The 576,716-nt window shown below is 39.5% G+C and overlaps 1 protein-coding gene across 3 annotated transcripts; it reads left to right on the top strand.

The window, feature by feature from the left end:
- The first annotated feature begins 108,562 nt into the window (after window positions 1-108,562).
- On the top strand, window positions 108,563-533,068 carry PCDH11X (protocadherin 11 X-linked). Of its 3 annotated transcripts, XM_014255248.2 has the most exons (7): window positions 108,563-108,746; window positions 153,884-154,467; window positions 173,916-173,963; window positions 177,013-179,499; window positions 304,869-304,940; window positions 412,301-412,499; window positions 532,664-533,068. In XM_014255248.2, exons 2-7 carry the CDS (start codon window positions 153,928-153,930, stop codon window positions 533,053-533,055), a joined length of 3,738 nt encoding a protein of 1,245 aa, XP_014110723.1. In that variant the 5' UTR covers window positions 108,563-108,746; window positions 153,884-153,927; the 3' UTR covers window positions 533,056-533,068. The 3 variants fall into 3 exon arrangements, with proteins under 3 accessions (XP_014110723.1, XP_087918969.1, XP_087918970.1); XM_088062843.1 differs by lacking the exon at window positions 173,916-173,963; XM_088062844.1 differs by lacking the exons at window positions 304,869-304,940; window positions 412,301-412,499; window positions 532,664-533,068 and adding an exon at window positions 185,544-185,909.
- Window positions 533,069-576,716: the final 43,648 nt, after the last annotated feature.

The following is a 576,716-nucleotide window of genomic DNA, read 5'->3' as shown; positions in this document are numbered from 1 at the left end:
TTGTGCTTATACAGGTCCATTGCAGGTGATTATTTAGTTTCAAAGTGAAACAGCCTCTAAGACACAGACCCGCAATGATGTGAACAGATTCAGGATTTTACCTTCAAAAAGCAATAAGGACTCATCTTTCTCTGGAATCTGACTGCTTCTTGGGGCTCTTGCAGGATTTGCTGCCAAAGTTTAAAACCTTTGATCTGTGAGCCCTTTAGGTGCTGTCATTATGAAACAGAAGGCACTGAAATTGAAGATTTTTGCATCGAGTCCTGCTTGGTCCCTTTTACCCTTTCAAAAGTCTCCAGTTCCACACAGATCCTGTGCCTTGCCTGCCTGAAAATCCTCCTGGGGGAAGGAGGATGCAGGAATAAATCTGATTTTATCACTGGCTGTACTGGGAGATTATCCAGGGGAGAATGAGGGCCAGGACCTGAACTGCTGCTGCAGAAGGAGAAGCCACCAGCCCTTCCCTGGCCACACCACTCTCCAAACCAAAAACTGAAAGGCAAAAGCGTGGCCAGAGGCTGCTCAGCCATAATTCATCCTGCCACGCCCTGCCACTTGGAGCACTTAAATTTAAAATTGCATCTTTCAACAGATTCTTTATTGAAAATTCAATGTCAGGTCGGGATTCTGCATTCCTCCTTCCACTGGTTCTGGGTCTGACTGGGTTATTTTAAGGGAAGCGCTGCATTGCAGTTTGAGGTGACAATTTTATAATCCTGAAATGCACATTAAAGGAAAAGTGCCCACATGTTTATCACAGCTGTTTGACGTGTGCTCACCACTCTCATGGGCAGGGTCAAGGACAGTTCGAGAGACACAAGTAGTGCTTGTCCCACCTGCTCACTTTTGAGTGCTTTTTCTCTTATTCTCTGGATTATTTTTATTCCATACAAGCAAACCTCTCCAAGAATCAAGGGGCTGAATCATTCCCTACACAACTAAATCTGACACAGAGCAAATCCTTCTGCCCATATAACAGTGGATAGCAATAGGTCATGTAGAGGTGAAGGCTCAATATTCCATCATAATAAAATAATATCAACACTTAGAGTGGCCTTCCATCTCAGGGAATTTTAGAAACAATTATTAATCTCCATACTTTGCTATGAACCTGCTTGGACTAAGTGAATAAATTCAGTATGTCTTTTTTTTTGAATTTGAATGTCTTAGAATTGACTTCAAAATTGTATTAGTCTGGTGGAGAAGCAGAGACTCTAAACTAATAATGGCTATTATTTTTACAGATATTTTGGGTCTTGCAGGTTTTAAGGCAACACTACTGGAAGGCCAGAGAAACCCTAAGTTATAAACAGTGTCCTCTGTTATTTTTACCTGTCACATAATTTTTGATATTAAATACTGGCTTATAAGATAGCTAATTATGAAAATACCAGCATGGAAAATAGTTCAGAGACCCAGTAAAGAATGGAAATAAAAATCCCGCAAAACTAAATTCTTATTGGCTTTAAAAAGGTATAGAATTTTTTTATATTATTCAAGAACTAGAAGATAAGCAAGAATAATAAATAGCAACTGCTGTTTGTATAAGATTTCAAAGATAATTCCACATTTTGAGAATAAAGAATTGAATTTTCTCTAAATGACAGAACAAGCAACAGTAGTTTCATTTCCCTGAAACAGACAGACACACAAACCCCAAGCATTATATTTCAAAGAATTTTAATTAAATCCATATAACAAAAAAGAAATGTTTCACATCTTAATTGAAAAATCACCAGCTAGAGAACTGAGCCAGTGAAACCGCCTGGTAAGCCTTGAGATATAATTGAAGAAAAGAATAGATGAGAATATTTCAAATGGTCTCACTAGTCAGCAAGCAGAGTAAATACCGCAATTCAAATAACGCCGTTCGAGCCATTAAGAGAAGAGCTAATTTCTGTTCTGTTGCTGCCTTGCTTTGAGGATGATGCCTCATCCTTGAGAGCCCCTGAGTGGGGACAGAGCTCCTCACCTCCTCCAGGAGCCACGAGGCTCTGTTGGCACGGACGCTTTGTCCAGCGGAGCAGGACGGCAGCCCGCGCTCCCGTGGGTTGAGCGGGTATTGACCATCCTTCCTCAGCTTTTGTCTGTGCTACAGAACCCTCCACCTCCTCAAGGCCCCCGTGAAAAGCACATGGAGGAGCAGGGAAAAGCCTGGTGTTTGTGCAGGCACACCCAGCTCTGCTGCAGGGGCAGGGAAGGGCTGAGCTCCAGCCCACGGTGTGAAGTGGAGCGGGTGAAGTTCGGGGATTCTGGCATGGGAAACGTGCCAAGGCCAGATGGAAATCTCAGCTGTCACAAGCAGAGGTCATCCCAACCTTCCCTGCACAAGGTGGTGTGAAAATCCTGGCTATTGTTTATACAAGTTTATCATACCTCTCCTTTTTAATCAGGAACTAAAATAATTTTATATTACCATCCTGTTACTCATTGTCTTGTCTATGTTTAGTTCCACTTTTAATTATAGAAGTCCAGCAGAGATGCCCCTGAGGTAATGTTGGGAATCTAGGCTTAAATTTCAAAGGGATTTGTTTAAGAGAAGCTTGGATAAACCTTAAGGAATCTCTGATAAGGCTTTGTTCTTTTGAATTGTTTTATTTTAAGACAACCTTTTCAGAAAGGAGAATTCTTGCTGAATGGAGGAAAGGTTTGTGGATGAGACTTTTCTAGTGGAGTTTTAATGGAACTGCTCATAAAATATTTTTACATGGTCTATTTAACCCTCTGAAATGATAAACAGCTCTGATGTTATCATGGATGCTTGGTGTTGATAATGCTGCCCACCAGAGAAGCAAACAAACATCTCTTATATAACCAAACCTGATCAGGTGGTTTATACCCTTTGGTTCTTTTTGTACATTTCAAATTCTTTGAATGCTGCTGAAGATATATGTAGGAAGAAAATTTTAAACAATACCAGCGTAGTCCATGAAATGGTGGAGCTAAAGGACAGCAAAGGAACACGACCAAAACCATCAGAAAAAAAACTTTTACTAGAAATAACTAAGGAATAGCTGAACCTTTGGATATCCTGAACAGATTAAATATACAACTGAAGCATCTCTAAATCCTACAGTCCACACACAGCTACATGTGAAATTGTAAGATCATTCCTGGATTTGAGTGATTTCTCCATACCCTTATTTTCCTCTTTCCACCCCACGGGTTGCACTGCACAGCAGAACCCAACATCAGCGTGACAGTGGAGATGTGCTGCCAGACATCAGAGCCTGGAGTGACATCCAACAGCCCAGCCACACAAAATCTCCATGAGACTGAAACCCCAGAGCTGGGATAAGCATCTAAAGTTATTTTATTTTATTTTGGGCAGTGCTCTGAAGGGTTCTGCTCTGCAAAGAAAGCCTCGATATTTTCCGCAGGGGCAAGCCCACCTTGCCCACCTTGGAGCTGCGTCCCTGAGATGAAGAGCTTCCCAAAAGGCTGTCAGGGCAATTATGGAGATATGGGAAGAGGGATCCCTGCATGGAAATCAACTGGGAAAAGCAGGAAACAGACTGGGAGCTTTCAGAATGAAGGGAGGACAGCAGGTGGTGGCAGCTGAGCTGGGCTCTGCAAATCTTTTGCAGGTTGGAAGAGGTGGGTAAGACTGGCTGTTCTCTCCCCTTTAGCACAGAATTGAGGAGGCTTCAGAAGGTGGCAGCACCTGCTTGGATCCAAAAAATAATTAAAAGTGGGGGGCAAAGAAGGGAAGTTTCTTCACACAAGACCTCTGGTACTTTTGTGCTGAAGGACGCTATAAATGCTGCAGTTCCTCACATGTTCAAAGGCCAAACTCGGCTTTACATGAAGTAATTAAATACAGAAATTAACTGAATCTCAGAGTTAGTGAGGTGGAATCAGCTGTAAGATAGTTACTCCCAGGTGGATCTATCATGTGCTTGCCCTGTCTCACCTTTTCCCTAGAATTTTTCTGTCTCTTTCAGGATACTGAACTAGATGACCTATGGTGACATTTCTATGTTTTCAGGTTTACATCAAATATTTTTGTATAAATTTCCCCTCTAACTTGAGTAGGATTTTTGTTACTTCATTTTTAGCAAATAACATCTGCAATTTACTCCAGCTACAGGGAACTCAAGCCCTGAAAATACCATAGAGGGACTATTTCTAGACTAGGATCCAGCACTGGGATGACACACTGTTAAAACAAAGTAAAACCCACCCAAATCCATTAAATATTTCCTATGTTCTGCCACCAATGGTCATGTAATTTTTCTCAGTTTTCTCTAAAATTGTTTTAAACTGCACTAATACTCCTTTGCAACTTATCATGCCTTCACTTAAAATTTTAGAAGTCACTTGGCATATAAAGAATGTTTTTTTTGTGTTCTGTCAAAAATAAGGAAAGCAAAATGGATCTCAAACTTCATTACTTGAGACCTGAAAAGTTGTCATAATTCATTATAAATGACAGAAAATAAATTTCCTGTTAAGAAATTCATTATTTGCTGGTCACTGGTGGCAATATATTTATCTGATGCCTGAATATCTGCATGTGGATTCGCAATGTCTCCCCTTCCAGGTGTAAAGAAACACAAATCAAAATTCTCCCCATGAACTGCTATCTCACAGATGAAAGTGAAGAGAATGGTTTAGAAAACCCACTGGGTCAAAGGAAAAAAAGATGATTTTTCTCCATTAGCATGTCCTGTCTGTCCTGCCACACATCCAGCACATAACAGCGTGCTGCTAATTGAGCACCAGCTAAGTCCCCACATTGTTGGGAGAGGAGGAGAATGAAAAATACTTTAGACAAGTTTAAAAGCACAAACCATATGTTCCCCTATTTTTAAGCATTTTTTCACCTTCCCTCTGCACAATCCTGTATTTTCACCTCACCTGGTTAAGAAGCTGCGTGCTCAAGTATCTGACCTGAGCCCTTGAGTTAATGTTTGTGCCAACAAATTTATTTTCTTATTTCAAAGGTATTGCAGGGTTTGAAGTAAACTGTCCTCCTGCACCTCCTGACAAGGGGAAAGGGAAGTGACCTGGGTGCAAAAGCTTCTGTTAGTGTTGAATTTACTGAAAAACACTTTGTGTACTGAAACCCTCCTTGTAACAGTTTGAATGTGCCCGGTGCACATGGGCCGAGGAAAGACAAGGAATTCTGTCCACGACCAGGGCTATCCATCAGTCCCCATGAGGAACTGAACTGCAGTCAGGTTGGGCTGTACTTAGTGCAATTTAAATATTTTATCTCATATCAGTTTCATGATTTCCCCTTTTCCTTTCCTTCCTGTATGAACAAACTTTTATTGGCATTTAAATGACATGATAATATGTCATTTTATAGCATTTCTACCTTAAGAAAAAAAAAGCAAAATAAAGAAGTTGCAAGCTACCAGAGTGTAAGATTCTGCAGAGGGCACCCTCGGTACAGTCTGAGCCGATCACCTTCTCCCACTGCATCCCTCCTCCATAACTTGAACTCCATAATATCACATTTACAACTGTCAGGAATGTACAATAGCGAAAGGCTTTCCCTGATGGCAGCAGAACAATGTCTGATGCAGACCTGTGAAAGAGAACAGAGTATACCCACACAGAGTACAGGCACTTCACTTTTCAAATATCAGAAATGCTTTTTGGCTTAATAACTTATCATGAATTAATTTGCTGTCAAGAAGTATATACTCATAAAAAAGACAGTGTCTATCTGCTTTTATTATTATTATTATTCCATTTTCTCCTGTATTGTTCCTTTGAAGGCTTTTACTTATTCAGAGATACAGAGAAAATTCTCCATGAAGAGAAAGGAGGATTGCAAGCAAACATGGTTGTAGCAGCACATATCTGATATGGCATAATATTAAGACTTTTCACTGTTTTAACATTGAATTCTAATAAACAAGACAGGAGATACTGTCTTCATTGGAGGTGTGAGAAAAGGCTCATTTAAATATTATCAAAAAGCACATTCTCTCTGCATTTTACTGCTCAAACTGTTCATACCCCATGCCCTGTGCTTTTTGCTGACACAGCTGCTTCTTGTCCAACTCTACTGTTAATATCACTTGCTCTCTGTATTTTTTTTTTTTTTCCTCCCACCTCCTTCAGAACCATTTCTGGGCAGTTTCACAAGAATTTTGATTGCTGTTGTAAAGTTTATATCACTGCCATCTGACAGCTCTTTGCTGGCCTTGGTGAAATGAGTTGATGGTCTCAGTTAATTTCCGAACAGGCAGGTGTTCACAACTTCAAACATCACCTCTGCTGGCACAAGGACTCCCAGCCAACAAAAATAAAAGTATAGGCTCACCACTGGGTGAAATACATGCTTAAAGGGAAACACATTTTGAAGTGCTCTTGCAAGGAAAGCTGAGCTTTGCAGATGGATTGGAAAGTAGCAGAAAATCAGCTCTGGTAAAATGCCCTATAACAAAAGATCTGAATTATACTGGTGGATAATTTATCTTGGTATAGAAAAGCCAGAACTACAAAGCAAAAGTGGAGTTATTTCTATATCCTTATCAATATCTTTATCAATACCCATAGAGTAAGACTGCTTGTGAGCTGGGGAGAGGAACACAAACAGAAGAACCAGAACCCCAATACTCAATGTTGGGAACCCTGCCATTGCTTGGTACTCTAAAACTAAAAAACTCTTCATTGTAAATTAAAATATCTTCTGTAACAAAGCAATTCTCAAGGCTGTTACATTTTCCTTTGAGAAAACAAGAAACTTTTAGGTAAATTCCTGAAATTCACTGTGATGGGGCAGTTTACAGATGGGCACATCAGAATCATTTGCCACTAGAAAACTTTCTAACCAACAAACAACATGTGGCAAGTGTTGGATAGGTAATTTAAAAACATTGCAATCTGAATCTTTGAATCCAATTAAAATATGACCTCTCCCAGAAATGCTCAGGAGCAGGGTTTAATACCCTGATGAAACCACCAGGATATGTGAATTCAGGTGACAGCAGAACTTCCTCAGGAGATCCAACCATCGCCTTTGTATCCCCAACTCCCTCCTGCTGGAAAATGAAAGCAGCTTCACACTGACTGCAGAGCATTCTTTTGAGAGTAACTAGTGCTACTTAATTTTATTTCCAGTGTAGCTTTCTCAGACTCAAGGAAAATTGCTTGCTCTTTGTTGATTAAATTGTGTCAGCAAGTGTTTTAATTTATGTGTTTTAGATAGCACAGCAGAACAATTTCCATTCTTGGGCAAGGATAATCATAATTAAAAACACATTAGCTGATTATACCAAACATCCATCCTAAAAAAAAAATAAAATATTTTCTCTCATGATTTATAAATTATGATTTGTTGACTAACACATTCTCAAATGGTACAACTTTATAAGCTGATGAATGATTTTTTGGTAATACCCCAACTAACCAGAGCTTGGAACAACCTGGTGTGGTGGAAGGTGTCACTGCCCAGGGCAGGGGGGTTGGAGCAAGATGGATTTTAGTGTCCCCAATTTCAAATAACAGCTTCTGAAACAGAGACTGAAATATTTTGAAGCTCAGGTGATGCTTTGCCATCCAAGGGTGGAAGAATCCACCCTGAAGCAGACTTGGTATTTCCCATTTCTGTGTGGTAAAAATATCTTACTGCTATAAAGAGATTAATACTTCCTCACAGATCTACTCATTTGATCTCATGTTCATGTTTTTGACATCTTCCACAAGCAATTGTATCCCATACAGGATGTATTGCTTTAACAGGTACTCATTTTACTGAGCTCCACTATAATTTCTTACTCTTACATAATGCCTCAAGAAGTTTCACACATTCTGAAAAGAAAGCTAAAAGGGAATAATTTGCATTTGTTACTTGAGCTGTGCACGCTGTAAATATTGATCTGCTGATAGAGAAGAAAAAGGTGTTGTTGTTTTGGTTTTGTTTTTAAATTAGCACTTGTATTTCTATAGTTCTTAAGAATATTTTACAGGTTAGACTTGGTGTAGAGATCGCAGCTCTGCTCACCCCTGCAGCTGAAGGCTGTTGACACTCCAGCCCGTGACATTCAGTGTGTATTATGGCAATTTGCAGATGATGGGAACTCTATACTTTACTTTTTTGGAGTTATTACCAATGCAGCACAAACTGTTCAAAGCTGCCTGTGTTATGCAGAGAGAGAAGCTTTGACCCATTATTTCAGCCAACTCCCACTGACTCTCAAGGATGAGGCACAGAAGCTCTTGGGAAATGTTTTGGGTAACTTTCAAGCCTTTCCTCCCCTCAGAAGTGAGAAGCTGTAATTTATCTAATGTGAGAGCAAAAAGAAATAAACAACTCCTCATCCCACCTTCACACCAAGCCCCACTATCCACTTGGGAAAGGTTCTGGTAAAGAACTGCAAACCTCAGTAAAAAGGAGCAAACATAAACAGAGAAGGATTCTCATCCTCCTGGCATCCCTGGTGCCTGAAGTAAGGCGAGATTCTGTGTCCCTCGTCCCTTTTAAGCACCTCAATTCCACGCCAGGGCTGGGCGGCAGTTGTTGGGTTTATTTTCAATTTTGTTCAAAATGTAATATGTCTGCTGAAAATATCCAACGTGCAATTTCGCATTACAACAGAACAAAACACTTTCTTCTAGCAGGGAATACTGTGGGGCCCAATTTTTCATTGCTTGGATTTCTATTTTTAAGGTTTTTCCACCCAAACAAATGCTTTTGCTCTGACAGCGCTTAATAACAAGTTTGACCTTGGAGTGTGTAAGTTGAAATGATTTCAGAGAACGCTGCAGCAGAAAATCAGGGGCCAGGGATTCTTTTCCTTATTTGAATTTTATTATTTTGGGAGAAGGGGGAATCCCTTGTTTCACAGAAGAAATTACTTTTGAGCCGCAGAGTGAAGACTTTTTGCACGAGCACATGAAGAGCCACAACTTTTTCTGCTTCCTGCAGTTGAAACAGAACTGTCACCACAGCCAAAGCAACTTTGCTGCTTCCCCCTGGGAATATCCCTAAAAATACAGGAAAGAGAGCTGAGAACTGCTTGAGTGTGTGCTGGGAAAGGAAGGTTATCCTAGGAGCCAGGACACCTTGAGCATCATCCCTCCCTGGCAGCGCCGGGGGCTGGCACAGCTCCGAGTGGCTCCTTGGTTTTTCCACTGGATTCATGTCCAGCATTCCCATCCTCATTATCAAACCCCATTCCCAAGAAAGGTACAGCTTGGATAGAAGAGCTATCACTGACTGCAGTTTGCTGTGCTTCTGAACATATACAATTCTTTTTATCTGAAGCATACTAGGTATGCAGGTATGTAATACAGATGATTAAATTTATATGTGATCCTATTCACATATTTGGGGATTTTTTTTTTTTTTCATTTCTCAATTTCCTATAAACACCCCACAAACCCTGAGATACATTAAAGACACTCAGAGTAGCTACTTTATTTTAAAGTTAAGCAAGAATGAAAATTAACTTCTGTTGCTGAACAGAAGAAAAGTCCTGCAGTGAAAAAAACCCCACTGTTTGTCTGAATTATTACATAATTCAAAGATTAAATTACCTTTGGCTAGAGCTGCATCAGTCTTTTTTTCTCCTTAAAATAATAATATCCTGAGTACAACTGTGTAGGTGCAACAGTGGGACAAGGCTCCTGACAGTCTAATCATCGGTTCACCTAACGATGCTCACGGGGAGCCAAAATGCTGCTGTTAAATCACTGCCCTGCCCTGTTCCAAACAGCCACCAGGTGAGTTCTTTCAGTGGTAATAGCAGTGGCAAACAGCACAAAAGAATTTACAGTCAACACATCTGCACAGAAAAGCAGCGCTGCAGAAGCCATTGATTGCAGCAGGCAAAAAATAAAAAATGAAATATTTCAGATGTGCTCTGCATTACACTTACACAAACACTCTGGTGTGATGTGGAGTAACCTTGCACTTCATGGATGTTCATTCTCCTGATAAAACTCTCTCTGAATCTACGTGTGATTAATTTTCTGTACTGATCTACAATTTAAATCCATGTATGTTCCCTATAATAACTGCTGTACAAAGGACATTGAACTCCATAGAGGATCCCTTTTTTTTCACAAATATACACAAATTCTGCAGGAAATTCTATTTCCATGATGCAAAATCATAAATAGGAGGAAAAAGAGTGGAGAAAAATGAAAACAAAACCAAAGACATATCAAGTAACTTGATCTTTGTGTTTTCTCTCTTGGAAAATAAGGGTGATGAAAGAAATTATGACCCTTTCATTGTTCATAAATCATCTCCAACCTCAGTAATTGTGATTTACATTCAGAGCTACAGTTTAACTGCCATTTATGGGTGTCATGGGTAAAAACATCAAATTTATAGTGACAATCACTAGAGATTTCCATTTCTAACAACAGCGTTGCTTAAAAAAATCAGAAGCTTGTGCATTCAAAAACATTGACATAATTACAAAGAAAAAGTCCTAGATGAAAAAAAAAAGTATCAAAAGCATTGCATTTAAAAAATATTTTTAAATTAAGACAGTTGTTGCAAAAAACATTAGAATTCATAACTGACAACTATCAGCTCTTCTTTGAGCCTCAAAAAAAAGTGCAAAAGGGCAATTTTAGCACAGATTTCCACTTCAAGTCCTTTCTTAATGTTTCTGTGGTGTTTCTTGTATTTTTACAAGGTTTAGCCTCTGGAACTCTGGACCTTCCCTCCCAGGACATCCAGACCACATAGAATCTGACAGTAATGGCACTTCATTTCATGAGCAAGCCTTTCATCAAACAAGTATTACTTTCTGCCATAGAGATAATTTATTCTTTATGTATAATTGATTTGTGCCTGCACTTAAAAATGTCTTTTGAAATCCATATTATAACTAATACTGTCATATAATAAAAAGCAACACTTTTAATTTAAAGTTAATTATTTTCCATTATTCAACATTAGTAGACAAGGCAAGAACTCTAGCTTAGTGCCAGAACATAAAAGAAGTTATTCTGAACTTGTGATACACGGGTTTAACAGCTTAATGTCAAGAAGCAATACTGTAAATTAAAAACTGAGTAAAAGGATTATGGCATCTCATATTTAGAAATTTCACATGACTACAGATAATTAAGGCAAGTGAAATATTTTTGCAGCATTGTCCTGAAATCTGCAATTATAAAGGAAGTATTTTTATAGCAATAGCACAATATTCTGTAATAACACTTTATAGACATCAGCGTGGCACCTGAGGCTCGCTGCAAGACAGAGCTGCTTTTTTCAGGGGTTCTAGGAGGTATTTCTATTTCTTGCCTCCCTCTCTCATTACTACAAGACAGCTCACTTCACCCAGCTTTTCCAAACCCCAGCTGGGACTGGGAAATCACAGCGTGGCACAGAAAGGGAGCCTCAGACACTGCAGGTAAGCAAAGCTGCTGCTTCTGAGGCCTCCTCTAAGTGACTCTCAGAAATAGCAAACACACAATTCCTCGCAGCTACTTCAAATTTCAACAAAAACACTTCACAAGCCACATGAAATAATTTCAGTGTTGACTTTGCTCAGATGTAAAAAGTTTTCAAAATGAACCAAACACCTGGAAATGAGCATTATCTCGTTCTGAAGGTATCTAGCCTCCAAAGAAAAATCATCCTCACAGTAGGCTAGAAGACACTAATGTATTACTAAATTTGAGAGATGGAGAGCTGTAATCCCTTATGGAGATTTTGGAAAGAATTTAGAAGACAGTTTTTCTGTGTTTGTGTGCTCCTTATGCCTCAGATTATGGTTATTCAAAAATCTCTGTCAAGAAAGTCACCCTCAGGGAAGAGCTCTTCCTGGAAAGTTCCCATCAGAGAAAACAATCTGAATTACTCCACAATCTGCATTCTTTTGTACATTTGGATCTGCATTTACCATTTTTTTTTTTCCCCTTATCAGCTTGGAAAATATTGGCTTTTATAGCTGGTCTTCTTTTTGCAGTCCAAACCCCCACAACATCCCCAACCCCTCCAAAAATTGTTCTGTTCTTCCCTTCAGCTCATTGTCAGGAGCCCTCTCAATGGGAGAGGAAAGCTCATTTCACTGCCCTAAATGTGTGAGAGTGTCCTGGCTGGACTGACACTTCCAGCCACGAGCCCATGTCCCAGAAAGATGAACTGCTCCAGCTCCCTTCTAGAACATTCCACCACACCTCAGTGTTCCCCCAGAAACCCAGCACTAAAGGGATTTATTATCCACACCCCCCTCCCTGCTGGATCTGGTCTGGGTGCCTGACTGGAGAGCTCTCAGGGATATTTAAAGAAAGCAGCTCACATTTACCACTGCCAAGGCAGAAGCCTGCAAGTCCACGAGCCCCACGACACAAATCTCGACGTTTGTGGCATATGGTTGCTTTTTTTTTCTTTTTTTTTCTGACAGAATGTGTTGGGATTTTTCAGTCAGTCAATCGATTCTCCCTTCACAGATTGCAATCATTTCATACTCTCATATTCCACATCCAATATACTATCGCCACTGATTAAACAGCCAGCTACAAAAGGGTTTAAATCTTATTTTAAGAGTATTCACACGCACACACACACATATACAGTGGAACAGACCACTGGCAATATGCTTAATGAACTTTCAATCACATTAATTAACACCAAATAAGCATCTCTATGCCCACAGAAGCCGTGGTATCCCTGCCTACAGACAGATGAACCATCACATCCAATCCCTTCAGCAGGCACAGGAAGTTTTCAAAATAATTGCCCTTTAGTCATTACAGGGTTACTTTTATTTTAATAGATGCTGGTGTGTGAAGGAGAACAGAGAAGCAAATTTTATTTCTGAAATGTCTGCATCAATAAAGGTACCTAATTAAGGTATTCATTAAAATATACAAAGTTAACTTAACAGGAAAAAAATCTACAAAATATTATTACATTTCCCTGTTAAACTAATTTAATTTGGTTATAACGCAAATTCTAATAGGATGATATTATTAACTAGTTCAATTTCCAAATGTCTTCTCATGTTTATTTTTATTATGTTACTAAGCAGAGTAGCAATTGACCTAATTTATTGTATTAAATAACATTTCTCAATCTGTTTAAAAAGGGGCAGTGGCCTACTCCTGTCCACAGGCCCTGAGTGTGCTGCCATTTCAAAAATTACAGGAGAGTTCAAATTTGCACCAATTTCACATACCAACATTGAAAACTATGCATAATTTATTGCTCAAATCAGTAATTTCATCTGTGTTTATACAATTTGTGAGGTTAATATCCATAGTCCCTTGTGAAGAGGGAACAGGTCTCTGTTTCAGCTGGGTATTTTTGATTATTGTTTTCTTTCACGTTTTGCAAACAGACAATACAGATGTTTTTGCAAGGATTTAAAACAATTCTTGATGAAAAGCTACAAAGCCATGTTTAACAGCCTCCCAAAATGGAAAGAGAAGAACTTCCATAATAAATCAAAGTAATTTCTGACCACAGCAAATAGAATATCTGTGGTCCCAGTGGCGAATCCACGGCGTCCTTGTCTAAGGTGGGCACAGCTGTCTGGCACGAGCCACTTCTGGACATTTCTGCACAGTTTGCTCATTCTGGGCTCACTGAGCCCCAGCAGCCCCCAGACATTCCAGATGTGCCACCACAGCAGGACCCAGCGTTCCAAACAGACACACCACGGTGCCAGGGAAGGAGCAGGACATCTCCTGAGCCACTGCCAGCTGCATTAGCTGGGCTTTTCTCTTCTCTGAGCACTCTGGGGCAGCAGTTCCACCCCAGAGCCCAAAAATGAGCACACAAACAGCTGTAATCACTGCAAACTGTGCAAAATAATTCCTGAGCACTGCTCTGTTCCTTGACAGGGTTAATTATCACCTCTGAGCTCTCCCTTCTGTCCCTGTTGCTGTTGGCATCTCCTCCCATCCCTTCACCTGCAGCTTTCTCTCTGCATCCCTCATCCCTCAGCCAGCTCTGCCTGGAGCAGCTCCGTGTTCTCTGCTCAGCTCTGATCTGTTCCACACAGGGTGTGCAACAGAAAAATCAATGCTGACAAATTCTGCAGTCCAACCTATAGATGTGGTTCAAGCCACAGAATGTTAGCAAGGTTTATTCAGTGCCAAACTAGGATGTAACCTAGTGGAAAACCAAGTTATTTCTGTGAGTAAGGCACGAACTCTTCTCCTCCCAAGACTTTAATCAAACAAACCAAATAAAGATTTTCTAACAGATAATATACAAATAACTTCTTGCTAAGAAAAATTAAATATTAAAAAAATAGAAAAAAACCACAAAACAACTAAATATTTGCATAAGCTGAGGTTGTCCATTATTCACATTTTTAGTTCAGTGCAGAAGATCTCAGAACAAAGCATGTTGGTCACAGAGGTCATATCAGTTTAAAAGCTTCCATCTGCTCTGCCACATCGATTTTCTAATGCATATAACATGTTAAAATGAATATGGTCAATAGTTCAGCAGACCATACAAATCAGAAGCCAGAAATGCTGCAAAGATTATCTTGATGCTTCACCAATCACAAGTATGGCCTAATGTCAGGAGAATAAAGGGATTTAATTCAATGCCAAGGGATTAAGTTTTGTACTTTACTACAAGTAAAGTTAAATGCTAAATAAGCAATTACAATAAGTGGAATATGCCAGGAAGTTCATACAGCTGTTAATTCTGAAGAAAATGGTATTTCAGTAGGAAGGTGGGTACCAACAATTAAAATCTTAGGCAATCTCACCTGCACCTCCCCTGATGTGGCACAGGAGGGGGAAAGGCTGGAAATGTAAATGGCAAAGATGAAAACTTGCAACAAATCTCCTCACAGATCTGTTGGTGAGCCAAGCACGCTATTTTTTTATAATCTGGTCCATTTGCTGTGGCTCATACAAAATACCTACTGCTTGTTGTCAGAGTCCAATTCTAAATAAAAATGTCAGAAGCCAACATTGCAAACTTGTTCGAGCTCAAAGTCTTAACCTTCTGCTACAAAATCAATGGTTAATTTTAAATCTAAATAGAGAGGTTGCTCAAAACAGCAATTACTTTGTTTATTTGAAGGCAGAAAGGTGCTAGGACCAAAGTTTATGAAAATTACAGCACAGAGAGAAGCACGGAGAAGCTCCAGCACAGATCTCTGAACATGAGGACTGCTCTATCAGCCTCACTGCATAATCAACCATAGATTATTTGCACATAAGAGATTTCATACTGTACTTATGATTGATTCTTTTTTGAAGCTGTGGGAAATATCATTATTTTTTCCCAAGAGAAGTTATTCCATGTGTCTTTCCCCTGCTGTCACCCAGCTCAGAACAATTATAATATAATGATGGTTATCTGATACACAAACTTCTCATACTCTTCTTTAAGCAAAGATTCCAAAGCAGCAAGATAATACCAGAACCTATGAAACAAATTATTTGGCTTCCAAAACTCTGAATGTGGTTTAGCTATTAATTAACTGAATGACTCTTACAGCATCTTCCTGCATTGCTTCTCATGTATCAATGCATGAGAAAGTAATGAGGGAAATTTGCTTGTTGATGCATTTATCTAATAGTTCATTATCATCATCAGGGGTCAAAATATTCATCACCCTTGTGTAATAGGAAAGGAAAAAAAAACAAAAACACTTGTAACACCAAATAAATGCTGGCAATTAGTGGCACAAAGATGAAGCACCTGGATATACAGTGAGACAATCCCTTGTTCCACTCAGTGGTATCACACACCAGAGCCTAGACACTGAATTTAAAATAAAGAATAGCATCAATGATATTAAGTTTGAAATTAGAGGTGTAATTAGCTGAGAGCAGCTTATATAATGTCTGGGCTGACTGCATGGATCTGCAGTTCAAACATTTGTCTTACAACTTCAAGGCAACACCTCCCAACTCTGCCCTGCTGCTCTGTCAGGCATTACTGATGCTGTGGTCACTTCAGGTCCTGCTCATTTGTTTCTGCTTTTTAGCCCCAGCAGGTGAGTGGATCCAAAATCTGAATTTAGTTCAGAATTTGGCATTACATATCTGAAGACATAAGGTGAATAATTTGCTCTTTTGTTCTGCTGTTGTTTAAGCCCGTACCAGAGTCGCTGCTCACCTGGGTGTGCTGCATGAGAACGACTTGTTAAGAAAATACAAACTTATTTGGATACCATGGATGATCAAAACTCCAGTTAATTCCACTGATGTGATCTACATGCTCGTTTTCAGGAGTGGTGGAACAAAAATATTTGCTCACAAAAATTCATTTGTATGAGCCTGTGATGGGCAATGCCCATCCACCACAGCATTAGGTATTTAAAACCTCAGAAAAAACAGCAAAGCCTGTAAAATACTATGGAAAAAAACCCAAAAAACAAAAACAAAACAAACAACCTGATAATTTTTAAATGCTAGAATGCAAAAAATGCTGATTTATTTCCGCAGAGGGCAAATTCAGTATAGAATATAATTCATTAAGAAAATTAATGTTAGTTTTCCGCAATACACAAAATAATGGAGCCAGCAGTGTATCTTAACCAGAAAGTTTCAGAAAAATTGTTTTTACCTCAATCCCTGCTCCAAACCTCAAGTAATATTGGCAGAGGTGCTGTTTACATCCCAAAAGTTCTGTATGGATAAGCAACAGACATTTTCCAGAAAAGATGAGGGGCCAGGGAGTGTCTGGAGGATGGTGAGGCTATCACAGAATGAAACAGCAATTACAATAATAAAATATTAATAGTAGCCCTTCTCTAAGCTCGCTCAGAAATTTGTGGTGGTAGAATGCTGCAGATCCAATACCAGCTCTGGACATACTGCTGGAACTCCAACCTTTTTCTGTGATAAACTCAGTTTATCCCAGCCCCAGATGCCATCTATTTCCAAAGGTTGTTCGATGTTTTCACTGCTCACTGATACAAGAATGCTCAAATCTGCAAGGCCAGCACACGCCTTCGTGATCCCCCCTGGTGTGACCTGACTGGCAATTCCAGTTTCTTTCTTTAGTTAAACAGATTTTAATATGCTGTTGCTTTTTTGCCTACGAAATATCTACTGCCTACAAGGTTGCTGCATTTTTTTCCTAAGTGTTTTATCTCAAAGTGAAAAGAAGCCCAGAGAAATGTGTGTGTTTACAATTGAGAAGCAGTGATCAAAATACCTTTCCTCTGTTCTCCCTAGAATTTTGCCCTGTGTCTAATAAATATTGGGAAAAAGTACTTGAAACAAATAACAGCAAAGACTTCTTGTTGTTGACAAAGCTGTCAAGATTTCTTAATTAAAAAAAAAAAAATCAAAACAAAGCATATCTTTAACAAAGCTTTCTATGTTGGAAACTCACTTCTTACCCTTTAGTGAACAATTTGTTATGGAGACTTCATGCTCCTGTCTTCTAATTGACACATTTTTTATATCCAGAGTATTTTTCTCTTTCTTTGAATATATCCTGTCAGGCAGGACTTGCATACAAAACAAAATTAATTTGGTTGAAGCCCTAATTTGATTCTGTTGATAAAAGAAAAATATTCTGTCAAATGACTCAAACCATTCTGTCAACAAAACATCCCTGGCTACTTTCAGATCTTTTCTGCAGATGCAATTTGCAAAAGAATATCTTTGCTTGAAAAATAATTCATAATTTTGAAAGAGGTGTGGGAGCTTTCTCTGCTGAAGTGCTGAATGCCTTTGTGAGCACCTTCAACTCCCTCTGAAGGCCCAAAGTTGTGCATTTTGCAGATTTATACCCTCAGCCATCACATGAATTACAATGTGCTCTGTCACGCCTTGTCTCAGTCTGTCTCTGGCATTTTTAGCTTTTATTACTCTATATCCTAGAGAAAGGTTTATCAGACAAAATAGGCTCTGGTTATCTGTTGGTGGCTTTAAAATAAAAGCCACATTTACAAACGAGATAATGTTACCTATCTTCCTGATTTTTGTAAGAACTCATCATTCTTGTAAAATTTCATAGCGCCCTTTAGGTTCTCTAAGTAAATTGCTGTTCAAGAGAATTAGCTCTGGGCAAAGAAGAAACTCTGGTATTTCAATATGGTGAAATAATTTCACAAAATTGCACTTGCAACGTGTTGGGGGGAAGCATTATTTATTTAATATTCGCTCTGCTTTTATTTGTGTGTCAGAAATTCCTATCTGAGAGAGGAAATGACAGCAGAGATCAATGTTGTGGTCATTTCACAAAGCCTGATTTTATTATTGGAAATAATAATTTTCAGAGGAAGAGCCTGAAAAATGAAGCAAATTCACATCCACTTAGACACAGCTACAGCAGCTCTTGAATACTCTCATTCAGTGACATTTTTGGTTTTTTTCTCATTTTGAATTCTAAAAGGGGTAAGTTTGAAGGAAATCTAAATACAAATATTGACTGTACAATGCATTGGAAATCTCTGCAAGCAACATCTGTAACAGCTTCAAGGATCTTCAACTTTATTCAATTCTATTGCATTTCTCTGGCACAAACCTACAGGACTTTACACAGCTTCTCAATTATTCCTCAGTTGTTAGAGTTATTGGTGAATGTCCTGATATTTTATTGCTCCTTCTTTAGCCAAAGTGTGGCAGATGAAACCCAATTTTGCCATGGAGAGGAAATACCATCCATAGCAATTTAACTCTGAAATTCAATGTTGTCAACAAGGACACCGTGCTCCTCATACCTGCTTATCACAGGACTCTACACTTCATATTAGTGACCAAAAACCAGGGGTTTTCCTTTTAAATGAATGAATTTTTTGTTCTTTAAATAATATTTTTTACAGGTATTAGAAACATAAATGCCATGGAATTCAATCAGCCTTTCACTGATGAATCTGTGGACTCATGGAATAAACTCTGCCTGTACAAACAACATTTACTGTCAATTTTACTCTCCTGTAAAGCTGCTTTTGCCAGCACAATGAGCCCTTCAATTAAAAACAAACAAACCCACCTGCAAATGAGTCTAGAGAAAATAAAAAAGATAAATCTGCTGAGATCACAGCACTGTGCAAACCAAAGCAGTGGTGATGAATTCAGTGGAGGAGGAAAACCAACCCAGAGGAGACAAAGATCTGTCCCAATACATTGAGGAAATCAATCAAAATTGAGTGCTGTTGTTTCCTCACACATCATAATGATATGATTTTAAGATCAGCTGACCTTGTGCACTTGATTAATGCAAAAAGCATGTTTCCACTGGGGAGAGGGGACAAGCTATTGACTTGATGAGGTATGAGATGCTGAGGTAGCTCCAGTTTGCCACTCCAGGCAGAATTCTGAAGCACAGTCTATATTCTTCCAGTTCCACAATGTGATATAAAGATATCCCACTCAGTTCAGAACTTTCTTCAGGGCTTTATCAAACCCCCAGATCCCCCACATGACTTTACAGAAGATGTTAAGAATTAGAAGAGGAACACACACCCTCCTTCACAAATTAAAATTTGCTTTTATGTTCTGCCTGCCAGGAGAAACAGTGGGAAATAAAAGCTCTGTGGAAGACAGCTGTGCTCTCTTCTTCATCCTCAGCAAGGCTGGAGATGATAATACACCAATATAATAATGGTTTGTTTGGTGTATTGATGATAATAACACCCAATAGTACATGGGAAATTTGTCAGGAACTCTCTCAGGTGGGATAAATATAAATATCAATATAAATATCAATATAAATAATATAAATATAAATATAAATATAAATATAAATATAAATATAAATATAAATATAAATATAAATATAAATATATTTAAATAAATATAAATTCTTACACAAACCAACCTCTGCCTCTGGCCTGGCTCTGAGCAGCTCAATGAGTGCTGTGACATTCTCTGCGTCATTAGAGGTGAGAGGTAACAAAAACAAACTCTGATATTTCCTTCACCTCACTTGTTTGTTTTATTTCAAGATTCCCTAGGGAATTTTGTCCCTGCTTTATAATTTAACAAACCTAGAATTATTTGCTCCACAGTCATTGATGCAGTTCTCATCTCCTCAGTGCATTTATCAAAACATTCTCCAAGAACATCTTAAAAATATTTTGTATTTTAATCAGGCTTTGAGTTCTTCACCTTGTCTTTTTTCTCCCCTGTATTTGAACTATCATTATCAGCTCAGTTAATAATGTATCATCAGGCATTACCCAATTTTCAGTATTCAGTGAATTTAGTGCCAGGGCTGTGCTCTAAGTCACTCCTTGCACAACAGGCACATTTATAACTGTGACACTTTTGTCACAGACCAAGGACTGCACTCGTGAGGATTTACACTCACACCTTCAGATGGCTCCATTTAAAGATAAGGGATCACAAAAGGCAAACATTTCAGTGAGGGAACCACAAAACACACACACACACCAAGGTTTCCTCACCCTTCTTGAATTTATGGCTTGAAGTTGATTTTTCTCTCAATTCAGGTATGCAGAGAAGGGCAAGGAAAAGCCACCTCTGTTCTTGTGGAAAACTTTTCACAAAACAGAAACGGCTTCAAGGGTTGTGGCAGAGCTCAGGAGCCTGAAGTGCAGCTCGAGGAAATATCAATGGGTTCACTGCTTTGGGCTTCATGTTCCCCTGGCCTGGAGGACATGATCTCACCTGCAAGAGACTGAACACAGCTACAGGTGGGGAAAAACAACCCCAAAACCTTCCAAAAAATGAAGTCTTCACTTACCACACCACCCAAATTCCTTTTATGCAACTGACTTATGGAAATAGAACTATGTATTTACAGTGGTGGGGAAGACAGGCACAAAAGTTTTGCCTTTCCAAGTCACCAAAGCTCTGGACATCATTTATTATTACAATTATTTTATTATAAAAACAATTCTTTATTATGCTATTTTTATAATAATATATCATTATTTATTATAAGGATAATAATTACTATATAAAAATAAAAATGAAATAAATTTTATTAAAACACCATATTCTAATATATAATACATACTATAAATATAATATATTTATATTTATATAAGTATTTATATTAAAATTTATATATTTATTATATATTTATCTCCATTTATATAATTATTTATATAATTATTTATTATTTTAATTTGTTTTTGTCCAAGCTGGGTTTAAAACACCCATCATTATCATCACTGGATCACAGAAAGTGCAGAGAATTAGAATTTTACATATTTTATTTATTGAGATAATTTGAACACTGAACTATCAAGTCTGTTAATTAAAAACAAAACAACAAAATCTATCAAGGGAAAAAACAGGAAAAAAAAGAAAAGCAATGGGATAGAAAGAAAGGGAACTAAAAGGAAACACTGAGTTCATTTTATATTGCATCAAACCTTTACTTACTATAATGATTAGCTGGATGCAACTCTAAATCACTTTTTAATCCAGAATACCAGCCCCAGACAATTTAATATAATTTCTATCCATACAGTGACTTTGTATCATACATAGCAAGATATTTCATGCTCTGTAGAGTAAAAAATGTAGGTCAGGACCCACAGGCTATAGTCAAGCCATGCTGCTGTGAGTTTAACATATTATTCTTTTGGGAAAATAATGAAACAATTTAATTTTGCCCACACAAGCCAATGATCTTCAAACATTTCATTTTCCTAAGAGTAAAAGGAAACTGACTCACAATTGGTGTGAAAGTCACCTACCAGATGCAAAAAAGTTTTCAGTAGGGAAGCAAGAGGAAAATGTTGAAGTTTCGCCTTGCTTGTAAATGGAAGATGCTTAAGTGGGTCTGGAAAATTTTAATTGATGCCCAAAGCTGACAGTCAGTTCATCACCTGTGTGTTGTGGTTTGTGGAAATCACAGAATCATGGAAAGTTTTGGGCTGGGAAGGACCTTAAAACCCATTTTATTCCAACACCCCTGCCATGGCAGGGACACCTCTCACTGTCCCAGGCTGCTCCAAGCCCCATCCAGCCTGGCCTTGGGCACTGCCAGGGATCCAGGGGCAGCCACAGCTGCTCTGTGTCCCTGTGCCAGGGCCTGCCCACCCTCCCAGGGAACAATTTTTATCTAATACCCAACTAAACCCACTCTCTTTCAGTCAGAAGCATTTTTACTACATGGTCTTGTAAGCAAACAAATAAATGAAATAGAAAAGAGGTAGGAGCAGCAAAACTCAAACAACCTCATGCAGTGCAATTTATTTGTTAATACAGGTGAATACTGCAGCTCTTTGTTGGACAAATGACATTTTTTAAATGCTGGAAATGTTCTGTATATTGGTAACAAGCTCTGCCCACTTGTGGTCTCACCTGCAGCACCTCACCCCTCGGACAAACATCTCTAACAACAAGCACAGCAGAACTTGCAGCTGGGTCAGTTTGTATTAACCTTGCACTTCAGGAAAACACTCATTTCTTTCAGTAGCTTTCTGCCAGAAAATTGGTGATGTGGTAGTTAAAGCTGCAAGCCCTGTACTAAACAACCAGCTTTGACAGGAAGGATGTTGCTCCATTTTGCAGCACACAATTTTAGTCTGGTTTCTTCAGGGATGACAGCTCAAGGGAGAAAACATCCAGAACAGGAAGGTTTTCATGAGAATTAACACTGGGACCTGCCTCTGAAGTTCTGTTTCATGTTCTTCTCTCCCTACCATTTATATGTGGATACACTGAATATTTCCTGTACCTGTGAAGATCTCAGGGGGCAAAGATGTGCACAGCTGCACGACAAGTCATGTTATAACAGGGGAAATATTTTAAAGATTTATTTTACACTTTGTGGCTGCATCACATTTGCACAAAATACCAAATAATAAACAATGTCCTTAGTACTCCTCTTCAGAACAGAATATCCAATATTTATTCCATTACACCAACACAGAAAGATGGCAAATAACACCTTGGGTGAGGATTAATATGCAGTATCTCCAATTCTGCCTATGCAAAATGCTTTTGGTCTAATGCTTCACCAGCCACAGTTAAACCCACATGCACTGCAGACACTTTTAGACTACATAAATCAGTAAAATCAGCCCAAAAAATGCTGCAGACAAACTTGCAGCCTGTTTTACCAAATAAGCTACTTTTTTTGGCCTGATAAAAGCTGTTTGCCAACTTTTTCTTCTCTCTAGAACCCAAAAAAATGCTTGAAACCTCAGGGATTGTGCCATCCCTGTGCCTGTCCTCACATGGGTGACACAAGTTGAGCCATGAAACAGCAACCAGCAAAAGGATGGGGCATTAAGGGAATTTTCATTCTGGATGACACATTCAGCTCCTGGTTCCTGTTCCTCACCTGAATCAAGCAGATGCACTGCAAATCCCCCTTTGTGAATGCTCAGTTTCATCAGCAACCTCCTCATTGGTGAGAAAATCCTCTTCCAAAGGCCTTGCATTGGCTCTGATTTCTAATTTAATTTCTGATGGAAAAATTAACAAAGGAACTGAGGTGTGCAGAGTGAGCCCTGTGAAAAGGGTCTGTTGGAATATCCAGATTAAAGGTTAGGCTGCTCCTTTGTGGTGATAAACATAATGGAAAACAGAAACCTGCGTAAATAATGGAAAAGAGTTGAGTTCTGGATTCATCAATAATAAGATAAATTTGTCTTTTTGTTTCTTTTTTACTCACTGGAGATGAGCATAAACCATCAGTGGTGCAGATTATCACTGAAAAACATAAGTGAGAAACTATAAATGTAATGAAGAAAGGCACCAATCACACAGACAGAAAAACTCATCCTCTGCTTGATTAAAAAAAGGATTTATGATTCAACTAATTTCCAATGTTTATAAGAAATCCCACAGAAAAGAGATTATAGTAGAAAGCAAAAACAGCCAAAAAACCCAGATGGTTCCATGTCCTCTTTTTCTTCAGTTAATGGTTAAATTCAGATACCTTTGGGATTCAAAACCTTTGGGCACAGACCTCTCAGGCAGCATGGGCTGGCTGCTTATGAGACCTTGTCAGATGAAATAGAAAAGGTTTTCCTTCAGGTGTTTCAGCCAAATATTGCAGTGCATGCTGGCCATCAGATGAAGTTAAGCACATTGCTCTTTGGCCATTAAAATGAGCAAGCTTCCCAATCTATCCACTCAGTAATTTAAAGCCACTTCATTACAGCAGTGCCTTTTAAAAAGTAATAATATTATGAGTGCTTCTAGTTAAACTATTAGGTTTGTGCCTTCTTCCAATTAAATTTACTCACTTATGAAGAAGACATGAGCACATCTGAAACTGAAATTATCCTCGTCCTAAGGAACATTTACACAGTTCCTTTTCTGAGAATGTATTTTAACACTTCAACAAGAAAAATCTGCTCATGTGAAGATAAAATTCAGCACCAGAGCAGCATGAACATGTGCAAGGTCACTGTTCTTCTCTGATTCAGTCAGAGCACTGCAAATTATTTGTCTAATGTGCAAAATGCTGAGTTGCTAATGGCAAGATTCTTAGCACTTTTAAGGAAGGGAAAAGGGTATCTGCAGTTTCCTTGGTCTGTGAGCCACAAACCACAGTCAGATTGTCAGGTACCCTTTAAAAATGTCACTTATGGACATCAGTTCTCAGGACACATCCAATGTTCTGACCACTTTCTGAACGTACAAGTTTTAAGTTTAAAGCCATCCAAGAATAAAACACCAAAAAAAAAAGAAAGAAAGAAATAAGGTGGGGGAAAAAGAAAAGAAATAAAAGAAATGCCTGAGGTGCTGGTTTCATTCTGAAAGATTAAGAAAGACTGAGGATCTTAAAATGTTTCAACAAATAAGCTGTACAAATATCAATCCCATTTCATAGAATCCTGGAATCCACAGAAGGGACATTAAAGCCCATTTTATTCCAACACCCCTGGCATGGTCAGGGACCCCTCCCACCATCCCAGGCTGCTCCCAGCCCCATCCAGCCTGGCCTTGGACAATTCCAGGGATCCAGGGGCAGCCACAGCTGCTCTGGGCACCTCTGCCAGGGTCTCCCCACCTTTCCAGGGGAGAATTCCTTCCTAAATCCCATCCAGCCCAGCCCTCTGGCACTGGGAGCCATTCCCTGTGTCCTGTCCCTCCCTCCCTTGTCCCCAGTCCCTCTCCAGCTCTCCTGGAGCCCCTCCAGGCTCTGCAAGGAGCTCTGAGCTCTCCCTGCAGCTTCTCCTATCCAGGTGAGCACCCCCATCTCTCCCAGCCTGGCTCCAGAGGGGATCCAGACCTGGAGCATCTCTGTGGACCCAGATCCAGCAGGTCCACATCCTTATACTGGGGGATTTTAAATTTCCAGGCCTTTTTCTGTTGTTTCTTGTAATAAAAGTACCCTAAAAACAAATAGATCTGGGGGAAAAAAAAAGGCTTTTTCTTGTCCTTTTAATAGTCGTGCCTTCAGTCTTATTAAATGATATCAACCTCGACTTAAATGCTTTTTTTAGCATTTAAAAAATTTACTTTATCCCATTTCCTTCCTAATCCAGGTGGGCTTTGCAGCACACACATTGCACTCAACACTTGGACATAAATGCATTTGCTCAAAATAGCATCAATTATGCATATATGTATATGTATATATATATTTATTTCACATGTCAAGCACACTTAAATTCACAGAATAATTTGCTAAAAAGATAATCACACGAGATCTCAAAAAAAACTAAGGGTTACTATCTGAAGACCTGACAGCATAAATAGAGAGAACTGCTCTTAGGAATGTAAGTATTTTTTTAATGATGGCTTAGAGTGCCACAGGAACACCATACAGGCTTTAAAGGAAAGAATTTTTCTTCCAGGATTTTTCAAAGCAGGATTAGCTTCATTTTACAACAAAGGATACTGATGTGAAGGACACCAAATGACCCAGAAAACTTCTCACCACCAGTCAAAATAGTAACTACTAACAAAGAGAGTTACAGAATCTATTTCTCAAATGTACTTTGAGCTCCTGCTCAAAATAACCATTTATCTCTTGGGAACATTAAGCAGGAGTAGGGGAAATTTAAAAATCAAACATTAAAAATGTAGGCAATAACAAATAGAAGAATTCAGATTTTTCAAGAGGCTAAAATCTTCTGCCTCGACTGAAGACAGAATTCCGTTCAGTGTGTTATAAGTGAAACACACAGAAATTTGCCAACATCTCTGCATAAAATAAACACTTTTTTTTATACTGTTTAACCAAAACTGATGGATTTGCACCAGTACATGAAATTCAGAGTCAAACACACAAAATTAAGTGGGCCCCAGGCTTTGGTCCTGAACTTTGTGCAAAACAGGAGCCCTGGACTTCAGGCAGTTCACAGAAATTATGATTAGATAGAATTCATTAGCTCAAGAACTAAAGTGGTACTAACAAAATAATTGCTTCATTAATATATATATATATTTATTTTTTTTTTTTTTTTTGTCTTTCTGGACATGTTAGAATTAAAATATTGGGGAGTTGGAGATGACAAATCTACAGAAAAGTGACTTTAGTGTATCCTGGAAGTCAACAACCAAATCAGCTGTTGGTATAAGCAAGGAAGATCTGCTGGCTGCAGCACAGTTTGGGCTCTCTTCATTATTTGTCTGTGTAATTATTGTCCAATATTATAGAGATGCCTATTTTTATAAGCAGAAAGTAGGATTCTCACAACTCCAATACTCTGATTTATAGGAGTTATTCTACCTAGGAAAGAAAATCAACCAACCTGACAATCAGTTTATTCCAAGATGCTCCAGTTATTCCACTTGATTTCAGGAGTGGAAAGTTGGAATATGACACAAGAAAAGTTGGAATATGACACAAGAAAAGTTGGAATATGACACAAGAAAAGTTGGAATATGACACAAGAAAAGTGCTGGAAAGGGAATGGCTGTTGACAGGCACCCACTTGAGGAAAATGGGAAACACATCCACTGTTTTGGGGTATTGTTATGAAATAGCCACTCCAGTCTCCAGAGCCTTTTTTCAGGATTCCAGGGAAATGCTGAAAGGCTCAAACTGTCTTTTCTCCAGGGCTTTTATTAGAAAGCATTCATTCAAATTCAAACACTCCAATAAACAAGCAGGCAGGCAGAGTCAGTTACAAGTCCTCAAGGTACTACAAACCAAGAGTGTTTAGTATCTCAAAACTATTAAACTCAGCTCAGATTCATTCTTTAGTGAAATGCAATGATTAATTTTTTTCTCTTTTTTTTTTTTTCCTTTTGCAATGCTCTGAATACCTTTAAAGACTGCATGCCCCACAAATTTCTTTTTCCAGCAATCATTATCAAGCACCTTTCACTGAAGACTTCTCTGGGTGTCCAACAGATGAACTTTTCCTTATTCCTTTATACCATTTACCATTTACCACTTACACACACTGGTGACCAGCATTAATTTAAGCATTTCTGTAATGAAGAGATATATTCAAACATATTTTATCAGAAACTTTGTCAATCCAGAGGAAATTTTACAATTTTGGTGATGACAGCTTCAGCACTGCATTCCAGGTATCTTACAACAATACACAGAATAACAATACCTCCAGTGGAAATAATTTTAAACAAATTAATTTTCTACTGGAAGATAAAATATATTCTGTCTTCCAGAAAAGTCCTTTGACTGCTAATTTTAAGCATATGTTAAAATGATTTTTATCATATGTTTGAAGCTTCTATATTGATAATGTTAATCACACTTTCTCCACTTCTTTCACACTATTTAATGTTTCTCCATTTTCTGATGACTTTGCAACAGATATTTTCTTTGATTCATTATTTAATTGAATCAAAGAAAGAAACATCAGGTAGAACATTTGTAATTTATTTTTCACTTTCTATTATCTGTATTTATTTATGTATTTACTGTGATTTATTTATTTTGGCAACAAAGGACTTATTGAAAAAATTTCTGTGTAACTGTGAAGAGCCAGTCAAGAAATTAATTTCTATGGTGTTAAACACTAGTTTAAGATCCTTTTGTTCTTATATAAACTTCTGTAAACAATTATAAGATAAAAAGATAAATTCAGAATAAATTCAGAAATCACAGATCTAAATACACAGACATCACTGGGAACAATATTTAGAATTTATTCTGAGTTTTCAGGGCTCAAACAAACATCTTGATATCTTTTATAAAAGAAACAACTTCTAGATGTGCTTTGCTAGGGTGGGTTAGCAAAAAAATTTCCTGCCAAGAACTTTATAAAATCCCACAGAAAGAATAATGTGCACACATATTGGCATAAGGTAACAACAGGTAATAGAAGGATGAGGGGAAAAAAGCAAATAAGAAATATATAATAAGGTTGGGTATGTATATTGGGTTATTCTTGTGAAACACTGAGAGCACTACAGCAAACGGACTGAAAATAAATAATGCTTCTCTCCTTCTGCCCTAAAGTGAGACTTCATTTTCGTGATTTCATATCACTGCCAGAATGCTTTCAATCTAAACCAGCTTTCTGGTTGTAAATGAATAATTTTGCAAAATAGAATTAACATTAAGCTTAGAATTTGAGAGGAACTTGAAAACAGACTTGCTGGGCTTTCCAAAATCCTTCCAGTCACTCTGTGAGGCAGCAAGATGAGCACTCTTTTCCACTTAAGGTGGAAATAAAAACCACAAGACTCAATTTAAAAGTCACTTGAGTACAACTGCTGCACAGAGACATTTTACCTTCAAATTCCTCCTCCCATGGCCACTACACACATTGAGACTGCAGCCAGCTGTCTGACATCCTTCTTTCTGATAGCTCCTCGTGAGGCATCCCTGGAAGTCCAGCTCTCCCACTGTCACAAGCCATCTTTATCCCCCTTCCCTCGGTTATAATGCTCTGGTGTTTCACAGGAGCTGCCAAGGAGCTAAAGGAACCTTCTGGAATGAAGCACAACTCCCTAGGGCTTCTTTAGAGATGAACATTGGGTTGGAATAGCTCAAGATGTGAATTTAAACTATGGAAGAAAAACCAGCAGAGTGCAATCGAGTTATTTTCTAATTCCATTGTGAGCTGGCTGTGAAAAAAAAAAAAAAAATACCTGCAGAAAATTTGTAGTTTTCACACAAAAACCTGTGTACACATTGAAGTCACCCATTGAAACCCATCAGGCTGCTGCTGGTGGTTGGTACAAGTGGCAAGAGGAGGGCAGTGCTTGTCCAGATGGATTTGGACAGGCTGGAGAGCCTGGCTGTTCAGGGAGCTCAGGGAACTCAGCACAGGAGAGGCAGAGCCTTGGAGCTGGGCTGGAGCAGCCTCGAGCAGCAGCACAGGCTGGGCAGTGCCCTGGGCACCAGCAGGGCATTCATGGGCTCTCCACTGCCCTGCAGCTCTGACTTTCCCTCTGCTGGATGCTTTTCCTGCTGGCTCTGCTGCCCAGGCTGCTCTCCCTTAACCACACACTGCCAAAGCACTGGGGCCTCTGGAATCCTCCCCTGGAATCATCCTCTGGAGTCATCCTCTGGAATCATCCTCTGGAATCATCCTCTGGAGTCATCCTCTGGAATCATCCTCTGGAATCATCCTCTGGAGTCATCCTCTGGAATCATCCTCTGGAGTCATCCTCTGGAATCAACCCCTGGAACCCATCCTCTGGAATCATCCTCTGGAATCATCCTCTGGAATCATCGTCTGGAGTCATCCTCTGGAGTCATCCTCTGGAATCCTCCCCTGGAATCAACCCCTGGAATCATCCTCTGGAATCATCCTCTGGAATCCTCCCCTGGAATCAACCCCTGGAATCATCCTCTGGAATCATCCTCTGGAATCCTCCCCTGGAATCATCCTCTGGAATCCTCCCCTGGAATCATCCTCTGGAATCAACCCCTGGAATCATCCTCTGGAATCATCCTCTGGAATCATCCCCTGGAATCATCCCCTGGAATCCTCCCCTGGAATCATCCCCTGGAATCATCCTCTGGAATCATCCTTGATCGTGGCCAGCCCGGAGAACACCACGGGACAGGTGGCACCGTGTCCTCAGATAACCACACAGAACTAAATCTGCAATCCCACTAATTTCACTAACTTCAAATGAAGCTTTTTTTTCGGAGCATCTCTGGGTTCAGCCTTACACCATCAAGGTACATTCATCCACTGCAGAAAGTTTTCCAGCCCAGGAAATTAGCTTACTCTGGCATCATATTTGAGGTGATGCTATAATCATTCTCTTCCTTGCATAATGTGTGGCTGATTACAAAATCCTGATTACGAGGGTAAGCAAGAACTGAGGGCACTGCCTCTGCTCATGTGCCAGCTCCTAAAAGGATCTCTAAACATGAGAATCTGTCAGCACTAGTGACATCAAGGAATGGATGAGTCTGGCTACATTGCCTGTGACAAGGACAAAATTTACCTAAATCTACTTTCTTCAAGACATTTACAAGAACAAAACAGTGCTTGTGAGAAAGATAGACAGAGAATGTAGGATTGTTGGAAAAAAAAGGATTTCAAAATCTAATTTCTAGTGTGAAAAAGAGGTGAGGCTTGGTTTTGGTTGGTTGTTTTCACCAATTCTACCCAGAACTGAGGGTTCAAAACATATAAACTGTCCCTATAGGAAACTTGAGATGTAAACAGAATTTTGTTGCACATGTAATATTTTCTCTCATCTCCTTTGGAACTGAAAATTCTGTCGAGATTTGTGTAGTGATTTAGGATCTCAGCTTGATGCAGTGTATTCCAGAGCCATTAAAAATTGAGCTTGTTTTCCCTATGCTAGGATAAATTTCATACAAGTTTTAATTTGCTATAAGATCTTTTTGAAGTATCACAAAGATTTTAATCCTCCTTTAACACAATACAGCTGACATGACCAGTGTTGTGACCAGAAAAATGCAAGCAAGGCACATCTGTATATGTAGAACTCACTGTCTCAATTTCAGATTCAACAGAATTTCATAACATAAATGTTAGCTGAAGGTTTTCTTGAATGTGAAGGGAGAATCAGCTGGCTCTGATTTGCTGCTTCTCATGCCAGAGCTGTTTATTGTGACAAAAAATCATATTTAATACAGTAAATTGTTTACCTTCTAAAAACTACAAACAAGAACTTAACTTCAACGAGAAATTAATCCCACTTCTCACACCTGAAACTGCAAAACACAGAGGATTTTGTCAAAAAATCTGTTTTTCAGGAAGTTTTTAAAAACACACAATAACATTTTTTTTTAATTTTTTTTTTTCTGTGTGACACAGCCACGAAACAGAGCCTGATATGTACTTAGCAAAAGAATAGTCAGGACAAACCACTCCATGGAAACAAGTAGTATTTCTTTCATAAAAGAAGGGGAGGTTTTTTACAACGGGCAGAATGCAGAGTGAAGTGTGCTGTAGAGCTTTTGTCAGGGCTTATTTCAGATCACCTGAATAGCTCATCACAGCTCTGGCAGTCCAGAACTATTCCAACAGTTTGCTCCCCTCCTTTGTAGCACGCATTTTGTGCAGTCCACTCTTTCCCAAGTGCAGTTAGTAGATAATAACTACGGCTGGATAAAGATAACAATGCCTTTTCCCCATCCTGTGTCTATGAAGATAACAATCACACTGGGCCAAATTAGGAACTCTGCCATAAATAGCCCACCAGTCTGACTGTTCCAGCTCCTCGGTGTACCAGGTTTCTTCAATAAATGCAGAAGTTTCCCACCTTTCGTGTCAAATGCAATATTTCAAAGGAGTCCTGCACTACAGAGCAGGGCTCCAAAGGGAAAATATACTTCCCTGTGCAGAGAGGAGATTGCCTGTGCTGTGATGTAGCTTTATGCAATCCTCTCTTGCATTTACCCAAAGTTAACCAACTGATAAACAGCAAAAATGTATCCAGGAAACCAAAGATTTTTCACCGGAGAGAACGAATTACAAAACTCTTCTTCATGCCTGGTAATCACTTAAATCACAAACCATTAGCAGCAATCACACTGATCACAGAAAACAACTCTCATCCCCAAGAAGGAGCCACTGTAATCCCTCAGAATGCAGACTATTAGCAGGTGGATGATTTAATAAATAATAATTTCAAATGGCTACTTAAAAATAGTATTGATGGCCACTTTACTGTGAAGCTTTGACTACTGAAGAAAGCAGGAGTTTAACCAAGCCACTGCAGTGGAGCTCCATAGATAATAAAGGTGTGGTAAGAATTTAGTGTACATACATACTGCAAGGACTTTGAAGAAAATATACTGGGAGATAAAAACTTTGTGACAATTTGTGAATGAATGCTCCACCCCAACATCACCAAGTGCTGGTGATCAAACCACTCTTTATTAAACTGCCAAGATGCATAAACACACACATGTGAAACTTCACATTCACTTGAGAGCCTCAAAAAGCCAGAGGATACAGCCACTGCCACCCATTTCCACGGTACAGAGAGGTTTCTTCTTGAGGAGTATCCAATGAGATTCTCCCAGACAACATGGAGAAATTCCATTTCTTTTCATTACCGACTTTTTTGTGTTCTTTAAATAGCAGGAATGATGGATACATGAGGTACCCAAAGAGATTGCTAGAATTTTTAATGAAACATCAAAGTTTTTGTCTCTTCTGTACCTCAGTCCTGTTCCTGGTGCCCAGAGCATCCATCTCTGCAGTGGGTGCCTGGGCAAGTGCTTGAACTTAGCAGCAACACAGCTGATCAAAAAGGAAAGCAAGAAAATGGGCCTTAGGATAAGCCAACATAAATAACTACAGCTAGAAATGAAAAATAGGAGGGGAAAAAAAATAGTCAGAAGAGAAAAAAAGCAATAACTGTTAAGAAACAGTATCTTAAACCAGCTGGAATAGCTACACTAAACATAGCATCTTGCTTTCTATCTCTTTGAATAGTTTTAAATACTTTAAGTGTAGGTCTGCCTTTCCTGCAACTCACCAGATATAAATGAGCTGACATAATTTAGTAATTTGTGTTTGAATGCTACATTCAGACACATGTGGATATAAAAGAAAATAAAGATATAATACATCAAGTTTGAAAATCATAAAACAATATTTGAGAGTAAAAACGTGGAAACAAGTGGCTGAGATGGAGAAAATCCTACAAGTCTATAAATAATAATCATTGGAATCACTGCTTAATTTAGTGCCTTTGACATTTCTGTTATCTGATCCTGGACCTAGACTGCTCCATGCAAAACCAGAATTTAATATTGAAGATAAAACCAATAGCTTCCTGTAACCACATTAAGTCAAATTAAATTGGTATTTCTGTTCTTCCTGGTACGTGGCCATTTGTTGCAGTGAGCAGTTACAGCACACATGGCATGAACACTCATTCTCCAGCCTTTGGAGCGCTGGCAGAACCAGCTGGTGACAGAAACAGACACCCAGAGGCTCTGAAATCCACCCAGAACATCTGACCTGGACTTCCAGGAAACACTCAAAGCTTTCCTGGGCCAGAGGGGCAGGAGGAGGAGCCCTTTGGGGAGCCCAGCCCAGCCAGGTGCAGTCCACTCCTGAGCACCACAGTCCCTGCACGAGGCTTGGCCATGTCCCCGCTGGATCTGTTCATCAATTACCTGCCCAGGGCTTCCTTCAATCCCTTTCTGAACTAGCTGAACACATCTTTCTGTCTCCTGTGTCAAAAGATTGCTGAAGTTTTCCATGGAATGTCCCCAGAGAGGCTGTGGCTGCCCCATCCCAGGGAGTGTCCGAGGTTGGATGGAGCTCAGAGCGTCCCAGCCCAGGGGAGGTGGAGAAGGATGAGCCTAAAGGTCCCAAAACCAAATCATTCTGTGATTTAAACTGATGTCTTGCCAGTTTTAATGAGTGCCTCTAGCTCAATTTGATTTGTTGAGTAAAACTCCTGTTTACTTTACTTGCTGCCTTTATGATTCCATAATCCTCAATTTTCCACACTGCAACCTTCTACTCTCCAAAGTGAAGAATTTCAGCCTTTTTAGCCTTTACCTACAAAGAGGCTTCCTCCATCCTCTGAATTACTTTATCTGTGATCTTCTATAACCTAACTTTACTGTGTCCTTCTTAGAACACTCCAGATATGAGCATGAGGTTTTAAATAACCTTTATCTCTCTCAATACTTTTCCTGATAATGCCAAAGACTTTTTTTGAGAACAGGTATTCACTGAGCCAGCGATTCAACAAACTGTTAGCAGTGACTCTAAGTTCTGCTTTCTGAAATCTGTCAGCATCTTATCGGGTTTAGATAAGATTTTTTTCTTCTTTTTTTCTCCAGATTCATTACATTAAATTTATCTGCACTGAAACTCATATGGCACATTTTTGCTCATTCCTTACACTCTGTGTAGTCCTTTTGGCACAGCATTAGCCTACCCAAAAGAGCCTGTTCATCTGCAGCCTTGGAGCTTTCACTGCATACAAAATCACTAGAATTTAATTTTCTCCTTTGCAATTCAGTCTGTTTCTCTGCTAATTTTTATGAGAGGCTCCCACTGAAGTCTGCAGCATTTTCCACAATTATGGCTATTGATTAGATTATGTTTGGATTGGAAATGACTTTTGAGCTATCTGCCTGTTGCTTAGGCTCCTAAACCCAGCTATAACTTGTCCTCAGCTAACATCAAGTGCTGGAAACAACTAGAAATGCTTTAGACATCATCTCCCAGCTCTCTGTAGTGCAATGAAGTGATGCTGTGTGGGACTTCTCCCAAAGGCTGAATTCCAGCAAAAGTGGGACCTCAAAGATAACTAAAGTTGGGTCAAGGCAGAGTCAAATTATTTAGCTGAATATCCAAAGCCCATTGTGCCTGTCCTCCAATGAGGAAATCTGTCAGCCCAAAATTCTGTAAGTACAAATTTTCCTGTTCTTTTCTGGATACTTAAAAACATTAATATTTAAGATTTGAGAATAAATACATATATCATTTATAAGAGAAACTTTTTGAATCGGGTAAGTAAATTGTAATGATTTCACTCCCTATTTTTTCTGTCCCTATTTATTTTTATGCTGGCTATACTTTGATTCTTAGAGAGCTTTTGATTTTTAATTATTTTTTTTTTTGTTTATTTGTTTCCTGGGATTTTTTTGAGGAGGAGGAAAGATGTTTATTAATCACATCTAAGTCATTGCAATACTTAACTTAAATACTTCAACTTAAAATGCTTCAAAATGTTGTAATGCTTTCATTCAGTGAAGGAAAAGCAGCATTACAGGAAAGATTTTAGCTCCTCAGACATCCTCCACAGTGGCTGATGATGAATCCCAGACCAAAACCAACTTCTCACGCCTAGTTCAGTTCCCTGGCTGCAGAACTTTCTGTTCTGCATGGATTTGGGAATAGAGACATGTTTTTTTTCCCCTGGACTAAAAGCAAACAAATGCCCATGGCAGAATGGACTCCAGATAACAATAACTGGATGTTCTCTCAGGAACAGCAACAACCAAATAAATAAATTTCCTGGTGATCAAAATTCAGTAATAATTCTAAGTGACTTTTAACTCATTTATATTAAATCTTGATGAATAAATGTGGAGCAGTGTGAGTCTCTTAAAAGAACACCTGCACCCCCATCTTGACACCAAAGCTTTCCCTGGGCATGAGGATAAAACTGGTGCACTTGGAAAAGCCTGGACGACACACAAACCTTCTCTGCCATTACAGCACATCAGATCTTCTCAGAATGTTATTTTTCATTTTCTGGATGCTGTAAAACTCCCCTGTGTAGAGCAAAATGCCCCGAAGCCCTGGGAGTTTGGCAGAGATTCATTGCTGTGGTTCAGCTTTGCTGTCTGTGACTGCAGAGCCCAGCAGCGATCACTGCTGCAGACAGGGTCGCTCCTTGCTGTGGTTTTTACAAGGAATGAGGTTTATCTGCTGCTAAAAGAGGTGCAGCTCCCAAGCTACCACTTAAGAGACTGCTCTATGTCAGATCTGAGGAGTCTGCTGAGATTTTTGATAGGTGCTTCAATTCAATAATGCAGCTGGGTTACTACCAATGAAAAATCAATACAAGCATGCAAACATACATTAAAATATAGGAAATAGCTTTCCACCAATACAGTGCAATCCAATTCTTTAGACATCTCTGTCTTATCACCTTTCTTGTTTTTTTTTTTTTTAAATTGATAGTGGGCAGGGTCTTCCAGAAAGCAAGGAGCAGACAGAAAACATTATGTTTCTTCACAGCTCATTAGCTTCATATAATTTTATATTTCTACTCTAGAAACAGCATTTTATGCATGAGGCACAAACAGCAACCAGCTAACAGCCACCACTGGCAGGATCCTGGCACCCAGGAGTGGGACCAAAAGCAGAACAAGAGTCCCACGAAGAAAATGTGCCCCCAGTCATGAGAAACCTTCCCAAAGTCACTGGGATTTCTCATGTAAGCAAATATTGGGCTGAAATGCTGCCACTCTCTTCTGCAGTGCCCACAAAATCCAAATGGATGGACTGACCATCACTCAAATTCTTCTAAAACCACTGTAGGGGGGAAAAAAGAAAATAATATTGAGGAAACACTAAGACCAAATGGATGGACTGACCATCACTCAAATTGTCCTAAAACCACTGCCAAAAAGCCCTCAAAAACTGAAGTAATGGCTTAAAAAACTAGTCAAATGTAATGTACAGTCATTGTCATCTATCTGTAAATGATACCAGATGATACCAATGATATGATACCAAATGTACAGGCACTGAGACTATACAAAAATCTCACACACAAATGAAGAATAAAGATAATTCCAATGTTTCAAAACTGGTCTTTACATTGAACCCATGAGGACAGGGGGGAATAGAAACAAATAAACACTTTTCAGAACAATTTTTTTTCCTAGAATTGCATATTCCTTCTTAAAAATTATACAGAAAAGGTTATTTCTGAAGTTAACTTTTTTTTTAAAAAGAAACAATATCTTCTTCTCCCTTCCCTGAAAATTTCAGTAAAACAGTTTTCACAGACCTGCATGTTCTGGCAAAACAGTTTCATCTGCTTCCCCCAGACCCACAAACAATCACATATTAGATTAGTAAATAGATTTAAAAATACAAAATCAACAAGAGGAAGTTAACACTTCCACAAAATATGTTTACTAACCCCATAGGAAGAGCTATTCACAAGAGGAAAATTCATTTTAGAAAGCTGAAATTGAATTTCTTTTCCCAGAATCTAATGCACTAAATCACCGAATTGTATTTTGGCTCTGGGCTAAATTGCAGTACAGGTAGACACTGCAATACTAATTCTAACTTGAAGTGCTGTTCTGAAAATTCTGTAGGGAGACTGATAATTTTCAAGCAGAGCTTCTAGAAATGGAGAGGATTCATCTGAATCTCCCTTTCCTGCAGGTGAAGCTCTGCTGATGGAACAGAACACGGCGCTGTCGCAGAACCGCAGGGCTCACCAGAATATTTCTAACTACAGCCGAGACAACCGCTGGAGAATTATGGTCAGGATAACTGCAATCAGCTCACCAGTCAGCCCTGGATTTATGGCCATCCCTGAGCCATTGTTCACTGCCTGACACCTTCAGCAGCTGGACAAAGATGTCACAGCTGGGACAGCCACGGGAGCAGCTCCTCCGGCGCTGCTGGGGACAGGAGCGCCCCTGCCACAGCCACTTCCAGTTATTGATACTGCAATATTGATACTGCCTGGCCTGCAAGGCTGGGATTTTTGCCTCCTCAGATCTTTTTAAAACCTCTGCTTCTGATTTTATACTCTTTTTAATGGTGAAGCCCTTTCTTCCACGGGGATGGTAAGTGCTCTGTGGAAGGGAGCTCTGGCCTTGGGGCTCCCTGGAGAGGAGATGGCACCATGATTTCACACTGCTACAGGGAGATTTCAAATCAGGCAGCAGGGCAAAAACCAGTCACCACTTCTTGCCTAACTTCCAGTTTTTATATCAGAAAATGAACTTCCTAAGCTCCTTTTGGCCACCACTGCAAGCTGGAGAATCACAGAATCAATCCTGGGAGTTGGAAAGGACTTTTAAAGTCAAGTCCAACTGTTAACCAGCACTGCTGAGTCCAGCATCAAACCACATCCCCAAGTACCACATCCCTGAGCACCTTCAGGGATGCTGACTGCCCTGGGCTGCCTGTGCTAGGGACTGACAACCTTTTCCATGAAGAAATTTTTCCTCAGATCCAATCTGAACTCCCCCTGGTGCAACCTGAGGCCATTTCGCTTTGAATTATCACTTGTTACCAGAGAAAAGGGTCTGACCCTCACCTCCCCACAACCTCCTGACAGCTGCAGAAATGTTTGCTATTGCCTTTCAAATGGAATTAAACAATTATCCAAAAATGCCAAGACTTAAGTGAACCACAGCTCAAATCCTTAGATTTCAGTGTGAATTGGATACGAGGGAATTTTCAGATTGTTGTTATGCGTGCTGTCATCTCATTGTCAAAGATGAAATGCCAGGAAAAGTATACAAAGAATACCCTTGCAGAAGCAGAAAAAAATTCCCCCACTGCTGGGGAGAAAAGACCCTCCAGGCACTGATAAAATAGGGTTTAGTGGCACACTTTTGTTTTGGAAAGATTGCAAGGATTTAGATGGATTTTTTCATTGGGAAAAACTTAAGGCTTGATCAACACCAAAAAGAGCTGATAAGTGAAACAGGACTCAGAGTACTGAGCCTCCAAAATGTGGTTAAAAGCTATTCCCCTTTCCTTTGTAGATTTTTCTATAGTTTTTAATTAGTATTTGAACTTGACATGGGCCTTTTTGATATTTTCCACTTTGGTTTTCTTTGTTTAACTTTACATTCATGACAGGAGTACATAAAGTAAATGAAAGATAATGAAAACAAAGGAAGAAAATGTTATTTATAAAGCTATAAAGTTCCATACAAACCCTTCAGATCTTACTGTGGAAGGTGATAATTTATCTTTAAGAAATGTTAGCTGTATCAAACATTGACTGCTTCATGGATGGGATTTTATGGTCAGCTTTATTAGAAGGGTAAATGAGTTGCAGTGATGGGCTGGTTGACTTAGGAGGAAAAAAAAGAAAAAAAAAATCTTTCCCTAAAATCTATGCAAAGAAAATGAATCATAAATGAAGAGAGCAAATATTCAAGCGGTAATCTCTAAAAATGAAAGTACATAAAAATGTCTTATTTTGTATTAAAATGAAAATTCTGTGTTCAGCCCCTGGAGCTGGTAACAAAGGCAGAGAGAAGCCCAAAGTCGAGCTTGGCAGCCTCCAGAAGGATCAGCACAGCCACTGCCACCACCTCTGCTGGCTCCAGGCTTGGATTTGGACCCTCCAAGAGCAGCTGGGCAGCACCTTGCCTTGTCCTGGCCAGGGGTTTGCACTCCAAAGAGGTAAAAAGCAGAAGAAAAATCGTTCACATTCAAGGTTTCACACACACACGTGTTTATCACGTTGATATTTCCTCTGGGGAATGGTTTATAACCACCTCAGGAGTGTTAAATATTGTCTAGAGGGTTTTTCTTTCAGTAGCAGTAGTTGGGAGAGTGAGGTTGATGGGCCCTGGAGCAGGAATGTCAGGAGCAGAGCTGGGATCAAAGCTGGGCTAATGACAGCCTATCATTGTGCAGGAGTCAAAGAGCACCAGCAGCATCACACACTAGATAGCCATGCAGTAATTAATTAGGTCTAGATAGCTACCCAGACCTAATTTGAGGCTATTAGAAGATGGAAAACACATGATTAATGCCCATCTTTGTTACCACAAATTTTGCATCCCTATTAAATCTCATTATTAAAATCAGACAAGGGACAGGAAAGGACGACTGCAGAAAACCCAATCAGAGGAAGGAAAAAAAAAAAGCACATTTCCATTGTAAAGCACACACTCTCTCCAGCTGTCTTCCCTTCTGTGGTGCTAAAGTGTGACAGCACAAGGCTCCCCATGTTTGGAGAGAAAAGGAAAAGTGAAGGGCTCGCTTCAAAAGATCCCAATTGTACTTGGAGAAAAATATGCAAGGAGAAGACTTCATAATATTGTTCAGACACTGATTTAATCCCTTCAGAATAAGTACATCAAATAATCTCTTGGTTATGAAGACAGAGATAAGAAGGTAATTTCTCTCAAGATAAAAGTTAGTTTTAACGAATGTTCTTCCTCCTCAAGAGGAAAACACAATTTAACCTGAAATAAAGAATTAGACTATTAACAAAAAAAGGGGTAGGGGGATAAAATAAAGAGCTAAACCAATCTAAATATTCCTAGAAATGCAGCACGAAAAGTAGGAAAAGCTATTTTACATGTTGCAAAGCAGAGGCTGTGCAAAGACTCTGGTAACCTTGACTTGAAAGTTAATGATCTCGTAATACTGGAGTTATTCTTAAAACATAAAAAAAGACACAGCCCCTGCATGGATCACTTGTGTCACTCTTGCTTCCCATGCTGGGACCAAATGCTAGACAGAATTAGTTTCACAACACAGTAATTCATAAGGCAGACAGTCCAACTGTGATCTATCTCTTGTGCAGCAATTATTTAAAAAGTCAGAGCAGCTCTGCTGTGACGTAACATAAGAAACTGATGTCCCCCAAATCCATCCCAAAGTTCCATGGGAAAGACAGACATGCATTAGTGTTGCTGTTAAGGGGTTATTTTTTAATTTGCATGGAGTTTGTAGTGACTGCTATAAGCCACTCCTAACGAGCAAGCAATGGAAATCAAACTGAAGAGCTTCAGTGGACTCCAGAAATGCACGTTCCTCCTCCCCTCCCTGAGCACTGCTTAATATGCAACTGCACTGTAATGTTTCTTGTTAGGCAGACAGCTCAAAATTAGAATTGTGGGAGAAGTGATTGATGAGCTGGGCTCCCACAGCCCTCTCAATGAAATATATTCCATTTCCATTTCAAAATATGTTTATTATGAATTATTGGTTTGTCATTGGACCTGATGCAAGTAAATTTACATGAGCAACTCAGACCTCTGCAAGGGAAAACACTTTAATCAGGTAACCTTTTCCTCAGTGTTTTCCATACTTGATGGAAACAGACAAGCTAGCTAGGATTTTATTCTTTGCATACAGAACTAGTTTATTGATTGAGCAATGCTTCCTTGTTTGGAAGCCACTTACTCAAAGTCGAAAAATGTTGTGACCTCAGCCCCTTCCTTGCAGAATAAATCCTCAACATGAGCGTCTCAGGCAAAGCTTTACCCTATTTGGGCAAAAGGATGAAAAAGCACCTGAATATCAGATAAAAAGAAACATTTTTTTCCAAGACTTCCTTATAAAAAAGAAAATTGTCATCAGAATGGTCATTCAAGAAGAATCTGACAGAAAAATTTGGGTAAAATATGCTTCAACTTGCAGAATTCCAGTTTTCTAAGCAGCTCTAGTCTGAGGTTTGCTACTCAAACTCAAGAGAAGAGAGAACACATCCTGATGAGCCACACAATGACTCCAGTGCTGACCCAAACATTCCCTGGAGCACCAGGACTCCCCTCTCCCAGAACCCAGCTGTCACACTGCCTGTGCTAAGGAAATTGTGTCACAGCAGAATGTGGCTTTTGTCACCACAGACACCAAAAAAGAATTGTGTCATTTTATCAACAAATCAGGAGAGGGCTGTGGAAATGTTTTCCCCTGCCTTACACAGCACAGGATATGCAGGCAGGAGGGGTTTGGTTTTGTTTTTTTTTTTTTTAAAAGAAGCCACAGTTATCACTGTCCCTCTTCACAGGGACTTTGTGAGGGACATTCAGTGACAGGGTGGGAACATTTAATGCACAGGAGCCTCTCAGCCATCATCTCAAAGCCCCCAGATTCCTGGCACCAGTTGTTAAATCAGCACTTTGGCCAACCATAGATCTCATTCAAAGTAGAAACCATTCCTTGCCAGAGTGTGATGAAATTATTTCAAGGCCTGTAGCAAATGATAAATTAGATTGCAATTAAAAGCATGCAGGAATCAGTAAAATGCTCCCTATGGAGAAATTAAAGGAGCTTCTACAGTCTAAGGTCATTGCACAGCACTGAAGGTGCATGTCAGCACCAACACATCCTCATCCTCCTGCTATTTTAACACAGGCTCTGCAAACTGCCCATTCTTCCTTCTGGTGATTGCTATACCCAGGGCAACTTAAAAACCAGCTCAAAACCAGCACTTCTTGAACCTGAAGGATTCCAGGCCTGAATCCAGTGGCTGGCTCAATTAGGTTTTTACTTATCTAAAAATGAGACAGCTTCATGGATTTGTCATATCTCCTGATATCACAAAAAACAATCCTACTTTATTTGCCAGTAGTCTTCAGAGTCATTCTATCTGCTAATTGTAGGCACATAGTGTCTACAGAAATATAATCTAAAAAAATAAATAGAATAAAAGTGTAAATACACTAATTATTCATATTTTGTTTTAATGGAAAACAATCTAGAACACCCCTGGACAGCATGCATCTAGCTTACAGGAACTAGCAGCAGCATTTGAGCTCCTAGAAACAGATTCTTCTCCTAAAGAGTTAATTTGGATTTTCATGTCATTAGGGTTGCATATTACAGTTTCTGCTTGGAGATGATTTGCTTAAGCACACACTAGAGGATAGCCAAGGCAAAGAACTGCTTTGAGAGAGCTGCTAAATGGTCCAGTAATAGTCTGAACGCTGGCAAAGTGGACATGAGGTAGAGTAAATAGGGAAACACTCATTCCACAGACAGCATGACTTTAATTTGTAAAAGAATTTCTGATATGGAAGGAATATGTGTCTTTATTCCCTGGCAAACAGCTGCTCTCAATTAGCTTAATAAGGATGTAAAGTCCTCCTCTCTCCAGTACAGCATATTAGACTGATATTTCATGGGAATTCTGCACCATTCCTGAAGTTATTGAACTCTGCTTCCCTTTCCTCGCTTTGTTCAATGCATGGTCCCAAACTTCCCCCAGACAAAGCCACACTCACACTCAGGAAGTCACAAGGAGCAAAGGGATGGGAAAAACTGGAAATGGTGATCAGCAAGGTAGGCATAATTTCCTAGATCCTTTAATTCTTCATCTGATTAAAGCACGTGCACATGGATGTTGGCATATTTTGGTAAATTCTCTCTTCATACCACATACGGAATCTAATGTTTTGTCTGGCTTTGCATTATTCTGTACCACTGGCACGTTGGATTTCAGCTGCCTTCTCTCATGGGTTCCTGGCCAGACAGTGCTAGTAATCTGATTTACTCTAGAGGGTGATTTGTAGATATCTAATCTTATTTCTCTAAAAACTGAGTGGTGTGTAATTTTATCTTGTGCGCTGGATGCTAGTAAATGTACAACTAACGTGATATTGCATACCTGCATAGAGGGGCTGAAATCTCTGAATACATTACATTAAAACTCCCTGTTCATTAGAGCACAGAGTTCAAACAATTGTGCTTCCAGGTCTACCTTGTCATCATTCATCCATTAGAGAAGCACAAAAAGGAAACCTAAATCCACAGCATTAAGAAATATTAGAAAAAACACTAAGTAAAAGACAATGTTCAAAAGAAGCTGTTAGATATCTGCAGGCACACACAGATGCACACACATTTTTGCTCTGCTGTTTTTCTACCTCTAATCAAGGGCAGTTAAAGGTAGAAGTCAACCAGAAAGAGGTTCATGAATGCAGAAAGGAAACACTTTCATGCCTTCTTCTATGACTTGCATATCTCATATCTTTAATACGTCCTCATGTGGCTTCCAGCACTGCAACATTCCAAAAGATAGGCTTGATTTCAGTTTTGGGTGTCAGGTTTAACAAACATGTCTTTCTCCAGCTGTATACAAGACTTAGGTGAGCTACAGAGTGATGTATAAGCAAAAGGGATTTGATATCCCTGCGAATAGTACCAATAGAAAAAAGAAAGCACAATTTGCTGCTCTGTTTTGGGTTTTTTTTTTAACTCTTCAGCAGAGTGGTACAGTTATTAGACAGATTTACTGGTGGCATGGATGATTATTTCAGCAGAAATGGCATAAACATAACATCCACAAGTGAAAAGAATAACTGTGATACTTCAAAATACCTTTTTCATCAACCCAGCGTTCAGCAGAGACATGAATTAAAAAGAGGCACCTTGTCTAGCCATCCTAAAAACTCACACACATATATCCATTCCAATCATGAGGAAGGTGAGAATAACAGTCATTTAATTTTAAGTGGCTCTACCCATAACAGATTTCTTCTGACAAAAATTTCCTTTAGAAAGAATGGAGAATTTCTCCCAAGGGAAAAAATTTAGACATCCACCACAGAACCAGCTTCATTTTCATCTCCCATCTACACCCTTCAGGTACCCCAATCCATTCATTTCCTTCCTATATAAACATTTATGTAGTACATATCTCTCATAAATGAAATCCCAAAGCAATGATGAGCTTGTTATAAGAACAACTTGATAAAGATTATTATTCTGCAAGGGTACAGCCAGCAAAATAAAGCCATCTTAAAGCCAGCATTTGGCAGGGGCTATCAAATCCAGCTTGTTACACAATGTTACCATAAAAGTGCACTCTAATTAAGGTAAATGAGGTAGCAAGAACACAGTGACATTGGTAACTTAATGACCCATAGCCAAATTATTTAAAACTTCTTTGAAGTTCAACTTAATTGTAATAGATATAATATGGAAGAATTTTTAAAAGCCCTGGATGCTGCCTGGTAGAGTAACCTTAATGATGCTTTTCTCCTCTCCCTTATATTCTCAGTGTTTGTGTGCTTGTGTTTAGAATACTGCTTAGAATCCTGGTATTTAGTATGGAAGTGAATTCCAGTTTATAGCTGGTGCCATCCCCGCAGTAAAATGACATCCCTTTTCTCCAGGCCCATCACACTGCCATATTTTAAACTAATAAGGTGCGAGAACTTGGCAGTTATTAGGAGAAAACTGGGTTTTGACCAGATTTCCATTCTGTCAAATGAGATTTTGTCCATGCAAAGAAGAATATTTTTCCATAATCTAAAGGCACTTTCTAAAAAAAACCCCAAAAGTTCTAAATACAAAGCACGCAGAAAACCACTTTAAATTAATTACCAACATAACTGTATTTTGCCTTGTTTTAGAAAGCAATCTCAGAAGCACCACAGTGTACTGTGGGCTTCCAACCAAAACAAAAGCCATTAAAAAAACTAAGCTTTACTGCAAACAGCAAGTTTAAGTTACTCTGGAGACGGAGAGTGAAATCCAACATACTTTATTTTTCTTAGCTGAATTATGAGTGCATTGTTTTCATCTGCAAAGTGAGACCTGATGTCTAATACAAACTTGTTATAAAGCAGAAATAGGAGGAACATTTTTTTCCAAATTATTTGATTATGAGTTCCAGAAGGAGAGCTGCTTCCCACACATTACAGAACACTCAGATCTGTTTAAGACCATTGGTACAAATCACAGAAGAGATTTGGATTATTCAGAATAGATGGGCACGTTGTATTTCCCTAGTGGTTATCAGAGACTAAGGAGACAATCAAAAGCACATTTACAGCAAGCATAACACATGGAAAAAACCCCAAAACCTGAATCAGCTCAGACTGCAGCTTTGTGGTGCCTGAATGCTGGAGACCCCTTGCACACAGCCAGTTCTTCCATTAATGGAAATTTCTGTTAATCACCACATCCTGGGGTTACAGAAGGGGTAGGATGCCCTTAACAGCTCCAGAATTCTCTTTATTTCACACAAGTCAGTAAAAACTCCACTGTCACTCACAAAATCCCTCTCTTAACACCACTATCCATCTTCACTTCCAAATGCCAGAAACTTTGTGTAAATGCTTTGTAATCTTCCCACCCACTCCACGAGGTGGGAGATGATTTCATCAGCCAGATCTGCTGCTTTTCAAATCACCCCATGCTTCAGGCTCAGCATGCCAAGCACAGGGGGCAGGGGAGGCTTAGCTTTAGTCCTGAGCTCAGGCCTATTTTGCCAAGCCGAGTTCTAGAGATCAGAGCTCAGGAAGATCAGTGGTGGGCTGTATTTAGCATTTCACAAGTTACCACTTTCACCCCTGTGTCACACTGCAGGTTCTTCGTGCTCTGTCTTGTTAATGAAAACATCTCTTTCCCCCCTTCTCTTTTGAAGGCTTCTTGAAGCATCTCTATTTTATTTCTAATCATGTCTTATTCCTGAATAACTTCACACACAGCTCAAACCCACGGTACTGCATAGCAATTTTCCCCCTCAGTAACACTGCTTCAGAGCTGACCAGTGGATTATAGGACAACATAATATTAGTGAAAAGGACTCCCTGGAGAAACAGGCCAGGACTGTTAGAAAATCCATCATATTGCTTAAATTTTCCATAAGCTGATCAAACTACATTCCAATTTAACTAAATTTAGTTAGATCATCTAACTACTGGTTAGATTTTATTTTCTTCTGACACTTCTACAAATTATTATTCCAGAGCTGTCTTTAATTACCATTATTTTCTTGCATGACAGACTTTATTTTAATTTCCTCTGAAAAAGCCATATCCTAAAACCCTAATTTAAGGAGAAGCAACATGTGCAGTGAGGAGACAGCAGTCCAAAGTGAGCACAGCCTGTACAACACATCAGAGGCTCTGCATTTATACACGGGTCACTGCAGTTCCCATTGCTCAATTATCACATATTTACTAATGCCAGCTAAAATGGAATTAGTTTGGATTTGCTTGCTTACACTGTTAATCATATTTTCTTCAGCCACACTGGCAGATTACTAAAGTGAGCTTTTTTAAGTATATGTTTGATTAGAAATGCATAGGAAATGCTGGGGCAAGTGGCATTTCCAGGCAGCCTTTTGGAGATTTCGGTGCCCTGCCACTGTCACAGGCTGCAGGAAATCACAAAGTGGGGCTCTGAGCTCTGTGCAGCTCCCAGGCTTTCATTTCACACATTTCCATGATGCAACTTTTCAGCTACAACCATTAATGCTAAATAAACAACATAAAAATCAATGAAAATCCCTCATAGTGGCTAAAGTAACAACCAACATGGTGAATATATTTTAGTAAACCCATCTGCTGCCTTTCTTTACAGAACACCTGCCCAAATGTAGCCCTAATTCCGGTGTTACCTCCATGGTGATTCTGGAGTGTCCTCTGTGTAAATTTCTCTCAAAATTTGGATGCAATAAATGGAATATTCCCTTTGCTCTCTTTCTCACCCAGGCAGTCTATGGTGGTTTTAGCTGCGAATTTGACATGGATGTTTTTAATGCTATTTGCAGATCAATGCAAACAGGAAATTTGTGCTGCATTTAGCAGAAACATAAAGTAATAAAAAGGCAAAAGCAAACCTATTGTGTTTGTGGTTGGTATTTTTACTTTTTAATCACACAGATTCTCAATCTTTCTGCAGTCAGTTGAGAAAGATAACAGATATTTACCAGTAGTCTCACCAGTCTCTTGATCAGAGCAAGTGAATTTTCTAAAATGCCTCTATTGGAGGAGAGACGTTTTTTGAGAGCTACTCTGGAATTTTGTAGAGACAAAGTACTTTCTGTACAGAGAGCCTTATCATTAGAGGTGAAACACAGGACAAGCTAACAATATGTTGAGATTTCTGAGACAAAAGTGAGCTCAAAACTACTGGAAATGACTCAGGGATTATTTTCCATTTGCAGTTTCAGCTCAGATTGGAAGCTGCTGTCGTGCTAGAACGGCCTCATCCTCTTCTTAGGTATTTCAATGTTATTTAAGGTGCAAATACAGAAAGAGGGATTTGCCTTTTAGAGAATTCCTGCTGCAGTGCTGGCAGCTTCCTTTTGTCTTTTCACAGAGTTTGTACTTTAGCAGGAAGAATCCCTTTTGTGTAACTCAGTTTTCTGTTGTGGCAATGAGTGTGGACACCAGACTGGTTTTGTCCATGAAGGGATTGTGTGTAAATAAAGGGACTGGAGCTCCTATTTCTCATCAGATCTTTCTCCCAAACAATCAGATAAGGATGTCAAAACCCATCACTAATCATTCATAGCAAGTGTTGGGAAATGATAAAGTCTAGGAGATATGAATGTTATAACCAAAAAATGGTACTGATGTATTCAGCATTGAAACAGAGCTGAATTGAGGAATTGGGATATTTGATTTCTATACACACAGTGACCCAAAATAGAGCTCTCTAATTAATTAATATCAGGCAAATTCCATTGCACTTTAAACTTTTGCTGTTCCACAGGGTAAGTTACAGTGGATCCAACGTGCAGTGCTGGTGTTTTAGCAAACACTCAAATACCCAGTTATCACTGTGGAATCACTCACTGGTAATTTTTGAAACAGGTTTTTTGGCTGAGGTTCAGTGGCATTAGGTAGGACCCATGAAAAGCAATTACAAAACCTGAATGGCCCATGTTTTTGAAAGAAGCATTTACACCATGGCTGTTTCTTCAATCTATCCGTTCTGTCTTGAAATCCCACAGTGAAAAACAAAATAAAACCAAGGCAGAGCTGCTGTGAACTTGAGTAGTGACTTTACCATTTATTCCTTTTCTGCCACATCTGGCATTTCAATACCCCCACAGCAGAAGGGAGCAGAGGGCTCCTGAAGGCTGAATAAAACCCAGGGAGCACTAGTGCTAACACATGTGCATTTGCACTCTGATTTCTAACATCACACTTAATCTATTCCTGCTTGAAAACTCTCACTTTGAAATACTCAGGGGATTTGTTCTCCTTATTTTCCTGAGCTGGCATGAATCAGTGTTATTTGTTAGGGCTAAAATGCTCTGTTGTAAAACCTTTTATAATTTCATACTGTAAATTAAAATTTATTTCATATTCTTTAATCTAGCAACTTAATATGCCTTATGATTCACTTGGTTAAACAATGCCTCACTGGATTTTTTTTTAATATTTTACTTTAAAATTTCATTTTAAAATTCTAAGATTCCTTTATATGATGTGCTTCTGTGGCCAACAAGTTCTGGTCATTGATAGAAAAGATAATTTGGGACCATGTTCCTTTTTTAACTGAATACCAAAGCACTCTTTAACCCATTTTTACAGTAGGGACCAGCAAAAACATTAAAGAAAAAAATCAGAGTTCACAAATAGAAACGCACGTGGATAACTAAAACAAAAAAGGTAAAATGTAATCAATGCTTATTAACTTTCATATAGGATCTAGAGACTTTTTGCTTTAAATTTGTTTTATACTGACATTATAATTGGCTTCATTAGTCTTGAAAATTGTCGCTGCAAGTCAGACAGGCTGACTGCCTGGCTCCTGCAGTTAGAAAATAGCATTAGAAAATGCTAATTGTTAAATGAAATTTCAGGCTAAAATATCCTACATTGAAACACATTGCACTTTAAACTCGCAGACAGAGCTTTAGAGCAGGCAAGTGGAACGGGGATTTTAAAATGCAAACTCAGATCAAGACCAAAATTGAAAATGGAGAACATTGGAACTTTTAAGGTTGAGGCTGATTTGAAGAAACGTAAAACAATATATGCAGGAAACACTACAGCTTCTAAAAAAATAATTCAATGAAGAAACAAACCCTCCATGCTCTGCTAAACACTTATTTTGCACTTCTCATTTTTTCTAAGATTTGGAAGAAATAATATACAGCAAAAATCCCAAGGAAAAATTTTGATTATTGATAAAGACAAGTATTGTTAAATAGCAGAAGCATGGGGAAAAGGCTGGTTTTTAATAAGTTTTGCTTAACTTAGTAGTGAGAAGTTCCACCAATGCCTTCTTATAAGGCAAATAATTGATTGGGAGCAACGAAGGAGGAAGCAATCATGAGACTTAACTTTAATAAGTTATTTGGATTAGGTCTTCCTTTGGCAGAGATTTAGATCTTCATATATTTCTGCTGTTTTATTAAATACTTAAGCATTCGTGTTTTCCTCTATTTGTCATCATTTTTCCCCAGTACTTCCCCATTAAAACATCAGCAGAAGTTGAGAATGGTTGGGGAAAAAAGTAAAATCTTTTTATACACAAGGGTCTCTAAAATGGGCTCCTTCACCTTATTATTCCTTTGAGGCTTCTTTAGACTCTCCATCCAAAATCCATGTGCAGCAGCATCCTAACACAGGCATTGCAAAGTTGGGAGAGAACTACCTCTGAGTGAAATCCAAAACAGAATAAATGTAAAGAAATAAGGTCTGTAAAAATCACTTTGAAATCTGTCATTTACTCAGTTCTTCAGTCTCATCTAAGAGGAAAAAAATAATTTAAAAAAAAAAACCAAAAACTGGAGGAGGCAGCCTCCTCTCTCACACATAGAAGAAAATGCATGTTAGCCAAGAAAAACTTCACAGGTCTGCAAAGCTGGTTCATAAAACTTGTCAGACTTTCAGAGCTCAGCTCCAAGTTCCAGATGTAAATTCCATGACAACCTTGGCTAGAAACTGACATTCAAAAATCTGCACAGAGATGGATTGTATTAGGGTTGAAATCTAGAAAGCAGCCGGGGAAATCAGCGAGAGAAACAGAGTTCCTTACTCCTCCTCCCCTAGAAATGTTTGAGAAACATCTCTCAGGAGCATTCCAAGGAACAGCCATCCTGTCAGACACTCCTTCACATCCCGAGGGCCCCGCTCCTCCTGGCGCTGGATCTGCCAGCGCAGACACAGTGTCACCAACTATGGAATATTCAGAAAACCAGAGGTGGGGAAAACACAAAATTTCTTAAAGCTGATCAGAAAATTCAATCTGGAGACAAGAAGAATGGTGCTGACTCCAGATGACAATTTCCTGCTTTGTCCCAGCCCCCAAACAAGCCCTGGACTCTGCTTTGTCCATCTGACGAGGATATGGAATTAGAGCTGAGGTTACACTGGGAGACAGCTCTTCCCACTCTGCTCCCAAGCCACCCAGTACAAGAAGGAGGAACAATCAGGATGAACTCCTTACAGAGCCTAGAGGGGAGGAAAATCATGGATTTGGAGACAGACTCTGGCAAAGCTTGGAGCAGTTTACAGCAGCTGCAGTCAAGGATGTGCTCCGTGCTCTCAGAGGAGGGAGCAGGGTACCTCCAGCACAGGCAGGTACAGCTCCAGGAGCCCAGCTGAGCTGGGACAGCTCAAGGGCTGGGGTGTGTTCCCAAAGCAGCACCCAGCAGGGACAGGAATCTGCAGCAGTGACAGCCAGCAGCCCCCAGAGCCACTGCCAGGGGAGGGAGGTGTCATCAGCCCCTCAGTCACTCCCTGTGCTCTGTCACTGCTGCCAGCACCCCTGAGTGACAGAGCAGCAGCAGCGGGGCTTGGGCTGGAGGTTTTGCTCCTAGATGATCTCAAAGCAGAGATTTGTGCCCCTTACCTGCCCCTAGGGAGGAGGAATTGTACACACACAGATGCACTGAGCTACTGGAGACTGCTGAGGCTGAGGCGCAGCCAGGATGAATTTATCTGCATCTGGGAAAAGCTATGGAGCAGCAGCACCTTTGACACTTCTGTAACAGTCTGTGTTCAAAGGATCACAAAGAAATTCACATTTTTGTACTCTGGAACAATAATCCTGCAAGATGCTGTGTTTCTCCATATGCTCTGTAAGAGATAACAATTACAAATTCTATTTTCTCTCGTAAGGCTAATGTAGTTTTTAAAATAGTGTTTATGTGTAACTACAAGATATGTTTTCCTGCAAGTGCTCAGATAGCTACTGGAGACAAAAATTGGTTTTGCTTATTCCAAGATCCCCATTAAAAAAGTCATCAGCAGACCATTATGCTGTGCAAAAGAAGCACTCTCTTTTTTCTGTCTAGCCTTAAGAAAGTTGTAACAGCTTTGTTATATCAAAATACAGCAGCACCACGGAGTTTTGTAAAACTGGAGTCTCTCCTACAGCCTATGAAGTCTAAAAGAGACACAAATTTAAGCAGTACATCCTCTCAGCACAGAACACTTGAACACTTGTCTCCAACAAAACACCTTTTCCTTCCACTATCACCTTTGATAGATATTGCTGGTACATCTAAAATCAGCTGACAATGCATGTAAAACCTGACATTTCCTTAATCAATTACTTGCTAAATTACTTCATAACTTCCATATGAAGTGTTGGAGGGGGAAAAAAAGAGAAAAGTTTGAATTCTATCATGAGATCAATATCAGCAGGCAGGAGGATCTTGCAGGGACTGTAAAAACTTCCAGAGCCCGGTGAGTAAAGTGGTTTAAGTTTTAAAGTACCTGACTAGAACAGTGTGATAATTTTAAAACTAGTAATTTAGACACACCAGAGATTACTAACCAACATCAATATCTCTCCTGAATTATTAATCCAGAATATTCTTATATTTATTTATGCAGTTCTAGCACTCCTGCCCAGGCTAGCTGCTCTCCTGGTGCTTTCATACCAGCATAATTCAGACAGGACTTAGAAAGACACAGAGTGTTGACAGTGGGTGGAAATCAGCTTGAGACTTCACGCAGGTAACAGCTGACTCCATCCTATTTGTGCAGAAAATAGCAAATCCAATTTTCTCTCTTGCAGGTAGCACCAAAGGCTGATGAAAATGCTGCTTAAGTGGAAGCACAGCAGCGAGTAAGGAGCACGGAGCAAAGCTGACTGTGAGCTGTGCAGCAGCCCAGGAACCTGGGGATGCTCCTGGGATCCTTCAGGGAAGGCAGAGCGCTGAGAACTCTCTTGACAGCCTGTCATAAGGAAAAAAAGAAACAGAATTCCTTTGGCACAGGGAAGGAATCCCTATTGTTGGTTAACATTTTGATTCCATCCTTGAAAGGAGGCGTCGAGGCTAAAGCTTCATTTGGGTCGATGCCTACAGCCTCAGCCTTGTTTTGCCAAGGTTTTACTGAGCCCAGCTTAGAGGTGCAAGTGCTAAGTCAGAATCTTTTCAAAAGGCAGCTATGAAACAAAAAAAAAAAAGGATTATCAAAGAATCTGAAGTGGCCATTAAAGGCATGACTACAGGATACAAAATATTTAAAAACCTTCCTAAAGCACAGCTGCACAATTTCCTCACGAGAAGTTTTGGTGCCCCTCAGATTTCAGCTTTGTTTCCATTTCTGTCCTCTTCCCTAAGAATGTATCAAATTTAACAATTTGGGATTTTGGTTTGATTGTTGTAAGACAGACAAAGAGACCACATAAAATATCCATTAATGATTTCAGCAGGCCAAGGGTAAAAGAAACAGCCTGTTTTTTTCTTGATATGGTGGTCTGACAGTCCATAATAAAATTTATGATTCCTTCTGCAGACTGTATAGAGCTTGAAGTATTTATCAACATATTAACTATATATTTATATATATACCTATATATATATATATATATATATATTTATATATACCTCTCATCTTTGTGATGGAGAGCTTTGCAACTGTGACAAGGAGGAAACCACAACAACTTCAAAGCTTTGCATCATTAAATATCTTTACTTTAGGGCTTTAGTCATTATCACAAGAATATCAGCTGGGCAGAGAGCAAAATTACCTGGGGACAGGTGCTGCCACTGTGCTGGAGTGGGCAAAGAGGCCAAGTTCCACATGGTCTGGTGTTTTATCTGTCCTCAGGAGCTTTTAGCACTGACCTGGGAGCAGAGCACAGCTCCCAGCCTCCCTTCCCAAAATACACAGCAATGCAGGCAAGCCTGTCCTCCACCTGAAGTAGCTCCTGAAAGTAGGTTAAAAGCCCCATGAAATGTTCATGGACTAAGGGAAAACTATTTCTCAGCATGAAATGGATTAGTTAAGCACGGAGATGAGAATTTCTATCATGATACTGACTGCTTTATTGTATTTTGCCACAACTTCACAGTACCATTCATTCAGTGGTTTTCACTGACACATGAGAAAGGCATGAAAAGAGGCAACATTTTTGTAACATTTAGTCATGGAGGGTCCATGAGGTACCATAACTGTGCAGATGAAAAAAGGGAAAAAAATATTAACCTAAAAATTAAAAATATATCTATTTATTTTTCTGATGTAGTACATGACACAGGTACAGCACAATACCAGCCACAGCACTGTGTGAAGAGCCTGTAAAGCCTTGATATCAATCCTAGAGACAGAGGGAGAAAGGGACATTTATTTTGAAGCATCCACTTTTCACTCCTTCAAAACCCCACAGGATCTAGCACAGGCAACATTACCAGGGCCCTTACAAACTCACACTCCTAATGTGTGTTTTAAAAACTTTCCTTTCTTATTCCTCCTTCCTTCCAGACACTCTCAAAATCTATTATTTCATACCACTTTAGGCTTTATTTCAACAAAATTATCAGCACCTCCATGTGCAAATACGTTCTCAACTCCCAGCACCTACAAGCATTAGCATATTCCCTTTTCCTTTTTGAAGTAATCTCAGATATGTGCAGAGCTGCTGTTACCTCAGAGAGCAGCTCCAGTAGCAGAGTGCTGCTCTCTTTGGGCACAGGATTGGTGCTGATGATCTCAGCACTCCAGATTTAGTCCAGACTGGTTGCATCACTCGGTACAAGGAGTTTTCTGAGATAATGAGACAAGATAGTGACTAAAATGTCTTGTTTGGCAGGGGGGAGACACTCAGCAGGGCTGTGCTCCTCTCTGCCTGTGGCTTCAGCTCTGCAAAAGCTGCAGTGTTTGAGCTCTGTGTTCTCTGGCAGAACTCCTGAGGCAGAGAGATGCTCAAGTTTGAAGGCTTGAGGCGCTGAGCAGATCAGAGCTTTGCTGATGGCACGGATTCCAAACCAATCCTTCCCCCACACACGGGTTAACCTGAGCATTTGAGCAGCCCACGCTGATCCCACAGGATGTGCTGAGTGTGAGGGTGACAGAGGGACACCAGGACTGACAGCACAGGAGATCAAGGTAACCCAATCAGCAATTTCAGCTGTCCTCAGGAAGCTGCAGAACAGACCACAGAGCTGGAGCACAGAGCTTGTGCCTACTACAAACGATAGGCTGAAATTTAATTTCTGACGCTGCTAACAAGTTTAGGAATTGCCTATTACTTACTGCAGCTTTCTCTATTTGGTGTGTAAAATAGTGCAGTGCAGCTCAGGAAACAGCTCAGGAAACAGCCAGGAGGAGAATGGAGCACCTTGGCCAGCAGAACGCCTGGTGCTCGCTCAGTGATGGGAGAACTTTCTACTCACTGGAGTCAGGAGTCAGCCTGCCCATAAAACCACAGATTTCCTAGGGCTGAGAGTGCCCCGAAGCAACAGAGAAAAGTCCTTTGTGTTTAAGTGAAATCAGGATTCTGACTCTAAGGAAACAAGCACCCAGCGAGGAATAAAAAGACCATCACGTTCTGTGTATTTCTAGGAAAATTTTGGGATCATCTGTGTATTAGGAAGGAAAGAAATGAATAGAACAATGGAGCCTCAAAATTAAAGTTTTCTAGGTAAATTTATGCTTTTGATAGTGTTGAAGAATGTTATAGATCTTTTACAACTGGTGCAAAAAATTGTCCTAGTCTGACACAGGAGTAGGGATTTTTATTTGAATGAAACAATAACACGCAACCCCACACAGACCTAGGTTAAAGGAAAACTTAAACCTTAAATTAAAAAAGAAAAAATAAATAAAAAAACATATTTCACATATTTTTGATGCTTCTCTTATCATCCCTGATGGCATATTGAGATAAAGGTAACTTTTTTTTGCTCGTTGGTGGGCACGGGGCTGTGTTTTGGGTTTGTGCTGGAAGCACTGTTGATAACACAGGGATGTTTTTGTTATCAGTGAGCAGCACTTGCACAGGGCAGAGGCTTTTCTGCTCCCCAGTGGGCTCGGGGTGGACAGGACAGGTGACCCAAGGCTGTCAGGGGAGAGCCAGGGCAGGAGGAAGGGGAGGGAAGTGATGGCATTTCTCCTCCCAAATACCAGCCAAGTGTGATGGAGCAGCTCTGCTGGGGCTGCTGAGCACCTGGTGCCAGTGGGAAGGAGGGAATGATTTCCTTGTTTCTCTCTCCTCTCCAGCACAGCTTTTGCTTTTCTTAGTAAACTGCCTTTATCTCAGCCCACGAGTTTTCTCAGCTTTACCCTTCAGATGCTCTCCCCATCCCACCAGTGTGGGGCTGAGCTGCCAGCTGGGATAAAACCACAGCACATCAGCAGTGCCCCCACTCTGGGCCATGCTCTCCTTATCATCATCTCATTGCAGCTGATAACAAACACGGGGATAATTGGACTCTGGTTTGGAGTAAACTCGTTAAGCTGTAGCCAGGGGGTGACTCAGCCACCGTGCTTTTAACTCCCTGCACTCTTCTAAACCATCAGCAGCAGTTTCTCAACTCTGAATGAAAAAAAAAAAAAAGCCATAATGAAGGAAAAAATAAACAACAAAGCCCACAGCCAAAACCCCTTGAAGTACTAAAAAAAGATCAGTAACAACCAGAATTAAACAATGTCCAAGAACAAAATCCAAGTGCCATGTATGTTAATCACTTGCAGGAAAATCATAGGGATGCAATCCTTGCCTGCCCATGAAGGGGGGAATGAGATGTTGCAGCTATTTTTTTACACATTGCACACGAGCTAGAAAATAAAATAGTTTGTAAAGAAGCGTGTTCTGTGTGATTTAAAGGCCCCCTTTCCTCCACACACATTCAGCTGTCAAATGTGACAGACTTAATGAAAACTTTAATAAAGAAAAAGATCAGTCAACATGGGGTGAACATTTGGAAAGTTACAAGCAGTAGAACAGATCTAAGCTAAGCCCCTCAAAATACCTTGAAATCAGGACAAAAATATAAGGAACTTTTCCTAAAGATTTTCAGAAGGAACAAACTAGAAGGAATTCAGTTTGAAAAATGGCAACTGTAATTCCCAAAATCCACAAAGAGCTCTTGGGCTAAAAGGTAAGATCACCAAACAAGGCTGGAGTCTGCAAGAACCCCCATGGGCTGCTTTCCAACTTCCACTTCTCTCACATGTCAGGTTTCCCTAGAACATCCCTAAAAATCGCTCCTGTTATCAGGTATTTCCTATAATTGGAAAAATTATGAACAAAAATGATGCTTATGACACCCAAGACTTTGCTAACACCTGGCAAATTAATATCCATCAAATAAAAGGTTACAGGTTCCAACTCCAGTCTGGCAAGGTCCTGTTACACTTTAATCATGCTCTAATAAGCTTTCACACTTTGAGAGTCAGTTCAAATGTGAATTTGCACTGGTTTTCTAAGTATATTTAGAATTAGTGATAAAATACATTCCTGTCAGGTGGCTGTGCCTTGATTCCCAGCAATATAAAGATGCTGAAGTCTTCAGAAGACCAAGGCAATTCTCAAAATGAGAACTACTGGAAACTGGACAGTAAAGGCTCTTGCAAATGGGCTTCAGCTCCTTCGTTCAGGCCTAGCTGTAAACCACGCAGAGAGGAATAAGCAGAGTCATCTGAAATTGTCCTGCTTTCACTACTAGACTGACTGGAAAAATGAATTTTCACACATTTTTCTGACTAGCAAGTACCTGCCCTGCTTGGCCAGCAGTAGCTGTTACCTTTGGTAGCTATGGGAACCACGTCACAGATCTTTGCTGTTATAATGGCAGTTACCTAACCTACAAGATTTCTTTTATATGGTGCTGCAAGAATTAAGAGATTATTCAGCTTTACCGTTCCACAATGCCTTGTCCATTTTTTTGGAGGGTGGGAGAGAGTATTTTGTGTGTGTGTGTTTTGCAGTTTGATTTTGGGCTAGGGTTTTTGTTTTTTCTTTCTTTTTTGGGTTTTTTTTTGGGGGGGTGTTGTTTGTTTGTGGGTTTTTTCCTTTTCTGTTTTGTTTTTCAAAGAGAATTTGAAAGATTTGTTCCTATTTCGAGATGTGATTCAGCAGCATTGTGCGAAGCTCTTTCACAAGAGAGTTCGAATTCTTCCATCCCTTTATAGCAGAAGAAAGAGGCCGTGTGGGAAGGCATGTGGAAAGTGTGGGAGTTCAGAGAACGTTCATTATGTAACTCAGCAGGGAACAGAAACTCAAGGAGCCGTGGAGAAGCCAGCAGAGTGAGCAGTCCAGTGAGCAGTGGGTAAGAGAGAGCTACTGCATCTTCAGAGGCTCCAAATTTTGTGTCCTCCCTCTCCTCCTTCTTAAAGCTGCCACTGCCTCAGATCCAAAGCCAAAAGGGATCCTTACAAATCACTGAAAAGGTCACACTGGCCAAACATGAGAAGTACAAAACCATCCTGAATATCTTGCATTAATCCTTGAAAATCCTGTCTCTGCTTCTCCAGGCTGGCTGTTCAACTTGGGCTTATTTTAGCTGGATATGCATTTGCTGTGATTCCAGGAAATCTAAAAATCTGGATACCACTTCAATATGGATCCCAGTTTTATAATCAGAACTGCCTTAATTATAGCAATGTACAGTAAAACTGGGATGTGTAAGGAATCCTCATCAAGTCAGAAGCTGTGCCAAGTGCAAATTGAAATGTTACCTAACTTCACACAGAGCAGAAGGAAATTTCTTTATACAGGAGCATTTATAGTGAGCCCAGCAAGATTCCTGAATTAACAGGAAAAGCATTAGCAATTGATCTGGATGAATCCAGCATCCTATGGCTGCTCAGCTATCGAGTATTCCACGCCTGTGCACATCAAAGTCTATTGTGATAAAAGAATGAACCAAATGAAACATAATTGTCCCTTGAACCACGATGTGCAGCGAAAGCACAATACAGTTTTACAGCTGGAGTAATATATTTCGTCAAAATTAAATATTCTTGATTGCCTACAGAAGAAATTAACCCCCAGAAAAACAGGCAGAATAGTTCACAGGAAAAAAAAAAAAAAAAAAAAAAGAAAAAGGAAAAAAGAAAGAACTTTCTCACTAATTATAGGTTGGAATCCTGGAGGTGTTCCACCCCCTAAAACATTTCAGTCTTCACAGACATGTTTGCATGTCACTTCTGCGACTTGAATGGGGCAGGGGGAGGTGGGGAAAAAAAACCAAACAAAAATTACTTTTTTCTCCACTTTGAAAAATGAAAACCACATCTCCAGAGACCCAGGCTAAAATGCAGAAGCACAACCTCAGGGCCTGTTTTCTGCAGCACTATGAATGTTTAGCCCACACCTGAGAAACCCCATGGAAATACAACAGAGCTCTCTCTGCCCATCCTGCAAGTGACAGCTTCTCTAAACTTCAGTACCTGGCTGTGGGAAAGCACCAGCAGCTTCTGCATGGACAGAAAATTGCTGAAAACAAAACTCTTTTGTGTTTGGGCTGCTAGAAGAAGGCACCATGAGGTGTTTAAGTTAAGGTACTGCTAATATATCACCATCAAAATGGCACAAGGGGAAAATTAAAGACTGGCAGCACAAGCTCAAGTGTGACATTTCCCATTCAAGGGGAATATTGCTATTTTAGATAAAACACTGGAATCAACCTGTCTGTGCTTTTAGCTTAAAACAGCAAAATGGACTTTTAGTAAATAACTGCCATGACATCCTTCTCTTATATTCTTTATACTTTTTTCTTTCATATTTACTTTTCCCCATCTTAGATTATTCACTCATTTTCCATCCCTCAATCCACTCCCACAGAGCCCTTCCCCTCTGTTCCTCCTCACATATTTCTGTGGGATCTCCTCTCTCCAACATTTATGCTCATTTTCTCGTTTATCTTCTCCCCCAACATACACTGGGTTGCACACAGCAACACTTTGCTAAAGCAGATTAACATGCTGCATCATTCATGGGGTTTTTTGACAGCTTCCAAAGAGTCACAAAACACATTACAGGAGTAATCACCGTTTGGTATTTCAGCCACAGAGTTTCACAGTCTGCTGTTCCTACAGCTCTTAACAGATGTACATTAGCACTAGGACTGTTGATTTGCCCTCAGGCAAATTGGAAAGACTCAGCTGTAGCAGACCATGATGGATTTTGGAGTGATGCTGCTGTGTGGCTGAAGACACTCAAGTGTTAGCTAAGTTCCTCCCAGCAGGGTTTCATCCTTCCCTGGATGTTTGTACAGAACCCATTCCACCAGCAGGGCAAACAGGATCTCCTTGGACAGCAGCTACAGCAAAGGCCACTGCACAAAAAAACAAAACCCCAACATGAAACTTCCAAGGAAACTGCTCACAATTATTTCATTAACTGTAAAAGTTACTGGTAAAAACTGCTGACTCTAAAGGGAAGTTTTATTCAAGTTTAGAAAACACTGAAACACTGTTATACAATCTAGTTTTAAAATAACTGGCTTTAAAAAGAGCAGGCAATAAAACAAACTAAAACCCAATGCACCCCAAAATGCACAATCAGTCAATGCTAACAGCATGAAAAAAAAGCTTCCAATAACCACATTTCTGGCATTTTCCTTTATCCCCCTCCTGGCACCATGCAAAGTCAGAATATAAAGGAACTCCTTTTTTGGCTGAGTGAAAATTGCATTCAATAACTGATTTTCTGTTTGAGTTGCAACCCGTGTACAGAAATCAAAACATTTAACACAAAATTTAGTCGGCCTCACTTTGCTGAAACAAACAATAGTTATGAGAAGCAAAATACTCCAAAGTGGAACAATTCACTTTCAGCACTTAAAAGCAGAGAAAATGTGGAAGCAAATACAGATGAATTCTGGAACAGAGAATGGGTGGAACAGCTCTGCTTCCTTGCAGGAGATCAGGCTCCAGAGTTAGAACATTCTTAGCAACTGTGAGCTAAATCTGGCTTTTCTTCCTTCGCCTGCTTAATTGCAAAAATTTCAATCAACATTTCTCACACAGGCAATCAGGTTCTGGAATGTGCTGGACTGACCTCAGTGTCAGGCTCTGGGGTGTGCTGATGGCAGGTTCCTGTCTGTGACAGCAAACCACTTTGCAATGAAATAGATAAATATTCATGCACCAGAACACCAGGTATGATCTCCTGACGATTTGGACAGTCATCTATCAATCAGTGGATTGAGGTTGTCCATAAAGTGCTTGTTTATGCCAAACAGAAAGAAATTCTAGTGAAAGAATAAAAGAAAGAACATCATCCAGCATGGGGGTCACAACAGTGTCATAAACAGAAAAGATTAACAGCTCAAAATTGATAATGGAGCAAGAAACATCAAGTACAGTTCTTGTGTTTTAAAGGATTGTCCCAGCCCCTGAGTGAAAAGAGAAATCCCCACAGCCCAGCACCAGCTCTGGCTATTTCCCTGGGGAAGAGCTGAATTCACACATCTCTGCATGGAGAGAAGAAAATAAACAGTGAGGAGGCAGAGACAGAGTCCCACAAGCTGAGATCCATTTGAATATCCCTGGTTCTGCAGGTCCATTGACTTACCAGACACAGCCCAATAATTCAGGGACACTGAGAAAGTTATGGAGTAGGATTTTCTGCCTTTAATAGAGAAATCCCCAGGGGTTACACAATTCACCTACTTACACGTGTGACAGCACATCCACGGGGCCCTGTGCTGCTACAGCACTTTCCACATCCACCTTTGGAGAAAGGGCTGGAAATGGAAAGGAGCTTGGAAGTGTTACCAGTTCAGCTTGTGCTGGAGATAGATTTGTGCCTTCTCTAACATCATAATGGGAAAAGGAATTCCCCTCTTTCTCCTCCAGCCTAAGATCTGACCTGCAAACCTAATAAATGGCAAGGAAGAAACTTTTCCTTGAGGCTGCTAGAAGAAACCACAAATTTTAGTTTGAGAATAAAGCCTAAATTTAACACACGTGTCATTCTGGGTAACAAATCTATACATAAATAAAAATAGAAAAATCCACATGTCTAAGATGGAGGCAAAATCTTGCATTGACAGAAATATCATGTACATAATTTCCTTTGGTGTTAGAGTGCTATTAACCATAACAGCCAAAGTCAGCTCTCAAACACAGGGAAGAATTCTCAGAACATCATTGTGTACACTTTTTGGGTTCAGATTGTTCAGATAAAACTCTCTTCCTTCGGGAAATAAGTAAAAATTAAAAAAAAAAGCAATTTCTGCTATACCTCAGTATCACAGTGCTCTTCAGATAAGTGAATCTCCACTTTCCCCAAAGAGCAATGCAGATAATTGCCTTCTGCTGTTATTAATACAGAAGCATTTGTTTCCAAGTATTTTGGTTTGTGCATTTTGTGGCTTGCCACTGAATTGCTACAACCTCAGTGAAATTCCAAAACCAGATTACCTAGTCAAGTGTTGGGCAGAAACGGATTTCCAGCAAAACAATGACTGCTTCTACTTCTGCTTGCAACTATTTACACTTTATGGTATTTTTCTCAAAATACATTCTAGAGTGCTTGATCACTCTTCATTGCATTCAGAGAGATTCTTCTGCTGAGCTCAATACAAAAAGATCTGCCCAGTGAAAGATTGTGTTCCTGAGCTGCTTGGACTGGGGCACATAAAACACATCTTCACTGAAGCACAATTGGACTTCAGCACCAAGAAGGTTCAGTCCATGAAGTCACTTCAGCATGACAGTTTACTTGTGGATGATCAAAGCAATTTGGTGAAGCCTAAAGCAGTTTTTATTTTCTCTGATTATATTTTTAGGTTTCTAGAAAACATCACCCCTTTACCCACCCCTAACAACTTCTATAACGTTTTCCAGCTACATAGCTAGAAATTCTTTAGGACTAGGAAGCAGCCACAAAAACCTTATTTTAGAGTGTGCAACTCCTTAATAGCAATTTAGTGGTTTCATAAAACTGTTGTCCTAAGAACAGCAGCCTCTGATGACAGGCAGAACAGTTACTTTCTCCTTCTGGTGATAAAGCTGGAAAATATTAATTAATTTGGGCCATTTGCATACAACCCAGAATGAGCAGAAACATGACTGCTTGGTGACAGTAGAATAAAAAATAAACCCACACTCACAAAAACCTGAGAGTGAGGTACATAATGCATGAAGGACAAGAAAAGAACAGAGAGCAGGGAAATGCAGCCTGACTCAGGCTCTCCTGAACAGAGAGAAACTGGAAGGGCATCCACACACAGAATAAAGTATCAGGCAGTAAATGAGGAAAAAAACCACAATTGGTGGATAAACCACTCATAGAAACATATCTGAGCTTCTCTCACTAAAATAATTTCAGAGAAGATGTTACAACTTTGCTGCCAAAGCCCAAATGTTTGTCTGACCAAAGACACACCAGGATTCTTTGATTCAAGCACAGAGGACCTCTGTAGCCCCAAAGTCAGTGTGCAGGGACGCTCCCCAGGAGATTTAACTACAGCAATTATTCAGCTCTGAGCAGTTTCAGGAGGTCACTCACAAATGGGGTGTTTAACATCCCTGCACTGATAGTACAACACAGGCACAATATTTGTTTTGAGGATCTCAGGCTGAGAAGCCTTTGGGAGTTAAATTGCCTGGTTAGTGAGTGTGCAAGAGTGTGTGAGACGGTGTCCAAATGTTGGCAGGCAGCAAACAAAGCAAAACATCAACATCTAAGTTTTTGTGCCGTGTATCATGGCTTTAATTACACTGCTGATTCTTCTCACCTTCTTCAAGATGATGAAGGGGAAAAAAGTTCAAAGGAAGAAAACAAACAACAAATCATTTATTTGAGACTAGGATTCAACACAGGCTCAAAAAACTGTAGCTGCAACACTTGCAATTTGGTTTATTAGCACTGCAGAGCTCCTTTTGTTTCACCTTCCATTAGTGAACAAGCACCTCTATTCTTATCCCATATCAATATACCTGCTGATAAGTTACCAAACTAACAGCTCTTCTCAAAGACAATAATTAAAAATACAAAATAATGAACAGAGAAAAGGGAATAGGAAAAAAAAATACATAATATAATGGCAGTGATATGTCTCGAACAGCAATTTTTCATCAATATCTATTTTTCATGCAGTAATTATAATGCTAATCCATTCTTCTGTGACAAAAAAGGCACCTCCACATTATTAATGACAACTAATATCTGTAATATTAATTTTAAATAAATAATTCATGCAATAATTTATATACTAATAATGTAATTAGACCAAGGTTATGATCTCTGAATAGTAGATCAGTGCTCAGTTCATGTTGGTATCTACTCTCCTCTGACACTATGTTTCTGGAGGCTTAATTAAAGCCTACAATATGTTTCAGCCCTTTTTCATTATATAAATATTCTGCTCCCTCTCTGGATTATTCTTCCTCCTGGTATTTATCTTGGCTGAGCAGAGCAGAGGTGCAGGTGCTCATCAGGAGCTGAGCAGCATCCAAACACCCGGAGTGTCCCCAGAACAGCAAGCTGGGCTTTCAGGGACTCTTCATCTTGGGTAGCAGCTCTGTTCTACAAGAGTTTTTCCCTGTCCACATCAAGCCCCCTGCAAAGTTACCCAGGGCTCAGAGAAGCTGTCTGAAACCAGAAATCATCAGCAGATGCTGTGGGAACAAGGGACACTCAGGGTGTGCCCTGCCTCCAGGCCCCTGAGCACAGACACATCCTGCACCCAGTGCCAGGCTGGGATGGAGCTGAGCTCTGCTTTCCCTCCCGGAGCTCAGGATGCTTCCCAAGTCTCACCCAGAGCTCTGCAGAAACCTCCACTCCTCAAGCAAGCTGGGGGAACAAAACGATTTGTTTTCCTGCTTTGGAAGTAGATCTTGGTTTCTAAAATGTGGGGGTGGAGAGGAAAAGACACGAGAAAAACAAAACAAAAGAAAACCCTAGGACTGAGCCTCTAATTACCTTTTCTTAGAAAGGCTCTTTAGAGCCTTCCCTACTCAATGCCATTAACTAATACTTGTTCCATAGACAAACCCCATTATCTGTTTAATTAGTTCTGATTAAGTTTGGACAGGAGCAGCACTGCACAGAAATGTTTTCCCAGTGGCCCATAATGGTTGTGGTGCTGTTCCTTTCCCATATCACATAGCCCCACTATTCATCAGGAACCATCTGTGCAGCTCAGACTGCAAAGAGCACAAACAGGAGGGGCAAACAGTGCAGTGTTTCCCCTCCTTATCTGTGCATTTCCATTTGCTTCCTGGATAACTCTTGGCTGATTATTCTCCTCCTGGTTCCCATCAACAGGAACCAGATAATGCATCTGCTTTCCATCCCCTGGACTGACTGTGCAAAAAAGTATTCTTGATTGTCTGAGAGCATCCCATCGTGCTGAAATAATGCAGACACTTAGATTACTCTGGAAACATTCTTTCTGCTACAGAGCTCCAATTTCTTAGGAGAAATGGCTTAAGTGCATTGGTAGTGTGGTGCTCAGGACTGCTTGGCACCGATTTTCTTCTTTCTACAAGCCTATTATAATAATTTATGATGGGCATTTGGAAGATATTTCATATTTATAAACTATTCTGAAGAATAAAACTGGGAAGATATTCAGGGTTTCTGCATCTCATCTGGTGCTAAAGGACAATTTTACAGTAGTGGCTCAAGCAACTCTTTCAGAAATTCTGGTCAGGTTGGACCCCTGTGGTAGGGGGAATTCTGAATCCCTTCATGCAAATCCCATCCATTTCCCCAAGACCTACCACACAACTCTCCTGGACCAGCAGCACCCTGTGACCACTCCTGCACACAGGAACATCTGATATTTACCCCCTTCTCACCACCACTGCCACCTCAGCCCTAAAACCGGGTACCAGAATGACTGACAGGTAACAAACATGCAGCTACACCTAGAAAACCCAAAACACTTTTTAACTGCACACTGAACACTGTATTTTATTGGGGTTTTTCCCCCTAGATTTAGGGGTTATTGATGTTTTAGAGACCCCAGCAGAGACCACTGTCTTTCCTGACTGAGGTGATTATGTCATTTGTTAACGACTCTTGCTAACACAACTCAATCTCTGAGGCTGATGGTAAGGCTCTCACAGAAGCAGCAAGCAGAAAACAGCCAGTGCAATCACAAATTACTTGCTTTTATAAAGCACAGCATAGTTAAAGACCTAAACAGTGAATTATGTTGACTAATGCATTAAAAATGGAACATGCTTTCACAGAAAGGTTGCAGAAGTCACTGTATAGTAGGTCTGATAAGATTTCGCTTAAGAAAATACTAGGAAGGAGAAAAAAAAGAAAGAGGCAACATGACACTCTGTAATCTAAAGTTACATAATTACTTATTGACAGTGACAAGTGCAACATTAAGGGTAAGATATTACATATTAAACAAAATGAGTAATTGCTGTACACATCTATTTAGCAAGCATTCAACAACAAGGTGAAAAAGAGGTCTCTTCATCCCAGCTAAAAAGTCTATTAGCCTAATTTACAATTACCCACACACTAGAAAAAAGCTGTCAGGGCACAGAAATGTCACTGGTGACAGTTTACATTACACCAGTGCTCAGATCACAATGGAACAGCAAATTACCAGCAACTCAAACACAGAAGTGCAAGATTTGGAACAATGTAAATCAATCTTCCAGCAATTCCATTTTTTTCCCAGATGTTTTATGAAAGCTCAAATAAAAAGTCACACAATGCTAATCCATTCTGGTTTTAAAAAGGATTCTGAGAAAATTTAAACATTCTCTTGTGTTTTTAGTGCTAGAGTAAACACACAGGGAACATTTATATAGGGCACTCTTGCACAGGAAATTAACATACAGAAGTAATTTTATAATTAAAGTTTGCTAGGAAATATTTTAAGAAATAATGTTACTAGCTTAGTCTGCAAAACCTATTGCAATTTTGCCTTTATAGAAATGCCTCAATCTATCTAAATTAAACATCTATCTAAATGTACTGTAATCACATTTTCTGTCCCCCACCTTTCATCTTTTGCTTCTTCTACTTATAACTAACGATCACCTTTCCTTCTTGAAAGGAGTGATGATTTCCTATTGCCTGTGGCGAGTTGTGGTTTTTTCCTTTTATATGATACTGGTGTAAAATAACATTACCAGGTATGCTCAAACTTCACATCAGATTTCCAAGAGGGGAACAAAAAAAGAAAAAACCTTGCACCCACTCCTGTCAAAACTGTAATGGAATCACACGGGATCTCCTCACAAAGCTGAAATCACACCATATTCAAACCAGGCAGTCAATAAACAATATATTCCATTTCCACCCTGAGATAACTGTGTAGTTCATGCCAAAACTACTCTGAAAACTGATAACAGGGTGACCATGAGGTTAAAAGCAGAATACTTTCAGTGAGCTTGCTAACATCCATGGTAAGTTCCCTTTTAAGAGTTTCTGAAGAGTAAGGTCAAAGTCAACTGCCCCAGCCAACCTCCCAGTGGAAAACTTCCATCCAGGCCTATTTTTCCAAGTTAAAGCAACTTCTCTGAGTACCAACAATGGAATTGTACAGCCAGCAACCACGCTAGCCAGTAAAGAGTTCAATGAAGACATTTTGAACCCAGAAGGAATGGTTAAAGAGATGCTGCTGCGTCAGTGACAGGTAATCAAAGGAAAGGTTACTGCCTGAAAGAACTGGGTTTGTGGTGTGGGGGTGTTGCAGTTACTGTAAGCTACAAAAGAGAAGAAGAATTTGAAATATTTTGAGAATAATTAACCACAGTGAAAGAGTGAAGGGCTTGGTGCGCAGGACATGGAACAAAGGTAAGGATGGAAGTGACAGGCTTTATTAATTCCCAGCAGGGGAAAGAAACTACTGTGGTTTCTTCTTTACTCGGCCAAAGCAACTGTCCTTTCACCTTTCTGAAGTTGAATAAGTGGTTAAAGTACTTGTTCCCATCTCTGCTCAGCTCTGGGGCACTCTTCCACACTCATAACCCTTAACAGCTTCATTGATCCTGAAAAACTTATCATTTTGGGAAATCATTAGCATAAAGAGATATTTATAAAACACCTGCTACCAGCCTTGCAATTCACATCCAATTGCTGACTCAGCGTTGTAGGAACCAACACTGCCTCAGCAACTCTTGCAGTGACCCAGCCCAAACCATGGACAAGTTTGAGAGTCCTCAGATGTAGATTTTGCTTTAGAAGTCACAAAGAAAAGTCTGTTGTAAATAATTATGGACGCTCCTTAGCAAGAGGAACAGTACCAGATGTTCCACAAGGATGAGCTCTGATAAACCCGGATGGGGGAGAGTCATATCACAGCTATAACATCCAGCATTCAAGCACCTTTGGCCATTACCTGTAGCTGTATTATATTTTAAATCTGTCAATTTGTATTTCTTTCCTGTGGAGACATGCCTGTGCTTAGAAAACATCGCCATTTTTAATGACCATTGGTAAAATCAGCACCCCTAAATCTCAGCTTAAGGCAGCCCTTAATATATAAGATATGAAGCCAGAGCATGTGGCCCACAGCACCAGAACAGAACCTCAGGAACAAGCGTGGCAATAAAGAGAATTAAGGAACTTGTTTTTTAAAATAGAAAACTGCAATAAAAGCAAATGGATTGAAAGTCTAATGGTGGAATGAGAATTACGTATTATAGCTCAGGGCACACAGATCAAGACAGTAACAGCTCACTAAGCTTCTTTATCTAGAAACAATCTGTGCAAAAGCATGTCTAAAATGGGATATTTGTGAGTCAGGCTGCTCACAAGCCCTCTGTAGCACAACCACCTTCTCTTAGACCGTTCTGACCTGACCACTGCTGGCAAACTACACCCTGCTATTTTCCCTCCAGCTACTCCCATCTAATTTCTTTACACTCACATGCAAATCTCCATTAAATAATTTACAATTATCACCTGCTCCATGTTGTCTATAAAACACTGCTACTCCACACCTGCCCAAACTGAAGTCCAAGGGAATTGAGCAAAATCCTAAGTTTGCCCATGTGAAATGCTCTAGGAGACCTAACAAAATTACATCCCTGGTGACTTTCCCCATTTCCCTCATCCTATGAATTACCCTGCTGGCTGGGAACAGAATTTCCAGCATGCAGCTGCTGAGAGAAGCATTCAAAGCTGTGACTCACAGAAAGTTTTTATGTAAAAGCCTGAAGTCTATGGGGAAACGCTGAACTATCGTGGCTGCAAAAGCTGTGCAGGCATTCGGGTCTCAAAGACAATCCACGTGTAACAGAATTAATAACATTAGTGCAGAATCAGGAATAGAGGCTGATGAAAGATGCACTGCTGCAGCTACCATGGCTTTTGCCAAAGCCATTACAATTCACACACACACAAGGGCAGGAGCAAGGCCAGACCTTTACTTTGTTATTTTAGTCCCCTTGTGCTCCACAATTAAGCTTTAATAGCCATGTGATATTTTCAGCAGTTTTGAATGGACTGCTGTTGCTATTTTTACAAGTACCACCATTAAAATGTTGATATGTAAAATGAATTTTTGCTTCTACTGCTCAGGGTAGACTCTTCAAATTACTTCAGGAAAACGAAGCGTTAGAGATGAATATCTACTGCTGTTTTGGGATTTCTTTCCTTACATTTGATAATTTATGGATGTAAAATGAAATACAAACAAAAGGAACATAATAGTACCAGTGTTGAACTTCTCCTGGGAGGAGAGGGGCAACACAGAACTGATTATTAAATCTGGGGGGAAAAACTTTCTTAGCCTAAAGAACTTACTCGACCTTGAGATACCTGCAAGAAATCAATTTTTGTTGTAATTGTGGCACAGTTAAATATTAACACAAAATATTACCAGCTCAGAAGAAAAGATGATAGAAAAATCCCAAATGTAGCATCTGTGATAGTCTTGGTTTGCTGTTTTTTTAACACTGGTTTTGGAATGTTTATGGTGACATTTTTCCTTGTTATGGGCAGCTGAAATGCCTGGTCTGCCCTACAATCTGTCCAGCTGCTTCAGTCTAGGGGCTGACATTCCCCACTTCCTCCTGCACCTTTCTCTCCATCCTCCTGCTTTATTTACAGTATTTGATGCTAATGTTTCCTAAACTACTTCCTTTGCTTTTCATTTACATTTCCAGCTCAAAATCTCTCATTGCTCTTACCCTGTCTATGGGCAAATAATTCCAGCACCCAGCAGCACGGTGCAGATTTCCTCTGGCCAATTATCAATCTTCACAAGTTTTGTTTGAAGCCACCATGAGAATTGTAATTTATAGTTTCACACCAAGGCAGGGGCTTGAACAGCTGGAGTCTCCAGCCAGAGGCCTGGATTCCCATTAAAGTGGTTTTACAAAGGCTCCAGTCTGGGGCTTGGCCAGGACAAAAACCTGTTTATAGCCAGGCTGCTACACCTGTGCAATTACTCACCTGTCTCAACAGAGCCTTTTGCAAGCCCCAGCACACTCCTGGACCAAAATATTCCTTATTCCCTGAGAACATTGTATTTCCTTTTACTTAACATGGTTATTAGAACCCAGAATTTCTCACTGCTGTCTCTAGAACCATCCATGACAGCACAATGTTATGCCCTTGATTTGTTACTTCACCTGGCCACTCTACTTCAGGGTGTTTTTCACAGCCTACACTAATCACTTTCTCCTTTTCATGCACACTGACAAAATAACTTTCTGTGGCCTGTTCTGAATTCAGAATTGCAGCAGCAATCACTGCTTGCATTCCTACTGATAGCACTTGAGGACATGGAAGTTTTTCACTCTCTAAAGACACACACAAAGCAAGTTCCTGGATTCCACACATTAAATAAAGCAAAGCTTTGTCTTTCCCTTGACGCACAGTGAGCGTTTCCATGAACTGAACCTTTCTTTTTGACTGATTCAAAGCATTTCATGTGCTCACCTTTGTATGGTTTAAATAATATGTGCTTTTCAAAACAACCACCAGTGACATAACCCTGAAAGCAGAAATCTGCTCCTCCTGATGCTCTACCCAGAATTTTGGGTTGATCCCATTAGCAGAAACTCCACTAGAAGCAAGATTTGCCAGTCAGTGATAGTTTCATAGCTGGTGTAAAGAATACTTCTCAACTCAAATAGTTTTAGGGAAAATGTTTATTGTTTTGGGTTTGAGGTCCATGAGAACAATATTTACTGCTCTAAAACATAATCTGTAGAGTGATCCAGCAAAAAGCTCAGTATTCTCTTCTGAAGAACACTTAATATTAGGACAAAGTAAAAGGAATAGACTTCTGCTGAGCTTCCCACGCTCAGATAAAAGATGTCAGGAGTCCTCCAGAGCACAGGTGAAATTCCCAACTTGAATAATGCATCTCACATATTTTCTTTAGTAAAAAAAAAAATTAAAAAAAATAATAATTTTAAAATTCTCATTAGACAAACTATTAGCAAAGTAAAACAAAACCTTCAGGGTTTGTTTTGTTTAAAAGCTGCTCTGTTATCATGTTTTTGTGCTTCACACACAGCAAATGCCTGCAGTGTTATGTAAGAGAAACTGTTCTGCAAGGAGGCAGCAGGTTGCCATCAGTGCAATTGGCAGTGAGGTCTGACAGACTGAATCCCTTCCTTGCAGTTATATTAATCATGCATTCTGTATCACACAATTGGGTGTTTCAGGGCCCGAGTGTTCACAGCACCGTGTTCTCCTTGCTGACTTTCTAACACTTCACTTATTGGCAAGAATATTCAACCGGGGCTTGGATTACCAGCAAATGTTCCTGAAAAGAAATTGGGGAATTTGCACCTGCACCACAATCCTGATAGTGGGAGTTCCACGCAGCCTGGGAAGAGCATCAGAGCACCAGCCTGGCACCAGAGCCTCTGATCAAAAAAGCTATTGTTAACTGCTGACAGGAGTAATAAATTAGCACCCAGAAAGGCAGAAGCAGGGACTGTTTAACATGCAGCAATTAATATGTTTCCAGTGACAGTTTACAAATTAAAAAGCAAGCTAGCCAAAAGTTACCTAACACAATTTGGAACTTGTTTCAATCATTTATTCAGCTCTGACAAAGTTTAAGACTCTGTTAATTAACAGTGATACATTCAATATATGCCATGGCTGTCATTTTCCAAGTGTTCCTTCTGCTAAGAAAACAATAAATAAATGCACTAAGACCAAGTAAAAGCTTTAGGTGTAGTAACTGTAGAAACAGAACTCCTGTACAATTATTTCCACTACATTATTTTCCATATTTCCATATATCACAGTATTTTGGGACAATCTCCCTCCAACAGAACAGCAGCCAGGATAAACAGTTTCTCTGGAAGCAGATTCCTTGTGCAATGGAAACAGTAATCCATGATTTAAGATCTTGATTTGTCCATATGTAAATGAGTTGGAGATGTCAATATGAGCTCCAGATCCCTTTTTTTCCCTAAAGTTGTTTCAGATGTAAAATTCCCTATTATCTGATCCTTGGACAGCCTCATCTCCCAGAATAACTTTAAAACAAGATCCTCTGCAGCTTAACTAAAGGTGGAGATGAGAGGTTATGGAAAGAAAACAGATAATTTCCATTTCTCCCTCCCATCCCAAATGAAACACCTCAGCTGTACAAGCCAGCCAACATCTGCTGGACTGCCCGAGGTCCTGGAGCAGCCTGCAGCCAGCAGAACAGAAAGTGTTCCCCATCCTGTTCCCTGGACATCTCTGGAAAGGAAAGGAAAGGAAATAATAAATAAATTTAGCCCTGCACAGCACCAGAGGACCGAGCTGGCTGCACCTATCCAAGGAAACAATGCACATTCCCCAGCGTTTATTGGCTGCTGGGATTTATTTTTCACGCTGCAGATGGATGATATTGTAATTAGTTATGACAGGCAGAGCAGAAAGGTCAGACAGAGCGCTCAGGGGAAGGCAGACTTCTGGAGAAAGGGAGAGATTAAAAACCAGGGGGAAGCAACAGCCCACCCAGGGAGACCTTCTAAAGCACCCAACTGATGCTGGAATGCAAATCCATTTTATTTCCCACTAAAACTGATGGAAAAACATCTCTATTCCCTAACTTCTACAACAATAAAACTGGCTTTTATGAAGACAAGCTCAAAGAACTCTCATTGTGTTTTGTTTTTTTAAAAAGCCTATCATAGATTATTTTCCCCTCATTAAAGTTCAATCCAGAAAACTGAAAAAATTATTTCAAATGGACACAGCACAAGAAAACTTCTCTCAGAGAAACACAGGAATGTTCAGGGAAGCTGAAGACCAAACATTATTACTGCTTTTCCTTATTCTCTCCTTTTCTGTTTAAGAATACATGCATTTTTAGGTGAAAAAAAAAATCATACACCATTTGCTTTTCTATCTCTGTGGAATAAGAAGGACAAAAACAATATAAGAACGTAAAATAGAAGTCTGAAAGATGAATGGAATTCAAATATAAGCTAAAAATGTAATAATTTTGAATTAAGATTAGCCATGTTTTATAATACTTTCTGCTAGTTTTACACTGGAACAACTTTATCCCATCTCTGCATTTTTATGCCATTAAGATCCATTCAAATGAGTTCTAGAAGTCAGTAAATAGTCAGAAGATACTTTATAATTTTCTGTATACTTGATGGCATTATAGGTATGCTGCTGTTGCGACATCCAACTGAATATAAAGCAAGATGGAGGTGAACATTGCTCATTTTCAGATGAAGTCCACAAGTCACCATCAGCTCATTCAGTTTTCTGGATACTCTGTTTTGCCACACTTGATCTCTCCTACTGCAATAGTTGTATTTCATATAAATAAAAAAATATATCTCTGAAATAAGGAGAAAATACCAGATAAGCTTCTAAACAATGGTCTTCAAAGGCAGCCTGAGGTGGTGTTTCTATTTGGGTACTTATTTTTTTTACCACAATCTAAACATTACCAATCCAGTTTACCCAATTAGTGTCAAAAAATTATTTAACTAAATCCTGCCACCTTTCAAAGCATTCCTCCAGCTTAAAGCTTTCTGAGTTGGGTTACCTTCAGTTCTTCTGAGAAGAATTGTGCTACTTGATACAAAACAGATGAATATTCATTTCAGGGAGACTGGGAAATTGGTTTAGGCTTGCTTGTTAGAATATCTGCCCAGTCCCTTTTGATTCTAGTCTGGTCAATAAGTGTTGAGCTCATTTCTTCTAATGAATAACCAAACAATTAGTGCTCAGGTGCACTAACATGTGGAATAACAATCAGAGTGAGGGCAAAATACCCCACTCAGACAGCACTTCAAGGATATTTTATGTTCCCCTGATAGCAGCAAACAGGTTTTCTGTCATTAGGGCAAAGCAACAGAAATCCAATTAAGGCTTCAGAACCACATTTGATGTAAATCTGTTTACCCAAAGCTATCTTTTGGCTGAACTAATTACTATTACCTGATATGTCCAGTTGTTAGGGATGGCTCTAAACTTATCCTGAGGCCCTTCCAGAGCCATTCCTTAAGTGACATTTCATTGTGGTGAAGCAGAGGTGAAGTGCATCAGAGAGTATCAGCTCCAAGACACACATCAGTAATATTAAATATTAACTCCCCTTCTGCTCTCAAATTTCTTTAAGAGGGCTTCACTTTCCTAACTTTAGGTAAGACAATTCACAATTTATTTATTTCATTTTTTGAGGACCAGGACAAATGTGCTTTTATTTTGTAGGTAATGGCTGGGTTTCCAGAAATGGAGACTTCCATTTTCGTTGTGACCCTAATTCCACTAGGAATAGCCTAGAATTTCTTTATGGATACTTGGAAAAAGAGAAGAATAAACTCCTCTAAATACCAATTCATTTGTAGAAATAACCTCCCATGGCTCTCAAGGGACCACAGGGAGACGACACAGTTTAACTAAATAATCTCTCAACCCTGCTGAACCATTTGCTGCCCATGCTCCTTTTACCACAAATATCTGCAGATTTATTCAGTTTGTGTCAAGCTGACACCAGCTCTGGCTATCTGTACTGCTCTTTCCAGCCTTTTCTTCCCCCATCCTTGCCTCACAGTTTTATCTTTTATGTATTTATCTTCTATATGTTATTTTTCAGGTTTTCAGTGTTTAACTATAGCAAGTTTTTCTATCACCTTCACTAAAACCACATTGTAACAAAGGTTATTATTAATTATTAACAATAAATTATTTAATTTATTAATAAGTTAATTATTAGCAAAAAAATTATCACAAGTAGCATGAGTTCTCTCATATTTCTTTTTTTTTTTCACTAGGTAAGATACAGCAGCAATTGCAAGAATAAAAAAAATAAAAAAAAAAGGATACAGCAAAGTTGGCTATATAAATAATGACGTGTCTAAAATGACATTCCCTAATTCCTGTTTACAAAGGTGTTTTATATTTAAAGCAGCCCAGGTGCTACTAAAAGCCATTAAGATTGTGGTTCCTCATATTATGTCTATTCTAAGAAAACCTTATCAGAATAACAATCACAAGTGCCCAAGCTGCCACCTATGAGTGCATTTCCTACTCACACACAAGATATTTTAAGTATTTAATTTAAAAAGTCTGGGCTTTATTAACTGGGGCCAAACTTCTTCCAGATCTTTCATTTGGATCAATCATCTGGATTGGAAACCATGACCCATTACCATACAAATTCTTTTGCTACTAAAAGTAAATGTATTCTTACATTCAAAACATGTGTCTGTTAATTAGTCATACAATTTAAGCTTTCAAGTGATCTTTCATTTAATTTCATCTGAATCCCTGTCCTACTGCGAGATAATGGTTCTATCACACACTTTTATTACTTTGGGAGAAGCAGGATTCAGGTGGGGTGGAGAGCAACAGTAAGTAGGTACAGACTCCCCAGTGGCTCTGCTTGTCATTTTTCCTTGCCTCAGACACACTGTTATAACTGTGACACATTATCAAAAAATTAAATCAAAAATTAAAACTTCAGGGAGCCTGAATGTCTGGTTCTAGTGACACAACACCTAGTCAATATCTATCTCTTCAATTTGCCAGCAGAGCTCGCATTTTACCTCAGCACATTTAATAGCTTCCGTTTTAAATTACATCCGAGTAGAAAAGGCCAGAACAACAAGGCTGCTTTGTAAAGCAGAATTTGCACCTCTGCACCCCTGGATCCATGCACAGGTCAGTCAGACCATCAGTAAATCAAATGAATGATGTACTAATAATCTTTCTTTCTTCATTAAGACACTCCTTGGTTTTGAGGAGAGGAAGAAGTTCAGATGGCATTAAAAAGCCTTATGGTACCACAAAAAGGTCAACACAAATGCAGATATAAAATGGGTACTTGGTTGACCGAGGTAAATTTAATCCCAGTAAGAGAACCATTCAGAGTTACATGCACATTTCTGTGCTGTTCTTCTGAGGTGCTAAAAGCCAGGGCAAGACACCCAGCTCATCGTTCCTCCTCCTCCCAGGGGAGCTGCAGCTTCACGTGCACACACACCGAGGACAGAGGGGAAAATTCTCATGCAAAGTAAATTTAAAAAGACTAAGTAATATAAAGATAAAATTACTAAGCCAAGTTTACATGGTAGTAATTGGTCACTTTTCCAGAGAGACAAACTGTTTTTCTAACCCTGTGTTTGATTCTTTCCATAGCAAAGGAACTCGACAGGAATCTTTTATACCAAAGCCGAGGGAAGTTTAAAATCAGTAAATCAATAAGAATGGCTCTAATAGGCCACCTTCCTCTCTAACCTTTTTAACTTCTATTTTCAATTAATTCATGCTTTCTGCAATATTTGTAATTATCTAACATGCTATTTTGCTACCACAAAAAAAAAATAAAAATCTTTGATTAGTTACTCCCCACAGCTCTGCTCCCTCACAACAAGCTTCGTGTGACCTCGTAGCCACTCCCAGGAGCTCAGCAACCCCAGAACAATGGTTAAACACACACAGATTGTCCTGTTCTGAACAGCTGAACCAGTCAAGAGTTAATTCTGTCTGGTCACACAGACTTTGTGAAACTTCGCTTTCTCTATAGGCTTGGAGGAGTTTGTTTTTGTTGTCCTTCAGTCTGTCATAAGTGACACGCAGTAAAACAACCCATATCCATCTGAGTGACACACTAATATCTAGGGATGAAAACATGACAGCAGAACAAGGTCTTCCTGTCCTCCTAACTGAGCTCTTTCCTGGCCACGGTGATAAACTGTTATGGAAGAAGGAAGATGAGAGACAGAGGTGGAAAAGCAAAGTGCTGCACTCAGTTTAGCCTGATTTATAGCTGACAAATGACTCAAATCACACTGAATCACCTCAAACAAACCAACAAAAGAACCTCAAACCAAAACCCCAAAAGGCTACTAAACATTAGTCCTGTGTCACAGAATAAAATGTGGCTGCTCCCTCCCACCCCATAGAACTTCATTTCTCACTTTTGATCATTACTTAAGGGCAGAAGGCTTTCATTTCATAAATGTTTTCATTTCATAAAGTTTTATAAAGTTCAAAGCAGTATTTCAACTAGAATTTCTAAATAAATATTTAAATGACTCACAGACACTTTTACCTTCAAATACCCTAAATGTATTGAAGCACACAAATACATTGTTTTCTATAGCTATGATGTCACTACTTAAAAATTAAGTCTGGGAATTGCAATAAGGTGACCTCACATACCTTTAAATGTGTAATTTTAGATATAAACTGTAGAAGTTCTAAGGCTGTGCTTGAGTGTCAAATACAAAATCTTTTTCTTTCAGCTCATGCAAAAAAGGGAGAATTTCCCACAATTACATGAAATTAGGAATCACGTGGCATTTCTAGAGCAAACACCTCTTACACATTTCAAGTCAGCATTTGTTCAACAGTGAAGACATAGCCAGCTAAAGACATTATTTCCATGGCATTTGATCACAGAACCTCACTCAGTGCCCATCTGATTCTGCAGACAGACTCCACCTGGCACAGAAGCAGGAGATGAAACCCAGACAAGCTTTTCATAATGCTGCATCACTCATGTTCCCTGGATTAACCACTTCATTGGGGAATAATGGAATTAGGCTAATGGAACATAGTGTTTTCTGTAATTGTATACTGTGCAAGCACTTTGCACATTTCAAACACAGACTTCAGCTCTTCTATTCTCTTACTGTATCTGCAAAAACATCATTAGGGAACTGCAATCTTTGCTGCTTGCTCTTCATCACTCCAAAGAACGCAGCACAACGTCTGAGAGAGGCAGACAATCCTTTCACTTACTTTTCTCAAATTAGATCTCATCCACTCTTGGTAAAAACCTTACAACTGAGGTTACCTGGGCCACTTAAGTGTTGAAAAGCAGGCTGGCTGTGTCTCTCCTCGGAGATTTCCAGTGTAAAATTCCTACTACTTTGAGGTTTCCAGCAATCACAGAAGAAAATTTGTATTTGTATGGAATATCAGGTACTGCATGACAAACTAATTGCTATGCATTTTGTTATAATTTAGGAAATACATTTCTGGGAAGATTGGATGAGAATAATGAGAAAAAAATCCAGCAGCAAATGCCATTATGAACCAGATCCATGACAAACAGGTAATTTATTTTGCTTTTCTCTAATAATATCATTTAATCATTACATTTGGCAATACCTTACACAGCACAAGCTGTCACTGTAATCAACACCATGGCATTTACAGTGAGGGGAAAGGATCCACATTCTGGGGGCAAGTGAGGGCTGAAAAGGAGTTTCAGGAAATTCAGCACTGAGGTACAATCTTTTTTATCTGCTCCACCCTCCCACCGCCTTAAGATTGTGTCTGCCTCTCATTACAGTGGAAGTTATGAGCACCCACAGTGAGATTAGCAAACACCCCTAAATCCACAAATTCTTCAAGTAATGAACTATAACATGAAAGGAGACAACAAAAGGAAAAGGTAGAACCTAGCAGGGATTGGACAAAAGTTCCGTAGCAACCCCTGCTTAGCAAATTCTCTGCCAAGCAATTTCTACCCACGAGAGGTACATTCCATTCCCTCAGCCTCCAGTGGCTTTTAAAACTCCTGTCTTGCTGCAGTTTATGGCACATTTTTACTGTGTGTACTTAGGAAGCAAGCAAGGCCGACTAAACAGATTTCCTCCATGACCTTTACTACTGTCGGCTGAAAACAATTTAGTCCATTTTAAGTCATTTGAGAGCACTGTAAACATTATCCAAGGGGCTTAGGACTGACTGCCTAAAACATGACCTTTCAAGCTGACAGCTGACAAAAATCCTCCACTTTAAACCATTTTAAAAGATATGATAAAGGTTCTCATCCCGCTGAAACAGAAAGGAATTTTCCTTTTACCACTAAAGAATAAAGATGCCTTTCATTCCATTTAAGAAATCCTGGGGTTTTGTTTTGTTTGTGTTTTTTTTTTTTTTTTGAGGGACAGGGAAAAATGAGGGAAATAAAGTACTCAGATACTTTTTCTCTTGAATAAAAGTTCTAGCCACACAATTAATATAAAACAAAAAGTGAAACTAAGAGGGTAAGCAAGCAATGAAAGATGCAGGCCATGCAGAAACAGAAATCCTTACATAGGAAATAGTTGGGCTGGAAATTAAAAAAGAGAAATAAATTATGCAGTCCAGTTTTGTTAGCACTTGGTGCATATATACACACCTGTTAACTCACTCATACACAAGGGAAGATGGACATAACTTTCCACACAACCAAACTGATGTGGGAAAAGCTACATTTTGATTCTCTGGCTGCTTCAGAGCACAGGAACGCTCTGCTCATCATCCCAGCTTGGTGCAGAAGGCAGCCTGACTTAACCAGAAGTACCCAGAGAAAGCAACATACATGATTGATTCCATATGGCAACAGAGATGATCCCATTCGATTGAAATGAAATGGATTTCAGGCTACATAACACAATGAAAAGTATTCCACATTTATTTGGCCTTGTCATCTCACAGGACTAAAAGGGAAAAATTCTTATGAAGAACATATTCCATTACCAATTTTTAGAAAGTGTATAAACGTCATGACTACCAGTTTAGAATCACCATGCCTTCCTCTTAAAACTAAAATAAAACCAACTGCAAACAGGCTGGAAATATACAATGAGATAGTACTTACTTCCTGTGTAATTGCAAAATAATTCTGAAAATGGCCAAAAATATTTTGAGATTCACCAGACATTCTGCTATGCAGATTTACTTGGCACTCTGAGGTACCAAGTAATTTTACACAAAAACCTCTAACAGCAAGCTAAAAAAAAAAAAAAATAAAAAACCCTATTTTAATCATCTTGTTCCTTTTAAAGTTACTTAGTTTGATACTGTACCAGTCTTTGTAGCAGCACCCTGTTATGTGTGCTATCTAAAATACTCTACTGCAGCCTAATCAGCTAAACACACTTCAAATCCTAATTTTCCCCAATTTTTCCCTAACTTCTAACATCCAGTGGAAGCTCCCAGTTATCCTTGTGACAGGGAAACAGAAAGGATGAGACATGGTGTGTGTGACAGAAGGACACACATGACTGAAACCTCAGAGGATGGCCACCCTGCCCATCTGGATTCTTCCTCTACCCCAAATTCTGTGAAAAGAAACTCAGAAGATAGCATTGAATTGTTTTGTTGGAGTTTGAGTGAATAAAAACACATCTCCATTACTGAAATACTGAGCATCACTTATTTATCAGGTAAAATGAAGCCGGGAAAGGAACACAAATCTACATCTACCTGTCTTTCACTCATTGCATACTGGATTTCCAGTGTGGCCCATTTTTCTCAGGTTTTAATTCCATTACCTCTCTCATACTGGGCACTGCTTCTTCCTTTGCAGAGATCCAGCCACTCAAATAGAAGGATTCTACCCTAAAAGCAGAATGCAAACACACTCCTGCAGAAAAGCTTTATCAGCTCACACATCCTCCACAGAACAGTGGGATTTAACCAACCACCTTGCTGTTACAAAACATTCACTTGCTTCAGGGCTTTCAAAAGCTTGTTCTTGTCTCCTGTCATACCATTTTAAGCTACTTTGTACCTCAGAAACAGCACAAGAAACGCTCTTTTTTCCCCCATTCCTTTGGCACAGCAGCACTGCTGGACTGACACCTCTGCTTCCCTCACCCTGCAGGATGAGCAGAGTGCCCTGGGCTGCTCTGGGCATCCACAGGAGTGCACAGGACACAAAAACAAACTACAAATGCACACAAAAATGCTGCAAAACAGCTCAGATACCAAACAGCTCTGTGGGTTATCTGCTACAAAATTACTCCCATTTCTCAGAAAGCTTAAGATTGGTTTGATTTCATGTTCAGAAACTAAACCCACTAAATAGAGTTTCTTCACTAAAAATAGAGTCAGATTTTCCAGCTTAGTATTTTTTCGCATTCAATTCTTTCTTAAATTCTTATTGACTTGAAGAAGAAATATTCTCACTCGTTGCATTAATTTATTCAAAAGCAAATTCTTTATCCTAAATACAGTCCAAAAGGGATAGAGAGAAGATTCTCATCCCATGGTAGATTTTTTCACCATGTCTTGGTAGTCTTGCATGGAGAAATACCATTATGATTGATTTTCTTCCCTTCTCCTTTCTTGCCTTTTTTGTCTAGGCTTTTCATGTCTCTAAACATATTATGTGAACCACAGAGATTTTCCTCTTTATTCAAAATTCACAGGTTTTGAGAAATCAAATGAAATCTAGAGAAGTTCCAGATTACAGATGGCAACTGTCAATTTTGCTTATGCTTGTAAGATTACCTTTAAGGGAAACATTCCTTAATCAGATTTCATGTGCTTTGCCTGTTACATCTCTGCAGTATTGCTGATGTGGGAACTCCACTGGCAGGAAAATTTTCTCCTTCAAACAAAAAGTGGATTTTTTTATTCTTTTTTTTTACACAAAGTTCCTTTGTGCAAACTGTACAACACAAGCTTTTGAATGATGGTAGAACCTTCACAATATTTTTGAAAAAAACATTTCAAGAGATTGCAAACATGATGCTACAAATAGATCAGCAGGGAATCAGAGAACAGCCTGGGTTGGAAAGGACCCTCAAGGCTGTCTGATTCCAACTCCCCATCATGGCAGAGACACCTTCCACTACCTCAGGTGGCTCCAAGCCCTGTCCAGCCTGGCCTTGGACACTTCCAGAGATCTAGGGGTAGCCACAGCTTCTCTGGGAATTTGTGCCAGAGCCTCCCCACCCTCACAGGGAAGGATTTATTCATAATATCTAACTTAACCTACTCTTCTTCAGTTTGAAGGGCAAGAAGATGGGCTTCTCCAATTGCAGAGATAAACCAGGCAAGTGCAGCCTCACCAAACAGGGGACACAGTCCCACAGGATGAAACAGGACACAGCTGGAAGAGGGGAAACCTTCCCCAGAGATCAGACAAAGCAGGGTCAGAGGCAGGACTGGGCTCAGGCCAGTCACAAATCCCACCTTCCTGCTGGAGACTGGACCAGAGCTAAGCCTGGAAACAAGGAACCCACAAAGCTCCGAGGTTCTTCCAGGAGAAACAGTCCATAGGCCAGGCCAGCAGGAGACGAGTGAGGTTCAGGTGTTTCTGTGGCATGGCACAGGCAGGAGCCCCAGGCCATTCTGCTCAGGACAATAAAGGCTCAGTGGTGCAGCCATGGCCTGACACAAACCAGCGATGCTGCAGCCCCCAGGGCACTGTTTAACAAAAAGGGAACACGGAGCAGGGACTGTTCCCTGTTTCCCTGGCTCTCACACCAACATCTGTTTCAGTTTAATGCTGTATCAGTTTCCATCAGCAGGATTTTAACTTGGAGCTCTGGTAGGGTTCAAAAGGAGCATAAGGAAACTCTTAGCATACTTTTAAGAGCAGACACTTGATCAATCAGAAAACTAATATAAATTACATAACTGGACAGGAAAACAAATTCCAAGCATTATAATTTATCCTGCAAAGGATCTTTAACACACTCGTCATCACAAGCGAGGGGAAAGAGGAAAGCATGACTCACTCACCACTGATAATATCTCAAATCAGGATTGAGCCCAAGTAATCACTGAGGATGCAGAGCAGCCTGAAATATTAAACAGAAATGCTATTTTCAAATTATGCAGTACCAACTGCAGCTGACCAGCCATTCTACTGCTTACACATATTTTCAGAATTAGCTTTTCTACAGTATTTTCTGTTAAATAATTTTCTACAACAAGGAATAAGAATGACATCAAGTAGCACACGTGTGTATCCTGCTAAAATATCATTAGAGACAAATAAATTAATTCATTAGGCAGAAAAGGTGTGAATCTGTGATGGCCATTTCAAAGCACAGATGTTGTGGTAAGACAAGAGCAGGTCAGTTGTAAAATAAAGGCTTGTTGAGGATATCTGAGTACCAAAAGAGTTTATAAATAAAGGAAAGCACAAAATATCCATTATGGAATGGGCTCATTTTTCTGTCTTATCAGTAGAGAAGTTGGTGACTAATAAAGTCAAAGTATCAAAACAAGGAACAGAGGAACATTTAAATTCTGTGGTTCCCAGGCAGGTTCCTTTCATGCAGACACTTGTTCAGTTAACAGGTAATCCCTGTCTTCACACAAACCAACCTCTGAGCAGGAGAATTATCCCAGCTGAAGTCCAGCTCCCCAAACAAAGCTCTTCCCCGAGCTTCCCTGTGGTTTCCCTACCTTTACGGTGTCTGTAAGGTTATTAAAACACAATAAACTCTCCTCTCAAACCCTTCAGTTGCCTCAGTCATTAATAAAGGATATTAACAAAGACATTTTGGAATCCTAAGGAAAAAGGGACATTTTCTAAGAAAGATGCTGGAGAAGTAACACAGTTTATCTACACTTTTGCAGAGCTTTAGAGGCAGCCCATTATAAAGAGCAAATCTACAAAGTTACCTTAAAATATCTGAGTTGCTGGAGTAGATTAATGAAAGCAGATTTCAAATCAAAGGAGACTTGCAAGTGGGAATAGTTTTGAAGGAGTGCAGCAAGTACAGGAGTGCCACAAGAATCAATATTAATACTATTCCTTTATCTACCTCTAAAGATTTATACAATGCCACATGGCATTGTATATATATATATATATATATCTAGTGACAATATTCACATAAAGGACGAAGCTGGGGCAGTCAGCACCAAGCAAGATTTACAATTCACATGCAGAGAGGGTTCACTCTGCTACAAAGGGGACAGTGATGGAAAACAAAAAGGAATGTAACATTTTAATGAGTTCTATCCTACAGAGATGTGCAGCAGAAAGACTGTTCCAGAAAAAACAACTTTATTATTCTTCTAACTTGACTATTCAGTCACCAAATTCTTACCAAAGGGAAAGAACATTTTGTGATACATTTGTGAAGCTCAACTTACATACTTGTTTCTTTGTTTGAAATAAATAGATTAGAAGTCAGGAGAGCATAATGCAGGACTAACAAGTAGTACATCAGTTTTGTATGATAGTGACAAAGAATAAGTATAAAAATTAGTATTTATAGCAAAAATATGATTATTCATAAGAATATGATTAATTTAGGTATCACATGTCCTGCCTGAAATGCTATACCTTGGATTTAATGTGAGTTTGATGACCATTGACATCTACACAGGATTGTGGTTCATATTCACAGCTTCTGGAAGCAATGAACTCATGGACAATGGAGGGTGCATATAAAAACTCCTTAATTACATATTCAATGTACAGTTTGATACACACACAGAACATACAGAGGGATTAAACTGAATTCTCATGTTGCAGTTGCCTGAGCTCTCCCACCACTACATACACTTTTTCACCATCACACACTTTCTTTTACCCTCCATAGTCACTGCTCATGATGTTGAATAATCTCACCTGTCTGACTTCACCACATCTGTCTGGATCAGCGACCCGGCCTCTTCATTATCTGCCTGGTGTAATCCACAGTAATTATCTTGGATGATTTCATGTTTTCTTCAAGCTCATTGATAATGTGTCAAGCAGTGAAGGACAAAGAACCAATTCCATTAGGATCCTATCAGAAGGTTTTCAGTTGGATGACAATTTCCCTCTGACTTGCCAGTTACTAATCCCTTAAATGTATTGTTTTAATTTCTTCATACATCACCGCCTAGAATATCATGATTCCTCATTAGAATATTTTTCTCTGAATTAAAATCTCTTAACTTTTACTTATGAACTGCTAGAAAAATAATGTAAAGAATTTACCAAAAAAAAAATCTGATTTTTAAACTAATCCCATAACACTGACAAGTTAAAAACTCAGTTACAATGTTACTTATATTTTCTTTTTTATAGTTTGTTGCAATTAATCAGGAATTTCTTACTAATTACAAGGAGATTGTGATTTGTAACGCACAGTTGAATATTACTGTCTCCTACTTAGCATAATACTAATTTTTTTATTATAACTATATAGAAGTCTGGATTCAGAAGACTGACTATGCAAGCTAATGAAAAACATTTCCAACACTTTATATAAAAAGTAAAATAAAAACATTATTTCCAATGAGTAGATAATCTGTTTAAACTGGGACTGAAATGATTTCTTTCTGAGGTGACAGGATATGATACAGTTTTCCATAGAATGAGGGAATATACATTATTTTAAATAAAGTCAGGCAACAAGGTGGGCCAAACTGTGGCCTAAGCAGTGCACTTGTCCAGATGTTAAAGTTGAATAAAAATGTCCTCAAATCATTTAAGGGTTATTTCCAAGTTAGCAGTTTTATATTCCCCTTTCAAGGGTGTAACTCTTTATATCAAAAACCAGGACTGTGCAGGAGACCCTGATGGACTGATGTAAATTATTCCGTGCTTTCCACAAGGATGGAAGCCTGTGTAAGTGTTTGAACAAGAGCAGGAACAAAAATGGTACCGGTTAATATCAGAAGTTTATAAGTTACACCTACACGCACATAGTTCTTCCATTATATTCCAGTTCCTGCAACATAATAGACTGGCAGTAACAACATGTCAAGTAAATGCAATAATAAATATATCCCTTTTTCTGTTTCTTTTAGAATTAATCACATTTTAAGCATTTTGTGTTATTCCTTGTTAGGTGAAAATTAAAAAGAAAGCAAAAGAAAATGATTGAAATTGATAACAAAAACATCCAAGCCAAATGTTGTAACTTTCAGTTTTTGACTGCTAATTTTTTCCTACCTTGTGTACAAATGTTGAGTGTAACATCTGCGAGAGCCCCACAGGCTGTTTTCCCAGCCACTTCCCCACAGAAACCACTTTGCAGATTTTCATTGACATGAGTAGATTTTTCTTCAGACCCAGAAAGCCTGAAGGACCAGACCTGTCATCTGCTCAGAAATACCTTTTGGTTTTTCATTTACAGGGACAAACTGTGACATGAAATTACTGGGAGACAAATCCATACCTCTGTGGCGGCTCTCCAGTTGCTCACTGCAGGCTCAAAGGACAGAGCAAAGTTTGGGCAACTCGTGTCTTTTCCACATTTCTCGGGCACAGAGCAAAGGGATGTGAGGATTTTGTTTTCTACACAAATGTGTCAGCCAACAGAGGAGGGAATGAATACAGATTTAATAAGCTTCTGGTCTAAGCTCAGCACAGCTCCTTCTCCTCCTCTGCTGATTAACACAACTGATCTTAGGTTCTCATATATAAAGAGAGAGAGAAAAAAAAAAAAAGTATAAAGTTGTGGTACCCGGAATAATTTTTAAATTGATTTCAGTGTCTTACAGCATCATGTTTTAATTTGTTTCTGCTCTTACTTTGAAATTAAGTATTAACCAAATTACTTGTAAAGAGAGTGAATTTTGACAGAACATTCCCTTCAAAATCCATTGTAATTCAATTTGTTTTTCATGAAGACCATAAATTAGTATTTACTTCATTTTTGGGAGGAACAAGGAGCAATGCTGTTAATAATCATTGTGCTTTCCTTCACATTTTGAAGTGTAAAATACACATAGTACCAGCCACAGAGCAGCAGGAGCTTTATTCAGACTTGTGGTGGTGGTGAACCAACTTACATTTGTTTCTTACAGTTACAAGCAATGCAGATTGCAGGTGTTTGCACTGACATTTACTTGATATGAAAATATACTTCCAAGCAAATATGCACTATCAAGCATCTTTAGCAGTCACTCTCACCATTTTCTTTCACATTTAAACACATGGGTGCAGGGAAAGAAAACATAATTGAGCCATATTAGCAATCATTTTAAAAATGGCTTTAGATGATGAGGATGTTCTTTGACATTTTCTAGAAGAGCTCTCTCAGTAGCAGAAGCGAGTGGTGCTGTTCACAGCTGGCTTCTCGCTCTGCTCCTGTTTCCTTCTCCTCACACACCTTCAGCTCAGCCCCACAGCAGCGATTCTTCACACCAGCCCAGCCAGCCAGAATTCTCTCTTTGTTTTCCAGCACACAGCCTGTCTCTCTGCCACAGCCACCGCCTTGTTCCCACACAGATGAGATCCAGGTCTCAAGTGACACCAAACAGCCGAGTGCTCCCGTTCCAATTCCGTACACAGCGCTCCGCTGCAGACGCACTGCCACGCACAAAGCCAGAGAGGAAGTTAGCGGTTTGTGACAAAATTTTACTGTTATTTCAAAGCACTAACAAGTTGTGAGTTTTCAGCCAGTTTTACATTACATATCAGCATTAAAATGCAGTAGCATTTAGTATAGTGATGTATTTTTTAAAGTATTAGCCCATGCAGCCTTACAGTGAGAGCAAAGCTGATCACACAGCTACCTGTGTGAGCAGAATTTTAAGTAAGATTCTTTGCAAAATGTGTCCCTTGGCAGTGTAACCCTAGATTTTTCTTTACTGGAAGACACTATGACCGAATTATTATTTTTTGCTCCTTGCTGTACTTATTGTGCCTTGCTATCTGTCTTGTCTTCCACATCTGTATCCTAGTCCTTGTACCCTAGTTCCTGCTCCATTCATTTACTACCTGTCTTACTGGTCCCATTTGCCCTTACTCTACATTTTCATTCTCTTCATGCTGCTTGCATGCTCTTGCTTATGTTCTAGCACTACCTCCTCCTCCTCTTACTAAGAGGATCTCAAGTGTGTTTAAATCGTTCTTGAGCATGTCTCTCTTTTTCTCTGAAATTTGGCTTCTTTATTTAGAAAAGACTGTCTTTGCTGTCCTGTCATTTACATTATTTTTCATAACTATGTTTAACATAGAGCGCATTTTAAGGAATCAAATAGAAATCTAGCTTTTGATGCAATGGCAGGTTTTGCTTTTAATTTGTACCTACAGACACATCTGTACACCTCTCCTTCACAAAATCACCTGTATATCTGTAAACCTCTCCTTCACAAAATCAACTGGCAGAAGCAAATAGCTCTCCTAAGTGCTGTTGCTTTTAAGATCCTTTTCCATAATGGAGTTGTAGCAGAGTTTTTTTCACAGAGAGTGAGAGAGACAGCAGCATTTTTGCTATAAAGAGACCTTTATTAGATTGGGGGAAAGAGAAACTTTGGCTGGTACACGATTTGGAGATCTCAGTGCTCCTTTCACAAGAATGGAAGATGATAACTGATGAAGGGACCTTAGAGGGACTCCAGAACTGTGCACACCTCTTATTTCACCTTAGTCTAATAAAAGTGTAGCTGCTTCTACATTCAGCTGCCGAGTTCGCTTGACAAGAACAACATTTTCCAATAAATCATTTTCTAGCTCTTTTGATATCAATTCCCTTGTGTCAATGATAGGTTTCTGAAAAAGCAAAAGAACTCTCCTGGGCAGTTTTTCAGTGGCAAGTACCAGACACAATGGATCCCAAATGCTGCTGGGCACTTACCTGTAACTGTGTAGTATTCTCATAGTAACAGAACTCCCAGGGCTGTGCTGGCTCAGAACATGGCACAGTGTTTGATGTACAAGTTGGAGCAGGGGAACCTGAGTCTGTGTTGCTCTTGTTCTCTCATGTGTGGACCAAGCAGGTCACTCTGAGCCTGTTTCCTGTCCTGCTCCCCTCCTGCTTTGTGTGCAAGTTCTTCAGAGAGAAAAATGTGTCTTACCAAAGTGAGGTACTGTTATTGTTTGAGAGCAGCATTCTCTTCCACAGTATTACTGAGTAATTCAGTGCTCTGTGTATAAGATATATTTCTTAGCAAATTGTACAAATTAAAAGTTTGACTTTCATAGCCATCACTATTTAATGGCCATCTTCCTGGGCTCCTCATTCCAAAGTGCTGCCAAAGGGTGGCAGTTACAGTGGCATTTGGGACATTTGTCACCACTGCTGACATTTCACCCTTGTGTATTACCAATGATCACACAACTCCAGCATGAGGGACTTACCTCGTGGTTTTTTTTAATTTGACACAGTTTTTCCTCCTAAATTTGGAATGAGAAGTGAGATTCCTTTAATTTGTAATAGCATTTGTTTGGTTTGTATGCTTTTATCATGTCTCATGCATGGGAGTATGACCCAAGTTTATACAGAGAGACTTTTTATAAGGGCATGGAGTGCCAGAACAAGAGGGAATGACTTCAAAATGACTGACAGAAGATTTAGATTGGATATTAGCAAAAAAATTATTCACATTGATGTGATAAGGCCCTGGCACAGGTGCCCAGAGAAAATGTGTCTGCCTCTGAATCCCTGGAAGTGCCCAAGGACAGACTGGATGGAGCTCTGAGCAACCTGGGACAGTGGAAGGTGTCCCCGCACATGGCAGAGGGTTGGACTTAGATGGTCTTGCAGGTTCTGTCCAACCCAAACCATTCTGTGGTTCTGTGACTCTGTAAGGATCATACATGGAGCCCTTGATCAGGTTACTTCAACTTTCTTCATCTACCTATGTATAAAAGAACTATCATGTTAGGCCTCATCCAAGAGTATTGCAAGCCTCAGCATATCACAAGCTTTAAATAAAAATTATCTGTAATTGTCATTATTGCTAATTACTTTACTTGATCTTGTAATGTCACTCATCCAGTCCATTTGTGGCACGTCCATTTAGCTGACCCAAACTCAAAGCTGTTAAATGGAATGACTTTATAAAAGAGCCTCTAAATACAAGCATACGGTGTTTTATACTTAGAACAACATAAACATGCTGTCATCTCATCAGTCAGCTCAGTATAAACGTGTTTTTCACACAAGGTTTAATGTTTGGCATTGTGCTGCCTCCCTTGCTGACCAAGGAGTACTTTTACATGCAATATGTGCCACATTCATTGCAAGCTAATGCATTATACAAAAATAATTTTTATAAAAAAAATTAAATATTTACATTCCTTTGAAGGTTTAATACCAGATATCCCTAATGGCTGCATTTTCTCATTTCTGCATTTTATAGTAATTGCTTCCCTCACCATGTACTCTTTGGTGATTTTCCAATTAATTGCCAACCCGTCTGACCACCTTTACTCTGTGTTTTATTTCTGGCTTATAAAAGAAATTTAGCAGCTGTTAAGAACATCATGGTAATGTTTTTGACTGCTTATGAATCTGAAAATGCTAGGCAGGCATTAATTAAGTCACATAATGGTATTTAACAGACACCACTATGATTGATGGGATTACTCTGTGCACTGTATATGTGTAGGCAATTCAAAGCAGTTTCATAGGGATTCCCAAGCCTGGGTTTCACTGCTAAAGTCCACCTAGGGATTAATAGGAAACTTAACTCGTAACATCAACAATATGACACAGTACCCAAAACCTGTGGCAGAAAAGAAATGGCAGCCTGACAAATGTTAAATGGTACAAAAAGCTACAAACATTACATGATACACAAAGCTACACATTCCACTGAGTCTTCACACGCTTTGTATGTACAGACTTTACTGTACTGAGGGTTTAAAGCTATTTTTCTCTTCAAAAACCAGGAATTAAGATAAGGAAGGGTGTCACGCTGCAATGCCTTCCTGAAGCAAATAAAAAAAAACCACAACAACATAGAAAAGAAGAGAAAATGTTGCCAAAAAAAAATAAAATAAATAAAAGCTCAGCTCTATTGGCTCTGTTTGGTAGGGTTTCACTTGAGGCCCTAATCGCAGGAACAAGATTTGTTCTAAATTGTTTGCATTTGCTTCTGAATATCTGGAAATTTGCTTTTTAAGTGTTCAGGTGGAGGAAAAAGCCTTCTCAGGTGCAGAAGGAAGTAATGCTGTGCAGTCAGTGGAAAGAAACATTCAAACAATTATACACCCTACTGCTCCAAGTCATATTAAAACAATCTATAAGCTAATTCAATGCTAACACAATGTCTCATAAATGGTAAACGGGCTGGATGAACACCCTGGCTGAGCAGGCTGATGAACAACCTTCCAAGTCAAGAAATGCAGTATCATTGCAGTGTTCAACAAGGTTTTAACTGCCAGTTACACTTTATACCTGCTGCATTTAATCAGTGTTGCCAGCACAGATTTGTTTCCAGAGTGTGTGAAGGCAAACCAATAACTAGCAAGCAAGATTCTGAAATCTGATGATCTTTTACTTTTCTTATTTCATTCCTGTATTTTCTCATACAAGCTGGTCAGTAGAAGATAAACAATGAGATTAAAATAGAGCTTTAAGACAGTTCCAGGATGAGGCTAACCCCGATCCCTTCTCCCCTGCTCTACAAGTTCCTCCCACAATTTATGTCTGACTCTTCAAGGTGAATAAGGGTGAATGGGTGTTTTTGAAGTTCCCAACTTTTTCCTGCTGCTTTTTACCTTTTTCTTGTGAGGTAAAATTATTGGATCTAATCATCATAAGCACATTATCCACTTTTAGAATAAACACTGGAACGTTACTGTAATTCTCTAAAAAAGTAATGATGGGAAACTTAAATTTGAGGATGATGCTTAATATCACCTTGCAGGCTTAGTCATGAGCACTTGGAGATCTTCTGATTGAAACTTCAGCTGGCTGCCTAGTCCCCGAGACAACGTTAAATTAATACAACTTCCAAATGCTTTCTTTCTTCTTAATTTTTCATGATGTTTCTATTTGATGAAAAAGTAAAGCAAAGCAAAGTGTGAATATAAAGGTAAACATGAGAATCCTGAATGCTGTAAATCCAAGGAACATCACTAAGGGTTCTCCAGTTTGCAGATGAGATGACAACTTTACCTTCCATACCCTGGAGTAGCAGTAGGATCAGCTGCAACATTCATCAGCTGGGATACATGAAGAAAAGTACTTTCAATAATGTTCCTGGTGATTCTTACATTACATTCATAACCTTATTGTCTTTAAAATTGGAGGCTACTCTAGATCTGACAACCTACAGATCTGATAAATATTTTAAATACTTTAAATATAAAAAATAATTTGGAGGAATGTTTGAATAGTAGAAGAAACTTTCAACTTTTTCACATTGCTGTCTGCAAGCCAAAGTAAGTTCATTTATCTCATTTTTTTTGCCCCCACCCAAAAAAATTATTTTAGTTCTGGAATATGTCTTGAAAAGCCAAGACAAGAAAAGACTGCCCAAAAAGACAAGGTGGCACATACCATCTGTCATGCATCCCCAAATGTTAATTACTTATGACTAAGATTTAAGATCAAAATGGAAATGAAAATGATCTTCAAAGTGTAACTGAAGAGCCATGGCTGCAATTCAGCTCTCTGTACGTCTTGATCCTCTTTTCCTCACACTTCTATTGAAGTAAGATACTTGGACTTTTCACAGAATCTATATTGCAGCACACATTACTAATCTGGTACAAATTTCTGCAGCACTAAAGGGCAATATCTATTTGGAATGGCTGCTACAGGAAGTTTTGTATTTATAGAAAATTCAGATTGTAATTAGAGATCTTTAAATAGGCTTTTCCCCCCCCTCCATTTTTGCTACTATGCAAAAAGAAAGAACAGTGAATTTCTTCATATTCCATTAATATTATTAAATCTACAGAATGGCAGGGACAGAGGAAAGGAAGGCAAAATTATTGATCTAATTTTGAACCTCTAGATGTGAAATGTTGGTTACAAAGCAGCTCAGTAATTTTGATTCCAAGCTACATCCAAAACTGAACAAAGTCTATTCTTTTACCCTTAAGATATAAAATAATTTTTTGGTAATAACTTCTGTTCACTGAAGATTTTGCCCTGAGAGGAACAAAAGCAGCACAAAAATACCTAATCTTCAGGGGTTTCTATACCTTACATGGGAAAATTCCTGCACAGAGAATAATCACTTGAAAAGAACTTATTTACTTAGCCCTCAGGTAGAAAAGAGTTTATGCACACATAGAAAATCCAGATAGTGTCTTAAACAGAGTCTTGGATATCTCACACACAACCTCTATTCACCGCTTTAAAACTGAGTAACAGCTTCAAAATCGCTCTTTGCCAGCATCTCCGGGGGAGGAGCTGAAGCTAAGCACAGCTATAAAATGCTTCCCAAAAAGACTAATAACATTTTGCAATGTAAGAATGGAAATCCTAATGTTCGGCTTTTCTTCGAAGAACAGTTTCTTTGTGTCCTTTGCTCAGAGAAGGCGAAGTGGCTGTTCAAAGCCCCTTGTTTTGCTGAGGAATGTTTTTGTTGTTACTGCCCCGCAGTGGCTCATTGGAATATGTATGCAGGGTGGTTGTTTTTTTCTGCCTGAGCAGGCATTTGGAGACAGGGAGGGTTGCCAGGGAATCTTTTATTTTCACTCAGCCTGCCTTGCAAATGATCTACAGTTATAGGCAAATACAGCTATAATCCAAGAGCACGTTTTCCTTCACATCCTTATTACAGAGCTAATGTATTCCTTCCCTCAATGATTAGATTATATTTTCTACTTACCGATGGTTCTTTAGATTGGATGAAATGGAAAGATTTAGTAGATAAATGTGGGACTGATTTGGAGAACAGGCTTTTCATTCAGTGCTCCCACTGACAGTGAATCCTGAAGTATGACATGAATGGTAAAAACCTCAATGAGTGTAAATACACGTCCATGTGTGTAAATACTCTTTTCTCACACGCTGATCCTCTGTGCACACTTTCACTTAACATGACTTATTCTGAGAACAAAACCAAAAACTACCTTACAATGTCAATAAAAGTTGTTCTGTATATTTAAGAGGGGAATTTAGCAAGCAGGAGCTCCTTTTTAGGTTAGTGGTCTGAGTGTTTCACTACTGTTATGATTTGGCACAGTGAACACATTGCACAGTGACCCAGATTCTCCCAGTGCTCTGTGGCTTTGCACTGCTCTGCCAGCATCATCCATCTCCCAGAGCAAAGGGGAGCTCCAGCCACACATTCCCAGCCCAATGCAACTCTTTGCTGGGACTGTAATCAGAAAAAAGAAGGTTTACACTGGAGAACTCCAGTGCCAGCTCAGCCTCCTGCCCCCCTTAGCCATGGACATGGTACCCCAATTCTGACGCTGGCCTTTGTGCACAGCAGCAGCAGCACTGGGATACAGTAAGAGTAAAATTACTTTCCTTTGACTATTTTTTCTAACAGTTCTTGCCTGTTTGAGTTGAGATACATTTAGTTCTGTAGTCAAATACATTTTCAAATTACTATCAGATTAAAAGAGAAAAAAGCATTCTGGAATTCACAACTGCTTTCAGTCAGTGAAGCAGGGAGAATATTACAAAATACAAAATCACCCTTCGGTCTGACCTTGATTTGCAATCTACAATTTAGTGAATCTCACATCACATCAGATGTTCACTGGGTTAAAAAGATCAGTGAGCTTACCTGCCAGTACATATGTAGCTTATCTCTTTGTTTGGAGTTCAGCTTGTCAGCACACTAGTGATCTGTGCTCCATCTGCACATGGAAGCAGAAATATTCCGGTCTCATAATACATAGGCTAGCACTGCCCTGTAATTCCTGTTTCAGCTGAGGAATGTTTATGGGGATGAGCATACTGGTGCTGTCATCCTAATTTTTCTACGTTGTTATTGTACCAACACAAAGTTCTTGCAGTGTGTGGTTTAAAATGCTGGCTGCTCAGCAAATGAGCTAGTGCATGCAGCATTGTAATAACACAGAAATCTGCATGTTGAATTTCAATTATGCTTTAAAGCTTTTGAAACAGAATGCTTACACTTTCTTTTCAACATGCAATGAAATGTTAGTAGGTTGTTTGTTTTTTTTTCTCCTTTCTCTACAAGCATCAGCACGGCAGGGCACCAGAGAGTTTCCTTCTATGTAAGCGATTGTTTACTTCAGCTCCCGTGCCCTGTGGAAAGCCTGCCTAGTGAGTGACCATGTTAGAAAAGAGGCTCACTCTTGTTTTCAAATCAGTTAATGCATTATATCCCTCTCATGAAAGAGAGGAAATTAATTCTGTGAGATGATTTTTACCTTCCCGTGTTTAAATAGCCAGTGCAGTAATGCATTTTGGGGTTGGTGCAAAGTAGAAGGGTGCCCAGTGATGAGATTTATTTGCAGGAATTTGGCACTGGTGCCTGCAGTCAGCACATGTAAGGGATCAGCTGCTTAGGACAGGAAATAAGAACCATTATTTCTTGAAACTGAGGTTTGCAACTCGCTAGCAATTACCTTTTTTATTCTGGGAAGCGTTTGGATTCACCACCCTCCGGCAGGCTAGATTTCATGGTCACTCTCGTCGTGCCAAAAGAACATCTTTAATGATTTTAATAGAACATAAAGTGGAAATAGTGCAAGGCTGGATTCAGCCATGATGGCATGGAGGAACTGGGAAGCCTTTCTACTATAGCAGAGCATTCTCACTGTCACAAAACATGGTCACCGAGAATTTAACCCTGGAATGTTGCAAAGGAGTTCTCACAGCCTCAGAAATGCAGAGGTCACCAAGCAGGCAGGTCTGCACACCTTAAAGGCAGCAGCATGCAGAAACACAGCAATAAAGCCTAAAAGCAATACAATCATGTTAGAGTGGCTGAACACAATTGTGTCATCCCAGTTTGGAAGGCAGAGCTAATCTGCCCAGCTGCAATTTGTTTTGATGAAGCCACACTGCTCGAGGGATCTCTGCACTCTGCTGCACCGGGCTGTGGAGAAAAGTCCACAGAAAAGTCTGGAGAAAGAATGGTCTGCCAGGTCAAGCTAAGTTGGGTTAAGGTAATGGCATCTCCCTCACCATTGAGCAAAATTACAGGACGGAACAGGAAAGCATTTTAAAGTTAGAGATAATTGAAAAGAACAATTCCAGGTTTGAAAAAGGTGTAAAATAAGAAACATAATTTGCTCGTTTCCCTTCTGTAAGAGTCGAATGCTTTATGGTTCTTTAACATAATGGACAAAGAAACAATGAGAACCAAAGTTCTCATTAAGAATAATCAAAGAGAAGAATGAAGTTGTAAACTCTGAATAACTACTTCATAAACCTCTTTTATAGAGGGGTGCAAATTAAAGCCTACTACTGGTACTTTACTGGTGTAAACTACTGGTTTACAGAAAAAAATAGGCTCAAAATGTAGATCCAGCATATAAAAATCTTGTTGCACATAGTTCTAAGAAAATAGAAAGAAATACCTTGTACCCATGGTAGTTTGTTATTGATCATGGCACCCATCGTTTGTCTCTATGGCGACCGTGAAACAAGAGGTGGAGGAAAAAACAAAGGAAGTAAGATTTTAACTTTCTTCCTGCGCAACATAAATTAAAAATGTGAGTACTATACTATGAGAAAGGTTCTAAGTACATTTCAGGGGCCCTAGTGACAGAACTAACCACTCCAGCTCTGTTTTTCAGTTTAGTACAATGTCACTCAAGTCCCTGGAGGTGAACAGCTTCATAACCCACAGAAACTTCCAACGCTAATTCTCAGTTCATGCATGCATGCATTCTGCTTTTAGTAAGCAAGAAAACCAAGAGTAAAAATCTGTATTTTTCATAACTAGTGAATTCAACAGTAGTCTTGAAACACTGCAATAGAATAAGATCTGTACTGGTTGTGTTTTAACATTTAATATATTGACACAGCTAAGATGATGATAAGGGGAAAGGAACTGCTCCCCATTGTCACAAGACAGTACCTCCAAAATTAGCACTGAATTGTGATGGAGCCTCTTCTTAGGGCCAGGAAGACAATCACAATGCAGAGATGATAACCACAATGATTTGAATTATTATCCCATATTTTCAAGTAGAACTTGGCTCCCTGACCAACATGGGTGTTAAAACAAATGACAGAAGGAGCTGTTTTGGTAGCAGCCAGATTTTAAGATGAAGTGATAATGGAGAAGACTCCAAAGTAAAAATACCAGATAATGGAGAAGACTCCAAAGTAAAAATACCAGTCTACCCAGCAGCAGGAGGGGAAGAACAGGACCTGGTCCCCTGTGAATTCACTGTGACAACAGAGTTGCTTACAGCAAAGGCCATGAGGACTCCACTGCTCCTTTCCCATGTAAGCTTCCCACTTCTCAAACTATGCATTTCCAGGGAGATTTATTTACTATAAATGCCAAAGCAAGGGAAAGTAAGCCTCAAAGAGAAACAACTATTAAAGATACAGCATTATGTTTTGTGATTCATCACTCACATGCTGATTTTTGTTGATCTCATTCAAGTATAACTTCCAGCAACAGACTGTGCAACACTCCAATGAGAAACTTTGCCCTTCACCTTTTTTTTGTCAGAGATAAAATTGACTCTAGTAGTATCTTTTTTCTGTGTCCTTGCTATTTTATCAACATGAAGCTGCTTGGAATTTGCTCCCTGCTAAGACAAATGTAGCTCTGTAGAAGAACAAGAGGAAGCAGCTAGAGCTGGTGGTTCTGATCTGAAGTTTTCTTCTGAGGCACAGCTCTGGTTCTCCACATGTGAGAAATAAGCATCTTCCAATCCAATATTTAAAATTACTAAGGCTAAGATAACTGTCTGTGAGGACACGATATTTGTATGGCTAGCTCTTACATGTTCCGCCAACAAGTGATAAGTTAAAACAAATGGGAGCACCTGAACAAGACTAATTCAGGCTCATTTGTTTTTGTCACTCATATATGTATGTGTCAGTGGTTAGTGATTCATTTTTGAGGAAATGACTGGTAAATATCAGTCCAAATTACTGGAGGAAGTAGTGGATAGAGAGGAAGACAGCAATTTCTCATGCATTACAGGGTTATGGAAGCAAGTTAATGTTAGGGGGATTTTGAGTGCTGGAACACAGACTGTCACAAATGGGATAATACTTGGTTTTGTCTTATTAATAGGCAAATTCTGGAAACATTCTATAAATCTATCAAATAACTCTAGAAGAAACTGAAAACTAGTCTGAAAAAACACTCAGCTTTGCTTTCATTTCCTGTTAGTCATTGTGAGAACTGTCTTCCGAGATACTGAAGGTATTATCATGGTTGACTACGTTACACTTAAAACCCTCAGGGCAGCACTACACTTACCTGTGCATAACCTGCAATCAAGTATGAAAAATAAATATTAAGGCACATTTTGGAATCCCTGAGGCCTTGTTTGAGTGGCTTATGCTGTCGACTTTGGTTTATATCATGTTTTAAATTTGGCAGACATATCAACAGCAACGCATACTTTATTTTCAGTTCTGACAAACCATTTTGTTTAACTATGGCTGGAAAAAGCCCTGAACTGCATGGCAGTACAGATTGCAGGTTGAGCATTTTTCCTTCACAGAGCAACGTGAAACATTTTTATTTCAGGTCTAGCATAGACCACAGACTCTGCTCTACATTTACAACATGGTACAAGCAAATGATTAGAAGCTGAAGTGGAGAAAGATCACAGTAAATTCCTTTTGCCTTTTTATATAGTGACCCATGGCTGTGGTCAGGAGAAAACAATATTCTCTAAAGAGATCTACAGTCTATTTCTCTGTTTTACATACTGAAACAGTGCAGAGCACTGTGGGAATTGTAAAACAAGGCAATGTGTAGTTAAAGTTAGACAGTGCCATAATGTATATGCTCAGGCGGTAATCATCAATCTGGCATTTACTGCTGCCATGCCTGTGTGGATTTTCATTAGGACACAACTGCCCACAGTGTAGCTGGAAACGTGGATAGCTCTGGCTTGTATTAAAGGATAACTCCTGAGAACCTGAGGTAGGTTTTACCGAGATCAGCTTCTGGCCTTACTCTCCTCTTAGCCCCAGTAAGTCTGACGCATAACAGACACTCCTATTATCAGTGTAGGATAAGATTTAGGCTTGATCTCATTTAAATTTTATCAGCATGGCTGTTGATCAGCTGTTGTTATTCACACATCTCTCCCAGTCCTAGAGTTATCTCTTTAACTGCTGTTGTACTGATGCCAGGGTATGCCAGTAGAAACATTTTATACCTGTGTAATTGGATCTACACTAAAGCGATGGAAATAATGATAAAGCCAAAAGCTGGTCTTGTCTGCGCAGGGAATTTTATGACAGAAATGTGTCTCTATAGGCAGGGGTTCAGGCTACAAGTGACGACAAGAGCAATGCATGGAGACAGCACCAGCTCCTTCCCATGTTTCCAGCCCCTGGGGACACAGGACAGGACAGTGTTGCCAAGTTTAAGGTGATGGAGTCACCAGGCCCTTGCCACAGGCAGAGGGCACTGACTCGGCCACCTGCTCGGGTCAGATGATGGATTAACTTGTTAAGCTTCAATAACTTGGGAGTGACTCTGACTTCTCTCTTTATATTTCCAGCAATTCCGGTCACTGTGTGGAAATGCTGTGAAGGAAGAGCAGCTTTTTTCTAGTTGGCCTTACCCTGCCTTTTCATTTATTTGAGGCACACAAAGAGAACTTATCAAAACCATGGCAGTGACTTTTGTTCAGTAGCTCTCTTCTCTACAAAATTAATGTAAAGAACACAAACATAAAAAATTATTCCTGACAAAGAATCCAAAATATGTGTTCAAGATAGCAAAAGTTCAGTAACTGAAATAATGATGCTCAGAACAAATACAATAATAAAGATCTCAGCTACCTGAGGAGACAGGCACCCTAACCCCTAACACTAACCCTGAGTTCTTTATCTGATATTCTTGATAATAATGATGATAACAAAGAAGATGGGGATAAATATCTGCAGATTTTAACATTTTATTCATGCAGATTAATGTTGAAACTGGAGTACAGGCAATTTTTCAGGGTTGTGCCCAAGATTCCTTCTTGGTCTGGACACAGATCCTGCCTTCTGCCTTATCAGACAATAAAATTATTCTTCCTATCAAGTTAAAACCCAAAATATTAATTTATATATATAATTTTATACTAGTGGATCAAATTATGTTCCTTCAATAATATAAAATTAATACATAAACACAAATAAAGTTATAAATATTCTGGTGTACTTAGATTAATTAAACTTCACAATATAACACAAAGGGTTATATTGGTTCATGAGTTTACATGCTGTAGAAAAATGAAAATATTTTCAATAATGTTAATGATCTAACTTTTGATTATACCCTGAAAGGTGTGGTCTTCAAAACTCATTTGTTCCTCAATGATTTTAAAATGTTTCCAGAGAACACAAGCAAGAATATTAGGAAAAAAAAAAAACTAGCAGCATGTAATGCAAAACGTTTGCAGAAGTATGTTCTCTAGGATTGTATGCTTTAAATTCATAAAGATTGATTTGGCTTGGACTATGTATGGGATTGATACTTTTTTGCCTGTCTCTTGATTTCTAATTTCTTTGCCAAACAATTTTGAACAACAGTGATGATTTATCCTGGCCCTCTGTAGTTCTGTTTTCATTTTTTAGTTCCATTTCAGAGGAAGTTAATGAAATTTAGGGTGCATTTGTGCCCAAGTTTTGCAATTTATACTGATAGAGTTAAAATGTCAAAACATAATATTAATTGATTAATATTAGTTTAAAAACAGTTATAAGAGTTCAGGAGGGTGAAATCTCACTTACATAAATCCTCCTTGCTCCAGGTCAACTACAGCTTTTATTACCATGACCAAAGCCATAACTGCCATAGTAGTGCAACCAATTATATCTATTTTTAAACCGAGTATCTAAGACACTTAAGAAAATGTCACCTGTATATTTTTATTCTCATGTTCTTTTCAACTAATAGGCATAAGTAACCAACTTTTGAAGCAAGCTCTACCTCACCACAAAGTACAAGTACAAAGTTGGTAGCTTTTTAAAATTATATTTTTTATGACACTGTGGAATGGAGTACACACTTATTTCACTGGATAAATGGAAATTTGAGACCTCTAGGCTATATTCATAGCTACTAGCTACAAAAAGTAATGACCACATGTTGCAAATAAAAATAACACAATATTTTGTTGTCAATTGTCTTACTATACATCAAATGCATTATCTGCAAACTGTCATGGTCCAGTTCTGTATATTATTTTTTTGCATTTCAATATAATTAGGAGTAAACATAAGAACAATATTTAATTTGATTTGGTTTTCCCTTCAAATTCTTCAGTCTGAGAAATTACGTGAGCTAAAGACTTGATTTCAACATAGAAATGGTTTAGGGACAGCATTTATTGTTTTTTTTTTTTCTTTTTCTCCAACAGGGATTTTCTTTCTCTAGCAACAAGAAAAACTCTATATAAAACATGAATAAAATGAATTATCTTCTACTGCACTGAAATCTAGATTTTAAACCCAAAAGTAAAGGAGACCTAGGCTAAGCTGAATTAGACACAGGTGCATTAAGTCTTGACAAAACCGATTGATCAACGTACTTTAAGCTGTTTTTTACTCTTTTTCTCTTGCTGTTTGCTCTAAAACTCCTGTGAGTATACAACCAGAATTTCCTTTTTGCTTTTTGACACTAATTGAGAGATATCTTAATTTGAATCCTTCTGAGGGACGTTTCCCTGGGCGCTTCGTTGAGGCTGTTACGCGAGATCACGACTTGCGTCAGGCAGCTTACAAGGTTAAAGCAGCCTCCCAAATAATCAGTAACTAGGCACCGAAATTAAGTTGTAGCGATGAAAAATACCGTGGTTTGGGGTTTTTTTTTCCCTGTTCAACGCTACAAAGAACCTTTTTTTGGTACTTTTTGAGTTGCGAAGCTGCTGGAGGCCGTGAGGGAGTAGCGCTGCCTGGGGCGCCCTCTAGCGGCGCTGCTGAGGGAAATGCAGCCGGCGCCGGGAGCAGGCCCCGGCTCCTCACGGGAGAAACGCTGCGCCTCCAAAATAAAGGTTTTATAACGCTTGCGGGATTATCAACGCATTAAACAGCTTTGGTGAGCACTGGGGTAAGATAATGTAGAACAAACACCGGTTTCAGAAATAGCTAAAGCATCTTCTGATGCGAGGAGTCTTCTTCCCTTCCATTTCGTGGAGAACCCTGATGAGCCATGGTCATGAGCGTTAACAATAGGTGAAATTTGGATGAAAAAAACACCTACACGCAATTCTAGACTTTGATTGGCAAAACAGTTTTTCTCAGGAAATAGACTTAAGAGTCCACACATAATAGCCAAAGTTGAACTGAGTGAACATAATGCCCTAAGATGTCAACCCAAACCCCAAACATGACAATCAGTCCTGGTACCTCAGTGCTCTTGTCCACAAACCATTCCATGCCCCTGTTGTGGAAGGAAGGTCTGGAATGCTCCATAATCCTGTGAAAACCTTAATACTGAACATTTTGTTATCTCAGTTGAAGGAAAGGAATCCACATCCCGGTGGCACGCATTTCTGCATAACTCTTCCGTTCAAAACAATCCCAGGCATTTTTAAATGAACTTCACTCACTGCTGAGATACAGCAATCCCTGGAATGGGAATTACTAAGCCCTTGGCAACATTACATAGCTAGAAGCATCCATGCCCATTCTCTGCTATTACTTTGCCCCTGTGGCAGATGTTTGTTCAGCAAGTCCTGTCTTGTACTTGCATTGAATGAATAAAGTTTTTGTTTGGGTCCATGTAAGTGCTCTGTCTCAGAAACTCTGTTTTGCAAAGCAATTCTTCCATTCTCTCGCCCATGAGGGAGCCAATTCTTCAAAGTCAGGGTCAAAGAATTGTGAGACTATGGACATGAGTTCCTCAGTTTCTTTGCTGAGCAGTTTTGGTATTCAGATTACAGAGCATGGAAAGCCAGGGAGCATAAACTCCTGCAAATCATGCATCAGACTGATCTCTCTTTGCTATTAATGGGCCACCAATACCATTGGTATTAAGGGGATATCAAAAAGGATCCTAAAACATCCTAAAACATATCCTGTTCTTCCCTTTTGCAGAACACAATATACTCAGTATGTTAAGAAATCCAGGTCTGGTAGTGATTTAAAAACACTTTATTCCAACAGGACTTTGCTGTCTCGGAAAGAGAATACCAAGTAGATCTAGGCATGCAACATACTCATAAAATCAATTCCATTTTTGAATGTAAAAGCTTTGAGCTATATCAAACAGTACCTGCACATGTTTTTATTCAAACATAATTTGAGCAATATTTAAAATATTTCTATTACTGACATATTAATTTTCACATTAAATAAGAACCTGACAGGCATGGGAATTAAAAAACTTGCCAAAAGCCAGACTGAAGAGAGAAGCCTGGTAGAAAAGAAAGATGGGTCTTCCAACATCCAGATTAATACCTGATTAACTGCACCTCTGTTGTTCTCCAGCTACAGGTATGGTCAGCATAGGTATCCACCTGCTTTGTTATTGCCCTGCACAGTCACAAGGAGAAAAATTCTGTATCTTGGCAAGGTCACTTCTGTCATTTCTCCAGAAGAAGCAGCTCTTTCTACCCTGGTGGTCATAAATTCAGAATCTCAATTATGACTCTAGTTGATTATTCTTTAATTGCACACACAATTCAGCTGAAAGGAGAATGAATAAAAACATATTTATTTAAGACCAACCAATATTTGGATCCCTATAATGAATATTAAATAGTATTTAATAATATTTATATGTTAAAATAGGTTAAACATGTCACTAAAGTAAGGAAGGGGAGGAAAAAAAAAAAAGAATGTGACTTTTCTTGCTAGTAAGTGAAATATCCTGCAAAATATCCTGAAGGTTTGTTTTTTTCTTTTTCAGGAAATCACATGTAATTGCATTAAGTTGGAAGGAAATTTATTTTTATTGTGGCAGGTAACAGAATAGCCTTTTAGTATCTTTTGTTTGGAATATTTGAATAGATATGCAATCCTGTTAGTGTGCATCATTCTGGAATTTATAGCTTTCCACTAGAAGCTAATTTAAAATAATGAAAAAAATATTGTTTATTCTAGCATTTTTGCATGTCTAGACTGCTTCTTAAACACAAGCTGTGCTGTAAAGTAGAGCTAAAGACACAATATATTTCAGCTTTCTTAGTTTGTTTCTATTTTGCAAGACATAAATCCCCAGACACTCTTAAAGATGCAAAGAACAGCACAGTGCAACTTGTTACGTTTACAAAATGTATTTAAATGAACAGTTTCTGCAGATTCCTATTACTCAGTTTGCTGTTATCAAGGACAGGTATTTCATTAATTCTTAGCTGGAAGACTCGGTCTGATTTTGATCTTATTTGAGTCATTTTAAGCTGCCACCTGTATTGTCATGGATATCATTGCTGCAGGCTCCAGCAGGGAGCTGGGCCCACGAGTTCCCCCTGTCCTGCCTGGCACAGCTCCTGCCAAAGCCCTGCCCTTTGTGTGTGTGTGCAGCAACTCTCAAAGCAGAGCATAAAAATTAATGTGTTTTATACATAATTCATGGCATTTAAAAAACATTGTCACTTGACAGCTGAGTTGATAATAAAATTAGTTTGTTCTGCCTCCCGCCGTTAAGTATGGGACTTCCAGAGCTGTGTGTTTTAATGGCTCTGGCAACACCTCTGTGAGATGATAACCGCCACTGGTGCCAGGCTCTCCCTCAAAAATCTGTGTATTTAGAAATTGAGACCCTTCTAAAAATAATGCAGTCTAAACTTCCTCCCTCTCAGCAATAGGTGTATAATGTCTCCAGTCCTGGAATGAAAGGAGTAGGGTACACATAGACATGTGACAATTGTTCATCTTGATTTGTGGCTGTAGGGTTTCTTTTTTCATACTTCTGTCATTTCTAGTTATTGTTGTATATGACATAAAGTGGTTTGACCTGATGTTTTGCCAGTTTCTTGGCCAAAAAAAGAGTATTTCCACAAATAATTTAGAAAAAAGATCAGCCATTGTAACTAGAAAGCACTGCAAAGGGTTGGACTTGACAGACCCAGATCCACTGTTTGTGTTTATTAGCAAATCCAAATACAGGACCAACTGCCATTGATGGAGCATGGTGCAACAGACTTAAACACTTCTCCCAGAAAAGGTAAAACTTGGGAATTTCCATTACTGAGAAGCAGGAGTAAAATATCAGCTAGGGCTCAAAAACCAAAGTGGCATTTATTTTACATTTCCACTAAATGGGATGAGGAAATAAGGAGAGAAAGAAACTGTTGTTCATTTAAGTATATGGAGAATAAAAGTCATATTTGGGACTGAGGCAAAATCCTAGCAAAAGCTGTGGTATGATGTGGTTGCAATTTGCTCTCTGAGTTTTTCTGCTGTTCTGACAGCAAAGAAGAAACAAAGCAGAACTCTGTGAGGCCTTCAGCACAGAAAGACCTCCAACCTTATCTGTCAGGCTGGTGAAAGCAGCTCCTTTTTGTTCCCTGCACCAGTCTCCACACAGCCCCCATCCCTAGCACCGAAGGGAAAGCTTGCGTCTCTTATTTTCTTGCATAGAGATATAAAAGTGAATTACAATCTTTCTTTGCAGCTGTCATCATGTGGCCTCTCAATGACTTATCTGGCGACCAAAGTAAGGCTACTCAAGCAATATATTTTACATGACCTTTGCAAAAATGCTGAGAATTCGTCCTACAGGCAGTGCATTTTTATTAACAGGTTTTTCCATGACTGTAAAGCCAGGAGTTGTATAATATCCATGAGACTCTTACATTCTGAGAAGTTAATAAAAAAAGCTGGCATCTGTGGGAAGAAGCACAATAATTGCAATCAGGGGAAGGCAGGGGCAGCCCCTGCTCTGCAAGGCAGCAGCTCCCTGCAAGGCACCCGGCCCAGAAGTCTCAGGGACCTGCTAGGACACAAATTGCTCTTAATCGGCCACGGTGCTTACGGCATCCTGAGGAATGAGCTGAAGGCGCTCTATGGAAACCATAGTTCTGAGAGTTTGTCTGTTAAGAGCAAGGTTTAGAAAGGAAGCAAGCTTGACCTTCACAGTATGCAAAACTTTGGCAATGGTCCTAGCTCTTTTCACATGTGAATAGTTCCTGTGGGGCCTCTTCATGTGCTCAGAGTAACAAACAATTTCAGGACTTAGACCTTGATCTGAATCAAGGGTAGCAGCAATACCTTCTGATGATCAGAAGCAATTTGTTCATAGCACTCTTCAGTTTTGTGATGTAACTGCTCTGGTTTGTAAAGTGTTCTTACCCTTTTCCAGGGTTTCTCCCCAGTATCTGTTAAATAAGTCACCTACTACTTACTCTTTCTTTTCCTTTTTTTTTTAAATGAAATAACAACCTTTTACTAAATATGACTTCTGGCTGTGCATTTCCAACACAGTTGAGGCAGAATGATGGATCCACTGTAGCTTAGACACCCCTTGGAAAGCTGGACAGGTCACTGCCCCCAGGATTTGCCCCTTGCTTTCCTTTCTGGACTGGCTGACACTATCACAGTTGTACACTCTTGAAGAGGACAAACCATCCTGAAGGTCATTTGTATCCAAGCAATCCACAGAAATTCCTTCCCCAATTGCCTCTTCTTAGTTGTAAAATACAGTTGTCCATTATGGACTTTGCTATTTCAGAAATCCCCTGTAACAGCAGCTCAGTGAAATGGGTATTAACAAAATTGAGAGCCAGTCCTCATCTGTATGGCACCATCATGATGTAAACCAAACACACAGAGATGCACTCTGCTTTTTATTTTTTATTCTTTTGTGGTTTCTATATATCCCATTTTATTACAAAATGTTGATAAGTAAGACTCACTGACTGCTGGGTGTTAGTCCCAGCAGCATGGTGCACAGCAGCCAGGACACAAACCCTAATTTGTGGGCAATGTTCTGTTTGTACATAACAAGGCACCTCTGCCATCTGTATGTATGTGGGACAAAAATAATGAAGTCATAACTTCACTAAATTCACAGAATTTAGCAGCCAGTAGAGTAAAATACAATGGGCATTTGGTTAGAGTCAGGCGACTGAAATACAATATGGAAATATGACCTAGAAGAAAAGGCATTACATCTGTTCTGGAGCATTTCAGCATGGTTAATGGCCATGCAATTGTTCGTTCTCATTCCATACTCAAAAGATCTCATTGAATATATGAGTTAACAGGTAAGATGGAGACAATTCACTGAATGACTGGGGATTTTCAGAAGCTGGTTTTAGAACTTGCCCATCCTCTCACTTACATACCTTTTCTTCAGAGAAATTCTGGCATTTAAACTATATTTAGCGATAAAAGTGAGGCATCACCTACATCTTGCTACAGTGAAGAAGGTAAAATAAGGCTTTCACAGACATTTTCATACTATTTTTAAAGAAGAACACATGAAAAATGTGTGCTGTTAGGGTAAGTGCAATGTCTTCTCTTTATCAGAAGAGTTTAAAACTGTCTTGTCACCCAAGTACAGAAAAAAATCCTCAATTATTTACAAATAATTATCGTGTTCACTCAGAAGTGCCTACTGCAGGCATCTGGCAAAATACTGCAAATAATACAAGATACTCAGATTATTAAAATCAACACCACGAATTAACTATTAATTAAACTGTATTTTCATGCTAGCTGAACTCACCACCACAACCTGACTGTGCCATCACTGATCCCTGATCACAGACTGAACTGACTTCACTCGGCCACCAGCCCCCACCCCCGGCTGCATCGCCCCGGGTATCGCTCCCAGGCGGACCCCCCGACCCCAGCGCTGCCCCTCCCGGGGAGCGGAGTCCGGCGGGGGCGGGACAGCCCGGCCCGACGGACACTGGAGGCCGCCCGGGGGCGACCCGAGGCCAGCGCTGCTCCCTTCGGCAGCGGCTCCCCCCCGGAGGCTGCGGCACGACCCCCCCGCTTCCGTCGTCGTCTCCCGCACCCCGAGCTCCGGCCCTAGAAAGGACCTGCCGAAATGTGCGGGACGCCCGCCCCACCCCGAGCCCTGGAAACCCAGCATCCTCCGAGCTCGGGCACCTAGCATCTTCCGAACCCCGGACACCCAACACTCCCGAACACGGGCACCCAGCATCCCCCGAACCCGGACACCCAACACTCCCGAGCACGGGCATCCAGCATCCCCCAAACCCGGGAACCCAACATCCCCGAACCCGGGCACTCAGCATCCCCCGAACCCGGGAACCCAACATCCCCGAATCCGGGCACTCAGCATCCTCCGAACCCGGGCACTCAGCATCCCCCGAGCCCGGGCACCCAGCCCCGCCGCCGGGAAGGTTCCGCTCAGTCCCGGGCGCTGTCCCCCCGCCGCCCCCGCTCGGAGCCTTCGCACGGCGCCCGTTCCGCAGCGGGAGCGCGGCTTGGCCGGCGGCTGCTCCGCTGCCATCCCGGACTGCGGCGGGGGCGGTCGGAGCGGGCACCGCCGCACTGACGGGCTTGGAGGGAGGGCGGCGGAGCCGGGGGCGGCAGCTCTTCCGCGGGCACGGGAGCTCTCCCAGCCGGGGCCAGGCCGAGGGGCTATTCCTCGTATCCCCTCTTGCTCCCCCGCCGCGGCGCGGGTGCAGGCGGGGAGCCCGGCGGAGGGAGGCAGGAACGCACCGCCGGCGCTGAGCTGCCCGGCCGCCCCGGGCTGCGAGCGCCGCGCCCCGCTCCGGTCCCGTTCCGGCCCCGAGCGCCGGTTCTCCCCGCTTCTCCCCTGTCTGGGAGCCGCCCGCCGGGCAGTACCGGAGGGCGGGGGGCGCCGGCGGGGACTGGGGCCGCCCCCCGGCGAGGCGGCGGAGCGGCCACGCCGCCGCTTTCGGGGGATTCTCCGAGAGGAGCGGGCAGGGCGGCTCCGGGAGGGGGAACCCCCCTCGGCCCGGCTATTCGCGTCCCCGGCGTCGCTCCTCCTCCTGGCGCTGATGTCAGCCGCGGGGAGGGCCGGCTGGCAGCGGCAGAGCGGGGCGCGGGCGGCCGCGGCAGAGCCGAGCCGGGGCCGCCGCCGCCGCCGCCGGGACAGCGCGGGCTCCGGGGGGCCGCCGGGAGCGCAGCCCGCGCCCCCAGGGCCAGCCGGGCCAGCTCCGGGCCAGCCCCGCCGGGGGCCGGGCGAGCGCCCAGCGGCGGCGGCTGCCCCGCGGGGGGACCCGGCGCTCCGGTGTCCGCAGCCGCCCGGCGAGGGAAGGGCTGCCGGGCTGCGCTGCGGAGCCGCACCGAGTTCAGAGTCTCTCCGCGCAACTTGGGTTACGCGGCCGGACCTCTGCGGACTGGTGCGGGGCTTCCAGGGCGCGATTGCCTTTCCATCGTCTCGCGGCTGCAAAAGCAGATAATTGACTAAACCCAACAGAAATAAAACAAACTCAGGCTACCTAAAAGTTAGGATACCTTTTTTTTTTCCCCCCCCATTCTTTTACGATTTTATTCCCTATGTGGAAGTCGCGTGTGATTCGTGCTCAGCACACTGCATGGGAAGAAGCGGCTGGTGCTTTGGATCGAGGATTTGCTGTTGCAAAGCGGTCTAAGTTCCATGCAGTGGGGCAGCCTTCACTACTTAAAACGCCTTGATGATGTGCTGAGGAGCCCATGTAGATTGGCATCTTGTGCAAAGAAGGCACTTAAGGTAAGAGGGGGCTTGGGGAAAAGGGGGATTTTTGTATCCTTTTATATATCTTTTGTCCAGCATCCCCCCCACCTTGGAAGCAGAGCTTCAGCGGTTCATCCAGAACAGTATGGATAGGCTGGAACAGATCAAGTGAAATGAAAGTCTGCTCCTGTGAAAAGTGCACGGAGCTCGCAAGTGATTGCAAAAGCTGTATTTATTTTTAGTGTGGTAGCACAGCACGGTGAGGATGTGTGCTCACAGCGCGGACAGTGAGCAACTCGTCTAGCTCAGGAATGAGATCCACGGGCTCAGTCTCTGATGGGCAGTTTGCATTGGCTGCTGCATTTTGTTGAATGTGTACCCCCCGCTACCTCCCTAGAGCATCACATCAGCCTGTTTGGTTTGTTGTTTTTTTGCAGATATAGTGCCTGCTATTAATGAGAGGGGGTGAGGGATGCGAAAAAAACAACAAAAAAACCAAAACAAAAACCAAAACAAACCATATGGAACATTTTATTGATGTGATCATAATCCTGTAATGGAGATTGCATTAAGTGAGGATTGCATCAAAATGCCAGGCTGCTGTGGAGAGCAGAGAAAGCAAAAACTATGCTGGATTGTAAATGAAGTTCTTTGATTGAAGGATTTTCTTGAACCATGAAAGGATGTCTGTAAGCTTAAAGTTGCTGTGTATGTGGAGTACTGGAATGGGATGAAAACCAGATGAAGCTGAAATGTGTTTTAATTGACTCAAGCTCTGGATACAGTTAGAATTGGTTAGAGGCACTGCAATGATGCCCAGTGAATTCTTGGTTTCAGCTATGGAGACCACAGAAAGGCGAGGAGAGAGCAGAACACAGTGAGACTAGGAGAGAACGTGATAGTATGGGGAAGGGAAAGATGGTTCGTTTGTGACTTTTGCCATCGTGCTACACATCTTGCAGCCTGCCGGCTACAGGCAAAAACCTTGCAGGCGATGTGGAAGGCAAAGGATTTATCTCTCCTTTTGCAGCCTGGGTGTAGTTGCCTGTAAGTAGCTGTGAGGTGCATGGCAAGAGGCAAACAGGGACCTATTTGCCCTTCTCGGACACTGAAGGAAACTGAGGCTGGGAGAGATGCAGTCGGCTCATCTGATCGTGCCTTTTTGAGCTTGAGTTGATAATACATTTTGAGTAATTGTTGCTGCTTATCTCAATCGGCAGAGGAGGGGAGAAGATGTTCAAGTTTATTGAACCAACGCAGAGCTGAGGACAGTAGATACTATCAGCTCATCCTTGCATTCTTTTTGTGTTCAGTTGTATTCTGGCATAGAGAGCTGAGCCACAAAGAGCACCTTCTTCACGCCTTGCTGAAAGGAAGCTTAAAGACAACAAAAAGATTAAGTGAAAAATAAATTGTAACTTTTTGCTTGCCTGCAGTGGAAGTAGCATTGATATGCCAGATTGCACAGGTCAAAAGAGGTAAGATAAAGAACAAAGTCATTTATTTATTTATTTTTATTTACTAACATTCCCCCACACACAAAGTTGGCGAGCAGGGAAACATCCCAGAGCGTGGATGCACCATGGTTGAGCACCACCTAAGAAACAACTGATGTAAACAGCAGAGAAATTCGTGTAAGAATCCTCAACAGTACCTATCTGTAACTGCAAAAGAGTTGGCTAAATGCTAATTTACAAACCAACCCGGAATAGCTGATGTTCTCAGAAGGAATTTGTTTTCCCATTTGTGTATAGAATCTCAGGTAACATCTCCAGAACTCAGTCTCTCTCTCTTGCTGTGTATTTGGCACAAAGTTGAGATGGAAACACTTATTTTAAATAAAATGAGGAAAGGCAGTATATAAGCATATTGAATTCCTCTTAAGCATTTTATTTTGGCAAAAGACAACTTTTTTTGTGAATTGTAAGAGATAGGTTTAGAATATTCATGGCTAAACTCCAGGGAGCTTAGTGTTAGCTCAGTAGGCAGAAGGTTCTTCCTCTAAAGAGGTATCTGGAAAAAAGATGTTTAAATTTCAAGCCATATTCAGTAGAGACTGTTGGTTTCCACATTTTAAAATCATTTTTTTATGCCTCTTAGGGGAATGATGCTTAATCTGGGCAATAAAGCAAGTATTCCTAGCTCGCTTTTTTAATGGAAAGAGCAAGCAGAGAGCTCCAACTGTACTTCTGTATGTCCAATACTCCAGATTTCACTCTATTTTTTATCACATAACAGCTGTGGAAGAACTTTTGTCCTTTGAAACCATGGTTATTCATGCAGATCTCGCTGTGTATTTTTGCTACAGAAGAACTCTACTTTATGGTTGCATTGTTCATTCTTGCAGCATTTCTTTAAATGTGAGCCTCGGTATAGTTAAGGGATAATTTATATTCAGTGTAGTACTGTCTGCACAGTGGAATTGGCTTTATACATCACAGCCTCTGCAAAAAAAGAGATCAAAGATCTGAACCTGTGGTCCTGTATTGCATTTGTATTCTACTTGGACTTGAGTAATCTCATAGTGGAGCCATTCACGCTCCCACAGTTAGGAATATGTCAGCCTTTCCATTAAAACACCCATTTGCTTAGGAATTTAACAGCTGGTTTTAAGGACTGGCTCCAAGCTTAAGTTGGACTCATTTATACAGTAAAAAGAAAAAAACAGATATCCTAAACAGTGAAGTTTAATAGCATTTGGCATTGTTAAGTTGAGGTTATAGAAAGCTTAGTAGAAAACAACACCTACATGAAAAATTGAGAGGTTAAAAGGGAAAAAAACAACCCAGCAAACCTTTCCAAAGGCCCTCGTGGATCCAGGTGAGTGTTTCTGCCTGGGTTTTAAAGGGCCCTGTGGTTGTTAAGCAGGCAGCAGAACTTTTCTTGAAGGAGAACAGCGCTGACTCCAAGCAGGAATTAGTCAGATCTCACACCACACCAGAACTAATACACTGTTCCAGGTAGCTCTTTTGAGGGTTAAGTTGCAAGAACAATAAACCCCAACCTTGTATTGTAACCCCTGAAGTTTTCCTTTCAATGAGCCAAAGGGAACCGTTCACTTTTGAATAGTGCTGATTGTCTGACCCAGGTGTTGGAAACCTTTGGGGGATGCTGCTGCTGAGGCTCACTTGCCAGGTTGTCCACCTGAAACAGCCAGCCCGGTAATCCTGCTGCCCATCAGCGGACTGCCAGCGGGGACAACGGTAGAACCCTGTTTCCTAAAGCATCCCAAAGCCTTTTCCTGGAATTACAAATACATGTGGATCCAAGAGCACAGTTGCACATGCTATGTAATGCCAATGTTCAAGGAGCAGGTTCAAGATGCAGCTTCCTTTATTCCAAGTATTTTGGACTGGAAGAAATAAATGAATATTGTTTGCCATTTACATAAAAATTCTTAGGGGAGATTAATATTCTTCTGTCCCAATTACCTCTTTCTGCAATGAGTTCGCTGAGGAATTTTGTAGCAGTTGTCTTCCACCGGTGTGGTGAAGTAGCAGAGACCGTGTATCTCTGTTGGGTCTGTGAAATATCATCCTCCCTGCAGATACACAGGCAAATCATATGATGTCAGAAGAAGTTAATGCGAAAATTAAAATACATATGAAAAACACTGTGGGATTTGGTCTGTGGACACAATCAAATTGTGGTAGTTTTGACAGTAACTAAGAAACTGTGTCACAATTAAGTATTCTTTTCCTTTGAAGTCTGTTGTCATTGTGCTTAACGAAGTCCTGTTGGAAATGATTTCTGACACTCTTCGAAAATACATGTTTTCCCATAGATTATGCAAGATTTAGCCTTCTTGATCCAACATGGCCTGAGCCAAATCTTTCTGCAATCTGTGAAAAAAATTCCTAGTAGAACAGAGCCTTCCATAACTGCTGTTTGCCTTACATTACGTACAGACTTTAACTTGTGCTGCTCCTGCAGGAGTTCTGCATGTTCGTGTGGTACTGAAGGCGCTGCTGTAGAGGAGTTTTGCTTACAAGGGTGGCAGAACTCAGCCAGTTTAACAGCAAATGCTTTACTAACTTCTCAAGGAAGCTCTTTTTAAATGGTTGTTGTTCTCATTAATTCAAGTTGCAAAGGGAACCTACGTACCCAGACTTCCAAATTCAATAGTGAAATTACAAGCAGAGGTGCTCACTGTCTTTAAAAGCCATCGCTGCTGGGTTTAATGCTGGGGGGTTTAATGTGGCAGTTCCCTGTGCTCAGAAACTTCTGCTTCATCTTCCTGCCAAGGGAACATCTCGCCTTGTGTTCTACTTTGATGTGACATGGTTGTTTTGGGGAAGATTTTCTTCCTCCAAGCTGCTCTAGAAATAAGATGTCACTGGTGATGTAGTCTGTTTGCATATCAGTGTTTATCTGTTACATCCTTAAGGACATAGTTTTATTATTGTTGTAGGAATTTAATTAGTAATTATGTACGCTCGATGCTGTCTACTGAAGTAGCAGGAAATACATGCTAAAGGGGAAAAAAGTCAAGGATAAGTTTATAATGCTTATGCACAGCATATTTCATTTAACCAACTGTGCTATCTTGTTAAATAAATAAATGTATATGTATGGAAATCTATGATCTGCTGGATCCGTGTTCTCACACGTGGGCACGCTGCAGCCACATGCACTCATGTTTCCAGCTCTAGTCCCTGGCACAAGGCACAGGCATACCCACCACAAGGAAAGTATGAAATGCTTGGGGCATGACTGAACTGCAGGTTCCATAAAATGGAGCATAGGGAACAGTTATAAAAAAGCCAACTGTCTCCCTCCAGCCTGTAACTCAGATTTCATCAGGTCACATTTCTTTTAATAATCCTCCCGAGAAAGGAAATTTTGTGACTTGAGTTTTATCTCTGCTAATGGAAGTAATAATTTAAACCCATTATAAAAGTTTGGCTCTCCCTGTCTCCTGACGATTGTGGGGCTGTGTGTCCTGACAGGCACACGGGTACCTGGATCATTGGTTTTCCTTAGGTGTGATGTCATTTTCTCCCTGAAATGGAGCGTAGCTTCAATGGGAGGCATCATGTCAAGGTGCAGGCTGGATTCACAGACTGGAAAGAGATTTTCCTAGGATTTGTGTGATGTTTCTGATGAATGATCTAGACTTCTTAAATAGCTAAACAGAGTCCCATAGCATTCCCTAAAGAAAAGTGCAGAGGAACTCAGTTTGGAAATTCCATTAAATGGTGACTTAAAAATAGCTGTAACATGCACATATAACTCTGAACTCAAATGATTTAGGGCCTCAGTCTAGTAGTTTGTTTAGATTATAGTTGCTGTCAGTAATTTGTAAGTATATGTAGGATATAAGGATGAAACCAAAGCTATCATTAAATGGAATAATGGCTTCACTGTGTAAGTCATTTAATTGACCCTTGGAAAATGTACATGGCAGTGTGTCGTAAATCAACATCAGGAGTGCAATGCAACACAGTAATAATTTTGGGAATGAAAATTGGGAAAAGAATATGTAAAATTCATTTTCTGTTCATCTCCCTGCCTTGTCATCATTTGAGGCTTTCCAGAATGAATGGATTCCAGTGAAGGGTTTTGAAATAGTTTCTGGTAATCGGGACTCTCCCCCAGGAGATCAGTTCTGTGCTTGTCAGCTGAGTGTACATCCAGAGATCTCTGTTTAAAATTCATGTTCAGGACACCTGTGATTTTATGATTTATTAAAGAAAATGTGACATACAAAGTAAATCAAGAGTTTTGCTGTCCTAGTTTGTTACAGAGGCCGTGTCCTCTGACCAAGGGGCAGCTGAATTGGCAGTTATTACTTCTTTATCTTCTATGATTCCACCAGAAACATCAGGAAAAAATCCACACTTGTACATGTGCAGTTGTTTATGGCATTAGTGAAACCTGAGGAGTGAAAGTTACAGAAGGGTCCTTAGATACTGGGAAATAAGTGTATTTTAATTGTGTGTAATCAATCTGGAATAACAATGACTAGAAAAATAGAACTATCATGAGATTTTTGGTATTCACATATTCCCCCATCCTCTTTCATATATAAGCCCTTTAAATATATCTAGGAGAGCACCATAAACCACAGTTAGCAGGAAACTCCTTTAGAATCCCTCTTTAAACAATTACAGAATTGTTGGCTGTCAGTTGCAGTTATTTGTTTTTTTGGCAATGTGCTCATTCAGACATCAGTTTGTATCTTGCACACTTTAGATTTATCCACATAGAGAGAGAAAACCATTTCCATGAACTGCACTGGGAGTACCCTAAAGCAGAATGCAAAGTATGTTTGAGATCAGTTCACAGAACATTAACTGAAGGTGTTTCAAGCTAGAAAAGGGGAGAAAAAAGACACTTGGCATATCATTAAAAAAAAAAAAAAAGGTTGACCACGTAAAAAGAGTCAGAAATCAAAGACTTTAGTGCTTTCAAAGAAATGTCTCACTTGTGTCTCTGGTCAGAAACTGTTGTGTTGTAGCTGAGGAATGAGGTGGGATGTGCTGAACACTGGCAGCCCTGTGAGCAGTGAGCCCTTCTGGCTGTGTCAGTGCTGAGCCATCGGCAGCACGGAGCAACCTGAGCTCGTGTGCAGAAGTGAGAGACATTCCTGGTGCCTAAATACCAGTGACTATGAGGAGTTTTAATGGAGAAAAAATCCTGCTTGCTTCTATCCCTGAAAACAAAGTAAATTGAATTTACTCATGCTCGCTCTTTCTCACTTTTTAAATTTGACTCAACTGTCTTTGAAATAAATTTGTTAATTGAAGCTGAAAAGTTGATGCTTTGATGCTTGAGTTTGGGGCCAATTATTTATTTAACATTCTGTGTTTTGTGGCTCATCAAATGGTCAAGCATCAACTGGTCTGTCTGTCCAGGTAACTGAGTGGAACCCTCAGCTCTGGAAAAAGACATGGTTATATTTTAGGACAATCACACTAAACAAGAAATACAGTCAGAAGAAAAGATTCTCTTGGCTTTCCATTAGTCTAGACTTAGACAAACAACAAACAGAAGTTAAAACCCTAAAGAAAGTTTATAAACAGGAAAAGAATTGGCTGAAATTTACCTAAATTTAAGATAAAAATAATTTACTTTTATTCATAAAATCATAGATTCCTTGTCAAATAGTGATTAACTCTGAAATCCATTGTATTATCCATTAGGTTGAAGAAAAAGGTAAATGTGCTGTCAAGGTTTTTGTGCTAGGATAGTCTTTTTGTGATTGTATTGCCTTCCACAGCTCACATTCGGTAGGAGGCTCCTGACAACATGAATGGAATTTGGCTCCAGTTCAGTGTTCAAGTAGTGCTCTTTGAAATCACTGGGTAGGGTACTCTTAAAATACAAAAAATAACTTAATTAACAAAATATTGCTCTTTGGGGCTGCTTAGCATCATATCCTGGGTCAACTGTACTGTAGTTGCATCTTTTGGCTATTTTTTATCTTGCTAACTTAAAGCAGGTTTCAGGCTTTGGTCATTGTTCAACATCAGTGGGAAAACATAAAGCCCCAGAATATTTGCCTGTTCAGTTGGATGGAAACTTTATCTGGCTTCATAAAAATGCCTTTTTCTATGAGTCCTCTTAATGTCAGTGTTTGTACTTTTGTTGTAGTGCACTTAACAAGAAAAGAGGATTTAAAGAATAATGTCTGAATCAAAAATCGTGCAACATGCCGCTGAAAAAAATGTGGAGAGTCTCAGTTCCTTACATGTAATTCATTTTGGCAGGTACAGTGGTTTTAGGCTCTATTGTGTTATAAATGGTAAAAAAGCTTGAAAGAAATCATTGGAAAAAGGTTTAGAGTAAGTGATTTAGAAGAGGCTGGCAGGTGGTAGGTTGGCTACTGCAGGATTAACTAAATTCTGGAAACGCAGTCACTTCAGAGTATTGGATCCGTGTCTTGATTTAGTCATTACTGAAGCAGAAATCACTTTGCTGATCTGCTGAACTGCGAGACAGTGGTTGATGGAGATACTAATCAACCAAGAGAAATTGCTTTCTGAAAAATTCAGCATGCTGCAGTGATTAAAGGGATAACTTGGTCAGGACACCTGTTTACCTGCTGTGTATGTGGTTACATGTACATATGATACTTATGTAGAACCCTGGCACTACAGTTAGGTCTTTTGGAAACCTCTAAGGGGAAGTGAAGTGGAAATGATGAAATTTCAAGATACTCTTGGAAACAGCTTCAGTGTGTTACTATGGTAGTAAAATACCTGTTGATGAGCCTCACAAAAGTTCAGTGTGCTCAGATATTTCTTAGTCTGAAGGCTGAGGGAATTAGCATTTTTAACAGACTGTTTTGTGATCCATAAGACCAGTTTTAGGATGACATCCATCATTTTGTGAGCCACATTTATGGCAGATATTCCTCCTTTACTTTTCTTTTAATACTCTCTGACTGATGTCATTTTTACAGCCTCAGCCATAACTGTTTTGGAGGGAGAAACACCAAATCCGTTGTGGGTTGGCAACAGCCACTTTCCTTCTCAGCTTTTGTAGATCCTGCTCAGTTTTGTGAAGGACTCTGGAAATGGGAGCCCTATTTGGAGTCATATATTTCTGTCAAAATGAAGAGTTTCCTGCTGTCCTTGATATCAGTGTGATTTTAGGCTGAGCTCTACGTGCTAATTTACAGATCCTTTGCCACTTTATGTTTCCTAAATGTAAGAACTCTCTATTCACTGAGTTTCCCAATGACTCAAAGCTCTGCAAGCACATTAGATAATCTTGGTAGTAAACCAAAAGAAATACTTGAAGTGGATTCTCCTTTTTGCACGCTACAGAAATGTTCACTTAATATACAGAAGTATCCTTGGAAATTTTCAAAGCTTGACCTAAGGCCCCAAGCAGCCTAATGTAACTTAGAAGCTTGGAGCAGGTTTGGCTAGACAGACTCTCTAGAGGTCTTCCAGTCTGAACTTCCCTGTGGTTCTATAAAAAGACATTGACTCCTCTATGTAGGTCACTGCTTTTTGCCTTGTCTCAACCGTGATTTTTTGCTCAAATTCAGGAGCTTGCTCTGTCCTTGCTGTTCTGGTTGTTCAGGTGGTGGAGAGGGGAGGAGCAGGACAGGGAGTGAAACCCACTAGTGAGCAGAAGAGAGCTGTTATTTTTGTGCTGGATCCCAGCACTGGTTGCTATTCCTGTCTCACAATGTGCTATTTGGTGTAATTTTGGAGGCCTCCTTCAGCTGAGGTTATAGACACAAGGCTGCCACTTCAACAAGTCGTCTCTTTGCTTTGTGCAGGGCCCTTCTGGATACAGGTTGAAGTAGTGCTTTTGATCTCTAAAATTCTTTTTAGTTTCCTTTCTCTTTCCGAGGAAACCCTGCTGTACCTTTTTGTTCTTCTTTAAAGGCCAACTGGAAAGCAGAAGCCTCAGATTTATTAGCAGAGCTGAAGGCAAGAGAATCTGAGACTGATTCTTTTCCCTTAGTCCTAGAAAACCTAAGTTAGTTGACATTCAGAGCTGTAAGACAAACTTGTTAATTCAGTTTTTCCTGAGGGTTTTCTGGGGTGGACGTATTAGCTGGAGTGTAATTTTGTTTGTATTTGTGAATAGTGTTCTGCTGATGCTTCATGTTGATGGTTTATTGCTCTTGACTACAAGGGTGACTGCAGGTTGATTGACAGATTCCCTACAGAAAAATGCAAGAAATGCAGTTTCTAGAGAGGGACTTAACAATGTATGACTGTGAGGGTATGAAAATAAAATCAGTTTGAGAATACACAATATTTTTATGGGCAGAAATTTAAGTACTTTCATTAAATATAATAGAAGATTCCTACAAATGAAACCAAAAGTCCTAAAAATTCTCTAAAACTGATATTTATAGTACAGATGTTCTAATTTATTCATTTTATCATGGAATTATTTGTCAAAGCAGGCAGTCAAACAAAAATTTTTCACTGGAAAGCTATGTTTAAGGTGCCTGAATGTGAACAAGCATTTCATGATTTTTGTTGTTAAAGATAGATTAAAGTATTTCTTCATTTCTGGTAGTTTCAATTACTTTCCATGCTGTCTGTCTAACATGATGTCATTGGTAGTTTTTTTTTGTACATCTAAAAGGATCCTAATACTGCCTATGTTAAATTTAGATGAAATTTAGATTAAAAATTACTTCCGTGGGTTTGTGTTGGTTTATTTGGGCCAATTTTTACTGAAAGCTCAGCAGAATACTGCAAGTACTCATTCAGTATTTTTCATCATTGACTCTTGCTGTACCATTTTGTTTCTGCTGTCTGCAAAAGAACATTTTCCCTTAAAAAATACTTAGGTGTTACTATATATTTCAACAAATATCTGCTGCATGCAATTTGTTGGACATTAAATGTAGTTGTTCCACAATTATGGACTGTTTCCTTCAGATTCCACTGATGAAAGCTTCTCATCCTAATTATTTGTTTATCTTAATGAATGTGTGGTAAAGGCTGTATTGCATTTGTGCTATTAGACACTCTCAGTCTGATATTTTCAGAACCCTGCAGATGTGGATTTTAAATAAATGAAAAGAGCAGATGGCGTTCAGGGAAATCTTTGGTAGGCCAAGAAGCTAAATCAAAGTTTCCCTGAGTTCCAGGAGGAACCTTATGTAGGGACTGCTTTTCCATCACTAGAAAATTTCATAATAAAGTGTTGATCTACAGTCTGTTGTAGAATCTCCTAAATATGCAGAATATTCTTTAGGAAAAGCCAGAGCCATAGGGAGAGATCTGCATTGTTCACTCTGCTTTTTAGAATGTATTTTAACGTGGGGCTTAATCTTGCTTTGAGACAATCAACCCTGATGGTGCTGAATATAAAAAATGTCAATATAATTAGTCATCTCCAGCAGAAAATAATTTTTGCCATTTTTTTTCGCTGTGTGGAGGAGGGGATGAACTGGTTTTCAGTTACTCTTTATCATTTTGGTTTCTATTTTTGCCGCCGACTGGGAACATTTACCAATTACTTTTTTTTCCATTTTGTATTTAGAGATGGGCTATCTTATGAGATAAAGATTTAGATCTGAAATGCCCTGGTGAACCAGAGTGAACTGGTGGTAATTCAGCAAAAGCTACTTCTTGTCTGATGGAATAGAACACAGAACTATCCATGGTGAGCTTTGGATAAAAAGTGAGCGACTTGCACCACTCCAGTCCTAATCCACACTCTCTTAATGAAGACATTCCAAGTGTTCATTGTAAAAACTTCATAGTAAATGTTCTGGGTGAGGCACTTATATGTGAACTGCTTCTGATTTGTTCTGTATTGTTTCAACTGCAGTAAAAGTTATGCAAATGAAAGCTGGTACCCAGAAAGTCAAAATATAGATAGTAGTCCTGATACTTCCCTGATCTGAATAACCCTAAAAACATCTCAAAGATCCATCATTTCAAGCATATCTAGGCAGGAGAGTGTAATTTAAATGTATAGTTACCATCATAGATGCCATGTATAGGCTCTATAACCACAGGGAAATCACAGATTTTCAATTTCCCTTGGAATGTGTTCATTATTAGGAAGTGTTACCAGAGTATTGTTTGTTGTAGGAGAAGAAAATCCTGTTCAAGTTTTTAATGAATCTCTTGAGAGATTAATCAGATTTACAGGTTAAAAAAGCTGTAAACATTCTACTGAGAACAGTCATTAAAGGGAAGATGAATGTGAGTTATCTGCATACTTCTTCTGTAACAGAAGCCCTGAAGATGATTTACAAACCAAAAAGCTGTTTCTGTTTAAATGATCTGTGTTGCTGCATTGTGCAATGAAATACAAAGTACGATTAAAGTGAGTTTGTTTGCAAAATGAGAACCAGATTCAGTGTTTGGAGGATTTTATAGGGCATACTACAGTGATCTGAGTTTGAAGGGAAGAATCCTGAGACAAATGTTTCCTTCATTTCTAGATTACAAAGAGCAGTAGAGTGCCTGAAAAACTCCTTCCTGTAGAGATAATCAACTTGGAGGGCCTCGTGTTAGAAATCTGATTTCCTAAATGAAATAAAAAATACTTAATAAAAGGTTTGTAGATTATAGAAATAAATAATTCAGAAAAAAAGGAAAAATTAAAATCAACAAAAACTCAATTTTCCAATGAGTTGCTTTTTTTGGTAAATCTAGAAGTGACAGCAGAGGCCTGCTAAAAGGTTTGCCTTTCCACGAGGCACTTCATACCCTTGACTACTCACTCGAGCTTGACTGACCCAGCAGCAATGCTGTTAAAAACTCATAATTTATGAGGAAACTGCTTATTCATTTTTCTTATCTGGAGTATTATAGATGCAACGAAGGGAATAGTATTGAATCTACCTCTTAAAGATAAAAGGCAGATAAGTATTTCTAAACTAATTTGTCAAAAATTTGATCCTTGAAAGATTTTAATTGATCACCTAAGATGCTGCTGAAGGTGTTTTGGTAGCCAAATACCTCCTGTTTGTTCAGAAAACTCCAGGAAAGGAGTTTGGTTGCAGTTGGGGTGAATTCTGGCATTAGTTTTGTTTGGTTGATGTAGGTCCTCAGTGAAGCACAAATGCTGGGAAAACTTGGAAAATAACGGGACGTGAACCGTGTCCCAGGCGCGTCTGTTGAACACAACAGCAGTGGTTTCGCAGTCACTCGGCTTTCCAGGAGGTCACCCCCTCTGCAAATAATATGCAAAACAAACTGCTGTATTGACAGAGCCTCGTCATTATGAGCAGGGTGTATTTCAGCTGACATTCACAACATCGCATTTCCAGTTTACTACATGACTGCCAATCTGATCTTATCGTCAGACTGGAAGTAATCAGGGCTCCAAAGTAAAATTACCATCACACCAAGAGGATTGATGCTTCTGCTTTCTTAGTATTTTGTAAAGATTTTCTGCTCTTGAGTAGTTTTTTTCAAGATGTGTGTATGTGCATTTTATTTTATTATTTTGTTTTTCTGTATTAAAAGCCTGTGTGGGTATATGTATATGCATGGACATGCTGTGGCCATAAAAGGCACGATTTATGTCCTTGGGTTAAGATGGACATTAAACTTTCAGGCTTTGGGCAAACTTCTTCATGAGGCAGACCCAATAAAAATCCATCTCTGACCTGGCACATGTGCAGAATCCTCTTGAGCAGACTGCAGCCATGACATTTGGAACAGCGTGGCTGACGAGAAAGGTAAACCAATATAAGACTGAAGACTTCAGGTCTGCTTTTGCTTCAGGCTGAAATATCCCAAAATGTAAAGGAATGCACTCATTCATGCAGAATCATTTTTGTGATGCAGCCTGTCGGTGGGAGGTTAATGCAAGAGCCTTGTGACGTGTTTTGTACTGACGTTGTGTTTGGGTTTATCTTAAATAACAGCGGTGCAATGTTAGATCTTATGTTCTTTACGTTTCCTTTTGCAAGAATTTACTTTTGGACTGTCATTTCTCTACGTGACTGGAAAGCATTTTGCAGATTTTCATTTGCCACTGCCACTTTTCCGTGCATGTTTGTCTCCCACTGACTCCTACTTTTCCACAGGCATGGGCCCTAAAAGGAACATTTCATGCTAGGGAAGCTCGAGGTGCCAAAAGATGATTTGCACTCCTAGGACTATTTACTTCTCAAAGGCTTGAGAGATTTTAGGAGAGATGCCAGCTAGTGCACAGACAGTTTGGCTCTCCAAGGCCAGCATTAAGGTTAACAAGTTGTAAATAGCTGCATGTTGCCATTATCTCCAAACCCACACTGTGAGGGCCATAATAAGAATGTTGTTCATTGCTTGTTGTATTTTTTTTTTTCATTATTTTGCCCAACACTTACCAAAGAATAAGGTTTAAAAGTTGGGGCTTGTGATGGGGTCTTGATGTGATTTGTATCTCACTGACCAGTGAGTCACCAATGGAACTCTAATGAATGGAACACTGAGATGAGGGGAAAAAACTGAACTCAAACCTGCAACTGTTTTTTTACAGAATTATTTATAGCAAAGAATCTTGGAATAAAAAAATTTAGATTTTTTTTTCCTACAAAAATAAATACAGTGTTAAAAGAACTGAATATATTTACAGTATCTCGCGTAAACTTTCATATATGTATAAGGCTTTCTTGCAGCTATATAAATCTGCACATCTTGATTGATGTCTTTTGAGCTGTGCTGACTTATAAAAAACATGGATTGTATCTAGCATATGCCAATCAAAGTTACAGTATCTCCTTTTTCAGACATATATAAAAATTCAACTTGGTGCATTTAATGAAAAAATATTTTCAGTGTTTAGGAGATGCTTGCTTTGCTTTGAGAATATCTAATGTATTAACTGTAGCATGAATGCTCAGGGAAGCAGCCAACTTTGAAAAAAAATGATTAATTAATCTTTATTAATATATTTTTTCATGCAACAATCATTTCCTGACCCAGGAAGAGTTGTTGTGTGTGACTATTTCTTTCCAACACTGATCACTGAGACACATTTGCCTTGGATATGCTATGAAAGAAATGAAGCTTGATGTCATTCTCCTGTGAGTGTCCTCTGTCTGAAAACACAGGAAAACATTGCATGATTTGATTTGAAGAAGAGTGAAATTGCTGCATCCAGACATGAAACAATGGCAGTGGTAACAAGAGTAGCACACCAGCAGTGTTGGTGACAGTACCACTGAACAGCTGACCCAACCAGGAGCAACAAAATTCCCAGGAGAGTTTCTTCCCAGGTGTTTTGGATGTATCAGAGTAACAAAGAGAGAACAAGCTGGCCAAACCTCACTGTGTTAATTTTCTGTGTCAGGAGCTGATGATCATTCATTCATTCATTCATTTTTTCCCATTTATTTTCGAGAGGTAGGCGGGATGGAGGAGAATACACTGCATTACCTGGGAGCTCTGTGTTGAGTCTCTGAGCTGCCTCTGCCCTAAGCCATGTAAATTTACAATGGAGATGAAAAGAGCCTCCTTTGTGGGAAAGAATTAGAGCAGAGTCTTGGAGGAAATTTGGTAGATGTGATGACTTGGCTGTAGAAGTGTATGGCTGGAGCTGCACAGCTCTGAGATGAATATGCTGCAATATGAGGGCAGAGTGCCAGGGTGAAGGGAGTGTGTTCAGAGAAAGTGTGGCACTGGAGCTTCACAATAAAGAGAAGCTTTGAGGCAAGACACTGAAGTACTGAGGAAAAAATCAAAAATCCTCAGCTGTTTTGCCAAGCTATCAGGGAACACAAACCAAGATGAAACATTAAATTCTCATGGAGAAGCACCCAAGTGCTGAAGGAAAATGCTAAAATGTGCAGATTAAATGGATGGTTCCTAATGCAGAGTGCTTAAGAGGCAAAAGCAGAAGTGCAGAGTTAAAATAACATTGAACAGAGGATGCATGGAAGCTGTCAAATTAGGTTTTTTTTCTTTGGAACCAAGTTTTTGGGGAAGCTTATGTTGTGATTCCGTCTGGCTTTGACTGACGGCCTGCTTATGGCAACATCAAAGGATTTATTGGTGCTTTGGTCCAAATGGGACACTTTAACCAAAGTATTGGACAGAAATACAGAATTCTAGTACAGGGAACTTCTGGGGCTTTATTATAAAGTTATATGAGGGATGCAGAAATGTTTTGCTCTATTTAAGTCAGTGCATAGTGATTCAAGAAAAGGGACTTGTTTTTAATATGTCAGGAACGTACAGTTTCCTCAATATTCAGCTCGTGAATATTCATGTATTTTTGTCAGTATATCTTCATTTCAGAAGTAGTAAAGGGACTATCTTGTAAGATAGATGGTGTCCTGTGAAAATTTGGTGTGGAAATTTCCTGAAGGGAAATGAGATGCAGGTTTTAGCAGAATGGGAGACACTTCTGGATTATTTTCAGGCAAAATGTGATGAAACCGTAGAAAGAGGGAGACAGGTTTAAAACTCTCAGAGACTCACCTCAGCCCCAAATAAACTTTCCCCACTGTAATAATGTCTGAGGAACCAGAGTGATGACAGTTTGTGTGTGAAATTGTGTCTCTGTAAAATAATGCACGTTTGTCATGGCTCAGTGCAGCCTGTAAGAGAGCACTGCATGTACCACACACGTGGTGCTGTCCGTGGAGCTGGTTAGAGGCCATTCCACTCTGTGCTTTTACTTTCATTGGAAATTGCTCTGTCTGCACTTGTATAAACCATTGCTGTGTGCAGGCACTGCCTCAGACTGCCAGCAATGCTTTTTTCATTGTTGCAGAGCTTTTCTATAGAGATAAGGCTTTTAGTTTGATGTTAAGAGACAGTTTATTCTTTTATTTTCCTTTAGTTTAAGGGCTTCATGGTTCTGATTAGTGAGCCAATTATGAGGGTGACAGAAATACTGCCTCACCTGACACCACCAGGATTATTTCACTTTTCTTCACCTGTTTATTCAGATGGTAAATGACATACACTTCCAGAGGACAGTATCTCGTGGTCTGTGCACATTCTGACAGATTGATTGCACAAAACACAGAGCCAATATGAAATATGGAAAATATATGTTGATTGCCATCTCCCATAGTGTCCTTTTCATGGAGTAAGAGGAGAGCTGCCTGGGGCAAGGTTTTCAAATGTTCAGAGGCTGAATCACACAGATGTGTATGGAAGGATCCCTCAGAATGGAAAAGAATGATCTTGGAGGAGCCAAATTTTTCCTTTTATCCTTCAGGTGCTTGCAGTGTTGGTGTGTAGCACCGAACACACTGTAACTCCATAGGCACTGGAACTTTGGGGGAGAATTACTGGAGACTCAGAACAAAATCTGTACATGATCCAAGTCTCTCTTGGGCAAATGCAGTGTGTTGGAAACTTGGGAAGAGTGTATGTTATGTAACCAGGCTCAGTTTCACAGCTGATTTAGAAAAAAGGGCATTTTGCTTCCCAGAATGAGATCTGGGGAAAGAAGTTTTATCTTGATCAAATGCAGCAGCTGCTGCAGTTTATATTCAAGTGTGATGCAAATCAAGCCCCCTTTTCTGCTCTGTTCCATTTTGCCCAAAGAGAGAACCATTGTTGGTTTCCTTTTTTCATGGCACCGGTCTGTGGTTTGACCCCAGCAATTACAAATGATTAGAAAAAAATTAGATATACAAGTTCTGGAATAATGTAATGAAACATATAAACAGTTTAAAAATACTTAAGTGATGAATCTGTGTTGTAAGAGCCAGCTGCAGAGTACTTATAACTGGAGTATGTTAAACCATTTAAATATTCCAAACATTATGTACAACAGATCTTGTACTAATTCATTATGAAAACAGCAATTTAATTTAATCATTTATTAGCTATTTATAAGGTGTCTGCATATCAACTATGCATACAGATTGTTGTTCTACCTGGCGACCAGTATAATGCTTGCATGTGCAATCACTGATGATTCTTTTTGGGGATCATTGTTCTCAATTAGTCCTCAACATCACGTGTGGTTCTGAGATGTGTGTGTTTAACAGAATAAATGAGTCTTTGTCCCCCCAAGAGGGGAAAAACCCAACAAATTGTTCAGAACAATACTGAGACTTGAATGTAAGGCATTCATTCCTCATTTCTGTTCCCTTCTGGAATGTGCCTTTGCCACTGTCACCATAAAGACAGTGAAGCAAGCTGCCCAGAAACTGTGTAATCTCTGTCCCCAGAGGTCTGCAAGATCCAACTGGCCAGAACCTGAAGCAGTCTGGTGTGAATTGGGTCCTGACACATCTCTGTGCAGGAGGTTGGACTGTGGCCCTTCCCAGGGCCGTTCCAACGGGAAGGATTCACTGACTTCCTCGGAAGTCACAGTGTGGGGCTAAGCAGAGTGCTGTTAGTTATCTGTTGTGTTTCCAAGGCTGTTAAACACAGTTTGATTGTAGCACACAGTGTTGGAGCCTGATGAAAAAGGAAACATATCCAGAGGAAGTGAGCTGTGGAATACTCCATCATTCTACCATGGTGTGTCCTGATCCTTGGTATTTTCCTCACACTGCTGCAGCGCTTTGGGGTTTTCCATGACTGACATCTGAGTTTCATCTTTCCCCTTGGGATAATTATCTTCTTTGATGGGCAGTGCTGAACTGTAGGTACCACAGGATCCAACACTTATTAATTAGCAAGATGCTGTTAAATATAAGTAACTGTTTGTTGCTTATCTTGCATCCACATCTAAATCATCCTCATTATCTGATCACTAAAGCCTGGAGAACCTTAATCAAGAATTTGCCACCAAAGTTAAAATATATCCAAGACTCTTAAATCCTAGAGCCATGGCTCTTACCTATGTCCCATAAATATTTCTGTTTTGGAAAGAGCAGTGTGTTTAACATCATGTAGTGCCAACAATAAATGCACAGTGTGCAAAAGGGAACATGCAGCCACCTTGCTGAAATGCACCTGATGAGTTTCAGAGAATTCTCTTCCCTGCCTGGCTGTGACTCTGCATAAACCAGGATGACCACTAAGTTAGGTGTACACTGAACCTGGCTGGTGAAATTCTTACACTGGTGAAGTTCTCATTAATGGGATTACCACATCTGATCTGACTCCTGAAATGAGTATGTAAAGACTGGAAGAGAATTTGTAGGTCACCCTGCTATATCGTCCTTTTAATAAATGTACTTGCAGACCATTTAATCATATAAAGAGTGTGGAAAAGGGATAAGATTTTATTGCAAAAAATAATTTTCTCACACACCTCAGAACTTCCATTCTTTATTTTTCCCTTCCCAAGTAGATAAATGTAAAAATTTCTCCTGCCAGCAAAGAATTGATAAACTACTGAAGACTTCAGAATTCCAGCTGATTCCCATAATGATGTGTTGCTTTGTTCTGATGGTGTTAAAATCCTGGATGCAAGTTTTTAGCACTGATGTATTTGAGGACAGCTATACCATGCATTTCTTGTTGGGTGATTCCCACAGACAATAAGAATGTGAATTATTCACAGAGACTTGCCATTGTCTGTGATGCTCTACGCCAGTGCACCCCCATTAGCTTCACTCTTTTTAATACCTGTGTATTAAAACCTATGTATTAAATTTACTTTTTAATACCTGTGTATTAAAACCTTTTAATACCTGTGTATAGTGTTGTTGTCACTTTTAAATCTGACTGGCCATTTTGTAGTAAATCCCTGTACTCACAGTTCCCATTGCCTTTTCTGATCTATACATACATATTTACACATAAAAAGCCAGCAGTTGATAAAATTCAATGGCAGATAAGGAAAGGGCTGAATCTTAAGTCATACACCAGTACCTGTGGGCCTTCAAGAGGGTGGCACAATACAGCATTCAATCAAAATTAATATTGTTACAGCAGCAGTGATCGAGCATAAAGTATTTCAGGGATTATTGACAGACTGAAAGGAACTGCTGCTTGCAGTAATGAACAGAACTCATCTGGCTATTAATTGCCAGGAATACCTGCAATGGGATCTTCATTGCTGTTATGACTTGCAGTTGATGGATACAATGGTATAGATTCTTTTTGCATAACAAACATTCATTTGCTGTTTATTATTTTTTTTCAGTGTTTGTTCCTGCCACCTAAATATATTTCCCAAAATAGCATAGAGGAAGGAAATTATCTAAAATTGTCTACAAGGGCTTGTATAAAGTGCTGCTTTTGCTGCTGCCTAGAAGAAATATGCCAGCCAGTAACTGACTCCCAAACCTGGCCTAAAATCAACAAGAACACGGCAATGATGATACCAAACAGAGCACAGCATATAAAAAAATCAAGGTTCATAAAAATATTTGTGTATTCGCTTGCCTGGCACCCCAAAGAGAGCTTTCCTGGAGAAGTATCATCATTTAATGTATGTTTTGGTGCTCAAAGTTTGATAAATTCTTTCATTTATGCTCTTTTTCCGCCAGTGCACTTACAGTGACTTAAATGAAAACTGTCTTTAGTGTTACTTGGTGTAACATTAACTTCCAGAAGCCCATTACCTGAATTCAGAAGGAGCTGTTCTCTGAACCTGTGACTGCCATGAATTGCTAACACTTGGTTGTGGAAACTGTGGAAGGAAAACCATGGAATGCTGAGGCTGGAGATGCTACAAGTGGAGTCCAGAGTCCATTTCCAGGCAGTGGGACTGGTCCCACTGTGCAGTTTCCAGTAAGCAGGAAAACCAAAGCTGAGTTGTGATCTTGCATTCCTTACAAAGCAAACCAGAGGGAAGAAAAATCACATTTGTTACATGAACAGACCTTAGAAAGCTCTTCCTTCCACAGGGTGGCCTGATTCTGTGTTATCACCTGGATATCCTTTTATGTGCCTTACCAAAGTAATCTCCCTGAATTCCTTTTCAATTTGTGCTTAACCAGGCTGATTTGCATGCACGTAGAAAAGGAAATGAGAAAGTTTTAAACCAAAAATCTGTATTCTTAGAATTTGATATTCATGCACATTTTTATGCATGGAATTCCCATTAAGATTACTAGCAAGATTTACCTACAAATCTTCCATTCTGGAAGAATGATTAAATTCCCAAAGTTTTATGAGACATAATGTATCTTGCTTTTCAGTTGTCAGTTAATGCTAATGAGGGGATGAGCAACTACAGTCTTGTATGTTTAAATTGACCGAAAGCTTTGTGTGAAGCTGGTTTGAAAGGCAGAGTTGGATAAGAATCCATGAGTTATTCATGTCTCAGAGGAGATACTTTTTGGGTTGCCTTTTGCTTCAGCTGCTGAATAATTTTTTATATTTTGTTTTTCTGCAGGAAAAACATCTTTAATAATAATGTAAATATATGTGTGTGTAAAATAGATTATTGCGTGAGTATCAGCTAAAATTAGCATTGTGTTTCCCAAATAAATTGTAACAATTTAGATAGCAAGCCTTTGTTTTTAAGGCTACTTTTAAATTTTAAGGATTTTCTGGTCTGTTAAAAGAGATCAGTTTTTCTGAATGTGGCCTGTTGCGTGTGATGTAGCAAAAATTCCCACTCCTATTTAAATTAAAATACATTTCAACTTCAACCCATCCAACTGCAAAATGTCCCAGAACCTCGCTTCATTTTCTGTTTCTAGGGAAGCAGCACAGAATAAATTATTCCAAGTTTCAATGCTGCTCTCCAACTTGTGGGAAACATTTGGTACATCATTTTGCCAGACATATTATACCAGAAAACTTGAATTAATAGAGGCATCTTAGTCTGGTAGTGATGAAAAGCCCCAGGAAAGATGTGCTGATTTCGTTTGAGCTGTTACACAGTGATATACTGTGCACTATACACTGTGCAGCTGTTTAAATCTGTATGGTGAATTCAAGCAAGTGCAGAAGGAATAAAACTGGAAAAGCTCTGAGAAATAGTATCAGGATTGTAGTGCTGGAGCATGAATGGCTGCATTTTATTTTATCTGGGAGAATTAGAAGAATCTCCATAGTTCTGCATGGTCTTCTCTTTGAATTAGTTCTAAGTAAGTGGGGAATAAAACATCTAAAAATTATATTGCATTTTAGGGCAAAATCTGGCCTTTCTACCGATAGGTATCTCCAAGTCCAAGGAAAACATTGGCAAAAGAGGGGTTTGATTTTATTGGTTACTTTCACACTGGCAACACAAAAGTCATAAATTGCCTGGAATCCATACAATAAATCCCAGAAATTGATATAAAATGTGTGAATTCAGGTAGCACCGATGTTCCAGCATAGCACTTTTATTGATAAGGGATGAGGCATTGCAGTGTGTTCATTTTTATGCAGAATGATCCTTTTTCTGACATACACGAGTGCCTGGTGAAAGGGCATTTTCTTTATGAACTTGTGCAGCTTTGCTCTTGAAGGGGTTGCTCTGATTTGTCAGTGCTGGGCACAAGTGTCGTGGTTTTAAACCAATAACTAAGAAAATTACTTATTTCTTGCTGTGAGATATGAATTAGAAAAAGAGCAAAACAGGCATAAAACTTAAAAGGAATAAAAAAAAGTTTATTGACAAACTACAATAATAAGAACACCAGAATAAACTTCCAGGAAAACCTTTTCATCCCCTATCTACCCACTATTCCCTTGTTCACATGACAACAGAGACAAAAACTTTGGAACTTTGGTGGTTAAAACAGTCCCAGTTCTTGCTACAGTCTTTTCACCAGTCTTTGTAGAGAAACAGAAGTTTCTTCCTGTTAATTTATGGAGTTTCTCACAAGAAAATTATTTTTGTTACAGTTTTCCATTGCCCTAATGTCAGCTGCCCAGAGCTGCTGTTATCAGAGCCCACTCCTCCCATTTCACATCACTCTGAGGTGTGTATGGGCCATGAGTCTAGGGATGGCATTTTAAGGATGAGCTATTCAAAGGCAAAAAGTCTTCCTCATCTGTTTCTGTGAGCTTCACCAGAAAACAGTTTTCTCATTGCCTCTCAAGGCTTCAAATCTCCCAGCACTTCACTATACTATAATTACTCTACTTTTTACTCAAATTTTACACTTTGAACACTTTATTCCTCCCTATATACTGTATCATTAATTAAAGTTCTTTTCAGGACTTCATTGTCCATCTCCATAGTTTTAACAGAAAGATATTTCAGCTTAATTAAAGCATCTTCTTAATTCTCTACCTTTTCTGAAGCTTCTTTTCTTTCCTGTCACTGGTAGTTTATAAAGTCTCTTTTCATGTTGATCACTCTCTTTTTTTCTCTCTGGATAAAAAGATTAATCCGCAAGTCTCATCTGGGAAATGAAAGAGTTAAAATCTTGCCCAGGCTGTTGTAGGTAGTTCTGTGGCTTCGGCCGGTGCAGGAGCTGGAGCCGTCTGCGATGGAAAGTTCCTCATGGCTGCTCTGGAGAGTGCAGTCGCTGCGCCCAACCCGCTGCAGGCCCAGAGCCTCTCTCCTTCTTCACTCAGCAGTTTCTAGTGAATTTAGCAACAGCAAAACCTGCAGCCGAGCCAGAGATCGGCTCGGCCCGGCCAGAGCCCGGAGAAAACCTTCCGCAGGGCCCGCATCCCCTGGCCGGGAGACGCTGGGCCCAGCCCAGTCCCCGCCCGGCCTCACGGCCTGGGCAGGGAACGGGAGGCCTGGAGCTCTGCCGCCCTTCCCAGCCAGGAAAACAAAGAGAGCCAAGAGAGCTCTGGTTTTACATCTTAAGGTAGGGTTCACAAGTTGATCTCACCTTTCAATGGCCAAAACTGCTGTCAATTCTCAGCAATGACCGATAATTGGTCAGGAGAAAAGACTCCAGGCAGTTCCCAGCAACTTCAACTTACTTAAAGGTAAAGTAACTCCATGACAACAAGCCAAGCACGAGGCACAGAGAGTACCTGTGTGAAGGCTGGAGAGTTTGTGGTGGAGATCATGGAGGAACGTGCCAGCAATTTCAGTTGCCAGCTGATTTATAAGCTCCCTTTTCCCTATTGTTTTTATAAACTGTACCATGATTCTGACATAATTTATTTTTCTTAAATTTTATGGGCATAGAGATTCAAATTTTGCATTCTTTGTGCTGAATTCAGCATTGATGTGTGTTGGAAATGGTTTGGCCAAGTATTTTACACACAGCAGTTACTGACTGTTTTCCATTCTAACTTCAGGCTCTGCATGGAAGAGAGTTTTCTGATTTATGAAAAAAATCTGTGTAGTTCTTTCCAGAATTCACATTCCCAGAATAGCTCCTTTTTTATATATATATATATATAATGTTATTGTTCAGTTCCAAGTGGGTATTGTGGATGGCAATAACATCCAGGGATTCTCTTGTCTGTTACTACTATGTGTACATTCATATTCCTGATTTCCATAATTCTTATTTGCCCTGGCATTTGGAAACCTAAGAGTACCATCAAGAATTCCAGAATTATTAGCAGAGCTGGAGAATTTAATCATGCCAATCATCTTTATTTTTACCTTTTTATTTAATGCCTAATGCCTCCTGCTTGCATTTTCTTGACTTCCTAATTACTTTTAGGTTGTTTGTTTTGTTTTTTTAACCTATAAAGGAGGGATTAAGCCATGAAATTTACAGCAAGAAAAAAAGCAGCACAGATTAAAAAGGAAAGAAGAAAAGAGAAAATGTAATTGCTATAAAAGTTTTTTAAATGAAGTTTCTTATTATTTTTTCTTTAAATAGTGAATTATTCAGTGTTTTGGTGTTAATAATTTAACAGAACCCGAAGTAAGATATCAGCAGGACGTGTGTGGGATGGGTGGTAGTTCAAGTTTGATCTAAAAGCCTTGCCTTTGTGTTGAAGTTGGCTTGAAGCTTTGATCTATTTATAATGAGTATTCTAAGGGTTTACTAATTATTTTAAACCTGAAGAGAATCTCAGAGTCCATTTTTCTGTTGGAAAGGAACCAAAAATAAACCTTGCTGGAAGGTAAAGGCAGAAAGTCATAAAGTTTGGGCATGTTTTTTTAAAGTTTAAGCACGACCACCTACTGGCTATAATTTCTGAAAAGTTTGGGGGGAAAATGTATTTTCAGTCTCTTTTTACATTCTGTAGCATTAGGAATTTTCTGAGGTGCTTCTGACTAGAGCTAAGGCATCCTTTATATATTCTATCCATTTAAAATTTTGCAGCTATAAAGTTGAAATATGGGATTTTTTTTGTTTCTTTGGAATTATATTTAGATTTAAAAATGTAAACCCATCTTTGCTACTTACGGCATTTATTCTATTAACAAACTAAATCAGCACACATATTTCTGAGAAATTGAGGGGTGCTAATACATTTATCAAGGGAAACTTTGTAAACCATTCATGATGGTACACAAGTACAACTTTAAAAATAAATCTGAATTTACATCTGCTTAGAACATTGCTCAAGATTTGGGAGCCTGTTTTGAAAACCATACATCTGATCCATGCTCAATTCAGTCTTTAAAGGCAAGATCTTTGTTCCATTTTATTACAATTGCTTTGTACAATAATTTTGTCAAATTAAAGAGAGCCATACAGTATGGAATTAAGTGCTGTTTACATCATGTGAGAAATTTTGCCCTCCCCAATTTTCTAGGAATTTTTCCAGTTTTCAAAGGATGCTGACTAGTTTAATGAATCTATAATGCATGCAAAATAGTTTCTTTCTTATTTTTTTTCTTCCATTGAAACAGTATTTGGGATTAAAGGTGAACCTCTTTTCATGGTTCAAATAATTTTCATTAGCAGGAAGGAAAAAACATGCCCAATAAGCCTGGTACTGCAAAAGAATTACTGAAAGAAGTTCTGAGGAACAGTTTTTGCCTTTTCAATTATGCAAATGCTCATCAGGTTTTTGTCTTTGGTAATCTTTGTTTCGTACTGAAAAACTGACACAGACTTTTTGACCTGACACAAATGTAATTGCTGTGAAGGTTTTCTCCTGCCTTTGCCCTGGCACAAGATTAAAGAAATGCAAGTACTGCATTCCACAAATCAAGCTCATACTTATACCTGTATCTTATCCTTGTGATTAAATTTTTATGGAATCACAGAATAATTCACATAGGAAGGAACCTTGGGAGTTTCTAGTCCAGATCTCTGTGTGCTCAGTGTGATGTTGGGGTGAATTCAGATCTGATTGCTTTAGGCTTTGTCCAGTTAGGTCTGTACACCACCTGCTCCAAGACTTAATTATCCCAACAGATGGGTTTTGGCCGTAATGTGCAGTCAGAACCTTCCTCATTTCAGTTTTCCAGCCTGCCCCTTGTTCTCTCACTGTTCACCTCAGTAAAAGGCACAGCTTTTGCCTCCTGGGGAAGTTCCAGGGGGGAGCTGGTAGCTCCTTCCCTCCCTGAACCTTTAGACTCAAAGACCTTTCTCTAAAAGACTGAGGCAAAGTTTAGTTTCTCTTGTCTTTCTGCACTTTCATGTCCTGTGTGTGGATGAGCTCCCTGTGGAACCAAGGCCTCCTGGCATTTCTGCTGCTCTTCCTGGGCTGTTGTGCTTGCAGAAGATTGCCCTAGCAGGGCTTCCAGCTCTTCTGAGATCCTTCTCTTTTCACAGTTCCTCACACAGGATCTCACCCACCGGAAAAAATCCCTTCCTTAGCTGAAGTCTGTCCTCAGAAATTCCAGGTCTGTGCTTTGCTACTTGCTGAGACAATTTTTTTTCAAAGAAACTGAGGATATCACAATAAAAATAAGTATGCTGAGAGTATTTTTAATAGCTGAATAATCACATTTATCATTATGCTTTTAACCTAGACTTCTGGAGTGCTATAACTCAACAAATAATATATGGGAATCTCTTAATTAGCATACTCTTATAACTAGAGACTTTTTGCCAAATTCAGAGAGGTGCAGGTACTTTTTGTTAATTAATTACTGAGTGATCATTTAAGAGTTTGTCACTGGTATTTGGAAGGAATGGGTAATGAGACTGCTTGTTACAAAGCCAAATGAATCTGAATAGGAAATATACAAAAAAGAGTATTAGAATTACACCTAACTGATCACTTCATTGGCTGTACCAGGTAAAAAGCTGATAAAGAAAAAGGCCTTTATCACTTCACACACGGAATTTCACTTCCAAGGTGCTGTGCTTTAAGGTGAACAACGCACATGCTGTCCATGACTAGTGATTGAATCAAGAATTCTTGTTCACTGCCATCAAATAAAGCATTTAGGGGGCAAAATTTGTAGTGTCACAATATTAGAGGCAATTTATGCCTTTTAAACAACAGATTTTTTGCTGTGCAAATGTTTGTGACTGATACAAGACTTGAAAACTTTCACAATGTCAGAATTGACACTGGCTCAAATCAAACTGGGGCAAAGTCAGTCTTGTCCAAGTCAATGGGAGGTGAGTACAGATCAAAATGATATAAATACATGGGATCTTTCATATCAATTATATCTCTTTTCTATTTGCTTTGTTGGGATAATACTGTGCTAGAATTTAGCTTGGTTTGAAATATTGTGGTATTTAAAATGTTTTTTGAGTTTAGACTTTTTTTGTATTTAAAACAGGAAGATGATTGGCAGAATAGAGGTTATATGGAAAAAAAAATGTTTCTTTTCTTTCACTCACTTTTTGTATCCTTTCTGTTTTACTAAAGTCAGTGGAACAGGAGATTTTTAAAGTTTGTGGAATCCTCTCTGACATGTAACTGGAGACCATATATGACAAACCACAGTGTTGAGCAGACATAGTTTATTGTGTAAAATGAATAATTAATTCTAATTTATTGTGTTTAATTCTTGAACTTACTGAGTAATCCTCATATGATGTAATAATCAGCTAAGTAATACACAGTAAACCAGATTTTTTTCTTCTCTGCTCCTTATTTTGCCAACATAAGTGATGTAGAGAGGGACACATCACTTGGTGCTTGTACACATTTGCCCTGGGGTTGTAATTGGAGTCTGAAGAATGACTAAATACACAATATATAGAAGATACCAATAGCTAGGGCATATGCAAAAGCCTTTGAGTGGTTCTAAATATTTTAATTTGATCTTATAAGCCATGTTTATATCTGTTATTATAGAGTGTGTGGTGGCACAGCAGCAATTTTGCATAATAACATATAAAATATTTAAGTGTTTGTTCTTTGTCTCAGTACAAGAGCACATTTGCTCATATGAAAAGAAAAATTAATTACATTTTTTCACCATGGCTTAAATATATTGTTGATATACACGAGATTCCATGTGTTCAGTTAGTGAACATGGGAATATTCTCTGAGTATAAAAAGGAAACCTTTTAAAACTTTAAAAGCAGAAAATTCAGAAAGAACTTTGGTTTATTTCTCATTATTTAACATAAATAAAAATACTTCTCTGTAACAACAAAATATAAAGGAAAAAAGAAAAAGGGATGCTTGTGTGCCACCAAGGACTGGAAGTGTAAGCAACGTACACAAATAACTTTCAAAAGCCCAGGCTGCTTTCTCTCAGTATTTACCATGTCTAAGCTCCCTGAAGACTGCCATAATTAGTTTTCTCCCTTACAAGTAATTATGAGCACCTGTAATTTAAAAAAAAAAGTAAAAAAAAAAAAAGTTGTGTTTGAGATACGATCCCTTGGGTATTTTTCTTTTAGATCCTTCCTCATTTGCTCTTAGAAGTTCTTTTCCACTAACTTCTACTCTTGGGATACTTTAAATGGGATGAATTGTTCCTCTTCAATTACTTTTAAAACCAGGTGAGGCCTGAAAAAAAAACCACTTTCTCAAAATAGCAGTGAAGCACTCTTGAGGGAATTATGCAGTACCACACAGCAGGAGATCCTTTGGAGATTGAAAACCCCAGCATTATGTTCCTCTGCCCTTCTGCTTGGAGGTTTCACAGGTCAAACTCTACAGAAATTAATCTTCCATACCTGAATGTTGGCATTAGCTTTAAGCCAGAAGATTTGCTCAGAAAGAATTATTTAAGAGTAATTTTGCTTAATGCGAGGAACTGACAGGATAAGCCATGAAGTCTACAAAGAATTGCCCATTAATTTGACAAACCTAAACCGCTGACTATCTGGGAGAAGAATTTGATTCAGTTTTTATTCTAATACTGTATTGATCTTAGAATGTTCTTGTCATTCTTTTCAGGGCAGTTGGCCACTGATAAAATTTTGTTTTCCTTTCCATGAGGTATTTTGCAATTTCTGTGCATTGCAACACCAATACAAGCTGAGGGAACTACTTCTTCATATAAGCAAATTCTCAGTGGTGGGTAAAAATCACTCAGCCTCATTTGGTTTCAAAAGGCACTGATGTTTAAGTACAGCTCATACCCCTCCATATATACCAGGATAGAGATGTGTAGCCTAAGATTTTAAACCTTTGGGTAAATTATAAAGCACAGAACTATAAAGACTTCCCAGGTTCTGGATAAAATGTCCATTATGAGAATTTTCTCAGTCTGTGCTGATAAGGAATTCAGCCCTTTCTGCTTTTGTATCCTCCTTTTGTAGAAAGAAATGCCAGTTGTACAAGTTTAAAAGTGACTCATACTGAGGCTGACTGGGAGACCAGGAGCTCCTGTTGTACAGCTCAGGAAAAGCCTAACTGGCTCTAATTTTCATCCCTCTTTTAATCCTTCTTAAAGACAATGAAGAGGATATGTTCTTGGAGGACAAAAACATCCACTGTCTTTCAGCTGTATCAGTTTCAGAATTTCTCTGCCTTTCTAACACATTAATATCAAACTAAGAAAAGGTTAATTAATACAGAACCCAGAAGTACAGTGTGCTCCAGAACGCCGTTTTTATCCTGTCATACAAATACTTTACAAGAATGGTATAAAGCTATTTATGTGAACCCTTTCTTGGCTCAGAAATTACCTATAGAAGAAGGGCTTTTCAAGGAGCAGGGCCCATTCCCTTTAAGGCCCCTGAATGTTTTTTGGGAACCAGCTCCACTTGGTTACATTCGACCTTTTGAAAGGACTGCATGCAAACAAAGGGGAGCTAATCCAGGTTTCTCAACAAGACTAAAAATGAAAGCAATCACTGGCTTTTCAAAACTTGCAATGGTCTTGGCTGGCTCTGCTCACCTTGTAATTGTATTTTCCTCAAGAGCCTTTCTCCCAAATAAGAGGTTGGGATGCTATTGTAATGTCAAATCTGACTCACTGTTACAGTTGCTATTAAAAGTTAGCAGCTGTAATTAGGGAAGAATTTTGAAGCTGCAGTGTTGTATTGTCAGTTGTAACAGCTTTTAATTATCTTATATTTTTCTTTAAAGTGATCAGCTTTGCTGAAGTTGAATGTGCTTTTATCATTTTTGCTCTGGAAATGAGCTGACACATTTAATATAATTTAGATAGAAATACTGTTGCTGCAGAAAACAATTGGAATCTATGAACTTTTTAGAGAATTTGAGCACAGGAGACAGCCATAGTGCTTAGAGGGATTTTGCCATCATCCAATTAAAATAGTCCTCCATTCTTTCTAATACCATTCTATCTGGTCTTAAAATGCGTAAGACTAATTACATTAGCCCACAGAGGCTTGCATGGCTAATACTATTGGCCATTTCCTCAAATAGAAGAATTATAAATGATTAAACACTTGGCAAATAATGGCAGTTTTGCTGCAGGACTCGATGGGATCCACAGATACTCTGTCATTTCCCCCGTGCTTGCAGCAGCCTGTGCTGCTCAGCCTCGGAGCAGATGCCAGTGGTGGAATTCCAGCAGCCAATTCCATTGTCCCCACCAGCTTACCCAGAGTCCAGGAGGAAACCAAACCCTTTTGTTTCTATTTCTACTCTGGACTTATGCTGAGGATAGAGAGAATAAAGGCAGAGCCTTATAGATTAGTCTGGTAATAGGACATGCCTTGTTATGCACGATTTCTCTCCCTTTAAATCCTTTCAGTTGCGTTGGGGAAAAAAAATTAGTTTTACAGGGAAGATCCTGAATCTTAAGGATGTGGAAGAATGCAGCTGGTGTAGGAACCACAGAAGAGTCTGGGTGAGCAGACTGTCCTGTGGCAGTGTGCAGCAGCCTAGAAGGCGTGATACAGCTAAAGAAACACTGCTCTGTATTGTCATTTTTGGCAGGCAGCGTCCTTGTCAATATGCATGAGCACTCAGCAGAGTGAGAGAACCTGTCACCCAGGGGATGTTACACACTGATGACAACAACCAGGCACAGGTCCTCTAACATGTACTTAGATTAAGTTCATTTACAGTTGTCACTCCGAGAGAAGGAAAACTGCTAGGCAGGAAAGGACAAGCAGCATTGGTGGTGGTGCAGCCATTCTTCCAGCCGGCATTTCCACTTCTTGCATCCTCCTACATAATTGATTCCTCAAGACTGGGAAAAGGGAAAATTCTGTCTGCTTCAGCAGCTCCAACAAACCTGAAAATTAATCCTTATATTGTGATGTCCCCATGAGAGACCAATTTAGCCCATGGCCGTAGTGGGAATGCTCTCTCGCTCCAGCATGTTGGGATTGGATTGGATTCTTCAGATAAATACTGATTTCATATGTAATGTTCATATCCTACTAAAAATCCACCATGGAAGAGATTCCCAGTCATGTCATGATCTTGTTCATGTACTCTCTTTTAAATTATCCCAGCCTTTCCTGGTTCACACAGTCACCAGATTCTTTGGGGCAGGGATTAAATATTTGCTCAACTTGTTTTGGTTTGTTTTTTTATCCTGTTTTTAATGTTTGAGGAGGTGTGATGCCTTTCAGATCACAAAAGAAGTTATCAAAGGGGTGTGGATTGGTGTCCTTTGTCCTTCTAATATCTGACTAGTAGATATCAAGAGATGGGTAATAAAAGTGTCATTTCAGAAAGGATAAGACCTTCTCCTGGTGAAACTCCAAAAAAGCTCACAAAATGGGACAGCGGAATTTTATTGTTGAGAATCTACATATTAGAATTGAAATTTGGCATGTGGGAGCATTAATTTATCACAGAGGAGAAGATTATTTTCTTCGAAACACCTTCAGCATTTAATTCCTGTTCTAGGCAGATGCAACACCTTGGCCTGGAGTTTTTTTTTTGGGTGTTTGTTTTGTAAATATAAATGCCCATCAAAGTAAATCTCAGCAGGAGGAAGTGCAGTGCAATGTAAATGCTGTTGGAGAGTTTTGGGCAGTTTTGTGGTCACAGTTGCCTACAGAGTTCAGTATCTTGGGGAAAGAAAATCTCTATTACCTTGAGCAGTTTTGTAAATAGTGGGCATGTTCTATTAAATTTTGCTTTAATGCTCAAAAGAAGTTTATTCCACCGAATGCTTTTCATTATTCCTTTTCCATATAAGCACTGCATGTATACACACATATCTGTAGACACATAAATCCTAAATAAGTTTATAAATTGAACCAGGAGATTCAGAGTATTATGCTTTCCAGAGTAAATAGGTTTTTGAAAAAAGTATTTAACTTTGGCTTTCAAAGCATGGGATGAGATATGCAGCACTGGATGCACATTTCTCAGTGCTGGGGGAGCCCAAATTCCACTGAATTTCAGGGGGACCAAGCCACTGATTCTGACTAAACTATTTGTGATCCGACTTACTTTCATGGGCATGTGGCAAATGAGGATATGTGAAAATTAGTCTGTAGAATTGGAATAAGAAAATATTTCCAGTATCTTCTGATACCTTTGAACACAGCCTTTCCATGGGCTTAAAATCTTGCCATTCTGAGGGAAAGCACTGAGGGTAATTTAAGTTTTGAGTAAAAAAAGAAGCAGTCTTTTTTACTTTGAGGTACTATTGCCTGCTTCTTGAGATTATTGAATTTTCATTCCAGTGTAGAGAGAAGCAGTATATCGCCAAGATGAAACAGAAAGCTTAATAGGCACTATATCTCTTGATGCTTATAGAAACTTAGCCAACAATGTTAAAAGACACTGAATTGGATTCTAAAATACTGACACAAATGAATTAGGAGGAAATAGCTCTTGCAACAGTTCTACCACATTTGCCATTCATGCTGTTAAAATATGACATTATTCTTAGTTTTGTTATATTCAATTAGAAATTACACGTGTTGTAGAATGATGGGAAACCATAGAATCACAGGATAAGCTGAGTGGGAAGGGATCCACAAGGATTATTTTGTCCAGCTCCTGGCCCTGCACATCCAACCCTGGGCATCCCTGGGAGTGGTGTCCAAACGCTCCTGGAGCTCTGGCAACCTGGCCATGACCATTCCCTGGGGAGCCTGGGCAGTGCCAGCACCCTCTGGGGAAAGAATCTTTGCATAAAAAAAGACTGGCATTTATTTTTACAGCAGGAGACTGCAATAATTGAAATTTTAAAAGCAGCTAGATTGCCTACAAAATGAGTTCTTGGAGAAAATAAGTGTAATTTTCTTAACATGACAAGGATGTGTATCTGCTCCTCATTTAAAATTGCTAAAGGAAACTGTCACAATTCTGCTTGGGGGCAAGGGGAACTTTTCTATTATTTTTGCAGAGGTTTAGCTTGGCAATGTGATTTTGCTGTGCAGGTGAGTAAGTGGTGTTACTCCTAGTGAACACTTCAGGTCGTTGCAGAGTACTTGTTTTTGTCAGGCACTAGGTGGCCTGCTTGCTAAAACATCGCAGTGAAGCCTTCTGCAGACAATCTGCAAAAGCACTGCGTGAAAAATCAGTAAATAAAAATGCATCTTTAATTTCTGATAGAGGCTGAGGCATTCAAACTCACCCATGCAAAGTTCCAGACACGTGGAACTCTGCAGGTGCTGTAACCTACCTGAAACCAACTCGGCACACAATTATTCTGTTCTTGTCTTGCAGACAATATTTAGGCAAAAAGATCAAAGTTTCCCACTAAAGATGGGATCCTGACCTGTATATTCCCTAAATCATAAGCTCCTCTGGGGGAAGGTAAAAGCTGACAAGTGCAATATGATATTTGTTTTAGCACCCTGATGGTTTGGTGTGTTTATGCTCAGAAACATGAAAAGGATCAGTATTTATAGTTTCTAAAGGGCAAATGTAACACTGGTGTTCCAGGAGCTGGTTGTACTCAATCTGATCTACAAAAACCAGAATTAGGAGCAGTAAGCAAAGCAAGACCTCACTGGCCTTTTCTTGTTTTGGTTTGGTTTGGTTGGGTTTGGTTTGGTTTGGTTTGGTTGGGTTTGGTTTGGTTTGGTTTGGTTGGGTTGGGTTGGGTTGGGTTTGGTTTGGTTGGGTTTGGTTTGGTTTGGTTTGGTTGGGTTTGGTTTGGTTTGGTTTGGTTGGGTTGGGTTGGGTTGGGTTTGTTTTGGTTTGGTTGGGTTTGGTTTGGTTTGGTTGGGTTGGGTTGGGTTGGGTTTGGTTTGGTTTGGTTTGGTTTGGTTTGGTTTGGTTGGGTTTGGTTTGGAGTTACAGAGGGCTGGACAAGACCTGTGGTCTCTCAGTGTTGTCACCTGAGTCCTGTGCTGGTACAAACCATGCTAAGCTGTGTTTTTCAGCAATTTTGAGGTTTTAATTTGTTCTGTGACTCTTTTTAAGTAGATGTGTGGTGATGGCTCAGTTTGAGCTTTCGCTATTGAACTTTAAAAGAAACAAAAACCTATCTATTTTATTTATTTAAAATATAATAAAATAACAATTTTAATAACAGGCATACATTAAAATAGTTTTGCTGTTGAATTGAATTGATTAACCATGGAATGATTTCAGTGTGATTAATGAGCTTCTTTATTTCAGGTCAAATGCAGGACTAATGAGATGGCTGAGATTGGAAAGATCATTTGGTTTACCATTGGTAGAATTCTAGGATATTAGTGGTCAAGAAGGGTGCAAGCTTTTGCTGTTCTGCAGAGACCACGTGAGGAGGATGTGTCTGAAGCAAGGCATGAATATAATCTGCATTCCACACAACACTGTTGTGGTCATCAGCTTGGAAATTTATCTTGCACACATTTTCAACTGAATTCCCCTAATGCCTCTGTTCTAAACCAGATAAATGAACAAGCAAGAGAAAGCCCCATTGCACTGATTTCTAATTGTACAGGAAAGGGCATTGTGTGGCTTGTGTAATTGCATGTTTCGTTTTCTCCTGAAATCATACTAATTTAAAAAATGGATTCAGGTAATTGGTCATATTTTTCTAGGACAGGAAGGATGTTTCCACCTGATATTTGTGTCCTTTATTCTGAGTATGAGCAGAACACACCAGCAAATAGATGGCAGAATGTGGCGTGTTCCAAGAAAATGTCTAATTGTTGTTTTTTTCCTCCAAGAAAATATTGTAGCCCAATAGAAGAGGAAATGTAAGGACTTGCTGTTTTGTGATTTGATCAAAAAGTGTATTCCTCCTTACTCCAGCCAAATCTGAGCATGAATCTCTTGAATTGATTTCAAAGAAAGCAGACTTGGCAGGATCCCTCAGGCCACAGAGAACGATTCTCCATTTGAAGCGGTGCAGCATCCATCCACGCTGCTCTGAGAAATAACGTGCCTCCTCCAACTCTGCCAAAAAGAGACAAGAAATCTGTGATAGGTGGCACACACACACTCACACAGTCACACACAAATGTCCTCTCACTAGGGTGGGAGAAGCAGTGAACAAATTACTGATGGACAGGGGAATATCACTGCGAGATGTCAGACTGCCTGTAGGAATCCATCACGCCTGGATATCAGGAAATAGGTGTGGTGTACTGCATCACATAAAACACAGAGGAATTTTAGTAGGAAAATAGATCTGCAAACTTTAAGATACTCTTTATGTACTGGTCTGTTTGAAAAAATCAGTGTATCTTATATACTTTAGTTTATATGTGGGACCAACACCATGAAGCTGCAATGGGAATTGTGTCTGCTTTTCAACACCACAACACTTTAATACTTCCAGTTTCTATACCTGAATAGAACTTTGTCTTAGGGAATTTTGCTGTGGTGCATTTAATATATATCTTATATTCCACACACCTGGAATCCTAACAGATCTTAGAACACCAAATTTTCTTTACTACACAGGATGTGAGTAAGTTCTGAGCTTTTATTTTACTGGAAATCATTAGGATTTCTGACTGACACATCATCAGATGTTAAAGATTTGAAATGTTATTATTTTCTCAATTCATTTAATCACAAATCAATATTTCTGCTCCTTATACCAGTAATTGATGGAGCAGTTAATCTTGTCACTGTTGTTCTTCCATCTTGTGAGGCAACATATAATTATGTCCTTGTGTCACTTGTGTTGATCTTGTTTAAGAGATTCAAAACAACCTCTGTGTAGAAAGGAAAACATCAATTTTCTTGGCAGGTCTTGGATTTGTAGGCATAATTAGCTGATGTAAAAGAGCAGTCTATCAGTTGTGTTTGCATGACATTCCTATTACAACCCTAATACAAATGTCTAATTTCCAGAAATAACCAAAATATCTTTGGCCATTTTTAATTTCTTGAAACGGGCAAAGTGACCAAAATGTGGAGCACAATAAAACTTACAAGTGATATTTTGTACAACCTCATTTTATTCAAGAATCCTCTGTGCTGGAATTTTTTTAGCTCATAGACTGGTTTGTGTTTTGTGATGTTTTTTGACTTTTCTGACTTACATCTGAATCATGAGCTGTTACCAAGTGGAGAAGCCACTCCATTTATAGCAAAATGATTTTTTCACTTGGGTTTGTGGAGTAGGAACACAGCTTTTACACAAAAGAGAGGAAGAAGGATATGTATCTGTTGGAAACTTGAATCAGCGATCACACTAATCCTTTAAAATTTCTCCTCAAGTAATTTCTGCTTTCAAGAACTAATATGTGATTTTCTTAAAAAATGTTCTGTGTAATGTACCAGTAATGACAGAATGCATCAAGGCCCCATGATATTGGGTGGGAAAACGTGCTTCAGTAGGACTTTTAAAAGCTTTTCCATGAGCATGGTGACCTGCAGGACTCTGACCCACAGATGCACACTGCTCTCATCATTAGTTTTTTCATCTTTTTTCATTAGTTTTTTCATTTTTTTTTTCATCATTACCTTTTGAAGCTGTTTATCCTGTTGCATTGTGTCAGAAGAAGGAGGACGGATGGAAAGCAGCACCCCAAATATTCCAAACTTCTCTGTTCTCCATGACAAGCTTGAGTTTGTGCACATCACTTGTGTCTGGAGGTCACTGACAGTAAGCTGGCCACACTGAGTCAATGGAAATGCAGATTTCCAGGCAGAAATGTTTTGTCTAATTTGCAGAAGGTTAATTGGACAGGGTTTGGTGAGGAGGAAGGAAAGAAATTAAAAAAAAAAAACCACATTTCCCACTATTTGAGTACAGTCCATGAAGGAGCTGCAGTGTCTTTATGAACTTTAAATTGTTAAAAATTTGGGTAAATTGTTAAAAATCAAGTTTAAAGTTTTCTGAACTTGTTAAACAACAGCTTTACCATCTTCGGGCTTGAAGATCTTGACAAGCTTCAAGAGCATGGCCTGACCTTTGTAATAAAATATAAAATTAAGCATTTCATGCTGGCACATAACAGTCCATGCAAATATTTAATGAAGCTCTGTTGTTGAGGTGTGTAGGCAACTTAACTTTTTGCTTAAGTTAAGGAATTTTATTTCCAGAACTTTACTTCCAGCAAACTTTGTAAAACCTGGAGAAGACGCCACTGCTTTCAGTGGGCTTTGAATCAATTTAATTGTTGACCAGAACCTCCACTTCTTAAACCATATTTACTATACAGGTAAAACAAAATTTAAAGAATTGGGCCCTGCACAACAGATTGTTGTGACACATTTTAAAGTATCCTTTTAATTCTGTTTCATCCAATTTTGTGACTCCTCTTGCTGAGTACTTTTTGTACAGGTAGATTGACTAGTTTTTGGTAGCTGCTTTCTCCTACATCAAAACAGCTCTGCTTCATCATCTCCATGGGATGATTGAGATTTCAATCCCCTTTCAAGAGTCACTTCAGTGTAGAATTGTCTCTGGCACAGAATTTGCTTTGAGAAGCAATCCAATCTCTGCAGCAGTTTGGGGATCTGTCAGGATGGGAGGTGTTTCACCAGAACAGAAGAATGGTTCCAGTGTCATTCTGGTTTTTATGATAACAGAGGAAAAGACCTTACATTTTTGTGAATGTAAACTGTAAAATGAAAGAAGTGTTTTTTTGTTATTTAAAGAGTTATTTATTGTTATTTTGTTATCTGGCCAGCAGCTGAGGAGCTGCCACTGGCAGGCAGCAATTCCCATCATTTCCATGACTAAAGATGATGATTTATCTTTGTGTTCATGGACCAGAAAAGAAATGTTTATCCTAAAAACTGCCTGAGGACCATGGAAGGGAGTGAGAATCCTCCCCATGACAGGACAGGTGGGGAAGAACCACCCTGCCCCAGGGCAGGGAGGGGAGAGGCATTTGCTCATCTTCTGCATTTGGTTTGTATTCTGGTACAACCCAAAAACTCTGATACAAAACCCAAATTCTGATATTGTTCTGTCCTTGGAAAAGCCTTCCTCTGCAATCACCTTCTCTTAGGAGTTTCCTATTGCACAGTGCCATGTTTTATTCATGTGGTGAGTTTAGGTAGGGCCAGTTAGCTAAAAAATGTGTTGATTGCTTCCCTGCTCCAGGCCCATCCATAAATGATGAGAAAATTCCTTCCAAGATGTGCAATTAGTTCTCAAGTTCATGGTACTCCTGGAGCTCCCAGAGTTGAGTTTCTGATTTGTAAAGATGTATTCTCATGGATGGTATCCACATTTTGTTTGTGACAACTTTGGGCAGACGTGGTGATTAGGCTGTTAATTGCTGAGATAAATGTAAGGTATAGAATATGCAATTTATGATGTATTTGGTATTTTAAACTCTTGACTAGAACCTTATAGTTTTGATTCTAATTTGCATTCAAGATATCTTTAAGAAGAACAAAAAATCCCATATTAAAATGAGCAGCTATACTGCTACTGGATAAAAAACCCTGATTTCTTTTTTTTGGATATGCTAAGGCAAAGAGAAACTGATGAAAAAATAGCAAAGTTTAGACGTCCTTTTGGAGTCCAACACATTTATTCTGGCACCCAGAAGAACTTTTTTCTCCTTCAGGAAACAGGAGTTTATTCTGAGTTTAACAGGAATTACAGAATATAAATAGAATATTAATTTTTGTTTTTCCTTTTAAGTAATGACTTTTAAAAAAAAGAAAAAATAGCAATATATTTAGTTTTTTTTGTTTCTTTTTAGAATTCTTGGGAATGGTGCTTTCTGCTCTCACAAATGGTTAAATGAGAAGTAGATTGCTGTGGTTTTGTGTGGAACTCAAGGGGTTGGAAGAAGGTGACTGATTCCTGCTCCTCTGGAATTCATGGGATGTGTGGGCTCTTGGCAGAATTATGTTTGGAATAAGCAGGACAATATACAATACAATATTAACAATATTGTACACAATATTAACAATATTAACAGTAAACCAGCATCCCTTCCCTGATTCACAGCTACCAGAACTCTTTAGTGGACACTCTGAAATGCGGATTTTACCAGTGAGAAACAAAAATTATTAGCTGGCAGTGAGGCAGTAAAGCAAAATGCATTATGTATGAAACAGGTGATCTCAACAATTGCCATTCCAAAGGATTTGACACAAATGACTGGAATCAGATTGACTTGCATTTTTAAACAAATAAAAATGTGTTTTATGTTGGAGTGCATCCAGCAGCCACATAGGTGGTTTCACATGGGTTCTTATTGTGGCCCCAGAATCTCTTGCCAGTGGTTCATAGATGATTTTCCTTTTGTTTGTTTTAGCAGAGATTTAATTTTCAGATTTGAGGCATGAACAGATTTTCAAGTACCAAAACCAGAGCAATTTCCACTTGATTGGTAAAATGTATTCATGTAGTACAAACACACAAATAAAATGCAAAGAAAATGACATTATGAATCATACCATTAACAGCTTGATTTTTGTAATGTTTTTAGGAGTCAGCCATTGAATTATAGTGAATATATATTTGAGTTTGCAGAGCAATGTTGTGTTCACTTTGGAGTTGTGATGGAGTTGGAGTGGTCTGCAGCTTTGTAGGGGGTTTGATGTTGGGTTTGATTTGATTTTTTGGGTGTTTTTAATCTCTTTTTTTTTTTTTTTCTTTTTCTATTTGTTCAGGCATCCCACTATTTCTTTCTAAGAAAAATGAAAATAGCCATCAGAGAAATCTTCAGCTTTTTTTCCAAGATTCCTGTTCTCAACCTTTAGCTTTTATGCAGCTCCAATGCAAAAATGTTCCACTGCTAAAAGCGGGACCATTTCCAAGTGTCACTGGTATATAAATAAATTTGACACTGCATATTCTCACAGGTCTCTGAAATAAGTTAGAGAATATTTTTAAAGTATTTCCTGGGTGGCTGCTAGATGCATTTTCCCAAATGTGGACTGTATTTACTCTTCTAGTAAAAAAGGGACTTCAGCTTTAAAGGGATTAATTTGCTGCAATTAAAATAAATTACTCCTTATGCCATATATCAATGTGATTGAGTTTAATTTGTTCAGCATGCTCACTGCCTATTGTGTATTTATAATTCTGTTCACTCTTTCCAGCCTTTTGATACAAGTTTTAATCAACACTCTTCCTATTAGTTGCAGATTACTATCAGGAATAAAGAATTCTATCAAAGAATTTATCAGTTGCTTGTTTTCCACACCTTGGCTGCTTCTTCATGTGGCTTGAAGAACCTGTGTTCTGGTCATTAACTTTTTATTTCCTCAAGTGAAGAGCATTTCTTACCCCCCATGATGAAAAAGCAATAAAAAGAACTAAAAATACTCTATTTTTAAAGCAGTGAAGACTGAATCAGGAGAGCATGCAACTGTAAGCAAGCTGTGCCTCTCACTTACTTAATTCTTTTGTTGACTTAAATGGATGTGGGGTGATGTTTTCTCCTGGTGATAAGAATTTCCAGTTCCATTTTGTTCATCACTGAAGAAAAATCAAATTAAAGAAACCTCATTGAAGTCAGTACCATCATGCTCATAAAAAATAGATCAAAGAATGAATCAGTCCCTTAGTGGATTTAGAGTAAAATCATATGAGGGAATGAATTTGAAAGGCCTGATAATATAACAAATTGTCTGTTTCTCTTTGAGGTAGGTCTTTTTCTTTGAATATGATAATGAAATATCCTGTGTAGGGAGTGGATCCTGTGGATAAATATTGATGGCTGCAAATAATTTATCTTTGAAACACCACGGAGCGTGACAGCGAGTTCAGCTTGGTTGGTGGCATTTGTGCCTTTAAAAAATGGGGAGAGATTTCTGTCAGGCAACAGCTCTGTGATGTTTCTTATTGTCATCAAAACCTGTAAAACACCTGTAAATTCTGTACCTTTTTAAAAATCAGTCTCATCAAAGCCAGCCAGTTCTTTAATGTTGCCTGGGCTGTGTGGTGGCAGAGTGTGTGCAGCCAGGCCAGTGGCTTATGGCAAACCAAAAACCCCAAAACTTCCAGCATCAAAAAATCCCCACTTTGGAGCAAAGCTGAAATCCACATCAGCGTGGCCCAAGAATTCCAAAGCCGTGCAGAGCTGCCTAATTGACAGTGGGCACTTTGGAGGGAGCCCCAGTGAAGTGGAAGAATTGCAAACAGCTGGCTTGTCAGTGAAATAACGTAATAATCACGGTATTGACTGGCAGATGGAGCTGTGTCATGGGGATCTTTGGCTCTGAGAAACACCATTTTAATACAGGGATTTGAATACTCCTATTTAAGGAGCCCACAGTGGATTAGCAGCAAATGAAAAGGATATGATATTGAAAAAGTGTGGTGTGCTCACTAAATTTGTCCAAGTAATTAAAATAGGTTCGGGAATACAAAGATAAGAATGGGAGTGATATTTTCAGGATTTCTTCTCTACTATGATTTTAATAATTGGATGTTGATGTAGCTTTGGACTTCAATATTCCTAATTTTTAAAAATATAGTACCTTTTTCTTTGAACTTGGTATGGCAGTTAAAAATATCACCACCATTTGTTTGTTGTGTTCTAATCCAAATCTGAATCCAAGTATCAGGAAATGGTGTTTTTCTAATTTGAAGTGGACACCTGAACTCTTCTACCCCCTTTAATTCTTTTCTGAGGTCATCTCAAGGAAGAAATAACAAGTTCTGTGATAAGGTAAAGGGAAATTCTTGCTCAGGTGGGACCAGATGGAGCCTTGTGTTTAAAGAACAGATTTAGATTCTACCTTCACATCCTGCTCCATTGGGTGGTTACAGTTTTTATATTCTCTCTACTTTTCAAGGTGTGATTTGACAGCTGTTAAATGAAGATGATAATGAACAGCGTTAATATTTAAATGACACCATTAATATTTGGTGTATTGGGCAAAAAGTCAGGTATAGTTGAGTGTACAGAAAGCCAGATGAAGAAAAGCAAGTTTAAACTTTTTTCCCCTCCTCCCCTCCATCTTGTCCATCTGGGCCATTTGCCTTCCTAGTTGGGAAGTCAACAGCACAGACAGCAATGCATTCTCTTGAAAGCTGGGAAAATGGCTTGGCAAGCTTCGTGTTACCTTCTGTTAAACAATTTGATTTGTTCTCAATTTTTTTAATTTATTTTTTTTTAACCGCCTTGAAAGCGTGAGCGAGTGCTGGATCCCATGAAAGGTCCCTTAGACTTGGGCTGCTCTCTTCAGCCTTCTGCACTTCTGTGTTTCCTCAGGCTGGAACACTCTGCTTTCATAAATGCCTTTGGTTGCTAGAAAGTGCCTCTTGCTCCTGTTCTGTGCATTGCTGTTGCCATAGTATCCCTATCAGAGCTATGGCACAAATGACAGGCAACGTACAGCAATGCCTTTATAAATAGGATTCTGGGAGAACAACACTTTCCTCACAACATCAGATATTCTACTCCATATCCAAGCAGCAAACTTGTGTCACGTTGGGATATTTATTTTTTTTTCTCCTTAAAGGCCTACAGCTCTGGAATAGAGCTTCAAAAATGTTGCTGGGCTTATTTTGAAAGAAAGAAAACTATTTTAAAAAACAGTGTATTGTACAGAAGTTCAAGCATTGTGAATCATTGTTGGTTGTTTTTTCCTGCTAAACTAACACTGTCTTACATGTCTATACCCTTTAGTCAGTCAGGACAATCTGTGACAGCAAAAGACACCACAAAAAACCACGTTAGCATGTATCTGGTGTGGTTTATAACTGTGCTCTGCTGTTTTTTCATGCTTTAAAGTGTTTTCTTTACTATGACACAAAAAGGATTTCAATAAAATGATTCAAACTTGGTTTAAAGTAAGTAAAAATATGCATAATAATGTTATGCCAAGTTCCACCCTGCAGTTTTCCTTATAAAACTCTTTGAGTCCTGCTGGTGTTATTTTACAATCCCTGGAAACTCGACTGCAGATGAAACTGGGGGTACAGGTTTAGAATTTAGTTTGAATATAAAGTATCTCCTGGTATGATCTCAACTTTCAGAACGGATTCAGGAATATTGTTGATGAACTCTTTAGATTGTCAGATTTATGTACTCATCCTCATATTGCTTTGCAAAAAAAAAGAAACAAACAAACAAAAAACCCACCTATTTTTTAATGTATTTGGAAGATTTATATACCTGTTTATACAATATTTTTATATGTTTATCATTTTTAAGCAATGCAACAGTATTGGCATAGAAGAATATGGGATAGGGGCTAGAATTTGGTTTATATTTATGGATGGTGTTGGGTTTTTTCATTTCCTCCCCTCAGAAATGTAAATTTGAGATATTATTCTATCAGAATTTGAAGGGTTTTTTACCCCTGCTGTGTTATTTTTCATTTTAATTTGTAATAGAGAGGAAGAAGTGGAAAATTTTTTCCTTGTAATATGCACAAAACATGCAACTATTCTGATTTTTCTTTTTTTTTTTGTGGTAGCATTTAAATATCAACTTTTCACTGTAACCCATACGCTTTTATTGGTGTTTTCCATAGGAAACAATGTAAATTTATTTATTTCAGTAATAATGGATACAATGATGTGCTTTCCTGAAATAAGGGTGCTCTGCAGGTGGAATGTACGTGGATAATTACTTCAGTGGGGTGACGATTGCTGGATCTGCATTTAAAGAAATATAAGACAATTAATAAATAAAATTATAAGAGCCAAACTAATACACTTGTACACCATCACCAAGTCATTCATTAGGCTCACACTGCTACCATGGCATTACCATAATGGTAATCAGGAGCTGCTGATGACTTCTTCCTTATTTGCATATTTAGAATATGATATGATAATGGCTTATAGAAAGCTGTTGGTCCTGCATTGTTGCTTCCCTCTTCACCCCTGCTTGGTGCTGCTCTGGGTGTTGTGAAGCCCTGAAGCCCAGGGATAAATCAGGAAATTCCTGAAATGCCATCCCCTTCTCCCCCCTTCTCAGCAATCTCCTCCAGATCCATGGAATTACTCAGGAAGCAAAGCCTTTTTCCATAAGTGGGGACTTGCAGCATTTTCATTCCATGTACAATCATGGAAATTGTATCATTTTCTCCTTCTGTATAATCACGAAGCCAGAAGATGCTGTCCAGTCAAATGGTGCTGATGTGGGGATCCACCTTGCAGATGGAGCTGGAATGTTCTTTGTCTGTCACTTGCTTCCAAGCCAAAGCAGTTCACAGTGTTTAAATGGAATAACAATATTAATTGTTCCTAACCTGTTTCACTGCAAAATCAGAGGGTTTACTGTAAATTACCCTGCAAGTGGCACTGCTGAAAGGCAGTAACTAACGGGCAATTACTGGCATCAGTAATTTCTTCAACCACTGCAGCTTGATCTGCAGAAGTAAATCAATCTATGCTGTGACAGGGAGAATAAAATGAGTAGAGACAGGAAACAAAATTACACTTTTACCTGCATAGTGAAGAGAATGGAGCTGTGTTAGCACAGGTATATTTGAAAGAGATGCTAACCCAATGGGAGCTAAGATTTCATTTATGAGAAAAATCACTTTACATGGAACTCCTGAACATTTACCTTAGAGAAATGCTATCCTAGCAGATCCTAAATTCTGGGCTGGCAGAAATTATGTAAAGATTAGGCAAATATTCAATATATGGAGTTCAAGAGAGTGATTTAGTTCTTAAAAATTCTAGGCTGGAGGCTCTATGCAGCTACACAGATATCTGTGTGTACCTGTAAGTCCTCCTATTCCACTTCCACCTTTCTTGAGGTTGTTAGCAACCTCAAGGAGGGAATGTATTGTTATTTGGAAACCAGCTTGGAAAGTTTTTCCTCTGTGCAGAACAAGTTTGTATCTCCCTTTAAAGGTATTGGTGTTCCAGAGTGATATGAAGAGGCATCACAAAATTTAAAATTATATGAAATTTCTTACAGTTCACTAGACAGATTTCCACACATTGTTGGCTGAAGTTCACCAGACTCCATTTACATAATAACATTTTCTTGCCAGTTTAAGTTCCTGAATTAAATATATCCAGATTTCTTTGTTGTTGTTAACAAACATTACATAATTTTGTCAGTGAAAAACTTGTGGGGAGAATTAAGACAAGTGTTCTTCTATCCCCATATTTAAGCAAGAGGTATAAAAAGATCTGGTTTTCAGCAGATGGTTGCTTGCAAACTTCTTGCCTACTTTTTTCTTAGGAAACAAAAAAACTAAGTGAGGACAATGTGGCAGAGAGATCAAAGGAAGAGATTTTCCTAAGGAGCAAAGGAAAATCTCACGATGGTAATGGGGGATTCCTGTACTTATTTCTTCATTCAATATGATCCAGCCCTAAAATTCTTACCTCAGTATTTAGTTAAAAATTTCAAGTAAAAAGTTTTGCAAGGAATTTTATACGTATTTAGGAAGGATTGAGTCCAATGTGACTTTACTAATGGGGCTTTCAAACGTGTTGTAGGAAAGGAGCTCCTTTAGCTCTCTGTTGCTTTAGGAACACAACATTCTGTGACTTTTAAAGGATTTTCCTTTCCCTTTCCCCAGCTACTCCTGGTGTTCTACACGAATACTCATTAGTCATTCTGGAGATGGACTTGCTGTCTGGAACCTACCTCTTGGCAGTCTTGTTGGCCTGCATCGTGTTCCAATCTGGCGCACAGGAGAAGAATTACACCGTGCGGGAAGAACTGCCTGAAAATGTGCTCATTGGCAACCTGCTCAAGGATCTCAACCTAACGCTGGACCCCGACGTGCCCCTGTCCTCCCCGCTGCAGTTCAAGCTCGTGTACAAGACTGGGGATGTGCCCCTGGTGAGGGTGGAGGAGAACACCGGGGAGATCTTCACGGCTGCCAACCGCATCGACCGCGAGAAGCTGTGCGCCGGCATCCTCAGCGAGAACCGCTGCTTCTACGAGGTGGAGGTGGCTGTTCTGCCAGACGAGGTGTTCAGACTGGTCAAGATCAGATTCCTAATCGAGGATATAAATGACAACGCTCCCCTTTTCCCCTCGACAGTTATTAACATCTCTATCCCTGAGAACACAGCCATTAATTCCCGCTACTCCGTCCCTTCTGCCATCGACCCGGACATCGGCGTCAACGGTATCCAGCATTATGAGCTCCTCAAGGTGGGTTTCTTTCATCCTTCTCTGTTGCTGTCTGTGTTACTGTCCTCCCACAAGTGTTGCCAGTCCTCACCAGCCCATCAGAAAGCCAAAGCTGTGTGTTGCAAGCAGAAAGCCAAGAGGGTGAGCTGCAGCTGTGGTACAGTGCAGGTCCGTGTCAGGATGTGAATCTGCAGCCCCGAGTGCATCCCGGTGCATCACAGCCTCACTCTGTGGGGAGCTGCACGTGCATTTGTGTAACTGTGTGACAGTGGGATGAAACATCCACATCTCCACCAGCTCTGCACCAGCATCCAAAGTGCTTGTGTGCTTTGGCTGCCAGTCTTCCTGGACCATTACAAATGTAATTAGTGAAGTCCTTATTGCCACTGACACGACAGTGCCGAGTGCAGAAGTGTTTTGTGCTGGGTTTATGTCTCCTGTTTTTATGGAGGCATTTTTTTCGTATCTCTCTTGCACCACTTTTGGACTTGAGCAGTAGAACTTGTCCCAGATGTTGATGTGATGCTCACCTGTGCATGGATGAGCTGTTCCAGAGGGAAGGAGTCCTTTTGTCAGAGCAGCTCTGTAATGGCTGGGCAGGAGCAGCTCCAAGATGTGCAAGAATGCAAGGAGAGCAGTGCCAGGGACCTTGTAAGAGCAGATATTTCATATTCTTGCTTCTCTTATGCTTCCTAGCGAGTAACAGGGGAACAGAAGAATAACATAAATGTGATGTTTACATAAACAAGAGTGTGACTGCTAAATAAATGATCACTTTTGTTTGATTTTACTGAAACAAAATTAAGAACAGGAAAGAAACTTACCCTGAAACTGTTGGGGGAAGCTGAAATTGCCCTCACTTCTTTTGATTTCTAATAGGGAACTATTTTTGTTTTGGCTGCTCAGCAATCAGTCTGACCCTCCTTACTGCCAGAAGAATATAGATTATATTATCCAATATATCTTGACTGTCTGGATAGCTGATATTCATTGATATCAGTACTTACTAGCAATTTAATAAAAATAAAACTCTGCCTCCTTTTAGCTCTTTTAAATTGCTCAGAAGCTGAAGTAATTGTGGCAGTGTGGGTGCTGAGGAGTGACAAAGACTTAAAAATCTCTTTTGGGAAACTGCATCCCACTGGGCATTTCTGGCTAGCTAGCAAAAAAAAATGTATTAAAAAAAAAAAGAAGATGCCACATATATCTGTCTGCTCTCAGTGCAGCCAAAGAACTTATAACTTTCTAAGAACTTAATGTAGAGTCTGAAGATGTTGTAGTAAGCTCTTTAAAACTTTTCCTAGGTTACAGGAGAGTAGGTATACCTACATGTGTTGGTTTTGGGTTTTTTTTTAGCTAGCTAAGCAGAAGCATCCACTGGGCCAGAGTGTTCTTTGTGTGGCATATTAAATGAGATTTTGGGGACTGAATAACAGCATATTAAATAAATAACAGTAGGAGTAGGAGATAATGAAAAAGCCAGGGTTACACACAAAATGGGGCAAAATAATACCCGGTCTGAACAGAGAAATGTGAGTTATCCGAGAGAAAAGTGCTGTTATTGTAGGAAAACTGTAGGAAATGGCAAAATCAGGAGTCCCTGTGCCTGATGAGCAACAGTTCAGATCACCACAATAGCAGTCCTGCTTGCTGAGCTTATTTCTGCCTGTGCATTCAGGGGGAGAATGGAGCGGGTGAGCAGAGTGGGAGCAGGTTTGTGTCACACCAGTGGGAGCTGAAATCCAGCCTGCAGCTGCAGGGCAACATGAGAGCGTCTGCCTGAGAGGTTTGTCACCAAGAAATGTGCAAAGAACTTTCACATATCAAATCAGTTCATTTAAATTGTTTAATTTGTAGTTAGGGGGAGAAAGAATGAAGAAGGACCTGTTGAATGGTTATCAGGTGGCTCTGAAAAACTGCTTTTGCCACATAATGGCAATAAAGGTGGTTCAGCACACACTGGTTTAGACTGGAAGTTTTGAAATCCTGTGCTGCATGTGCTTCACACAAAATTATTTGTGAAATCACAGCCCTGTAGGCAGATCTGAAAGCATTAATTGTGTTTTTCCCATGAATGCCTGTTGCTCAGGAGGTTTTTTGAATTATGGATCTGCTCCCTTTAAATGAGCAATTTCCCATACTTTGGAAATGATCTGTAAAAACCAAAAAGAAGTTTCTGACAGCCAGGCACCATTTGGAATAGTATTTCCAGATGTTACTCTGCTGGTAATTTTCAGAATGTTTATATCAAAAGTAATCACAAAATAGATTAAAAAAACCCCAAAACAGTAGAAATCAAGGATTCTGGTGATCAGGCAGGAAATGCAGCCTGTATTTCCTACAGCAGGGGAGGACCAGGAAGATAATTCGAGGGATTAAGCACCTTTCCTATGAGGAAAGGCTGAAAGAATTGAGATTCTTAAACCTGGAGAAAAGAAAGCTCCAGAGTGACCTTGTTGAGGCCTTCCAGTACCTGAAGGGACTGCAGGAGGGACTTTGGATGAACCTGGAATGACAGGACAGGGGAAAAGGGCTTTGTTCTGACAGGTTTAAATTGGATACTGGGAATAAATCCCTCCCTGTGAGGGTGGGGAGGGCTCTGCATCGCTGGAAGTGCCCAAGGACAGTTTGGAGGGGACTTGGATCACCCTGGGATAGTGGAAGATGTGGAAATCAGAAAAGATGATGCTTTAGTGGATGTGCAGCAACAGAGTGAAATGTTCTGTGTTTTGGATAGAAAGCAATCAAAAAATGACAAATTGTGACCTGGAGAGAAAGCTTTTCAACTGTAATTCACTTTTGAAACAAATTTAGCCAAGATTTGCTAATTTCCACATCTGTGTGAAGCCAGGCCTATTTTGCCCGAATACAGGTAGATGGAGACTTTGTCCATAAGGAATTCTAAAAAGAGGGAATTTCTCACTGCGTTGTGGGTGTTTAACACATTTTCAGCCCCTCTGCAGCTCCTTGGGAAGGTCACAGCCACGTGTTACAATTTTTTCTGTTTGTTACACTTACCTTACTGCCTCTCTCAAAGGGTGTGGAAAAGGCCGAATATAATTTGTGAATTTAGTTTATTTTGCAAACCTGATGAGAAATGATAAAGTCTTTAAACTAAATGACATATTTTCATGCTCTATTTTTTTTTTTTTTATTTTTTAATGCCTCTTGTTAAAACCCCTTAAAACAGTAGAAAACAAAACTTTGTCAAGAAATATTGTCTTGTATTTTGGATTCAGTGGAAGCTTTGTAAAGCAGGATTTGATTTATTTAAAACAAGACAGTGCTTTAATTACCACACTGATTAACACTCCGGTATTTTTTGCCTGCCTGCATTTTATCAAGGTGTACCTGAATAGAAAATAACTTCTTTATATGTAAGTGATTCATGGTACTGCATCCTCAAAACTTTCTGGGTCTCTGACTTTCACAACCCTGTTTGAAACAGATGAACTCTAAAAAGGCATCAGTTTTAGTGTTAACAGAAAAGAGGAGACAGTCACGCCGAGCTTCTTGCTGCTCCCCAAAGCTGCTGTGCGTGGCATTATAAAATATTGTGTTTCTCTACTGAGACGCCCCAAGGTGACCATAGAGGGAGTGACATGAAGGTTTCACTTGATAAACAGTGTTTTCTGTCAACGAGGGGAGGAGGGAGAACTTAGATATTATTTAACAATAGAAGAAAATTCACTTAGAATGAGAAATAGCTGGATTGGGGAAGAGGATGGCATAACACTGATGGTGGGAGCTGGTAGGTGCAGCTAAGACAAGAAATAAATGGCCAGATGGAAACCAAACCAATTTTGTCTCAGCTGAGATAACTACTTCAAGTATAAATGGGAAATTATAGGGAAAAAAGATCTGGGCATTCATAAATAGAAGTAGTATGTGAAAATCTTGATCTTGGATGCAAGAGCAAATTGTGCATTGAAACCTTAATAAACAGTGACTTCTGACTGGGGATGAATCTACAAATACTAATGTTCTGGTTTAACCCAGGGCCAGCCCAGCCACAGGGCTTTGTTCACCTCTTCAGGGCAGGCCCATTGTTTACAGACTGACATAAAATGTGCATTGTGTCAGGCAGTGCCACCACGGTGCCATAAATACCTGCTTGCTGCTGGTGATTACACTGTTCCAGCACACATTTCAGCTCAAGGCAAGCTGATATTTAATATAACCTGATTAATACACTTAATATTTATAGGTGTCACAGGCCTCTGCTTTGACTGCAGAGATTTGAGTGTGAAGCATTTCTTTGTTCTCTTAAATGTGAAAAAGGTGAGCTGGTTCAGAACAGGTTTTGAATAGAAAAGGATTCACACAAGTGAATGTTTTAAATAATTTTTTTTTTAAATTGGTTGCTTAGCATTTCTTGTCAGCTAGGTGTACCATGTGCATTAGAAGTGGCAGAGGTGCAACAGGAACAGAGGTCTTTCTGAGCTGGTCCTGTGTGTTAATATTTTTTTCCTTTAATCCTTTGCAGTTTGGGGGAAATTAGATAGGTTTTACCTTTATAGTTCCATTACTCTTACCTGTTGCAGTAATTTTGCTGTATTTACCTACAGAAGCAGCTGGTGCATTCCTAGATTAATATAATAATCTCTTTGTAGCTGTCAGTTCATACCTCTGTAATCTGACAAAATAGATTCCTGCTCAGTCTCACCACACGTCAGTTGTGCCTCTGATGAGGAGAGTTTCATCTCGCTGCTCTAGATCATCTTTGTGATGCCTTTCAATGGAAGATACCCTCTTCTTTCTGATACAGTTTGTCAATTCCATGACCCATGGAAGATGGAAATCACAGTTCATCATCCTTCAAGCATCATATTTCATGTTTGCAACCAGTTATTTCTGAGCGTCACAGCAGTCTTGGGTTTAGTAACTGATATCGCTCTCAAGATCAAGAGTGGAAGATGTTTTATGTAGAAGTAAATATAGGAAGGTAGTTGGAATTATAGACAGATTAGATTTGTAGTTTTATGTGCATCAGAAAGTCATATTAATGAAATCTTTGTTGCTAATCCTGTTGTAAGCAGGGATACAAATGTGAAGGTCAAAAGCTGGAACAGTGCAGGAGGCCAACAACCTTTCTGTGGTCTGTTTGTGTTTTAATGCTGCACCTGTGGGGTTCAGCACACAGAGAAAAAACAAGATAGGAGGGTTAATGTCCCTGCAAACTCAGTGCACAGTGACACAGAGTTTGATTTTCTGATCACAGGTGCTCACCAGATCAATTCACCCTCCCAACACCAGCTGCTGGAGGCTCCCATTCCTGTCCTTTTTTGTGCTGTCATTCCTCCCAGAGGGAGCCAGAGCAGCCACCCTCCCCTTTCCTCTCAAACCACGTCCCATAGCTTGTCACACTGGAATTAATGTGAATTAAACTAATGTGGATGATTCTTCAGCAGCATGAGAGGACAGTGAAGTGGTTTATTGGCCCTTTCAGTAGGTCACAAGAAGCCTGGGGTTGTTATCAACATCTGCATTCTGTGAAAAAAACTGCCAACACGGAGCTTTTTTTCTGCTTGTAAACAGATATTTATTAGTACTGTCAGGTCTTACTGAATATTGTAGTTAGATGCTCATTCAATTAACTAATTCCAACTTTATTTTTCCTAATTTTTCTACAAATCAGAAATTATTTGTGAGTTTATTGTAACCCTGTAATAGCGAAATATTCTTCCACTTTCTGATTTTGTTTTTATTGGCAAGCCTTTCTAGTAAGGGAAATATGGCTGATAGGAAGATGGCTGTTCAAGATTCCAAGAATTTTGGTTTTTAGAGACTTTATTTACTCAGGAAAATACACCATTCAGATATGAGATTTCTTGACTTCCTCGTAGACAAGATCTTTTCAGCATTTCTCTCTTCTCATTGAGGGAACACTAGTTCCCTCAACTAGTGAGATTTCAAGACTAATTGCTACAAAAATAAAATTACACTCACATTGATGTTACAGGTAACAACAGCACTTAGGTGGCTAAAACTGAGAAACTGTGTAAAACCAGATCCTGGATCTGACAGTGCTTGCAGACAAGGTGAAAATAAGATGCATGTTAAAAAAAAAACACATTTGAGGGCTGTTGTTTTTTTTTTAATTATTATGAGTTTCTTTTCCTTCTCACTGTCCTGGAGCTCAGACTAAAATTTTGAGCTTCTGCTTGGAGAGGGGGACGGTTTGTTTTTATTTCACAATACTCTGGAGGAATTCAATGCCCAGCTGGATGTGATGAGGAGCTTTAGCTGAGGGCTGGGGTTGGAGCAGCTGATTTCCAGAGGGCTCTTCCCACCAGGACACTCCGTGGTGTCCTCCAGAGCAGGCTGGTTTCACCCTCGCTGGGATGTCTCAGATGGATTAAACTGCAGACATTTCTGGGGCACTACTGTGTCTTCTTTCCCATTTTGTGTGCCAGCACAGAGGGGGAAGTTAATGGATTTAGGGAGCTCAAAAATAGATTTAGGAAGTTTTTTTGCTTTGGAGTTGAGCTCCAGTCAAGCTCTAAGGTCACTCTCTAGTGCTTGTAATTTAATAAATAGGGAGAGCTGGACATGTTGTCTTTCTAAGGTAATTTTTAGCTGCCCTTTAAAAGAGATGCCTTTTGTAGGACAGACAGGCTGTCTTTTGAGTGGTGCTGAGTACTTTTGTCCTAAGTCCACAGTGGGGGAATAGGTCAGACCCAAAACATCTTTCCCTTTTTCATTTGCTGATAGAAGTTCAGAGTTTTGGTTAAAGTTAACACATCTTCAGGGTTTTTTTGACATGGATGGTTCCCCCTGTGTGCTTTTGCCCTCAAGACATGCTTAATTACCATCTGAAGTTCTTAACCTTTGCAAAGGCAAAGTCACCTTTGCAAAATTAGTTTATTTTCATTATTTTATGCTGTAGCTGAAAATCCTCCTTCTTCCAAATCCTCTACCCCATCTACTCATTTTTCTTGCAATCCAAAATACCAAAGTATACAATCCTTTAGAGAAGATTTTGCGCTAGAATAAAACTCCTGCTCAGTAGCAATTTGTCTAGAGAGATCTGGACAGACAAGTGGTCATCTGTGAACATTATTGTGAAACAGTCGCCGGCTCTGAGCTTGAAAAGGGAAAAAAACAGTTATTTGCATTCCTCCACAGCTGTGACTTGGTGTCTGTGAGGAGATAAAAGTCTGCTCCTGCCTGGTGCTAGTGAGTCAAGGTAATTGCCTCTTGTTGGTTGATGCAAGGCTCCTTTAGGGTGGTTTATGGCACTGCTGCTGTAAAACTGCCAGCTCCCGTTACCCTGACGGCCCTTTGGGCATCGACTGAGGACTGCAGGAGAAAGTCTTGCTGCAGGCACAGCAAGTTCAGCGAGTTAGGGTGAGGGATAAGTTGGTGTCTCTTTCTGCATTCCAGGCTCTGATTTTCACACGAGCTGTCATGGAGCAATAATATATAACTTAGCATGTTTCTGAGTGGAGAGGATGATAGACTCGAGCTGCAAGGCACGAATCTGTCAAACGCTGAGCTCCACTTCATCTGTCTCAGCTGAACATCATCGTTTGCTGGTGTCTGGACAGATCAGTTTTAGCACAGATGTGGGGATGCTTTCTGAGCACACAAGGCTCAGGATTTGTTCACACAGTCAGCACAGAGAAAGGAACATTTTCCCAACAGCCATCGAGAAAACAATTGTGTCATTTATAAGAAATCGCCAATTACTTGATTTATCATCTCTGGATTGATAACCCCAGTAAAAGCACTAAAATGCCCCTTCCAAATCAAGTTATACTTTGTTTTGCATGATATTGGAGCTGCAAACATGCAGTGCCACGTGAAGTTACAAAAGGTAATAAAAGTGCACTCAGGACAGATTATGCTCCACTCTTAATTTTTCCTACTGTCTCAAAATCTACTTTATTTTAAAGGTGTCATATTTTTGTACACCGCAGGAGAAAGAGGTAGGAGCCTTTTTCAAATGCCATAACAGCATTGCCATGGTGTTGAGGCATTATTTTTACATATTCAATGTCTTTATCTATGAATAGAGATGCCTCTCTTTGGCTCTTATTTTATCTTTAAAGAATGACCTTACACAGGTGTCTGAATTTTGGACATTTATTTATAAATTATGTTAGTGCATCTGCTTGATATGGTCAGCTTGTATCCAAAAGCATTTTAACTTTTTTTAGGAAGTTTTTTTATTTAAAAGACTTCATCTTGTAGTTAAAACTGTCACCATCCAGGCATGAAGTATTTTAAAGACCATTATTTTTTTGACCAAATTAAAAACAATTATCACAAGTTCTGCAGAATGTCAGTCAATGGTCACTGCATGTACTGTAAAAGTTCTTTGGATCCACTGTAATTCTTGTTGCAGAATAACTTTGCAAGGATTATTTATTTCTGCTTCCTTATTGTAATAGATTTATCAATGCATGGCTTACTTGTATTTTGGATGGCTGTCACAAGAAACCTTGAATTAGATTTCCAGCAGATCCTAATATTACTCTGATCATTAAAAACTCCAATTTATTAAGGAATAGCTGTCTTTTTTTATTGTTCTTAGGTTATCAAAAAATTCTGCTATTCTCAAAATGCTGAGTAAAGAAAAGAAAAATTAAAGGTGAATATTAGCTGCAAAAGATTTTTCTTTTGTCCAACTCACTTTCCCAAAACCCTCTTTTCATCCCATCTGGGGGGATGAAGATTTGAAGACTTCCAATTTTTAGGATGTGTTTTGAAAACAGGAGAAGTAGTTTCAGTTTTTCCTGGTTTTAGTTGTCGTAAAGTACACAATTAAAATATTAAGGTAGCTTTTACAATAATAATGTGTTCTTGATTTTAATTTTAATTTTACCTTTCTAATATTGAATATTTTAGTAATTAAAAATCCAATATGAGAAATCTAAAAGTAAAATCTTTATTTTAGTAATAAAGATTTAAAGATCCTAGCTAGTTTTTCCCCAAATACACTGTATAGAATATTTTCCTTCCATTTCAGAAGAAGGAGCTATCAAAAATATATATTTAAATCAAGTGTCAGCTATGGTTCATGGCACTTGACCACATTAGTACAGTTATTTTTATTCCTGAAAGAAAGGTGTATTGCAAAATAATTTATATTTTCTAACCCAGAAACCTAATTGGTCTGAACACAAGTCCTGTAGAGCTTTTGAAGCTGGGACATGGAGCAAAGATTATTTCAGACAATTCTGAAGAAACAAAAAGAAACATTGCTAAAAGAAATGAGTTCTGAGTCATCAGCTCTCAGTATTGAAATACATTTTTCTCTCATTGTGCTGTAATTGCTGGCTCTATTAATGTGATGTATTCTTGCTTTGGTTATTGCTGATGTTCCAAAGTCGAATAATTGTATTTTTTTTCTCTGCTTTTTCAAGCAAATTGACGTTTTCTGGGTTTTTTTTTCCTTTTCTTTTTCTTTAGAGTCAGGATAATCCTCTGTGCTTTTCACTCTGGGATATTATATGGCTTTTTTACTGGGAGAATACATTTTCCTCTTCATCTTAACCCCAGCCATATAATTTTCATCCTCATTTCCATTAGGGGTTTTTGAAGATAATTTGTTGCAGCAGATTTAAAGGTACAAACAAACGAGTAACTTCTATTTTGTTCCTCATCCTCTTTCCCATCTAACATAAAAAAAAGTACTCTGGCACTTAGATATCTGACTCTTTTGTGAATTGGCATTTGTTGGGAAAGCCAAGAAATATTTTGAATTCCATAATTTGAAAGTCAGTCTTAAAAACAGAGCCTAAAACCCTGCTAGAACTTTCCCAGCACCTCTTATTGTTTTACAATAAATTGTTTCACGCTTTTTATTGTTTTACATAAATGTATTTGTCCACAATGAATTTCCAGGATACTGTGCTTGTACATCAGAACTTGAGTGAGTTTCCTTGAAGTTTCCAGATTACCTGCTTCCTTGTAAGATTCTAAATTAATGCTTATTTTTAAATTCTGAGGTAGTCCAGCCCCTCCCTCAGAAAAAAAAACCAAAACATTCATTTGAATAATTCAAACCTTTGACTGCCAGCATCATCCAGAGCTGCTGGCAATGAGGTTGTTGGCAAAGCTCAAGAGGAAAAACCTATTAGTGTGTGTGTGTTTTAATATCTCTTTTAATATTTGCTTCTGGTATCTTTATTATTCAGGTTTTGAAGTCCATTGTGTTAAGTCCTTATGAGCTTTGCTGGACACCTTCATTTATCATCTGAACTGGACTTTGGCCTTCTCAGCCTTTGCTTGTCTCTGTTTCCAAAGTCTGCAGTTTCCTCAAAGGGGAAGAGGAGGGGCAGGCGCTGATTTCTGTCCCTGACCTGAGCGTGGCCTCGCAGGAGGAAAATGAGTTTCCTCTGATCTTGTATCTGTCTCAAACATTTGATATCAGATGCTTGGGAGAGATTGGAAGAACATCACCAGAATAATTTCCCAAGCTGTTCCTGAGCTTCTGGCAGTTTGAGGCTCACAGATTTCTTGCCCAGCAGTGGTGAAGTGGTGATTCGAATATTCTTACCTGGTTTTCCTCTTTTTCTTTTTTTTTTTTAATTTCTTTTTTTTTTTTCCCATATGTGCAGTTTTTCCAGTGGTATTTTGTATCTATTTTGTAAAACTTCTAAATTGTAAAATTTGAGTGTTCAGAATATTGGCAAAGTTTTAGACACTACATTTTGTGATGATCACTTGTTTTAATTCCTGTTTACATCAGTCCAATGGTGGCATTCTTACACTATGAAAATAGCCCTGTCTGAAATGTGTTTTGGATGCAGTGATAAAAGACTTCAACTTCACTATTTAACTTTAAAAAGTATTCAGTTTTATAGGCTCATGGAGGAGCTGAGAAACTGTGCAAAGACATTTTTCACTGATATCCATGCCCATTATATCACATTAAACAGAAATAAAATTAATTTGGTTCATATTTAAAATGTGTATATGCTGGAGCTAAGGTGGGAAGTAAAGCCCAGAGATACAAACAGACCTTGTTCTGCTACCCAGTGCCAGAAAACTTTGCAATACTAGAAATTTGGTTTTCTCCTAAGTTTCCCTGTGTTCAGGGGTGGGAAGAACAGTCAAGCCTTCTTCAGAAGAGAATTTACCTTTGTGGAATTAAAACCTGTGTGTTTTTTATTGATTAACTTTAATAGAAACTTCAAAGTTACTTGATGATGGAGTGTAGGATTCAGGGTTCCTGCTGGCTGAAAATCTCTGTCCCAGGTTGGAAACCTTTCCCAGTCAGTGCTGTGTTTGTTGAAATCCTATCTCAGCATCCAGGGCACTGGAAGAAAACATCAGTCTCCTCATCACTCTTGTAATATTCAGATGATACTACAAGAGTTCCTGCAAACAAGAGTGAAGTCTTTCAGAATCTATTTTGAATATTGTCTTAAAGTTCAAGGACACATTTTTCACAGCACAGCCTATGCTTCAGGCTGCTGAGTTTCACAAGCAAGGTAGCAAAGAAAATCCCTTTTTTGTTACTCATTGCCTCTAACAAAGACTTGAGTAACCCTTATGCACAGTGGATTTTTTTCCTCTTTTTCTTTATACATTGAGGGTGGAACAAGTTATGATTTGCATTTGAAATGCTGAGCATCACTAAATCAGGAGACAAGAGTTGATGCTGCAGTGCTGTGTGCTAGCTGCACCTGGCATCCCTGGAAGCTGAAGGTGCTTTACTTTGAGTGTTCCTGAGGACTGATGGCTTGGCTTTTCCTGCTGGGCAGCTGTTGGAACTAATCAGATTGTGCCTAAGAGCATAATAAGGAATAACTTTAATAATGCCTGGCCCTCTTGGAAGCTCTGTGGCCTCAGCTGTCATACTTACTTTCACTAATTTAGTTTAGGTTTGCTGTTTTGTTAAAAGCCATAACGCTGGATTTCAAAACAGATTTCACTTAATTTTACATTTCACAATGGGTGCTTCCACATATAACCACAGTGGGCCTCTTCTTATGTTACCAGTAAAGTTAATTGAGTGTGGAAGCAGAGCTTTAACTCTGTAGGTAGAATGCATAAAAAATTTAGTTTTATAGTGTCACCTTAGGATTTGAAGATAGTGCTCTATTTTGAAACCACCTAACAACTGAAACCTGTTTTATTGTAGAGAGCAGCCCTGCAGATTTCTGTGAGCAAATTGACTCAATCCTGTCTTGGAGAGTACTTGTTTTGTTTTCTTTCAGTATCTGTGAACCTGATGAATAATGACAGATGTAGTATTTGGTAGAACATTCTAGGCCTGTTTTAAAAATAGTAACATGCCCAACTAAATCTTTGAATTCAGAATCAACTGTTTGTTTAGCTGAGTGCTTCATCAACATAATAAATTGAATTATTGTTTATGGCTTAATACCTTAATATGCAAGAATCCTAACAAGGTGCCAAACCCTCCAAGATAAAGAAATAGAAAATAATTAAGTATGCAAATCAAGGTGTAGATGAAGTCTTTATGTCTGAGTTGAAAATAGTTTAAATACTGTTTCAGTTAAATTGTTTGAGCTGTGCTTTATTTTCCACGCTTTCCCAGATGATGGACATAAGTTTTAATACATTTTTGCTGGATTTCAGGATGAAATATTTTAATGGTTGTGCTTTGGTAGAATCGCTTGTTTACATCACATGAAGGCTAAACTGAGGGCTAAACTTCACTTTGAATTATTCAGAGCCTGTTTCCATCCCCAGAGGGTGCTTTCTGCAGTCCCTGCTCCTGCTTCCATCCTGGTGTCCTTGCTTGGAGAAGCACACTGATGGATTCTCTGGGCGTCCCACCGGGGCTGTGCTTGGAGTGCAGCAGCTGGGAGGGGGCTGGGGGCAGTTTTCAGTTCTGCTTTGCCACCCTGACACTTTCCTGGCTGGAATTGTGGCAGCTGCCCCAAAGCTGTTCATGTTTTTAGCTGAGGAAGAGCCCCCAGGTCCAATTTCTGTTACAGAGATTTGTTGTACCACACACAATATGTGAGATGTTATTTGGGAACATCTGGTTCAGGACAGTGATTGAATTAACCTCAGGAAAGTGTTTTCTGTGGATCCAGACCTGGGAAAACTTGGATTTCCCCTTTGACTTGGGTTCTGGGAGTCATTACTGAAGAGAAATGGCTTTACCTTTGTTTAATTTGCTTTTTTCTGGAATAGCACACTTTGGGAGAGGGCAGTCCCGTTGCTAAATAACTCTGGGGCTGTGTTATTTATTCTGGGATTAACCTTGCTGAGGAGACACACCCCATCACTCACCAGTAACTCCTAGCATTCTCCACTCCCTGCTTTTTTCCCCAGGAATTGTGGGAGGGTTTGTCTCAGTTTACAATTTATTGGAGGATTCACATTACCTGGTGAGACTAACCTGGATCTCAGCAACAGGAGATGGATATTGTATTTACCTTCTGAAGCTGGCATTCTTCATGATTAAATATTGGCTCATTGTGTTCTATGATCTTTTGGTTCTCTTTGATTTTTCTTTTTCCCTTTTTGGAGGAAAAAAATCCCTGTCCATTAGCCATAATTTTTAGTGTATGTCCATGGCTGAACTGTTATTAGGGAATATAAACAGTGAACAAAAACTGAGCAGAAAAGCTGGAATGGAATGATGAGTGTTTGGTCTTTCCCTTGTAAACATGCCATTCTAATATTCTTAAATTTATTTTCTTTCTTACAAATCAGTTACATCAATTCCACCTCTGATTTTAAGACCGAGAAACAGCTCAAGTGCATTCAATTAGAGTGAAATTGGAGTTTTATTTTTGTTTTTAGAAAGGAATATATTCTTGAGTAAAACTATATATTGAAGTATAAATCAAATACACTTATAAGATTTTTTTTTTTATCCCAAACTCACAGGGAAGCATTTTCTGAGAATATAACTCATTAACTGGAAAGTCAAGACAATTTATTTGCTAGAACTTTCAATACACACAGGTAGCAAGAGATTTCTTTTCAAAATTGACTTTCAGACTCAAGTTGCTGCCTTACAGTAAGGAAATATTTCTTTTTTTTAATCTCACTGTTGTTCTAGTGAGTCAGATAAATAGGAGTCAGTAACACTGGAGGAGAAAGAAGTCAAGTTCCTGAGAAATCCAGCACCAGAAAATACATTTTTTTGTTTCTCTCCTACACTCCTTGATCAGTATGGTGAAAAGACTTTTATTTACTGAGTTTTAGAATTCAGTGTCTTCGGAACTATTTTTAGTAGTGCCACTCTGTATTTCCTCTCAGCCACCATCTCCCATTTATTACTCTGAAATTGCAGTATTATTTATTATCTTCCCATGTGCAGGGAACTGGCATCTTGCACTTACATTCATCACATAATTTTACAGTTTAATATGGGAGTCTCACTGTTACTTTCTGAGAGTAATAAAAAAAGGATAAGTTTTCGCTCCTTGAAAAAGTATAGCTTTATTTCTTTCCAAAGCAAAACTGATCCTGTGGCAGTTAAATGTCACACACACACACGCTCTTCCTTATTTTGATTTTTACAAAACCCTGCCGAGTGGAGGCCTTGAGAGAGGTTTGTGATCAGGTCCTTTCTGCAGTAATAGTGACAGGTCTAGAATTCCTAAAGCTTGTGGAAGCTGGGGGAAATCTGTTCCAAGTGCAGCTCTTTGCTGCTGGAGTTATTTTTTTTCTCTTCCTGCTACATTTTTCCCCACACGGGCAGTGAATTGTCTGCATTAAGGCTGTGGATTTTTTAATCAACATTCATAAAGCAGTGACACATGGACAATTGAGTGCTGTCCCTGCACATGAAAGAATTTCCTTGTGTTTTTGGAAGTGGGAGAGTGTTGTGTGTGTGTGTGAGATGCTCCTGCTATTCAGATGGAGGTTTGGGCAGCATTTTTTCTTAGAAGTGTAAGCATAAAGGGAAGATGGAGTGGTTTTGCTCCCAGCTGAGCTTTAGAAGGGTGCTAGGTCAAAGAAGACAATCTTGCTAAACAACTTGTTGGAAAAGCTGCAGCATCAGAGGTTAGAATATGGATTTTTCTTAATGAGGGTGCAATGTGTTTAAAGATATACACACTGAATTTGCGTGTGCATGTATGTACAGCAGGGAACGAGATAAAAACAATACATTAATTTAATGAATTTCGATTTGCAGATGTTTTCACTCCTATTCAGCAAAGCACGAGGATTTCAGTCTATTTTGTATTTTCTTTCCCCATTTTCCACGCGCCGTATCCATTCCTGCAGTCTCCACTGCAGTCACTGCGAGCTGGGGATGCTGCACAGCCCCTGCTGTAGGGGAAAGGAATTTTCAGAACTGTCTGGGCTGTTTGCATTTCCTGGTGTAGAAGTGGCTGTCAGGTTTAATCCCCTCCTGCCTGGCAGTGCTGATGTGCTCCGAGCAGGTTGTGAGCGGGAGGGCACGGCAGCTTCACCCCTCACCAACACCTGGCAGCGCTCACCCCCAGCTCCAGATGTGCCAGCAGCAGCTCAGACAGAGCCTCTGGCTGTAGAGGCCAAACGAGGTTGTGATTTAGGAGCTGCTCTGAGCAGCTGTACAGAATTGTTAGTGCTCCCCTCCAAAGGCACAGCGCTGCTCTGGAGCCTTGTACTCATTTATTTCTCTTTCTCGCACGTCCTCGGTTCTGTGCCTGCTCTCAGCCAGGAAATAGAGCAAATGTGTAACTGTCAGCCTGTATAATGCAAATATCAAAATGCACTTGTTGGGTGTAGTGTTGCCTGATATAAATCCAATTTTTATTTTTTTTTTCCCCCTTCATTATATATCTACGGTGAAACTCCAAAGGCAGAAATGTACTGAAAGGCAAGTCAGGTGTCTGGAGCTTTATCATGGGAATTCAGAGCAAAGCTCAAACATGTTTAATACCTTAATCTGAATATCCTCAGGGTGTTGAAAATGTAGTTTTTTGTTCAGTAGGATGTCTGTGAATATTTCTGTACAGCTATAATGGAGGAGATTAAGAGGGGAGGTTGCCTCCCTGGTTGTTACCTGCCGCTGTTGACCTCCCTTGTTTTGGTCAAAGTGTCTCTAAATGAAAGAACCTGGCTTGAAGTTTGCAATTCTAAAGGTTAGCTCCTAAAGTTCCATTCTACTGGTTGGTTTCTAAAGTTGAAAATTCTAAATTATAATTTAGAATTATAACGTTTTAGAATTATCACATTTAATTTTAATTGTGATTAGTAACTCAGAAGTGGCCGTCCTTTTCAGACCAGCTACAAACTTTGGACAATTGATAAAAGTGTCTCTGTATTTCTATTTCCCATCTTTATTTAGTCTACAACTATTTATACAGTAGGAGTATTGTGAACATAAATTCCTTCCAGTTTTGTGGTGCAGCTGCATGTTTTTCTGAAATATATTTTTGTTTGTCTGCAGCACATTGTGAAAAACCACTCAAGTAATGGTCCAGTTCTTTGAAAGGAGTTTTTTGATAATTTTGTGTCCTGTTAATGCAGCAATGTGGGTTCACCATTTTTCCCACCCTAGTTTGTAGAGGTGGATGAAGTGAACTTCTATTGAAAGATTCAGGTTTCTGTTTTGTTTTTAATTTTGGTTTTCTTTTTTTTTTTATTTTTTAATTGTCATCCATATGTGAAAAGATAAATTAGATTTAATTAAGAACCTGCAAACAACTCAACTTGTAACAGCATTTTAAAGGCCAGAGATGTGCTGCAGGAAGAGAACTCTTTTTTTATTCATGAAGCCTGGTGCAATCTTGAAAATGTGGGGTTTATGTGGGTTACCAATTTTCAGCTCTTCCTATTCTCTGCCTTGTAAAAATTGTGGTTAAAAATATTAACACTTTTCAGTTAGGGACTTTCAGGCCCACTTGAAGTGTCAATCGAAGAAATTAGGGCAGCAAGAAAAGTAAATAAATAAAAAAAATATAGTATTCACTGTCCCTAATTGATTCTCCTCAGTGGAAATGAACGTGATCTAATAAATTGAATGCCAAGAATTGAGCAGGATGAAAAAATTTTCCATCTTAGAAAAATTGTGTCTATCTTATATCTAATTATCTATCTAGAAAATAAAGTAGACAATGTTTAAAGTAGACAAGATTGAAAAAGACCCCTTAAAGAAGGGACCAACTCATCTGAAAAGTTTAAGGAGACTCCAGCAGTGCAGTTAATTATTGGGACTGTTTAAGTTTTGTAATAGTAACATTCAGTTTATATTTCCAAGGAAGTAATTTCTTGTTTGGGTAAACCTCCTAGCCTTTTTTTATTTTCTTTTTCAGAAAATCAGTATTAAATGCATTGATTGGCCTCTTCTTCATTCCATGTCATGCTTTTTACTGTCCCTTTCCAGCATAAAGGGATTCATTATTATCCTTGTGTTCTGTTGATCCCCTCCACAGCATTGTGCTTGCTCTTGTTTCATGGGACAAGAGCAGTTTTGTGTTTGGTTGTGTATAAGGAGAGGAAATCTTGGCAGTGTTTTCCATTTATAGGAGCTCTTGCATAATTGGAGGTGGAAAAGTAGCAAGTTATGGTGTAGACATTGCTGATAATATGATGTCCTCAACTCTTACGTAGGAATTGAGCTAATTAGGATTCTGAATGATTCAGAAAATGCACTTTAGGTTTCTGCATAATTGGATGCTTCCAATCCTATTTTTACTGTGGTTCTGAACCTGAAAGTTCAGTTCATTCCAAGCTAAACCAATGGAAACAGTGCATGATGCTGACAGAAAACCATAATTTGAGTAAAAGTCTTGAGAACCTTGGCCTGCAAATTAAAAGGCTGCGTTGCTTTGACAAAGAGAGCGTTTCGAATCTGTAAGCAGCTCTGCATGTGCTGAGGTCTGCATTATAAAAAAATCCTTACCTTTGCAATGTTATTTTTCTCCTTTGAAGTTCTGCCACTCAGTTCATAAGGTAACTGCTGGTACTAATGACACTTATTTCCAGTAACTTTGGGTTGTAAGCCGTGGGATGTCATGAGAGGAGTGACTGTGGAGTCCTTAAGCAGGATAGCTGTCGACAAATGGTAATTTTCTAGAATGCATGGACAGCAAATTGCACCCTGGGTGAGTAATAGCAGACAAGGGACCTTTATTAGAGCCACAGCACTTCGGGTAGTTTGGATCTGAGTGCATTCATATGCACCCATTACAGACACCTAGATCCATTATTGCCTACCACGTGGAAAATTCTGTGTTTAAGACATTAACTTGGCTTTGGCAATTCACAATTTCACAACCAAAATGTCTCCTTTGTAATAAAAATGCGAGTTCAATTTTCAGCTCTTATAGAAATAGTTGTCCATGGTGTAACTGTGGTCTGTTTTCCTGCATTAAGAACTGAAGTTGTGCTGCTGTAATTTCTTCTCTGCTGACAGCACAGTCACAGAGCACTTCCATATGAGTTGCCAAAACAGGCAAGGAAAACATGTCTGGAACTCATCTTGTAGTTCTGCACAAGACCTGCAAATATTTTCACTGTTGTTCCGTGTGAAATAATCAGCATTTTAGCAAGCATGCATTATTTTCTGAACTTTCTGAAAAGATTTCAGGGTCCTTTGGACTCAAAACTGCATTTTGGCCAGAGATTTTTATTTAAGCAATTGCTTAATGAATTACTCTTTTACTTTCTGATGAGAAACCAATCTTTCAATGTTTTTCTTCTTCCTTTTTTCCTTTAAGATGATTGTTAACATGTAATAAAAGTGTAATTCTAGCTTGTTGCAATAGTCATTGAAATGAGTTACTGCAGAATATTAGTAAACGTTTGAGCTGTGCATGGCCCTTGACTTCTGTTTGAGCTTCAAGGACATCATGTGATGTGTTTGTCATTTACAGTGCCTGAAGTATTGATAATAAGTGAATTATTTAAAGTATTATTAAAAACTAAAAGAATATAAAAGAATTATAGATAATAAGTGTAGGGTGAAGCTGGAGCCACAAAACAATGAGCTATCTTTGCTCCTTTGGCTTTCTCTGGAGGTTCAGAATCCTCTTTTGAATGAAAACTGAGGACAATCTTTGTTGATTTACCCTTTGTCAGCTAACAATGGATACTTGTTACTCACAATTATGTAATTTGTATGTTTGAAGCAATAATCACTGGTAGCCTCTCTGTTTCAGTACTTTGTATGACAAGCAGTTGGGTTTGTAGCATTATTTAGCACAATATTCTTTCCCTTCCCCACTTCTTGCAGAAATCCCTGCTTTCTGCCAACTTTCTGCTCTGCAAGTGTGAGTCCACAGTGTGTTTTGAACACAGTGGACCATGTCTGTGTTATCAGCATTAACCAGAAACTGTTCTATTTTCCCATTTTTCCAAACAATGTCCAGGCAGTCAGTACCCCACAGATTTAACAAAATCCTGTGGTGAAACGCTGCAATATCTGTGTGTAGACTTTGGTGCACTTTGTCACATCCAGTCCTGTCTGTAGTACTTAGAAGCTCTTCTAGCTCACCACACTCTGTGTCCGTGTGTCATTGATTATGTATTTATGAAACCACCTAAATGTTGCAATTTTTAAAATACTCTTTAATTTTTTATTCACATGACAGCCCAAAACAGCTCCGAAAAGGACATTTGGATCCATTACAAATGACCAGGTAAATATACACAGTAGGGAGTTCTCAACAAGAAAGTTTTATTGTTTGAGAGACTGTGTGTGTAAATCCATGGAAAAATTATGAAAATTGGGTAAGGTGACAGAGCTCCTTTTTGCCCTGATAAGGGATCTTGATGAAGGTCAGAACCTCTTCAAACTATTCCAGGCTCTGAAACGGGAATAACTTTGGTTTGCTTCCAATAGTTAGTGCTTAAATCGTATTTTTAAATTTAAACAGTCAATCCCTTGTATTTCTCACTCCCATTCTTCTGTAAGGGTAGAGATATCTATGGAGCAGATTATTTCTACCAGTGGTTTTAATGGGCAAAGGTATTCTGTAACTGTTAATTATCTATTGTGCTTTTCCAATGGACTCTTGCCCTTCCCAGTGTGAACAAATCTTTCAGATCACTGGGATAATGTGGTGACTGAGGTGCAGTTCAATCCAAATAGAAATCTGACCCTAATGGAAATTTTAACTTCACTGAACTTTTAATGATGATAGAGCCATTTGCTTCAACATCAAGAAATTAATCCTGAAGGTTTTTGTTCATGTTTCTCATTTTAGCTCTCAATTTCTTTGCTCATAATGGAGATAATTAGATATTTATAATCTTAAAAATATATTTCTTGAATGTTTCATCAAATTTTTTTTTGAGTGTTTAGAATGAGAGAACTATCTGTTCTTAGCAAATGTGCTTGTTAATTTGCAGCATGTCACACCTAACCTTATCTCTTAAACAACCTGAAATAGTCCTGCTAGAGTTAAGAGAAAGTCTGCTTCTCTGTAATGGTTTTTCTGTGGTTTAAAAAGATGTTTAAACCTGTAATGAATTTGAAGAAATAGGCATCGATAATATTTCTTCCCAGAGAAAATTATTCAAGTGTTAATTATGAACTTGGAAGAGATCTTTGCATTTTTTTCTGTTCTCTAGTCATTCATGGCTAGTGATGGGGAGCTAAAGCACCACATTTTATATCAAACTCATCTGCTCTGATGAAAAACCCCTCTCCCATGCTTGATAAGGAAAGCAGAGATGGGCACACTCGTGTACAGACACATGAAGTCAAAATCTCTACAAAGTTCTTGTTGTAGTTGTGGGATCTAATGACAGAATAACCAGCGCCCATCTGTCAGCTTGTGTACAAATAAAGAAGTAAAGAGAGCTGGCAGGTTGCTTTTACTCTGGCTTCTGTTATTTTCTTTCCTCTGGAATCTATGTTAAAGCATAGACTATATAATTTATAATTTCTTAGTAATTATGAAATTTATTGCAAATAACTGCTAGCCAGATTGAATATGAAGAGGAAACTCATGCTCTGCTTCCTATCAGCTTAGAATTACCATTCTAAAATTTACCCTAATTGGTGTGAAATGTATATCTTGATTTAGAAACAATTTGCAGGGCTTATATTTTCATGCCTTCTGCTAAAGAAGCCAAATCTGTATTTGTTTTATTACTTCAAAATGTGTTCCAGTTTACTTTATACTGTCCCCATTTGCAACCTAATGTTGCCACAAATGCTGTGCAAGTGGCACAGTGATTTTGGATATGTGGATGAGTAGTTCTGTCCCATGAAATACAAGGTAGCTTATGTAGGGTCAAAATCTGGCTTTGAGAGAACAAATCAGTACAAGAGTGCAGCCTCACTCAGAAGTGAATAGAAGCTATAAATGCATTCACTTAGTGGTGGGTAGCAAGATACAGATATACAAATCTTTTGTAACTAATGAGAAATAAGGAACCTTGAACACCAAGAACGTTTTCTTTTGTTTTTTTTCTGGAGTGTCTCAAAGCAGTTGAGAACACAACTGGGCCTGGTGCAGTGGAAGGTGTCCCTGCCTGTGGCGAGGGGGTGGAATGAGAGGATCTTTAAGGTCCCTTCCAGCCCAAACCATCCATTATTCTCTGGCAGTTACCTGAGTGAGGGTGAGAGATGAGAATAAGCAGAGAAAGAGCAGTTGTTCATTATTACAAATATTGCACATAAAAAGAAACTCCTATTTAGTCCACAGTTTTATTTATGCCTTTTATTCTTCTGGCCATCCCCTGCATTCAGCATTAGCCATCTGCATTCTAGCCCTGCCCTTATGGAAGATGTGGCTGGAAAACTGCCTTCACATCATTCCACTAAGCGGTGAGATATGAGAAAAGAGGATAATTACACCGTTCCTAATTCCTGTTTGTCTGAAGAGACAGCAGAAGAGAAAGAGAATTTAGTACTAGATGCAAATATTTATTTTAGCAGATTTGTCAGCACTTCTGTTTTTTAAAAAAAGCTGTGTTTTTGCAATATATGCAGCATTTTGGTGCAGTTCCAGAGATATTCAACAAACCCCATGAAAAATATTGATCATTTTCAAATTGATCTCACTGTTCTGTGATTTTTTTTTTTTTTAAATGAAAATAGATCTTCTTTTTTCACTGGGATTGTAACTTTCTCTACAAATATAAAACACAGTGATGAATACAGGAAGAGTTCTAATGAGTTTCTAAATGTATTTCTGATGAACTTTTAAGACTTAGTTTTGTCTGTATTATCTGACATCTGAATTATGTAGTAAGAACTTTATCAATGATAGTACTGGTTTGGTTTTTTTGTTAGTTTTGTTTTTTTTTTTATGGTAATGGTTTCAGATTATGACCAGAGTTGCTCCACAGAGAAATAATCCCTTTATCTTTGTTGGTTTCCTTGAAATTGAATATTGGAATAGGTCCTCCAGTGACTGAACCTTGGCTTCATTCCTCATTTCCACACTCACTTATACAACAGAGAAACTGAATTACATCTGTCCAGGAATTTAATAACTTTTCTTTAGAAATAGAGAACCTGGATGAAAAACTTGCCATCACTCTCACATTTCCCCTTTTTCTAGAGTATCTGTTTATTGCCATATTTACTCTGAAGCTTAAAGCAAAACTAGATATGGAAAATAAAGATAAAAATGTATATTCCTGTATAGAATATAGATATATATTTGAATAATGTGTTATTTTTCTGTTTAAATACACTGTCAAGCTAAAGTGTGTTCTTTCTGTGTCTTGTAGGGTCAAAATGTATTTGGTCTTGACATAACTGAGACACCTGAGGGAGATAAGTGGCCTCAGCTGATTGTCCAGCAGATCCTGGATAGGGAGCAGAAGGACACCTATGTGATGAAAATCAAAGTTGAGGATGGTGGGAGCCCCCCGAGGTCCAGCACTGCCATCCTGCAGGTCACGGTGACCGATGTCAACGACAACCGCCCGGTCTTCAAAGAGAACGACATCGAGGTCAGCGTGCCCGAGAACGCCCCGGTGGGCACCTCTGTGTCTCAGCTCCACGCCACCGACGCAGACCTGGGCTCCAATGCACAAATCCACTTCTATTTCAGCAACCAGATCTCCAGCCTGGCCAAAAGGCTCTTTGCCATCGATAACACCACGGGCCTCATCACCATCAGGGAGCCGCTGGACAGGGAGGAATCTCCCGTGCACAAATTGACTGTTTTGGCAAGCGATGGCAGCTCAACTCCGTCAAGAGCAACGGTGACAGTTAATGTCACAGATATCAACGACAATGTCCCGTCAATAGACACGAGGTACATCATCAACCCGGTGAACGGGACAGTGCTTTTGTCTGAGAAGGCTCCCCTCAATACAAAAATTGCTTTGATAACAGTGATGGACAAGGACGCTGATCAGAATGGGAAAGTTACCTGTTTTACAGATCACGATGTCCCTTTCAGGCTAAAACCAGTGTTTGATAACCAGTTTCTCCTGGAGACAGCCACATTTCTAGACTATGAAGCCACACGGGAATATGCCATCAAAATAGTGGCTTCAGATTCAGGGAAGCCTCCCTTAAACCAGTCTGCAATGCTCCTGATCAAAATTAAAGATGAAAACGACAATGCCCCAGTTTTCACACAGCCTATCATAGGCCTTTCCATCCCTGAGAACAATGCTCCTGGTACTCAGCTCACCAAGATCAGCGCTACAGACGCTGACAGTGGGCGGAATGCCGAGATCAGCTACATCCTGGGTTCCGACGCACCCCCGATTTTCAACCTGGACCGCCGTACGGGCATCCTGACCGCCGTGAGAAAGCTGGACAGAGAAAAGCAGGACAGGTACTCTTTCACTGTGCTGGCTAAGGATAACGGGATGCCACCTTTGCAGACCAATGCTACCGTGACAGTGTCGGTGCTGGACCAGAATGATAACAGCCCCGCTTTCACACATAGTGAATATAATTTCTATGTGCCAGAAAACCTGCCCATGTATGGCACAGTGGGGCTCATCACAGTTACGGACGCTGACGCGGGAGACAACGCTGCGGTCACTCTCTCTATCTTAAATGGTAGAGATAATTTCATTATAGATCCACTCACTGGTGTAATAAGACCTAATATTACCTTTGATAGGGAGCAGCAGGGGTCATACACTTTCCAGGTGAAAGCAGTGGATGGAGGAAGACTGCAGCGTTCCTCAACTGCCAAAGTGACCATCAATGTTGTTGATGTAAATGATAACAGGCCAGTTTTTGTTATTCCCTCGTCTAATTATTCCTATGAGCTGGTCCCAACGTCTGCCAGCCCCGGGTCTGTGGTCACTAAAGTCTTTGCAGTTGACAATGACACGGGAATGAACGCAGAGCTCCGCTATAGCATCATAGGTGGGAACTCCAGGGGCTTGTTTACCATTGACCAATTAACAGGCAATATTACTTTGAAGGAGAAGGTGATTACATCGGATCATGGCTTGCACAGACTGGTGATCAAGGTGAATGACCTGGGACAGCCGGAGTCTCTTTACACGATAGCCCTTGTGCACTTGTTTGTGAACGAGACGGTCACCAACGGCTCCTACGTGCAAGAACTGGTGCGTAGGAACATGGAGACCCCCGTTGGCCAGAACATTGGGGATGGTGAGATAACCCCACAGACCAATGATTATGTCAAGATCATCATTGCCATCATTGCAGGCACCATGACAGTTATTCTGGTAATTTTTGTTACCGCTTTAGTCCGGTGCCGCCAGACACCCAGGCACAAGGTTGTCCAAAAAAACAAGCAGAGTGGTGAATGGGTTTCCCCCAACCAAGAGAATAGGCAGATCAAGAAAAAGAAGAAGAAGAAGAAGCGCTCTCCAAAGAGTCTCCTCCTCAACTTTGTGACTATTGAAGAGTCTAAGCCTGATGATCCTGGCCACGAGCACATAAATGGCACTTTAGACATTCCCGTAGAGCTAGAAGAACAGACTATGGGAAAATATAACTGGGCCACCACACCAACCACATTTAAACCTGACAGCCCAGACTTAGCAAAGCACTACAAGTCTGCTTCTCCGCAGCCTACCTTTCAAATTAAACCTGAGACTCCTGTACCCCCCAAGAAGCACCATGTCATTCAGGAATTGCCTCTAGATAACACCTTTGTGGTGGGCTGTGACTCACTTTCCAAGTGCTCATCCAGCAGCTCGGACCCTTACAGTGTTTCTGAATGCAGCTGTCAAGGAGGCTTCAAGACCCCAGGCCCCATACACACCAGACAGGTAATGGAATTTTAAGGTGCTTTCTTCCTCCTTCCCTCCTTACTTTGCCAATCCTGTAACTCCTGTAAGCACTGGAAGACAAGTTCTCCTGCGAGGAGTAAAACTTTGAACGTTCGTGTTCGAGGTGTTGTAAAACAAACAATTCCAGCTTCCTGATGGTGAGGGAGAGAATGAGAGGGGAAAAGAGCGGTGTCTGTGAGGAGATGGAGCAGGCAGAGGTCCCTGTGGTGGTGTCCTGACTGCAGATGGCAGCATGGCACTTCCCACCTCACCGCAGGACCTCGAGCAGCTGGGGATGCTCGGAGTGGGACTGTCCTCTCCAGCCTGGTGTGCTCCAGGATCCAACCATCTAGGCCAGGTGGAAAGCAATAAAATTTTACAGGAGCTCATAAGTGGCTCTTAATGGAGCCTGGAATTGCAGCCTTCATCTGGGCGTAGCTTTGCTTCAAGGACTCTAAGGAGCAGGCGAGGGTTTTCCTCCGAGAGTTTCGGTGCCGTTTGCAGACTGGAAGGAGCCTTTAACCTGGTGGAGTGACACAGCTAAGTTAGGGGAAAATTAGAAGCATCAGCATAATTGATCTCACTTATTTGCTGCTCTGCCTGATAAACCAGGTGTTAGCTTCTTAGAAATGCAGTACAGCAAAGGAAATGTCTAAAGAATCCTCAGCTTAAAATTAAAAATAAATTGAGAACTCAAGTACCCCTTACTCTTTAAGACCCTACAGAAAAGCTTTAAGTCACTGGAAATAGAATCTAATATTGATCCATATTTTGAATAGGTCTATTGAACTTTTCTGTTTACTTTTTTCCCAAGCATCACAAAGTTTTCAGTGGGGATAGTTTTATACTTAAGCTTTAGTTGGTCAAGGAATTAATCATTAAAGTAACATTTACTTCAGGAGTCTTTATTTTATTATTGATAATATATTTTAACTTAATAATTATATGTTTAACTTAATATATTTCTTGGGAGCAAATCCTCAACATGACAAAGTCTGGTAAATTTCTTCCTCCAGCTGGATTTTCTTCTGGGAACTTTGTTTTACTACAACTGTAATGATAACAACATGAATAAAAAAAGCTTCTCATTCAGAGCAGTCATCATATCTTTGAAAATTTCAGGATATGTTGTTTATTTTATTCTGTTTTGTTCCCTTAACCAACACAAATTTTCATGCTAATCTATATCACTATGGATAACATTTCCTAAGAAATGCATTTAAATGCGTTAAGTTAAATTACATATCAGAAAAGCCTCTTGCCAGTTTTTTCATCTGTTTGAACTCCCATAACTCTGAGGAGAGGGCAGTGCTGTTTTCAGCATTTCTCTAGGCCTGATCTAAGGGATTTTTTTTTCCAGTGGAGTTCTGGTGCAGTTCCTGTGAGTCAAAAAAGTTCTGCTGTTGTCTGCTGAAATGCACTTTGTCGTGCAGTGATGCTGCCAGCAGAGAAAGCGAGCTCACGACTCTCAAAGTCCCTTCTGTGGCAGGGAAAACCTTGAAAGCGGCGTGAGAAGCATTTCCTTGTGCAGAAGTTGGTTGGGGAAAGAGCATTTCCTTTTATCTGGGCCTTGAAGGTCTGTGACAGGGGGTTCCTCTCTGGAAAAGCAGAATAAAACTGTGGGGTTTTTTTGATAGCTGATATCAACTTATCTTGATGGAGCTGCACCTCACGTTGTTAGGATGATGTGCTGAAGAGATAAGAAAAGAGATTATTGTCACCGATTGTAGTGATTTTGTTAAAGTTGCAGCTGGCCTTCTTTTAAGGATATTTTTCTGCATGAAAGTGTTTGGAGGAAGGGTAACAAATCACCACAATAGCCCTTTACACTGATTTGGAAACAGCATTCGCCTTTAAACAAATGAATTCACATTTTTTAAAAAAGAAATTAAATTTATGTCATTTCATGAATGCATTATTTACATAAGGTGGGCCATTTGTGTTGTGTTGGACTGTGACCGAATGAAAATTGTATTTCTTGGTAAGTAAAAAGAATTTCTTAAAGCTCAACAGCTCTTTTAAAAGTCATTCTCACTCCTACCCTGGCTCTGTATTTGTAGTCTGGGCAGTTTTATCTCCTGTGGGGCTCAGGACAGTGAGAGCTGTCCTGTTAGCCAGCAAAACAAAGAAACAACTATAAATACAAATATTCCTGAGGCACAGTGTCTCCAGCTGTGGTCCCAGCACCCCTCAGACACCAACAGGATCTCGGTGGTTCAGGATGGTTTTGTGCCAGGCTCTCTCTGCGTTTGCAGAAAACTGTAGGACAAGCTGGAGAACCTGTCAGTTTGGTTAAAAAGGGAAATGTGCTAGCTTGAAAAGTGAAAATAAGATGCTTGATGTGAGGGGAAAATATCATCATTTATCACTTTTACCACAGTGCAGCTCTTTTGCAAGCCAAAAGTTCTGAAGGAGCCTAAAGAAGATTTGTTCACTGTGAAGTGTCTCTTCAGTTTGTAATGGGGACTGATATTATTACAGGCTGCACACCTCAACTATTGTTAGCTTTGTCCATGCAAGACTTTCTACTCAGATATTTGAAATAATATTGTGTTACAGCTAAAAATATGTTTTCTTTGGAAGCTCTAAATTTTGTGTCTGTCTGAATGGTATTGATTCATGTCTTTAAAGAAAGGAAATTATGCCTTTGCTTTACTGCTAAATTTGTCTAAGTGATCTATAAAATGACAGAAAGTCATTATAGCAGTTGTACTCAAGAAGCATGCAAGCAAAGATGGAAAGGTTTTTCTACTTAAAAAACCCAAAATATCTCTTTAGTGGTCATGTGGGTAAATAAATACAGCAGTGCCACAGCTGAAATTTTTGTGAGAAACCAATTGGAGACTCCTGAAGCAGCTGAGGACGCTTTGAATCATAAACTACAGGGAGATGAAGAGGGAAAGTATGGTCTTAATGTAATGTGCCCTAAGAAAGAGGTTACATTTTGCTTTATTTGTGTGTGAGAAAGGGCAAAGGGCAGAGGTACTGATATTATTCTGAAGTTTCCAGGAGGAGTTAATCAATACCAATGACAATAGATTCAGAGTAGCATGATTTTTGGGGGGATGTAGTAGGGATAATTCCTGCAAAGGACTTTTGCCAAGTGTTAAATTGTAAAGGGGCTTATTCATAATAAGGTTTTTCAAACTAGGATATCTGGAGTGTTATAAAAATCAAACTGACTTTCCATGTCATCAGATTTCCATTGTTTTGGCAGTCGTGGGCCTCACAGAAATAGAAATATTTTTTTTGGTGCAGAAACCTACAGCATCTTTAAAGTTTATTCATCTGCAAGCTCTGTAAGAGCTCAGTTATTTTTGACATTCACCTCAATGGGAGCAAACTGTGTGAAGTGTTCCACACTGACACAAATCTTCTAATTCTCTTTGCATTTGCATGGGAATGACGAGAGGAAGGGAGAGGAGTTTTCTTCAGTCTCATTTTCATGTAACACAATTTCAAAATCTGAAATCTTTGCTCATGCACTTTAAAAACCAACATTCAGAAATGCCTGTCTAGGTATCAGCCTGTCTAGTCAAAACATGCATAATTATGGAGCACAGTTTTATCCTGGCAGCTCGATTCAAAGAAGGTAAAGCTGCAGAGATTCATCAGAACTTGCTGTGTGTTCTCCTTCTTCTTGTCCCTTTCTGAATGCTATTTTGGATGTGCCTCTTGTTTGGTAACAGTAGAATATATATAGAATATATAGTAGAATGCTATAGTGACAGGGGAAATTTGGGCAAATTCACACCTGGTCACTCAGGAAGGGTCCTGTGATCTTTTGTGATGCCATCTTTAACTTCAGAGCAAGATTTTTATGAGTTGGAGCTACTGAGGAACTTTAGTGCCATTGAAGCAGCGGCTCTGCTGGGAGGAGCTGGGAGGTGCAATGTGCTCTGCATCTCTGATTTTCTGCTTTTTTGGGGGGCTCTCCCTGCAGCCCCCTGCTCTCTGGTGTGTCAGTGAATTCAGTGGCCCATGTCAAGGAAGGTGCTGAGGGAGGGAGCAGGCATGCAGATGGATTTTTGTCCCGTTTGCTGATGCAAATCTTCGTTGGTGGAGTTCAGCTGGTGGGATTCTCTCATCTGTGAGCTTATCCACACTCATGAATAGAAATTTCAGATGACACAGTGATCTCTGCTAGTTTGTTAGGAGCTGCTGGAGATAGCCATCACACTCCTTGCAGAAATCTGAATGGGAAGTAGCCCTCATTTCAAATACATTGCATTTTGGGGCCCCACTGTCTCAGTTCTGTGATCGTATCACTGCCTGCTTAGACCTGCTTAGTTATGGGATATTTGGGTTTCTGATTTAAAATGTGGTGAAACGTCATTACAGCTTCCCACTCATGATGAGAACAGTGTGCTCAGGGTGTGAGTGGAAGGAATATTGCAGTGCTTCTGAAAACAACAGCTCTGAAACTCACCTGTTCCGTGACTCTTCAGCTGCAGGTGTTTTTGTTTTGTGCAGTGAGTGTAATTTAAAATCCTCTAATCATCAGCAGGCAGGGCTGATGCTTCTGAGATGTAAAATAGACATAGCACTGGTGTTTTATACTGACAGATACTGAGTAAATGACACTCAAAGAACATTTTCTCCCAAATTTTAGCTGAATAAACTGTTGGGATAAGCCCTTCCTAAAAGCCATTTCAAAATTGATTACTATGTTTCTAAGTATTCTCTTATTTTACTTTAATTTTCTGACTAGTAATTTTGCTTGTGGTTCCGATCTGCTTCCATGTTCAAAAAAAATGAAATTTGAATTTGGGGAAGAGATTTCTAACTGAAATATGAGTCAAAGTGTGCAACTCAGAAGTTCACAAGCAATTATTTGCATGTGCATCACTACTGAAGTAAAGCTGGTCAAGAAAATGCTTTTCCTCTGTGCAACACTGGTAGAAAATCTTCAGTGATTTCTTTCAATACTTTTCACTAGAAAACCACGGGAGAAGGTACCTGGAAAGTTCCCCCTTTGCCTCATAGTAGAAGAGAGGAGTGAAAAAGAAATTTGTGTTTTGTGTGAGGAAATAATGGAAGATTTTGAATATGACAAAAAAAAGGAAAAAAAAAACCCAAGTACTTTGAGCAAACAACAACACTTCTTTTTCTTTTTTTTTTTTTCCAGTAAGAGCTCTCTGACTGAGTTTTTACTGAAGTTGGTAAATGAAGTTCCAGCATTAATAACTGAGTGATTTTTGTGCAAGCCAGGATGACACACTACTCCCTCTCCAACAGCCACTTGCCTTGGGGTAGAAACAATCCAATTTTTCCAACACTGACTGCATTTCACATCATTTTTTTTCCAGTGGGATAACTGAAAAGTTTACTTTTTTCTCCTTGTGACCCAACTGTGCTATTTCAAATGTCTCACTTAACTATAAACTATTGCTAGCAGTGGAGTCTGACTTAACTCTGGTTTAATTTTCACACTTGTTTATTTTCCTGTTTTCTCCCAGAAGGTATTGCACTCAATAATCTGCAGTTGATAGCAATTTCCTGACCAGTGAGTGGCTGGTGTCTGTGGTATTGATAGTGCTTTCTTTTCTGTGAAATAATTGATCAGAATGGCTGAATTTCTGTGACTCTTTAGGACTAATCCTGTTTGATGATAAATTTAGATTAAAGATGTAAAATAATTTTTTATATAAAAATAAATTTTATGCTTTTAGGAGCAATGCTTTTGCATGTAGTCTACAAAACCCTGTAGAACCTGTTCTAGATAGCTGTCAGAAGGCTTCTGCACTCTAAACTTGCAACAGCACTTTAGGTTTGAGTGGATAAAGCAAAAAAAGGAGTAAGAAACTTAGAATAATATTCATAGAAGCTATTCTGTGGCTCCTTCTGTCACAGCATTTGTGCTCTGTGTGTAGAGATCTTTGTGCTGGGAGCACACACACACCCACCAGAACCGGTCGGTTGCTTAGAACATCTCAGACCACACAGTGCTTGAGATTTGGTAGAAATTTGGAATCAAACATGACAATTTGTGGTGAAAATGCTGCAGGAAAGGGCTTTTCTCATGCTGTTTCTCTGTTTGCCAGCTCTGAACGCCATCGCAGCTGATGTTATGTACTGAAGTCGTACGTGTACTCAATGATGTTAAGCCAGCAAATATGAAAACAAGGAAATAGCACGAGAAAGCCCTTTGTCCTGTCTCTGGTTGCCGAAGAAATTTATCGTCTCATCTCCAGAGGGGTTTGGAAGTGACGATGAACTGTTCAAGCTGCCCTACTGAAAGGTATCAAGGGCAAGGATTTTTTTGAAAGGAAAAGACAAAGAAATTTTAGTACGTTGTGCTATAGTGTTCTATAACGTAGTTTTGCTAAGAAAAAAAAAAGTAATGTGACCCATCCTTCTTCACAGTTGGTGATTATGGTAAATTTATTTTGCTTGTAATCATCTTCTTGTCCCAGATTTTTTATTATTTTTTTTTCCTTATTTATTTTAGTTGAAACAATTAGGAATTTTCTTTCTATGACTGTATTAAAAGGGAGCAATAAATTTTATTCATATGTTAAAAAGAGAATGTAAAGTTCTTTATACTCCCTGCATTTAAAAGAAAAACAACTGAGTTGTTGTCACTTATAGCACCATTGTACATGTTGAGAATTAAGTGTTATTTATATCTATTCCATAATATTTTTAATGATGATATTGCTGCTACGGATCATAAATAGAAATGATCGAGTCACTGCTTTCTCATTTTCTAGGCACAATAGTGGTAGTGAAAACCTAGTACTTCCTGCTTTCTTATCCACAACATTTTGTAATAAATGGTCACCTTTTAAATAACTGGAAAGCATTCACATAACTTTTAAAAAGAAAATTTAATTTGCCTTTTGCTTGCAGAAGTCTAGATAATGTCTGTTTAACAGGTGCCAAACATTTAACCTTTTGAAGTATTTTTGTTTAAAAAGAAAAAGTCATAAATCCAGTGGCTTGTCTTTCAGTGTAATAAAACAGGAAATAATCTACATAATTTTTTCACTGTTAGCCAGCACATGGTGGGGGAAATGGCCTACTGTTGTTTTGGTTTTTTTTCTCCATTTATTCTTTTATAAAGTTTTTCTTTTTGTTGGTTGGATTTTTTGTTTATTGTTTCTTTTTTTTTTTTAATTAAAGTATTTTATATTATCATTTGTTATTTAGCACGGCTCATTTACTAAATAAAACTCGAGTATCATAGCTTTGTTTGAAGGTTGGTTGCAAGTTCTTGTATATTGCCTCACATTTTAGGGAGTATTGCTTAATATGTATCATCCATAATGTTAGAATTTCATATGCAATGCAAAATCTCTTAGGAAGCAAAGGAGTATAAAGAACCCTGTTTTCTGCACTTATATGAAGACATGTAATCTTAGTTTGCTAGAATAAAATGAAATACAGACACTGCTTTTAACTGGGATGTATACAGTATATAGAAATTTCTTTTAAAGAAAGAAAGTTATTGATGATTCATGAATTAGACTACAACATGGAATTCTTACACATTACTGTATGTTTGATGTAAAGATATTTATAGGCTTGTACTTAATAATCACGTTGCCTCAGTTCTTGGACTGCAGAATGTCTACCATGACTGTTGCCTATAGTTTGCTCCACATTTGCTATCTGGCTCTTTTTAAAAAAAAAAAAAAAAATAAAAATAAATAATGTGTATTTGGCTATTTGATCTGTAAAATAAATTCTATTAATAATGAAGTACGTATTGTAATTCAGCATATTGTATTGCATAATTATAGCTATGACTGTTACGGAGAGTTTTTCATTTCGGACGGTGGGATCATTCTCTTGGGAAGGAGCTCATGTACCCGTCAGACACTTTTGCTCTTCCTATTTTTTAGCAGCCTTGCAGCATTTATGCTTCAAACTATAAAAATACCCCAGCACTCCCAGTGGTGAGAAATGCAGTGACATTCATTGACCACAGCTCAGGCAGTCTGGAATCACCCCAGTGCAGGGAGGGGTTTATCCCAGAGGAGCTGTTTGGTGTCCCACCAGCTGCTCCTGGGTTGTGGAGGGGGGTCCTGGGTGGGCGATGGGAATTCAGCAATGTTTGGGTCACAGCCCTTGGGCCTCATTCAGGGTGGTTTGTCAGGCAGACAGGACCATTTCACAGACTTTGAGTTTCTGTCTCTACTTTGGAGTCTTTGGATTTCTCTCCTTACGAGGAATAAGTTGGATTTCCTTTTGGAGAAAACCCCCATACGTAAACTTAATGTTTGGTGAAGAGAAGCACCAAGTAATTTCAATTATTACATTCAAACTTTTTTTTTTTTCCTTTATTAAAATCAAGGGATACTGAGTGACAATAATGAAATTTAGTCATCTCAAGTGAACATGTAGTTGCCCTCAGTTTTTTCTCTGGTGGTGACAAGGCATAGATAGACTGTAGCAGGTTATTTTGATTTTAGGACTGCATACCCTCTAGAAGTGCCTACTTTCTTGCACTGAATATGAAGAGAACCTTTGATAAGTACCTTTCTTGAACCAGATGTGCCAGTTATGTCATTTCAGAGAAAAATATACTTCATTTTGAGTTCCTTTGCTTTTAACCTAGCTGAAACTCTAACTTTTCCCTAGTATTACACTGGTCCTCTCATTCTCATCCACCAAGAAATAATTCTAAAAGCATCTAGGATGATTTTAACATTTCCAAGAGTTAGATAAATGAAATAAAAGGTACATCACATGGTTTAATTGCTGGTGCCAATCAGTAACCTCCCTCCTCTGGTTCTCTCATGAGTCAGCCCAGCCAAATATGATAACCTTCCAAATGCAATGAGGGAAAGCCAGAAACCTCTGAAGTGGCTCAGTTTCATGTGTTTTGTCTGTTTCAATTTTTGTTTTCTGACACCTAAGTATCACTTTTTAAATTTTTATTTTTTTTCTTCATAGACTGGTCAAAAGCTTGTTCAGAGCTCATTTCCTCCTGATGGTTGAATGGGTTCTTGGAAATCTCATGAAGGCCTAATGTTTATTGACCAAATATATGTGTGTGCTGGATATCAATTTCTGCACTCTTCTGTGATGAAGGCCAGTCAAAAGTTTCTATTATTTTTGTTTTAAATAGTATCCTGAGTCAGAGCTAGATATATGTGTTTCAAAACCAACTCTGTTTCTCAAAGGTTTTCACCTACAGAAATATTTTTTTTTCTGACTGCTTAGAAGTCAGAGTGAATTATAAGCAAAAATCACTGAGTTGACCAAATGTTACTTTTGAACTTGACAGGTCGTATTTTCTTTGCAATATCAATATATTTATCATACTTCAGACTGCAATTTTTACAGTCACCTCAGTACAAACTTCTCAAGAAATTCCCCCTTTTCTCTGGTGCTCGTTGCCTCATCTCCAGAGCAGCCAGGCCATGTCTCTGACCCAGAGCTTTGGCTCCAGTGCAGTGTGGGGCTGGACAAAGAGAAAATTCTTTATTTATTGCCAGTTTTCAGCTATAAGCTCCAGCACAGCAGCTGGGGCTGGCTCTCAGATGAGCTGGTTGCATCCAGTGCTGTGTTGCCAATTATTCCGGAATTCTTATGGATTTTTGTGTCTGCCAAAGCTCCTTCCCACCCGACCTCAACCCCAGAGCAAGCGAGGCACTGCAGGACCTTCGGGGGATTTAAATCCTTCTGAGTTCAGTTTTGTCTTCTGAGGGGCAGTAGGGGGCTGTCAGGAACAAAGCTGGTTTGTGATGTAAATAGAATTATATTTTTAACATAAACTGTAATGCTGCAGGGTTTTTTTTGTTACACTTTTCCGGTGATTTCCCGTTTTACCATAAAACATCTATTTATGGTGTATCCTGGTCTTACGTATGATTTGTAAAATCTTTTTAACAAATGATTTGAATATATATTTTTGCTTTCATATTGAATTACTGAGCACTGTTCCTTTTATGTCTTATTTATCTATTTCTAAAATAAATTTGTTTTGACGATTATATTTGTGTACCTTCTGGAGAAGCACTGTTTTTAAATACACCTCTGGTCTGTTTGCTGAGTGCATGCACACCACCAAGCCTCTGCAGAGACTGATATTTTTCACAGTTTAGGAGCTGTGATTATTAAATAACTTAACCACATGTGAGCTTTACAAGAAGAAATATGAAGAATTTGAAAACCTCATACTCTTTAGCAGCATAGTTGTTTTGCCTACAATTTTTTTTTTCAAAGAAACCTAAGCAGGAATTCCAAGAGTTGCACATTTTCCAGTGGTGTTTCCATGCATGTGTGAGTGTTTCTATCTCTCTGTACGAATTTTGTGTATGTAAGGAGCAGGAGGTGTCCATACACATTTATCACACATTCAATTAGCAAAGGTTATGGGCAGTAAATATTGCACAGGCAGAAACTGCAGAGATGTGCCCATCCCAATATCTCTTGCTGGGAAAGATAGCCAGGCTCTAAGGATTTCAATCTGCAGCATTATTTGATTTTTTGGGAAGATTTGTCTTCCCTTCTGAGAGTGTACTGGTTTCTCAATATGTGAGAAAATCACTCTTGGTGATTTGGAGGTTAGGATACAAATATGAAAAGTGCAGTTTTGAGTTTCAGTGCTGTTTGAGTTTCAGTGCTGTTTCACATTCTTTCACTAGGTTATTTTATTCATTCTCCTAGTATTCTAAAACACAATTTTTTCTGCTAAATAGACTCATATTCTTAAATTTTACCACTGAAAATGTAGCAAAATAACGTTTTTGCATTTTCTTCAAATTGTGAGCTTCTGCTTATTTCATAAATAGACACCTGTAAATCAAATTCAGTTATTTATATGCATAGAGATGGATATTAAGTGCGATATCAGGAACTTTTCAGGGGCATTATTGCCTTTTTGCAATCTTTTAAATAGGTTTTATTCATTTGTGTTCTCATTTCCAAGGAAGGTGTTCATTCAGGCTGAAATCACCTATTTCCAATAAAAGCTGAGTGATGGTATCAGAGGTATGAGGTTTGATTTCTCATCCCTGAATTCCAGCTAAGAGTGAGGAGCTGAATTTTGCTCTGCTGTTCTCAGCATGGTTTTCACCCTTTCCTAAGAGAAGTTCCAAGGCTGTTGGATGGATGAAGTGCCCTCTGCTCTTGTTCTCTGTTTTCTCCTGGGCTGTGATTTGGAAGTCTCCAGTCATGGGTTTCCCCACACAAAAATGCTTTTCCTAGGTCTGGATCTAAACCATCCATGTGCTGATGGCTTTCCTCTCCCTCTCTTGTACAAAAAAGAAGCCAACAGGGGACAAATTCTGGTTGTTTCCAGACCTTTGGGCACGTGTGTTTCAAACAAGCAAATGAACTTCCAACAGGTGATGGAATTTGGAAAGTCCTTTCCTTTGAATGTTTAGGGAATTTGAGTAATTAGAAATTACTTAAAATGTGATTGACAGCCAAACTCAGCAGTGTCTGCACAGACAAGGTCCACGTGCAGGACTTAGGATGGAAGGGAAAATCTTATCAGTCTATAGTTACTATTGTGGTGAGAAACTGAATCAAAAAAGTGCCACATCAGATCTTTGCAGATGCAATTTTAAGTCACATTTAAGTCAGATATTTTGTTAATTGCATAAGTGTTGATCCACCATGGATAAAAGCAGCAGAATTTGCTGCTAACTCTGAATATATCTGAACACGTGGATGTGTGTTCATATCTGGGTTGAAAAGTGATTCAGGTCAGGTTTATTGGGATTAAAAACTAAGGTGTCTTCACTGTTGACTGATTTTTAAAGATTGCTAAAAATCATTTCCCTCCCTTTGAAAAAGAATCTGTTTGGGCTGGCAGTGAAGAAGAAAAGGAATTCAGACTTGGAAAAATATATGGTATGGTTTTCTTTGCTTTTTAACTGGAAGAAACTATTTTAATCCCTAAAGATGGTAAAAAAGATGGATTTTTTTTTTTAAACTTACCTCATGTAAAATTACAGTTTTTTGTATAACAATAAACTGCCTTCTAGCTATGTTGCATTTTATTCCTTCAAATACATTAAAATAAATTTAAAAGCAAGTGCTTTTGCTTGCCAATACCCAGTTATCATAACAACCTAAACACGTAGGTACAGATATTTTAAATTATACACTGTGAAAGGCTGCCTGTTTTCTACCTTCTAGCTTCTCTTTTCCAAAGTCTCTGTTTTTGGAGGTGTTTAACATGAAACTATCTGTAGCCAACACACCAAGGAATCAAAAAGGTGGAAAAGGGCTTTTCTGTTTAAATAAGTCTATTTGTAAACAAAACTTCAAGAGGGGAAGAAAACATTGGATTATGTTCTCAAGCTTAGCAGAAGGGAAGCAACAACTTCTCCAGCCTGCTGAGATTTTGATTGCTATTGATTTCAAAGTTAGAAGCCCAAAGAAGTGCAATTTGTACCAGAAGTGTTTCTCCCAACCCGTGTTGGAGTCAGAACTCAGTGAGAGCTGTGGCTAAGAGCAGCTGTCACTTGGAAAGGTGTGGAGATATTGTTATTGTTATTGTGGAGATATTGTATTAGCACGGGGGTATTCACTGCTCACAGCGTGTGCTGAGTCACCTTGAGCTGTCATATTTTCTACACCTGAGTGGGAACAAGGGATTTACCAAAAATCCTGCAAGAAAATCTCATTTTTTCCTCCTACAGATAGCAGTAAGCTGCTCTATCCAAATACTGATCACCAAGACTTTTCAGAAGTGTCTCATTAGACACAATGAATGCTTTTTAATTCTTACTTTATATATCGGAGAAGCTTATACACATATATAGATACATATATACAAACAGGTAATTTTTTAAAACTTTTCTTGTTTTCTTCATAAGCCAGTGTTCAAAGACATTTCCTGCTGTTTGGAAGCATGAGGCAGAATGAATTTTTCAATGTCCTGAAGTAGATTTTTAATCTAGCAAAATGACATTCTGACTAATTTAAAAAAAAAAAAAAAAAGGATATACAGATTGGTGTTTGCTTACACATGGGGGAATCATCAAACCTACTGATTCTGCAAGCAAGAGGCTGGAGGATTTGATGAGTGCATTTTTAGAGAAACTCATATGGCCAAAGCTGAAAATAAGTCCCTGCTAAATGATCTTCCCTGATTCATTTCCTTTCTTCAGCAGGTTTATTGTAAGACCACTTCTCTGCATTATCATTTTGGCCAAATTTTAACCCAAAGTCACTTCATTTCCTGTCCATCCAATATTGTTTTTGTTGGAAATAATCAAATATTGTCTTCCATGTTGGAAAATAATACATGTGTGGTCTAACACTGTGAGATTCTTGTTTTCTTGTCTTTAATGGATGGTTTAAGATTTTCTTATGCTATGTTTTCCCATTTTTATATTAATATATTGAAATCATGGGGGGGCTTCTGTAAGAATCCAGGCATTTGTAAGATCTTGCACTTGGTATTGAGTCAATTTGACAACAGCACTGTGATAATAACCAAAGTAATTAGCACCACATGTATAAACCTTGGAGAATATATTATAACCATATATATCCAACCATATATATCTATTTCTTACATCAGAATACTTAAAGATTGTAGAATTATAGAATAATTCAGGTTCCAAGGGACCTGTGAAAGTCACCTACTCCAATCATGGGATTGAAAACCAGGTTCTTTCAGATTAGTTTTCTTTGGGTCTTGTTCAATTGACTTCTAATATTTTAGGACCCTCAAGAATATAGAGGTGTTTGAGTGGAAATCAGAGTTCTGACTGTCTTTATGAATCTACTGCCCACATGCATAAATATCCAGTAAATTTGAATTGCTTATAGCTATAAATAGTTTAAATATATCTATATTTATGCATTTTTGGGATGAGCCTCCAAGTACACCTTTTGCTGTTCACTTGTATGGATCATCAACTTTTGTATTCATCTCTATTTTATAAATATGTTGTGAGGTTTTATTTTAATTTCCTCTAGTTGTGGCGAAAACCCTGAGAAGTTGACACAATCTTGGTTGTTTTACTCACAAAGAGCGCATCAAACCTCTTCAGAAACTTATCTCGAAGGTTGGATATTAAAAGCAGGCAGGAATAATTCTGTCAGGAACAATTAAACCAGGAAAATATAATTGCAGGCAAAAAAAAAAGGCTTTTGATGCTTCCTGTATACAAGATATACAATTATCTGCTTTCAGCTTCCAAGCATGATTTATTAGTTACAGTAGTTTGGCTTTGAAACGCTGAGCATGGCTAAGGCAGCGTGTGCTCAGTTGTGTGAGGGCTCCAACATCTGTCCTGACAATCCTCTTACAGGCTGTCTTTGAGGAATTAGGAAATGGCAACATGAGTTCTGAAATGGATATATCAAACAACCAGAGTTAGGAGAGGGGGGTTGGAAGAAGGTATTCCATTATTTCATTGCCCCTTTTTAACGCAATAACTCCTTGAACTGTTTGTTTTCATTATTCCAGATGGGAGCAAGATGCATTTAAATGAATAAAATGAAATAGAACAAATCAAATGCTTGGCTGCTGTTCAAGAGCTGCTAAGGCTGAGCTTTATTAAATTCACATGAGGATATGATAACTGTGGAATTTCACACAATGAACTGCACTAATCTTACTCGTGAAGAACATAATTTTTCTTGAGATAGATGAGAGAATCTGAAATTTTGTCATGAAAAAAACAAAGCCCCTTTGGAGCTTTATTTTCTGAGGGCATTCACTGCTTGAGTGAAATCTGTCCATGTCCCACAAACAGAATCTTCATGCACAATCCATTTTTACACATCAAAAGTTCCAAGGGTTTGTTCTTTCTCCGTGGCAAAGTGGAGAAAGTGTCAAAGTAAGCTCCTGTGTTCTATGTTGAAACTCTTCCCTGTGTCATCGACAGTCCCTTTAGGAATAAACATATTTATGTTTTAAAGGGGGGCAAAAGCATGAAAATTTAAAATTATATTAGATACATTTAGTTTATATTTTAATAGGAATAATTTAAAGCGGAGAAAACCAAATATTTTTAATGATTATTTGCAGGGTATAATTCACATTGATGCCTTTTCTTTTTTTTTGTGACTTTAGATAATTTTTGTGCCTTTGTCTGTTTATAACTCTATGTTTTTCAGACATTTCCTGTTACTTAATGTAATTAATGTTCTTTTTAATATGTTATTTCTCCTTATTTATTTTTATTAAAACTCCAAAATTACTGTCCAAAATTTCTGATTAAATATTTTTTTTCCCCCTCAAAACTCCAAAAGTATAACTCCTGACAATACTCACATGATACATTTTGTTACATTTCCAATTAAATGTAGCATAAAACTGCATTCATAAACTATTTCCCTGTATCTAAAATGCTAAAAAGAAAAAGAAAATGCTAAAACTCAGGGTTGAATGACTGAGCTTCCAAGTCTATTGGCAACCTTTTCTTAAATAAAAAATTTCTAAATACTATGGGAATTTTTGATAGGAACTGATGAATCATTACCTTCCAAAACTCATGGATAATTAGAGGGGACATCACTTGGAAATAGAATTAAAAACAGTAGAAGGCAGCCTCTGTTTTGCTGAAATCTCACATATTTGGCTAATTTGGGTAATGTCAAACACGTCAGTTTTCTTTTGTGGGGCTGAATAAATCGTTCAGTGTTGTCTCCTTTGCAAATGAGCGAGAGCCACGACCTGTGTGCTTGGTGAACTGCAGGAATTCACCAAAGCCACAAACACAGAACTCACCTGGACACCCCCTGAGCAATTCCTGAAATCAACAGTCCAAGGGTCTGCAAAAACGATAATGGCCAGACAAAACCTGACGTGTGTGATAACAGAGAAACCCTTCTCCCCTTGGGAAACCAGCCCAAATAAAAGCTGAGATTTAATCACAACTGGTTTGCCTCCCTACGTCAGTCAAACCTTTTATATTGATAATCTGAGGAGAACAGGGCTGAGAACACAAAGTCTACTTTTGTATTATTGAGATGAAGAGATTCTGCTGGGGTTTGATAACACTGGAGATGCAGAGGCTGTTACAGAAACATAATGAATATCAAATATATCTGCAAAAAGGACTTTTTATCAAGATAAAATCCTGATGAAAAATGCCACTTATTCTTTATTTTCCACCAGACAGGTTTAAAGACTGCAAGTCAAGAATGTAGATCTGTATTTAATGGAGGCATTTAGTTTAGAATATTCTGTAGTGAAATATGAACCTTGAATTCAGTTGCTTCTCATCTGATCTTAAAAAAAAAAAAACTAAAAAAAAAAAATTAAAACTTAGACTCACTTCTTTCATATTCAAACACAGAATACTCTATTAATAAATTAGAATTTACCAGTGGATGTCACAGCCTTATGGGTAAATCTGTATAAGTTGTCATTCCAAATGAATTCTGTAGCACTTGAACTCATTTCAGTGGAACTAATTTTATTTCTTGTTTGTTTTTAAATTATTTCCGGAAGAGAAAGTGTCTGACTAGTCACTTTTAATTTGTACATCTCAGAAGTACTGGATTCCATGAGAGACAAAATCAGATTTGGTACAATGAAGCAAAAGTTGGCACGTGGTAATTTTATATGATGGGTCAATGACTGGGGTTTTGTTTTTTGGGGGTTTTTTTGTTTGTTTTTTTAAGGTAGGATGGGGTTATTAATCTGCTGTTAATTTTTTAATTGCTTTGTGTTTAGGGTGTTATTTAGGAAGGAGAATGAGGAGCTGGAACAGGATGTTCCACTTCTGATCACAAAAATGTTCTGTGGTGGGAATTCTCAAGTGAACGTATGGTGATCTTGCACAGGGAGTGTGGAAGGTTGGCTTTCACTCCTCGTGTTCCCCGACTTGTGTGTGCCTGTAAGCTTTGTATGGATTTTCTTTTTTGTAATTGTTTTTCCTTTAGCCATCCTGTGGCCTGAGATTGGGGGAAAAGATAAAAGGTCAGAAAGGCTTAATAGCAATTTTGTTTTTGAAAGGGAGAGGCTGATTGATCCAGCTTAAATCTCTACAGCTGGATCAACCAATAACTGCTTCAAAACCTCACGGGTCAGCACAACACCAGCTGTAACCAGCAGAGTGAGAAGGAAAGGTGAACCCACAGGACACATGGCCATAATATTTTGAGAGGATATCCAAAAACAAAAACAGATAGGTGGGAGTGGAAAACCCTTTCCTTACTATGTAAACAACAAAGAAAATAAAAGAAAATAAAACTGAATTTTGTCACCCTGCTGTTGGGTGTGGGGTTGAGGATGTTTGAGGTTGTCTTAATGAGAGGCAGAACAGCATTGGCTGTGGCCCATGGGGGTTATGGAGCCGTATCCTGGTGCTGGTGTGGTCACACCAAATCCCTCTCTCACACCAGCATTTTGTGACTATTTCAGTACAAGTGCTGAGGTGATGTTTTACTTGTTACCATCTTTGGGTTCCTTTTATTGTCTTTTGCACATTTGGAGGGGGTTGGCTGACAGAGGGATCAGGGAAGGTGTTGTGTCAGGCCTGGGTATCTCCTGTCAGAGCACCGGGGCTTGGGGAGAGAGGAAAAGCAGAGCACCTTCAGCCCTGCCATTCCCTCGGGATTATGTAATACAGCATGGGGAAGACAGACATTCAAAGTGATTTCTTCCAAGTGGTAGTTGCTTCTGTTTTGAATGGCTGTAAAGGTAACAGAAATGTATATGTATTATTTTTATGAAAGACTTAGGTTGGCATTCATTTCCTCTGTAGGAGGTGAAGGCAGGGAGGCGCCCGGAGAGAATCGCTGCTGTAGCTGTCTCGAGCTCACACAGGCTGCAGTGACTCACTCTCTTTCCTCTAGGTACTGTGGGAGGTAACTATGTGAGCACTTGGCTTTTTGATAGCTAAGGCTGAGTAAGATGGTTTCTGAAATGTAATACAGAAACAATTTTAAAAACTAGGGCTCACAAAGCTGAGAACATTTTGAAGCCGTGACCTTCAGTCCTATAGGCAGATTGCTCTCGGTTAGAAAGAATCGAGGCAATTAAAAGATAGATAACACAGAGAGGAGTTTTCAAAGTAACTGAAAGTGTTCTACTCAGATATTTTCACCTCCACTGACTCTAATGTTAGGGTGCTTGTTCCATCAATCTTGTTCAGAACTGTTTGAAAGATTAGTAAATTTTACTGTGTAGAGAGAGATTAAATCCTCAGATATATTCCCCCTCATTTCTCTAGAATAAAGAATTGATATGCTATGTTATAATGGCCATATTTCTCATCAGTAATTTCTCCTCATTAAATCCCTTTTGTATATGTATTTTCACCAGTTTGATTCACCTGTTTTACTCTTTGCCACAAGCTGACAGAGACCCAAGTGCATTAATTCTGCTTGTTTATTTGGCATACCAGTTAAAACCAGTATAAACACAATGAGGAAAGGAACAGGGGCTGTGGGGAGATTTGGTGAGGAGGCACAAGCTGCAGTGGGTCCTGCTTCATTCCAGCAGACTGAAAACCATAAATCAGGAGGAAATGAGAAGTGTTGTCTTCAGGCAGTGGATGGTGTCAGCACTTTGTATTTTTGCAGAGTTCACCGGTGCCAGCACCCATGATTTTGTTTCCTGTGATATCCCCCAGCCCTTGGAGGAAAGGCCACCCGCTCTGTGCCGTGCTGGCACTCGTGGCAGTGACTCTGGGCTCTGTCAGGGACACCTGGGGCTGTCCCTGTGGCAGCACATCCTCACCAAAAATTCCTGTCATGGGACAGGAGGCGGTGGCATCCTGAGCTGTGTCCCTGCCTTCTGCTCCATCACGTGCAGCAAAATGTTTTGGGGACAAGCAAAGAGAACTTCTTTCAGAAAACACTTATATAAGTGGTTTTTTTTATATATATAAACATATATTATATATATGTACAAGAATATATATATATATAATACATATATTTGCCATATAAGTACTACAAAGCCTAAATGGAGTTAATGTTTTTAAAGACTTCCTAATCCTCTTGGATTAGGCCATCAGGGCTGATTTTGGAAAAAAAAACTAGACTAAGAATGATACTTTGTCAGGATAACAGTTCTGAGATGAGTTATAAATGGAAAATATTGAATTCAGTTGCCTTTTTGCTCTTCCTTGAAACTTTTGGAAGACTGAGCAGCACAGCTGCATCTTTATGCACGAGTGTAGGAGCAGAAGTTGGAAGTAGGGTGATGGGAATATGGGAAGTGGGCACTTTGAGGGGGAGGATTTTATCCAAATTAAATCTAGAAACTCCTAAAATGTCACTGAAGTATCTGAAGCAGAAGAAACTTCTTTCTTTGCAAAACTTTTGCTGAAGTCCAGGAATTTTGTCATGTATTGGGCAGTTTTTAATGTATTCTTCCTTTGGAAGGAGCACTGTGAGGGGCGAAGAGATGTGGGATTCCATAAGAGATTCCCTTATGATGTGGGAAAACTGAAATTAAACTCCACTGTCATACAATTCTGCCTTTTTTTTTTTTGTTTTGTTTTGTTTTTTCCTACCCCTGATGGTCTGTTGGTTTTACTGTTTCTGGAGGCAGACATCCCAAATCTCATCAGCTGCTATCCTGCCTGATTTCAATTAACACATTTATTTTGATGTCCAGAACTATGTCAAAGCCTAACTAGACACTTGGGCTGCATTTTCAGCATAAGTACAGCTCCTGTCAGGGTTTGAGGGTGGTGAGGCAAACTCTTACTCTGTGATAACCATTTCAGACTGGAGAGGTTTCAAACCTGAACCTCCCTGAATGGTCCTGATACTCACATGCAAGATTGGAGAAGTGGAAAAAAACCCAACCTCAACACAAACCATATTTTAATCTAGTTTCTATTAAGATAATTTGACAAAAAAAATTACTTTTGATGGCTGCATGTTGGTAAACCGTAAAAAAAAGAGTTTCTATTATTATTTCTTATTCGGCTGATTTCTTTAAGGCTACATCTTGAAGCTATTTTAATGGAAAACCAAAGTTACAGTTATTATCTGATGCTTCATCTAATTTGCTTTATTCTAGTTTGGAGAAATAGCATGCTGTTACTGCAGGGAAAAAGAAGAGCAAGATAAAAGTATAATGAAGAAGTAGAATGATTTTCTATAAAGACCTCTCTGCAGTACTGTACATCGTATTGCATTTTATTTATTCACAGCTTTGCACTCGAAGAGAGCTACAAGGAGATGAAACCTCAAGAGGAAAAGCCCTATGAAATGAGAACAAACAATATCAGGGCATAAGGTGTCCTGCTAACCTTTAAAAATGCAATTCAGTCTCACACAATTTTCCTCAATCAGAAGCAACTCTGCAGCTCTTTAGCAGCAAACCAATCAGTTGGGTTCTCACTCACTTTGATGTGAGAGTCGAAATTTAATACAAAAAAGAAAAGATCTTTTGGGAAATCATATTAATGGAGGTTCATTTTCATTATGTCCAGTTTTCTTTCATTATTGGATACTTGTGGGGATAGGTCTTTTCCCTGGAGTGCCCTTCTGTAGATTATTGTCTCGTGTGTGTGCCTCCTCCTGTGCCTTGAAATCAGCGTGATATTCTGCTGCTGCTTTCTCCCACCTTACCTTGCTCTATTAATTTTAGCTGTGAATTTCCATAGGTTAAAATTGTAGAATTGTTTGTCCCTCACTGCTCTTTGACACATTTTGTTTTTCTGTTCAGTGGCAAAAGGCTGCTGTTGCTTTCTAGGATAGGATTCATTTGGAGCTTTATATGCAACCAAGGATCTTCGCATGAACTCAAGTGCTGAACAACGACCAAAAAGTGAAGTATTTTAGTAAATTGCTGGAGTTAATGACCCTTATGATGATCGAGGGTCATTATCTGCTTTTAGCTCACTCTATTACCTACTTCTAGTGACTCAAAGCACTGGAACTTGATTATCATAGTGAATGAGTGCTCCTGTTTTACAGTGGAATCAGAGGTGACTGCACTTGCTCAGGGGTTGCTGAGTGCCACTGGGAGGGTATGAGGTCATTCCTGGTTTTCAGAAATCCTTCTGTACATGCCTAAGGTGGGCTTTTCAAACTGCCCAGGCAAACTCTGCTCTCTGCTGAAACTAACCACTGATTTCTGGGGAGGCACAGCGAGGTCAATGCACAAAGCTCTACAAAACTCCATTTATCTGGTTTTCCTTCCAGGTTATCACTGAGAAGGCAGCCAGTATGAAACAGAGAATTTAGCTGTGAGTCATTGAGATGTCTGGAGTTACAGATAACTCCATTATTGTCACTATTTTATCTAATGCCATATTGATTTATTTTCAAATTACTTAATTTTTCACTGTTCTGTACAGGTTAGAGAACCATCTTTTCAGCCACGTGCCAAACTGGTATGGGCTACACTGAGAATTATACCATTTATAATATTACATCAAACCAGGTGATTCTGTGTGTCTGGATAATGAAGTGTTACATTAGGCTAAACTGAGCATTATGTCAAATTAAACTGCAGTTTCATTCTCAGATTTGAAGCAGAAGTTACTTTAGGTTTGAGTAATCAGAGAGCTGTGTGCGTACACACGTTTATTTCACTCGCTGTCTACAGATGTCTGCAGAAGAAAAAAATGTCTAAATATTTCAGACTGACCATTTAGAGCCATTTAAATCAAGGCTTCTCTTTGCTGATCCACTGCTGCTCACAGCTCTTCTCTGGGGTTCAGCAGGTGAAGCCAGGACTGGATGAGCCTGAGTTGAAAGGAGTCCACCCTGGTTTGATCAAAGTGAGGTGTAATGGATCAGCTCCCTTGCTGATTGGAGAGGGAAGGAATTGTCAGCTCAGGAATGATGATCTGAACACTCTTTTCAGGATGGGGAGATGGCTGTGAAGCAGAGGAAGGGAATTTCTCCATTTCAGCAGTAGAAGTTATGATGTAAAGGTCTCTGAACGATAAAGACACGTGGTTAATGTGTTGCTAAAATGTTCTGGTCATCATCACCAGCCATCCCAAGGGCAGGTGGGAACTAATGAATATTTTGTGGGAAATCTTCAATTTAAGTGAAATGAAACGTTGTTCATGCAAACAGAAGGAACAAGGACTCGCCCAGGACAGTGCCTGTTATATATACTGGAAAAATGTCAAATCAGGATTTAGATTTAGTGAATAAGGAGAGAGTTGTGATATGATAATTCTTGATCTGTATTTGAAGAGAACTCCTGTGTTGCCCTCCTGAAGAAGTTTCTTCACACAAACTTTTACTGATCAGTTGTTCTGTTCATCTGCAATTTGGTAGATAAATATAGAACAACATTCACTTGCAGCACAATTTGTTGGGTGTCATCTCAAAATTCACTGGGAAAAAAAAGATTTTTTTGTTTTTTATCCAGAAAGTTAACCAGCCTATTTGCAGTAGAACCTAAGGACAGTTTGTTTGGAATCCCTAGAGTCAGATAAACACAGTCACAGATTTTTGTATTTCAGAGGACATAGAAACTCACCATTTGGAAATTACCTGTATTATTTTGACTCCATCTAGAACAAAAGATGGGGATTCATAGTCTTCAGTCTCTATCAGCTACATTCCCATAACAAGGGCACGGCAAGCTTTTTGAGGAAAAAAATGGAATAATTACTATTGTGAATTATTGACCACTTGTTCCACATATTAGGGAATATTAACCTTGCTATCCATTATTTAAAGGAACTATATCACTTCACAAAACTGAGTATTCTTGGGTGGCCAGCAAAAAGATTTTATTAAGTTGAAACAATTTTCTTGAATTATCCTTCAATTCACAGTCTAAGAACATTTGCCCTTTTGGCAAAATGAGTATAATGAACCACTCCAGAGAACTCAGAGTTTGTGCTCTATTGGAATCTCTGTGTGTTGGTGTTAACTAGTGGAGAATTTTCAGAGCAGATGGGACCTGTAAATTAGAGAGGAACCAAGAACAGAACCCAGAAAGGATCTGGGACTGGATTAGGGATGTCCTGATTCGCCCTAAAAAGAACATTCTGAGCTGTGCAGTGTAAGTGATGCTCCATTAGAAGGATTTCACTGAGGGTATCTCTGGTTTGGTTTGACTTGGAAGAAGAAATGGTAACTGGGGAAGGGACAAGATATCCTTGTGTAGGATGTTTCCTGGTACAGCCTTTCAAAACACACTTTATCTCCCTGGCAGGAAAAGTTTGTAAGTTATTTGTTATATAATGTCATTCTGCACCCAGCAGAGGCAGCTGGAGCCTCTTTGATGAGCAAAGTGAGGAAGAAGATTTCATATGACTAGGAAAGTAAGGATGAGTTTTAATTTTAAGTTTTGAAGAATCTGTGATAAATGATATTAAAAAATGGAAAAAAAAAAAGGACAGAATTCTGAGATCTCATAATCAGAAATCACACTGAAATCCAACTGAATATTTAAAATAAAAATTCCCCCGCAAATTTTTAGGCTTGGTATTTTTTGAATTATCATTTAGAATGAAATAGGAAGAAATAAAAGGACAGAATCTGAATCTGTTTGCTTTCCTGTTCTCCAAAGATTTCATACTCTTACAGATAATAGAAATGCAATAACATGGCCACTCAACTCTGAAAGATGCCGGATAAAAGTCTAATTCTTCATTCAGAGGAGTCCATCACTTTCATTTCCAGTCTTACTTGCACTTATTGTCAGATAGTGTCTGTCATATTTTCATAATTAAGATAAATCTATAGAGTTCACTCTCCCTGAGTGATGCTCTCTAAGTTCTGGTTCTCTCTACCTGCTTATAAAATAAAGATGATGAATAGATACCATCCATGTATTTATAAGATGTACACCGTGGCAACTGGATAGATTTATCTTTGTCTTTGTTTTTATTTCATGAGGTTCATTCTCTCCTATTCTGGCAGCATGAGTAGCATCTGTGCAATTCAGTTTGAGGTTTTAAAATCTAGGAAAGCTGTAGCTATAGCCAGAATTAAAAACCTTAATTAAAAATAGGGGTAAGAAAGCCCTTTCTTGTGTATTTATGTGCAAATAGTCACACAAAATCAAGAACACCAGAGATATCTTTCGAAGTCACATCTCAATGATGTCACACTAATTTCTGAGAGCACACTCTCAGATGCTAAAGCACGACGGAAAGCTGGTTGTGAGCCTTCAGCCACAAGCTCCAGAAGCACAGGATATCCCAGAAAACATTGCATTTTGACACCAAACTCCTCTTCCTTCACCTCTCCTAATCCCCAGCCCTTCACCCAGCTCGGTGCCTGAAGCAGAGCCAAGCTCTCGTGTTTTGGGCAAAGTGAAAAATGGTTTGGCATTCTGGCAGATATCTTAAAGTGCTGGAGTTTCCTGTCTTTTATATTCTTTACTCTCATAGGTAAGGAGTTTTGTTGTTATTCCGTATCTCAAAACATGTTTACGTTAGAAAAAAATAAATGTAAAAGCACCACCATTTTTTAATATCATTTAACAGGCTACAGCATCAGAGCCACCCCTAAAGACAGATGGAAAAATCAAATCTGATCTGCTTGTACGATGGTTACTGCAGGTTTTCTTCACTGCACCCAGCACAGCATGGGGGATGATGGCCCAAAATGATCCACCAGCATAAATTAACACAGCTGAACAGTTCCTTTAATCCAAAGTGAGCGGCAGTGTAGTGACATTACAAAAGTGGGAACATCTCTTAGACTTGGCCTTGTGTTCTGCCAAGCCAGGAAAATGTATCTCAGATGTCATGATGAGTCATGATAGCTAACATCACCTATTATTGTCATTTGTAGGAGGAAATGTGTTCTGCTGTAGATATTTGCTTCCACAAAAATCATCTGAAAAGTTTCAAAATGCTGAAGAAATGTTAAGTTATGGTAACATCGACCTAACTTGGCATGATGTCAGCAGAACCAAGTGTTACCAATATTTATGTTTATATTTAGCACTGGGGTTTAGCTGCCTTCGGAAATGAGTAACATGCTTGGTTATGATATCTGGAGCCTGGAAAATATCCTTTGGAATTTAGCCCCTGATGTAAAAATAGCAAATGAAGTGATTGTATTCTCTACCAAAGTTCAAAGTAAACTAACTGTGTTTTAATGATCATATTAAACTAGAAAACTGCTGGTTTTTCTGTCCAAGTGGGTCACTCATCCAGATCTTGACTGGGCAAAGGAATTAACCATTTATTTCCTGAGTTTGAAACCAGCGTCTGTGACAGTTTTAGTCAGTTTGCATTTAGTCAGTTTACATTTTGTTTAGCTGTCTGAATTTTGTGAACACATTTTCTCATAACAATTGTAATGCCATCCATAATTAAGCACACAAGTGTAATGTGCATGTCATCCAGTGGTTGAGAAAGAAAAGGAGAGAGAATTTTTTGTGACCATAAATCAGTATATTCAAAGATATTGACACTCTATATTCTGTTGTAAATTTCCTTTCCTGTTACCACTGCCTATTGCCACTGCTTAGACGATGAACAGAGCTCAATTCACAAGGTGGAGCGCATTCCAAATGCTTTTCTGGTGCTGTTTATTCCAAAGCAGGAGTCAGAATCCCCCTTGCAAGCTTCCTTCGTGGCCAGAAATGAAGCCTGTGCATGGTTCCATGTTTTAGCAGTGGCAAACACACCTTGCAATTGGTGTATTAAAAAAATGGGAATGGCATGGCCACCCACAGCAGTGATAGAGAATTAGGGAGAATTCCTTTTGTATATAGAAATAAAGCACATTTTCAGTCAGACATGTAGTGCGTTATGTTGCTCATACAGAATAAGTTTTCTTACCTGTAAGCACTGACATAACAGGACTGAGTTATAGACTTTAGTATGGCACAATTATATGTTTCTACCACTTTTCTGAACAGTGGAACTACATTCTAAATTTAATTTAACTGCAGAGTTTCTCCCTCAGCACAACTCCACTGCCTCAGTCTCTCTCAGATTATTTAATGCTTTGTACTTGTCAGAAGTGCTTCCTTACGAACATAATGCTTCAGCACTGTCTACATTTAAAACTTCCTTTAAATGTGAAGACAAAAAAAAATAAGAGAAAAATAGGTTTTCTTATATTTTCCCAAGAATAGATTGCAGAAATCACCTTGGCTTACCCTGCATTCCTTCCTCAGGGTGAGTTCCCATGGAAATGTGACTTTGATGGAAGTCGTGAATAAAGAGCGCTGAGCAAGGCCCATTGTGATTAAACACATATTTTGAAAAAGCTTTAGGAATGATTAACTGCACAGTTGCAGTGTTGCTATTTTATTTTATATTTAAGAATGCATGATGACATTTGGGATCTTCTGGAAGAGCAAAATGGACAATAAGAAGTATGTTCTTTCAGTTTCCATGAAGGCACTTTCTTGTCGACATCTGTCATGCTCCAAAAAGTGCAACATATTTTGTTAGAAGCTAAATGAAAACTTCTACAAGGAGCAGCTTTTTTGTCAGTGTAATGTAAGCTGAAGTTTTCTGAGAACCCACAGGATATACAGTGGTTTAAAGATTAAAAATTCAGCAACATTACAAACAAGTGAAAGGTCAGAGGGGTCCGTCACACACTCAGATATTGAATAATTCAGTGTTTTGCTGTGTGTGTCACCTGCAGAGCACAAATACTTGAACAAAGTGTGCAGTCATGGCTTCTGAACCGTGGTAATAGCCCAGATTATGAAAGGCCAGTATTAATAATAATTAAGTCAGAGCTTAGGGCTCTTGTGAGGAGTTCTTGTGGTAGAAGGAAGAATGAAATCTGTTGTTGGTGCTCACCCAGCAGCCCAGCCCGAGTTGTGCGTCCTGCACCAGGGCGTGTGGCCAGGCTGGAAACCCAAATCGGACAATTCTTCTATTTCCCTTTGTATGATAATTGTTTTTCTCTGTGGAGCAAGAGGTGGGGAACAATGATTAGCAGTTGGGAGTGAGACTGGGCACTGGGCAGTGCTGGGTAAGTTGTTGGGAGTGACAATGAGTCTCTCTGGGAATCATGTCCAGGCTGTCACTGCTGGCTGCAGCACAAAGGAGCCCCACAAGGAGCCTGATAGGAAATAAGAAGCATGCAATTAGGAAATACAAAAGAGAAAAAAAAAAAGACTTTGAAACTCAGTAGGGGTTCCCAGCAATCCACTGCTCAGAAGCAGATGAGAACTCCTCGGTCTGAGTGGTGCAGGCTCCACACAGCCCTGAGGATAATAAGAGCATCCCCAGCCAGTCTGGCAGTGCAAAGCTCACTTCTCCAAGTGTCACAGCTGCCAAGGACACTTTGACTCTGCTGGTGACAGTGCTCAACCCGTGTCACTTAGAGGCAATCAACAAATTAAGTTGGAAATCTTCAAAAGATTATCTCAATTTAAAGACCGCTGGAATCAATAGGCTTTTGGATCTTCTAGGAAAAGAGGGATGTAGGTTGGTTCAAGTTTACAAGCTTTAGACAATGGTCTGTTAAAGCAATTATAGTCTCACACCAGGCTGGTTGGAAATCAATACCTGCAAATGTGAGATATTTGCATCTTCTTTTTTCTTTTTTTTTTTGGCACAAGCCTATTGGAAATAAACTAATCGTTTTCTCTCTCCAGGCTTTGAGTTACTGCTGTTTAAAATCCACTTTATATTCTACATTCAGGGTTCTTAGAATCAGGTAATAATATTACAAATAGTCTGGGAAAGAAATGAATACCAGACCTTGTTTAAAATTACCGTCATGCACACTTTTTGTAAGAACTTGAATGCTCTGTGAAATGAACTTGATTTACTGTCACTTGTCTCTCCTTTGCTTTCAGGTAGATTTGAAGTGCATCAGTGCTGCAATGCCAGCTTTCTGTAGATTTACTTAGCCACCCTTTCAACAATCTTGATGGACTATTTTGATTCTTTTAGTCCTTTCTCAGAGTAATTTTAAAGAAACACTAATTAAAGCTTTTCTATTGAATAATGCATGTGCTTCACCCTCCAAAGTTTAGCTTAAGGGACTCACTTTGACAAAAATACATTATATTCTTTTCACTTAATTTCATTAGTGGGACTTCTTTGACTTTTTGGGAGCACACAGATTTTTCTCCAGAGCATGTTAGAGCACACAGAACGATTAGCAGAGCACTAGGAGTAACCACAGCCCAGGAATAATGTCAGCTAGCCCTGTGGCAGGATGTGAATTCCAGGGCAATTTGTAGATGTTCTGTACAATGGTGCATAAAATAGGGATGCTCTGTGTTGTACTTGAGGCATTTTCTCTACCACTCCAGCCAAGTCTGATGCACTAAATAACCCAGACTTATATTTTCCCAGCTTACCAAGCAGTGTATTTAATGCACTGTGTTGGTAACAGAAGTCCACTTGAAATCGATATTTTCTTTTGGTATGCAAACCTAGGGAAGGTGGTGTTTAAAATCAAAAGGAGTTCTACTGAAAGCAAGAGGGGTTTATTGGTGTAAAAATAAGTTAAGGAAGGGAAGAATCCTGCCATGAGAGGTGAGTGGAGAAGCATTGGTATTCTGCTGTGAGAAGAAGCCTCCTGCAATAATGAGTGTGCGGCAGAGGCCAAACAGAGAGCAATACATTTGGGTTCAACATCACAGTCACCTTCTGTGGGCTGAGAGCACATGGCAACAAAAGGAAATACGAGCAGTGATTTCAAATATTTCTCGTTATCGTTTTATTTCTTTACTGCCTTCTCTCCCTTCCTGTCAGTTATCAGTAATCATCATTTGAAAACCACTTGTAGTTCTGGCAGCAGTTCGTACTCCTTTGTTGAAGCATTTATGATTGTCAGTAAAACTTTCCAGGCTATCATTTTATTTAATATAAGCCAGTCTCATTCTCTTTCAGGCTACTAGATGCATTTTCTTTCTCATCAGCTAGTCAAGTTGCATGGACATGCTGTATGTGTGAAGTTTTGAATTAATGTTCTGAATTAAATTGCATTTATTCTCATTTTAGGACAGCTCTTGCTGAACCTTGGTGGCACATGTCTATTTGTATGCAAGCAATTTGCTAACACTGATAAAAATTGATAGATATGTGATATTATTAATACAATTATTTTTTTTTAAGTGCCAAGTCTAATAAAGGGAGCAAATGCAAAAATCATCTGGGCTGCCAGTTTCAATGTTTGTTGTACAAAAATTCACATTACATGAACTAACAATAATGCAGGTTCTGTTCAAACAGCAAGGAACTGTCCTGGTAAATAATTTTTCAGTTTAAAATATTAATAAAAAAAATCTACTGCAGAGCTATTTCTCTACACTAAATATCTGCAGTTACAACTGCTATTTTACAGATTTGAAAATACAACTTCAAAACCTTTGCAGCAGTGTCAAGACTTCTCTCACAGGATCACCCACTCCTCCTCCTGGTTCTCTGATTATTCCTGTGTTTTGTTATCCAACAAAATTTCATCTCCTTGTCTATCCTCTGCTACTCCAGTCCATTTCCATTGTTGTCCTGTCCTTATTTCCTTTATTCTGTCCCCCCTAGATGAAGTTTCTGAATGAGTTTCAAGGCCATCACGATACTGGTGGTTCCCAATTCCACACCCTGCCTCTGCAGCACATCTCTCCTGTGGACAGAGAACTGAAATGCAACAGCCAGAATTTTCCTGCTGATGGTTTTTTCCCAAGCCCTGACTGCTTCTGGCTTTCGCCGTGTTGCATCCAAATTCTCAAACTTCTCCACCAAGAGTGGAGCACAAACCCAAAGAAAGCTGATACTTTGCCTCTAAAATACGCAAAGTCTTGCATTTGCAGCAACACAGGCTGCTGGAGAGATGAGCTTTTCATCTCAGTGTGCAATAAGGCAGCAGCAGAACTAGTGTAGCTTTTTGGATTTTTGTTTTTTTTTTTTAATTTTTAATTTCAGGCTTGCACCCAAGATTTAAAGCTACCTGTGTTCAGTGGTTGTTTCAAGAGGAATTGTGTGACCCTACCCACCAGCCAGTCACTTTCACATCAGCTTCCATTATTCCTCACTGTCCTTGCAGATGAGAATTTTGGTTTTTCTCAGCACTCTTTAGGATACAGCTTCCTGCTAGCATCACTAATGATTCATTAACACCATTAACACGTGCACCCCTGGGGTTCTCATTGCTTTTGTTATGCCCTGCAGCAAGTTTTTGTGTTGTCTGTCTGCCCACAAGTGTCCACCTGCACTTTGCTCCTGTGGCTTCTGGTCCCATCTCGTGGCTCTCTTCAAAGCATCTGCTGTCAGCCTGGCCTTCACTCACGAGCAATACTGTTCAAGTCATTGCCAGTTAGGGCTTCACAAGTAATGGTTTCTTAAAAGCATATTTATTTGTGTGTGTCTAATGATTTTTCAACCATCTTATTAGTGATACCTAATTATGGCAGTGTTACTGAGGGTTTTTAAAAGTGTTTGCTTTGGATTGGCTTGATTTTCTTAAGGTTACAGCACCTGTAAATCAACTGTTCCCTCCTCACACTCCATTCAGAAGTATTTTATATTTGACTCTTCTGCAGGTGCTTTGGTGCCCACACATTTGCTGCTTGCTAAATAATCCTCATTGTGATTTTCTGAGAGTTTCCTCCATCTTGGACGTTTTACTTATCCATTTGTTTCTGAGAATCCTGAAATGAAAGAATGACCTTTCACTTTTCAGACTGAGGAATTATTATAACTTATCATCCTGCAGTTGTGTTATTTTAAAGGCACATTGCTATAAATAATGAGTTGTACAATTTGATAAAATTTTTTTGTGCATATCAGCTTGGACACAGGATACTGGACACAGCAGAACTTCCACCTTTTTTCTGAAGTTTTATTCCACTTTTTCCTTCAAATTGTTCAAATAGAATATAGACAATATTACAGCCTTGCAAGAAAAATAAGTATTTAAAGATCTTATCAATCACTCTCTCTGGAATACACATATTTAAAACTCTCTTTAATCAAAATCCCTTTAATCACTATCTTAGTTGTAGTAAACTGGAGTGAAATGTCTTTATTTAGTTGCCACAAAAGAAACTGTTAGACAAAACATGCTGGCCATTGTAAACATATCACCTAAAAAGAGCTTTTCCTAATGGATTCCTGCCCTTTCTTTTCATTTTCGCCAAAACCCATTCTCCTGTAGGATTAAAACCCAAAAGACCAACTGCAAAGCAGATGTCTCAGGATTAGAATGCTAAGTTTTTTTTTGCTTTATTTCTTGATTTAAGGGAAAAACAACAACAACAACAACAAAAAGGACAGTAGATTATAATCAACATTGTTTATTTCAATGCTTGACTTCGTAAATACGAGCGCCTGGATTATGAGCTTGTCTGTGGATAATCAGAAAAGGCCAAGAATTGCCTGTTTGGAAAATCCTTTCCAACCAGGGGTAGGAATCTGCATCTAGCAAAGCCGATGGCAGCTCCTAATTCCTGATTAGTGCCAGAAGAAAAGCTGTAGAAATTAACTGAGCAGACAGTAATCAGAAAGCAGGGAGGGAGACAGAAACTTGGAATGCCTCGTGGATAAACTGATGATTAGCCTGAGAGCACAGAGCTTGTTGAAATACTCAAAGGGAACAAAAAGAGGAACACAACTGGAAAACAGTCAAAGCAACTTGTATGTAATGATAAGAAGAAATTTTGTGCTGCTCATGTAATTGAATTTAAGCTGTAGTAGCACTGGAATTGCCAGTTCTCACTTCTGGAGGCCTTTGAACACTTCACCTTAAGCAAACTTTTAGCTGTGCCTCAGACTGACACCCAAGAGCTATTTCTCTCCACTAAGTATCTGCAGTTACAACTGCTGTTTTACAGATTTGAAAATACAGCTTCAAAACCTTTGCAGCAGTGTCAAGACTTCTCTCACAGGATCACCCACTCCTCCTCCTGGTTCTCTGATTATTCCTGTGTTTTGTTATCCAACAAAATTTCATCTCCTTGTCTCTCCTCTGCGTGGTGCCTCGTGCTCGTCTGCACTGCTCACCCCCAGTGGAGAACAGCAGAGTCAACCAGAGGGGTCCTTAAAACCAGAACTGAGCTTTTTTCCTACCTTTCTTCCAGGACTGACTCCTGTTCATAAACTGCAGGGGATAACAAATTATTTAGATTATTTTTCCCTCTGCATTTTCTGTGTTGGGTTATTCTTCCATGTGCCTCACCAGGCTGAATTTCCTAACGATCTGTGCTGTGGATAAGCCCTTAGAGCTGGGTGCCCTGGGCTCTTAATGCTGGCATCCCTGGTCTACCAATCATGTCTGGAAAAAAAAATAATTCATGACATCCTTAGAGATGTTCCAAAGTATGATTTTTTAGTCCCTGAACTGGAAGAATCATTTGCCAACATCTCTAAGGAGTGCAGAGTGTTTTAAGAAGAGGTCTCATTCACGTCTGATAAGTGCTGTGTGTGGTTGGGTGGATTTGGTTGGTTGGTTAAGTCAAATTCCACCTGCCCACAATGTGTAGGAGTGAAGGCAGTCCCAGCTAGGAGTTTAGAGGTTTTACAGGAATTAGTTTGCAATGTGTCTCAGGGTTTGAGGTTGTCAGGATTCAGGAGCGTTCAGTGCTGTCAGTTGAGCAGAAATGCCACCAGTCACCATGGCTCCTTCAGAGTGTAGGGATGCTTGAGCTGACTTTAATGTGTAACCTTTGTATTTTAATGTCTCCATGACACAGAAACCCAGTGAGTATCCTGAGCTGAGAGATGCAGGAAAAAAATTGAATTGTGGCTCAAATTCTTAATAAACTTAAATATCTTTAATTGTCCCAAGCAGCGGTTTGCCAGCTTTTAGAATTTCAAATGTTTTGCTGACTTGTGCCTGCACTTTTCCCATTATTTAATTTCTTGATCTAGTTTTGAAAAGATTCTGTTTTATTCCCCTTATTTTTTTTGTTTGGTGAGTCACAGTGACCCAGTGGCCTAATGCTAGTCACAAATTTATCTTCTTATGATGTGAAAGGAACGGTCATCAATGTGACCTTTCTCTTTTGAATAATCTTTAGCATTAATAGAAACTGATGCAGAATGAGTACTCTGAAATTCTTCATTGTGAGTGTTGTGTCCTCCACAGAGTGCTTTCACAGTGAGATTAATTCTTTGTAATGGCTCTGGGGGTATATTTAGCTCTGTAATGTGACACACTTTCCTCTTTCCTTAAAAGTTGCATCACTTTCTTGGAACTAAATATAACACAGTGCAGATCTTCCCTGGAATGCTAATACAACTCACTCCTGGGTTTGGGAGTCTATCAGTTTATAATTATTGTATCTTCAATATGTTAGTGGAAGTAGTTGTACTACTACTTTTTTTTTCCACTACTTTTGGTGCATCACTTGACCAACTGCATCACCTCCCCCAGCGTGTGAATTCACATCCATGGCATTTCTGGTGCCTGCAATTCCAAGGGCAAGACCATATCATCAGCTGTCTCCTTTCTATGTGTAGTTCTGACCATTTAAATCTCATTCTTGTTCTCTTTCTGTACCTTGTGGAAGTATTGCAGGAGTGCTTAGCAAAAATGATTCAGCAGCCCAAAGTGTCGTTGGGGTCTGGTGAACAAATGTGTCTGTTGGACTAGGAAAACGAGTGGGTTGCTAGAGCTGGAATAATGCCTCTTGTTCCTGTAGTTGTCAGTGATTTGGCACAGAATTCCAGTACCTGAAACATTTCTAGCACATGCAGCTCAGCAAGTTGTAAATTAATAGGATATAGAGCCTCAGAAGAGAGGGAAATGTTATTTTGGAATATCTATCAATTGCAGGAGTGTTTTCATGTGATGCATAATTAAAAATGCATATTCTGTCCAAAACTCCAAATGTGAAGAAAACAGTCAAATAAAAGCATTGAAAATTCTCAGATCTCTATTTTCATTTCACCGTTGGGACGGAGATGAAAAAATTTCCAGGAGCCAAAAGCCAATAGGAATTTGTGTGTCATCCCAAATGAACATGTGATGCTAAACATCAAAAGCACTCAGAGCTGATGGCACTGGAAATAAATATATGGTGCACGGAGGGGAGAAACAGTGAGCGACAGATTTGAGTCTCAGTAAGGCTGGGAGTGAAAGACAAAACAGGAGAGTGAAACATTGTGGGGAAAATAATGAGGTGAATCAACAGGAGAGGCTGCAGAGGAGAGGGAGATGTGAGAAGTCATGACACTGTTGAGTTAGAAGAGATGTCAAGGTGCAGAAGCAAGGGGCAGATTAGTGGTGCAGCTGCAGGCAGAACAAGAATTAGTTACAGGGAATTATGTGAGCTCTACTCATTGGGAATTAATTTAAGCTAATGAGCGTTTCACTTTTTACAAAGAGTTGGTGCCAGTTTGAAAAACAAGGAGGAAAGAAATAGTTAAAATCTAAGATGCTGCCAGAAACAGAGTCAGGGATATCTCCATGGAACCTGAGACATGTTACACTCCATCAAGCAATTCAGATTCTGTGTCTGGCTTTGCAAAAACCTTCCCTTAATAGCAGGAATCTTGTCAGAGTTTGGCTCTCTCTGGAAAATATCCACATGACCAGAGATCCAGAGCAGGTGGCCTCCTCAGATGTTTGTGATGCATAGTTAGAAACTTTTAAGAGTTAAAAGATGAAGATCTTTCAGCACTAGAGCTGTAAATTATGCTAATATAGTCATGGTTTTATGAATGTTAACAAGTAACTAAACTTCAGCAAATTAATTAATGAAGAAATACATTTAAGAAACAGAGAGCCCATTTTGATAAAATTGAGGCATTTTGTAAGGCTGCAGCTGGAAACAACACATGGGATGATCAGAGCACTTGTGAGGTATTTTGGCTGTTCTCTTGTTAAGAACTTGGTCATTCTTTGAGCCTTTAATAGGAGGGAGACTGATGGTTTTCATTAAATGGTCCATCCGTCTGCAAGCCAAGAGATAAGAGGATCACAGAAATAACTTTGATATCTATCAAACTCTATGGGGTTTGCTTTTCTTTTCCTTCTTCCTTTGAATGGGGAGAGGTATATTTCTGTGGTAGAATTTTTCTCATTAGTATGAGACGATTTCCTTATTGTTAACAAGTAAATTAAATAAATAACTGGCGAGATTTGATCACTTGCAGCCTAATTTTCCTGTGCAATTAGTGCCATGGATGTGTCGAGGCTAAAGCATAATTTGTCCATTGGATCAGTGCATAAGTACTGATATTAATATGGTCATGGAGGGATTTGTTAAATGTGCAAAGTGAATTTGTTATAAGCTTGATGTGAAATCATTGAGGATTGATTATGCAGTTCTGTTTGAGAAGCTGGCAAACAAGCTTCTTACAGAAATTTTAGTAATTTTGGTTTGCATTGTTTTCCAAAGGCCTCTAAGAAGAAAATGGGAAAATAAAACAAACCTTGTTTATTATGTAGGAAAACACAGCCTTGTTCCTGATATGAACTTTGGACAAAGTTACTCCAAAAGAGGACACAAATGATTGTATTTGAAGTATCCTTAGCTGCTGTTTATGGTAATGTTTTGAAAAGAAAAAACTCCATTTCCTGTCCTACCTGGTGGTTTTAGGTGCAAATGCAGTGGTTTATTTCTTCTGATGGCTCATCTCACCTAACTATTTTCTCATGCAAATATGACCTTTCTCTCATTTCATTGAATTAAATGAAATTATGGTCTTGTCAGGATTTGCAAATACTTTAGGAAACGCAGAAAGGTTATCTGAGGAGAATTTGACCTGTGGACTCCTCTACTGTTAGTTCCTTGCCTATTTCAAGAAAGAAAATATTGTTTTTCTTCTTGCTATCTTCTCATGTGTCCATTTTGATGATGGTACCCCTGTAATGTCCAGAATTAAATTGGAAAAGTACCTTCAGCCATTCTGGAGCTTGCAGGCAATTTGCAGTGTCCTGTGTTTCTGAGTAAACAGAAGACTAGACTGGGTTCCTAAATTTTTTTTGTTAAAAATCAAGACATTTTCAAGAATAACTGGTAGACATTCTGGGATTGATGTGCTCCAGACTTTGGATGGAAGAATGACAGCTGTGCTGCTTTTCCCCATCAGCACTCTCTTTCTTTCCCCTCATTTCATGCACTCCCTGATCCCAAAGGCCAACTTTACCATCCTGGCAACCTCTTGTGCTGTTTAGCACAACCACTATTGATAGCACACTAAACAAATGCAAATAAAGATGCAAATAAAGACAAAGAATGCAACTGGAGCAGACAGGAGCAGAAATAACAAAAACTGAGGAAGCAGAAGTTCTTCATATTTTACACAGTAAAAAAATCTTGCCTGGTGTTTATTTTTTTTTCCCTTCAATTTCCTTAGAAGACAAATAGAAAAGATCATTAATAATTACGTTTATGCTACTGAGTGTTATTTTTTTTTATAGGAAAGGGTATTAAATAAGTCCTTGTAGTTGCAATGTCTGTAGTTTTATTTCCTTTTTTTTTTTGATGCAAACATAGATTTTTATCTATTCAACGCTGTAGGAGATGATGAAGCAGTAGTAGACTAGATATGATTTCTGGTTTATTTTGTGCCATCATTTTGGATTAAATTATTATGACTTTTTTTTTTTTAAGCTCCTTACTTGTAGAATAAAGATCAAAGCTGTTTGCTTTATCCATCACTTTTTTTTTTTATTATTTTTTTTTATTCCAAAGCCAGATAAATCAAAGATGTTCGGGTCCCTCAAAACAACTTAATAGAAGTCTATTCATGGCTGGAATGAGAACTAAGAATAGCCTTTGTAATCTTTAAAAAGTAAGAATTGCAAAGTTTAAATATTGGATTATTCAATACATTGTAGAGGATCTGGAAGTCGAGGGGGATGCTCTGTCCTGGGTTCTTGGCTGTTGCTGAATATTTTTGATCTCAGAAACCTGGGTTTGCACTGGAACCATCTCATTTCTGCACAATTACAGCCATGGCTGTGGAAACAGATTTCTGCTTTTCTCCTTGCAGTTGGTGTGCAGCAGGATGGGGCTCCTAAATCCCCAGGGTGCAGAATTTGCCACTCCTGGCTGCACTGGGGCTGTTTCTTGCTTTCCAGGATGGCAATTTCACAATTTCCCTGCAGAGAGGGAGCTGTGCTTGTGCTGGCCACTGCTTTCTGTGCCTCAGTCACTTCAGTGAATTGCTCTTCATGTTGATGCCCACTTCAGAAAGGTTTAAAAATTCCCTCTAATAATCTGTTGCTGTCCCATCGTTTATCTTCATTTAGTATTGATGTCCTACTAATCTGATTTAATGTGTGAGGGCACAAAGCTCTGGCTGTTGTTTCCTCTGTGAAAGTTCCTTTGTTTTTTGGGCTTTTTTTTTTTGTTTTCTTCGTGTTAGAGGTAGACAGTTAAGATCAGTGCCTGCATAATTCACAGCATTCTGGAGGAGTTTGTGCAATTACCTTGATTGCTGATGCATTTTGCCAGTGCAGTTGGGATCTGACACTGATTTGGGTCCTGGTTCCTGTGGTGGCTGTGGCTGCCCAGTCCCTGAAGCACTGGGGCTGTTCCCTTGCCAGATTAACACACTTTAAATTTTTTCATTGCAAATGTGGTGTTCCTTTGCTTTTAAACCCACCCCTATGCTCTGTCTAGAAATAAATCCAGAAAGGACCTTAATTTCCATCTCTGGCTGTGTTTTTTTTCTGTGGGAATACATTCAGAGCACTGATTTGAGGATAAGTATTCAGAAATTGTAAATAAAAAAATATCAGTTAAGAAATGAATGTGACAAAACTGTCAGCAAGGTACCAAAAACTACATTTGGCTTTTGCCAAATCTTTGTCTGGCTCTTTCCATTACAGGTATTGGGGTTATTTGAGTAAAAGGATGACGTGAGGATCACTTCAGCTCTTCCCAGTGCATTTGTGCTCTGTGTCACTGCTCTGATTTATCGCTGCAGCCTGCACTGGGTGTATTCCTGCTCTGCTGCTGGAATTACCATTGGCAAGTTACACTCCCCCAAAGAAAATTCATCATTGGCAGGCTGGTTGAGGAAAAAAACCCCAGGCAGATGGCAAAGGAAACTAATAGATGATGTTTTATTTTACAAATGGTGATTAATTTCAATTTCACTTTTTAATCCTTGAGGAGTAAATCTTTTCAAGTCCCATAAGATAATATGAAGGAAGAGACTTAGTGGAAATTAGACTATAATTTTCAGATTTTCAGTCTGGTTTTAGGTCTTGAGGATTCAGCTGAAAGCCACTTTTAAGTCACTTTTTTATTAGTGGATCTTGGTTGCTGTGGTGAATGATGATTTTTTTTTTTTTAAATAATTATTATTTTTAAATTCTTTTTATAATTTGACTGCTTCCCTTACAAATTCTCAGGATAGCTATGCTAGCTTATTCTTAGCCTTTCTCAATTTTTTTACCTTGCATGAAAATCCCACTACTTAATCAAAAGAAAATTAAATTTCCTTGGATCACAAAACTCGAGAACTTTGATAAATGGTTTCTTTCATTACACTTTCCTGTAAGTCTTGTTTTTCTTTTTGTGTAGAACATTCCTGCAACTTCCATGAATAACTCACTTGGATTATTACTTGCTAAGGAAGCTTTTACTTTAACCTTGAAGATTTCATTTCATTTCTGAACTATGGGAAGGTATCTTTGCTCATGTGACATGGTTTTTGAATGAAACCTGAAAGCAAGCTCACGTTTGCAGGGAAATCTTGTTTTTTTGGGGGGGAAGAAAAAGGTTTGCACCAGGTTTCATGTTATATTTATAAATATATATATATATATATCTGTACATATGAATGTAATATTAAATACTGTGTAGTGATTCAAGGGACCAGCCTTGAGGAAAAGGAATCCCCAAAGAAATTGTCATTATTTTAGATCAGTCTTTCAGCTTTTCAGCATGTACCCAATGTCCTGGAGCTGGCTCTGCTCACTCCCAGGGATGGGACCCTGACAGTAAAATGTGAACCAGGTGCCACTGAATTTATCAGAGACAAAGGAGACTTCTTTCCATCAGAGTCACTCTTGTGCTGCTCAAAGGTTTTTCCTTGCTGAGGGTTTCTCTCTCTCTGGTTTGCATTTTCCCCCTGAAGCAGCAATGGAAATATTGAAGAATTTTTAATAATTGTTCAATACACTTGTTACAGCAATCAACAGGAATCACAGGATTTCAAGTACACCCAGGCATGAAGCAGTAACTTATCAGGGTTTATGGGTGTTGAATAAAAGTATAGAATTGTCAGTTATTAAAAAACCCTCATATTTATTTCATGTACCAGCAGTTACAGGGTCTGTGTAATGTAAGAAATTCTGTGTCTTTCTTAAGAGACATTTTATGTAGAATCCTGGTGAAGTACATTAAATAGAAGTAATTTAGATAAAAAGGGGAATGCTGAAAAAACTGTCATGAGGGCACTTAGTTTTATTAGGAAATGCCTTCAAAGTTAACTTCACCTTGTTAATCACTTAAATCACTTAAATAATTATCAACCTTATTCACTGGGGCTAAGCATTTAGCAGGGTTTAACAGCAATGAAGTGCTCTGCAAAGTTAGCAGAGCTTTTAAATAATATTTATTGAGAGAATCACACAGAATATTCACATGAGCTCTGGAAACAGAGTATAAATTTCTTTTTAATTTTAATAAAAAGCATGTGAGTGATATTTTGGATATTTTGAACAGCCAAGCAGCACAGATTGAAGCAGCATGTTACTTGCTGGGTTTTGTAAAACTTTGCTGTCTGTAAATTCTGCTGTTTGGTGGTGTGGTTATGTAAAAGTTAACGTCAGTCCATGCATTAATCAAGAAATGAGCACAGCAGCCCAGTAAAACCCAGTTTGTCACACTGGAAATGCTGCTGTGATTTGTGTGCTGGCAGGCTGTGCTCCAGTGTCTGCATTAATGGGTAGAGTGATAATAATTTGTCCCTGAGAATGCAGGATGAGGGCTGACACTCGAGGGAAATAAAATTTTTCAGGAGTGTTGGGAGTTTTAGTTTTCCCTAAATCATCACTGTCACTTTTAACATAGCCTGAATTATGAATGTGTGTGATCATGGCACTGTGAGATTTGCTTTTTCTGAGAGTGCCACTCTAGAGGAGACTTATTTCAACAGCTAGGCCTGGATTATTGGTGTTAAAAATGATTAACTGCAAATTTAATTGATTATTTGGTTTAGGTATTATCCTTTTAAAATCCGATAGGCACCATTGTGGGAGTAGGTAATATTCAGAAAGTATCCTGAGAGAACTCTGAAGATGAAATAACATTGGTATCTTGTGGTCTCCTGTGCCTTTCTGTGCCTCTCTTTTGTGAGCCTGCACGGGAGTGTGTTCCTGTGTGGGAATAATTCTGTCTGAGATTTGACTTGTTCTGAATTTTGAGGAAGATGGAAAAACAGGAAATGGCTGATAAATCTATGTTTTGGGTCTTTCCTGCTAAAATGTACATATTCCACTGCTTTGTCTTAAATCTTTGTCTTAAATCTTTAATCTTAAATAATTTGTTCTACAAATCATTTGGTTTTTGATTTTTTGGGGTTTTTTTTCTCCTAATATACCAGATTTTGAATTATGTGGGAGATACTGAAAGCTCAGACCCAAATTTTGTGGTAAATGTGTATGAGCTGAGTGTCAAAGATCTATAGGACAGGGGTTAACACTTTTCCAACACATCAAAGGGCTTTTGACTCATCATAAACTTGGAATCCAAACGAGGATGCTTCAGTTTGAAGATGTCATCCCCTCCTCTGTTTATTTTATTCCTCACTTAGAAGAATAGGTTTCTAGAGATCTAAATGCCAAATGTCTCTCACTGCAGTCCTGCAGAACTGTTGTCTCTCCCACTCTGTGATCCACAGCCATTAATTGCTTACTTTGTTGGCCCATTTTATCTCCTAATTAGTTTGTGTTAGGAACACCATTTGGCGATAAAAACCCAATCTGCTTTGCCATTTGGCTCTTCATTCACTTCCAGTGGTTTATTTTACTGAACGGGGGAAAGAGAAAAAGAAAAGTTAAAAAAGAAAAATTGGTTTTTTTTGCCACAAGGTATCTGCCACGTGAGCAAATGCCACGCTGAAGAATCACTTTTTGGTAGATCTGCTCTAAATTTCTCTTGGATTTCAACTTCAGTGCAGTTTTAGCTCAGGAGGACTGACACATCTATATTAAAAGCTGCAGGGGAAGCTTGGTAGGCAGTGAAGACAACCCCCAAGTGCATTTTTGTTGGATGTTACAATTCACATCCCTTACCTGCTTTTACCCATCCCAAGCTCCGTGTCCATGGCAGCTCCGTGCTGCTCTCACTGGGACTCTCTTTGTCCTTTGAACTGTGTGCCAAGCCACCCCAAGCTTTTGGAATAGTAGATATTTTCAATATGTGGTTGTCCCTGAAAGAATGTTTGATATCTGAAGATATACTCTGTCATGAAAGGAGCTGCCTCCTTCAACCATTTGTTTTCCAAAACTGATTGCCTGTGGCATGGTTGCTTTACCTGTGCCTGAACAAGAGAATAATACATCATTTACTCAATGCTTTAAATCAGGGAAACATCCTTGAGTGAAGAATAAAGTGTTGTCCTCGCTCCCAAAACAGCATTTTGGATATGACTATGTGATAATGTAAATTTAGCACCTATAAACTTCCTTGTAGATAGAAAACATGTAATGACACTTCATTTTCTCTAGACTGTGGCTAAATGAGGAATTGTTGTAGGCAGAGGACAAAGAACTCCCAACGATCCTGTAGAATGATAGAATAGATAGAGAGAAGGAAATTCTTGATTCTTTTACTGTATAATAATAGATTTAAAAAAAAATAAAATAAAAATTCTACTGTAGCATGATATACAAATAAGCCAGAAAAAACAGAAGCTTGCTAATGAGCTGCCTCTTCATTGAAGTGATTTTGTTAGCCACCATTAGTTATGGCATGTAAAAAGTCATGGTTTCTTTGAATAACTCAGTATTTCTCACCCCCCACCCCACACACCCCCAGCACATATTTGTCACCAACTGTTTGGGTCGGAAAACTAGACTGATTAATAGTGGGGAAAGGAAGCTGTAAATCAGCTTTAGCTGATGTATTCCAGGCACTGCAAACTAGAAGTTAGTTACAAACTTCTGGTCTGAAACTTGTTGGCTTTTCTCATGTTTTTTTCTAGAGCAGCATCTTCTTTCTAGAGAAGACAAAAAGTGGGAAAGGCAGAAGCAATTATTCTCAGTTTGTGACATTCTGTGTCTTTGCTGAACCTTTGATTCTTTCAATATATAATACAGTTAATATATTTTACCTTTACAAATGAATCCAGCTTCTTGTGAGCCTTCATAGCATTCTGCACCTATAAATTCCCCAGTTTAACTGCAGAGTGTCTGGAAAAGTAACTTGATATTTTTTTTAACTTCTTTTTTGCCTGTTTTCCTTGATGCCTCCCATAAGTTCTTCTACTCTTACTCCAGCACAAGGAAAACACAGTGAACAGCCCATCTTTGCCTCCTCTATGCTACTCAGTGTAAAGGAGTTCTGTCGTACACCCAAAGCCAGCTCTTCTGTCAGGAGAAGAGTTGTTCACTGTCCCTGCTGCACAAAGCCTTCCTTACCTTTGATAATGTTGTCTCTAGGTCTTTTATTTAATTTTTTTTGAAGTCCCTTGTGTATTTTTTGGTGAGTGGAGCCAGGCTTACACACAGTATTGAAATATCTGTAAGTGCCTTAGAAGGTGTTTCATGCTTAACTACCAGAAAATTACAGCTGCAATCTGTGGTCAAGGAGTCGAGGTATCTTTAATATTTAGATTGATATTACCTGACACCTAGATGGGTCTGGGGTGGATGTTTGGATGTCATTTGACATGTTTTTCAGATATCTGATTTGAGGTGTGAAATAGCCAGATTTGTTCTTGCTCTAAACTATTCACATCTCAGATTTGAAATCAGGACATCAATAGGACAATTAAGGATCCTGGTATCTCCAACATCAGATCAATATCCTTAGTGTGACACATGTGAGTCAGGATTGCAAGGAGCTCTGTGATCTATGAAGAGGATTTAATGTCAATTTAAGAGAATTTCATGAGAGTTACAAACCTGCTTCTTTCCTGCAGCCATTGACTTGTGTAGGCATGGCAGCAGATAGACAGTGACACTCCTGGAGAGGGTTTCTCTAACTCTTGGAGGTATTTTGGTTCTGCAGTCAGGATAGTCCTACTCCCTGTCCAGGCAGGAACCCTCTGTGCTTTGTGTCCTTTCTATGTGTCTGCTGCTCTCACTGATGCTCCAGCTGGGGCAGGGGGGATCAGAAAACTCCCAGAAAACCACCTGGAACAAAAAACACCTGGCTGGCAGCAAAGTGCAGCACCCCTTTCCATGGATTCTGTGCAGAAACTCTTTTCCATGGATTCTGTGCAGAAACTCTTTTCCATGGATTCTGTGCAGAAACTCTTTTCCATGGATTCTGTGCAGCAGTCCTGCTGCAATCAGATTGAAACATGTGATGCTAATGTTTAAAACCATGACAAAACAGCAGGGCAGCAGTTGTGCTCAGAGTACCAATATCTGTCAGGGTGGTTTTTCCTCAGCCATGGGAGAGGAAGTCTTTGTGGTTTCATCTCCATTTCTGAGATGAAAACACTTTTGCTATCCTAGACAAGGTGAATACTAAGAAAATGAAAATAGAATCCAGGTATATGATTATTAATCTTATTTCTAAAATATCTTTAGAAAGTTTTTATTGTGGCTGCTAAGCTGAAATTTTCCTGCATGGAGCTGACACATCTCCAGCTTTGCAAGAACTGCAGACAGGGGTCCTGGTTTCACTGCTAAATGTAGTTGAACTTGATATATGGAGGGTAATGAAAAACAGTAATTGTTCTGAGGAAATCACCTCAAATTTTTATTAATCTGTGGTTAGATATCCATAACTTATTTACCTTGAACAGACCAGTATTAACCTCTCCCTTCATGGATGGATGCTCAAATGGATTTTCTATTTTTTTCCAGCTCTTCATTCTTTTGGGACCAGAAAGGTGACCACTGGTGACAATCCATTAATTTAAACAACTTCTGTGTTTCAGAAAGGGGGTGGAGGCTGAGGTCTGTGGGCAATCCATACATGGGAATGTCCTCACATCCACCCTTGTCAGTAAAACAAGAAAATTATTAAAACTTCCTGGAACAGGATGGATTGAACACTCCCAAGTAATGAGGCTTGAGTTTTGCAATGTGTAATGCAGCCCTACTGCTCTTACAGTGATTTATCCAGCAGTGACTCGCTTTGAGAGGGAGTTCTTACACTTTTTACAAGCCAACATCCCATAAAGGAAAGTTTGGGATTTAGTTTCCTTGGTGTGTTTTGCTTGTCCTGTTTTGGGCTTCGTTCTTCTCAATGGTAATTCCATACAAATAAATCTTCATGCAAATACACATTATTTGTTCTGGAGAGGAAAACCCCAGGTACCTGTGATCAAATGTTCCCAGGCTCTAAAGACAGATCTGTATTGAGATCTGAATTTACAGAAAGTGATCAGTTGGAAGCACATCATGTAATTAATCTATAGAAATCTTTCACAATACTAAGAGGTGGGGGAAAATATTTTTCCTTTCATTATTTATTATCACTCTTCCTTCCCACAAGCTGATCAAACACAATTTGCTAAGTTTGAAGGTTGTTGATTTTGCCAGAAGGAATTTTAGCATTTGTCCACCTTGAAGTGTTTTTACATCACCATAAAAACAAGTACAAATTGTGACTGTGCTTTTGGGGTGTTCTGTCTCAGTCCTGGCACAGATCTAAAAAAACTGATTGAAAATAAAATACAAATAAACCCTTTCTTCATAATCAACATATACAGAAACAAACCACAGTGTGCACTAATGAGATGGGGTGAAAACTGATTTGTGAAACTACACAAATCTTTGTACTTCTGAGATTCTGTATGTTTGTGTGTGGTTGCACTCAACACTGCCTAATGAGAAAAGCTGAAATAGAAATGATAATTGCTTTTTATCCCGGAGTTTATAAAACATGCAAGAATGTTGCTTTGTGTCAACACTAGACTCTTTCCCAAATAAATCTACATATGGAGAATGAAAAAAGCCCCAACACATTCTATAAACATAACAGCTGAAAAGCATGCTTGTCTGAAAGAGCAAGAAATTGGGGAATAAAAACCATACAGTATTTCCAGTTTATACACTGCAGATTGCTTTTATCTGAATACTTTGAGTCCTAGGAATACTTGGGTGCTGCTTCCTACAAACGCATGTCTGTCCTCTCTGTTCTTTCTCAGAACAAATCACAGAATCACAGAATGGTTTGGGTTGGAAGGGACCCTGCAGATCATTTATTTCCACCCCCTGCCATGGTCAGGGACACCTTCCACCATCCCAGGCTGCTCCAAGCCCCATCAAACCCGGCCTTGGGCACTTCCAGGGGTCCAGGGGCAGCCACAGCTGCTCTGGGCACCTGTGCCAGGGCTTCACCTCCCTCCCAGGGAATCATTTCCCTCTAATATCTAATGTAAGCCTGCTCTCTGTTAGTTTAAAGCCATTATAAATAATACCCTTGTTTAATTCTCCACAGGGAGAGGAGCTCATCTCCTCCTCCTGACTGGGACAGTGGAAAAAAACCTGGTGTTGGCTGAGCAGCCAGAAGAGAGGAGAAGTTTGGGAAGAAACAAGAAGAGGGGATTGCTGTCTGGGAGATGCAGGGATGCTTTAAATTCTGCTATTCCCAGTGAGGGACCTCCCCAAACAGGGTCTCTACCCAGGTCATTACTTTGCAAACAAGCTAAAATACTTGATCAAATTTTGGGGGGCTTTAGCACAAAGGTTTATTCAGGATCTCATGCAAGTTAACGTATTTCTATTAGAAACATTCTTTCTATTGTTTTAGAGTTTTTTTACAGAAAATAGGAAAATTATCTCAGGGTGTTGAAAGCCTGAAAGTTGTCTCAGGGCAATGCAGAGGGAGCTGGAAGGCTGAAGGTTGATTCTTTCCCACTTTGAAATGTGTGTTGTGAACTTCTCAGCAGCTTGGCTGCTGGCACAAGCAAGATGTTGCTGTTTGTAGGGGAAGAGAGAAGAGTTTTAACTGAGAATTGCTAATTAAAACCAAACAACTAACTGCAAATAGTGTATTTACTACTGATTTAAATATGAATATAATTGGTTTTATAATAGTACAGATGAGTATCAGCTCTAAAATATGATTGTGTTCAGTGATACACTGGTCTAAAGCAATAAAATTATTACATATTTATTGATTATTGATACTTTATCTCACATTTAAAGCAGACATTCTTCCTAAGTGAACATTTTAATTCTTCAGTGTCCAAAAACATGTATTAAATAAATGTAACTGCAAGAAGTAGTTGATGGTTTGGCTGTTATTTGTGGATTGACAAAAAACTATCAAAATTCTTGCAAACAGTCTATTTATTTAAAAAAAATGTCAAGAGCTTACTAAAAACTGTAGTCAAGCAAAATTAGTATTGCAAATTATATTAATTAGTTACATCAAATTATATAAACCATCATAATTTATTTTTGTATTAGAAAGCTTCAAATGGGTGCACCAACGCTAATTAAAAATGTACAGAAATCCTTTTCTATCACCAGGCTGCCTGCCTTGTTCTGCAGGTGGCAAACAACACAAGTGGCTACAAAACAGGATTTGGAAAAACTACAAAAATCACTAACATTACTAAAATACTAAAATCATTCTTTCCTACAGGTTTTTGAATATAATGTCAGACACTGAGCTCCAAATGGAACAAGGATTTTCTAAGCTTTGCTTTTAAAATATGCGAAAAAGAACATTTAGTTGAGTTTAGTTTAGTTTATTTTAGTTTAATTTAGTTTAGTTTAGTGTAGTTTAGTTTAGTTTAGTTATTCTACCTGCTTCTTGGTAGAGTAAATCAAAGCTCTCACATCTGATCCTAAGAAAATATAAAGATGTTCGATATTGCAAAGATTGGAAAATCACAAGTTATTGCTTTTGGTAGATAATGGTTTGTAGCACTTTTGATATTTAATCTGCATAGTTTACACTGTGTGACTCCACTCATATATATATATCTATTAATATGCATATATTTGGAATTTTTATTTTTCCTCTAATTAAAAGTCACTGGTTTTGTTTATGCCTTCTAATTGTCTTCATTCTCCCAGGATGGGAAAACTTCTTGTTTTATAAAGTGAAAACATTTCCCAGGTTGTTGTCCATGATCCTCCCAGACTCTCAGTTGTTTTGAAATTCCTCAGGTGCATCTCACAACAGCCCACATATTCTTAAAGGCCTTGGCTGAGGCTCCAAACTGCTTGTTTCAGGTGCATTGGATTCTGACACAGAGATTTTCACATGTAAACAATAGCATTTGTTTTCTGAACACGAGCACAAAAGTATTCTTTGTATTTAAAGCAAAAAAAAAAAAAAATAAAAAAAAAAATATCTGGTCCTGAGTTTTGAAGTATTGGAGTTCACTTCCTTAATTAGTGAACATCACCTCTTAGCTTGGAAGTTATCAGATCTCTTATTATAACCTAAAGGAATATATGTTCTTGTTTTTTTCCAGATGGGTTGTGGAGGGAGCTCTGATGGTGTGGGGGTGTTTAGGATTGATTAGAGAGTGGCTGCTATTAAAAAAGAGCTGTTCTGTTGCCTGAGATTTAGTTTGATCTGGGGAGGAACTCTCTGGATGCCTGTGGGCATTTGCAAATGTTTCCACATGTCAAGGCAGTCTGAGTGCTTGGAGCAGTTTTGAGCTGCAAAATGAGTGACTGAGAGCAGAGACCTGGTTTGGTCTAAAGTGTTTGTCTTAAATAGTGACACATTGGCAATTCAAAAATCATTCTTCATTAGTTTCAACCCAGCGCCAGCCAGACTGCACAGCTGAAGGAAAAAAGAACCCAGAATCAACAAACTAACCACAGGAGGCTCTTGCTTCATAAGGATGCTCAAAAAATGTGTTAAAATGTTAGCAGAGTGTGGGAAGTCAAAGAAGAAACCCGACTTTTGTCTGATCTGACACATAAATAAGAGGATTGATCTGACGTAAACAAGTGGATTAATGGGAGTTAGGATGGTTTGCAGTCATCAATATGTTTTTGTAATAAACTGGTGGTTGTAGGAGAGGAAGGGAAAGAAAAAAACCCCTTTACCTGCCCTGCACTGATTCTTATCATAAAAGAAAACATTAAAGGAAAAGCAGGACAAGATGTATATTTCAAGGAAACCAGAAGAGGCTTTCTTCTCTGCTTGATTTTGCACTTGGGGATTTTTACTTCATCTCTCCCTTCAAAGGTAGCAGAGAATTCATTTACTGTAGCCCGAGGTTATAATAGCAAAACAAAGGCTTGCAACTTAACATACTTTCAGTAAAAAAACATACAGAAAAAACAAAGTAATTCAATTAGACCAACTCACTCCGTTGTTCTTGGACATTTGTGAAGTTGGGAAGGACATGTAACTTCTGCTTTTAAAGGAGATAGTTTGTCAGCTGGAAAAAAAGGTCTGGGAGAAGAAAAAGAAGATTGAAAGGGAGCAGTTGGACTAAAGTCACTCAGCTTTCGCTTCTCCCCCAGGTGAGCAGGGCTTTAAAGGGAAAGAACGAGAGGTCAGGCCAAGAGGACTGGTCAGTTCTACAGATAATGAATTTAGTCTAGAAGATAAAATGTTCATTGAAGTTGAGGTAGCTGAATATTTTGTACAGATGGCCATAAAATGAGAACTTTGTCCCAGTGACAATACAACTGTTTCTTCTCTAAAGCAAATTACCTAACCTTGAGTAATTTGTCCTAATGACTTGATGCATTATCCTTATAAGTGATTTTTGTCATTCTGTGTTCTCTGCTGTCCTGAGATTTCATTTGCTGAATTTAGAAATCAAACACCTTTATTTTTTCTAGGATGTTTTGGTTTATTGTAGTGGAGAAACATAATATTAATATGGTTCAAGTTCTAATGTAAATTCCATCTTATTCCTGAAGTCAGTGGCTCGAACTTTTTGACCTACACTATGTCATACATGAGCTTGTAAATTATTTTGGGAGATTTAAAAAAAGAAAATAAAAAAAAAATCAAAGAAATCTGGTAAATTTTTATGAAAAAAAATGACAGTGGATCTTGCAGTAAAATGCTTGTGTCCAGATCTGGATAACATCTCCTTGATGGACCTTTAACTTGTAAAGCAATTTTTCCCTTATAAGGGAAGTTGCCAAACCAATTAGTAAAGGTAATCACAGGTGTTCCAAGCTGAGCTGCACAAAGAATGGGATTTTAGTAAACAAAGTGGGGATTCTTTGTGGCTACAGAACCTCTGGAGGCCTTAGGGGCAGTTTTCCCTGGGCTGGATGGATTCCCACTGAATTTTGCATGAGAGCTTTTCCTCTCAGAGTTAGTTTCCATCAGGGAAAGTTTCTGCTGTGCTCTCTCCCATATTCCTGTGACCTGCACTTCTTCACTTCCAAGGCCTCTCTAGCCAAAATCAGTGCAGCCATTTTTGCCATCTGCTTGTAGTTTCTATTTTTTCTAATTTTAAAATACAAGTCGCAGTTTGTGGTTCTTGGCAGCCCAGTCCAATCAACCTGACAGGTTTCCTGAGATGCCACTGGACGGAGAAAAAGAAAAAAAAAATAAAGTTAATAACTGGAAACCTGAACCCTAAACGGGTCTGTACAAATACAATGCATGGTACTTTTATTTTAATATTTATTATATGTCCCCTTCTTTCCATAATTCATTTTGTCTTTCATACTCAGTCACCCTGGTGCCCGTAACTTATCCCTTCAGAGCAAAACCAGATATAAAGTGCTCCTGGTTTTCCTTTTTTTTCCCTGTATCCTTCAGTTCCCATGGTGCTGAAAATCACTTTTTAATCTCCCCAGTTAAAAATAGGTTTTAGTTCAATAAACAAGAATATGGATTTTTTTTTTTTTCATTTTTTTTTCCCTAGGACAGGTATGTCTCTCCCTAATTTTCTATGTATTTGATCCTTTTCCAAATCCTCAGAAGTAATCCTGCTTTTACAAACATATTTAACTTCCTTTCTGGTGATGAGAGCTGCAGATGGTGAGATTTTTATAAAGATATTTAATCTGGAAATAAACTAAAGAGGATTTAAAACTATGATGGAAAAAAAAAAAACAGATGAAGAAAAGAATCTTGAAGTGATCCAGAAAGTTCAATTATATTTATATTTAGTGTGTTAGTGCCTGTCTGCATTTTATTTTTCTTTTACACAGAGTTGCAAACATAAATTTCAGAAATTCTTGTAATGCTAGTGCGTTCTCTGCCAGTAGGGACATTAAACATTTTTAAGAAGTTGTTTCTAACATGTTAACCCACTAATCTTGAAATAAACACAGAATAAGAATTTTCTGAGCTTTGCTTTTAAAATATACAAACAAAAGAGCATTTAGTTGAGTGGGTTTCTAGGTAGAGTAAATAAATTCAAATAAATTTAAAGATTTTTGAGCCTGACATCTTTTAAACATCCTTGTGCAGGTCCAAAACCTGTATTTTTATCTGTATTTAGTGGTTGAATGTCTTTAATATGTTAAATTTCAGTGAGGAGGCTAAAAAAAAAAAAATATTGTAAAAATATGAACCAAAACATTTCAAATAGATGAAAGAAGAACATGGTGGGAAATGCCTCTGAGATTTCCTTCAGCTGAAGGGTTTTAACAAACAGCCCTTATCCCTGTGCTGGCTGAAATAGAGAGCAGGGACAGTGCTGGCTTTATGACAATAAAAGAAAGAATTGAGTTTTGTCCCACCTGTGGAAGAAATTGAGGCCTTTTAGAGAGAGAGAAATATAAGCTTGTCCGTAGAACGTTAGCAATCACTAAATCACCATTGCTCAGTGAATATTATCTTGGGAAAGGAACTTTTAGGAGACCTCCTCTACACAAAGGCTGTGAGACGTGACTGTTTTATGTAAATAAATGGATAGCCCTAAGGAGATCGTTCATTACTTCTGCAAAATCAACTTTGGAGGTATGTGGCAGCTGGGAAAAATGCATCTTCTTTAAGAAGTGATTCCTCTTCACATTTTATTTAAGTATCTGACCAGAGGGAGGGATATGGATCACAGTTAGAGGATTATAAAGTTATGTATATCACTTATTATTTCATTCTCCAAGGCAGTATTCTGTTTAAGGAAGGAATTGAGAGAAAAATGGACTTATGTTTGGTTTTGGTTTTGTCCTAATTTATAGCCTTCTGTTATAAGCTACTAAGAAGAAAGATTTATGAAGTGATTTTTTTTATAACTAGGATTGCCACAATAAGTTTTTTTTCTTCTGTCCCCACAGCATTCCAGTAATTTCAAAATTACTTTTGTCTTAGAACCTTCTGTGAGAGTCTGAAGCTGTACTAGGTCTGAGTTCAGCTAACCCTCAATATAATGAAATCAACTACAAAACACTCAAGGTGATTTTTAAAGTTTTTGCTAAACAGCCATTTAGAACATTTGTATTCCCATGCTGCAGGTCCCTTGGAAGGCAGCAAGTCCTGCTCAGGGGTGGGGAAGGAGCTCTGCTCTCCAGGACATTGCCTGCTGCTGGTGATGCCTTCAGTTTGAGCTTTCACATCCTCCAGGTTCTGCACTGCACTGGTTCCTAGCTCTGAGCTTCAGATAAAGTGTCAGCCAGTTCTCTCCCAGCTCAGGCACACACAACAATCCTTTCCCAGCCCAGAACCGAGGACAAAAAGCACAACCAGCCCCGGATTGAGGAGAGCAACCTGGGAGGATGGGACTACATCACCTGAGGCTGGAATTGCACAATTCACCCCAAGGTGGAAATGGACCAAAACTTACAAAAGTGTGAAACTCGTGAGCCCTGGCCAGGCTCTTGCACTGCCCAAGGTGCAGCCTTTGAAGGGCTTTTAATAAATCCCCACTTTATTCCTTTATCCCTGCCCAGCCCCTGCTCCAGGCATCACTGCCTCTAATTCTGTGTGCTCAGGTGTGGGTGCTTGTAAGAGCACCCCAACACAGCCTAACAGCTAAAACACCACTGAGGGCTGTAGGAAAATAGAAACTGAGACAGATAAATAAGGTTATGATTGAGGAAGAACACTCTCTTCAGGTTTTCAGCAGAGGTTTTGCACAGTAAACCCAGGCACGGCGCCTTTTCCTGATGGAATCAACCTACTGAGATCGTGTTTGTGCCTTAACCCTGGGAACACAGCCCTTGCTGGGTCAGGTTGCTGTTAATTCAGGTAAATGTACGTAGCCTGGTTCAGTACCTGGTTCCTACAGATCAAGAGATACAGCTGAACTTTTAATTCAAGTGTTATCTTGTCTTTCTTGCGATTTACCTTCTCTGCAGTTTCTTAGGTAAGTTTTTGGGTTGAGCTGTGGTCAGGTTTGTGCTTTAGGTGCTTCTGCAAATATAAATACAATAAAACAGAGCCCAACTTCAAAACAATTTTTCTTTCTGTTATCTGGACATATATTTGAAATTGCAGTGAACTGCTGCTTTTACACCATGGAGCTGATGAAAGTGGATGAAGGTTGCCACTGGAAAGGGAAAAAGGGAAGGGATCCCTTGCAGGGTAGGATGTGTAATTCAGTGCTGGAGATCCCTGCACTCATTAAAGATAATGAATATCCCAAAGATACCTGTCAACTGCAATGGTAATGAATTGGGAGAGCTGAGTTTTCCATAGATCTGAATGTATTATTGTGAAAACAGCTTTAATGACTTCCTGACAAAATTTACAATGAAAACATCATTCAGCTAATTAGTTTTGGTTATATTCCTTTGACATGAGGGCTATGGCATGTGCTTGTAATTCTCTTTGGAGTACAGTGTTAGATTTTAATATGTACACTTTATTTTCCAACATTTAGTTTATAAAATAAGAACAAGATTTCTGCTTTAGTCCCTGCTCTCTCTGCTATCAACTGCATTAAACAGACACACAATAAATAGAGATTCTTAGAAAATGGTAATATTTTCCCCAGAAAATTTGCAGCTGTTACCTGGATATTTTTCTTTATTGTCTGCATGTTTCTGTTCCTCCTTTAGGTTGATCACCTTTCCATTGAAATAAAATATGTTTTCCTGTAAGATCATACATCTTGTCTTTTGTACAGAGGAATAACTAAACAAGAAAGGAGATGAGGAAATGCTTTCTTGTATATTGATTTAGAAATGTAAGACTATAATGGAAAAAAAAATAATATAACTTTATCCAAAGCTGTAGTGAAACTTCATAGCCAAGAGTGAGCAGACTAAGAGTAATTTTCTTCAAGAACAACCTCTCCATTCTTGACAGGAGTTGCAATGTTCTGTTCCTGTACTGAGGGTGGAAAACAGCACCTAAACTTGAGTGGAAATCTTCATACTTTTTAGGCTGCTTTCCTCTTAGACATATTTTCACCCTTCTTCTTCTTCTGTGAGAATAGAGAAAGTAGAAAAGTTTCCAGACACTAAATGCAAGTTTTTCTTGAGTGGGGAATAAAAACCAAAAAAAAGTCTTTGGTTGAAGTGCTCTGTTCTCTCAAAGTAGAACTTAGGCTGTGAAGTCAAACAAAAAGTCTGAGCTCCTGGGAGATTTATGTCCTTGCTATATTATTCAGTCAATATCTTCAGTTATTTGGAAACATTTGGTGATTCTCTAATAATATTAGAAGTATGTTAATATTTCATTGTTTTTTTTCCTAATGTTTCCTGCTAATCACTTATAGAAATGACTATTAAAAATTCAAGGACCAGAACAGCTCCCCTTGTTTTGGAAGTACACAGTTGTATCCTCTACCTCTTGTTGCTGTACTTGAAAATGCTGTTAATGGCACCGTTGGGAAAAAAAAAAAAAAAACAACAAAAAATCTAATTTTCAATTCCTATTTTGATGCAACTTTTTAAAATTCATTATAATTTATTTATGATTGCATATTATCAGTATTGCAGAAGCATTGAGAAGCTTTGAATAAGTGTTTAATTTTATCAGACACTATAGACATGCAAAGCAAGCAAAAGAAAGGCCATCCTCCAGCTAACTAATAATCTTCCAGGATAAAGACATGGTGGGAGAAAGGAAGCAGCTTTGTCATCACTTCCAGCACTGCCTGAGCCTTCTCCCTTTTGCTGTCCCCCTCACTTCCATTGTCTCTCGTTTGAAATCTCTTGAACACACACAGGAGCAGCTTAATACAACAGCAGAATTTCTTCCTGTGTGCCTAAATTGGATGGGTTGCTGTAAAGCTAAGGCATGTTAAAGAATACATCCAAGGCACGAGCAAATTTTTCAGCCCAGTGGAGCCATCGGTCATTTTGCCAAGTCAAATCGTCAGTGATTGAGGGCACTTCTCAACACCCTGGCTGGGGGAGTGCTCCTGCCTCCAAAATGAGCAATGCAGAGTGGAATGAAATCTCTTTTCCTACTGCCATTTTTCACAGTTCTCTGCTGAGTTTGTGGTTTGATGAATGGCGTGGGATTATAAAACCCTGTGTATAAAGAATGCTTATGGGACGCTGGTTTATCCTCTGGGCACGAGTGGGAGTGTGTCCCAAGCAAATCTCTTTTATGTCCCATTCCATTCTTCGTGTAATGTGTTGTGTAAAACGTTGTCATTCAGATTCTTGCTGCTGATCCTTCAGTAGAAACATCTGAAAACACCCCATGGCTCTCTCTGAATAGCAAGGTGTAACACAATTGAGGATGCTTGGGGTTTATCCAAGACATTAAAACAAAGTATACAGAAGGAGCGATTTAAGAAATAATATCTGTTGGAATAGCAGAGGAAAATTATTTATGTCAGTATTTAGAAAGATATCTCATTCAATATCCTTCATGGGGAAGGTGTATGTAGAACATTTTCTTCTCTTTCTTGGATATTTTATTCCTATCAGCAGGTTGCTGAATAGAACGTCTTTAGAAAAGAATATTTTAACTTTGTGCAGACAGTACATTTCTTGCACTAATTTAATATAGGATGGTATAATTGCAACTACAGATTTGTTGTTATTGTTTTTCCTTAAGACCTGCAAGGCAATTTACTTTTCCTTTTAATACAAACAAACACTTCCTAATTATAGTAATCAGTTCACATGCAATAATCGCATTAGCTCTGGTAATTATTATTTGCATCACCTGGACCTCTACTGGGCTTGAGAGACAAAATCAATAACTCTCAAGCAGGCAGAAGGGTGAGGCTGATTATGCTTTCAAGTGATCAGAGACCAGATTGCATTTGATTAAATGAACTGGTGAGAGATTTTATAATTAATGTTCTTTGTTAACAGACAAAAAGCTAAACAAATGCATATGCTTTACCCTGGCTGAGAAATGGCCATTTTTCCCCTCCAGAATGTTAGAACAGGAATGTGTTTGCAGCACTGCTGATTGCTCATCTAGCCAGCAGAGAGGAGCATGCAGCTGAAGGGAAATGTTTCTGTCTTGGAGTCTCAGTGCTTAATGCTTCAAGATAAAACCTTCCATGGGTGATGACAATTCAGATTAGAGAACAAGGGTTTGAGCATTCCTGTAAACCCAGTGCAAAGCAAAATAATTGTTAGCATTTATTTGTCAAGAAAACTCCCTTTGCTGTAGGTAAGATGGATTGTTCTATGTAGTGGCAGAATGACATCTTAAAGTAATATAAAATGGGTTAAGTTTTAAATGAAATTATAGTTGCAAATGTGAGCTTCCCCTCCAGGATTTACAGTATCCCTAAATTGAATCTGACTGATGAGTTAGGGAGATCTGAAGCCCAAAGAGCTAAAGCACCCTGAAAATATTTTCCTATTTGTTTCTTTCCAGATAGATCCAGGAGACACTAACTTAAAATGTAAATGTAATTAATAAAGCTCTGTGTTCAGATCCCAGTTATGAAAGAAGATCATTCTGTGATATTCTTCTTTGGCCACTCAGCATGGAAACCCAGCTCCCTCTTCAGTGTCCAAGTCATTCCCTATTGGAAAAATAGGGATGTCCCTTAGCCTAATCCAGGTAAAATATAAAGTACTCTGAGAAAGCTGCTGCTTCTTCTGAATTTTATAGAACAGATTGCTGAGAATTGTCTTGAGTTTCCACACTTTTACCTGTAAGCAATATTTTTTTTCCAGAAGACTTTGATGAATCTCAAAAATATGCTTGGTGTGAGTGGTGAGGCTTTCCTGGCCAGGAGCAGGACAGGGATCCCAGCTGGGTAGGGAAGGGCCACCTCTGCTCTTGGGACAAGCTAAAGCACTCTGAGCTGCCATCTCTTGAGTTTGTTACCCTTTATCCCCCTTCCCCACTTCCCTTTGGATTTTATACCTTTCCATGGCAGTGTTTTCCCTCTTCTCCCCCTCAGTCTGCAGTAATTGCTGTCTCACTCTGCTTTTCTCTTCTTTTCTCGACTCCAGCTTCTTTTATCCCGTGTTCTTCCTACCAACTTCTCAATTTCCTCAGAAACCTGAGCCGAGCTCACCTGGCCATGCTGCATCCGAGCTAAGCCTTGGATCCCGAGCAGCTGAAGCCCTGGGCTGAGAGCTACATCTCCAGGATAACTGAAGGGAAACTGCTTGAGGAAGTGCATTTCCTGGGTGGATCAGCCTGGATTTGTGATTGGCACTTGAGTGAATATTTAAACCTTTCCTTTGGCTTTGCAAAATAGTCATAGAATTGGCATAATCTTGAGGTTTTCTTAAATAGAGGTATTAGTTATAGAGTTTGAGAAATACTTAAAGTTTGAAATTTGAAGTTATCTTTCCAACAGACAGATCTTTAATACCCTAAATAAGTCTTCTTGCATCAAACAGCATTAAAGCTTAGTAGAGGATTTCTTGTGGAAGTTTTTTCCAAAAGGCTCTATTTTCCAGGGAGCTCTATTACTGCACTATATTTCTGAGGTATATCACAGTGTAACAACCAAACACCCTGCGTTTGAAGAACTCTCAATGAATGGACTTAAATTTTGTGTAAACTCAAATATTAGATGCTAGAAGATATTTAGAGAGATTTTGATGGTTTGAGTGTCTAATGAAAATAAAATCTCAGTTCCTGTCTATTGTCATTGTCCCCCCTCAGGGAAATGTTAGGTATTAAATATTTGGAGGTAAGATTTTAAAACTTTTGTAAATCAGTGGGGATTGACTTCTTTCTAAATTCCTCTGCATTGTGCAAAATTGGCTGGATTTATTTTTAAAAGTTTCAGGAAGATTTTTTTAGGGATTGGGGTTTTCCTGGTCTTATTAAACAAGTTTGTTCTTACAAGTGACTTCAGTGGTCAGTGACTACAGAAAGCTGAGGTGGGGACAGAGCCCTGAGCAGGAATCACTTCAGTGTTGTTTCTGTTCAAAACAGCTTGTTCCCCTCCTTTCATCTCCTCTTTTCTGCCATTTCATTTAGCACTCACATCCTTGCGAATCAACAGCTCAACAACTATGATTTATCCCAGGCAATGTGAAACAATCACTGATTTTTGACTTTTATCAATACATTTCGTTGTAGTTTGCAGCCATTCAGTGGTGATTATATGAGCACTGAGCCTGCAGCAGGGATCATTTATGGAAGTTTAACCATCTCCAGTTGTAAATCAGGGTCCAATAATGCTTCAAACTGGCTCTGCTTGTCATGCAGTGAGTTCAGAACTCTTTCCTAAGCATTGCCTGGCCAGTTCTGAGTGAGAAATGATGACCTAGTCCTTGACCTGAACAAAATGACAGCCTGTTGAGGCTCCCACGAATGATGGCAGGAGAGAGATGCAATCAAATATAGACACTTTTTTATGCAAGTATCTTCTTGCTTCTATTATTATAAATGGTTAGAGTCCATGTAAGTGCTAAAGCATTAGCTCCTCATTTTCACTGTGGAATTATGCTCGGCGTTCTCTGCTTATCTGAAAGTGATAGTTCTTCCTTTCCATTTGATCTATTTTTTTCCCCTCCAGCATAATGAAGAATGATGATACTTTTAGATGTTGACATTTTAGAAAGCTGAGATGGTCTGTAGTAGACTACAAATGATGAAAGCTTAATGAAAGTTATTTTCTCATAATAGCCCTAAATTGGCTATTTTCGCAGAATGGAGTGGGTCTGCTGGATTGAGCTTGAACTTTTTACCCCTCTGTGATCCTGTGGTTACCAAAAGTAATATGGAATGGCTTTAACTGTTTACCTTTTTAAAATCCAGAGTTAAGAGAACTGATGCAAGTGTAATTTTTGTGTTGTTCCTGGATGTAGGATTCTGTGACTGTGAAGGGCTGAGGGATTGTTGTTTCCTGCCGTCCTCCATCCCAAGCCTGGCACTCAAACCCAGACACTGTGCTGCAGGAAGAGTAAAGATCCTAATGGAAAACAGTAAAAAATGGGGATGTTAAATCTCTGTACTAGGAAAAACTGCTTGTATTATCCAAACTGTGAGCCAAAATGTGAAAACTTTTAAGTAAATCAGCCTGTGATAATTTCATACGTGTAGAGCTGGAGATCTCCTAAACTCATTTCTCTCTAGAGAATTAGGATGGTTGTTCCAAATACATAATACAGTGAGAATTTCCCCAAATTTCCTCTTAAAAATACTAATATCTAAACCCTTGTTTTCAATACCTAAAATTACTGGTAATTTTGTTATCCTTATTCATGAAGACACTCTCAGGGTGCAGTCATTTCTCTTATTGATGTTCCAGTGGGTCAGAGACCCAAGATAATAAATCTAAGACATATTAATACAATTCTAGGAAGAAACTATGGTTGTTTTTCTGTCCTTAAATGTAATTTTTTGGATACCAGTCTCTCTGAGCTATTATAGCAGCAGTATTTCAGGACATATGTGTTTATAGGAAAGGTTGACTTTAATTCTTGTAGTTGTGTCAAGCTAAAGACAGATTTCCAATATTTCAACAGACTTAAAATGCCATCAGCATCCTGGGCAAACACATTATCAGAAATACAAGTGATTTCAGATAGAATGTGATTCTATCAATTTATGAAGCATAAGTCTCTATTTGTAGGCAATTGATGGAATTAATGAGGAAAACTCCACTTTAGTAAATCTTCACTTTTATAAGCCTGAAGTTCCCAGTAAACTGTTTGTTCACCCTACCAATTTAATCAAAGCATGTTGTTGAACTTCCTAAGGATATGTTCTAGTTGCTTGGCAATGGATTGTGGAACAATTTGTTTAAAGTTCAATGAACACAGAACTAGAGTAATTTATTCAAATCCACCACTTATTAAATCAGGATTTGACTTTTTTTTTTTTTTTCCCTGACTAATAAAATGGACTTGAAAAGAATTAGCAAAACCTCTGTGGAATTGTCACAAAATCATTCTGATGACTATGTTGTCTATTAGTTTCCACTGCCAGCAAGAAAGGCAAAAGGAGATGAATACATTCCCCATTGTTTTGTGGATTGTCAGAAAGGGATTTATTTTTAAACAGTTTATTGTCTCAACATCATCCTTCTTTCAAGATAAGTAACATGGAGATAATATACCTGCATTTTTATTAGGCATCTGAAGTATTTGAATATTTCACAAGAAAGGGTATTTTCTTTCTCTGTCACCAGTAAAACAGAGAGACTGCAGGTGCTGAATTGGGATGGTTTTCTGAAATTGGCATGAATAATTCGATGGCTTGAATTACGAACGTTACAACAATAAATACCTTTTATTTTAAATATCAGTTCTGGCCCAATTTTCCTAATGCATTTATTTCTGGTCAGAGACTTGCTGCTCTTTTAATCTAGCAAAGAATGACATATATAACGTGAGATATTCTTGAAATGTCAGGCTCACCTGCAGTCACTGGATTTTAGCGTGGAACCCTCTGAGCTTTTGATCAGAGCCATAAAACTTATTTTATTATGCATTAGGACCTGAAAGAAGGATAGGTGAGACTGGGAGAGTTGTGCTGTTGTTGTAACATTATCCTCACTACCTGTAAATCCTCTTTAGATCAGGGCAGCGGAGTCCTGTGTCCTCCACGAGAAAACAAAGCAAGACAGACCCAGGAGCCTGCAGACTTAGTATAGAACAAGCTGTAACTGAGGAAAAAAAGAAATACCTTTTCTTGTCTCCCCAGTGAGAGAATATGAAATATTTATCTAAGCATCAGCCAGGTCCATAGGATCTACAGCTGTCTGCAACCCCAAGGCAATTAAGCTGTGATTTTCCTGCCCGAGCTCCGTTTTGCAGGGCTCTCAGACATGGGCAGGGTGCAGGCTGCAGCTGGGATGACACGAGCTGGCAGTGGCTGCTCGCAGCTCCCTGACATCCCTGTGGCTCAGCCATGGCCAGGTGAGGCCATTTATCCCCTCCCAGCAGCAGCAAGGCCATTTATTGCCCCCCAAGAGCAGCAGCAAGGCCATTTATCCCCCCCAACAGCAGCAGCAGCGTGTCCTGCACTCCCACAGCTTTGGCTCCATCCCAGGGTGAATGCACAGACAAGTGCAAACTCATGATGGGGTGGCTCTTGTGACTTAAGGAGATAACCAAGACAAAGATTTGAGCCACCAAGCCCTGCTTCCGAAGGGTTTTGACATGTTCAGGCAGGATTTTGGAAATATCTTTGCAATCGTGTCCTCAGTGGGAATCACAGGGCAGGGCTGTGCCAATGGAAAAGGAAGGATAAATTCCTGACACTCCTGCGAAGACTAAATGTGAAAATAATTACAGAGAATTGCAGAATAAGATGGCAAGTTGATGAATTCCAAACGTTGCCTCTTTCCAAGTAGATTTTCACTGGCAAACTTGACAAATACTCGTAATTTGTGTTGTAGAGTGCCATGAGGAAAAGTGATGAGAATGAGCTAAAGGGATCAAACCACAAGGCAAGGGATGGATTTCAGAGACTGAAGAGGGGGATGCCTTATTGAAACTGCCTCTGATGACTTCACAAGAGCCATCATCCTAAGGGAATTGTAGGATTTTCCTTTGTGTATACATGGGTGTCTGAAAGAGATTTTAAATAGTCTGAAAAAGACTTCCTTAATTTTCTCTGTCTATTAGACACTCTGTAGCTCTTTCCAGCAGAATATCTGGGTTCTAATGCCACAAAATGTTATTAATTTTTCTTTCTCTTTGGATTCTCTGCTACATTATCACATCCAACACAGGAAGAAAGTCTTCAGTTCTGACTTAATTAGCATTCCATGACCAAAGCCTCATGTGGTGTAGAATTCACTCTGCCTGATTGCACACCTGTCCAGAGGATCCTCAGCATTACAAATGATTCCCCGTGCTTTTCTTTTAGTGAGGAGTGTTTCAAGATTAAGAAAAAAGTACAGAGCAGAAAAGTGTAGCCACCATTTCTTGGGTAAAATTCTGTATATCTTCAGTATTTTGTGCTTTGGTTAATTGAGTGCTCAGTCTCTTGATTATAAGCCACCATTTAACTCAGTGTTTGACTTCACCCCACTTGATAAAAATCAAAACACCTCTTGGGAAAATGAGCTGAGTGGATTTAGAGTTGATCATGGAATTTTTAAGGCTGGAAAAGCCCTCATTGAGTGCAGCCATTGACCCAGCACTGCTGTTTCACCCCTAAAGCCCATCTCCAAGTGCCACATCCAGACATTTTTACAATGCTTCCAGGGATGGTGACTCCACCACTTCCCTGGGTATCCTGTTCCAATACTGGGTCACCCTTGCAGTGAAGAATCTTTTTTCCTAAAATCCAACCTAAGCATCCCCTGGTACAATTTGAATTAATTTTCTCTCATCCTGTCACTTGTCACCTGAGAGCTGAGACCAATCCCCCCTCACTACATCCCCAGGTTGCTGTAGAGAGTTGCAGTTCTTCTTTCTTCTTTTTTCTTTTCTTGTCCAGTCTTCAAATCCACAGAAATGAACAACATTTGGGGAAAATGTGCTAAACCAAGCTATTAATAAACCTTCTCCTAAATTTCTATGCTTATTTTTCAGTTGGTGAGCATGCTTGCCATGGTAATGGACTCACAGCATTAAAAGCTTTCATGCCTTAACAAAGGGGCTCAGAAAAGTTACATTATCTAGAAATGAAAAGTTGAAAGCCACAGTGAAAATGGCAGGGCCTTATCACGGTTATCAGGGCTGAGAGGAGACATCAGGAATATCAATGATTTCAGAAGCAGCCAGGGGTGTCTGAGGGAAGGGAGGTGCACTGGAGAATGTGTGTCCTACACCTCTGATGAGCAAGACTTACAGGAGATTGGACATTTATAAAGAAATGTGACTTTCTAAATAATATGATCTCAGCAGAGCCTAGTGTTTAGTGAGCAGCGTGAGAGAGCAGGAATCCCTTCAGCTTCATGAATTTATTTTGTGGGAAAAAGAAGAAAAAAGACAAAGAAAAAAGATGCTCAATATACTTTAAATTACAGAGGATTTTTTGATTTGGGGGGGATGGGGTAATTTTATTTTCTTCTTCTTTTTCCCTTCTTTTTTAAAAAATAAAAAGAGTGAAGTAAATGAAAGAGTTCTTTACTTTCATTTGCATTCCTATAACTAGCTGCTAATCCTTCCTTCAGTCTATTCACTTTGTTTCCATCCTAGCTTGGCACATTCACTAGCACTTATAATGTAATTATATAGTGAAAACTTCCTAGAAAGGAATAATGAAAAAGAATTTATTTCATGTGCCTGCTCTGTAAATGTTCTGCAGTAGCTGTGGGGACCACCAGTGAGCACTGACCAAACCCAAGCACAACAAAACACATCTCTGCTCTAAAGTTTGTGCTAACCATGTCCAGGTGTAACTCTCAGATTATTCAGATAATTGGGGAAAAAAGATTAACCACCAAATCTACAAATCCCTTGGACTGAAAGCAAAACCAAAAAGGTGAGGAAATACTGTGATTTTGTAACAAGATTAATGGAATTATGGATGCTGCAAATTCATGTTTGCTTGGAGTGAAGGGAGGACTCCTTTGGAGGAAATGTTATTTCTTTTTCCTAATGGATTTCTAAGTGAATCTGTTGTACTGGAGGGACTGAAAATAGATCTTTTTGCAATTTATCATCCAGAGCTGTTAATTCTCAAGGTGACCTTGGCTGGGTCTTTTCCAAGGACATCCATGAAATATCCATGATGGTGGAGGTTATTGAAATCGACAGTTCTTATTGGGTGATTACGTTAAATTGACAACAATCAAAACGCAGTTCTAGCTCAAGAAAAAGCTAAATTTATTATAACAAATGAAAATTAACATTCATAGGTCTGTTGAACCTGATACCAAATGGATTTAACACAACTCAGTTCTTGTGTCTTATGGTCACAAACCCCTGCAGTTGTAGCCTTAAGGTAGAAAATGATCAGTTGCTTTTTTCTTTTTCTTCCTGTTTCTTCCCCTCTATAGTGTGTAAAAACCTCTCCTTCTGCCAGGATTTCCTTATCTTTAAGGTGAAAGAGCCTTCCCTAAATGTGATTATATTTAGAGCAATAGGAATGTTTTTTAAGCTTAATAGAAGAGGTGTGCCAATTAAAAAGCTGATTTGACTTCCCACAGCAATGAGAATATGAATAGGTTCCTTTAAAACAAAATAGTGCAGCATATTTAAAGATATTTAAATAACAGCATGGAGTATTTATTAAAGAGATTTTTGTTTCCATATCAATGAGAACAGGGGTAGATTTCCTTTAAAGAATGGTATAGAGTGTTTAAAGAGCTGCCTGGCAGGTATATACAGGAGAAATGTGTTTTGTGCTGTATTCCTGCAGATGGTTTTATCAGATCGTTAAAAAGTTATATACAAGGGGCAGCATTTCTTACCAAGAAAATGAGATTTTAAAATAACTCACATTAGTGGTCAATCCTTGTTATGTATGTTTGAGTTCTAACAGCTGTAATGATTTGTTTTAAAGGAGCCATCTGAACCTGTGCTGATTTTTAAGCCTTTACTGATTGATTTGACTTGTTTGATGTATTATAAATCACACAGCTATAAAGTCACTGTAAAAATTCCATTAAACTTATGAGGTAAAAAGAAAAAAAAAATAAAAATCCATAAATAAACCAGTACAAAATGCAAGACAGCAGCAAATGTGCTATTTCTTTTCCTTTTCTAAAATTTAAGTTTACAGCTAAGGCCATTTTTATGTGAAAGAAAAACAATGGCAACAAATAAGAATCTAGCAGGAGTCTCACTCCGAGGGTGTATTTCATTTTCTGTCCTTGAACAGTATTTCAGTTCCCTTCACTGTGCCTCTATAAAGGCATTTTTTGGTAATTCATGGAACAGAACAGGTGTTTGTTTTCAAATTAAGACTCTTGGTCAGGAAAACTTGTTAAAAACACCTAAAAAGAGCTGGAAGAGGTAAGAACTTCCAAATATATTCACTCTTCTTTCTAATTCTTTAATCCCTGTATTTTCACAGTCTAATACTGTTTAGACTGTCAAACCTCACACCAGACTCTATTTTCTGTATGATTTCTTGTTGCTCTATATTATGTGTGGTGAATTATCCCTTTCCACTTTCATATTTGGGCTGAGTTGATAAATACTGAAGTAATTCTTTGGAAGTGACAAAAATTTTGTGGTTGACATCCCCAAAGGAAAAAGACCTCATGTTCTCCTATTAAGTGTCTTGAAAATGTATTATTCTATGAGATATTCAAATGAGTTATTCTAACTTACACAATTTTATCATCATTCTTGTGGTTTTCTTCATAAGAAATAAAACTTAGCCTAAATGTAAATTAAACAGATTTTTTCATTGAAATGGGGAAATGTTGGAACACAGGATAAACTCGTATTATTCCGTTGTGTCTCAGCATCTTGGTGGACACAATGTATAATATTCAAGGCACAAGGTTGGTATTTTGGGTTTTATCCTAACAGGTGTGACACCTGTTAATTTGTTCTTAAACCATCTTTGTAATCTCTTTGGCTGATGTTGATTCCTGTTTCTGATCAGTGAAATGTGGCTGAAGTTCTGCTGGGTTTCTGTGCTGGCAAAGACCCAGCAATACATTGAATTATGCTTTTTATCTCCATTTCAACCCTGTTACATGGGCAGAAATCCTTGACTCTCCTCACCCTCCTTCTGTGACTTGCATTTCTGGTGCTCCACCGCAGTTGGTTGTGCTTGGTGGAGCCTCTGCCGTGGCCCAGTTTGTTTCCTTCAGAGGATCAGGGTAATGTCCAAAAAATGACAGCCCAGCTTTTGCCAGGCTTCAAGTGCTGGGGACTCTGCTTTGGCACTTGATGGAGTTGGTTGCACATTTGGAAGTGCTGCAGGTGTGGAAAAGGGGATGCATGGCTGGTGTCAGGCCAAATAAATAACAAATAGTGCATAAGCGAGTTTCTGAACTCTGCAAAGGTAAATACACCTGCTCAGGGTGTGTCCAGTTCACTCCATTTGATTCACAGACTGAAATGTCTCAATAGCATTCTGCATCCCTCATCTGCCACAGGATCACAGCAGGAGCCTCACAAAGCAGCTCCTTTCTCTCCACTATTGTTTTTCTCTCCTTTTTCCCCCATTTCCTCTTTCTTATTTCGAGTACTTTTCTGACTGCATGGAGCACATCTCATTAATCTCTTATCAGATTCCCTCTGTTGGTCTGTCATTTCATCCACACTTCACAATCCTGACATCAAGTGCTGTTCTTGACAGGTTGAACATTTGTTCCAGAAGAAAAACTCGGGTTTATGTTTCTCTTGCATATGCAGAAACCATTACAATTAGATAGCAAAGAATATTTTGGTTATTTTATTCAAAGGAATGACATTCTCTTGTTCTACATATGCACACACAAGTTTATTACAAAAGAAGGAATAGTTGGATAGCTGTACCCTTTAACCATTTAAATCCTCTTTGCAGCCATCAGAACTACACAGAACATGGTATTTCAAATACTACAGTGGAAGAAATACCTGTTATTTCATGCTCTGGGAATTGCACCATCTTTTACTTTTTTTTTAGTAAAGAATTTTTGTATGTCTTTTGTCAGCTAAGCTGATAAATAACCAAATGGGAATTTTAAGGAGCAGCATGAGGTTTGCCAAGGCAAGAAATCTTGGAGAACACTTGGAATTACTTCTGGATTATAAAAAAAGAGAAAAGGGGAAAAAAAAGGAAAAGAAAAGAAGTTTTATTGCTGCTCTCACTGCTGAGTACCCTTCCTTTAATCACTTTATCTGTCCTGTACACTGGTGCCTGCTCCTTATCTCATGTTCTTCCTGCAGCTTCTTAGAAATACTTGGGTTTGTTCGATGTTCTTCTTTGTTAAAGTCATGGGTTTTGCTCATGTCAGCCTCAAGATTAGTGCTCCTAGATTGCCAGGAGTCCCTACAAACTTCTCAACAGGATTAGGAGAGGCCATTTCTGCTTCAGATAAAGGTGACAGTGCAGCCTGGCGAGGCTGCAAGCAGCAGGGAGGTGAAATCACAGAGATGCCAAGATATCCTGTGCAGTGTCTGAAAGTAGGGCACGGGTGTGGTAGAGAGAGCTCACAAAATGTGCTCAGTGCACCTGCTGGCCAGCAGGATGGAATGTGATACCTGCCTTTATTTCCACTGCCTGGGTGCATGTGCTCCCCTCAATATCCATCTGCAGCTTGAAAAGCTGTTAAAATTTCCTGGCTGCCCACAGCAGTGCTCAGATCTCCACGTGTTAGACAATAACAAGTGGGGAGATACTCACATGAGTGCCAAAGAATTGCAGAAGAGAAAACTGTGTAAAAAACCTCTGTGGTGAGATTGTGACCGTGGCTGGAACAGCTGCTGCGTGCCAGAGCCTGGTTTGTTTTCTCCAGCAGAGCCTGTGGGCTCTCAGCTTTCCAAAGGGAAGAGCAGAATGCAGGAAAACCTTCTGCACTGGCTTCTGCTGTCGACTGCTGATGCTGGAATAGCCAGAGCTTTGGGAAAGGGAAGCCAGGGTGGGGAGATGCTTCTTGCTGAGCTGAGCAGAGAATGGCATTGCTCCCTCTCTCTTTGATGTCTGCTGCCTTTGTCAGAGTTTCCCAGGTGGAAAGGGTTCGCTCTGGGTGAGGGTCCTGTTCCAATAGCTCGTTCAGGAGACATCAAATAGTTCCCAATTTAACCTGGATTAAATGAACTCAGTATTGAAAGGGAAGCAGATACCCCTGAGACACTGGAGGTAGCAGCAGGTGGGTAAATGCACATGGGGTGGGTAAGCAAAAGACTCACTTCAGAGTACAGGAGAAAAAAAAAAGTCGAATTTCCTTGTGCCAGTTTGGATTTAGATACATCTTCTGAAAGTGTCACTGAAATGAGATTTTTACATGCTTGTTACTCGTATATAAGGAGTAAAACTGGGGAGCTGAGATCCTTTATTCAGACAGTAAACATGGGTATGAGAACATCATTCACAAGGTGTGGCACATGGAGATGTGAAGGAATTTAAGGGCTGTGTTTGAGCAGGAGACTGGAGGTGTGCACCTCTCCTGGTGGACAGAAAGCCCTGAAGATGGGCTCAGTCTCTGGAGGGCTTTTCCTTGTGCTACAATGAACCTGCAACCTTCCCCCTTTAGCATCCTTGACTGGTACCCAATTTCAGAATGCCAGCTGCCTGCTCTCTGCACTTCAGCCCTTCCCTCGTGCTGTGATGTGCTCACACCACCCGTGGTGACCTTGAAAAGTCCCAATTCCAGGTCTATTTTCCCAATTCCCAGCAGATGGCTTGGTCTGGTGCTGGTGTCCTGTGGCTGCCCTGTGCTCCTGGAGCGCTCACACGGAGCCCACTGCACACACAGAGTGCAGGAGATTTATTCACCTGCCAGCCTGGTGCTTTCATAATGAGACTAATTAATTTCAAATTTACCTTTTTACTTGTGTTCTGCATCAGAGTGGCTTGCTGCAGTGTGAGATGTGCTCTACACACCCAGCATTTCCAGAGCCTGGAATGTTTTCTCTGTACTCTCTCCTGTATATCTCCTTCAACAGATTTTCAGTAAAAGTTAAACATTTTAGCAGATTTTAGTGTTGCTCAATCTTCTTGATGGACAGATAGCATTTATCTAAATTTACTGTGACAGAAAAAATCCTCTTGCCTTAAATATTTTCTAGATATTTGAGAATGTCTATTACTGTAACAGCAAGGTTTGACTTTCCCACTGAACTGAATTTGAATATACTGGGAACACCCAGAGGCTGAACATCCCTGTTTGCATTTAGCAAAGCAGCACTTCAGTGCAGTTTATGCAATGTCAAATGGTTTTTCATCCTGAATATTTTTCATGATTTTTCATATTTTCATCTTTGCAACTTCCACAAGTACTTGGAAGATGTTTCTTTTCATGCTAGTCAAACATCCAGCATGAGATTATAATATCATCTGTCTCTGATTACTATTTTGCCTTTTTCCCTTCACTAGAGGATTGTCAAATGGGTGTAGCTGATGGTACTTCACAAGCTGACTGAACAAAAAAGGGCTAATTTTTTCAGCACTGACAGTATTTGGATTATATATATGATATAGAAATAAACTTGCAATCTCACATAGAACAGTTTTACAATCTGGGCCACTGCAATTAAAGAACAAACTGAATCCAAATCCAAATTAGAAGAATCTGATATAGATATGTGTTTGTGCAGTGAAAAGGAGGGACTTTGAAGGTTTTTTTGCATTTGTTTCAAGAAAGAAATAATATTTTTTACAATGTTCCTCAATGTCAGTAATATTGAGGTTCTTAATATGATTCATTCTGCTGAAATGCTCAGACCACAGTTATTGAGTGGTTTATTCCTTGCTCACACTGACATCTCTATGACATGAGGATGTCAATTGAAGGCATTGTACAGAGAAAAAACATTTCTCAGTGCTCAGGAATCTGATGCCACAAAGAGAAAAAAAAAAAAAATGAAGATAAGGTTGGTGTTTCCACAATTATGTTCAGACACAACTTTCCTGACATATTCCATCTTTCAAGAATTTTTGAAGAGGTGCTGGAAACACTATTCTTTTCATGCAAAGTGTTCCAAAATATTTTTCTGGGAAAATGTCTGATGGTATCCAAGGTGAGAGGTTAAAAGTTGTTTGCTGAACATTCTATTAACAAAATCTCTTATAAAATCATATAAACTCCTGTACAGAGCTCAGCAGAGTAGAGTTTTTAGATACAGTCACAATTTGTGAAATTATCAAGGTTCTTTTCAATTTTATTCAGATTTCTGTCTCTGTGGGGAAATGGTATTTCCACAGGGTATCCCTTCTTCCTCTCAGTTTGGAAGTGTTTATGTGTCTGTTTTATGTGTCACCGTATCTACAACTTTTTAAATGCAAATTTTATTTATTAATCTATTTGCATTTGTCATGGTATGATTGAGATGTATTGAATTTAGAATTTTGTCTTACTTTTGGAAGAATTCCTTTATTGCAAAGACATTGGACCAGATTTTTTTAACTTGTGTTTACTCTTAATTTCACTGCTGATGCTTCATCATTCCTAAATGATACAATGGAAATGATGTGTGTCCTCCAGAAGAAAGTCTCCCTTTCTCAGTTACACTTATAAAAGAGTTAAAAAGGAGTATATAATTTCTATTTCAAACTCGTATCCTTTGTCTTTTTTTCTTTAGGAGATGCTCTTATGCTTACTGATCTTAACTGGAATTTTGTCATCAAATTCAATAATGTGTAATCGTGTTCTTCATTTCTTTTAGAAGTTAGGAGTTCTGTTTGTCCTGGAAGTCTCTCTTGAGAAAGAAAATTACTGTCACAGCCAGTGGCTGATGGAACAGAGCCCAGCTTATTGGATTTATTACAAGTATTGGCAGTTGTAGCTCTGAAATAAAAAGAGACACTTAAATGGACTCCTGAAAGGTGCATATACAGACTCACAAAGAAAGCGTTTTCTTTTTGATTTGTATCATTTTCTTTGACGTGGCTTGCATATTTTCACAGCCCTTGTTCTGTGAAATCACCAAGTTTTGGCTCCATGAGAGTACCAGGATTATATCATCCTTTTATCCTGCCCCCAGTTTGTGGTCACTGAGTTTGGCTCCAGCACAGCAGTGACAAAATGAGGGTGGGTGTTGAGGCTGAAGGTGAATAGATCACATGTACACAGGTCGAGGTGTGGTGAAAAGAAGAGAAAGTTTATTTTTCTTCCCAGGATTTATAGGTTTCTGACCACAGCCAGGGATTGGATGGTCAGGATAACACTTTCTCACTGCACTGGCCATGAGAGATGCCCATCACAAGATGTGGAACAGAAAGAATGTACACATATCTATGTTTACAGTTACTGTCCTGGGAAAGTCTTTAGAAAACCATGTCAGCAAGCTCAGAAGCTGAGTTTTCAGGGAGACAGGTGGGCAGGCTCCCGTTTCCTGGGGTGACATTGTCCCCAAGCCCACGGAGCTGGGCGTTCTCAGCTCAGAGAGACCCCACTGTCTCTGTCAGCTTTTGATTCTCTCTTCAACCTTTGCTGTTGCTTTGGGAAGAAGCTGGACAGTGAAGTGAATGAGCAAATACCTAATTGCATTTTAACAGCCTCTTCCCCAAAGGTTCCTTCATCCTTGGTTGAGTACAGGGCCATAAAAGTATAAAGGTAAATTTTTGCTGTCCAGTCAGTGTGACAACGAAGACTTTCTGCTTGGAGCTATTTAACACCAGTCAGGACAATTTGTCCTTTTTCTGACATAATTGGCTTGGCTCTGGATAATTACAGATCTAATAAACTGATCAGGAAACCTTAATATTTTCCAGGAAAATAATATCTTCACAGATAAAGTGACCTAAAGATTCTGCTTTGTAAAGGTGGCTCTTGGTGGCTGTTTTGAGTGGTGCTGTTGAAGTCACACCTGTAAAATGGAGAAGCACAGGACCACTTTATCAAAGCAATCTCTAATATTTAAGCAGAATGAAATTAGCTGGGCATGAATGAGATCAAAGCCTTAAGTGGGGTTTCGAGGGTGAAGAAAAGGCTGCAGTGGTGAATAGCAATTACTTGTAGTTAATTTAAACTTACTGAAAGATTTTAAGGATCAAAGTTGGGTCTTTTGAGAAAGGGGATTCATCCAATTTCCTCTACTTATATTTTTCCAACATAAATTAATCTTGATATATTTTATTAGCTTCTTACTGCTTTTTTTTTTTTTTTTTCCCTCTTTTTAAAAGGAGGAGCACTTTGACTTTTGTCCACTGAAACTCTTCAGCTTTTATTAAAACCACACCAGGGTTGCACCCTGGGGTTACTCTGTTGCTGTCTCTGAGTTTCCAGCTCAGGATATGCAGACAAAAACATTTTTCAGTTTATTTCTTATTTATTGAAGCATAAAGCTATTTGATATTTCAATTATGCAGCATAGCCAAAAAATATTAATTTTGCTTTCCTACTTAATTCCATTACAGTGCTATTCAGCAAATACACATTGGCAAGGTTTTGTCTTCATTTTGGCTTCTAATGGTTCAAAAAATGGTTGTGGCCATTATATTTATTATATCTTTTCAAACTATTGTGCAATAGTGATAACAAAACAATTTCTCTGCTACTAATTGGATAATATATGTGAAAAAAGTAAATTTTAATGAGTGAATGATAGAGTTCCTAAATGAAACTTATTAGCTAATAATACACCTTCAACACTGGTATTTGTCAAAAACCTCCAGAAATGTTTCTTTTCTAATTTCATGCTTGCATTTGACAGCTGTGGCAATAGCAGTATTTATTATTAGTGTACAGCTGAATGGCATTTTAAATCAAGTCTATTACACACTGTCCTGCTCTAAAGTAATAAAATTAATAGCTATGTAGCAAAATAATAAAGCAAAGATTAATCATGGATTGCATGGGAATAAAAAGTCACTTGGAAATTATATTTTCCAGGGATATTTAGCAGTAATTTTGCTTTCCTTAACAATTTATTCTGATAATTAAACATATGTCTTACAGTTTTAACGCAAAGTGCTGTTTAGAAAAGTGCTGTCATCAGCCAGCTCAGGTTTTCCTGCTGACAGAATTCAGCTTCCACTCTTCTGGCCAAACCTTTAGGTAGCATGAAGTGTTAATGTTGATCCCAATAAAGCTGTCTTCAGTCTGAGCCAAGGAGGAATTTGGCACCCTGAGTTTGAAATTTCCATCCTTAAAAGCCTTCCCTCGCCCTGCTGCTGTCACCAACGTTTACAGCCACACTTTGTCTTGCTGTTCCCTGATAAGCTGAGGAAAAGCAGAGTTGCAATGCAGCTGATCTGCTGGGAATAAAGACGTGAATATTGGGGATATTCTTCCCTTCAGATCACGTTAGGAGCACGATTTATATCCAGCAGTTTTGAGATGACAGTCTTTTTAAGCAATCTTCCAAATCATGGTACCTTCTCTGATGGCATCCTGTACACAAAAGCAGCTTGTACTGACTGGAAATGTGTGAAATAAAAAACTTTTCAAACTGACATTTCCTCCACCTTCTATTTTTTAAGTATTGTTGCTTTTAAAATGTGGGGTTTATCCCCTAAAGCGAATGGCAGACTTTCAATACAACATTGGAATAAGGATTACAAAATCTTGAGGTCTGAAATCTTTTTAGTCTAACCTTCATATTCTTTTCAATCTAAGCCGTGTTTAAAACTTCATCCTTAGTTACGAAAATCACAATTGTTGTATCTTCAATTCATGAGCTTCTTCCATTAATACTAATTACAGCCTGGGGGAATAAAAATTTACTGCTTTCTTTAAGACTGAAGTAGAAGGCTGGGAGTTTGTAAAATATTGTTATTTCTCTTAGCTCTTGGCTGCTGGCAGTGGTGAAGCACCTTCTGGTTGGCCCATGATGTTCCTCATCAATGTCATGAAAAAAAAAAATCATAATTTTTAAGCTCCATAGGAAACGTTCCATAAGAATTGTGCTAAATTTCTTCATCCCTGATAATCCAGGCATTCAGCTGCATACACAGATCTCCACAAGGAATTTTAAAAAGCTGTTTCTGGTAAATATTTATAAAAGTTGTAATTCTGCACTTACCTACTAATAACCTAAATATCACATAATTGAGCCCACTGTTTAAAAGAAAAGAGAATCTGCACCGCAAATTCATCTGAATGTGAAATCCAGAAAGAGAGTTTAAAGCAAGATTAGAGTTTTGGGATGGTGAGAGTGTCTATAATTAGCCCAAAGCCATCGATACCTTCTTGTGCTGTGTTTTGGGAGGTTCAGACTCTGAGTTGATGATACTCAGTGTCTGTAAAGACATGAAAGTGTGCACCTCCACAGAAGGCTTTTTGATGCCATTACAATATTCCTTGAAGAGATGTAAATTCCAAAACTACTGTCACTTGAAAGTGATTTATTATCTCTATTTTCAGTGAAAAGGCACAAGGCAGAACATATACACTTTAGCTTAGTTGGAGGTTGTCTAAAGAGAGGATTGAAGAATAAAAGTTCAGTGGTTACAAATAATTTTCACTACTGATTCTTGCAGAATGTGCCCACCTGCAGGTCTCTGATTATCAGATGAGTCAGAGACAGGATTTGAAAAGCAGAATTTCTCTCAGGGCCAGCAGATCTCTACCTCACTGCTCAGCAGAGAGAGAGCAGGTCTTGTTGGGGAAAACAGCATTTGTATCTCAAAGAAAGAATAAAATAATCAGTACATATTTGGCTACTTTTACTTACTGTTTCTTACATCAATTAAATATAAACAGGTTTGAGATGTATGAACAATTTTGTGGGGAAGAAAAATGTAAAATCTGCTCTGCTCCTTGAAGAACTCAAAATGGAGAACAGTTCTTGCAGCTAATTTTCAAAAGGGCTTCTCTGACTAAAGAAACCTGAAGAGGACAGAGTTCCAGGAGGATTTTATCAGGACAGCATTTAAAGTAATTCAGTTGGATACAGGAAGAGAGAGACCTTTAGGATGGAATCCTGGAATCTGATGTGCTTTGTGTGGTTTCTCTCTTGTAGCCAAGTGAAAGAGCAATGTCTATTTTGGAAGGTGCTTAGGTGAATTTGATTTTCAATTTCCTTTTTATCAAGTGTAATCTTCAACTTTAGAGTGCAGTGTCCTGCTCGAAATCAAACTGCCCACCAAAGGGTGTCATCTGTAAATTAGGATACTGGAATCCACATAAATATTCAGCTTTCATTAATGTTCTTCTCTAGGATATTTAAAGAGTAATGGTGTGTAGCCCTCTAGTAATTTTATAGGCCATTTAGTGCTGTGGTGTTGAGGTGTGGAAGAAATGTCCTCTAGTGAACAATTTGAGCTTGCATGGGTCTCTGGAAAGCAAGAAGGTACTAACAGCTGCAGTCAGCAAGGTGTCGTGATGTTCTTCCAAATCTGGGGGTATGGTTGGGTAGGAAATTTAATATCCATGAACACTAAAATACGATATAAAAATGTGGAGACCCACGGCAAGGATTTCCCCAGTGGTTTTTGGCTCGTGAGCAGAGCACATTTTAAACAGTGTTGTCTGCACATGCTGCTGTTTGGAAAGATGTGTCCCATGAAAACAAATAAGATCCCTTCAGTCTGAAAATGCCAGAGTATTTACTTGCTAAATAAAATATAAAGAAAGCTGTAAATATGCTTCATTACAACACAGCCTGGTCTTTAGAGGATTTTGAATAGCTGTTGTGCACAGTGGAAGACAAATTAATCTCTCTGAATCTCTCTCAGCTGAAACATTCTAATGTTAACTAACAGTTTCTAGTGATCAAAGTGATTTAGTTAAATTATTTATTTGCATATGCATTTAAAAGTTTTTATTGTTGTAGCTGAGGGGAAGAGGAAAGGGGGAAGGGGATGAAGAAGGTCTTAAGATAATTACCTGAGATTTAAGAGCAGCTGGCCCTGCCTTGTCCTACTTTCAGAGGTTGATGAGGCAGCTTTGGCCACCAAATCTCATAATTGCCACTTGCTCTTTGTTATGCTTAGAATTGCACTCATCTCTGCTTTTTCTCCTTTAATTAGCAATCAAAACGATCAGGAATAGATAATTTCAATCATTGAAGCCATGTTGTTGTATCCCACTCTAATAAAAACGTTTGCTGGAAGTGTAAATCTCAATTTTCCTTCAGGACCTATTGAAGTTTTATTTGTTTTATTGTCTCCTTCCTGTTCTCTGGGCTGATCTCTATAACAGCAAAATGGCCTGCTTAAAAATCACAACCAGATTGTGTTTGGCATGGAAAAGACATCAGTGGAAGGTTAGGGTTATAGCATTGCTTTGTTGGGTTAATGGGTTGCATTTGCACCTCGGTGCTTTCAGTCCTTGGTGTAGCAGGTGTCTGCCAGGCAGCCCCAGGAAATAAACTGATTTATGACAGCTAATTGGGGTGCAAGTTTGTTTGCATTGGTGTAGGAAGCCTGGAATCAATACCACATAACAAACAACTCAACTAAACTATCAAATCTTGTAGCTGAGCTTCAAAATGTAATAGGCAGTAAGTTTTGTTTAAAAAAAAAACAAAAACAGTGAGTGAAAATGATGCAGGGAGAAAAGTGCCAGTTCTGAGTGTTTACAGCATCATTCCTGTTCTATTTTTAGTTCTAATTCCTTTGAAACTTAACAAAAAACTCAGACAAACTCCAAACCTAACAAAATCACCCACAACAAAACAAAACATGCAGAAAGCCATTTAGAAGGGTCAAGGCCAATCACATTTTCTCTTATCACCTTCACCTCTGTGGGGACATCTCTCAGAGCTAGTAGGAGGAGGAGGATTTTATTTTGACTTTCAAACATGAGGTAAATGTAAACAGAATACTGTTCTGCATATTCTCAGGAAGAGGCATCAATCAGCGTGCTTTGACAGTCTTTACTTTTGTTGTCTTTAGGGTTGCATTTAAAGGATTGACTTGTCACACCTGTCGAGTAAAATACATATGAGAAAGGGACAAAAATAGTAATTAAGCTATTGGCAATTTTTTTTTTCCCCTCTTCTGGAACAGAAGATCTATATTAAAAGAGCAACTCCACATTTTGATTTTTTTTTCAGCCATTTTTCCAAGGAATGGAAATTCCCACAAAGAATTCTAGAGAATACATTTTAGCTGGCTATGTATGTGTCATGTGTGCAGATTTCAGAGTGTCTGCTCATGCATCCCCAGTCAGTTTTCCTTTTATCTGGAGGATTCTGGAGGAGGAAACTTGAGAACAGGGAGTCTTTGTTTATTTATTATTTATTTGTTTTGATACTTTCCTAACAAAACCACACAATAAACTCAGCATCCTGTACTACGGCAGATAATGTGGAGACAGCAGATAAACTTATTTCAGGTGGCAAGTTACAAATAGCACTTCTGCCTGAAAAGACAACTTGAATCTAATAATAAGTATAACTGCATAATTACATTGCCTCAGATCTGCTTTATGCTCTTATCAAATATGAACAAGACCTCTCTTCATTGCTCATGAATGAAAATGCATTAAAGTGCTAATTGTTGCAGTTACTTTTTATGGAAGCGTCAGTAAATGAAGTATTCTTAGATTAGTTTCAGGTCTATCCTGTATTATCGTATTCTGCAGACAGGACATCATTATATTAAAAATAGACCATTTTATTGGACTCATTTGCACATTGCTGTGATTTTTAAAGCAGATGAGGTTTGACCTAACTCTGCTGCCATTGGATCTGTCCATTATCAATGATGCTGCGAGTCTGTGATTTTATACTTAAATTACTTTTTATTTTTTCCATTTGTCTGCCACCTAAAGAAAAAAGATAATGCGTTAAAGTAAATTGCTCTGATAAAATATAGAAATTAAAAACTTTTGGAAGACTTGTGAAAGTCTCTTTTTTTAATCTGTAGTTTAATCTAATTTCTGACTCGACTGCCACCTTTATTTCCAGCTCTGAATTTTTCCTTCTGTCAATTGCTGTCAGCTGCTTTTGTGACATTGCCAATTTTATTTGCCTTAATGAAGATTTTTAAACAGTTTTTCACTATGAGGTGAGTCCCGGAGAAGAATTAGAGCCAAGGTCTCTTGAGCACACAAATTAGTGTATGACTTCGTGAGGTTATTTCTCACAATAAAATTTAACAGGAGATAAATCAGATTTCTGTAGTTGCTGGCTACCTCAGTGGCATTTTGTCTTCTAGTTTTTGTGATGATTTATGGTTTCATCCATAAACACTTTGAAATCAAACCCTCACACTTGGTGTGCTTTGATGTGTCTGTATATTTGATTGTACCCAGGGATCCATCCCCAGCACAGTGCAAAAAAAACTGCAGGAAAGAAAAGACAAAGGAAAAAAGTGGATATGACTTTTCTTGCACCTCTAGATCTTAAATTTCACACAGCATTATTTCTATCCTGCCTGTTGCTCAGACTTCAGATTCTTTTTTCTATGTAAATTATCCTACCACTGTGCTTTTCTTCCCTACCTCGGATGGATGAATTTCATATCTTAATGTCAGACATACTTATAATTTTCAAATTTTCAAGCATTATTCTGCTTGATTATTTTCAGCATTTTGACTTTTACATGTTCTCTTTTTCCTGCATTGAGCCTGGACAGAGTATTATGAGACATTGTTTTTTTTTTTCCTTTTTGCCAAGTTCTAAAATTTTCTATTTGAATAGCTGCATAATGATAAGTGTAGCAGTTCTCTAATTCAAGCCATCTGCAAAAGTAGTGTCTCCTTGGAAAGGCATTAACCTCATCCAGTGGAAATAAAGGAATGTTTGTTGTGTTTTTTTTTAAATGACTCCCTTGAGAGAAGAGAAAATCCAGTGTGTGCATATTTAAGTTTTGATTTAAATAGCGATCCTCAACCTTGAAATTTTAAGGGTGGGGTTTTAGAATGTAAATTGTTAAAATAGAGTGATAGGGGGTTGGATTCCTTTAATTCCAGCAATTTCAAGGGCTGTGGAAGCAAATCCTGAAGGGAGATCCAATCCTTCTGGTTGCCCACTAGTATAAGATTTTAATTACTGTGAAGATTATTGAAGCTGCCGTCCTATAAATCAATAATTTTTCCCTGGGCCTTGTCTGTGTGAGCCCAAATGCCATAATTTTTTCCAAACATTTGTAATTATATGAGTTCCCAACACAGCTCACTACCAATGAACACAATCAGGAATGCAGCTGCAATAAATACAAGCTAATGCTTGTTAGTAAAAATGTGTAATTACATTCCTAAAAGACCTAAAGGCTATGGTATGTTAAAGTTCATAGCAGATGATACAGGTTGTCCCAAAGGCTTGCACTTTATCTTGAAAACTGACTTAAAAATTCTCTCTTTGTGTGAGATACAGCTTACCTTGAAAACTGACCCTGGCGAGGCAACGTCGCAGCACGTTCTAATTCTGCTTTTAATTAATGATCTCTAAAGATAATGAGTAATCCTGCATTCTCTCAGATTAGCTAAAACAGGGAGTTCCAGCTGCAGTTTAAGGGACAGAGAGTGGCAGACAGGCTCTGAGGCTGGCTGTCAGCACTCAGGATCTCTGTCAGGACAGAGCCCTTCTCCTGCCCTTTCGTGTCTCCTGGGTTTTCCATCCTTGTAGGCTTCTGGTGTTGTACCTTGTGATCATTTTGTTCTTCTTTCTCTGTGACCCATTTCTTGCAATGCTTTCTGTCTATGTTCAGCAAAACATGCACCCACTTCTCCTTTTTATCAGCCTCTCTTTGGTTGCCTTTCTTTCTGTACGCAATTAATTCCATATCTATATATTATGTATTTGATCTGGCTGTGCGTATTCATTCCACTGAATAGAAACTCTCAAGTACCCTAGTCTGTGATAGCTATAAATTATTCAAAATTCCAGTCATAAATTTTAATTTCATTCTGAACAACATACTAATCCAAGGAGATGTTAAGTAACCTTTGCAATATATGTTGATGTATAAATAGTGGCATTAATGCCTCTGAACATTTCAATAAGTGTTCTGTGGTATCATCCCTTCTCCGTCTCTCTCAGTTCTAAAAGCCATTGTTAGCATTTGTAAATTTCTGAGTGAACTCTCTGAGCCAGATCCCCCTCAGAGCTGCTCCACAACTTAACCTGTTTTCCATTCCTTTTGCTTCATGCACTGTAGGATTGGGTGTGGAGAGTGTAGGTAACTCTGCTAATTATTATGAAAGAACTGTGGAATGACCTATGGAAGATGTCTGAATGTCTTCATGCCCAAAACCCAATCAAAGCTTGGCAAACCTTGGTGTATTCAGAGCCTTTCCAGCTATTTTTCAGTATTTCCAGGAATGGTGATGCCATTAAACTTTGGGCAACTTATTCCAAATTGTATTTGTGAATGATTCCAGGTCAAAAACAAAGAGAAAAGGCTTTGAATTATAGTTATCAGCAGTCTCCTGTAGCTTCAAGAAGTGTGAGATCCTCCATGTGCATGGTAACAGAAAAGAAATAAATGATCTGTTTTTACTGGTTGAATTTTAGTATAATTTTTGTTACTGTGTAGTAATATTTGAGTTATTGTCTAAGAGTAACAGCCCTCACAGTTGCCCATCATCAGAATGCAGGAGTATTTTGTCTTTTAGCTATGAGTATGAAATGCTCTCACTTGATTTAAAAATCAAACAAAGCTTTCCTGAGAATCGCTGTGAACTAAAAACAAGTGTTTGGAATCGGTAGTGCAATTTCGTGTAAGAGAATCAAATAAACCACAAGAAAACAGTCAATGGCAGGAAGAGCAGATAACTTGAAAGTTATTTATTTGGGATATTTCCTACAGTAACTGTTCAGGATGATGAGCAGAGGAAGATTTTACAGTGCACCTGCCAGGAAGTCTGTAACAAACTCTCTGAGCTGCTAATGCACCGCTATTAGCAGCGCGAGCCATGACAATTGTTCTGTCAATAATTCCTGAGACAGGGTAAAAAGCAGTGTACATTGCCTGTGCAGCCAGCAAATGGAGGCCTGAGAATTGTCTGCTGCATCAAGCTGTAAAATATAATGACTTCTGAAGGCTGAAGTTTATGAGAGCAGTTCATTATGCGCTCCAAACAATGCTTTATTTTGCTATTGTTTCTTCATTATGTGGATAGGAAGCGCTGTAGCAGAAATTGGGCTCAAGGGAAACGGTGTCTACCAGTAGTTTAACCTTGTGACATTCCACTAAAAAGCACAAGTTCTTCTGAAATACATAATACATGAACTTCTCTGATTGTTTAGCATTGATCAGTACTCAAGTAAATTGAGTTACTCTCTTATTAGCATAAACAGCCAGGCTCTAGTGAGCCTCTTCACCCTCCCATGGTAAGAGGCTGAGGGATTTCTGCTTCTTTTAAACTGAAGTCAATTTGAAAACCCAGCATGGAAAAAAAAGCTCTTTGCCAAAAACAAGACAATATTTTGAAGCAACATCCTTCTGATTGCTCAGGTATCTTTTTCAGCTTGGGTGTGCAGGTTGCAGGGTAGGTTGATTCTCAGACTTGTCTTCCACTGCCAGGTCTGTCTGCAATTACATTTTCCTCTCTCTCCATGAGGGGATATATGCATTAGAGATAATTCTATATGTACAATATGGAGTGTATATTTCTGCTGTAGCAGAATTAGGCTGTGTTTCAATGTTAATAAAACTTCTCCCCTCTCTTCCTCAGAGAAGAAAAAAAATAAAAGCCTGGTTTGGAAGCATATTTCCTCTCCTTTACGAAAACTCACTGGTGAAATCTTTCAAAAGCTTTACAGCTTGTTCTTGAACATCTTTTCCATGTTAACTTTTCACCTTTCCTTCCCTTCACCTTTCCAGCTGCAGAAAGCAAACTGGCCCAAACGGGTGGAAGGTTTCTGGTGTAACACAGTCTGATGGAGTCTGCTTTTATCTTTAGCTGTACATCATTATAATTGTCAGCATTTATTTTTAACTCCCTGCACAGGGTAAGGATGAAATATTATTTTGAATCAGGGGAACATGCAAGATTAAGGCTGCCCATGTACTAAGAGCATTTCAGCTCTGAGGGAGGCATTTCTGTCTAAATTAAAGTTTGATGTATTGGGAACTAACTTTGATTTTATAATGTTCTGAGCCAGGCATCCAGATTATCAAAGGTAATTTGCCTATAAGACAGGCAAGAAACATCAAAAAGAGCCCTTTCCAAGACTAACTCCTAAAGCTTTAATTGTTCAGCATCTCTGACAGTTTTGAATCCCTCCTCACTGTGCTGTGTCAAAAACAGCTTGGCTGTTTCAGGTGATGCTTGGATACCTAGAACTGCAGGAGTGTAGGGCAGGCCAGGCAGTAAAACCCCAGGCTTTGGGTCTTTTTCCTGCACACTGGTGATGCTGAAACTATTTTTGATAAATTTGACAAGATGAGTATCTCATAGATAAGTGGAACTGGGGCATAAATAAAAATACATACTTAAATATAGTATCAGCTATCTTTTGCACAAAGTTAAAGCTTTTGTATAAAATAATATTGCCAGAATTTAGAAGACACTATATGTGTGTATATATTTGACAGAACAACTTAGGTTGTATCAGATCAGGGAGTTTGGTGTCTTGGTTGATGTTTGCTTACCAATTTGGTCCTTTCCCCCTTGAGTTACTACATATCTTTTGGCTGTTAAATACCTTTCATTCTCCTGTTCAGGCACTCCTGAAGTGGGATAATCAGCAGTGAAATACTGATTTCTGGGTGTACAGAACCTCTTTCGTGGCTCTGTGATTCTTGATGAAGTTAATGATCCTTTGGGTAAAGTCACAATGTCACCCTGGCCAACAGCAAAACAAAAACCATGAGGGAAAATACAAGTGTGGAAACTACTTCTTTTAGCCTGCACTCCAGAGCAAGTTGAGAAACAAAAAATGCCCTTTTGGGACCTAAGATTTGTCCAGGGCAGCTGTGAGAACAGAGCCATTAGTCTTCACTGTTCTTAGTCTGTTCAGTGCAGCTTGTTGATTTATCTGAGTACTAAAAGGGGGTTTAAAGTCCCTGAGGTCTTGTGGATCATCCCTTCTCTTCCTGTCTAAATCTGATCCCACTGTTCTGCCAGCCTGGATCACCCAGAGGAATCCATGACTGACAAGTCACTGTAGGAGGTTGACCTCCAATATTTCATTTCTCAGGTCAGAAAAACTTGAGGTGCTGGCCAGGTGCTGATTATTTGTAAACTTCAGCAGGGCCAAAGAGTTGCTGGTGTGAGGTGATGGGTGGTGAGGAGGAGGTTCCCAGGCAGGAGGGGCAGCTGAGACACCAGGGCTGGGATAAAAGGGCTGCCTGCTGTGGGAGGGAGTGGCAGCAGTGGGGATGCTGTGACAGGTGAGGATCACTCATGGATCACTGTGGGGGGATTGATGTGAGCTGGGACCCTGCTCTGGGGAGGTTGAGATCTCTTTGTCTGGTGGCTTTGCTGTGCAAGCTGGAGGTTTTTCACACCTGTGGTGTGCCAGGGTTGTATCTCTGCTCCAGCAGTGTTTGTAGCATGGATTCATTCTCCAGCAGGCAGAGGCACCTCTGGCAGTGTGGGCTCAGGAGAAACTTTGCTGCAGTGGTTTAATTATGGTGAGGAATTTGAATGTGCATGTCTGAAAACTTCTGTAATTAGTGTTTGCACAAATAATAATCCTCAGTGTCCAGATTTTCAGGAGTTAAATTTCCATTCTAACCCATGGAGATCTTAATTTTTTTTTGCCAAATGGTGAAATAATGAGTAAATTTGCCTACACTATTCTTTTGTTTTTCTCTAGGATGCTGCCTTTTTTCTCTGCTATTGAAATATTCTATCCCCAAGTTTCATTAGTTCTAGCCTTGCTCCTCTACTTTTCACTCTCCAGTATCATACATTGTAATATCATGGAGTTCTACTTAATGTTCTTTGCCCTGCATATACAAAAGTATATTATGATACAGGATAATAGCACCAATTCATGTAATTAATTTATTTTGGGGTGAAAGATTAAATCACTGCTCTGTTGTCTTTCTGTTGAACTATTTCAGCTTTGCAGATACAACTTGTTTAGATACTTTTCCTGTCTGATTTATAGTGAAGCTAAAAGCAGTCTCATTGTGGTAGATGTCATTGAGCTTAACCTATTGGTCACCTGTGTTTCCCTGCTTCATTCTTGACACACTTCTAAATTGAGCCTGGATAAATGAGCACAGGTAGCACAAGTGGGAGGCTTAGATATAGTTAAATAATTGCCTAAACCTTTTACATGAATAGTTTTGGTTTTTTTTCTTGACAAACCAGGGCTTTGTTATGTACAAAATTCAGCCTTCCCAGTTAGACCATGTGGTTATCAACCCATTTATTTAGATATTTTATCTAAGAGCTGGCATGTTCTTAGATGGCCACAACAAAATACATTGCATTTTTTTTAATAGATTAATTGCAGGTTGTTTGTATTCTACCTGGAGGTGCAAATATGAAGCCAGAAGGAAGGAGAATCAAATGTTCATGGAATTTTTGTAGGGAAACCAGGTCCATTTTAACAGACTTCAGAGGGGCACTTAGCCAGAGGAAGATGCTGGTTTCCTTATGTCCAAAAATCCTGTGAGATTTATGGATGAGCTCAGTCCGACGAGTCAGAAAATAAAAACAGTTATTGGGAATGTGCTAATAACAGTTTACTGCCTATATGCCAATATTCCTCTCATCTGTAGAGAGAAAATAATCAACCTCATTGGCATAGTGAGATTTATCAGAGCAACTGATGCTTCTGCAATCTGTACATGGCTTTTCATAGGAACAGCTGAGAAGTGCTGCCAAGTGTTGATTGATTTGGAGCCTCAAAAGAACTTGCTGAAGAATCATATTTTTGTTATTTGTTTACTTGAGACCTCAAGTAACCCGTTCTATAAAACTTATTTTGGGAAGGTTAATGTCTTCTGAAAGATTTTTTACTTTCCCTAAGTACTTTGAAAGGGTAAATTATATGAGTTTTCAGTCAGGGTGTTTCAGAACCCATCTATTTTAGTACCTGTGTTTTTAATAATTCTGAAAATTTGTGTTTTAAATTATTATTTTTAATCAACTGATTATTAAACTAATTTCAGGTGTAATTCCATTTTTGTGCATCTTTACTTAAGAAGTTTTGTTTTTTTTATCTATCTGTTTAGAGTGTAGGGTTTTTAATATTAAACTTAACTAAGAATATATGTTTCTAGTTGTTTGAAGTAATGTTTATAGTGGACATTGTGTAGAAGCTCTTTCCTATTGGAATCACTGCTGGCCATTGAAATCTGCTAAAAGAGGGACAGATGCAAAGTCTGAATGTCACAATGTCTTCAAAAGTGGCCAGAGGAAATATTTCCTGTCTTCACCTCACTTGCTTTGCAGCAGAACTGCTACCAGGAACATTTTTATAAAATGGTGATATGTGCTGGTGTAAGATGGACCCAAAGTGCTGGAGAGCTGGGGTGTAAAACCTGATTCTGGCTGTGGTTTTGTCTCTTTATAAAAGTGAGAGAGAATGAAGAGATTCCCCAATTCATCCTTGAGCTATGGGCTCCCAAAAATGGAACAAGCTCGTGCATTCAGCTAATTTGATTGGAGATTTTAAATAATCAAAGTAAATCAAAATCATGCATTTTAAAGAGGGTCCCAATCAGAGAATTGTGATTGTGGCCAGGCAGGTACAGCTCTGCCTGCAGCTGTGGGTGCACAATCACCCGAGGGGAGCTCCAGCAGCACTGGGGGAGCCTGGAGCTCATTAGGGCAGCAGAGAATTGATTGGAAAGTGGGAATTGGGCTAAATCTGCCAAAATTCAAGTGGCAAACATGAGAATTCCCCTCTGAGCCCCTGTGCCAGTGCAAGCCCCATGTCACCTTCCCCTCAAACCCAGTGTGGATCAAGGTGAACCTCCCCAGGTTTGGGCTCAGCGCGATGTTCTGCGGTACAAATGTGCAAACTGTCCCTGCTGCCTTTGAAACACTTAAAGATTCATTTCCTTTTAATTATTTCCTTGATCAAACTGCTGGAGTCAGTGGCCTTCCCCCAGCACACAAGGATATTTTTCAGAGAGAAACAGCAATAAAAAATAAACCATCAAAACAGTATTTGTATCTGAAGTCCAACTTTATCTGGCAGTTTAGGAAAAAACATCTTTAGAGTGGAATAAAATTAATACCTTCTCTTCTGGTAAATTTCTTATCAAAGCCACACAAATTAAATTTGAGTGTCTCTTCCAAAGCTTTTACTCTTCATTACTTGGGGCATATTTATTTATAGTTCTCACCAAACTTAGGCAAAAGGACATTTTTAGTATTATTTATTTTCTTGAAGTTTTCTCCTATCTTTTTCTCCTTTTTTGTTCTTACAGATGTGATTTTTTTTACCTGAATATGCCTATTACATCATAATTTCTTTTTAAAAAGTGAATCTTCCTCATAATAGATTAATTCAGCATTCACATAATTTGAATACTTTAAGCACAGTGAACATTTGCTTTGACCTTAGTAAAATAAAAAATGAAACCTTTTTTTTTTTTTCTCTATGCTTTTGACAAGAAAAAATTTGTTCTGGACTGGAACTTAGAAGACCTGGCCTAAATTTTGGTATGTGACATCTTTTTTTAGCATAAACAAATATTTAAATTTTCTCTTTGCCTCAAGTCTCTATTTTATTAATGGGAATATTAATACTTTCCATTTTAATGACAGTTTTAATATGTCAAATACTCAGGCCACATTTAGATGCTGTCATTGTACAGGTCATAAATAGATATACACACTCAATTATACAGAAAAAACAGATATGCAGCATGTGTTTAATAGATAATTATTTGGTGTTTATTTCAAGGCAAAACTGAAAAAGAATTTGAAAGCTTTCAAAGATGGAATTTGATTCTTAATGGGATTTTGATATTTTGTGCTCTAGAACCCTGCATTGTTTAATATTCTGAATTCTTTCTAACTATAAAATTGAATATTTTATTGATCTGTGAAAAAAGTTAAGCAGAGTGTAGGTTAAATTTGTGTAGTGTAATAGAGTCTTCCAGGTTTTTTAGTTTAATTCCAAATATTTTAAAACCTAACAAAATTTTCTTGAATTCTAATGACCTTAAATCATTGACAAAATAAGTCTGTGGCTGAAATTGTCAAAGTTCTGCTCCCCACTGAGTCATGAAAACACTTGTAAAGATCATTTCTAAACAATTTCAGGAATTGATAGATCCCATGTAAATTACTTGCTTATCAAGGAAAATATTTTGTAAGGTTTCTGTAACATTTATTGCAGGTGGATTCATTCAGGATGCTCCACATTTATTAATTTAACAAAAACCCAACTAAACCCAGAATGTTCTGACTTTCACCAAGGAGTGGGGAGCATCCTCTGAAGTGGATAATTTGTATTCCAGTAGTGGAAAAAGCAAAACAAAAGCCAGATTTTGTAAGAGGAATAATGATTTCAGTTCCCAATACCAGTTCAGAATCCCTCTGGTGATGCTCCACCAGCAGAACCCCTGGCTGGATTTATTTCCTGTAGGCACCAAGCAGCTACCAGAGGTCACTCCTTGTCTGCAGGGATGAAACAGATGTTCAGCTGGAGAGCACCAGCAGCTGTTGGGTTTCCTAAACTCTGCTCCCTGATGGAAATTCCTGTGCAAATGTCTGGGTGTAAATGCCTTGTGTCACCCGTGGTGTGTGCATTCAGCCAGCCTGATCATCTGAAATAATTCCTGCTGCTTTCGTGGCCCTTAATAAATAATTTTAGCTGTGATTCATGTGGTAACTCGCTGATAAAGATAATTTCAGGCTTGCATTGCAGATACAGAAGGTGTCTCACTGAAAAATAACATTGATTCCTGATAACAAAGCAAGCCTAAATTTTCCTAGTGCAGTGTGTACCTTGTTTTTCCTTTAAAATTCTTCCCATAGGCCTGCTGATAATTTTCATTACCAGAACTTCTGTATAGTTGTTCTGTGTGTCCCTTTTCAGACTGTGGGTTCAGCTCAGAGGTACATCTCAAATTTAGACTCCACAGTGGGCAGGGATTCTGTCCCCAGACTCCTGCTAAAAACCATTGTGCCTTCAAAAGTCTGCCCTTAAATCAGAGCTCCTTGCTCTGTACATTTAATACATTTTTTTTTTTAAGCAAATTAAATTCAACATAGGATTTTATTCTTTAGTAAGGTGAAGGACAAGCCTTGTAGTAAAGGGAAATTAAATAACTGAGATTCATCCATTCATTGGTGGCACAAATTTAAATAAGCATTGCAGAAGCACAGCCTTGACATGCTGGAATGGGGATCAAAGCCAGAAACCAAAGTGTTGGAATGTAGGAGCTTGCCCTGTCTGAAAGTTTACTCCTTATGAGAGAGGCAATTAGATTAATAATGGACAGTGGAAGGAAAATAAAAAATACTGTAAGAACAGAGAAAGTGTCTTTATCAGTGCCTGTTACTCAAAGTATCAATATTTGTGGGCCTCAGCCCAGAGGCTTAATGAAATACTTGAAAAGATGATTTGCTTCCTACTGAAAGAATGAAATTCAGGGAACAGGTAGACAATTTAGTTGTACCTTCATCAGTCACTGTCTTATTCCTCTGTTCCTGTGGCGTGAATGTCTCTCATAAGTCTTGGAGCTTTCATGTTGAGATCATCGACCCACAAATTTCATGTGTCTTTAAACCCTGGGAGAAACAGGGAGCAAGGCTGGTGTTGAAAGGCTGAATTGGTGTCAATTGGTGTTTTTCTCTGACCTGGAAGCTGGCCCTGCCCCATCTGTCTGATCATGGGCTGGGGATGCTCAGCTCCCTTGGGATTTCCCAGCACAGTGGAGCACTCCTGGTGTTTCCCACCCCTGGGCTCAGATCAGCTGTTCTGAGAGCTCTGAGCTCCTGCATGAGCTGGAACTTGTTTGTGGCACAACCAAATCTGGTTTATCTAGCGAGTACTGCAGCAGGAAAATATTAGGAAGTGGCTTCTTGTGGGTTTTTCTACCCCTACAGCAGTTTATTCAAGTTTACACTTGCTGGTAGACTCGTGTCAAACTGAATAAAGTTCTAAAAGTCTCATTGTTTGGTCAATTCTTGCTGCAAATGTAGTGATTTCTATCTGTGGCATCTCAAGTATTTTCTCTTAGCTAAATGCCACATTGGGCTGTATTTTTGGGTTCTATTCTGTTTTAGTTTTACTCTGTTCTATTCTGTTTTACTCCTCTAGGAGTAAAGGATTGAAACTCCTAATTTGACTCATGTTGACAAATTATTCAGTTCACTGTTAAAGTGAACACAGAAATAATTGAGCTAAGCATTCACATTTGGTGGGATTGTAACAACTCCTGGAACTTGTATTTAAGTGGCTAAAAAGGCTAATTTCTAATACCCTGTGTAACTTCATCTTAGGAGCTGATAGTGACTTTATAAACCACTTTAGTGTTTGCTTTGTGCTTTTGTAAACCTTGAGGTATAAAAAAAAAATTAAAATTGTTTTTAAAAAAAAGAATTAAATGCCCAGTAGCACAGCATATACTATTGTCAGGCTTGCCTGAATGGTTTGGGATGAAATTATGCTGAATCCTGAGGACTGCCTCTCAGTATAGGACACATGGTAACATGAAGCTCTTCAATATTTGGTGCTGTTATGGTTTCTGCATCCTCCTTCGAGTGTTCTGGCTCTGTTACAAGTCACTGACGTTCTGGAAGGAATTTTATAGCTGGTACAAGGCATGGAAGTTTTATAATTAGTTTTAGAGAAGAGCAAGACTGGAAAGCAGCAGACAATTAGCTCCGAAGAATGAGTCCCCATTAGCAGCTGAGGAGTTTGGTAGAGCTTTGCTTGGAGAGCACGTTGGCAGCTGTGTGTGAGTGCTGATGCACACTGTGCTTCTGAAAAGGGAAACTCTGGCAAGGGATTCCCTTCAGACAGCCAAATTCTGGGCCAGCTGGGCCATATGGAACCAGCAGCAGTGGCAGCCCTTCCCTCTCTCCCCGGCCTTTGCAGCCCGGATGGAGCAGGAGGGAGCCAAGCTCCAGCAGGGTTGGTGTGCTAATTTGGGCATCCAGAAAGCTGTGCTAGGTGGAAGAACACTGCCTGAGGCATTGCTGGAGCTGGGGAACTCCTCGAGGAGCTGTTGTAAAGGTTCTCTGGAGATCAGAGCTTTTGAAGGGGCTGGAATTCTCAGCCTGACAAGTTCCAAAGCAGGGTGACAGCCAAAGGGTGCAATCCTGCATCCCTCCCTCCTCAAAAAGAGGCATCATCCTGTTCTGGTTCATCAACCAGAGCTATGGTTTGTCTCAGCAACTGCTGTTGTTGTTCTCAGGTCACTTTTGGAATGGGTGCCAGAGATATTTAATCCAAAAACACAAAAAGGAAAGGTTCTGTGAGCCACGTGCAGCTCCCTGAAGTGCTGTGTGTGCTGCAAGTCACAGAATCACACCACAGTCAGAGCTGAAGGGAGATTGTCGTGTCCAAGGCAGCATCTCCTGAGGAAAGTTTCTTGCATTATTTCAGGATCAAAATTAGATGTTCACAGGGCATAAAATTGCTGCTGTGAAGTCTGAAGTTGTGTGATAACAGTATGAAATTTTATGTAGTGAGAATGTTTCTCATCTCAGATGGAACATAATTGTGTGTTGTGTGTCAGATAAAGGAGTCCAGCAATGCTGCATTCCATAATGTTACTAATGGAAAAAGGTTGGATTTGTTTCACTTCTGCTGCTTATGTTTTACATTGTTGGAAACACAATATTGTATTTCTTTTCCTAAAAAAAAAATATGATACATAATTAAAGAAGCACATTGCTGTAAGGGACAAAAGATCAGATATTTTTATTGTGGATTTCTAATCCATCTCTTGCAGGAAGTAGACTAACACAAGAGACTTTTAAAGAAAAGTACTTCTTAGTGGCTGCATCTAAACTGTTCTGTACCGAGGTCTTCTGAGCACACAGGAATCTAAATTTATCCCTCTATATATTTGCTGCCTGAAGACAGCTCTTGGAGTTGGATCTAATGTGATCATATGGATATTTCTAAAAAAAAAAATTGAAAAAAATCCCTCAATTCTTACCCCTGCTACAGAGCTCACTCCAGGATAGGATACCTGCGAGTCCATCTGTCCTTCCAGAAATAATCCTGGAGAAGATGAACATGTGGGAGTATTTCCTAGGTGGCCTCTGGCACTTGGAGACAAGTGCAATTTCCAAGGAGGAATTTACACTCTGCTGAAAGAGAGGGAGATTTGAAGCTTGAAAGGAAACTGAAAGAGCAGAGAGCTTGCCAGGAAACAAAATAGAAAAACAAAAAACTAGCCCCAAATACAGTTCCTAACAACTGTGAGGGAGTTATTTGGGGTTACATGGAGAATGTCCTGGACTGGAATCTCGAGGTGGTTTCCTGATAGAGTTTGCTGGTTTAGGCTGATCTGCTGTGCTGGGTTGTTATTGGCTATTTCATCAATATAAATTTCTGTTTATGGCTCAGGAACCAGAATTTCCTTCTTAAGAAATAAATGTATGGTCTGAAAATCTCAGTTCCTTCTAGGAACTTCAGTCTCAAAAAGTTTGTGTAATTAGAATATCAATAGCTGCTTTTCCAGTGTGACTTCAGTAAGCATCCTGGGAAATTCACAGGATAATGATGGGAATTGTTGCTCAACGAATTTCACTTCTTATTTGTAATGAAATGCTTTGCTCTGCATTCTGCCATTCTCTTCAGGAATGCTCTCAGATTCATTTATATCCAACTCCCCACGTGTTTTAGTCCATTTAAACTTACATGAGCTGGGGGAGTGTGAAGTTCAGGTTTTAGCAATTATGGTTGGTGAGTCCCTGCCAAAGACCATGAAGAGTTTAGGGGTCTGGTTTGGTTTTGGTTTGGTTTTTTTCCCCTCTTTGGTCAGCACATAGTTTTAAAAAGAGACTTATTAGAAGCCACTAATAAAAATGGTGATGTATACTCATATCAAAATCATAGACTAGGAATCTTTTTATTTATCATCACTCTTCATTTATTTGCTGGTGAATGATGGATTAGTTTAGAAATAGCCATTGCAAGCACACAAACTTCAATTTCCAAAAAGTGCTTGGCAGAAATAACTCAAGACATAAGCTTTCTGTAAGAAAAAGTGAAAGCAAAGGATGAGATTTGGCCAGAACATATTCTCATGTGCATCTCTTATTTTTCTTGTTTTTTCTCATGTTGAACAGACATTAGATTGTGAACAATATTGTAAACTCTGATTATAACATAACCAAGTAAATAAATTCTGTTTCTTTTCTATTGGTGAGCTTTTAGCCTATTTGTGGTTTTACAGTTACTGTCAATATAGTTCTTACTGATTTGCCTCCTGCTAAGAGAAGGTGAAGAGTATGTAAGGAAAAAAGAGGAGTTGTATGAATTTCCCCTCTCAGAAGGAATTGCACAAACCCAGGGCTCAGACAGTAGCCTGCATTTCCTGGTATTGTTTTGTATTTATTTAAAATCCTCAGTCTGCCAGCAAGGTTGGGACCATCCCTGGAGAGGAGAAGCTTTATGCAATTGCCAAGAAGCATCTCTTTGATTAAACACATCAATTAATTCTGCTGTAATCAAACAAAATGGGGTCCTTTTGGCTTTAACCTTTCTTAATGTGGCATGTCTGTCGCAGACAAGAATGTTTTTAATTGAGGGAAAAATGCTGTGCACACTAAGAATACTTCTTTTTCTAGTTGAGAGAGAGCAAATGAACCCCCTAAAATATCCCTCACTGTGCTCTGGTGTGGATTAAAGCAGCTCTGTTAGCCAATAATTTCATTTACCACTGACAGCCAGTATCAGTGGGAGAGTTGTAGAGCTGAAGTTTTGCAGCTTTTGGGACATGGAAAGTCCCCCAGTAAATCTGCACGAGCAGAAAGTGCCCCAACCCAATTCAGGTGGTTTTTTTGAAGCTAAAACATTTTTTTACACCTTATTCCCCAGAGGCTGAGCTTGTGTAAGCTGTGCTTGCACCGCTGGTGACACTGGGTGTTGTACAGAATTTTCTCCACGTTGTGGTGAGCCTGTGATGGGCAGAATTGCTTTACACCAGCCCAGGTGTGACACCTCAGATAACCTTGATGAAATGACAACACTTCCTAAAGCTCTCTGCCCTTTCACAACCTCAGGTGTGACATGGAATCATTAGGACAGAATTGATGAGGCTGGAAAATTCCTCCAGGACTGAGTCCAGCCTTTGGGCACCACCAGGCCAGTTAAACACTGGGTGCCACATCCAGCTGTTGAGCTGCCCAGGGAACCACTGGAAATTCAGAATTAAGGAAAACACTGTGCCATTCCTCTTTTTTTGTCAGTTTTTAATAGTGTAAAATAATTACTTGAAAGCAGAGAAATGGTGGCTGGAAGAAGCCAACGTGGAATTTAGAAATCTACATTTAAGTTACCTTATGTGGTGAGGCATTAATCAGAATTTACAAGGAGGAGAAAGTTTCATGCTTCTGTCCTGATATAGCTCAAACTTGGGTGGCTTTTTTATTTGTTTTTATTTTGCTTTTTTTAGGGGTTGGGCTTTTTGTTTGTGTTTTGTTATTTTTTGGTTTTCTTTTTAATTAGGCTCCCTGCAGGCTAACATTGGCTCCAGAAAAGCTTAAATAATGTTTTAAATAAATATAAGAGGTAACAATTTAAATAAAAATAAATGAAGTTAATTAAAACATTAAATTCAAAACTGTCAGCATTTCTGTTCATGAAGTGCTACAGTGATAAATTAAGTAAAGTCTAGAGTGACAGAGAAGAATGTAGCTTAAAATTGCCTTTTTCATTGTAACCTAAACAAAGAATCAGCCAAGAAGAAAAAAATGTAAAGGTAGGGCAAGGCTTTTAGTTTTAATTAATATTGAACATCAGCAATATTTAATCACTCTTTAGGTATTGCAGGGTGTGCTGACTATAAAAATGCTGGTGGGGGCCCAGGAACACCCAGTGCTGAGTTGTCTCTCTTAGATTAACACAGATCATTCGCTGCCTCCCTCTAAATCTGCACAAATCTGTGATGAGCAGATACAGAAAATGCACACGAATTCTGGTGCTGCTGGAGGGATGCTCAGGGGAAAAACATTGATCATTTTCCTCCTTGTGAGGCCACTCCAAATCCTACATTGATAAACCACTGAATGACATCATGCAATGTGATCCCATCATGGGAAATTGAGATGTTTTATGACTTGTGGTGATTGGGTTATGAAAATGCCCACTGTTCTGCCACTTCCCTTCTGATTTGGCCATGATTGCATACTCCAGCTCCCAGTTTTAACCAGGAATCCACGCTGATTAGTTTTCCTTGGCCATTAATGTAGGCTAAGCTCCTCACACACGAGGCTTATTGAGTTTTACCCTCCTAAAGCTGTAGCATTTATTTATTACAAAATATGTTTTAAAGATCCTGAAGCAATGTGTGGAGACTTTTCCTTAGAAGCCATGGTGTACTTTTTGTGGCACAGGCAAGGAAGATCAGGAAACACAGAGGTGCCTGTTCTTTTTTATGTTGTACCTGCAGTAAAAGGCTGTGCCCATGTTTGGAGTGAAAAGTCCGAGTTTTTAGATGGGAGACTGGGATCTGGCTTATGTCAGGTTAGAAAGGAGAAATAAAAAGCCTGGAACTGACACAATAATGAGTTAAATGCTGATGGGGCTGTGGCTTGGCAGGCAGAAGACACAAATATAATATGTTGAGGAATAATTCACTTACAGCCATGGACATTTCTATAGACTCTTCTGTGAAGAAAGGCATGGTTGGCTGGTGGGATTTTCTTTTGTGTTTTAGCCCAGACTCCAAAATGTGGTTTCTATTTTTTATATTTTCAGTGTGTGTGTGTTGGCAAATGAGCTGGGTGGAAAAAAAAAACAAAAACAAAAACAAAAAAAAAACAAACAAAAAAACCAAAAACTTGAGCAGATTTGGGCCTGTATACATGTTTAGGAGCCAGGTTGAAAATAGAAAAAATGGGTTTTTTGTTGCTTTTTTTTTTAACCTCTCCCTCATAACTTATCTTTGCACATTATATTTTCTTTCAAACTGGTGAAGACAAGAGAAGGATCTCAGCTGCTCCATAGGGCTCCATTCAGCAGAGGCTGAGCACTCTGAACCCAGTGCAATAAACACCAAAGTGATTGCTACAGTTACAAATGGGGTGGTCAAAATGTGAATTTCCATTTAACTGCATGCTTGGTTTCTTCCTGAGCTCTAAGGGAAAAGCCATGCAGCACCTCCAGGTGATAAAAGTGTCAAGAAAACATTTATTGGTTTGTTACTGCTGGTGGAGTTTTGGGGTTCTACCTGCAGAAGTCATTGCTGTTTGATGTTGTGGGAGGATGGCCCATCTAATGAATATTTGAAATACTTTTATGCTAAGTTAATCTATTTTTCATCAGCAGTCTCTCTAAGCTGGCACAGGTTTGCTGGTGCTCTAAAGGACACACGATCTTGTAATCATTTGTAACAAAAAATCAAACAATTCTGGTGAAATGATCACAGGAATTGGAAAGTTTGGTGTAGGCAGAAGTCTGATTTAGTCAGGTTATTGCTTCTCTATTGCTCATGTGATTGTTGTGTCAGCAGGAGCCAAATGTGTGATGCTTTTAGAAACTATTGACCAGTTCTGGGAGATCAGCTCCTCATCTTCTCTTGGATTTGGGATTCCCAGTGGGTGCCTGTAGGAGAAGAGCTCTTCCGTTTTCTGTTGGTTTGCTAGAACATCACATGCAAGTCTCACCAACTTTCAACTAAATTCTCCCAGAAAAACAGACAAAATTTCCTCAATTTGCTGCCTGATTTATGGTATTAAAATGGTATTAAGGAAAAACAATGTCCCTCTCATAACTTGGAGGAAAATTGGCCATTTGACCTTGTATTTGCTGGTGACAATAGCCAGCTAGCTGCTCCTGCCTTCCAGCTCAATGTGACATCTCAGGTCTTTATTCTGCATTTTCCTGGTGCTTTCATTTTGCTCAATGCAGAGTAACAGAAATGTTTTGATGGAAGGGACCAGCCAAAACTAACTTCAGTGTTTACCCTGAAGCCTGATCCATGTGAACACATGGGCTTTGTTCATCCAGCCTTTACAGAAAATGGTTTAAAACAAAGGAAAAAAAAAGACTCTTCACTGATTTCACTGTAAATGAAGGCCCAGAGTGTTCCCTGTGGGGCTGCCATTGCTCAGAAAGGTAGGGACTGAAGAAGAGGGGAAGACTTGTATGTCGAACTCAAACATGTCAAGTGCTCACTTCTTTGCTGCAGAAGAATAATGCATTTAATTAGACTATCATTGTGACAAATTGGTTGTGATGAGGCCATCTATCTCAGGAGAGTGATGTTAATCTTTCTTGTAGTTTAAAGGCTCTCCTGTGTTGGCATGAGAGAGATAACTCATCTTTTTGGGGCCATGGGAAAACAAGAAATTCTTCCTAATGAAAAGATTGGATGCTTCAGTTGCCTTTTATAGGTATTTCTTTAAATGAGGACTGGTTTTGAGGACCATAAGTTTTTTGAAGTATTAAATCCTGCACTAGAGAACTTCTGTAGTTAACTGGTTTTGTTTTAATCTATTGACTCAGCATCTATGGAACCAGATTTGTGCTAATACAAATACAACAGATGGATTTTAATTTTCTTTTTCTGATCTCTACCATTGTTTTTATGTTTTTCTTTTTCTGTTAGGGATCATTGAAAATATGGGGTTTTTTTGTTGTTTTCTTGTTTTCAGAACATTCAGAATGTTTTAGCTGATGGAATTTTCTATCTATTTCATCATAACATGCTAAAATTGTCATCATGGAAATGTAACAACACCTGTTTTAAAAATTTCTTAAGTGAGTTTCAAGTATCAGGGAAATCTTGCCAGATCTGAGCTCCTTGTTCAACTTTTTTTTTATTATTTTTATTTATTTATTTATTTATTTTTCTCCTCCTCCTCTGCTTTATACTTGGCAATCCTTTTTCCCAGACTTTTCCTGCACAAACCTGCTCAAGTGGACTTTTTCCCTTCCCCAACAAGTCTGGAAGGTTTTTTTTCTGAGGAGGAGATAAACAAATGGCTCAGATCACCCCAAAGCCTCTGGTTAAGCTCTGGTAACCTCAGTTTGAGGTTAATTGGTGAGAAGTGTGCCAAAGCTGCAGCGAGAGGATGGGAGCACCCAGCCCTGCCGGCCTGCGAGGAGCGACGAAGGGAATTGGGAATTCTAATAGCGCTGCTGATTTATGTAGAAACATTTTAAGATTAGGCTGGGGTGTTTCAGAATCCAAGGCATGGCAATTCTTGGCAGACTCTGGACTTTTCAAAGACAGCTGGTCATTAAATAGGAGATAATCTGGAGGAAAAGCCCCTGGAATTTCCTCGACCTGCAGCAGGTCAGGGGCTGCAGAGAAGCTGTCGAAGGTTTCCTTTGCTTGTTAGCTTGGTTAGAGTTTGTTACAAGATTGTTTCATTTGTTGCCGAGGGAAAGGCAGAGGAAACATTTCAATAAAAGCTGGTTAAAGCTGTCACTGCGCTAGTGAACAACGCAACTCTCACTTCTACCCTTTTTCTTGTTTTCCCTTTCCGTTTTAATGAATACTGATCACCTGCCTTGCAAATAAGTGACCTTATCAAACAATGTGCTTTTCATCAGTTGCTTTCATCTGGTCTGGAGCACTTAATTTGAAGAGATAGAATTTGTTGGTTTTTGTTGGTTTTTTTTTTTTTTTTTCCTCATTGATTTGAAATTTTTAGAATAATTTCCTTTTTTCCAATTAACCTCAGTGTGATGTTGTCCTCTTTAGAGTATTTGATATAACCACAAAAGACACACAGATCTCCCTTCTTCCTCTTCTTTAACTTTGGCTCTTGTCAAGTAGATTATTGCAAATTAAGTTGGACTTTCTTTCAGACCTGTATAGCCTGAAACATTCTTCCATGCTTTACTTGCGTGTTTACATGCAGACTTGGCTTCTAAACTTTTACCTGACCTTTAAACAAAAGCAACAAAAAAAACCAAACACCCAAGAGTTCAAGGACTGGAGATTCATTCTATAGAAGCACTGGACCACTGATAAATTTTGGTCTTTCTGGTATGCTGAAAACACATTATTGGGATTCAAATAGAGCTGTTGAGTCCGACTGTCAGCACACTTGATAACAGAATTCCAAGAATATTTTTTTCTGATTTTCTTAAATATTCATAAAGGTTTATTTTGAATATTTGAATAAATATTCAAATAATAATTCTAAATATTCCATAGTAATATTGAATAACTATTAAATAATTGAATAATTCAAATAATTCAATAATAAATATTGAATAAATGTTTATTTTGTCATCTTATAGGACACATCCCAGGCCAGCCACGTCTGTAGCCTATCCTATGAGCTTCATATAAGGTTCACCCCAGCTGTAGAAATAGCAAGAAAAGCTTCAGTGAAGATGCATGAAAACCAAATCACCCTTAGGGTTCACTTGCAGGCACTTTGAGGACTCGTAAGAACACGATTTGTCATGTTGGAGATATCACTGGTTTTTATCCCTCGTTCTGGTTTAATCCCTTATCACAGTAAAGTTCTGCCTCTACTGGAGTAGAGGTACATGGGAGAGGGATTTGCTTTCTAATTAAATGGATTATAGATGGTATAGATAGATTTTTGTAAGCATAAGTACATTTATTTGCTTAGTTTTTAACTTCCTCATGCCCCAGTCTTCACAGGTTGGCAAGGCAGTGCGATTTGAACTTTGGGATAAATCTTCCTTCATTTCCTCCCAGGTTTCTCTGTGTGCTTCAGTCACATTGCAGGAGTTGACATGTATATAAAAACCACTCAAACCAAACACAAATTAAACATTGATAAGGTTAGGCTATGGCTTGATAAATGTGAGCTGTGATATTTCAGATTAACAGTAAGGAGGCACAGCTTCACACCAGGCAGGATTTCTCTGGGAACGTGTATTTAAACTTGGTGGGGATTTTTCTATGCCCACATTAAGCTGCTGGAATCACTCAGCAGATTCTCCTGAGCCTGATTTATCTACAACTATATTCGTTTTGTTTTTGTTGGGGATGTTTAGATCTTATATTTGGATCTTGTATTTATCCTTCCATGTTTGAGCAAGGAGCTAAAATCCAAAAGTCAGCTCTTCACTGATGCTGCAGGGGCAGAATTGGTCTCAGGAGACCTCCCAAAGGTCCTGCCAGGTCCGTGAGAAGAAAATGGGTCAAGTGCAGAGGCAGGAAGGCTGGGCCTTTGCTAAACATCCCTTTGCATTTGTGGGGCTGATAAGCTGTGGTATAAAAGCATTTCTTCACGGAAAATTGATTAAATTCCATGCAATTATATCTAGGTAATGTGAAAAAAACCAAAAAACCCTGTAAGTTTCACTTCTGCACTACAAAATAACAAAACTCAGAGTATAACTTTTAATGCTGAGTTTCTGCCTATTTTACCACATGCATGCTTTTTCAAGGACGTGAAGCAAATACTACATAAATAATAGAATGTGTTTTAAGCAAAGTTTTTATTGATCTGTTTTGTGATGGTTTCTTGGTTTGGCATTTTGCAGCTGCTTCTTGGCTCGCTATACCAGAAGAGCCACACACATGTGCATTTAATGCAATAACTTGCTAAAGTTAAAATTTGGATTTAGTTTTTCCCATTTAAAAGTCAGATATCCGAGACTTTTAGTATGAAATTGAACAGGTTGGTGGCTTGTTTTTTAGTTTGTTTTTTTTGTGTTTACATGTGTAGTATCATCAGCAGTGTTTCCATCTTCACCTGTGTGTCCCTGAAGGGAAAGGGCAGATACTTTTCTTCTTCTGTTCTCATTACTGGGTACATTTGCATAGAAACAAGATAATTACAATACCTTCTGCTTACAGTGGATTCCCCATGTACTTTTAATTAGATACAGCCTCCTTGATTCCATTTTGTGAACAATTATGTAACTTGCTCTGCGATGTTAAACAGTTTGTGTTTCACCCCAGAAACGTGTGAAGTGATTCAAAACTGTGCTGGGATCATAAAATCACTTTGTTGGTATAAAACTGTCGAAGGTGAAAAGCAATCCAGGAACACCAGGAATGGGTGATGGAGGAGGGAGGGGAACCTGGAGCTGCCAGGCCAGAGGAAAGCAAAGAGAATTCAACTATTGCAAATTCCTTCCTGCCTCTGTCCCTTCCAGCCTGGCAGGGAGAGGATCATCCCTGGTGATTGCAAAAAAGCATTTGCAGATTAAAAACCCTGTTCCTGTGAGGGCAATAACCCAGTTTGGGTGGGAAGGGGAAGAAAAGCCTGGTTTGTGTTTCTGTAGATCAGTGAGACCCTAAATGTCTGCAGGCTCTGCTGATGTCTCACAGAAGGACAAACATCGTCTATTTTGCTGCTCTTCCACTTGGTCCTGCTGGAGCTGCTGTGTTTTTGCTGTCATTCATTTCTTCACTGCAGGGAGCTTGGAATGAGCTTGTTAAATGTTCTCAGTACCTTAAACAGGGCACTCTGCAACCGTGTTTGAAATGCTCACTGGGTTAGCAAAGCCTTTGGGGCTTTTTGCCCCCATTCTTTCTGAGCATTTTCTGTGCATCTCTCCCATCTCAAGTGTCACTCTGCATTTCCCCTCTGGATTTGTGGCTGCTCTGTTGCGTGGTTCACTTTCTGAAGCACCGTGGGTTTGTTTTTTCAGTTGTTTTCCTTGAGGAGTCAGTTGCCAGTAGGATGAAGTGGGAAGGGAGTTTGTCCAAGCCCAACAGTTTTAACACAAATGCAGATTTCTCTGCATGTCTCAGGACTTACCTTGGTGCTAAGCCTGCTCAAGAGGTGGCTCAAATCTCTCTGGTCTCTCTTGCCAGCTCCTTTTCCTTTGTTGCAGCTCCCATCTCTCCTGGCAATATAATTGTTTTAAATGTACCATTCATGTCATGATCACAGCTGGCATTTGTGTGTTTTGGCAGAGGAAAAGAAGGTGAAATAAAGGATTTGTTTCCCATACATGTGCACTGTACTTAACAGCATTTAGAATGATTGGTCAGAGGCGCTGGCCTAAGGAGAGCTGAGAAGGTACCTGTGAGCATCCCTCAATTTACTTAAAGTAAATCCTTTTCCAGGGTAGGTGCTCAAGTTTGGAATGGGTTTCTGAAAATATTTCCTCTCAGGACAAGCTTTGTGAGGCTTGGTTTGACAGAGCCCCTGCTATTTCTGCAGGCATTCCACAACACCCTTCTCCCTCCCCTGTGCTGCAGGGCAGTACCAGGCAGCCCACCCAAGGCTTGGAAATATTTGGATAACTCCAAAGAAGGGAATTTTCCCTTTAATTGGCACCTAGCATAGGATAGTCTTCTGAAGGAAGCTTTAATTAGAGCTAAAGGAGCTGAGCTTGTGTCTGAATCCAGGCATTTGTTTCTTTGATAATAGCCAGCTTTAGCTATGCTGGCAGAAAGTTCATGGAGATTACTTTGCTTTCCTTCCCAAACAAGTTGGTTTTTTTTTTCAAATCAGATCCTAAAGAGCAGAAGCAGCTTTGGAAGCTGGTGGCTTTGTTCTGTTACTTCACTGCACAGTTCTAACAGCTTTTTAATGCATTTTGATGTTTGGGTTTTTAATTTTTAAACCAGATTCTCTATTACTGATGAAAAGTCAACATCAAAGGTACTAATGTGGAGGTAAGTCTTCTCCTTGTCTGAAAAAGAAACAGAAACATTCCAGCTATCTGATTTCCAAGGGAATGCTTAATTTTATTATGCCAAATGCAGGTGCTACATATTAAGTGATGGAACTTAGCTAGCAACAGTCACTCAGAGTTAGAAGGCCGCAGTGTAATGTAATTTTAAAATGGGAATGTGTGGTTTATGCATATGGAAAAGGATAATAAAAAATTCTGGGGTTTTGTACTGCCATTTGCATAGTTCAGAACCAGGATGTCCCCCGTCTGTAGTTGACTGGAAGGTCAGGAGGTTTCTGGTTTTAATGACTTGAAAAAATCCCTTTGTTATGACAAATCCTACTTTCTTAAGCAAGTGTATTTTTATTTTGTCCTTGCTGCAGTCACTCATGTTTAATATGAAATGACACCTACTCCTTCAGCAGGCACAAAGCCCCAGCAGGGCTGGGCTCTGTGTCCTACCCTGAGCTCTGTCCCCAGACGAGGTCTCCATCCCCAAGCTGCCATCGGGACACTGCTGGAAATGGGACAGGAGCTCACACAGGAGCAGTTGCCAGCTGCCCACAGCTGAGTATTGTCCCTGTTTTAGTGTCTTCCAGACCTTCCCATGCAGTGTTATTGTGGGAAGCACTGGGAGTGGCTGTGCAGCCTGCATCTGGCATGGACACCTTGGGATGCCCTTTCTCAAGGTGTGGCCAGTCGAGTTTTCCAGGCTGCTTGGGTTTCCTGGCACGTTTCTCTGCACAGCTTTTCAATAGAATGTTAATTTGTCTTATGATGTGGGGTCTTTTTCCTGTGATTTTTGTTTTTTTGCACTCACCATAGGTAAACAAAACCTCAGTTTCATTGTGCCTGTTCTCCATGCTGCAAGGTGAGTGTGAGCATTTCCCAGCACCAAAACAGTCCTCAGTCATCATATATATCATTGTGAAAATCATTGCTTGCAACCAGGAGAAGTCAGGAGCATCCCAAAGTGAGGAAGCCACCAGTGAGGTCTCTGTGCAGGTTATTGAGGGGGTGTTCATTGACCATGAGCCCTGTGATGAGGGAAAAGGGATAAATAAAATCCCAAAGGCACATCTGGTAAATGTTGTCCACCAAAAACCATTTTTTAACAAGTTAAACAGGGAGAGATTTTCTTCTTCAATACTTATTAAGAGAACAATATGTCTTCACCATTTTAGCAGGACAACAAGGAACTAGCCCTATTTACTTTTGTTTGTATTGCTCTTTGGCTTTTTCAAATATTGTACCTAAAGAGTTTCAAGCAGAACAACCCATTTTTTTTAATTTTTTTTTCTCCTAAGGTTGTTAAACGATATAGCAGATTTATGTTTGCTTATGTAGCTTCTGTTACGCTTCATGAACACTTCATAAACACTTGGAATGCTCAAAATGTCTCAGTCAACTTAGAGAAAGCTAAAAACACAATTTGTTTTGGTTTTTTTCTATCCCACTCACTCCCCATAAGGTTTTGTTTCAGATTGCTTACATGCCTAAGATAAAACCAGCACAGTTCTCTTCAATCTTGCAATTATTTATCAATCTAAACATGCACTGCCCAAATAGAGGACCAGAATATTTGAGACATTTAGATAATTTTGCTGTTGTTGCTAAAATAGGTTCTAATTCAAGCCTGGTGTTTTCCTTGCTGGGTTTGTTTTGTATTTTTATTTTTATTTTTTGTCCAGGAGATGTTTTCATTTGTTTGGGTCTGAGATAAATGTCTGTGCCCTGAGAATGAGCTGAACATTTGGTAACACCATGGGATGATATTTTGGTTGCTGTTGGGGGTGTCTGGAGAGTGGATTTGGGGAGCCCTGGGCTGGGTGTGCTCGAGACTCAGCCCCTGCTCCAGGACAAACTGGATTTTGATATAAATAATTCCCACCTTCAGCCCCACATTCACTGCAACTAAAGATTGCCCAAGCAGAAGGGAATGGTGTTCAGAGCTGAGGAACTCACCCTTTTTTACACTATACCTGATGTCTTTCATCATGGGCTTTCAAACTCCATTCTGGCTTCTATTTGTGTGTCCTCATCACTGTTATTCATGAGATCTTTAATATCAGTAACAAATACCTTATTGACCTGAACAAATAAATGTTTGGCTCTTGTAAATGATTTAGAATGCTTTAATACAGCTCCATTGTTTAAGAAGGGGTTTTGTAACATCTTCTGAGAAGCTGTTTATGGCACTTTGATCACATCAGTATCTGTTTAGGAGGTAAATCAGTGTTCCTCTTACAAACCAGTCATGCCAGTTTCTGTAATTTCATCACCACCAATTTCTGTCACTTGTTTTTTTATTTTTCCTGTCTTAAAATAGCAAATTCCCCTGAACTGGTGTTTTTTGGTTGCCTTGCTGGTGAACAACTGATAAATAAAAGGCTTTGCTGGCTTTCAAGCTACACATCTGATAGGGGGCATTGGAGAAAAGCTCAACTGACAATGTTAAACAACAACAAAATTTACTTGTTTTTCTAGCATCACTATTAAATCATAGTCCAAACTGTGTGTGAAAATGGAGAGGAACTTGTCTCAGTGTGTGAAAAATATTCTTCTCAAAGGCAAGTGGTTTCTAAACACCCTCCTACTGAAAGCATCTCAGGTTCTTCAGAGCCATGGTGCCAACCAAATGTAGGAACAAGAAAGTGGAATAAACCTTTTCCTCGTTCATTTAACCGTGTACCCAAACTAGGGCCTGTTGTGTCCAGTGACAAATTCTGTTTTCTCCTTGGTTTGAAGCCAATCTGATCAAACTGGGTTTGGAAATGGCTTCAAATGTGAAGTGAGGAAGGAAGGAAATGCTGTGAAGTGTAAAGTAATGGTGGAGATGTTAAAAACCCAGCATGAGTGTTTGGAAACAGAAATCCCCATTCATAATTATGGAGTTTAGTCTTTGATTTAGGAGATCTTGAGCTGTCAGACAGTCCCAGGCTATTGAACACAGCTCAGCTGAGCTGCCTTGTGCTGGTGTTTTATTTGTTGGGAAGGTCCTGGTAACTTGTGAATCATTCTGGTGGAGTTTGTGGGTGATTCATTAAAAACTGAGGGATGTTTTTTGCCCAAAGAGCTGTGATATCCCTTAGGGAGCCCGTGTGTGTTATCATGTTGACCTTATCAGCTCCAGGCCATAAAAAGTTTTGTTTTAAAATACAAGTGGCTGCTGGATGAAGTTCTTATGATAAAATTCTGTAGGGAGTATTTCACAGAAAAGAAATGAATGTTTCCTAAATAACCTAAATTTAATTCTCATTAGTACCTGAATGTGTTGTAAGGTACCACAGAGAGACACTGAAAATTGTATTTTAAAACTAAATCCCTTTTTCATAGGAAACAAAACATGAATAATATTTGTTTTCAAAGCATCAACATTAGCAACTCTGAAGTTCTGATACAAGTGCTTTGGGTTTTGCAGGTCAAAACTCTTTGGTCTGGTCTAATTCTTCTTTGTAGGCTGGTAATTTGATGTACACCCTGATAATGCAAAATAGTAAATCCTGCTCCATATGAATGATTTTATTGAGATTGATCACTCCAGACTGAGATCAGAAAATGTTTCAGTGTGTGCTACAAAGAGGAAGAGTAAAACAACACAAAGCTAGAAGCAGTTTTCCCCAGAACTGGTGGGCTGCTAGACTTAAGGATTAGAGTTGATGTATTAATTATTAATCACTTTATTTTGGGCTAATATTGCTCAGCAAGAATTTTATTCCTAATGCAGGCAATGCAGAAAGAGGAGTAGAGTGGTAGGAGGTGTTTGCTGACACTTCCACTCATTGAAATAGAAGCTGCATTTCTGGAAACAAAAAAAAAAATAAAATAAAAAAAAAAACAAACAACTTTTTCTTTGTGATTTATAGGAAGATGCTTAAAGTAATTCAGTTTGATAAGTACATGTTTCAGGAATGATTAAATGCTTAAAGAAGAAATGGAAATGTGCTTTAGGTTATTATATACAGGCTGGCAAATTGCTGGGTGATGCTTTCTGTCTCATTTCTTTCCCTTGCTCTGAAAAGTCAGAACTCAATAAATGATAAACAATGATAAACCCAAATAAATGATAAACAAATCTGAAAAGGAACTTTAACAAACAGCAGAAGCCTTTAAGGATCAGAGCATCTTCTTGGCCAGGCCCTGTTGCCTTTAGCATCTCTGCTGGAAAGAATTCATACCTGACAAAAGAGGCAATTGGTTTGCTGAATGACAACAAGAAATGCCACCACTGGAAGTAAACTGATGGCTCTATTCCTTATTCTCTTGGCAGGTCTTATTATTATGAACATTAAAGTAATCAGTTCCCTGTCACTTAACAAACCTTTCCTTCCCTTCCCTCAACTAGCCTGATTTCAGCTGCAAGCTGTATTATTTATGTGTTGTTTTTACTAATCCTTGCCAGCCTAAAACATTACAAGAACCTTGCAATCTAGGTAGAAATATGACCCATAATAAGCCTGAGGATGAAGTGACAATGCCAATAATCATTGCTGAAGGGATTTTTATAGCTTTGTAGTGCCCTAGGGGTCCTCCACTAATTTAAAGAAGACAACAAAGTGGATAATTCAGGGACCTTATTTTGGTAAAAGATTATTTTTCTACTGAAATCAATGTGAGGCAGATTTTTCTTTTCTCTTAACTATCTGCAAGAATTTAGGCCCCCTGTGGTGTCCTGGACTGTCTCTTCCTGCATGGCATCCTGTCAACATGCTGTTTGTCAAATGCACCCAACCTCAGACTGCTTTGTCTCCTTGTTCTCTCACTGGGATCGCTTAACTAAAACCACTAATTACAAAACAGCAACCAAATGATTCTAACTGGTCTTAAATTGCAAAAAAAACCTGTTGGAAGATATTGGACATAATAAAGCAAGCTGTCTCTTGGTGATTTTGTTTAGCCTTACTGGATGCCTGGAAAGCAATCCTGAATTTGCCAGGAGGATGCTGAAGGCGTGTCTGCATTTTAGCTCAGATCAAATGTTCTCCAATTCCTGTGCTCCCTTGTGTTTTGTGAAATGGTTTGGGAGCATCAAACTGGGTTTGTTGTCAGGTAAAATGAGATTAAGGATTCAGGGGGACACCAGTGTTTCATTGAAGAATTAGGACCAAACTGAATCTAAACAAGCTCTGAAAGATACAGGGCAAAGCCACTTGTGTTGGTCCCCAGCCCTCCCCTGTGCTCCAGCTGCAGATCCAGGCTCTCCTGGCATCTGAGCCTTCTGTGTTGATGCTGTGGTTTAAACTTTGTCCAGTCCAGTTGATTTCAAATACTCTGCTCAGTGAAACTTAACAACGTAAGAGACACAACTGACCTGGTCTTTCACTGTGGGTTTTGAACAGTCTGTCTTTATCTGGGTTGGGTCAGAGCAGTGGTTGAATTCCAGACAGTTATCCCCATGGCACACTGCTAAGGCTGTGCTTTTATTATTATTATTAGTAGTAGTATTTCTTTCGCACTTCTTTGGCACTTTAGGCAAGAGCTATTTACAGAAAAACCAACAAAAACAGCAAAAAAAAACCCCAAAAAAACCTAAAAATAAAGCTAGGAAAATCCTATAAAGAAATAAAGCTTGGTCAATCCCTCTGTGCTAACTTTCAGAAGAATCCTGAGGTAAATGGTGTAGCTGGCTTTGGCAGTTGGTGATTTACAGGAACATTAACTTTCAAGCTCAATTGGAGCCTCGGAGCTGTGCCTGGTGGAAAGCACATGTAGGTTGTGAGGAGTCACAGAGACAAGGGGTCATCTGCTCCATTAGAGGGAGAGAACCTTCCAAAATACCTGCAGCACTCAGGCATTAACAAAGTATTGCTCTTGAAATTCTTCATTCTTAGCAAAAGCAGCAGGTGTGATGCTGGAGACACCTGCAAAACCTATTTTTTAATTATTTTTTTTTGTGTTGTCGTGACAAATCATAATGAGATTGGTAATTTGGGAGATCTCCTGTTGCAAAATCAAATATAAAAACAAACAAAAAAACTGTGGGAGTCTTGGAAACTTTGGCAGCTTACTGTTAAAAATCATTTTCAAAATAGAGGTTGACCATTATGAAATTGTGTATGCTATGCAAGAGGTCTTCAGCAGAGTGGAAAACACTCTTCTAAGTTTAAATATCTCTTCATAAATATATCAGAGACTTTTTAAATTTTTAATTTAGAGTGAACTTTTTCTCTGAAGATGTTTTAACTACTTTTTTCTGATTGGATTGATAACTTCCAAGATGAGTGACTCCTGACATTTCCTCAGCTCCATCCCCTTTGCTTTTCCTTTCTTTCTACTGCAATCCATGTTTTGTACTTTGAGTGGAGGAATTTTTTTTTATCTTATCATTACTTTGACAATCTTTAAGGAGCTGAATAATTCTGTGTCAAATGAGAAGAGTCTAGTAGAGTGTGAGTGCATATTGTTAAATGTGTGTTTGCTATTGAATGAGCAATTTGCAAGATCTGTGGCACAAATTAGAGATACAGAACTGGAGCTATAGCATAAGCATTTACCATTTGCTGTAGTCTGTGTTGTATCTAGAACTGGCATAAAAAATTCATGTAACAGTTGTGACTGTAACTTTCTATAGTCTGAATTTGCCTTATTACTGCAAGTGTTTTCAGATATGTCTCTTCAGGAATTTAATCAAAGACACAAATTTGAAATCATCTGCTCTGGAAGTTCCTGTCTGACTAAAATAACTCCTGGACATGATCAGCAGGGCTGCACCTTACTGCTCTATTGATAACCTGGCTGTGTCTATTTAAGAGGGTTAAATCAACACTTGTTGAAATATTGATGTCTGAAATAAAACCTGCACTTGATATTGTTCAGGAGGGTTAGGGTATCTTTCATCTAGAGCATTACTGGTGTGCTAGATTAAATGTTTTGGTGTTAGGAGGTGTTAAGTCTGTTTCTCTGAATTCCTCATCCTACCACTTTAAAAAATTCACTTATCTTTTGATTTTCTATTTTTTTTTTCAAAACCAAAGATAAAAACACACACAGGATAATAATGCTTGTGTAGGGTGAGAATTATTTGATTAATTGATATCTCTGTAGTCTTTGTGCTTTGAAGAATTAATTTCTTAGTTGCATTTGAAAGAGCTGTAAAATTTTGTCAAGTATATTTTATCTTAAAAAAAAAAAAAAAAGCAAAAAACAATAATCCAAGACAGAGAAAAAAAAATAATGGGTTTATATACAGAAATTATCTGTTTTAGGACTGAGCAGTTAATGTTTCAGATGCTGTCTTTTACTCTGGCTGAGCATCCAGCTCAGGATAGTATGTATGTAAGTATTGTATGTATTTAAAATTAAATACCCTGCACAGCATTTACTGAGAGATTTGAGATGACTTTTTTTCCTTCAAGAAATAACAAAACTCAGGCTGGGGCTAATGCTTGTGGTACCAGGCATAATGTGGTGGATGCATCACGTGTAAGGGAGCACTTGCCTTTTCCCACAGTGATACTTGAATAAAAACAGTAATAGAAATGTCTCTACTTTGCCTTTTGAGAACCTTGTTGACCTCTCAAGTTTAAAATGCTCATATCTTTCTCTTATTAGCATCTGTTGGGAGAAATGAAGTGAAAAGATTGCTGCCTTATTCTACTTAACAGCCTATTTAAATTAAAATGGTGATGCACATGGGTGTATATTGTTCTAATTTGAGCTTTCAGCAATTTTTCCAAACAAAGCTGTTTTTCTGTTGAAAATGAAGGTGGATGCTATTTGTTTGTGAGGATGAATTAGCTCAGTGGCTAAAGCATATAAATAAAACCAGTAAAGAGGAAAAATGAACTTAAAAGCAGACCTGTAAGGAAACCTAACCTAGTCTGTGGCTTCCACCAGTCTGAGTCTCGGGAGTCTTTGTATTTTGGAGGCATCAGCAGGGGAGGGGGAAAGAGACAGACAGAAGAGAAATCCAGATCTTTATCTCTCAGCTTCTAAAATGTATTTACTGGAGCCGTTTATCCTGGCAGGCATCAGAAGTGCTTTCTGAAGGTTTCCAGGTGCTCTTGAAAGACTTGAGAGTTAAAATGTTGTATTAGCTTGGTAACTGCATAGTGTATTTCTTACTGGGAGGCTTTGGGAAGTTTCTCACTGGTTGCTCGAGCTGAAAACCCTGGAGATTGTTGCTTTCTGATCCAGTTGTGTTGTGAATTCTCCTCTCCAGTGCTCTGGATGGCTGTGACACAAGGGAGGTGAAAGCTGGCGTTGGATCCTCTGCTCTGAAAGGGATTGTAGGGAGCAGAGAGGGTGAGAGGAGCTCCAGGGTGCTGGGAGGGAGTTCTGGGGTGGGTCCCTCATGGGAAGGAAGGGCTGGGGAGATGTGAGTCCCTGATTTATCTCCCCAGCATCAATGCCATCCTCAGATTTGGGCTGGGATGTCTCCTCAGGTGTCAGGACAGTAACTGTGAGTGGATCCCACTCTCCTTATCTCCAGGGAACAGCGTGCAGTGGCATTCACTGGTGTAATTATTTCAGTACAGCCTCTAAGTTATAGCTTTAACACGTGGATGTTAAGTGTTTTACACAGCTGTAATTGCAAATCTATATAATTAGATGCAGAGTCTCTTCAAGATGCTGACCCCTGCCTAACGGCACAAACCAGTTTTTATTGATGGTGCTAATCCAGATGGCTGGTAATAGATAACTAAAAGGATGGGAGAGTGAGAGAAATGAAATAAACATCTGAACTTCAACTCTCACTGCAAGAAGGTTTTGTTTAGTAATTTAATCATTGGAGTTCAATAGAAGGCCTACTTGCTGTCCTTTATCTGGAGTGCTGAACAAGGTCTTCAGCTTCAAAATGAGGAAAAGCTGTGAGAAAAATACTCAAATGTGTTTTTAAAATAAGGGACCCACAACAAGCAATTTCTGAACAAAAAAAACAGGAACCAAATTTTCATTCTTTCTTCAAATAAAGATCCACCCACAAGGACTATTAGTGTCATGTCAATCATAAAGCATCTTTGCAGTTCTGCAATTAAGTTGTACCTATGGCATTTAAAGTTTGAGAGACTGGGGAAGGTTACTTAATTTAAACAAAAAATATCCAAAAAACAAAACCCCAAAAATTTTTTGGAGCTTTGAGATGTTGAAATTCACAATAGTTGTATAATTGAAATAGATGAAATTGTTTTTGTACAATTAAGAATTTTAGTATATTTCTTTTCTTATTAACTTTGAGATACTGCACTCTTCATTACCTAAGCTGGAGCACATATGTATATATGTATATATATAAATATAAAATTATAGAGTACAAAAGAGGGATAGATGTTAATTATAAGTAGTGGTTTTATTCATATACTAATAGTATAATAATTGATAAAATACTCATAAATTGATATGCAGACTGTATTATACCCTGTAGGAGAAAAAAAAAATAAACCATAGTCTTTTAAAAATTATTAATATTTTATGGTGTGCTGGCATCCAGTAGCAGCTGACATAACATCAATAAACAGCAGCACAGACATCTTTGCTTGTTTTGTGTTTCATGAAGATATTGGGCACAAACGATGAGCTTTGAGAGTTCCTTGGGAAAGTAGATCTGGGCTGAGAGGTTTGGGTTTGTTCCAACACAAACAGAACAGCAGGCTAGGGAATTTCAAAGAATTTCAGTGGGGTTGGAAGTATTCTTACTTTGTGACCACAGTTGTCACCGGGTATAGACAAAGCCATTTCCTGCTGGTGGGACATTCCTGCACATACCCGTTTGTGGTGAGCAAATTTATTCTGGCCAGAACAAGTCTCCTGGTGACAACTTCTATAAAGTGTGGTTGTCATGCTGCCAAATTCCACAGTGCAAGTTCCATGCAAATGGGAATGTACTCTGGGGTTTCTGAGAAAAAAATGGAAAAAAAAAAAAAAAAAGAGGATATTTACAGGTGTGGGATTTGATAGTATTGCTTTAAATTGGGAGGAATCTCACAAAAAAAGCCCCCTTTTATACAGCTTTTATAAAAAAGGCTTAAAAATCAGATTCCAGAAGATACTTTTCCTTGCACAAGACACTTTTTTCATGGGCTGGTGACTTCAACTGAATAGTTACATTTACATGAGAGAAACCTAAACATTCCTGATTGTGTGTAAGCTGTAATGGCAGCAAACCTGCAGCCTGGGAAAACGGGGTTAGAGAGGGAGGGAATGGATTTGCTGTGCTAGAGATACCTCATCTGGAAATGAGAATAGTGACCCTGACCCAGAGCTGAGTCTGTTCTCTCACGGAGTTCTGCACTGCAGGAAGGAGGAACGATTTCAGCTTTGGAAGAATCCCTGAAAACGCATTGTCAGTTTGGATTTATCCCCAGCAGCAGAGACTGGGGGGCTGTTAGTGGATTATAAATCCCTGGATTGTGGTTTTCCCTGGATCTGTGTGGAGCAGCTGTGGAGGGCAGCCAGGACCTGCCCCAGGGTGGAATCTTCTGCAATGCCTGTTTCCTCTGAGTTATGGAGCAGTTAATGATTCTGATGGAGAACCTGTCAGTAACTTTTAACTCTGGGTTCACAAGGCCAAGGTCAGCAGAGGTTTTTTTAGTCTCACTGAGATGATCTCTGTGCCAGGCGTGCCCTCTGGGCCAGTCTCAGGAATTCACGTTTGCAGCTCAGGAGTGTGTGCTGTGCCAGGGACGGGGTGTTTGTGGTTAACTTCTGCAGGTTTATTCGCACAGCACGGGCTGATAATGAAGGGGGTGATTTACGAATGCTGAGGGCAGGGTTAGGATGAACCTGTTGACATCTAAAAGCAGCAAAGAGCACGTTGAGCCTCAGGAAACCATAAAAGCTTTTTGCGCTAGTGAATGTGTGCTGTGCATTAGGGAGCTGACCTTAGCACCCCAGCACATTTAATTTTATCTTTCTTTTAAATTCTCTGAAACTCTTTATTTTTATTTTTTTTTTTTAACTTCATGTTAAAACTATTGCAACTTAGAGCTTTCTCTTATGAAACTTGTAGTTGGTTTCTCTGAGAGTCAAGCTAATGTTATTTATTTAGCACGTGGCATTGAATGCTGACCATCACACACCCCACAAGTGCAGGATGACACATCTCCTGCTCCTACCGAGTGGTTTTCTCCTTTAACTACTTGTGTTATTGCTGAGGCACAGCTTTCCAGGCCGTGTATCCTGCTGGGATGGCAGCTGTTGAGTGTTTCAGTGACTCCACAGGTTTTGCTGGTGCCGTGGTCGCGATCCCGTCGCGGTTTGGGCGTGGGCCGTGGTGAGAACCACGGAGCGCTGTGCCCTGCCCACGCCCGGCGGCTCTGTCCTCACCCAGGGTGATGGGAATGAGGGCACTGGAGCTCACACACGGTGACATCCTGGCACAGCCCTGTCAGCAGGAGCCCTGGGGGCTGCTCAGCCCTGGGGATGAGCCAGGGTTTGCCAGCTCACGTCCAAAGTGTGCGGACAAATGCAAATCCGCACCAACAAGGAGCGCTGTGTTGCTAAAACTGTAAAGTACACGAGAACTAACACGGGCAAATGTGAGCTGTTTGTGAAAAATGTGTTGGAAGCGCCATAGGGTGGAATTATCACTTATAAAGATCTCACTCCCACAGCCTAGAATAGCTTAAAGGTGCTGGAAAATAAGGTTCTGCACTTCTCTCTGGAGATCATGTCTATTTTGTCTTAATTATTATAGCTCTGAATATTGTTGCTCCTTAATGCCATGTTGTGAAATCCCTGATGTGCTCAGCACTCCAACCAACAGTGCACAAAATTAATCTTGAAAAAAACAACATAATAATTTAATTTAATCTCCCCACTTCTTCAACTGGAATTTTGTGAGCAGTCACTGTATCGCTTACTGGACCTACAAATACACCTGGGTGTCAGTACACAGATCCTCTACTTTTCGTTTTCTTCTAAGATGAGCAACACCATTTATTCTAATGTTTCTGTCAGAGAGATACATTTACCATATCTGTATCCATTGTCTTCCTACCTGATTCATTTCTGATCTACCTGAAGATGTGGTGATCTTTCCAGAATACAAAAACATCTCATATGAATTTATAGACTTGCTCCTAGAAGTCTGAGCAGCTCAGTCTTAATTATGGTCTGGATAGTTGAGGAACAGAAGCTACTCTCTTAAAAAATAGAGCTTTTTAACTGTATTTTTGCATGACTGATTCTGGTCATTAGTCAGTTGAGATCAAGTCCTAGGTACTGAGGGATTTTAGTTGTTCTGTGTGGTTTTTTTGAGTGTTTCTTTGGTTTTGTTTGTTTTGTTTCTTTGTTTTTTTTTCTTTTTCATGCTTTTTTTTTGTTTGTTTTTTCTGTTGTACTCTAATAGCAAGGCAAATGGAGCAAAGTGAAATAAATATTCCCAAAGTATGAGATGGAAAGGCATTTCCTAAGAGAAGTGCTCGCTGTGGTGGATGTCAGTCTGTGTGACAGAACTTTTGAGGAACTTCTTTGTGTGTAGCAGCAAAGTCTGAGTGTTTCAAGCATGTTCCAGCTCTGATGGAATGTGATGGCAGCGAGACTGGGAGGACTGAGGGGTCAATTGGCTCTGCCTGAACCCAGCTGTGATGGCAAATGCTTAATCCTAAATCAATCTTCATTGCCACGGAGAAATGCAAATAAAGGGTGATTACAGCTTTCCTCTTGCAGGCAAGAGGCGAGGCTGCAGAAAAGTTACAGGAGTCAAAGGATTGATTTGTTGTGGAGGATAGTTAGAGGAGACAGCAAATCAATTTACTGAAGCCAGAAGTTTGTGGGAGGGTCTGAGAGGACTTCTGGCTAGGGAGGACTAAGTTAAATGATGCCCCAAAGTAAAATGATATAGATAAAGGTGGACATTTGTGAAATGAAAGGAAGGGATGTGGAATTAAATGCAGATCTGAAGCAGCAAAGAGTCTGCTCTGGTGGTTGGGAATTTATGATAGAGGTAAATTAAAGGAGCCAATTGATGGCAGAGAATTGCTTGAAGAGGTTTCATAAACTGGAGATAGCGTCATAGGACTGAGAAAGTAAGGGAAAGGAAAAAATCAAATTCAAATGTATTTCTGGGAGGGAAATGCTACAATTTTTTAAAACTGGTCTGATTTCTGGTTGAGATATCATATTAAACTTTTGTAAGGCTTTACTGGAGCAGTATAATTTCCTTCAGAGCCATTTTAGCCTTTTATAATAAGATTCTTCCACACTGATTTTTGTCTGAAATCAACTTGTTTCTCTAAACCAAATATCAGTGAAATCTATAGAGTAGACCATTTCTTTAAAGCAAGGGTAAATGTAGGAAAACTGTGTAGAGAAGTAGGAAAGTTACTTCTACAGTAGTTTTTTGCCTGTTTTTTTAAATAATGTGATATATTTATATAATGTAATAGATTTAGAGACATAATCTGAATGGAAGTTGAAATATGAATTCTGTATTATTGGTATTTTGTCTATAAGTGTGTATTCTCTGTGTGATGAGTTGGGTACAAGGAGAGAGACAACTGAATTTGTAATGTGGTTCATTGATTTAAGAGTAGAAATATAATATGCAACTTTTCTATTTACTGCTTTTGTCCTTGCTAAGATTGTTTAAAAAGAGACTAAAAACTCACTGATGTAGCATATTTCCTTAAGAATTCCCATGAAAGAGAGATGCAAGTTTATGTAAAATTCCTCACTCTCAGGATTCAGGACAAGGCAGGATTAGGTCTGTTGTCTTGCAGTTGATGTTTATCATACATATTTAACACAGAAAATAATTTTGCATTTTTTATTTGATCTCCAGCTTTCCAGAAGTCTTCCTCCACCGCTGCTGATCTTTTGTCTCACATCAGTCGCGTGACACGTGCTCGTTTTGCTGTGTGTCATATTCAGGTGGTTTTGAGGGAACCCTTTCATGTCATTTCCTTTGTCATGTCATTTAGCACTTTCATTAATTATTTTAACTGTGATTTTTATATTTGCAGTGGTTAAATTTCCCTAGTACAATCAGTGTTTGTCTACAAAGGAGAACAAATGTCTTTTCATTCCCTGATTCACAAGGTTTGTCTTTTGGGCTCCTCAGTTAATACGTTAATCAGCAGTGTCTCTGAGCACCCACTGACTGAGCAGCAGTGACATTTTCCTTCTTCTCATTTTCCTTTTTATTCCAACTCTTTGTTTGCTCAAGAAACAAAATGTGCTGACAGTTGTAGGCTGTTGTCAGCACAGGTTCCTTGGGCTGGCCGATGGGAATCCTGCTGAGGGTTATTTGTGCCGCTGCTGCATCAGAGTTGGGCACGGGGATTTTGGAGGACATGAAAAGTTCATGATGTTGGGTTTTTGAGTTCCACTTCACTCATACTGAGCAGCTCTCAGCTCCAGAGAGCACAGCCAGCCTGTCTGCACTGCTCGTCCCTGCCTGGAAAATTCCATTTGGTTCAGTCAACACGTGTTACACGGCCTCTTCTTTCTTCCCAACTGCTCCCCTTGAGATAAACCTGCAGGAGGAAAGAAAGGAAAAACAGTATTTTTACCTTTGAATGCTGAGGGTTTTATATGTGTAGAGATCTATCATAACATCTTTACATCCTTGTAATAAAGGTATTTTATCCTTATTTACATTGTAATGGAAATGACAAGAATACTTAAAGGACTGTGGGACAAATCCTTATTTAGATTGTTCAAAACAAGCTTTGTTTGATTTCTCTCGGTGATTACGTTTCAATTCACACAAAATATAGAGATGTACTTGAATTTAGAAAATCCAATAGTCCGTAAAAATGAAGAGTACAGACCCAGAATATTTTGGGTTATTTTGTGGTGTTTGATGCTTTGGAGTTTTGGTTTGTTTTTTGTTTCTCCTGGGGTTTTTTTTCTTCATTGATCCTTGAGCCACTGTTGTCGCTAGAAAAGTCACTTGATGCAAGTTCAGATCTTTCATTTCAGTGAGTAATTTATGAGATGTTCAAACTGGAATAATAAAAAACAGAGCATAAGGTTTATGGGTCACTGTCATGAAAATTGTGGAAGTGTTTCATTTTCCTTGAGAAGAATTCCTGAAGAATTTACATGAGTGCATTTAGTGCTGAAATCCAGAGACAAGAGTGGGTTTTTTTTAATGGAATATATACATCATAGGTATTAGAGAAGATCATACAACACTTGCATAGAAATCTGTATAAGTGAAGTTATTCCCAGTCTGTTGCATCTGGGCAGAGTAACACTTTTATAAAAGTATTTAGTTTAATAAAAACAGCTAATATACCTGATTTCACTGCCATATGTTATTGCACCAAATGTGTGCTTAATCTAAGACAAGTAAGAATTCAACATAAACAGTTTAGAAATCCAGTGATGAGCACATTCTGTGGTTTTTGATTTCATATGTTCCAAATGTTTCTTTGCAGAGCTCTCATGTGAGATATGCAAACCCTTCACCTTGCATTAGAATGATGTCCTAATGATTTTTATCTCATTAACTCTTTCTAAAAGCTCAAATTATTCCTGGAATTTGTCATCTGGAGGAATGAAAGCAATTGCCCCTAATAAACAAATTGCCATTTTCCTAAACAAGTATAAGAGCTCAGGGTAACAAGCAGCAGTGACAATATTGACATTGTTTTCCTTAATCCATTAGGATGCATTATTTTCTGCAGAATAAACAAGAGGGTGATTTAAGGTGAGCTTTGATTCTTTAAATTCATTGTATGGCTTCATCTGCTGTGGGGGACACTCAGTGCTGGTCACCACGGGAGCAGTGACCTCTGCCTCTGCTGCCTGACCCTGCTCTGAGCACAGCTCTGGTCAGAGCAGGGACAAGATCACAGAGGAAACAGAGGTAGTTCTTGTTTTAAATATTTAACATTTAAATTTAAAATTTAACATTTAAAGCCAGCCCAGTATCTGAGCCAGGGAGTCTTGTAATGATATCTAGAATATAATGATAAGACATCTGTTCTATAGGAACTGCCCTGAATATCCCTGAGAGGGTCTATAAACCCTCCAAAGAACAGAGCCTCAAACTGAGAATGCCTCAGAGCCTGATTTGCACTCCTGTCCTGCCTCCATGCCCCAAGGACACAAATCTGCTGCAGTTATGGAGCCACTCACGAGCCTGGGAAATTGTGGCACTGCTGGACCTTGGCCTCAGTCTGTCAGGGCTTCCAAAATCTCTTTATTCAGTGCAGCTTCCCCAGCCTGCTGAGGCTTCTGATGAGTTTTATGTTCCCTCCCCTTGCAGAAAGGCAGCACAGCAGACACATTATATAGGGCAGCCAGAAAAATAATTTTGTAATGTTATTATTATGTTTAGCTGAAAAAAAAAACAATGGTTATAAATTTATTATTCTTCTTGAAATGGAATGACTATTCTCTTGACAGCAAACTACAAAACCTGTAGTTTTTGTAGCGAAACCTGTGACATCAAGGTAGAATTTTTCCTGTAACTTCAGAAGGGATTTCTAACAAAGAGTGAGGATGGGTTTGACATAACACAGGAGTATTGGGGGAAAATGTGGTGGGGCTTTGTGGGCATCTCTGATGGCATTTTCCCATTAAGAGAAAGAGAATATCTATTGCTTTTCTTGATGGGAGGCTGATTTGCAGAGCTGTCCAAGGGAAGGGAAGAAGCAGCAGCGAGGCTGACTGACACCAGTTCCTTGCTGGTGCAATACACATTTTAATGGATTTTACTAAAAAATATGGAGATTTTGGGCTCTATCCTGACCACATGTAAAGTTTCAAAAGATCTGTGTATTTTTCCCAGGCTGTGCTGCTCCAGCCCACAGACATTCTTGGCTTAAGTGGGCGATGGATCCTCCTTGCACGGATGTGCCTTGGAGCAGCTGGAGCCCCTCGGAGCTCGCTGACCCTGGGGACTCCCAGCTGCCTCCCCCTGCTCCTGCCTCTTTTACAAGTCACATTCTTTGCATCCACTCTGAATTCTGTGCCATAGGTTAGGATAGAGGCTGAATAATTTACTCAAAGTCATGATAAGGAGCAATAAAAGCATTCCCCAACATATTTCTTTATCTCTTGAGGGATTATTTATGGTCAGAGTGCCTGTTCTGGACACGCTCCTGCCACCTGAAGAACAATCTGACTTTTTATTTTACTTCATACACTCGGAGCTACAATATGTACTAGAAAAATCAAACATACTTTATAAGACGAATAGTCACAGCTGGGGATAAGGAATATAAATAGGATGACATCAAATGAAAAGAACTGATGATCCAACAAGGCTTCTATAGATCATGTTGTCTAATGTCAGGAGAATTGCAGATTAGTCTTGCTGCTCTTTATGACTAAGCCTATTTATCAACTTTCTGGAAAAATCTAATTTAAGGTGGCACATTTTCCTTAGCTCTGCCACACTTCAAAGCTTAAAGTGTGGAGGTTGGTCAGCCATTCTCCCCTGGCTGTAATCAGTGGGTGAGATTCCCATTCAGGCCTTTCTGCAGCATCCAGGTCCTCGCTACTCCTGGCTGGCTCTGATAATGTAATTTGGGTTTGTTTGATTGGTAAAAAAACTAGGAAGCCTTAGCTTTTAACAACTTTATCCAATTCAGACTTAATGTTCAGAGAGAAAGAGCAATTTAAATTGCAAATGTTCTTTATAAGAAGCTGGATTTCTGTAAAGTGTAACTTAGTCATGCCATAGAGAAAGAAGATGACAAGCCTAAAAAAAAAAAACAAAACCCCTCATTTGGACAAGGTGGATCCGGGCAGGGGCTCCACTGCTTTTCCTGAATAAACCCACAGAAAGAGAAACTATGTTTATGACAGGATATAACAAGAAATGTGAGTTTTAACAACTCTGGAGGAAAATATGCGGGAATATAAAATTTCGTAATTTTCCTACCGTGTACTACATTTTTAACACGATGCTTTATAACCCAGTCACAAAACGGATTTGTGTACATTTATATTCGTTCTTTAAAAGCTAAGTAGAGCTCAGGCAAGTAAAACAAGCTGTTTGATATTATGTTCTCTTCCCCCCCTTTCACTTGAAGTAAGAAAACCTTAGCATCTGATGTCACATTAGTTTTATATATGTAAATGCTTTCAAGCCAGAACATGTAGCGTAAGCATATTTTATCAGCTATTACCACTAAGATTTTTACATATATGAACTAAAAAAGCTCAGTGTTTGTGAAATTTGAAGTAATTTTTTCTCCTTGAGAATTATCTGAATTTGTGGGAAATCCTCCGTTCTTATATCAGAAAGCTTTTAACCGTGCATTGATTAGGAATTTCTTTATCATATTGGAAATCTGGGAAACTTGCTTGAGTTTATAAGCAATGATGTGCAAGATAAAACAGAAGGATAGTAGAGTTTCTGTTTGTAATTTAAATGTAATAAAATCAGTTGTGCAACAGTCTTCACTAGCATACTCTCACAGGCATTTTCCTTAGGCATTTCAAAATGCTGCTATTCTTACAGGAAGCTTTAGGATAAATCTGTTTAATTCCTGTTCATGACATTTTGAAAAAAAGCCAAGGACTGTGAATATCACACCTGTTTGCTTTTAAGTCAAAAGCTTTCATGTGCAGAAAATAATGTTTCAATTAAAAAAAAAAAAAAAAAGAGGTTATTTGACATTACTGCATTGAATTCAGAATTGTGTAGAGGAAAAGAAAATTAGAGAAATTTCAATAGGCTGCTGACTCAGAGCTGAATAGACTTCAGCATTTGCATCACCTGTTCAAAAAAATTGATAAGCCACAATTTTAGTATCAAATTCCTGTTTTTGCTTGCAGTATTGATGGTCTCAGTCTCTTGATTTTTTTGCAGTTTTACTACTGCTTTTTGCTGAACACCTGGATTTATTCTCTGTTGTTCCCACTTCAATTTTGTCATCGTGTGATGTCTAAACTCTCTAATTCTCTCTACTAGAATTTTAGTTGGGAAGATACTGAGAAAGATGGCAAATGCAAATAGCAGGTGGAGAGAATTTCTACATGAGTGTAGTGACTCTCCTTTGTGCTTTTCCACATGAACTGGATTTGATTTACAATTAAAAGAATATATATATATGTGCTTGTAAGATTAGTGAGCATTTTAATTTTTAATGCTTCATACACTATCTGACATATCCCTTGGGATTGGCAGGAAATCCTTTCTCCTTGCATAAAACCAACAAGATGCATTTACCCTAAAATTGCCCTCGAAATAGCTACTTTTTCTAGTAGTATTTAGAATAATTTCTCCCTAATGACATCTCCTTTGTGGTGCAACGCTTGAGCGTCGAATCCTGAAGTGCAGATTCGGGTTTTTTGCTTATGCTTGGGTTTCCTTACAGAACCATTAAGAAAAAGCTTTTGCCCAGTAAAGATTCACCATGTAGGGATGAATCTGGCTGCTGTATAAAGAGCATTGTTCTTCCGTGGATGACCTCCTTGTGCAGAATGATAGTTTTATCCTTCTCTACACCATTATGTTTGCTGTACAAAAATCCTGCTGTGCTACATCATAATAACATGTAATCTTCTTGCTCAGTTTAGCTGAGATTTAAGGAGCCGCTGTTCATGGAAGCAGTTTTCTAAAGTCTGATCTATAATTTACCAGAATCAACCAGGCAAAAGAGCAAGAGGCTTTATAAGAGGGATACAGCCTTTAAAACTCTTAAATGAAGATTAGTTTAAAGTTTCAAAATCCGGTACAGAACCATCTGGCAAATCTCATGTCAGGCTTTGTTAGACCTCTGAGCATTCCTGGTGTGCTCCACCCCGCACCCTGCCTTTGTCTTCCATCCCTCTGCCCTGCACCAGCTTTGGTTAGAGATGTATGGGAACAAAAGAGGGAAATGAGTAAGGAAAGGGCTGGTTTCCCTGCGGGAATAGCAGAACAGCTGTGGGTGTGCTGCACCTCTGGAAACCACATCCTAATGCTGGATGTGTGCTGGGTGATTTATTGCATCTCCCAAGAGGTACTTGCAAGGTAAAAGCTGCCTGTTGGCAGCACCATTAGAGACTTGCTGTGTTAAATTGTGGCTTTTCAGCCCAAGGAACGGCTGGGAGGATGTAGAACCACGTCACAGGGCATTTTGGTACTTTCAGAGATGGAGCTGCAGTTGATACAGCAAAACAAAACAGTGTGGAAGCTGTCAGTGCTGATTCCAGGTTGCTGTTTACTCTGGGAAGCTGATGGCTCGTCACTCCTAAGTTACATTTCAGGGCTGATCTCTCCACAAAGGGATTCTTATCTGTATATTTATTTGTATTTCTGTCCTTTGGCAAAAGGCAGACCTTTGTTTCTTGAACACAAAGCAAAAACCTTCCCATAGGAATGCTTATTGACATTTTAATTTCAGCTGTCCTATGGCTTTCTTTATATATAAATGCATGAATCTTGGTAACTCAGAATAGAATAATTTGTTTCAGCAATCTGTTGCATAAACTTATACTGTTATCACAAAAATGAACCCTTCTGTTCACCTTTCCCATGAAGGATCTCAGGAGGCTGGAGAAGAGGACTGCAGGAATCCAATTACCTGAAATCAACTTGGAAACAAGAGGGAGGCATTGTTAATAGAGATAATCTCCTCCTCAGGCTTACGGGGCTTCTCTGTCTCAGTGCAAAGACATTCTGCCTGGACAGTAAAATCAGCATACCTGATTTCCTGATTAAAATGTGCAACAGAAAAATAGCAAAGAATGCACTTCCCATCTAAAGTTGTAGCTTTTGGCAGACAGAAGCTGCCCCAAGCAGATAAACATTTGCAATCCCAACTATATTATGACAATGTAACATGGCTGATATACAACTTACCAAATGTCTTTTGCTGTTCACTTCCCAGATTTCACTTCAAGCCATAGAAGTTTTCAGCTTGAAAGATTGTTTCATACAGTATTTTTTGTATTTTTTTTTTTCCTTTGCTGCAAAGTGCAGGAGTGGGACACTTGGAGTCAGACAATTTTAATGCTGCTGTAGCAGTTTCCTAAGGCACCAGAGGAAAATGCATGGTATTATCTTGGAATTTCAGTCTGCTTTTGCTGCTCACAGTAATCAATAACCATTAGAATTACTGCTGGTAGTATCTGCCTAGATAATTCTCAGGCTTTTCCAGAAATCAGAATAGATAAAGCAAAGTTGTCATGTTGTAACTTTTTATTTTTCCTTTTTAACTCTAAGTCAAGATTTGCTTTGAAGAAAAGAAAAAAAAACTTGTCAGTAGAGAAGCAGGATGGGATGGAAGTAACATCTATCCAGCTGAACAAATCCAGGATTTAGTATTAGAATAAAACCTAATTGGTTTGAATTATCTCAGATGCACTGAAGACCTCCCCTCATGTTTCAGAGTGAGCACCACTCTGAAGCACCCAGATCCATCATTCCATTAAAGACAAAAATTATATCTGACTTAGAACACTGCCATAACCTTTAAAATCTGTTTTACAGTTCATTTTCTCTGGTAGGTTTTGGAAGCCTGGATATTACCTGCCAAGTTGTCATAAGTAATTATACGTTTGTTAACTTATTGCTCCTAATAAACAACAGGAAATATTCATGATGAGTTTCATTTTCCCCTTAAAAAAAATATTTAATAACTGCTTTGATTAAATATTAAAGCTTTCTTTTGCTGTTACAACCAGACAAGAAATTCCAAATATCAGTGAAATAGTTTGTGCACATTCTTTTTACAACCTGGTTGTGTTGCTGGACTTTATAGATTAAAACACCATTGATCAGGATAATTTCTAGGTGGTCAGGTAGAGACTGAGGGGGCTGGCTGTATGATGGCTCAGCAATCCAAAACTTTTTTCATATTGAAAATACCTGAAAACTGGACTTGATAGAGGTAGACAGGACTGCCTGGCCTTGGGGAACAGTTGAAATTATTGCATTCAAGAGATAAAGGAAATATTGGATTCAAGATATAAAGGAAACTTTTACAGCCAGCAAGATTTTGTGTGATTCCTTGTGTTTTGTTGTGCCTGTTCCACAGCAGGGACACAGCTTTTCGGGTAATTATCTAGAGCAAAACTTTTCTCCCCCAGCTCCAGCAGAGGAGGAGCTCTCAGGAGGAGTGGCAGGAGCAGGATCAGGTACTCCCCGTGCTCAGGGAACAGCACTTGGCTGTTACAGAAGTGACAGGTGGTTCTTCAAACGAGGAAAGAACCTCATTTGTTCCACCAGCCAGGCTTGCCTGCTAGAGAAACCCTACTCAGTGTGTCTACAAGGGCTGAGGGAGCTCTCATGGCACTCTGGAACCATCTCCAGGTTGAAATCACTCCGTCTTTTATCTCAGTATGAGCACAGTTCTCTTCTACGTGTGGAACTTAAATGTTCAACTGAGGAATTGGAGGGAATGTGAACAAAAGACTGTGGGGACAGTCTGGTGTTTCTTCAGAGGAACTGGGGAAGCTGCAGGAAGAGCAAAACAAGGGGATGAAGGCTTCCAAAAACTTGCCAGTTTTAGTAAGAGCTTCTTTATCTGTGCTGGAAGGAAGAAGCTCCTGGGAGGATTGTCTCTCATTACCACATGGTTCTGTTTAAAGGAGGAAAGAGCTTGTGGAAGGGCGCTGCTGGTGTGATCCATCAGCAGTGTGTGTGTGTTCCTCAGAGTGAGGAGCTTAGAGCAGGGACCACCACACCTGCACAGGTGCAGCTGCTGGGGAGGATTTGCCTCTTTGTAAGAGACACTTTGGGGTGTACGGTCTGAGACACAGCAGAGACCTCTATAGTCGAGTTAGGTGTTTGTAGTTTATTTCAGGGTGTGGGGGAGAGAGAGAGCCTGCTATGAACCAGCAGATAGAGCTCAAAGCAGGCTCAGAGAGAACAATACAAAAGGGGGTAAAATATGAATACGTGAGCTCAGGACTTAAGATTGCTAAGAGAGAGAGTAACAGAACAGAAGTGAGAGCTGGGAAAAAGAGAGCAAGCTCTCCTGTACAACTACTTATATAACCTATACCTTTGAATATTCTATTCCTTCACTAACCAATCTTTCTAAGTGTACTAATACAGTAACATTTGTGTGTGATCTATAGAAATCATTGTTTTTGCATATTTTTAGTTATCTCAGGGTCCTCCAGACCTTTCCTTATGAGGCTGGGGAGAGGGGTCTCAGCTTAGTTTTACTGGGGGACAGAATGTGTTCTGGCATACCAGACCAGTTTCTCTGAATTATTCAAACCGTGCTTTCATTTGTATTTCTTCCTTAGCCCTTCTGGCTAAAGAGTCATATTTATAATTTCTTTCTAATTCTACCTTCCCAACACCTCTTGTCCCTGCTGCAGGCAGTGGCTGGGTGCCAGCTGTCCCCTGTGTGCCCACAGCCCGCGTGGAACGCGTTTGTCCGCGCTGCAAAGTGAGCGGGGTCTGAAACGGGGAAATCAGAGAGCCACAAAGATGTGTGTGAGGAAAATCTGCATGGATAAAGGAGCTTGGTTTTGTCCTCCTTCCCTGTGCCCCAGGAGCAGCCTGCTGCCTGAGCAGAGGTTACCCTGCAATCTGCAGCTTTCACTCTTTCTCTCTGCTGCCCCTATTTCCTGGTGTTTTATCTACAGAGTGGGCTGGGAGAGTCGCTTTAGTTGCAGGGTAGGGGGAACTTCAGCAAGTAAATGGGGCCAGTCTAAATAAAATTCAGCATTAAGTTTGATTCTAATCCATGTCTAAATTTTAGAACGTGGTTTCCAGCGTTACTCAATCACTTTAAGTGCTGTTTCACCTAAATGCATCTGTTTTCCTTCTATAATCATACACTTGTTTATTCATTTTTCTCTTTGCTCTCTGAATGGACAAATGTTGCATAAAAAGCTGGTGTGAAATGCCAAGAAAAACTATTTCCCAAGAAATAATGTGATTTTTAACATCAGTTCCTGGCAGGCTGTCCCATGTGGAATTATTATGGTATCTTTAGCACCACAATTGACATGTTTAATAATTTTCATTGTGTGTTTGGGTCCCTTTGATGGCTGATGATTAAAGCAAGATTATAAGGTAGAATACATTTGCTTTTGAACACACAAAAAACACAACTTTCCCTTTCCAGATGCATTCATTTTAACTCTGTTTAGCATTCTCTAAATCTGTGGTTATTTATTTTTTCTTTTGAAATGCACTTATTGTTCTATTTCAAGAATGAATCGTATTCTATTGCTACCCCAAAATATAAGATAACAAAAAATGGTAAAAATTATTGCTTGTAATCTACTATTACAGGCAATCCAACCTGCCAAAACACAATTGCCATTTAATAAGGTGGTTTTTTTGAAAGAAGCCCTGTGAATACTCCATGAAAACTGAAGTCGCCCACAAATTCTGTATTTAAAAGACAGTGCTTCCTTTTAACCAGCCATAGTTTGTTGTAAATGACAAAAAAAATCCAATGGCATCTCTCTCCTTTTCTTTGTCAATCCTTGCAGTCTCCGTGGGCATTTAGATCACTCTGATGTGGGGCCTGGATAAATGTGGCATTTGCATTAGATATTGTCAAAGGCAGTGCTCAAAGGGGAGTAAATCAGAGATGTATTTCAGGAGGAGGAAAATCCTGGTACTACTTAAAAGCATTTCAGCAGAGGATTTTTTTATTTTTGTTCTTTTAGTCTTATGAATGCCACTGTTTCTGTTTTATGACAGAACAGAAATTTGGGGAGAAAGGAAATACGAGACTTGATTTCTTTACAACAATGTGTAAAATTTCCTCACTGGAAGCACCCATGGAGCAAATTCAAAAGTGCCAACATCATATTCAATGCTCAGTCCCAGTGACCAAAAATCTTACGCATTTCTGATTGCAGTAATTAGATTTTAATAAGTAATTGCAGGATGTTTGGTGTTTTTAAAAAAGAAAGTGTGAAGGATCAGAGGGCTTCTTCTTTGAAGAACAGTTTAATCTATTTGATCATATGGACTTCTGGTTTGGGGTGGCTGTTTTAAAACATCCCAGGTAGTGGGGAGTCAGGGAGACAGAAAACCTTTAACTGCTCAGTCTCCTGGCTCCAGCTCTGAAAATGAAGGAAAGACAAGGGCTCTCATCTGAAAACACGGCTCCACACCCAAATAATGCAACCTTTAAAAGTGTTTTCCATAAAATTCCTTTTTTGATTTCTCTATTTAAGCTACATTGAGCATAATACAGCCTGGGCAGGAAACAGCAGAGAAACCAAAGCTGAGCTCCCTCAGAATTTCTGCTGCTGATCCTTACTTTGGTGGCAAATTATTTCATATTTTTGGCTGAATTTTTTATCTGTACACACAGATGAAGGTGTGTACCCCCTCACTTTGAAGGATACAGCAACTCTGTAAAGTTACTTAGCTGGGGGGAAAAAGAAAGAGTTACCAACAGCCTACTCCAAATGTGTGCAGTCCTGATGCCTTGATACATTATTGTATGGAATTCGTCCCTGTTTTATTCCCTCAAATTAGTGCTGAATGCTGACTGACCATACCATTGACACATCTTTTTTTTCTCTCCCAAAAGCACACAAAAGAAGTGGGAAGGCCACAAACCCCTTTGAAAGAAACAACCTTGGAGCCCTGGACTCAGCCACAGGTAGGCTGGAACAACTTTTCTGATCAATTCTTTTTCTGTAGTGGTGGTTTCTGTAAGTATTCATGGAAATAATCTGCAAAGAAATGTTGCAACAGGTTGCTCTGTGGTTCTTCTATCACAGGTCAAAATGATTTGATTTGGTTTTGGCTGCCCAGACTATTGGTGGTGCCCTCTGAGGTGAACCCTGAGCCTCTCTCTAAGGGAAAAATGCCAGTATTGTCTTGCCTTCAGCTTGTGCTTAAAAAAATTTTGCAGAACTTGACAAAACAAAACTACTTTGATGGTTTGATTGGTGTGTCCATAAACTGTGGGCATCTGGTATAGAAATGAAGAGGTGGATGTTTGTTATTTTGAGAGGGAGGTTTGAGACCTCAACCTTTTGCTTCGTGAGGACTTAACTAAGAATAAAGCAATAATTAATTATGCAAAAAAAGTGATAAAAAAACATGAATATTAATATGTAATCTTTAACACAGAATGGGTTTGAATGTTTTGGCATTTACTTGAGCGAATTGTTTGATATAATTTTTTTCTGTGCAGGATTCCAGAGCTGTTTTTGCTGTTTGTTCCCCGTGTATCAGAGCACTGTACTGCACACGGGATATGTGGCTTCAGGGGTGGTGTGAGGGATAGAAAGAAGCAGTGAAATACAAAATCCTAGAAGTTGGGTTTGCTCTAGAGGCCTCTTCACTCCCAAAACTTGTGGGAAATACGGTGTGGGGATGGACAAACCCTCAGAGCTGTGTTCAAGGCTGGGTGCATTTCCCTCTGCTGGGTGCGATGCTGGCTGTGCTCCGGGACAGTTTGTGGAGCTGATTAAACACTGGGGCTCTCAAGTGATAAACTCATCCTGCAGTCACAGATACCTGGTGTTTATGGCTGTGCACGCAGGGAGGAGATGTCTGTCTGTAAAGGGAAGTCCCTCAGCCACTGCTGTCCCAAGCACAGGATTTTCCCCCTTTCCCAAATAAAATCTCCCAGGTACAGCAGGGTGGGTCACGGCCAAAGCTCCCAAACCCTGCATGCAGGGAGCTGCTGCTGGCAGCAGTGGAGCCCCATGGATCTGTGTGTGCAGTCAATAATGTTTATGAGCAGTCCTGCAGGGCTGGCCCTGCTCCTCCGTGTTAACCCTTCACATGCAGGAACAAACTGGGGGGAAAGGGCTGATGTACATCAGAGCAGCTGGTGGAGCACTGGGGCTGCTGGGCTCCTGTCTCCTCCCCTACAGCGTTTCCTCACCTGGGGCTGGGGCTGGGTTCTCTGAGAGGATTTTGGCCTCTGAGTTCAGAGGAATTGCTGAAGAAGCCCGGTCCTGGGGTTGCTGTTTAGTGGGGCGCTGGTGTGTGACCGTGGGTGTCAGAGGTGGATTTGGCAGCCACTTTTCCTTGGTGGTTTGTGTGACTGTTGCCAGCAGTCCTGTCAAGGAAATATCCTGTTCCTGACGGGAATCCTTGTTCTTGCTGAGTATACAGACCATCACCCTGTTGTTTGATCGCTTCTGAAAGCTGCATTTGCCACAGCTTTACTTAACAACCACAACAATTAAAATTCATGAAATATTTTTGCCATTCCTATTTATTTTTTATTTAAAAAATAGTCTGTTTTCTAAAACAAATACATACAAAGAAGCTAACGCTAATATGCTTTTTTTATTTCTTGGAGAGAAGAAGTGTAATCAACAAAATCAAAAACTGCTGGAACCATTATTGTAGCAGAAAATTAAATTAGTTGTTAATTCTTTCGTGGATGTAATTCTGGCCACTGCAAATCCCTCCTTAGGTATTTTGTATAAAGTGAGTAAAAATTCATGGCATGGATAAAAGCTTTGTCTATTTTATGAGCAACAGGCAAATGATCCAAATGGTGCTCATAAAGCAAATGGTTCCCAACTCTAAAAGGAGGAGAAATGTATTTAAAGGCTGCTGGAATGAACCACGAGCAAAGCCAATTCCTCTCTACAAAAAGGTGTTACTTCCATCAAAGTTTTTTGAATCCCCCACACGGCACACAAGGGAGAGACTCGCTACTTGTGTCTACTTAATAATAACAATAAAAAGATCATTTTGTGTGCTGGGGCTGCTGAGAGCTGCTGTGGGATGAGTTCTGTCAGCAGGGAGAGGATGGAGCAGCCCAGAGCAGGGTTTGTGTGTGGGGCCAGGGGGCAGGGAGCCACATCTGGCCCTGGAGAGCAGCAGGGGACAAGCTGGTCCCCATCAGCAGCAGGGCAATTTCACACAGAGCTTCCAGGCTGGGAGCACGGAGCAGGATTTGTGTGCCCAGGGAAGGAGGGATTTGTGCTGCCAGGGCTGCTCTTCTTTACTCGAGGCTGGGTCTTGGAAGCAGCCAGGTTTTCCCGGGAACTTTGAAGCAGCTCTGCAGTTAGGCAAGAAAAGAGGAGCTGTAGTGCTCTGTCAGGCTCGTTTCTTCCTCTGTGTGGTGGGGTGTTTGTTCCTGGTTTTACAGTTGTGTTTTTAGGGGGTTTTGGTTGGGGTTTATTAAGTTCACAGAGCGGTATGACATTGACATTGCAAGAAATCTTCTTTCCACGGCCGTGCCTTTTAACTCACAGTTTTCTGCATCTTTTTCTCTGTGAACTCAGTGAATGGAAACTGATGTTACTGCCTGGAAAATAAAATATGAGAGACTTGTTCCGATAAATTTGGGACAAGACCTTTGCAGATAAGGAACATGTGTGGGAGTAGTTGCCCAAATAGACTTGTCATCGGTTTACAAGCTTTATTTAAATGCTAAATACCATGTATTCCTGTGGTTATGTTTTTTTGCTGCTTTGCCTGATTAAACATTTAGCTGATAAACCCTGTCAAGGCTGTTCAGAGCTACTGTGGGTAAGATTATGTATTTATAGCCTCTAAATTTACAGTCCATTATAAACAGGACAATTTAAAATCAAAGTAATCTGTGATTGTTTAAATTTTTGAGGTGTCTGGTGCTGAATTTTTTGTGGCAGTGACACAAAATAATATCGGTCACCATGGTTCTGAATCAGAAACAAATTGTTTGTTCCAGATTTTGGCAAGGTGGGATTGTCCTCCCAGGTAACAACTGGATGAGACAGGGTGAGAGGAAATGGCCCAAAGGTTTGCCAAGGTTTAGATGAGATAGCAGGAAAAACTTCACTGAAAACATTGGAATTAGGCTGCCCAGGGAAATGGTGGAATCACCACGTCCTCTCCAACCTTCAAACCTCTAGGATTCAATAATTTCTAGGAAGTTGAATCTGGAAAGAGACAACAGGGATTTACCATTTTCTAATTGAAAAGGAACAATGCTTAAGTTTAAACTTCAGTAGTGGCAAAAAGTGAGGTTTGCCAGCATGACAGGTACAACAAAACTCCCACTCTTCAGTTGTAGAATATTTCTGATTTTTTTTTTTTTTTTTGGTGACTCCTACATCACTGTCTATTGTATGTCTCTCTGAAATACTTCATACAAGTAGTTGCTAGAGGTGTTCAACAGGGTAAAATGTGAGGTGCTGGTGCTGTAGTTTTTTATTTATTAATTTTAAGAGTGTTTTTAGTTGCTAAGATAATGGTTACAAAGCCAGCATACAGCTGCATCAATCTTCCTGGCCTAAATGCAGCATTATTAATGAACATATTAATTTATCCCCTCCCCTCATGCTCTTCCTCCTTCACTATTCACTCTGTCAGTGGAAAGTGAGACAATGATGAGCCTCTCCTCGAAGTTCTCTGGGAGGGTTGAGTGTCTGAGGACGATGATTTTCACACTTGTGTGTGTTACAAGAAGCTTCATCTCACACCAACAGGGCTTTATGGTAATAAATGTAGCTGGGGAATTCCACAGCACTGAGCATCACGAGCAGGAGCAACAAGATCCAGGCCAGATCCAACCCTTTGTGTCTCAAAAGCAGAAGAGGATTCTCCTGGATCTGTAGTTTTATTTTCTCTTTATTTGTGCACAGGGCACAGTCCATTTTTATTTATATATATATATTTTTAGCAAAATTACTTTTTCTGGAAAGTCAAAACCACTCAGACTCAAATCTAATTACAAATGATAGAGTGTAGGTTTTTTTTTTGCTCAATTTTAAAGAATCACTTTATAATCTTGGAACAGTGGATAACAACATCACTAATCCAATATTTTAGCAGTAAATACGTTTGATGATGGGAATTGCTACACTAATCTTATATCCCTCCACAGTATAGTTAAGAAATCCACAGGGGGTTTTGCTAATCAGTTTTTGTAAAGTAAATCAAGTCATGTAATTCTCGTTCCCTCCAAATGCCCGGCGATGCAGGCACAGCCATGTGCGGCACTTTTTGTTCTTTTCATCGGTTTTGAACCCTAATCTGCAGCCAGGCTTTCCCCTGAGCATTTCTGCAGAGAAAAGTCTCCAAGCACCCTCTGACAGAGATGTCTCATTAGGGGAGCTGGCAATTCACCTTGTTCCCCTCACCTCCTGCTCACTGGCAAAAAGCTGCCAATAATAAATATAATCCAACCACATTTGCTGCTCTACTTCTGATAAATATGCTTGAAGGTACTTATTTAGGCACTCATTTTATTGACAAGTGAGATATATTGCAATATGGCTTGTGGTTTGATCTTGGCTTTAAAAACATTCCAAGTTAAAATAGGTTGGTTTTTTTTTAAATTATAAAAAAAGTGTTTTAAATTAAGAATAAATATTAGCAACTGTGGTTAAATATTTGAAGAGAAGCAATTAATGAGGATTCTGTGGCTATTTTGTTCCCACAGTTTGTAGGTATTGAATTATTGTTCATGGAGTCCTGGTGTGCTCTGTTTGCTTGGGTCACAGCTTGAGCCTTTAGGACTCAAAACCAGTCAAAGTCAGAGTGAAAACAAAGCTTTATTGATGGTTTGGTGTCTTCAATACAAACTAGCCATCTAAACAGATTTATAGTCTATTCACACCTAGCTTAAATTCAGTATTTAGCATCTGTGTCCTCAAAATATTCCCATTTTATTTGGTGCCTTAATCAATTCAAATATTCCTTGGATATATTTCTTATTTAATGGAACTTCAGTTGTAATCCTGAGTGCTAACACAAAAGACTTGGTAAAATTAAAAACAAACCCAGTAATAAAAGACCAGATCAGAGTAGAAGGTGTGGGGATTCTAAGTGCAATTAGATTTCGCCTACATAAATATCTGAACTATTTTTGAGTACTCCAGTCTTAAAACTTGAAGCTTTATCTCTTCAAATGGAGGCCTCCCAAGCTTGAAGCCAGCTGGAAGCAGACAGCTGTTTTGGTGTGATTTTGGGTACCTTCAGGAATGAAATTACATTTTATTAAGAAGCCTAAGAGAAAAAAAAAAAAACCAAACACATCATCCCTGCCCTCCTGAACAAATAATGTATCCAGAAATCAGGGTGCAGCTCTGGAAGGTGACTCAGTGGAAAGGGGAATTAACAATTTCTTGTCTATTGATAGTTCCCCCAGCTTCCAGTTAATGTGGAATAGAGCACCACCAACTTGCCACATATAAACCAGTATATCAGCCTGCAGTAGGCCACTGGGAGTATTCAACTGTAAAATAAAGAAAGGTAATTACAAGATGTTTGCAAATAAAAATCTTAATTCTAATTAAATCAAGGCTTACTCCGCGGCGGAGCAGGGTTGCTGAGATTGCCTGGCCAACAGGAAGAGCTCTATTTGGATTAACCTGGTTGGATTTCAGACAAACTTTACGTATATATAAAATATTTTTTCAAGATCCAGTTTTGCCATAGTGCATGGCAGTGGAGGTTAGTCTCTGGTGCAGCTGAAAAGTCACTCAGAGAAAATAAGGACAAAAAGCAGCTGGCTCTCAGAGCTGGGAGCGCTGCATTTGCTATTGATTTCAGCAGGGGAGACTATTACAAAAGCAGAAAATAATTCCCATTTCATTTAAGTTTATCTGTCTGTTTTGCAGACCTGCTCGTGATTCTCTGATACAAAACCTCTCAATTTGGGCCAAGGTAGAGTTCTCTCATGAGTTAGAGTTAATTAAAGCGTCGGGATCTCCCCGGGGAGTTTCCGTGCCTCAGTCCAGCGGGAGCCGGGCGCTCTGGGCTTGGATCAGGCTGCTGTGCTCGTCCCTGTCACTGCTCCATGTGCTCCCACAGCCCAGATGTCAAAACTGCTCAATGGAAAATCAGCCTGCAGCAAGGGCTCCAGGTCCTCCTTGAAGTGTTTAAATCGTTCCTAAGTGGTTTGCCTTGTAGAATATCTTTTCCTTTTTTGTCCACCGTGACGGCGATGTTGTCTGCCTAATTCCTTTGGCTCACACTGTTAAATCTTTTCTTTCCTCTTGCTTCTGACATGTCAGTGTCGCTATTACAGACTCGAACAGCGGTGCAGAGAGGAAAGAATTGGTAGGAGGAGCAGGGAGCTCGGCTGTAGAGCATCACCTGGGCTCTCAGGCCAGCGTGCATGCAAGCTGTAACCCCAAAAAGCTGTCAGGGTGCCTCGGGCTGGGGCTGCAGGGAGGGAGCTGTGCTCCTCAGAGCACACAGGGCATTTACTCTCCTTTTCCTCACGCTGAGCTGGAGGAGATGGGCACTCAGCAGTGAAACATCCAGTGACATTGTTTAACAAGGGCAGGTAGACAGCTACTCCATCTCCGGAGCTGTACGAAGCCCTGCCAGTGTCTGAGTAAATCACATGGAGCTGCTTCCAGAAAATGTAGATGAAGTCTCTGAGCTGCTCAGTTACCCACAGGGATGCTCAGAATGGTTTTCCTCTCCACTGCATTTCTCTGCCATCACCCCTTTTGGCGAGGGAGCAGAGACATCCTCCTTACTTAGGAGAACGCCCCGAGTAACAAAATCATTAAGTGCCATTGGACTGTAACTTGCTGTGAGCCGTGCTCAACTTGCATAAATCTTCAGATTGGAAACACAAAGGAGCTGTGATTGATTGAGGTGTCCCTTGCCCAGTGTCCACCTGGCTGTCCCTGGCAGCTGCACGGGGAGGCAGGAGCTGTGCACAGGAGCAGATCCATCCTCGTCACTGCTCCACCAGCGTAAGGGTTTGGGCATCTGGGAGTGAGAACAGCAGCTTGAAAAGCCCTTTGGAAACATGAACATAATAAAATCTCTCTGGTGTTGTGCTTTAAATCTTAAATATGGTATTGGCTTCCATGAGGATCTTTGCATGGAGAGTGTTTGAGGGAAGGTTTTTGGAGGTTTTGGGTTTTCGACTCTCAGTTGATCTCCTGACCTTTTCTTTCCCACACTTTTTAGGAAACTTCTAACCATTTTTTTTTTTTTTAGTGGTGGTATTGTTGGTTGGTTTGCTTTCTTTTTAAGTGTAAGCATTCTTTTCCAATGTTTAGTAAGAACATTGTCTTAATTCCTGATGTCACAAATTTTGTCACAAATTAGTGTCACAAATTTTTCGTCCTGGATAGCAAACACAGCCATAAAGTCTTGTCCCAGGCAATAACAGAAGGAGACACTAAGTGCATCGTGAGCTCTTCACCTGCAGAGCTTCACTCCAGCTGTGATTCTCTAACACTGAATATTTTACTATTGGTCACGAAGGATGGAGGCTGCAACCCAGTGTCAGGGGACAAATTATTCATAAATGCCATGAAGGCTCCCAATGCACACCCAAACTCTCTCTCACACATCTTCAGTGCTGAAAAGAGATTTTGCCTGAATTTAGTTAACTGAAATATGGGATTTCACCAGTCCATTAAGTTATATGATTATAGTTTTGTGTCTGGAGGGGAGATGGTGGCTCTGGGTTGTCAGGTTGCTCGCCCTCTCAGGCAGCTCCTCATCTGCGAAATCAGTTGTTTTTCTTGAAGGATATTTTATGGTCTGATTAATTTTTTGTCTGAAAATTGTTGCATATAAAGCAGATATGCTCCAACTTGGTGCCCCAGTGCCTATAATGTAATGGGTATTATGGACTCATTCAATCCCAAATGAGATTAACACCAGTGCTCTCTCCATCTGCCGTTGAGAAAGAATCCAATAAACAACGAGGGGAGATTATCAGAGTCAGCATTTGCAGTGGGTTTTAGCTCCTGCAAGGAGACTGGGACCCTCTCAGAGGGCACAGGTGCTGCTGTGCCCGAGTTGAGTCCTTTTAGTTTAGGGTAGCACTGCCCTTTAAAATGGACATTTCTCTCTCCTCAGGCTGTGCCTCATGAGTTCACCGGGCAGCAAAGCCTTCTGGGCCCTTCTTGCTAAGATTTTATTGGTTTACTTCACCTAAAAGGGATTTCAAATCAGAGAAATAGTGACAAATCCAAAGGTGCTGTGGAGACTTTACCTATTCTGACAGTTTTTGATTGCAGACTGAGATGCTGAGCTGGGAATGTCAGAGTCCAGCCTGGCCACAAGGCTCCCCTGCCTGTATCCCTTGATCTGCACCCAAATATCTGTGAAACGTGCAGGGACACAGGTGTGCCCCTCACCATTAATTCCACCCATGACACCTTCCTCCAGATCCTTTATTTTGTGTTCCCCCATGTCCTATTTCTGCAAAGCAGGAGCAGTTCCTGATTTTCAGGCTGTAGGAGTCCCAGCCATCTCTGTCCCTCTGGCTGAGCCTGCCCCTGTCACTGTCCAACAGCACAAGTTTGTGACACAGTTGGAGACAAATTACAGGCAATCTCAAATAGATGGTGGCCTGGTCTCAGTTGCCACAGAAATGGTGTTTCCAGCCTCCATTCTACCTGCTTGGGACTGAAGGACACAGATGAACAGCAGAATCTGTGTGCTAACTCAAAATAGATTTTTATAACATAGTATTTGTCTTTTCATAGGAAATAAAATGGTTTTGGTTGGCAGCTAACTCTGCCTTGAAGAAGGGAGGGAGTTTTTGGGTGTATATAATTCTTTCTGCGGATGAACTTCCTCATTTGGAAGGCTACTATAGCATTCTTCCATGCTGCTATGAATCAAAACTGGGTTCTGCTGGAATTTTACAAACTGTTTGTTTATTAAGCTAAATTAAGAAAAATACCATTAGAAAAGGATGCCAAGCTCCAGACAGTAGGTGTTGGTGCTGCAGATCAGCATCTGTAGTTTGGAAAGTGAGCAGCAAAACTTTACATTTTGGCTTTGTTTGGAAATGCCTTTATGCTTTCCCAAATACCACAATTAATTGTTGTGCATTGTGCTGTTTTTCTAACTCTTAACAGATACCAGAAGTTTCCCAGACTCAGAAAAGAATTAATGTTGCAAACAGTCTGACAGTGGTTGGTGTTTGCAGCAGAATTCATCATCCCTGAAAAGATGCATATTCTACTGCTTTGTTTTGAAATCCATAAATTTCCAGAGTACTTTGTAATGCCCTGAATTTCACTATATATCTGCAGTACAGATGGTGCAAACTACGAGGCAGAAATTGCACTTTGTTTTATTTGTCATGCCCTCTCTTTGTGCTGCTGCTCTCCCCCGGGATTTGATTCTAAATTTCTCTTCACTCTTCAGCAAAGACTCACATAAATACTGAGGTTCCACCATTTGTGGAAACTTCCTCTGCCCACAGTCAGTCATTGCCAGGGACAGGGTTGGTTCTGGGTGCTTATTTTAAAGGTTTTCAGGGCAATATCCTAATCTGAAGTGCTATTACCAAATTATTTAATTACTTATTACCAAAGTGTTTGCACTGTGGGGACATTTTTAGTACTGGGTTGTTTATCTGGTAACATTTCACACTTATAGGAGTTCAAAGAGTAAAATGTAGTTATTTCTTTATAAGAAAACCTCATTGATTTTCTAATCAATTTCTAATCAAACCTAATGATTTTCTAAAAACTGTTTTTTACAGTGATCCTCCGTCATGTCCATGCTAAAATTTTCTTCTTCCCAAGTTTTATTTTTGAGTACTGAGGATTATTTCACAGAATCAGCTAAGTTGGAGAAGATCTCTGTGCTCATCAAGTCCAAGATCTATGAAATCTTTGCCATCCAGAGTGGATTCTTATGTTTTATCTGTGCTGATTTGGTTTCCCTGCTGAGCAGCCTGGCAGGTGGTGCATCAGGAGTCAGGTCTCAGCCAGAGCAAGGCTCTTGCTTCTTTTGAATTCTGATTATATTTTTCTTTAACCACTTTCATTTGTGTTCCTAACCCACAGATCTCTGCCTAGTTAAGTAAAAGGATGCTTTATGATCTGTTTCATTCTTTCTATTTCAGGATTTACAAGTGCTGTGACTTGGAAACATCTGAACATTGTTCTTTTTTTTTTTTTTGTGAGGAGAAGCAGTGAGAGAGGGAAGAGTTTTCTGGCTTTCTCTTTTCAGAACCCAGCTAAAACGCTCAGCTTCTGGGCTTGGCAGTTTTACAGCAACTTGATAAAATAAAAATAATCGTGCCATCACTATTTTATCTTCCTCCTTTCAGATGTGCTTCCTTCAGAATTGCTTCTTCCTTTCATATTTGTGGCACTGTGCTCAGCAGCGTGGCAGGCTGTTCACAAGCTCTGCCAAGCTGAGGATTTGAGAGAAAGTAAACAACTCAGTTGGAAACACGGATAGCAAGAGTTGTGGAGACTCTAAGAAGCAGAGATATGCTGCTGTATTATACAAGAGTTCACTTAATGGAAAAATGCTGTTTTCCCCTTCGAAGGAATGAATCTCTTGCTGGCCATTGTGAAATAAGCCAGCCGTGCCCAGCACTCTCCCCAGGCAACTTCTCTATCAAGTTTTTTTTGTAGCACTCATCCTGATTAAAGGGGGAAGAAAGGATTTTTTTGCCTTCAGTTAGAAGATAAAACAATATTTATAAGGAATAAAGGCACATGCTAGAACCACCTAGAGAGAGCTGATAGAAGGAGCTGGGAGATTCCCGAGGGAGCTGCAAGATGGGCAGTAATTGAAGGAGTCTTTATGTAAGAAAGTTTTTCCTCATATATTCTTCAAATATTAGTTTACTTGCAAGTGATATTTATTCCATTGGCTACAAATCCATTAGTGATGCTTTACTCTGGCAGATTTTAGTTTTTGCAAACAGGCTTGATTTAACTCAGCAGCTTCTCAAGTAATTTGTGGATCACTCCTACCCTCACCAAATGATGAAAGACAATTCTTAATTATCTTCCTAGAGAGGAGGTGGGGCTTAACTTAAGAAACATCTTACAAACCTTGTCTAGTGCAGTTTTCCTGAGGAATAAAGATTGATCTTGGAGGATTTGTCTCTTCCTGCCTCTGCTGTGCTGCTCCTGTGCAGGCTCTAACTCATTCCATGTCTCCACAATGTGAGAGAGATGAAGCTCAGATTAGACCCCAGAGTTATTACTTTTTATTTTTAAGTTCATCCTTAGGTTTGTGAAGCCCTGAGACATCTATATTAGTTTAAGGCACTGCAGGTAACTCATGCTGTATGTTTTGCTGAATTAATTCATCCCTCTTGGAAGCATTCTTCAGGTCTTCAGGGATAAGCTTTCACTGAAAGACCTTAGCAGACATTTCTACCATTTTCTGCAGTGATATCTCTGCTTTAGAAACCTCAGGATGTGTTTGCATTTAGCATAGTGCATATCAGTTGCACTCAGATATCAGAATTATTGGACAGCGTGGCTTAAGTTATACTTACCAACTTTTTGGACAGGAAAAAGGTTCCAGTTTTTTATTATCTTGAGAGATGATATTTTTAAATGAGCCAGGTGTATCTTAAATGTGTTTCAGTAACTACCACAGCACTTACACAGGTCCTCACTCGATGATCTTCCTTCTCCAAATAAATCAAACTCCCTTGGAAGGGAAGGGTGCCAGTCAGGATGGTAAGGAGAGAATGAAGAGTACAGAACATCTTCTTTTGTGATGCTGTGGCAGAAACAGGGCAAACCTGTGCTGGTACATGGGAACATATACAAAACAAAGAATGCAGCAGAAGACCGAACAAAAAGGGCTGCAGAAAATAAATGCTTCTGAATTAGTCTGTTTAGCTATGATAGATGCCTTGTCAACCTGCTGCTCCTAAAAGCTAAATACATGAGTTGGAGGGGAAAAAAAAAGAAGCCAATTGAAGAAAATCAATCATTGGGGTGTAGGCTATTAAATGTTGACATGTGGTAAAGGCTGGTTATACTGCTCTAAAACTTTGGGGGATAGCAAAACACCTTTGAGTAAACTTAGACTCTTTAAATCAAAAATGAAAGTTTGTTGTTTTTCTTCATGGCATGATATGTCAGGGGCCAGTATTCTCAGAGACTGTTACACAGTGTGAAATTGCTGGTTCACTCAGTTCTTTATATTTCTGACCTTGAGATCTGGATCATTACAGTCGATGCCCCTGACAGAACTGCAGAGTTCAGACTGGGTCGAGGTTCTGTAACAATAAAAATTCTGTAGTTTTTTTAGTTAAATAACGAGCAATAATGTTGGCACAAAGTGAAAGTCAGGTAAGTGATTAATTTCTTTCTGTAGGGAGCAGTGCACAGGAAGGCCACGCAACTTCTCCATTTGTTTTTCTTCTACAGCCAAAGAATTTGCCACACAATTGCATGAAAATGCAAACTGAAGTCCTAAGGAGACAATGTTTCATTGGACTCATTGGAATTGCTTTCTTAAAATAACAGAGCTCCCACTGATTTCTACTTCCCCAATATGTTCTAGACTGTAGGGTTGAAATTGCTTAAATTATAGAAAAGAGGGAGAGCATGTGGGGTGTGTTAAGAGCGTGGAGATGCAGGGCTTCAGTTGCCTGTTTCCTTGTTATTGATCTGCTGGGTTATTTGGGGGTTCTGCCTCTTCCCAAGGGCTCAGGAATGATGGTCAGCATCTGCTGGGTGAATGGTGACCAAATTTAACTGTGCCAGTGCCTAGGAAATGCACTTCTTAGGCTAGTCAGAGTTAGAATAAACCAAGGGATGCTAGGTGATGAACAGCAGTCATCACAAAGGGCTTCACTCACTAGATCTACCAGGAAGAAACAGGAAAACAAGGAGCAAAAACCTGCTGTGCCTAACCCTGACTGATGGTGAGTTCTTCAAAAAGATCTGGGATCCCCAAGGGAAACTGCTCTGGCTCCCTTCTCAGGCTGCTCTGATCTTTGGGTCAAATTTTACAAGGCAAGGGCAGCAGGGTGTAAAAAGTAGTTGCTTAAATCATTACTTTAGTATTCTTCTGGAAGTCCTTCTGGCAGGGTGTTTACCTCAGAGTTAGCCACAGTTTCCTGACACAAAGAAGAAATTGCCTCCGAATAAAAGCCCCCCGGAAACGATCAATCTTCCATAGCAGCAGTGAGCTGCTGGAACAGAGAGCAAAAAGTTATATTGTGTGTTATATGGCCTATTAGAGACTCCTGGCATGGCTGCAGAGGAGTCAGGGCTTCTCTGGGCACTGGAAGGAGCTAAATATAAAAATGCTAATTAAGCCCAGACAAAATTAATTTTACAGCATGTTTCCTACAGGTAACATCCCATGGTCGTGGCAGATTTTATGGAGAAATTAAGGCCAGATGAAGAAATGGCACTGCTGTTGTACATCTGGTTTTCCCAGGAAACAAATCACACAGAATATTCTGTGGTGACCTTACCTGCATGAGGCAGAAGGGATTTTTCAAATGGTAGTGGTGGCTGTAAGGGTTTTCCAATTTAATTGTGGTTGCTGGTGAAGGAGGTGCAGAAATGCACCTTTGGCCTGTGTTACCTGTCAGAGCCCATTCATTTAAGATCTTGTTAGTAAAGCTGGAGTTCAAAAGGCACCAAGTGGGACAAAGGCCCAAGAGAGCTCCCCAGGGCAGGAGGGGTGTGCTGGGTATCCAGATATCCTTCCCCAAAATGTTGGTGTGTGTCACCCACAAGCATTTGCAATCCCTGTGTGTTGAATGGAACTTTAAAATTACTTTAAAACAAAGAATTTCTAAGCTTGTAATTGGATTTTCTATTTGTTTGTTTGTTTTTCTTCTGCTAGTTGCCTACTTGATGGAATTTTGTTTTCTTATACTAATTGTTGTTCAAGAAACCCAGATTAGATTTTCTTATAATGACTTTGGAGATGCAAAAGAGTAAGGAGACTCAAAACATTTTAGGAAGGCAAAGACAGCTGGAAATTTAGAAATTCCTTGAATTTGTCCAGAATTTTTAGTCTATGTTCTTTAAATTCAGGGAACTGGAAAAGTTTAAGGGTTTGTTTTACTGGTAAAATCTTTACTTTAAAATAGATCCTTGATGTCATGCATGAGATAAATCATAGCAGGGGTTGTTTTGACACTCTGGAGTGTTGTTATATTATGCACTGGTTTCCCAAGAGATCTTAAAATTTAACAAGCAGAGGCCAGTGTGAGTAATGAAATGAGGCAGCAGTGTAGCCATTTCAATTACACTTTTATTACACAGCCATTCTTCCTACAGTGCTTTAGACTTTCTGCAATGCTCACCAGAGGATGAAGTGCTTGGTGTGAAGGAAGGGCAGCTCTGACTCCCTGCCTAAGTGGGCACTGTGATTTCTACTGGCTCTGACAGCAGGGCTGGGGCTGCTGCAGCTTGGAGGGAAGGGATGCTCTGCTTAGCTCGAGTGGCTGACACCCTGCTCAGAGAATCATTATATTTGATAGTTATTAATATTGGTAGGAACAGAGGTTTAGGTTCCTCTGGTTTGTTTTGAAGATGATGTTTCAAGTCTGTGGTTAACAGTGATTACTTTTTTTTCCCCCTCTCCCCAGTTGGCCATTATAACAGCTTCACTATTAATCATGCTCCTTATCTTTTTTCACTGCTTATCTCATGGTTATCTGCTTGTAGGATGAATTATTCCTGGATGTTTATTTCTAATATAGGCTACCATCTAGAAAGGCTATTAAATATTTTGAGGAGTTCTAATGTAACTTGTACTTTAGATTGTGAACATAAGTTCTCTCTTCGTGCCCACAGACAGCAACAAGGATGTTCTATGTGGAAATGCACAGTTCAACATCTGAAAGTTTAAAACATCTTTCTAATTTATTCCATTTTAGGGAGCAATTTGAAGGTGTCATAAGGGATCATATTAAAATGACTTTGCATTTAGGACTGCAATAACTGCACCAGGCAGAGGAACTCCTTTTGGGCTACACAGGACATTAAACAGCTTTTGTGTCAATTTATCTTTTGCTCTCTGCATGCTTCAGGACAGGTGCCCAAGGGTGATTTCTTGAGCCCTGCCAAGGCAGTGGCCAGTGCAGGTGGCACCAGGGATTCACTGGGATGTTTTGGACCGTGCAGGGATCACCTCTGCTCCCCTCCCGTGGAGCTGCTGCCGTATCCTGCTCAGCCTGGGGTGATTGGGGTGATTAAATTCCCATCAGAACACACCAGCTCTCCTTCCAGCGCAGCGTTATTAGAAATCTCCCTCAATGTCGAAGATAATTGTTAATTTAGACCACTTGTGTCTTTCTGAGATTAGCAAGAAGGGAATCTATTTTTCCTCCTTTTACCAGCAGCCCTGTTAAACCCTTTCCTGAATGGAAAACAATTACAGGTCTCCACTGACAAGCTACAATTTTTTCAGTTCCTGAAATGTCGTTTATAATAACAGCAATGACTAGCACAGCACACCTACAATATCTGTGTTGTGAGGGAACTCTGATTAGAATTTCAGCTGGTACCAAGGGGGGAGCTTTTTTGCAGAAGGAGGCAGCTAGGCTGTTATTCGTGTCCACAGCTACTCTGGCTAGCAATGAATATTCACGTTTCTTCTAAAAAAAAATATAGAAATTTGACAGTGTAAATGCAAACTGACGGAATATTATTAAATTCTTCTGATTAGAGACCAATGTGCAACATTTACCCCTTACAGAAAGTATTGCCAGGTGTAGTGAGAGCACATGAGGGACAAAATTCAATTTTAGAAAATGCAAAGGAAAAATTATTTTTTTTCCTCTCTATTTGCTATTTCTGCTCTGAGGAAAAAAAAAAAGTGCAAAAGGCTGACAGATCTAGTGTTTGAGAGCAAAACTGTATTTCTTTGCCTGTCTTATGCAGGTTTTTTTTTAATTTTTTTTCTTTTTAACAAGCATATGTAAAAAAAAACCTCCTAAATGTGCTGGAATGTGCATGGAGCTCACGGTGCAGGTGGAATTCAAGAAGTTTAGGAGCTGCATGCCTGCACAAATACCCTCAATAAGCATTGGGCACTCTTATTTTCCCTTGTAATGCCTGTGATCTGGAATTACCCATTTGTTATGCACCCCTTTTTTACTTTGCTTCTGAGCTCAGAAAGGAGCATTTTGTGGGACAAAATAAAGTGAATATCTTGATGCGAAGAATTTCAATCAAAATTGCTTCTCAGCCATTTAGCCAGCCAGCCTGTTCAATTTTGGCTGGATGACACACTTCTCTGCTTCCTTTCACTTTTGTTAATCATTCCCATAAAATACACCAGTGCAGCATAAAGAATGTTCCATCTGACAATATGCAAACGTATTTTCCAGGAATAAATTAGGACATTTCCCAATGCTCCAGCACATCACTGTTTAATATAGGCCAATAGATCAAAGGCAACCACTGTAGTTTCCCTCCTGGGGCTGTTAAAGCCACTATAAATGTGACCCTTTCTAATATGTGCTGTATTATTTAGAAAGCCAGAGTTAATCTATTCAGGAAGTTGTTGAATTTGGGCTTCTAAGTTCTCATGGAAGAAGATGTCTCTGGTTAAACAGAGCCAAGCATTTCTTCACATTTCTTGTGTTGAGCCCTCCAGTGGTTCAGGCAGCTCTCACTTTGCTAAGGAACCCAGAGAGAAAGATACAAAGGATCAAAGTTTTATATTTGGGTTTAATTTCTGCAAAGCAGTTTCCTCGTTCTGATGGTAAACTGCATTTTAGTGATTATATCCAAGGGATTTCCCTCACAATAGAACATGACTAAAATTGGTGTGTGTGTGTGTAGAGAAACAAGGAATGCTGTGTATGACTGGAAAAGTTTGATGGAAGTGTGTGCCCCACTCTGAGATATTCTTGTAATGTATTCACCACAGCAAGTAAGTACAAAAATTTGGGAGCTTCCCTAGAAAGTTATTGATTAAAATGTTGTATTGACTAAATAATAATGCAGTAAAAGTCATCTCACCACTGAATTATCAGGATCTTATTATGAATTTGCAGTCTTTCCTAGCATTTGGGTGATGCTGTGCTAGCTTATTGTGGAATTACTGTGATAAGAATTGGGGGGAAAGAAGAACAGGTGATTTTATTCTGTTATGGAGGTCAGAATGAAAAAAAAAAAATCCAAACCAGCACATCCTCTTTTGTTTTTAGCAGTGCTCCAGGTAAAGAAAGTCAAAAGGTTCCTAATATGCAGTAAATATTTCATAGATTAGGAATGGATGGTAAGGCTTTTTTGGTTTTTGTTTGGTTTTGGGTTTTTTTTTTTTAATTTGTAGTAAGAGAAATCTGGAACAGCCATGGTTCTCTGCCAAATCTTCAACCCAACTTACAGCTATGTCTGTTATCTCTGCTTTCTGACCAGAAGCTGTTCATATCCAATTCGTTATGAGCATAATATTTATAAATATATATTTATATATATTTATATTTATAATATTTACTGGTTTTCAGGCAATTCTGCTTATTTCTGTAAATTCCTGCCATGTTCTTTCTGCCTGGTGTCCACGCTGGGGGATGTCACAGCACTGCCAAGATTGATGCTCAGCCTTGGGCTCAGGCATTAACTGACCCAACCTTCTGATTGAACAGTGCAATAGAACTCCACAGCTCTCCATTCCTTCTCTGTCATGCACTGGAGATATTTATTATCCTCCCTTACACAATTTAGTGCACTTTGGCATATGCTCAGATAAATGACATCAAAGATTAGTGAGGTCTTTTATTTTCCCCCGGAGACTGGAATTTAACATTGTGAAACTTCACCAGCGTTGCTGTCCCCACCCACCTCCTGTTTAAAACTCACAGGATGTCAGTTGAGGAATGTTTGCTTAAATCAGCACTAAAAAAAGCCCCTGCAATCAGAGTTTCAGACATATTCAAGAGTGGCTGATCACAGAAATCACTTCTTTCTGCCGGTAAACACGCTGAAGTGGTTGCATGCTCTGGTTGTTAATACATTCAGGGCTGTGTGGCAGACTTGCTGTTTCTGCCTTTCCTAGGCATGGTCTCACAAGTGTTCTGCGATTTAATGAAATCTCAAGGAGCTGAGGTAAAGCATCGGGTTCAGTATAAACAAATCATTTGTTACATAAACAAATGAGGTCTAAATTACGGTGATTTTTCAGCTGATACAGATGAGTGCAAGGTAAACAGGCATTTGCTTCACACCATGTAGCTGCAGGAGCACACATGCATTGAGGTGCTGGAGAGCACAGGCTGCAGCTGGGGCATGATGGAGACTTGGTCCTTCCTCTGCTCCCTTTCTGTCTGAGGACACAGCTCTGTGGCCCACGAGGAAATCCTTCCTCTCTTGCCACCCTCCCGTGGGGGGTGATGGATGTGGAGCCCTTAAATTTTACAAGAGCTACTCATGCCAAATGAGACAAAGGAACCTCAGCCTTTTTCTTCACTTGAATTTCATTTCTTTCCCTTGCGTAGTTTTTTTGATCTGTGAAAAAAATAATTATTATTTCATAGAATTGGATCAGTTGAGAAGCAGAAAACAAAAGAATAAAATAAAAGAAAAATCTTGATTCTGAACTTTCCTGACATTAGTGCTACAAGGCTAGAGCAGCTCTAACTCAACTCTTGGGTTATGGTCTTTTCTTCTTCAACGAGATGTTTTATAGACAAAAAATTACTCAATTCCTGTGAGGCTGGAACTCTGGTGGCCACTTTGAGATGTCTTTGGGGAATAATCAGACTTGGAAAATAGGTACAGGATGTCAGAGGGTAGGTCCAATGGCCCAGGACTGCCCACAGACAGACACAATGTGGTTATAGGATCTCTGTATCACGTGAATTTAAAAGAAATATCCTTATAACTCAGAAGGGACTCCTGTTAGTGGGGTTGATTGTTCCATTTACTGGCAGGGATGCTAAAAGCTCTTTCTTCCACCTTGGTGGCCAACAGATCTGTGTCTGGAGTGCTGGATCATGTGTAGCTGTTTTTATCAGGCAGAAAATTATTCCTTTTAGCCAGCTTGACCTTCACTTGGACTGTCAGCATTGTTTGGTTGTTGGCAATGACACACATTTACTCCAGCTTGGTGGAGGGAATATTTTCCTGACCCAAATACAACTCTCCCATGTGTCTGTAGCACAGAGCTTGTAAAATACTCTCTTTTTCTTGTGCTTTGCCTCTAATGGTTAATAGTAAACCTAGTGATGAATGTGAGCAAAAGGGTGGCAATTATAATTTCATTAATCACCTAATAATTGGGGTCCAGGGCTCAACTGTGACTTTAGCTTCTCCATCCTAAGGAATTAGAGAGAAATTTCTATTAATCACCGTGTCCCAGCTGCTGACAAGGCCAGTTCTAACAATAGATCTAATCATTTCAAGATGCATCACAATTAGTGTGAGGAGGATAATGGAGTTTGCCTGATCCAGCCTCCAGTCCCGGGGCCCGCAGGAAGGAGCCGCTCTGTTCCATTTACCTCTAAATGCCTTAAAGTCAGGCTTCCCTGGGGGTTTATAAACCTTTCAAGCTTTTCACAAACTTCACCTGACTTGTGGAGCCTGCAGTGGGCTGTCCCTGGTGAAAGGGGGCTGCGGTTGTTGGGTGGTGTGTGCCACATCTGGAGCAGGAGGTGTCGCAGTGAAGGATGCGGCGTTTGTTCACAGAAAAACATCTGGCCGCCGTTCCCTCGCTGCGCCTCGGCTCCTTGAGAAGGTTTGAGCAGATGTGTGGTTAAGTGGTGGATTAGGAGAGAGTGCTGTGCCTGATTTTGTGTAACCAAAGAGCAGCTCAGTGACGCCGTTACCACACGAGTGTCCAGCCACGCTGCAAACAGCAAATGCATCTTCAGCCGCGAGCGCGGGCCTCCAGCTGCTGGGAGCAGTGTTTGTAGGAACCCTCCCGAGGAATTCTTTACCTTCACTGGCTCTCCTATCTGCCCTAAGTATATAAATGAAGCCACCAATGTGTGAGCAGCATTCTGAAAATAACGACTCCATGCATGGAGAAATAATGAATTTTCTAAATTCAATCTGTGGGGATAAGGCAGAGGTATCCATGTCTAAGATACTGAAATGATGTAGCAAAGGCAACTGGGATAATAATTTGACATCAGAAGGAAGCTGGCATAAATGGGATTTCAGGGAGTTGTATACGTTTTCCAGAGGTTTATTTAAACTCTTCTCAGGAAAAAAGAAATTTGTCAGAAGTGTAAAAATCTGTTGTTGTGGTAAATCTCTACAGAAGTCTTTGGTTTTGAATGGAAGATTAGAAGGGATCTTCTAAAAACAAAAAGCATTTTTAAAGTTTTCATATTAAACCTTCTAAGCCACAAATTGTGTATGATTTTAGAAGTGGTTCCATGTTGCAATATTCCCATTCTTATCCCTTGGTCCAAATTTTCAACCTAATGCTTTTCTACATCAATGGCAATTTTTGGTGTTCTTTGTTAATGGTGATAGCACTATGTCACCAAGGAGCAAATAACTCCAACACCCACATTTATACTCCCTTTTAATTTATTTGGGTATATAATGAATATATAACATTGTAAGAAACTTAGACAAATCTTAAAACAGTTGTCTTGCTTTGCTGATCATGTTGAAGATCAGAGCATGGAAAGAAATTTAAAAAATCCACAAACCTATTTATTTGCTCTTATTGTACCTATATCCTTTCTTCTCCTAATGTAATTTTCTTCCTTCTTTCTTTCACAGTTACACAGATTTTTTATATTGTCTATAAAGAACAAAGCACTATGACATTACACCCTGAAACAGGGACCCTTCAGATCCACACACATCAAAATGACTCCAGAATTAATTTCCTTGATGAGGGATGTATATTGCAGTGAATGCTTGTGTGTTTTTATCGGCGTGCACTTGAGACTGGCAGACAGTTCTCGGGGCAGTCAATTTCCAGTACTCCTTGGGTCATGAAAAAGACTTTTTGTGCTTTCTTCCATGAGTACCATAAATAATGAATTTTTTGTATTTGTCCCTTCCTTGTAGGGACTGAGAGCAGCAGCAGCCGTGACGTGGCAGGAATTGCCATTTGGGATCCTGCTGGCAAATAAATATAGTGTAGCAAAAAGGTGTCATTACAATTCCTTGTGTTGCCCAGGTCGTGAAAGGCTGTGATTCATTAGCACCAAATATGCTACAGAACATAACTGCTGCAGCCTGAAGTTGTACAGAAATGGGAAGGCAAGGAGAAAATGGATTTTAAAAAGAAGGAAGCTGGGGGGAGGAAGGAAGTCCCTCTAGCCGCGGTTGAGGATATTCATTTTCACTTGACATTGATAAAATGAATATGCAGTAAAAATGAATATGCAGTAAAGAGAAATTATGTAAAAATCACTGTAGAGATGAATATTAGGAATAGCCAATATTCATAAACATTTGCATAGGATTCTTTTATGTCCTTTATGATTGTTCTTTCGTTGTGTCTTCCAGTCATAACCTCCTCAGTTTAGGAAAAGGACGTGTCACAATTTGTGACAGATTTATGGTAATCAAAACGTGTGTAGGTTTTACCTTTCTCTTTGTGAGAATATATTGCTTTAAAATGTGTGCCCTAAAAAGAGTTTTGGGTGTTTTAGCTTGGTTCAATAAAGGAAATCCTTCAAGTATGGGGGGACGATTAGGACATGAAGATTTTCTTATGAATGATGTGAGGAATTTTTCTTCCCATTTATACCAACCTTTCAGACCCCTAAAACTTCTTCAACAAAGGGCAGAAGGATAATAATTACTGGTTATATGGTGGTTTTGTTTAGACAGGCAGGAGAATACATTTTTTCATCCCCCCCATCCTACACTTGGATTAACTTTGGATTCTGGTCCTTTCTCATTGTTTCAGTGTATTTAATTTGCTCCCTCAGTAAATTTTGTTGACACTTTTTGCTTGCTGTAATTTAGGATTTCAAGTTCACCTTGAGCTAGGGCTGCATACCAATGGAGGAAACCTTTTAATTTTTTAATTTTAATTTTTGGTGGAAGGTGTGTTTGCAAGCAGGTTCTGTGTCCTGGTGTAGAATATCATCTCTACAGCCTTGTGCATGCCGTGTTTTATTATAAGGATTTTTAGCAAGAAATGTTTGCTTTCTCTTTTTTTTCTCCTGCTGGTTCTTTTCTCTAACCTGGCAGTAGTCTCATGTTTGCTAGAGGTTTTTTGCAATATAGGTGCAATCTGTGGAGAATATATAACATTTCCAGTAAAAGTAATTCTTATGTCAAGACATGGCAATGTTACAGACTGTAAATTTTTACTTTACTGCCAACCTCTGCCATATTTTCCTTGCTGCTCTGTGCAATCCTCTATTGAGCAAAATATTGTCATTGTTATTCTTTAAATAGTATTGGGACATAATTTCAGTGGTAGAAAGGTAAAAATGCCTCAGTATCTCCTTCTTATTGTGTTTTTGACTCGTTCCACTCTGCAGTGTTTTTCACTCTGTAACAAAGGGGGCATTGCCTGGTAAATGTGGTATCTTATTAGAATCTCATTAGCATTCTTTTTTAATGTGTGCTGCAATTCAAGTATCAGAGGGGAGCTCCCTTGCCCAATTAGTGTCATTGCTTACCTGAAGACTGCTACAACACAGAGTAGTTTTATTTATTTGGTCATAACTGCCGTGGCAGCTGGGAGCCCCAGACCTGTGCTAGGTGTGAGAATCTTTCCAGTACTGGAGTTTTCTTGAGGATTTTTGTTGACCTTCACTCTCCCTGTGCCCATTGCAGAGGTTCCCATCAGATAAAGGTGAGGCAGCCTGGGCAGATCCTTTGTTCCATTCAGGCAAAAGGAACATCTGGGGCTAAAGGAACATCTGGGGGTCAAGGGAGGCTGTGTGGGGCAGCTCTGATCCTGCCAGAGGGGCACATCCCATGGATCAGACTGGTGAGTTCTGAGGTTTTAGAATGATTTACCATTGATTTGATAGGGTTATTTTGTTTTTGGTTTTTTTTTTTTTGGTTTTTGTTTTTTTTTTGGTGGTTTTTTTTTTGGTGCTTTTTTTTTTTTTCACTATAGAGACTGTATGAGGAATATCAAGCCATTAACTCAGTTTTATAAAATATTATCTCAATGCAACCAGTCGGAAATGAAGCTGCACTTACCCTTTCCCATCACTGGAGACTCTGCCAGGCAAAGTGCACAGGACTGTGGGAGGATGAAGATGAACTTTCCTCTTCCTCAACCCATGCCGAGTGTTGCAAACATGCAGTAAAGTGAGGGAGCTCCTGGAGCCAAGGTGAATTATTTCTGAGGAGCTGCTGGGAGCACAAAGCAGCCCATGGTGTCCCAGCTGGGCTGATGGGGCACTTGTGATTTATCAGCAAACCTGAGACACCCAATTGATTTCAACTCTGCCTGCTGCAATTCTGCCTTGGGGCACGACCTCGGAGATGTCAGGTCTATAACAGCACAAACATAAATCCTGTGTCTCCCCAAAACACTCCCAAATGTCAGCTAGTAATTAAAATTTGCATGGAGATGGGTGTACCTAGCCATCCACACGAGCTGTTTTAGAGTTCCATATGTTTGGTGTATTTGCATTATTTAAAGTTTAGGCTCTACATCTAGTTTGGGGAGGGTGTGCACACTCCTCATTTAAATTGGTAAGGATCCATATTTCAGATGCATTTTCAGAATTGCGTGACTGCTAATTTTAGGAGTGAGGTAAATGCCTAAATACCTTGGAGGACCAGAGAAGAGCTATATATTTTTTTTTAAAAAAGTCTTTTACTTCTTTTATGAAAATTTGAAGCTCGCTGGAATTTTCCTCTTGAGCTAAGAAACTCTCAAGCTTTTCAAAATTGAAAGAAAAGTTAGGAAGGCACTTTTCCCATTACCTCAGAATTAATATTTTATTTATATTACTTGCATGAAGTGTATCTCCATCAGTCTGAGATCTATGGTCAAGTGTATTCTTTCCATTTAACTGCAAGATTTCAAGATTCTCTGGGGATGTGTTATCCAATATTTCTATTAAAAGAGAGCACATGCAATAGAGTCTGACTTCCCTGAGGAGTGGAGAATGAAGTCTGCCCGCATTGCTCTGTGGATTCAAAGGGGGCAGGAGGAGGGAGACGTGAGATTTGTGTTAACAGCAAGGCTTGGCCACACTGCTGACTTCCAGCGTGGGTCACTGCTCCTGGCCAGGTGAGCAGCAGAGGTGACCAATTCCACAGTTTGTGACATCAGGGTGTCCTGTGGGTCCTTGCATTTCCAGCCTGGGGATTTTCTGACTGCACTTTGGCCAGTGCTCCTCTTTTTGTTCTTCTGAAGCGCCAGGTTTCTCCTCAGCACACCTTGAACCCAAGTGGGGATGTTGGTTTTGGCTCTGAGGGGTTGGTTTGATGGAATCCTTCACCTGAGTCGTGCTCCACGTTGGTACATTACATTTAACACCAATTAAAATTTGACAAAGACAGACCTTGTGACAGAAGTCCAGTAATCAATATAAAATAGTGAACTACCTCCCAACATTTTAAACTAATGCATCTCTTTGTATGGCATCAGAATTTCTCATAGATGTGGTGAAGTAGGAATTGGTAGTTCTGGGTAGCATCTCCATGAATTGTTTCCAGCTTTTACATGGGGATAAGCAACATGTATTTCTATGGAATTTTCACACCAAGTTCCTTCTTCACTACCAGAAAGAGAAAGAAACTTATCTACAGCAGTCTTCACTGGCCTTACAGCTGCTAATTAGTTTCTAGTAGTTAATGGCATAGGTGGGATTATGGAATTAAGCCAATGGAGCAGTGTTACACCAGACAAGATTTAGTGAAACATTGGAAAAAGTTAGCGAACAGTAATGGATAAAAAATGACAGCTTGGATTGAGTGCAATGCTCTTCCTTGCAGGTTTGATAGTTTCTGAATACCAACAGTTAAAAAATAATACAATTAATTGTCAATTATTTCTTGTGCAGCTATAATTACCACTTAGTTAAAAATTAGTTAGTGTTTCTTCTGAAATTAGGATCTTGCTAAAGATTATAGAAACTCTTCAGACTGAAGCTCATTTGAAACAGAAAATTCAACGTAAGCTACATGTGATTGAAGATGAGAAATTTTTTCCCAAGCTCCTTTTGTCTGATATAAAGTGCTGATTTCTGTGAAACAAGTATTTTAAAGTGCTAACTCTTTGATACTCATCTTGTGAGCAGTTTTCCATCTGACTTTATTTTCCCACCACTAATGTATTCCGTGCTGTTTGGAAACTGCATGCAGCTGGCAACACCACTTTGAAATATTCTTATATTAAAATGTAGCACGCAGTGATAAAGGCAACTACAGAGATGTTAATTCCTGGTTTAAAAATTAGTGACTAGAAGTTGGAATGTAATGAGAGGGGCTCCAAAACCAGTGTGATGAGATGATGATGGGCTTGGCCTTTGGTGCAAGGGCACCTGTGTCGATGTTACCACTGGAAGGACTTGATCGATCCTAAATTAGCCTTGTCTTGCCCAGGCCCACAGGCTGTTGCCCTTATTTTTTATGAAGAACAAAGGTTTTGCAGTAGAGTCGACTTTTCACATTCATGACAAACTGTGGAACTCTGGCATAAGCTCTGTGGCCTTAACTGTGGAAACTGGGAGAAAAAAAAACAAATAAAAACCAATTTAAGATTTTAATAGAGTCAAAATAACCTGCTTTTCACGTCTTTTTCAGTAATGAACTAAGTTGAAATGGCAAAAAAAAAAGGTCAGTCAGGACTATTAACATCTGGTGGAGTCTTTAAATAATAGAGAAATAAGAGGCCTGAGGGATGGGTGGGCAGCCTCAGGCATCACCATCTCAATGTGGTGAAGCTTTTTGGGATTTATCCACAGCCAAAAAGAGCCAGGGAAAAACGGGCCTGGTGTCATCCCAGCCTCTGCTGTGCCCTGCCCAGGAAAATGAAGCTGTTTGGCAAAGAGCTGATAGGTAAAAGCTGAGCTCAAAATAAATGAATTAATTTGATGGAAAGTGATTAAGAAGCACACGGATCTGGAGGGGTTCATCAGTGGGAATTGGGCTAATTTGGTGGAAAGAGCATTTCTTCAGCGGGCACTGCTGGAGTCAGAGGAGGGCACAGCCTAATACTTGTGAATTAATAATGTCTGAAAACAGGCTTGAAGTCCCAGGTGGTTTCTCAAATTGGTCTTTTTGTTTAAATAAAGTAAAAAAACGTATTTTGATGTGAGAGCTGACCACTGGGGAATGAAAGTAGGAAATAAGAATTCCCAAAACGGTGTAGGATGGGTTTACATATATCTCTATTGAAAAAATATTTTAAAAAAATTATACACAGAGAGATAAATTGTGACTTGATTTCAGAATGCTGATTAATTTGGTGCTCAGTGTACATTTCCCAACAAAGGTTAATGAATCTGTTGAACTAATGAACTTTTCTTAATTAAGAGAAGTTTCAATTTTCTCAGAGCAAGGGCGTTGGAGAAGAGAGCAATGAATATCACACAAACAAGAGCAATGAATGACACACAGAAAAGCACATGTTGTTGTTTTTGTCTAATAAAATACAGAAAGGATTGAGTTATTTTGCTGTGTCTATACAAGACATTGCTTTTCAGACTCCAAACTTCCTGGTGAAATGATAAGGCTCAAGTCAAATGTTTGGAGTGGAGTTTGTGGTGATCAGAGGGAAGATCCTTCAGGTTTCTTCTGTGTTCCACAGTCCAAGGGGAGCAAACTTTGCAAGAGTGCAAGATGCACGTACAGCTCCAAACAAGGGAACTTTTATTTCCTCCATCGTTGCCTTAAATTACTTTAATAGAGGAAAAAGGATTGGATACATCATTTCTATTTATAAAAGTAATAGTGATGCTTTTATTGTGCTAACTGGCTACTTGGGATTGCCAAAGATGATTTGTAAAATAGGAAGCCAGAGCTGAACTCCGCAGATTTTTAGAGGTTAGCAGGATTGCACATTCCATCCTCTTTCTGAAGTGGGAAATTTATTGGGCTCGTACATAGAAAGGGAAATAACTGGGTGTGAGGGAGAGTGGGAAGAATTAGAGATGTTGTGAAGGGTCAGTCAGAAGGATGTTTGAAAAGGAGAAGATTGCATTATTTAACAATGGGCTGGCAGCAATGTATACAAAATGGAACTGGACTCTTTTCTTTCCATTTATTGGCACTGTTGAGCTTCAATTCCCAGTTCCAGGAACTGTGTTATTGTTGAAGCTGCATGTCTCAGATTAACCCTGCAAACATACACAGAATGGAAGGGAAACTTCCTACATTTGTGTAATTTGAATAATTCATCTCTCAGGGAGATAAAGACCTTAATGCACATTGCTGTAATGCCCAGCCTTGGGTGAAATCCCAATTCCTGGTGCAGCAGGGGCAGCACAGCTCCCTGCAGGCTGCAGTTCCTGAGCAGGATGCACTGAGCAGCTGCCAGGGGGGCAGCACAGGCAGGCACAGCCATGAAACGCTGCCTTTGAGAGGGAAGCTGGAAAATAAAACGTCTTTGGAGCGAAGGGGAGTGTGTGTGTGTGTGCAACGTGCACAGTGAACATCAGCACAATCAATGCCAGGAAGCAGGTGAGTGCCCAGCTCCTCTCATGCTGCTTTCAGGAGACTTAGGTGGGGGAACAGCCAGTAAAAAAGATTAAATGTTTTCTACTCCATTGGAGGTCAAAGTGTCTTAAGAAGTTGAAAAACACATAACCCCTGTGAGGGCTGAAAAGGATCTCCTTGCAAGCCCCTGTTTTTCTCCCCAGCATTTATGGGAAATCAGGCATGTGATGATTAATCCCTGTGTTACATTGATTGAGCTGTTTGTACAAACTCAGCTCTGTTAATGTACAGCTCCATCTGTAGAGAATACAGGATATTCAGGCACTACAATGGAACAATCAAGAAAAGCGGCTTCCATTCTTCCTGGGAGAGTGCTACAAGAACAAAGTACAAAAGTAAGCAAATGAAAATGTTACCTAAATATCAAGTGAAAATATTCCTTTAGTGCTTTTATGAGACTTTGTTCAAAAATCCAGTTCTCTCTAACATTCAGAAGTTTATTTGTGTTTTGAAAATAAAATCTGGTTTGCCACACTCATTTTTAACTTGCGTAAATATTTGCTGGTATTTTCATATTCGACTGCATGGTATTTCTTTTTCCCACTATCACAGATGTAGGCAATTTTCTATCCCTTCCCCCCAGCATTTTTTTGGCAGCTAATAAATGCAGTCCTTTGGATCTCATCTGATCTTTGGCAGGATATCTGGAATTGATGTCCTAGGATGTGTGTAGCTAACTCAGTAATGATGTTACAGGAAAACTAAACACTCCAAGCCACAAAGCTCTATTCAGAAATTTTATCTCTGATCCAGAGGCAAACTAAACCCCACTGTAGTCCCGTGAATCACAAATTGAATATTCAGTAATGCCCACAGAGAGCCAAAGGAATGAGAGGGTGATCCTCCATGGAAAGCATAATACCAGCAAGTCAGAGTGCTGGGACTCCTTGTCAGGGGATTGTTCTGGATTCCTGAACAAGTTGCTTAATTGTCTCTCCATTGTCCTGAAAAGGAAGCATAACCATGTAATGCAAAGTCTTGTTGGTAGATGGTTTTGTATCCCTGTTCAGTACCAAGATCCCCCTGTAAAGTCAGTTTGCATTTCACCTGCTTAAAGCTAATTCCTGCCTCTGTGTGAGCGAGGCGGCGATTCCATCCAGGATTTATCCAGGATGCCACCAGTGCCAGGAGCTATCACACAGCACCTGAGCTGATGTGAGACAGGTGGAGGACTCTGTCACTCTCCTCATCTCTTTGGAATAATTCATTAAACACTTCTACCTGTGTCAGTTGCAGGTAAAACCTAGGGTGGAATTACTCGTCTCTGTTCTCGTTAATCCCTTGCCTGTCAGCTCTCATCAGACATTACATTCTGCCTGCCTTGGCAATTTCCAACATGCAAATGCTCTGGCTGATGAGGTGCTGCTAGACTGTCTCATATAGGTGTGTGTTACGGATTTGGGTGTCACATATTAATCTTAAAGTAATATTTCTCTTTGTACTTTAAACACTTTCTCGCATAATTATTAACACCAAATAATTGAAATATTTTTTTTTTTTTTTTTTCAGAATTTCACATTTATACATTGGTTTCTACTGACACATCAAATAGTCCTAATTTCAGTTGCAGTGCATGGGTGTCTCCAGCACACCTTGGCAGGTGTAGAGTGCTGGAATTTTTCACATGGAGGTGACTGCATTGGCAGTAGCAGCCCCAGTGCTTTCCTGACATGCAGGTACCCCAAGCCTGGGCTCCAGCAGGCATTTCAGTGTTTAAAATGGCAAGTCAAGAAACTGAAGTGTTGCATATCTGCTGTAGGAGGACAGAGAAACTGCAGTTATGCCTTTAAGTTTCATCTAGGACCGATACATCAGCTTTTTAAGTCATCTTGCTCCTGATGCTGTTAAAACATTTTGTTTACACAGTATTTAGGTTACTGCACTGGCTTAATTCTGCCTCATCATATTCCCTTGTTTTAGGGAAAAGAGCAAACCATTAGATTAATTTAATTCTCTTATATAAATTGCAAAGTACTGAAAAAACAGTGTGCTGTGTATTATAATACTTTATTTGTTAAAAATAGGGTGGTAATTCAGCCGCTCATGGATATCAATGCCATTAAAGTAACTTTTCCATCAAATGGAGACATTTGAATTTTGCCTTTACTCGTGCTGAGCACCACTCTCCCCCCAAACAGCCCTGCTGGGCTGGAGGCAAGCTCTGACTCCAAAGACAAAAGCCAGAGATTGCTGAGGGACCTGCATTCTGCAAGGCTGGAATCTGCACTTCCAAACTGATTAGATGAGCATGTTCCCTATCTGGAAATTGTTCAAATACTTGCAGTCAAGGGAGGTTTTATCCAACACCATTTGTTTCAGATGTCTGCCTGTTAATGTTTAAACATTTTCTGCTGTATTTGGAAAACTCTAGATCTTGACTAGGCACTAAAAATTTCACTCCCCCATATGACTTGTATCTGCACAGCTTCTATGTTTCACTCCACTTCCAGCCTAAAATAACCTTCCTGTAAATTCCTTTGAATACACAAATCTTTCACCAGCTGAAGCTTTCGAAACAAGTCATCCCAGGAAGGATGGGATTTCATCCCTGGCGGAGGCAGAATTCCACATACGTGTTCAAAAAGCAGGTTATTCCTGTCTCTGTGAGATCACTGAATTTAACTTCTATAGAGAGACACGATTATTGCACAGTTACATAGCAAAGGGAACGATTCTCTCTGGCAAATGCTGTGTCACAGCACTTCAGAGGTTTTGAAATGGTTTTAATTTGGTGAGTTGTTTTTTAGGTGGTGGTAGAGGGGAGCCAATAATCAGTGTCCCCCTTACATTAATTGTCTGCACCCACTCATGGATTTGATAATAGAAAAATGGGAAATGTCGTGTTGCATCTCCAGGCTCAGCACTGAGTGGGGAACAGCAAAACATGAAGTGTGCTGGAATGGCAATGAATGGGCTACTTTAAAAATAATATAGAAAAATCTTCTCCCACTCTCCCCAAAAGACACATAAACCCATGGCCTACCCCAGCCCCAACAACCAAACCCAAATTATTTCTCACTGAGGAAGCTGTAATATTTCTGAGCAGAACATTGAATTCTGGAGCAGTCCCAGTGCTTTAAGAGCTGGAAGGCCAGGGGACTTGCCAAAAGTAGTCTTGTCCCTATAATTATTCTTTTTAAATTCAGATCTTGGATTTTTTCTTTCCTAGGTTTGCAGCTGTGTAAAAGAGGAGTGTTTTGGTAAATGTGAGTTAGCAGCAGCAGGTTTGCAGTCCTGTTCACAGGCTGGAACCAGTGTGTTTCTTCCCATATGCATCTCTTCTCCCAGCCACCCCTTCTGGCTGCTCTCTGGGCACTGATGCCAAATAAATGAACAAACCTTGTCGGTCCTTTCAGGTCATTCAGTAACTTTATTTATTTTTGTTAAACAATTCCTTGTTATTTTAGGTCCACCTACATTTTTTTTTTTGCCTGAGTTTGAGATGCATATTTTTATTTCCTGGGTGTTAAGTAGAGCTTTTTTCCTTGTTAAATGGGTTCTGTATGTGAACTTACAAAGAATGCTTTGGGGGCTGGGGTTTTTGGTTTTGGGGTTTTTTTTGGGTATATGATTCCCTACAATTCTAAGAGCTTCCAGCAACCAATACCTAGTTTAGTTCCTGGCTATGCTGCTTCTTTAATAAAACATGTTTAGCTGCACTTTTCTAGATCTAGCTTTTAAACACTGGGTCAGGGTGCCCTGGTTGTTTTTTTCTTTCCTCCAGTGAGAGCAGAACGTGGGCAGTGGGGCTCATTTCAGTGCTGTTCTGTGACTTAAAGGTGCTGGAAAAAATTCAGGGCCAGCGAAACAAGAGACTTTCTTCCAGTCCTGTGTCAAAAAAGGCTTAAGAAAGGGGTGGTGGGTGGCCACAAGCAGCACAAGGGATGGGCAGCCGTGGGTAGTTGAGATGCAGGAGGTGAAGCAGATCTGCAGGAGCATCAGGAAGGTGGACAAGGCTTCTCTAAGGTCCCAAACTCAACTTGCTGTTTGACCCTGTGCTTCTGTGTTGAACTTTAGAGTTCTTAACCATCAAAATGCCTTTTGAGTAACTGGAGTGCCAGCTGGAAAACATTCCTGCTGCTCATCTCCTCTCACAGCAGTAATAGATGAGGGGATTAAAATATAGATGTGTTTTGGAAATATTCAAGTTGCAAAGGAAATGGGTTTATTAGAGTTTTATGTGTGCTTTTAATAAGAGCTGCTGGAAATGATGAAGCCCTGTCTTTTCATGCCATTGTGTGTCTGTGGGTATTCCAGAGGGAAGGCTGTCTCTGGGAGAAGGTATCAGAGTATGAACAGTGCTGAATGATTCATTTATAGGTTGCTTTATTTAGTAGGAGTTTTTCTGTTGTACTTCCCTCTATAATACCTAAACATTTCCATGCTGTAATAGGCTCATATTCTTAAAACCTTTGGGAAGGTGTGCTGTCACTTTGATCTCAGGGGCTGGACAGCATGACAAATGAAGCATAGCAGACTTCCTTAAGTAGCCTTAAGATTCATCTGGAAGTGGGGCAGGGATATCTCTGTTTGTTCAGGGTTCTTCCCAAAGGACAAACTTTTCTGGGTGCATAGAGGAGGCTTCTGGTTAAAGCCACTGGGAATCTGGGAGTTTTCCTGGTGTGACTGGAGATACCTGGCACGCCTGAGGCTGTGTGCTGAGCATGACCACTTAAATTCTTTGTGTGGGTTGAGGAATAGCAAACAATAAGTGGTATGATTGACCCATTTTAATGAATTGCCACTTGAAATAAATAATTTCTCTATGTAGAGTATTTCTTTTATGCTGCATAAAAATCTCTTGTGTGGGCTTCACAGATTTGTCCCAAGAAAATATTTATTGTACCCTGAGCTAACGTGTCTTGGTTGTTGAAGTTTCGTGTTCTTGGTGGCAGAGAATAATGGTATTTTTGGGTTTGGTTGCTTTTGGGGTTATTTTTGGGGGGTTTTGGTTTGTTTTTTTTAAGAATGCCCAGCATTATTCTTAACAGAAAAGATCCAGGAGCTCCACACATTCATTGCAGTGCTTCCCACAGATCTGACTATGTGTGTTATGAGCTACTGAATATTGATATTCTTCTCTTTACTTCCAAGATTTTATAAACTTTTTTTTTCCTTTAAACTTGTTTTCAGAGAGAAGAAAAATATGCTTAAACTTGTGTCTTAAATGTGATCCAGCACAGGCTTTTCTTGCTGTAATTTACATGGAGCTTAGATGGCTTAACAAACAGCTTTTTTTTTTTTGGGTCAGCTACATGATGCTGATGCAGCATAACACACTTCTCTGCAGCAGTTACCTTAATTAATAGAGTTCCTGCATGCTTTCTGTGAAGTCCTGGGTATCAGGTTTAGAAAAACCTCCTGATTCTTTAACCTTTATGATCAGAAGGATCAGGAGGAAAACAAACTGCTTAAAACTAAAAGCAGACAAAACGTTTTTTTTTAAAAAAACACTTTTAGGATATGATTATATGCATTATTACAGAGCTGGAAACACAGGGAGAGCAGGGACCTCAGTCTGCAGTTATTCTGTGAGTCTACACTTGGAGATGAACAAGGCAGTTCATTGAAATCTGCTTGTATTTTCCAAAGAAACAAATCTATCTGTCTGTGTCATTGTCTGTTAAGAAAATGCTACCGTGAGGAATATTTGATGCAGTATATTCCTATTTATTTGTATCAGTGTGACATTTTGTTAAACATAAAAGCAAATGGGAAAATAAGGTGCATCAGGGGGGTGTTATGGCTGAAAGGGAAGTTTATCACTAAGCTGTCATTGACAATTGAAAGAATTCATAGACTCGAGTGTCACACGATAACACATTGCTAACAGCAACTTATTTAAGTGTATCAGTGGGAATTTAATCTATGTGCTACCTTCAAGGTTAGTAGCTAGAGGATACTTGGGATCAAAGAAGGCAGAGTATGAAGGAATCTGTTAGAGTCTAAACCGAGTGCTTAACTTAAATGTTGAAATGGATTTATTGCTGTGTTTAGCTCTGAGTCTGTTGTAGTGTTTTGGTCATCCAGAAAATAGTCCCATTCTTGAGAACAAGGCATGGTCATCATCAGGAAAATGATTCATGGAGTCAGCTGAGCTTTGTCTGCAAGTACAGCTCCAATCCCAGCATCTCAGAGAAATATTTTTATTTTCCCCCATAAGAACTTGCTGACAAACATGGTGATTCCAGGTATGGGCTCAAAGGACGCCTGTAAAGGGCGTCTTCCTTTAAAAGTGTCTTGTGGAGCTTCTGGAAAGGAGCAGGAGGGAATGAGGAAGAACCTGAGAAAAAATTGTGTTTGTATATTGAGTTGTGACCTAGAGTAGGACGTGAAACTTCTGTAACTACAGTAGAAGCTTAAAACAATTGGGATAATTGGACTAGTTAGATGAGTCTGGCTTAAACTTGAGTGGTGGAGTGTGGAGGGAATTCTCTGAGGGAGGGAGGAGAAAAGGCTCAAGGCAAATCTCAGTCACCTCAAGCAGGATGTGGTGTCTTGTGGCTGCCAGTAACCAATGATTTTCTTCAATCCTCATTTTGAGATTGAGATTTTGATCTTTAGCTGCCTCTCCTGAAATGAAGAAGTCATTTCATGAGCATGAAACATGAGCATGATGGGCTGATGTTCAAAGTGTGGAGTCCCTCAGGCAGCGCACTCCCCTCTCGCCTCAAGCACCGTGTCCTTGGCACAGGACTTCTATCCCTGCCCAGCAAGGTGGAATCCACACTTCCCAATGCATTCTTCACCATTTATAGCTTCAGATGCAGTGCCTAAAGCTTGACTTGGGATGATTCCATATCAAGTGCCATGAATCAAATTATTTCCTAGCACAATGGCTTTAGCACCTCTTCTGCCGTGATGAATGGCTGTGCAGAGGCACTGAAATACACTCCAGAGCAGCAAGGTTTATCCCATCTTTCCAATAAAACCTTCCCACTTGTCCACTCTTCACTCAGCTAGAGAGCAGCACAGGAAATTGTTTTCCTTTGTGGTAAATCCACATCGCTGTGCATCGTGAGCTCTTTGGAATTAATTGTGCCTGGGAGACAAATGTCCCTGAGCGTGCAGGGCAGGGAGCTCGGGGGGTTCCTGGGAGCTGGTGCCCCATTCCAGTGCTCTTGGGAATGTGGAGGAAAACCCAGCTGCAAACCCTGAAAAGCCTGCTGGTCTTGTCTTCAAGTTTTAATCCCCTCTGAATGTCACTCTGTGTTTTTGGTAATTCTTTCAGGAGGTAATGATACGAGCAGGGTTTGAGGCTTGCAATCTGATTCTCTATTTTGAGTGCAAGTTAACTCCTGGCAATTTTGCTGATGTGGAGGTTCTGGCTTTCCAGTGGAACCTATCCTATCCATATGTTTTTTGTGTTTTTTTTTTTTTACTTGTATAAAAATTCAGAGAAATAAGAGCACCGGCTTCCTGAAAGGCCTTTCATTTGAGTACCTTAAAGCATATCATGAAATATAAATTATTTTCCCTTTCCATCCATTATAATCCATTTGTTGATGGACTTATCGAGTCACATTGCAGTGTTCTGGAGAATGCAGATCATGAGGGAGAGAAAAAAGCCCCTGAGACACAAGTGGGACATTTTAGAGACATTCTTTATTTTGTGACAAAGGAGACATGCACACACATATATGACAACACTGACATGCATGGGCAGATTTTAAAACAATTGTGCCTGCATTAACTTCCTGAGTCTTTGATAGTCTTTTCCCAAATCAAAAGTGTTGACATTCAAATGTTTTTGGTCATTATGAAATGTTAGAATAAAAACCCCAGGGCTGTAATGGCAGGGAACTGGGGCTGCTTTCTAAGTGCTCCTTTGACTGCAGCAAACACCAGCACATTATTGGCAGAACAGCTTCTCTCCAGGTGAAGGTTCACCTTCATCCAGAAGTTTATAGGACGTAGTTTCATATGGAAACTCTTCTCTTTCTATAAATAGTTTGATATTTTACACAGGATGTTTTCTAGGCTATCAATTTTATACTTTTTCTTTAGGATTGCATGTTGCTAATGCATTGTAATTTCTCCAAAAATGCTGTGGAAGGAGAGACCTCCTCCATGGTGGTTATCTGGATCAAATAGTAGCCTTCCACTTCAGGGACTGTGTTTTGCATTTAATTTGAAATCTCTGTGAGAGATATTGAACTGCTGGAAACAATTTGGGCAGCTTGTGGAGCACAATATCAAGGCCAAAGATGATGTGGGAGGTGGGGTTGTCACCTTCTTTTGCTTTCAAAAATACAATGTCAGAGCTAAGGACCCTCGTATTTACTTAAGTGGATCTAAAATGTTTTTATTCCCTAAATTGTAAACCCTAGTGAAATCCCCTACATAGGAAATGGTCTAGCTATTCTTAATTTCAGTATTTTTGCGCACCTCAGACACCTCATTATGAAGGAATTTAACACAGACTTTTAGTGTTTAGATATTTTAGTGTGTCTGTAAAATCAATAACCAAATGGCTGTACAGATAAGAATAATTGCATTTATTCTGTTTGGTTTCTGATAGAAAGGTGGTTGCACCATTTGTGACTCGTTCTCAGTGTGTTTGATTGTCCTCTGAGCAGCTGAGGAAGACAAAGACAAAAGCACTGAAAAAATTCCCAAACTCTTACAGGATTTGTGGGCTCCCTAGGTCTTCACAGTAAGAGACGAAATCTTGTCCAAAATCTGGATTGGATCAGAGTAGAAATTTAAAAAAGCACTTCACAAGGCAATTCCTCTGCCTATTCCTATTTAGTGTGGCTGTTGTGTGGTGGAGGGAATCAGACACAGCTCGTTGAAAGGACTACAAGAGACATTTCAAACTGAATAAATCCCTGAGAAAAGTAAAATTCACTTCATTCATGTAACATTTATATTGCACTGCTGCTTCACTGGAGACAAGTTGAGGGGATGGCTTATTAGATAAAAATTACTTGCACCCACTGTAATTGCAATAGGTTAAGAACCTATAAGTGCTATCCCAAATAATGGAAAGAAAATTCAATAATTTAACTTCCTGAACTCTGTCCACACGTGGTAATTGGACATAGGCTGGAATTTTTACCAATCTTGCTTTTACGTTATTTTGTGTTGGGCTTTTTGATAGACTCTTAAATCTAAACTGAGATAAACTTAGTTTTCCATATTCTATATTTCCATATTTCCATATTGTAGGGGAGCTTGTCAGAGCAGTGAAACAGGGATCTCAGTAATTTGTAATATCACCTGTGGTATGTGGCTATTCACTGTCTTCCAAAGCCATCTGTAGCATTTGCAGTCCATTTTATGGGAAACATTAAGGAAAAGTGCAATTTGAGGTGCTCAGGAACCCACATGGCTTCCCCACACAGCTGAGCTCCACACTGAAGCATTGCAATGATGCAGTAATTGTGAAATCTCCTTATTTGCTGATATTAAATGCACTTGCCTATTTCAAAACCCCACCTATTTGGTGAGAAACTTTGAACTGAAATCTAGAATTCCTTATCCCTGCTTTAGTGTCTCAATCACAAAACTGAAATTAGACTTTTGGGGTTCAATTTTATTCGTGATCAAATTAGGCCAGCATTAATTTCCCAAGGGAAGCCCCAGGTTCCCCAGTTCCATGCACAAACTGACAGAATTATGTTCTGCTCCCCAAGCTCCACAGAGGTGTTTTCTGGAGTAATTTTTTAACAACCACTTCCAAAATATCAATTCCACCTGCTGCAGCCAACATTAACAACTGCTGGATTGTGAACTCCTAGGAAAGCAGTAGAATGTAACAGTATTAATTAAGTCCTTCAAGTGATGGTAATGAGTAGAGTGATAATGAGCAAACCTCTCCTGTGTTCATTAGTTGCAGAAGAGAATATTTTTTATTACAGAACTGATTTTTTTTGTAGGAGCAACCCATAATGCGATAGAAGTCTGAAGGTTCATTTCTATTAAATATGACAAAATTACATATAAAGCAGGTGTATGAATCACCATCCAAGGTTTCCCAGCTTTTTGACTTCCAATCAAAGCTGTATTGTTCCTGGGAAATGGCTGAGACTGACCTTCTCTTGTAGCAGCAATGTGGCATTGGGTTTTTTTTTTATTGTCCTTGGAGCTGAGTGAGGATATAAGTACATTCCAAAGGAGGAAATAGACCCAACATTGATGCTCTTGCATTAAATGAAATAGGAACATATTAGTGATGAAAAGAAAATCAAAGGCACTGCCTATGTGAGCTGAGTGAGATGGAAAGTATAAATAGTTTAAAAATTGGTGTGTGAAAATCCATACTCTGAATAGGAGGACAAAGTCAGACCCAATGTGTGAATAATGGCAGTTTCATAAGGAAAACTTTGGGTTTTTTTTCTCTGTGACCACTATTTTCATTTCCATTTCATTTTTCTTCTTCTAACAAGAACCTACGCAGCCCCATATTCTTATTTATTGAATCTGCAAAGTGGATGGAGAGTCCTTACCTTCCCAGAACAGATTAAAACCCCCCCAAATCCAACCTCCCTGAACTTGAATCGCTGTGATTTCATTTCTATCACTTGAGGAAGACTCTGCTAAGGGCTGCCATGAGCCGACCATTTATTTTGCAGCTTCTTTTTAAGTCAGTGCAATATTTAAAAAGCCTAAGAGCTGCCAATCATTGGGAATGCTCGGAAAGGGGCTGCTCCCCTCCGGGAATGCTGCTTTCCCCACTCCAGGGAGGGCCTGAAGGCACAAGGTGCAGAATGATAATCAGATGAGGGGAGCTTTAGGAGAGTGCTACGTGCAGGTACAGACTGAGGAGTGAGCTCAGACTTCCCAGACGTGCTGGAATCCTCTGGAAAGAGCTGAAGTGGCAATTTCAGCCAATTTCCCTCATTTCGAGCTAAGACAAATTTGTCTGGATGACTTGTAACTCTCTCTGCTTGTGAATGAGAGCTTTTGAGTTAAATGCATCACTACTGATAAGGAAAAAAAAAAATAAAAAAAAGATTAGGAGACAATGACATCTGCTGGCATCGGGAAGAGAAGGCATCAAACCAGCACATCCTGACCAGGGGAGGGCTTTGCTTTCCAGCTTCCATGAAGCTGTGAACCTATAAAACAACATGGAAAAAGGCACTTGGGCTTGTTCCTGTGGTCAGGAGCAGCAGGCACCTTGGGGAGCTGCTGGGTTCTGCTGGTCCATGCCCAGCCTGGGCAGGAGGGTGCTGCAGGGAGAGGGAAGGTGACCAGGAGTGTGGGCACTGCCAGAAAATGTCCCAGGAGATATTTTCCTGCAGCACCTGCTGCTTTAGCAAACATCCTTCAGGAGCTGCGTTGTCCTGGAAAACCACAAAAGGAAAAAAATGACAGAATGGTTTGTTTTATTCCCTTGGTGTGATGGGATAGATCCCTTTTCAGACATTTCTCTCGGAACTCTCTGTTAGTTCTGTGCTACAGGCAGTACAGAGCATCTTCCCGCTGGTAATGTCAGAAATCTTTAAAAAATAAGTTCAGAAATCCTACCTGTTTGGGTTTTTTTGTTTTATTTTTCACAAAGTTAGGGATTTCTTATCCAACATTTCCAGTCTCATTTGTTTGGGGATTACAAGACTGGATTGAAAATCATAACATTTGCATTGAATATTTTAGGAAGATTTTTCTGCATTTGCTTTACAGCTTTGATTAAGATTCATATACTAAATCCTTCTGCAATCTCTTAAATCTCCAAGTGTCATGTAATCACATTCCTCTAGTAGCAGAGATCTAAGGAAAATATTAAATAGGAGCTGCTACGAATTAAAACTTGAGATTTTTTAGTACAGTAGGCACTGGAGAAAGTGGAGCCTCTGTTTTTTGTTGGTTTTCTTTGTTTGGTTTTTTTTTTTTTCAAATATTTCTTTGGGGGCCCAAAAGCCAAATGAAAATGCCAAAAAGAAAGCTGAGACTTCAGCTGGTGTGGGGCTGCAGTGGGTCTCTGTTCTTCCCTTGGACAGCAGTGGGAGAGCAAGGTCCTAAAACAGCTTGGCTTCAGTAAAATAATGTCCCAATGTGTGTGTGGCTTTTGATTTGATCCCTCAGACTTGGCACATAGGGAAAGTAGATTACAATACAGGCAGGAGGCTCCAAATACTTATTATTATTTAGTCTGTATTTTCCACTTGGTGCTCATCTTCATTCCAGCTTCTTTCTTGCTTTCTACCACTTGCCCTCAGATCCAGAGTTTACCTTATTATCTGCTAAAACTCACCTTGCTGGGTTTTCTTTGCTTTTCTGACCATCCTTCAAATGTTTCTTTTTGCCACCTTGCTTTTCCTGTCCCAGCCTGGGTACTGGAAGGAGAAATGTTCTCAATGGGATGTAATAACACAGTTGTGAAGTCAAATGGATGCACTAGGATTATGTTTTCACTTCACAAGCAATCACTGATTCTGTGTGGAAAATAAAATTTACCTATTTCCGAGCTGGGGGGTGTAAAACTCTGTGATTCTCTGTCAGTCAGCTGTCATCCATCTCCCTCTGCAGCAGCTTTTGCTGTTGGTTTTGTTCTTTCTGTTGGTGTGGGTTTTGTTCATTTTTTTTTTTTAGCTCTAAATCCAACCAGGTCACTTAGCATGCTGTAGCTGGGTGTGTAAAAGAAACAAGTTGGAGTAGCACAAAAAAGAATCAAAAAGATGGAAACTTTCTAGGCCCAAATGCTTTGAAAGCTCCTCAGTAGACAAGGAAAGAGTTGTTAGCATTCCTAGCACGCTGCTGGAAATGCATTATATATTGTTGCCACGTCAGTTTGTAATATTGGTACATGGCTTCAGTGCCTTGCTTGGGTTTGTAATTACATTTAAATAATTTAACTCCATTACACCACCATGTCTAGTGGAAATGTATGATTCTGTAGGAAGACGTTTCCTTTCACACTGATCTAATGACTTCAGAAAATGCTGCTGCTATTAACGCTTGTTAACTATTGATATGCAAAAATAAAACTGTTAGCAGTGCAGTGGAAGACATTAATAAATATGTTCATTTTCAAGGATATTTTTGAAAGCTATTTGATAACTCATCACTTGATTTGTGTTCTGTGTCAGATGGCCTTAATAGCTTGGCTAGTTGTATTTTGCAGATCAAAGGCAGCTTTTATCAAGATCAGCCTAAAAGGGTTCCAGCTGATGAGTGATTGAAGCCATCCAGTGAAACACAGTAATTGTCCTACAATTATGCAATACCCAGCTCAATTCTTGGATGTCAGCAAGTTTTCTTGGACTGCAAGGTTCAGATGAAGCTGGAGAAGGTGGTAGAGTACACAGAGTAGATCTTTTTTTGTGTAGGTTTACTGATAGATTTATGTCGGATGCGTAAAGTACAGCACAGCTTCATAAATGCTGAAATCCATCTCACATTTCACTTTGCATTCTCACAAACACTTTAAAGTTGGTTTCCAGTCTTCTGATGGGTTTGGTTTCAGTTTGGGTTTGTAGTTTTGGTTTCTTTTGTTTTGTTTTTAATCATTGAGAACACACTACCACAAGTGATGAGTACAAAAGGCTACACAGAATGTGACAGCAGAGAAGCTCCTCATCTCATGGAGATGTACATTGGTGGCAAAGTGAGATTCCTTTCTTGTGCTCTCACTAAATGAGCCCACGTGCAGGCTGGCAGTGGGAACTGAACAGGAAATACTAAATAGGAAATACTAAATAGGAATACAAGGAGCACACTGCTTTCCCCCTGTAATGCCCCTGAGTCTGTCCTCACTCAGCAGCACTGTGGAACAATTTATGGAGAGCTCCAGTAATTGATCAGACACTTAGTAAATCTGTTGCACCTGCTTGTCCTTCAGCTGCTGATTCATTTCTTACTGTCAGTCCATGAAATGGGCACGGGGCTCTGCTCTCTCCTTCCACATCTGAGGTGTTCAGTTCCTGGGTTTATTTGGCTTTTTGCTTTCCCTTTTTCCAATCCCTTTATTCATTTCCATCAAATTTCCCTGCCTCTCCAAATCCTTCACCTTCCTATAATCCTTCCTTTCTTTTTAATTTAATTTCATTCCCTTTTCTAGAGTCTTTTGAATGTCTTCCAGGCTTTTTGTTCCTTTTCTGTCAGGGAATTCTTGTGAAGGTCTCAGGTTTGCAGTGCTCTGTGCAGATGATGTGCCCTGGCACCAGCAGCATCCTGTACCTCCCACCAGCAGTGACAGGCTCACATTGGTGTAACTGGAGGAATGAAACCTCTCTGGGTCAGGTTTTCCAGTCCATTTATCAGAAAATAGATTTCCTTCTTCTTAAGAAGCATCTATGGGGCAGAGAGAAAAATCAGACATATGTGAAGCTAAGTGGAAATGATCTCACTGAAATGTCAGGACTTTTATTTACCAAAGATGTTTTATTTTTTTTTCCTGTTTTTTTTTTTTTTAAATTTTGCCACTAATGGTGCAAATAGTGGATTAATACAAGTGTTTTGACCTGCTAATGGGCATGGCTGAAAAACCCTGAAGGTTTTTTTAACCATGTGTCTTTAAATTTTTCTCTATAAACTACCTTGAGGTTTTGTTGCTCTTAAGCTCTATGGTAGCCATTTAAATTACTGAGTCTGTATTTCCCTACTGAGCTAAACACTTTCATCTATTTTAATATAATCAATAACAAAATACACTCTGATTTGGGGAAAAACAGATGATATAGTGCTGTTTGGAAAATGAGGACAAATGGCCATCTCACCCTGTTGTCAAACACATTCCTTTGTTTGATTGAAAGTGCAGATATTTTCATTGTCCATTAGCTGTGTGCTTAATGAAAGGACCTATCCCTACAGCACAAAACTACATATAAATTACATATTGTTATAGTTGCTATGGCAAATAATTACCATTATTTAATGATAACTTATGAAACCATTAAGTATCAAGGCAAACGTGGTAGCTAAAATGCAGAGTGATATTTCTCAGTGGATTAAACTTAATAACAGACCTGGATTTTTTTTTTTTCCTAATTGTCTGGCTTCATGTCTGCTTTGAATTGCACACTTCTGAAATGTAATGGGTGTACAAGGAAAACAGCTTGATTTGGACACAGAATATACCTGTGTGTACTCTGTAGTTCTGCTTCTTGAAGTTTTAAAGATGTTCCTCATTCATGCTCCAGCCTTCTCCCTCTCCCATCTGTTGGTGTTAAGGAACTGTGCCATTCCTTTCTCCTAAATTATCCCTGCACTGCTTCAGGCTTGTCTAACCAGGGCTCACCTCAGATGGGATTTCCCCTCTAATCCCAGAGGGATTTGGATATTTGTCATAAATGACATTTTGAGGTACAGCTGAGAACATAGCACTGGTAGAAGTGCTTGATGCTGGCCTGGTAAAAAAAGGAAGATTTTCTGCCCTGCAAGAACCTCTTGGGATTGTTCGTGGAAATCAACAAACAAAAATTTCTAGCAGAAATTTTCTAGGTAAAAGGGAATCATTGTAGTTTACTCAGGAGGGGAACTGATACAACCACATGGGTAAGTGTAAGTAGAAACACTGAGAGCTCAATATTCTGCAGGGGAAGAGATGGAAATAAATCTTAGGTGTTTATTACATTGTCAAACCCAGTAGTAATTTTAAGATTAATTTTCCTCCCTATTATTGATGCATGCCACATTTCCCTTGAGTTGAGTTGAATCAAACACTTTTTATTTCTTGCCTTTTCTCTCCCTCCCTCAACATGTGAAAGGTGTCTAATGTGGAGAGAAGTCTGGAGCTGAGTGTTATTTAAATAAAGGATCAATCCAGGGCATTGTGTACAAATAAATGGTGCTAGGAATAATTGCAGATTTTGCACAACTCTACCAAAAGTGTGGCAATTGCAATGAAAATTCAGAGTGAGTTGTGCAGTGCTGTTCCTCCTTGGCAATAAATTATTGATGAGATTTTGCTGTGGTAGAAGTCAGTGGGTGCTGTTTTATCAGGTGCTCTTTGGTTCATGACTAAAGATTTCTGGAAGAGGTGGTTGTTACCAGGGGAGAAACTTAATTTAGTTAATAAAGATGAACCAGCTTTGCCACAGGGACTACACCAACACCAGATATCTTGGACTCCACGCTGTCTCTCACAATTTTCAGTGCTGGGGCTTGTCTAGGTTGACTTCTGCTCTCAAGGAACTGGACAGGATTGGCATTTGTAGGTTCTGCTCCTACAGAAGTGCTCCTGGCTCATTTCTCATCAGTGCACTTTGTCCATGTCTCAAATATCTGAAGGGAAGAGTGAAAACTCCTTTAGGAAGTGTGGCATTGAACCTAATCAATTCAATATCTTAGATTTGACAAGGATTAGAAATTTACAGCATGCAAATAGAATTATTCATTACATAAGATATTGTTTACAAAGATTCCTGATCCTCCTGCTTCAGAGTGTAAACTACTTAGTAGGCAGTGCTGAAAAATTGCATAATTTTATGGTAAGAGTTCCTGGAAAAACTGAGAGTGGACACAATGAAAGCCATGTGATATTAATAAATCAGCACAGACATCACTGGCTCTTGATGGGAGGTTGGGCATGCAAAAAAAAGCTGGGAGAAATAATGCTAATCAACTGGATGGCAGTGGGGATGGCAGCAGCTCTTCAAGGGGAAGGGAAACTTGAAAAATCTGATTTAACTTTTTTTTTAGAAATGACATCTGTAAGAATGGGAGATAATTAGATGTGTATCTTAAATAGATCTTTCTCAGCAGAGACCACTCCATGAGTGTTTTAGGCACAGGCAGTGCGTTCATCTCTCTGAAACGTGAAAATCTTGGTAGCTTTTCAGGCAGCAAAAGAATGGCTTTGAAAAGCCCTGTGCAGTGGGGTGGTAAAATCATCTCTGCCCCTGCCCCATGGCCTGGAGTGGAAACGAGGGTTAGGAATGGGCAGCATTTGGCAGAGCTCAGATCCCTGCAACAATTCACCTTCCCAGCAGCCTAGAAAAGGACAAAACAAGCCCGTTTTTCCAGCAGCACAGCGCTGCAGTGTGGGCAGGGCAGATTTCTCACTGCTTGGCTTTGCCCTGCACTGCTTTTGGCTGCTCCAATCCCTCTCCAGTCGCTCATCTGTAGCCTCCAGGATGCACTGGCTGGCTCAGGAGAAGTCCAGGCTCATGACCCCAGTGCACTTAGAGTACACTGATGCTGCTCACAAAAACCTGTAATGGAGAGCAGCTCTGTCCATTGGGAGCCCACTCAGAGCCTCAGTGGTTATTTGTACTCCCAGAGCTTCGTTAGGGTGAGATGAGAGCAAAGAGAAGATATGTCAGTGTTAAACTAATTAAAAATCTTATCATTGTAATGTCATTTTTGAGACTGAATTCACAGTGCCACCAGGCCTCTGTGGAGGTGTTTGTGTGCAAAGTTCAGAGTGGGGCTGTGTTAATCCTGGAGAGGAAAACAGGGCAGAAATGGGACACAGCAAGGTCACTGGGGACTGCAGACAGGTAATATTGTGGTTAAAGGTAATTAAAACAAAGTAATAATTGGCTTATCCTTTCTTCCCAGTCAAGGAGAGTGTAAAACAGGACCTGTGGAGTTTTGTGGGGGTTAATTCACATCAGGCATTTACCTAAAACGGGATAGAACGTGAAAGATTGACAGAACGAAAATGTTGGATTTTTTTTCTATCCACATGCAAATAAGGTGATTTAAATATGATGTGTCTGCTTCTGTTCCTCTGGTGCTGTAGTACCAGGAGAACTCAGCAGGCATCTGAGTTTGTGCAGGTGAAGGACTGCTCCCTCCCTGGCCGTGGAGCTGGTTGGGAGCACAGCTCTGGAGGGAAGCAGCCTTCAGCACCTGTGATGGAGAGATGTCACCCTGAAAACTCAGCTTCTGAGTTTGCTGACATGGTTTTCTAAGGACTTTCCCAGGACAGTAACTGTAAACATAGATATGTGTACATTCTTTCTGTTCCACGTCTTGTGATGGGCATCTCTCATGGCCAGTGCAGTGAGAAAGTGTTATCCTGACCATCCAATCCCTGGCCGTGGTCAGAAACCTATAAATCCTGGGAAGAAAAATAAACTTTCTCTTCTTTTCACCACACCTCGACCTGTGTCTGTGTGATCTATTCATCTTCAGCAGCAACAGTGGGAGAATAATCTCATTTCAGACACCCCATTGTGTGGTGTGTGTCTGCAGGGTGGGGATCTGTGGCACTTTGTGGGTGACTTCATTGTGAGTATAAAGGAACCAAGAAGCAGCAGAAAGTCAGAGCAGCTTCCTACAATGCAGGATGAAAAATGAGGCTTAGCCAAGGTCACAGGAGTGAAACAAGCAGAAAGATGGCAGGTTACATCTCCATTGCACATTCTATGAGCTCTTTGTCTTTCTCTGTCTCACTATAATTTTTTTTCTTAACTGTAAGATCATTAAAAGTTACACTAAGTGAATAATTCTTCTAATTATTTGTGTCACAGATTGATATTATCACTCATTTCTGAAGCTCCCTTACCATTATTTAAATTTATTTTTCTAATTGTCTTGTTTTGTTAAATAATTGTCATAATAAGGCTTTGCAAGGCTTTCCAGATGAATGAGAAGCATAGAATTCTGTATGTGATACATGATATTTTTTGACCCAAGTGGCTGACCCAAGCTTTCAGCAATTTTGTAAGTAGGCAGTGGGTGAACACAGTCTTGAATTCCCAAACATTTATCTGTTTATGTAATTTGCTGTTAATTTGGATTGCCTGCTTTTGTCAAAAGGCTCTTAGACCTTCAGCTTGTGAAATGCTGGCTTGGATTCTGTGGCTTTTCTCTCTTTCTGCCACTGGGTCCCAGTTTTTTTTTCCCTTGGCAAACTTTCTTATGACTGTGACTTATTTTAGTAAGAGTTCTCTGACTAGCTATTTTTTTTATTATTATTATTATTATTTTTTTATTTATTTTTTTTCACAATTGAAACCAGTGCAAGAAGTAGTGGAAAGAAAGTGGAAGACAACTGTTTGTAATTGTAATTTACTGTGATTCAGGGGCCCTCAAGCACAGGCTGCAGTTAAACCCCATCACATCTGCAGTCAGTAAATAAAGTCCTAATGAGAAATTAAAAGTGTTGCAATGATTCCAAGCTTTGTATTCCCATGGAACTATAAACTGATGCTCCTCCAATATCCAGAAGAACATACTGAGATGAGAAATCAGTAAAATTATGTTAATCTAAGTTAGCACTTAAATGTCCACTGAAGTTTGGTTAACTAGATCGTCTAATTTCAGCTCCTCGTGTACTTGCAGTTAAGTCTTTCGTAAGTGCTTTATTTAGATGTGGATGATGTTTTTCCCATCGAGCATTCAAGCAGAATGTGGAATTTAACTCCTACAATTGCAGTAGATTTTACAGTTTCTACTCCTTACTGAAGGGAACTGGAGTTATTTTCTTAAATTTTCTTGTTTTACAAGTAGGAATTAGCTCATGTTTGCTAATTACAGCACTAATCTTTCAGTAATTCATTCTTTTTCTCTGTGGCTTTTCATTCTCAAAGTGTTTTTATTGGTTACAGAATCTTGGTATATTTCTGGTTTTTTTCCAAGTATATTAGAGACTTTGAACTCAAAGGGGGGAAGGCACGAGTAACACCTAAAAGAGGAATTAAAAACTTAATAAACTGTGCTAAATACGTTCTTGCCAGAAGGACAGGAGTCATTCCTACATAGAGAACTCAGGGAAAAAAAAGCCTTTTAGCATCCTTCAGGGCTGGCACCGTGCATTTGCTGCCCTGATGTCAGGAATGGGAGCACTGCTGGCCCCTCTGATTTATCCCATCCAGCAAAGCTCAGTAAAGCTGGGCAGAATTGTTATAAAGTGTGACAAACCCTGCTTTCCCAGGGGAGTTCAGCTGCCACCATGCATATTTTACATCTTCCTCTGATGTAATGAGAGGTGTGAGCTCCTTTCTGATGTTACATTTTGGAGCTGGCTACACAGATTTAGCCTTGCCTGGAGCCAGAAGATGTCCATCAATGTGAAGTGTTTTATTTCTGGTGAAGTGGCAACAAATCTTCTGCAGCTGGAAAGGGCTGGGTTTCCTGATGCTCTTAAACCCAAATTTGTGAAGAAAGGGCTCAATGAGCACCCTGCCAATATTGTAGCTACAAGTGGTGTAGGTTGATAAACATTCTGGCTTAATAGAGTGTGGTGATGAAGTCCATCAAAAGTTCCAGGAAGTGTTTCAGGAATTCAGAATAAAATATAAAATGATCTGGAAGTGTCTGCAGAGGTTAAACCAGAGCCCATGAAAGCACAGCTCTGCAGGAAGTTTAGCTAAACTGAGAAATACCTAGCAGAGGAAATGATGATATAAAATGAGAGTTAAAAAGAGAGAAACTAGGAAATGCCCCATTTGGAATAAATTAGCCAAGAAGGTGATATTCCTGATCTTTCTTTGTTATATTTAACCTGCACTGTGTCGATGCACACACACACATTATTTCTGTAAAGCTGTTACAGACTGAGAGTTACAGAATGTAGGTGTAAAGCCAGAACTATGAGGTTGCCCTTTTATCATTTTTGCTTTCCTTTTCAAGAAGCAAATAGAGTTTTCCAAACAATCCCACAAGGACCATCATTACAGAAGAAAAAAACTAAGTAAAATATTATTCCTTCTCACAGTGGGATATAACTACCTAATTTATTTTTTTTTTTTTTTTTTGGTTGTGAAATCTGATTGTGATAAAGGAGGAAGAATGCTTTGAAAAGCTGCTGGGATATAAGTTTATGGGAATCTGGCAACTCTCAGCCATGTACCTGGAAGACATTTATGTACATGAAGCCTGAAGAGAAATTATGATAATCAATTGTATTGTTTTCCCCTCACATTTCAGGATGCAATGCAACCTCCAGAATACAGCAAAAAAATCAAGTGAGGAGAAAGGCATGCCTTGTTAATTCATCTAACTAAATTCTAATTTTCAGGCCCTTTGTTTGGCTGGGGAATAGCACTGGCAGGATAGCAGCTGCTGGCAGAGAAGTTCATTTCTTTCCCAGAAGAAAAGAAATCAAAGCAGCTTTGCACTGATCAGCTGGCCCAGGTTGCTGGATCAATGCTTGGCAATTTGCAGGGCTGTGCTGTAGATAAGGCTGTCACATTTTGGCAGTCTCATCACCACCAGGCAGCCACATAATAGCTGATAGGTCCCTTTCAGATAAAGATGAGTAGAAGATAGAAAACTGGAGAGAAAGGGGAGTGAAAGGGGGATAGAGGAGGAAGGGAAGGTGACAAATCAGTAGTTTCAGCCTCACTTTGTGGCTGTGCTCCTTTGGTCTCCAGTTCATTTAAATGTGTGTTTGTATTGCTGTTAATTCTTGCAGTTTTCAACACACAGAGTTGCTCATTGGTGTAATTCTTGCATTTATGCTTTATCCTTTTGAAAATGAACAGATGTTTGCTGAAAAGTAGCGCCTCTCCCAAAGTCCCTGAGGTTCAAGATAGTCAGGATCTGCTTCAAGATGTCAAAAATCTGCCTGGCTTCCATCTCAGGACTGTAGCCTCTCACTTCAGATATGACATTGAGCGTGGTTTTCTTGAAAAAATAAAGTGGACTTTTGGCCAGATCTCCTCCTAGTCCATTATTTATTGAAGTTTAGCTCTATGGGGCTCGGGGGTTTCTCTAGCAAAGCTTCTGCCCTGGGGAAGGCAAGCTGGTAAGGAAGTGAAGAGAACAGGAAAAAAAGGTGCTTAAGTAGCAGCTGAATTATTTTCAGATGTCTCTGGGTTTAGGAAAATTGGGAAAAATAGCAGCTTCCTCTGAATTCTGCTGCTTTCCATTTTTTTTAATGGCTCACTGCAGGTTGTAAGGGAATCTTAGAGACTGGATGACAGCACAATGAAAAGAGGTGAGGGAATGATTACCTTAATACTGATAAAGCTGCTAAATATGCTCAGGGAAATGTAGACATTTCCAAAAGCCTGAGAACACAGAGAATAAAGGATTCATTAATAAAAAAATGCCCTGGCTGTTCTTAATCATCTTGAATCTTGAGTTTTTATTAGGTGTTCCTGATTATAGAGAATGTTCCCTAATTCAAATTCTTAATGTTCTGCAGACTTCCAAAATCAATTCTATCCAGTGTAGGGAATACGTTTGTTTTTTTGTTTTTTTTTCTATTTTTATTTTTCCCTTTACTCAGATTTCCAGATTTTACCTATCAGGAGGGAAAAAAAAAATGCTTATTTTCTTTGCAAAGGAACAAAAGTATTTTTTTTTTTCACCACAAAAGCAATTTTCAAATGTTTTTTATCAGTGCAATTGAATATGACTCATTTTGGAAATCTCCATACAAATTATTTCTGCTGTTTAGTCCTTCACTCTCTCTCTTGTGAATAGAGGAAAACAACTCCTTTTGATCCATTGCAGAGGAGCTGATGAAACCCTCTGTACCAGCAGTGAGGTAGAAGAACCCTCCCTAAAGTCCAGAAGGATTTGGGATGTAGTCAGCCAAGACTTTCAGAATATTTTCCAACTTGATTTAGTCAATTCTTATGGTGCATTGCACCACTTTGTTGTGACTTGATGTCAGAAATACTAAAAAAAATAAGGGAGGGGGGGGCTTTCTTTATTGGTATTCTGGGGAATTAAAGACCACTACCACAGTGACAGCTGACATGGATTCTTTATTTAATTCTTTCAATTTGTTCACTTTAATGAAACACCAAAAGATTTGAGAGAGCGGTAATTAACAAGACAGAGCCTGTCTAATGAAACCAGTACAGGAGGATATTTGTTTCAGGGATCAATAAAAGACTGGGAGTGAGGATCATAGCAGCATCACTCAGGAAAACAAATCACTTCATGCCAATCAATTGTCATGCTGCACATGCATGAATCTGTGCGGAGCGTTTTAAATATTGCATCAGTCGAAAGACGAGCTCGGTGAATTTGGAGGTATCTCCTACTTAATTTGTTGGTCTGTCAGGTACTATAATTATACTTGTAGCATTCTTCTTCTGTGCCTTCAGTAGTCGTTACTAAATGAGTCTGGTGACATAATCTAATTAGAGCATGGCTCTCTCCGTGCTCACCCAGCCCATTCCGTGGGGCGTCTTTGTATTCTATCACCGCTTGCGTGTTTTCAGGAAAACAACACAGCCTGTGCTCCCAGAAAGAGAGAAAACAGAGCAGCTGAGAAAAAGAAAAAAAAATACTTCTCTGACAATCCTCTGGGCCCTCCAGAGACAGCAGTCGGACTCCCTGTTGCCACCAGTTGACTTAGCAATTAATAATGCAGCAATTAGCAGTGAGTTTCCAGACCTCGGTGCACGAGGCAGGGTTTTATTTATACAGCAGTGGTACTGACAATAACAGAGTGAAAAGGAATCAGCAGTGGAGAAGTTGTATCTCAAAACAGAGAATCAGTTTGGTTGTGGGAAGAATGGGGTTTGTGCTAGAGGAAGGTAAATATGTGCTAGGTGAGATTATCAGAAGCAATTTTGGACCTGATGTGAAATTGTTTTTCTTCTAAAGAACATACATTTGAAATTACACACTTGAAAGAACAGAACTTGGAATATTTTTAACTGGAAGATGCAAATTATAGAGAAATGTTAAGGAACTGGATTATAGTGCTGCCTGTAACTGAGCATGGGATGGACAGAGAGAAGATACAGGTGGAACACCACCTATAGGTAATTCAGAGACCTAATAAGGTTTGGTTTGGGGATTTTTTTATCTTTTTTTTTTGCTCTTTTTTATTTTTTAAAGCAGAAGGTATAGCCATAATTCTTTGAAAAAGAACATCCCACACTTAAGCTCAGCCTTTGAGCTGAGCAGTGGAGCAGCCCCAGAGCCAAGGCAGAGCTGAAATGAAAATAACCAACAGAATGTTCATGTGGAGATTGGAGCTGCAGAGAATTGTGTGGAGGATGCAGGAAGATTGGCGATGAGATTAATTTGGGTGGCTGGAGGAGGTTCAAAACTTTACTTTTTTGATCCTTGTAGATGCAAAGATGAATGACAGTTTTGCTGCAATTCTTGGTGTATTTCCAGGAATTTTGTTCCAATGCACTTTTTTCACTTTTTATTCTTGTCTGCAAAACAATTAGAAGATGAATGTTACAACTCTGTCTGATGTAAACCTTGTTCGGTGTCCAGAACAACTCATTTTGATTGTGGAAACACATTTTCAGCACAAATTCAGGAATTTAAACCATCATGTAAATCTTACTGGCCTCGTTGGGTCCAGCTCCAAGAATCATACGCAGCAATTGCATTTGTAATTGACTGGCAGCCAGAGCTGAGCTCTACCTCTGAGGCTTCCCAACCCTTAGGAAGTGGCAAGCAGCTCTGACTGGCTTTATTCCTGGGGTGCTTTGGACTCCCAACACAGGCAGTGCCTTGAGGAAGGAATTTGTGTGGAATTCTCAACCAGCAGCAGCCACAAACGGGAGGGAATGCAGCAGGGCAAGAGTAATTGCACTTTGGTCAAAGTATCAAAGACAAGATGATCCAGAAGTCACCCAAGGTGACAAGATTTATAGGCTGGAAGCTGCAATAGATTGATGGGAGGAAATTGTCTTTAGCCATTGCAAATAGTGGGTTCATGTACCAGGATATTGCCCCATCAAATTATTGGGAGATAAATGGAATAGCAGGACCAACAGGAGATTTCTTCAGTGACGACTTAGAAATGTTATTTCTTATTATTTCATCCGTGTGTAGACATGTTGATGCTGTGTTTTTTAAAAAAAACAACGTATTTATGATGACACAAATAATATCTGTCATGACAGGTATCAAGTGAAAGGGCTGTGGGAGGGTATGAGACAAGAATGTGTTCGGATTGCAGCCTTTCCTTTGTGTAGCAGGAGAATTAAATTGGGGTAAGGGAAGACCTTACATAGTGAAACTGATTTAGCATTCATTCAGATCCATGAACAGATTTCAGCTGCAAAAAGAAAACAGCATCTTCCCACAACCACCAAATTGGAAGCAAAAATATTACAAAGAATAAGGGCTCTCTGTGAATATGTCAAAAATTTAGATTTTATTAATCAAAATGAGATGCAAAACAGCTCAGTCATTCAGTGGAGAGACACTAAATACAGGTATTTAGGATTCAACCTCAGCTCTTCTACACTATTTGCTAGTTCGTGCTCCTTGCCAGTTAAAGACATCACTTGTAGGGAGTTTTAAAATTCCCAAGTAAAACAATTGGAAACTTGAATTGTACAAGACATGACTGTTAAAAAGCACATTTTTTGCAGTAGCCAAAATATGAATCATGAGAAAGAAGGGCTGCTGACAGGAAGAAAATTGAAATCTTTGAGGTGCAGTGCTGGCAAAATTTCAGAAAAGTAGACAAAGGCTTACAGCAAATTTATGTGTTTGCTCATGACAGCCATTGGAATGATCATTATCTAAAAGATATAATTAAATGAAAGCAGTGCTGGAAGGTCATGGTAATAGAGGACAACCATGGTCGCAGGGATAAAAGATAATCTGGGGGGTTGGATCCTGATGCTCAAAGCTATCAGTCACTTGAGACAGCTTCTAAAATTCTGCTCTATGGAGGCTGTAAATGAGTTTGGTTTGTCTTATTTGGAGTGGTTTGGTTTTTGTTTGGTTTTTTATTATTATTTTGGCTTTCCTTGTGTTTATTTAAACACTGTAAACCTGGCAATATCATTATGCTGCTTCTGGAAGAGGAATTGATCCTCCCCCTCGTTTGACAAGTGATACAATTGGGAGGTTAATGGCTGCTAAGCTGCACAGGTATAACTGTGTTCCAGTCTCCTTTAGAGCTGTGGGTTTGATTTTTAAAAACCCCACAACCTCTGATGAATGCACCTTACGATAAAGCTTTATGGAGAACACATATTCTCTATACGTGACCCTGCATCACTGATGGTGACATTTCTTTATGGTGAAAGACATCTTTCTCTACAATGAGAAAAAAAAGCAAACTTTTCTTTTTCCTTTTCTGCTTCCATTAAGACTTCTCTGATTTTTATGTAAGTGCTGGTTGGTTTTTTAAAGTACTTTTTTGTTGTTGTTGTTTGTTACTGCTGAGTTTACGAGCCTCCTTTTTCTGATATTCTTCCCTCTCATGTTTTGCTAATTTTCTAATGACTTAAATATTTTTCTGTAAAATCATCAGCACATTTTCATAATACAGCCAGAGAGTATCAACATAGAGAACATCAACACAGAGAAAAACAAAACAGGTGGGAAAAACCCCCCAAAAAAATCAATTTAATTTGCATGGAGTGGTAGACCAATAAGTGTTCATGTTCTTGTTTTCTGCTTTCATTTCCAGTCATTATAAATAAATTAAGGTGCATGACTTATCAGTAGCAATGAGAAGGTTGAATTAAGTTAGATTATATTCTCAAGTGCATTTTCCTTGTAAAAGGACCTAGGATACTGCTGTAAATATTCTATATGAAAGCATACATCAAAACTTAATGTTCTTCTGTGGAGGTCAAATTACTGGTAGACATGAGTTAGAATTCAGAAGATACTCAGTTTTTCTTCAGTGCAAATGGGCACATCAGGCTCATTAAATTCACCCAAATTTCTCCTTATTTTTAATATTCCCTTCTTTCTTTCTTTCTTTTAGAGTGTGTACCTGCTAGACTATATTAATTACCCTGAAACAACAGACATAAATCAAACATCCCAACTGATTTCATCCCTAATGTATCTCAGAACACTAATTATTAGCAGAAATTAGCGAAAGCTGCACATGAATAGGTATGCAACGAGTGAAAAAGCAAAGGCTTGCAGTCCTTGTGGTGCAAGTTGTCCTTCCAAGCCTCAGATGAGAAATGATGAGAAATGATGAGAAATGATGGGAAATTCAGAGCTGGTGTGGGGCTGAAAATATCGCAGTGCCCCTTTGTCTGTGAAAGATTTCATCGGTGTTTGCCACTTGTGGGTTTGCCTGAATCTTTTTCTAAAGAAATCGAGTACGTGAGTAGCTTTGGAGTAGTTTAAGATGCTCAAAGAACAATTTTTCATCTTCTTCTCTCTGTAATCTCTCTCTCTCTCTTTTTCGTGTGCATCTGTCTTTTTTACCCAAGGAGTCTGTCCTTATTGCTGAGGACTTATGCTTGAAATTTTAGCCAGCTCTTGTCCACAAGTTTATCATTTATGTTGGTGAAATGTGTTACTCACAGCACCAGTAGTGGCTAAATATCTATTGCATATATAAAAGAAGTGTGAGGCAAAAATGGCTTTTTTTTTTTTTTTATAGTGTATCAATATTCATGGCAATTGTAATTGCTGTTGCAGTTGTAAAGAGACAAGAAATGGGGAACCTATTAAACAGATAAAATATCAAGCATCTGAATTGTGAAAATGATTTAGCATCTAATCTAAGTCAATCTGTGCAGATACTGCTGGAAAGGCTTAGGGCTATTCCATCCTAAAAATTTTTGCAAGTAGTTACTGTTACTTGTATTTGTTTATGTAAAAAATGCTGGGTTCCTTCCATTTGAAGGATGCAGGGAATTAAGAATGAGCTCTTTCTTTTCTCCTTTGTACTTGCAGAAGAACCAATGTCGACACAAATCGTTGTGTCACACAAATGGGAGCGTGGCTGGCTCATTTTCTCCTTAATACTTTGGAACTGCTCCTCGCTGCTGTGTGATTGGGTGGGTGACAGGCAGAGGGACTCATTTAGGATAGGAAAATACGACTGGAAAGTCTCCAGGTGTTTGGTTTGATTTAGAGGCATTTGTAGTTGTGTCAGAGAGAGAATAAACCCTAAGGAAAGTCATAGAGCTGTGATGTATTGCACTACAAGGACTGCACTAGAGCCCCTGTCTGGCAGTGTAAATAAAGACTTTTATATTTTCATTTATTGACTGCGCTGCTAAGAAAGCTTTGCATTGCCTGGTAGAAGTGGCTGAAAAATAATGTATGGAAAATCTATAGGAGACACAGAGGCATTTCAGAAAGTAAAGAGCAATTGGCTATATCATCAAAGACAAAAGCATTGCTGTACACAGGTTGCTTTGATTCTCCAAGAACACATTGATATTTGCCCTGGTGTTGAGCTGCTAACAACATCTTCAGCAGCAGAGGCAGAATCTGCTCTCACTGGGGGTGAGTGGGGCTGAACATTCCATTTGTATTTTCTTGAATTACAATACCCACTGCAAAGAATGGGGCCCTCTGCCACTGGGGCTATGGGATCTTTTTCTTCAGCCACGTCATCACCAGATGGAGTTCTGGGCTCTGTGGAAGTGCAGCAGTGCTGACCCAACTGTGTTTGGGGATGAGGGTACACGGAGGGCTGGAGAAGAGACTCAACCTCCAAACCACAGTCTGGTCTGAATTTTAATGAAAAAAAGAAAGAAAGTGGTACATCAAAGATCATGGAGAACTCACACATTTCATGAAGTCCATATTCACATTTAATTTCATAGGCTTTTGTGTGACTGAATGTGTAGGGGCTATGATATACTGCATAATACCTTCAATATTTTAGCAGAAATGAGTGATTCACAAAGCAATGAAATTCACTGATCACTTCATTAGCTCATGAAAATTGGCTGTTTTCTACAGAGCATATACATTGTCCCTTGCTCTAGAGTAAGTCTCTATAATATACACAGCATGTTCCCCTGAAGGCTTTTAGACAGCAAAATACGAGTCTGGAGCAGGCAGGAAGCGCTGGCCTGAGTTCTGCCACAGCTCCTGACCTCCTGAATCAGCCCTTGTGGCTCCCCTGTTAAAGTGGAAATGGATGTGAACACAGAACAGCTATGGAAGAGACCACAGCCCACATTTTTATACAAAGCTGTCTTTGGAGACTGCTCCTTCCCAATCAAAATCTGGTTTTACTCATGTAAATATCAAAGGAAAAAAACCCCAATGATCTTGATCTAAAAATTCTCCTGGAATGTCTGTGAGATGTTTGTAGTTATCTCTTATTTATACTCATTTGATGAAAGAAGGAAATAGGATCAGGATATACATTCTGTCACTTATTCTTTGATCAGCACTGTGCAGGAGTTGTCACTAAGACAGGAGAAATGTGCTCCAGGATCACACCGGTGTGTGAGGTGTCTGTCGAGCCACAGGTGTGAAGGGGAGGGGTGTAGGAATTTAACTGGGCATTTCACTCTGTGCAAAAAGTGCAAATCAAGAAGATCTAAGATCTGTAAAGCTGAATTATCAGCGGTTGTGAGAGAGCTGGGGTCTTGAATTTAGATGAAAAGAATTGAAGGAGTTTGTAGTAAGGTGGGGGTCTCTTGTCCCAGGTAACAAGTGACAGCATGAGACAAAAAGTCCTCAGGTTAAGCCAGGGGAGGTTAAAATCAGATATCAGGAAAAGATTCTTCACTGGAAGGGTGATCAAACATTGGAACAGGCTGCCCAAGGACCTGGGGGAATCACCACCATCCATGGACGTGCTCAGGAAATGTGTGGCTGTGGCACTTGGGAATGTGGTTTAGTGCTGAGCCCTGCAGTGCTGGCTTAACTTGGCCTTGCTCTTGGGTTTTTGCAGCCTTGGGGGTTCTGTGGAGGGCTGAGCACAGAGCTGATCCACTGGCACAGAAAGATGGCCAGGAGCATTGGCCAAACCACACTTCTGCTTCCCCTTGGGTGCAAAATAACCATCCCAGCCCCAATGCTCTCACACCAGTGCCCCAGAGCTGACTCCTGGCTCCCAGGGGTGTCCAGGGCCTCTTCACCTGCCCAGGATATTTTCATTTGGGAGCCAATTACTAGTGCTAGTAATGAAATCCACGTTCAATCCCATAACCTGATGTACCTTCCTAAGCCTCACACTGCAAATTCCAATGCTTTGGAATAAAGATGTGTGCCTGTGGGCTTTTTAAATTAGCAGTCCTTACCAAGTGCCTGTGCATGGTGTGTAATTATGTGTTCTTAACTCCCAAAGTTTGCTTTTATCTGTTTAATTTGCACACACACGTATCCAGCCACACGACACATAATCCAGGGGGCTTGAGAGGTGCTGCTTACAAATTCATGTGGAATTCTGGGGATTTAATTATGTTTGTGAGTTTGTTTAAAACAAAATATTGCTTTTTAAAATCGTAAGGTTTAACATTTTATTGTCACATATGCGCAGCAATAATGTTAAAAAGCAAAGCACTGAGCTTTCTGCTCTCTTTCCATGGAGTGATTTGGAGGGATTATTTATCCCAGTGCACTCTTTGCTAAGAGGACAGACGCTTGCTCAGGCCAGAAAATAGCACAGGCAGGTTTGTGCCATTACCCTGCAAGAAAAGTGGCAATAATTGCCGATTTTAGGCTAACAGTTGTTTTCCTGTGGCACTGCTGAGTGGGCAGGTGGGACCTGGGGACAAAGGGACAGTGGTGGGACAGAGCTGAGGGCCAGGACTCCTCCAAACCGAGGTGTGCTCAGGCTGCAGCTGTTAAAAAGCAGTGTGAGTTTCATAATTTCAGCTTTCCTGCTGTCCCCCTGCTTTAGTCCATTTTTCTATATTCTATTTTAGCTGGAGTCTCCCTAATTTCACAACTCCCCCGTGGTGCCCAGGATTTTTTATAGCTGTAAGAATTGTGAGTTGTTGCCTTGGAAACACAGTTGTTCATGCAGCTGTTGTAACTATACTTGTTAATTTTGCTTTATCACAAAAGGTTTCAGAGCTTTTCTGTATTTGTCTGACATTTCTTGGTTCTGTAACTCTTTATAACGTTCTGTTTGACAAATTGGAGGAGGAAATAGAACTTCAGCCTCACAATGTTCAGCATGCCCCCATGTCCTCGCTCAACCACCTGCTTTCCTGCCCTTGGAAGCCTCCAAACTCCATTCAGTCTCCTTCCTGCCTATTTAAAAAAAAAAAAACAAAAAAAGGAAAATGTAAGAATTTTTGAAAATGTCTTTCGATATTCTACATCAGAGCTTCTGAGTGGAGAAGGAAGCAGCAGCTCCTCCAGGTTTCTGCATGGGGCAGATGAGTCCTGTGCCAGCCTGGGGCTCTGCTCCTCGGGACAGATCTGGCAGGAGGTGCCAGGAGATGCTCGAGTGCTTTACCCACGTGTGCCACTTTTCCCACAAAATCTCCTTTAGACTCGTGTTCATCCGTGCTGCCTTTGCTACAAGAGCTCCTAATCCTCTCCTTGGGGCCTCAAGATCAGCTCTTTGAAGCAAAAGGTGTTTGTTCTGTGCTGGGTTGGAGAGAAAGCACAGAGGATCCCTGTCCGGGACAGGCTCCTCGGTGCCAGCTGTGCCTGGAGCTGCTGGGAGCAGTGTCCTCATCAAAGTTGTGTGTGTTTGCTTTTTTTTTAGCCAAGGCTCCTAATTGCCAGCATATTTTCAGTGCATATACCTGTCAGCTACACCGGTTTAGCTGGCATTGCACTGCCTTTATGCTGTCTTATGGTTTTATAGCAGGATAAAAAACGGTTTGGGTTTTGTGAGTCGCTTCCTCTCTGAGCTTTCCCATTTCCCCTGACTGTAACACAAGCCAAAATAGCTGGGGAGAAGGACAGGTGGGCACCATTTCTGCTCTCTGAAAGAGGGAAGGGGTGCTGCTAAACCAATAAATAGAACAAGCTGCTAGCTGCAATGTTACAGTGCTTTTGTCTCTTGGCATGGACTTGCTTTCCATGGACCTCAGTGCACTGTAACAGCCTGTGCTGTAAAGTTTTTGTAACTTCATTCTGAGATTTAGGTCAGGTCAGCAACAGAAAGCACAGTCACAGCTGGCTTTAGGTGCCCAGTGTGGTTTGACTGGATTTGCTGTGAAGAAAGCTAACCTTACTCTGTTATAATGTAGTACAACTTTATTTTCTATTTATTCATGTGATTTCACCATGGTAAGTTGTAGATTGCATTCTTTAAATCAGTTTATTAGGAAATCTGTTAAAAGGAGATGAAGCCAGAAACACCTGAGCAATAGGCAAATATAAGAGCTGAAGCAGCCAAGGAATAGATGTTTGTGTTTGTTATGAACAACCTTTATAAACTCCACAGAAATTGTAAGAATTCTTTTCAGGTCGTCATTATCTGATGATAACACAAGTTTTACCATCCAATTGCAAAAATTACTCAGTCACTTCAGAGGAAAACAGCAGGACAAATAAAAAAATACAATGGTGGACAATGAAGGAGTTTTTTTGAGCTGTGGTTGGGAAGTACAGAGAGAATCCTGAGGGTGATCAAAGGCACTTTTCCACCCCATTCTCTTTGGTGATTCATTTCCTGGAATAAGCGGTGTTTCTGCAGAGAAGCACAAGCCATACCTTCAACCCCTCGATTACATTCATTACCCTGTCAGGGATGACAGAGGACCTGCTTTTTTGCCCCAATTTTTCACTGTATGGGGAGAGGATTTACAGAGCTCACCTTTTTTTTTGCCTGGGCAACTGCAACAAAGTGCATTTGTAACTTCAGAATCAGCAATTTAAAGTAGAGGATGGTACCAGTTTTAGAGCAGCATCTCTGTCATAGTTGTAGAAAATAATTAAATATTAAAATAAGCAGAGTCTGGATTGTTGAAATGTTGACAGTTAACTAATCTGTTATTTTTCTGATTTTATGACAGCATCTGAAATAGTTGCTTCTACTGATTGTGTTGAGTATGGAAAAGAAATTCTATTTGACTCTACCAAGTTCATATACTAGCAGATGCAATATTCTGGGAGCTAGATATTAATGGTCTGTGAGTACCTGTTCTATAAGGATTGGTAAACTTATTAAGAATTTATTGAGGTTGTGTCCTTGGTTGCTGATTGGATTGAGCAGTGAGCAATGTTTTACAGTATGTTCTGTTGTATTTGGATATTTTCTTCCTCTGTCAGCCCTCCCTGGGAGGACACTCTGACATAATAACCTTCACAGCACAAATTTCCAAAGCTTGATCTCTGGGACTTTAATATCTTTTGGACTTGCAGAGTTTTGTTGTTTGGGTTTTTTGGGGTTTTTTTCCCCTTTATTTGGAGGATGCTTTAGATGGGAAAGAGATTTTCAATTGCAAAACACTTTTCAGGTAATAATCCAGACACAGCCTGTACTGCATTAGCAGTCCAAGGAAATCATTGTTGTACTCTTGAGCTCTTGTGAGCCCCTGCCTGGAGTCTGGGCTGTGTCTGGGCTTGGACTTACTGAAAAATGTTAGGCAGGGCTGACCATGAGCTGGTTCATGTCCTGGGAGGAGAGGCTGGGAATTGGGTTTGTCTCTCTTGGAGAAAAAAAGGTGAAGGGAAGATCTCATCACGGTCTGCAGCTGCCACAGAGAAAATGGAGACACTGTGGGCACCTATCACTGGGAGAATTTCCCCAGAAATCCTCTGGAATCTCCATCCTTGGAGAAATTTAGACATGGGCAGGGCAGCATCTTCTAGGTGGATGTACTCTGAGCAGGGGGTTGGACAGGATGAGCTCCAGAGGTTGCTTTCAGTCAAAATTCTCATCCTCTCTATTCTTTTCATCTTATCAACCTTACCAAAAATATATTCATCATCTACACAAGTAACTAAGGGGATAAAAAAGAAAGGCTTTGTATTTGTGGATTCATTTTACTGTTTGTTCAAGCAGAGAAACTAGTACAAAACAACAGATATTTGCCATTGTGAGAGAATGCAGGGCCTAAGAAGAGAGGGAAAAGAAACAAAACAGAAAGAAAACACCAAAAACCCCCAAAAAAACATCCAGAAGGCCCCTCATGAAGATGATTCAGATCTGAGAACTCTGTCAGAGAAACTGAAAAAAAAGAACCCCAAACTGTGTTAAATTCTCCTCCCAGGAATGGAGTGGTAGTGGAAATGACTGCTGCATTTGCTCCCAGTTATAGCATCTTAATCTCTGCACTCTGTGCTTCCCCCACCACCTCCCTGTGGTATTCCAGGGAGTCAGAAAGCTGAGAGCTTTGCAGGCGAGGTTCTGCTTGCCCATTCCTGACTGTGCTTGCCCCTCTCTGGCACTCACACAGATCAGCTCCCGTCCTGGCACCGAGGATTTGCATCAGGCCATTAAATGCACAAGGACGCCGTGAGTGAGCACCCATCAATATCCTAAAGACACTTGGGGCCCTGAGAGCCTTTAGGGACTTTATAAAGTGGCTTGTGCAGATGAGGAGATACCTCAGTGAACCACCTTTGGCAGCTACTACAGCAGCCTGAGGAATTGAAACAAGATTTAGGAGGGTTACTCAGTGCTTTGTTCTTGATTCTGCTAAGGGGAGGAAAAGCTCTGTAATAGGAGAGAGCTGGATTCCAGCACTCTCAGAAATAACTGCAAAGAATTAGTTGCCACTGAAGTATTCTTTTCTGCCACTGTTCCTACCACTGGGACCACAACATTTTCTCAAAAGATGCCAGACACAAACAGGATTTTTTGTGAATACCTCTCCATCTGCAATATAAACCTAGAGAGGGCTATCATAAAGGGGGGAGTAGCATTGGGATCTTGCAGCTGTCAAGGTAAATATTCTTTCTCCAGCTCCCTAATTTAGAAAGTGTCTTGCCTTTTTAGTAGATGTTTTCTTCTGGTGTCACACATTCATGGCAGTATTGGCATATCAGCAGCCTTCTGATGGCTGGAGAAGCCAAAAGGGAAGGGGCAGAAAGGGAAGGAGGAGTCGCTGTGAAAACGATCCCATGATGATCATCCACAGCCTCATAGTTCAGTTGTAAAGGATAAAGCTGTTCTGTCCTCTCAGAACAGCTTCATTGACACTACACTGTGTTCTCAGTGCTCTACCTGTGAAACTCCTGTGGTTGGTGTGCAGCCCCCGGGCAAGAAAAAAGTGATAAGTTCTTTCCTCCAAACAGCAGAACAGACAAGTGCCAGAATTCTGTGTAATCTCTGACTGGTGGCTTGGAGTCTCCCAGTTCTGCTGTACTTAACTGCTTTGACAGGTTGTGCTGAGGGCACAGAGCACTGAAACGGGCTGTTAGACAGGCAAAAGGTTAATTTGACTGGTCTGGAAAGCACTAACAGAAGAATGTGGCAAATCCATTCGTCAGTCAGAGGAAGGGGAAATGACTTGCTGTTATTGAAGCATGTATTGTTATTTCAGAAATAACCATAGAAATAGCAACAAGATGGTTGCTTCAAGGTGCTTAATCCCTGAGAAGGGAAGCATGGAGACAGTGCAGAATAAATTGGAATGGAGTTGCCTGTTGTTAGCTGCCATGCCTGCAGATATAATAACTAGCCATGGACCAAGGCAAGGCTTTGATGCAAACACAGGCTCACTTGAAATGCCCAGCACGGCCAAAAGAGTTACTGGGGCTGCTGAAGTAGCTCAACAGTAAAAGTACAGCTCTGATCTTTTTAACAACCTAGATTAAGCATAAAAACCCCCAAAGAAAAATAAGAATCTATCAGTGAGTGTGTGTACCCTCCTATAAACTACAGCAGGAGAGCTGAATGAAGCTGAAAGACAATTTAGTAACTCCCTTGTACCTCAGTTGGGCACAGTGAGCTCCTCAATTCAGGATCTTATAGGGAAGAGAAGAACTGGAGAGCATGAGGGGGTCTTACTCCTTCTCTGTAAGATAACCAGATTTCTGTTGCCCACCAGCTTTATATATATATATTTGTATTCCTGGCATGAGATTTGCCTTTACCATGGAGTTACTTTGCAACCAGTTAGAGTCAAAAAACATGAGGGGTTTTAAAGCTTGGTGAAGCTTTTGTTTCAATAGATTTTTTTTTTTTTACTTTATTTTTTTTCATAATATTCCAAAAAGCTGATTGTCAGATTGATGATATGCATGTGTGAGCTGACATATATATCTATGCACCCTGCATATAAGCAGACATTAAAATCCAACATCTGAGATGTCACTCTCAGCAGCAGCTTTGCCACAGGTGAAAAGGTGATTTCTTTAGGGCCATTGAACACTATAAATGTGTTCATTGTATCAGTGCTTCAGAAATACCCATTCCAAATGACTTTGTGTTGATCCACTGTGAAAATTCATTGTGCTCAATTGCCCTCAAAATTTCTCATTTCTCATCTGTGATGTTGCAGTCTGCTGACTGCACACCAGGCCACGGCACAGCCAGCCAGGCACCCTGCTCCAGAGGGCCTGAAAAGGATTTTTATCTCCTGCCAGGCTGCTGTGTGCACCCCAAAAACCAAACAGATCTGTGTCAAGGGCTTGGAGCTGTGAGCCTTTCATGGGTGGGAGTAGACTTTGTGGAGCTGATGTTGAGTTGTGTACTCACAAAGGCTTGTGTGTGTCACATGTCACATGTACATGAGATGTGGAAAATGGAACTGGGCTTTAATTTTTAATCATACCTTTGATTCAGAGAAGTCAAACCCACTCTCTCATCAGTTCAGTTCTATTCAGTTTAGGAGAAAAAGGAAAAAAGAAACGAATTATCGGGTGGCATAAATAACTTACAGCATGCTTGGCAAGAAGTTGAGTCATAAAATGGTTGTTAGGGGTTTTTTTGATATCTCATTGAAACAAGATTTACAGGGAGGGTTTTTTTCAGTTTTAAAAAGTAACATTTAGAGCTGGCTTTTAATATGTTTTATTTGTCCTTTAATTCACTCTATTGTTAGATTCCTTATAAAAACCTCTGCAAATCAGCCTTTCAGCTGTGAGGGAAACCAATGCCTGCTTTGGAACAGGGGATGGTGAAATTTAAAGCCCTCTTGGTCAGTCCTTAGAGTGTTGCAGTACCTTGGCTGCTGCCTGTGGGTGCTCCCAGGCAGTGGAATATCGCTGATAACGGAGAATCGCGGTGGGATTGACAGGAGCACTGGGCGAGGAAGTTGTGTCCAGGAAAATGAGAACTTTGCACTCAAATGAGATGTGGCAGGAAATGTGTGTAGAGTACAAAGCTGGAAATGGAAAAGAAATGTTGTTTTGCTTCACCTTCCAACCTCCTGCTTGCTAAACCCACTGACAAACTCCTGCCTGTGGTTCAGACAGGTCGGACACTTTGTCTTAAAAGTCGGGGCAGGAGATGCTCAATCATGTAAAATCAAGACCTTGATTTTTCTTCCAGTTAGTGGAATCCTAATGATATCCTTGTCCTGAGACCTTGCTGCAGTGATGGTTCATTTCTGAGTTGCTGTAGCGGGGGAATTCCTCCTGAAGCACAGCACAGGCCACTGCTCCAGCAGAGATTCTGCCTCTCTTATTAAACCTGAGATCCAACAGGACGGTGGCAAGGTCAGGCTGCCTCACTCACAGCCTGTTCCATATGGGAACCTACTCCATCTTTTCCTACAAATTCAAAACTCCTTGTTATTTACATCGTTTTAACCTCAAAAAATGGGAAAAAGAGAAATAAACTCTTTTTTTTTTTTTTTTCTATTAGAAGACCATTTGTCTTCCATTTATGCTCTGCACTGTTTTTTGTTGGTTTTTTTTTTTTCCCTAAATAGATTCCTTGTTAGCAGGTGAAAGCTGTCTCCCAGGGATATGAATATCAGCAGTCATTTTTTAAAAGAAAAACAGTATTTGCAAGCACACTGCATTTCTAGTCTGGGATGTTAAGTGTACAACAAATTTTAATCTTGGCAAACACATCATGCACTTTCATGTCTCTGTGTCTCTACAGTAATTTTTGGAATTTAGTGATGATACTCTGGGTGGCAAAGAAGTACTAATTCATATAAATGGTGGAATGAACAGTTGTAATTCATCTGTTCTTCAGGCTTTAGAAAAGACTGAGCATTCCAATATTAATATTCTTATATCAGAAAATATTATCTGATTTGATTTTATATAATAGTTTGGTTCTTTTGAAGTTCTTGGGAAAGAACTCCCTCATTTTAGTTCTTTTTTTTTTTTTTTTATGTATTTAAATGCATTAAATGAATAGAACCATTCTTATAAAAAAAAATAAAACATCAGAGGAACATTGCTCTGGCTAGGCTTGTGAAAGCTGGGCTTTGTCTAAATTGTTTGCTGACTTCAGTCATCCATTTCTCAGAAAGAAAAAGGTACAGCATCACATAAATCTCAGAAGGTCTCTCAGGAGAAGACAAAGGCCAGCTCGTGCCTATTGCCTGGACTCAACCGTTCAATACTCATCATCCTTATTCTTCTTATTCTTATGCCTCAAAGTAATTTCAGAATGAGGAGAGATAATGGGAATAGTTGTGTGAGAGCAGCATCTCTGGCAAATATGAGCAATTCTGTAGAAAAGGAGCAGCTCTTGTTATAAAGCTTTAATTTTCTTGTACTTAGTTTTACTGCAGGTCTTCAGCATTTCACTGCTGGTTTTATGGTGTTTCAAAAAACATTTGCTTCCCCAGTAAAATACCATATTTATGTCATCTGTAAATTTACACTTTTACACAGCTCCAATTGCACCTTTTGCTTCGATAAATTGCATTTACATTGCAGTTGCACTCTGTTTCATAATTAAATCACTTTCAGTCTAAGTGGGTACAGGAAATCTATGCTTCAGTGTGCAAGTCTGCTGACAAAGTGAAGGGTAACCCAATTCTCATCCACACAACTTTTTAATTAGTTGCTGCACATCTGAGGATTAGGCTTGTTGGGATGTCTTGCAGAAAATAACATTAATATTCAATTTGGTTAAGGGCTTTCAATAAACAAACAGAATTAATAAAGCTATTAAGCAAATGTCTCTGATGACCACTTTCCATATGGATTGCAACTCTTCAGAAGCATTTCCAAACTCAGGCAGCTGAGGAAGGTTTCTCTGCCTGTTTTGGCTGAATCTTGAGGAGTAGCTGGGTATTTTCCATCCTGAGCTCATCTGCATTTGAATCTGCTGAACGTATTTTCTGGGGTCTACAAAAGCCAGGTGGAAAAGAGTGCTTTGTTACAAGCTCTGTTATCAGCCTCTCAAAGTACAGTATTTCATTTTCTCTTTGTCTATTTTGTCTAGGTTTCAGAATATTCTGCATCTGAAGAAAAAAGTGCTTTTCTTTTTTTATGAGTTTGAAATTATTTTAGATATGAAAGGTTTGTTAAATTATGCCTTTACTTGGATTTTTTTATTATTTTTTTTAAGGTGAGGAATGGTTTTGTTAAATGTTCTTGATGAGCCCCTACAGCTCCAAGTCAAATGATTGACATTAAAAAACTAGCTCATCTCATATAAACCTGGGAATTATTTTAGGCTTATATTGTCATTTGAAAAATCTGGAATTTCAGTGAAAGTGAACCGATATAAAAAGTAATTCATATTTCTTGGAAAATAAGTTCTGCTACTTACATAAGTCCTGCCAGGATGGTGTTGATTTTGTGTGCAGATTTTGGCTGGTTTTATGGTGTCATAAATTCACTTTATGTTATAGCTTGCTATAAATCACAAACATCCTTTCACAGCTTTTGAGAGCCATTGAGGTAACAGTGATGAGGTAACTTCTCCCAAAATATTGTTCACATTCTGTTAAGATTCCTGTGGGGACAGGTTGTGTTTGCATGGAAGAGACATTCAACTCCTACCCAATATACACTATTATTTGTATATTCCATGTATTTGCAACTGTGTGTGTGAAATTGATTTCACTTCATTTTTTTTGCCAAGAAATTAAAAAAAAAAAATAAAGTAGAAGAAAGGCTTTGAAGAAGCCACGTGCCCAGTAGGAATTGGACCTTTTGGATGTTGGTTTGTGGTTTACTCTGCACTGAGCTGCAGTGATGGAGTTGTTCACCTGCCCAACACAGGGCTCCAGGCACTCCTGAAACATCTCTCCAGACATAATTTGATGAAGAATACAAGAACTGCTTCCCTTAACCCACTGCCAGAGGGGCTGGTGGCTGATCCAGGAGCATCCTCCAGGGGAGGGTTTGGGCAGGAGGCTGTGCAGAGCCATTCCTGGCCCAATTCAATTTGCTGCCAGATTGATTTAAGCCTGTACTGGTGAGTTCAAGATGCTGAAGCACTGCAGGGGGGTGTTTGTCTGGAAATTTTATTTTTTACTTAATTGCAGAGGGTGTCCAGCTACCTGGAAATTAAGTGGGACCCCGAGCACATGCTGCTCTTCCCTTTGCACTTTGCTCCACGCTCTCTGCTCGAGTTTGGGACTTGAACTCTTGAAATGAGGGATGTTCCATATTGTGGCTGCCAACAGAAGTAGCTAGTGGAAGAATATTTCAAAGCAAGGTTTCTTGTGGCTTTTCACAGCTTTCAAATTGCAGCTTGCTTTGTAATCCAGTGAAATTACACAAGTTTCTCCCATCCAAGGCATTTTTCCCTGTCAGCAGGCAGGATCCAGCAGGCGTCTCCCCACCATCCACAGGGAGCTCGTTAAGTTCCATGATGTTTGTTGCTGTTAATTGGATATGGCATTGCATAAAGGACTGGCCCAAAGTCCACACTGCAGTGTAGTGTAGTGGAAATGGTAAAATTCATCCCTTGTTTGGCAGAGGTTGTCTCCCAGCTCTGATTTCACGTTGTATCAGCCTTAAATGCAGTGAGCTTTCATTGCTGAGGTGAGAACCCATAACCTGCAGCTCTGTGTGTGACAGTTTTCATTTCCTCCATGCTTTGGGCTGGATTCCTTTTCCCAGGGCTGGGGTTTGTGCAGGGGGTGGGAGCTGGCCACGCTTCCCTCCCTGCCTTGCCACCTTTGGCTCTTGAAGTGCCTCCTGCAGCAGATCCAAGGCTGCTGCAGCCCAAATCCATCCCATGCTGAGAGATGTGATTCCTAAAGCAGCTGCTGCACTGCACAAACACAGGCAAGGTGGGAAAATCCTTCAGACAGAGAATGCCTGTGCCAGGAGGGTTGTTATTGTTTAGCCTTAACAATATGACAACTTCTTCATCACCTGAATGGGGCCTTTTCTATCAGACATGGATACTGTATATTAAAGTGTCCAGGAGTAACCTATTCACACGCTGATCTATTGACTTCTCAGGAGAATTAAATAAGTAATAAAATGTTCCAAAATGATAAATTTGGAGGAAGCCTTTAATCAATTACTAATTGATTATTCACATTAGCACAGTGCTTGTAAGGATCAAAACCTAATTTTGACAACATATGCAAACTTTTCCTTTTGAATTTAATAATATATTCTCAATCTGTTATTCATTAAGGTGAACATCTGTGAATTCATTATTTTTTCTCTAAGCTTGCTGCACCACAAACTTCATTTCTTAAACAAATTTTCCAAAGAATAATCCCATTACAAGCTTAGTTTATAATACATACAATGACAGCTTTTTAAGCATGTTTATCTTTTTGCTGTTGTTTTGGGGCTTGTTGGGGTTTTTCTTGTTGTTGATTTTTGCCTAATAAGTCTTTGAAGCAAAATCTGTTCTGGGATGGCACAAAGGGTTAGACCAGGGAAAGAGGATAAATCTGGTTGAGGAAACTGGCTGCAGAGTTTGAGATGTTGTTAACTCATAAAAATTAGTTTAAAAAAATACATAGGTTTCCCAAAGCATGATGATTCTTAACTCTGGATGTCCAGTTGCTAATTAGAGAAAATAGACATTTCATCCACCTCAGCATTTGCCTTGTTTGTTCCAGTGTGGATTTTTAAAGTAATGCAATTGTAAAATTCCTCTCCTGCTAATTTTACATTGCTATTGAGGTGAAATAGAAACAGTTTTCAATGCACACCATGAAGGAGAAAGGAGAAACGGGTGAAAAATGCTGGTTTTGAACTTTTAAATGGAAATATGTAACACTACTCAGAGATAATGCCTCCAGGTGTTTCTTCAGACACTTTCCAGGCAAATCTGGTGCTCTTGCATGGTGCAATTGTAGCTGAACCCTTCCTGCTGAACCCTTCCAGGCACCTTTCTGTAGAGAGCTGCCTCTTCTTGCTCTGACATTTTTTTTCCATAAAGTTAATGGTAAATGGAATACTGATGGTTCAGAGGAGATGAGTAACGTGCTGGATTAATTTGACCAGCCCACATTAGGAGAGCACCCAGCAGAATTTGCGGCTGCGGAAGATTGTCACTGTGTTCCTGTGTTTAATGGAATAATTTAGGTATAGAGACAGAAAGAAGTCTACACTAAAATGAGTACAAGCACTTTTAAGCAGAAAACCTGTAGCTAATTTTCAATCCTGTAATTGAATTTGCAGGATAGCACATAAATAAAGCTGGGCTTTTTTAAAAGTTGGATGCTTTGCACAGCATAACAATGTTTTACTGCCTCATAATGCTTCCCTGTGTATTTCCCCGTATATTCTGCAGTTCCATTGCAATGCTGTGTGTCCAAAACTTCACCCTGCTGCAGCCTACACTGTATTGTGTCAGGAGGCTTCAGAAATGCATGCAAATAATTCACAGCCTGCTAAATACCAGCTGTTAATTTGTAATTTGCCGTGGCACCCTCAGCCCTCAGTGCGCGGTCCCTTCTGGATTCCCTGAACTGAGGTGCAGAACTCTTCTCTTAAGGGCTTGTGGATGATTTTGTGTTTTGCTCCCACTAAAATCACAGAAACACAGAATGATTTGGGCTGGGAGGGACCTCAAAGCCCCTCCAGTGTCACCCTGCCATGGCAGGGACAGCTCCCACTGTCCCAGGCTGCTCCAAGCTCCATCCAGCCTGGCCTTAGGCACTGCCAGGGATCCAGGGGCTTCTCTGGACACCTGTGCCAGGGCCTCACCTCCCTCAAAATAAAGAATTTCTTCTAGATACCTGATCTAAACCTGCTCTCTTTCATTTGGAAGCCATCCCCCTTTGTCCTGTCACTACATGCTCTTGTAAGTCAGAGCAGTTTTTAACAGGTTTGATTCCAAGCCTGAGCTTTGAAGATTTTTGTGTTGTTTTCTTTTTCTCTGAAATGAAATTCCAACAGAATTTCTAACAGTATTAAATTATGTCAAAATTACCTGATATTCTCTTTAACTTCTGACTTTACAGAAGCACTTATGATTAGTAATTAAACAAGATTTAGCGAGGCACTGAGTAAAATGGTGTTAAAAAGTTGCCAGAATGACACCAACAGCCGTGCCCTTGAACTCACTGCTGCCTCACAGGTCTGGGTTGGATTGTGTGTACATTCCAGATGCAATTTGACAAAACTCTGTGTTTCCCCAACCTTTTTTTAAAGTCAGTGGAAGCCAAGACCACCTGGGTTGAAGCAGAGGACATCAAGCTCATTGTAAGATTGAGTCTTCACTGTAACTTATGCCCTTAACATTTTAGATAATCCATTGATCTCTCTTGAACAGCTAATATCTGTAATAAAGCCACATTTCTACATCACCCAAAGTCAATTAAAAGTATTATAGCTGTATTTTAATCAAGTCTTACTGGGAAATGAAAGTAAAGAATTCTGCTTGCCTTAATAGTACCACTGGCAAAAAGAAAAGCTGACTGGAAAATCAAATTAATTATCTCTTCTTTATACGCCCTTTATGTGTTCACTTTCTTTGTAAAATGAATTTAAATTATTTCTATACTAAGAAAAAAGGTATTTAAGAATCATGAGAAAAAGTAGATGTATCTTTCTGGGCTATTCACTTGGAGAATTCAAGTGTAACTCATTAAATTTTGCTCTATAAATAAGACCTCAGCAAAGTACTGGTTGTCATTGAGAGAGGGTGAGTGGACAGTGACTTTTCAGACCTTCCAGCCCAACCTACTGAGGAAGTTTAAACTAGAGGTTCTGCTAAATTTTGGAAGGTTTCTAGACCATTCCTGAGAAGTATCTGCTACTTTTTGATGTGTTCTAAATTAAAAAGAAAAAAAAAGGGTATTTTATAGATTAAATCATCTCATCCCAAACATGTTCTCACACAGTTCTTCAAAGCAAATAGTTTACTGCATGCACGTGAGGGAAGGATTGTCATGGATGGTTGAATTTAGTTTGATTGTTGGATAGGAAAGCAAAGCCTGAGTTGCTGTTTACCACATGTTAAGAATGGGCAAGAAAAAAAAAAAAAATAAATAAATACTGCATTAGCAATGAATCTATTGGTCCTGTGACAGATTTGAGATTAAGTTCTTATACTTCCATGACATTTTGAAGTAGACCATTTCTGTTGAGGGAAAGAGAGAGGAAAAGGAAAGGTCATGTCTCTCTTATCAGGCAGTCATAGTCTCCTGTAAAATAGAAATGTCTGTTTAATGTCAGTGAACAGCCCAGATGGAGATTCATGTTGGAGCAAAGCATCTATACTTTATCTTACACCTCAAAGTTTACACTACTCAAACCTTGTGATAACAGAATCCTTCTTCTATCATTGCACCATGATTCTCCACAGCTGTCCATTTTTTTTTTTTTTTTTTGTTTTTTCTCCTCTAAAATCAGCCCCTCTGCATTCCTGGCAAACTGATCCTTGCTCCAGGTGTCTGCAGCTGTGACAGAGCACAGGAGCTCAGACTCAACTTTTACTGCATTAAAATATTTCATGGGGTTTGCTAAGGGTGATTTTTGCAAGTCCTTTTTTCCTCCCTGGCTGAATGTACAGACAGTGGAGGAAGAAAATCATTGATCAAAGTTATCAGGAGTGCCACAGAGGTGTTAGAAAGCACAGAGGGAGGAATGGGAAATGAAAACATCACCTACAGCAAGTTTGACTTCATCAGTCCTTTGGGCTCTGTGGAAGGAGCAGCTTCATTTCTGTCCTGCTTTTTTGTTTTGCTCCTTCTCTGCCTTACGAGTCTACTCCTGGCATGTATATGTTTACCTAAATGATTTATTTCAAAAATACATTGCTTGAAAGCTTTTCTTCAATGGTAAAATAGGAAAGATTCTGTTCTTCTTTAACTTCATGGGCTATATGAAAATGGGAAAAAAAAAAAAAAAAGTTATTTTGGGCAGTCATGACAATTTAAAGACAGTAACAAGAGCAACAGCTTTTACTTCATTACTCTGTGGAGTTACAGTCCTGAGCTGTTCCTTTTCCCCACTTTGAAATAAAAAGGATTTAAGTGCAGTCTACCTTGAGGTGAAAGGTGTGAATGTGCATTTGAGTGGTGGTGTACATGGGGTCCTGGTGCAAAACTGAACCACCTCCAGATTCATATGCTCAAAGGAAGTTTTGATATTGCCAGAAACTAAACTCATTTTTGCAGAAAAGTGTATTTTTTTTGTGTCTGTGTGTGTGCACGTGCAGGGGTTTTTAATTAGCCACATCTTTCCTCACCATGCCCTTCTACATAAGGAATATCCTTCAAAGAAAGATACACTTTTTAACAGCTAAGACTTGCACGTTATTTCTGGCAATAAACGGTGAATACTATTTAATAAGTAATGATTGAAGTAACTCTTTCACAGAAATTACCTATTACGAAATTTCTGAAGTGATGGCAAATTATATTGCATTGCATATTCATGCAGTTTAATTTAATACTTTATTTAATGTGAAATATGGCATTAATTGCTTGTAAATAGTTTTTTGTACTCTAGATGCAGTTTTTAAAATGCTGTAATATCAGGAATAATGACCTGGCCAAACACTTCAATTAGTCAATGTCTTTGTTAATATTAAGTACGTTGGCAAACCAATAACCACTTGAAAAGAAGGAAGTTTGGGTTATTTAGTTAAGCAGGGATTTAATTACATATCTTCTGGAGTCTGATAGAATAAAGCAAGTGGAGGCAAAGTTTTGGCAGCTAAGATCCTAGGAAAAATAAACATAAGTAATTAGTTTATGTACTGTTACTCTCTTCACTTTTCTTCACCTGCACCTTCCTCTTAATTTCCTCTTAATGTCCTCCTACTCCTGCTTTTCTGTGGTCCCTCCATGTCACTGCTTGCTCATCCTTCTGTCCACGGTCATTTTATGTTCCTTTACTTTTCAGGACTGATTCTCCTTTTAGTCCTTTCCCTCCACCTTCTGCGCTTGGGTTTCATTTTTCATACTCACACCAGTTCTTGGCCTGACTTCTCACTCATTCTCCCAAGCCCTTGGAGGGTTTTTCACAGAAAGAGAGGACGTGAATCAACCCATGGTCCCCACGAGCCAAAAAGAGAGATGGTCGTGTCTGTGGAGCACAGCAGCAAAGCCAATTTTGTATCACAGGCACCTTTTAGGGTTTTATCCCAAATTCCTGGAGTTCCCTGTGGTGAGCAGGGCTCTGCCTCCCTTCTCTTTGCCACTCTGGAATTTTGCTTCCTCCCAAAACTTGTTAGGAGCAGCGAGTTGTTCATACCCAGTGTGATTTGCTGTCATGAGTGTGATTTTACATTCCAGATCAAAACATGTAAATGTCTCTGGGTCTCTTGGAAAGCTTTAATCTCTTAAAGCAGGTTTTATTGAAGAGCTGTTGTTTTTTTTTTTGACATTCGTGATAAGTTTGATAATTGCATTAATAATTATTCTTTCATGTTGGCTATTTACAACCAACAAAGCATCTGATTCTGAACCTCAAGAAGAAATCACAATAATGGTGGAGCCAAAGCCATGCCAGTTGAAAGCAGACATGGTCTGTGGTGAAAAGTTGAGTTTGAGGAAGGAGGGTGGCTCTGGGCTGATAAAAATTCCAATTGTGCTGGTCGCTGCCCCACGGTGACAGGGGACAAGGAGTGCTCCAGCTGCAGCAGCTGGAGTGTGGCTACATTCCCTGGGATCCCCCAGGACAGTGACTTTCTTTCCTAAACTAATCAATTTCTGCCCTAAATCCCATGAGCAACTATTTAAATAACCGCGAGCTTAGTGTGTCTCTGTTTTCAATTTACGGAGTTTATCGCTTCACCTCTGGGTTTGTAGTGGGGATGTGCTGAATCCGAACACTTCAAAGGAAATTTAGCAGATGAAGTTCCTAATAAATCCTTAGCTTGCCCATCTATATAATTTGTATTAACATGTCCATTAAAGGTTTGCTTACAGCTTGGAGATTTCCTCCAGAAACGCTTCAGAAAATTGAAATAAGGGGGAAGCAAACAATAACAACATTCATAATTTTATATCCATTAAAAGCTCAGGCAGCATTTAAACAACAGACAAAAAAAAAATAAAAAAAAAAGATATATTTCTTACCCTCAGCATAATTAACCAAGTGCTTTTCAACTCCCAAATCATTCTGCATCCCAGTCTCTCAAGCTGGGAAATGTTGGAAAGATTGGACCCTCTCCTTGTCCTCTTCCTTTCAGTGAATTCTAATTTGGAATTTTGTGTTCTTCTCATAATATCAGGTCTGCTCTCTTGCTTTCCACTTTTAAGTATGCTAAACATTTAGCTCATGAGAAAGTTTCATTCTAGTTAAATTCTATTTGTCTTACCTAAAAATTTGTAAAAGCTGTCCTTGAATGAGATTATATCCATTTCATGTCCAAGATTTTTGTTTAAAAAATGAAAGGAAAAGCTTGGATTCATTAATATTATTGTTGGGATTGGATTTTTATGGCTTTGATTTTTTTTTTTTTTTTTTTTCCTAATTCTGCCTCTCTCATGGATGGATGCTCCTGCTTTTAGTCCAGCATTTGGAAATTGAGAGCTTTAAAATATTCTCTATAATTGAATTAGTATTTGAGATCCACATCATTTTTAATTCTTTGCGGGTTTTTTGGTTTTATTCCCTAAGGCTCATGACACACTGGAAAACCTTGGTTTTGTTTAAATTCAGAAATATTTTGATATACTTCCATTTGGGCTCCAAAGTTCACGTCCAAACATTCTTCCTAGCTGTTTTCCATCCTTTATTTAATGTAGGGAGTAGGAAAGTGAAAATGGCCCATCATTTTCTCCGTGACAGGAAGCAGAGATGAGGAGAGCTGTCACTGCTGTTTGGGAGAAATACCAAAATCTTAAGAATTTCCAATGGAAATGGGAAATGTGTGCTATGTTTGACTGACAGATCTACTTGATTTTAGTGTCAATAGTCCCACAGAACCCGGCTGAGTCGTGGGTCCAGCATCTCCCCACCCTCACACTGTGCCTCTTTATCCCATCAGCTCCATAAAAGAGCCCAAACATGCCTGGCTTTTTATTTAATGCCAGATAATCTTGTAGAGACTCCCATTCACAATTCCAAATGTCTGTAGGCGTGGGACTTCTCTGCCACGCTTTCCATCCCATCCTTTCACCGTGTTATTAAACATGTTTCCTTCTTCCCTGCAACTGCCTTGATTATTTTCTGTTTTGTCATAAAATATTTGCTTAGTAACAGGCACAGGAACTTGGCAGTCATCTCCATGTTTCTGCCTTTGATTGTGAGGAGCTTTGAACCCATGCACAACATTTCACAATTCAGAGGGGAAAAGTAAGCCTGGCAGTTGATTTCCAGCTTTTAACCACCATGCAGAGCTAAATATTTATTTACAGTGATCATAGTTCCATTGTTCTCCAGACTGGAGGAAATAATAATGCCTAATCAGATACTCCTGCAATTCAGAACCTAAAATTATCTTGGCTCTTACAAGATTGGCTTTAACCTTTATCTTGCAGATTCTTTTCTCCTGTTTTCCTCACATTTTTAATGGCAGGGAAAAATGAAGACACTTTTGCATTTTTCTGACTGCAGCATGGAAGGTTTTATTGCCAATCTGTCTGACTGGACTTAATGAGAATATCTATCAACCCTATGCTAGATATTAGCAATATTTATCAAAAAGTTCATTTTTCACATGAAGCTAATGTTACTTTTGAACCATCTGCTATTTTTTTTCCCCAGAATTCAGCGACTGCAGGGAATTTGCTGGAAAAAGCAGCAGTGTCTGATGTGGGGATGGCAGGAGATGGAGCTGGAATGTCTCAGTCTCCCTCAGCACCCTCGGGTGGGGTTGAGTAAAGACAATTTAATGCAGAATGATGGTTGGGGTTGGAAAGGACCTTGAGGATCATCTCATTCCAACCCCCTGCCATGGGCAGAGCCACCTCCCACATCCCAGGAGGTTCAGAGGGTCCAACTGGCCCTGGACACACTCAGGGATGGGGCAGCCACAGCTCCTCTGGCCAAGCTCTCATTTGACCATTTCTCCTTTGTGGCCAGCGCTGACCCAAGCCCACAATTTATCCAAAGATAGGGAAGGAGTGTTTGTCTTTGCTTTGTTTAAATTTCTGCAGAACCAAATGGTGACATCAGGACAGGATCTTTTGGATAAGAAGAAAATGATGCAAATAAAAAATCAGCTAATGCCAATAACTGGGTTTTGTGTTTCCAGGTCATGTCGTGTCAATGTGTGTTTTACAAACGGCCTGCAATTATTCTGGGCTCCCATTTTTCCATGGGTGGGCTGGATTTGTGTCTCTCTGGATAATTACCTGACACATGGCAGCCCCTGATAGCGTTTCACACCAATATCAATGAGTGGAGCAGCTCTGGGTGTGCTGGGCAGGAATCTGTGCTTTTATAGCAAATCCACGAGGCCCTGAGTGTCCCCAAATTGCTCAGCAGCTCCTGCCTGTGCCTTGGAGGTTTGCAGATTTGGTGGTTTGGGAATGCTGGACCTACGGTGAATATATTGTATATGATCAAGTTCTATGATGTGGAAATTTCAGAGAATAAATTTGGTATCTTTGTATCAAGTTTTTCCCAGAGGGATATATCAAGATGGAATAAATGTTTTAAAAATTGGGGTTTTTTTCAAACTTTTGAGAACTCTGAAATAGAAGAGGTAGAAGTTTTCTCTTTTTGTTGTGGAAATGCGTTTAGGATTTATTGTATAAATTAACTTTTTTTAAAGTTGGAAAACCAAACAAGTATTTTAGCTTAATTGACATATACCATTTTAACCTATTTTGTATGCACAAAATGCTTTTAAAAACTTGATTTACAGAGGGAATAATTTGAAAATTATTTTTCACTTCTTATTTATTGCATTTTTTTGAAGTGCAGTTTACTGATTCTCCCCTAACTACTGATCTTAGAAACCTTTTCCAGTGATTTTCTGTGGGACAAAGTGCCATTTCTTGACATGTTTGTACAGGTCAGGTCATAAATGCATCTCAGTTTGAGTCCTTCCAGCATGTTGTGCTTTGGAACCTGTTTGTGTTGATCTCTTTTAGAGCCATATATAAACTTTGGCTTCTCGAGGTCAGATGGAATAGCAATGCAGGTTTAGCTTCTCTGCGTGTCTGATGTCTTTAGGATTTGATTTTTCTTTTTTAGGGAGAGCAGTGAAAAATCTGATTATTTCTGGAGCTTTTAATGTAAAGATCAGCATCAAAAGCCTGGTTACTGAAAGTTCAAAGCACGTTGTGGGGGTTTTTCCAGCCTTATTTACTTGGTACCATGCAATAGAGTCACTTTCTCATCCAGCATTTGAATAATGGTCTTCAAATGGAGATAGTACAAAGTTTTCTGCAAAATTATGCCTGAAAATGCACATCCAGGGAGAGAAAAGAAAGTTTGGATGTTAAAATGAAGGAACGGGAGTTAATTTTGCATGATCACTGACAGGAAAACCAGCCTGTCCCATAGCTAATCCAGCCTCATAAATAAAAATCTCATTTTTTTTCTCTCTTCACTATCCCTGCCCTTTGTGTTCATATTTTCCAGCAGCTGTGTGTGCTATTAATCTGTATTTAGGTGAGGGCCCGAGCGTCTGCTCTGTGCTCGCAAACAGATGCAGCTCTCCATTTGCTGGTTGGGATTGAGGCCTTTTAAAATGTCACCCTGCGTTTCAGCATTGCACACAACATGTTCCTTCAGTGCTGATGGAAAAGCTCACTTCATCCAGGGAGGCTGGAGCCCCCGGGTTTGTTGGTTTTTTCCCTGTTAGCGCGCTTGGAGGGGCAGTGAGCACAGGGAGCAGCTCTCCCTGCAAATTTCAAATCACTGCTGGTTTGCTCCATGCCTGGCTGCTTCTCTCTGGCCAGAGGAATTGCCCTGCTCTGCGTTAAAGCCTCTGCCAGATGGGGTTTTGCAGGAGGGGATTGGGGCAGTTCTGTGGTCAGTGTGAGCTGCAGCACAAACAGTTCCTGCTCTGCTCAGGGCGGGAGCACAGGGCTCTGGGGGTGTGATCCTGTGTGATGTGATGGGATCAGGTGTGATCCTGGCTCGTACTCACACCAGGAAACTGGAACAGATTGTGCCTGTCCACTGATGGTGAGGGGAGGCTCTGCCTTGGGGGATACCCAGGGGTTTCTGCCCAAGACACCCAGTGCTGAGATGTGAGATACAACATCTGCTCAACCCCAGCATCTGTGCAAACCCATCATCTGTGAAACCCCAACATCTGTGCAAACTCAATGTCTGTGCAAACTCAACATCTGTGCAAACTCAACATCTGCTCAACCCCATCATCTGTTCAACCCCAACATCTGTGCAAACCCAACATCTGTGCAAACTCAACATCTGCTCAACCCCATCATCTGTGCAACCCCAACATCTGTGCAAACCCAACATCTGTGCAAACTCAACATCTGCTCAACCCCATCATCTGTGCAAACCCAACATCTGTGCAACCCCAACGTGTCGCTGTTCTCTGCCCATCTCTCAGGACAGCCCAGGTCTCAGACACTCCTGAACCCAACCAAAGCCCCCCTGGTTCTGCTGTTCTCAGACATCCTGGCAAGCACCACGGTGGGTTCTGCAGGTTTTTGTGGCTGAAGGTGGGGATGGTGCATCTGGAGCACGTTGTTGCAGCCACTCTGGCTGACACAGCCTGCACAGGGCCTCTCTGGGCTGTAAATACATCCCGAGATATTTTTCCATGCCAGTGCTCCTAGAAAACAGCCACCCTTTGATCCATGGGGAAATAGTCCCTGGGAGATAATCTGAATAGTGAAGGAAAGCAGAAATCAAACTGCTCTTTCTGTGCATCTTTGATGCACTAGAACTTAATTTACTTTATGCATAGAACTGCTTTAACTTTACCTGGAGGCGAGGTTCAATTTGGATTGCTCTTTTTTTTTTTTTTCTTTTAAAGAAATCCCATTATCAGTATTAAAGTGTTTCATGCTTATAAAAACTGGCTGTAGATTAATAGTTTTCCCTTTTATTTTTATTTTTTTTCAATTAGGCTGAAGCATGGGCTTCTATGACTTGTTTAGTTTGGAGTCACTGAAATTAAAGATTAATTAATTGCAAACATTTTATTTGTCAGGTTATTCTTTCAAATGCTTGGGTAATATAATATGGCTTATCCTATTCTGCAGGTAGATATTAATGCTCTCTTGTCTTTACAAGACAGAGACACAATAGATATGTCCCAGGAAAAGCACAGCTTAGTTTAAACCCCATCTTTTTACTCCATTATGCCATCCCAAATTGGTTGAGCAGCAGTGATATTTCTGTGATTTATCAGTGGGAACTCTGACTTCTAAGTAAATGAAAGCCAAAGTATATAAAAGCAGGTACATCAAATTAGGTGCACAAATTAAATCACAAGATCTAGGTTCCTTAGTAAGTTCTGACCTAATTTTTCTTTGTGTCAGTCACTTGCTGATCCCATCTGCCTCACCAGGACAGGTGGGATTTCTAAAAATATATGTGGGAGTGTAGCTTTAAACACCTCAATCTGAAAATAAAGCAAGGTAAACATTTTAAATCCTGAGATTTGGCTTGAATCTCTGATATTTAGATTAGATATGAGGAAGAAAGGGTGGGCAGGCCCTGGCACAGGTGCCCAGAGCAGCTGGGGCTGCCCCTGGATCCCTGGCAGTGCCCAAGGCCAGGCTGGATGGGGCTGGGAGCAGCCTGGGACAGTGGAAAGTGTCCCTGCCATGGCAGGGGGTTGGAAATAAATTATCTGTAAGGTCCCTTCCAACCCAAACCACTCTGTGATTCTCAGTTCTGATCTGTTGAACGATCTTTCATTAAAACTTATTTAAAGCCTGGTGTAGTGACATCGATAGTGAGGGTTTCATTCTTAAACAAAGCTTATTTCTACCTAAAAACCGTGTTCAAATAAAACTTTTGAAGTTGCCTCCTGTAGGTTTATACACATTTTCTGTGTTCTTCCTGACAGAATTATGGGATGCCCAACATCAGCTGTCCATTAAATTTTCACTCTGCCTAAACCTGGCTCATATCTGTGCTGGGATTCTTTTCTTTTCCCTAAATACTGTTGTCTAATAAAGAGAAGTCACTTTCTACCACTCCAAATTTTAATTAGAGCACTTGATTAATGCAGAATTCTATTCTGTCTTAACTGTGAATCCCCAGAGACTTTGTTAAATTCTGTTGTCTGTGGGTCAGAGTTCAGAGCAGTGATTGGTCTCGAAAGGAGTTAATACTTTGGACAGTGGGGACTCAGTAAAGCAAGTGCATTAATATTTTCATCAATTCCAGCTAACTTACAGTATTTCACTGGTCAGATCTAATTTGCTTGATGAGACATCACTAAAAGATGTTATCTATAGTGTAAGCTTAGGAATTGATTGCAACACATAATTCAAGGGCACTGTTTCATGCCTGGGGCAAGAAATGCTATTTTTCTCTTCATTTCATTTGCTCTTTTATAATAGCTTATATTTCCAAACAACATCCACCAGATTTGTTTGTAGATTTGCAGAGAAACAAAAAGTACATTAATAAACCACCCTAAACTGTTTTGTTTTTTTTCAGCTGGACACCCTGTAAAATTACATTTATTATTTCCAGACTCTGTTAGAATGTAGGAATATCTCAGGCAAGTGGGATATCAGTTTTTATTTGCATTCAAAGCTACTGTGGTTAGTGTGGTTATCTCATTCCTCAGTCATTAAAAGAAAAGACTTAGACATCAGAGTTTTACAAATATTGTGAAATTCACATTCACAGGCTCCCCTGATACTTTATATATGTATTATTATATGTATACACACATACACATAAACACAGCAGCCAGTCTTTAGCTAATATCAATTTAGGGTGAATCTGAAAGCTGAATCTTCAGCTCCCAGAATGAAATTCTCCCATTGATTGGCTTAAAAATGTCCCCTCTCCTGCTCCTGTCTCGTGTGAGCCTGGAGACAACTTTGTGCCTTAGGAGTGCTGTTGGTTTTTTTTAAGCAAATCCCGTGTATTTCACTGCTTTGGAGACTTCATGGTGGATTTCCCCCCTGCAATAAGAGAGAATAGACTGAGATGAGTCAGCTGAATACTTGAGGTCCACACGAAATTTACTGCTGTGTGTGTGCCCTTATCAGAGCTGCTCCCCTGGGACTGCAGACATAAATCCACTGCTTCCCCTACAGCTGTCATTCTGATGGGCCAGGAAATGCTGACATTCCAAGTATTAAAACAAACCATCAGTAGTTTTCCACAGTGCCTGTGAAAATTTCAGATTTCAGACAGTTCAAGCATCATTGACCTCGGTGGATGTGTGCAATTTAGTAGGATTTTTTGTAAGTTTGCTTTTTTCTGTAAATGCTATTAGCTCTGTTAACTAAGTTGTAAGTAATGTTAAAATGCTGTACTTGAGTGCACTTTTCAGCAGATACTGGGCACAGGAATAATTTGGATTGCATTTGGCATAGTATTTTCTGATTTTCTAAGATTCAGGTAGCTGGCAAAGTCAGAATTTATCAGGGCAGAGCAGTGACAAGGATGACCAAGAAAAGAAAATCCTAAGAAAGTTGGTTATATATCCGTGATCATAATCTGTTTTTACTTCCTGCAGCAGGGGCTTGTGTCTCCATCTCTTGTTGCTTTATTTCACTGGGAAAAGGTTTCCCTTTCTGTAGCCAGTGTTGATTCTGTTTGTTCTCCTGCCCTCATTTCACAATATCCCTGAGGCTTTCACATGTGCAAATTTATTCGTATCGTCATTGGCCTGGTGGTTGGCATTGCCAAGCTCTTCCATGCGACTCAATGTCTAATAAATCATTAATTGCTAAAGGAGCAGCCATGAATTTAGTCCAGATAACTCTTTTCCTGATCAGATACCTGACTTTTCAAAAGTTTGTGGTTTTGGAAAGCCAGGTTCCACCTGTCCATATCCATATCAGCATCAACCCAAAGTGAGAGCTTGTGGCACTTCTGTGTAACAAGAGGCAGGATTCCCTTTCTGCCTTAATGTCTGTGACCTCTTCTCTATTTTTGGACACATTTAACTTTTTTTGTTCTTTTTTTGGGGAGTTTTTTTGGTAAGTTTTGTTGGGGTTTTTTTGGGTTTTTTTTAATTTTAATTGCAGCAGCAGAGTTAGTTATTGGCCATTAAACTGCATCCAATGGCCTCTTTGTGCAGTGGCTTGTGAAAAACTGTTCAGTGGATGTGTCTGTAGTTCCCATGTCGAATCTGATGGCCCATGACCATAAGGGACTGGAATCATTGAAGAAATGAGTGCTCCCAGTGCTCTGATTGTGCTTTTTAATTCAGCCACCATGGAGATCCTGTATTGTTTGCCAGTGCTCATTTCTCATTCAAGCAAAATTATCTGACTGCTCGTGTGAGGTTATGCACTGAATATATTTGATGTCCCTCATGCTGAGCATTGTCAGCTGAGGATTCAACACTTCCCTTTGACTGAAATTGCCATTATAGGTGCTGTTGTCATAGTTCAAATTAATTTCCTGTTAAGCAGGGATACTAACGAGCTCCAGTGAGTTGTAACTGCAGTGGGAATCTGCTCAGCTAAAAACTGAAAAGTAAATTGGTGGTCTTTTGATTTCTTAGTGTTAGGATTGCCTTTCTCATAGGGGAGGCTCAATTATTCTCGGGGTTTTTTGAATGGCATGGTTTGAATTATGTCTTCTGTTATCTATATTTGGGCAGGAGATATAGTTGTCACATTTTAATTAAATAAAATAAAAAAAAATAAAAAATTGGTTGCCTGGATCTGTTCATAAGTTTTAGGAGTTAAAGGATTGCAGGACATTTTGGTACCTGACCACCTTTCTCAGAATGTGTCTAATGAGAACAGTCCCAAGAACATAATTTTCTCTTAGATGAACCCCATTACTGATGAGAAGAGGAATGATATTCCTCTTCATTATCACACTTCAGAATTCATAAATAGCATTATTTTCAGACAGACTTTACTGTATGTCGAGGGCTCTGTTAAGGAGTTGGGTTTGTAGAAGTCTCTGGAAGATTTCTGCCTTGGTTCAGGCTCTGGCATTTTAAGTCAACTGCTCTTGCTGTGCTTCAGGTTCCACGAGGATAACACTGATTTCTCTTCAGGAAGGAACTTTCTGATGAAGTCTTTGGAAATAATTCCAGGAAGTAAATTGCTTCTAAGGGAGTATTAAATTTAGGCATTTAAAACCCCTCACAGTAACATATAATAAAGAAAATAATAGTAATAAAATTCTCCATCTCATGCATTTAATTTTTAATAAAAATTTTCTATTGCCTAAAACTTTTTCAAAATAACATTCTGTAGATTCTGGCAATTGTGTTGAGGCTGAACTGAATGTTCCGAGCTAATTTTGCTCCTTTCTTATACTGTATACCAAGTAGCTGCCAAAAAAAAAAAAAAGTGTAGTTTTCCTACTCCAGAGCATTTTAACAAGGTATTTGCTGCCATAATTTAAGAAAAGGAATTAGACTACTGCTCTAGAAAGACAGGAAAATCCCTGACTTGTAACGAGCAATCCCTAGGACCGTGTTTGTGTTGATTTCTATCCCCGTGATCTGAACTGGCCGAGGTCATCCAACCTTTGGATCAGGTCCAGCAGAAACAGAGCTCATGTGTGGCTTAGGTTTTGCATAAGGATTTTCAGAATGTTTTATCTTCCCCAAATCTCTTCCCTTTGAGCTCAGTGTGCTTTATTAGCACAATGTGGGCTGACCTCCGTGCAATTCCTGTAGAAGCACCGGAGCTGATTCTCTCCAGGGGTGGTGAGAGGGGCACTGAGCACTTCTGCAGGGCAGAACCTGCTGCATCCTGCAGGCACCTTCCCATTTCCCAAAAGGCAGTTTGGTACTTTGCCCCCACACAAATAATAAATAATGTGAAATTAGCCAGGGAACCAGCTCAGCCGTGCTTTGGCATGAATTGAGGGGAGAACGTTCCAGAGCACACCTGGCAGGGCCAGGCTGAGCCCACGGATCCACTTGACAAATTTCACCTCCCTTTCTGCTCATCTGCAGGCTTTCATTGCTGTGCATTTGCTCTCCTGAATTACCTGTGCAGTATTTCCTGCGCTCTGATGTCAGCTTGTCACTCCTTCAGGTTTCCTCAGGACCAGCACTGCCTGCTTTGCCCACTGAGTTAAATGCTCTGAGCTTTGTACTGCCAGGCAAAATTTACCTTCAAAAGGACCCCAGACCAGAATTAGGTTTGTATCCAGAATCCTCATTTCTCTTTGCACAGAGAAATAAAATCCCTTGTCCAGAATTCTGGCACTCAGGTTTGCCACTGAGTTAAGGAATTAAGGAAGTGATGGCACAGTGATGGTTCCTTATCAGGATGATCCTGATTTGATTTGGTGCTACACAGGCTCATGTTCATACAACATCACTGAAGAGATGCAGGTGTTTCACTCACATTATTGCTGAATTTTCCCCAGGCATTTGGTTTGTATTAGGTGGCATGGTGGGATGTTATCTCTTTTTGTTGTGTTTCAGTCCTGCTGTTTATGGGATAATTTACAGGGATTCGGTTTCTGTTCACTTCCTCTTATAAAGGTCATTTGTTAAAAGTAAAAACAATTAAAAAAAAATAAAGAGTGGAGATAGCTGTCATTGTGAGTCCTGAGAAGGTGACCAGGATATCAGAAAAGTCATGTCTGTGATTGTTGGTGTTGCTGTTAAAAGAAATAATAGGTCATGAATGGATATCTAATTATATTTCTACTTTTCCTTTCTATCATCCTTTCATTATAGCCTATAACATGTATTTGCTTTTTACTTTTGCTCAGAAATAATCTTTCCATGCTCTTTCTAAATGGTCACTGTAAGTAAGTTTGTGGATTTGGAAGGATAAGTGTCTTGTGCTGGGTACCAGCACATGCTGCAAGTTGGGAGCTGTGTCATGCACAGCTGTCTGTCACATCCCAATCTATTTTTCAGTGCTGCATGGAAGGTGTGAGCCCTGCTGAGCTGGAGTGGCAAACGTGGTGTGAGGGTATTGACTGGGAGAGAAGCACATTTTTGTTCTTCCTTATCCAACACCCCATCATCCTTTCTGCAACCCCTGCTGCTTTTCTGCAAACATCACCGCTGTTCACAAGGAAAATTAAGTTTTCAAGTAGATTTTCAACCTTGTTCTTGCATTGGCTTTAAGCTGTGGAGGAGGTGAAGCAAAATGCAAGCCCCAGACAGCACAGCCTGGCTGCAGAAACAAAGGGATGGGCTGAGGGTTGCTCTGCTCTGCTCCCACTTGGAGCTCCAGAGGTTGGAATGGTTCTCCCTTGGCTCCTGCACGAGGCTTTGGTGATGGAGCTCCTTCGGTGCTGGAGCTCCATCTCATTAGTTTCACCACCTCTTTTTGCTGCAGTCTGTCCTGACAGCTTGAAAGGGTATTGATTAAGGGCTTAACTCACTTTTTATCACAGCTAATTATATTTTTTTTGGCTGGATGCTAGATTTCAAGGCGTTGGGTTTGCAGCAGCCTGCAGCAAACGGAGGGGTGATTATAACTTGAGTGAACTGTTTGCTACAGGTTCTGACTATCAGCTATCAAAATTAGTATTCATAAAGAGTTTGAGAAGGAAAAATTTCCAGTCTTTTGAGATACCTGTTAAGAATTCAGATCTTATTTTCGTCGTGAGTACATGGCTGCTTCTCATCTTCCCTTACTCTCATTGCTGCTTGTGAAAATTTGGGATGAACAGTAAACCACACAAATTTTGCTGCAGAACTGTGTTTCTGAGAGAGATGGTAGAAGCACACCTTTGAAAATGAGAGGTGAAGAATTAACCAGGGGCAAAGGTCCTATTGTACTAATTACGTTTAATTACATTTATGCGAGCATCAGCACAGCTAATTTTGGTTTTTTGCCTTTTTTTTAACAATGTTTACATGGTGTTCATTGTAGTGAGGTGCTAAAGTTTTCTTGTTATTCTATGTGCATTCTAAATCACCTTAAATGACATAATTTAGTTAATCTGGGAAACATACTAAACCCAGATATTTAGGAAGAAGGAACAACATTAATTAGATATGTAAGGAACGACATCAATATTGTTCTTTTTCCAGATTCTCAATTCAGTTTCTCCATTCCACTTTCTGAAAAGAGAGCTGATGTAGGGTGTGGGCAGAGGTTTAATGTGACAGCTTTCACAGTAAGCATCTTTCCCAATTGCTTCCACAAACAAGCTCTTGTACACTGCCACTGGTACTTGTTTGTTGCATCCAAATTACTGAGGTGGTTGCTTGAATCCTCCAGCATTTTGCAGTCAAAATCCTCTTGCTGTGCAAACACAGAATTTTTGTTAGTCTAACCGAAGTCTTAGTGATCTAAAGGATTTTTGGTAGCCCAGTTATAATGATACACTTTTAATTCCGGTTATATGCAGTTAAAATTAATAAATGCCTGCTTTCTTTTATCTGCCCCTCTCTCAGCTGTTCTGTTGCTCTTACACTCCCTCACTGCTGAGTGGTTTCACTCTGGAGAGAGGTGAGAATACCTCAATCAGGAGCATTCAGATCCTTTCACACAAATGTGATGCTGATGGTTTCTTCTTCACCCCTCACTATAGTCAGGGCCATCTTTACATGCTCGATAAACATCCTCCTCCTTGCTCTGCATATGACTGCTCAGGCCCGAATTTATTCTGTGTGGTGTCTTTTACATGTTGGATGCTGGCTCTTCCTTCTCCTGGTTAACCCTCGAGCTCCCAGGGCTGCATTCCCCACTAAAGGGATGGGGTTTATGGCTCTGGTGCCTCCAATTTCACCCTGTGCCTGCTGTTTCAGGGCCTCCACCTCAGGTCATGGCCTCCTGCTCTCCTCCTGTGTGCTGCACTTCATCTGCAGTCTAAGGCAGTTCATCTTCCCCAGAATAACTGTGTGTCTTGCTGTTTATTGCTTTCACATCCTCTTATGTGTCTCTACGAAGCAATAGCTGTTTCCCTGAACCAGAATGTGCATTTCTGAGAGTGGCTCTTCCAAGCAGATGAACAAGCAGAGCAAACCCAGCCCAGCAGGGCACGTCCAGCAAAGCCTGGCAGCCCCTGAGCTCTGAGCTGAGCTTAGCACAGAGCTTCTGTCCTGTCCTGAGCAGTGGCAGCACCAGATTTACAGACTTCGAGGCTCTATAGCAAAGGAAAAATGGGAGTTAGTTGCAGTTTCATTCCCTGCAAGCATATCACAGAGAAAACCTCTCTGTTTTCTGTTTCACCACACTAAACTGAAACCCTGAGCTGTCTTTTTCATATTTAGCTTTTTTGCAAACTTAACCTTGCAGCAGCACCAGTCCTTCATCCCCAGGTTGGTACTTGTTGGAGTCTGAGATACAGAGTGTGTGCACTTGGCTCTGATGCCTGACTCTGAGATCCAGGAGAACACTGAACTTCATCTTTTATGAAATTTCTGCATCAAAACAATATTCAGGTCAGTTTGACTTGGCAATCAGTGAATTAATATTCTTTGGATCTTTACAGTGAGCTTGGAAAATTGTTATCCAGACATGATTTTCCAGTCTTTCACTGATTTATCAGCTGTGGCAAACTCTGGGATGAGAGTACAAAGTTATAGTACCTGCAGCTGCAACTCTTGTTTCCTCCATGCCCTTTGCTGTGCTCATTTTCCTTACGTGGGGATGAGTCCTGAAAGGTTTCCAGCAATGAGATTTCTGAATGGTGAAAAATAATGGTTGATCTTTCTTGCTAATGACTCACAGGGATGAAATGTGTATTTGTGTGCTGTCCCTGCATCCTTACATGTTCAGCTTTGGGCAGAGGCACCAGGGCAGTGTGTGGTGAAGATGTTGAGCACAGAGCACACAAAGAGGGAAGTCTGGACTCTGAGTAATTTGCAATGAGCATTTGTAAGTACTTCCAGGTTTTAAGTGTAACAGTGCTCACTCTCCCTATGATTTCCTGCACCCCCTGTGATTTTCTGCACCCATTTTTCCCATCTCTTCCTTGATTGCTAATCAAATTGAATATAGAAATGTTTTCCTGATGAATCTCAGTCTCTGGGCAGTCTCTCATATATGCTTCACTACCAAAACATGTAATTTGATCACTGTGTCTATATAATAGAATTCATCTTTTCAGAAGCTTGAAAGCATTCCCCTCTGTGTCAAAAGCTAAATATTCCAGAGCCTGTTAAGTGGACTCATCCCCCAAGCCTAAGGAAATAAATGGAATGCTGATTTGATAGTTTTAAGCACAATTTAAATAATCACAGTATCCTATTTCATAAGCTGTGTGCCTCCACAGGCTTCTCTGCATTGATTTTCATGTTTGGAAATGTTCTGGTGGGCTCTGTGTCCTTGTGGCCAGGGAGGACGAGGGGTTCCTGGGATGAGTGAGGAGGAGTGTGGCCAGCAGCTGATGGCAGAGACCCTCCCCCTGTCCTCTGCCCTGGTGAGGCCACATCTGGAGCACCGTGTCCACTTCTGTCCCTTCCAACCCCAGCTGTTCTGTCATTGGCTTTGTCATTTTGCTTATTTGATTTTAAATAAAATGGATAAAAGGGAAGGAAAAAAAGAGAGGGAGAAGTAAGAAGATAATAATTCTTCTGAAGCATTTTCCTATTTTTTTCAAAAGTTGCAGGCTTTTGTGTGTTTGTCCAAGCTCCCTAGAAATCTGATGGATTAGAATGGGTCAATGATTCTGTAGAAGTAAGGTTTGAGGGAATAACTTGTATTAGCAACTAAATATCTAATCTTTTTAAAAATGTATTAAGTTACCTTGATAAGATCTATTTCTGATACACCCATATTGACTGAGACTAGGTTTTTTTATTCTCTTTTGATTCTTTGTACATTAAGCATCCCATCATCTTTTTCCAGTGTTATTATGACAGCAGACCTGCAGTTACTGACATCATCCAATTTCCCCTTTTTAAATATCAGTGTCTCACTGGCCTTCTAGCCTTCAGGAAAACATCAGTATTTTAAGAATTACTGAAAAGCAGCAATAGCAATACAGAAAAATGAATGCCCTCAGATTATTTGAAGCAATGTGAGCAGAGCTGGGTACAGAATCAAGCTGTTGATCTCATCTCCTGTGATGGCAGCCTTAGACCCAAGTGAATAATAGACCTTTTTGGAGCTGAACTGCCAGCCTGTCCCTAAAATATTCCTGTTTTTCTTCCTGAGAATGGCCAGGTGCCATTTCTGTGCTCTTGCTGTGGCACTGGAGATGTGCCACCAGCCAGCCTCGTCCCCTGTCTGTCACTCACCTGCTTTGCCAAAGGTCAGCCCCTGAAGGTTTCTGCTCAGCTCTGGTTTCTGATGCTGTACCGAGGAAAATTGGCTATTTTAGTGTCTGGAATAAGTTGTCTTTTGCTTACAATGGGCTGATTCGAGTCACAGTCCACAATGAATAATGAATGCAAAGGGGAGCTTGCAGTTCAGTCACAAATTATTATTTACGGAATTACTGCTGACTTCTCGTTAGCACTTGCAAGTGCCAGACTGGCTCTTGAAGGAGTTTGGAGGTTGCTTAATGAAGGTTTATTTATTAAGATGCATGGCTGGCCAATATATGGGTCATCACATTGATTTTAGGACTGGATCAGATTTTAGGATCTTTGCATAGCTGAGGAGTGAAAAGCAGCTAAACTACTTTGAGCACCGTATGGAGTAATTATTTTATTTTATTTTAGTTTATTTTAGTTTAGTTTAGTTTATTTATTTTATTTATTTTATTTTATCATATTTTATTTTTTATTTTCTTTTATTTTTTATTTGATTTTATATTTTATACTTTTATTTTATTTTATTATTTCTCTTTGTATTAATAATTGCCTCCTTCTTTCTTTTATTTCTTTTTTAAGGGCTTTGAAATAAAGAAACTTTGCTATACGATAATTTTTAAAGTAGGACTAGGTATGCAGGATGATATTGCACAATTAATCCTTAAATTTTCATTTCATATGGTAAAACCTACTGCAATTCCCTCCACAAAGGAGATTTAGTCTGCTTCAAGCTTTGTGGTTCTGACAGACAAATTATACAGGAATGTCAAATGTGTAAACACAATATAAATACATCTGAAAAATACAATGTCTAACAGATATTTTATTCACAGGCATGGACCAGTGTCACCTAATCATGGGGGATAAATGTATCATTGAACACAAACAATTTATGGGTATAAATTGAGGTTATGTTGTGCCCCACCCTCAGGTCTAAATCTCTTTTTTTTTTTTTTCTCCTTAACAAAATTCACCTAATTGTTCAGAGGTGAATAAGGTTTAGGCACAAAGTATTTTCTTGTTCCTGCTGCAGTCACCCTTGGTGTGCACTCACCTTCTTTCTGCTCTTGGGAAAACCCAGGGAATACTCTTGGTTTTGATGGAACATCTCAAAAATACATGGTTTATTATTATTAAGATGTTAATGAATGTTAAATGAATGTTAAGATGTTATTAAGATGTTAAACATGGTTTATTTATTTTTAAGATGCTAAATACATCTTAAAAATACAGGTTTGTAAAGAGAGGAACCTGGGGGCTCCTGTGTGACCCATGAGGGGTTCAGTGCCCTCCTGAATTTCTGTTCTGCTGAGCTTAAAAACCAATCAAACACACAAACAAACCCAGAAACAAAGCAAAAAAACCCCAACCACCCACCCCAAACCACCCTGCATGTCTGATTCTTTATTTTCCTGGATGGGGAAATTGTTATTGATCGTTTGACTCAAGTTTTGAGCTGGCTGAGATAACACAAATCATTACACTTTAAACTATGAGCTGCAAAAATTGAACTTTCTGCCTTTGGTGGGGGTATCTCGGTGGGAACCTTTTGTCAGATGTTAGTTTGCACCGAGGAGACATTGACTGTGCAACTTTCCATTGCTGGAGGTAATTGTCTGCTCCTCTCTCGCTCCTCCAAATTGATCTGGTTTTCAGCTTTTCCTGCAAACACTCCCTTTGAGAGCAGGTGGGAGCTTGGGCAGCACGTGGCAGGGGCTCTGCTGGATTTCTGAGCTTCAAAACACACCCAGGAGGGAGAAAATCTACCTTAGACTGCCTTGGCAAGCAGAGTTTGACCTTTTTTTTGGTTTCACTGTGTTATTTTTGATCAGCTTAGCATTTTGCAAATTTCCCTTAAATATATAAAAAAAGGAAAAATCTGTTTGCGTTAATGTACAAGATCTCTACCAACTGAAATGGGAAATGTGTCCAAAATCACCCTGGCTTTCAGTATTTTTCATTCATTGAACCTATGAGAAAACCAAATTAGTTTGTTCTTTTTTATGGGTATTATCAAGAGTCTTCTTAAAATAGTTTACAAGTCAAACTATCTATTGATATAATTATTTTGGATGAACAAAACAGTAAAAAGTCTGAGGGCACAATGTTTTCAGCTGTCTGGGAATTAGCTTGGTCTATTCTGGTTCCTGTTTTGGACTTAATTATGATATCACTAAATATTCCCAGAAGTTATCCCAGAACAAATAAACAAATTAAAAATTAGTTTGGTTGAAGTTTTCTTTTAGCTTTGTTTGTTTTTATGTTTTCTTTGTTTGTTTGTTTGTTTTTTGGGGTTTTTTTTGTTTAGTTTTGTTTAGTTTTGTTCAGTTTGCTCCCTTGGGGGGATTACTTTTGGTTCTTTAAAGGCTTTAAAAAGGCTGAAGAACTTGGTTAATCCTTGTGCTGCTTGTGGCGAGATGAAAAAGAACATGACATAATTGAGGAAAGGCTGGTGTGAGAGCTAATGTGGTTTTCAGGAGCCTGTTGAGAAAATCATCCCCAGCAGTGGGACTCCACAGCAGCTTCCTGCAAGCACTGGGAGGGGAATTAATTCTGTGCCACCGTCCTTTTCCATGAGCCACTGGGGACTCTTGGCCTGTTGCTGTGGGAAGAGGAGGCACAAGGGTTTATAGATGGTTTTGCACCGGTTGGTGATCAAGATGAGGCAGAATGTTTGGTTACCTGTGCAATAATTCAAACTAAACATATAATCTGCTGAGGTAAGTTTGCTGTTCCCTCTTTCAGAGTTGCTATTTTCAATGCTTCAGCCGCTCACAAGGGAGTGTTTGTGTCTGGAGCTGTAGCAGAGCGCTGTCAGGGATGCAAGCTCGGACAAAATCAACCTTTCCAGGAGGATGTGATGCCTTGTGGCTGATTTTGATTTGCATTGATTTGCCTGTGTTGTTGTTTGGTTAGCTCCAGGCTGGTGTTGGAGATGTGGGCTCTTCTGTTTGATCCCCCATTAGGCTCTTCCCTCCGTGTCCTATTGATACCTGCCCCAGGCAGCTCCTCTGGGCTCCCGCTGCGTGCAGCTCCCTTCCCTCCTGCCTCTGCTGCTGCAGAAATTAACTGGAAAAAAAATCCCATGTGGGCCTGGAGCTGGGCAGAGCCCTGCTCTTCTGGTTGTGTCTCTGAGATAAATGGCAATAAAACATTTCAACATTCATTTAATGTCAGGAAACTTCATGGGACTTCTGTGGCAGCATTGCTGAGGAGGCTCACGGATGCTGCTGTAGAGCAGGGCTTTGGTTAGGGAGCCTTTTGGAAAATGCTTTGGCCATTTCCTGTAGAATGCTCTTTGTTTTGATGTTTTGGTACAAGTTGCATTAAGGCTGATATAAGAAAACCACTGACAACCTCTCTACTAATGTTTCCTTTGTGAAGGGAAACTTAAAATTTCAAATAATCCCCCCCTTTTCTCTGATCTGATTTTGCCACTGGCAGCTTATTGGGAGTCAAGCTGTAGCCCCGTTTTGTGTATCTTCAAACTGTTGGCTGTTACCATGTTTTAGATTATGACTCTGGATTTTTTGGGTGTTTTTATCACTCATTTCACCCAACAGTTGTTTGGAGGAGGCAGGGCTGGGGGAAAGGAGTGGATCGAGTTTGCCACGTGCAGGTAACACACCTGTCAGGGTATGGTGGTGCTGCTTTGGAACATTTTAAAAGCCTGAGCAGATTTAAGATTGACTTGCTGACAGGAGCACCCATGCTTCTAATGTAAGTCCTGAATTCTGCTGTGAGCTGATAAGTTGTTGGACAGGACAGATTTCAGGCTCTCCCAGAGCCCAGACTGCTCCTGTGGAATGAGGGGCAAACTGGTGGGAGCACTGCTGTCAGTGCAGCTGCAGAACAGGAAAAAGACACATTTACAGGGGATAACAGATAATTGTTATGGCTCAATCTTAAGCTTCATGAACCTGCAGAGCATTTCAGCAGGAACTTTGCTTGTCAAGGCATCCCTTCCTTAGCCACGGGTTTCTCAGCGCTGATTTGAAGATTTCCATTAATGAAGTTGTCTGTTCCTCACAGATGGAATCTGCTGCAGAACACATCTTCTGCAGTCACCAGGTTTTCAGTCTGGTTAGGGCAGATAAGATCATTATTGTTCTATCACTTAGCTCACAGGGCTTTAGTGTCAGATGATGTTGCTCATAGTGGTTTTTAATCCATCTGGCTCCATTGAAACAGGCTCTGTCACCCCTCAGTGGTTACCCGCTGATATTGGTTAAATTACTCAGAAAACATTTTATTGAGTCACTTCCTTTCAGGGTTGATGTTGTTTGAAGAGATGTTGCATGTGCTTGTATTTATGTGCATTATTTTTGTAAAATGCACACATATCATTCCCAGGTTGGGGCACTCTGGGGTAGTTTATTGAAATGCAAATAATTTACTTTAGTGTATTTTGAGAGAGAATAGCTTTTTCTCTGGGGAAGCATGCGAGATGGAGAATGTGAGATGTGACTGCAACTTGCCTAAGAGTGTCCCTTCTGTCCAGGACTCTTGATTTTATTCTTAGATTCTGCAGGTGACACAGCCTAACCTTCAGTCATGAGAATCAAGAGGGCGTAGCCATTTGTGCTTTGGTTTGTTGCTTTGTGAGCTGTTTTAACAACTGCCTTGTCTATTCTTTTCTTCTGAAATGGAATTCATATTTCTAAAGCCCATTCAAGTAAAGAATGATGTACATGTGCAAAATACTATTACACTATAGGCTGTTTTTCACATTTCTAACATCTGTTGTCAGTCTTGGGTGGTTGTTGTACATTTGTATTGCTTGGAGAAGGAAATTTACTGAAATGCAAAAGCCACAGGATGTAAAAATGCTTAATGTCTACCTGGAAAGTGTGAGTACATCAGTGATGAGGAACTTTGCACAGTTATGCTGATAAGGTGATGTGCTTGTGGAGTGACAAGCAAATTATTGATTGGGGCTGGAGAATCCTCTTTGGTAGCTGTTGTTTGTCTTCTCTTTCTTCTGAGAGTCCTGGGGGAGTCAGCTGGGACTGAAGTCACTACCAAGAGTGGATTGATAGTCTTTGACTGTGGGGAAGAAATGGGGAATTTCTTTGGAGGCAGGCACGTAATCAAGGCAGAGAGGGAATGTGTTGGCTGGGTTACAGGGGGCCAGCACGAGGGCACGGAACACACCAGGAAATTATTTCCTCCCAGCCAGGGAAATTACAGCCACAGCTGCCTGATCTCTTCCATCAGAGACTCTCAACATTACTCATTATTCCTCTTCTGAAATAAACAAACACGTGCTGGTCCTGAGTCCCAGAGGCAATTCCAGGGATGAGGGTGAGGGGGACCAAGTGATGCTCTGGCTCCCCTTTGTTTACACGAGCACAGACTGAAATTCGTGCTGATTTGGGTTCATTTGAGATGTGGCAGGACATTTCTCTAGCAAATCCATCCCTGTCTGTGTGTCAGGTACCTACAGCAACACAGCCCAAGGCTTTTGAACTTCTGGGAAGAGGCAGCTGGTGTGCTTCAGGCTGCAGTTTTGCTGCTGGTTTCTCCAGGAATTGCTTTGAAACCACAGCAGTGCTGCCAGCCTTCTTTCAAACAATGAGCCTACTTCAAGAGTTTAATATTACTCTCTGGACTCTCAGGCAGGCATTGGGTTTTCAGAGAGGGGGTGGTTGGTTCCTATTAAAAAAAATATATTTCTTCTCTTTTTAACTTCTATGTTTTCTTCTCTAAGAAAGAGATCAAAGTTCCTTTAGTTTGTGTTCTGTGCTAAAGTCTGAGTTTGGAGCTTCATCTCCTTATGGTTTTGATTTCCCCCTTGCAAATACCATGCCTGTGTGTGTACTTTGTTATGGATCTCAAAATGTCTAAATGTCTTATAAATTGCAGTTTGTATTTCTGCAGCTGAATTATATATTAATATTATATATTATAATATATATTATATAGAATAATAAAATATTATAATAATTATAATATATAATATAATTCTAATTATATCTATTATATATATATTATAACCAACTGTGCAGCTTTTCCTCCCCCTCCCAGCTCACCTCTGGTATTCCCCCTCTTCTGAATAAAGAGATTTTTAAGGAGCCTTGGCAATTAGCTATAACAGTAACTTCCAATATTTTTGATTCCTCAACATCATATAAAACTGCCAAGAAACTGTAGAATTCACTCCATTAAAGGGAGTGTCTGAAGTTCATGACAAGCCTTGATTTCTGACTCCCAATGAAAACGCATTTCAAACTCTGTTCAAACACAAGATGTTTAACAGTAAGTGTTTGCTTTCCCCTAATTTTTCACCAAGAACCAATATGATTTTAAATGAAATAGGATTCTTAAAAGAAAATTATGATTAGTCTCTGGTGTAAAGAAGGGTCCTGAATGTGTTTAATTAGGCAACAACAAAGAGCACGAAATGAGCAAAGCTGATTCTGTGGATGTCTGGAGATCATACTGAGATATCACTGAAGTAGAAGATCTTGTTGCTTCTGATGGTTTAAGTGCCTTGCACACCCACAATAAAATGTTCTATCACACATTCCCTTCATCATACCCAGCATAAGATCCATACTCCTGCAATAATAGCAGGGATAATTAATTCTGGCTTAAGTATTTGGGAAATTATTGAGTGCTGCAATTACAGGCTTTCCAAATGACAATCTTTAGAAGCAAGAAGCTACACTCCACATTCCCCCCAGATCTGAGTGCACTGAGAAACTTCTCTTCAGCAGCAGAAGGAGAAAGCCCCTGCAGGAGTGAATCTTAATGTGGTATTAATTGGGTAACAGAAGAACACAGCTCTGAAACACAGAGGGTGCATTTAGAACAGGCCAAATAATCTGAAATACAAGTTTGATGAATTCCCTTCATCTCTGTGCTGTGGCTGCTGCAGCACTTTTGTTTATATTGATCTGAACGGCGTGGAAATTTTCTTTCATCTGTCATTTACATTCATTTTACCTCTTGCAATTGCCTCTGCCAGCTTTACATGCTTGTTTTCTGGTGAATCTATTAATAAGATTTCCAGTACATCAAAAGAATTTCTATTGGGCAAAGGTAGAATAAAATACACTTGAGGTGTAGGAGGGCTCCTAGATGCAATTTTACCTACTAAAAGTTATTAATGAGTTTTGTGAAGTAAAGAAAATAATTGGAAAGCATAATGCTAATTGCATGCTATAGATTTTCCTCTATTGCTTACTTGTTTAATAAGTGACTTGCAGAATGGAATATTTGCACCATAGCTTTTTTTCAGATTGCAATATGCCTTCTGAATTGACAAAAATAGGCCCAAAGGTCAAATTAATTAAAAACAGTAGGAGAAAGAGCACAATTAATGCTGCAAGTTTGTGTTTATACGTTCTTGCCTGAAAAATGTGCGAGGTGCATTTTGTTGTGTGCAAAGCCCAGATGCTGTGTGCCAACAAGAATAAGAAAACACCAAGAAATATCTCAAAGAGTAGACTTAAATTGCATTCTTTACTCAGGATAATTTTTGCATGACAATGATTTCAGGGTGAGCAACCAGGGCACTCAGCATGGGTTTTGGACAGTGAAATTGATGCAGGAACACGAGTCTGTGGCCGTGTGAGGAAGGTGCCCATGCCCACAGCGTCCCCCTGTTACCCCCATCCTTCTGCCAGCTCTGTGTTAATGTCTCTGCCTTTCCCCACAAACACTTTTCCTACTGCTTCATTCCAAAATCCTCCCTGGTTCTCAAGTATCCACAGCAATTTTCCTTCCCCTGAGCTGTAGGAACACGGGGCAGACCTAAAGCCTTGCATTTGCTCCTCCATGGCCACACGTTACAGGAGATTTCTGCCTTTCTGCACCAAGAACAGCAAGCATTTTCCTTTCCTGATCCCCACCTTGGTGTCAGCCTTGCAAAAGCACTTCAGATTCATAGGCTGCAAGTTCAATGGGGTTTGGATGGAGAATAATATTTACCTCTGATTTAACTGTGCTGCACATGAGGTTTGATCCTGAAGTAACGATTGTAGAGGTGTGAGGAAACTGAGGGATCTCTGAGTGCATTCAGGGAGCTCTGGGGGAGCAGCTGGGCTCTTGGCCTTCCCTCCCCAGCCCCTCACGTTTCTCAGCTCTTTGGGAGCATCTTTCCAGAGATGCAGGGACTCAGACTGAGGGTTATGCTACTTAGGAGGACACAGTGGTGGCATTTTGGGGTTTGTGCAGTAAATGGCTTGGGACCAGGTTGTTTTTAAGCAAACCACTGCTCTGCTCAGCGCTGTGACAGAGGCTCTGGGTGTCTGGGCTGTGCAGTCAGCAGCCCCCTGAGGAGGAACCTCCCTGATGCCTTCAGAGATGTCTAATCCTCACTTCTGCTGACTTCTCTCCTATTTCCTCTTGGTGCTTTGTGCATTTTTGCATTAGCACCTTTCTCTCGCCCGCTGGAGTTACCAAGTGACCAAGAACTCTCCTCCCTGTGTTTGTGGTTCCTGTGCTGGAGCTCACACCTTCCCCCTTGCCCTGTTTGCCAGGGGAGCTGCCCAGCTCTGCTCTGTGCTTTGCCAGCTCCTGGTGACAGAGACCAGCCCTGGCCTTGCCCCAGAGCTGAGCGCTCAGTGGGGCCGCAGAGCACGAGCCCCACGTCTGGATGTGACACGGGACGAGGACAGCTGTCCCCTGGAACAGCAGCTCTGGGCTGGCTCTGAGCAGGAAAAAACCTCCCCCAGCCTTCAGCTGGGTCCTCTCCGTTTCCCTCACACAGAACTGCATCATTCCCTTCTCAAACTAACGTGTGCTGCATCTCCTCAGCAATTTGCACTGTTGCATTCTGGCCCGAGAGGAAAGATGAGTGAGTAATCTCAACTCTGCTAAAGAACGGCTGCACTGACTGTGGAAATAGGCTGGGAAGATTTAAGGAACAAGGGAAGGCTAATGGCTTTATATTTTGCTTTGCTGAAATTACACAAGTGGTGAATTCTGAAAGACAGTTATATATTCTGATTATCTGAAAGGGCAATTGCAGAGCCATGGCTCTGGAGGAGTGAGGGATGATATCAGAGATACAATGCAGCGCTTCAATTTGCAAAATTCTTCCCATTTGCAAATAGATATTTCAGACATCCATTTAAGAATGCATTATTAGCATGTAGTTAGACTCTACTAACTCTGAATATTTCATGTATTCTACTGTAAATAACAGCTAAATCTTATTCATTATCACCCTGATAATATAAGCTGTGAAAATAGTGATGCAAATGGGAGATTTCTGACTTTAATCAAATAAAATGCAATCCTTTTTCTTAAAACAACTTGGAGAGAAAAATAGATCTTTCAGATGTTTGAAACAAAACCAAAGAATTGTTCACCATAGCATTTATCACCCAGATTCTTTCCTATTTACAGTCAGAGAAGATGGAAAGCAAAGTGTACCAGTGAAAAATTCCTTTATTCCAGGATGTGGAATGACTTCTCTTTTTGAGAGCAAAACTTTTGTTTTACAGTTGGAAAGGGAATTCCAGGACAAAATTTTTGGCTGACTTTCTTGATCCAAAGAAATTTTCCTGGACCACTGGAGTCCACTGGAGAGTATACTGCTGATAAAAGTGTCCATCCTGAGGTACTGGAATTTACCTTGTACAAATCAAATACGGCATGAACTGCATCACTGCTTGCAAACTTTGGCCTAGAGCTTTATTTTATACATGCCAGCAGGTTTTCTTGCCAAACTCTTGCTTCTTCCTTATGCAGTTCACCCAAAGGTGGAGTAAGTATTGCTGCCTTGAGAATGTGCTCAGAGAAGTGACCTTGGTGGCCAGCACAGCGTAAATTTAAAATTAAGAATGGTTAATCAGGGTGGTTAAAGGATATTTTCTCATGGCCACAAGGATAACTCTCTGATACAGAGAGCAGAAAAGAGAATATTTTCACTGCTCTCTAAGATCTTGAGTTCCTCAGAGTCCATTTTAGGCAAGGGAAAACTTTTTGTCTATTCTTTCTCTTCTCCAGAAAGAGCAAGATGCTTTTTTTGACAGCTGCATGAAATTCATCCATTTTACCCTTGCATTTCGTCTATCATCAATTCCCATTCTAGCTAATCAAACACTTGATATCAAACATTATAGATTTCCTGCTATGACAAATAAAATGCTGTTATAATAAAGGTGTGCTGTCATAACAAATAGACTGAGACAGTGACATGCCAAAAAGCTGCCTTGTTACTCATTTTAAAAGGCTCCTTTAGTTGTTTTTTTTTTGTTGTTGTTTGTTTGTTTTTAATTGTTTTTAATTATTTTTAGTTCAATTCAACAGCTTCATGAGTGCAAATCAAGCATAAAGTTCCTGCTTGTCTGTGTTACACATGAACTGCTTTACAATCACCCACACTGGGAGGAGAAATTTTACTTTATAGACTGAAACACAACTGAAATGTTGTACCACTACTTGAACTGGAGCAGTTAAGAACAGTCTTTGAACAAATCTTATTTTGCTTCTGACTTTGGCACACTTGCAACCCAAAGAACCAAAACTTGATGAAGTTCCTTTTCCTGGGAAGCACTAAAGAGAGCAGCCCCATTTCCTGGTTTGGAATGGTCAAACCACGTTTCCAAGCCACTTCAGGGGAACATTTGTGGGGTTTCACACATGAGTGTTGCTTCAGAAAGGTTTGGCCTTTACAGGAAAAACTGAACAGAAGAAAAAGATGTTGTGAAGGGAAATAGAATCAGGTTCTTGAGGTTTCTTCCAGGTCTCTGTAGCCCTCATGACCTCCTCAGGGTTCCATTTAAGGCTTAGCCTTGGCTGTGATACAGAAGTACCTCACTGTGAGTAATTCACTTTAACATTTATTATTCCATGAATCCATACCTTGCTCATGAAGAAAGGTGAAATCTATTTGTCTGAGCCACGACTGCAATGTCTAAGTTAGTATAATCAAATTAGAGCTAGAGTGCCATGTGCATTTATGGAAGTATAAATTCTGCTCTATTTCAATACCAACACAAAGAATTCACAATTCTAATAACACCCAATCAATATTTCTACTGGAAAAGATTCACGCTGCTGGGCCAGCAGTCAGAAGTGATGTCAAATATTGCTGGAATGGTTCTGTAATATTGTTTATTATGATGTTCTTTTAACTATAAAATGGCTTTGCCTATCAGATATCAAGCATTCAAAGATGATGGAAATTGAACAATGTATTAAAGAAAAAAAGTCAGAATTGAGATTTTCCTCTTTTTCAAACTTAGCAACAGCACAGCCATAGTGTACCTTTCATGTGTAATTTTTATTTAATCACATGTCAAATTGAAGGCTTAGATGAATTAAATTTTAAAAAGCAGGCTTTCAGCTATCATTTTGACATCTAGCATACAATAACTGCCTTTCAAAAGCTGGGTAAAATGTTTGACATGCTTTAAATGTTATTTTCAGTTTTATTTGCTCTTTATTTCACTTCTTTGTTGTTATTTTGAGAAGCCCAGAAAACACAATTTAATTGCTAAATGTTGCTGGGGAAAGTCTTATGAGAGTTACTCTGGTACAACGAGGATTAGCATCTGGAAATAAATACCCTTTGAAGTCGTTAATCAGAAATTTGTGACGTTCCAGGTTCATAATGTGTTTGTTCAGCAATGATTTGGGGAATGAGTTTGTTCCATGACCTCCATGGTGTGAGAGGACGATGGGAGTGTTGGCTCAGCCCCTGGTTACTTCAGTAAAAAATGGAAAATTTGCCACTTAAAGCAGGCGGTGTCGGTTCCAAACCCCTTCTTCTTCCTGCCTGCATGAGCATTCACAGAGCTCCGTGCAGCAGCCAGGAGCTGGAATATCTGACATTTCCCTTATCAGCTCGCTGCAGTTTTACCTCCTGCGAGAGGAGCCCGCGGGGACCTGTCCCTGAGATTCCTAAAAGGCACCCTGAGTAAGTGAGTGCTGGAGGTACAAGATAGTCCTGCAAGATTATTTCTCATCACTTGAGCGGATTCTTTGTGTGAGTGAATCCAGCTATAAGATCTGACAATTTTAAGTCATTTCCATTTGAGCAGGTGTAGGGGCACCATCTGTTCCGCTGGCTTTCTGTGGAGGTAGGAATTCTTTCATTGGAAATGTACAAATCTGCCTAAGATAATCACCCACCTTGAATTTCTATTTGTCTGGGCAGCCAACACAGCTTTTATTTGCCCTTTTGAAATTAATAGGTCATGCTTCCTGCATCTAAATAAATTAATAAAGTGGGAGGAGTTATTTAAACCAATAAAAATGAAAGCCTAAAACTATTTACTTCTCTTATACTTCTGTGGAACAATTAGATTTTTAATCACAGTGAGAAAAAGCCAAAGTATTTATCAAGTCTTCCTCTTCTTTAGAAGGTATCCAGATGCTCAATTTTCTCTTAGTAATTAGTGAGGATGTTAGATACCAGCTACTAATGTTAATGAGATTAAATTAGAAGAACTAGCAAAATTTATAACAAGAATGTCAAAAGGTTTCTATTGGATTTCTTTTGGAAGTTTTAAAGAGCTGAAAATGCAAAGTCCTGCCAATATTTAAAAGGGTAAATTGGGAAAGCAGCAGGTCTGTTTGATTTGACAAACAAATAGACATTCAGGAGCTGAAAGAGAAGCAACTGATAAATTTGGGGCAATGGCTGGAACATCTGAACCTGTTCAATGAAAAGAAGGGCTCCTTCACCAAGTTTCATCTGTATGAGATGATAATTAAGGTTATTAGTGTTGGCAGTAGCTGGGAGTGGTGCTTTTTTATGTGAGATAGGGAAAATCTGATTTTAATCTCCACTAGGCTTGACTTGTGAAATCAGCTGAGTATTGTCACTTTGCACAATACCTCTCTCCTTCCCCCAGAAGATGAGCCCTTCATTTATCTTTTTGAAAAAAAAGAAGAAACAAACCCAACCAAACAAAAACCCACCAACCCAAAAAACCAAACCCACTCCTATGCAAAATGACTGTAGGGCCCATGAAATAAATTGTAAAAAGGTCCCTGATGAATTAGAAAAGGTGAATGTGGCAGTGATGTGCTGTTAATGAAGTGTTTCTATCTGTGTGTGATAATGGTGACCAAAAGTGATGTTTTTGTAGGTACTCCAAAAGAAATACAGATCCCTGCTGGCAGAAATAGAGAATTTGAGTAAAAAATTATAATGATCTGTATTATATATTTTGCCCATGACAAAGCCATCCAAATAATATAATAAGATCTTAGATTTAATGTGCCAGGCTGCAAAACTTCTAGGAAATACAGATTTATAAAAAGTGCTGAGAGAAACTCTTTGAGCTGTATTAGTTGTGCTCGACACTAGTCTGTATGGGGAAAGGAAAAATGAAAATACTGGCTTGTCTCTGCTGAGTTCCAACACAAAGACATATTTCCCACTGGGTTTATGGTTGGATCCTCTCAGGCTGTTTGTTTTAATGTTATTCTGAGAATTTTGCACTGATAGTTGCTGGGTCCTGTTTGTCTCAATGAAAGCCTGTGCAACAAAAATTGCTGTTTTGGAACAGAAGGTGATAGTTGAGAATAAAAAGATTGGAGCTGGAAATTGTAGTTTGATTAGGGATCTTCTTTACTGCTTATACTTGAAGATAGTTATTTTCTGGTTATTTAAGGTATTTCATATCCTCCTAACATTTGAAGTAAACAAGCGACTGAGAAAATTAAAAATTTATTTGACTACTCCTTTATTTACTGGCTGCTAAGAGGGGAGAGAAATGTTGAAGTAGTCCTGTTCTTTTGTGCTGTCTCACAGCATCTCCTAAATAAGGTCTGTTTTAAATCAGAATTATCATCTAAATAATATCATTAATTCAGCATAAATTAAAAAGTAATGTTTTTTTCTTTATGATCTCCTTTTAAATGGATATTAATTTGCTTCAATGAATGAAGATAATAAGGTTAATAGTTTAATGTTCCTCAGTTGATATCTGCTGCTTTTTCTATTACCTTTTTTTTTTCCTTTTTGATTATAAATTGGCTAACCCCTGGTGTATAATACCAGAAATCATCCCTTCAGTGTATCCAAAGCTATTTACTTAGACTCATCTTTTATTATTCCCACTGCCACAGTCTAATTATTGTAGTGAAAGATTGAACACAGAATAGTTTGGGGCTTTGATCAGTCTTCATATAAATTTCAATAATGAGAGTAAAAGGTTTGTGGTTTTCTGAGATAATTTGATCCCTCCAGACACACTCAGCTTTTACCAAAGGCAGTGAATGCCATATGAGACCTCTGACAGCATTTGTGTCTGGTCTGTGACATCTCTGCAAGCAAAATTCTTTTCTCATACCAATAAAGAGTAATTTAATATTTTTAAATGTGGCAGAGAAACTATAGACTTCTGCACGATTTTTTTTCCTTAAGTTTTCACTTCATTGTCCCCTATCAGTTTAATTGTCTAGATTACAATTTCCTACATCAGAATCCTCTAAGAATACATAATAGGTTTGCTTGCATCTCTCTTTGAAAAAGTATACCAACTGTCATTCAGATAAATAAAACAAACCATAATCCTTGTTATTCTATTACTATCAGAGCTGGCTCCCTTTGGAGATAAATAGAAAAGCAGCTGGAGACTGAGGATATTTCGTAATCTTATAAATTGAAATTTAAATGCCTCAAGGAGGAAATTTCCAAAATAATTGTGACAGAAGATAAGTCCCGGCTTTTGGCAAAATTTTATTAGAATTACTTGTTCCAGATCGTTGTCTGATGCCTGCATGAATTAGGAAAATGGCAGCACTGCCATGTAGAGGAGTTGCTGGGCTTTTTTTCATCTTGATACATTTTTCTGAAAGTGCTCTGTCATCGGCGTTATCAGGTGTGACACACTCAGGGACACGATCAAATTCAAAATCATGAGCCTTTAGCTGATGCCAGTTGATTTTAAATCACATGGGTTTGATCTTTCTGACTAATAACATCTCAGTTCATGCAACTAAATATTTACAATTTTTAGCTGAACGTGAGGGTTAGTTAGTCACATTGTTAATTTTGCTTGAGGTATGGGATTTGTTTTTTCTCACTGGGATAGGCAGTTTAAAAAGAGTTGGTGACTTTCTGGTGTCCTCTATTGTCAGCTGGTTCAAAACTTCTGTATTTTGATAAGGAACCCTGAAGAGAAATATTCCTTTGTTTGCACTTAGTGAATCCCAGATGCACAAAGTAGTAACCAGTTGTACATTGTAATAACCACTGTGTTCCCAGCCATTTTCAAAAGCTGGTTTTGTTGTCTAATTCCTAAGCTTGGGCTAAAAATGTTTAAAGAATACTTAAAATTCACTGGAAGCTTGGAGAGGATATAACACAACACAAAGGCAGTGCAAACCTCACAAAACACAGCTTTTGCAAGCAGCTCATGCAATGGAGGTGGATATTTTTTTCATACTGTGAATACCAAACTCATTTCAGATGAAAGAAATATCACATTTCCTTTCCCATGTCGTAGCTGTACATCTGTGCAAGGTGGGTGCAGTTTTGAATGCAGGCAGTAAATGGGAAACATTGCAGGAATGTTTTCCCTGGATCAACCAGACAAAACTTCAGTTCTTTGGGCTTTGAGGGAAGAATTGATTGGCGCTGCTGGTGTGGATAGGGCTCTGAGACAGCGGAACAGGATAAATCAGATCAGTAATTTCTCTGGATCCGTCTGGGTTTTGGGCTGTGCAGAGGCACTGTGTGCATTTTCACCTAGCTGTGGTGGGAAAAGGCAGCAGGAGGAGCAGGACCACTGTCCCAGCCAGGCTTGCAGAGAGCCCTGGAGCATCTGCGGGCAGCCAGCTGTGGAGTTCAGTGGGAGATTCTTCTGGTGACCCCAAAAGTGCAGTGGGGGCATTTGGGGCTGTTAGCTGTGAGCCTTTCACCACCTGAACCTGTTCCCAGTGGGCTGGCAGGCCATCCTAGCAGTCACAGAGGGGTTGTCTTCTCCCATTTCCATCCCTTGGAATGGGAAACTATTCTGTGTTCAGCTCTCCAGAGCTCAACTGCGATGTCTTGGCTTGATCTGTTCCAATATTTCTCAAAGATCTGCCGAGTGAGGGAGGGTCTAAAATCTGCAACTCTGATAAACAGGAAAGCAAGACTGGGAGGCAAAGTGTACTTGAAAATGGATGAAATCATCTGGAAAAAAGAGAATGGCAGGAACAATAAATGCAAAGTGCCACTCTTAGGCTGCAGCAATCGATGGCAATAACCAAAAAGGGAACAACGAGGAAAAGATCAATAAAAAGGACCTGGGCATTACGGTGGTTGGCAAGGACACAAATGTGTTGTGCTGCCATGGCAAAGGAGCCTGCAGGAGCTGTGAAATGATCCTGCTCAGTGCTGTCAGGACCTTGGCTGGAGCTGGGTGCAGGGTTTTGGGCTGAGCACGGAGCCCTGAGCGAGCCCCGGCACGGGGGAGCAGCCAGAGAGAGCGGGAGCACCCGACAGATTGAAATAATAAGGTCTGTTTATTCTGAGGCAGAATAAAGTGCCAAATGCCAGAAAGATGGGTGGGAATAAGCAGACTGTGATGGATGGGACTGAAGAAGTGATTTATTTTGTAACAAGAAAAGAGGCAGGTCCAACACTGGAAGAGAAGCTCTCCATTAGCAGCAGTGAGGCACTAACCCAGGTTTTCTGGGAAAGCCCTGAGTGCCTTACTGGCTGTGTCTCACATCTGTCAGGAATTGCACAGGTGAGGTTGGTGCTGCCGTGTTCTTGGCTGCTCACACTGCACAGCAGCTGTCCGTGGGCATCTGTAATAATGTCACTGTGACAAAAAGAGACTTGTAAAAGTGGAGGAGCTGAACTTAGCAAAAAGTCAGTATAATTGAATGTTTTCAACACCGCCACCCTATGGGAACCAAATATCTAGGGACCCCTGACAACATCTGCTCTGTTATAAACACTATATATTTTTTGCATAATTGCATCAAAAGTCTGGTCTTCAGGTTTGCTGATCCCAGCAGTTCTGCATCCAGAGTTTTGTATTGGCTTTTTAATGGAATTTTGACTAACAACAACCTAAAAATATTTTAAACTGTTTGTTTTTCACATTTTTTTGAATCTTGTTTCAAGTTTCCAAAACTTGGGTACCAGACACATCAAAATGAGCAGGAGAGCTGCTTATTTTTTGTTCATATTTTCTTTTAATGCTGGGAGAGATTTACATTTCATTTATTCCATTCCTAAATCATGCAGAGTCACTTAGGTAAGGAAAACTCTGTCCTGTGCCTGCTGCATCGGGTTCTTTGTTTCATCTGGCCCTTTCTTCCATGTCTGGGCTGAGATGCTTTCAATCCCCAGCTCCCTGGATCCCAGCTTCCAGCCCTTTACAGTTAAGTTACAGGTCTGTGGTATAAGGAAAATCAAAGGAGTTGTAATGAAATGTCTGAAGGAGAGCAGGGGAATCTACTTTTCATTCATTAACTTAACGCCTGTGCAAAATCTATTGAAATTCTTTTTTATACATAAGACTTGTTGTTGTTTGTTGTTCCTCTGCCTTAGAAGAATCCAACAGCATTAGAGATGTGTCACGTTTTTTGGTCCAAAAGTGTGGAACAGCTTTTAATGGGAAAGAGAATGTTTTTTGAAAACTAGAAAACTCAGCAGTGAAATAAATTGAGCCTCTAAAAGTGATTGAAATCTCCAAGTCAATATACAAAAGGTATCCGAAAACTTGTGAAGTCTGACAGAATCTCTTTAGTTTGAGCTGTCTTTCATTTTGCATCGGGGCTTACATTTTTTTACAAACAGCAGCAAGCAGTGCTGTCAGGTGCAGCGGGTTTGAAAGCAGCTCAGGAACGCCTGAAATCCTGCACAACTCCGGGTAACGCGTCCCCAGCAGAAAACCGAAATAATAATAATACATTTCCTAAATTGGCTGCGTCGAGCAATTACCCATACCGTGGTGGAAACCGTGTCCTTCTGTTCCTTCCCTGTAGCCCCAGCGCCGTGTCACCTTCCACCTGCCAGATGGCTCCCAGGAAAGCTGCAGTGACAGCGGGCTCGGAGATCACGAGCCCACGAGCGGGGCCAGCGCGTCCCACCCGCTGCCCCTGGGCTTCCCCCAGGACGAGTTCTACGAGCAGGCGTCCCCCAACAGCCGCACGGAGGGAGACGGCAACTCCGACCCCGAGTCCAGTAAGTGCAGAGCTCTGCTCACCCCGCTCCTTCAGCCTTTGCAATCACTCTGTCACTGGGCTGTTTCTGTTCCTCCAGGTGCTTATTGGGAGTGAGCGTTGGTTTTGGCGCGGCTGAGGAAGCGCTCTGATTCTAAACGTGGGAGGTCTGGCCGATGGAAATGAAACGCTTGGAGCTGTTAAGGGGTTATGGATGAGCTGGTGTTTTTATGGACCTGGTGTGCTAAGCACAGAGGAGCTTTCTGAGGAGGTTAAAGCTGTTGCCCTAATGGTCATAAATACTGTGCTGAGGGAATTCACATTTCTTAACGTTTCCCTCTCCAGCACTACCGTGTGCTGTAGTTTAACAGGGAACTCGTGGGTGATGAGCAGCTCTGTGAAAAGGCTGCAGTCTCCAGAAATAAGGGTTTCTTGATTTGTCCTTTGAAAGCAGTGATGGGGTTGTAGTAATAATCTCAGAAGAGTTTGTCATCTTCTGCCATTGCCGCTGCCTTCTTGTGATGTCAAAATCAGGGAGGCAGAATCAACAGGAGCGGGAGCTGTGGGTACTGGCTCTGCTCTCTGTGCTGTGATAGCCAGTTGGAGAGTCCACTGAACTTTAGTCAACTGTTAATTGTCCAGAGGCTCCTTTTCTGGATTAAATTGAACTGTGCCATTGATAAAGAGACACCTGAATGTCTCTAAGCCTCTAAGGCCTTGTTAGCGGCTTAATAAGTGATTTGAAAATACATCTGTTCTGGGCAAAACTTGGCCCAAAAGGTGGATTTCAGCTGCTTTAGAGTATTAGGAGGAATGAATTAGTGAGTGCTGTGCACTTGAACTAGCTGTGGAAGGTACCTGCTACACTCTGCAGTGGCAAATCCAGCAGAGAGCATTCCCTCCCACTCTGAGCTGGCTCTGCCACATTCAGCCTGGCTCTTGGAAATCACACCTCTGCCCAGGCCTGGAGCCTCAGGGCTTTCTGAACATGTGGATTGTGTCCTCTTTTTCTTTAATTTGTAAACTATTACCTAAGTTTAAATTTAAAGTTTGTAAGGTGATATGTTTCCTGAAGTAATGCCGGAATATTATGTTTCCCAAGTTGATAGAGAGCTGACAAGAACCATCAGAGGTTTTTGATCTTGTGCTGGAAAAAATCATAATTTGCTTTTGTGTTTATGTATTTGAGGCCATAAGATACCCTTAATAATATTCTAGGCAGTCAAACTGGGTTCTTCACAGAGTTAATCTCTAGAGGGCTACAGATATACCACCAAAAGAAAGAAAATACCAAGTTAGATATTACTTGCTGCTTTTGCTTTGCATACTCATAGTCTGCACTTGCTTTCCAGCTCTTTCTTGTTGCTTGTAAGTGACATTTATACTTTACTGAAGTGAGAATGATGTACATGAAATCAGTACCCAGGGCCTTTCCTGCAGGGACAGGACCTGGTGTAGAGGAGTTCTCAGAACAGACACATTCATCCTGTCTTGCCATTTACAAAGAAGCTCAGGTTTGGGGTTCTCCAATGCTTTTTGTGCCCAGGTGTTTTTTTTTAATTTCAGAAGAAATATGCTCCATGATTCTTGTAGAACATGGCTGTAAAAGTAACTGAGCTCTGACATCTGAATGTCATTGACACACATCCCTGTGAGCAGACTAAGCAGGCATCAGATGTCTTTTCTAGTGTGAAGTTGAAGAAAGTTTAATCACCTGTCTAATTACCTGACAGTTCAGTTTTAAACTTGAAGCTGCAGTTTAATTAGAGTTTATTTTATGTGAAGATTTTTCTTCCCTTCCAGCTTGTATCTTATTGGAACAGTTTAATTGATGTGGCACGATGGTTTCAGCAGGGAGAGCTTCTTTTGTGGCCCTTTTTAGTGTTTTATGCTTATATTAATGGCAGCATCTAGTGGCAGGAACAAAAAAGCAGATTTAGATAGATGTTGTGTGCTGTCCTACATCTCAGTGAAGAAGGGGAGGACCCACAGCACGTTTGTGTTCAGTCTGCTGCTGCAAGGTGACTTGGTGCAGATGACAGCAACCCAAAATATCTGATGAGCCTGAGGTTCATGTGGTTCACTTTTGCATGCAGGACACATTTAGCCAACAGTGAAACAATAAAATTAGCTCTGATTTGATGGTTTGCTCTACAGTCTTCTGATGGATTTTTGGCCGGTGTTTTTTCTTTATTTTTCTTAATTTGGAGTGGGTTGATGCACTCAGAGCATTTCTTGTCTTCCTTCATGGACTACAATGTTGTTAATGTGAAAAGAGGCAGGAAAATGCAGTCAGGTAATCTGAGTTCATACAGCAGAATGAGCATGGCCTTCATTCCCTCCCAGCATCTTTAATATCTGATCTCTCCTAACCTGAGACATTGTCTGGAATGTTCAGCCTGATTTGTCACCTGGTGAGGATTTAGTTCAACTTTGCCTGCCAAGGAGAGAGGTTTGGGGTGAAACGATGTCAGAAATGTCCAGAACCAACCAAGGTGAGAGGTTTGGGGTGAAACGATGTCAGAAATGTCCAGAACCAACCAAGTGCCCTCTGAAGGCTGATGGCAGCTGTGACATCATTGATGGCCATGTTCAAAAGGGTTTTCTTCCTCTTGATTTTCCTGACTACAGTCCTTTGGTGTTATTTGTTTCTCTAGTACTGGAAATTGTTGCATTTTTTAAGCTTTGCACTTACTAGCAATAGCTAAGCATTTATTGCAAAACACTGAAAAAGATGAGCATAACAAAATAAAATAAACAACAAAAAAAATCCACCCTAAAAAATATTGGTGAAGCTTTACAAATTCACATCTGATATGGGACTGAAACAAGGAGGGAAAAAAAAAAGAACTGTAAGGTTATAGTAGTTAGAAAACTGTGAGAAATTTATATGTAAACCTTTAAAATTAATAGACTGTGCTAATTAAAATTAGAAATAGGCTATTGAAAATGATTTGTCTTCTCTTACTTTAGTTCCCTGAGAAAAACATAAAGTTCAGTGTGGTAGATGCATCATAAGGACGAGATGCCAATAAACTGTCACACCAAGTAAATAGTAATATAAAAATTCATGTAGGTTTGTAGAGAACCTCATCCTTAAGTAACAGCATTCTTCTACGTGGAACTCAAATATTTTCTCCTTGTGAGTTGCTCAAATAAGGATGCTCCAATAACTCCCTATACTGAGGATTTTAACCAAACCATCTTTTCCCCCTCTGATTAAATACAAAACACACTTCAAGCATAGACAAAGACCAACAAACTCTCTGTGTCTGGACTTCCCTGGCAAATTCTCTCTCAGTGACTGTCAGCAGTGATGTTGATCAAAGGGGTTGAAAGGTACATGTAAAACTCAGTTCTGTTGGGTTGTTTAATACATGTGTAAGATATTAATGACAAATTTTCATGCTTTATCTGTTTTTATAGCCCTATCGAATCTGTTTTCTTTCCTCTAGACAATAAAACTGTTTTACTTTTGTTTGGAGGAAAAAAATGGAGTATGACTAGTTCAGCCAAGAAATTGGGCAGAGCAAGAGGAATGATTGCAGCTTGGGGACAGGGAGTGTGGAGGGGAAGCCAGAAAACCTGAAAGTAATCTGCAATTAAATAATAGCAATCATTTTGTATAAAGAAAATGGAAGTATAAACAAAGCTAGCTGAAAATTAAAGTTAATGAGGCAAATCACACTGAGATTTCAGGGTTTAAAATAGGAGGAAACCGGTGTATTAAGGAGAGGGGGTCTCCATGAAGAATATTTAACATGAATTAGTGACTAATAAGCCAAGAAAGTTGCATTGAAAATCAGCAAGTGTAGAGCTAAAGGCAAACCAGTAGACACCAGGAGTTTGTGGCCATGTCAAGCTGGTGTTGCCAGAGGTGTCTGGCTGCTTATTTTTTCTCCCAGTCACACTTTCACAGGGTTGAAGAGCAGTTTGGACCTGGATTGAGGAATTCCTGTGGGTTCAGCCCCTGGGGAGGAGGAAAGGTAAATTTTAAAGAGGGATTCCCCAGTTCCATTTGTTCCACAAGGCACAATTTTGCACAGCAAAGGAGTAAATGAGTAGCTGGGGCAAAGCTTTGCTGGCTTTAAGTGATCATCAGAGTGCAGAGAATCAGTCTTAGGAAGAATTAAGGCTGCAATCTGTGGTGTTTAACCACAGAAGAGGGAGGTTTGCAGCAAGGAAGACATCTGGTGATGATTAAAGACAACATGTATTCCTTCCTCAAAATTAAAAGAACACTTTCACCTTGACTTAATTTTTGATAGGGATGATGTTGATGAGCACAAAGGCAGGCTGATGGAGAGTGATGATAATGGCACTAAAAGTCAGAGCAGGTTCAGTGCATTCATGGGGAGGAGAGGAGATAATCTTCCTCCCAGGATATCAAAACTGATGGTGTTTGCCTTATTTTTCTGTAATTCTTACACACGAGGTGTCAAGAAAAAATAAAGCTCTGGTCAAGCTCCACCGCTGGAAAGCATTTACAAAGAAGAAACAGAGATATGTATGAATATAATGCAATAAATGGTAGCCTGGGTTTTGCAAGAGTAGGATGAGATTAGATCCATTATCTCACTTCTATGATATGTACTTTTAACATTGGGAAACACATGTACAGTTAATCTATATATATATATTTAAGGACTAATAACTGTTATTATGACATTAGGGTGGAGCATTAGTAATTAAGAATGAAAAGACGTAAAATAATACAAGAATGGAAAAAAAATCTCCATAATTATCTTCATTAATGAGTCTGGCATTAAAAAGCAGGAGCATGTCAATGAAATATTCTAGTAGCTCAAAGCCAAGCATCACTGACAATAGAGGAGGAGGTGTGCATGACACGAGAATTGGATTTTGCTAAGGATTTGAAGTAATAGCAGTGGGATGAAATCTAATAGTTGAGAGTCATTCTCATAGGAGCTGCTGCATGTAACTAGTATATAAATCACCAGCTGAAAATGACATAAAGAAAAAAAAACAACTGAGTATTACAAAGATAAACTATAAATCACCAATACCTAATGTGACTGTGAAAAAAATCATGAGTTACTCCTAGCAGAGGGGAAAGAAAAAGAAAAGAAAGAACCCCAGGGGGTTGCTGACACCATAACAGGCCTGTTATGAATAGTGTTGGCTTCCCACATTAAAGAAAGGTGAATTCGCATGAGAAACAGGCATAAAGAAATATTATTAATAAGAGGGGAATGGGATGGCCATGTACAGAGAAAGGAATTAATATTGGCTCATTTAAACTGCAAGGTAAAGGCTGGCTGGGGCCTGGGGCTGCTCTCACACAAAGCCAAAATACAGGGAAATGGGCTGGTGCTGCCTTTAAAGCAGCCAAGGCTGGAGATCTGGGGGCTGCAGATGACATCAGTGAGAAGGATAGAAGCAGGGCCTGAGAATTCAACCTGGCTTTCAAAAGGAGCTTGATAAATTTGTGAGAGGGCAAGGAAATCGCTGTCTGTAAGAGCAGCAGATCCAGCGTGTCACGCAGGAGGTGGCTCTGCAGTTTTCTGGGAATGTGAAATTCCAGGCTGAATGTGTTTGTTGAGCCTCAGCTCTGCTCTGGGCTCCAGCCCCAGCTGGACACAGGGCTGGTCATCTCCAGGGATGTCCACTGCTGTCCCCAGCCCTGCCAGCAGCTCAGTGACAGCCTGGCTGAGGGTTCTGGAACTGGGGAAGGAAGGGTCAGCATGGAGCAGCAGACAGGGAGCTCATTCTCCCTGGGAAAAACGCCTGCGTTTGCTGCCATGCTGACTTGTCTGATAATCAGAAACCCTGCAGTTGCTGAAATACACTCTTTAGACATCATCAATAAGATGCTCTGGCAGCTGGATTTCAGACCTCATGCTGGGTCACAAGAAAAAATACATCTACAAAGTCTTAAGTTTCTTGTTCCCTGTCCAAAAACTGGACTGCTGGAGATGGATTTTTTTTTTTAATGATGCTTTCAGTTGTTTGGTTTTTTTTTTCCTTCCCATCTTCTGTACTTTTTATTTTCACACAAAGGTTGAAATGTAACAGCAATATTTTAGTTTGGCTGCTGCTGAGTTATAAACACACTTAGGCCTAGTTTGGATAAAAAAGAAAGAAGCTGTCATTAGTTAAAGATAACAAATCTCAGGCTAAAACACATCCCAGTCTCCCACATCTGCCCATTGGGCCCTTGAACTTCTGCTGTATTGGGCTTTTCTAACCCCATGGCTGAACACTAATAATTAAGTCAGCAAGTGCTGAGGTAATTAATCTTTCTGAGGCAATACAGTTTGATTGATCTTCTCCCTTTAATCAAATTAGCTGGCACATAGGTGGGGGAATGCAGTGGCTGTGCAGGGCTCTGTAGAGCTTTGAGATGTGATGACCCTGCCAGGACACCCCTGAATCACAACCTGGGAGCTCTGCAGCGATCACTGTGAGTCTGAAAAATGGGGGATCTGGCAGAGATCAGCAGCAGGATGTGCTCAGCACTCCCGTTTTCGGGTGTGTCTCTCTTTGGGGTGCAGTTTCTCTCTGCCTGGCACAGGCATGGGGGCACTGACTGTCACAAGACTTCAAACTGCGTGGGATTTCCAGGTGTTTTAGCTCTTTGTTTCTAAAATCCTATAAAGCAAAACGTGATGGTATTCTGGATTTGTTCCTGACTGGAGAGCGGGGAAAAGGTCAATTTGCAATGATACAGATGAGTGGCTTTTGCAAGCAGATTTCCACAGGTACCTGAGAGGGTACAGATTGCATATTCAGAAATAATTCCGTGATTTGGTAATTTGATCCCTGGGTGCCTGATTTAAGAGTTATTAAAGCAGCTGACACAAAGAGGGGAAAGTGGACAAAGCAAATTAAATTAAACAAATGCAAAAGCATAAAGATTGTCCCACTCGGCCTCTCAGTCAAACACGGCACTATAAGCACAGACTCTGAATTTTAAAATGTTACACTTTCTGTGTATAAGGGGCACTCTCTATAAATTCTTTTTAAAGTAAATATTAGATATTTTATTGCTGATATCAGAATATAAAACCTTGATCTACCTTTTCTTCTCTCTGAAGAAAAGGAAGATAAAAGCAAGTTTTCTGAGATGCACCATATTTTTTCATGCAAAATCAATGGGGATTGATGAGTAAAATCAATGGGGAAAACATGCTGGATTCTCTAGACTGCATAGTGAGGAGAAGTAACTCAGGCAATACTAAAATATTTGTGAATACAACTTAATGTAATTCTTGACTGAGGTTTATAACAGGAGTTACTCTGTCTAAAGTGATTAGAAAGAATAGCTCCACCTCACAGCCGAGCAATCAGTCACTTCTCCTGGAATAATAAGGGAGGCTTTAAAGCATTTGTTTTGGTGGGGGTTTTTTAATAATAAATGAGATCTGACATCTATAAACAGTGATTTAGTGGCAGATGTTCTGTGATATATATTTATGTTATCACTTAAGCTGACATGGTAATGGATAATCCTATTTGTTCTGTTTATGAAAGTTTCAAAATTCATTGCTATGGCAAGCAGGCTGCTGGGGCAGAGATGGAGGGAGAACAAATTCCTCCCCTCTGGTTTTTCAAACTCCTTTTAGCTCTGACTGGCTGTCTGTCTACTTTCTCTCAAACTTTCTCTTCTTTCTTCTTCTGAAAGTAGAAAAACACAGATGATGCAATTTGTCTTTTTTTACCAAATCAAGCTAATCAGTCACTGCAAGAGGAGCTTTTAGCAAAATGAAATATTAAGGTATTTGTTACCGTTGAGTTCCTGTTTTAAAAATGGAAATATGGAGGGGGGGGAGGAAATTTATCTCTTTTATATAATTTAAACCATGTGAAAAAATTCATGATTATAATTTGATTTGAAGCATCATAATTTATTACTTGATTTCCACTCTGATTAATGAAAAATATATCACAAAATATATTTAAAGACTGTCTGCAGCTACCAGTCTGTCTTGGAAATTAAATGGAAAAATTGTATTTATTGAACAAAGCAGATTCCCAACTGATGATGCATTTCAAGTCACAACGTTTGCTGGCTCAAATCTGATCAACTCAATAAATCCAGTCACTGTTGTTCTTGTTTGTGTAGAGACGTGGTCATCCTTTAAAATGATGGTTTCCTTCTAACTGGATTTTGGTAGGGAAAGAGGATTGATTCAGTTTTGAGGCATGCATTAGGAACCACTAGAATTGATCCAAAAAGTCATCTGTATCCATATATTCCTGAATAGGGGAGATATTTTTGCCTTTACTCTTCAAATAACTTTTAGCCATCTGGAAAAGCAGCATAGCGTTAATAAACCACTGTTCCTGTCTTTTTTGGAGGTTGTAGGATTGACATTGTGATCCTTTTGTTTTCTGGGTACTGTTCAAACCTTGGCTTTGCTGTAGCTGAGGAAGGAGAGGCCCCAGACCCCTTGTGCAGGCTCCTCATCAGGGGAAGGCAGGGTTGGTGTCCCTGTGGGTGCTGCTGACCCAGGCACTGGAACTTTCCTTCAGCCCTGCTGGGCACTGATGTGATGTACTCATCCTAAAAAATAAAATATATTTGTCTGGGTTGAGCTGGAGAGACCTGGGCAAAATATTTATGATTATACTTTTGGATTTATATTACACCAGAGGTTGAGATTCTCACCTTTGTGTTTAATACCCATAAATAATGTTGCTGCCTCCTAGTTAGCAGCAGGATTTTGCAGGGATTCTGCTTTATTCACAGTGCTGTGTGATTCAGTGGTGCTCTGATTAATTCAAGTGACATTCTAATTGTTGTTAAATGTTTTCAGAGTTAACTCTGCGTGCTGCTGAAGTCAGCAGTTCCAGAAGCTCCAGTCTCGTGTATCCATTTCAAAATTCTCAGCCTGGCCTGGTGCTGTCTCGGTTGTTTGTACACATCATTCCCACATTTCAGTTGGAATTAGACAGTAAAATCCCGGGATTACAGAGAGAAGTTTTGCTCTGTGTGTGGGGGGCTCTGAGCACGTTGTGCCTGTTACGCTGATTTTCTGCTCCCGGTGCAATTGCAGTAAAAACCATCACATTGTAGAGTAGAAGTGGAGCAGATCTGTACAACAAACATATGCTGTGCTAGCAATGCTTCTCAGTGCAAATCAGGTCTTGTTTTCATTTCACCTGTAAAAAACTGTTAGCTCAGGAGTTTTTGATTGCCCAAGTTGAACTCCACTGCTGCTGCAGTGCATGGGGTGGGCAGCCAGGAGCTGTGAGAGGCTCAGAGGAGGAGCTGTGCTGTGCTGTGCTGTGCTGTGGTGGGCCAGCATCACCCTGGGGTAATTCAGAGTCACTTTCCTGCCAGACCAGCTGGGACAGGGAGGTTGCTGTGATCAGAAGTTTGTTTAAGCATCCTGTGTAAATGCAGATGTTCCCCTGCATCCCTGAGGCCAGTCACTGTGAGCACTGTGTGCTGCAAATGCTTGGGTGTCCCTCAGGTCTGTGTCACCTCAGCCATGGTGAGCAGCACTGGTGCATCTGGAGTAGCTTGGCTGTTCCACAGGCTGGGACAGTGAGGTGGAGCAGGACTTCCCAGCACCTGCAGCTTTCCCTGCTCCGTGCTTTGGGGTCATCTCTGCTTCCTGCCATGCCTTGCTCCCAAACAGCTCCCTTGTGGTCCTTGTGAGCTCGGCTTAAAGCTCTGCTTAAAGCCTTGGTGCATCAAATTAAACTTCTCCCTTTAAAATAATAGTAAGAATAATAAAATAATAGTAGGAAGCAACAACTGATCCATCTAAAACTCTATTTCCAGGAAAAGGCCATGGCTGCATGGTCTGCTGAACTTCAGTTCCTCCCATTCAAGCTAACCCTGTGCCTGTGCAGCACCAGCAAGAGCAATCAGGCTATTTCAACAGCTGTTCTTTTATCTGGTTGTCCTGACTGATGTTCCAAACCCAGTGTCCCAGAAGATGTGCTCTCTATAGGATGAGATATTATAAAGTCTGGCCCTCATCTAATGCTTTAAAAGCAAGCAAACCTTTCTCTACCAAGAAAGGCTTTATTCATGTCACACAGTAATCATACACCAAAGAACTATTTAGAAATAGAAAGACAACCTTTGCCTCTCCTCCTTAGTTGTAGTACATATAAAGAAAAACAGTGGCAATAAAAGGAAATAGGAGTGGTGAGAGAAAGCACTTTGAAAACTATAAAAGCAAAAATTATTTTTATCTCATTAGAACTGATATTAAAGATTTTCTTTATACACTTTCTCTTTTTTTTTTTACTGAGGGTCAAATATCACCGATTACAGATTCTATTGGGGTGGACCTCTCATCCCTCTGTCTCTAAAATTAGCTCCTTATTTCTCTTTTTTGTGAAGATCACAAGGATCTTTCTCCATCAGCCCCCTGATTTCCCTGACCTGGAATGTATTCACAGGATTGTGAAAAAAAGGGTGCATCTGCAAATGAAGCAGGTCCTTTTCCTCGTGCTGCTCTGTCCTGTGAATGGAATAACATTTGTTGCATCTGTACAAAAGGTCAGATGAGAATTAGGAGTTTAGATTATTACAGTGTAATTTGCATGTTTTAAAGCATATAAACAGTTAAATAATCTGCTTGGATCTTGAATTATCCAGATTTCCATTAAAAGATTCATAATTAAAAGATGTTAACTTTTGGAAAAAGGATGAGGTACTTCCCCCTACATTTTATTTTTTTTTTTTTTTCTTTCACACCTGCTAAGCTACAGAAAAATTTAAGAAATGCAATAGTGTGATTTACTCTGGAGCTAGACAAGGAGAATTCTCTTGTTTGCTTTCCTCCCCCTGAAATCTGATTTTTGATACAGCTGGGCTATTTCTGCGGGAGGAGTTCGTGCCCGGATCATTGCATGACTCCTGGCTCTTAATCTGTGCCAAAGAGCAGCAGATTGCCAAATCCTTGTCCCAGCTCAGGGACATTGTTGTCCCTGTCCTGCTGGAGCTGGCCCAGGGGCGAGGGGATGTTTGTAGGGCTGATCATAGCAGGGCTCCAGCAGCAGCAGCATCACTCAACTGCTGGATAAACCTAACGAGAGCTCCCTGGGCTCAGCTGGAGCTGCTGTGCCTCTGACAAGAGCCTGGCTTGCTGTGTCTTAATGCAGGGGGAGGTTTTGTGTCTTTGAGCTGAGGCAAGGGCCATGGAGGGAGGCTTTGAGGAGCTTTTCCGTGGTGTTTGTCTCCAGCAGAGCCACAGCTCCTCACTCACCCCCCAAAGCAGGGGAGGTTTCACATTGCAGGACTGAAATTGCCAAGGAGGGCACTGTCCACACCCTGGTAATCCAGTGAAATGACGGAAAAAATTAAAGATTGCTCATGCAGCCACAAAGTCCAAGAGAGTTAAGATATTTTGGAGCGTGGAAAAGAAGAAAATGCCCTGAGCTGATTCTAATGCCTGTTAGGAATGAATCACGATAAGGATTACAAAACTTAAGATAGAATAATTTAGCCACTAAAGATGTCTTAATAAAAAGCTCCCTCATAATTCTTTCTTTATGCCTTCTATAATACTGAATTTTAGGATTTGTTTTCCCTTTGGAACACAGATACAAAGAAACACGGTTCTGCTTTGTACATTCATCTCTAACCTCTGCTGTCAACTTTGTATCTCCAATCTAAAGAGTTCAAGAGAAATCATAATACAAGGAAGCAGATGTTTTCTCTTTTGTGCAACACCTATTCTTGCTGAATAGGGATAAAATATGGCAAATGTGGGGGGACATTAATATTTCTTGTTAAAACGTGCTTCGCAGGCTGAAGAATCTCATATACATAATGATAGTCAAATGTCGGCGAGTAAAAATAGGGATTTGTGAAAAACAGCTGTGCTGCACAACTCTTTGACAGGAATAGAGGAATGCTTTACCCAGGAAAATTCACAGAATTTATTTAGAAGAAACTGTAGCTGTTCATTTACAGCAAGACAGAAGGTTAACAAGTCTGAAATGGAGGGGCTGGTTCAGCCTCGTTTCATGACCATGGAAAAAGAAATTTTTAACTCTGGCGGAGCCCACACTTCCCTCACAGCACATTTCTGTGTGCTGCAGTCTCAGTGCATTTTTTAGTGTATCCTGGTGTTCCCTGAGGATCTTTTGGGGCCAGCTGACTCTCGGCAGTGCTCAGTGCTCCTGCTCCAGGGATTTGTTTTTGGGTGTTTTCCGAGGGTGATGTTGCAGCCACTGCCCCGTTTGAGGTGCTGGGCTCAGAGCCTGTGTGCCTGGGCTGTCCACATGGGTGCTCCCTGCATCCCTGCTGGAATGGCACTGGAGCAGCTCTCCGGGAGCTTTGGGTGGGACAGACTCCACTGCAGGAAAGATTTTGGCTTTTGAGGCAAAGGATGGGCAGCTGTGGGACAGATCAAACACCCTGGGAGCTCAGAACCGGCCCTGGGAGCTCAGAACCGGCCCTGGGAGCTCAGAACCGGCCCTGGGAGCTCAGAACCGGCCCTGGGAGCTCAGAACCGGCCCTGGGAGCTCAGAACCAGCTCTGAGAGCTCAGAACCGGCCCTGGGAGCTCAGAACCGGCCCTGGGAGCTCAGAACCGGCTCTGAGAGCTCAGAACCAGCTCTGAGAGCTCAGAACCGGCCCTGGGAGCTCAGAACCGGCCCTGGGAGCTCAGAACCAGATCTGAGAGCTCAGAACCAGATCTGAGAGCTCAGAACCAGATCTGAGAGCTCAGAACCAGCTCTGAGAGCTCAGAACCAGATCTGAGAGCTCAGAACCGGCCCTGGGAGCTCAGAACCGGCCCTGGGAGCTCAGAACCAGATCTGAGAGCTCAGAACCAGATCTGAGAGCTCAGAACCGGCTCTGAGAGCTCAGAACCGGCTCTGAGAGCTCAGAACCGGCCCTGGGAGCTCAGAACCGGCTCTGAGAGCTCAGAACCAGATCTGAGAGCTCAGAACCGGCCCTGGGAGCTCAGAACCAGCTCTGAGAGCTCAGAACCAGATCTGGGGAGCTCAGAACCAGATCTGAGAGCTCAGAACCAGATCTGAGAGCTCAGAACCAGATCTGAGAGCTCAGAACCAGCCCTGGGAGCTCAGAACCGGCCCTGGACAGCTGCCTGGGCTGGAGTGCAGGAGGTTTTCTCAACTGCAGCATTGGAACATGCTCTGGAACATACAGAGCAGAACTGTGCTGCAGTTATGCTTTAAAATTGCTTACCCTTTAAACTGTGGCTGCACCCTTCTGTTTGCAGTCACTGGGAGAAGCTGGCTCTAATGTTCTGCACTCAGCAGTCTCTGACCTGTAATGCACAATTTGTGAATAAACACAGAGGAGTAAACAGGGGGGTCACAGAGATATTTTATTTCTGTGAGGCTGGCACAGCCAGGCAGCTGCATTTCTAATTCACAGTCACTCCATCCTCAACCCCCCCAGGAAATATTCTCTAATCCATAAGAACTTTGCATGCTGAGGTGAGATGTTAAATAGCAAGATTTGCTTCTAAATAATAAGATTATGACACAACCCAACAAGAACAGGCATCTCAAGGTTAAAGATAGCATTTCTCATTCAATCTGAGCCGGTAGAAAGGAAGAAAGAGATTAGAGAAAAAAGAAAGGAACCAAAAAAATGAAAACAAACCCTGCCAAACTGAAGCTGTGACTATATCAAGATATTAGATATTCAAGATATACCATAAAAGGTTTGTAAATCTGATGTCAGTGTATGTATATATATATATATATATATATATATATATATATATATAATTAAAGTATATTTGTTTTCCATTGATAAAATAGACAAGATCTTTCTCAGGTGTTTGCTCCAAATGCACCTGATTCAAATCATCATGGTCTTTGTGGCATGTGTAGCTTCTTGCTAGAAGAGGGACATACTTTAAGGCAGATGGCAACTTTTTTTTTTTTTCCACAGCAGTAGAAGATGGTTCCAATAAAAATATCCTATCTTTATTCAGCTGCCCATGGTAACAAATAGAGAAAAGTAAGCCAGCTTTTTCTCTCAGCAGAAATCCTTTTGAAGACAAATGTGGGTTTTTTTTTTTGTTGTTGTTGTTTTGTTGTTTTTTTTTTACTCAAGCACTGGTGATATTTCTGAAACATATTTGAATGTTAAGTGTTTTCTCTGAGCTTCTGTTAAGATTCTGCTCTGAAAGAGAAAACTGTAAAATCAGTAAGATAAACCCCAATGTTTAGTTCTATCCCAAAAATGTTCATTTTTCAGAAGAGAAGTTCAGCTGAAAAGTGAGATGTTGCTTTCCTTTTGTGTTTTGTAGGAATAAGACATCTTTCTCTGGAGTCCTTGATGGATCTTGCCTTTTTCCTCCCATTGTGTCAGTAATTCATGTAACTTCTGCTCATGCCAGAAGTTATAAAATGTATTTGTAAATTACCATTTGAGAACATTGAGCTGGAAGACCTGGTTTATTTGATGTGAAAATAATTCTGGCTTCATGTGTAAGATATATAAACTACACCAATTATGTTGCATTGATTGTACTGCTTTGTTTGGAAAAAAAAAATACAAGCAACCCTGAGTGAACAAGGCAATTTGCAGCCTTGATTAAATAGAGAGACAGAGGAATGGCTGAGGAGGAAAAAAAAGAGCTCTGAAGTTATGGACAGAGCAGTTAACTCAGGCAGCACAGATTTTCTCCCAGTTTTCCTTTCATATGGTTCAGCTTGGTCACATATTCAGCAGCAGAATGATGAGTTTGTAATATTCTTTCCCCAAAACAAACCAAACTTAGCTCTACCTTTGAGCAGGGCCCTTGTTGCCACCCAGGATCTCATCTAAAAATCTGTGTACCACTGAGTGGGTCCCTGATGTTAGAGGGATTTTGGTTAGTCCTGCTCAGGGGAGTTTGGTTAGTCCTGCTCAGGGGATTTTGGTTAGTCCTGCTCAGGGGATTTTGGTTAGTCCTGCTCAGGGGATTTTGGTTAGTCCTGATCAGATGGAGTTTGGTTAGTCCTGCTCAGGGGATTTTGGTTAGTCCTGCTCAGGGGATTTTGGTTAGTCCTGCTCAGAGGGGATTTTGGTTAGTCCTGATCAGATGGATTTTGGTTAGTCCTGCTCAGAGGGGATTTTGGTTAGTCCTGATCAGATGGATTTTGGTTAGTCCTGCTCAGAGGGGATTTTGGTTAGTCCTGCTCAGGGGATTTTGGTTAGTCCTGCTCAGGGGATTTTGGTTAGTCCTGCTCAGGGGATTGTGGTTAGTGCTGCTCAGAGGGATTTTGGTTCGTCCTGATCAGATGGATTTTGGTTAGTCCTGCTCAGAGGGGATTTTGGTTAGTCCTGATCAGATGGATTTTGGTTAGTCCTGCTCAGATGGAGTTTGGTTAGTCCTGCTCAGGGGATTTTGGTTAGTCCTGCTCAGGGGATTTTGGTTAGTCCTGCTCAGAGGGATTTTGGTTAGTCCTGCTCAGGGGATTGTGGTTAGTCCTGCTCAGATGGATTTTGGTTAGTCCTGCTCAGGGGAGTTTGGTTAGTCCTGCTCAGGGGAGTTTGGTTAGTCCTGCTCAGAGGGATTTTGGTTAGTCCTGCTCAGGGGATTGTGGTTAGTCCTGCTCAGAGGGATTTTGGTTAGTCCTGCTCCGCCTGTTGACAGATAGATTTTTCTAGTCTAACTTTGGTGGCACTGGGGTAGAAGTTACACAACACAGGCTCTGTCTCACCAAAGGGGGGATCATTCCCCAAAATGATATTTCACCAAATATGGTGCAAGTATGAAGTGGTTAATAGCAAGAATTATCAACCTATAAATCATTACAATTGCTGTTTGCAATTATAAATGCCAAGATATAAATTAGGAAACCCTGGGCATCACTGTAATAGGCACAGCCATGCCCAAATTTCACTATGAAGTGCAATAAATAAAGTGATAGATCTTTAGAAATTACATCCTCCCTGAATAAATGCAAATAAATTGGACATGAAGGCATTTTGGGTGGTTGAAGAGAGTACTTGGATTTTCAGCAGTAGCAGAACTAGATAAAAGTCCACTTTTAATGTACAACAATCCCCATAGCTTTAATGTACAACAGAAAAGAAGTAATTTGTTTCAAATCTAAGTTTGAAATAATCTTTTACATTGAGATTCTGCCAGTGGCTGAGTACTACAGAGACTGATTTTCCCCAGTCAGCAGGAAAACAAACTACCTGTATGCAAATTCAGCACCTTGGATCAGGGAAAAAAAAAAAAAAAAAAAAAAAAGTTTTGAATTATATTATATTTCCATTTTATCATTGAAACTTGCATGTGCTTGGAAAGCTGAACAGCATGTCTGGCTTTAGCCTGTGCTCATTTATAATGAGTAATTATCTAATGATGATGGTGTTCAGCATGCATGAGAGCTCCTGTAGCAAGATTTGGAATTTTAAGGAAATGCTGTAGATCAAATGATAATGTCTCATTTGTATTCTCTTAGTTCCCCAGTCACTGCTGCATTTTGTAAAGCAGCTACAGAAATGGACTGCAAATATGCATCATTTTTGTGTAAGATGAGAAAAGGCTCAATGGCCCTCAAATAGTGCAAACAATTCCTTTCTCACACCTCGCAGCATCAGGTGCTCCAAGGAAATCCCACCTTGCATGAAATGAGTTTTCAATCCTGTCAGGAAGTGCACCACTCCTGAGCTCTTTAGGGATAAATAAATGGATAAATGAAGGCAGAATTAGCTCTGAATAATTCCTGCCACCCTTCTCTACCTGGAGGATCTGGTGGTGCTTGTGCTGTGCTGGGGTGTAGGGCCATGGGATTTGTGGGGTGTGTGTAGGAACAGTGACCTGAACAAAAACCTCTATTTCAACTTAGAAATGGGAAGTTTGGTGATCCAGTTAATTTTTTTTTTCTTCTTTTTTTTTTTTTTTATTTCTGTTTGCAGCTGTTAATTAAACAGACAAGAATCTGGCAAAATAAAAATGTTATTTATAATGTTAAAGGCAAAGAATTAGAAATGTGAGTATTCTGTTTGAAAGAGATTTAGGAGTTTCCCATTGACAGGAACAGTAATTTGGCTTTTATTCTAATGCCAGTATTTTCCACTGTGGAGATCTACTTGCATAGATGCACATCTCTGCAAATTTATCTGCCTTCATAATGTGAACAAATTCCTTTTGCATCTCAACATATGTGTCTGCAGATGCAGGCACCTCATCTCCCACTGGCTCCCTTTTGCTTCATCCAACATTTTCTCCAGGACTCCACCAGGGAGCTCTGCTGGGGCAGGACAGCTCTGCCCCTGGAAATTGTAATTGGCACCATCAGAGGGCAAAATGCTGGAAATCCCAGCCTGCAAACCCTGCAAAGCTAGGTTCAGCTTTAAACCTGTGCATCCTCTGCTTAAACTGCCTACTCTGAGCACTTCCAGTGAATTCAGTGGGTCTACCCTGAATGAGCACAGTTAAGTAGGTGCATAAGTGTTTTCAGGCTTTAGGCTTTACAAGCTTTCCTAATTAGTGCTCTAGACAACATTAATTAAAGAGTACTTTAGAAAGAATATAGCTGTTTAAACCTCTCCAGTGGTTTGCATCTTATTCAGGGATCCCAATCAATGCAGCACATGGGGAATCCACTCAGAAAGGCAGGCATGATTATAGTTTAATATAATCTGTATATACATCTTTGAAATCGTATATGGCAAATAGAACCCTGCACAAAGTCACTTCAGTTCAAGGACAATTAAATAAAAGGCAGCAATAATGAAAGAAACATATGTTTTCATTTTCATTATAAATTCTTCAAGGATTGTGATCTGTGGGAATCAAATATGATGATGAGGGAGCTTTTCCTGAGGTTAGCGATATTTCTCTTATTTCCTTGGAAATAAGAGCTTTGGGACACGTAGAGTTTGTATCTTACTCATCCTCCTGTTATTATACATTTGAGGAAGAATTAAAAATAAAGCACTGACTGATAGCTTTTTATGGGAAAAAAAAAAAAAAAGAACTCATTGAAATGTTAAACATGATGTTATATCTGATTTATTGTGCAAAGCTGGTTTGAATTTTGTTGTCCCACTGCACTTGGGATATGACGCAGTCATCTGTCTCCACAAAACCATCAGAGTGTCATGTGGCAAATCTTCTGAGTTATGACTGAGGATTGTGTTTGGCAATATAGGATCCCCTGCAGCAGCTCTACTTAAGGCTTAAAACCAGTTTTAATTCTTGACATTACTTGTCTTTTATGCTCTTTTCCTCCCATATTGAGATAATTTCCAAATGCTGATGAAGAAAATTACTGCATCTTGTACTGATACAGTTGTAGAGGCACAATAAAATTTGACATCTTCCATTTAGTGTGTCTTGATCAGAAATAGGTCCATCACTCAGAACAAATTATTTTGAAGCCTAAAGCAGGAAGGATATAATAGTTAAGCACAAAATTACCTGATGGGTTTTTAATCACCCTGACAATTATAAAATAAAAGATCTCTGTCCATTATTGAAAGAGGAACAAAGACCAAGAATAGAAAAAGAGACAGTGACAAAGTAAATGATTGAGAGGGTGGGAGCCTCCTGTACCATCTGAAAGCTTTAAAGATGCTCAACAGTGGCTCAGATATTTCCTTGAGCACACTGAGCTTCTTTTCATCTTGCTCTGAGTGTTAATTACTCCAGCAGAAAGAAAATACTGAAAAGCACCTGGACAATTTGCTTCTCTGCTTGTTTTCCTGTCATTTTTCCCTGGAAAAAAAGTGGTGGACCCAGAATGCCTGCAGGGTTTGAGGTGTGGAAACACATCCAAGGCACTGGCAAGGCTCCAGGCAGAGAGCAGGGCTGCAGCAATTCCTTGGGGATGGAGGAACCTGAACCCACAGAAACTTCCATTTTCACAGGAGAGACAGGGTTCCTTTTCAAAGGAGTCAAAGATAAAAAAATCTGCAGGTCTATAAAGAATATTTCTGTTTCCTTTGAATTTTTTGAATTTTTTTTCCTTTCGATTTTCTTTTTTCTTTTTTTTTTTTTTTTATGTACTTTCCACTCCCTCTCAGCATTGCTCCCAAAAATTCCATTTAGTGAAATTAGGTAATGATAATACAATGATTATTAACCAGCTAAGTTTGATTCCTCTTTTTCTCCTCTGGCCTCGACTCGGTGCCACTGACTGCTGATTATAAACACCATCAGTGAAACAGAAATCAGCACAAGTTTCTCTTTTTTCAAACAAGGGGATATTTTTCAGCATTCAGGTTCCCCATAGGCTTTTAATCAAGGTTATGGGAAAGTCCATAAACTTTCTGCTGAATATTTAACAAGCTGGAGGTCGTGGCAGACATGAGATGCCAAGGACAAGGGAGATGAGATTGCAATCAGAAGGGCAGAGGAGAGCTGGAGATAAGCAGAGCTTTGGCTGCCGATGATATCGAGCAAACACCAGAGTCACATTTGCCAGCTTCTTTGGTGAGGTTTCATTTTCCCACTATAAACAGCCACAAAAAGGGGTAAACACAAATGGGTGCTGTTTGCAGCAATGTTAGTCACTGAACTTCTTTGAAATGATGATTGAAATCCAGTCAGAAAAGCAGTTTAAAAATGGAAAATGTTTCAGTGTAGTTATATACTTTCCTTTTTTACTGACCTGAAATCCTAATTCCCTAACATTTTTTTAATAAATTCTCTAAACAACCTCTATTATACTGAAGTGTAATGCCTGTTTATATGTTCAGCCAACAATTTTTCTTTGTTAGATCTTTTTAATTGAACAATTTTTAACAGTCTAGTTGTGACAATATTTTCCTGTGTACAAATGGAAAAGCAATCTTGCAGAAACTCTTACCCATGCCGATCCAGCAGCTATAAAAATATAATTATAACACTCTGCATAATGCATGGAGTGAATATTCAGAAAAGTTATCTGAAATGTCAGCCTGTAGAGGCTCCACTGGGTGTCCCCTGCGCTGTGGCTTTGCAGCAGCAGTGCCCACATCTGTGTCCACAGCAGCTCCGTGGTGGCACAGGATGCTCTGAGTGTCTTTGGGATGGCATCACTCTGCAGCCTCTGCTTGTCTGGGCATCCTCAGAACTGCCTGAAAGTTCTCTCCTCACTAATTAGTGCACTTTGAGCTGTGTGTTTCCTGAAGCTGATGCGTTGCTTATCCCATATTTGCAGTGAAAAAGTCCATGAAATATTTAATACTTGGTTTCATAGCCTGTTCTGATTAGTAGAGATATAAATTCCTTTTGTAAAACTAAGTTGTCCTGTAACTGATGATAAAAGGGTGGATCCCTGGCAGTGCCCAAGGCCGGGTTGGATGGGGCTTGGAGCAGCCTGGGACTGTGGAAGGTGTCCCTGATCATTGCAGGGGAGTGAAGTCAATGATCTTTAAGGTCCCTTCAAACCCAAACCATTCTATAATTCTGTTATTTTTTCCCTGCTTTGTGTAAGGACCATTAAAATATTTACTGTGAAAAATTCTGCTGAACTTGGAGGTGTAGATGTAGCTCCAAAGCTGAGCACATCTCATTTCTGTTAATAGAATAGCACACTGTTTTGCAGTAAATCTGGTTAAAATAGGTAGAATATGCTCATAATATTGTCTCTGCTTTAGTTATTGTGACAGAGGAAGAAACCATTTGAAAAGTTTTCCCTCCTTTTATTATACCAGATACTGTTAGGGATGCCAAGTGTTGGCAGCTCTGACCATTCTAGATCATCTGGGATGATTTCCAACAGTCCTTCATCAATCAAATTGCTGATTTGGGGGTTAATTTCTAAGAACTGGATTAATTTTTCTACAGATTATTTCTTTTATAATTTCCATTCATTTTTGTTGAGAGAAAGGAGAGCCCAGAAGAGAACTGTAAGCAAGCTGCTCTTTTTTCTTATGACAAAACATTTGGGACTTCTCTGTTACAAAGGCTCTGGTTTCTACAGCACACCCACAACCTCCATCACCTGGGGAATGGATTCTTTAGTTCTTGTCGAGCACTGCCAAGAAGGAAGGCTAAAAGTGACCCATGACTCTTTCATGAGAAAGCAAGAAGAATCCCTTTTCTGTCCCTGGTGCAGGAGGACTGCTCTCTGTCCCACGGGGGGGCTGATCCTGGCACCCCTGCTCACACTCTGGAGTGATGAAACATTCATGCAGCTCAGGAGCAGAGATTTTTGTTTGCCTTCTTGCAGGAGAGGGAAGAAAACATCTGGCTGGATATTCTATCCCTTGCCAGACCTCAACCCCCCAAATCTCACCTCATTGTGTGGGGTGAAGATAATTTTCCCTGTGTGGGGCTGACAGGGCAGGATCCATCACCCCTTGGTTTTGATCATGCTGTCAAACCACCTCTTCCACCATATAAATAATTTCATCTGGAAAGAACCTCGCTCTTGCTGCTGCATTTAAAAATACAAGACAAAAAAAAAAATCTGAATCGTGCCCTTTTTAAGTCTGGCCATAAAATAACAATCAAGCATTGCAACAATGAAACTTGTCTGATGAAAGGATTGAAAAGCTGAAGCAGGAGTTGCTTAATAATAAATGGAATCTCAGTACTTCACTTTTAAGACGCTCGTGTTTCACTCGAGACTGTGCTGCTCTCGAGACAGAGGAGCTGAAAAGAAGGATATTGTAAACATCCATTATATATAGTTCATGCATATATCTTGTCCCTCTGCCCCTCTGATCATGCACAGTTACACTTTCAGCATAACACAAACAAGTTCAGCAGAGGATGAAAAAATTAGAAAGCTCGTGTTGAAGATAAATCTTTTAACCCCACTGCGTTTAATTTGTCCAGTGAACTTGCACAGAATGGAAACATCACAAAGCAGCAAGGGTAAAAACAAGGAAACCAAGTTTCTTTGGCTGGTTTGAATGGAGAATGTTGTTAAAAATGTAACAGCTCTCTAATATTGATACCAGGAACAAAACTAAGATTAAAATATCAAGTTAAAATTTAACTTTTGGCATTTTGTAAAATTTTTCTCTAATTTATAAACTCAGTTGCTGTCTTACCAGCTCAGTGTAGGACACTTGAGAGTGGACCAATTGAGTTTAGTTTTTCCCTGTAACAAATCTTAATACTCTTACTATTCTTGATGAAATATCCTTGATCAAGTATGCTTGTCTGCCAGAGAAGAGCAGGCATATTACAGATAAGAAAACCAAAACCTTTTCCATCTCTTCTAACTGACCTTTATTCAACTTACTAACATACAATAGCTTCTCAAATGTTTCACAAATTTAAATTTAATGGATTAACCCGAAATCTGCTTCTCTAGACACACTTAAGTTTATGAATACATATTTTAAGGAGCACACGGAGGCTGAGTTGTCCTGAAAAATAATTATTTTGCAGAGCTGCATTATCAATCAGGACTTTTAAAATGTTTCATAGTAGATGTTATTTTCAGAGCACTTTTCAGCAGCCAGGCTGGTTGCAGATGATGGATCAGCTGCTGCCCCTGGCCTGGCTCCCCCAGCAGCACGGGGACAATCTCAGCTCTCTGCTGCTTTTGGCAAACACAAAAAGAGGGATGATTTCCCAAACCACCCCTCCTGCTTCTGGGAGAGCCACGGAATTAGAGGAAAAAGGGGAGATTAAGATTAGAGACCCTCAATGGGAAAAACTTCCACAGCACCTCTGCAGAATATTCTAAATTATGTGCCTATGAGCAGCCCATCATCGTTGCAGATATTCCCTTTATTCCTCTGCATTGTGTAGCCAGTGCAGGAGATCCCATATGGATGTCTCATATGTGCAGGTGAAAGGGATTTTTTTCTATTCTTTGTGCTTTTTGCGTTTTTATTTGTTACCTCTGAAAATATAAAAATTTTAGGAAATTTATTTTTTTAGTTTTAGGAAACAAACTACTGCAGGGGTTTTTTTTGTTTTTTTCCTTAGAGATTAAGAAATAATTGTAAGCCAAATGAGGGAAGGGATTAAAAAACAGAGATAAAACTATTTCAGGATGACACTGGTTGAATAACTATTGATCTTGAGAGAATTGGAAATTTAACCCTGTCTCTGCACAGACTACAAGATGGTTATTAGATGCAGAGAATAATCTGTATTAAAGGGACTATTAAGGTGTCGATAAGTATGAGAAGTATTGATAAAATGAGATATTTCTGTGTTCAAAATAGTAAAAAGAAGCATATATTATCTGATAATTGTCTGACCTAATAGAGAAACAGCAATACTGGTGCTAAGAAATGTTAAATGATAAATGGGCCACTCATGCTGATTGAAGAACAGTACCTGAAAAGCTGACAAGACTGTGACAGGCCTTCCAAATAGGTAAAAAGCAGTAATGAAGGAATGTGTACTCTTGTCATATTGGAAATATTTATAAATCCTGCATAATTTGACAATGAAATGGTTTGCAGACAGATTAGGCGAGGAAGCACAAAATTATTTATTCTTTTCAGGAAATAAACCAGACTACAAAAATGAGCTTGATGACATGGTGCCAGCATCTCTGAGGGCTTTATTTAGCCCATGTCCTTCATATCTGATCCACAGCTGCAAAGAAGGATATGATGGGAATTTCCCCCATTTTGTGAAATTCAATGCTGGTTTTTTTTATATTTTATCATAAATTTAATTTAATTTATTGTAATAACTCAGCCACATGTCTTCCTGTAATACAGAGACATGTGTTGGCTTTCATACTGGAAAATTGTACTGGAAAACTGTACTGGAAAATGCTCTTTTTCAACATGGGTAAGGTGAGAAAAAATCATGTTGTTGCTCTGTCCTTGGTGCTGTTTGAGGAAGCTTCACTCAGGAAGTTGGAAAGAGTTTAATATGTTTTCATTTGGGTTTATGAGACACTCATAAAATATCATAAAATATAATCAGATCTGATAATGCCAAGTCGAAGTCTGATAAAACTAAAGTACAAACGTGGTGTGGCATCAAGGGAAAATTGTCAGGTAGTTTTTTATTGGAGGGTTGTCAAAATGTGGGAATGACAGGGATTTTCGGAAATTAATTTGAGAGGTCAAGATGGATATTTTTCTCAAATCTTGTTTTTCTGTTCATGTTTTTAAGTGTTCATCATAAATGTTAAATTTAAATGATATCATTTCCTTACTGGCCACCTTTGAATGATGCTTATATCAAGATAATATAAAAAAAAGTTATTGAATTTTAAGGAGCTTTATTAAATTTCTGTTGTTGACATATTTAAGAGGTGGAATTTTCATAGCAGCTATGAAAAACAAATATTTTTATAAGGGAAATTTTATTTAGAAGCAAATATTAATTTATTAGTAAAAACTATTCCTTTTTGCCAGTGTGCACTTAATAACTGCATTTTCAAATGAAATTATGAAAGAGATGGAGATTTGAAATAAAATTGAACTTGAAGCTCTAAGAGTGGAACATAAGAAAAAGCTAAGAATAGTCCTAAAACCAGAAAAGAGTAAAGAAATAATTCTCCACATGTATTTTTCAAAGCTATGATGACATTTTTCATTTTGCCAATCTGATGTTTGGCATCACTTATTGTCATTATTCTGGAACATTAATCCAGCAATGGCATCTCTGCCTTCATAAACTTCCTGGTGTGATTGCTATATGCTGTCACCCACATCTGGGACTAAAATAATTTCAAGAAAAAGTTATATATGTAAGACTTATAGGTGGAAAAGATGCTTTTCATGAGAAGTCAGTAAAAGCAATCAAGCCCACTCAACTGAAATTATTTGGAAAGGTTCTGGGAAAAGGCATGGAGAACATTTCCCTGGGGTTTGGCAGCAGTGATGGGCTGGAGCTCGTGTCCAACAGCAAACGTTGGATGGACACAGCCCCAGTTCCAGCAGGGTGGAATCATCTGCTGGGCAATCTGAGCAGTGAAAGTGGTGGTGGGAATTGGAGCTGAGGTCTTGGCTTGCCAAGAACCCACAGCCACTGCTGTCCTGTAAATCTCAATTTGCTTTTGGTGTGGTTTTATGGCAGCATTGAGAGCCCTCCTGCTTGTGAAGGCACCGTGAGGTTTTCTCCGGGAGGCTCAGAGATGGGTGTGTGATGCTGCACCCTCTCTCCTTCTCCTTGCAATTAAAATGCTCCAGAAATGATGCAGGCATCACAGATATTTGTTCATGTCACTTGAGGAAATCCATTCTGTCATTTAGCATCGGTAATTTTAGCTGTAAGAAATTCTAGGTAAGGTCCCTGAATGGAAGTGAAGATGCAAACCTGTTCTCTCTTCTCATGCGTTTTGAGTCCATGCAACAGTTGATGTTCTGGGTACAAACATGAGGATTTAAATTAATCTGTGGTCATTACTTTGTGATTCAAGATGAAAAACATGTAACCTGTTCTTTTTAAGTCTGACTGCTGGAATTGATAAACTGCTATCTATAATTTCAAGTCAGTCTTGCAAACTTTCTGTAATATTTGGGCTGCATGCCTGTTTTGTCAGAAAGAAAAAGGAATCTCTGCATGCACACCTTGAAAAGGAAGAGTTCCTGACTTGGTTGGTTAACAGTTTTTGGACAAGCCATTGTCTATCTCCCACAATAACAATTTCTTACATAACTTCTGTTTTTCGCTTGAATGCTGTGAAATCCACAGTGAGAAGTGTGTCCTGTGCCTTTGCTAATGTCAGGAAATCATACCCTCAGACTGCAATTCCCCACAAGAAATTTCCTCTCTGTGAAAAATGGATAATTGGGGTGTTTGGTTATGTTTTAGCTCCCTGGACTTGTTAAGTGAGGCTTCCTTCAGAGTTCGGGGCTGGTCCGTAAGCGCAGCTTTCACAGCACAGACTATTATTTCATCAGCAGAACACAAACCTTGCTAATTTGTTTTATGATGACAGTGCCTGGTAACTGGCACTTAGACTTGTTTAAGCTGTTGTATTACCATTTTCTTTGGTGTAGCTTTCTGCAGTAAATGTCATCTGCAGACAAATTAATAATTTGTTATCATTTGCTGGAGCAAGAAATAGGAGAGGTGGAAGTCAGCTAAACAGGCAGGGCCGCCGTGGTGGCAGAAACCAAGGAAGCAGCGCTTGGAGTCTGCCCTCAAAATGTGCTGGCAGAATGAAGTAAAGCTGAAAGAAACTCTCAGTTGTTTTCCATGTTCAGTGCATTATGAGGAGATAAACACTGAGAGGAGTTATCAAGTTCTGTCACATCGCTGTTCTGGGATGGAGCACGCTGCAGTGTGGGGAACCAAGCCTCATCCTGCAGCAGGACTTTCATCATCTCTTCATAAGCAAGCCTCTGTAGCCAGCCAGGTAATTAAACACAGACATAAATGATCTTTTACCACGTGCCTGGGAGCTTCAGAGGACTCTGCAAGCGTGAGGTGACTCGTGCCCGTTGAATTCTGGAGTGGTTTCTCTCAGGGCCGTTGTGCAGTGCATTATGCCTTGGAGAGGCCACGTGTCTCTAGAGGATGCTGAGTCCCTCTGGAGAGCTCCAGCCCAGCCCTTTCTGCCTGCCCTCCACAGGAGTCTGATCTGCCAGGCATTAGCAAGAGGTGAAGGCTGCACTCCTCAGGAAACCCTTTCTGTCTGGCAGCTTTGGACCTTGCCCTGCAGAAGGGCTGGCGGGTAGAGGACACAGGGAGTTTTTGAGCTGCTGCTTTTAATTAAATCCACCACCAGCCAAACAACTTGGCTCGATTCCATGGCCTCCTTTCTTACAGGGTCCCCCAGTTTGTCCAAGGATAATCCGAATGCTACAGCTTATTTGTGATGTTGACTAAGTAGCACATTGCTTTTCTCTTGGTAGTTTGATTAATCTTTATTAAGCTCACGGCCAACCTGGACATAGTCCCTTGATTTTGATTCTATTTTTAGTATAGTTCTTAATAAACAAAATCACCTTCATCATTCTCAAAGGAGTAATCTCCAAGTACCTCAAAGGGGTAAAAATTGCCTCATAGACAGGATCTTTCTACTAAAGGGGTGTGTTTGTTATAAAGAGTTGTAACGTATCTGAAAAAAAACATAATTTAACCTTGTTGAGTATGTGGTGATTTGCTGGTGCCTTGATGGAGCAGCTTATAAATCATGGCAGTCAGACATATCCTATCATTTATACAATGGTGTTTTTAAGAAAGTTCATTTTTAAGGTAAGCAATCAAGTAATTCCTTATATGGAGATGGGGGAATACTTAACCTTGAGTACAACAACATTAACTCCAGTGAGCTTAATGAATTATTCATGCTATTATCCACCTTGAGAGACATCAAATTGCTCTGCACTGTCTGCAAAGTGCAGTTAACAAAAAAATGATAGCTTGGTGAGTTATATTTGTATATCTGAACGTGAAAGTGAAGGCAGTGCTGTGGAAAGGTGGATGTACCTGTACAAGCCCTGCAGAGCAGGGTCCTGCATGGCATTTCCTGATCCACTGGCAGTCATAACTCATTAATAATCTGTTTACAAGGAATGGCCCAATAGACAAAAATCATTGAATATTCAAAGGTGCCTATACCAGCACTAGGGGATGTAATCACTGCAGGCACTAACCTTTTTACAGAGGAGATGTTCATTAGAGTCCCTGGAGGCCGCTACAACATCCTCAAGTACACGAAGTTGCCTTTTACTCTATTGTATTTTGGGTTTTACAGACAGAAACAAAACTGCTATTTGCCTTTCAGTATGCAGTGACAATTTTAAATGCTTGGCTGAGACTGGTGCTGGCGTTTTCCTCGAGCAAAACAAAATTTTGTCTCTTCAGGCTCTTTTTTCTGAGGTCTTCAGACACATGCTCTTCACAAATATTTCCTGTTCCCCCCACCCCTCATTCTAAGCTCCTGGTTTAGCAGCTTAGTTAGGTAAATATACATAATTAAGAAGTATACAGAGAATTATCAGTATTTGGGTTCTTCTACATGCTGTGCTTGCTGCTGCCCAGTAGTTTTGGAAAAGCTTCCCCCAAGGAAGTCATACAAGAGTTTGGGCCTTGTGGATTCCTTTCCTGAATTTATTTCTTAATAGGAAGGCACAGAAGATTCTTCAGACTCTCATTGTTTCATCACTTGCAGGGCAGTTTGAGAGACAAGACACACAAACCCACACAAATTCTTCATATAAAAGGGGTGGTGGATGGAGTTCCTGCCTTTTCTGGGGACTTGCATTTATTGCATTTTACTCCCCTCACCTTGTGATTTAATAAATAAATTACCTCCATACTTTAATAATAAATAGCCATCTTGCTGGAACTGCTGATTTCAGGAGGTTGGTTGTAACAACAGCTTTGCTGGCTCCCAAAATAGAAAAATGGCTCTAAACCCCTTTTCCTTGCTAATTTAATGTTTTAAGAGAAAGCAATTTTGAATGTAAAAATACATTCTGCACGCACACATTTATACATTTCTATTTTTAAAATACAATTAAGAATGTCTTCAATTTCCAGGGAATATGGGAAAGTACAAGGAGTAATATTACACTGTTTATCTTCTGTTCAATAGAACTGACTGCTTTTTATAATCTAATAAGGCTACCTAGGCTTAACCTATGATGAGACAAGTTTTTAGCACAAAATTGCATTCCAAAACTTCTTCTCAATGGCTGAAATAGATCTCCATGGACAAATATTTACAGTTTTCTATGGCTGGTCATTCTCTGGACTTTAATACAGTGTTAATTAATTTAATTTTCTGTCATATTAATTATTGCCATTTTAAAAATGATCTTTCTTTTTGAGCAGCTCTCCACAATGCTTAGCACGTAGGGGTGGGGGATGTTTGGAGAGGACAGGATTTTGCTGTCTGAGTACAGCGAGATGCAGAACTCCCACAGAAAGGGATTTATCATTGACTAAAATTCAGAACATCAAAAAGATTCAAATTGAACCCCCTGGCATCTTCAGCTCCATATCAAGATGGTATTACCAGTTCCTGAATTTAGTTACTAATTGCTTTTGTCTGTGAGATGTCTTTTAACCCATTAAAACCGCTCAGGGCAAAACCCATGTGTTTTATGGATTTAGTCCCAAATACGTTATAACTCACAAGATCTGATAACTCTGATAAATCTCTAAAGACTCCCATCCTCTGAGTCTCATCTTTTCCTTGTTTACTGTGCTTGTAGCATTAATTATGATTTTTGCAGATGGATAAGAACACATTCACCCATTTTGAAAAATTCAAGTTAATTTCGAAGCACGATGCTTGGGAAAACTGTTTTATCATCCAAACATCCACACACACAGAACCTTTCCTGGCTCTGGGAGCATCAAAATGAGTAGGATAGACATCAGTTTGCAACTTTTGCCAAGAGATTTTTAATCAAAATATTTAGAAGTTCTCCAGTCATTGTTTAGACTGGAAAGAATGTTGGGACAAGTGAAAATCCTGATTTCTCAACTTAATAGGCAAAATAATGAGTAATTCTGAGTGATTTCAGAGCTTAATTGAATTCAAAATTCTATTTTCTGGAATATGGAAGGCTTGATGCGATATTATGGATTAAGGTTAAAAGCAGACTCAGCAGGTGGATGTACTCAGTCATGTTCAGCTGCCTGATATTTGGTTGTCAGAGACCTTGGACAGTGCTGGAAGCAGAGATATTTACCTCTCCCATTTACAGACAGGTCAGGACTGAGGTCACAAACAGCACAGGAAAGGAAATCTCAGAGTTTGCCTGCTAGAACTGGATCGTGGGATGCAGCTCTGTTCCACAGGAGTTCAATTTCTAATGCTCCCTGACCCTTACTCTGCTATAAATAATCAGAAATATTCATTACGGAAATGGCAATAGCTTTGGAGAAGTGATGGAGTGTATATTACAAAAGGAAAAATACATCCAATTCTCATAACTCCTTGCAAATTGTATTGGAAAGCCTTCAGCTGAATATATTCATATCCTGCTTTAAGAAATGCTACAAATAATGTGATGAGTTGAGTTCTCCTCAAATAATTCAGCTCATGTAGATGTGTGTGTACCTATTTCACTGTGCAGAGGCTTATCATTTTCTGTTTTCAGCCTGATACAGCGCCCTGAAATATTGAAAAAATCCTTTCATTTAAGGTGGAGTGTCACAATTGAAGTCATAAAGTCCATAAGTATGGATCGAGTAGGCCTAACATGGTACTGCTTTGGTTTTGGGGTTTTTTTTTCCATTTCTGTGCATTTAATTTTGCTCTATAAGCTTGAATCCTTAGCATTAACAGCCTGGGAAATTCTACTTTTCTAGGCATTAATGTAAAAATGATTCCTGGCTTTGATTCCACAACTCGGTCACTTGCAGTGGATGTAGAGGAAGAATGTGCTGTCAGCACTGTCATTCTTGTGTGCTCAAGTTTAGTGAAGGGCACTCTAGAAAGGATCCTGAGGCTTTATTTGTATTAATATTGTATTTTGAGGATGGATGTCTTTGGAAAAAAATCCATTTGGTCATGTGAATCTTGCTATCTTTTCTGGGTTTTTTTTTTATTTGTTTTTTTTTTTGTTGTTGTTGTTGTTTTATTTTGTGCTTTTTTGGTTTTTTTTCTCTGCAGCCATAAATGACAGAAGTTGGTCCTGGTATTCTTGCTGCTCTTTGTTTGTTTTTTTTTTTCCTCTTCAGAGAAAATGGAATTTCATAATGCATTTGCAAGCTTTAATACAAGAAATTGTAGAAGAGCAAGGAATGCAAAATTCAAAAATTTATCCAGGATGTTATGGTCTATAAAATGCCATACCTGAGGAAGTTCTGATAGGAACACTAAGAAAAAAAAAATCTTTTCTGTTCAGTTCAACAGAAGAAAAGCAGATATTAGTTTTTGAGAATTGATTTTAATGTTTAACTAGTTTAATTAACTTTATTAAATGTCATCTTTCCGTTTGTAGCTTGGGCTTTTGCTTTTAGACAAGACCACAGAAGTCTTCTCAGGTGTAACATTTGCAGATGTTCAACTTGGAAATGGAAAAGAAATAAAATATTTTGCTGAAGGCTTCAAGCAGCACTGGAACTTCCAGAGTCTAGCAAAGACTGCTGTGTGGTTGGCTTGGAGTAGATGTAAGGAAGATGGTTTTTACAGTGATGGTGGTAGAACACTGGCACAGATTGCCCAGAGAGGTGATGGATGCCCCATCCCTGAAAACATTCAAGGCCAGGCTGGATGAACTCTGGCAGCTCGGCCTGGTGGGAAATGTCCCTGGTGGGAGATGTCCCTGGCCATTGCAGATGGTCTTTGAAGGCCCCTTCCAACCCAAACTGTTCTGTGATTCCATAACTTTGAGTCACAGAACCTCAGAATCCTTAATGTGGGAAAAGACCTCCGAGATCTTGGAGTCCCAGCTGTGACCAATCCCCACCCTGACCAAACAAACGAGAGAATGAAGTGCAAATCCAGGGAGTGCTTGAGCAGCTCCAGGGATGGGGACTCCACCAGCAGCTCCCTGGCAGCCCCTTCAGTGCTGCCAACCCTTTCCATGAGGAAATTGCTCTTCACGTCCAAAGTGAAACTCCCTTGGCACACATGGGAACAGTTTCCATGGGACGTTTTCCAGCAGAACTTTCCCTTCCATGCTTTGCCTCTTGGACCATCTGTGCATTTCTCAGTCTTGCTATCCATTCCCAGCTCAGATGACATGCAGGGTTACTGGGAGTGGTGCTGCAGTTGGCACCCAGCCTTTCTGAGCCAGGGAGAGCAGTGTTTAACACAGCTCTGAGGGCAGGGGTTTCTGGTTTGCAGCTGTTCTGCGATTTACGGTTCCATTGGCTTCTTTTACTGGTTTGGCTCTCTAATAAGGAGGGAGAGCTGTGATGTCTGCAGGAAAGTGAGGGCTAACCATGGTGCTGAAGCGGTGCTGGAGGAGGATCCAGGCACAGGAAAGCTGAGAGTGGGTGAGCAGTGACTTCTCGGAGCTCAGGCACACCGAGGTGCCGCTCTGCTCTTGCTGCGCCACGCGTTTGTGTTCGCAGGGAGCAAACGCAGCTGGGAAATTCCATTTCCTTCAGTGATCCATCCTGACTCCTCACGGGGCTCCTCTGTGCTCAGCCCCGTTCACTTTTGAAAAAGGAGAGTGAACTTTGCAGAGGCTTCTTACGGCACATTAACAGTGTCCACAAGTGCAGCGAGTGCGCAGGGCCCTGCAAATTTACAGCCTTATTTACTGCATAATAAGATCCCGAGGGAGACACAGGCTCAGGTGCACTGATCCGTAGAGGCTGAGAAGAAATTGGAGACAAGCAGAACTCACCGACATCCTTCAACTGATTACTCATAAACCTTGGAAAAATACCATTTGCAACTCTCAGGCAGCCTGGTTTTATCCACACAGTGCACTATTTTAACTTCATGTTAGCCTAGAAATCTTCCCATGTTGCCCTGGTAATTTATGTGATGTTCCTCTGCAGGAACAAAAATCTATCTTACACTTAACTCCTTTTGATAATTAATTCTCTCCCATCTGCTTACAGCTGGTATGGTAGGAATGTGCTGGAGTTTCCTTATTTGTTCATGCCTTGGAGTCATCTTTTAATATAAATAGCTGTGAATCTACCAATAATTTTGAAATGAGCCTTTCTCAGTTTCCACCAAATCCAAATCGTATTCCTTGATGCAGTTTTTAGTGTGCTTTTAGGGGAATGCTGACTGATCTTTTTTATACTATTTAATAGCAAGGTATGAACTTCATATGGGATCCATCCTGCACTTGAAATAAATTTTTAAAAGCAGTGTGATCAGCTTCACACAAACAGAAGCTTCGTATCTTTGGCTGTTTTCTTCCCTCTGACAAACCTCACAACATTTAAAGTACATTCTTTTTGCAACCAGGCAATGTTTTTCACCTAATAAACAATTGCAGGGTTGCTGCTCTACCAGCTCTGTTTATTTAACACAAAATAAAGCGCTCTGTGTTTCCCCCTGCCCTGGTTAACACATTGTGCTTTTATGTAGGGTCTTAAAAATAAAAAAAAGAAAAGAAAAATCTTAAGAGAATTATCTTTTGACCCAGTTTTTAGGGTAAATGTATCCAACTTTTGTCTTGCATACCTTATTTATTTTAAAAGCCTGCAAGAAGCCAGGAGAGAATCCCTCCAAAACAAAAATAATACAGGAACAAAGCAGCTGGCCACAAAGTAGAATGTTCCTAAGACCTGGGCAAATGAGCTCTGTTTACTTTGGATTCCTTGCAGCTTTCCTGACGTGTGATAATCTGCAGTGTTGGTTTGCTTCTTCTGCACTGAAATAAACACCGGATTTACAGTGGCAGGAGAGCTCTAAATGTGGCTTTAAATGAACCAAATGTGTTCTTGCACCATGTGGGTGCACGTGGTTGTCTGGAAGGATTCACTTGGCTTTTGCAATCAGAGCTTCCACTCACCAAGGTTTTACTTGGATTTTGTAGAAGACAAATAAGGCGATTTTTTGCAACTTGGCTTCGTTTAAGGAAGTTTAATTTACAAATTGGCTCTTGTTCTAAGGTATTTTATTGCTTTTTATTACTCTGAACTGATGGCAGACAAGTACTGAAGTGTTTTTTTTCTATTTTTTTACGTGTTTGATACCTTTTAATATATTAAGCATCCATTTAAAATTATCCTCACCAAACCCAGTACTGAAACCTCCTGGAAGTTCTACTTTTCAATTAAAAATACAAACAGAAACATTCATCACTCCTTATTCATGTGCTGTCAGACACTCTGAGGAGCTGTTCATTTGCCAGATTAACTCTTATTTTTTTCTATTTCAGTTAAGACCTGCCAAAAAAAAAAATATCTGAGGTGTTCAAATATCTAATACTGAATAAAAACTCAAAAAGATGCTTCAAAAAAGATGGGATTTTTTTTTCCTCTGTAAAGTTAAATCAAAACACTACTTTCTGATAAAATCACATATTTTGTTGTACCATTTTCAGATTAAAATTTTAAATCAAAAACTGTAATGAAGATAAATTCAGAAATTATTTGGGATAAAAGTTTTTTTTCTTTAAATGTCAAGTATTCAATCTTTTCAGGGTACTTTGGTTTTCACAAACAACTGTGTGCAATCAATGAAATGGCTGTCATTTTTCATAATTTGAGTAAATACAATTCCAGCTAAAAAATACCAAAGTTCTTCTAAAACCAGTGGAAAAGACCAAGGATGATTTTTATTTGGAACAAATTGTTGTCAGAGAGGCCACACAGCAGGGACCCAGCCCCGTGCTTGGCAGTGCCTGTGAGTGCAGGAGAAAGCAGAAATTAAAAAGCAGAAATTAAACTTTGTTTCTGGTTGTTTTGTCTGGTTCTGCTCACTCTTGAGGAAGGAGCTGGGCAATTCCTGCTGTGGCCATGCAAACGTGGACTAAAGCCATCTATGATTACTCTTAAAGTAAAAAATTCATTTGACTATTTCATATTTCATTGTCCTCCATGCACAAACATCTCAACCAGTCCTTTTTCTGTCAATATGACAGAGAAATCAGTGATATTCTTTGAGAGTACTTTAAATTTCCTTTCTGCTGCAGAATAGAAGCCACATATGAATGAAACAATCACTGTGAATTTTGGCATATTTTGCTGTTAATACATGGGATTTTAGCACTGGGTTACCTCCCATGTTCCTTGTGAAATCTTCTCACTCTCAGGGATTTGGCTGAACAGGATTGACAGTCTGAGAGCAGCTCTTGAGATCTGGGGTCTGACTTCCAGCAGCTACGGGTCAGAACCCACTCTTTGCTCTGGAATGTGTGGGGAAAAAAATCTCAATTGCTTTGAGGATTTTCTGTGGTCACTGATGTAGGCCAAGTAACAACAAGTGTTAAAATATCATCATCATCATCATCATCATCATCATCATCATCATCATCTTCATCATTTCCTGAATTTGCTGCTCAGTGTCCTGTCCACTGGCAACAAGGGCTGGGAAATCCTCTTCTCTTTTTTAATACAATCTGAATTTTAGGTACACTTTTCCACTATTTCTAGATAGATGTATTTAATTTCTAACTCTATAAAGACAAATTTCAGGCCACGGAGCTAGTGAATTTTAGGAAGGCAGAAATGTTTGTTATGTCATATTGGTGTGTTTTCCTCTAATAGTGCAGTGGTTTGATTGTTAAAAAATTCTTATCCAACAAAAGGCTTGGGGAGTTTTCTTCTCAGCCTACGTTACCCAAGTACTTCATCACCATTATTTAATTTGTCTACACAAAGCTTTTTGTCTGGGTTGTGATCATATTCAGTTTTGAAACAGGAAACATAAGCAGAAGAGAACTTAGCAGAGAAGTTTTGCCATGCAGCAGGAAATGTTGGATAGCACTTGGCTTTAACTGAATTCTCATTCTTTAATCAGCAGAGTGCTCACACTGCTGGGACTGAAACAACTGAAATGACTCTGGAGACTCCAGAGTCGCACAAACAATTTAAATAATCTGATAATGGGCACTTTCCACCTCATTTAACATCCCTTCTTTTGCTTTGGATCATATTTCTTCTTTAAACAAAAGCTCTTTTATTTACTTATATCAGTTTCATTCTGTTTATTTCTTTTGCCAGCTCGTGTTTATTGCTGGTGCTCCAGCCACAGACCATTGCCACGAGTGGTGACTCTCAACATGAAATTGGGATGAACTGCAAATATTATTGTCTGGTTTCAGACTCTGATTTAATTGCTTTCTTTCCATATGACTTACTGATATGGTTTTAGAAATTGTTACATCTTTCTTTGGGATTTTTTTTTAAGGTAGACTGCAAAATCTAACAAACCAAGAATTTGGGGAAAAAAAACCTCTTCCTTTTTTTAGGCAATAAGTGAATATCAGAGTGATCACGTTTTAGGAGCACTTTACAGGACACAGAATAAATTCTAAAACAAAGTGCGTGGACGAAAACTGGAAAAACACTTCTCTAACCCTTTATACTTTTTGTTTTGTGATCCATTATTGAATAATATTTTAGATAAACAAACTACAAAAATGTCAATATTCCATTTGTGACATTAAAATATTAATAGGACCTAAACTATTATTTTATAACTTTTGTTTGTTTACACACAAAATGCAGTAGCAAGAAATGGAAGTAAATTAGGAAAATACCTTATAGTAACGGATAAACAGAAAACTGTGATAAACTACCAAAAAATGCAATGTTATTAATTAAGATTTTAATTAGCATTGTAGATTTCTTGAGAAAACCCACCTGGTGAATTTGATCCTGTACTTCATTAATTTGTATTACCAGGTTCCACTTTCTTTTGAAGTCAATGCAGAAGTAGCCTAAGGAGGAGTAAAGAGGACTTGGATTTGGCTGCTTGCTCAGTCAAAGAGCAGGAAAGGGGAAATTGAAGGTTTTGTTTGCACAGCTCTCTGCTCTCTCTGTTAATTTTCCTGAGCTGTAAATTGTCCTGCAGCCCATAAATAATTTGACTCCTGACGTTCCCACGTACGGAAATCTCTCCAAGTACAAGTTTTCCTCTGCTGCTGGTGGTGATCCTGTCCAATACTTTGAGTCAACATCCCTCAGGTTTCAAGTGCCATTCTAATTAAAACCTAGAATTTGGATAAAGTGCCAATTAGTTCATAATTCCCACATAGCACATGGAAAATCCAATTCTCCTCCCTGTTTCTGATCCCTTTAGATGGCAGCATAGCAGATGTAAAGCTTTGTGCTGCTGAAGCACCAGCTGCAAAGAATTCCTTCAGTGGGACATAAACTAACAATAAATCTAGGGGGTTTTTTGTTTGGTTTTATTTTAAATGAACTTTCTTTCTGAAATGCTACAGAGAGGTTACACCATCTTTATTTGTGCAATAGTGTAGGCAGCCAACAGAACTTGTGTGTGTGGAAAGTCAGCTCCAAGTGTTCTCCTGGTCACAATTCTTTCTAGAACTAGCAAAGCAAAAGTTGTTGGTAATTATAATGAGCCTATTAAGCCTAGTCATGAGTTTAGTGCCATCAGGAAAAGTTTTAGATTATTTTCTCATCTCTTCTATTCCTCTGAGAATAATTAGCAGCATAATAATCTGCTTACTTTAAAAGAGGAATAATAATTATTTTCTAATCCCAGAGCAGTGTGTGATATAAAACAAGGCCATTACACCTTTGAGTGGGTTGGGTTGGTTTTTTGGGGTTTTTTTTGTTTCTTATTAAATTAGAATTAGGATAGCCATAAGTGTAGAATGGGTGACACGGTCAGTTAAATTGTTTGGGGCTGCTTTTCATGAGCACAGTGCCACTGAGCTGGCTGGGCCCTCTCACATCTAACAAGGCTACAAAAAGTTCCAGAGGCTTCCAGATGTGACAGATTTGCAGCTGCAATTACAGAGATAAGTCCCCAGCAAGATGAGTATTCAGGTGTGTGCTTAACATGGCATTACATCGTAATTAGTGGTGGTGGCCTTGCCCTTCTGGCTGTCATTGGGGCTGAGCTGCAGAGAGGAAAGCATCAAGGACACCTCCAGGGTTCCAAAGTGAATAATCTGCTGCATTAACAGCAGTGTTCTGGGCTTGCTGAAGGTACAGAGAAACCTTGGAATGTTTATGGCAAGGAATGGCTGTCTAATTCTTCAGCTGCTTCATGCACAGTAAAATCAATAATGGTCTTAGACAGATTTATAGTTTTAAATATTTCAGCTTCCCATGATGGTGCAGGAGCTGATTTTTGTTCTATTTTCTTGAGGGAAGGAGCTGTGCATTTGGGGTCCTGAAAAGCTGCACACACCACAAGCTCTTATTTCCCTTAGAAGTAGAAAAGATATACATGCAGAAAAATTATATCACTGTGTTTCCATGACTAAAAAAGAGAAACCAAATGGCCAGTTCCTGAATTTATCCTTACTGGTTTTTAAGGCAGGAACAGTGACAGCTCCTGGGGATTTGGAGGACAGTAATTTCTGCATCTCTGTGTCTCTCCAAAGGTGTTTGGGTTGGTTTGAATTACTCTTTGTGACTGAGATAATTACAGGCAGCAAAAAGACCACGATCACTTCAAGACAGGAAAGCTCTTATGGCAATTTCTACTATTACTATTAAAACAAAGGTTTTGAGGCAGCTCTGGCTGCAGAGTTGGTGTGCACACCAAAGGTATCGGAAAAAAGGCAGCTCAGTCCCCAGACTGTGCCTGACATCTTTGTGCCATTTAAGTCCCACTTAATTCTGATGGAATCATGAGACAAGACTCTTATCTTTTCTGGGGCTCTAAGCAGTAGCTGTCTTAATTTTTTACATTCTCTGGCAGGAATTTGCTATTGATAATAACAAGTTGGAGTTTGAAGGGCACCAAGGGGGAAATTCTCAGTGTACTAAAATCAAGCTCCCCATTAGAACAAAGACTATGTTTTCATGTACATCGTCAAGCAGAGAGCTGGCACCACCCTGGTGATGTCTAAAGGAAATGTCAATTTCTTACTTTAAATGCACCAAAAATAAAAGAGCTATGACTGGGTGATGTAGATTAGGAAAATAAAGCAGAAATTTAAAATGGGTTATACATATAGCAATCAGCATTACTTGAGCACAAAGATGCTGACAAAATTCCATGTAATTTTTAACACTTTATTTCTCCTGAAGAAGTAAATGCCAGTGCTGTGAATAGTAAATATAATTTTTCTGATAATGTTAGAATTATGTTTCTTGTTATGGTTTAATGCCTCGTTTCTGCCTCACTAGGGAAGCTACAAAATATGTGCAGAACAGCAGCAAAATTGTTAATAGAGGAGAAGCAGCTCCCAGTGTTCTGCTCAAACAAGTCCCATGGACAGAGCAAACAGTGACCTGCTCTTGTAAAGCACCAGCTCCTCACTGGAGCAGCTTGCTGGCTTCAGGTAAATCTTCACAGAGAAGCAGACCATGAAATAAGTTCTCTGTAGAATACTTGTGCAGAGGCTGGAGGATGTGTTTGCTGAGGAATGGATGTCTGAGGCTGCACTGGAGGTTCCTGGTGCAGTCCTTGGTAAAGAACTTTGAAAAAGAGCATTTTGTGTCACCCAGCTGACACCTCAGGCTGCTTTCCAAGTGCTGTGTGTGTAGCAGTTTTAGGTTTTAGTGTGTTGACAAGTCAGACAATAAAACCATTTCTTTAGTGTAGACTGTTGTTTTGTATTCACTAACTTGTGTATCATATTTATGTCCTTGTTATTTTAACATCCCTACATGACTCACAGAGATCAGGGGTTGTATTAAGGCAGTTTGTCTCCTGCAAAAGTTACAAAGCAAAAATGATTACATACTGAAAAAACAGTTGTATCTAATTGCAAGAATAGTGTACTCTCAAAATCAATACCCTTGAAAGAAAAAAGAATTAAAAGCAATAATAAAATCTATTTGAAGTTAAATTGCTATGATATATTAGGGTGTGTTGGTAAAATGGTTTCCTATCTTTTCAATGGTGCATTGAGAAGGCAGGACGGATGGATGAGTCATAATATCCATTATTAAGAAATGGTTAGGGCTCACCAATATCCCAGGGTCATTAGGCATCTTAATGGGAAATAATTCTGGTTCCAGCAAAGGCCTGTGCTGCCCCACACCTTCTCAGAACTGGGTGGGGTCTCTGCAGCCATCCCTGCTCGGGGCCCCATCACTCAGGGTGTGCATCTCCCTTCTGAACAGACCCACTGCAACTCTCTCCTGAAGGGAGGAAAATAGAAATGAGGCTTTTGAGATATGAGCAGAATGTCTGCCACGCATGAGGATATGCAAAAATGATGTGATGAGAAAGGCAAAAATGATAGAAAAAGCCAGGCATCTCTTGTGGTGAACCTAAATCCTGCTTGGCTGTAACCCTGCTCTTCCACACCTTTTCTTTTAAGAGCTCAAGTGGGGAAGACATCGTGCAAGGCAGATAACAGGAATGCACACTGATCACAATTGTCTTTTCCTTATTCTAATAATATTTGATTACCAGTTCTGCACTTTTCTTTTTGCTTAGCAAAGCATTGGGTTTATTTACAGGTTTCTTGATTGCTGAGTTTCTATTTTAACAACGTGGAGATTTTTCTAATGCACAGACTTAGACTGCAGTGTTGTGTTAGCAACTGTGGAGCATCAGTGGAAGGAAGGTGAGACTGAACACTTCTCCAGTAGGATTTATAGCATTTGGGTATAAAGATGATTTAAGTCATCTTTTATAAGGGTGGATAGATAGCAGGTTGCAATTTTATTTTCCATTATTTCTTTAATTAAACATGACACCCAGACCAGGTCTAATTACATCAGTGAAATGGTGTATTTCACAGTATGTTCCAATTTCTGTTAAATCAATACCTTCCAAACTAGAACTTTCCTGCACAATTTTTCTGACAAGCTTTGTTGGCAAATGCTTTCAACTGCTCTGAACTGCTGGCTCCTAATTGCCCAGACTGCTCATCAGACATTTGTGAGAACCCTCAAGCTTAATTTCTCTCCACCTTAATTATTTTAGTTCTTGTCCATCACTAACTTCTCCTCAAAAGACTTGGTGAAAGCAGATTTGTTATTATCAGTGAAGAGTCAGATGTCCCAGTGAGGAATTTACAAAGTGGTGATAAAGAGATGAATAATTCTCCCATGAAGAGGTGAACAGGCCTGTCCTGATAGCTGAGCTGGAAACATGCAGTAAAAATTAAACATCTCACACACTAATGAAGACCCACCAACCAAAATTCACTGTGTGTTAAATAAAAAACTCTGCATCCAAGCTTTTTTTTAATGAAAAACTGTATCAAACTGCACACCTGCAGAGGCCTCAGCCTGCAAAGTACTTGACTTTTTGAGTCTTAACTGTGTTTTGTTAGAAATCAGTGTGTGAGGGAATGGATTTATTCACACAGGATTGCTCAGGCCTGGTCAAACTTGAATTTTTCTACAGCATGTCAGAACCTCTGCATGCCATAATTCATAATTTTAAAGTATTTTTTTTAAATTCATAATAAATAAGAAAATAATAAAAGTGACAACAGTAGCAGTTAAAATCTGTTCTGCCAGCATCATACTCTGTTGCAGGGTGTATTAACAACTCCAGATCTTTGTTTCCTGGGTTCATGAGAGCGACTGATGTCTCTACAGCTGGTTAGAGCATGGTGTTAATAACACTTAAAAGTTGGGTTTTATAGTCCTTGTGGATCCCTTCCAACTCTGAATATTCTGTGGAAGCTTGAAAGCCGAATAAGAACCTGGAGAAAGCCCCAGCAATGTCCCACTCTGGCAGTTTTAGGTACAAGCAAGCAGAGAATGCCACTCTGGGCAGGGATGACAAAACCACCAAGCGCTTCTCCTCTCCCAGCAATCACCTTGGGCTGAGGCTGTTTTCTTTTTTTGCACCACAATAAATAAAACTGCATTTAAATAAGAAAGCAGAAATGAGATGAGAATGCATAAGAGAGTAAATTGTGTATGACCTGAGCAATGAAGAGTGCAGACAGGACATGTTCTGAATACAGCCTGGGTAGCTGGCTGCCGGTGGAAGCTGCTGAGGTGCTCAGGGACAGCCCTGGAATGAGCAATGGCACACCCAGGGCTGCCTCTGACATTGCAGTTCAGGTTCTCAGCCTGCAGAAAAAGGAGCACAAATTGCATTCAGGATTTTTAAAAGCCTTGATGGAATTATCCTCATGTTTCTCTTACTTTTCCTTGAGGTAATCATCAAAATACTCATTTTTAAATAGGCAAAAATCTCTGCTCTTTTTAGAAATAGTTTCAGTGCAAGATATAGAAACCAAATACTTGGAAGAACTATTCTTTCCTTTTCTTTCTCTACTGAATTAGAGCTGAGTGTATTTAAAATGTTCCTCTTCTTCTGCATACCATGGTATCAAAAAGTTTGAGTCTGGTGGGGTGTGAGAGCCATTAGAGTGATGTAATTTACAGGATCGATGTGGAGCTGTAATTTGCATTCTTGGACGAGCAGTTCAGAGCTAGGAACAACAAATAAGAAGTTCAACTCATGTCTGAGTATTCCACTAAGTGGAAAGGACTGAAAGAAAGAACTGAGATTTAGTTATCCTGGAAGAATTTTCTCTTCTTGTATTGCTCCAAACTCAGCTTGTTGAATTACAGAGCTGCAGCTCAGGATGGGTTTTTGGTTCTTGCTCAGTGGAATCTGAGTTCCTTGCACTGCTCTGTGTGCATGCAGGACAGAACCAGCAGTGTGCAATTGGTGCTGAGTAATAGAATTCTCAGTGAGTTTTGGGCTATTCTTACTGTGAATAAAGTTTGTAGAAAAATGAAAGGTGGGCTTCAGTCGGAATTCTCATCCAGCACGGAATTTAGCCCCGTGCCTGGTGACAGAGCTCTCTCAGCTCTGGAGTGAGCAGATTACACCATGTAATTACAAATAGAATTTATAAATTGTAAATTACACCACCTCCTCAGTGGAGCCCCTGCTGGCTCACAATCAGTGAACAGTTTGTCCAGAACTGAAGTTACCTCTTAAATAAAGGAAATAATTGGAAATCCACGTGACTTTCAAGAAATACTTTCTACATTTCTAATAAATCTAAGGATATAAAATGTTATAACTTCTAGTAAATGCAATTCAACATGTTTTCTTTTTTTTTATGTATTATTTTTTCAGTGTTTGCATATATCTAGTGCATATGGAAAATAACTTTCTGGGAAAGTCAGGATCAGTCACTTCAGAAAGCTCTAAACTCAAAGAGGCTGTTTGTTGTCTATTGAAAATTTTCAGAGAGACTCTTGTTATTGCCTTCAGTGGAAGATAAAAGGTTCTTACTACAAATACGTTATTTAATGAGTTGACTTTTCCAGTTTTTAAATAAGTTCACTTTAAAATATTTTAAGAAGTGTCAAAGAATTCACATTGGATAGTGTGAAACAGGCGGGGTGGGGACATGAAAGGGAACGTGTTTGCACACAAAGGATGAGTGTCAGTTCAAAGCTACCTGTGACCTTCCTGTTTAACCAACACAAACCAGGCTTAGCTCTGGTTTATAATTGCAGTCAGACCAGCAGCAAGCTGGACTAATGCTGGATTTTGTTCTCTGATTATGGGGAAAAAGCAGAAAATGCTCTGCCAGAGTAGTGGGCTAAGAGGAGGAAGGAGAATGGTGGTTCAAAATCAGAGTACAAATCGTGTGTGGCTGAAAGATTTGAAACACAGCAGAAAGAGCATCGAGTCTGAGGAAAGGCTAAAGGAAAACTTCATATTCTGAGTCTTTTTACAACTGTTTTAATCCAGGGTCAGCTACCTCCAGTGTTTTTTACAAGCTCATTCTTCAGAAAGAACAACTACTTTTCAGGTATTCTTCTTTTTTTTCTTCTTGAGGGCAAATGAGTGCTATGGTAAGCACAGAAGCTTTCAAAATATTTGTTCTAACTAGCCTAGTAATAATAAAATACTTATTTAGCTGAATTATATATATTCTTGAATCTCTTTTAGGTTTATGTATCATAAAAATATACAAGCAGGTTGAAATCTGGAGAAACTGAAACTGTTTAGACACCTGAGGTCACACAAAATACAAGTTTCAGATTTGGAAAGAGAAAATGCCTCTCCTGATTCCTGCTATATGCCTTTTCTATATCATTACAGTATTTTATATCCCTTCTTTATAATAAGATTCAGGAAATTTTATCCCTGCATAGGATAATAAGAATAAGAATTCCATTCTGAAAGAACATATTTTAAAACACATTTGGCCTAACTTCTCCACAGGAAAAATTAGTACAGCAAAAGCTTTATATTTAAAAAACATGATTTTTTTTTTTTTTTAAATCAGTCTAGCAGTCCTACTAAATAAACAACTCATCTCTGTCAATTTATGTATCCATAATTAGTAAGATTCAGCCACTAGGCAGATAAAATGCAATTTGTAATTATTTTGTTGGTGAAAAGCCTCCTAATTATTGCACAGTGGTTCTGGGCACTCAGGGCACTGCTCCTTTCCTGGTATTATTCACTAAGCAAGATTTAATTTATCTATTGGATCATTATGAACTCTGGTTGTTTTCACTGGAATATTTTGTCACACAACAAACATTCCAAGCATTTTCTCATGTGAAAACATTTTTGCTGCATTTCTCAGTTTTGATGCAGAACAGTAATAAATTTTCACTGCAAACAATCTCTTTACAAGTATTACTAAGAACTCTCTTTATTACAGCTCTTAGGCAATTGTGCTTTTTTTGCCAATCATATGAAAGAAACCAGACGTGACACTGGCTGCAGACTTGTTTATTTGTTTATTTTATTTAGAGTTACACCTTTAGGTTTCATTAGAACTCCTTTTTCATCATCCATTTGCTGAATAACCTCAATGAACAGCCTTCATCCAGGCTTTGGATGATGAAAATTCGTTTGATTTGTTTTGTGTTCCAGGCTTGAAGGTTTTGGTGCTTGTTGGCCTTTACAGGAGCATCATAATCCCAGCAAATATTGGGGCAGGTGAAGGATTTTGCAAATTTGTCCTGGTTTTTGGGTGCTGTTATTTCAAAGATGAAATATGTGTGAGCCAGGATGTTTATGTAACTTTCCATTTACTCTGACCCGCTTCCTGATACAATTGCACAAAGGGGTTTTTCTGCTGAAGGAAATTCTGTTTCTGAAGGATCTGAAAACAAAGCTGGTGGATTTCTTCTCTCCATGATTTTGGGTATTGTCATCACCCCAAGTGGTGTCATCGTGAAGAGCTGTGTCTGGAATCCAGTCTTACAGTTCTGATGCATTATTGATAAGCTTAATGAAACTCAATGAGGTTTTAAGTTTTAGGATCTCGGTGCTTGTTTACACACATGCACACAGGAAAATTAATGCAAATGAGTTCTGAAATTATCTTAATTCATTTTATCGTTCATTTAGGAGCAAAATAACATAAACTACATTAAGATAATTTTAATTTTAAATAAGAATAGCTACACAAGGACTCAGGATAATGTAATTAATCCACTTCAAAGTTCATACATTTTAGTTAATTCCAATTAACCTTCTTGAGTATTGTCATGTTGGTAAATTCCTGCGAGCAGCCTGTCTCTAATGCAGTCGTGGAGAGGACCAGAAGTGCTTCTGGCATCTCTCTCCAGAACTGGAGCAGGGAACAACTTCCTTGAAGATGCTTCTTTCTTCTGGGAAATGTTACTCTGCTTTGTCTGACCAGACACGCTTTCAGAGGAGTATTACAGAATTCTTTTTACTTTCCTCAGGAAAAAGAAAATGCCCCAATCACTCCTATTTTCACATGGGCAGTACAAAAAACTGTAAGCATTATCCCAAAGATCAATAATCTTACTTTTTCTAGACTTCTAAGCATTTGTATTCATACAAATGTATCATTTAATGTATATGTTATTATATATATTATATATGTATATATCCTTTATGCTGTCTATGTCACAGCATCATCCCTGGAGTCACACTCCTTAGCACAGGATATATCCCACTGGGGCCTTGGGGGGGTTATTTTAAAAACAGTGAGTTTAAAAACTGTCACTTCCTTTTCTAGATAGTTCTGTCCTTTGGGTGAGGCCTCCTGACTTTCAGCCCTCCTGACTCCCCTAATCCTCCCTGCGAGGGCAGTGGGTTCTGGTGGAAATGAGAGCAGGGCCTGTGCTGTAAATTGTCCAGGATTTACATCCTTCCAGCTGGGTTTGGGGATGGGTGACTTGGGGTGCAAATCCCAGGTCATTCCACAGTTCTGGCATCATCTAAAAGAGTTCAGCAAAACACAGGGAGAAGCCCTCACACACTCCTGGCTTCGTGCTCAGCTTCTGGATCAGAGTTGTTTGGGTTTTTCCCCAGCAGGTTTGCTCTCTTTGCAGTTTCCCTTCCCCAGAGTGGGACTGCAGACAGCTTCTCTGCCCCTTCTTGCTCCAAATTCCTGACATTTACTCCTCATTTTCCACATGGTTCTTTGTTTTCCTCCTTGCCATGTCCTGCACTCATTCTGGATACTTCAGCTCACAGGCTAATGACAATTTCTTCTGAGATGTTTATTTCCTTGTCCTCATTTTCATTTAATCTACAGCCCTACTACAAAACTTCTCTTCACCAAAATAGCTTTTCTTTGCTATTTTATTGAGCACTTTTCTTCTTTTCAGACATGCTGTTGTTTCTTGTCTTCCACAGATCTCTTATTCAACGCTGCCATCAGCTCTTTCCTGCATGCGGCACCCAGCATTTTTCGGATTTGTTTTAAAATTCTCTCAAATCTGTGCTTCCTTCTTATTCTTCCCATGCTTCCATTTATTTTCATATCACTGCATAATATCTTGTCGCTTTCTTCTGGGAAAAAACCTGACAAAATGAGGTGTTTATCTGTGCCTTCCTGTTGGCTTGATGTTCTTTCTCCATCACAAAGATCCTTCATTACTAAAGTTTCTCATTTTCTTCCTCATCTACCTGTTCTGCCTGTCCCATCACATTTCCTTATATGCCTTGCCCTGTTTTTATCTTTCATTTCCCTTGACAATAAAAACATGATTAAGCCTTAAGCCTCCCAACCTTTAAAATCACCAAACTCCTGAAAACTCTGCTTCTGTTCTTTGTTTTCTCTTGGTTTATGCAATATTCTAATTAAGGTTGTCTGGAGTTCTCTTTTTCTCAGTCTTGGCACGCTCCAGCTTCTGAGCTCAGCTAAAACTATTGTTACCAAACTTTTAATCACACATTTTTAGTTTGAAGCCATTCTCACCTGAGCCATCAGAGGCTTTAAAATTCAGCCATGCTGGGTTTTCCTTTTGAGATCTTGTAATTTCTTGCATCTCATTTCATCCTACTATGGAATGAACCTGTATCTGTCTTCCATTTGCTTTACTGTGTTTTATTCCTTATGAGCATTTTTATTTCATAATTAGGGCTCCTATTTTTGTAGTGACACAAATAATAAAATGTTATTGCTTCATCCAAAGAAGCCACTAAAATTCAGGTGAGAAAGGAAATTTGAGAACATCAACCAAATATTTTCTAGAACTGAAGTGGTTAAAATTAAGCATAGTATTAGCATCAACAGCTTTAGGACATTATCTAAATTATTTAGCTTTAGGACATTATCTAAAAGTGTAAAGCTAGGTAACATTTCCAAGTAGTAAGGAACCTATGTAGTATTGTAAATTAGGGATAGGTGTAGGGTTATAAACACACCTACCTGGAAGCACTTGGAGTATTTTATCCAGTACTTACAGTGCTACATTATATCTTCTTGTATTACCAATGGTGTTTCACAAGCAAAAGTGGGAGAGAAATTTTTTTACATCTTTCACTGGAAGTGATTCCAAGTAATTATGTTGCATTTTTCAGTGACTTCTTAAAAAAACAAAAAACAAAACCAAACATTCACTTATGTCAAGGCCAATAAGAGGAAATCCAAGATATTTGAAACTGTGTGGGGTCTGTGGATATTTTCCAACAATACCTTTGGGAATAGTTCACTGAAATCCAGAGTACATCTTTGCAAAGCCTCCTTGGAACACCAGACAATCCGTACACAGCAGCATCTCCCTGGGCAAGCAAAGTGTTCCTGCACCACTCCACGGCATGAGAGGGATGAAATTGCTCCTAAACCCTCATCTGTGGAGGAGTTTAATTTGTTTTAATGCGAGCAGCACGCTGCAATTCCGTGGATTCCAGTGGAACAGCGACAGGGCAGAGCTGCAGTTTGCAGAAGCTGCTGGCACTGCAGCCCGTGGAGGATCTGTCTCAGCCTGGGAACCGGCACATGGACATTTGGGCTTCAAAATGTTCAGGTTCAGGAGTTTGAAAGCAGAATTTCCTGAACATCCAGCTGGAAGTTTGATCCAGTCTTTAAAATTTTACTTAAAGCTACCACCATGAGTAGAAGAAGCTGTTGCAAGGGAGTTTTGTAAGCAGAATGACCCAGAATAGAGATCAAGAAAGACTGACTAATTTTGCACCAGATATTAGTGTGAAAATATTATTAAAATTAATGCTGTTTACAGGAAAAACAGATACTGGATCGTTAAGCCATTGCATATTCCGAATACTCTGGGTTTTTTGGGACCTTTCCACATCATTTGGCCTTTGAGTACAGTAAACTTTGTTCCTGACCATTGAGAAAAAGTGTTCTGATGTTAGTCTGTAATAAATGAGAATAAAACTTAGAAGTAAATTCAGGGCTCATCAGAGATTCTCTGCAGTGGGAATTAGCATATGAGACTTTTTATATAAAGTAAGAAAAAGAAAAACAGCCATGCAATGCATATTCATAAAGCTATACCCATAAAGCTCACTCCAAAGTGTAGGATTATTGCATTACAGTAGTCAACTTTTCAATGAACATGCCCTTAAACATAAAATAATAATGTCTGCAATCTTGATTATTGTTGTTCATGTATGATTCAATAATATCTTACTCGGAGTCTAAGATTAAACTCATGAATCTGCAGTCTCAAATACTGCGTTTTCCATGGGATCTTAGAAAATAGTTAATAATTTACTTTTTGTTTAGCTTTTAATAGAAATGAACCAATTACCTTGTAGTACTCAATTAGAAGTGAGAACAGAAAAGCCCTTCCCCCAGAAAAAATAGAATAATTTGCAGTCATCTAGAAGAATAAGAACAATGAAGAGAAAAACTGTTCTATTACGATGCAGACTTCTTTTTTTACATTTTGTTGCTTCAAAGCTATTCACTGAAGAAATGCTGAGTGGAACTGGTTTTGGGGCATTGCAGACAACATGTACAAGTGGCCAATAGATTTTATGTCTGTGTCACCATTTTCAGTGTCTCATGGCGAGAAGGGTGTGTTGGAAAAACCACGTGCAGCCTTCATAAATCACAGAGAGATTTTCAGTGGTGGGGTGGGATTTGCTGCTCTGGAAGTCAGGAATCACTTGTAAAGTGATTTGTAAAGTGCCTTTTGCTCTGTGACTCCTTTTGTGGAGATTTGCCCTTGAGCCCAAGCCTGGTCCCAGGAATTCCAGATCTGGGGGGATCTCCTTGGGCTGGGTGAGCTGTAGGGGACCAGGGTTCCCCACCCTGTGGTTCCAGAACTTTCCATCACTCAGGAGCTGGATGCTGTTCTGCTGTAAATTCCTCAGTCTGAAGGCTGTGTCAGCTCAGGATGTGCTGCCTGGATTTCTGCAGAGATTTACACACAGCCAGAAGGTTTGCACTGCAACAGCAGCTCAGGTTTAATTTCATGCTGCTGCTTGGGAGGATATGTAAATTGTAGAGGCTTTTTTCTTCTTGCCTCCAGATGTACTATTTCAATTTAGATATTGCCAGTTTGTCTGAGCAAGTTTGGATTAGGTCAATACTTCATGCTATTCCTGAAGCATCCTAGTTTTCCTTAGAGTCTTTTCATTGAATAAATTGCACTTTAAGTCAATACTGAGCAAATCACTGTGTTTAGAGGCACTATTGCAGACAATGTGCCAAACAAGTGTCTCTTTAATTTGAAACTTTTTATGGGCAAGAACCAGCCAAAAACAAACAACAAAAAAAAAAAAGCACTGGAAAAATGTGACCAAAAGAAATTTGTTCTTGAGCTTATGTGAATATGGAGAAACTTGCTGTGCTTTGGCATATGTTCCAGATTCAGTACCTACCTACCTAGAAACCCTACACAAGTTGAAGCAGCAATTTTGGAGTGTTTAATAATTGTCACAGAAAAAGAGAAAATGTTAAGTTTAAAAGAAGAAAAGAGACTTTTAACTTTTTTTGTTGTTGTTGTTACTATTCTGTGTTAGCAAACAATTTATTTTTATTCTGATATGTTTGCCCTATTATTCTGATAATGACATGAGAAAATTACTCTATCTAGTCCTGCATTAAAAAATTATTGTAAGATGGAAAACAGTTTCATATCTATTTTGTGAGCCCATATGATAGTGCTGTTCCTCAGTAACTTTGCCTAAAACTCTGGTTGTTATAAAATTTTCTTACACATTTGTCGTTTTGGCAGGCTAGTAACTCTTGTAACTCAAATCCAGCAAGCAAGGCAGCTGCTGGAGCTGCTCCTAAAAATGTTCCTCAGGTCTTGTGTGATGTTGTGAGAAAGGCTGTGCTTGGCAACAGGAGAAATCTGGACAAGAGGATGCTCTGTTCTGCTCCCTGACAGGGGAGGTCTGTGAGTCCTGCAATTGCCAGGAGACAGTTCTGATGTTCTTCATTCAGACAAATTCTTGGCGGTTGAATTAAATTTCAATTTGTTCCGTGTGGTTAAATTTACCGTATCCAGTACAGAGCTGAGTCAGGTGCAGGTGCTGCAAGCTGAGGCAGGGAATGGAGCTGAAAGATTCCACAGAAAGAGTTAACACAGACCGTGTGAGGGAGCAGAGGTAGGAGCAACTCCAGCCAAGGGATGAAAAGAGAACAGCCCTTGGAAGAGTCTGCAAACCCCACTGCCGTGCTGTGATTAGAGTAAACCCAGATTTAAAGCAAAGATGGGTGTTAATCTCAATGAGCCTGGGGCACTGGTGATTGAAAACTCAGCTGTTTTTCCCTTGGGAAGAGCCAGGGCTGAGAGAAATGTGGGGAGCTGCTGGTGCAGGGCTGAGGCTGGCACTGGAACTGGTGCTGGGGGTGGCCAAGGAATGGCAAGAAGAGCCCTTGGCAGGGCCACCAGACACTTCAGGGCACTCCTCAGAGCTGAGGGAGCAGCTATTTTAACACACTTTGGTTGGTTCCATCAGGGATTTTGTCACCCATGTCGTATTTTAGTACATCAAGCACTTGTGTTATATAAAATAGATTTCTAAAGCAGTAACAGGCCTTCAAGTCAACTGCTGTGCAAGGATTCATGCTTATGTCAAATCTTGTCTGTGCTGACAGATGTCTTTATAACATGGGTCTGTCAACCTGAAATAATCAGAATATACACAAGTTGTATATACAAGAACATGTACAAGTTGTCCCTCAGCCTATGTGGTGCAGCGAAATCAGGGTATAGGGAAATGTGGTCCCACTCTATGTGGTGAAAGGATTGTGAAGTTATGAGGTAAATAATTGTGAGCAAGTATTTTCCTCTGAGAAGACAGAGGGGCCAAGGAGGGACACTTTACAGAAAGCTCAGTATTTATTAAATATTTCCTCAGGTCTCAGGGGCTCAGGCAGAACTGGCTTCTTAAGTATTTCATAAAAGGTGTCTCAAGGAAACTCATCTGTCAGGAGTTTACTCACTTTGCACAGCTAAACACTGAACGTTTTCCAAACTGCAGCGATTCTTTCAAAGAGCATCACCAGGTGCTTTATCCACAACCCCTTCAGGACCTGAGGGATTCTGTGAAATGATCAAAGCATTGTGCCACTCCTTTACTACCTAACGATTTCTGCTTCTATTTTTAACAGGCCTTTTGTACCTTCCTCCTAAAATAGCAATAGGACTCTTAATAAACGCAGTATTAAATCTCAGTAACAGCCTAAGTGCTTTGCTCCTTGTGTATTCTGTGGCCTGTTATGCAAAAGAGGCTCAGCAGTAAATCAAAGGCTTCCCTGTGGGCTGCACCACTCTTTCCTCCCTGGGGAGAAAGCTCAAACACATCACAGGTGAAGGAGTCTCATTAAAAGCATTTACCCCCTAATGCTCTGCCAGGTAAAACTGCCTAAGTGTCAAGGAGAAAGGACTTATTTAGACTGCAGACAATAAAGCACTGCCAAAATTGTATTCAGTTCAGGAAAAGAAACAAGAAACAAGCAGAAAAAAGAGGATGAAAGGTGCAGTTTAGAGAAAATGTGATGACAAGTTGTTTCTTTTCAGTCTTTTTTTTTTTTTTCTTCTTTTAAATTCAAGGGTTCTGCATAATCTCTCATATGAGGTCTTATGACTTAATGTGGAGAAATAGGGAATGCAGCTCAAGGGCTCTGTGACAGAGCTCCAGGATGGATGGTTTAAGAGCAAATTCTGCCTTTCAGCACTCAATAGAAGCTGCCAGTACTTTTGGCACACTAAGGACAAAAAAATCTGGATTGTGCAGTTAGGAAATAATGCAAGTAAGAGTTTTCTTCTGTACCTCAGCAGGTAAAGCCAAGTTTCTGCTGTAGATCATAAAAGTTTATGGTGGTGGTGTGGTTCAATTCCATCAGCAGATGAAGAAATGAGGTATTTGTCATCCCCTCCTGCTGTTATTGCATTTAAAACAGTTCTAGACTACAGTGTGTTCTGTGAAAAGTGCATCATTTATTTCGTGATATCTGTATGAAACAGTTACACTTTGGTAATTACACTTCTATAAAAAGCAATTAATAGGGTAATGGATTAGCACAATGTGGTAAGGGAACAGAAGGGGAGGACTTACAGCTTTGGGGGAAAAAAAGGCAATTGAAAACCAAACCAAACCTCTCCCAGGGAATAAATTTACTGACATTTTTGTGGGGAGCATCTTAAAATCTGTTCAGAGTTAATATATTCTGATTTAGAAGTTGCTGCAAATTTTGCAAGCAGTGGCCAATTGTTTTTGAAGTTTCTGTTGGTAAGCTTGAAGCACTACCAGAATAAAACAGAAGTCTGGTTTTACTTCTAGTTTTGGTTCTTTTGTTGTTGGTTTGTTTTTGGTTTTTTTTTCCAAAGAGAGAGGAAACAGAAACTAAAGTGTTCAAGTGGAGTAAGATTAAGCTCTTAAGATTCTAGGAAGGAACAATCTAAGTAAAATATGGGATGTCTCAAAAATATCTTTCTACTGTCATAGGTCAATTTAATTTAATTAAATTGTATTAAAACACATTCTTCCTATTCTAAAAACAAAACGAAAAAAGAGTTAGAAAAACAATCTGCAAAGAAGATTTATCAGGGAATACCAGCCTTGAACACAACAGGACGCCCTGTTAATAACATGTATTTCCATTCCAACAAACCAATGTGCAGAGCAGGCAAAAATATATGAGAGTTGGTTTGTCACAATTTTGTATTTTGATAGGATAAATGCAGTGATAATATGAATAATTACTCTGCTACAGGTGTGGGAAACTGAGCCCCACCAAGGCAGGGAAGCTCCCCTGTCCCAGTGCTCTGTGTGCTGCCCGGATAATTTTACACCCCAGGAATGTTTCTTTGCACTTCTGTGGAATTCACTGGGAACCAGAGCGTCTGCTAATCCCTGTATAGAAAAGAAAACACCCATGGATGCATTCCACAGGAGCTGTGGCAATCAATTGGTAAAAATGAGTTCTTAATTGTAGGTTATTCTGTGGGATGGAAACTTGTGATATCATGACCTTGCTGCAGCAAGCACACCGTTCATGCCTGGATGGCGTTTCTGACAAAATCAGCATGTAATCATGAGCATTTGATCAAAAGTTCAGGGGGAGAAGATACAGTCACTCTGAGTTTGACAGGGTCACTTTGAAAATGCATTCAGCGTGCACTCTTGCATACCTGCTGTAGCAATGCAGTTCAATCAAAGGCATTTCGAAAAATGGCTCCATCACCAGATGCTTCATCTCTGGTAATATCTTTGGATCCCATTTCCTTGGAAAGTTAACAAGGCATATTCTGAGGATAGATGCCTTTGGCTAGGGTACATCCAATATTGTATATACAATTTTTCATGAATATGAATGAGTGACTTCAAAATTAACATGTAAGTTTGCATTTCTTCACTGGTGAGGACACTATTGCACATATTTCTGAATGCAGAATGTACTGAAAAGCAGTGGCTCTGAAGCTGAAGTTCATAAAAAATACTCCACATTTTTTGGCTATTTTGGTAACTTGTCACGTTCTTCAGCTGATCAGATACTAATGAATGAACAGATGACTAAAAGCTGAAATGAAATTAGGTTCTAATCCTGTCAAATTGCCAGTCTGCCTCCTCATGAACTGAGCGAAGAAAGCACCAGGATCTTGCCAAAAACATCCAGCCTGGGATCTACTTGTTCCGGCATCCCCCGGAAGGCATTCGGGAATGAGTTGTAGTTAGTGGTTAGTATTTACTGCTGAAGGTGCCTCTGAAGGTGCAATTCAATAAGTGAATTGATAATTACCTTCTTTTTTCCTGAAAATGCACACTCTTGTGTGCATTGGTAGCTAAACTATAATATCGAGCCAAAAGTTAGGGGTGCCTCAGGGTTGTCTCTTTCTTCCCCCACTTAATTCATGGTTAACGTGAAGGAATCCAAGCTTAATAACGAAACCCCAGAGAAAATTTTATCTGCTGCTATTTATAGTCTGGGTTCCTGTGGTCCCTGCTCAGGGCTAGAAGGAATCACCAGGACCCTGCAGGCCAGCATCAGCTTTCCAGGCTGAGTCACATTTCCCACATTATTTCCCACGTTATTTCCCACACCCTGTGCATGCAGAGCCAGGCTGGTGTTGGACACATCGATTTGCCGTGTTTACACGGAATGTTTGCACGTCACAGCCGCCCCAGCTGGAGCTGGGACATGCAGACACCCAAACAGCTTTGTGCCAAAAGCGGGGTGCCAGCTGGGAATTGCTGTGCAGGAAATGTTTCGGAGCCGTGCCATGCTGGCAGAGCTGGAGACCAATACCTATTTTAACAGACAGAGAAGACAATGTTGGGAAGTTCTCACTTAGCAAAGTGGAATCTCAGGATGAGCCAAGGAGAGGTGAGCTGTGGGCACAAATTGTGGTTGCTGCTGACAGTGGCTCCCTGATATGTTTAGCACATCATCACTCCGTGATCCTAACAGCCAAAGGTAGTGCAGAGTTGGAGAACCTTATTTCTTATGGCTTGATTTGGCTAAATAGTGACTTTCTGGACATTAATGTATGATTGTTGGGTTATTTCAGTTCTACTACAATATAAATAAACCCTAAGGCTCGAGTCAGCCTTTGATTTTAGGATGTGCCAGCAAAAGCAAGTGGTGGGGACTAATGGCTTCCTTGAACACCCTTCAGAATATGAAAACTCATCTACATATCTGTCATTGGATATGTGATAATAGTTACAAATCTAGCATTAAAATTTCATTTTCCCTCTTCTCCAAGATGACATGAATAAAAACCAGTCAGAGTTGTAGAAAATTCTTTTTATGATTTCATTTCTGCTTGCACACTAACCAGCAAGCACCACTTTCCATAGCTCCTCTCTCACATCAGGGTATTACAGTTTATGACCAGCATGTTAAACTTCTCCCCTACTGGAGGAAATATTGCAAATAAAACACTGGAGCCACAGAAACACAGAGGTTGGAGAGAGCCTCTGAAGGTCACCTCACCTGAAAATTGAAATGCCACTGGAAAAGCAGCACAACACTCTTTGTAAGTAAATATTTTATTCTTGATCTTTATTTATATAGGAAAGCCAAGAGAAACCTTGTTCTTCTTCCCAGCAGAATGAGAAAAGTATTAAGTACTTTTGTGTGCCACTGACATCCCCACGAGCTGGAAAGGGCAGGGGATGGGAAATGCTTTGTGCAGGTGCCAGAGCAGGGGATGTCCAGCAAAATCCTGCTGAAGCCATCGTCTCGAGGAGTGAAATAGGTCACTCCTTGCTCTTGGCTGCTCTCTTGTACCTGCAGCAAAGAGCCCTGGAAAGAATCCGGTTCTTAGATTAGAAATTGTGTTTTCCTGCAGAAAGGCTTTGAGAGCGGTGAAACTTTAATAAAATGTCATTCCCAGTAATGTTTTTTAATAAAAGGGTACTTGTGGTGAAGGTAGACCCATCTCAGGGAATGCTGGAATTGTGTGCTTAAAGAAGCAGCAGAATAAACATGTTTATATTTCTACTCCTTCCCTGTATGTGGTCAAAATAATTTAAAAAGTGCTTTCATTCCTTCAGCAGAAATTGAATAAATATTTCATTCTAGTGATGCTCTCATGTTAATGATTTTGGCTGGTCACTTCTGAAGCAAAGATAATTCTTTAAGTGCTTCTATACTGGGTAGACACTGTGTTTTCCCAATCTTATTATTGAGTTTAATTAGTTTAGGTTAAAGGTCATAAAATGCCAAATTTAAAGTAAATATAATATATAATTGCTTTTAGAGTGGATTCTTCATAAGAATTGTACACTGCAGTTTCTACCCCCAGTCTTATTTACAAATTATTAATTCAATAGTAGCATTGCAGCATATACCATTCCCAATGCTTGAACTTAATTAAGAAGGCATCCCTGCTAATTGATTATGGTACTGCTTTCATAGGCATTTTTCCCTAATGGCAATCTCAGGAAATTTCCTGCTAATTAGGTAGAAAATTTATTTTCTTTCTTACGTTGTCACTAAAAGAACAATCTGAACTTCATCTTCACCATAAGATCTATAAGTGTTTCCCTATAGTTTCAGGGAAATTGCATACTCTAATGTTTTCTACTCTTATACAAAATCGGGTCAGACATATTTAATTTTGTTGGGTTTGTGTTGTTTGTTTGTTTGGTTTGTTTTCCCCATTAAATTAATGGAATTACCAATCTAGTTCACCCAGTGCATTTGTAAGAATGCTTTTCTGCTCTATGGATAAAAAGTGCTGGACCAAGGCATTTGATCTGCATTTGATTCTCAGCTACCACCAAGAAATAAAAAATGTCTGCACTGAGTTTTGCAGTAGTTTTCTCTCAGGTGTGAAACATTGTCAGGACAGAAAGGAGTTGTGACTGCCCTGTGCAGAGGGGTAAATCAATAAGGCACCAAAGCGTCAAATGCTAGAATTCCATGCAGATTAAAGGATTGTGGGAAACAAAAAATTTAAATCTGACATATAATGCCTGAATCACTCATTAATTCTCACCTAATGTAAGTAAGAGAGTGTTCAGGTATGAAACCCTCTGATGCTGCTGTGTGATAACATTCAATGACACTTTCACCTTGTTTAGACTTGCAGATTTGGGAAGGCATCATGAAAGTTATTACAGCAGCTCCATTCATCCTGTCCCGACCTCGTGCATAATGAAATAAAGAGTGAGGGAGTAAACAATTGTTTAGGGGATAGGCATGGTTCCATAAACATTTATTTCTCATTACCTTGTGCTTGTGGGTCTCCACTTCTGACAGAAGAACTGACAAAAGTGGGCTTGACCTGGGATTAAGATCCCAAACTTGAATTTTATGTGAATTCTTTTCAAGATTTTACAGCTTCAGATTAGAGAAAAATGGGAAGAGACCTAACAAGTGATAAAACTCCACCAAACAGAGGTACCTGTGTGTGCATGCTGTGCCACAGAAGGTGTTTGGGAGAGCTGATTTTAGGCACACTTCCATTTCTGACATCAGCTCCGTGAGGAAGGGATCTCAGGTCACCAAAGCACCAGCAGGTGATGCAAAATAATAAATAGTAGTAGTAGTAATAATAATAATAATAATAATAATAATAATAATAATAATAATAATAATAATAATAATAATAATAATAGTAGTAGTAATAATAGTAATATTAGTAGTAGTAATAATAAAATAATAATAAAATAATAATAAAATAATGATGATAATGGTAATTATAATGATAATGATGATGATGATTATAGTAATAATAATTTAAAAATAATAATAATTATAATTATAATAATAATAATAATCTGATGAATCTCACTGCAAGAATGCTTTGAGTTCAGCTTTTAGGCTTTGTACTGGAGCCCTGGATGCACACAGGCACTTCCTTTAGTGGGTGTGTGAGTCCATGGAGCTGCCAGCTGTTCCAGCTGTTCCTTCGCTTGTGCCCCAACTCCCAGGAGCAGCAGCTGGGAACTCCTGGGGTTGTCAGGGCAGACCCTCAGAGCTGCTTTTTCAGCCTTCTCAGTGCTCAGGAACTGGTGCTTGCTGAGAAGTTTGAATATCTCCGCACAGATAATTCTGGATGTTGTCAATAGTGATGATGCAGATTTACAAAAGTTTGAAGGAAGCCATTTGGATAAATTATCTATTGAGGAGCCCTTACTTTTCCTTGAAAGAAGTTGGAGTTATGGTTCTATCTAATCATTTCTCTAGATCTATTATCTGTGGACTTGCTAGTTTTTTCACATATAAATCTGGTAATTTGCTGCATTTCATAAAACCACAAGAAGTTTTGCATTTTTTAATGTGGCCCATTCAGTCAGTTGTCTAATGACAGTCACTTCCAAGATGTGCATGGAGGGCAGAAATCCACTCAAGAAACAGAAGGGAAAGCACATATTCATATACAGATATAATGATTAAGATTTTCCTTATCTATCAATATAGTGCAATCTGTAAGATGTAAATGGAAGTGCAGGGATTTTTTCCTGAGTTGAAATCCCCAGAAAGATGACACAGATTTCTTTTTTTCTTTCTTTTTTTTTTTTTCTGGTGAGAGTTTACAAAAAGATTGTATTTTTATAGACACTTAGGTGGTCATAATATGAAAAAAAAAAATCAGAGCAAGTGTTTGGTATTCAGCAAATATCTCATTTCTTTGGTAATTTTGTTCAGAACAGACTGTGTCTTCCTGAAAGCACACTGACTTTTTCTCATTTGATTTCTTCCCCTCTCTTGCATTTATCTTTGACATTTAATTTCCAGATGGGTGCTTAGTATGACTGATGCTTTTTTTTTTATTTATTTTTTTTTTTTGGATATGTGTGTGTGTGCAATTCAATCCTGAATTCATTTTCAAGGCTGCAGAAACTTGGTGGATGCCAGTTAGCTCCCAGTATTTTTGTGTATCTATACGTGAAATCCTAATGTGATTATTTAATTATTAAATGCCAATTAACATACCAGGAGCCACACAGTCTCTGTACATTGCTGGGTCTATACCTTATCTGATACATTTTGATTTGCTCTTCATTGACATCACCGTCACCATAGTTACCACCAAGACAAGTTAGAAAAACGTCTCGGTAAAAACAAAGGAGAAAATATCAGTGGTGTAAGGTCTGAGATGGCAAAAGGCTGTCAGACCAGTAAAAATGGCAGGCAGTATTCAGATTTTTTACGTTGTCAGGCGTTAGATATGTCTGATTTAAAGTTGATGGGCAGAGAATTTGCACAAGTGTTTGCAGGTTCGGTGTGAGAGCAGCCACTACCGTGGGCTAGGAATTATTTTTATTTGGCTTCAAGAAGCCCAAAGGTGAACACTTGAGAGGAACAAAACCCAAAGAGAATCTCTCAAAGGAGTTGTAACAAGCGAGAGCTGTTTGCTTTTCAAAGAACAGTCACTGGAACAGTTGAAGATTGGGAAAACAATTTGGCAACTGAGTCAGAAGAATAAAGTCCAGAGGAAGTGCTGCTGGCAGAAGTTCATTTCATTTGGTTGATAAGGTTTAGCATTGCAGAAAGGAATGATTTACTTTGCAGGGGCCCAAACTTTAGGCACAAAAATAGTTTTGCATGACCTGTGGGAGCATTACATAGATAGCCTGGCAGAGAGAGCCAGGCAACATTTTGTACTTTGCTTCCACTGGGTACATTTTCCTCTCTATTTCCCCAAATTAACATTGTCCTGCAATGTTGTCATTTGGAAGGCTCAGTGATTCCGGATATATAAATAACTATATCTATACATTTACATCTATATATCTATTAAAGTAGATATTGCATGTGAGTGAGTAAATAATGGAATAATGGGTGGCTCTACACATTTGGATAATGTTATGCAGCATTGATGTCAAAGTATCAAAGTTGGTTCACTTTCATAGATAATTCAGCAGTTTCTTTTCAGTCTAGATGAGTGAAAAATTAACTGTGACATTTTATATCTCTCAAAGTATCTGACCTGAACTTTTTTTCCTATCCCTGCTGTATATTTTATATTGATTGGTCCCACTTAACCCTGTTTTTTGATGGAGAAGCACTTGCTTGGAAATGACTGAATGTGCTGATATATATTGAGTTCAGCAGGTAAAATGAAGAAAGGGAAGGGATTTTTTTCATTTTTTTTTTAACAATAAAGTCCTCTTTTAGAAATACATGATTGCAGTGGGTGAGGTTCTGGACTTGATCAGATAAAGACTCTTCACACTCCAAGTGGATGTGGTTAGAATGGATATGGATGCACACCCAAGGTCAGGCACTGAAATGTGGAAATAAGCATACAAGTGGATAATGCTGTAAATTCAATAAATCTGGCAATTGGAGATTTAAAGGAACAGCTCTGGTTGCTTTATTTTTGTTCTTCTGCCTTTCCCCTGTAATGTCAGTTCCATCTGTGTGATTAACTGTGTTTTATCATCTCCTTAGTGCAGTCCAGTTATGTTCATTTACAGATCTCAGTGACAGTCACTGTAAAGTTCTATCAACCAGCTGACCAGGAAAACCTTTCTAGCCCATATTCACCTCTAAAAGAGAGGAATCAGGAGGGTCACACATAAATCTTAACATTACAAATGGTTCTTTTGCTCTATTGAAATCTGAGAACAAACACATTTTCTAGTTAAATAGAGAAGAACAATGCAAACTATAATTAAAAAAAAAAAATTAAAAAATTAAGGTTAGCATTTCTAATGTGTGATTGTGCAGCAAGATAACCTTCAAGTACTCCAGATCTATCAAGAATTTTTATCTCAGTGAATTATATCTGCATGTTAATTGTATTAGATTTTCCTGCTATACATCACATGTCTAAAACTTGTTGGCCATAAGCAAAAGATTGCTGGAGACAGAAGACAAAGAAGATCTTAAAGCAGGAGCTTTCCAGCACATGAAAAATCTGCCTTCTGTTGTCACGTGCACTTTCAGGAGTTCTTTCAGGATTATTTTAAAATTATTTCTAAGTCTCATTATCCTCTAAATTTTAAACTTCAAAGAATTTTTAATGTAAAATTCTCTAATGGGTCTACCTATAATCTGAGGGGTTTTTTTAATAAAATTATATTAACCTCATTAAAAAGTGACAATTCCACTCATTGATATTAAAAAAACCTTGTAGCTCTTAGAATTAATTAATTTAGTTTAACGAGACATGGAGTTGATAATACAGCACAGAAAATATAAAATATTTTTTGATAATTTACATTATCACCATTCCTTTCCTCATGTTTGCTGTTTATTAAGCCACTATATATATATATACACACTATATATATATATATATATAGTGTGTATATATATATGGTGTGTATATATATATGATATATATATGGTATATTTATAAATTAAGCCATTATATATATATATATGGTATATATATGGTGTATATATATATGGTATATGTATATTAAGTCATTCTATAAATATACATATGGTGTATATATGTATATATATGGCATATTTATGGTATATATGGTATATACCATATATATGGTATATATATGGTATATGGTATATATGGTACATTTATGGTATATATATGGTATATACCACATATATATGGTATATATACCATATATATATCCATATATATATATATATATATATGGTATAAAGCAATATTATGCTTTTTACAGTCATTTTGAGAATCCAGCACTTGAGTAGCAAAGTTCAAAGCTCTGTGTTTGTATTTAAATTGTCTATTTTTCAATTTCTTTAATGGTGGTGTGTAATGCAAGGACAACCAAAGCCTCGTTGTGCTGGGAGATGTGTGTGATAGTAACAGGTTTTAAAATCTTAGAAAATTTGGGAACTTAGAAAGAAAGTTAAGCTTGGCAAGCCCTGGGAAAAGTAGGCCCTGGAAATGTTAGGCCTTGGGCTTGCTAAGATCAGGTGAAACTGCACCTGTGAAATCAGTATATGATAAATGATACAATTGTTAGATGTGATCAGATATAATTATTGTTTAAAGAACATGAGGAACAATGTTAGGGGGTTGAGGGGGATCACGAGAAATCCATGCTTGGGTAAAATCAATGCATACAATAGAACAGTGTAAGTTTAATAATTAATATGTAAGATATATAACGATAGAGTATCAAACATGTTCAACTCAAACCCAAGATGGGTCAGATTTGGGTCTGTGTACCCCTGACACCCAGAGCTCTTAATAAAGCACCTTAATTTAATTATTCTGTGATTATGTGTGTTCCTGCACACTGACATGTGTAGGTAAGGAGCCAACAATGCCACATTAATTTCACCTTGTCAAAATCCCTCTTTGGCAGCAGCTCTGGCAGGACAAGGTGTGATGATGATGATGATGATGACGGATTCCATGCTGGTTGTTTCTTTATCCTCCACCTCCGATGTGAGAAATGCTTTGCTCGCACACAACCCAGCATTAGAGAGAGTTGGAGCTCTCCTGCCAGGGCTCAGCATTGCCTGATTGTTTTTGTGACCAAGTTACAGACCCCAGAGTGATGGAGTTAAAAATGCTGGTAATTGTGTAAATCTGCTGACATTACAGGGATTTGGAGATCAGGGAGGTTTGTTGTGACTGTAAAACCATCACTGTCTGTGACCTACAGTGGAGCTGAGAGTGCAGGAGTCAGAAACTCCCTCAATTAGGAGGCTGAGGAAGGCAATCCACGCTGTACTTCCAGGGCAGGGAAAAATATAGACACATTTAGTGAAAATATGATTATTCTCCTACTTTGAAAACTCCACGATAGCTTTACAAATTGTTACTGGGCAAAAAGGAGCCAGCACCGGGCAATTTGCTGTTAACACAATTACAGCTCGAATGGCTGGCTGGAGTTTTGGTGTGTGACAGGAATCTGATATCCTGCCACAGTACATCAGGCATGGGAATTTCCAACCACAACCCATTAGAAAAAGCCACGGTGCTGCTCTTTTGAGTTCCCAGCTGCAATTAGGCAGCAGTGGGACACTGATGTGAAGCCTCTATGAATAGAAACCAGCATGGCCCTGGGCAAAAGTGTGTGAAGTGAAGGGATGGCTCAGCAGCAGCAGCAGGGGACAAACTCACATTTTGAGCAACTCTGTGTTGCATGAGAAATGTGTTTTAATGTGAGCAGGCACCTCCATTCACCTGGGTATTAGAGGAGACAAACTCCCTGACAGCTTCAGCTCCATCAGCCCTGACGTGTGCAAGAAGCAGGGTGGCTCTTAAACAGCCAAGTGTCAAATTATTCTGTTTATGGAAGCTTTTCCACAGGTTAACCTCATAAATAGAGTTAGTAACACGGCTGAATTTTATTATACAGCAAATTTGTTCAAGGGGCTCTTCAGGTTGCTTCCAAAACTCGGCAAGAAGCAAGGAAAACTTAAAAAAAAAACAACAAGTGAATCAGTTTTTGCTCACTAAGTGTTGGGGTTTGTTAGCTGAGGGCTTTGATTTGTGGTAGTTCCTTTCTTGGAAGATTGAGAGAGATTGGGTTGTACAGCCATGGCTGGGCAGATAAGACTAAATGATTAAGAACTGTCAATGTATGAATGTACTAAACTGAGATAAATCAATTGAGGACCTTAGTAAGTGTCAAAAAATGCAGAGCTCGAAACAACTAAATTATCAGGTTACAGAGACAAGGTCTCTGCCAGCAGGGAGGGGAAAAAATCAAGAATGAGAGAGGAGGCTCTAGATTCCTACTCTCTCAATTTCCATTGCAGTTTTAGAGTCCCTAACTCTTCTTTGCTTTTTGATTAGTTTTTTGTTTAGGTTTTTTTTTCCCCTAATAAATGCTGTTCTGTGCAGTTCCAGACATCAGCTGGTTGCAGAAATGTCAGAAAGGTAAAGCCTCTGAAATGATGTTTCATCAAAAAAAACTATATATGACAATATTTAGTAGGTGTTAAGTGTCAAAGTCCAGAGTCAGAGGGGAAGCAAGCCACCATCCTTGTGAGCAGAAGAGCTGAAGTCTGCAGAGTTTGGGGAGCTGGATCTCCAAATATTCCCTGGGGATACCAGCGAGACCTGGAGCTGCTCTGATGTTCAGGCAGCTTGTTAAAAACACTGCCTGCTGGAAAAGCACTAAAACACCAAAAGGTGGTGTTGCTGAGACAGTATTACCTGTTAATGGGTATTTCTGATTAAGTAAGAGCAGCTAATTAAGCAAATCCCAGTAACATGGCTTATTTGTCCATTATTTGCGTAAATTCTCTATTTCTGTATCATATAACCCTAGCTTGGCTGCAGCATTCAGGACAAAATGCAAATACTGGTGTATTTGCACTCATTTAAGGGACAGATCCAACATATTCTACAGTTCTGTAGTAGCCCCAAAACTACTGATTAAGGCCAGGCTTGAAAGGTTCTTGATTTTAAATATTAAATGTTAATGAGCCTTAAATCAGAACTATTTTGGTCGCTACCAGTATATTTTTAAGCTGGAATGCTTCAGAGCATTCAAATGCTTCAAAATTCCCAATCAAGATCCAAACATAACTAAGTATGCACTGAAAAAGAAGTGAACAGAACTCCATAAATGAGGGAAAAAAAATAGATGGAACAGTAGTAAAATTTCCAAAATACTAGAAAAGAAGCCTCAGAGTAGACACTTCAGGGTGTGAAGAAAAAAAAAAGCTTACTTAAAAGTATAAAGTTTGGACAATTATTTTCCCTAATCATAAATATAATCTTGGCATTATCAGATCAATGTGAATTTTGACCTTGATCCTTTGAGTTTGGGCATTTGGGCGAAGATATATATATAAAAAAATATAATAATTTGACCAGATCTACTTAATCAAACTACACTGCCAGCTTTAACAAGGAGCTGCATGCAGACAGCTTGGAGACAAATTCTTTTGGGCAGTGGTGTGTTTAACCAAATCAGCACTAAACCATCTTTCAGATGCACAAACCTGCAGCTAAATACATATTAAGTATGCTTTTACAGTATTAAAATGTAATTGGAACTGCCAAAAAGTAGCAGTATTGTCCTAGAGATGTGAAAGCCATATAAAATGGAAGAAAATGAGACACAAGAAATCTTGGATTTGTCTTCACCCTGAACTGCTGATGCTTTAAGGCTTCTCCTCTGTCAAAAATGGCCAGTGAAGATACAAAAAGGAGGCACATCCCAAGTCCACGTTTCCTGAGGATACACTAAATAGTTTGAAAGTTCAAACAGTTGGTCCTATCAGAATGCAGGAAGCATTTATTCTGAAAATATTTTTAAAATCCATGGTTCTCAAAGATGCTTTTTTTTTTTTTTTTTTTTTCTGTCAACATGGCAAAAATCTGGAACTGTGTAAAAAGCTTCATTATCCCATAAACGCAGCTCTGAAAGCCTTGTCTGGCTGCCTATTGAATTAGCAAATACAAAAGTCGAGCTCTGCAATTGATGCTGCCCTGTCAAAGCAGCAGCCAAGAGGATTTAGGTGGCTTTATTAAAGCTGGGTTGTACGGCAAGACTAAGTATTAATTCTTAATATGGTCGAACACAAGGTTGGAGCATGTCTGCTGAGACTGCTTTTTGCCTCTGTTAGATTACCAGATTCAAGCTTACTGTCAAAATGCAGAGCAGAGGTTTAGATGTAAAGTACTCACTGTATTCCACCAGAAAAAAAGGAAAAAAAAAAAAAAAAAAAAAAAAAAAAGCTTTAAAGTTTTAACCTTATGACAGTCTAAAGAAAAGGACCCTAAGCTTGCCCTCAAACTTAAAGCAGTGGAATGTGTGTAATGTAATGGATGTCTGTACTCAACTTTTTCAAGAGGGGTGTTTGAATCTTGAAGAGTGTGAAGAGTGCAGTTCATTTCCTAAAAATGACTGGCAGAACAATGGCAGGAGCTGAGGTGGCTGCACTGTCCTGGCCATGGGAGAGCTGTGTGTCCATCAGCAGGGTGGGATCAGGGTTAAGGCAGAAAGGTCCCATCCCACACACTCCCAGAGCCAGGAAAAGCAGCCCAGGGCTGGATACAGGTATTCTGCTCAGAGGGCAGGAAGGTTGAGTTGCTTTGGTACTCAGAAAGCTTGAAGAAGTACTCACACAGCTTCATTTGTCTACTGCACATTCTGATTAAAGGAGAGCCAGCTCATTTCTACAGAAAAAAAAACATCTGTAACAAAAAGAGCACCAGAGTTAACTGGCTCATCATTAACTGGTGGAGATGGAATAAAAATTGAACAGGGTAGAAACTGGGTTTTGACTTCTGAAAAGATTTCTCAGGCTTCTCTTTTCATGTCTTTAACATGTCTTTCATGTCTTTTTCATCAACTGCTAGTTTTATTGCCTACATATTTTTGTGTATCTGGAAAGTGGCAGAAAACAAAAATGCCATTCAAGTACAAGCTTGCTGCTCATCCCCACCAATGCTGGGAAGTATTAAAGTGTCTGTCAAGATTTATCTCTATGAAATGTATCAGATTGTGCAGGCTGATCAGATTGTTCCTATCCAGAGATGAAGATATTGTGTTTGTGTTCTGTGATACCAAGTGCACAATGCTGGAAAGCCACAGATTGTGAATGGTGCTAAAGAATTCAGGACAATGTTTTAAAATAATTAAATGCCCCTGTCAGTTTCTGAGAGTTGCATGGAACTTTTGTGTAAGCTTACATCTGAATTGTTATCAAAAGAGGTCACAAAATATGGGGACAGCAGGGACAGAGAACAGCTCGCTCCAACGTTTAAATGTCATTCCATTTGTGCAAAACAAAATGAATGTTGTACTGTTTCAGAGGTGTAACTTGCTATATGTAGTATAACTATATATAGTATATATAACTATATATAGTTAGAACCCATGTCCTGCTCTAGAGTTTGGAAGTTCCTTCAAGTAACTTTGACAGCAGCAAGGATGCAGAGTTTGGTGTCCAAATTCAGGTGGAGTTACCAAACCTGAGAACATCTGCTTACGCCCCAAGGCCAAGCAGTAACCCAGGAGCTGCTCTCTGAGCAGCAGCACATTGCAGAAACCAGCCAGCATGTACAGAGCAGAGCTCCAGAGCAGCTCCTATCCTTCACAGATAATTTTTGCCTGGCAAACAAGGATACAAATTTGATGAGCTTTAACATACAAGATAATAAGAGCAGTCCCATGGTAGGGAACACTGCACAAAAAGAAACAGAGAGAAAACATGAAAAGCTAATTGCTTTAAATTCTCAGCAGCTGTAATGAAATACAGTAAGAAACATCCCCAAGCATAGTGCATCTGATTCACTTGCTCAGAAATCAAGAACTGGTTAAACAAGCAAAACTGAGATTGAACACTCCCGAGCTCAATGGCTCCAATTTCAACACAATTTTTACAGGAAAATTCATGCTGTTTGCCCAGCATGCACAAATTAAAATTAAGCTAAAAATGTTTTTTCTTTGTTCTTTTCTACTTTACTTTTCAATGAGCAATTTTTCTTGCATAAACACTGAGCAGAGCAAATAACAAGCTCATTGAAAATATGAGTGAAGAACAAGCAGTTGATTTCTTATCTTTGCACTGCAAATTAGGCATACAACTCAAGTACAGTGTTGTCCTCCTTAAAATGCATCTTTAAGTGTCTGTAAGAACATCTTCATTTCCAAAAAATGGGGTTACTCTGCCAGCTGAAAGATCTGTTATTCTAGTGAGCTTTCCACTGCTGTGTTATCCTGGGTGTCCTTAAATTGTGGGATATCACTCAAACCATGGGATGATGAGCAGAAATTCCTGGCTTCACTCACAGTTGAAATGAAGTCACTGCAAGTCAGTCCAGTGTTCTTGTACCTATAAAATAACAGTAGAATTAAGGACACAGCATTTCTCAGAGAGAACAGAAATGAAACATTTCAATGCTGGCTTACCTGGAGTAGGAAATGGACCAAATCATGGACAATGAAAGATTTCAGCGTTAGATTTCTCCATCTAATTTATATTCCTGCTCTGTACATTGCCATACCCAGCTGACATCAAGGCTGCTGCCTGGACAAGCTCCAGTCCATCCTGATGATATGACATGGTCTGAACTTTAGCTTATTTCAGTCATTCAGGACAATAAAAGTCTCATGTTTTCCACTCCAGGTTTTTAACCATACCAAGCAATATCTGTTTCTGGCCCATCTGACATGGCTGTGTGGCCAGAACCTGGGAAATCTGTGACAGGTTCTGTAACTCTCCCCACCATGAGCAACTGCAACTAAAATTAAATCTGTGTTTGGGGCTATTCTTTACTCCAGATGATAGATAGAAAAAGCAGTATTTTGTAACCTGGCACTGACGAAAATCAGGTGTACTGGAGATCAGGTCTAATTTAGCTCTCTTGAGTTGGCTGATAACTCCCAGAGAGTGAAACTGCTCTGATTTAATCACATTCCTCTGTTAAGTATCTTTCAGTTTTACCATTTTACTTGCAGAAGTCTTTGCTAGCAAACCAAAAGTCTGATTAAAGTCGCTTTTCCTTAGGAACTCAGTGTGGTGAAAATTTCTCTTAAGAGTTTCTAATTAATCTGTTTCCTCTTTTTCACTTGGCAGTTGGAAGTGTAGAGATTTATTTAAACAAAAAGCTTGTGGGTGTTAATTCTCATACTTCACGTCCTTACTGCTGTTGACTAACATGCTGAACAAAAAAATTATGGTATTTCCTTTCCCAAAAACATGGAATTACTCATTTTTCACTTGAATATCAGGTGTCAATCAAATGTGGGTCTCACAATTACGGTTGTGCAGTCACTTCCATTAATTAAGATCACATGCATAACAACATATTGTTTCTAAATTCCTGCACAGAAAAACAGGATTCCACTTTTTCATTCTGCAGTTTACTTAAAGGTTAAATTTTGATTTTAAAGTGAGAATTATATTGTGCCAAATATAAAGCTCTGTTTGTTATGACTTACACTAAAAGGAAACCTTGCTAATTTTATTCTGACATTTCTCATTCTGTACATGATTTTTGATAAGTTGAATATATTTAGTGCGGAAATACTTCAAATGTTCTTAGTTTGACAGAACAATAAATAAATCAGTAAGTAGAAAACATATTTATTGCTGCCAGCAACTGCTTCCCTTGTAAGGAAAAAATAAGTGGTTTAACTTACTTTTTTTTCCCAATATATTAAAAAAAAAACAATAGTTGTGCTGGTTTACAGTAGCACAAAACTATTATATCTTACAATATTTACCCAAAGTATATTGTATATTGACAAGAACATATTAACCTTTAATAACCAGACAAGTTCAATTTTTATGTAATTATCCAGAAATGCCAAGAGGTTTTGGGTTGGTCCTGGGGTTTTGATACTGCTTTTTTTGTTTTTAACTGTTCTGATGTCTACATTAACAGCAAGTTTTAGGTTGGCCAGTTTTAAAAGTTTTTTTTTTCAGTAGCTGAAGTGCTGCCTTTGATACCCTGAACTTCCCTTTCACCAATTCATTATCCCCATTGCGAAGGATAAAATTTGGATTTTCATCCAAGATGGATCCAAGGAACCATCCAAGTCATTCTGTGCTGGTGCTGAGAGGGATGTGCAAGTGCAGCTGCTTCACCTCCTGTGCAGTGGCACAGGATCAGCACTCTGACAAATCCAGCTGTTTTTAGGATGGCTTTTTCCATGGCACACAGGCAGGAGCTGATGGGGAGTTTGAGCTGCAGTTCTCCACCTGCTCGCCATAAGGTGAACTTTGCAGACTTTAGTCTCATTAAACCATCTTTAGGGAAAATAGTAAGGAATTCTGAGCAGCAGGCCCAAGTGTTAGTCTTGCTGCAGGAATCTCCTCCAGCTATTGCACATCTGGCATTGAGAAGCTTTCAGCAGGGACAAAACCTATTCAAACCGGGAAAATGTGATTTGTTCACTAATATGTGAAATAAGTGCAGTAATTTCTTTGGCATTCCTTGACCTTGGTGGACAGGTTGTGTTGATTTATGCACATTACCTGCCCAGCCAGCCTGACAGCCTCTGCAATCCCACAGCTCGGGGGGAATATTGTGAGTATCCAGCTGGGATGGGGCTTCCAAGCAAAGTGCAAACCTACATCTCTGGGTTTGGCTGTCTTGCAGCAGAGCTTTTCAGGAAAGGAATGCCACAATCCTTTAATTGTCACACAGTGGGAAAGCCACTATATCACACAATCCATAGGGCAATTGCTTCGGTGATTTACACAGATTTCCCTCACGTGAAAATGCTTTGGCCTGAACACCAGCTAAGGCCTGGTCTTTCTCAAGACAAATGGCTCACAAAAAGCTCCTAACAAAATCTAGATGCTGTTTTTGTGGTCCTAACACTAGGAATCAAAGACTGGAAAAAAAAAAGCCTTGGAATTAGCAATTTGTGGAGATGAGTTTTGCATTTTTCAGTGCAGGGCTGTCATGCACACGAGCTGTAGCCAGGAAGGATGGGCTTGAGGACTGGTCATGGATTGCAATCAAAGCACAACACATCGACTTCATAGTTTCCTTGGGACTGAGACAAAGGCTTCTAACATTTTAAACAAATGATTCTGGTGTTTAATCCTCTCGCAGCTCAGATTTTGCAGGGCACGGCTCAGCTCGTGGCTTGTTTTCATCCTGGCTGCATTGTTTTCCTTTCTACAGTCAGCTAGAAAAGTAATAAAAAACAACCTGAAACGGCAAGGTTCAAGAGTAGCCACTTAAAAACATATTTTAGCAATCCTTCCTAAATGATTCCTGGGCTCTCTGATACCCTTTGCCTGTGCCCAGGGGGATGCTGCCCCGTTAGCCACAGGTACAAGCCGGATGGAACAGGAGCAGTTTTTTTCCAGAACCTCTCTGCCTCAGGAATTCTCATCCCTGGGATTGGATTCCTGACAGGCAGGAGGGGCTCACTCTCTCCATGGCCCCTTCAGTCACCGCTGCTTTGCTTTTCCTGAGGCTGCCAGCAAAACTGCCAATTAGTAGCAATTGTGATTTCTGAAGTGCAGTTTAAAGGATTTCTAACCGGGTTGGAGCTGTTGTCAGTTGACTGATTGGAATAATAATAATAAAAAAAAAAAAAAAAAAAAAAGCTCAGTGCTTCACCAGAAGCTTGTTAGACTTTCCTGTGTGATCTGCTATGGATAGCGGAACTGCAACAGCTTTTGCATTCAAAAGAGGGATTTTCCTAAAAGCATCAGTGAGCACTTGGCTGTTTTATCTAAGAAACCTTAATTTTAAATTCTGTTAAAAACAAAAATAAATGAGGATCTGGAAATAAGAGGGGAAAAAAAGAAATAAGTAACCTGCAGGGCATGCATAACTGTTTCAATACACCAGGATCCCTTAAGTGTAGACTTATCAAGTGGAAAAAATATTATGCATTTTATTTATGTACAGAGTTACTGAGATAGAACCATAAGCACTAAAAGGGTTAAAACACAAGGGGCCTGATATACTGAAGCTCTGTTGTTGACATTTTATCATAAACATTGCAAACTGACACATACTGACAAGCCATCCAAAGAAATAAACATTTTTTTATTTTTCCATAATAAGGGAAGGCTTGAACTATATGTGAACAGCATGAAGCCATTTTCTTGAAAACTAATCTTTGTTTGAAATATTTTCTTTCTGGGATCATACATATTTAGCTTAAATGTTTTGTCCCTTGCTAGTTTGTTCTTGCAGCACTGTGAGAGCCGTTCTCAGAATTCATGCACTCACACGAGAAGCCTCTTTGCAAAGCAAATAGCCTTCCTAAATCTCAGGGCCATGTGCATTGGTTTCATCACATACCACATCTTCTTTTAGTGTTCCCAAGAGGATTTTTATATTTTTTTTTTAACTTGGAAAGAAAATAAACCCCATATTCAAGGCCCTGAGTGAGTTGCAGGAGCACAGGGGGGACTGGCTGTGTGGGACATGGATGGCATGGAGCCCCGTGTCCTCCTCCCTGCTCCTCTCTGCACAACTTCCCGCTACCCCTGAAGCCCTGACTGATGTTGTCTCGCTCCCAAGGACTCTTCCTGAGCTGGGGGAAAAGGGGGACGTGGCTGAGGAAGCAGGAACAGAACAAACCCTGTGGGACACGCTGTGGTGAGGCTCCTGCTTGGGGACAGCTTTGTCCCTGCCTTTCCATCCTGCTCTTGTGAACTCACCAGCACAGTCTGACAGGAGGGAGCAGAAGGGTTTAGTGCCATTTGTCAGGAAAATTAATCCACAAACACCGGAGGTTCATGTCCAAAAACGAGACAGAGGAGTCCCTTATTTGAATAAAGGGAGAGGCCATGGGACATTCCCCTGGGGTCTCTCAAATGTTTGGAGGACACAGCCTCCTTTTTATCCCAATTTCCTGGCCACATGTCCCTCTCTTTTTCCCCACTGGCTGAGGTACTGGAGAGGTACAGAATTCCTGGAGTGCCTGATACCTAAGGTTCCCCTCTAATGTAGAACCCTCCCTCTTTTAATTCTTATGGAATTTATGGTGTTTCCCCATTGTTTCTTTCATCTTTCAATATCCAATTTCATTTACCAGCAAACCTACAGTTTGCTTGTAAAGGCAAATATCTTTTTTCCATTCATCAATCAGTGGAATCCTGTTTTAGTTTTATTTACCAGCAAACCCACAGCTTGTTTGGAATGACAAATCCATCATTCCTCTCACTTTGGAGCAGGGGGTGTGAATTTGTGAGAGCAGGGACCCCCTTTGCACCCACCCTGGCTCAAAGCTGCCGTCCTCACGGGCTGAGAGAAGGCTGAGGAGAAACGGGGCTTTGGGTTCATTAAAGGAGTGTTGGGTCACTTCTCTGGGACTTGCAGTCAGTTAAACCGAGGCTTTAAAGAGACCAAAGTAATTAATTTGGCTGTTTTCAGAAGACTCTGAAGTCTGAGACGTTTCACACTCATTTTGTGGAGCTCTAATGACATTTGCCCAAGGAGACTTGGGGACCAGCACTAAGAGACAGCTCATGCTTCTAAAAGTGCTTTTGTGACTTTAAGCACCTGTTGCTTCTTTCCTAACTTTTACTCCCACCCTAAACCCCACTTCTTTTAGCTGTGTCTGTGTGACAGCAAGTTTTGAGCAGATGTAAATCATTAAGAGATTTACAGAGATTTATGCTGTGACACTCCCAGTTCCATAAATAGGAGTAAAGACTCCCAATATTGCAATGCAGTTTTTGTGGATTATATTCAGGTTGTATACTGGATTATATTCTGGTTATGTAAGTGACAAGTGCCTCAGACACTGAAGGTGTTTTGAAATCTCCCTTGGAGAGAAAGAAGGAACACTTTCTAATACTAATAAGAAACAGAGAAACTGTGGGTGTAAAATGCCTTTAAAATAATCACTGACCAAAAATACGTGAGGCTTTCCTTCTCATCTTTTTCTGGTGCATACTGTAGAAGAGAAATCAAAATTACTTGTGTTACTTTTTATTCTGAAAAAAAAAAGATGCCTTAATTTTCAAAAACTAAAATTTTGTCAGTTAAAAAAATTCATTGGGCTAAAAGTTATATTTTGTTGGTAGAGGGAATTTTTATTTTTGTAGGAATAGTACAGCTGGCCCCTCCACTCCTGGAAGAAGTGGTGCCAGGGAAATTAATAGAACAGCTAATAACTCACTGAAGTTTTGTGGTTCATAGTTTTAACAACAAATAGTTTTGTTGGTTGCTCAAATGGATCCAGAATAAGACCAAAGAATGTGTATGGATATTTTCCAATTACCCACATTTTTCAAATGCAGTTTTGTGCAAAAACCTGCATGCATATATATATGTGCATTTATATATAACAGCCATATTTTCTTTCATAAAACAATAGCAACTCACAAATGTGTTTTTATGTAAAATTATTGATGTAAGGATCTAATGTGTTTTTTCCTGGCTAAAGCCTGCCTGAATATATAAATATTTTAAAGTAAATGTCTTATGTGACTATTCTTCTATATACTAAGAAAGATCCCTGTGATTAAAGTGTGTCATGTATTTTAGGCACAAGCAGTTTGCCAAATTCAGAGTTATGAGCACAGAACTCTTCTGTGTAAACAAAATCACCCTCTGTTTCTGGCAACCATATCACATAATATCTTTTATGTCAGGCTCTGTCTTAAAAATGATTCTTATGACTGCTTGGAGCTATCAAATTCCTGTAATGGTTCTTAAGTTTTCTAATTTCTGTGCCAATTTATTCACGGCATTTGTTTTGTGCCAACATTATTCTTTTAATTTGCTAATTTTTATTCTTCAGATCTGTTAAAAAAAAAAAAATTAATGTATTTTGGAATTCATTTTGTTAGACAAAGAAGCAAACATCCTTTAGTCTGCTTGTTGCAGAGTTCATCGTTGACCAACCAGTAATTTTAGTAATTTTCTACACCCATATCAACCTAACCTCATTTTTTTTATTGCTGATTAAAGAATTGTATAAACCCTCTAGATAAGACCGTCATGTATTGAATTAAAGCATGATTGCCTCCCAATATCTATAGAAAAATACCAAAAATGCCTATACAGAACAGGAAAATGCATTTATCTTTTTCATCATCATATGGGAATGTTTAGAGAGAGGAGCAGCTGGGGTGGTTCTGTAGAGACCCATTTTCTCCCAGTCAGAAACCCCTCCTTAATTCTATAAATTTATATATTTGAATTTATTTATAAATTATTTATGAATTATTTATTTATAAATTTTAATTTATTTATTTCTTCTGCTAGAAGAAGGGGATACTTTGAAAAAGAGGTGGGAAAGTGGAGGCATTAAAAAGAAGTATGTGGGTGTAAATGGAAGTTGCTAGGGTGGAAGAATTTTGGGACGCAGTCATCCTGTTAATTAGTATTCCAAAGATATTTTCATCCTGTAACTTTTCCCATGAACTGCCCCCTGGGCTACCATTTCCTGTTATTAGTACACTTAAATTTTAATAGTGTTAAGTTTCATTTTGCCATCCTTCTCAAGGTCACCTCGTTCTTCACGTTTGATGTTCCAGTGCCCTTTGAGCTGATGGTTCTCAATTTGCTCCCACCAGAAGACCCCACCACATCTGGTTTTTTTTATGGAAACCACTGCATAAGAACCCTCCTGCCCACCTGTTTGTTTTTTTTTTTTCCTTTGCAATGTTTGTTTTGTAATATTTAAGCAACTTTTTATGTCTTTTTACAATTTTTTTACTACCACGTTCTGCAGATTAACTCAGAGTTTCCTATACGTGTAAAAACTTTATATTAAGGTTCAGATGGGCTGGTTCTCCCACATTTCCTTTATCTACAAAATCACTTTTCATTCTGACATCAAAAACTGTGGGTAAACTTAGGCTCTGTGTCATCTCCTTTACCATCTCCCTCCATATCTCTACAAGGAAAATGATGACTTTTAGGTTTCTTCTCTCTGTGTGGAAAAGAAAATGATCACAGAAGAGCTGAACAATAAAAGATAGTTTATTTCTGTATGTTCAAAGCTTATTTTAGACAGGAAGTAATTCAAGTGTTGTTTTTTTTGCTTTTTTTTCTGTTTTTTTTTTTTTTTTGTGTGTGGAATTAGAATAATCATGTTGTTATGCACTATACCAAGTGCTGCCTTTCTGACTTGTTTCTCTGAATAATTCAAACTATACCTGTATTTCTTTTCCTTGGGAAAAAAAAAAAATTAAGCTTCTGATATGAGCATGCAAATACAATAAAATAGATATTGCAGTGTGCCTAGGAGTGTGGGGTGGGAATGTTTGGATTGTCTGATTCATGAGAACAGTCCAAGTTTCTAAAGTGGAATTCACTGCATGGAGTAAGGAAATAATTTCCACTTCATTACTGGTAATTTTGGAACGATGACAGAATAAATTCAAGTCTTGTATATATATTTAATCCAGAATAATTATTTCTCCTACCTTGAACTCCATAAGGAAATCTTATAAAATATTGGAATGACATGTAGAATGTGACCTGGATACTTGTTTTTTGGTTTTTTTTTTCAATATGAAGATCTATGTTGATTGACATTATCATTACAAGAATTAACATAATTAACTGAGGTACTGTAAGATAATAGGTTATCACATGTAATGGGTTAAACTCAAACTGTGTGGAGATTTTTTGTGAAATATTTCTTGTATATAAATAAAATATAAAAAGTATATAAATATATATATTTATATTTTTTATATAAAACTATAAAAATAAAGCATTTATTTTATTTTATTTTATTTATTTTATTGCTACTGTTCTTTTATAAACAGCCAGTGTCATTGCTTTTAATCACTGCCCACACCATCATCTGCTACAAACTCCTGGAGACACTGGCTGTGTTGTATCCTGAATTAGCAGTTTTATATAATAAAACAGTAGCTAATTTTTGTTTGGAGCAAACTATCCATACACCAATTAATATTTCATCTGTGAGAATTGAATTTGGATGTTAACATTCTATTCAGATAAACAGGGACTGTTCATGCCTTGTCTTTTTCCCTTGGGTTCCCTTGGAACAAACAAGACAGCCATGAATCCTTGTGCAGGAGACTTTATCTTTGAAAACAGAATAAATTATTATTTTTTTTAGATTAAAATGTTCAAAATCTTAATAAAGCATAACATATAGGAAGTTCTGAAATCCATAAGCTGCTATTACTGTTTCACTTCTAAATTCCATATCCATTAAAAGCTGATTTTTTTTAAATTTTTTTTTTTTTGCTTTACACCGCCCAAATAATGTTGTGCCATAAGGAAACAGCACTATTTGCATTAATTTGCATTGAGGATTCTGGGGTAATTTGGCCTCCACACAGCACAATGGAAATCTAAACTTTCTCTTTGTTCAGTGTGCTCCTCCAATTACTTTCCCAGGACTGAGGTAAAGAAACTGATATCATCTTGAAGAAAGTGCCTTTATGGATTTTATAAAGCTCTCCTCTCTTTGCCCTAAAAAATGGAAAATTAATTGTTATTCAATTAAAGGCAATTGTCTTTAATAAATTGGATTTATTATTTGAATTTCTAAAGGCAAAGTTTGAGAAATCTTTCACCTGAACTCCTAGGGTAGTCAACACTCCTTTTTAAAGCAGAGGAGAAGATATAATGAATGTGAATTACTGATTTATTTGAGGAAATATGATGATTATTCCCTTTGCTGTAGAGTAACTGAACAAGCCCATAAATATGTAAATTGTAAAATCTTTCCTATTGTCTATGAAAAAGTTTGATTTTATTCTTCCCTGACATGTCTACGGTACCCCAGCCTGTTTTTGTATCTAAGCTGTCAAAGATTTCCATAGATTTGAAAATCTGTCCCCTGTTCCCCATATGAAATGTCACTGTCAGTTTACTCCATGAAAAATGAAGTTTATTTGATGTGGTTGTCAGGATCCTTGTATAAGCAATGCACCTATCACTTTTGTCTGCAAAGCAAAAACTGACATATGTAGGCAGATTTTTTTTCTGCAGTGACTTTTGCAGAGCAAAACTACAGTAATGTGTGCTTTCTTTATAATTTACAGAATACAGAAATATGTCACAGTCTAAAGGAGAAGAGGGTAAAATAGCAGGATTTACTCTGTGTGGGTCGTTGTGGCTGGAAACACTCCTTGAAAAGAGCTGTATTCGGTGCATTTTGTTTTCATCTATTGCAAACTTAATTGACAAATAATTATGAAGACTGATTTCAAACTTTCACCCCTAAGCATCTACGTAGATTCCATTTATTTCATTTTTAATTTCATTAAGACAAAAGGCTAACACTGACCATTTAATGAACTATTTCTAATGAGAACCCTCCTGACCTGAGTTAATATTTTTATGTTCCTTGTTTTTTCTTTTGGCAATTCTTCTGCATATAACAGGAACATTTAGATTATAAGTTTTTTTTATTTTTTTTTTCCTCACTGTTGGGGTTTTTTTCGCCCTTCCTGTTGTATTTTAGGATTGTCATTTCTATATTTTCCCAATGGATAGCCCCTCCTATGATAATCCACATACACAGACATTCTCTTATGTTCCTACAGAAAGAGAATAATTTTATTATGGATGTTTGGCAACTACATTTGGAAACTATTCAGTTCTTTCTCATCTGTAGGGCTCCATTTAGAGTACAAATCTGTGCAGGTCCAAGGCACTGTTTCAAGAGTAAATCTCCATGCTAAAGAATAATAATTTTCCCATTTAAAATCTAGAATAGCCAGTATTTGTTGTCTAAATGGCTCCCATCTAGCAAGGCCAGTAGCTGTGCTGCAGTCACACTGCTGCCCATGGGTGTTTATTTTGTCCCATACATTAAAGAACAGCAGCTACTGAGTTCATGAAACACCTTAATTCAGGTGTTTTAACATGACTGAGCTTCACTGAAATATGTCTCTGGTACAGCTGTTAACACTGTCCTTAATTACAGCATGGCCCAACTCACCTGTCACCAGCAAGAAGAAAAACAGGTATTTAATGAGCCATACAGTAGCCAAGAAGCAAATCCCACACTAACAGTGGTTCAGGAATAAACTTCCTAATGCATGTTTACAAGTTACCTCGAATAAAGTGAGATTTGGTGTTTTAATTAAATACCTTTCCTAGTTTAGGAAGGCAAATTTAAAATAGGAATGTAAGTTTTGGCCTGCGTTGACCTGCTACATACTGGTAAATCAAGGAATCATTTAAGTGAATATTTTAGTCTGTCAAACTCGCCTGAGCAGGTATAATAAATGGGAAAAAAAAATCTGCAAGTCTAGCTGGATTATATATTATTAATAATTGCCTCCAAGATGTATCAGGCACTGTGCAAAAATGGAGCATTGGTTGTAATGCCAAAGGGCTTACACAAAAAAACCCCAAAACACGTAGATCAAGGAATCAAGGATTTGGCTAGAAACTTGTTTTTCCTTTCAATCATCTAACTTCCTCCCATTAAAAAAATCAAAACCAAAACCAACCAAACAAGCAAAAAAACCCCAAAATCCCAAAACAGTTGCCTGGTTTTTTTTACTTTTTCACTATTTCTAAGTTTATTTTATAGTACAACTCTCGAAAACACTTCAGGCCTAATTTCTTCATCCATATGTTTGCACTTAAATAACTCCCCATTAATGTTGCATTTGAGTATTTTAGAATCCCCCTGAACAGTTCTAAGGTTGAAATTTCTGGCAGGGGAGGACTGAAGGGAACAAGCAGTGAAGGCATAGAGGATTTACAGATAACTTGGAGGGGATGCCAGGTGTAGGACAGATGTGGTTCCCATTTGTAGGGTCGGCTCTCCCACCTCCTGCCTGCCGTGTTTTCACATTATCTCCCTGTAATAATAATAATTATTATAATATAAATTATATATAAGTTATAAAGTGCTGACTCTCACCTGACTTTTAACCCATTACACCCAAGAAAACAATCCCCAGTTTATCTTTCAGCATCCTAGTCTAGTCTTTATTTTTGTTCATTGAAATCACCTAATGGAAGGGTAAGGTTTGATTTTTGAGAGGTGATGCGGGAAAGTTGTGATATGGGATCATGGAAGATGTGTGGAGGGTGTTTTCTAAACTCTTCAAGGAGGAAGAGCAGAGAAATGGAAAACTGGCCAGCTCAAAATCAGCACATAGAACTTGTTTTTCTCCTGGGACTAATAATTAATCTGCATCACTCATTGCCATATGGTATCCTGAACTGAACATTAATAAGAATAAAATAACACTCTACTTGAAACGGTTAGTATTTAAATTATGTCAGAGTATTGAAAGGATTACAGATCTTATGCTTGCATAAACAGTCTTGTGGCACTTGTAGTAAAAAGTACATTTTTCACAGGGTAGATTTGTCTCCTGAATGAAGAGTTTTGGGTTCTTTACTTAAAACGTCACTGTTCAAGACAGGATTTGGGATTAGATGGATGAGTGCTTTGATCTGTGCTGGCCATTCCTCTTGACGCTTCTAGACAAGGAGTTCTAGGACTAACATGTGTCGTCTCGAAGAATTTTGATCATCTGGCTGCCTTGGGAGATGGAGGGCTGCTCCAGGATCTGACAGAGCGCTGCCATGTGTTGAGATTTTCCCTCAAGCTTTAGGCAGCAGTGAACGTTCAGTGACAAATTATCACCCACTCAGGAGCAGTGATAGTAAAGGGAATGCTAAGGAGCCTTCAACTCACTTGGAGGAACCTGTGCTAGTGTAATTAAGAGGGTATCAGAAAATCTACGAAGGTTTATTTTATAATCTGTTAAAGTTCAGACCTTTTTTATCCCCAGCTTACACAGAGTCAGCAAAATGTGCCCGTGTTTAGCCTGGAGAAGGTTTGAGGGAGGAATAAGCAGAGGTCTGAAGTTATTCCCCAAATGCCACCATTTTGCATCTATTAAAAAATGTTGCTATTATTGTTAATGAAGGTCAGCACGCCTTTGACAAGTACATAAAGGTGGAAGCTGGGCTATTAATTTTGGTGAAAATACTATCTTGAATTAGTAGCTACTTGAAGAATTGCACAAGAGATTAGTTGTGAAACAATAGAGTCATGTTATCTGATCTGGAAGTGAGAGATTTTCTTTTAATTAACTGGTGGAAATACTGACAGTGCATGCTTGTACACTCTTTTTCACTCCTTTTTTACCCAAAACACTCCATAATCCCTTCTTTTAGGACACCTTCACAGCACATATGGTGTGTAAAGTCTGCAGTCCTTTGAGCCCTGTGATTCAATTTGGGAATTAATAGTTCCTAACTGTGGCCATCCTGGCTCAGGGTTTTGAAGTTGAGGCTTAAACAGTTCCTCCTGTATAAATTTAGCTTATTTAATGCTGACTTGAAAAATTTAACCCAAAAAGTCAGCTCTTAGAGGAGTATGTGTTTGCTTGAATTCATTACAAACACTTTGTATTTTTGGGAAGTGTTAAGTTTGAATCAGAGTTATTATGGATCAGAACACAGCAGAGAAGAACAGCTTACCTTGAAACCCGAGGGCTGCAAATCTGCAAATATTTGGACACGTTCTCCATCAACAGATGCCAAACCAGAAACTCATTTTTAAAACTGCCACTAATGTTAGAACACCCTGGGTGTGTCAGCATCTATAACCCTACTAAAATTATCTCTTCCAATTATTGATGATAAGTGAAGATTTTTATGGGGTGGAGGAGAATGATGAAGTCAGTTGTTCACATTTTAAGAACTGAGTAGAAAAATCTGATTCTTGGTTCACTTGGCTGCATTTGAGAGATTCCACTGAGCTCTGGTCTTGTGTTTGCGTCAGTGGCTATGACTAAACTGAGGGGGCTTGTAGGAGTTTTTTTAATTAATATTTAGAAGTTGCTTCTTTGTTTTAATCCAGCTGTGGGAGTGATCTTGTGCCTGTTCAATACAGAATATAACCACATGCCTCTGACCCCTGGTTTGTAGGGCTGTGCAGCCCACAAGGCCCCAGAGCTGAGCTTTCCTGGGCAGCTGTCCCATAAATACTCCCATCCCCAGAGTGCAGCATCCCTAATCCTTCCTGCCTTACCTTCCATGGCACCGACTCAGTTCTCATCAGGGAACTTTCCTGAGGACTTGGGAACTTTTATTTTTTTTGTTTTAACCAGGGTTTTTAAGGGCTCTGAGCAGGAAACACAAAGCTGCTCCACTCCTGAGAGTTTCCAAGGAGTCCTTTGGGATACTCTGAGGCCCAGTGTCACAAGGAGACACAACTCACCCAACGTAATTCCAAAACGTTCATTTTCTGCGGGTATTTGGTAACTGTTTTTCAGAGATTCAGACAGAAGTGTAAATGTATTTTTAAAGCAGGACAGTAGGGTGTGTGAAACATGCAGATGGTGTTTGAGGGTGGTTCTGAAAGCCCATTTTGAAGGCTGAGCTGGGAGGAGTGATGCCTGATGCATCCTCTGCCATGTTTGCTCATGGAGTAGTCCCAGATTTCATCTAGTGGGAGATCTTTTGTCTCCAGTCCAAGAGAGATTTTGTAAATGAGTTAGCACGTGCGGACAGGAAAGTCAGAGCAAGATCCAAGGGTGAACCCAGCTGACAGAATTAGCTACTCTTCTCTGCTTCAACCTTACACAAATTGCAGCGTGACTTAATTGATCCAGGAGGTTTCGTGCTTTTCTCTTTGTTTGTTTAATTCAACAAAGCACTTCCACTGACTTTCAGTAGATTTTTGGATTGAACTCTCAGGCAAATAGTGAAATAATTGTGACTATTAGAGGAGCTAAGGTTAAAAAGCTTTTAATTTTATATTACTTCCCAAACACTCAGGGGTTTGGATTCAATAAAAATACCAGGGCTTTTGAATTTTGTTGTTGATCTCTGCACTGTACTAAATTATGCATTAATTTAATAAGGGCTCTATTGAAAGAGGATCCCCACCTATGTATGCTTAACAGTGAAGCTTTATTCCCATGTTGTTTAAGTGGTGTATAAATATATAATTTAAACCCCCCTTTGGTTGAGGATGGTTACAGAGAGCGCAGAGTTAGAATGCACAACTTTCACCTTTTATTTTCCAGTGTCTGAATAAGTCCTGAGCATTGTCTGGCTGTGTCTGGCCTAGCAGCCACCCCAAACTGCTCTTCTGGAGTGGCAGAGCAGAGGTAGGAGTGGAAGGGGGGACAAGACACCAGCATTATCTCTGAAACACAATCAGATTGTGGTTTTATTTTGCGTTCCCATCAGCAAATCACAGTTTGATTGTTTAAATGCACCTGGGGTTGAGGAGACTTGAAGCTAAGGAGCATTACAAGAAGTACATAATTCTAAAAGAAAAATCCTTTCTTTTATTTAAATAAATAAAATAACTTACAAGCATTGCAAAGGAGTGCTCTTGTTACTTCTTTCAAATGTGCAGGGAACGTGGCATGGTCCATGGATCTCTTCAAAAGTGCTTTGTCATTAAAGGCTTGACTGTAATAATAGATTTCAGAATTATTCAGTTAAATGAGGTTCAAACATGCAGGCTTTTCTAGTATTTCAAAGGGAAAAGCAAGCATCACTGAAGGATTCTATTTTTATTTTTTTTTCTGCTTAAAAAGTTTCTTAAATAAAGCTTTAAAAAATTCTTTATAATATTTAAAGCAAACAGCTATTAAAAAAATCTTAATTTCAGTAACTGGAAAGGAATTAATGTATAACCTTAAAAGAAGTTAATTAACTTTTGTTTTATTTGCATCTAAGATACTCCAATATTTGCTGTCTAAGTTCAGTTCCACTCTGTGTTACTTATTAGGTCCTTATGAAGGTGATAAAGCATGATAAAATCCTAAGTATGTGCATTAACTCATAATGCAGATTTAGTCATTCAATATCTACAGAATCTGAAATTAACTAGTCTTGATATGAAAATGATTGAGCCTCTTGGTGTTCCACAATTAATTTCTACTATTACCTCTATTTATTTTACAAATGGGTAAATTAAAAATACTACATTACTCATAATTGCATTGTTCTCACTGATTTCTTTCCCAGTTGAGGCAGGCATCCCAAAAGGAGAATTCTCACCAGAGGAGAAACGCTGTGGGTATTGGTGACGATGTTTAAATCACTGTGTGTGGGTGGGTGTTGATCATTTCCACCTTATTTACACTCAGAAATTCCTCTGTTGTACACGCTTGGTTGTGACTGCAGAATAAGTCATGCATGGGCAAATTTAGGTGCAGTAGCAAGCTGACCTTGGTCTGGACTAATTAACAGTGTTTCAGTGGAGGTGTGGAGGCAGGTTGACACTTTTCCAAGTGGAAAATAAAAAAAGTTTTTACACTTTAATCTTTGGTTTGCCTGCATCAGATCTCTGGCAAATATCTGCACACTCTTCTCTGTGGATGCGTTCGAGGGGAGATGGGGCACCTCATGCAGAATATTTTGCATCAGCCTATTTTTTATTCACTTTCTTGGCAACCTCCTGAGGAAACAAGACATATCAAAATTAAAACAGCAGCAAGGAAAAATCAGTTACTGAGGTGAAGTTGAGAAAAGCAAAAGTGACAGCAGTTATATGAAGAAGCGCTGGCTCTTGAAGTTAAGCTGCTCTGTCACATACCATCAATTGGACTATTATCTGGCACAGGAGGACTGTAATAAATTGTCAGATTTTCTTCTTAGCTGAAATGATGGGATGGAAATTGTGCTGTGTATTTTTGGACAGGCATGGGGGGGAAAAATCCAGCATGTAGCAGATTTCCTCACATGCCAGATCTGCCATGATGCACAAACCCAATTTCCCGAATGTAGCTCTCAGAAATCTTGTATGGTAAAAGCTAAAATAGTTAAAAAATAAATCCTAGCTCTTCTCTGGGAGAATAAGGTCAAGGAGGACAAAAACCACTAATGAGAGACAAACTATTTATATATACATATATATTTAAAACATTTTAAATGTTATTCCAGATTTTCTTTTCTCCCTGTCAGACAAACCAATGACAAATGCAGGCTTTTGTGTAACACTGTCTAGTTCTGCAGTTTGGTCTTTTTTTCATTTGAAGTAAACTTTTACAGAATTGTGGTGTCAGAATGCTGGTTATTTAATAGCTGAACTGATATCATTGTCATTGTGTGGGGCAGGATATGGAGAGGATGTTGTTATACATGGAAATAGTTTGTAGGGTTTATACAATATGATTTAGACTCTTTTGAATGCGAAGAAGCTGATATTATATAGTGATGGTAGGACCAGTAAATAAAATCCTCTTTCAAAATGTTTTATGTTCTCAGGAGAGGAACAACTTCAGCAGAATTACTGTATGATTAATATGTATATCTGTATTTATATGTGTAATAACAGGCTATTGATACCCACTTGAAAAGCCTTAGCTGGATAACATAATGGATGTGGTCAAATTTGAATTATTTTGTACAGCCAGCATGCTAATTCATGGTAAGACTTCAAGGACTTTGAAGGGTATTACATTTTCCTAAAATATTTATAATATTGTAAAGGACAGGTTCTTATTTGACCAGTACCCTGCAAAGACATCAACAGAAACACCTCAGTGATGGGCTGAAATTCTGAGTGAGTAAATTCAGAAGTCATTAGGGCTGCCAGCTTTGCTCCTCTACTTCCTTATGACCATTAGCTGGGCATTCACCTTTCCCTCTATTTTCCAGTCATCTGCAGCTGTAGTTTAGTTGTGTAAAAACTCATTTTGGAGCCTTTTCAGTGGGTTTGGGGAGGGCCAGACAATGAATCAAATGTGAGGACACATCTACTGCCTTCAGCTTTCCCTTTGTGAGTCTTGGCAAGCCACTGGATGGGGAAGGTTCAAGCTATGAATTACAGCAAAGAGTCAGATCTCAATGCATTTTATGGAATGCTCTGTGTAGGTAATATTTTCATGATTAGATAGGGCTGTAAAATGCCCATGTTTTACTTAGACCTTCCTTCTTGGCAAAAGAGGACTATCAGAAGGTATAAAAAGGGATGTATTGGGATTTTTTTTGGTATTGTTTCAAAGGTCTTGGCAGTAGGTTCTGAAATAAGTTTCTTTCCGTGAGAAAATGGAAATGTCACCTACTGAAGTCAATAAAAATTCGTACAAGCCAAGTAAGACAGTGTACCAGAAACCAGTGTAAAACACATCCTGGACTGGATTAATCAGAAATATGGAAACTATAAAGGAATCAGCAACTCTGACAGAATACTGGGAAGCAGAGAGCAGAGCTGAGAATCATGTGGTGGTGAAAAATTGATTATTTACTTGCATTATTCCACTGCCATTAGAATCAGAGCCAAAAATGGAGGTGCCAGAGCATGTCAGAGGAGTGTAAAAAATCTTCAAGCACAGATTTTATAGATCTCTGAATTCTGAAGGAACACATGAACACGAGCAAGCTGCGAACAAAAGATGTTTGCATCAAAATAAACGGTGGGAGGAAGAAGGTAGCAGCTGCTGCATCAAGTTTTTACCAAATTCTAGAAATGATCATTTCAAAATGATAAAATAGTTGGCAAAATGTTTCAAAATATCTAAAACCTTCTAAAATTCTTTTAGAAAATATTTCTAAAAAAAAACTAACTTGTGCCCTCATGGCCTCTGTAATGGGATAATTCCCCATCCCACTTCTTTAGGATTTCTTGTGTGCTGATTGAATAACAGATACTCTACACCTTGTTGGAATAATTCCATGGCATGTTAAAAGATTAAAGTCTTTGACAGATTAATAGAAAAGGAGTTGTCATGAATTGTCAGGTAAATTATTGCTTTGGATTAGAAACTCAATAAGAAACTAAAGCCAGAGTAAGTAGAAGTAAACAATTTAGAGCAGTGTTGCCCCAAGGTTCCACTCTGGTACAATAATAACAAAGCAAAAAAAAAAAAAAGAGGCTTAAAGTTACAAACTGATTGATGGCACATGAGAAAATACATTAGTAAATGTCAGAGAGGTCCAAGGATTTACAAAGATTTGATCTCAGCTGAGAAACTTTGGTTTCACCTTTCTATACCACCAGATATTCTAATTGTTTTTACATAGTGCAGCCTACAAAGAATGGGGCAACTTGTGCTTGAAATGCTCCTAAAGATTGTAAATACACATTGTTACATTTTATGTTTTCTCTAACCATGGGAAAACAAGGTTTTAGAGGATTATGAACACTGTTTTTTATATTTGAGTGCAAAATGTCTTAGTATCACACCAAACCTCATCATTTAACCAAAACCAAATATTTCTTCAGTTTTAGAAAAACTCAGATTATTCTGTGAGCTGTTGTTATTACAATTGATTTTTTGGGTGCTTTTGGTGTGGGTATAAACCTTCATTCTGTGGCTAAAGCAGTGGGCAACAAATCTTTACAAGCCTTGACAAAGCTCCCCAAGCATGAAGCAGATTTCACAAACCATCTGCTGTGTGAAGGACACATTAAAGGAGTCCCCATTCCTCCAAAGCATCAGCACATCCATGCAAATCCCAATTCTCCTACCTGCACTTGTGGAGTGATGGAGTGCAGTGTCTGCACAGTTCATTGACTCCTCTCTGAGCTGTGCAGCCTGGCTCACAGATCTGGAGATAACACCCAAAATTCAGTGCCCACTGAGGTGTTCAGCGTTTTCATTTCCAGCAGAGGTAGTCAGCTCCTTAACGTGGATAATTACTCTGAGAATTCATTTTATCCAAAGTCCCGCTAAGGGTATAACAAAATTTTATAAAGCAGCTAAAAACTTCTGGAGAAGGGTAAATTCGTGACATTCAATGCTGAGTTAATAGCAGTTCCTCAAAGAATTAATCCCTTATTTGTCACACTTGAAGTTACTGTACTGAAAGTCTATTTGAAGAATGAGACAAAAAATGAAAATGCATGAGTAATGAATTCGGGGGGGGGGGCTTGTATTGTTTTTTTTTCCTTGTTTGTGTTACTGATTGAACCAAGCAATTTAGCCTACTTAATTCAAGAGTAAAGACTTTTCATCCAAATTGATTACAGTGACTTTTGTACAGCAGAAGAAATGTTTCAGGCAGTAGAACCTTGTGGTACATCAGCTTCTGGAGACTGTGACCTTGCTGTGGGTTTCTACTTGCCTTATCCTAGTGAGAAGATCTTGGTTTCAAAGGCCTAGCACATGGATAAGGTTTCTTGACAGTCAGTGTTTGTTACTGTTAGTGTAGCTCAAATTCCCCCCAAATATTAACTGTCAATAGACAAGTAGTAATCAGCGAAATCCAATAAATATTAAACTGTTCATCACAATCAGTAAAACACAGAAGCTGCCTGGAGACACTTCAGACCTTTGGAAGGAGATTAGCAGGGAGCCTTCAAATCATCACTGCTACAACCCTGAGCAGAGGCCAAGTAGCCCTTGAGTAGATTTTGGCACTAATTTGCATGTATTGCTTATGTTCTGCTCTGATATTATGTGCATATTCCATACAGTTAGAGCATTTAAAGCATTGCATTCCAGAAGCTGCCCTGGCAGCCTGGACACCTCCACTTCCATATGACAGGAAATGCAATCCTGAGCTTTGTGCTGGGGAGTCTGAGCTATTAAAATACGTACTTGGAATGGCACATTGATTCAGGGAAGATTTTGCAGATATATCAGCTTGATTGTTTTACTCAGAACTTTTATTTTGGAGGAAAATAGCTCCTTATTCAAAAGAAATAAGGAAGGTGCCTCCTGTGTAAAACTGTCTCTTTACTCTCTTCTATCTTTTTTGTTGAGTAGTGAAGTAAGTTTAAAAGAAATTAAATCCTGTATCTGGAATGCCTGGCTTTACCACAGATTGAATTGGGAAGTTTCACTGTTTGAAGAAGTTTTCTCTTTTATTCACCTCTTGCGGCTCAGAGCTCTCTCCATCATGTCATAAAAGAAAACAAGTAGGTAACAGAATGAAGTAAAAGAGGCAGATTTTTGTAAGTGTTAGCTGGGGGGCTTTCTTGTCCTTCAACATTGATTTGTACTAAATGCCATAGGCGTAATTCTATTCATTCTTGGGAAGTGATTCACTAAACTGCAGTATAAAACTTGGCTTATCACCTTAAAGACAATCTTAGTCATTCTGGAAATCTCATAAGGCAGTCTCATAGGAAATGTTCCTTTCATTTGCTTACTCTGGTTGAGTTCCTCTTATTGTGCTATCCAAAGGCAGCTTGGTTTTATTCATTCTTGCTCTGCTCTACTCCTAAATAAACCTCAAAGAGACTGCAGTGCCTCGGGTCTAACATTTTAAACTGTATTTTTAAATGGTAACAAAGAATGGGGGTTAAAAAGTTTATGATCTACTCCAAATTTTAAATCAATGCCTACTTGTCCCAAATCAACGTTTTGTTAACTGCAGGTTAAAAGGAAAAAGTCATTTTTCATTCTAAGATGAAGTAATCCAGGAGTCATTTCAATTTGATTTGTTAAATCAGCTGTGTCAGTTAAACTTTATACTATAAATTTTTACTTCAAATAGAGAAGGTGGAATTGAAAATAAATAAGAATAGTATATAATATATAGTACTGGAAGTGAATTCAGCACAATCCCCATTCACAGTATGAGGTGATAGTGACAATGTCCTGAGCTTCCACCAGTTGTCCTGCTTGAATATGGTCTTATTTTATACAGATTTGAAGTCTAAAGCCAGGAAAACACCAGAAAAATTAGAGAAATAGCAGATTAATCTCTCCTTGGCTGTGTAAACATAATTCTGTATATTGAATTGAGGGGTTGCTAATCCCTTACAATCATGTTTCTTCCAATTAAGTTGCAGGGCTTTAAATACTTTCAATCACAGGAGGCTGAGGAAGCAAGTGCAATGTCAGGAAGGAGAGGAGGGCGGTAATCCTAAATGAAAATAATTTTATTAGGAGAGAAAGCAAGCAGCAAAAAGAAGTTCTGAAGAGGAGAAGTTCAGAAAAAAAAAAAAAAAAAGATTCTGCAAAATGCTCTTACCCCCTAGGGAAGCAAAGAAATAAAACTGGGATTTTCAGCTTGATTAAAGTTTGATTTATGAGCTGCTTTTTGTTAACAGCACTGGAACAGAAGGAGGAGAAAAAGGATTTAACTTGTAAGGGAGAAAATTCTTTTGGAAATTGCCTTCAAGTTCATGGAGTTTAAAAAAAAAAGTGACAAATGGAATTGTTTTGTAAGTCCTCCCCTTCTAGCTCTTCCTTGCTCTCCACTCCCCTCCAATCCATAGTTAGTAATAAATTATAAGTAATAGTGATCTAAAAACATCGCAGCTTCCTAATTTGATGTTTTATTACAGTTCAAGAGTAAATAGCCTAATTTTGGGGCATATCTCCTGTATTTATGTAGTGTGCAGACTTACACAGGTACCCAAAAAATGCATCAGAAGATCTGGAAGTAGTTCAAAAGCCTCATTTCTGTAAACATGGTGCCTTGCACAGAAGTTATTGTATACAGGAGATCAGGAGGTGGGAAAAAAATTCACAAATCGTTGCCCAAAAAGGTGCAGTCTTTAACAATGGAATTCAGATGAGGAAAACATAGTATAATAAAGAGTTTCTTATGTTTTTCTCCTCCTGGGAAGGAACATGGGTAAAGCTGGGATTGGTAGGGAGTGGTGGGTGGTCCAGATTTCTTCTCAGTGCATGGGAATATTTGTCCACCTTTGTTTCCTGAAGCTCTTGCCCAAGTTGATGTCAGCACCCAGAGCACAGAAGAGGGGAAAACAAACTCCTAACTTCTCCTGCTGTCCCTTTCTCTGCAGAACATTGACTGAGGGGCTCCTGGAGCCACCAGCTCCAGGCAGGAGCTGTCCCCACAGGTCTGGTTCTCCGAAATGGAGCAATGCTGCCATCCCCGCTCGGATCCAGTGCCCTAAAAGGCACCGATTCTCCAGGGCACTGAAGGGTTAACAAAAATGCTGTCATGCCCTGTAAGCAATAATGGGCTCACATTGGCTTCCAAATTGAAAGTTACTATTGTAGAATACCTTTTGAAGGTAAATGTAGGAGTAAAATTGCTTTTCAGTTGGAATTGCCTCAGACACTGAAAATTCTGAATTGTCATCATAAAAAATTCAGGCTGCTTGTGCTTTAACCACCCTTCACCTTTCATTTTTAGATGAAGTACCAAATCTGTGTAGAGTAATTGCACACAGAGATTTCTTTCATTCTTTTTTTTTTTTTTTTCACTGAAAAGACATCATAACTTATTGTCCATCAAAAGTTTTAAATGTGGCCATGATAGGATCATTTGGACCACTTCGTAAGTACATTAAATATTTTATTAATTTCAGCTGAACTTGAATTCTAAATAGATTCCAGGATTTCATGCTAATAATGAAGCTGTCACTGTGTTAGTTGATACTGTAATTTCATTTATAAACACTCTGACTCTGCATTTGTCAGTAAAACATATTTAGTTGTATGCTGGATCTGTTGTAAGTATTTTACCCATAACCAATGCTTTGGAATTCCTAAAAACTTACCTGTATAAGTCCAACTGTAGTTATACATACTATATATATAGCTAAGTGGAACACTGCAGAAAGTATAAATAATGGATTTTGAAATACCTTCTTTTCCTAAAAAATATAAGTCAATAAATAATGTATATAACTTTATAGAATTCATGAATTTAAAAGTATCTTGTCTGTATATTAGCAGATATTATCATCTGCCTAAAAAAAAAAGGGTTTGGACAGGCATGGTATTACACATCTGTTGACCCAGCAAAATCTCTGTTTCACTGTTTCAGCAGAAGTCAGAATGAAATATAAGAGTTTCCCAACTGTTAGCCACAGCAAAGCTTTAATCTGGAAGGCTGAAGTTTGTCTCTGGTAGCTGATGCTGATGGGCAATAATTCATCAAGGCTGTCAGGAGAGCCCACGGGCTCTGCTGTGGTGGGAGCTGATGGCAGAACCCTCCAGCACAGGTTCCCAGCCCAGGCTCAGGTGTCTCTGTGCCTCCCTCACACAGAGGAGCTGATGCCTTCTGGGGATACCTAAAAACAGAGGCCAGACAGAATTAAGGGAATAAAAAGCAATTTGATTTATTGAAGGGCCTTCAGGTACATTTAGGGCAGAGGAAGCTCCCCAGGGGCTGCACCCAAAGTACAGAACACAGATCATGGGTTTCACACTTTTATAAATTTGGTCCATTTGCATATTGGGGGTAAATCTTCCAATTCCAGCTCCAGGTAATGAAGTCATTTCCCCCCAGTTTGCTGCCCCCAGCTCCCTTTTGTTCCCATCTCTCAGGGCTGGGGCAGTGAGGTGTCCTTGACTGCCAGGCCTGGAGAGGAATTGCTGTGTCTGCCCAAAGTGGGGAAGCAGCAGCTGGCACTGGGTGTGGAGTTCAGAGTTCTGCACTGAGGAACTGCAGGGTTACAAACACATGGAAAATGGAAATGCTGGAATCCTGAGGCATCAGTGTCATGGCTCCCAATCCCCTGGGCTGTGCAAACAGGGAAGATCTGGGGGTGCTCCTGTCCCCTTTCCTTTCTCAGGCACCTTCCTCTCCCCAGCAGAGGGTCAGAGCCAAGGAACCCCAGGGGCACGGTGGAGACGAGGCTGGCACAGGAGGGTGGGAGGGAAGAGGGTGCTGTCCCTCTTCCCACTGAGGTGGGAGCAGAGAAGGTGGCTCCCCTCACCCAGAGCTGCTCCAGATACATCCTTGAAGAGGTTATAGCTCTGTAAAGAAAGAGCAAGCTGTGAAGAGAGAGGAGATTTGAGACATCAAAGATTTGAAACATCTAAGATACCACAGATATGGTGTGCAGCAAATAGTTTGGCATGAAAACAATATTAAATGTCTGTAAAAGATGTAGCATCTTGGCTGAAAAATCCCAGCAAGGGTTCTCATCACAAGTCTAAAGCCTAATTGTTTGTTTTTTTTGCTTTGTGAGCGTGCAGCCATGGTAATAAAATCAGAGACAATAAAAACAAGGCTTGCACACCTTGTCTGCTTGGTAAGGACAGACCTTCTCCCCCAGCAATGCACACATGCAATACCAGCTAGGACGCAGCAACAGGAGGCACTGGAGCATTTAAATGTACAAATATCAGTCTGTAAAGTCAGTGTTGGGGATTAGAAAGTACAATTTGGTGTCTCCACTACATTGAAGGGTTATCTTTATTACAATGTGGGTGCTAGGGGGCTGCTGCATGTAGAGATTTGTCCCTACAATCATTGTGCCTTTTAGACAATCTTCCTGTCACTGGGCTGTTTCCAGGCTGTCTCTGTGCCACTTAAAGGAGCTGGACTGTCACAACACTCCTGGCTGCCACTGTCGAGCTCGTGGAGAAGTGGCTTAAGTACTGCTGATGAGTGTTATCTGTAATTTACCAAGAAAAGCAGAAACTTTCAGGGTTAAAATTCTGCCCTCTCATATCTCTTCTGGGTGCTATTTTATTTTTAATGTACTCTTACAAGGTAGCTTTGAAGTCATTTCACATAAAAGAGCCTCCAGCCGTACATCTTACAAAAAGCACGTAGACCTCATTTAATCATTCTTTTTATTCCTCTGACTTGAGTGTGATCTCTGTTGCACTCTCACTGATGGAGCTGGCACTTTATCTTCATCCAAATTTATTCTTGATCTAATTCAGCAGAACACACAGTAGAACAGATTTCCAAAGTGGAATAACAGCCACTTAAATGTTGTTTAAGCCTACCACATACAGAGGCAACAATTTCAATTTCTTCAGAATTATGTTACATCTTCAATAAACACAATTACTTTTCCTCTTCCTTTTTAAGACACCATCTAAGTCACAGCACGTTCATTATAGGCCAGAGGTATTTTTATGTGATCATTTCTACACCTTTTCTGTTGGAGTGATTATTTTATCGGCAGGCTGAGGGATGGGTTTTGGTTTTTCTCAAGCAGAAAGTGGGATGGTTCTGCTTGGAACATGAGCTACTGAGGGGGGAGCTTCACCTGCTCAATAACAATGAAATTTACCCTTTTGGATCCAGTGGTTCCCAAACCACAGAATTCTCAGTTCATGTGTATTCCTTATTTTCATCAGAATGAAATACAGAGATCAGCAGAAATGCATTTATTGCTCACTTTCATGGAAATACTACTCAGCCTGCAGAAGGAAAACGCTTTGAAATTTATTAATGTCTTGAAATTTTGGGTCAGGTGGGAATTGTTACCTTTTCCCATCTACCTCTGTATGAATAGAGCTGTAGGTCAACTAAAGTGCAATTGGATTTAAAAGCTGGGATGTCTTTTGCTCATTAGCCAGTACATAAAGTAGCAAAAAGGTCTCCATTACACAGATTCATCTCTGTGAAATAACTTTGCAAGAAACTTTTTTGTTCAAGTGTCCCTTTTCTTTCTTCTCTAAGCAGCTTCCTGGAAAAGAAAAGAAAAACATTAAGGCAGAGTGTGTCCTGGATCAATCAAAAATTATTCTTTGTCATCTAGGTGATATTTCTTGATGTGCTTTTTTCTTAGGAAGGTCACTTTTTAAAAACTTTTCAAATGAAAAATTAAAAAAAAAAAAAAAAGACAGAAGGGCTCCCCACCAAATTTTAGCTTTGCAACAATACCTAATTCAATTATCCTAACGTTTTTGTTCCCAAACTTATCAAATGATAACAGATATCTTCATTTCATAAGGATATTCTGCATGAGGTGCCTGTCAGAGCAAAATCACGTACAAACCAGGAGTACTCTGGCCTTCAACCTTTGATTTAGTACAAAGAAGAGAATCACAAATGGTCACAGAGTTCATAAATTAGCAGCAGCGGTGCTGTCACAATTGTGCCATGACTATGACATGTCATTTCCTCACTGTGATTAACTGTGCTTTACCAGAAACCCATTTTTCAGCAGAACAAAATGGGAGAATTAAGTTTCCTTTATATTTCACTTAGTTCATTGTGACCGTAGACTTCAGCCCGTCTGATCCAAATTGGTTAAATGTTAAAGCAATTTGGCCTCTTTTCAGCTCCAGTTTGTACTTTCAGCACCTGAAGACCCTGAACTCTGTCTTTCTAAAGGGTAAACTCCATTTTATTTTCTGTTATGTAAGCTAATTTGTGAGGGGTTCTCATAATGTCGTGTCTGCAAGGAGATGGTGACGAGTGTCTTAAAGTTCAGGCCAAACACAGGGATTTGCTGTTCGTGTTGGAGGATTAATTAGCACTGACTTAGATCTTTAACAAAGGTCCACAATCTACAATTCAGAAAACCAAAAGTCTCATCTGCAAGTGATCTGAGACCTTAGACAAATTCCACCAGAAGTGTATTTAGACCAGACATTGGGATTCCTCTGTTGAATCTCTGGCTGTTCCATTGATTCATTGTTTTTTTTCACTTAGCCTTCAATTCTTTCTCCATTAGTGGCTGTCGTATTGCTTACATTTTTATGGGGGCATGACACCTAATTATTACATCTGGCAAACTCTGACATAGCCAAATGCTTTTTTAATAAATAATAAGGTGTTATTGAATGAAAGCAGCTTATAACTTCACCCCTGTGCTGTGTCACAACCAGGCCTCTGAGATAACCAGACCAACCAAATCCACCACAAGTAACCTTAAACAAGATCCCAAGATCCAGTTCCTTTTAAGGATAATGAGATGATCATTTATGCATAAAGAAGCAGTGCAGTACCATCTATAGAAATGATGATTTCTGTTCCACCCAGCTCTGAAGGAAGGGGGAATGAGCACAGCTCACCCAGGATTTTTGCAGCATTACTGGAGCAGTGTAGATGTGGTTTCACCTGTGCTGTGAGTTATGATCAGCTTTGATTCCCCACATTTCACTTGGGTGATTCCTGTGCTGGGCTGATTTCTGATTTGGTTTGTTTTCTTTCTTTAATTTGCTGATGTGCCTGTTCTCTGGACATCCATCTAATTATATTTTCTCAGATAACCTGTTCATCATGGGAATCATTGATTTTTTCCATAACCTGGTTATCTTTGAGCCCTTCATCACAAAATGTTTCTCCTCAGTGACAGATTAACATAATTTTGAACCATGTCTTACTGAATTTTTGCCAAGCATGGTTGAAGGTTGCCTCAGTATATTCCTGGTCAATCCAAAAATTGCTAATCTGGTGTTGCCAAATTTCTCAGGGTCCCTGAAAATTCAAGTTAGGTAATAGTAAAAGGAACATATCTGTGTGCACGTGTGTGCAATGCTTTCTAAACCCCTTGTTACTAACATCCAGTGTTAGTTGTTCTCAAAGATGTTGGATTAAAATAATTTGATTCTCTTCTGACTGCAGCAGTACAGGAAGAATTGATTTTAAGTTGGTTTTGTTTGTGGTTTTTTGTGGAGTTTGTTTTGTTTTGTTTTGTTTTGTTTTGTTTTTAATTAAGGTTCCCAGAACCACAGAGCAATGAAATGCTGCAAAGACATATTCTGCCTTGGCCAAGTGGAATGATATTTTCAAGATCATAAGCATAGATAGGTTTGCTGTTCTCCAACACATAAGAAGGAAAAAAAAAACCCAACCAAACAGCAGCATTTTATGATGTTGTATGGCTACAACATTCCAGAGACTTGTGATCCAGCATTCCCAATCCCAATTTCAATTTGTGCATGGCTGTGAGTGCTGCTCTGACAGGGAGCACAGCTGTGCTTGCCCGTGCTGCAGCCAGCACCAGGGCTCAGGGCAGTGCTGGTGGCTGCAGGTGATGCTGTAGGATTCCAGCATTTCCATTTTCCATGTGTTTGTAACCCTGCAGTTCCTCAGTGCAGAACTCTGAACTCCACACCCAGTGCCAGCTGCTGCTTCCCCACTTTGGGCAGACACAGCAATTCCTCTCCAGGCCTGGCAGTCAAGGACACCTCACTGCCCCAGCCCTGAGAGATGGGAACAAAAGGGAGCTGGGGGCAGCAAACTTGGGCTAAATGACTTCATTACCTGGAGCTGGAATTAGAAGATTTACCCCCAATATGCAAATGGACCAAATTTATAAAAGTGTGAAACCCATGATCTGTGTTCTGTACTTTGGGTGCAGCCCCTGGGGAGCTTCCTCTGCCCTAAATGTACCTGAAGGCCCTTCAATAAATAGAGCTCCTTTTAATTCCCTTAATTCTGTCAGGCCTGTGTTTTTAGGTAGCCCCAAAAGGCATCACAGGACCTGTCTCTGCTGGGCCAGGGGATGTCCTGGAGCTCCTGGTGATGGATTCTCTCCTGTTTGTGTGCTCACAGCTCCCTGTGCTCTCTGCTCCTTTCTGCGCCACCAGGCAGCAGAGGGAGGATCTGGCTCTGCTCAGGACCAGCAGCTGTGCCTGGCACCAGCTCAGGGCTCATCTCAAACCTCCAATCATTCTGGATCTACCTTGTGCTTATATATTACTGCTGATTATGTTTTAATGAATGGTGGTTGTCATGCACAGGACAGCAAAAACATTAATTAAATTCTTGATCATTTTCATGGCTCTGGCCCTACAATAATAAACTACTGCCACCTTAGTTATTTGTTCTTAATTGCCTCTGGTTTACAGGTGAATGCACAGTGGATTTACTGTACATGCAAGCAGTGGCTGGGGTTTACATGAGCTGAGTCAAACAAGTAAACATGTGCACAAAATTTTAAAATTTCAAACAGAAAGAGATGAGTTTAAGGGACTCCTCTGGTTTTTGAAAGGACCAATCATAGTGGTGTTTAAATACACAGCAGATCTGTGTTTTCAGATGGTTCAGATGTCATTTTAGCAGCCCTTTGAGACCTAATTTTGTTCCTTCCCATCTATTCCATATGCAATCTATATATTGTCACTATGAAGATATTAGGGTTCATTTTGCGTTCTTGTCTAATTAATATTTTATGCCAGTGGCTTGCACTGAAAAGAGAAAACTGCAATACTGAGGATAAAAAGCAGAGAAAGCTCCTCCTACTGTCTCTGTTCAAATCTGCAGAATAAAGGAGGAGCCTCAATCAAACAGATATATCCTTTGGTGGACATAACAGCCTGGCACTGGCTATGAGTTCTCTTCTGAGCTTTGTAAATGAAAGTCAGGAGTTCAGTGGAGTATTGTAAACTACATCAGCTGGGGATTTATAAAGGGAATGTATGGCCAAAGGATTCTCCTTCAGGGCTTCAGCTGCTCAGGAAATGTGCAGCCCTATGGAATACAGATAGAAGCATAGAAATGTTCAGAAACTTCTAAGTTTTGTTAAAATGGAAAAGAAAAATATTTCAAGGGTAAGCTGAACTGTTTTTTTTTCCCAGATATTTCTGGAAGAATGGAATATAATAACAAAATGAGCTCAATAATGATGACCATTAGAAAAGTGGGGATCAAACGGTTAAGCTGTTTTGCCATTGTTTACAAATCTCTGGCCTTCTTTTTTATTATCTGAATAATACCTCTGCAATCCTGTAACCCAGAAATAAATCCCTGCCCATGGTAAGAAAGCTGAGGAAATCTCATTGTTCTGAACATTTTTTAATTAGTTTGGATGGAGCCAATTCAGGCAAAGCAAAAATCGTTCTCAGCAGAACTTGGTCTGTGTTTTCTCTCACCTAAACCAGAAGTACATTAGAAAAATAAGCTTATATTAATTGCAGAATCTTCTAAAGTGTGGGGGATTTGGGACTCAGATGGTTTGAATAGGATGTGAATGAGTTTGAAAAGTTAGTATGAAGAGGTGTTTTAGCATGTGGTTCATCCCACCCACCTCAGGCAGAGGGCTGTGGGCTATCAGGGGTTGGAATAATCCTGCTCTCCTCTTCCCTTGGCCTTGTGGTTGCTTTGTTTTCAAGAAATTCTTTAGTTTTAAGTACCTGTTCTACTTAAATCTACCTCTGTTTTAAATCTACTTTTCTTTTAGCATTCACACTCCAATTTGTTTGATATTCAGTTACCTGAAAGCCTCACTTGTGCCCATAAATAAAATAAATTAAAACAGAATCCGAGTTTTAAGTCTGCTTCCTGGCAGTTACTCACTACATCGAAGGCAATGTAATTAATTACTCAGTTTCTTAAGAGACTTGTAATGCTGGATATCTTGATACAGCTGAACTGGAAAAGCAATATTTGAATTTCTGTCCTTATTGCTGGATTTCTCTCTATAAAAAATCCATACTACAATTATTTATAGTGTTTAGCCATGGCTAAGGCGTGATTGCAGATCTGTGGATTTACAGATAGCAATCCTTTCATCACCCAGTTGTGTGTTTCAGGAGCACAGGATTTGGAGGTTGTGATAGTTGCCATGGCACCCACATGTGTGCCAGGAAGATTGTCAAGAAAGGGTGATTTATGTTCACAACAAACTGAATTAAAAGAAAAAAAAAGTGATCAGAGGTGAGTGGTACATTTTAAGCTGCATTCCTTAGAAATCAAATCTTTTTTCTTTTTGGTGTGAGGCCAAAGTTGCGATTCTCCATGGCAAAAAATGCTGATGTGGAGATGTAATGGCTTGGGCATGGTCCTGAGGTGGTGCTTTAGCACCCCTGCTCCATTTCCTTCTCCATTTCCTTCTCCATTTCCTGCTCCATTTCCTGCTCCATTTCCTGCTCCATTTCCTGCTCCATTTCCTGCTCCCTGGCTCCAGAAAACTCTCTCAGAGTGCCAATGCCTCTGTCACTCCAGGTAAAACTTAATTGCACAAGAGATAAATGAAGATTGCTAATAGCTCTCCCCAAGAATTCTCAAAATACTCATTTTCTTGGTGTGGCCACTGGCCCAGCAGTTACAAATGACACTTTTGATTTCCATCTCATCCCTGCAGCTGAACCTGAGGGGTTTGGGAAGGAGTCAGTGCTCATTTCCTGGAGAAGGATGGGCAGAGCCAGAACTTCATCCTCAGCTTTGCCCTTCCCAGCGCTGAGGGGAGGCAGCTGGAAGTGCTCCCAGCCCTGGCATTCCCTGCTGGGCCAGACAGGGATGGACCAGCCTGGGATGGACCAGTCTGGGATGGATCAGCCTGGGATGGACCAGACAGGGATGGAACAGCCTGGGATGGAACAGTCTGGGATGGATCAGCTTGGGATGGAACAGTCTGGGATGGATCAGCTTGGGATGGAACAGTCTGGGATGGATCAGCCTGGGATGGATCAGCCTGGGATGGACCAGTCTGGGATGGATCAGCCTGGGATGGACCAGACAGGGATGGACCAGACAGGGATGGACCAGTCTGGGATGGATCAGCCTGGGATGGACCAGACAGGGATGGACCAGACAGGGATGGAACAGCCTGGGATGGATCAGCTTGGGATGGAACAGCTTGGGATGGAACAGTCTGGGATGGATCAGCCTGGGATGGATCAGCCTGGGATGGACCAGTCTGGGATGGATCAGCTTGGGATGGATCAGCCTGGGATGGATCAGCCTGGGATGGACCAGTCTGGGATGGATCAGCTTGGGATGGAACAGTCTGGGATGGATCAGCCTGGGATGGATCAGCCTGGGATGGATCAGCCTGGGATGGACCAGTCTGGGATGGATCAGCTTGGGATGGATCATCAGGGAGAGATGGAATCCAAATCTGGGGGCAGGGGCAGAGCCAGAGGGAGCAGGAGTCTCCTCCCTGCTTTAAACCTGGATTTATTCTCTTGAAGTTTGCATTCATTCTTCCTTCCAATTAAGGGAGGTGACCACTTAATTCCAGCTAATTAGGGAATTTTTAGATCTATTCTCCACTGTACATGCCAGATCAGAGCTTTACCTTTGCTGTGAACTCTCATGGATTAATCGTTCCTATTGCACAGTTTAATTACTTCGGTTCAACACTTATTTACTTTTGACTTCTAATTGACTTTATGAGTGCCTTTATTTATATTGTGTGACTCTTTAAGGAGAAACTTGTAATACTGGGGGTTTTTTTTGGTAAAAATTACAAAATACCTCCAGAAAACTTTGCTATTATGTGAGTAAACTTGTTTTCTAAGAGATTATAATGTAGAAGACTTGAAAAAAAATTTATGTGTAGGCCCAAGGCTTTTGCACTCACAATTTTATAATTTTGCTGAGTTGCTGATTCTCGGTTCTAGTTAGTAGTTTTCCTGTTTTGTTTTTGTGCTATTTGATGAGGATCTGTTTTCTGATCATCTGGAAAGACTTTCATTTTGAAAAGAAACCTGTGAGAATTGAGATAAAAAGCCTCAAAACACAAATCCTGAAGATGCAAAAATCACAGAGGCAGAGGGGAATGCAGCTCTATAAAATGTTCTCTAAGTGTGACATTGTGCTTGATCTTTGGGTTTCACTTTCTGCAAGTCCTCAGGTTTCAGTCATGACAATTCTTGTGTGCCTTTGGTGCCGAAGCAGAGCAAATATGGTGTGAAAATTCACTTTCCACAAAGAGAAGGAGGAGCAGATGTGAGCCTCTTCTGCCAGATGAGAAATGAGGGAATACCTGAAGTTTTTCCTCTCCTTCTCTTCACTTGCTGTCCATCAGGGGAGCCCAGGTTTGTGCTGAGCTTTGGTTTCACCAGCAGCTGGGGTGAGTTCTGTGTGGTTCCTGTGTCTGCCAGCCAGGCCAGGAAACCTGAACACTTCAAATAATCATCTCCATAGCTGACTCTACAGTAAGACAAAATAGGGGTTTAATTATTCTTGCTGTGATTTGGTTGCCTCTTACATAGGATTTTGTTTTCCATCTGGATTCCTGTGTGTTTTTCAGTAGAATGGTGAAATATTTAAGCCACTAGCCGTAGCTAAAATATTCCCTATGCACTTTGCAAAGCAGTTTATTGTCCCTGTGGCATTATAATGATGCAAAGTTTATTTTGTGTCTAATAAATATATTATTAATCCATCAATAATAAAAGATTACTGTATGTCCTTTTCTAATTTTAACTTGCTATCTTTAGCTGTGAAGTGGAAAGGTTGGTTGGGTTTTTTTTCCCTTTTATTCAATTTCTTCTCTGCCTACAACAGTTTTCTCATTCAGTTTAACACTTACTCAATTTATGCAGTGTCCTACCCTGAAGAGCAAGAATCTTCTATTTAATAAGAAATACTTATTGGCACATAGCTTTGATTCATAAAGAGAATGTTTCCTTGAGAGAGTAATTGGTTTGGGATTTTTTTTTTCTGCTTACCAAAGGAGCTTATCAAGTTCTTTTACAGAATCCTTAATATTGTTGTTTTTCTTCCTTGAATGTGAATAAGTGCTGAAGTCTGGAGGAAAACTGACTCCTAACTTGTCTCTCTCTCTCGAAATCAAAAAATGGCTATCACAAATTGTGAGTTATAGCTCTGTTTTCAGAAAAAAAATGAAAATCTATATTGTTGAGTCCTGTAAACAAGCTGATCCCTGTGACTGCAAACTGTGTTGGTTCAAAGGCAGCCAGGTCCCCTTGGCCCTTTCGAGAACAAGTCAGCTTAGAACAACATCTAATAATGCAACAGAGTTAGAGGTCAAATTTGTTGGGCTTACAGTGAGAAAATATTTTAAAGGCTGATGTGCTGATGGTCTGTCAATACTAGGAGTGAAGTGGGAATCAGGTAGACAAATCTAGTGGGTATTTATCTAATTAGCAATGACCTGTATTAAAGCAGAGATGCCTGAATTAAATAAGTTATTTAATTATACCCATACTAACTTTCTTTATATCTGACAGTCTGCCAACTCTCATCTAGAATGCTAATTCTATCCTTTTTTATTTTCCTCTGAGGTATCTTTTCATTTAATAATGAGTTACTTCATTGTCTTTAAATTTAGAACAGAATTTTTTTTGGGGGGTGTGGGTATCTTTTAATTTCTGAGCTGAAATATGTAAATAGTTCTTCCGAGGGAAAGCAGTAGGAGAGGTGGGTAATTTATGTAGTATCAGATCTGCTGCCTTCAAACATAAGAATAAAATACTAAGTAGCAAAAGTAGCATCTGAAAACTTCTCTCTGTTCCAGAAGATTTTAAAAATTAATCCTCAGCATTTAGCATCCTCCTGTTTTAAACCTAAACCTCTTTTTTGGGGACTTCTGTGCTGCCACTGGCCATCCTTCTCCTCCCTCTCAGGGTTAATAACTTCTCTTTGTTTTCATAAATGTGAGCTTGCCTTGAGCTGCTGACCACCCAAAATTTGAGCAGCTTTAGGCTGAGCTTTGAGGGAAGTTGAGGAAGTGCAGAGTGACTGTTGTTCATGTGAACTCTGCCAACCAGATAAAGTGGCAAGGAAATTAATATACCAGGGTAGAAGGGATTACAGATGGAGATAGAAGGGTTAGACTGTGCACCAGCAGCAAGACTTGCTGTAAAACCATTCCTTCAGGCTTTTGTTTATTATTGGGAGAAATTCTATTTAAATGCAGATTAGATTTTCTACCTAGAAGTACAACATAGCCTTTGTTTGGAAACCCCACAAAGAGGAATGAACACAGGGTTCTTGTTTTCATTTCTTGGTGAACTTTGACAGTCACGTTGCTTATCCTGTTATCAGGATTAGATATGCAAGCTCTGGATACAGGAGTTTTAGCAGTTTGTTTAGAGACCCGGGTTTAATTAATCAGTGTAAGATTAACAAATTGCCTTGGGATGAAAAACTGCTCCTGAGAAGTTGTAATTGGCTCCTGACTAAACAGAAGGACCCAGCTCTGCACTGGGTGTTTGGGAGAGGGAGAGGAGGGCAGAGGCAGGAGGGGGAAAAAAGGCAAAGAAGAAGAAACAATCAGTGAATTAGATTTTGTGACCTGAAATCTTTTCATTCTGTATACAGCTTCAATTTTCTGTGTTGCTGTGCTTTCTGTAATCAGGCACCTTGTGAAATGACAGTGTCTTCCTTAGAAGTAAAAATGAAATTAAAATAATGCTTTAGCAGTGCTGAGGGGTTTATGAAAAGTAGTCTGAAAAGTCTTACCTATAAATAGACTCCTAAATACTCAAAAATTATTCTTTTGCCTATTGCAGACTTGCCATAAAAAATGTCAGTAAATTGTAGCTAAGGAAATATCCCAATCACTTCCCATGAGTTTATTTTTATTCCTTTACCTGTTCTTTTTGCGTCTTGACAACACATCTCCAGCAATCCTCACTGATCTTCTCAAAATTATGATAAATTGATAATTAACATGACTAAGATAACTTTTTGTTAAACATCTAATTTTTCTGTGCAAAAAAAAAATCCCCACATGTCATACTAAAAACACAGATTTCAAGAGATATTTTCATTTCACCTATTTCTTCCTCCCCAGCATAATTTGTGACTTATCCATCAAGTTTCAGGACAGAAAATCCACACAATGATTGGCATGAAATGTCACTGGGATTCATGTACAGAAGCAGAACTGAAATATGTTTCAAGATTTGAGATTTTGACCCAATTTTAGAAAACCATGGGTAGTTTTAATTGTTATAAGTATATACACACACATATATACATGTAAAGATGATTCTTGTTTTTTGTCTAATATATCATGGCATTAGATATATATTATCTAATATATCATATTTTGTCTAATATCTGATGGCAGCCAGATTTGGCTGAGTGAAAAATCAAAAGTGTCCTCTGAGCAGATTTATTTCACCAGCCACAGAACACGTTCAGTCATTTGATATTGATCATTTGGCATGGAAATAAGAAGCCAGTGTAACACATTTAATGTGGTGTTATGGTGAACCATTTGGCAAGGTAATATTTTAGTGTTATCAGGTTCATAAAGGCTTTTGAGAATATAATGAGCATTTCTCCATGTGTGAAGTGGAGAAAATATGAAGATCAAGTCTTTGCTTAAAGAAGGTTGATGAAACTTTTTGCCTCGTGCCAGATATATTTTAGGCGCCTTTTAGGTGGCTTTTTCCTCCTTTCTTTAATTCTTTCTGATGGACAAATTAAAGCAGTAACTAAAATTAAAAATAAATATTCTTCAGAAGGTAAAGAATCCTGGACCAATAATTTACAAGAAGCTCATATTCTTGAGAGCTCACACACTCCATTCAAAGTATCACAGCTATTTAAAAATCTGAATTTATACAAAATTTTTCTATGCCACCCCTTCAGGGAACCAATTGTTTTCCTCCACCCATTTTTGGTAATATGATAAGCTGTGCATAAATCAGGCCAGAAAAAAAAATGTGTCTGTGATGAACAGTGCAGGTCTGGTGAGTGACAGAATTTGCCATACAGGTCAGAGGAGGAAATACTGAATCCCAGAGTTAGCAGTGTAGGAATTCTGAACCAGTGCATAGGCTGAAAGGTAATTATTAGAACAGCTTATTTTCCTTTAATGCATCATTTCACAGTCACTCGTACTCTTAATCTGTATCAGATATTTATGGTCTTTTTCCAGAGTTTCTTGTAACACCCTATTAATTGACTGGAATACAGCAATTATCAGCTTTGATATGAATGTGTGCTTGAATCTGTGTGCTCTGGCCAATCTTTTTTTTTTTAATACTTATTTTCATTTTTTGACACTTTTTAGTTACCACTTCAGGCAGGTTGGCAGGGCCAGCAAAAGTTATGAGCTCTAACTTTAGTTGTGTTTTAGTTGTGAACATTTTGTAGCAGTTTTTTGGGGGTTGTTTTTGTGCTGGAGAGAGAAGGCTGCATTCAGGATGCTTACTGTGAGCCTGTGGAACTTCTGAAGCAATTGTATCTAAAAATCTTTGGACAAATGGCCTTTCTAGTGGGTACTTAGAGTCCAAACTAGAAAATGCAGTTTGCTGAACGGCCCTCTGGGGTGGCCAGCACCTTGTTACTTGTGAAGATGGAATCTTGTCATGAAAAGCCTGGCATTAAAATCTGATGGACCAGAACTCCTGTGGAGTGCACCTTGCTTCCCCCACTTCCCTCTCCTCTTTCATGAAAGGATAGATATTAATATCTGCTTTTTTCCCCCCTTCTTTTCTCTGGAACATGAGAATGTGACCATTCACTCCAGAGCTCTTATTCTTCAAGTACAGGGGCCAAGTGCAAAGCTCTTTTGTTGGGAGCTGGACACCCCTTCTTCTCCTCCTGCCTTGGAGCTGTCCTCCAGCCCATTTACACACTCTGGTACATAATTATATTGATCTCATCTCTACTCTCAGGAAATGCCAAGCTCTAACCCATTTTTCTGTGCTTCTTAGCTCCTCTGAAGGGTCTTCCTTGTGAAAAGGGGTGTGAGCTCATCCAGGAAATTGGAATAACGTGGCTGTGGCTTCAGTGCTTGCACATCAGCCCAGCCGAGCTGCAGAGTCCCTGCCCTGAGCTCCCCTTGGCTGTGGGGCCGAGGAAATTCTGAACTTTCTGCCACCTTCATGATGACCTTTTGTAAAGTCACTTTGCCACAGCAGATGATGGTGCTGGATCCAGAGAGGGAGAGCAGACTTGCTGCTCTCAGAAAGTATTTCCTGCTTTTTTCTGCGTGGTTCCCTTCTCTTCATGATCAGTCTCTGTACTCGGCTCATTCCCCAAGGAAAGGAGTTTTTAGCCTGGAAACTGCAGCCTGTCTGTAAAACTTAGGGAGAAAAGGGTACAACCCATAGCAGAAACACACAGGGGAAAAAAGGCTGCAAAACAAATCACTCATCATAAAAAGGGGTAATAGCAGCGTGGTTCTGAAAAACACTGGTGTAGGTATGAATTCCTCATTGCATAAGGGCCAATCTGTTTTATCTTACATAAAAACAATGAGATTTTACAGTGGGAACAGTTGTAACTGTAGTCCACTCCGTTTTAAAAATGAATTAAAGTTTGATTCCGAGAAGCACTTTGAGGAATTTCTAGAATTGGTTTACCACTAAAAATTTTATGAAATCATTACATTTTATTATATTACAGTTAGTGTTACATTTTAAGACATATCTTTTGGAAAGTTTTGGCACCATAAGAAATCATCAAAGCACATAAAATTCTCTGATTTTTTAGTAGTTTATTAAAATAATGAGCTCTTCATCATGGGAAGGCTATTTAAAGTGTATTCATGTTTTTTTGATGTTCTCTTTGGTTAGATTTAGTAATGACAATAAAAGACAGCTCTTTAATATTCCTATATTTTGTTGTACATTTTGAAATGGACAACACAGCTCTTTGGTGGAGTGGGAAAACTGAGTTCTTGCTATCATGTTTTGTAATTTGGGTTTCTTTGAGTGTCAAGGACATCATCCCCTTCTCCAATAGGTATGCTGTGAAAACTTTATATATATATATATATATATATATATATATATATATATATATATATAATTTAATTTAATGTCCAGTGCTCAAGAGTGTAAAAATATGGTTTAAGCTGTCTCAAGTTGGCACACAGAAATAATAGAATTATGGAGGCTGCATACTTTTGTTCAAGTTTTTTTAATTCTTCGCTTTCCCAGATGCAAACGTCCTCAATAAAACAAATAATGCATGTGAGATATTATTCATGTTCATGAAGCTTTAGATTGTGCTGTGAAAACAACAGAGTACATGAGGAAATGAATAAATCTGCATTCAACACAAGGCTTTGAAAGTATTAATTAAAAAGGTGTATGGCCACATGCTGACTAGAGTAGATAAGAGAAATATTGAATAACAACTTACTCTCTGAATTGGGCCCAAGGGTCCTATGAGAAAAATAGTATATGATAATTTAATTAAAGTTTGCATCAAAACACATTTACACAAGGGAGCTGAATTAATATTGCAGAGTTTGCACTTCCTAATTCTCCAGGGCTTCCCTGGGAAATGTTGGATCCCTTTTAGTGCTGAAGTTCTTCATTGGGACATCAGGTACTGATCTGACACTTGGTATTTCACCTCACTAAAGCCTTACATTCAAGGCATTCATAGAGTAAATAAATATTAGAATCAGAAAAAATAAACCCAAATATTGATAGCAGCACATTTGGAAGCACAATTTGGTTGGGTTCTGGAACATGAGAGGAGAGAAGGGGGAGAGTGAGCTGGGGTGTTCTGAAAGGGCCATTTGGATGAGCCAACATATTCACAAACACTTGAGCACTGATGTTTATTGTTATATCAATATATAAGATCCTCTGTAAGATATCTAGGCAGAGCTGAGTGAGTTTTTGAGTTTTTTATTTCCTGGATGGGTCTGGACTACTCACTGGGTTTTTTCCCCTCTTTTTCCCTGGGGAAATTTGGTTACTCAGGTGCTGAAGCTGCATATTTACCCAGTGTAAGAGAGCAGGAGCAGACAGAGGGCTCTGGTGGGTGCAGAATTGGGAGTCGAGTCCATGGGGGGATGGAATGGAGTCAAAATCTGATAGAGAAGGAACCAAGTCCAGCCTCCAGCAGCCACTGCTGTGGAGGAGGGGGAAATTCTCCCTGTGCTGAAGCTGGGGACAAAACAATAACTGGCTGAAATAATAATAGTTAGAATATTGACTATGATGCCATGATCAGTTGTTTCATTTCAAGTGTTTCTGGGCTTTGCAATAAATCTCCAAACCCCTGTTACAATCACAGGGCTGCCACATTCATGACAGTATCTTTGTGCTTTCCAATTCCACTGGATAATGGACTTATAACTACAAAATGGATTTGATTTTTTCTATTGTAGCAGCACCTGAAACACGTTATAAATGCTGTTATATCCAGTTGCTTCTGTAATTCAGATAATATATAGAGACGTAGCAAGTGTGGTTACCAGAGTAGCAGATCACCCCAAACCTGCTGTTATCACAGGGATAATGACAGCAAATAAGGAATTAAATCAATTAGTGTGGCTCTGTGCTGCATGGCTGTGCTGATGAGCGGTCTGGTGGCTGATGAGCAGTGGCCCCAGAGCATCAGGAGCATTTCTGCAGAGCCCTGAGTTCCCCTGGCACTCCCTGTCCCAGCTCTGGGGGTGCAAATGAGGGCCAGCAGAGCCCTAACAATTATTTCTATCTCAGGGCAGTGCAGTGGGTAAGAGGAAAGACCTGTGAGAGTGAAAATGAGAAAAAAAGTGCCAGGAACCTCCCTATTTGGGGAGCTGGAGTCAGGAGTTTATTATTTCTTTGTTTTCCCCCTGAGACTTTCATGTCCTTTTCTGCAGAAGTTCTGCAGTCATTCCAGTTTCATCTTCCAGCATTCCAACAGCCCAGGCAGTGGGAGGCTTTTTCCCAGCCATGATAAATTATTCTCTGTCAGAATCCAAATCTGCCTTTTTAAGTCTGATCATTTGTGATGAATTTATTCTGTTAACATGGGCTTGCATAGAAGCAATAGAGGATAATAAATTAACTTTGAGCATATTAATGACATCTCTAGACTATGGGTGAATTAAGGAATAAATAGATGAAATAGGTTCAATAACAGGCTGGTGAACACTTAGCAATTGACTGGTAGCTTTTCATTGAGGTCCTTTTATATCCTATGGTTAATTAAAAAACATAGAAAGATTTAAAACAGCCCTTTGGAACACAGGCTGAGTTCAAACTCCTCCTGCCATCCACAGGAACTGCAGGAAAGGTGGTTGTGAAATGCAGTTTGCTGAAGCTCAAGGAACATCAGCTTCAGAAATTCAGGTTTGGACCCTCTCAAAAAGAAATCTGTGTCAAAAGCTGTGACAGCTTCTATATGGCATCTGCCAGAGCAGCACTTAACCCAGACTTAAAGTATCCTTTCTGTAGGACTTAAGAAAAACTAAGCATAAATTATGAGCTTTAGTGGGTTTGCTCTTATGAACTAGAGATTAGGTTAGTTCGAGAACTTTCACTCCTAGCAAGAACTGCTGGGATTTGTTTGGGTACCTTCAATGTGTGTCTGCCCTGACCAGGATTTCAAAACTAGTTTGAAACTTAGATTTTCAAAAGAGCTGGATGCTGGATGCTAAGCTTTAGTGACTTTGTAAGAACTGATTTTTCTTAAATCTGATCCTGAGGGAGCCTCTGTCCCATGCAGTAGAGAAATGGCTGATTGAGGCTTATAGTCTAAAGGAGCTGATGAGCTCCCTGACAGGTCTGATTGCTAGTTTTTAACCTTGTTAAATAATATATGTTAGGCTTTTATTAGCCTAGGAATATTCATGCCAAAGCTTATCAAACAGGAGTGAAAGTTACATTTTTTGCAAAGACAGCTATGGTTCAATGTATAAAAATATGAATATGAGGAGGGCTGAGCCAAAACTTGACACCTACTCTCTGAAATTTGAAGGTCAATAAATTTATCTCTCTCCTCAGGATCCTTACATAGACACACATGGACAGTGTGTGCTTATAAGAAGGTGTTTACATAATTGAGTTTATAAAAACACAATTTAAAGATCAACCAATGTGTTTATTTCCATTTTCAAACATTTCCATTGTTGAAGTAATGAAGTTTAATTTCATGAACAATTGGACACCTCGTGAAGTTTAACTTAATAAAAACCGGCACAGTTTTATATTTATTATGCTCCAAGTGAATAATAGTAATAATAATAATAATAATAATAATAATAATAATGTTTTAATAAATTGAAAAAATAATAAAATTAATAAAATTAATAAATAATAACTACCCTGTTTTCAAGCTTCATAGTCCTCATGGCTGCAGCCACTGAACCTTTCCTGACAGCTGTTGCAATGGGCTGACAAGATGCTGTCAGCAGCTGCTCATTTCCATTCTCTTGGCTGATCTTACTGACACTAAAATCTTCCAGAATAATCACAGCTATTGCTGTTTCCTAACAATGGCTTTTTAAAATTATCCACGGTAGGAGAAAATGTTCTGTAAAGAATTGTGTCAAGTGCTGATCTGGCCTAAATAATTCCCATAATTTGTCAATTGTCCAGGGGCTGATAGATTCATCTGTTTTAAAGAAAACCCTGCAAGTTTAGTAATGCTGCTAGCTAAAAGTCCAGTATTTTTAGATTTTAATTGAAAATTACTCTGGAGAACATATATATACATATAAAATATATATAAATGTATATATTGTCAGCAAAACTCCTTGATGCCAATAAAACTTCTTAATAGTTGGAGAAGGTTCATGTGAGTGAGATGAAGAATTTATGATCATGCAGCAAAACTTCAGGGGAGAAGCTGGCACCGAGGGAGTGTTAAAGGGCTGGTAGCTGTGACAGTGTTGCCTCATCAGGATGCTGCCCAAATTTCTGAAGGTTCCAGCAATGCCTGTAAAGGCCAAATTAGGAAGTTGGAGCCATCTCAATGAGTGATTTTGATGGAAACTGTGGTTTTCAGGAATCCTTTTTCTTGTTTGAATGGCTGCTCGGAATGAGGCTCGGAGCTGATGTGCAAAGATTGCTTCAAATCACTCGGAGCCACACTCCAATGCCTGACTGGAGCACAATGAAGTTTGGATTATGCTGCTTTAAATTATCACCCATTTGAAGTAATTTTCTTTATAAAACAAGATTAAAATGACTGTAATTCAAAACATTTTACCTCAAATTGATGTGAAAATTGTAGTGTTCCTATTATTTCCATTTTTCAATTTGACAAAACATTTCACTCCACATACAAGCTTTTCTGTGTTGTCACTATCTTAACAGTGAAAATATGAATTTTACTCTGTGCACTTTACTCTTTCCTGATGTGTCTTATTTCTTAACACTACTTATTTAAGTTTTTGAAAGCATGTCTTTCTATAGATGGTTGTAGTACCTGGGGAAAATATAAACAGATTTAGGAGGTTTGCTTACCTTCTTTCTAACCCACACAATAACAGGTTATAACTTCATATTGTTAAGTTTGTTCTCTGGTTTTCCTACATGCCTGATGGTTAGATAAGTGCTGATGAATAAGCAGAGCCAGGAAGAAATTGAAGTACTAGCTTAATGGAGTTGACACTCAGATTATTTACCTGAAACTTCCTTTCATTTGCTTTCATATTGATACAGGAGAAATTCCTCTGCTTGAATTTTCCTCAAAGTTTCATGTCTCTTAATATAATCATATAGGGAAAGAATAGTCTTTTTCTCAGAAGTTTATGTCATAGACAGACAGCATTATCAGTAATACTTTTTAAAAATCCAGTAACTTCTGAGTAACTTACTTGAGTTCCCCATGAAAAAAGATATTTGTGTTATCTAAGACAGAGTTCTTCTTGCAGAGTTCTTGAGGAAGCAAAGAACAGAACAACACTGAAAAGGACTGGAAAATTAAGTGACTTGCAGAGGTCCTTGTCTAAACTATTGCCAGTGAGATTTACAACTGCAAAGTTCCTGGCCTAAAAATACCATTACATTTATTTTTAAGTCACACTGTGTTCAACCATAAGTGCAACAGAATGCCAAACCTTATCACTTAAAGTAATAGCAAGGCACATGTCAGCTCTCAGACCCTCAAACTCTGCTTTTTGGTTTTTGTTTTTTGTGCTCAGGCTGCAAAGGATAATTCATTCCTTACTAGGGGGTATGATTTCAAGAGCTGAAAGCTTTAACTAGTGCATATGTATAGGATAGATTTAAAGTGATTATGGAAATGTCACCGCAGGACAATGCATTATTAGTAGGCCCTCATATGTTGTATGCTGTCCCCTTATGTTTGCTGATAATTAAAAAGCAGATTGGGATGTCATGGTGAGAATGAGTGCAAAATGTCCCTTTTATCATTTGCAATAAATATGAAATAGTGGTCTTGCTGTATCCTTCAGTGATTGTTCTATTTGCGTTGGTGACAAATGACATCTTTCTCCTTGTAATGTGCCTGCAGGGTTAAATGACTTTATTATTATTAATGAGTCATTGCTCCAGCTGCCCAGAAATACAGGGAGTAGGAAACATAAGAGATTTAGACCTAAGTAATTACAAATGTAATTATTACCTTTCAAATTTCATTTTTACAGCAATCACAGGGTTGTTAATCAAACACGGCCCTTTCCGTGTGTTCACACTTTTTTGGAGCCTTTGTCAAAGGGATGAGCAGCTCCGTGGGTCCTCTGAGCGTACTCGGTGGCAGATTGACAAAGTGGTCTTGACAGAAAACTGCTGTGAGAAATTGGATGGAAGCTGTTGTGCAGCCATCAAGGAGGCTGTGGTTGAGAGGGTTTTCCAAGAGGAAAACCCTCCTGAGCCGGAGCCATATGGAGGAGAGTGTCCTCCTGGGGAGGACGAGCGGGAGAGGAACCCCGGTGTCCTGTGGAGAGGGGGGACGCTGCAGGTTTACTCCTCCAGCCTGTCCTTCCTCAAGGTTGTTGGTTGTCGTGAAGGGATCTAAAAAACACAACAGGGCCAGCATGCTGCTTTAGGGGAATTAAAAACCGTGGCCTCTTACCCTGACGTATCTATCCTAATTACTCATAATTATGGGTTTGTAAGTTTTGAGGTGGAGCATAAGGTTTATTCTCCTGCAGCAGTGGCAAGGGCGTTGCAGGGAATTCAGAAGAGTCATTATTCTTAGGCCATGTTGCAGATGACATGAGATACAAGCAGTGCTGTTTCCCAGAATCATAACCTGAATTGATATTTATTGTGAAAGGTAAAATCTGAGGGACAGCTTTGGAGAAACGAGAACATTTCCATTCAATAGTGCCATTTCTTCAGAATATTAAGGATCCTCATATTTTAAAGAAATAAGTGAAAATTAACTGAGTAGAGAAAATGGTAACTACCAGTTACGACACTTTATACCCCCAAATGTAATGTGAATCAAACCTGTCACAAAGCATTTGAATTTTGAAACTGCATTTTTGATGGGAAAATTGTTTTGTCAAAAGACCCTTAGCAAGCTTTATATATTTATTTATAGTTATTATATTTATTGTATTATTAATTATATTAATATTTATTGATATATTTTATTTATATGTAATTATTATTAATATTTATTAATTATATTAATATTTATATAGTCAACTGGAATAAATTAATATTGTTGATGGTCCAATGAAATATAATAGCTATCAGCACTCAAAAAATGCATAGTGTGTTACACTGATATCAGCATAGGTAATTATTGTAAAAATGTTTAGAAATATTAGAAAATAAACAGAGTATTCATAGTCAAATGGTTTTTTTTTGGTCAATATTCTAATAAAGAAACATCAGTTTTTGTTTGCATGCTTGTTTTTTTTCCTTGAAATGCAATTAGAGTCACCACAAAAGGTAAAAGAATATTTTTAGACTGTTGTAGTCTTGTTTTGGTTGCTCCTCTAGTGGTCTTTGACTTTGAATTTCTGTTTGTGCACATCTGATGAAAACACAGCTCAGAATAACTTTTAATGGCTATCTTTTAAGTTATCACAGGAGATATGTGTTTACTAGCTCCCTGAGCATTTGGGGGTTTTATGACTCCCTTTTGAAAATTAATGTTTCATTAAAGTGTCTGAACCGTGACCAATTGCCCACGGTTGTTCAATTCCTTCATTGAAAAGATTATTTTTTTTAGTATTTTAGTTTCTATCAAACTTTTGTTTATTTTTTACTGTAAAGTCAATAAAAAGGAAGACAGAGCACCGTTTGGCATGGAGACACAGCCAGAGACTGAAGGGAACAGAGGGTGTAAACACAGACATTTGAGGGGGATTTTCCCACACCAACCCTCGAAGGAGATGCTGTGTGTGGACAGGACAGGAACTTCTGCTCATCCCCATCCTCCTCACTCAGCCCCTGACCTCTGGGCTCACCCCATCTGCTCCTTGTCACAAGTGCTGGAATGTGGGATTGGAGTGGGAAAAAGGGATATTGATATGTTCATGCAGGTCTGCTATCAAGAGTTAGTGCTACCGACCCCATCCTACCCAGAAATTCTCATCCCTTCGTGTCTTCCTGACACTCATCCTATCCCCAAGCCCAGATCTTTGTCCTGTATCAGAATTTTTGATTGACATATCTGATTTTTTGATTAAACAGCCAAATTTTGTCTGTTTCCACACCAGAGTGTATATAGTGATCCTTGCATAGTGATTCTTAGTTCTCTTTATGATTCTTCACTCTTTTTTAGTGTTTTTTAGTAAAATCAAGAAGCTGCCTTTCCACATAATTTTATTTAAAACTTAAATCTGAAAAACTAGGTATAGTGTTGTATTCTGTGTAAATGGTCCCTCTGAAGAGTGACAGCTGAAACCCTTTTTTATTCAGCGTATTTTTATGGGATGTTGTGTTTATTACAGGAATTTTACATCAGTAGAAGAGCTTAATATGAATCACTTAAAACACAGTCTTTGCAGGTATGGGGGGAAAAAAATGCTAATTTCACTCTTTACAATGTTTCCAGGCCGAAGGTTATTGCTGCAGGATAAACCATTTCTCACTATGTAGTTTCACCTTGTTTAATTGATTTGAATTTGAATTTATGTTCCATGTTAAATAATGAACCATGTATTAATAATTAAGAAGGTTCAGTACAAATGGGAAGCAGTTAATTAAATATTAAATAAAGCACATTGTATTAGCCGGTATTGTAATCAATATACTAGATTTTAGGTTATCCGTTTTAGATGGTCATTATGCTTTACTAGTTATAGTTAAAATTCTCATTGAAAACTCAATATACACTTTATAGGCCAAGAAATATGCAATCTTTGCAAATGACCATTTTTTTTTCCATAAATATCAGCAAAACATGGACATAAAGACATAAAAGATGAGTTCAATTGGACTGTTAGAGCAAAAAGGGTGACTGCCAGGTACTGTCCTGCAACTCTGTCACACCCATGTTCATTAGGCTGAAAAACAAAGCTTGCAGAACGTCTGGGGACTTGGTTTTGTTGGAGTTTTTGTGGGGTTTTGTGGTTTCTTTTTCATATGAAATCTCTTTCTTTGGAAAACTGTAATTATTGAAGCTGAGCTTTTTACAGGAGCATTGCCTTTAGACCATATCTTGGTAATGATTAATATAAGATTGAGGCTCTAGTCAGAATAACAATGAGGTAACCAAATGAAAGATTAATGTGCTTGATTTGTAGGGCTGTTGTTTGTGAGGGAAAGATTCACTTCACAAGTGTCGTTAATGAGACAGGAATTACCAGAGGCTGACTCTTCTCCTGCCACTTGCTCCATTCCCTCTCTCCCTCACCAGCGTTCCTTGGCCATCCTCAATAATGTTTGCTTGACTTGTTCAATTCAGGTGCAAAATCCTCATACCTCATCCTATCATTTGGATTTTATGGGAAGCATTTTTTTGGATTAAATTCAAATTAAAACCACGGCTTTTAGGGTATAAACTGTGTTCACTGGAATGGAAGCAGAGCTGATTCTTGCAAGCTACCCAGCACAATCTGGCAAGCCTAGGTAGCACAGGAGGATGTCATTTCCCTCATGCCTGTTGATTCCTCAGTCAGAACATCTGGAGGCTCAATCTTCCCCTGAGTTCTCACAAGCAAAGCAAGCTCTGTACACACTGCTGAAAATTAGAGAGCGGTGTGTCCTACTTGTTCTTGGAATAAAAAGGTTCCAAGGCTAGAATTTAAGTAACTCTTTTAGGTTTTTAATTTATTGAGACGTATACAGGAAATAAAATATTCATAGGGAACTCCTCCCAAAGGCATTTTATTATTAAACCAAAAAGCTAGAGTATATTATAACAGCACTCATTTAGAGTTTCCACATTCAAGCTTCTTCCTCCTGACCTTATTAAAGTAACCCAGTTTACACTAACTACTATTCCTCCCTCCCTTTTTTTATTGTTAATGTCATTTCTGTTCTCCTCATATGGTGGAGACCTCTAAATGATGTTACTCAAGTGGCCACTTTCGGTCACCTGGGTGATTCTGGACAATAATTTCCCCACGTTATGCTTGAATTCCTGCTTCCATTTAGTACCACTGAGTAAATACACATGGGCAAAACGTGGTGGGAGGGCTGAGCCGTTCCTTAGGAGCCTGAGCTGAGGAGTTGGGGCTGTCATCTCCATGGTTCTGGTGGGTTCCTGCTGAGCAACGAGCGCTGGAGCTGCGCTGGAGCCGCGGAGCACAAAACGCTCCAGTGAACGAGAGGCACTTCTGGATGCTGACAGAACAGTGTTGGCACTGCAAGCCATGTATTCATATATGTGCTGTGTTGTGAAAATATGAAAAATAGCTCAGCAATGGCATAATTATGGGCAATTTGCTTAATTGCTTGCTAATTGTTGCTTGCTTTATTATGAAACAAGAGTGCTCTAAATGTAACACTGGATGGTTTGCATCCAAAATGTGTCAAATTCAGAACTGGCTTTTCATTAAGGCTTCAGCTACGTGGCTTTAAAATTCAAGCACTCTATATTCGGTGGTTTAAGGTTGTTTTCTCTTTTTTAATCAGTTTGGAATTCTCTTTGCACAGTTGCTATGCCCCTAAACCTGAATTGGTAGGGTGCAGTCTGGTGGTTTCTGAACTTCTAATGAATCTGAGTACTTTGCTAATGAATGCAAATGTCTTTTGAGCATTGCTACACATGTAGATAAAGTCTGAGATCTTTTAAGGCTCCTCCAGGAGTTCATATTCTTGATTGTCCAACCCTTAGAGAAACACATCTTCCTTTCAACACATGCATTTGGATTTTTTCCTAAGGGATATGTACAATTCTGAAAGTTTGGCCTTTTGGAAAAGCTACTCTCTTCCTTTTCAACCAGTGAATTCAGATATGAGCAGGAGGTTAGACCAAAAGTCCTTTCCAGCCTAATCTCTGGGATTCCAGGGTGCAAGCGATGACTTTCATGGCAGAATGAGGAAAGAACCAGCTACTCTTGATGTTCTTTTAGTAGTACATCTCTTTTAAAGCTGGAGGGAAAGGGTAGAAAGTGTGTGTTTGTACATCAAGTATGTGCTTCAGTGATCTTACAGGTCTTTTCCAACCAGAATGATTCCATAACTCTAACTTTTTAATGTTCTGAGACTGCTGGTAACAGACTCGTACCAACAACCTGTCTCCCTTTGTGAATTTTCTATGAGAAACAGTCTTAAAACTGGAACATGATATTAAGCAGGAAATGCCAAAGTGTTGTGCAACGTTTTGTAGACTGAGAAGGAGAGTAGCACTGTCGAGCTCTTCAGTTTTCATCTCTGAAAAGCAAAGAGGATAATCAACATTTTTATTTACTACCTCCAAAATCCCACATGGACTTTATAACCATAGGAAGTGCCTGGTCAAAACAAACAAGGGAAAAAAAAGGTGTTTTTTGTAGCTGTTTTGTTTGAAGGATAGCTATCTGGCAAGGCTGGAATTCCACTTTTTCCTGAGTGAAGGTAAATATTCTTACTTGAAAACTGTTTTGACCTATAAATGATGAGACTGTGGAACAATGAAAAAAGTCTTTTAACTGTTGTGCTTTTAGTTTCATTTGACAGTTCTGATCTAAACACTTCATAAAAGCTGACAGACACTTTCTTTAAAAATGTTCTTAGTTCTGCAGACAATTAAAAAGAAAAATTCATTCCTAAAACAACCTGGAGTTCAAATCAAAGTGGTAAACTCACATGTGCATGAGTGTGATCTATTATATGAATTAAAAATTCTCTTTTCTATTATTTGTATGCCATGTTTGAAGAGTCTCCATGTGGTATGGAAAAAAATATCTAGAATTGAGGGTTTATAACTGAGTGAAGTAAGAAATTAGTTAGACTGCTAAGAGTTCAATGGAATGTACTCTTTATTCATAATATGTGGGGAATATGCAAACTCCTATTTCCATTTATAAACCTGTCATGTCTTATGTGAGAAGATGGTACCAGACACTGAATTTCACTTGCAAGAACCATCCTTTCTTCTGAAAATATTCAGAGACAGACGGAACTTTCTCTTCCTTGATGGGTAGAGGCAGGTGTCAGAGGTGTTTCCTTCCCCTGATTACTTATCAGACTATGCAGAATAATCACCTGCACTACACTTTGGAAGGAGAGAGAAAAGCTCAGAAAATTTGACTGTCACCCACATTTAGAGTGGCTTGCAAAGAAACAAAATAGAAGGAAGCTTAAAGAGTAGCAGCCAGAAGGTGCCGTGGTCAATTTGCAGAGCCTCTGATAAACGACCACTTTTACACTGAACTTCACATCCCCCAGGAGTGTGGCTGGAATGATATGTAAGGAAAATAGAGAAGGAGTTTGACAAAAAGGAGATTGATTTCATGGCCTGGAAGAGCAGGCAAAAAAAGGATAATGCTGGGTGAATATTCATGCAGAAATTTTCCTACAGTTTGTTCTAGCTTGAGTTCTTTTCCAAGAGTCGTTGCTTTGTGGGTGGGGAAAGTTGGTTGTTTGTTTGACTTAGAAAAGGGTTAAGGAAAACTTTTCTATAGTATAAACCATAAGCACTGATGAAAAGCACATTCTGACAACAATATTGACTCAAGATTGAAAGAAAGATTATGGCTTCTACAAAAGATGTTCTAAACAGTTCTGCATTGGCAGACTTTTGTTTAAAAAACCACCAACTTAATACCAAAATAATTTGTATTCATATTTTAGGATTGTGTCCAGGATAGTTATAAAGTTTAGGGATTTTCATTCTTGTTTTTTATCTTTTGTTTTGTTTTTTTAAATAAAATTAAAACTCAGATTAAAATATCTCTTTATTTACAGAATAACAAAGACTGTAATTTTAGCAATACATTATTCTTGACATAGTAATGCATTCCAAATCTCCAGGTAGTCTGGCAACACTTGGCACAAAATTATTGTCCTGATCTTTGGAATGGTGTGGGGACCATTTTATACGTGACCTTTTTTCTTCCACAGTTGCCTTGGCCAATGTTAAATGTTAATTTTTTATTGCCAAATCCTTGCTTTTGCTGTTTTGTGTGCTCTCTTACTGTAGTTTGAGAAAAAAAGAAGTGTTCTAACAGCTTGCTGTAAAGAGCTCGAAACAAATAAGTATTATTTCCAAATAAATAATCGTGTTTCACATTTTAACTGAATTAATAGCATTTTAAGGGGTTTTTAATTAATTAATGTTTTAATTACTGCGAAAAAGATCAGTTTCTCTACAAAATGGGGATAACACACTCTGTCAAGGTTGTACCTGATTTCAGTGAATTGCCTTCATCAGAATAGCAGCAAAGCTGGATAATTAAAGAGCTTAAAAGACTTGTATATACTTAAATTTATATCTCTAATAGCAGATAGTAGGACACAGAAAGATTAGACTAATCTACCACTAGAAACTTTTATTTTTTGCAGTAACTATTGCCTCCACTGAATTATTTCCATATTTATGTCTCCTACTGCCCATCAAAACTGGATTAGTGTTTCAACAGCAAGGTGCCAAAGCTTTGTCAGGATTAAACTGAAAAATACTCAGGCAAAATGACTGAGGACATATTGAAATGGCAGCAATACGCCAAAATAACATTTATAAACAATCACTCCTCTAACTGACACGTGCAGCATCCTGAAGGAGAAATAATCAAGAGTAGAACATTCATGATATAACAAGCAACCAGCTGTTTTCTTAAACGTGGTAGATTTAAAAAATAAAAGTATCCTGTTTTGGACAGCAACATTATATATTTCAATGCCTGAAGGAAAACTTAATTCCTTTGTATGGAGATGTAACATGGAAATAAGTGTTTGTGCTTTGCAGCTTTACACAGATTTCAACATGCAAAATATTTGTTAAAACAGAAAGGCAGCATCTGTTTAAACATAAAGCTCAGAGGGTGGGAGGCTCCTACTCAGCACTCATTGCTATAAGTAATTTTAGTGGCATTCTTTCTCCAGTGCTTATGAGGCAGAATCTTATTTTAAATGCTATTTTCATTAAAACAGGTATTAAAAATATGAATGTATCTTTCATGGGAAAGTTTTGTGACGAAAACACAAAGAAATATCCAATCAATATTTTTCTGCACTTCTCATGTATTTAACCATGTACACGGGTTTGAAATATTAAAACTATTTTGAGGAATCATTCATAGAAATTTAATTCCATTAGTTTTTAAATTACCTACCATGCTTAAGCCACAATTTAAATGAAAGAAATCAAGAATATTTATGTACTACAAATGAATGTCTTTTAGATTTAGTAGTTTACTTTGCCTTTGACCAAATTAAAATTTCTGCCATCATCTAGTAGATGCACAAACCTTACATCTGCTAAAAAATCTGGTTTGATTCCTAGCGCGCTATAGAGGTTACATCTTCCTTTGTTAGTACTCTTTGAGTTTTCAAAGTGTCCAGTATCGAATGCATGGAGAAATCAATTCTCTTTAAAATATCTGTTTGCTCTTTAATTCTTTTAGCCCTTGAGCGCATCTTTGAGGCCAATGAACCATCTTTGGCTAGTGCCCCATTTAGGGTTTTTTGCCTTAAGCAAAGGAAAACAATAAAAAATTCAGTTTTAAGAGAATATTCAAGAAATTCAAAATTCAATATTCAAAATTCTTTTTTTTCAAGCAGTTCTATGCAAATAGAACTAGAGTAATGGCATTAAATTATTATAACATTTTTAGCTTTATTGCAGAAATGACAATTGCAAGGAGTGAAAATATTATTTTAGGTGACTTGTCCAGAAGACAGGGTCAAGTTGTGCCAGAGGAGGTTTAGATTGGGAAAAAATTTCTTCACTGAAGGGGTCCTCAAGCATTGGCAGAGTCTGCTCAGGGAGGTGGTGAATTCACCATCCCTGGGAGTGTTAAAAGACATGTGGATGTGGCACTTGGGGTGTTTTTCAGTGGTGAATGGGGCAGTGATGGGTTCATGGTTTAACTCACTGATCTTAGAAGAGTTTTCCAGCCTGAGCAGTTGTGTGATTCCAGGCAATTGAGTGTTTAAGGGCTTATTATAAAGCTTTAATGATGGTGTGAACTGCGACAACACCCTGGGCCCCAATATCTGAACCTTCGCTGAAGCTCTGCACCTGGAGGCCTTCCCAAACTGTGGCCATCATTGCAGGACAGGGATTGCTCTGTTGACCTTGACTCCCTCTGTGCCTCCATCCTCACACCCCTGACAATGTCTTGTGTTTTTCCACCCTCCCAGCTATCGAAGTGAACCTGCAGAAAGCTCTAGCCGAAGCCTCTGAGAACTGCACGCAGGAGTGCCTCATCCTCGGCCACTCCGACAACTGCTGGATGCCGCCGGCCCTGACGCAGTTCCAGCAGCCCAACCCCTCCTTGCCATCCTTCGGCTTCCAGCAAGGCTGGGGCCGAGGAGCCAGACCCGAGGGACGTCACACCCTTGGGAGGCCCCTGCCAAAGGACGACAGTGACAAGGGCCAGGGAGGGCCCAGGCCCCAGTTCTACAACACCTGCGAAAGACATTGCGCCAGCGAGGATCCCGTCAAGGTCATCCCGCTGGCAAACTTCGCCGCGTCCCACCCGGCGCCAGGGGCGGCCAGCAGCGCCACGTTTATACACGAGCACCAGCTGTAAATGCATATCTGACAAATCCCTCACTTCAGGCTTTAAGTGTGACTGTGGATAGTCACGGCCTAACGCCGCTCCTCAGGCGCCTACAAACTCCTTGGGCCTGTGAATATTTGTGTATATAGAATCCTAAATCTGAAACAGAAAATCTAAATCCTTTGGACCTGGTTGAAAGGTGTTTACCGTAGCTCTTGGTAAAATCCAGGAAAAGGGGAAGAGAACCCACAACCCAGAAACAATCAGAATTAAAACAAAATCCTGTTCGCTTTCTTACATGGGCCATGCAGTGCAAATATCTGCCAGCAGTTCTTCCTCCCTTTGAAGGCAATTCCTTAGTACGGTTTGGGGAATATTGCAGTCTGAAAATAGCTTACTCAAATTTTTCTTTGTTGTTATAATTTATAGTATATTCATAGATTTCATCTTCCATTTGCTTAGCATTAGAGATCAAGTGAGCAATTTCTCATTTGATTACTTGATATAATAGAATTAATAAGATCCTAAAATCTAATTCTTCAGAAGGATGGTATATCTTCCCACCAAAATTTATCTTTTATCTAATTAAGAAGGAGAATGTAGGTGACAACTGATTTTTATTTTAATTTTTATTGGCTCAATGTACAGGTATTTATTCTCTGAATAAATGCAAGAATGGAAAGCTCTCAGCTAGGCTTTTCTGTGTGAAATAGACGACGTGACAATGAGAGGACATCCAAGATCAAAAATGGAAACAAATAACCAACAACTTTATCTTTTTTTTTAATTTCCAAGATTTTCCTTTCTATAATTCAAAGAACAATGTTATATTTATAATATTTTTCAAGCCATAAGTCTATTTCTCTTTTTTTTTTTTTTTTTTTTTTCCGTCTTGCAGAGCTTGCTTTGGCTACTGTTCCTGTTAGTTGAAAATTACATGGGCACTGCTGAAAACAGTAGGAAGTGGGGTAGTTTCTTTTTGGCTGATGTGATGTCGTGGCTGCAAGCTACCAGTGTTTTAAAGAATATTTAAAAGTGACGTGTAGGGCTTTTTTTACAGCTATATTCACCTATTGTAAGTATCCAGTAAAAGCTGAACTGTAATATTAGTTACTTCATCACAAACCTGTTATATTAAGAAGTACTTGTCATTGTGGATTAGTTGTTAGAGAATGACTGATAGTGCTCAGCAAAGAAAGAAGGATCTAGGTAATGGAATGGATAAATATAAACAAACCCTAATCATATTATTTGAAAAAGTCTCAAGGTGATTCTCCTTAAAGAGGAAGGATTTTTTTCAATGTTCTGTGTACCGGAGAACGTATTCTCTTGGTAAATTCCACAGTGGATGAAAAGGAGATTCCTTTCTTAGATGATAAAACCATATTTTCCTTCTAGTATTTCCTTCTAGTACTTTGTTGGCCTTTAGCCATTTCATCATTTGCAGTATGTACATACCAAGAATTTTTTCCTTTAAGAAAATACATAACTTTTTTTTTGTTTTATTGCTACATTAAGTGAGACAATCGAAGCTGTATGGAGGGGAAAAACAGTGTGTGAATATTTCCTATGGGTAGAACTCTATGTAGGTTTCATAATATAACTTAAATCTGTAATTTATAAACAAAACTGTGTGTAAAAATGCTGTAATATTAGCTGCTTGTAAAATTTACAGAAGTTCAAGTTGTTGAGGGTTTCCAATGAATGCTAAAAGAGCTTCTCTTATGTGCCCAGCAGGTATAAGTAGCTTTATATATTGCTGTCCCCACTGTAAATCTATTCAAACCACATTTAGATTTTTTGTGCAAAATAAAAAAAAAAAAAAACCAAAAAAAAAAAACCAAAAAAAGCTTCACTTTTAACCTACTGATAGGGTTTAATTAATGGACATCAGATTATCTAATGATGTACTTCTATTGCTTTCTTTTTTTTTTTTTTTTTTTTTCTTTAAGTAGTTTCAATAACGTTTAGAAAAGATGTGGCACACTGGCTTCCAGTTGCATGTAAATCCTGGAAAAAAATACTAATCCTTTGGGTACTGACACATCTCATTTCCAGTTCTGGGACAATTGAAAAATTGACAAATTAATTCATACCTAATGTATACAAAGCCCTTTGTTGTTTGCTTTGGAGATGTCAGGAGGAGAGTATTTGGCAGTTCTTTTCAGGGATATGCAAAAAATGAGTTTATCTGTAGTTTACACAGATTTACCAAACATACTAATTCTGCAAATTTAGAATAATGCTGACAGTAATTCCTCCTATTGTAAGCAGAGATATTTAGTTTTTATTGCAGATGCTTCTATACCAAATGTTTATGGAATTGGCAGCTCCATTGCAAAACTCTTTTTTTTTCTTCTTTTTTGCCTGCAACAATTCTTTTGGGAATGAAAATTGTAACAAATTTCCTGGCAAAGAATTAATTCTTACAATTTTAGGATTTTTATAGGAAAAGGTGAAAGATTCAGAATTAGTGGGATTTTTTTCATTGGCAGGGGAAAATACCCCAACAAACTTCACTTAATTTAAATATTTAGGGGTTACTTTAGTTTTTTCTCCGAAGGTAGAGAAGCATTTAACCATCCTCCTTTCTTTGAAAACAATCAAACAAAACACCCAAACAAAACAACAATAAAAAAATTACTTAAGAAACATTATAAAGATGAGTCTGATTATAAGTATTAAACATTATATCGATGAGAATGTTTGATATTCTAAAATTCAGTCAACAAGATACAGAACAATCAATTGTAAATACACATAGTATCAGGAGATAAATCATTCCCTCATTTTTATACATTATATCTCTAATATATAAAAATATACATTTGAGGCAACATTTTTCTGAGTAGCATGTCAGTATCCAGAGGAGTAATGTTGCTAGAGACTTGTTACACATCTTGCCATATATATAAATAATTTATCTAGTACATAGACTGTATATTTTTGTGTATTCTTTTTTTTTTTCCTTTTTTAGTCATTTAACTTATTTTATCTTACTTGTGTGAATTTGTGGAGAAAGCAATTCTATATACAATATACAGTAAAATGCTAGTTACATGATTAGATTTGTTCCATACGGTGTAACAATAAAGGAAAACCTTTGCCTTCAAAGTGATGTGTCACACAGTCGAGTCTAGATTATTTCACCCTCCAAACTCACGCTTGTTGCACTCCTGAGCATTGCAAAAAAGGATTATTTCCATATTGCAAGGCAGTCAACGCTAAAATAAAACAAACAAACAAAACCCATTAAAAGAAAGAACCGAGTCGAACCGTTTGAAGTAAGAGATGGCGTTTCTTTGTTTTCCTGAGCTCTACTCTGAGGTGTAACTTAATTCTAAGGAATAATTGAGCGTGTCTGCGTGGCAAGCCAGAGGCTGAGGTCGTTTAGCTAATTAGCATGGCCCGTGCTAATGACACCTGAGGCTTTATGGATGAGCACAGCCTCCGTTCTGTGGTGCTGGAGCTCTTGGCCGGAGCAGAGCGGTCCCTTTGCATCCCTGACCCCGCTGGATCTGTTCGGGATGTGCGTCAGAGAAGGGAAATTCGGCTCTGCCCTACCCTGAGCAAGCTGTAACCCCTGGGGAGCTCCACCAGCCCAAACCCACCAGCACCACCCTGCTTCCAGCACGGTCCAAAGGCAGAGCTCAAATATTTCCACTGGTCGTGGCTGATCAGCCCAAGGGTGTTCGAGTCAAGCTGAGCTTTTAATGTTGGGAAATTTACGCTTAGCTTTATTTGATTTCTCATGTTTTCCTTTTGCAGGTTGAATTCCGACCCTTAATCAATGATAAGCAATTACATGATCACACTGCAGTTTACTACCCTGATTTAGCTGGGTAAATAAACGGGAAGGAATTGGTTTGTGCAGACACAAAGTAAAGTTGAAGGCAAAGATTTTATTTGGTATGCATAGGAAAATTGTGTATAACTTATGTTATCCCTAGTGAAGAAAGAGATTGACGATTTCTTGTAAATATTTGAGTTTGTATTTCTGGGAAATCTCCCTGCTCTATGGCATACTACAGGATCTGAGAGTGAGCAGTGTATGTCTGTGTATTGAAACAGCCCTAACCACACTCTACAAAGAATGCAGCTGGACACCCATATTCCACAGTCCAGCAGCATTTAAAGTCCAGTAAATTTGCAGTAGTTCTATTTCAGGTTTCTGTACAGCATGTTGTCTTGTTAATTACAATGATTATTAATAAACTACATCCACAAAAGCAGTTTTCTCCTTTGCACTGTGTTCTTTGGGTTTCTGAAGCAGAACTTATTTAAAAGGATTCCCCCAGCTATGTTTTTCTCCCATTTTTCAGCTTTCCAAATGTCCTTTTACTGGGAAGCCCCAAACTGTCAGAAAGTCAAGAAAATTTAACTTTATTTGCAGTTGCTCCATGCACCTGAGTAGCAGGCCTCTGGTAAGCAGTAAAAATATTCACACATGATGTGTACAACAACTGAGCTTTTCATGATCAGAAATATCTTCCATTTCTGTGTCATTTCTCTTTGTACCAAGCTGCCTCCTTGTACTATGCCTCTGATACATTTACTTATAGAAAATCATTATGAGCTGGAGGCAGGAGCATTTATGGTGTTTGCTTTGTTAGAAAATAAGCTATTTCTAATTAAGAAAACATGGTTAATGAGTTGTTGTTGAGCTAAAGGGATTATCTTCTCACCATGAATGTGATATAAAGAAATAACCATCAAAAGAGGAACTAATGAAACAACATTTTATGCATTTTTCTATCTTATTTTAGTCCATATTTAAAGAGCAGCTCTTGTTGGCCTGACACTAAGGCAGTAATATCTTATTCTTTGATGCAGTTATAGCTTTTATGTCTGCAGGACCCTTTCAAGCAGGAAAATGTTATTTATTTTGGCATCAGAACTGTGCAGGAGTACAGCCCCCTATAGCCAATAACTGCTGACACATCAGTTGTTGGGCTAGATAATGTATTGAACCTCTAAATTAAGAAAATGGATGGAAATTTATGGAGCTGAAGGGTTTCCCTGGTTTGGGTGGAGTTGGCAAGTTGGGGTTTGTAGGGCCACCTCAGGAGGCAAGGAAAGTGAGGAATTTCACAGAGCTCTGGCAAAACAAGACCAGAGCAAGGCAGAAATGTGTAGTACCTGAAGAAGAGCACGATTTTACCTCTGGTGTCACTGCCGAGCTGCAGGGGAACTGTGGAATTGTGCTCCCATGGTTCTGCCTTCCTCCCTGCAGGCACAGGGAGCACCTGGAGCCCAGGTGGAAATTCCTGAATCCCAGGGACTTGCTGGCCAGCCCCACAAAGTGCAACATTTTCACCAAGGCACTGCAGCCCTGGTGCAGAGTTCAAAAAACATCTCTTGCCCATAGGATGGGCTCCAAGTCCTGCCAGGTAATTTGGGCTGGGGTAAGGCCTTGCTACAACATGCACATGGGTTTGTTTAGAAAAGATCCTTTTGTTTCCCAGCAGCAGACAATTTTGGAGATTGCCCATATTGGAGATTGCCCAGTTTTGGAGATGTGCTGCCCATACAATATTTTAGCATTTTTGCCTTTTCCTCAGGTTTTTCCAGGTGTGGCCTTAGGGCTGAGCTGGAGCTGGAGCAGCCGTGAGTCTGCTCCTCCTTAGAAGTGCCACGTGTCAAGCAGAAGAGGAAAGGAGCAAGAACTGGTTCCTGCAGCAACCAGAAGACAGCTCTCCTCCCTTGTGTGGTCATGAAAGTCATATTTTAAGAAGGTACTTGTGGACTCTGCTTGCAAATAAGTGTTTCTCCAAGATGTATCCTCTGTGTTCTGGTCCTTGCATTCCTATTCCAGTATGAAAACATGGCATGCCTGATAACTATAGTGAGACTAATAATGTATTTCCACTTTTATTTTTAGTGTTTTCATGATTTAAATGCCTTTTGTTGGTGCTAATTTAATGCTTCAAGCTAAAGCTCTAACAGTAGATGTGTTTAGGATGTGACAGCTTGGTCTTCATATTTAATTCCAAATCTGTAGGTCTGCTTTTCACTATGGAATTGGTGCTACCTTTTCTCCCTCTTTTTCTCCACCAGGATGAAATCTGTGTTTATAAAAAGGAAAGTTCCTGTGTACATCCATCCAAGTGACAGACGAATGGGGTGCCTGGGAGCTCTGTGCTAGATTTTAACCCGTAGCTGTAAGCCACCAGCTGTGATGTGTTCTAGAGCAGATGAGTAGGATGTGCAAAGAAAAAAGAACATTTTATAAGGCGCTGAAATGAAGTTATTCATTGCTGCTGCAGCTGTTATGCATGTAGTAAAAGAGTTGATTAACATAATGAGATTAAACTAAGAGAAATTGCTTTTAACCTGTGCTTAGCTTGAGTTGTTTTGTTACCAGAGATGATAAAAGGCTGTACCCAAAAGCTTGTCTAAAACTGTCCAAAATTCAACTGCTCGATAAAGGATGTGGGGATTTTCTTCTCTGCTGTGTAGATCAAGCTTCTGTGTAGAGAGGGAAGTTAAAATCAGTCTGAAAAATGAGGAGATTATAAGAGGGGTGACTAGCTGGGGGGAAAGGTGAACACTTTGAATACTTTTGGGAAAAAAAGACTCAGGCAAGCAGGAAAAATGAGCAACTTCTCCAGCAAACAGGTACAGGGAGATACACTGGGCTGTCTGCAGTGCAATGCTAATTTCATTCATTAGCATTTTATAGACATGTAAAATTTTTGGTTTGCATAGAAATATCTGTTAAAATCAATATAATCAAGATCTGTAAGGACAAAGGAGACCTACTTGGAATACTTTGAGGCCTATTTAAAAAGGCTCTTCCCCAGGATATCTTACAGACTTATTTCTGGAAAATATAAAGGGACTCTTGCTGTTGCTGTGCAAAAGCAAATGCTTTGGAGTGATTTGAACTGGAGAGACCAGAATGGAGCAGAATGGTTTAAAAACTGGAATTTGATGAAGAAAAGAAAGATACATAATCAATCTACATATAAATATAGACATTTCAAATGTAATTATCATTGTTTTCAAAGTTCATCTCTGTGTGAGAGACAAATGTCAGCACTGGGTATCACTCTAATTACCACACATAATCTAAAAATACTCATCATGCTATGGAGGCGTGTACAAAGCCAGAGCTTCCTGTCTTGGCAGATCCAAGCTGATGTTTGTCTGTTTTAATTGCAGCAGAGACATTTAGCATCGTGCCTGCCTGGTAATGTAGGAAATGTAACGCAAGGCCTTGACATCTGAAAAGTAAAGACTGTCTGAGCTGACTCATAAAAATGATGCTGGGGAAATTGGCAAAGAAAACAAGTCTCTGAAATTCTAAACAAGCCTTTTAAATGCAGGGAAAAAAAAGAATCTAAAGGGTCACATTTGCAGCTTATGTGCTGCAGATAATGTGCTGCACAGCTCCTTCCCCATAAAGCAAAATTGTCACCGTGAGGCAGGGGAAGATTGAGCCTTTTTGTTTGCTGGAGTCACTCTCCTGCAATGATTGCACACAATCAATCTACTTGGGTTTTTAAATGCTTTTTATCAGATTTCAGCCTATTGACTCAAAAATGTGTTTCTTGTCAGTGTAAAACTACTGAATATTAAAGAAAAGATAAAATTTTCCAACCTCAAAGCTGTCACTTCAGTCTACAAAAGGCAGTTATTGAAGCCTATTACTGTTTTGGCAGTGCTTGTCTGAAATTCCCTCAAAATATGCCACTAAAATTCAAAGAAAGGACTACAAAAACACTAATATTGAAGATTTATGCTGCAAAATTTGAGTGAATTTGCATATAAATGATTCATTGAATATAAGAGATGTAATGAAAATTCAGGAATCTTAATGTTTACTCTTTGTAGAACATCTGATGCGAGAACCTGAACCTAATTACAATGAAAGGAAATCTACCCAGCAGGCTGAATACAAACAAAAAAAGTGAATTAATACACATTTGCCTATTACATATTGGGAGAAAAAAATATCTGTGTACTTCTAATTAGACACAATAGCCAAGGATAGCTGCATCACCTTTAATTTTAGGGAGCTTTTTTGTCAAAGTTCATTGTCTAAAGAATCTCTAAGCTGGGGATAGGGGAATAGGAACATTCAGGGGTAATTCCTTCACTTGGAAAATTCAGAACCTCCACGTGTTCACCTGAGGATGGAGAGAAGCTGGAAAATAAGATATCTTCCTTTTAGATGGCTGAAATCAAACGAGTCCAAAGCCAGTATTTGCATGAAGGTTCCTATTCTAAGTAAGAAAGGAGTGTGATGAGTGAATACCAAAGAGGAGAAGCCCAACCCCTCTCCCCCTGCAAGGACCTGACCCATCCTCTCAGGTTGCTTTACCTGCCAGGATGCACCTGGGTGTGTTTTGTGCTGTGCCAGGCTCCTGCCAGAGGTGAGAGAGGCTCACATTTGATGCGTGCAAAAGAACAAAGAGTTGGATTTGCTCTAAAGCCAAATTGGCAAATATTGTTTTGTTTTCTGCCACAAGTTTTGCTTCACTAGCACGAGAATGTGCTCCTGTGGTGTGGAACAGGATCTGATTGCAGTTGCTGGGTTTCCACTTCTCTTTCTTTCCCCCCTTCTCGATGCTGTGCTGGCACATCCCTCTCTGCTCTGTGGCAAGTCTGTTAGAAAGCCAGCTGTGCTTAGGCATGTGCACCTGTACCACAGAGGAGCCAAACAAAAATGTTAAATAATCTTTCTCTTTGTGCAGGGGAAACATCGAGAGGGAGAAAGGAACCTGCAAGAAGTATTGCCATAATGCAGAGAACTTGTTAAACGGTCTTGTCTCTTCATGACAAAAAAGAAAACTCTTCTGGAGGGGGAAAACGTATTTTTATGAGTTTACCTGGTTGCTAACTGCTTAAATTTGAACAACCTGTGGCTGCAAGAAGGCAAGAAAAGTGTTATCTCAATGAAATTGCTTTCCCACAGCATCATTTGTCACCTGGACAAAGGTCACGTGCAGAGGAAGAGCCCTTCAGTGAGGAGCTCATACTGGAGTGACCCAGGTGGTATCACCAAGTCTCCTTTGCTTGGGAATCTCTTGCAAAACCACCATCCACACTGTGGAACAGCACAGCTCTGGCAGTGCCATTTTTAACAGGAAAAGTACTACAATCTAGTTTTCCATTAAACGGTTTCGATATTTAGCAGCTCTTTCTGGTCACATCTCAAACTCCTCTCTGGAGTTTCCCAAGTTTATTTGGACAAAGTCTGCACTGTTGAGTTCTAACAGTTTTTTTACTAGTTATTAATTCTTTATTTTCTGGACTGTGTCAACACTGCATGTTCTCCACATGGCCAGGAAGGAGCTGCCAAAAGCCCATAGCTCAATAGCAGCTGCCTTTATCCAACGTTGTCTGTCTCACATGCTGCAGCACGTGGCACTAAAATTAGGACTGGCTGCCAGGTTTGGCAAATTTCTGCTTCCCAGAAAGGCTCTCAACTCATGAGATTGCCAAGAACACCTATTAGATAAGGTCACATTTGGCTGCAGCTGGCAAAAACTTAATTAAAGTAACACCAGCTGTAGTAATACCAGTGGTAGGGAGTTTGTGGCAGATGCAATGAGGATTTTAGTCTGAAAAACATCTTTAGTAGTGTTCTCCAAGCCAATTCTTGAGGATAAATGACCTGAGATACAAGATTAAGATAGGAAATATGCACAGGCAGTGAAAGTGTGGGTGTTGGCATGAAAGAAATAGTGTCAGATTTGCCTTTACCTGGTTCTCAGCTCAGCTGGGCATAAATATGCACAGTAAAGTAAATGTGCACTCTGTATTTTTTATGTCTCTAAATCATTTTCCCTCAACTTTATTCTTTGTATCATAAAATGTTTTAACTACCCCAAAATCTTCTTACTGTGAGCTATTCACCTTCTGAAGGAATTTTGCCCAAAACTTTAGTTGCTCAGCCATCATTACCTTCACAGATTGGGTGTGACATGAAAATATCATAAGAACAGATAAAATTTCAAGGAACTTCTTCCTGTGATTTCAGTGCAGAAAGTTCATATCCAGAGTAGGAAAATTATTCTTTTATACAGCTACATTACACTTCTTACCTGGAAGTGCAGGTACTTGAGAAAGTTACATATTCATATTGTATTTCATGCAGGTTTCATAGCTTGATTTGGCATTTTCTTAAGTGGAGTCTGTGGCAGCTGTAATAACGAAAGGCTCACAGATTATTCTGCACAGAAATGTGCCCACTTTTGCTCAGTTTATGAATACCCATTTAAACAGGCTGAATTTGTGACTATTGATTCCATAACTTTCAGTTACCATAAAGGGTTTAAAATTAAATGATCAATTGAATGCTGACCCTCTAGAGAGGCTTTGGCTGTTCAGCACAAGTCTAAGTTTTACATAAGTAGATTTTAACTATATTGCTTGATAAAAGAGCTGAATTAATCAAGGTTATTGTAACCTTGTTTATTTTTTTTTTTTTAAAAAAAGGAAACTGTATTTATTGCAGAAAATTGCATAGTAAAATTGCATTTTACTCCTGAACTGTGTTAATTTCTAGTAGTATTATTGGTATGGAAAATGATATGTATTGAAATAACACTGACAAAGGTGATTTGTACAAACCAGTGTTACATCCCTCACTTCTGTCCTTAAGCAGAAGAGGTTAAAAAGAAAGATGAAAAATATCATAAATTCTTAGTAATATCTTTGAACACTGTGGCAGTTTGTTCCTTCCTGGCCTCTCCATGCAGCTACCACAATTTCACCCACAAATAAACTTCTTTTAGCAAAAATGGGAGCAGATATACTTCTCAATTTCTATTCAAGGGAGCTTGCTTTCTAGAGTAATTTAAATGTGATGCTAGAAATTAGGATAGCAAAAGTAATTGAGCCTTTCTAATTTTAAGATAATTATCAACAAGTGAAATTAAGAGAAACCAGCTAAGCTGAGTGCTCAAGGAAATGCAGTCAATAGGGAAACTGTCAACAAAGCACATCCTGGTTTCTAAAGCTGCCGTGAAGTCTTAGGGGCTGAATTCTGTGATGGGATGAAATTAACATTGAAATTTATATTAACATGATAACTTTTAGAAGTTATATAAAATGTAAGTTGTATATGTTGTTATAACACTGTCCCTACCAGAGCTCTCCTCTCCCTTGAATGGAAGTTTTAATGTCCTCGGACTTGGCACATGTGATTTATTTTCCATTTGCCATAACTAACATCACTACTTGTCCCAGTAATTTTATTTGGCCTTTCCCCACTGCGATTTTCCCACAGCATTTGATAATCCTCGTGCTGCTGCATGAGAACAGCTGAAGATTTTCTCCCAAGAGATCCTCACCACTGGGAAGGCAAAGGATGCGAGTGCCTCGCTGCCGTTTATTGCGCGGAAAGCAGCGCCGTAATTCTCTGTCATTGCATCCTTGGCTCAGCCCAGGTTATTCACTCTCCTGCATTATCCAGATTGAGTTTTTCCTCCCTGAGAAACAGCAGCTGTAACAATTTCCAAAATGACAGCTTAAGTGACTCCATGGTTCTTTAATATCTATTCAGAACTCTTGTCTCCTTGCAGATTTTCATTGCTTTCTTTAAAAGCAGCTTGTGAGAAAGGTAATACATTATTAATGCTACATGTCATAAAATAAAATAAATACTTACCTTTTGAAGAAGCTGATCCACTAATCAAGAGTAAATGAATGCACCTGAATTATTCAAAGAACCTCAAATAGTGCAACTTGTACTCAAATTGAATATTGCGAATAGAATATTCGCAACATAACAAAAAGAGTTTCCAGTCATATTAACTCCTCCATTTTCTTAACAGGAAATGGGATTTTTATTCTTCTTTTCAATCACTTTAAATATTTTTCTCACCTTGCAAAGGCGAGAAGGTCCGGGGTGGGTTTTGGCACTTTGTTACCTTTAACAGCCTCCTAAAGTAATGTCTGTGTTGGTGAGAACAGAGGCTGGGGCAGGTGTTCCATGTTCCAAAGGAAGCAGGTAGGGCTCTACACCTGAGCAGCAGAATCAGGTCTCGCTGCCTGGGAGCTGCAGGTTGGCACTCACTGAGCAGCTGTGCAAAGAACAGGGGAAATGCCACCACTTGTTGGGAGAAAGGGAGCACTGCTGAGCTGGCAGCATTTCCAACCAGTGAGTGACAGCATCAAGGGCAAGGCAGGAATGAGAGCTCAGGCAATTAATTAAAAACAGCTCCTGCAGCCAAAATTTGCTTCCTCCCTATTACAATCCATTCATGTCAATGAAGTTTCTGGCATGGCTTCAGGAATTTTTCACTACAGCACCCTGTTTTCCACAGTGTGGTGTTTATACCGTATCCCTCACAGATTTTTGCATTCCCCAGCAGATTTCTTTGGGGGAAAAAAAAAAAATCCCAAAAGCAGCTGTGCCACATTTCTTAATGCATCTGAAAAAATCCTTACAAACAGAAGGCTCCCAAGTTCTGGGTGATGTTCAGGTTGCCATTTCCTTTAGATGTTTTTATTGAATAGATTCTCCTGGATTCAAACAGACCTGCCCAGGAACAATTAGGAATGTCAGACTGGTGAAAGCAATTATATTCATCACAAAGAAATAAAGCAAAGTCTAGGAGAAGAGAGTTTGTGATTCTGTTCCTCATTAGTTCATTGATCCAGTCTTAAATTTTTGGGATAATCAAGTCTCCCTTCTCAGCTCAGTTTGCCCATTCAGTAAATTCCTGATTTCCCAGTATTTCTCTACAAACAAAATTTTGTCAGGGAGAAGAGAGGCAGGAGGGGAGAAAGACATCTTCAAGAAGACATACAAATAACATCTCAAAATCTAAAAAATAACATTATGTTGCTTCAGACACACAGTGCCTGTCCTCATTCACTGGGGCTGGAGAGCTGCTGGAATAGTTTGGAACAACCAGCTGAATCCAATGCTGATATTTTCTATATTCTAATGTCAGTGTAACCTCTGTGCTACTCAATAAATCACACAGCTATGTTTAATTTAAATAACATCAACAACCTGGAAGTACTACACTTCTGAACAGGATTTGAAACTGAAGATGCCTTTTGGGAATTTGAGATTTGGCAGGCGTTCCTCGACCTGTGATCCTATTACCAGAGATTCCAAATTAATGCTCAAATCAAGTAGCAAATTTGAAACCTCAAACCTGGTCCAATTCCTGTTGAAATCAATGGATTTCTTCCATGGAATTCACTGGCCATCTGTTGGAACCAAATGTGTTTTGTATTTTGTGACAAAAAGAGTAAAAAGCAAGAGAATTTTTTCATCTCAGATAGTATTTTCCTTAGAGAGAAGCCACAATCTGGAGCTACGGGATTTACAAACCCCTTTTGTTCCATCCTGAAGGAACAGAATGTCTCCAAATAACAATATTCCCATCAGCTTTATGCGCCATGTCTCTGGAATAAAGATATTTTTCTGGTTGTGATTCAAAAACATTGCAAAAATCTGCAATAATCTTGAAAAAAAGCAACTTCTGCCTGGAGAATACGCCAATTTCCTTCAGATCTTTGCATTAATCTAGGAACATTAAGTACACATTGAGCTCTATCAGATTTAATTGAAATGTAAGAGAGTCACTTAAGTGTTGTTATATTTTTCTGCTCAACTCTGATCACGTTTACATGCCTTCACAGATTCCTTTACAAATTGTTTTAAGCTATGTGCTACATAAGTGATACCCTCACTGTATATTTATGTACATAGACAAGTTCTTTTTCAATACAGAGTGAGCAGGTCAAAGCAGAGGCAGAGAGAATGCATTTGTCACATCTTCTGTTCAATCTCATTTGTTTTTCCATCTACATGTATTCATCATAAATCCACTAAAACATGCTGGAATGCCCTGGAAGGGCAGCCTCAATAATGCCAGGAGATTTATGTTAGCAGGACTAGATTTTAACAGCAGTATCACTTTCCATTCCAAGCCTGTGATAAAACCTCTGCTGCTGTTTGAGAGCTGTCTGACAAAACATTTCCTTGTTTCAAATGTGGCAGGGAGATGAATGATTGGCTTGGCAGAATGCTGCAGATAAAAGGTTAGGAACATTCTTTATCCAGATTATTTTCTGGATATAACTTGGAGTGAAATATAGATTATCCCATTTAAAGCTGGAATCCTTATTCATATGTTTTGCTGGCTGATGGAATTTTCAGGACCTGAGCTATCAGAACCAATATCCAGTGAAGCTGACCAAAAGATTTTCATCAGCCTTCAGTGGACCTTGAATCATATACTAAATTCATAAGGTTTCTCTTAGAGCACTGAAAACATAATTTATTTTATATATTTTATTTCATAGATCTCTCACTGCCATCAAAAAGAAAATGTATTTACTATTAATTAATAAAAAGAATGAATATTTTGAAGATTTACCACCTTTCTTCCTGTCCGCAGTCGTTTGAGCATGCCTTACCCTGCTGTTAGTATCCTTCTCACCACCATTTTCCCATCAGAATATTCAAGGTGAATATTAAACCAATCCATTTCTTTATTTGTAGCGCATTTTTCATACAAGAACACCTCTGGATAAAATTAAAAATTCTGTAGAGTGCTCTGCTCTCTTGGTGTGCTCTGATTTTGAGATCAGGCTGCATTTGGCAGCTGCACAGAAGGAGCTCTGGCTGGGTGAAGGAAGGGCTGCCTGGCACAGAACCCCTTTTCAGGATGAGCTTGGTCTATCCTGGTTGTGTAATTTAGGAGGGATTCAAAGCCTAATAAAAATCATTTGGAAAAAGTGGTTTAAGTATGATGTAGAGAGCAAAAGGCATTGACAAGGCTGGGGGAAAAATATCACACTTTCCTGTCATATCAGTCAGTCATAAAATCTAATTGGCCCAGCTGTACGGCATGGTACGAATCATTAGGGTGACATTATCCTGTCCTCACTCATTTCTTTCCTGCTCCATCTCCCAGGTCTGAGGTGGGCAGCTATTTTTAATTCTGAGAGCTCTCATATGCCAGGTCCCACATGAGTGGACGCTGTCCTCGATCCTGCTCAGCGTCTGACACTTCAGCAGCAGATGTTCCACACTCAAAAGCTGGTGACACCTGCCAGTGCAGCTGGTTTTTTGGGAACAAACAGCATCACCCAGCTCCCTGAGTGACCAGAGGAGGAACAGCTGTCTTGGGACTTTCAGAAGAGCTAAAAAAACCCAGGATCTTTCCTCATTTAGCTGCAGCACAGGTTTCTCCAGCCAAGCTTAAATCAATTCAGGACCTGCAGCCACAGGTTCTTTGGGTCCTGTCGCTCTGCAATGGCATGGGCAAAGTGGCAACAAACTCAAAAGTGGAGTGATTAGAAGTATATTAGAAAATGATGAGTGGTGTCTGACAGGTGAAGAGGAATTAATTGCCCATCAAAGAACTAGAGCAAAACTGGCAAAGAGTTCAGAGCATGGCAAAAAAGGTGGCTCTTCTGAAGGCTGCAGTTCATGTCTGGCATTCCTGCCTACAGCTGCTGTCACTGCCTGCAGCTTAACGGGTTCAAGGGGCCACACAGCAAAGCCTCAGAGAAATCCCCTGTGGTTTTTATTAAATATAAGAACAATGTCAGCTCGGCAAACACTGAAGGTACAAATGGTTGGATCCTGAGAAAGATGCAGGAGGAAGTGCTGTACACATTTTAGCACTTTCTTCTCTATCAAGATGTCCCTGGCCTGGGTGAGCCAGACTTGTGGCTTGTAGCCACTGAAAGCTCCCTGATGGTCCTTGTTCAGGTTATGGACCAAAGGTCTGGATGCCAATGAACGTGGCACTGCTGAATCTGTGTGTTTGCACAGGGGTCAGTCAGAGAGGGATTGTTCAGTTGGTTGGAAGGAACATCTGGAGCCCATCTGGCCCATCCCACCATCCTTGGCAGAGTTAAGGTTTGATTTGGCTTCTTGGGGCTTGTCTCCTTCAGCTCCTGTTCCAGCATTTCATGCCCCTCCCTCTGAATTATTTTCCATTTATAGCTGATCAGAACTTGTTCATTTAGTCACTTGTTCTAGTTCTGTGTTTTCACTGCGTTTGCTTTCCTGAGAACAAGGCCATTACTTTCAGGTGTTTCTGGGAGCTTCCAGAAGGTTCTGCAGCCCCCAGGCGGGCTGTGATTGTCAGGCTGTGGTCACTGGGTGACTCCTGAGTGGGGCTTGAATCCAAGGGGCTGCTGGTGCTGTGGGAGCTGTGCCCTGGCAGGTGAGTGGTGCCCACCTGCAGTGGGTGATGGGGATGCTCAGGAAGGTGTGGCAGGGAGGGCCTGGAGCATTCCCAGAACTCCTGAGCCCAGCTTCCCTCCAGGCACAGAGTTTCTTTGTAGCAGCAAACAGGTATGAAACTCTGGGGAGTTCTTTCTCTGATTTTGACTTTGTTCTGTTCCTCACAAGCTGGGCTGTGTTAAGGACCCAGGTCTGTACAAACAGAAGGATCACCCCGAAGGAGTGACACTTAATTCTGGTTATTGGGTGTTCTTTCACTGTAGAACCTTTATTCTGTCTTTGGGAGAATCAAAGAAATGAGTTTGTTTGGCATTTGGAAGAGAAAACAGAGGGGTGATTTTATTGCTGCCAACAGCTGCTGGATGGGAGGATCTAGAGCAGACAGAGGCAGAGTCTGTCAGGAAACGCAGAGGGAGAAAGCTGAGACACAACAGACAATAAACCCAAGGACATTCCAGCTGTACACGAGAGGATTTTACCCTGGGAGTGGCCAGACCTGGAGCAGGGGCTGGGGAATGTCTGTCCCAGGACAGACTGAGGGCTCAGCTGAGCAGCCTGATGTGCTGTGAGCTGCAGGAGCTCCAGAGGTCCCTTCCATCCTGAATTAGCTGTGGTTTTATCAATCCTGTTGGTAAGCCTGTAATACATCTCTTCATTACTACACGTGCAGTAGATTTGAATAAAAGTATTAACAGAAATAGGCTGTGTGAAATTTGAATATCCTACTTAGCATTTCCGTATTTCTTTCTGCGTGTTTTGCCTGATCACGATTCCCCTTACTGAAGAGGAAATACTTTCTTGTAAGAATTTCTCAATACTCCTGGCAGGAAAAAATCCCCAACCAAGACTCCCTTAACCAATCTTAATTTGAAGTTATAAATCTTGTAATGTTAATTTTTTAATTTCCTGTGTTTTGGGTTTGTTTTTTTTTTTTGGTTTGGTTTTTTTTTTTTGTTATTACCAGTATTCAGGGTTCCAACATCACATTGTGAATCAAAGGGATCACTGAGAGGGGTTATTTAGGTTGTATCCTGGGAAAACAGGGGAACAAAGATCAGATTGGGTCTCAAAGCAATTCTACTTTGTTTCTGATGCAGCAGCTGACACGATAAATAGACAATATGAAATCTAATCATAAACTGTAAATTTCCTGCTATGAGCTTCCTCAACATTTCCATTGACATAAAATCTCAAAATCAAGTTAAAAGACCTTTTCCAAAAAAAAAAAAAAAAAAAAAAAAAAAAAAAAAAATTTGGAGGAGCTTTGGAAAGACAAAAAGAGCCTTAGATCTGTGTGAGTCTTCTGGGATGTTGTATTTTCCCTAAGATTAATTTAATACAATACATGTCAGAGGAAAGAGCCTGAAATAAGGTAAATAGTACTCACAGAAGGAGCTACCCACTCACGTGTAGGTGTCTCTGAAAATTTATAGGACATTTTTACTTATTTCATCCCTTTCTCTTCCAGCTTCAGTGGGAGTGTCACTAAAGGAAAATACAAATGGCTGCATAATGTGTCTTTTTCATCAGTCTGCTCTCAGGCCCTGTAATGTACAGAAATTCTCTCTCCACTTTGTGCCAGTCCCCAGAATATCTCTGCACATTATAAAAAGAGAAACACAGTAGAGGTATCTGTTGTAGAAAGGGAGTGAATTTTGAGACATGTTTGGTAGACAAAGAGGAGAAGAAGGCAAACCGATCCAAGGCCACCTCCTCTGTGCCATTCACAGGTCCCTGTTTTATCCAAAGGATGCACAGGAGTCTTCCCTCGCTTGATCATTTCTCAGAGGGAGCCTTTTCCCAGCTTTGATCATTCTTGTGGCCCTCCTCAGAACCTTTTCAGGTCTGGGCTATTCTTTGAGGTGAAAGGATCTGAACTGGGTGCAATAACAAGATGTCCATGAATCACGGTTTGCTTGTGGTGCTTTATCTTGTTATAAAATTATTCACGTTTGATCTGGCTTTCAGGCTGATACTGAGCTGGTGTTTTCACTGTTTATAGCACCCCAATGTCTTGGTCCTGAATTAGAATACTCACCTCAGAGCCTGTTTGGTTTTATTTTTTAATATATGAAATTAGGATTGCTGCGCCTCAGCATACACATATTGCACATAATTGGTTTATCATTCAGTGTAGCTGCTCTGACTCAAACTCAAACTCCTCTGCAGCTCTTCACAGCTGCTTTTTATCCTCCCTTTCTATTGTTGAGCTGCCCCAGAGCTGCCTGTGAGCTCCAGGCTGTGTGTGCCCAGCATCTCCCTGCACAGTGCCATTAGCGACCTCCCTCCTCCGGGAGCACCATTCCCACCGCTCCCTGCCCACCTTTCAGCCCCTCGGTTATCCCTGGCATTCCCTCTCGTGCCACTTCTCTGTTCCTTGCAAAGCCACCGTGGAGACATTTGTTGAAAGCCTTTTAAGAAATACATATAAACTTTTATTAACTGGATCACTTTAACTGCACAGCCGTGAGCTTTGGGGGGAATTTTTGTGTTTGTAAGGTGCAGTTTCCTGTAAGAGAAGGCAGGTAGGCTCTCTCAAAGTGCAGTATTTTTGTCCAGATATCTGGTAATTTGTTTTTCCTTACAGTTTCTGTAGAAGTCTGACTTCCAGACAAGTTATTTCTCTACACCTATCCCGGTAGCTTGAAATTTGGTGCTGTATTTGTCCCTTCCCAGTGCTGTGATTTTAAGTCAATGGTTCTTCGCTGCTGTGAGTCATTTTTCTATTTGATTTTCATTAAAAGTCATTGATGAGTATGGTTTAATTCTTTGATATTGTTCCTAATGTAAAAATGCCTCAGAATCTCCTCTGTAGATATTTCAGCTTCAGACAGATTTGGGGGCTTTTTGGAATCCTTTTGTTGTTGTTTTTTGAGATTCTGGAGTAAGAATTGCCTCTCTTTCTGACACTGAGACCATATATAAAAAATTTAGCTTTTCTCAAACCATTTTCTTGGAGTATATGTATTGACATTATGGATTTTTAAAGGGTTTTCTGCTTTGTGGTTGTTGTTTCTTAAACTCCTCTTTGGTTGACTTACTCTGTTCAAACTCCCCAAGCTTTATCAGCACTTCATTTTTAATGGGTTCCTTACCCTGTCCAACAAGCTTTGGGGATGGCTAAAACATTTTTAAGATCTTTACAGAAATGGAAACATGTTTGAATATAGTAAAATATGCTTATTTCCCCTTTCCTATTTAATTTGATTTCCCTAAAAGGTCATTTATTTTCTTTTCTTTTTTCTTTACAATTGTCTAGGTAATGTCAGGCACTTTGCTGAATAGGGAAAGATTTAATTAGAGACTTAAATATTCTGCTGAATCGGGGCTTCATAACTCCAACTTCCCCATAGTCTAAGTGATAATGTATTGACTTAGAACAAAAATTACCCCCAAACACCTTGACAATTAGTTAAACTTAGTCAAAGAGATCAAAGCTCAATTTTGCAACCTTCACTGCCTTTTTTCCCCTCATTTTCCTTTAACTAATTATTTGGGCACACTTTTCTTTCCAGTGTAGCATACAACTCAAAATAACCCTGAAAGCAGTTTTCTTCATTTCTGGTGAATTATGAGTCGAGGGATTTGAATGGTTATCGTAGTCCTCCCTTCCTTATTGTTCATTAATTATAGCACTGCTGTTCAGACAGAGATTTATCAAGTAAACTGAAACTCTCACTTTCATTTTGGATGGCTGGTTTTAGATTTGCCCAAGCTTATCTTGATCTCAGGTCTTCTTTTTAAATTAGTTTCCCTGGGGTTCTGAAGTTTTATCAGATAGGGGAATAGTAAAGAGTTGTTCAGACTTCAAGCCCTAATGTTTCAGATTAAAGCCTCGAAAGATTTGCTTTCCTGCTCTAAGTTCCAGTTGAAGCAAAAATGCCAATTCAGGATTTTCTTCATAAAGAGATTCTTCTTTGTAGAAATAAAAAGTATAAAATCCTATGTTTGTTCAACTTTGCTTTATTTAAAATTATATTAACTTGGAATAAAAACTGCTTACTTTACAGCTATTTATTTGCTTTCACACACCAAATCTTTCTAACACAGTTTGTATCTCTGGTCAGAAATTACCCAAAATAGCTCCTCAGGCATAGAGCATTAGGTTATTTTGGTTAACAATAAGCTCTGTGTCCCAAACTCACGTACCTAGACAGAAATAACAGCTTAAAGTTGGGTTTGACATAAAACAAACTATCCAGTTGGAGAAGAATTTAATCAGAAATGCCTTCCTGCTAACAGGAGGGGTTGGCTCACTGATGATGCTTTAGTGACCCGGATGCTTTTTCCTGGGGATGACTTTGGGATTGCTGGGAAGGTGTGAAGAGTGCAGGAATAGCTTGTTACTGATCTTCTTCATGGTGATATATGTGGGGTTTCAGTATTTGTGTATTAAAAGGGGAATAGCCAAGGATTAGGACCAAGGATTAAGGTGGGGTTAGGAAGAGAGGCTCTGAAGTAAGATTACAGGTGGATTAAGTCATGCTAAAACTCTACGGAGCTCAGGTGATTATTTTTTGGGTCATTTCTTGATCTCTTTGTAGCTTATTTGTGCAAAACTCTACGTTATATATGTTTTTGTCTTTTAGTCACAGTCCTAAAACCTCATTCATTGAAAGGCAGAGGGCTTCATTTGATAGACAGGGCTCCCAGGCCCCAGTGGACCAGCACTGGCTCCAAATTGGTAGGAATCATTCAACACTCTTGAAACATCTCTAAAGGTCACTTTATCTTTGTACTTTGTATGTGTGCAAACATGCATGCGCCAGTCTCTGCATTCCAAATAAATAATTGCAGTCCCTAATCAAATCTAATATCCTTGAGCCTATCAAAATGTTCAGCACCATCCTGCTGCCAGTTCATTCCCCCCTCCCAGACTGGGTGTTCATTTCCCACAAAACACCCATCCAAACAGTTGGAGCGTTTGGCCTGCAGGCGAGCCTTTGGCAACCTCCCTTTAGTGCTAAATCTGATTTTTCCTTTCCAAATCAGAGGTTTTGTGCTCTCATCGTCTCCCGACTCCCGCTGAGTTTCCTCCTCAAGAACCCAAAGGCACTGATTTCTGCTGGAATGCAGAGTGGCAGTGCCAGCAGCTGTTCTCCAAAGGCTTTGGAGCAGGGTGGGAGCCAGAAGCTGGGAGGACTCGTCTCTCACCATTCCTTCAGTGTGCCGTGGCTCTTGGCTGCCTGATCTGGGCTGCTGCAGTTTCCCACACCAGCAATTTCCCTCCTGTCCTCTGAGCAGTGACCAGCTTGAAAAGACTACTTTTATTTTAAAAGCATTTTACCAATGTGTTCAATCCCTTTCCATCTTAATTCAGATTATTCACTAGCAATACCTGCTTCCTTTTTTTATTTTCCCATTTTTTCCCAATTTTTTCCCAATTTTTTCCCAATTTTTTCCCATTTTTTTCCCATTTTTTCCCATTTTTTTCCCATTTTTTCCCTTTTTTCCCTTTTTTCCCTTTTTTCCCTTTTTTCTCTTTTTTCCCCTTTTTTCTCTTTTTTTCCCTTTTTTCCCCTTTTTTTTCCCTTTTTTTCCTCCCTTTTTTTCCTTTTTTTTTTTCCCTTTTTTCCCCTTTTTTTTCCCCTTTTATTTCCCCCCCCCTTTTTTTTTTCCCCTTTTTTTTAATTGCTTTCTCACTGCAGAGTCAGAGTCACTTCAGGTACAGGCAAAGATTAAAAAAAAAATAATCCATCTTTATTTGCCTCTTAAGGGAAAAAAAAATACTTCACCTTTGTAAAATTTGAGACTTTAATTTGTATCCACCAGTTTTGGGATTTCATTAAGTGTTTTCTGACAAATAAAAGGCATTTCTTGATGTCTCTGAGCCTTAATGGTTCTAATAGGAGGTTAGTAACTCTAATTTGTAGATATAGTCTTGATACAATAAATAATAAAATATAAGGCAATAATATTAATGAGAGAAAAAAATGGTGAGAAATCAGTGACAAGCCCATGACAGCTGAATGTAATTCATATAAATGTGTCTGGTACAAAGAGCCTTAACCAGCAAATTAATCTGAACTTCCTGAACTGTTCTCTTTTATTTCTGCTCTTCCTTCACATGTATTTTGTTCCTGTCAGGAAAGCCTTTGCTCTTCCAGCAGTTCTACAGAAGATGTTAAAAACTGCAGTAAACTGGCAGACCTGTACAGTAGCCTCCCTACAGTCTTAAAAAAATAAAATAAAATTGGTGGTGCCATCTGGAGCCTTGGAAAGATTAAAAAATTTCCTTTACAAAAATGTGTTTGCATGCTTAAAGATGTTTTATTCTGCATCTTGTGTTATCATCGTAATATTAAATCCCCCAACTGCAAATAGAATAGGTGAAGGAAGTTGTAATTTTTGGATTAATCTAATAATATGGGGGTGGAGTTTTATAAATGTGCAATTAAGGAGCAAACGGTGCATTTCAGTGTTTGCACTGACTGGGGTCTGGTATTTCACTGTGGCAGTGAAATTTAATGTTGTTATGCAGCTCTGCACATCACTGATGGACAAAACAGTGGGCTGGAAGGGGTTAAATGAGCTTTGCTGAAATGGAGAAATTTGGGATATTGCTGTAGCAACTCTTGGTATCAACACGTTGTTTCAGGGTTTATAGCATCCTTCAGTCATTTGGGTCTCCCTGGAAGTGGTTCAGTTTTGGCAAATCCACCAAAACTATTAAAAAAAAAAACAAACAAAAAGAGAGAAAATGAAAAAAAAGATTCCAAAGATGCAGCCTTAGACAGAGAGGTACAACTGTATGGGTGTGGGTACAACAGTACACGCTCCTGGACAGACATTCTTTAGTCACGTTTTTTGGGAATTCCTTTTCATTTTCCTCTTTATTTATTTTCATTTTCATTTACCGGAGGTCAAAGAAGGTTGAATGGAACGTGAGTTTCATGCAGGAGTGCCCTGGAGTGGCACTGGGGTGTCTCAGCCCTCAGGGACACACAGCACCTGAGCCCAGCTTCCAGCAGCAGCAAAATGAATAATAAACTTTTCCTGTCTTAGGAAGGTAACCAGAGCATCAACCAATCCTTCAGGATACTGCCCCACGTTACACCTTTCCTTCACAGAGGTGTCTTGGAGAAGAATTCATTTAAAATGCATTCTCTTAGCAGTACAAGTAACAACATCTGCTTTTCTTTCTGCCACACAAACCTGTGCAACTTCAGCTGCAGTTAAATAAATGTATTTATAAATATATATACATATGAACTGTGTAAGTACTTGCAGAAATGGATACTAAATCTATCTGCAAGGCTGCATTTATATCTAGATCTGTCAAGATTTCTGGGGGGATTGGTGGCTGTGGAACATTTTATTCTAAACAAACATTCTGTGTTTCCATAATATTTTTGTACTGAAACCCTTGGTTTCTGCCACACCACCTCCCTCAACTCTCCTACTCAAGAAATCCACTGATGTCTTTTAGGGAAGTCTACAGGACTAGTATGTCATCAAGTGGCTAAGAAAGGGAAATACTCTGTGTTCTGGCAGAAGTAATGCAAGAAATGGTCTGAATTTGAAAGTAAAAAAATACCAATAAATTATTAGAATTTTAGGAAAGGTCTGAAACATGTCTTGTATTCCAATTTTCTGCCTTTGAAAGGTCTTGCATTAAGTCAGGGATTATTTTATAATCCATTATGCTTGGTGCCTATTAAAATAAAAGAGGCTGTTTTTCTTCCATTTAAAATTTGGAAATCGATATTTCAGGTTTCTCTCTCAATGAAGTAGGGTGAGATCCCACAACATTCCTGGGAGCTCAGCTTTCCCTGGAATGTCAGAAAATGCTGCATCCCTCTTTGCATCGGCTCTGGGTCCTCCCCAGCCCCGCTCCTGCCACTCCTCGCTCTGCAAAAGGAGGAGTGGATGAGGAGCCTTTGCCTCTTTGCTCCTGCTTCTTCCTCTGCCTAAAATTGTTATTAATAAATTTTAGCTACGTTTCATTTATGACACTCTGCCTGCTCCTGTCCTGGGCCAGCTGCAGTCCCTGTGTCCCTGTCCCTGTCCCTGTCCCTGTCCCTGTCCCTGTGCTGCCCTGCAGGGATCACAGCAGCAATCCCACCCCTGGCTGGTGCTCTCTGAGACAGCCACCCAAGCCCAGAACATGTGGGAGCCTACAATTTGTGTTTATCATTCATATTTTATGGGTAACAACTTTGATTTTCGGTTGTGAAAGCAATAGCAAGTGATAGCTGGGAAGCTGTCAAAATCACTGAAGTGTTTAGCAGTGTTATTCCAGGGACTGTGCTGAGGACTGTCTGTGGAATTCTAAGCCATAAAACATAACTGAAGTCAGGTCCCTTGCTTATCTATTTAAGATGGTCGAATTCTTTCTCTGGAGGGAAAAATTATGAAGGAAAAAGTAAAAAAGACAAAGATATCTGAAGACTGAAAATAAATATATTTTCCGATGTTTTGTTTATTTGGCATTAAATGTCAAAATATAAAAGGACCCTGTGGCATAATGATAGAGAAATTGGTCTGGAGAAGCTCAACAGGTCACCAGGACCATCCCTCTCCTGTAAGGTGCTATCAGCTGTCTCTGTCTAGGCAGTGGGTTCCAAAATTTGCCTCTGTGAGTGGCTGCAGAGCTTTTGGTGCTGTGTGAGCCCAGTCTGGCTGCAGCACTGAACCATCTGCTGCTGTTTATTGTGATTTTGGGAGTGTGGAAAGCACCAGCTCCTCCTGGCAGTGCTTGCACCACCTGCCCTGCCATGGCTTTTGCTCCTCTCCATCTTTCAGCTGATCTGGGATGAGGAGCAGCCCTCAGGCTCCCAGGAGCAGGGAGATGTTATCTCCTCCTGCTCTGACTCTGTCCCTGACACCAGAGCTCGGGAGCTGAGCTGCACCCACAGACTGGCTGCTAGAACAGAGCTCCTGACAGGCTGAGAATCTTAATGTTGATGTTCCCTAATCAAGTAAAATGGCTCCATTCTGTGTGAAATTCTCCTCCTGGAGCAATGCTGAATACTGAGTAGCCCTGTGAATTTCTCAGGGATAATCTACTCCCAAATCAGATACCCAGGCATCGAGGAATATTTCCTTACAGAGAACATAGGAGGAGTCATACCTTGAATATATCTGAGAGCTGCAGTAAATCTTCAAAGTTCAATGTTGTGAGGTTCTGGATAATCCTTTTCTTGGGGGGAACACAAAAAGGATTGGTGGAAGATGATGGTGTCTTTGGAGCCAGCAGGAAGTCAAATGGAGGTATGGCTTGGACATATAAATTGCTGTTAGGGAGCAGTAGTTGGGTAAATAGCGTGGAACAGAGCAAGGAGCATTTAAGCATTAGAGAAAATAAAATGTTTGTGCTATAGCACGATGATTGTGTCAATAATCTCATCCAGTTTAAGAGTTCACTGTAATCAAAAGTCTGTGAAGCACCAAAAGGGTCGAGGAGCCAGCTTTAGGGTGTGTGGCACGACAAGCTGTGTGCCTGGAAAGATTTAACTATCCTGAGAGCACCAAAACTGGTGTGGCCAGGCTGTGAGAAGCACAAAGAATGAGAATGGTGCATTATCTTCCTCTCAAAGGATTTGTTGTCCACCCTGCTCGAGCAATGCACTTTGCTCTTCCTTTATTTGGCTGTATTGTCAGATATTAACAGATTTTAACCTGGGAATTTTACAGCTGGTGTCAAATGCACTCTGCTGAAAAAAAAAAAAAATATGTTATTTCCCCAGGAGAGTGAGTATTCTGTTTTATTTTATGCAAGAAAAAATGTATAGAAAGATGAGTGAGACTTAAGAATAAGAAAATATAATAGTTGTATTGAATGGATGTATTTCATCCTGCTCTGCCAGCTCCCCAGTTCTGATTTAACTGTCAGCCTACACATGGAAGTTTTTACAGTAGCTTGGGAAGATGAATAGAGACAAAAACCCAGAAGCTGGGAAGAAGCAGGGTGAGGAAATGTATTCTGGACTGTGCCTTCAACAAATTCTTTAATTTAAGAGAAAGAGAAGTCTTGTTTATTAGCTAAAAAGGTCACTACCACTTTGGGCATATCATCTGTGACCTAAAGAATGTACATTAATGTTATCTACAGAAGCTGACCACTGAGTTTTGGTTGTGGCTGCATTGGCAAGACCCTATTTTTATTGCACATGTAATAAAATTGGCTGGATTGCTGGGATGTGCCCTTAGAGATGAAAGCCCTGTTTCAAAAAGCTTTAGAGATGTCATCCTTCAGGGCTTTATCTGCACATCCTGAGAGTCTCTTGGCTCCCTCTGGGGAAGCAGAGTGTTTTTCATGACATCCAGGCACTTCCCTGCCTCCCACCCTGAGCACAGGGATTCCCTGTGCATTCTGAGCCCCCAGAGCTGCATCCCTGCAGCGCTGCTGATGTGGGATGGCCCCAAAGGCTTGTCCTGCTCCAGGATCCCTGCTCTGCCCCTCAGTCATGGCCAGGCTGCTCCAAATGAGCACATTCCCCATTATTTAGGGCAGCTGGAGTAGCAATCCCACAGAAACAACCTGTAAGGTCAAGCTCTGCTTCGCTTCACTTTCCATAAATTCAGGTTTATAATCCGTTGCCATTGAGGCTGTAGTTCAGTAAATGCTACAGATCTGGCAGAAAAGCTGTTTTCTATCAGATTTAACACTGTTAAAGGCATATTAAATCCATGAGTTAGTGTGTCTACACATTTTAACAGTCGTATAGAGTTCTTTTATTTTAGTAAGCCTAAATTATTTTAGTCTGGGGACCGAAATAAATAGAAACATGGATTTCTAATCATTCACTTATAGGTTTTCCAGAGAATAAAAATGCATAAACACCTTAATTTATCCATGGCAGAGGATCTTCCCCCTTCAAAAAAACCAACAAAACACCAAAACCAGAAGACAGGCTGCACGAATTCAAGCTGCTATCCTTCCTTTCATGGTCAGAATAATGAGCAGAAAAGTTCTAATGCATTAAAGCCAGGTGGAAAATAGGACTGTGAAGATCAGACATGGTTTTATGTTCAGAAAGCCTAAACAAAGACTTAAATCTCATTGTTTAAGCAAGAGATATAAAAAGAAAGCAGAAATAGCTTAAAGAGTATAAATTATTAAACCTAATAATGGGAGAGGAAGAAACCAAATGACCTTCAGAAAGCACACAGTGTTCTTGATTCTGAGTGCTTGCTATTCCCATCCCTCCTCTCCACACAATCCTGGAGTGCTTGCACATTCCCTGGAAATTACAACCATTCCAAGGGCTTGCATGACCAACGTGCATCTACTTATTATTAATATTGTTTATACCAACAGATTAAACTGCATCAGGGACCAAAAACTGGGATTTATAAGGTCATGACTTCTTGGTAATTTTCCACTCAGATATGTTAGTAAAAAAATGGAGCAAATTTTGAGATCATGTCTTAGCATGAAATAGTTCTGTATTTTTTCTTTTGGACACAGCTTTTTACAAGGCCAAAATGAGGAGGAAATTTTGGGAGAACATCTTGCTATTAGCACACTGCTGCCTTTTTAGGAATGGCAGTTTGTAGATTAATGCAAAACTACGCTCCTGGACATCTGATTTTGGACACCTGAAGAATTTTATCAGACTTCTGTAGCAATAGGATCTTGTTTTATAAAAGGAGAGTCCTTCCAGATATTCAGAGAAGAGTTGGGGAGACCAGAAACATAAAACTCAAAAAAGAAAAAAGGGAGAGTCCTCTCCCCTTAACTCATTAACCTCCAGCTCATCATTCCTAACACAAGAAATATTTCCAGATAGCACAGCAGGTCGAAGAAATCAGAAATTTTTCATCTTGATACATTTTGTAATTTCTTTAAGTGAAGACCATTTGTTTCTCCAAGCCCATCTTCCAAGTCTGTGCAAAGTTTCTGTTCAGAGACAGGACTGCCCAAAATTCTGGGACTCTGGGAAAGAGTGATTCTAGTGAGGAACCTGGAAAAGGTTTGCTGCATTCACAGCTCAGGGAAATGCCTGGGTGGTATCCCATTTCTCTGAGAGGAAAATACAGGTTTTGCTCAAGAAACATATAAAAAATTTAAAAATGATGGTGTAGTTCCAGCACATAAGGTCCACGTGCAGAGTCCTGGGCTGTTTCAGTGGGCCTGCAGCTCAAGCTGTGTGGGGAAAAAAAAGAACACAAATCAATGTTTTGGTGGGAAAATATCAACGGGGGATATAGACAGAAGAGGTTTTTAAGTTTTTCCGGAGGTAAAAGCCGGCTCTTTCATTCCCTTTCCTGATACATGACAAATCTCTTACTGCGAGGATTCCTCACCAGGCTCCCCTCAGTGAGAAAAAGAAGTCGTTATCCTGCTAAAACCCTTCAGATTTCACTCAGGAATGTTTCAAATCTTTCTCATCCTCTTAAGTTTTTTTCTTTGTAGCAGTATGAACTGTTGCTATCAAAGCAATCACCTAGTCTGCGTGTGAACAAAGAAAAGCATCTGGAAGGTTTCACATCGTGGTACAAACAGCTCTGACTGCTGGGTGCCTCCTCTAAATAATGTCCTGATGCCTGGCAAGGACCTGGAAAAAGGGAAAAGGTTCAAGGTCATCCTGGGAGCTGGGTAGGAGAAAATATCCACTGACTTCACCTGAAACTGAGCTGGGTGTGATCAGTCAGGGCAGTGATAGCTGGTGTGGCGTGTTTGCTTTTTTCCCAGAAAATTAACATTTTTAATGGGAAGGTTTTTAACAGCATGGCATCCCCGTGTGGGACAGCTCTGTCAGGGTGGAGAGCGGCTCTCAGTGCTAAAACTGAGAGCTCTGTTTTCCTTTGGAAGGGACACAGATCTCCCTCTAAGATGGGTTTAGTTTTGCCATCTGCTTTGCAGTTCTCTCAGGATCCTTTAGGTCTGGGCTGTGTTCAGAGCCCCCGAGCAGGCAGTGGCAGATATTCACCCTCCCAAGTGGGGGAGAGCAGGTGCACAGTGGAGCTGGGCTCTTCTCTGCTGTCCCAGATCAGCCCATGGTTTGTGGTGGCACATTTTCACAATTAGAACCTCTGGCAGCCACACAGAAAGTGCTGTTGCCCACCTTGTAAATATTTTATTGGAAGCTAGGAAATAGATCAGGAGATCAGGGTTGAAGATTCCTTCACTTTGGTGAAGTTGATAGCAGTCCCTATCAATTATTATATATAATATATTATATAATATATAATAATATATAATATATTAGTCCCTATATGCTAATAGGATGGAGAAATCCATCCAGCTGTTTTGAGATACTCTGCAGGAGCCACTGCATAATCACACCAGAACCTCCAGCTCTGTTTGGATTCTTGACTATTCTGACTCTCTAGTAGGGGCCTTCCCCGAGAAACAGAAACCTTCCTTTCTCACTTGAAGAATTTCATTAATTTATAATGTCTGTTTTCAAGAGCAGGAAAAACAATATTTCAGATCTTTCCTAAAGGTTGAACATTGGCTGAGCACGTGTAAATTAAGGCAGAGTTGGATTTCAACTGTGAACTATTTAAAGACATTTTCTGTCAGGAAGACTGATTTTTTTACCTGGCCCTACATCAACATATCCATGAACCATCAGTTCAGCATTTGACAAGACCACTGTTACAGACAGCTGTCATATTTACAGTTTGACACTTTGATCTGGTGTTGTCACATCATGGATTTTATATTTCAATTTGACATGCCAGGCTTTGAAAGTTTTCAGTAACTTAAGGGACGTGAGGGTTTCTTTTCTCAGTAATGGAACGTTCACAAACATGGGAAGGTAAAAAAAGGGTGGCACAAACAAGACTGTTGCATTAAGTTGTTCTGCCTGTGTGGAAGAACCTCTTAACCATAAATGATGGCATTGAATTGAAGAAGATTTCTTAAAAAATTAAAGGGGAATGCACAAAAAAACAGCCCTCCATTAATGGCCTGCTGAGCCCTATCACACACCAGCACAGATTTGCCTCCTCATTATGGTTTTGTAGGGAAATGTGGGTGTTTATGCCTTGTGATGGGTGTCGTTCAGCTGATGGATTTGTGGGGCAAGGATTCAGAAACCCACCAAAATTTGTGGATTGCTGGGTTCCATAATGATTTGATTCACCCTGTCAGCACTCAAACTGCCCATGGAAGTTTGCATGGATTTTTAACAGAATCTACCTAAATTTTGTTACTCTTCTTCACTGAGAAAGCAAGAGCTCATGCTTGTTTGATAATGGGACAGGAAAGAGAAATGCTAACTGTGCTCTGCTGTACTGCAGTTGACAATTTCCCAAGCTGCTGTCTCAGTCAGATTTTCTGATCTTTAAAACTTTGAGAACAAGCCTGGACCAGTAACTCACCAGTGGAGCTTCCTGCTGGCTAAGACAAGTGATGATTCAAAAAATATTCCAGGTTTTTCCTTGGCTCCAGACCTGAAAGGAAAAAAAATCTCAGCTCATCAAGGAGGGACTCATTATAGAAAACCATCCTCCACTACTGAAAATATTTCTATATTTTAACATAATTCTGCTCGAAAATGGTCCGCTGAATGCAGCAGTTTCCTGGGTAGCTAATCTGGAAGCTGCATGGTGTGTACAACAAAAGGAAATTCTTTAAAATTGGTTCTTTAGGCCGCTCTGGGACTTTAGGGGGTCTGTTTAATTGGCAGGGCTTCTCTCCACCCCACCCTGCTCGGAGCTGGAGGCTCCTGCATCGGCCCCAGCCACGTGTGTGGCCTTGTGCATTCAGGTCGTGACTTCTGATGTGCTCCCCCAGCCATGGGAACGCCTGGGCAAGGTGACAAACTTAATTAGGGGCTTTCTTAATCAGTGTTTTTTCAGCTTTGTAATACTCCAGTCTGGTCTTCCTCAATAACCTGGGAGGATGGTGAGGAAGAGGAAGGATGGGCTGGGAAATGCAGGGATGCTGTGGCAATGTCAGGATGATTTTAGGCAGGTTGTCCTGTCTCCCTTCATTTCCAGCCCTTCTATGCATGGCAAGAATGAATGAGTTAATGTCAGCTCTGGAAAGGTATAAGTCAAGATGTGTGTAACCAGGAATTATGAACAGCACAGATGAATTCCACTGCATTCAATAAAGTGAAATGTGCTGTTAAAAATCCTGCACATAAAGGATAAAATGTGTCAAGACTAAAAACAAACAAGCAAGTGATTTTTAACCTTATTAAGGTCTGATGCCTTTCTGTCTAGAGGGCTTAATCTTTGAATTCAGAGCTATAAAAAACAATTACTTTTTATAGGTTACGATTACAGTCTGAGATGATTTACTGTTTGGTTTACATTGCTGATGAGAGCTGGGCTGTTAATTTTACTGGATTTGTTTGATTTGGTGGTCTTTTTTGTCCAGGCTCTCATTGCATTTTCTGTTACCTGAAACTCCTTCATGCTTTCCTGTCAGCAGGTAACTCAGCTATGTAGTACAATTTGTTGAGGATGTAGCAGTAGAAAAAGCATTGTCCCCTTCAGAAGTGACACTTGGTGTATTACCTGCATGTGCAGTATTGTCAGGGGTGTAGTTTCTGACCTGTAATGCATTATCTGCTCCACTGACTTTGGGGCTGTTTATCACCAGTGACATATTTCTCTGCAGGAGCCTGCCATGCTTCTTGTGTCTGCTTTAAAACCCTAAATGCAGACATCCAGTCTGCATTTCTTAAAAGTGGAATGAAAACAGATTTTTCTTTCTTTTTTTTTCTTTTTTTTCTAACAGTTCCCTTCAATGTTGTCAGTTAAACAGGGATGCTTCGTAAGCTGCTTTTGCTACGGTAACAAATATCACGTTAAAGAGCAGAGGCACAGTAAGAATGAAATTAATTATGTATGCTTTATGCTTGTCCAACTATCCATACTGTATTCCCAATGAAACACTTAACACATCTGTGCATTCCTAAAGTCAAATAACATCACTGTAATTTGGGACTTATTTCAAGCAGGGAAGGAAAGGTTTTGTTACACCTCCAGGAAAGCCATTCTTTTGGAGGGGGCTTTTTTTCATTTGTATGCTTTGATTGTGAGCTACTTAATTTAGTCAAAGATTCTAATTGAGCTCCTTGGCAGACTGCCTGATATTTGGCACAGTAGGAATCTCTGAGTTTGAACCTTTGGGGATGTTTTCAGAGGAACGTATGTCTTCTATTTCATGCTTTATTGTGGCAGACTGATGAGAACTTCTAAAGCAAATGACAGTTGACAGAAAATAACTCACACTGGAGTTTGTTCTCCCACTGTTGCTATTTCAGTGATGAATTTCAGATAGTCTGTTTTGTTTATAGCACGTGAGGTGTGGAAATGATGATAATGGATGGCAATGGCAGCGGAATAATTCAGCCATGGAAGCAGAGGTGAAGCGTGGAAAGAGCTCTTTAACAGGAATGATTTCTGACTAAGCAATCTGTGGCAGTCTCTGGAGCAGCCTTCAGTAGCTGAAGGAGTTAAACAAGATAGATGTTATTTGACAGAGCAGCGTGTGTCGTGGTCTCAGCAGATATAATAGGATGAAACTAATAAATATGAGTATTTAGGCTACAGACAAGGCTATTTCCTGATACTAAGACCTGATCTAGATTAAATGGTCTCTCAAGGAACAAAAAAAGGCAGCTCCTAGCTGGGGATATTTAACACCATGCTGAACAATATGCTAATCCTCAGAGGAACATTACAGAATTGTCAGCAGGATGAACTAGCTGATGCCTTCCATCTCCATTCTGTTTAATTTCAGTATCTCAAAGTTTCTGCTCGGGAGAATACAAACTCCACATCTTGGTTTTCCTGTTTCCTTGTGAGCTGTCGAGTCTGCAGCCCAAGAATGACCCAGTGCTGCAGGACATCCTCCTTTGCTTCCCACTGCCCTTGATTTCCACCGTTGGCTCGTCAGGGACGGCTCCAGCTGAAGCATTCCAGCTCCATACTGAGCATCTCTGGGGTATCAAGCAGCTGATTCCATCCTGGAATCACCAACTCTCCACAGATCCAGGACTTTGCAAACAAACAAACAAACAAACAAAAAAAGTCTTTGACTTCTCACCTCCCCTCCACTCACCAGGGAGAAACTGAAGGGTTCACATTAATATCTGCCCCCTTTTTTACCTCTGGAAACATGTAGGTAAATCCACTTCAGTAGACTAGAGTGAAAACTGAGACAGAATTATGCTGAGAGTAGTTTTTAAAATGCTCTGAACTCTTCAGTGCATTGTTAGTGAGAGGAAAGTGCTTTTCTGCCAGACCTAGAGTGTTTCGTGTAGCCATTCTTTGGATATTAAGATCTGAATTATTTCTGAGGATTGAGCAGGTTTCTGAGGGCAGTGATGGCAAACACCAAGCAGGGAGGAGGTTTGCCCATCCAAAAGCAAGGCATGAAGGTGTTTACAGGGCTTTTTTGGTAATGAATTGCAAATCTTCAGAATAAGCCCAAAGGGGAGCCAGAGAAGTCCATAAAGAGCAGAGACAGCCATAAAACACAGATTCCCAAGCACCACTGATGAGCAGGCAGTTCCTCATTACAAACTTGTTACAGTACATATATATAGGCTCAATCAATTTGTTTTATTTTAACAGTGCATCAGGTGCTTCCCATAAAATTTGAGGGCACTGAGTACTTAATTGAAAGCAGCCTCATATAACCCCTGTACTCAAATAAATCTTTTTTTTTTTTTTTCAGAAGTAATCAACTAAACCTTACCTACATAATTATATACAGAGTAGCATAAAATAAAACCTAATTGTTTCAGTAATTATAATCCTGTACATACTGTGCACTGATCAATACACTTTTAATAATTGACCTGTCAATACTGAGGATCACTTTATTCAGAGGGACTTTTAATAGTTTTGAGAGTGGAAATAGTTCAAAACTCACTGTGCTGGCTCTAAACATACAGGGAAAAAAAATCAAAAAATCATCTTAATTTTGTTCTTAGAGAATCTCAGATTTGTCTCTCATTTTACCATGGAACTGCCTATGTTCTTGATAAAAATATGATAAAAAAGTAAACTTCCATTTTGAAGGCAGTGACCACAATTCTCCACTGAGAAGTCTCCTGCACCTCCCCAGCTCCTCCAGGTGACTCTCAAGCACCAGATTGTCTTGGCTGTACCAACAGGGGTAAATACAGATGGCAAAACGTGATCTTGTTAAATTCTCAATGAGAATCTTCATTTCACTAATGGCCAGGAGGATGCAGTTCCTTCATTTGGACACACCATGAGAACAGACTAAACACAGTCATAAATAAACATTTCTAATGGCTTGACTGCTCCTCCAAGCAGACAGGATCTGTTGCAGGAGGATATAAAAAGGAGGTTTATTTAATAGAGTTCTGTAACTTCATGTGTACATTTGAGCATGTGAAGTGCCACAATGCATTATAATGTACACAAATCCCAAATGCTCTCCATGGAGCCCCATCTGTTCTCGATGTGCTGATCCCTGATCACGTGCTGTGAACTGTTTGCTACACACAAACCAATACAGCCTAATTACAAGTCAATAAATTCCAGATCCCATCCAATTAGTTGTCATAGAGACTCTCGTGTTTAGCAAATGTAACTGATCTGTTTCAATATTTAATTTATTTAATTGCAGACCAATATAGTCAGTATATCCTACAACAGAAACAATAAATGCTTCCAAGTACAATCTGTTTAGGTTAGTTTGTCTGATAAATCAAGTGACTTCCTGTGGGTGAAGGTACCATGAATGCCTTTGAAGTCCTCTTCCTACCACTCCTCTTGTGGCACTTCTTTTTGCAGGAAATTATCTTTAACTGTGCACAAAACACAGTTAATAAGAATAAAAGTTTAAGATACAGACTTGTCTCTCCAGTGGATTTTCACACTTGGACAAACCAGCACTAGAAGGGCTGTCTGTAGAAAGCCTTTTTCAGAGATGTGAGGAGGAAAAGAATTCAGATCATCCACTACAGTACTGGTGGTTTAAAACCCCCAGAATCTCTGTATCTCTGCCAAGGGTGAAGCATTTCCAGAAACACTAAATAACTTTGAGAAAAAAACAACAAAAAAAAAAACAATTAGAAGAAAACAAGGCTCTTCACACTGGGAAAGACAGTGTAGGTGACTGCACGAGTCTGTCAGTACTGCTGCTCTGGGGAGAGATTAGAATCCAAAATCACTCTATAATGAATAGATTCTAAATGTAAAATCACACAGGGCTGCCTGGGGAGCAGCCAGTCTGCAGTACTGGATGTTGGCTGATTAAAAACCAGCTGAGATTACTCAGAAGATGTGGGCACCACATCCTTGCACTGATTTGTGGTGGTGAAACTCCTGAGCAGTAAGGCAGGTCTTGTCCCATGTTCTGTGAAATTCCCTCGAGAGGTTTGTCTGGGACATTTTTATCAAAGGTCATGAGCACTTCACCATTTGCACCCAAGCCAAGATGTCCATTATCACCAGGTGGAGTTCTTTAGATTCCTCAGTGTGCAGGTCAGCTCTGGGGCAGTATCACGACACATTGAGCCGTGAAAAATTTCCTGTGTGTCAGCTTGGAGCTCGGAACGGTGGGGTGAGGTTTGCTGCTGGGTCAGAAGGGAAAAGACTTCCACTTCTGTTCCAGACTCTTGTGGCTGCTCTAAATATTCCAAATGCTTGCACCCATCTCATAAACAGCAGTTTATCTGTGGAGCTGAATTGAAATCTGCAGCCTTGTCTCTGGCAAGAGTTGGTAGATAAGCTTGCTTTCATTCTCGAGGTGTTGGGCTCAGCATTAGTAAATTCACAGATAACTTTTTTCCTCCCACTGAATATGCAGAATATGACTTAGAACTGCCTTAAACGCTCCCCAAAGAAGGAAGATGACAGTACAGGGGAATTTATTTCAAAGCAAAATTCTATTGCTTGCAAGAGAAAATGAATAAAGTTGGGAATTCTTAGCAGAGAAGCTTTAAGACTCCTTAGCTTAAAATTATTCCTCTTTACCATTCTAGTCTGATCTCTGAAGAACAGCAAAATTACCTGAAAAAAACCTCTGCATAAATAATTGATTTCCTTTACTCTAGATAGAGATTCTTTCTGCATAAAAATATTCTTGTGGAGTACAGTTTGTAAGGCAGTAAGAGTGAAGGATTTGGTCTTTTACTTAATATACAATTATTCTTTTTGGTTTTCCTGGCTGTGCTTCCCAGTTCTGGCAAAGAGAAGCTCCTACACAGCAATAAATGATGGGTTTGGTTCTGTGTTAATGATCTGAATTTGTATCACAATTTGTCGCTTCTAGGTTTTTTTGGGTTTTTTTTTTTTTGCTCTTGCCAGGGTTAGGTCCAGGCCATTCTGCAAAATTTGAAACTCTGGGCATGGATATAAACCCCCAAATGAGGTGAGAGAATGGTGTTATTATTATTATTATTATTATTATTATTATTAATAATAATAATAATAATAATAATAATAATAATAATAATAATAATAATAATAGTAACCTGCTTCTGCAAGTTTCTGGAGGCTGGGGAGGGAGAGCTGATTTTATCCTCTACCGAGAGAGCAAACAGAGGCTTCCCTGAGCTGTGGGTGCTGTGTCACACAGTCCCTGAAAATGGACTTGATGGTGAAAACCACAGTGGTTATTTCCACAGGTCTCTGCACCAGAAAAGAAATATCCTAAAGAGCACCAGAAAAAACTTTTAACAGATATCCTGTTTTATTTTAATGGAATCAGGTCACAACTGGAACTCATAGGGCACAGTATGAACAGCTGAATTTTGCAGGGACAGCAGCAGAATAATGAGAATTAGCATTTTTGTGCAGTTTTGTATTCCTCTGCTGCTTCCCTGCCAGCACGGATGGGTGACTGGTATTACCTCTGGTCCACCTGGAACTCGGGCCTGTCAAAAAAATACAAATCACAATGTAAAATAATCAGCTCATGAGAAAGTTCAGGCTGAGATTTGTTTCTCATTTGTCACATCAAAAACAAGAAACCTTTTATTCAGGAAGCTGGAGAGTATTTGACATTAATCCTGCTGATATGCAGGGAGAATAAATGAGGAATTTTTTGTTGTTTGTGTGTTCATGTAGCATATTAATGATTTTGATAACAGCATAAGGATATTTGGCTACTGCCTAAAATTAAATTGTTAGGGTCTTGAAACTGCTTTTGCCTGCCATGGTTCTAGTAAGTTTATACAATTGATTGTTAAAAGTGTGAAGAACAAGTGTGGCCCTAAAAGAATAAAAAAAAAGATTATTCTCTTTAAGTTTTATTACATCTGTTTCCTTTTTTCTTTTTTGGTTTTATCAGCAAGTCACTTCATCTCCTGTATTTGTATGTCCTACGTGTGCAATAGTTGTTTAATGACATTAATTTTGAAAGAAAATAATTCAGCATACAAATAAGAAGTGACAGAGGGAAAATTGCAAGAAGCCAATTTTCTTTTTTTTAAAAAACCCATATTTTTATTTAGACTAACAGTCCTCCCACGGAGGTTGAAAAACGTAGGATGGACTAAATTTAACTTCACTACTGTCACCCAAGATAATAATGTGTCCAACTCCTGACACAACAAACGAAATGACACTTTATTTACACCAATATTTACCAGCACTCAGCTCTCAGGGGAAGGGCTGCTGGTGAGTGATGGTGGCTGGAAAAACAAATCTGTGCCCCTCACCTTGCAGTCTCATTTTTGGGAGAGACCTGTGGGCTGCAGCAGGGATGGTGAGCACAGAGCCATCTCCTGGGCTGCTGGGGGGGCCTGGAGATGCTGAGTTTGTTTGGTCAGGTATTCAGAATTATTTCATTTTTCATTTTCATTTTCTTTTCATATTCATGAGTGATTGACTGTGATTGTTACAATGCAGCTCCCTGCTGTGGGGGCTGCACCAATGGGATCTGAGAGCAGAAAATCTGCTTTCTCATCTACTTAAAGTCAGCTTTTTGCTCTGATAGACTTGCATGCACAGGAGAATCGGGTTTGTATTTTTTTATTGTAATGTTTCTTACAGAGTTCAGGATAACCCACTCCTTCTCCAGTTGGTTGGTTTAAAAATCCCATCCTCACTTCTGCAGTTAGGAAATAAAATGTATATACATATATATATATATAAAATGTATATTCAGATGTTTAGCTAGAGAAAGGCAGAGCTGGAGCTGGGCAGAACCATTTCCAAAGAGAACAAATACCTGATGTGTGTTAGACACCACAGGTAAGAAATTCGGGTGCTGTTGCAGCAAAAACAAAGTTAAAACAAAACCTCTGGGCAGTTCATGAAAAGCTTGGGCAGAGCCTGACCTGTCTCAGCCCTGACACCCTGCAAGCACAGGACAACACCTGTGGCCTGTTATTATCTGCAATGAATCCAAAATTTTTGGATACAAAGATGTGATTTCTTTTCAGCCACGGCACGAAGATCACAGCTTTTGAACCCGAAGCCCTGTAACCACGCAGATGTGAAGGAAATGCTCATTTTGGTGCTGCTGATTCTGGAACACTTTCAGCAACCGTGAGTAGAAAATGAGGGGTTTATTTAGGATAATGAGCCTTACAGCAGTTTCATCATGTAAATGCAACAACCACAGACACACTCAAATCAAGATGATTAAATTTTATTGCATTAACTTGTTAATTTTTTTAATGGCATTAAAGGCAGTAGATGCATCCTTTTTTCAAAACTGTTAAAAAGACAACAAAAACAATCAGTGACTTCACAGGTCTCCAATTTCTATTCTGCTCTTGAGCATTTTCATGCAATTAGAAAAGCAGATCTGGTATGAAAAGCAAACTGGTGCTGTCTCTGGAGGAGTATTTCCTCTCCTGGACATAGTTCTGCATAATGATGGTTAATGTAATGTAATGGGAATTTTGTAGTTTCTGAGCCCATTTTCAGTTTAGCTTTTTGCTCAGGTCTCTTGGAGGGGCAGCTAAAGAGATCCAGTGGAGGAACATCAGTCTCTGTTCGTGCCCTACACAAAACCTTCCACAGAAAACGCACAGAGCAGTTGTTCAAAATGCTTGAACACAGCACCCTCCGTTTTTTCAGTCATAAGATTTCAGAGACATGCTTAAACTAGCCTATATTTAACTCAATTAATTTTTATGCCTTAAATGGAAACAAAGTTGCTACAACAGGAAGATGAAGTTCTTTGTCATGCACTGTAAAATTGTTAAAATGCCTTGGAGAGTGGAATGAGGTGCCTGAAAGTTTAGTTCCAGAGGCCCCTCTCCCACCAGGGGGAAGTGAAAGATGCCTCAGATGTAAAATATGGGAAGTGCTGTCTCAGGAGGGGATCCACATTAAATTATTAAAAATGCTCAGCTGGGCAGAGAGCACTGAGGACAAGAGGACGCAACCAAAATCTCCAAATTATCGAAAAAGTGCAAGTTATTAACTCAGAAAAAAATTGACTCCTAGAAATCCAAGTCCTGTTCAAGGTTAACTTCACATGGCACAGATAAAGTTCTCTCCGTGTATTAAAGGCCCTTGAGTGCCACCGAGCAGAGAAAAAGATTAATAAGGTCTGCTCAGTTCCCACCTGTTCTTCCATAGATCAATCTGTCATTGCTTCTTCTGATTTTACTGCAACAAAACATAACTTTAGACTTGAATATAAATCTGACTTGCAGAGTTTACCCATTGAAACATAAGATATGAGACTAGAGAAGAAAAAGCCATATAACAGAGTGCCTTCTTTACTGAAGCAAATCCTTTCTCGCTCCTTGGAGAGCAGGATGGTGTAATGTGAACAGATTGCACTTCTCACATTCTGGAAGAACAGTTTATTCCATGTTCTGACAGCGTTTATTTGGATCTTGAAGAAATGGCTCATAAGAAGCATGGGAAGGACATTGTATTTGCCATGAATTACCCTCTTTGGAAATGTGTGATATAGAATAATATCAGTCACTTGGTGTCTTATGAAGAATGTTTCTGTCATTAGATTCTTATTTCGAAAACCAGATGTTAAGGGTGGTTTTCTCAGAAAAGTCAGCACCACAGGCCCTGGAAAAAAACAGGAAGCAAAGACACTGGGAAAATCAATCTGTAACTCCTGAGAACAGTCTGGTTGGGGATAAAAGCAACCAAATTATCTGTAGATGTTCTAGGAACCTGTTCTAGGACCACAGGAACATTGTTGCAGGTTGGGAAGGACCTTTGAACATCACCTGTTCTAGTCCCTTACAAATCAGGCTTAGTTTGGGGAGTTGCTCAGCATTTTCTGCTTTTGACTGACAAATATCTCCAGTAACGGAGTTTTCACTGCCTCTCTGGGCAGCTCCAATATCTGAGCACCTTCAGCATGAAGAAACTTTTGCTCAGCTTTAATATCACCTTTCTTTTGCTCCAACTTATGCCCATCGCCACGAATCTTGCTGGGAATTTCTGAGAAAGGTCTGGTTTTGTCTTCCCTGTGAAAAACTCACTGGTGATCCCTCCTGAAAAAAAAGTTTGGTAAGGTACTAAGTGTCCAAAACCAGGCAAAGCGTGGTCCAATAAATGTCAGGTAAAAGAGAATAATCCCTTCTCCTCAGCGTCTGGCTGTGCTTTTGCAACTGCAGCAGAGAACGAAGTTGGCACACTTCAGGTCTGAATTTTACTCTTATTTTATTTTTAGAATAATTTCTTTATCTATTTAAGGAATCCCAGAAATTAAGTATCATTTCATTGCATTTATATGCAATAGTAAAATTAGTTCTTTACAGAGCTCACTGAGAGTACAGCTAAAATAAGAGTTGCTTACAGAAATATCCTGATTATCTACCTGGGAATATTCCATTGAGGCTCTACAGAACTATATAGGTAAAATTTGTCATGTTCATTTATATCACAAATGACATAATGACATTATAGAGACCAGGGCAGAATAACAGATACATTGTACCTTTTAATCTGAAATTTCTGAGTCCAGCAGTCCTTATGGTATTGTAGTGCCCTCAAATTTGCTCTGGGAGTTGGAGTCAGAAGCAATCCATACTTCTCATTGTCTGTGTGTGCTGGTAGGCTGACAGCTCCCAGAAGCTCAGATGACCCAGACTATCATGAATTTTGATCTCACTTCCAGGCTTTCCCCACTAGCATCTTTACCTGAGGATCTTCACATCAGAAACCGCTAAATTCTTGATACGGCGATATCAATTTCTGATGTTAAAAGCAGTGAAAAGGGATTATTTTCACAGTATTACAAATGAAGCCCTTTCACTCTGCTTTCTACTGCCTCAAATATCACTGTTCCCTCCATGAATAAAGCAGGGAGTAAATACGAGACCTGTCCATGCAGAAGCCGAAACACGTTGTAATGAGATGGCAGCACATTCCAGATAACAAACATTTGTAATAAACAACCCCTGGCTCTATTTATCACAACTCTGGGATATCTGGACACAGACACGAGTCTTGAAATGGGACCATAAAAGTGAAGCCAAGCACATTCAGAAAGCCTTTTTCTGATAAGCCAAATCTCGCCGAGGTTTTTGCATGAGCAAAATGAATGTGTTTGATTGAATGGTACCAAACTGTAGATAGGGGAGCTCAGCAAGTGGTTATCAGAACTTTGGGGGCAAAAAAAAATCAAGATATGCTGGAAAAGGAGTCACTGAGGGATGTTTGGCAGCCAAACAGGTATGCAGGGAAGAATAATTCATTTTTTTTAAACCGGTATTCCTGAATATTTGTAGGTAAAACCAATCTTATGGCTCTGAAAACTCACAGGGTTCTGTCAGTACCACTGAGAACCATAAATTCTTAATTCTAAAGTTCCAGTAAGGAAACTACCCACAAGCAGGCTTCCTGAAAGATGCAGGCAATCCCTGCAAGGATGTCAGTGCATTATTCTGCAATCACAAGTTGATTTCATCAAAGTGATTTAATAAACCGTGCATGAGATTCAATTCTTAATGGACTTAATTCAATCAGGTGACGTTTCTGCCTTGAAAGGTGATGCATCTTGAGTGGAGTGAGGTGCTGGATGCTGTGGAAACTTCATTTTCCACTGCAGAAGTGGCCGTGCTGCTGAATGTTGTGTAAGATTCAGGAAATGACATCACAAGTTTAATGGCATTTAAAGCACAGTCCACTCCATGGACTTTTTTTTTGTGGCACTTCAGTATGAAATCACACATATTTACAGTATGCTGGTTTATTTTTTTTCTCTTAATTTTGACATTGACATGTTTTGACACCAAAGAGATAATATTACAATGGAAGAGAAAAATCATATTGTCAAAGAGCTGTTGGATCTGGGTGTCCAAACACACAATCTGCTTTAATAGCAAACAAAAATGACTACATTTGGAATGAGAGTATTTGCAATGAACGTGGAGAATTCTCACAGTTGACAACCACCTTACATTTTTAGGTATTTGCCAAATATTCTCTGCTAACTTAGGAAACAAAATTGAGAAAATGAGAAGATGTAATAAATTTAAAACCTGAGTGACAGATCAATCAAGCTCAGTCTGGAATCATCCTCAATCTCCCTGGGACTCCTCATAAATTTCATGAATCAGAAGGGTGAGAGAGGCTGGGGGTCAAAGAGAGGAATACACTTTGGCACATGGCGAGAGAAGAGACAAACCCATCAATTTTACAGTAATATGATCCAAAGATAGGCTGCTGCATTTCAGCTCCTCTCTTCCCTGACATGTGAGGCTGCTGCAGTGCAGCTGCAACAGGTGCAGCAAAGTGCTGGGCTTCCTAAACCATCAAAGGGAAAAGTGAGCTTTTTCCTGTTAACACTGGGATATTTTAGGAAAATGTCCATCTGAAAAATATCTCTGCTGTTTGTTTTATTTGTCTTGCTGACCATTCTCAGGAAAGGTGGAGGCAATAAGGCTTGAAGGAGCTGTGCTTCCTGTGCCATTCCTCCAAGGTCTGTGTGCCCCCCGTTACTCCAAAGTCCTGCTGGCACTGACTCTGCCCCCCAGACCAATAAATGCAATGAGAAATATATCCCTGTCCTGGTTCTGTCGTTTGCCATAAGTGGAGCCACAATCCAGCTGAGCAGCTTCTCCCAAGGGATCATAAAAGGCAACAACCTGAAAAAGAAAATGCAACCCCAAGGATTTTCCTCCTGCACTTCAGGGTAACTCTTCCTACCGTAAAACAAAATATTACTGGAATAATACTGGAATACTCACCAAAAGAATGAATCTCCATCCTCTGTTTAAATAAAGAAGTGTAATTTTTATGTTATTGCACGTGTTCTGTCTCGTATTTCTCATTTCTCCAAGTTTAGGTAGAAGAAGATGAAAGTTCTAACCTCTGCAGCAACTAATACATTAAGCACAGAAAGCTCCACCATAAATTACCTTTTCTTTACCTTCTTCTGCCATTGTACAGATAATAAATTGTCTTCCTAATGTAACCAGTTTTATTGCAGTCTTGAACTCAGCAGAAGACAGATAATCACCTTTGCACCATTAGATTTGATTAAGCCAAGCTCAGGAATTGGACCCGCAAAGCACTGAACTGTACATTTCTCAGGCCGAGCTTAAACACACAGGAATATTTTTCAATACTAATGACTCAAATGGGTTTTGTTTTTACAGTCATGCAATTAGTTTTTTTCTGGTTGTTTTCTACAGAAAATGAATGTCAAAGACATATTTTACAGCATGTAAGATGACATAATACA

Source organism: Pseudopodoces humilis, chromosome 15 (genome assembly GCF_049639895.1).
Source record: "Pseudopodoces humilis isolate 2021_Gansu_Grassland_sample_001 chromosome 15, ASM4963989v1, whole genome shotgun sequence".
In the NCBI taxonomy this organism is placed as follows: Eukaryota; Metazoa; Chordata; class Aves; order Passeriformes; family Paridae; genus Pseudopodoces; species Pseudopodoces humilis.
Note: the sequence above shows the minus strand (reverse complement) of the source record. Positions and strands in the feature narration are given on the sequence as shown.

Coding starts and splice junctions, on each gene's coding strand:
- PCDH11X (XM_014255248.2), top strand. CDS start 153,928: ATGGACTTGCTGTCTGGAACCTACCTCTTGGCAGTCTTGTTGGCCTGC. Junction 179,500..304,868: donor GCCCCATACACACCAGACAG/GTAATGGAATTT, acceptor CTCTCCCAAAAG/CACACAAAAGAAGTGGGAAG. Junction 412,500..532,663: donor CAACTCCGACCCCGAGTCCA/GTAAGTGCAGAG, acceptor CCACCCTCCCAG/CTATCGAAGTGAACCTGCAG.